Genomic DNA, 576,716 nt, shown 5'->3' with positions numbered 1-576,716 from the left:
GATAGAATAATAAATTAATTAATTCATGTGCAGATGGATGAGTGAAGGAAAGGAAGGGAGAAAAAAGAGAAATGGAAAGAGGGAATGGGGAGAGAAAGTAGACAAGAAAAATGGAAAAGGTAAATACCTTGGTGGGAAGACTTTGGATGAAGTGCTCAGGAAAAAATAGAAATAATTCAAGAGCATAAATGAAGGACATAGTCTTAACTACTGCAGATGTCATTGCCATTCTAATGTGCCATGAAACTTGAATCAAGAAAACTGTCTTTTTACAACCAGGGCTGTCAGTTCTAGCTTCCATTTTATACATATTCAGCAACAGAAAAGACAGAAGAGATGACAGTAGATATCATTTAGGAGATTGAATCTTGCTTCCTGACATGTTCCTTTCTCTCTCACTTGTTTTGTGAAAGTATTACAGGGAGATAAATAAAGAACACTGACTGTGTGAATATTTCTATGATTTGTCTGTTTCTAATTAGATTTCTTGACTTTGGGTCATCTTGACAGTTATATATTTTCAAAAGTAGGTTCAGCAAATCCTAATGTGCTCATAGAAGGCAGAGCCCCTGAATATTCTCTAAGAATTGGCCACTTACTGATGATTATCTTGTTAAACATACAAGGCTATGAAGTAAATGACTTGAAGAAAATGTGTTTAATGACACATTGATTTGAACCCAACATCAAGTTTGGATAAAAAAGAGAACTGCATGTTTATCAGAAGTATTCTCCATTTTTTCTTTTAAATGAAGATATCCTGAGCAGAATCTAAATAGGCAGATGACACTAAGCTGTATGAAACCTGAAAGAAGTCATTAGATTAGCATCTTTGCAAAACAAATCAACCTGGCTATTGAAAAGAAAAAGTTAAGGAAAAAAATGTGTATTATTCAGACTACAATATACAAATGATAATAGTTAACATTTATATAATAAGTAAGTTATGTGCCAGGTACTTTGCTAAGTGCTTTACAATTATGATTATCACATTTGATCCTCATCAAAACCCTGGGAGGTAAGCTCTATCATTATCCCCATTTCACAGATGAGAAATTGAGGCAAATGGAGTTTAAATGATTTGTCTAGGGTCACATAGTTAGAAAGTATTTGAGTCTAGATTTGAACTCAGGTCTTCCAAGCCCAGCACTCTATCCACTCCATGCCCTAACTGCTCAATAAGTCAGATTCATCTTCTCGACTTCAAATCTGGCTCAGACATAAAATAGTTGTGTGAACCTACATAAACCACAGTCCTGTTTGTCTCAGTTGCTCATCTGTAAAATGAGCCAGAGAAAGAAATAGAAAATTACTCCAGTATTTTTGCCAAGAAAACCTCATAGGGTCATATAGACTTGTACACAAATGAAAAATGACTAAATGACTGCCTTGGTGAGCAGGTGCTTCAGATGAATAGTATTTAGGATCTATTCAAAGTTAAAATGGAAGAAATCTGGGTGAAGTAAATTTGAAAAAAAATTTAATGTAGATATCATTGGATTCTTTATACTTGTATCACCAGCTTCTAGTACAATTCTTGATATATGATACATGCTTAATAAATATTTTCTCCTTGACTGATTTCCAGAGAAAAACTACTGACTACTACCATAGAAGTTTTTCTTTTTTAAGAACCAATATTTTCTGGATGATACTACTTGATAATGGCTCAAATGTGCCCTAATCACAGAAGAATCAAAATTGAAAGTGATTTAAACGAATAAAGAGAAAAACAATTAATGAGGATAATTAAGGCCAATGATAACTTGTCTGGAAGAAGTCCCAGTAATGACATTATCAGTTATGTATTATTTTGAAATGAAGTTTATCAGCTTAATATGAAAGAGGAATTGATAGTTCAAGTTATGTTTCAATATTGTATAAAGATTTCTAATTTTGAAGCAAGCCAATATGGTTTGAATGTCATCTCTGCTGAGAACTTGGCAATTATTTTCTTTTTCTGGATCCCAAATTCCTCATTTGTAAAATTAAGGAGCTGATAAAAATCATTAGCTTTTCTCTAAATAACCAACAATATTGAGTAGGAAGAGGCTAAAAGAATAATTCCAATGAAAATTCCTATAGGGTCTATAAAATATGAAGATGAATAAGAACTATATAAATGCAATCATAAACTCCTCTTTATAGAACTAAAGAGTTCTATAAATTAAATGATTGAAATTAAATAATTTAAGAACAATCACTTGATCATGATTCGGACTTTGCTGCCTGAATTGATTTGCTTACTGAATGCCATACTAATAAAACTACCATTGTTTTTATACAGAATGGGTGAAATAACTAAATTTATCTGGAAGAAAAAGGTCAAGAATTTCAAAGACAAAATAAAAATAAGTGCAAAAAAGAGAGCTTAGTAGTGCCAGATCTCAAACTATCATACAAAAATGTGTCCTTTATAATTATATGGTCCATTTCTTTAAAATAAAAAAGGTGTATGTTCACAATTTATAAAAATATTTGCACACACACACACACACACACACACACACATATATATATATATACATTATAATTAAAGCAAAATAGCAAAATTTGGGGGGGGGAATCTTTGCTTCAAGTTTCTATAATGAACATCCAATTTATAAAGTACATAAGGAAATGATTAAGATTTTTTAAAAGATAAAAAGTATTTCAAATAGATAAATGATCAAAGAATATAAATTAAAAGTTTCCCAGAAAAGAAATTCAAACTATTAATCACATGAAAAAATGAACCAAATCACAAATTTTTAAGAGAGATAAAAATTAAAACGGCTCTGAAATTCTACCTCATACACATCAAGCTGGCATATATAATGAAAAATGAAAATGACACTGAAGGGAATGTGGAAAGACAGATACTCTATTGAACTATAGGTCAATCTATCATTCAGTATAACATTCCAGAAAGCAGATTGAGGGAAAAGATCCCATATGTTTCAAAAATGTTTGTAGCAGCCCTTTTTTGTAGTGACAAGGAAATGGAAATTGAACGAATGCCCATCAGTTGGGAAATGGCTGAATAAGTTATAGTATATGAAGGTAATAGAATATTATTGTTCCATAAGATATAATAAGCAAAGTGATTTCAGAAAAGCCTGAAATCAGTTCATGCTTATATGAACTGATACCTAGTGAAGTGAGCAAAACAAAGAGAATACAATAACAATAAGATTATGTGTCTATCAACTGTAATAGATTTGGCTCTTCTCTAATACAAGGCAATTCCAATAGACTTAGGATGGAAACAGCCATTACATCCAAAGAGAGAACTATGGAGACTGAATGTAGATTAAAGCACAATATTTTCACCTTTTTGTTTGTTTTCATTCACATGTTTTTTCCCCTTTTTCATCTGATTTTTCTTGTACAGCATGACAAATAAGAAAATATGTTTAAAAGTATTGCACGTATTTAACCTATATCAGAATGCTTGCTGTCTTGGGGAAGGGGAAGAAGATAAGGGAGGGAAGGAGAAAAACTTAGAACATAAAATCTTACAAAAACTTTATAACATAAAAAACTTAGAACACAAAGTCTTACAAAATGAATGTTGAAAGGAAGGAAGAAATGTGCATTAATTAAGTACTTATCATATAAAAGTCACTGTGCTTAACATGGAAGATATAAGCCCAAATGAAAAAGAGAGGTTATTCCTATCTTTAAGGAGCTTATATTTTAATGAGTAAGATGAAAGATAGTGGATGGAATAGGGAAGAAAATAAAGATACCTGGCATGGAAACATGTTTTGAAGTCCAGAAAGTCAAGAACAAGGCCAGGAGGGGAATGAAGTCAGGATGTCCTCCCACAGTTGACAAAATATAAGCTCTAGGAAGAACTCATCAAAGCAAGAAATGAAGCCAAACTTTCACAGGGATATTCCAGGGTGAACAGACCATTCCAGAGTAAGGAAGCTTTAAATACTGCAGTAGTAAGAAGATATTTTGATATGTAGAAACAGAACCAGGATGGAGGTCAAAGAGATTAAAGAAAGAAACTATATGTACAAAAATATTAATAATAACACTTTTTGATATACCAAAGAATTGGAAACTAAATAGATGCCATCTATTATTGGCATAGACCAGCATTTCATATTGTATACCAAGATAACATCAAAATGAGCATGTGGCATAAAGGGCAATGCTATAAACTTATGAAGATAGCATGAAATAGGGACAGCTAGGTAACATAGTGGATAGAGCACCAGTCCAGAAGTCAGAAGGATCTGAGTTCAAATCTGGCCTCAGACATTTAACACTTCCTACCTGTGTGGTAAAATTACTAAACCCCAATTGCCCCAGCAAAAAAAAAAAAAATGTATATATAATATATACATATATATATAATGAAATGGTTTATCTGTCAAATATATGGATAACAGAAGAATTTAAGATCAATGAAGATATAGTCATTAAAAAGTATCCTAGATCAGTATTAAACAGAAAAATGCACATTAAAACATCTTTGAGGAATCATTTCACAATTATCAGAGTAACTAATATGGCAAAAAATGAAAAGGTTGGATAGTGAGAACATGTGGTAAAACTGGAATACTGATCCAACCATTCTGGAGAGCAATTTGAAAGTATATTTAAATTGTGAATCCCCTTTGATCCAGCAAGAACATTGCTAAGTCAATATCCCAAAGACATCCAAAAAAAGGGAAAGGACCTATTTCTATCAAAAATATTTACAGCAGTTCTTTTTGTGGAGGCTCAACTGACAAATCAAAGGGACGCCCATCAATTAGGAAATGTCAGAACAAGCTATGGTATATGATCTTAATGGAATATTATTCTGCTATAAAAAATGACAAGCAGAATGATATCAGAAAAACCTGGAAAAACTTACATGAACTGATGCATAGTAAAGTTAATGGAATCAACAGAATGTAGTACATACTAACAGCAATATTGTTTGATGGCAAATTGTGAATGATTCAACTATGCTCAGCAATATAATGATCCAAGGGGCAGCTAGATAATGTAGGGGATAGAGCACTGGCCCTGACCTCAGAAGAACCTGAGTTCAAATCTAGTCTTAGACATTTAAGCTAGCTGTCTGACCCTGGACAAGTCACATAATCCCAATTGTCTCACAAAAGCAAAAACAAACAAAATATAATGATACAAGACAATCCCAAAGAACTGATAATATGTATACAATTTATCACAAGAGAAAGAACTAATATTGATTGACAACAAACTGAAGCATGTTATTTTTAACTTTTGCCTTCTGTCATTCAAGGTTTCTTTTTACAAAATAACTAATTTTAAAATCTTCTGCATAAACATTTTTTATTTTAAAAGTATATTATTTGTTGTATTATAATTATGTCAATATTACATTAATTAACAAATATGTAATTATTTAACATAATATGTTATTTTAATATAAAGGAATATTATTGTTTTATGAGAGATAACAACAAGGAATGAATTCAGGGAAAAATGAAAAGAAATACATAAGTTGGTGAAAAGTAAAGATATCATAACCATGAGAATAATTTATGCAAGAACAAAAACATTTTAAAGAAAAATAACTTTGAAAAACTTTAGAACTCTATTCAATGTATAATGACAAACCATGACTCCAGAATACACATACTTGTTACTTCTTGACAGAGAGGAAATGTACTAAAAGAAGAGAATGAGATGGTACTTTCAGAGACAGCCAACAGCTGGATTGAGATGGTACTTTCAAAGACAGCCAACAGCTGGATTTATTTGTTTATTTGTTACCACGATGGTATCATTTTCTATTTAGGAGAAAGAAACAGAGACAAAATAGGGAAAGGTGGCTTAAAGATAGGGGCCAAAAAAAAAAAAACCTTAATGGGCAAAATTAAAATAGATTCTATCAAAAGAGAGAAATAGGTAAACTATACTATATGCCAGCCCTATTAAAACTACTAGCAAAAGGTTGGAATATTATTGTAGTCTAGGAAATGATGAGTTGGTAAGATATATTTAAGTTTCAAAAGAAAAAAGAAAAGACCTCAATGAAGCATTTTTTTTAATGTACAGAAGAGAACAGAAGAATGTTCAAAGAGAAACAGATATGTGTGACAGTTTGAGGAACTAAAACACTGACTTTATCATATTTTTAAGACTTATGTAATGGAGATTCATAAATTAATTTTCAATCCTTTTTTCCCCTTTTTTTCTATATAAGTCCCAAAAATCTTAGTGATGTTTTAAGCTTTAATAGCTAAAACCACTATTAATAGTTTAAAATTGCATTAAGATGTTTAGAGTACTCTGTTGTAAAATGGAAATGTTTGTTGGTATTTATCAAGTTCAAAATAACAAAAAAAAATTAAAGTTAAAATAAAATTTTAAATGCATTGAAGGAGATTGAGCTGGATGAGCTCCAAGGTCCCTTTTGAACTGCTAATCCTGTGATATCAACACTGATTCCTTAACAGTTCATTAATTCCTTCCAAGGAAACAGTATTAAATTCCCTTATTTCCATTCTAGCTAAGAAATTTTTTTAGTTCATTCTCCCCATTTCTGTCAAAAAAAGTGATAAATGATCTAAGATACTGAAGAAAAATAACATGACTGGTAGGAAATAGAAAAGTTTATTGATTAACCACTTTTGTTATGACTAAACATTGATTTGTGTTGAAATTGAATTCAAGGGTTAAAAATGTTTAAGGAGAACTAAATGATCATTAACAAACAAACTCAATTAAGAATAGTGAAAAGGACTTTATAAAAAACAATAAAATTCTGTTTTGGGTGATGTTTTTTCAAAAGATATATATGTATATATGTATGTTTATGCATTATGCACATAAATGTATTTGTGTGTATACCTGCTGTTATATAAATCTATATGTATAACATATTTATATGCACATATGGGTTTACCTCAATGTATTTGTGTAAATACATTCATGTATATGTATATGTATTTTGCATTTGTATTCATAAGTATAACAGCACTGATAACTTTGACTGCGTATATGTATGTGTATAAGACTTTAAAAGCAAACTTATTCTATTGCATCTTTTTTTGCTCCCTTTTTCTTTCTATGAAATTAATATTGATATACATTTTTTCTTTTGTCTATTACTAGTCACTAATCCATCTTTCCCTCTAATCCTAGAACACAGACCCTCCTTTCTAACAAATATGTATAATCAAGCAAAATAAAATGTTCTGTATACAAAAAACCTGAAGCTTTACTAAATTCTAGGTTTCTTGAGTGATACACATTCTTTCCTAGTATCTGGTATATAGTATGTGCTTAATAAAAAAATTGAAAGTAACTAAATTTTCTCTACTGATACAGAACTTTTCTGACTAAACTGTCTCTTTGGTCATAATTTTATGTGAGTTATGCCCTAATGTTTAAAGTAAACACTTCTCAAAAAAAAGTTTAGTTATTTATTTCCTCAAGGTATTTTTTTTAATACTTTGAGGTATTAATACTTACTATGCAGTTGGAGGATAAGTATAGATGACCTAATTAACTGTAATAGGCATAATATTGATTATTTTCTTTAAAAAAATAAGATCAAAAATTTAGAGCAAAAAGGCCCTTGGAGATCATCTAGTCCAATAACTCCCATACTTCAAATAAAGATACAGGGCCTGGTAAGGTAAAAGGATAGACCCATAGTCATGAACATAACAGATAGCAATGCTTCAGGCTTATAAAAAAGGGGAAGGAAAAGATCAGAACTTCTGTCTGTGTATGGACTAATACTAACTAGTCCTAGTGATGAACTATTAAGGATGAACTAAGAAGGAAATAGAAGTTGTCACACAGAGAAGATTCATTTTTATGTACACAAACATAGACACAAAACATCACACTTTTTCTAGCTAAGGTTATTTTTAAGTATTTTTTTTAATTTTTAGTACTTTTATTTAAAGCTTTGAGTTCCAAATTCTTACTCTCTTTTCCTTCTCCCTTTCCTTAAATAGTAAACAATACAATATAGGTTATACATGTGCAATTATGTAAAACAATTCCAAAGTAGCCATTTTGTACAAGAAAACTTGAATAAAAGAAAAAAAAGTAAGTAAAAAAATAGCATGCTTTAGTTTATATTCACTCAATATCAGTTTTTTCTCTGGACATAAATTGTATGCATCATCATTAATTCTTTGGGATTGTTTTGGATCTTTATATTGCCGAGAATAACTAAATCATTCACAATTTGTAATCAAACAATATCAATGTTATTATATGCAGCATTTTCTTGTTTTCATTCACTTTACTATGCATCAGTTCATGTAGGTCTTTTCAGGTTTTTTCTGACATCTTTCCATTTATCATTAAGAATGTATACCATATATTCTTGTTTTGTCTTCCCCCAATTGATGGGCATTCTTTGATTTCTCATTTTGAGCCACCACAAGAAAAACTGCCCTAAATATTTTTGTACAAATAGATCCCTTTCCCTTATTTGGATGTATTTAAAATATAGACCTAGAATGTTATTGCTAGATAAAAGGGTATTCACCATTCTGTAGTCCTTTGGGTATAGTTCCAAATTAGTGGCCAGAATGGTTGGATCAGTTCACAAGTTCACCAAAAATACATTAGTGTACCAGTTTGCCCATATCTCCTCTATACCCAAAATATTTATTTTTTAATCATATTAACTACTCTGATATGTGTGAAGTGATAGCTCAGACCAATGCCATATAGAAATTGCTTTGAGATTGAGTCCAGACTCTCTAAAGACTGAAGTTATAAAGAGGACAGAGAACATGTCCCTAGGTATGAGGCAGTGCAATGGGAGATAATCTGACTTCTTGTCTAGCCACATCTTCACGGTAAACATACCTTGTAAAAGCTAATTAGTTAAATGGAACTGGAGCTTTAAACATTGGAACTTAACAATATAGATAACACAGCTTGTATTTGATCTGACAGCATTAAAAAAATCTTTCCAAACACACATAATTTCAAGAAGGAGATATAGACAGCCTTGCTGTAGAAGAATAAAAGAGGCAATTTTCTGCCTTATTTCTTACCTAGCCTTAATCACTGAATGGGTATTTCCTCAGACAAATTGAGACCTGGGAAAGACTGTAGCTTAAAAAGGTCCAGGCCTCCCACCATATCCAGAGCCATCTCTACTCATCTTAATCTGTGTCTTGCCACTGGACCTAGATGTCTCTAGAGAAGAGAAGAGGCAGGTGACTTTGCACAGTCCCACCTCACTGAAATCCAACTCACTTGCAAGTCACAACACTTTCATGATGTCATTGGTCTTCTTTAAGAATGAAGTACGACAAACAGAACGAATGCAAACAAGATTAGTAGGGAAGCAACAAACTGGGAAAACATCTTTACAGTTAAAGGTTCTGATAAAGGCCTCATTTCCAAAATATATAGAGAACTGATCCTAATTTATAAGAAACCAAGCCATTCTCCAATTGATAAATGGTCAAAGGATATGAACAGACAATTCTCAGACGAAGAAATTGAAACTATTTATAGACATAGGAAAATATGCTCCAAATCATTATTAATCAGAGAAATGCAAATTAAGACAACTCTGAGATACCACTACACACCTGTCAGATTGGCTAGAATGACAGGGAAAGATAATGGGGAATGTTGGAGGGGATGTGGGTAAACAGGGACACTGATACGTTGTTGGTGGAATTGTGAACACATCCAGCCATTCTGGAGAGCAATTTGGAACTATGCTCAAAAAGTTATCAAACTGTGCATACCCTTTGATCCAGCAGTGTTTCTACTGGGCTTATACCCCAAAGAGATACTAAAGAAAGGAAAGGGACCTGTATGTGCCAAAATGTTTGTGGCAGCCCTGTTTGTAGTGGCTAGAAGCTGGAAAATGAAAGGATGCCCATCAATGGGAGAATGGTTGAGTAAATTGTGGTATATGAATGTTATGGAATATTATTGTTCTGTAAGGAATGACCAGCAGGATGAATACAGAGAGGACTGGTGAGACTTACATGAACTGATGCTGAGTGAAATGAGCAGAACCAGGAGATCATTATATACCTCAACAACGATACTGTTTGAGGATGTATTCTGATGGAAGTGGATCTCTTCGATAAAGAGAGCCTTAATTGATCAAAGATGGACAGAAGCAGCTACACCCAGAGAAAGAACACTGGGAAATGAATATAAACTGCTTGCATTTTTGTTTTTCTTCCCGGGTCATTTGTACCTTATGAATTCAATTCTCCCTGTGCAACAAGAAAACTGTCCGGTTCTGCACAAATATATTGTATCCAGGATATACTGTAACCTATTCAACATGTAAAGGACTGCTTGCCATCTGGGGGAAGGGGTGGAGGGAGGGAAGGGAAAAATCGGAACAGAAATGAATGCAAGGGATAATGCTGTAAAAAATTACCCTGGCATGTGTTCTATCAATAAAAAGATATCAAAATTAAAAATAAATAAATAAATCAATGAAATTTAAATTTAAAAAAAAAAAAAAGAATGAAGTAGGAACATATACAAGAGTGGGGGGGGAAGCTTTGCCATTTCTTTTAGCTTGAAGCCCAAAGGGTTGGTTCCAGGTCATTAAAGAGATCCTCACAGATTTAATCATCAGACTAAAGGAAAGTCCTCAAAAGTTTTTCTTCCCCATAGAAATAGTCTTTTGATTTTCAGAATTTCAACTGAAAAAGACATTTCCTTTCCAAAAGTTATGCAAGTAAACATTGGGAAAGTACTATCTTATACATAAAATTGTGTCCTAATACTGCTCTCTTGAATTGAAGTGGTAATTGGGATAGCAATTTGCTGCCAATTACAACAAAATTCATATTAGTATTAGTAGAACACCATACCCCATCTTTGCTCCTTGGTGTGACAAGTATGACCATTTCTTAAAAGTTTTAACTTCCTTGTATACTTTAGAAAATGGAAGATTTTTAGAAATCTAAAGTTTCTATCGGTTACTACGAGTTGTTCCAGCTATTAAAAAGTTTGGTAGACCCTTCTCCCTTTCTCTAGTGCTTAACAGAGAAATTAAAATAATTTCTCATTGAATTCTAATAGAATAATTAGTTTTTATAGGAAGGATGTTCTGAGTTTAAATAAAGCAAAATAGATTTTGAAAAAAGAAATAAAGAAAAAAGTTCAACAGGTGTTAGAAAGTTCACTGGATTACTATTTGAGAGGCTTCCAAATAGACTTTTCTTATAAATTTCTGAATGAACACTAAAAAACATTTTGTTTGAATTTCCATGCTAAGAAAACTCTTGCTAAAGTAAGCTGATTCCTTGATAAGTAACTGGATAAGTATTCCATTGATAAAAGTTGCCTAACACATTTCCTGATGTATTTTGGTACCTTCTTATTAAAAAGAAAAAAAAAATTCTCATCTAAGAAAACTAAATCTTAATCAATCCTTTTTCTACCTGCCTATACAATAAGTGCCATCATTTTCAAACTCACTTTGCACTACTTACAATTTATGTAATTTAAGTTACTTAATATCATTAAGACTCAGTTTCCTCAACTGTAAAATAAGGGAGTTGGAATTACTTTAAAAGGCTCTTCAATCTCTAAATCTATTTTAAAGTTATTTTGTCCATTCAAAATATTCTGTTATAATGGAAAATATTGTAGAGAAGCACATTGCCTCTTAATTCTCATCTTTACTAAATGGACTTTTGACTAACCCATAGCTAATATATCATCTTCTGATCATGGATAACAACAGAAACTCACATAAATTCTCCCTAACAACACTTCCTTCCATATCACATGTGGGTGTTTCATTTCACTATGAGTAGATAGTAGAATAGCCAGCTCCCCACCTCTGTCAAAGCATATTTGCCTGTTAATTTGGCAACTATGCTAGAGCAGATTTTATACTAATGGGCAACCCAGGAAGTATTAAGAAATGTTCATTTAAACTCATTAATTTAGGAATGAAGACAATATCCTTGACTTATTATTAACAGGTTTGTAAGAAGTAATGTTCTAATAATTTGACAATAATTACAGGATAATATCCTTCTTAAGAAAACATTATTTTTCTTGCTCTCTCAATATCAATTGACTTTCTTGAACAAATAATTGAAGATATTAGCAGAGAAATACATTCCTAGCTAAATTAGGCTAAAGTCTAGAAAGTAAAGAAATATAGGAATAATAAAGTGCTTTGGATAAAATCTCAATTTCGCAAAGGATGGAGATTCAAGAATTCATTTATAATTTAAGCTTTTTGAATCACTTGCTTTGCCATTATGGAAAAGTCACTTGACTTCTCTGAGCTTCAGTTCCATCACCTACAAAATTAGAGTGTTGGAATTGATTATTTCAAAGATCCTTCCCAACTTAAACATTTTATGTATCACTCAATGACTCCTTTCATTCACTTACTAAGTATATAACAATTTGACAGCAAAAATTTAAAGGAAAGATATTTTAACTGAAAATTGTGTCAAATTTCTTAATACCAGCAAACAACAAGCATTTTTCAGTAAGCAACTGGTAGAGCTCAGGCATTGAGCTGGGTTGGATGTCAGGAAAATCTGAATTAGAATATTCATTTAAACTCATAGGCTTCAACTTTTTCAATGAAGTATGATCATCTACAGAAGAGAGTGGCAGGGGTCTTATAGGAGGCTTATCTAAGGAAGAAAAGATTCAGAACAATTTCTGTAAAGAATATAATAGAGAACTGATTAGTAAAAGATTAATGAATAGAGTGCTGGTCCTGAGTCAGAACAACCTGAATTAAAATCTAGTCTCAGAATACTTAATAGCTATGTTACCCTGGGGAAGTTTGCCTCAATTCCTCATTTGTAAAATAGCTGGAGGGGAAAATGGAAAGCAGAAGGAATGGAGTGATAGAGTGAAAACAGGTTTAGAAAAGGTGAGACAAAAAAAGATCTAAAAGGACAAAATTTTATAAACAGAAGACTTTCAGAATAGTAAATTATATAAGTGGAAAATATGAATGATGATGATATCAAAAGCATGACTATCCCACTGTGTCGCTGAAACAGAATGAAGGTATAGATCATAAGAGTTAAGAAAGACAACAAATTAAGAAATCAGAGTATTTGAGGGAGGAGAAACATATAAATTGAAGTCTCCAAGTAGAAGGCTAGGATAAAGTTTGAGATTGAGAGATAGGTACTGAATTCCTTGTCAAATGAGAAATAATTATTTGGCCACAAGGATATGGACAGAGTGATATAGCTGACTGGAAATAAGGTTGCTAATTAATATAGTAAGGGAAAGGTCTGAAAGTGAAAATGAGGAGAAAGAAGTCTACCTATTCCTCCTAGCCCAGTATTTTGGGGGGAGAAAGAAACATAATAAAAATATATTCAAGACTCTAGAAGATATCCAGTGGTTCAGTATCTTCAGGGTAGAGCTAGAATTTTGTGATTGCAATTTGTCAGGAAAAATGGTCCAGTGTGAAAGACATATTAATAATAGACCTGGATCCCAGAAATCATAACACAAGGGGGAAGGTAGAATAGAATAGGGTTTTAGGACACATGAGGCTAATATGGATGGCACGAAATAGCAGGTAGTATGTCATTGAACAGAAATTTCACATAGATATACTACAACTCTGATTAATAGTGATTCTCAGCAGAATTATAGGTAGTATACATTGTCATGCCCATACTAATAGGAACGGGAACGGTCCTTTGATTACTATTACTGGAACAAGAGATAAAAAGAAATGAGGGTTTATAAACTAGAGCAGAGAAGATATCAAGGTGCTCAACTGACATAATATAACACGAGAATTCAAGAAATTCCTCATAGGAAGCCTACTGAATTTAAAAGACTCCTAATTTTATAAACAATATGCAATATCCAATCTAGCTTGACTTGGAATGACCTGTTAAAAGACTTCCAAGATTTTAATGTCAGATCATACATGAAACAGAAGGATTCAAATCAGTGCAATGACCAATCCCAAATCCAAAAGATTAATGATCAAATAAAATTACCTCCTTTTAGTAGAGGTGGTTTATTACAAGTTCTAAGAGAGAAATGGTCAGTTTCTCAGAATGTTTTGCTTAACTGTACCCCTATGTTGCAAGAGAATTATCTACTAGTGGTAGAAATATTATTGGGGAATTAGCACAATATAAAAAGCATTAATAAAACTTAACAAAGACAAGGATGTAGAAAGTAAAAGAGAGGAAAGAAGAAGAAAAAAGAGAAAGACTACTTCTTTGCAAAAGATCTATAGTCCAAGAGACTGAAATTGAGGGTAGGAGGAATTGAGTTTCTAAAACTACTTTCAGAAATCTCCTCTTTATCAGTATTATTAATTAGACATATTCACACATTTTTTCAGCAGAACTGTTCTAAACTCAGAGATCATTTGACAATTGACAATAGCTTATTTTGATTGATGGCACCTCAATTAATCAAACATGCAAATATTATTGATGGATCACAGATTATCCCAATCAGATGTCCTTAACTCAGAGTCCCTTTGTGAGCTAAATATGGATCTTGTGACACACTCTTGCAGCATCCTGGGATGCAAGGAAATACCCCTATTCACAGACCATTTTCATGCACCCTGGCCTCACATCCAATGGCGTTACCTTTGATCTTATTATATACCTCACTTTTGAAAGCAAACATAGACCCACATCCTCATTCCCTATCCAGATTATCTGTCAATCAGCTTGGCTGCCTTCCAAAAATCCTCCTTAAAAGCTCCTCATTGCTCAGCTATTTTGGTACACCTCAGTTGGACTTTCTCCTCTGAGTCTAATCTGCTTCTCTTTTGTGTTAATAAAGCTTTGTAACCATAAGAGAATTTCCATGAATTCTTTCAAATCCTCTCCAAACCATTTGGAAGGCACATCAGTTGCCTTGAAGAGAGAGGGTAAATATTTATGAATACACAGAACATGTTAGATTTCTAAAAATTTACTTCAAAAATTCTGACAAAATGATACCATTATTATAGATCCGTGATCTTGTTGATGTGAATTTTTCCCACCCAAAAGGTATATAATAGTCATAATCCATATTCTCATCTCAGGCAGCTCTTGGCCATGCTTTCCTACAAATTACCCATTAAGTATTCCAAATATGTCCTTTGGCAACTCTCTTTGGATACTATAATGTAAAAATCCTAACTGCATATTTGTACATCATACCAAATAGAAAGAAGTGGATTATCCATCCCTATGATTCCAAATGATGATTTGGAGCAAAGCTCCATCTACATGATCACAATAGCCAAAAAAGAGCTCTCCAGAAATTCTTAGGAGTACCAGAACAGCCAGCCAGTCACAAACAATAGTTTCTGGATGAGAATAATGCCCCATCTAGGTTCTATGGGTTTATTACTTACATCATTCCTTCCCTTTCAAAATGGAAAAAAAAAGCTGGGAAAAGGAATTCTGCACACCTTTGCTCATTAAAAAAAAAGACACTTTCTTAACAGTTTCAAGCTATACTTGCAATTCATGAAATGTCATAATTCTCTAATTCAAAATTGTAAATCCTACTACCTTTTGATCATTCCAAAGGTTAAGAGGTAAAAAAGGCAATGCATGCAAAATGTTCCCATCTCTTTTACTATTATTAAACTTTGTCTTTTATACCCTGCTACTGCTCTCTCAATCTCTTAGAACACATTCTCCAAACTATATCATGTTTATTTCAGCAGTATCCCTAGAAGCACAGTGTTTGATTCATAGTGCTTAATAAATGTTCATTGACTAACTTCATGACATCTCTTGGCTAGATGTCTTATCTCCTAATAGTCACTTCTCACCAGTGATAAACGTCATTGTGAAAGGTGAGGAAGGAATTGGAGTTTAACACTTTCTGTGGGCTCATTTCCTCTACTATTTCTACCCTTGACTATGATTTCTTAAGGTGCTTTGGAGTCCATAGATGTCTCTTCACTGGCCTGCTGCTGCTGCTGCTGCTGACAGCCTTGTTTGATTAACCAATAAACTTTTAATCAATAAAATGGGAATTTGCAACTAATAAATTTATCAGTGTCCAAATAATCTTGTTTAGACATACATAAAAGATGATCAGGGACAGAACTAAGATGGTGGAGAGAGAAAGAAAAGCAACATAGATATAATTCAAAGAGATAAGAATGTAACTTGCACCTTGCTTAAAGGTACTATAGATAATAATGTAATATCAGTACTAAACATATATGCACCAAGTGGTATACCATCCAAATTCTGAGAGAAATTAAGAGTTGCAAAGAAGAAACAGACATCAAAACTATACTTGTTAGAATCTCAACCTCTCTCTATCAGAAATGGATAAATCGAATCACACACACACACAAAAAAAATAAAATAAAATAACAAGAAAGAAATTAAGGAACTAATTTTTTTTTAATTATATGTAATAGATCTTTGGAGAAAGTTGAATGGGAACAGAAAGGAATATACTTTTTTTCTTATTGGTATATGGAACATACACAAAAGCTGACTATGTATTAGGGCATTAAAACCTCAAAATCAAATGCAAACGCGATGGAAATAATAAATGCATCCTTTTCAGATCATATAATAAAAATTACATGTAATAAAGAGTCAGGGGAAAATAGAACAAAAAATTAATTGAAAACTAAATGATCCAATGCTTGGCAATGAACTGAAAAGTGAATGCATGCCCATCAGTTGAGGAATGACTGAAGAAGCTATGGTATATGAAAATGATGAAATATTGCTTTTCTATAAGAAATAATCAGCAGGATAATTTCAGAAAAGCCTGGAGAAACTTACATGAAGTCATGGAAAGTGAAATAAATAGAACCAAAAGAACAATGTACACAGCAACAATAAGATTATATTATGATCAACTCCGACAGATGTGGCTTTTTTCAACAATGAAGTGCTTCAGTCCAATTCCAATAGACTTGTAATGGAGAGAGCCATCTGTATCCAGAAAGAGGACTATGGGGACTGAATGTGGATCACAGCATAGTATTTTCACCTTTTATATTATTGTTTGCTTGCTTTTTTCTCATTTTCCCCCTTTTGATCTAATTTTTCTTGTGCAGCATGATAAATGTGGAAATATGTTTAGAAGAATTGCTCATATTTAACCTATATTGAATTACTCCTTCTCTAGGAAAGGAGGGTGGAGGAAAGGAGGGAGAAAAATTTAAAACACAAGGTTTTGCAATGGTGAATATTGAAAACTATCTTCATATTTGTACTTCTAAAATAAAAAGCTATTATATTTTTAAATATGATTTTTAATTTTTTTTACTTTTAATTATTTTTTAAAGGTGATCATGTCTATTGATTCATTGATTAAGGTTCGAGTATCCAATTCACTTCATTACATTTATATATGCACTGTGAAGTGTAGGGTCAGGGAAGATTAGCACCTCTGGTCTGAGGGCTACTGACCTCTTTCCAGAACTGATTTCCACCTTTGGTGTCCTCCTGGTTCATTAAAGTCTTCACTGTGGCTGCAAGAAGTTGTAGCATTAGTGGCCACACTCTGGTAAACCATTTTGGTAGATGAGCTAAACCAGGGTAAGGGCAACTGAGGAATCTCAACTCCTATGAGTTAGGGGGTTTCTACTCTAAGTAAATGAAGATTTCTCCCAGTGGAATGGATGGATGAAAACAATTTGTTCCAAAAGCCATGAAGACAGCTGAAGATGTCATATACCAAGCTATCCCCAATCCTTTTGATTTTTGTCTTGTCACTGGACTCTGATGACTTTGGAAGAAAGGAAGGTCAACAACTTTGCATAATTCTGTCTCACTTTAATTCATATTATTTGCAAGTCAAAAACATCATCCATAATATTTTTACCTACCTCAAAGTCCTGTGTGACAGACAAGTGATAAAGTACAGATACACTGGAAGCTGTAATCACAACCATGTGCAGAGGTGGCCAAGGGCATAAGGTTTTCTTCTCACTTGATTGAAGCAATAGCAAGATTCAACAAGCTCTTGGAATGTAAGTAACCTTTTTGAAGGCTATACTGATCACTTTCTGGCATAAAAGGGCTAGAAAAGATTCCTTAAAAATTGTCTGCTTCAAGAACAGTGGATAGAGCATCAGCCCTGAAGTCAAGAAAACCTGAGTTGAAAGCCATCTTCATACACTTAAACTTACTAGCTATATGACTTTGGACAAGTCATTTAACCCCAATTGCCTCATCAATAAATAAATAATACCCCAATAAATAATCATTGCCTATTTCACCTATTCCTAGCCTGCTTTCTACAGTAGGTACATCCATCCTGTAATTGAAACACAAAAATAAGTACAAAAACTTTTGTGAAAATTATTCTACTAATCATCAGTACATGGTGTGAATAACAAGCTCGTGACAATGTAATTGCCATTTACAGGAAAGTGCCACATCACTATCATCAATGTATATGCTATGATAAATGCTGATGAAGTCAAATAAAAATTTTATGAACACATAGTGATACTTATCACCAACATGTTGAAAGAGTATGAACTTATAATTTTGATGCCAGAGTAGACACAAACGATCAAACATGATAGAAAGTTCATAGTAGCAATGGAGTCAGAAACAGCAATAGCAGGAGTCACTGACTATTGAAGACAATTTTGTGTTTCATGATCTTGTCATCACCTACACTGCCTTCCACTTAACAAAAAAAATTTGTGGATGCACCTTGGCTGCAAAGTGGTATTTAACACACTATTCCATTTTATAATGAAGAGACTGGCAGGATGGGAAAGTGAGGAAGATGCTATGTGTTTCAGAGTGCTGGACCCAATCATAGATTTACCCTATACAAATTACACATTCTTATTCAACAAAAGCAATGACCCCAAGGTAAGATGACTACCAAAAGTCATGATTTCAACAGATTAAAGAGAATTTCACTCAGAGTGAATAGTTTGTAGCAAACTTGGAGATAATACTGTGGCTACATATGCATCTACATAGTGGAGCAGAAAAGGAATGGGCAGTTTTCAGAGATTAGCAGAATTACATTTATTCATATGGGTCAGAATACTCACAAATATCAAGAGTTTAACAAAAATGATAGGAGAATTCAGAAGCTGCTAAATAGAAATAAGAACTCTACAAGGCTTCCCAGCAAAAAGTTCATCCATCTCTAAGAAGGCAGTTTTTAACTCCTTCAAAAGTAAAGTGCAGGCAAAGCTTAGAGAGCTGCAGGATGCTTGGATCAGTAGGAAGATAGATGAAATTCAGTTTTACACTAACAATAACAATCCAAAGAGCTTTTTTGATGCCCTGAAGGCTATTTATGGGCCAAAGACTTATCATGTATCTCAACTAGTCAGCAATGAAAGAGCCACATTGATTAATAATAAGGATGATCCTGAATAATGGGCTGAACACTTCCATAGAATTCTCAACAAACCATCATCAACCAATGCAGAAGCCACTGATTATATACCTCAAGTTGAAGTCATTTCCTCTCTAGCCAAACTTCCAGTAAAGAGGTTTTGAATGCCATTAGGTTCCCCTCATGTGGCAAAGTACCCAATGCTGATTCTATTTCAGCTGGGATTTACAAGGTAGGGGGCCCACTATTCATACAAAAACTAATGTGAATTTTCTAGGTTATGTAGCAAGAGGAGATTATCCCACAGGAGTTTAAAGATATCTCCAGTGACCATTTTAATCAAGGAAAAAGGAAATAGATTGTTTTGTGACAATCATAGGGAAGGAGATCTCTCTCTTAGTCATTGCAAGAAAGATTCTTGCCTGAGTCCTCCTTAATAATGTGATTTTTCACCTGAAAGATGGTCAGCTACCTGAGAGTCAGTGTGACTTCGCAAAAAACAAGGAATGGTTAATTTGGTGTTTGCTACCCAACAACACCAGGAGAAATTCCAGGAGCAGAACAGAGATCTGTACACAGTGTTTGTCAGTTTGACCAAAACTTTTGATACTGTGAGTAGTTAGGGGTTGAGAAAAACTATAGCAATGCTTGTTTGTTCAGAAAACTTCATTAGCATTGCACTTTCGTGATAGCATACTTACACACATTCTAGATAATGCACAATGCTCTCAAATTTCCCCAGTCATCAATGGAGTGAAGTAAGACTGTGTGCGTCCAGACACTGCTGTTGCCACCTACAATTTATTCATCTTCCCTTTTCAGTCCAGACCTCACTAGGTAGGGCCAGCTATATGCCCTTTGTCAGCTGGAAGGAGCTCTAGAAGATGAGACCTTCATCTCTTTGTCCCAAATGAGTCTGGGTCTGGACTGCTTGAGGTGGGATGCATATATTGGGGTCAGAAATCTTGAAACTGATGAAAAAGAGAAGGAACTGAATGGGAATGATTGGATGAAGTATTTCTCAGTATTGAGTCACATGATCCCTGTTCCCAGAACTGGGACCATGGAGAAGTCATTTGATCTCTGGAGGGATGCTCTTTGAACCCTGAGATACAGGAAATTCCAGGAAGTGACATGACCTGTGGGAGGCAGCCAACACTGGTGACCATTGGTCAGGGATGGTTATGTCCTTCTATCCAATGAGAAGTCTCGAGTCTTTTGCTTTTAAACCTTGGAGAAGCCAGAAGCTGGCCAGGTTCCAGGAGCATAGATAGCTCCCAAGTGTGTTTGGGCCTCTCCCTGCAGGGATTAAATAAATGCTTTCTCTTTGTACCTGGAAAAAAAAAAAAAAAAAAAGACTGTTTGCTTGCTCCCGTACTTTTTAGCATGAAGTTTTCAGCAATGTTGTCAAATAGCTTCAATGAAGACAAAAACAGCAGCAAGGTTCCTTTTACACTGATGGTAATTTTTTTTTAACTTGAAAAGAATATAATCCATGACTAAAGTGAAGGAATAATTGGTGAGTGAGATTTATTCACAAATGACATTCAATGCAGCCTCTGAGGCTAAAATGCCACAAGGTATGGAATGCATCCATACCTTGGATGCATTCTCTGCTGATTGTGGTCATTTCATCTGACAATTAACTGACAGGTTCTCCACCAACCAACACCACGCCATTCATATGTGGAAATACTGGAGAAATAATGGAGAAATGTTGAATGCTGTGGATAAGCTCTCTAACATTTCAGAGACCTACACATAGATGATGAGGTTGAAACATTAATTGCTAGAACTAGTTTAGATTTTGGGAAGTTTCTAAGGAAAGTGTGGAGAAGAGAAATTAAACTGCCTACCAAACTGTAGGTTAACAGAGTCATGTGCTAACTTCATTGTTGTATATGTCTGATACCTGGATATTCTACCAGCGCTATGCCAAAAAACTAAATTGCTTCCATTTCAATTGTTGGAGCAGCTAGGTGGTGCAGTGGATAGAGCATCAGCCCTGAAATCAGGAGGACCTGAGTTCAAATCTGACCTCAGACATTAACATTTCCTAGCTGTATGACCCTGGGCAAGTCACTTAACTCCAATTGCCTCAGCAAAAACAAACAAACAAAAAAAAAAAATGTCTCAGAAAGATTCTGAAGATAATGTGGCAAGATAAGATACTAGACACTGAGATTCTTTCTCCAGCTGAACTGCCAAGCATTCAAACTTTACCGCAGAGAGTGCAGCCCAATGGGATTGAACATCTTGTTCAAATGCCAAATGTATATTTGCCTAGGAGACTATCTTACAGAGAACTCACAGAAGGCAAGCCCTCAGGTGGAGAGCAGAAGCAATACAAGGACAATTTCAAGATCTCTCAATGAAGAACTCTGGAATCAGTTGTGAGACACAGAAGACATTGGCACAGAACTGCCCAGAATGGTGTACCTATATCAAAAAAAGTACTGTGTTCTAAGAGCAAAGCAAAATTGCAGTAGCTCAAAAGAAATGTGAGAATCACATATTTAGAGACATCTCCATCCCAAATATTCAAATGGACTATTTGTGCCTGATCTGTGATAGAGCCTTCTGTGCTCATATTGGTCTGATCAGTCACAATCAAATACACGATACCTTGACTCCAACAGAATGATAGCATTTTGGTCCTCTTCAAGAATGAAATACACTACTATTATATATACACATTTCCTTTCCTATTAAAATGTAAGCCCCTTGAAGTCTATTTAACTTTTTTCTTTGTATTCCTTGTGGTTTGAACACTATCTGCTACCTGGTAAACAGTTAATAAATGCTTATTGATTGATTTAATAAGGAAAAGTTGCACTTTTGCCTATATTCTATGTGTAGTCCAACAACATTTTATGATATATTGCAGCATATCATTGAAACTCCATCCACTGATAAAACTCATCAATTTATCTGGTGGCACAATCTGAACCCTGAGGGTAAATGATTTGGTGACATAGCTAGCATTTGTCAGAGGCGGGAATGAAGCACACCTTTCCCTAACACTAAGATTAGCCAGCTGTCTGCTAAGCTATGCTGCCTCCCTTTACCTTCTTTTATAACTCTTGAAAACTGAGTGAAAGAAGAGACAAAAGGCCATTTGGGAAATATAATTTCACTCTGGCAACTTTCAGCAAAAATCAGTTATACAGTTCTCATTCACAGCCTAGTACCAAGATACAATGGAGAATATATCACCTTTGACTTTGTATATGAAATACAAACAAGTTAATTAGAAGGTTTAAAAAATAGATTTTAAAAGCTATCTAATATGTAACTTTGCAAGACAAGAAAATTCCAGTTGGCACATTCTGATCATTAACTCTAACAGCTCAAAAGATTTATATCCAAAGCAACAAAAATGTATTCCATAAAATAAATCTTCCCTTATTTTTCTATATTTTTCATATCTAAGCTTTCATTTAAAAACAACAAACTCTTAGTAGAGTTGCCTATCATTTCCTGCATTTTTGTGTTCAGTCTCTTTACAGTCTCTTTGTGACTCTTTGTGACACCATTTAGGGCTTTCTTGGCAAAGATTCTCAAGTAGTTTTCTATTTCCTTCTCCAGCTCAATTTACAGATGAGGAAACTGAAGCATACAGAATTGGATAACTTGCCCAGGATCAAATAGTTAGGAAGTGTCTGAGGCTAGATTTGAACTTCTGACTCCAAAAGTTTTCCTGACTCCAAGCCTAGTGCTCTATCCAATGCTCACCTAGTTGCCAACAACCACCATAAATAATAATAATAATTGATTTCAAATAGCACTATCAAGTGGAAGGTTTAACCATATTCTGCTTGATACCAGAGGGCAGCACCAGGAAGGCTGAGTAAAAGTTGAAAAAATTAAATATAATCTGGATATAAATAAGAAAAAAAATAAATCTTTCTAACAAGAATTCAGCTAAATATTAAAATATTGGCTCTAAGGAAGGCATATATTTTCTTCCCTATAAATCTTAAAATTAATCCAGGATGACTTGTGGGGTATATTGTAGAGAAGATGCTATTTTTTAGGTTTGAATTATAAGTTTGTACTATATGATATGAGATTTCTTCCAAACAGACATTCTATGATTCCATAAAATCAAATCTAATCATACTGAGGATGAAATTTCCCATTCATCTATATAGAACATTAACTTTAGAATCCAGGTTTATCTATTTAAACAGTATGACTTTCAGACTATTTATGCAAGAGGGAAATAATTAGCATAAAAGGGAGATTTTGCAACATTAAGATGATACTCATGATTTGGGGTGAGTAGAACATCTTCTTTAAGGTGTTTTCTCAATAGTAGTGATGGATTTGCTTTTAGTTATAACCATCTTTTTCCCATTCTCACTTTTGATTGATCAAAAATAGTTACTGAAGTATAATACATGATCATCCCCTATATGTAAGGAGTTCACAGATTAGTTGTACATAGAAAACAGGCTCATATTAAAAGAAAAATGAGCAATATAAGATAACAGATGCAAATGTCAAATTTTGAAACATAACAATTGTAATATAGAAATCCAGAAGAAAACACCAGGGACCAACAGTTTTGTGGAAGAGGCAAAATTGAAAAGCTAAGAAAGACTTTGGATAGGTAGAGAATAATTGCTCAAGTAGGGAGAGAAATCCAGGCAGAAGATATTATAAGTGGGATATCTGGACTTAAGACCATATTTCAGACTCTTATAACTTCTGGATATTGGTGCATCTATATATTTAATAGTTACTAAATACTCAGTTTTCTTGTTTTTACCATATTGAACTACCTATTGCCTGTAATTACATGTATGTAGAAAGATATTCAATGTAATTTAAAGAATATAAATTTTAATATTCTTTGCTTATTTTTTCATTTGGACACAGTCCTTTTATCAGTCATATAACCTAATTACAGCTTGCCCATTCACCCCCTTATATATTCCTAAACTGGTAATAGCAAATTCTATCTCTCTTTTGAGTTGAAGCTTTCTTTTTGATAAATTATTTACCAGTTATCCCAGCATCAGAAATTTTACTAAATTAAACTATTTATTGACAAAAGAACACAAAATTACTTTTATGCTGTAGTCAAATAATAAAAGAGAGGGGAAAGGAAAATCCACTGATTTGTATGTATGTTGCTATATACCTGAAATTTACATGTTATATTAAGTAGAACTGTCTTCCTGTTCACATTTTGTAATTTTTTTAATTACAATATCTTAGAGTCATAATTAAGAATTTTTATCGAGGGGGAAAAATAAAATAAATTGAGGAAAGCACAGAAATACAGTCATGCCAAAAGAGAGGGTAGTGAATGTTCTAGCTTTTTCCCAAATGAGAGTTTAAGAGGAAAGGCCCTTCCAGGAAAGGTGTGTCACAGCAAAGAATGACTAACTACAGAGGGAGAGTACTACAGAAAAATAACAACATGAAAAAATCGATTTCCAGAAATTATGCCCAAAAAGTTATCAAACTGTGCATACCCTTTGATCCAGCAGTGCTACTACTGGGCTTATACCCCAAAGAGATCATAAAGAAGGGAAAGGGATCTGTATGTGCCAAAATGTTTGTGGCAGCCCTGTTTGTAGTGGCTAGAAACTGGAAATTGAATGGATGACCATCAATTGGAGAATGGCTGGGTAAATTGTGGCATATGAATGTTATGGAATATTATTGTTCTGTAAGAAATGACCAGCAGGATGAATAAAGAGAGGCTTGGAGAGACATACATGAACTGATGCTAAGTGAAATGAGCAGAACCAGATCATGATATACCTCAACAATGATACTATATGAAGATGTATTCCGATGGAAGTGGATTTCTTTGACAAAGAGACCTAACTCAGTTTCAATTGATCAATGATGGACAGAAGCAGCTACACCCAAAGAAAGAACACTGGGAGTTTCTATTGGGCTTATACCCCAAAGAGATACTAAAAAAGGGAAGGGGACCTGTATGTGCCAAAATGTTTGTAGCAGCCCTGTTTGTAGTGGCTAGAAACTGGAAAATGAATGGATGCCCATCAATTGGAGAATGGCTGGGTAAATTGTGGTATATGAATGTTATGGAATATTATTGCTCTGTAAGGAATGACCAGCAGGATGAATACAGAGAGGCTTGGAGAGACCTACATGGACTGATGCTAAGTGAGATGAGCAGAACCAGGAGATCATTATACACTTCGACAACGATATTGTATGAGGATGTATTCTGATGGAAGTGGATTTCTCTGACAAAGAGACTTAACTGAGTTTCATTGGAGAAATGATGGACAGAAACAGCTACACCCAAAGAAGGAATAATGGGAAATGAATGTGAACTATTTGCATTTTTGATTTTCTTCCCGAGTTATTTTTACCTTCTGAATCCAATTCTCCCTGTGCAACAAGAGAACTGTTTGGTTCTGCAAATATGTATTGTATCTAGGATATACTGCAACATGTTTAGCATATACAGGACTGCTTGCCATCCTGGGGGGGGGGGAGGAGGGAGGGAGGGGAAAAAACGAAACATAAGTGATTGCAAGGGATAATGTCGTGTAGAAATTATCCTGGCATGGATTCTGTCAATGCGAAGTTATTATTAAATAAAATAAAATTTATTATTAAAAAAAAAAAAAAAAAAAAAAAAAAAAAAAAAAAAGAAAGAACACTGGGAAACGAATGGAAACTATTTGCATTTTTGTTTTTCTTCCCGGGTTATTTTTACCTTCTGAATCCAATTCTCCCTGTGCAACAAGAGAACTGTTCGGCTCTAGATACATATATTGTATCTAGGATATACTGCAACATATTTAACATATATAGGACTGCTTGCCATCTGGGGGAGGGGGTGGAGGGAGGGAGGGGAAAAATCGGAACAGAAGTGAGTGCAAGGGATAATGTTGTAAAAAATTTACCCTGGCATGGGTTCTGTCAATAAAAAGTTATTATAAAAAAAAATCAAGTTCCAGATTTGGAACTAGGAAAACATAGGTTCAAATCCTGTCTCCAATACTACTAATGTCATCCTGGGCTAGCTAACATCTCTGGGTCTCAGTTTTCTAGCATATATAAAAAGATTTTGAACACTTGAATCTATGTTCCCTAACATATTTAAAAGAAAGATTTTGAACACTGGAATATATTTATGTGTCTTCTTAAGAAAACATTTATAAATTATAATCATTTGTGTATAATGGAATATTAGTGAGCTATTAGAAAATGATGAAATGGACAGTTTCAAAGGAAACTGGGAAGACCTTTATTAACTAAAGCAAAATGAATTGAACAGAACTTCAGGAATGATTTATAAAATTATATCAACCTTACAGAAAAAAAATTTTGAAAGATTTTAGGATATAGAGCAATAAAATAATAAATAATGAGTTCAAAAGACAACATTAAACATCCTATTTATCTGCCAGAAACATGATAAATTAAAAATACAGAAAGAGATACACTGTCATATATGGTCCACGTAGGAATTTGAATTTCTTGACTATGCATGCTTATTTAAAAAAAGGTTCTTTTTTCTTTCTTTCTCCCCCAACCCCTGCCGATTTACTTAATAGTGGAGAAGCCATCAATGGGAGGCACAGATTACAAATGCTTTTTTTTAAAAAGGGTTTTTTTTTTAATTAAAGGAAGTAGATGAAATAGAATTCTCTGATGCCCCATCTAGTTCTAATATTGTAATCTTATGACAAGGATGGGAACAGTTTTGCTATGGGGAAGAACACTTTCCCCCAGATGCCAGAATTCTAGGCCGAGATCCCATCTGCTCTGTATCAATTATAACTGTGCCAAATTCTATTTCTATGCCATGAATTTCTTTCAGTATTTGGCAGTAGTTGGAAGATATCCAAGTTAGACTGCACAATGAAATTGCCTCTAGAGTAAACCACATTACGGTGAGAATCTAGTTTTCTGGGCATCTATCCCAGCACTGTCATGGAGGATCAATGGGAATGGTGTATACACATAAAAATAGCTTAGAGACCATGGAATGAAACACTTGCTTATTCCTTTTATGAATATTCTGTCTTGATTTCTTAACTCCTGTTCCTGTTGATCCTTAGGTCCCTCTTAATGGTCATTTTGACTCAATTTCCTATTCCCCCACTAGACAGTTCTTTAGGTATAACCTCTCCAGAAAGATAGCATACTTGTTTGACTAATATTTTCCAGACTACTCCGTGGCCTTAGTGCCATGACTTCAGTATTTTGATTCATAACATCAATAATTTCTTTATAAGAAATACATTTGTAATAAACTCATCCCTTGAGTTCCTTCATGACAAATGAATTACTTGTCCTAAAGTTATGACATAAAGATTTAAAAGCAGAGACACTAGAAAAATATCAGACTGCTTACTTTTCCTTATATACTGATGAAAAGCAGATATAATTTTATACCTTCTATTATCACTAAACTTGATTTTACTAAAGAGAGAGAAGACAAAAATAAAGTTTCTTGAGTGAAGTCAAATGTTTTAAATGGTGTTTCATGAAAGGCTAACCCTTCAAAGATGAATGTCAGAAATATATATATATATTTTTTTTAAATTACAGGGAGCCATCCTGTGAGAATCTTTTCTAATGTATTTTTTTAAGTATTATAGCACCAATCATTATGTGCCAAATAGTCTACTTTCAGCATTTTACAGAATAAAAAATGGAAGGAGCAAGAGGTGGAATAAGACCATAAAGTTAAACAAGAGAGGAAGAATTACATTTGAGAATTTCTGCCTTCTGTTTCCTGTTAAAGCTAACTACCTTATAGATTACTAAGACTTCTTGGTTCTGAATCTCAGATGTTCATATTTGGCAGGACTTGCAGGAAAAGAGATGCTTTAAAAAAAAGTCCTCTAACCTAAAAACTCACAGTTTGTTCAATAGAAATATTGCCTTTCTTATAAAGACAAATGATAGCTGCAACAATACCTTGTGATGGAAAATCAACCCCTCTGCAATAAGAATTATCCACTTAATCATGAATTAAATGATTTTCCTGAAAAATGCTTTTAATATACTGCCAGGATGTATAATAGTATAAAAGGAGTTGCAGTTGGATTTGGAGTTAGAAGACTTGGGTTCAACTATGGGTTATAGCATTTACTATCTCTGTGATTTGGGGCAAATCACACTAGATTTCTCCCACCAAAAAAAAATTGAGTCAGGAAGAATCTAGTTCCTAATCCAGTCTCAGGTACTTCCTAAATTCTTTGACCCAGAGCAAACTACAATCTCTCTGTCTCATCTTCCTCCAACTGAGCCTCCAGTTGAAATTCAAAAAGAACACAAGTCGTTTTTAAGCCTTAATGCCTTGTGTAAATAATAGTTGTTATTGTCATTATTATTAATATTATTATGTGATGATGGTCAGTAAGATCCATTCTAACTTTAAATTGAAGAACCAATAATTTTAATGCTCAAACCATACAGGAACATTGGAAAGCTTTCTTCTTTATTTTAACAAGTTCTTCAGAACTTCAGAAACATAAAGGAAGTTTTATAAAGGATGTGTGCTTCTATTAGTGTATTTTTCCAGTGTCTCTGCTTTTAAATCTTTATATCATAACTTTAGAACAAGAAATCCCAGAATAAACATTCATTCCCCTATAGATCACATTCTAGCTTTGATTCAATTTGTTATTGTCTAGTCATTTCATTCAAGTCTGATCCTTTATGACCCCATTTGGTCTTTTCTTGGTAGAGATAACTTCTTTCCTTTTACAATTCATTTTTATACACGAGGAACTGAGGCAAACAGGATTAAGTGACTTTCCCAGAGTTATATATCCAGTATCTTAAACTCAGATCATCCTGACTCTAAATCTGCTAACCACTGTTAGCTGCCCCTATTGAAATCATTGATTTAATAGATATTAGAAATGAAGTGACTTGCTAAGGGTGACATGCCCTAATGTCAGAGATGGGATGTTAAGCCATATCTTCCTAATTCCATGCCCATCACTCTGTTCACTATGACATACTATATCTACATTAATGAAATTACTTATAGCAGCTAGAGTACTGAACCTGGAATCAAGCAGACTTGTTTTTAAATCTAGCCTTGGACACTTATTAATTGTGTGACCCTGGGCAACTCACTTCAACTTTGTATGTGTCACTTTACCAGCCTTAAAGTGGGGTTAATAATAGTACCTAGTTCATAAGATTTTTGTGAGCATTAAATGTAATAATCTGTAAAGTATTTTAAGATTAATACTTATTCCCTATTCCCTTCATTATTAAAAAATCATTTACAGATCAATACTTAATTTCAATAGATTATTTCATCTAGAAAAAAAATTCCTTTAACATTAATTAGAAATAATTGAATGATCATTGCTGTCATTAGTTTAAGAATCTCAAAAGAGTTCATTCTTTTGATACTCATCTTGAAGTTGAAATAAACATTAGAAATAATAAAATTCAATATCCTAATTTAGAAATGAGCAAAATGAAACAAGAGATAAAATGACTTATGCAAGATAAGAGCAAAAAATTTCCTGGCTTCCTGTTCAATACTCTTTGAATGCTACCTTCCATATTTGAAGATCAAGATATCAACAGCAAAAAGTTTTCCAGAGCCATAGAGTAAACACTTAATGCACTCTGAATTAGAACTTAGAGTTCATTCCCCTGGGCATAGATTCAGTTAGTTCCAAGCTTAAAATGTTTATATATATATGTGTGTGTGTGTGTGTGTGTGTGTGTGTGTGTGTACACATACATACATATATACATATATATATATGTATATGTGTATACATACACACATATGAAGAGAGAGAGAGAGAGAGAGAGAGAGACCCCATAAGAAATTCAGTACAGGATTAGGAGAATTTAAATTAACAAGCACTTGTGAATATCTGTTACTTTCAAGGCACTATGCTGGCCACCACTGCCTTCTTGAAACTTCTTACCTATTTAGATAGACTTGTGGTTCTAGATTCTGATTCTAGAGGTCCAAGACCATTATCATTGAAGTAGATTAGGTCATATTTTTCATGTACACATAATAGCTCAGATCAGCACCAGCAGTTCCACATGAGAGAAATGATTATTACTAATCAATGATTTGGGGAGATTAAGAATTTTCCCCTTTTCTGAAAGTCTTCATCTTTAAGTTCATTCCCTGAAGGTTGAACTAACTTTCTTTTCAATCAGGGTCAGACCTAATCCAACTTGAAAAGGAATTCTATCTAGGTGAATTGCTACCTTTGGTTTTCTACTTGGATTTGGGTATTATTTGATTTATTTGATTGGGTTGCCCAAAACTAGAGGTACTTTAGAAGTAAATGACATAATCAAAGCTCATTAGAATACACTTATTCTCTCTCATTAGTTCTTAACCAATTAAGTTGATGCCTGCCATCCTCAAGAATACCCATTCTTCCAAGGGCATATAAACTGTGAGTCTATCGCCTTGGGGATTTGGGGCATTTGAAATTGCTGACCTTTTTTATTAATAGAGTGATGGTATTATTAATAAAATGATTACACAGAAAGTATGTCTCCAATTTTTTTAAACATTGCACACAAATATTGCACAAAAAGTACTTTTTCCAGAAAGATCTGGAACAGAAGACATTATATTTTAATAAAATTGTAATAAATTCTATCCTAAAGAAATAATGCCCTTAAAAGTACTTTAAAGGTGCAATTTGACCAAGAACCATGCTTTGCAAGTGAAATCAATATAAGTGGGGGAAGGTTGTGCACTACCTTCACTTCCTCCTCCAAAGTCAACTGGGTCCAGTGTTAAGATATAAATAAGAATAAGTGGAGTTTACCCTAAGTAAGGTAGGAGATCTTGGCCTTTATAATCTAAGGTTTTTAAAAGATCTCAATTTGACTGAGGCAATGTCCGTTCAGTGATTAAGACTAGGTGAGACTTGAAGCAAAAAAAAAAAAAAAAAAAAAAGTCTCTTTTATCTGGTCAAAAAAAATCAATCTGGGAAGGGAAAACCTTCAGGCTTTTTGGCCTAATCAAAAACATTTGCTATTTTATTCACTCTGAGTCAATCAGGGCACCAACAATGACCAACTAGGACTTGGCCTGGAACCTATTGTTGGCCAGTCAGGAGAATTAGAGTGATTTGGATTTAAGGCATGATCTTTAGAAAGGAATCTAGTGTAAATCTCAAGATATCTTGAGAGATTTCAGTGATAAAAAAATCATTTTTACATTCCTATAGGCAGAGCTAAGCCCCCAATACAGAGTTGTATGAGTACTTAAAAACAGAGACATCATTATTTGAACTAAATTGATAAACTGTCCCCTAAATCATTTGAAGAAAAGACTACATGGAGATGAATACTGGTGATGAATTTCTGAAATGATGAACTAGTGTTCCAAACAAAATAGCACTATACTTTTTAGGTCCAATTTTAAATTTGTTAAGTGCTTTATCAAAGCTTTGATCCCATCTGGATCATCAATGCCATATGTCTCATACTATCAGGATTCACCAAGTTCTTAATGTAAGTGCACTTTGAAACTGGTTCTTCTATTATAACCTCAGCTTCTCTTTCCCATTACACTAATTTTTTAAAGCTGAATCTCTCATTGCTTTTCTGCCCCAGGATAATCAATGGGTTCACCAAACTCTCTACTAAGTTATCCTTTCATTAGAATGAGAAACAGCAGAGGATTTCAGCTACACCTTGGGGCCAAAAAGGTCTGGAATATATGACACTGTATTTTAATAAAGTTGTAATAAATTTTACCCTAAAGAAATATTGCCCTTGAAAGTATTTTAAAGGCACAACTTGACCAAGAACTAAGACGCTCAGGCTGTTGCCCTGGGCTCTGGCTTGACATTAATACTCACTTTTCTGCTGTTTCTATAGTTAAGTTTTACTCAAAATTTAGAGAATTATCTTGGTAAGCTGAAATGAAACTTGTGACCAGAATTAAGCCCTAAGGGTCTACCCAGGCAAACATTCAAAATGGTTGATGAAAACCAGAAAATCAGAAATAAAGATTTAGAAATGCCAAACGAATTTATATTAGACTCACAATTATTTATTACAAATTCTCTTTCAAATTTTCTCTTCTCAATATTATTTATTTTCCTAAAAACAAATCCTTGTTTCCAGTTACCATGCTAAACTAGAAATGACTATCAGTACCTACAACAGTGCCTCTCATAAAACAGGAACTTAATAAATGATTAATGATTGAACCATAGGTAATGATGATGATCAAGCCTGATGCCAAAAAAGACAAGAAAAATATATCCTTATTTGGAGAAGTACAGAATGATGGTCTTAAAATAGTTTATATAACAATGACAACAATAATAATAATAGATAACATTTATATAAGTTTATGAAATGCTTTACATCTATTATATATATTTGCTCTTCATAACAGCATAGTGACGGAGGCGGGGGAAGCGGGGGGACTCTGAGACTGTCCTCCCAGACTTTGGGGGCAGGGGGAAGCCATGGAGGTGAGTTTCTCAGAGTTTCACCTCCATGGCTTCCCCCCCAAAGCCCAAGACCACTCTCTACTTAGCTTGAACTTAAATGATCTCATTCAGCTGGAGATCTAGACCTGATATAACTTAAATGGTCTCATTCATCTGGAAATCTAGGCCTGGGGGCAGTGACAACATTGAAGGAATCTCATTCAATTGAAATCCCAGTCTCAGATTTCATATAATAAGACAATTTTAAACTCATATTTTTGCAGAAGTCTGAAGTTGGGTTATGCTTTGCCAAGGGACCTCTCCTCTTGGCATAGCTACCTAAGAGTACTCCTGCCTATTGTGAAGAGACCTTCCTCTCAGTGATAACTTCTTGTTATTTCTCTGCCAGGACCTTGTAACTAAGAAATCACTCTTCTTAGAAAAGCTGGCTTCTCAATGCCAACACAATAAACTTCCCTTTTGTTAGTCAAACTTTTCGGATTCATGAATTCTTTTCACGTTGGACCTGCATCGACCAGAGAGGATTCCCACAACTCTGCACTGCCACTAACCACATCACTATTATTATTATTCCCATTTTACAAATGACAACATTGAGACAATTGATATATTGGCTAAAATTTTCTTTTTTTCACTTTCAATTTTTTCTTATAAAGGGTGATTTAATAGGGCAGGACTATATTTGAAAAATCTAGGCAATGTAAAAAGAAGAGATATCAATATTTTTTTCAAAACTTGTTGGATTTAATTGTCATTTTCCATTTCCTTTCCCCAACTGCCAAATCCCCTATGCTGTTACTTCATTAAAAATTCTTTCTCATACTTATGGATAGAGTTAAATGCTGGAAAATTCTATTCATAGAGGATTTTGCTTGCATGAATAAAGGACTTTGCTTTCCTTGAGAAAGGAAAGGAAATAAACAGGAAATACTTAGCATTATACCTGCATCTAATATTAGAAAATTGGTGATCAGCAATGAAGATGAATAAAATTGATAATAATATAAAAAGATTAAATAGGCCATTCCGCTAGGAAGCATAGTCTTTTCTGACTTTAGTGTTGCAGAGCCTAGGTTTAAATATCAAATCGGCTATTTTACTACCTGAATGACTTCTGGAAAGTCACTTAGCCTTTGTTTTCTCATCTATAAAATGAAGCAATTGGACTAGATGAACTCTAAGACCCTTTCCAGTTCAAAATCTGTGTTAGTGTGTTTTGACATGATAGTTTTTGACAGAACAATGGTGAATAGAAGGAAGGCATTTATTGTACAAAAGAACTTTAAAAAAATATTAACTTTGGCATTTAAGGTAGCCAAGGAGTATGGTCAACATGGAAAATTCAAAGCCATAGAAAATATAGGACATTCTTTAAGAGAAAGCTAGATGGTAGTGATATAGAATTCAAAATAAGGAAGATTTTAGTTCAATCTGACTTTAGACATTCATTAGCTATTTGACTTTGGGCATGGCACAATCTCTCTTTCCCTCACTTTACCCCATAAGTAAAATGAAATGAATAATAACTTGTTTGAATAAAATAAGATATTTGTCAGCTTTTGCATATCTTAAAACATAGTACAAATCCTTGTTATTATTATTAATAGTAGAAATGCTAATAGTATTATTGTCTGACCACTGCTCAGGAAACCAAACCACTGGCTCCCAAAGTGGCCCATTCCACTTTTTTGGATTGCTCTAATTATTAGAAGATAGATTGATTAAGTGATTGATTGATTTTTACATCATGTCTCAATCTTGTTCTTTGCAAGTTTCACCTTTTGCGCCTACTTACAATACAGAAAGCTATGGATTTAACTAATCTTTGAATCAGAAATTTATTATTTACTACTATGTGTTTCTTCTCTCCCAACATATCTGACCACTTCTGAGCTGCCTTTACTGATTCATGGTATATATCATGTCCCAGAGATCTTTTCTGGAAATTTTTCCTTTTCCTCCTCCTTCTCCTTCTCCTCTGTCTTTCTTCTTTCTTTTTCTACTTCTAATTCTTTATTCTTTTAATTTTAATTCTTATTCTTTCTTCTAATTCTAATTCATTTTTTTCTTTTTCTAATTCTAATTCTTCTTCTTTCTTTCTCTCTTTCTCCCCTATCCCCATGGATTTAATTATTATCTTTATGCAGATGAATCACATATCCAATCTGAGTCTTTCACTTTAAATTTAATACCACAAGAGCAGATGTTCTAGATGTTTTAGAAATATCTCATATTCTATATATCCAAAACAAATTGTGACTACTGGCTAGCCTAGAGAGGTAAAGTAGTAACACATACACACACACACACACACACACACACACACACACACACACACACACACCCTTCCATAATGACTTAAAAGAAGGGAATTCATATAAAGAAAATCTGTGTAAAATTTTGAATGAGTGAATTGAAATTCCTTTTTATCACACACACACACACACACACACACACACACACACTGCACTGCCTAAAAAGAGAAGATTTAATAAACAGAAGATCTGTATTATATTTTGGATCATAGAAAAACACATAATGCCTCCTTTTGACATTAGTGAATAAGAAACTAATCTTTTCCTTAGCCTGTTGTATACACTGCCACCTCCCCCATCCCTCAAGCCCATACATCCTCCTATCCCACTGATTAGTTGCCTTAAATGCATGAACAAAACATTCTTTAACATCTTATTATGTGTTGTTTAACCTATATCATATTGCCTACTTTCTTAGGGAAGGAGGGAGTGGAGAGAGAGGGAGAAAAATTGGGAACACACGGGTTTACAAAGGTGAATGTTGAAAACTCTCTTTGTATGTATTTGGAAAAATAAAATTTAGAAAAAAATTCCAAAATAAAACATAAGGCTTTCAAAAAAAGGAAAGTTATTACATGCAAAGGACTTAAGACAGACAAAAATGAGACAGTTGCTGCTCTCAAATTGTGCTCTCAATTCACTTTACAGATGAAAAAACTGAGGCAAAAATAGTTAAGTTGAAGAAGGCCAAAAGTACTTGAAACAAGTAATCTTACAACAAGGTATTAACTCAGTGGAATTAAGATAATAGTTCTCCAGTTTACATGTACTTAGTATTTAGTATAATTCCACAACTTGACACCTATTCTACAAGATTGACACCTATGATGATGATGTACTTATTATAGAGCATATAAGAGATCACCTGGGCCCTGGTTAGCTTTCTGGAGGTCCTCTGGAAGGGTCTTGGTTTTAGTGGAGGAATCCAGGAAGCAGGAGAACCACCAGGATGGTAGGAGATGGAATACCTCTCTTCCAGTCCTTGTTGGTCTTTATATACTCTATTACAATTATATCATTACAGTACACTATGCATGTGTGAACTTAGAGAATCATTACATCACCATGCTTTCATTTTGCCTTTCTTGGTATCCCCAGTGATTAATATAGTGTCCAGCACATAGTAAATACTTGATGAATAATTAGCAACTAGGTAAGAAGTGGATAGAACACCAGACCTGAAGCTAGTAAGATTCATCTTTGTGAGTTCAAACCTAGCCTTATACATTTACTAACTGTGTGATCTTAAGTCACTTAATATACAGAGCCAGAACTCTGGAGAAGTATACTTAAAAGAAATATACTTGAAATAAGATGTTAACTCAGAGGAATTGGTGAGACAATGGTTATTTAGTTAACATATATACTTAGTACTTAGCATGGTGATTTTGTTATCTAATGGAAAAAAATAAGTAAATACCATGTGCATAGATGATATAAATAAAAGAGATAGAAAATCATCTCAAAGTACAAGGGAATAATATCTGGCAGGAACATGAAACTGCTCAGTGAAATCTCCTAGACCTTTCCTTACATCTTCCTCACAAGGATCAGCTTCTGGTCTGTGGCTTCTATTATCATTTACAATCTGATCTCCTTAGGGACTAAACCTCTTCAGGTTATGGTCTGTCAGCTCAGAAGAGAACATGCAAAGGCACATCAGATAGCCCCATGATGAGCTGGTCTGTCTGAGGATGTCATTTTCCCACCAATCACAACAGCATTACCCTGGTATTCTTCACCCAAGCTTGTGCTCTCCCAGATTGCACCTTCCCTTACTTGAGCTCACCATGCAGCAGCTTAGAGATCCTTTCATCATTTATTCTTTGCCACAATTTACCTGGTATGAAAGAAAAGAAAAGAAAAAAAAAAATATATATATATATATATATATATATATATATATATATATAATATATATATATATATATATATATATATATATATATATAAATCATTCAAAACAGAAAAAAGAAAAACTGGAAGTTATGTCATTCTACTCCAAAAGTCATTCCAGGACAAAGTAATTTAATGGGGAGATCAATGTAAGAAAAGGAGATTTTCATGATGAATATCAAAAACTAGATCATTAACCATCCAAAGAAGGGTTAATTGAGTGTTGCAATGTAAAATCTCCATGTGCAATGGATTTACCTAAATACCACATTTATGCTAATGATATACATTATGCTTTATTTCTGCTTAGAGGTGAATTTGTAGTTTGGGTAGTTGCCAACACATTCTTAGGTTTGAGGGCAACATTGTAAAATTCCAAGGACACACTTGCTTATCACATTGATGCACTTGAGTACTCAATATATATTCAAGCTCAAAATAAGGACAAAATCTGGCAGTTTTCATAGGGCCAAGTTTCAAGTTTGTTTTGGTCTAATTTGCATTGAAATAGCATTTGATCATAAGAAAAGGGGATGGAGCTTGTTGTCCAGAAACCTTGGGGTTCTAGTCCCAGATCTGCTACTCACCAACTGAATGGCCTTTGGAAAGAAATAGCCCTTCTAGACCTCAGTTTATTGACCTAATAAAGAAGCTGTGTTCTTATTTTTAAAGTCTGATCTATATGATTCTAATGTTACTTATCTACATGAAGCTAGAGAATATATTAAAGGGAAGAAAAATATAGCCAGTCCATCAGTCAACAGTCATGAGGGCCTTGGGGTTGTTGCTTTGGAAATGGCAATTCAGAAAAGAACTCTGCTTCGAAACATGTGCTGTTTTGAAAAAGTAAAGTTCAAAAAATTGTTTTTTCTCCTTGGAAACCCCAAACCATATCAATATGCAAAGAATCAGTCTTTCACAAAGTGGTTTTCTATAGATGTGATCTAGGTACCTTTGATGATGGACTTTCTAAAACTGAGGAAAACAGTCATATAGAATGAAAATGTGGTTATAGTGAGTGGTTGGTTTTTATGATTTGAAAAAGAAAAAAAAAAGATGTGGCTATATAATTTTACATGATAAATGACTGTTTTGCTTTTCATGTGTGATAGACACAGTATGAAACAACTTTTCTAGTCATTAGATGAATCCAAGAGTTTTCTCTTATTTAAAAAAAAATTGTTGTCCTCAAAATATATGAAAACCTACACAAAATATCATGAATTTTCATCATTGCAAAAACACAGTTAATGACAAGAAAAAAGCTTGCCACCACAGCTTTCCTGAGGGCTTGAAAAGCACAGTAGGAGTCAAAATTTCTGGGTTCTGACTATATCATACACAGCCATGTAATCCATCTGAATGAAGATGTTGTTTTCAGCTGCTCTAGGCAAGGTTATGCTTCAAGTGAAAATATTGTTAATAGAGAATGTCAGGCTCCTAAAAACACTATGTAAAACACAAGAAGAAAGAAATAGCCAGATCTTAAAAAAAAACCAAAATTACAGGCTCTAATAAAGTCTGATTTTTTCCTTTTCTTTCTTTTCTTATCTCTTCTTTTTTTGTTTTTTTCCCCATTTTCCTATTCTTTTTCTTTCTTTCTTTCTTTCTTCCTGCCTTCCCTTTTTTGGATTAGATTTGTAATTTCCTTAATTTAGGGAATTCCCTCTATCAGGGTAGAACAGCAGTTGCTTGGAAACTTATAGACTTAAACTTATAGCTTCAAGAGGTTGTGACTTACAAAGTATGAAGATAACTGTTCATAATTATGTCATAAAAAGATAGTAATAATGATGGTTGAAATCTATATTACTAATTAACTTACATGTATGTAATGTTTTAAAAAGCAGTGTAGAATAAAAAACAGAATAGAGGCCCAGCCTTAGAGTTAGCCAAATCTAAATTCAAGTCTTAACTCTGAAGCATACAACCTATGTGATCCCAGGCAACCTTTCAGTATCCCTATACAATAAATCAATAAACATTTAGCAGTTATTACATGTTAGGCATCATTCTAGGTACTGGGAATAAAATTACAAAGAATGAAATTATTTTCAAGACTATAGGTTAGAGATGTTTCTAATATGCCTTAATGAAGGAAGCCCTCCAGACAGGGAGTTCCCTATGTTAATTAAATCATACCCATTATCTAAATATAGATAGAAAGATATATGTGTGTATGTATATGCATGCATACAAGTATATATTTTATGATTACAAAAATTTTTATATAGATCACATGATATGTGTTCTATATATACATTTGTTTATATATAATGCATAGGAGTGTGTGTGTGTGTGTGTGTGTGTGTGTGTATAATCTCAGTCATTCCTCACAACATCTAGTTCATGTATTTTAAGATATTGCCATTTATTCCCATTTTATAGATAAACTAACATATTGAAAAGTAATGTAACTTGCCCAGAGTCAATAGTAAGTCACAGAAACAAGATTCCAATACAGATCTTCAAATTGTGAATATGATATTCCTTCCACTACATCATAAAGTCTCAAATAAGTCATTGAAGTACATTGGATAATAACATATACTGTTTATATATGCTTTCATACAATGTGAATTATTATTAATAAATATATTAAATGTACATCTATAAACAAATGCATGCTACAGAATGAATTCCAGAGAATTTAAATCTTTTATATACGTGAGAGGAGTATAAAAACAATAAGTAAGTGTATAAATTACTTAGAACACAGGAAAATAATTACATTCATGAATTTATTCAATAAATAACATGTATATGATAACTTAAGGTTTGCAAATCACTATACATATTATTTCATTTGATAAACCTTATAACATTTTATCTTTAAAAATATTTTTTTAATTATACACTGTCCTCTGCAGCAATCACTTGCTTTACACCATTTGGCAATGAGTTCAAAAGATTTTAACATTTCATTCTTCACCATTAAATCATATTTTGATCACATTGACTATAATGTATACCTACAACAAACAGATTATTCTGAATCTAGCCTTGATTATAGCCCATAGATTTTCAGTGAGTTTTAAATCAGTCAAGTTCCTAAGCCATTGAAGAATGTTTATCTCTATTTCCTGCATAAATTTATAAATTTCTCATGATGTATGGCATGATTACCAATATTCCATCTCCATTTGGGAAACTATAATTTTTTTTAAATTTACCTTCTTATTATATCAATATATTATCAGAGTTCTACATTTCCTCAATGGGGACAAGATTTCCAAGCCCATTGGAACTAAAACAACAACCAACAACAAGCAATTACATTTATGTTGATGTTTTAGTCTGGCAAAGATACACAAATTGAAGTTATTTTGTCTCTCGATGATACTTTTGATATGGTGTTGAGTGAAAAATTATTATTATATGTAATTATATATGTAAAATACAAATTATATTTTTCCAACTTTTAGTACTTTAATTTTTCTGTTGTCTTGTCTGTTAAAACTAATTTCTTCACAATACTTATTTGTTACTTTGTTTCAAATAATTAAGAATCAAAGACAACCCCAGGCTAACATATAATGTATCAGGACTCACATGATGACAAACTGTTGTAATGAAGTTGCCAAACATTTAATCAGACCCTCTCATTTTTTTTTATTTTAAATTTTTATTGATGCCTTTTATTTCTCTAGCACAGTCATTTCGAGATATAATGAAATATCAAGGTGTGAAGTGGTAGCTCAGAGTTTGCTCATATCACCCTTCATATCTAAACCATATGCCTAGTTTGATCTTATCTTGTTATATAATATAAGATGTTGGCCTACATCTAATTTCCATCTGCTTTCCAGTTCTCCCAGAAGTTTTTGTCAAATATTGACTTCTTGTCCCAAAAATCTTGGATATTTGGGTTTGTCAAACCATAGATTACTGGGATCATTTGCTAGTATAATCATAATCCATTGCACTGATCCACCAATCTATTTCTTAGACAGTAGCATATTGTTTTGAAAATGACCATTTTGTAATGTATTTTAAGATCTGATACTGATAAGCCACCTTCTTTCACATTTTTCCCTTGGAATCCTTTTGATGTTCTTGACCATTTTTTTCTTCCAGACGAATTTTGTTATTCTTTTTTCTATCTCTATAAATTAAATTTTTGGTCATTTGACTTGTATGGTACTGAATAAGTAAATTGATTTAAGTAGAATTGTTGTTTTTATTATTGTCTCAGTTTCTCCATGAGCAATTAATATTTGCCCAAAATATTTATATTTAACTTTTTTGTGTGAAAAGTGTTTTGTGATTGTATTCACCTCACTTTTGAGCATGCATTCTTCATAATGCCAGTAAAACATACAATCAAGTTCTGAATATTAGTTTCAAGTAAATATTCTTCATTATTGCCAATAATTACCATATTTTTATCAACAAATATCTTAATATTCTACATTTACCAATGCAATTATGTGCCTAATTCTGAGGTCAACTTCTACTCTTCTCATAATTCGTAAAAAATTCAATCTGGAGAAAACATTAAAATGAGGCAAAAAAAAAACTTTTAGAAATTTCTTTTAGAAATTTTAACAACTCATAAGTGTAAAAATGAATTACGCTGAGGAGATATTTAGCAAGATTGTTCATCCAACTAGCCAAACTCTCTCAACATTCCCCTACCAAGAACTTTAAAATAATATTTCAAATTGAATTTTGGAGTGGCAGAAGAAATAAAAAAGGGAGAATAAGAAATTTTTCAAGCCTAAAACAACTAGAAAAATCTATGACTCCAAATTAGACACCAGTCCAGAGCACATGCACTAAGGTGCATGAGACCCTGGAGGCAGAAGTCATAAGAAACAACAGAAGCAGTAGTTTCAGGAACACTCAGCCCAGAGACTATAAAGCAATCTCATAAGTAGTCAGAAAGAGATTATAGAGAAACTATTACAGGCACTGAGTAAAGCTGGCATTGATTGGCACTTATATTATTCACACTCAGTTCTGGGTCACAATTCCAAGATAGAGAGGGGCACTTATGATCAGTCAAAAGGGATCAGGGACTCTGGTCACAGTTCTAAGGCAGAGAGAAGCCCTAGCACTTGTAGCTTTAGGGGACTAAAGGTCTTTTTCTTTTTGTAAAGACCAGAATACAGTTCAAGAGAGCAGTAACCACAACTTTTGCAAGATCACACTACCTTAGAACTTGCACAGTAAAAACATGCTCTGAAGAGAACTGAAAAAAAAAAAATTAGACCAAGCTGAAATTCTGGACAATGAAATCCCACCCCTAAGTGAATAGAGAAAAACATTAAAATAAACCTCAAAGTCAAGATACAGGCTGGAAAGAGAAGTAAACCAATAACAACAACAAAAAGAGCTTAAAGTTCAGTAGCAAAGAAGACTAAGACAAACTTAGAAGAGGACAGTATGAAAATTGTTACCAAAAACAACCTCAAAGAAAAGTGCAAAATGGATTTATGACCAAGAAAAAGTCCTAGAAGAGGAAAAGAAAGAGATAAAGAATAATGGAGGAAAAAAATCATAAAAGAAATTAGAGCTATGCAAGAAAATTATGAAAAGAAATACAAAGGGGACTTCCAGCCAAATGGCAGAGAGGACACACACATCTATTTAAGCTCTGCATTTTCTCTCAGAATTTATTTCATGACAAGCTTCAGAATCAGTGCTTGACTGAAAAAAAAAAAAATCCACAAATAATTATCAAGAGATTCACCTTGAGATTCACCAGGAAAGGTCTGTTTTTGCTTGAGGGTGGGGAAGGGTTTAGATCAGGCAAAGACTGAGGGCAGGCAGCGGGCAGTGAGAGCTCGGCAGGCAGCTCACAGCCTTGCACACCAGAGGGAGGTGGGGTGTGATCTCAGCCGTCTCTGTCGGGAGAGCTTTACCACAGTATTGGCTACTTTGGCCTGGCAGCAAGCCAGTAGACAAGCAGAGAAGTTAAAAACACAGGGTGTGAAGAATACAACCCCGAACAGTCTCCCAGGACCTGGCCACCCCTCCCCCACCGTGTCTCAGCATGTTCTTAGAGTCTCAGAGCGCAGGTGCAACAGACATTGCTGTCCCGCTAGTGCCTCTCTGCTGCTCCCTGCAGTCTGTAGGTGAAGCTCGGTAATACCATCCAGCCCCGCACCCCTTCCAAAAAAAAAAAAAAAAAAGCAGACCATTTGTTTTTCTTGTTAGTTTGTTTTCTTTAACTCTTCAACAAAATAAGCAAAAAATTTTAACAGACCCTAACCATTGATAGCTTCTATATGGATAGAGAGCAGACTTTAAACCCTGAGGAGACTAAAAACAGACTGTCTCCAGATGAATCCCCAAAAGGGGATATAATCTGTTCCTCAACACAGATGACTCTCATAAAAAAATAAAATAAAATAAAATAAAAAGGCTCTCAAAAGAGAGCTAGAAGAAAAGTGGGAAAAGGAAAGGAAAGCTTCACAAGAGAATCTGGATAAGTCATCCCACTCATTTAAAGACAGAGTGGATAAAGAAATCAAATCCTTGAAAAACAGAATTAGTGAACTAGAAAAAGAAAATTGCTCTCTAAAAAATAAAATTCCTGAAATGGAAAAAAATCCATAGAACAAAATAAATCACTTAAAAACTCAATTGGACAATTAGAAAAAAAATATTTTAAAAATGAGTGAAGAAAATATTTCATTGAAAATCAGAATTGAACAAATGGAATTGAATGACTTGAGGAGACACCAAGAATCAGTCAAGCAAAACCAAAAAAAAAAAAAAAAAAATGAAACTGGAAAAAATGTCAAATACATTTATTCTTGGGAATATTCTTGAAAAAACAACAGACCTGGAAAATAGATCTAAGAGAGACAATCTGAGAATTATTGGACTCCCTGAAAAATATGATGAAAAAAGAGCCTGTCCACTATTTTCCAGGAAATTATCAAAGAGAACTGCCCAGAAGTCATAGAAACAGAGGGTTAAATAGAAACTGAAAGAATTCATAAATCACCTACTGAAAGAGACTCTGAAATCAAAACACCAATATAGTGGTCAAAGTCCAGAACTATCAGAAGAAGGGGAAAAAAAATACTGTAAGCTGCTAGAAAAAAAAATCAATTCAAATATAGAGGAGCCACAATAAGGATTACTCAAGACCTAGCAGTGTCCACATTAAAGGATTGAAGGGCCTGGAATATGATATTCCGAAAGGCTAAGGAACTTAGTATACAACCAAAAATAACTTACCCAACCAGAATGAGCATCTTTTTCCAGGGAAGAAGATGGTCATTCAACAAAATAAGCAAATTTCACCTATCTTTGATGAAAAAAACAGAACTAAACAAAAAGTTTGATCTACAAATATAGAACTCAAGAGAAACCTAAAAAGGTAAAAAGAAATCTTGGGAACTGTATTTCTACTATAAAGATATATAAAGAACTCATGTATACTTTGTTCTAGAATCTAGAGGTGGAAAGGAAATTGTACCTGGAAAAGGGTAAAGTGGGGGTACTACATCTCATGAAGAGGCAAAGGAAACCTATTATATCTGAGAGAAAGAATGGAAGGGGATGAACATAGTGTGTATCTTATTGCCATCAGAACTGGTTTAAAGAGAAAAAAAAATGGACATATTCAATTTATGGTGAAACTTCTCCCACCTCATTGAAAAATGGGAGGGGAAAAGTGAAAAGGGAAGGAATAAGCTAATCAGAAGGGAATACAGAAATTGTGAGGAAAATGAGTAAGATAGGGGGAGGAATTCTAAGATGGGGGGAAGGATACTTTTAAAAAGGGAGAGCTGTGAGAAGCAAGTGGTACTCACAAGTTTAATACTGGGGAGGGCAGTAAGGGGGAAGGAAGGGAGAAAAGTATAAACATTGGTTAACAATATGGCAATAAATACAGAATTGGTAATTTTAACCATAAATGTGAATGGGATAAACTCCCCCATAAAGGGGAAGCGGTTAGCACAATGGATTAAAAGCCAGAATCCTACAATATGTTGTTTACAGGAAACACACCTAAAACAGGGAGATACATACAGAGTAAAGGTAAAAGGTAGGAGCAGAATCTACTATTTGACTTCAGGTGAAGTAAAAATAAGCAGGGGTAGCCATCCTGATCTCAGATCAAGCAAAAGCAAAAATTGATCTAATTAAAAGAGATAAGGAAAGGCACTATATCTTGCTAAAGGGTAGCATACATAATGAAGCAATATCAATATTAAACATATATACACCAAGTGGTGCAGCATTTAAATTCTTAAAAGAGAAATTAAGAGAGCTGCAAGAAGAAATAGCAAAACTATAATAGTGGGAGATCTAAACCTTGCACTCTCAGAATTAGATAAATCAAAGTCAAAGAGGTAAATAGAATACTGGAAAAGTTAGATATGCTAGATCTTTGGAGAAAACTAAATGGAGACAGAAAGGAGTACACTTTCTTCTCAGCAGTTCATGGAACCTATACAAAAATTGACCATATATTAGGACATAAAAACCTCAAACTCAAATGCAGTAAGGCAGAAATAATAAATGCATCCTTTTCAGACCACAATGCAATGAAAATTATATTCAATAAAAAGCCAGGGGAAAATAGGCCAAAAAATAATTGGAAACTAAATAATCTCATACTAAAGAATGATTGGGTGAAGCAGCAAATCATAGACATAATTAATAACTTCACCCAAGAAAATGACAATAATGAGACGTCATACCAAAATGTGTGGGATGCAGCCAAAGCGGTAATTAGGGGAAATTTCATATCTCTAGAGGCCTACTTGCATAAAATAGAGAAAGAGAAGATCAATGAGTTAGGCTTACAACTAAAATGTTAGAAAAGGAACAAATTAAAAACCCCCAGTCAAACACTAAACTTGAAATTCTAAAAATAAAAGGAGCGATCAATAAAATTGAAAGTAAAAAAAAAAAAACTATTGAATTAATTAATAAATAAAACTAAAAGTTGATTCTATGAAAAAACCAACAAAATAGACAAACCTTTAATAAATCTGATTAAAAAAGGAAATAGGAAAATCAAATTGTTAGTCTTAAAAATGAAAAGGCTGAACTCGCCACTATTGAAGAGGAAATTAGAGCAATAATTAAGCGTTACTTTGCCCAATTTTATGCCAATAAATTCAATAACTTAAATGAAATGGAAGAATACCTTCAAAAATATAGCTTGCCTAGATTAACAAAGGAAGAAGTAAATAGACTAAACAATCCCATTTTAGAAAAAGAAATAGAACAAGCTATTAACCATATCCCTAAGAAAAAATCCCCAGGACCAGATGGATTTACATGTGAATTCTACCAAACATTTAAAGAACAATTAACTCCAATGCTATATAAACTACTTGAAAAAATAAGGATTGAAGGAATACTACCAAATTCCTTTTATGACATAGACATTGTACTGATACCTAAACCAGGTACGTTGAAAACAGAAAAAGAAAAATTATAGACCAATCTCCCTAATGAATATTGAAGCTAAAATCTTAAATAAGATATTAGCAAAAAGATTACAGAAAATCATCCCCAGGATAATACAATATGACCAAGTAGGTTTTATACCAGGAATGCAGGGCTGGTTCAATATTAGGAAAACTATTAGCATAATTGATCATATTAATAACCAAATTAACAAAAACCATATGATCATCTCAATAGAAGCAGAAACAGAATTTGATAAAATCCAACATCCATTCCTAATAAAAACACTTGAGAGGATAAGAATAAATGGACTTTTCCTTAAAATAGTCAGGAGCTTATATTTAAAACTGTCAGTAGGCATCATATGCAATGGGGAAAAACTGAAAACTTTCCCAGTAAGATCAGGAGTGAAACAAGGTTGCCTACTATCACCATTATTATTCAATATTGTATTGGAAATGCTAGCCTCAGCAATAAGAGTCGAGAAAGAGATTAAAGGAATTAGAGTAGGCAATGAGGAAACCAAACTATCACTCTTTGCAGATGATATGATGGTATACCTAGAAAACCCCAGAGATTCTACTAAAAAGCTATTAGAAATAATTCATAATTTTAGCAAAGTAGCAGGATACAAAATAAATCCCCATAAATCCTCAGCATTCTTATACACCACCAACAAAATCCAAGAGCAAGAGATACAAAGAGAAATTCCATTCAAAATAACTGTTGATAGCATAAAATATTTGGGAATCTACCTACCAAAGGAAAGTCAGGAATTATATGAGCAAAATTACAAAAAAGTTTTTCACACAAATAAAGTCAGACTTAAATAATTGGAAAAATATTAAGTGCTCTTGGATAGGCCGAGCAAATATAATAAAGATGACAATACTCCCTAAACTAATCTATTTATTTAGTGCTATACCAATCAGACTTCCAAGAAAATATTTTAATGATTTAGAAAAAATAACAACAAAATTCATATGGAACAATAAAAAGTCGAGAATCTCAAGGGAATTAATGAAAAAAAAATCAAATGAAGGTGGTCTAGCTGTACCTGATCTAAAATTATATTATAAAGCAGCAGTCACCAAAACCATCTGGTATTGGCTTAGAAATAGATTAGTTGATCAGTGGAAAAGGTTAGGTTCACAAGACAGAATAGTCAACTATAGCAATCTAGTGTTTGACAAACCCAAAGATTCTAAATTTTGGGATAAGATTTCATTATTTGATAAAAACTGCTGGATAACTGGAAATTAGTATGGCAGAAATTAGGCAAGGACCCACACTTAACACCACATACCAAGATAAGATCAAAATGGGTCCATGACCTAGGCATAAAGAACGAGATTATAAATAAATTAGAAGAACATAGGATAGTTTATCTCTCAGACTTGTGGAGGAGAAAGAAATTTGTGACCAAAGATGAACTAGAGACCATTACCAATCACAAAATAGAAAATTTTGATTATATCAAATTAAAAAGCCTTTGTACAAACAGAACGAATGCAAACAAGATTAGTAGGGAAGTAACTAACTGGGAAAACATCTTTACAATTAAAGGTTCTGATAAAGGCCTCATTTCCAAAATATATAGAGAACTGACTCAAATTTATAAAAAATCAAGCCATTCTCCAATTGATAAATGGTCAAAGGATATGAACAGACAATTTTCAGATGAAGAAATTGAAACTATTACCACTCACATGAAAGAGTGTTCCAAATCACTATTGATCAGAGAAATGCAAATTAAGACAACTCTGAGATATCACTACACTCCTGTCAGATTGGCTAAGATGACAGGAAAAAACAATGATGAATGTTGGAGGGGATGCGGGAAAACGGGGACATTGATGCATTGTTGGTGGAGTTGTGAACGAATCCAGCCATTCTGGAGAGCGATCTGGAATTATGCCCAAAAAGTTATCAAACTGTGCATACCCTTTGATCCAACAGTGTTTCTATTGGGCTTATACCCCAAAGAGATACTAAAAAAGGGAAGGGGACCTATATGTGCCAAAATGTTTGTAGCAGCCCTGTTTGTAGTGGCTAGAAACTGGAAAATGAATGGATGCCCATCAATTGGAGAATGGCTGGGTAAATTGTGGTATATGAACGTTATGGAATATTATTGCTCTGTAAGGAATGACCAGCAGGATGAATACAGAGAGGCTTGGAGAGACCTGCATGGACTGATGCTAAGTGAGATGAGCAGAACCAGGAGATCATTATACACTTCGACAACGATATTGTATGAGGATGTATTCTGATGGAAGTGGATTTCTCTGACAAAGAGACTTAACTGAGTTTCATTGGAGAAATGATGGACAGAAACAGCTACACCCAAAGAAGGAATACTGGGAAATGAATGTGAACTATTTGCAATTTTGATTTTCTTCCCAAGTTATTTTTACCTTCTGAATCCAATTCTCCCTGTGCAACAAGAGAACTGTTTGGTTCTGCAAATATGTATTGTATCTAGGATATACTGCAACATGTTTAGCATATATAGGACTGCTTGCCATCCTGGGGGGGGGGAGGAGGGAGGGAGGGGAAAAAACGAAACATAAGTGATTGCAAGAGATAATGTCGTGTAGAAATTATCCTGGCATGGATTCTGTCAATGCGAAGTTATTATTAAATAAAATAAAATTTATTATAAAAAAAAAAAAAAAAAAAAAAAAAAAAAAAAAAAAAGAGAATAAATTGTGAGTCCTGGAGTCAGGGAGACTCCTCCAGCCTCAGACACTAATTAGCTGTGGGATTCTGGCCAATTCGCTTAATCCCATTTGCCTCAGTTTCTTCATCTGGAAAATGAGCTGGAGAAGGAAATGGCAAAGCAGTTCAATCTCTCTGCCAGGAAAAACCTCAGTAGGGTCACAAAGAGTTGGGCTCTTTGACTGAAATAAATGAACGCTTGACCATCAAAAAAAAAAAAAAAAAAAAAAAAATAACTCTTCAACAAAATAAGCAAAAAATTTTAACAGACTCTAACCATTGATAGCTTCTATATGGATAGAGAGCAGACTTTAAACCCTGAGGAGACTAAAAACAGACTGTCTCCAGATGAATCCCCAAAAGGGGATATAATCTGTTCCTCAACACAGATGACTCTCATAAAAAAAAATAAAATAAAATAAAAAGGCTCTCAAAAGAGAGCTAGAAGAAAAGTGGGAAAAGGAAAGGAAAGCTTCACAAGAGAATCTGGATAAGTCATCCCACTCATTTAAAGACAGAGTGGATAAAGAAATCAAATCCTTGAAAAACAGAATTAGTGAACTAGAAAAAGAAAATCGCTCTCTAAAAAATAAAATTCCTGAAATGGAAAAAAATCCATAGAACAAAATAAATCACTTAAAAACTCAATTGGACAATTAGAAAAAAAATATTTTAAAAATGAGTGAAGAAAATATTTCATTGAAAATCAGAATTGAACAAATGGAATTGAATGACTTGAGGAGACACCAAGAATCAGTCAAGCAAAACCAAAAAAAAAAAAAATGAAACTGGAAAAAATGTCAAATACATTTATTCTTGGGAATATTCTTGAAAAAAAACAGACCTGGAAAATAGATCTAAGAGAGACAATCTGAGAATTATTGGACTCCCTGAAAAATATGATGAAAAAAGAGCCTGTCCACTATTTTCCAGGAAATTATCAAAGAGAACTGCCCAGAAGTCATAGAAACAGAGGGTTAAATAGAAACTGAAAGAATTCATAAATCACCTACTGAAAGAGACTCTGAAATCAAAACACCAATATAGTGGTCAAAGTCCAGAACTATCAGAAGAAGGGGAAAAAAAATACTGTAAGCTGCTAGAAAAAAAAATCAATTCAAATATAGAGGAGCCACAATAAGGATTACTCAAGACCTAGCAGTGTCCACATTAAAGGATTGAAGGGCCTGGAATATGATATTCCAAAAGGCTAAGGAACTTAGTATACAACCAAAAATAACTTACCCAACCAGAATGAGCATCTTTTTCCAGGGAAGAAGATGGTCATTCAACAAAATAAGCAAATTTCACCTATCTTTGATGAAAAAAAAACAGAACTAAACAAAAAGTTTGATCTACAAATATAGAACTCAAGAGAAACCTAAAAAGGTAAAAAGAAATCTTGGGAACTGTATTTCTACTATAAAGATATATAAAGAACTCATGTATACTTTGTTCTAGAATCTAGAGGTGGAAAGGAAATTGTACCTGGAAAAGGGTAAAGTGGGGGTACTACATCTCATGAAGAGGCAAAGGAAACCTATTATATCTGAGAGAAAGAATGGAAGGGGATGAACATAGTGTGTATCTTATTGCCATCAGAACTGGTTTAAAGAGAAAAAAAAATGGACATATTCAATTTATGGTGAAACTTCTCCCACCTCATTGAAAAATGGGAGGGGAAAAGTGAAAAGGGAAGGAATAAGCTAATCAGAAGGGAATACAGAAATGGTGAGGAAAATGAGTAAGATAGGGGGAGGAATTCTAAGATGGGGGGAAGGATACTTTTAAAAAGGGAGAGCTGTGAGAAGCAAGTGGTAATCACAAGTTTAATACTGGGGAGGGCAGTAAGGGGGAAGGAAGGGAGAAAAGTATAAACATTGGTTAACAATATGGCAATAAATACAGAATTGGTAATTTTAACCATAAATGTGAATGGGATAAACTCCCCCATAAAGGGGAAGCGGTTAGCACAATGGATTAAAAGCCAGAATCCTACAATATGTTGTTTACAGGAAACACACCTAAAACAGGGAGATACATACAGAGTAAAGGTAAAAGGTAGGAGCAGAATCTACTATTTGACTTCAGGTGAAGTAAAAATAAGCAGGGGTAGCCATCCTGATCTCAGATCAAGCAAAAGCAAAAATTGATCTAATTAAAAGAGATAAGGAAAGGCACTATATCTTGCTAAAGGGTAGCATATATAATGAAGCAATATCAATATTAAACATATATATACCAAGTGGTGCAGCATTTAAATTCTTAAAAGAGAAATTAAGAGAGCTGCAAGAAGAAATAGCAAAACTATAATAGTGGGAGATCTAAACCTTGCACTCTCAGAATTAGATAAATCAAAGTCAAAGAGGTAAATAGAATACTGGAAAAGTTAGATATGCTAGATCTTTGGAGAAAACTAAATGGAGACAGAAAGGAGTACACTTTCTTCTCAGCAGTTCATGGAACCTATACAAAAATTGACCATATATTAGGACATAAAAACCTCAAACTCAAATGCAGTAAGGCAGAAATAATAAATGCATCCTTTTCAGACCACAATGCAATGAAAATTATATTCAATAAAAAGCCAGGGGAAAATAGGCCAAAAAATAATTGGAAACTAAATAATCTCATACTAAAGAATGATTGGGTGAAGCAGCAAATCATAGACATAATTAATAACTTCACCCAAGAAAATGACAATAATGAGACGTCATACCAAAATGTGTGGGATGCAGCCAAAGCGGTAATTAGGGGAAATTTCATATCTCTAGAGGCCTACTTGCAAAAATAGAGAAAGAGAAGATCAATGAGTTAGGCTTACAACTAAAATGTTAGAAAAGGAACAAATTAAAAACCCCCAGTCAAACACTAAACTTGAAATTCTAAAAATAAAAGGAGCGATCAATAAAATTGAAAGTAAAAAAAAAAAAAACTATTGAATTAATTAATAAATAAAACTAAAAGTTGATTCTATGAAAAAACCAACAAAATAGACAAACCTTTAATAAATCTGATTAAAAAAGGAAATAGGAAAATCAAATTGTTAGTCTTAAAAATGAAAAGGCAGAACTCGCCACTAATGAAGAGGAAATTAGAGCAATAATTAAGAGTTACTTTGCCCAATTTTATGCCAATAAATTCAATAACTTAAATGAAATGGAAGAATACCTTCAAAAATATAGCTTGCCTAGATTAACAAAGGAAGAAGTAAATAGACTAAACAATCCCATTTTAGAAAAAGAAATAGAACAAGCTATTAACCATATCCCTAAGAAAAAATCCCCAGGACCAGATGGATTTACATGTGAATTCTACCAAACATTTAAAGAACAATTAACTCCAATGCTATATAAACTACTTGAAAAAATAAGGATTGAAGGAATCCTACCAAATTCCTTTTATGACATAGACATTGTACTGATACCTAAAACAGGTACGTTGAAAACAGAAAAAGAAAAATTATAGACCAATCTCCCTAATGAATATTGAAGCTAAAATCTTAAATAAGATATTAGCAAAAAGATTACAGAAAATCATCCCCAGGATAATACAATATGACCAAGTAGGTTTTATACCAGGAATGCAGGGCTGGTTCAATATTAGGAAAACTATTAGCATAATTGATCATATTAATAACCAAATTAACAAAAACCATATGATCATCTCAATAGAAGCAGAAACAGAATTTGATAAAATCCAACATCCATTCCTAATAAAAACACTTGAGAGGATAAGAATAAATGGACTTTTCCTTAAAATAGTCAGGAGCTTATATTTAAAACTGTCAGTAGGCATCATATGCAATGGGGAAAAACTGAAAACTTTCCCAGTAAGATCAGGAGTGAAACAAGGTTGCCTACTATCACATTATTATTCAATATTGTATTGGAAATGCTAGCCTCAGCAATAAGAGTCGAGAAAGAGATTAAAGGAATTAGAGTAGGTAATGAGGAAACCAAATTATCACTCTTTGCAGATGATATGATGGTATACCTAGAGAACCCCAGAGATTCTACTAAAAAACTATTAGAAATAATTCATAACTTTAGCAAAATTGCAGGATACAAAATAAACCCACATAAATCCTCAGCATTTTTATACATCACCCACAAAATCCAACAGCAAGAGATACAAAGAGAAATTCCATTCAGAATAACTGTCGATAGCATAAAATATTTGGGAATTAACCAAAGGAAAGTCAGAAATTATGTGAGCAAAATTACAAAACATTTTCCACACAAATAAAGTCAGATTTAAATAACTGGAAATATATTAAGTGCTCTTAGATAGGCTGAGCGAATATAATAAAAATGACAATATTCCCTAAACTAATCTATTTATTTAGTGCTATACCAATCAGACTCCCAAGAAACTATTTTAATGATCTAGAAAAAATAACAAAATTCATATGGAAGAACAAAAGGTCAAGAATCTCAAGGGAATTAATGAAAAAAAAATCAAATGAGGGTGGCCTACCTGTACCTGATCTAAAACTACATTATAAAACAGCAGTCACCAAAACCATTTGGTATTGGCTAAGAAATAGATTAGTTGATCAGTGGAATAGGTTTGGCTCACAAGACATAATAGATAATAATTATAGCAATCTAGTGTTTGACAAACCCAAAGATCCCAACTTTGGGGATAAGAATTCATTATTTGACAAAAACTGCTGGAAAAACTGGAAATTTGTATGGCAGAAATTAGGTATGGACCCACACTTAATACTGTACACCAAGATAAGATCAAAATGGGTCCATGATTTAGTCATAAAAAGCAAGATTATAAATAAATTAGAGGAACATAGGATAGTTTACCTCTCAGACATGTGGAAGAGAAAGGAATTTGTGACCAAAGATGAACTGGAGATTACTATTGATCATAAAATAGAAAATTTTGATTATATCAAATTAAAAATCCTTTATACAAACAAAATTAATGCAAACAAGATTAGAAGGGAAGCAACAAACTGGGAAAACATTTTCACAATTAAAGGTTCTGATAAAAGCCTCATTTTCAAAATATATAGAGAGAATTGACTCTAATTTATCAAGAAATCAACCCATTCTCCAATTAATAAATGGACAAAGGATATGAACAGACAAATTTCAGATGATGAAATTGAAACTATTTCCACTCATATGAAAGAGTGTTCCAAATCACTATTGATCAGAGAAATGCAAATTAAGACAACTCTGAGATACCACTATACCCCTGTAAGATTGGCTAAGATGACAGAAAAAAAATAACGATGAATGTTGGAGGGGATGCAGGAAAACTGGGACACTGATGCATTGTTGGTGGTGCTGTGAATGAATCCAACCATTCTGGAGAGCAATCTGGAATTATGGGCAAAAAGTTATCAAACTGTGCCTACCCTTTGATCCAATAGTGCTGCTACTGGACTTATATCCCAAAGAGATACTAAACAAGGGAAAGGGACCTGTATATGCCAAAATGTTTGCAGTAGACCTCTTTGTAGTGGCTAGAAACTGGAAATTGATTGGATGCCCATCAATTGGAGAATGGTTGGGCAATTTGTGGTATATGAATGTTATGGAATGTTTTGTAAGAAATGACCAGCAGGATGAATACAGAGAGGCTTGGAGAGACTTACATGAACTGATGCTAAGTGAAATGAGCATAACCAGGAGATCATTATATACCTCAACAATGATGCTGTATGAGGATGTATTCTAAAGGAAGTGGATTTCTTCAACAAAGAAAAGATCTTACTCAGTTTCACTTGATCAATGATGGACAGAAGCAGCTACACCCAGATAAGGAACATAGGGAAATAAATGTGAACTGTTTGCATTATTGTTTTTCTTCCCGGGTTATTTTTATCTTCTGAATCCAACTCTTCCTGTACAACAAGAGAACTGTTGGGTTCTGCACACATATATTGGATCTAGGAAATGCTGTGACATATTTAACATGTATAGGACTGCTTGCCATCTGAGGGAGGGGGTGGAGGGAGCAAGGGGAAAAGTCGGAACAGAAGTGAGTGCAAGGGATAATGTTGTAAAAAATTACCCAGGCATGGGTTCTTTCAATAAAAAGTTATAATTATTAAAAAATAAAAAGAACATTTTAAAAAAAGAAAATGAATTTGGGAATTCACACACACACACACACACACACACACATACACACACTACAAAAATATTAAAGAAAATAACACCTTAAAAATAAAATTGGCTAATGGTAAAAGGCATAAAAATTGAATGAAGACAGCAATGCCTTAAAAATTAGAACTGTGAAAGTAGAATCTAATGATTCCACAAGACCTCAAGAAACAATAAAAATCAAAACAATGAAAAACAGAAGGAAAATGTGAAATATCTCATTGGAAAAACAACTGACCTAGAATAGATTCAAGAGATGATTTAAGAATTGTTGTACTACCTCATAGCAATTATCAGAGAAATTGTCTAGATATTTTATTCCAAGACATTATCAAAGATAACTGTTGATACCTTAGCATTCAAGGACAAAATGGAAATTGAAAGATCACTGATCACCTTCTAAAAGAGATTCTAAATGAAAATTCCCAAGAATAGAATAGCCAAATTCTAAAGCTCCCAGATCAAGGAGAACATGCCTCAAGCAGCCAGAAAGAAATAATTCAAATACTGTGGATCCATAGTCAGGATCATACAAGATTTAGCAAGTTCCACATTAAAGTATCTACATTTTGGAATATGATATTCTGGAAAGCAAAGGAGCTAGAATTAAAACCAACAATATTACTTATCCCAAAACTATACTCTTTCAGGCAAAAAATAGATAGATACTTAAAGAAAGAGAACTTTTCCCCCTGAGGCAATTGGAGTTAAGTGCCTTGTCCAGGGTCATACAGCTAGGAAGTGTGTCTAAGACCAGATTTGAACTCAGTTCCTCCTGATTTCAGGACTGGTGCTTTATCCACTGTGCCACCTACCTGCCCCAAAGTAGAGAATTTTTAAGTATTTAAGCTAAACAGAAAATTTACTATTTAAACATAGAACACAAGAGAAACATAAAAAGAAAAAACATGGAAGAGAAATCATGAGACTCAATAAAGTTAAACTGTTTAAATTCCTATTTGGGAAGATAATGCATTTAATTCCTAAGAACTTTGTCATCATTAGGGCAGTTAGAAGCAGTTTACATAGACAGTAGACAGGTATGAGTTGATTATGTTGGCATGATCTTGTGAAAAAAATGAAGAATTGAGAAGAAAGAAATAGAAAGTTAGATTATAGATAGATTTAGATCAAACAATCATTTTAATTGATAATTGTTATAGAGAAATGAATAGTCAATTTTTAGAAGACATTAAAACTATTTATAGTCTTATAAAAGATAATAAATGTGAGTAAAATAAAAGATAAATTATTATTAATAGGAGAAATGCAAATTAAAACAACTCTGAGACACTACTTCACATCTATCAAAAATGACAAATGGGAAGAAATGTGGAACAATGAATACACTAATAAGCTTTTGGTGGAGTTGTAAATTGGTCCATTGATTCTAGACAATTAAGAATTTTTAATAATACCTAAACAATTATAAAAATTTGACCCTTTGACCCAGCAATGCCACTATTAGGTTTGTACCAATAATAGATCAAAGAAAAGCAAAAAGACCTATATGCAAAATATTTGTGGTAGCGCTTTTCTATAAAATTGATGAGATGCCCGTCAACTGGGAAATGGCTGACTGAGCAAGTTATGGTGTATTATTTTGATGAAGTATTAAAAAATTCAAGAGAGGTATAGTTTCTGAAAAAGTTGCGAAGACACATGTGAACTAAGGTGAAGTGAGATCCTTGTGCACAGTAACTGTAACTGTGATAGATTTAGCTACTCTGATAAATACAATAATTCATGAAAATTCCAAAGAATTCATGAGGAAAAAACCTCCAGATAAAAAACTGATGAATTTTGATTGTAAATTGAAGTAGCGTTTTCAAACTTTCTTATTTTTCTTACTGTTTTGTGCAATGTAGCTAATATGGAAATATGTTTTTCATGATGATGTATATAATTGATATGTTGCTCATCTTCTCAGTGAGTAAAGGAAGGACTTAAGGGAGGAAGAGAATTTGGAATTCATTTTTTTTAAAAAGCATTAAAAATAAGTTGTTTTAAAAAGACAATTGTAACTAATTTGAGATAGTACTATTTAAACCAGCCACTAATTGATGTATCTATTCACTGTCATATATACCAAAAATTCATAAACCAAAGACCAAACAACATTTTATTTGGATAAGAAAACAACATAACTAACCAAGATATGAACCAAATAATAAAAAATGCTCAGCACCTATTCACAACAGGATTATTTCAAATCACTCCAGGGTTGTTATAATTGAATTCTTCTTCAATCTCTCTAACTCTCAGCATAAAAAACATACAATGTTATTTGTACATTTATGCTCTGAGGGATGGACTCAAATGTAAAATAGAGTTGGTTTTCTAAAAAATTGCTTTGGAGTCCCTTAGTCAAACTGAAACACACTGAAGCTTTCTCCTGCACTGCTCTAGAATCATTACTATGGTCCAGACAGGGTGGTCAGTTTCAGGATATTTTGAGGGATGCTTCCATATGAAGGCTTTTGCTATCACAAGTATATAGCTGCAGGTCTGCATCACCTGCTCCTCCTTGCTGCCCAGTATCTCCTCCATATATTCATACTGTTCCTCTCTTTAAGTCTTTCCTTCAGAGGGCTCTTGGCTTTCCATGATATGAATGCATGGTACATAGTGGGAAATGTCATTGAAATAACTCCATACAGTGAGCAATGATCTTAACTTTCAAATATTATGAGGGAAATTGTCCCTTACATTTGTGTATATTTTCTCCTAAAATTTCAACTTTCTCTTTTATTAAACTCATGTTTGTTAAGGCAAGATATGACAGAAACTCTTTATGCGCTGATAAAATGACAACAATACTATTTTACTTCCCAAGAAATTTAGTACATATAAGCTTTGGGGAAAAGCCAGATGGATAGACAGCACATGTACAGAAGGACTAAAGTGAAAGGAAAATTACCACATTCTTGAAGGAAAAGACAAGCATGGAAGAATGCCAGTTATAGGGCTCAGAAAGGGAACAATTTCACAAACAGTCCAAATTAGCACTTATATTCATTGTAGGCATTACTGGGCTAGAAGGAGAAAGATAAAAGAATGAAAGAGAACCTAATTCAAAGAATTTGTTTAAATAAAAGCTTTTGATATGACAAATCCTAGGAATAAGATGTGGTTTTTTTTCCACTAAAATAGAGAAGAAAAGTAGAAATGTAGTAAAAAAAATAGAGGGAAATAGGTAAAGCTTACAAATAAGAATAAAAAATGCACTTAAGTGATACAATCAGTTTAAGTGTTTATTTGAACAGTTCCTGAGGTGAGACTTGAACTTAAGACTTAAATGGGTCTTTATTAAACAATTATACGATCTAGTAATTCAAAGAAATAGACCCTTTATGTTGCATATTTTCACGCATAAGGGAAAGCTTATAAAGACTTAACTGAGAACACTCCTGAGACATCAGGATGGTGGAACAAAATTAGTATTCAGAAGGGGTGGGATAAATAAGGTCCAAATTACAATCATCACAATCACTGGCAAAACAAAGATGCAGTCAGAATTCCTCTTGAAAGTGATGGAGAAGAGGGTGGACTATGGAGGGACAGAAACTCAGTCAAGGGTTTATACTCCTAGCTTCAACTTTCTATTCATTCATCCTCCTTGATATAGAAAATATCTGGAATTTCTTCTCCTCTACCTGAAAAACATTCCAACTTGACCCCTTTCACCCATGCTAGAATTGACAGGCAATTCCTGAGAGTCTCTATGTCTATAGTTTAAATCAGCTCACCTCCTGGGTTCTCCTAGAAGGAGGGATCTTACTCAGGCACATCTAATTGGTTTATCGTCTCTGCTGTTACAAAAAGGGGAAATGCTGCCAATAGATGTCATATAAGAGGTAAAATTTGGGGAGTTTGTTTGTTTGATTTTCTTTGGCATGGGAAATTTCTTTCAGATTCCAGAAAAGGAGAGATGCTAGAAAGAAGGGTGTTTATCCAGAGAAGATGTAGCTTGTTTTAAGAAATATTGGATATTCAAGACCAGAAGATTTCTCCTACCCCAGACTACCACAGTTTTTGTTGGGACAAACTTTCCCAGTAAATGAAAGAAGAGCTTTGTCTAAGAAACATATAATTTCTTCTCATATCTTTATAATCAACCAACATATCAAGTTTTGAATTTTAACAAGCTCTATCAACTATGACCACTACTAAATACTTAACTGAATCAGTTACTAACTTATGCTCAAATATCTGTATGAAACAGGTACTCAGCTACTTAACAGCTTATACAATTTTCATCTGTAATGGGGAATTTTTCTCTATTCCTTTTTATACCTACATGAAATCTTTTTAACTTACTCTTCTATAATGGTCATTTTAAAAAGTATTAGTATGAGGATTGCTGCGTTTACTTTGTTAATTAATATTTATATTATTGGAAGTAACAGAGCATGTCATTTACACATTATATAGAAATATGAGAATATTTAAATATTCTTTCATGTAAAATAATATAGCCATCACTCCACTTAAGTCCATAAGCTGAAGGAAAATGCCCTCTCTTCAGCATAAATTATGATCTTTCAAGTTTTTTTGGTTTTTGTGTCCTCAGAGCCTTGCCCAGGACTTGCTTCTCACATATTGTAGATTAGATTGTAGATTATTGGATGAGATTGGATTAAAATCACCAACCACTACTATTTATCTCTACTTTTCCTGACCCTTCTTGGGTGATCATTTAGCAAATGGTACACATAAATTTATATTATCATTCTTTGGAGGACATGTTACTACTTCCTCTTTTAAGGCAAACTTTCATAGCTATCCAGTCTTTATAATGATGTCCTTGTTTATTTTATTTTATAATTCAGTTGTAATTTTTTGTATCATGCTGTGAGATGTGGATTTGTTGCTTCTTGAACTTGTTTTCCCAATTATATTTATTACATAAAGAATCTTTTCATTCTTCTTTGCATTTATCAATCATTGTTCTTTAATCTTCTGTACATTTTTGGTTCAACATCTGAGAATTTCTATTCTATTCTAGTGGTCAACTTTTGGAGGGAGGGACTCAATACATAATTTTAATGTTAGCTGTTTTGTAATATATTTCACAGCCCCAACAATACATGTTCATTTCCAATAACTTTTCTTTTTTACAGTGCTTTCCTTGATATGATCAACTGTTTCCTTTTTCTATATGTAGCAACACAGAGAACAGCTTCTAAGCCCAAGGAAACTGAGACTGCTCATTCCCTACCTTTTTTATTAAGTTATCCTTAACTCTGCTCTGAACCTACACATGCAGACTGAGTTCAGCCCTGTGACAGCCTAGTCCCTAAAGAGAAAATTTTGATTTTATTTTTTCTCACATTCTTTATGTCCCAACTGTGAAGCCCTAGAGGAAAATCATTTGAAGTTTTGGTCTGGCTCAAATCTATGGTTTCCCAAAAAAGGACAGCAAAAAATATTCTATGTACAGTATAGATCAGGTATAAAAATAATTATCTATTTCCGAGAGACAGACAGACAGACAGATAGACAAGGGAGAGAGGGAAAGTGAGGGAGAGGAAGAAGAAAGGAGAGAGAGGGTGGGAAGGAGGGAGAGAGAAAGAAGGGAGGGAGGGAGAGAGAAAGGAGGAAGGAAGAGAAAGAAAGGAGAGAAGGAGAGGGAGAGGAAGGAGGGGGAGAAGGGGTTGGAGGGAGATAGAGGGAGAAGGAGAGAGAAACTACAAAAACCAACAGAACATGCAGATAAATTCAATGGCAAAAACTTTAAATATGAATCAGTAACATATAACCACCATTAAAGTCATGCAGAAAGCTACTACTTAAAACATCAAAACTTGAGACATTTTGTGAGACAGCTAAATCAGTATTTTGCCTCAGTTGTTCTCTGTACTCTCTCTTAAGATCTGATGTCTTTTTTCAAGCCATACTAGTAGTGCTTCTCTTCCTTTCATTGGCACAGGATCACTCAGCATGCAGTGTCTTCATCAGAGAATATGCTGTGTTCTATAAACAAAGCAGGGATTGAAGTAGTCCAAGAGAAATGCAAAGTGTACAAAATAAGAGAATTTTCTCCCACCCCTATTATACATGCATATCTCCATTATGATTGCATCCAGTTCTATGCGGAAAATATCTTTTTAGTTTGAATCTTTTGACATATATCTTTTGAATTTAATTTTGAAAATATTTGCATTTTTTACTAGTCCATGAAAATGGACTATACTTTGTTCATGTTCTTCTTTATTTCTGTCATTTGTAGTTTATTTTTAAAATATATATGCACACACATACATGTATATGTATATATATGTTATAATGTTTGATTTTTACATAGCTTATATTTTCCCTGTATCCATCTACCTTTTTCCTACCAAAGAGCCTATCTTATATCAAGTATTTGTAAAGAGAAAGAATAAACAATTTAGAAGAAAAAAAAAAAACAATCATTACATCAAAAAAATCTGATGCATTGTTCTATACTCATGGACTTCCTCATCTCTGCAAAGAAGGGGGAAGAGAACCTGTTGTTTAGTGCTAAGACTAGTCATTATAATTTTGCAAGGTTCAGTTTTGATTCTTTTTTGGGTGATTTTCTTCCCATTTACATTTTTCTAGTTGTATCTTTTCTTTTCCTGGTTCTTTTAATTTTTCATCATATAAGTTTTTCCATGCTTGTCATATGTATTATACATTCTTTATTCCATTACATCATTTTTCTATAATACTAATGTATGTGTAATCCACAATTTGTTTACCCATTCCCCAACTGAACACATTTACTGGATTTCTAATCTTTGCTACCACAGTATCTGCTTTCAAAAATATTTTGATCTGAATGAAGGCTTTCTTTTTCTCAGTGACTTCCTTGATGTATGTGCTTAGCCATTGAATCTCTGGTTCAAAGAGCATGGCTTAACAGATAAATTCTATTTCTTTTTCTGAGACTGGATTAAGATCCCTATTTGGTTTTTATTAGCTTGGATATCATATATTTTAAGATATCCCTTTATTATTTTAGTGTTTTCAGTTTTGTTAGCATAAAATTATGCAGGTTCTAATCATTCTTTTTTTGCTCATGCATTGTGGTGATTTCAATTTGTTAATTTGCTATTTTGTGCATTCGATTTTCTGCCCTTATCTTTTTAATCAATTTGGCTAAAACATTATCAACTTTATTAGCCTTTTCAAAAAATCAATGTTGGTTTTTAATATAATTTGTATAGTTATTTTTATTTCCAATTGAATTCTTCTCTAGTTTTAAAATTTCCTATTTGTCCTTATTTGGGGTTTGTTTATTTGTTCGCTTTCTAGATTTTTAAATACTTGTTTACTTTTTTTAAATTCTTTTTCTAGAATTACACATTTAGCATATATTGGGTTGTATGTCATATAGGGAAGCAGGTGGGGGAGATTGGAGAGAAAAATTTAGAAAACAATATTTTGCAAGAATATATGTTGAAATTTTTTAAATGAATAAATAATGCAAGTAAAAATAAAAATTCTTTTTCTAGCTTATTTATGTGTATTTTAGGGTTATAATTTTTTCAGTTAACTATATTAACTGGATCTCAGAAATTCTGGTATATTGTCTCATAATTATCATTGTATTTTGTAATGTTCTCATGTTTCAGCTTCCTTGGGGTCTCTGGGAGCAGCCTTCCTTTCAGTAAGGAATCAACATAAGTGCAGCCAAATGTTAAAGTCCAAATCCTTTATTATCTCTTTCGAACTCTTGTCTCCTTTCCTGGGTCCCAGTTAGCTTTCTTTTATTTTGACAGCTTCTTGAGGTCCTCCTGAATGTGTCTTGGTTTCTATAGGGGAGGCAGGAGGAACACCACCATGGTCTCTGTCTTCCAGTTCTGATTCTGGATGAATTTGTCCAAGCTTATATATTCTCTTATCATAAGTGTGAATCTTACAGAACTATAGTAAGTACTAAGTACATGTACTGAACTAGAGAACTGTTATGCATCATGCTAAACAACCATTGTCTCTATCAATACCACTGACTTAGCACCTTGTTTCAAGTTTTGGCCCATAACATCTCCCGCTTTCTTTTATTTTTAGAACATAGGAGGTTATGACCTCCCTGACTTCTCAAGGAAGTGAGAACCCCAAAAATGGAGATGATTATGCCTTTCTTGACTGCTCAAAAAAGGGGTGAAAACACCAAAAAAGGAGGTGATCACACTCTCCCTGACATCTCAGGAAGGGAAATGAAAACACCAAAGGAAATGGGAAATTAAATCAGATTAGTGGGTTTCTGAAGTTCTCACTCTTAAAACAGGTATACATAAATCCATCAGTATGGAGGTATTATACATAATTATATAAATTACATAAGCACATAATAATATAAGCTGGTAGTGATGTGACAAATAACATGAATCAACATGAGGAATTATACATGTCTATAAGTCCTAGAAATAGTCCAAAAGGAATCTATTATCCATTACTACATGTGTGTAGGGAATCCAATGATTCCTGCAAGTATTGAAGTTCTATAACAGTCTTATCAACAAGTTTTCATCTTAGGAAATCCAATGATTCCTCCCAGTTCTGAAGTTCTGTAACACTCTCATTATCAGCCATGTTCTTTCAGTGTTTGATTTTTCCTAGCTCTCCTTTATTTTGAGATTTTTCTCCTTTTCTGTCCCTCTCCAGGTGCTCTTTGGCACCCATCTGATTCCTTCTCCATCTGTAGAGATACAAGCAAACCCTTTCTCCCAATCAGTTAACCTTCTATTTACCACTTTCTAGATTTCTCCTCATCACCTAACAATTACATTGGAGCTGTTCACACTGGACACTACCCTTCTGTTGGGTTAAAAAAAGTCTTTATTCTTTCCTATTGTAATCCCTTTCTGCCATCTGATTGCTTTTTGGCTGATTGATCATATCAGAGTACTGAAGTTCTAAAGACTCTCTAGGTGTAAACTCAGCTACCATCATGCCCCACGTAGGGCCATGAAGCTGGGCCCTGCCTCTCATTTCCCAGGATCAATCTACATTCTGAGGCCCAGTGGAAGCCTCGGTTGCATTTTGGACATAGAGTTTTGGCATTTATTCTCTCACCCTGTCCTCCCACTCTATATCTTTGACTATATTGGGCTTTCAGATGTGCAAATTTCCACACTGAAAGCATCAACAAGTCTCTCTAGAAGTCCCTTGCCAAGAGGGACTCTGTCTTCCCATGTTCATCATAGTACATTATAAGTACTTGTGCCCACTGTGGCAGAGTGTCTTATGATCTCTTCTAAAGGAGCATCTTCGTGTAGCCCCATATAATTCTTCTGCAAACTTTATTAGCATTTTCCTTAGGCAGTTGTCTGATGATTATTCTTGTAGCTGCATTTTCTCCAATGGTTCTTGTGACAACTGTCTGTAAACGTCCCACAAAATCCGCAAAGGATTCATTGGGACTTTGCTCAATTTTTGTGAAGGCTTCCCCTCAGTCTTTCCCTGAGAGGGTACCCCAAGATTTTGTAGCAGCTGCAGCAATTTGCTCATATGCTGCTATGGGGTAATTAATCTGTGCTGAACTCTGCATACTGACCTTCGCCTGCTAGCTGGTCAATGGTGATTTGTATGTTAACTCTGGTTTGCTTGGTTGTGTTGGGCTTGTATCCTGCATAATTAACTATACTCCAAAAACCACAACAAGTTTTGTCCTGGTTCTAAATATGTCCTTGCTATAGATTTCCAATCACCAGGGGTTAAGATTTCATAAGTCAAATTCTCTAATAACATCTTAACATAAGACGATGTAGCCCCATAAAGAGTGCAATCCTTTTTTCAAATCCTTAATTTTTTTTCCAGATCAAAAGATGTATCTTCTCTTTTGTTGACCCAAAGAGTCAAACTCTTCAATCACAAGGGTATGCCTTTATTAAATCAGATATGCCCTGTCCTTCTTTTTTAGCCTTAATCAGTGACTTTTGTAATCTTGGCTGCTTCGTAGGTGGTGCTGATTATATTACTGCCTCTCTCCCTCCTCCTTCTCCTTCCACCCATGAAGGGTTAATTGAGAGAGGGAGGTCAGGGAATGGGGAATGCCCTGATTTCTCCTGCTGTGAAGCACCACACTCAAAATTGTACTTAACTCCATTCTTATCTGATTCTTCATCCTTTTCACCTAGTTTATCTGGACCCTCCTCCTCCTGCTCTTTCTTCTTTTTTCTTATTCTAATATTTATATAATTTCTTAAAGCTAATTGTATTAAATTCTATGTATAAAGTGTTTCTTTGGAAATTGAGTCAGGTTTATTATCATTGTAGTATTCACATAGTTGCTCTCCTACTAATTTCCACTTGTCTGGACCTAATTCTTTTTGCTTAGAGAACCAAGGAGATGTGTAATGTATAGTTTTTAAAAGTTCAATGATCTACTCCAAAGTTACAATTAAACCTTGATTTTTTTATCAGTCTGCCAAAGCTTTCAACACATTTTCCTTTCAGTCGAGAAATCTCCTTTCTAAACATTTGCTTCATTTTAGCTGGTATGCTACTTTAGCCCTTAACAAAGTTTCCTTATCTATTTTTGTACTCACCCTAATTTCTGGGTCACAGATGAAGGTTCTTGGTCCCACATTCAGGCACCAAAATGTAATGTTCTCTTGTTTTGATTTTCTTGGGGTCTTTGGGAGCAGCCTTCCTTTCAGTCAGTAATCACCACAAGTGCAGCCAGGTGTGTTAAAGTCCAAATCTGTTATTATCTCTTTCAAAGTTTTGTCTCCTTTCCTGGGTCGGGTTAGCTTTCTTTGTTTTTGCCAGCTTCTTGAGGTCCTCCTCAATGTGTCTTGGTTTCTATAGGGGAGGCAGGAGGAACACCACCATGGTCTCTGTCTTCCAGTTCTGATTCTGGATGAGTTTGTCCAAGCTTATATATTCTCTTATCATAGGTGTGAATCTTATGGAACTATAGTAAGTACTAAGTACATGTCCTGAACTAAAGAACTGCTATGCACCATGCTAAACAATGATGGTCTCTATCAATTCCACTGACTTAGCACCTTATTTCAAGTTCTGGCCCATAACAATATTTAATGTGCTTTTTAATTATATCTTTGTTTTTTTTCTTTGATCCACTTATTATTTGGAATCTTATTATTAAGACTTCATTTTGGCCTCTCTTAGTTGCAATTTTTATTGTTTTTATTGTTATAGTTTATAAAAATAGGTTTATCATTTCTACATTTGATGTTTACTTACAATTTTTCCTTACTCTAATATGTGGCCTTTTGTAAAGATGTTATACAGCACTAATATATATATATATATTCTTTGTAGTGTCATTCAAAAGACCCAAAAGATATTTTAGTTCTAAATTCTTTAACAATTTGTTGGATTCTACATTTCCCTTTACCTGTTTTTCTTTTAAATTTGTTCAACTCTGAGCAATGAATATAAGGATTTCTACAATGATTGTGTTTCTATCTATGCTTCTCATAATGCAACAGATTTTTCCTTTATGAATGCAGATTCTATACAAGGTATAACATAATTTTAATATTGAATTTTGTTTATAGTCCTTTAAGTACAATTTCTTTACTTATCTCTATTTATATTGTGTTTAATGTTTACTTTGCCTTATTGTATGGTCATAATTTAACTTTTTATAATTCACATGATATACAGCAAATTTTCTTCTAGCTTCATATCAGTTCTACACATTCTATAGAATTCTACAATTCTTTTTAGATTTTTTTAAAATAAGCATGTGTGGGATTTTATTTCCTGATAGAATTTTTCATCTCTTGTTTTATTTTCAAAACCCTTCACATTTATTTTTTAATTTTTATTTCTTTTTATTATTTTATAGCTTTTTATTTACAAGATATATGCATGGGTAATTTTTTCAGCATTGACAATTGCAAAACCTTTTGTTCCAATTTTTCTCCTCCTTTCCCCCATGCCTTTCCCCAGATGGCAGGTAGACAAATACATGTTAACTGTGTTAAAATATATGTCAAATACGATATATGTATACATATCCATACAGTTATTTTGCTGCACAAGAAGGAACAGACTTTGAAATAATGTACAATTAACCTGTGAAGGAAATCAAAAATGCAGACAGACAAAAATAGAGGGATTGGGAATGCTATGTAGTGGTTCACATTCATTTCCCAGAGTTCTTTCACTGGATGAAGCTGGTTCGATTCATTATTGAACAAATAGAACTGATTTGGTTCATCTCATTGTTGAAGAGAGCCACATCCATCAGAATTGATCATCATATAGTATTGTTGCTGAAGTATATAATGATCTCCTGGTCCTGCTCATTTCACTCAGCATCAGTTCATGTAAGTCTCTCTGGGCCTTTCTGAAATCATCCTGCTGGTCATTTCTTACAGAACAATAATATTCCATAACATTCAGATACCACAAATTATTCAGCCATTCTCCAATTAATGGACATCCATTCAATTTCCAATTTCTAGCCACTCCAAAAAAGCAGTTACAAACATTTTGGCACATACAGGTCCCTTTCCCTCCTTTAAGATCTCTTTGGGATATAAGCCCAGTAGCAGCACTGCTAGATCAAAGGGTATGTACAGTTTTATAACTTTTTCAGCATAGTTCAAAACTGCTCTCCAGAATGGTTGGGTTTGTTCACAATTCCACCAACAATATACCAATGTCCCAGTTTTCCCACACCCCCTCCAACATTCACCATTATCTTTTTCTGTCATCCTAGCCAATCTGAGAGGTGTGTAGTTATATCTTAGAGTTGTCTTAATTTGCATTTCTCTGATTAATAATGATTTGGAGCATCTTTTCATATGGCTAGAAAGCGTTTATTTCTTTATCCAAAAATTGTCTTTTTTATCCAAAAATTGACCATTTATCAATTGGAGATTGAATTATATAAGATTGACTCATAAATGAGACAATTCTCTATATATTTTGGAAATTTTTTTTTCCTTTATCAGAACCTTTGACTGTAAAAACGTTTCCCCAGTTTATTGCTTCCCTTCTAATCTTGTCTGCATTTGTTTTGTTTGTACAAAAGCTAAAAATAATCAAATAATCAATAAGCCAAATAATCAAAATTTTCTATTTTGTGATCAATGATGATCTCTAGTGCTTCTTTGGTCACAAATTTCTTCTTCCTTCACAGGTCTGAGAGATAAACTATCCTATATTCTTCTAATTTATATATAATCTCATTCTTTATGCCTAGATCATGAAGCATTTTGAAACCTTCTCTGGGTGTATGGTGTTAAGTATGGGTCAATGCCTAGTTTCTGCCATACTAATTTCCAATTTTTCCAGTGATTTTTGTCAAACAGTGAATACTTATCCCAAAAGCTGAGGTCTTTGGGTTTCTCAAACACTAAATTATTAAAGTTTTTTATTATTTTGTCCTGTGAACCTATCCTATTCTACTGATCATCTAGTCTATTTCTTAGCCAATTACAAATGGTTTGGTGACCACTGCTTTATAATATTATTTTTAGATCTGGTACAGCTAAGCCACTCTCATTTGATTTTTTTTTCATTAGTTCCCTTGAAAGTCTTGACCTTTTCTTCTTCCAGATGAATTTTGTTGTTATTTTTTTCTAAGTCAGTAAAATAGTTCCTTTGGAGTCTGATTGGTATAGCACTAAATAAAAATATTAGTTTAGGTACTATTGTCATCTTTATTACATTCGTTCGACCTATCCAAGAGCTTTTAATATTTTCCCAATTGGTTAGATCTGATTTTATTTGTGTGGAAAGTGTTTTGTAGTTTTGCTCATATAGTTCCTGACTTTCCCTTGGCAGATAGATTCCCAAATATTTTATACTATAGGTAGATACTTTAAATGGAATTTCTCTTTGTATCTCTAACTGCTGGATTTTGTTAGTGATATATAGAATCCTGATGATCTGTGTGGGATTATTGTGTATCCTGCAACTTTGCTAAAAGTGTGGATTATTTCTAATAGCTTTTTAGTAGAATCTCTGAGGTTCTCTAAGTATACTATCATATTATTGGCGAACAGTGATAATTTGGTTTCTTCATTACCTACTCTCATTCTCTTAATATCTTTCTCAACTCTTACTGCCAAAACTAGCATTTCTAATACAATATTTAATAGTAATGGTGATAGTGGGCAACCTTGTTTCACTCCTGATCTTATTGGGAATGGTTCCAGTTTATTCCCATTACATATGATGCTTACTGATGGTTTTAAATAGATGCTACTGATTATTTTAAGGAAAAGACCATTCATTCCTATACTCTCAAGTGTTTATAGTAGGAACGATGTTGGATTTTATCAAATGCTTTTTCTGCATCTATTGAGATGATCATATGGTTTTTGCTAATTTGGTTATTAATATGGTCAATTATATTAATAGTTTTCCTAATATTGAACCAGTCCTGCATTCCTGGTATAAATCCTACTTGGGCATGGTGTAATCATGGGGATGATATTCTGTAATCTTTTTGGTAATATTTCATTAAAGATTTTTCCATCAATATTCATTAGGGTGATTGGTCTATAATTTTTTTTTCTCTGTTTTCAACCTACCTGGTTTAGATAATAGTACCATGTCTGTGTCATAAAAGGAATTTGGTAGGAATCCTTCATTCCCTATTTTTTTCAAATAGTTTATATAACATTAGAGTTGATTGTTCTTTAAATGTTTGGTAGAATTCATATGTAAATCTATCTGGTCCTGGGGATTTCTTCTCAGGGAGTTGATTAATAGTTTGTTCTATTTCTTTTTTTTCTGAAATGGTACCGTTTAAGCAATTTACTTCCTCCTCTGTTAATCTGGGAAGCCTATATTTTTGAAGGTAGTCATCCATTTCACTTAGGTTATCAAATTTATTGGCACAAAGTTGGGCAAAGTAACTCCTAATTATTGCTCTAATTTCCTCTTCATTGGTGGAAAGTTCTCCCTTTTTATTTTTAAGCCTAATAGTTTGATTTTCCTCTTTCCTTTTCCTAATCAAATTTACCAAAGGTTTATCTATATTGTTGTTTTTTTCATAAAATCAACTCTTAGTTTTATTTATTAATTCAATCATTTTTAAATTTTATTTTATTAATTCCTTTTCCTTTTAATTTTAGAATTTCAACTTTAGTATTTGGGGGTTTTCTTTGCTCTTTTTCTAACTTTTTAAGTTGCAAGCCCAATTCATTGGTCTTCTCTTTCTCTATTTTATTCAAGTAAGCCTCTAGAGATATAAAATTTCCCCTTATTATTGCCTTGGCTGTATCCCACAAATTTTGGTATGTTGTTTCATTGTTTTCATTCTCTTGGGTGAAAGTATTAATTGTGTCTATGATTTGCTGTTTCACCCATTCTTTCTTTAGGATAAGATTATTTAGTTTCCAATTACTTTTTGGTCTATTTACCCGTAGCTCCTTATTGAATGTAATTTTTATTGCATCATGATCTGAAAAAAATACATTTACTATTTCTGCCTTTCTGCATTTAATTTTGAGAACTTTATGTCCTAATTTATGGTCAGTTTTTGTATAGGTTCCATGAACTGCTGAGAAGGAAGTATACTCCTTTCTGTTTCCGTTCAGTTTTCTTTAAAGATCTATCATACCTAATTTTTCTAATATTCTATTTACCTCTTTAATTTCTTTCTTTTTTTGTGGTTTGATTTATCTAATTCTGAGAGTGCAATGTTGAGATCTCCCACTATTATAGTTTTGCTGTCTATTTCTTCTTGCAACTCTTAACTTCTCCTGTAGGAAGTTAGATGCTGTACCACTTGGTGCATATATGCTTGGTATTGATATTGCTTCGTTGTCTATGCTACCCTTTAGCAAAATATAGTTTCCTTCTTTATCTCTTTTAATCAGATCAGCTTTTGGTTTTGCTTGATCTGAGATAAGAATGGCTAGCTCTGCTTTTTTTGTTTCACCTGAAGCATAGTAGATTCTGCTCCAGCCTTTTATTTTTACTCTGTATGCATCACCCTGCTTTAAATGTGTTTCCTGCAAATAACTTATTGTAGGATTCTGGCTTTTGATCCAGTCTGCTATCTGCCTCCACTTTATGGGAGCATTCACATTTACAGTTAAAACTACCAATTCCGTATTTTCTGTCATCTTATTATCCCTAGATTATACTTTTCTTTTCCTTTTCCCCCTTATCTCCCTCCCCAGTATCAAATTTATGGGCACAACTTGCCTCACGAAGCTCTCCCTTTTCAGAATCTCTCCAACCCCCTTTGAGTTCCTCCTCCTTCCTTATATCTTCCCCTTATTTTCTGTATTCCCTTCTATTTAGCCTACTCTTTTTTCCCTTTCCCCTTTCCTCTCAATTTAGCCTACTCTTTTCCCTTTCCCTTTTCCTCTCATAATTAAAATAATAAAATACACATAATTAAATATGGCAATAGTAAAAGATATTTGAATGCACAACCAAAATTTAATGCAAAATCATGTGTGTAATGAACATGAGATGTTTCTGGAAGCACTTGCCCTTGTTGCATTGCACAACTTCACCACAGCCTTGGTTCTGAACATAAAATATGCACAACTGTGCATTGCACATGCCATCACACCATGCAACACCAATGAACACTGTCAGAAATACCTCATATTCAAAACCATTGTATGTTTTGAATTTCAGTGTTTTCATTGTACATACAAAGTTTTCTGCTTTCACAGAAGCATAATAGTTTAATTATGGAAAATAAAGACTTTTATTTTTTTTTCTAGCATCATTCATTAGCATATATCAAATTAGTATATCCTTGGATTGAATTGTGTTAAAATGTTTGATTTATAAAATTGATATTATTTCTTTCTTTTACAGAAACATAGGTGTTTAATTGCAACAATTAAAACCAAAAGCCTTTAATAATGTTTTGCCACCATTATTGCTATATGTGCATGGAATTATGAACATCAATTTAAAAAAAATTAACCACAATAAACTAAAACTCATATTTAAGACATTATTCACAATATTCATTTATATTTTAGAAAAAAACTTTTCAGTTGTAGATAAGTGCCTAAATTTAAACAAAAGAGGTAAAAATGCTGATGAAGATGTTGCAGAGTCTTCTAGTACACCTGAATAAGTAAGAAAAAGAAAATATGTCAAATCATTTTTGGAATATGTATTTACTTTTAATAATGATTATGATGTGGAAAAATCTATTTGTTTAATTTGTATTGAAGTTTTTGGCTGCAGAGAGCATGAAAACAGCCAGACTAAAACCTGCATATAGTGTAAATCAAAGAATATTTTGAATGACTTTTAAATATCCAAATTAAAAAAACAATATTTTAAGAAATTTGTTACTGTCAAAGAAAATTATTTACTTACATCTTACAAAACTTCTTATTTAATTGCAAAAACTAAAAAATCTTACATGATAGGAAAAGATTTCATCTTTTCTGCTGCTATTAAAATATCAGAAATAGTTCATGGAAAAAAAGTATATGAAAAGAAATTCACAAATTTTTTTTTTTTTTTATCAAATGATAGTTTCCAAAAGAATTTCTAAATTTAGTAATGATCAATTCCCATAGTTTAATACCTGGCTTAAGAGCAGCTCAAAATTTGCAATTCATTTGGATGAAACAACTGATATTTTCAACATGACCCAGTTATTACTATATGCAAGTTATGTTTATGAAGGAAGTATACACGTATAAAAGAAGCATACATTATTGCTTTGTTGCTCTTTGTAAGGGCACACAAGAGAGGAAGATATACATTTTTTTTTTTTTTTTTGCTAAGGCAATTGGGGTTAAATGATTTGCCCAGGATCACATAGCTAGGAAGTATTAAGTGTCTGAGCCAGATTTGAACTCAGGTCCTCTTGACTTCAAGGCTGGTGCTCTATCCACTGCACCACCTAGCTGCCCCTGGAAGATATAGATCTTAAAGGTGATGAATTTTTTCACAAATGAAGGTTTACAATGGAAAAACTGCATTATGATCTGTACAAATGGTGTTAGAGCAATGATGGGCAAGAATGTCAAATTTGTAACAATAATTAAATAAAAAATTAATCACTTTTACTAACTGCATGACCAGTCAGGAGATATTCATAGCCAAAATTAAATAAAAAAACAAAAACAACTATTAAATGTCATGCCTCTTGATCCTATCAAAATCATTAACTTCATTAAAAACCATTCCCTTAACGATCATTTGTTTTTAAACTTTTGCAAAGGTAAGGTGGTTCTTAAGAGGTCAAAGTTTAAATAGCTAATTGTAATTGAAAGACAGTGATTATATTTTTTGACTAAGAAGAAATGATAGTAATTTTTTTTCATCATGACTTAAGACTTTCAAAAGTGTTATTTGTTGGATGTTTTGAAAAGCTTTGTGATTTAAATATGTCACTTTAAAGAAAAAAATATATGTTAAAAGATAAAATTGAAAATTTTACTTAAAAAAGCTAATGTGGAAGAATAGGTTGGAGAATGGTTCTTTAGAAATGTTTTCACCTATACATTATTTTATAATTGAAAATAACTTTCCTAAAGATTTAATTTTGGACTTCCGGTTAAGATGGCGGAGAGGAGGCACACAGCTGGGTAAGCTCCACGCTTTCTCTCACTATCCATTTCATTACAAGCCTCTGAATTAATGCTTGACTGAAAAAAACCCACAAATAGTTACCAAGAGAAGCCATCCTTGAGATTCGCCAAGAAAGGTCTGTTTTCACTGGAGGGCTGGGACGGTTTTAGATCGGGCGCAGGCGGCGGGCAGCGGCAGTGAGAGCACGGGAGCAGACTGGAGAGGGGGTGGGGAGTGATCGCAGCCGTCTCTGCGGGAAGAGCTTCGCTACAGGATTAGATACTTTGCTCCGGCAGCAAGTCAGCAGCCCAGAAGAGAAGCTAAAAACACCGGGGGTGAAGAATACAACCCCAAACAGCTGGAGTCTCTCGGGACCTGGCCGCCCCCCCCTTCCCCCCCTCAGTGACTCAGCACGCTCTGGGATCTCAGAGCGCAGGCGCAGCACAGTCCTGCTAGTGCCTCACTGCTGCCCCCCCGCAGTCTATAGAGGAAGCCCGGTAACACACCCAGCCCCTCCCCCAAAGAAAGACTCCAGTTTTTTCTGTTTTTCTTTGCTAGTTTGTCTTTGATTATTAGATAGAATGAGCAAGAAACTGAAGAGGACTTTAACCCTTGACAGCTTCTATATAGATAGAGAGCAGACTCTAAATCCTGAGGAGACTAAAAACAGACAGTCCCCAGGTGAATCCCCAAAGGAGGAGATCATCTGTTCCTCAGCACAGATGAACCTCATAGAAGTAATTAAAAAGGCTCTCACAGGGGAGCTAGAAGAAAAATGGGAAAAGGAGAGGGAGGCTTGGCAAAAGAGCCTGGAAAAGTCAGTTAAAGAGAGAGTAGATAAAGAAGTAAAATCCTTGAAAAATAGGATTGGTGAACTGGAAAACAAAATTGGCGAAATGGAAAAAAATTCCACAGAACAAAAGAACTCAATGGGACAATTAGAAAAAGATTTTTAAAAAGTGAGTGAAGAAAATACTTCACTGAAAATCAGAATCGAACAACTGGAATTGAATGACTCGAGGAGACAAGAAGAATCAGTCAAGCAAATCCAAAAAAATCAAACAATGGAAAAGAATGTGAAATACCTTCTGGGGAAGACAACAGACCTGGAAAACAGATCCAGGAGAGACAATCTGAGAATCATTAGACTTCCAGAAAAACATGATGAAAAAAAGAGCCTGGACACTATTTTCCAGGAAATTATCAAAGAGAACTGCCCAGAAGTCATAGGAACAGAGGAAAAAATAAACATTGAAAGGATTCATCGATCACCCACTGAAAGGGATCCTAAAATCAAAACACCAAGGAATATAGTGGCCAAATGCCAGAACCCTCAGACGAAGGAAAAAATATTGCAAGCGGCTAGAAAAACCCAATTCAAGTATCAAGGAGCCACAATAAGGATCACCTAGGATCTGGCAGCATCCACATTAAAAGATCGAAGGGCCTGGAATATGATATTCCGAAAGGCTAAGGAACTTGGTATGCAACCAAAAATAACCTACCCAGCGAGAATGAGCATCTTTTTCCAGGGAAGAAGATGGACATTCAACGAAGTAAGCGAATTTCATCTATTTCTGATGAAAAAGCCAGAACTTAACAAAAAGTTTGATCTACAAATATAGAACTCAAGAGAAATCTAAAAAGGTAAAGATTAATCTTGGGAACTATATTTCAACTATTTGGATGTATAAAGAATACATGTATACCTTGCTCTAGAAATTGATGTGGAAAGGACATTGTACCAGAAAAAGGGTAAAGTGGGGGTAGTACATCTCATGAAGAGGCATAGGAAACCTATTATATCTGAGAGAAAAAAATGGAGGGGATGAATATAGTGGGTATCTTACTGCCTTCAGAATTGGCTTTAAGTGAAAAATCTTAAGACATATTCAATCTATGGTGAAACTTTTCCCACCTCATTGAAAAGTGAGAAGGAAAAAGTGAAAAGGGAAGGGATTCCCCATAAAGAGGAAGCGGTTAGCACAATGGATTAAAAGCCAGAATCCTACAATATGTTGTTTACAGGAAACACACCTGAAGTGGGGAGATACATGCAGGTTAAAGGTAAAAGGTTGGAGCAAAATCTACTATGCTTCAGGTGAAGTCAAAAAAGCAGGGGTAGCCATCCTGATCTCAGATCAAGCTAAAGCAAAAATCGATCTAATTAAAAGAGATAAGGAAGGGCACTATATCTTGCTAAAGGATAGCATGGATAATGAAGCACTATCTATATTAAACATATATGCACCAAGTGGTGTAGCATCTAAATTCTTAAAAGAGAAATTAAGAGAGCTGCAAGAAGAAATAGATAGTAAAACTATAATAGTGGGAGATCTTAACCTTGCACTCTCAGAATTAGATAAATCAAACCACAAAATAAATAAGAAAGAAGTCAAAGAGGTAAATAGAATACTAGAAAAGTTAGATATGATGGATCCCTGGAGAAAATGTAATGGAGACAGAAAGGAATACACTTTCTTTTCAGCAGTTCATGGAACCTATACAAAAATTGACCATATATTAGGACATAAAAACCTCAAAGATTTAATTCTAAAACTTATAATTAATCATCTGACGTGCCTGGAGACACAGTTTCAGAGACATAGTTACTTCCCTTCAAATTCAGATTCTAAAAATCTAAATTGGGTTCATAAACAATACTCAATTGAAATTTGTCAAAAAAAAAAAAAAAAAGCATCAGCTATGTGCTATCAAAAGTTCAAGAAGAATTTGCCAAGTTATCAAGCAACACTATTAAAAGTTGAGTTTCCTTAAAAAAAAAATCAATGAATTTTGTCTTAGGATTAAGACAGAATTTCCAACATATTATGACATGGTCCTAAACATATTTTTACTATTTTGCACTACATGTTGACATGAAACAACATTCTCAAAGCAGCATTCTCAGCATTGAAGATTATAAAATTAACACATGGATCAACTCTGAAAAAGTTGAAGAAATTCTATGAACTGCAGTATCAAATATTCCAAGATATGTAAAAATAAACAAGCATATCCATTTCATTAGTAAGCAAATTTGTTTTATGTATAATAAACAGTGAAATTATATGTTAGAATCCAGTGTTAACTCAATGGAATTGATAAAATGTTTGTTGGTTCACACTAACAGGTTTGTTAGAGCAAATGCTTACAAGGTATTCAGTCACTAATATTGATAGAAACAATGCTTAAGTTAACACCTTTGAGAGTTCACACATTAGCTCACACATTAGTTCACACATTTGGGAGATTTCAGGGTTCAGTATGAGATATCCAAATTCATACCTCCCATAATCCCATTCTCAGAGGAGGAGTCAACCTTTGAGTTTACACCTCTAAAAGAGCATAAAAAGGAGCTGAGTTAGTGAAGTCAGTCAGTTCAGAAGATTGACTAGCTAGAGATTGCAGTCAGGCAGAAGAAAGGATTCAGAGGAGCAGAACCAAGATGGAGATTGAGAACTGGAGATTCAGAGAGAGCTGCAAAAGCTCTTTGAACCAAGGAGGGAGAGAGGCCTCTAAGAAAGCCAACCGGGCCCAAGGAAAGAGATAAGACTTGGAAGGAGAAAATAAACATTTGGATTTTATCAGCTGGATGCATTTGAAATGATTACTACTCTGAACTGAAACTAAGGCTACCTCCAGAGAAACTCCCCTGAGAAACCTGCTCCAAGAGAGAACAATCATATATTATAAAAAAGAAGAGAACACCACAATTATGTATACCAAAGATAGTTTTAAAATAAATTCCTTAATGAATTATTAGTAAATGTTTGAATTGTATGCCTATTTCATAAACCTTTTCATCCAGGATGGAATAAAAATTTCTCAGGCAAAAAAAGTCCCAAGTAGGAAAAGTTTAAGAAGTTATTTAATCATCTAGTGAATAGTCAGAATTAATTTCTTTTTTTGTTTGTTTGTTTTTTTTCTGAATTAATTTATTTAATTGTTGATTGATTTGATATCTTTACTATCCATGGGATTATTACAGGTCTTTTCCAACAATGTAATTTGAAAGTGTTAATTCTGCAGTGTTCAGCTTTCCTTATGGTCCAAACCACACAGCCAGACATTGCTGCTGGAAAAACAGTAACTTTGACTACGTAGGCTTTTGTCACCAAATTGATGTCTCTGCTTTTTAATATGCTGTCGAAATTTGCCATAGCTTTCTTTCTAAGGAACGAATATCTTTTAATTTCATGGCATCTTTGAGCCCAAGAATAAAAAAATCTAACACTGCTTCTAGTTTCTCTCCTTCCATTTGCCAGGAAATAATGGGAATATTTGTGAAGATCTTAGCATTTTTGAAGTTTTACTTCAATTCAGTTTTTACATGCTTTTCTTTGACCCTCAACAAAGAGGCTTTTTAGTTCCTCTTCACTTTCTACCAGCAGAATGGTATCACCTCTATATTTGAGATTGTTTATATTTCTTCTGGTAACCTTAATTTTGGCTTTTGATTCATCCATCCTGGCATCTAGTAAGGGATACACAGCATATAAGTTAAATAAATAAGATGACAATATACAGCCTCGTTATGCTCCTTTTCTAATCTGAAATCAATCAATTATTTCATTTTTGGTTCTAACTGTTGATTTTTCTCCGCATACAGGTTTTTCAGGAGAAAAATAAAATGATCCATCACTTTGAGGACTTGCAAAATTTTCTTCTGATCCATACTTTCAATGACTTGAGTGTAGTCAATGAAACACAAGTTGATGTTTTTCTGGAACTCCTTTACTTTCTCTATAAATCAATGAATGGTGGTAATTTGATCTCTAGTTCCTATGCCTCTTTAAAGTGCTCTTTGATAATTCTTGGTTCACATACAGCTAGTTCACATATAGTGAGAAATTTGATAATTTGAACATTCTTTGATATTACTCTTTTCTAGAATTGAGATATAAAATCTTTTCTAAATCAGTGGCCACTATTGTGCTTTCAAATTTGCTGATATGTTGAATGTAGCACTTTAACATAATCATCTATTAGGGTTTTAAATAACTTAGCTGGAATTCATCACCTCCAATAGCTTTGTTGTTAGCAATGTTTCCAAATGCCCACTTGACTTCATTCTCCAGCATGTCTGACTCCAGATCATATACTCATTTAACCTTTTAAAATATGTTTTTGAAGTTGAAGTATCACGTTTGATTTCCCTCTTCTAATCAATTTACGCTATTACTTTTTTTATTTCCTCCACTTTTTAAAAATATATATTGCTTACCTGTTTCAATCCTTTTCTATTGTTACATCTCCTATTCTCTAGTAATACCTCTTCTTGCTAAGACTATTGGAGTTTTCTTCCTTTTGTTATTAATCCATGGATTGTTTTAGGAAACACAACATCATCCACTCTGTCCACTTCTCACTTGACAAATTATTTCTTTTTCTTCTTGTGCCTTACTCTCAGAATGTTCAAGTCACCATTGAAGTGATAGAATAGATACATTACCCAAAAATGTGTCCCCAGTTATGTGGTACATTTTAAGCACCTGCCTTTTCCATGATCTTCCTTTCCATTTGCCATATAACCTATTCTTTTACCCTTCTAGATATCAATTGGTCCCAGATTGTCTAATGTCCCTATTTCTGCGGCAAGATGTTATACATGGAATCAAAATAACTTCAGAGGAGGTGAACTCTCAATGCATAACCTGCTACAAAACTGGACCAGTTGTAAGTCCTCCAAAGCATATACTTCTACTTCCCTGGATATTCTCTCCAATGAGATTACCTGCTACTGCTAGTCCCAGTCCTTTCAATTTCATTACTCTGTTTTAATCCCTTCCTACGCTCACCTCTCTCAATTCTTTGGTAAAAACCACTTCTTGATAACATTATCCAAGTCATCTTTCTTTTGTTATTCACTATGGACTTGATTCGGGCAAATCACACATTATATTCTTCACCTCTCCTTCCCTATTTATGTATTCTCCCATTTTATAACTTTGTTAAACAAATGGCATTGATTTACCTCACTGGAGGCTGCGGGCACTGTGTTTCAAGACTGGTCTTTCATCATTTCTCCTTTTTCTTTAAATTGTATTCTCATGTTTAGACCCTGGTGTATTTAAATTCCTGGGGTTTCATATGTGCAAAAATGTTTGTGGCAGCCCTTTTTGTAGTGGCTAGAAACTGAAAATTGAATGGATGCCCATCAATTGGAGAATGGATGAATAAATTATGGCATATGAATGTAATGGAATATTATTGTTCTGTAAGAAATGACCAGCAGGATGATTTCAGAAAGGTTTGGAAAGACATGAACTGATGCTGAGGGAAATGAGAAGAACCAGGAGATCATTATATACTTCAACAAAATATTATATGATGACCAATTCTGATGGACATGGCTCTCTTCAACAATGAAATGAACCAAATCAGTTTGAATTGTTCAATAATGAAAAGAACCAGCTACACTCACCAAAAGAACTATGGGAAATGAGTGTGCACCACAACAGAGCATTTCCACTCCTTTTGTTTTAGTCTGCTTGCATTTTTGTTTTCCTTCTCAGGTTATTATTATTTTATTTCTAAATCTGATTTTTCTTGTGCAACAAGATAACTGTACAAATATGTATACATATATTGCATTTAACATATACTTTAACATATTTAACATGTATTGGTCTACCTGCCATCTAGGGGAGAGAGTGGAGGGAAGGTGGGAAAAAGTTAGAACAGAACATTTTGCAAGGGTCAGTGCTGAAAAATTACCCATACATACCTCTTGTAAATAAAAAGCTATAATAAAAAAAAGAAAATTTTTAAAAATAAAGAAATGAGTACTTTGGAAAAAAATAAAATAAATGCCTGGGTTCTTTTGTTGTTGCTGTTCTAGTCTGGTTTTGCTAAGGCAAAATGGGCTTAAGTGACTTGCCCAGGGTCACACACTAGGCAGTATTAAGTGTCTGACATCAGATTTGAACTGAGGTTCTCTTGACTTCAGGGCTACCTACCATGTTTCCCCGATAATAAGACCTATACCAAAAATAAGTCCTCCCTTTACTGTGTAAGATTCCTCTAAAATAAGCCCTCCCCAAAAAATAAGCCCTATTGAGATTGCAACTGTACTGAAGGTGATCCCCTGCGCTACAACCGTTCCCCCCCCCCCCCCGCCACTGCCCCCGGGTGAAATGCACACCTTGCTCCAAGCTGCATCCAATCAGAGCTGCAGCAGTGAGCACGTCATCCTGTTCTTCCCCAGTGATTTGCTTGCTGGCGCCATTGAGAGCAGTGCCGTGGAGGAGAGCTGAGGCAGGACAACATAAAAACCCGGTATGTAAGTGGGAGTGAGGGGATATGATGGAGGATAAAAGGGGCATGATGGAGGATAAAAGAAGAACTCAGGGGGCATCATGGAGGATAAAAGAAGAACTCAGGGGGCATGATGGGGTTAAAACATTATTGAGGGGCATGATGGAGTGAAAAGAAGGACTGATGGTCATAATTTTATTATTCTGTCTGCACGGGTCACCTGTGTTTTGGCAATTCATTTGGATGGAAAGAAAGCCACACCTCTAATCATCAGTAAGGGCAAGAAAGATAAGATTGAACGTGTATCAGACATTTTCGTTCTTGAAACCGAAAAAGCCTGGTGTACACAAGCCGTTATAAGAAAGTGGGTTGATTTAATGCTGCCACTTGTTATGCAAGGTAACCAGAAAGGTCTGATAATCTGGGATTCAGCCAGCACTCACCGCACTAAAGAAATGAAGAACTTCCTTGCAGAGAGAAGAATAGATCAAGTAATGATTCCTGCAGGAATCACTGCCTATCTCCAGACCCTTGATATTGCAATAAACAAGCCATTCAAGGACTATTTGCGCATGGAAGTCAATGAATACATTGAAAATAGAATGGAAAGAAATCAGCGTGGAAACTTTGTGAAGCCCTGTCTGCAAGAAGTCATGACTTGGGTGAAGAAGTCATGGGATAAAATTACTGACAGCTGTGTCGCCAAGACACTACAAGCAGGTTACCTGGACAAAACATGATCATTTAAAGAGATCTATATTGCTGGACACAGCAGATTGGGTCCACTTCTTCTGAAGGAAATAGAGGCGCAAGACATCCAGGACGGAATTCAGGGTATGGACACTTATGACGATGTTGTTGAAGAAGATGACATGATCATTATTGAATAAAGGTACTTTTTTTTGTTCACATTTACCTGTTTATTAAAATTACTGTCAATGTTCATTAAAATAAGCCCTCCCCTGAAAATAAGCCCTCTGGTGTTTTTCTGTCCAAAAAAATAATAAGACAGTGTCTTATTATAGGGGAAACATGGTAGCTGTCCGAAAATTCCTAGTTTTTCTTAAGCCCATAATCACTGTTTCTTACACACCACACACACACACACACACACACACACACCCCTCTATTTATAGAGAAATCTCACTTATTGTTTTTTATACTTGTATCTGTTTATCTTGGAGTGTATTCAAATAAAGTATTCTGTTCACATAGTTGTTATTTCTTTTTGCAGTTCTCCTCAAATACTATCTTTTATCAGATTTCCATCATTTTTTATTGAGTTTTATAAGGTATGTTGTTTTGGGTTGCTTCTTGAATACCTTTGCTTTACTGAATAGATTATTCTGTTCTCTTCTGTGCTTTGCTGATACAGAATGTTACTGTATTTTTAAATTTCCTTTCCTTTTTATTTGTGCTGCATTATCATTGCAATAGTTAAATTTAGCCACTATTTGTCTTGAAGTTTGAAGCATGTTTTCTTTGTTAGTTTCTGGAGGAAAACTTAATTTTTTTCAATTGGTAGGGTTTTTTGTTAATTTATTCCAATGTTCTAGGCAGTTTTCTTCTACTGTTTCCAACAATTATCATATTCAGAATTTTTTTGAAAATCTATCTGGAGAAGCCCTTATCTCTTGTCTTTTGTGTTTCATTTTTCAAATTGTTCTTTATTTCAACATATTTGTATTCAAAATCTGTTATTCTCTGTTTTGCTTTTAAATAGACAACAGGGTTTGATATTTGTTTTTTCCTAACTAGTTGTTTTATGATTTGTGTTTTTACCTTGAATTATTTTATTTTTTTATTTACATTTTTTATTATAGCTTTTTATATACAAAACATATGCACAGGTAATTTTTCAACACTGACTCTTGCAAAAACATCTGTTTCAACTTTTCCCCTCATTCCCTCCACCCTCTCCCCTAGATGGCAGATAGTCCCATACATATGAAATATGTTAAAGTATATGTTAAATGTAATATATGTACATATAGTTATACAGTTATCTTGTTGCACAAGAAAGTTCAGATTTAGAAAAAAGGTAAAAATAACCTGAGAAGAAAAAACAAAAATACAAGCAAACAGTAACAGAAAGAGTGGAAATGTTATATTGTGGTCCATATTTATTTCCCAGTATAATTTCTCTGGGTGTAGCTGGTTCTATTCATTACAAATCAATTGGAACTGATTTGGATCCTTTCATTGTTGAAGAGAGCCACATCCATCAAAACTGATCATCATATAGTATTGTTGTTGAAGTGCATAATGATATCTTAGTTCTACTCATTTCATTTAATATCAGTTGATGTATGTATCTCCAAGACTTTCTGTATTCATCCTGCTGGTCATTTCTTATAGAATAATAATATTCAATAACATTCATACAGCACTATTTATTCAGCCATTGTCTCATTGATGGGCATCCATTCAATTTTCCAGTTTCTAGCCAATACAAAAAGGACTGCCACAAACATTTTTGCACATATGGGTCCCTTTCCCTTCTTTAATATCTCTTTGGGATATAAGCCCAGTAATACCACTGCTGGATCAAAAGGTATGCACAGTTTGATAACTTTTTGAGTATAGTTCCAAATTGCTCTCCAGAATGGTTGTATCCATTCACAACTCCATTAACAATGCATCAGTGTCCCAGTTTTCCCACATCCCCTCCAATATTCATCATTACCTTTTCCTATCATCTTAGCCAATCTGATAGATGTGTAGTGATATCTCAGAGTTGTCTTAATTTACATTTATCTGATCAATAATGATTTGGAACACTTTTTCATATGACTAGAAATAGTTTCAATTTCTTCATCTGAAAATTATCTGTTCATACCCTTTGACCATTTATCAATTGGAGAATGGCTTGATTTCTTATAAATTATAAACAATTCTCTATATATTTTGGAGATGAGGCCTTTATCAGAATCTTTAGCTATAAAAATGTTTTCCCAGTTTATTGCTTTCCTTCCAATCCTGTCCACATTAGTTTTATTTGTACAAAAGCTTTTTAATTTAATATAATCAAAATGTTCTATTTTGTGATCAATAATGACCTCTTGTTCTTCTTTAATCACACATTCCTTCCTCCTCCACAGGCCTGAGAGGAAAACTATCCTATGTTCTTCTAATTTATTTATAATCCCATTCTTTATGCCTAGATCATGGACTCACTTTGATTTTATCTTGGTGTATGGCATTAAGTGTGGGTCAATGCCTACTTTTTGCCATACTAATTTCCAATTTTCCCAGCAATTTTTGTCAAATAATGAATTCTTATCCCAAAAGCTGGGGTCTTTTGAGCCCAAAAGTTGGGCTCAAACATTAGAATGCTATAGTTATTGACTATTTTGTCCTGTAAACTTAACCTATTCCACTGATCAACTCCTCTATTTCTTAGCCAAAACAAAAGGGTTTTGATGATCGCTGCTTTATAATATAATTTTACATCAGGTACAGCCAGGCTGCCTTCATTTGACTTTTTTCCTATAAGTTCCCTTGAAATCCTTGCCATTTTGTTCTTCCAGATGAATTTTATTGTTATTTTTTCTAGGTCAGTAAAATAGTTTCTTGAGAGTCTGATTGGTATAGCACTAAATAAATAGGTTAGTTTAGATAGTATTGGCATCTTTATTATATTCGCTCAACCTATCCAACAGCACATAACATTTTTCCAATTGTTTAGAACTGACTTTATTTCTGTGGAAAGTTCTGTAGTTTTGCACATATAATTCCTGACTTTCCTTTGGCAGATAGATTCCCAAATATTTTATGCTATTGACAGTTATTTTAAATGGAATTTCTCTTTGTGTCTCTTGCTGTTGGATTTTGTTGGTAATGTATAAAAATACTGAGGATTTATGTGGTTTTATTTTGTATCCTGCAACTTTGCTAAAGGTGTGGATTATTTCTAATAGTTTTTTAGTAGACTCTCTGTGGTTCTCTAAATATACTATCATATAATCTGCAGAGAGTGATAATTTGGTTTCATTACCTACTTGAATTTCTTTAATCTCTTTGTCAACTCTTGTTGCCAAAGCTAGCATTTTAATACAATATTGAATATTAATGGTAATAGTGGGCAACCTTGTTTCACTGCTGATCTTATTGGGAATGGTATCAGTTTATCCCCATTACATATGATGCTTACTGATAGTTTTAAAATAGATGCTCCTGACCATTTTGAGGAAAAGTCTATTTATTCCTATACTCTTCAAGTGTTTTTAATAGGAATGAATGTTGGATTTTATCAAATGCTTTTTCTCCATTTATTGAGATGGTCATATGTTTTTGTTAATTTGGTTATTAATATAGTCAATTGTGCTAATAATTTTCCTAATATTGAACCAGCCCTACATTCCTGGTATAAATCCTATTTACTCGTGGTGCATTATCCTGGAGATGATTTTCTGTAATCTTTTTGCCAATATTTTGTTTAAGATTGTTGCATCGATGTTCATTAGGGAGATTGGTCTATAATTTTCTTTCTCTGTTTTCAACCTATCTGGTTTATGTATCAGTACCATGTCTGTGCCATGAAAGGAATTTGGTAGGAGTCCTTCATTCCCTATTTTTTCAAATAGTTTATACAGCATTGGTGTTTATTGTTCTTTAAATATTTGATAAAATTCGCATGCAAATCCATCTGGTCCTGGGGATTTTTTCTTAGGAAGCTGATTAATAGCTTGTTCTATTTCTTTTTCTAAAATGGGACTATTTAACCAGTTTACTTCTTCTGTTAATCTGGGCAAGCTATATTTTTGAAGGTTTTCATCCATTTCATTTAAGCTATCAAATTTATTGGCATAAAGTTGGTCAAAGTAACTTCTAATTATTGCTTTAATTTCTTCTTCGTTGGTGGAGAGTTCTCCTTTTTCATTTTTAAGACTAATAATTTGATTTTCCTCTTTCCTTTTTCTAATCAAATTTTCCAAGCGTTTATCTATTTTGTTGCTTTTTTTTCATAAAACCAACTCTTAGTTTTATTTATTAATTCAATAGATTTTTTTTTACTTTCAATTTTATTGATTTCTCATTTTATTTTTAGAATTTCAAGTTTAGTGTTTGATTGGGGGGTTTTAATTTGGTCTTTTTTTTTAGCTTTTTTTAGTTGCAAGCCTAATTCATTGATTTTATCTTTCTCTATTTTATGCAAGAAAGCCTCTAGGGATATAAAATTTCCCCTTATTATCACTTCAGCTGTATCCCACACATTTTGGTATGTTATTTCATTGTTCTCATTCTCTTGGGTAAAAGTATTCATTTTATCTATGATTTGCTGTTTCACCCAATCATTTTTTAGAATGAGATTATTTAGTTTCCAATTACTTTTTGTTCTATTTTCCTCTGGCCTTTTTATTGAATGTAATTTTTATTGCATCATGATCTGAAAAGGATACATTTACTATTTCTGCCTTCCTGCATTTACTTTTGAGGTCTTTATGTCCTAAGATATGGTCAATTTTTGTATAGGTTCCAGGAACTGCTGAGAAGAAAATGTACTCCTTTCTGTCTCTTCAGTTTTCTCCAAAGATCTATCATACCTAATTTTTCTAGTGTTCTATTTACCTCTTTAACTTCTTTCTTATTTATTTTGTGGTTTGATTTATCTAGTTCTGAGAGTGCAAGGTTGAAATCTCCCACTATTATAGTTTTGCTGTCTATTTCTCCTTGCAGCTCTCTTAACTTCTCCTTTAGAAATTTCTATGCTATACCACTTTGTGCAACTATGTTTAGTATTGATATTGCTTCACTATCTTTGTTACCCTTTAGCAAGATATTGTGCCCCCTTTTTTTTTAATTAGATCGATTTTTGCTTTTGCTTGATCTGAGATAAGAATGGCTACCCCTGCTTTTTTTTTTTTTTTTTACTTCACCTGAAGCATAGTAGATTCTGCTCAAGCCTTTTACCTTTACTCTGTATGTATTGCCTTGTTTCAATTGTGTTTCCTTTAAACAACATATTGTAGGATTCTGGCTTTTAATCCAGTTTGTTATCTGCCTCCACTTTATGGGGAAGTTTATCCCATTCACATTTATGGTTAAAACTACTAATTATGTATTTCCTGCCATCTTATTATCCCCAAACTATGCTTTTCTCTTTCCTTTCCCCCTTACCCCACCTCCCCAGTATTAGACTTATGAGCACCACTTGCCTCATGGAGCCCTCCCTCTTTAGGAGCCTCCCTTAGGGTTCCTCCCCTTTTCTTAAACCTTTACCTTATAATTTCTGTTTTCCCTTCTATTTATCCTACTCCTTCTGTTTTTGCTTTTCCCCTCCCACTTTTCAATGAGTTGGGAGAAGTTTCTCTGTAAATAGAATATGTCTAATATTTTCTCTTTGTGCCAATTCTAATGAGATTAAAATTCACACTTTGTTCATCCCTCTCCCTTCTTTCCCTCAGATATAATAGGTGTCCTTTGGCTCTTCATGAGATGTAATACCTCAAGTTTTCCCTTTCTCTTGTACAATTTCCTTTACACCTCTAGATCCTTTTTTAAAATATTATAACAGTAAAACCAAATTAAACATGTGCTCTTTATGTATACTGGTAACAGAAATATAGATCCCAAAATTTGTTTTTAACCTTTTTATGTTTCTATTCTGTCCTATATTTGGGGGTCAAACTTTTTGTTTAGTTTCATTTTTTTCATTAGAAATAGATGGAATTCACCTATTTCATTGAATGTCCATCTTCTTGAATGTCCATCTTCTTTCCTGGAAAAAAAGAGGCTCATTTTGGCTGGGTAAGTTATTCTTCCCAGCATACCAAGTTCCTTAGCCTTTTGGAATATCAGATTTCAGGCTCTTTGATCCTTTAATGTGGATGCTGCTAGCTCCTGAATATCCTTATTGTGGCTCCTCAGTATTTTAATTGTTTTGTTTTGTTTTGTTTTGTTTTTTTCTGGCTGCTTGTAGTATTTTTTCCTTGGTGTGATAGTTCTGGAATTTAGCCACAATATTTCTTATAGTTTTGATTTTGGGATCTCTTTCAGTAGGTGATCGATGAATTCTTTCAATGTCTATTTTACCTTCTATTTCTATAATATCTGGGCAGTTGTCTTTGATTTCCTGAAAAATTGTGTCTAGGCTCTTTTTTCATCATGATTTTCAGGGTGTCCAATAATCCTTAGATTATCTCTCTTAGATCTGTTTTCCAGGTCTGTCGTTTTCCCAAGTTTCCCAAGTACTTAACTTTTTTTTTGTAATTTTTCATTTTTTTGGTTTTGTTTGAGTGATTATTGGTGTCTCCTTGAGTCATTTATTTGTAGAGGGCTAAAACTATCGAGTCAATGCACGGAGGTCAGGACTGCCGAGCACTTGAGGCTAACTACCGATTGGACAATACTCTATGGGTATATGCTTGGAAAATGGTCCTTTCCCCTATCTGTGCTGGCTCAATGATTGGTGTATACAGAGGATTGTAGGAGGGACTAGGGGGTGGAGTAAGACTAGCCAGAGTCACTCTTTGGTGGTAGACAAGGGAGAAGGAGGTCATGGAGATTCTGCTTCTATTCTGTTCAATCCTGCATCTAAGACCAAGAATAAAGACTAAGGACTTTTGCTTATCCTGACTCTGGCTAATTCTGAGGTATCCAGGGTGCAAGTGTGGTCATCACATTCATTTCCAGTTGTTCAAGTCTGAATTTTTAATGAATGATTTTCTTCATTTATTTATTTTTATTTCTTTTTGTATTTGCCCAATTGAATTTTTAAATGAGTTGTATTGTTCTATGGAATTTTTTTCCATTTCTCCAATTTTTTAAAAAAATAATAATTTTCTTTTTCCAATTCACAAATTCTATTTTCCTTGGAATTGTTTATCTTTTCCAATTCACTAATTTTGTTTTTCAGGGAGTTAATTTCTTTTCGCATTTTTTCTTTTAATGATTTTCTTGTCTTATCCTGACTCTCTTTCAAAGCTTTCCTTTCCTTTCCCCATTTTTCTTCTAGCTCTCTTTTAAGATCTTTTTTTTTTTTTAATTTCTTCTATGAGAGCCTTATGTTGTGGAGACCAGATCATATCCACCTTTGGATGTAGACACAAACTGTTTTTAGTCTCCTCAGGTTTTGAAGTATGCTCTCTTTCCACATAGAAGCTATCTATAATTAGAGCTCCGTTTACTTTTTTGCTCATTTTAAGAAAAAGGAAAAAAAGTGGTGGTCTGCTTATGGGGGGCAGTAAGATATTTCCAAGCTGCCTCTACAGACTGCAGGAAGTGGCAGTGAAGCTGCATTGGGACAGCACCCAACAGTGCTGTGTTGGGATTAGCAGTTGTGCTGAAGTCAGCCACAGGGGGAAGGCAGTATCTGCAGTGGCAACAGTGACTGCAGCTGTGCTGGGACCAATGGCTGTGGCTGTGTTTGGATCATGTTGAGTCACTCTGGGTATTGAGTGGGTGTGGCCAGGTCCTGATAAACTCTAGCATTTTGGGGTTATAGTCTTTACCCCCTGTGTTTATAGCTACTCTGCTGATCTACTAGCTTGCTGCCAGGGTGGAGTAGCTGACACTACATAAAGTTCTCCCTACAGATTTTCCATCAGCAGAGATCACACCCAACCCCCTTCCAGTCTGCTTAGCATGAGCTATTTCCTGTGCTCTCACTGCCTACCTGAGTCTGCCCCTGGCCTAACCCTGTTTCATCCTTGAGCATGAGCAAAACAGACCTTTTCTGGAGAATTTCGAGATTATCTTCAGTTGATAATGTGTTGTACTCCTAATATTTGTGGATTCTAACAGTCAAACACTAATTCTGAGACTGAAATTCATTAAAATTAATTGAGGGTAAAGAAGAGCTTAGGAACATGAATGTGTCCTCTCTGCCATCTTGGCTCTGCCCTCCTCCCACCTTCAATTATTTTAAAACATATTTTTGTCTTGGGCTTTTGTATGAATCCAAAAAGTTCTGTGTTTCAGGTATAGACTCATAACTTTTCTTATGACATTTATTTAAATAATTGTGTAATGTTGTAATGTTGGGGTTTTATACATACCCTTTCTTCAAATTTTAATATAATTTTTTGAATATATGGTTTCTTGATGTGAATAGGGATAAGGGAGAGAACCTAGAACTCAAAAATCTTAAAAAATAAATGTAAAAGAATTGTTCTGGAGAAAATATTAAATAAATAAACAAATAAATTTAATATGCTATTTGTGATTTATCTTTCTGTATAGTAGATTTTAATTGACTTTTCTTTCTGATGAAATCATTCTTGCCTAAATTTCCACACAATTAATTTTTTTTCCTTTTTTTTTTTTTTGAGGATATAATCTCAATACTAAACTACAAAGTTGTCTCTGGCTCCTCCTATGTAGTGATATTTACATTTCAGCAGCTTGGATCCTTATCTTTTCTTACATAGCTTTAGTGGGTTTATGGTGGCCAATTTCACAAGGTTTATAACTGTTTACTTGAGGTGGTATGAGCATTCTATTATAAGGTTTGTACAAAGAATTTCATTTTCCAAACCCATTAGATCTTCCTAAACTAAATTCAGGCTATAGGCTCAATCTTCCTTAGTTAATAATTTTATAAGAAACCATATAATCCCCCACAATAAGGAGATTTGTTTAGAGGTAGATAATTCATTAAACCAGAATACCTAAGGAGACTTAGTTTATCTCAGGCTTCCTCAATCAACAAATAGAGATTAGCCAATTTATAGAACTCTCAGAATATCTCTAGGCCATTAAATAGTTAGATTTTTCTCTAAGCATTAAAGTAAAGGTACAGGAGATTACCTCAGATATTTCTGCTAGAAATGCAAGTCTTTTGTTCTCCTTCCCAGAGCATTAATGTTTAACAGATCTTTGAAATTGAGTCTGGAATTATCAAGTGATTATTCTGAGAAGTCCTCAGTTTCCTGTTACACTAATAGGTATACACAGATCTACCCCCCTACATTTTATCTCCCAGGTGCTATCATCTAAAGGTATGTGTTTCAGTGCCTTTGCCTATGTCCCCATCTTCTGGCCAGTTTCTCCTTTCTTTTATGGCTGTCAATCAATGATAAATATGTAGACATTATTATCTCACTTTGCAGTTTAATTAGATAAAATGAGAAGTTACAAAATGGAAGGAGTAGTGAGAATAAAATTATCTCTCATTTATCCATTCACCCAACCACAAACTTTAATCTTATAATCCAAGTCACTTCATTCTACTGAAGCTCCAAACTCATATAGAAAAGTAAATATATTAGGAACATGAACTTCATTTGTCCCATCACTCCAGGAAAGATTTTTTCATAATGTAGGAGTCACTTTACATATTACAGCAATTACAGTGGCTATATGCCTCCAGAATCAGAGGAAATGCTGCTATGGTTTCTACTCCTATTGAATTTACTCTTTCCCATTCACAGCCCATGTCCAGATCTTGTTCATGCCCAAAAGAACATGGCATGTTGATTGAAATTCCAGCACAGGTAAGTCTCCTCTTGTATATCTTCAATAATCCACAAATTCTTTCCTTTTTTTACATTGCTACCTTTTGTCCACTGATAATCTCTATACACAAATAAGACAAATGAAATTTAATTAGCATGCCATAACTGCTTCTAGAGCTGCTCCAGGAGCATTTTCATATTAGCTGTCTGTTAGGTTGACTTAGCACATAGATTCTTAGTTCTTACACATCACTCAACAATTTTCCTAACCTTGATAAAGAATGTGTGTGTGTTTATGTATGATCAAACACATACATACACATAAAGATGTATTGTGTATTATGTTATAAACATACACACACACACACACACACACACACACACACACACACACACATATATATGAATAAATGATAAATGCCTGGAATTTGAATAAAACTGCGTAATGTCCTGGCTGTTAAAATCATTTATCTTTCCACTCATCAACCTGGTGTAGTTGCCATTATGAGGTCAACTCTCTTATCATAGACATTGCCACCTGGTCTGACAACTCACCTGAATAGGCATGACTACTTGAAGAAAATGAATGGTAATTCACATTAAGTACTTTTTCATTGTTTCCCAAACAGGAAAACATTTGTATATAGCAATAAGTGAAAAACATCTTCCTGCTATCTAAATTTGCAATTAATTTCATGGACTGACTTTGGGATTAGTCATTTAACTTTTGTCCTATGAAATGAAAAGATTATCAGGCTGACCTATGTGCAAGAACTGTTGTGTGGAATGCCTTGATTAATTTAGGATTATTGAATGTTTCAAAACCCCAATTAACCAAGCCACATGCTAATAGTTATGTCAGGACTTTGCTATTAAAGTGAAGATAAAAATTACACTTAATTTTAAAGTAACAAATTAAGATAAAAATTACAAGACAGTAGAAAATTTATCATTAACCATTTAATAATACAGTGTTAAAGGGGGGAAATGACTGATTTTTATTTAGAGTTGTGTTTTGCTCATTTGTTTGTTTATCTTAGAACTTGTGAGTAATGCAACTTACACATGCTACTTATAGCCTTTGGTGCAGGACTCAGCATAAAAGACCCAAGCAGAGCCTTGACAGTTGCCATGGCCTCCCACTGACTAGCAAAAATGTGGGCACAACTTCAATTCAATTAAAAAATAGCAAAGATTCTGGTGCATGCTATAAAATAGGCCTGGAGATTACATCAAAGATATCCTACAAAATCTCATAAGAATAGGTTTCATTGGTCAGTAACTTGTAACATAAACATTTACCAACCAAGTCTCTTATTAGCAACTGTAGCAAGTTCTGGGATATCAGGTTGAAAAATCATATATTACTTCTCAAAGAGCATAAAATCTGGTAAATGGAAAGAGATTTATATATAAGTAGCTAGAATACAAGTTAAAATGTGATTAAGTACATGAGGTTAAAGAAATCTATATAAGATATTTGAAGGAAAAGGAATCCCTTCTATTTGCAAAATATCATTGAAAGTATCACCAGGAAGGTGATAATAAGATGATGGAGTAGAGAAGCACTCTTTTCCAAGACAATCTCTTTCAAACTCCCCTTCAAACAAGTTTGAAATAATGCCTCAAAATGAATTCTGGGGTGGCAGAACCAACACAAGCTCATGCAAACCAATTTTCTAGTCCAAGACAATTTAGGAGATTAGGTAGCTGTATTAGCAACAGCAGCAGCTCCAGGAACCCTCAGCTCATATTCAGTGGGAGGGTCAGACAACTGGTCAGAAGGAGATATCAGGAGTCTTTTTGCTGATTCTGAGCTCAAGACCAGAATGTTGCATTGTTGCATTATCATGTTTGTTGAACTGTTCCTCCTTCCTCACCCTAAACCTAGCCAAGCAAAATATTATGCCATCACTTCCAAGTGTGCTTTGCTTCAAGGTCCAGTTTTGGTGCTTCCTTTTAAAAAGTCAGTTTCTATTCAGTTTTTGGTGAATTTGCATCTATTTCCTAAATAGAGTCAAAATTCCAGACCTAAAGGATCAATATTTGCAGCCTCAGGGGATCAAATCTCCTAATCATAGTTGTAGGGCAGGAAATAGTGCTTATGGTCACAAGCAGGGAAATTGGGTCTCTGGCCTTATTTTCAAGAAAGAGAAGAATACTAGTGACTGTGGGTATGACAGTGGTTATAATCCAACAGCCAAGAAGAGTCGTAGTGCTGGTGGCTACAAAGGAACAAGATCCCTGCCTGGATAATGACCAGAACATAGACCAGGAGAACAGCAAACATACTTCTTAGATCATACCACCTTGAAAGCAATGAAAACCTACAAATTCCCAGAGCTAGCTCTGAAAACAACAACAATAAAGGTGGAAAGTTTAGGACAGTGCTCCTTCCACCCCAGGAGCTAAGTCCAATTTAAGACAAAATTAAAAGTCAAGAAAAATGCAGCAAACAACAACAACAAAAAGAAACAGACAATAACAAGTTACATGATGACAGAGAAGATCAAGACAAAACCAGAAGATAACTATATCAAAATAACTACAAGTGTAATGCTGGAGAAACTGAGGCAAGATAGAGATTAGAGAGTTTTTAATATTTTATTTATTTAATTGATTGACTAGACAGGACTCTTGTCTCAAAGTATCCAGTAGTGAATGTGAGAATCCCAGGCATTTTTATAGGACTCTAATAAGAAGAGAAACAAAGGCAGGAAGAAAAGAGTGGGAAGGTTTAGGACCATAAATTTGGTTCTAGCAAGATGGGGGGGAAACTATAAATTCTTACTAGGAAGCCAGAGTCAGGATGTCTGAATAAACAGAAATAAAGATGTCAATTAGGTATCCAAGATAGTCTTATCTTTTGGAATGTTTAAAGGGGGTAGTACAGCCCTAATGGACAGGAAAAAAGGCAGGGGGTTGCATGCTGACTCAGGACAATGGAGATATAATTCAGGGAAACTAATGCAGGGAAACTGAGGTAGAATAGTTCAAAGAGACTGTGGCATAACACAAGCAAAACCTCAAATTAAAACATAAATGTGATACATGCCCAACAAGACTTCCTGGAAGAGGTGACAAAAGGAATTTTAAACCAAATAAGAGAGGTACAGAAAAAAAAATGGGAAGATAAATGAGCATGATGCAAAAAAAAAAAAAAAATTTATGAAAGATGAATCAGTGACTTGGTAAAAAAAAAAAGGCACAAAAATAGTGGAAAATATTTGAAAAATAGAACTGGTCATATAGTAAAAAGACACAAAAATCTACTGAAGAAAAGAAGGCCTCAAAAATCAGAATTGATCAAATGGTAAATAAAGGTATAAAAGCTTACTGGAGAAAATAATTCCTTAAAAATTAAAATTGCACACCTGGGAACTAATGATTACATCAGAGACCAAGTAGCAGTAAAACAAAGTCCAAAAAATGAAGAAAAGTAAAAGAAAATGTGAAATATCTTGTTGGAAAAAAAATTGAACTGAAAAATAGAACTAGGAGACATAATTTTAAAATTATTGGATTCCCAGAAATGTAATAATCAAAAAAGTCTAGATATCATCTTTCAAAAAATTATCAAGGAAAATGACTCCAATATCATTGAACCAGAGGGTAAAATAGAAATTTAAAGTATCCACTATCATCTCCTGAAAGAGATCACAAAATGAAAACTCTCAGTAAAATTATAACCAAATTTCAGAGATCCCAGATGAAGAATAAAATATTGCAAACATCCAGAAAGAAACAATTCAAATATCATGAAGCCACAGTCAGAATCACACAAGATTTAGCAGCTTTCAAATTAAAGGGTTGGGGGATTTAGAATATAATATTATTACAAAAGAAAAAGGAGCTAGGATTATAACTTAACCTATCCAACAAACCTAAATATCTTTTCAGGGTCAGGGTATAATGGAAGAAATGACATTTAATGAAATAGAGGGTTTTCAATCATTCCTGATGCAAAGACAAAGCCGAATAGGACTTTTGAGAAGGTGGCACCAAAACTTGACCTTGAAGCAAAGCATACCTGGAATTGATGGCATGATATTTTGCTAGGTTAGATTTAGGTGAAGAGAGGAGTTATTCTCTTTCAACTTTCCCCTTCAATGACTGGGTCAAATAATTTCATAAAAACTACTCCTAGGAAACCATTTGAAAACAGTCAGCAGGTCATATTTGGCTTTCTGGACATAGTTTGCTCTACATTCTAATCTAAGCATTTCTCCTTAGAGAAGAAAGGGACCAAAGACGGATGGAGTTGCTCCACAGATCTAAAGTCTCTATTGATATTCCATTCTTACATAATAATTTATAATATTCTCAAAGAAATGACAAAATTCAACAATGATATAGCACATATTTACAGAGTATAGGATGAAATTCTCCCTTCTTCATTCATTTCTTTTTCATTCATATTTTCTTTCATCATCAAACAAAACAATGCTCACTTGATTTTTGGCACAAATGAGTCCATTTTCCTTTGAATACTCCCTTTAAGTATTCTCCTTTCTACCTATCCAGAGGTGAATTCAAAGGATACTTCCATTATTTAATCAGATTTCTTCCTTTTCCTGTTCGGTTCTGCAAACATATATTGTATCTAGGATATACTGCAACATATCTAACATATATAGGACTGCTTGCCATCTAGGGGAAGGGGTGGAGGGAGGGAGGGGAAAAATCAGAACAGAAACGAGTGCAAGGGATAATGTTGTAAAAAAAAATTACCCTGGCATGGATTCTGTCAATATAAAGTTATTATAAAATAAAATTAAATTAAAAAAAAAAGATTTCTTCCTTCTCTTTGTTTTAAAATTAATGCAGCCAAGGCACTAGGAAATGGGATGCTTTCCAGTAGATTCATCAAGGTTTCATTTTCTTTGCTTATTTCTGTAACTACTTCAGGGAGGAGAAAGTAGCAAGACATTGTTTCAGAATTGATTGTTAAATGAGATAAAGTGTTTCTCTTTGAGATTAGTCTGAGATTGAGACTCAGATTAGGAATAATTTTAAATGCTTTCTTAATTCCCCCCCAAAAAAAATAAATGAACAGATTGTTTTTTCTTCTTCTAAATCTGTGAAAAAAAGATGAAGAAACAGGCTGAGAAAATTTGATGAGATTTGTCCATAGTCACACAGCTAGATAATTAGCAGTGCCTACAGGTTTGATCGTAACTCTTCCTAACTCAAAACCCACAGTTCAATGCACTGTTTTCCATACCTTTTTCAAAAACCAGAAAGAAAATATACTAGTATGTTATGGGCCAGAACTCTGAACTTGAAATAGGGATTCTTACAAAGTGCTAACTAGGTGGAATTGATGAGACAATGGCTATTTAGTTTAGCATGGTGCTTAATAGTTCTTTAAGTTCAATATGATTAATTTAATCTTACAACAAATAATGATTTCCTAGTTATATATTGATTGGTTTATACTCAGTGTAGAGCATATAAGCTCTCATAACCAAGGAAAGAGACTCATTGGATCTTCAGTCAGGCTCCTGGTGGCTCTCCTGAGGGACTGAGAAGCTCGGAGCGAAAACTAAGGAAGACAAACAGACTGGAGGCTGAAGCACAAGCCCTTGGACTCAGATTCATTCATCCCATCTCACATCACCCTAGTGGCAGGCTCTCCTCCTTCATTTTCTCCACTGAAACCAAGACTCCAGAAGGCCTTTCCTGGACCCCAGGAAAGGAGACAAGACTTTGAAAGAGATAATAAAGGATATGGACTGCAATGCCTGGCTATCCTTATGATGATTACTGTACTAAAACGAAGGCTGCTCAAAGACCTCAAGAAAACCAACAAGAACATTATACTAGTAACAAATGGAGACTGAGTATGACATACCCTTCTTGGGAGTATGGTTCAATGTGAGTTACTTCTTGTTCATCTGAACTATTTTTTTTTTAATGAGTGCAGTATTAGCAGGTCAATCTGCTTTGTTTGTCAGTCAAACTTCTATCTGCTGTGCTGGATTCTCACCTTACTCAATTGCTATTACTCCAGACTCCAATTGTCCATGATGATTTAATGGATCTCCCAATGTCACCAGTCTCCTGGGCTCTCTCATTTCAGGATTTTTGTTCACTCAGAAGCCACCAGAGAAAAGACTGAGAGATCATTTCATCATACCTTTTATTTGCACATTCAGTGATAACTTAGTTTATTTGAAATCATTAATCCTTAAAGGTTCTGAGAGAATCAGTAAGACTGTCATATGACAGTACCATGCCTTAGTTGCTCATTGCATCTCCAATAAGACCAGGCAGGAATTGTTGAGCATCTTCTGTATAACTCATCATGAAGACAAAATCTATGGACTTCAATCTCATTGTGAAAATGTAGATAGTGCCTAATGTATGCCAGGTATTATGTAAGATCTTTATAAATATTATCTTATTTGATCCTCACAACTCTGTGATATAGGAATGTTATTGTCTCCACTTTACAATTGAGAAAACTGAGGCTAGCAGAGTTAAATGAATTGTCTGCGTCAACTAACTAATAAGTCAGTTTTGAACTCAGCTCTTCCTTGACCCCATTCTAATCATTATAGATGGGCCCTTTATTAGAATTAAAAGCTATTACAACTGGCCTCCAGTTTTAATTGACAAAGGGGCCTAAGATTCAAGCTAGAGATGTGATTAGCTGATTTTCTGAATACAAAATAATACAAATAAATAAGAAAAAGTCAGAACAATAAGCAATTCAGAAACAGGGAAGCTGAACTCTACTGATTGAGTGAGATGTCCTAACTTCATATTCTTCCCTTTGTTATGGCTAAGCAAATAGCCTTTTGTTCTAGTCAGATTGTCTATAAATTTTACAATCCATTCTATTATGTGGATGTGGAATGAACAGATGGGCTTAATAATATAACAGCAGTGTTCCGTGTCTTCTGTTTACTCATGTCCCTTAGTTTAGTCCCTTTGTCCCAGAGCTAGACAGTCTCCCCCCACCCTACTCTTAGAAAGGGTGACTGGGCTGTATTTGGTCCTAATATCAATTTCCTAGGTTCTTGATGCTAACTGCTACTCCCCGGGTGTATCTGCATACAGACCTAGTAGTTTTTAGTCCCATTCTAATCTGAATTGTGTTAATTCAAAAATGCACTTTTCATTGTCCTCAGTAGTGTCTCAGGTCACAATGTCTTGGGTCACAGTGCCTCTGCCGCTTCTTCCAAAGTGTCTAAGGTCACAATGCCCTAGAAGTCTGCTCCCAGTTCTATCTCAGTGGTTAGAGTGCTTAGAGAACTGTGGATTTCATCTATCCTGAAGGTTCCTGCCTCTAGTCACACAGACATCAGATATCCCTGGAAGATCTCTGTTCCCCACTGATAGACTTGCATCAGGTTAACCTGTACTGTCATTGGCTTTAAGAAAGAGTTTATTTCCCAGTGACCTCTGGATTCTGGCTCTCTTTGTATGCACTCTTGGGTTGGATTTATTATATAGTTTGTCTTTAGAATCCTTAATCATTATTTGATCTGGTACCCCTCTTTAGACATTTGCATGAATATATGTGTGAAAACTGGATCTGTCTTCCATTGCTCACATAGCCCTCTCAATTTCTCCGCTGGTATACTAGTGTAGGAATCAGGAATGACAAAATATACCGTTGCAAGAGAAGACTGGATTAGATGGGGCAATATTGAGTAATTCAGCTTGACTAAACAATACAGTGCATGAAGAGGAATGGCATAAAAATGAGTCTGAAAAAGTAAACTGCAGGGGAACTTGAAAACCAAGCTAATGATTTAGAGAAAGATTTTGGAACAGAGACGTGGCATAGTTGGACTCATGCCTTAGAAACATTATCTTGGCAAGTAGTTTGAAGGATGGATTAAAGTAGAGATACTTAACCATTTTGTATCAGAGATACCTTTGGTGATTTGGTGAAGGCAGAATAGTGGTTTTAAATCTTCAAAATAGAATTCTTAAGATTACAATGTAAACCAGTATTGAAATAGTTATCAAAATAGTTTTTAAAAGTTTACTAACCATAAGTTAAGAACCCTGGGCTAGAGAAGAGAGACTGGAGACTGAAAAACCTCTTAGAGGCAATAATATAGATAAAAGCTAATGAAGACTTGAAATATGACAGAAAATGATTATGAAATATTAAAGAGGTTATCATACAGTGGAGAAAATAGCTGCGGAGGACTGCAAGGTTTCGAGTCTACATAAATGGGATACAGGTGATGGCATTAACAGAAATACAAGTTAAGAGGAACAATTAACCAAATTATCACTCTTTGCTGATGATATGATGGTATACTTAGAGAACCCCAGAGATTCTACTAAAAAGTTATTAGAAACAATTAGAAACCTTTGGCAAAGTTGCAGGATACAAAATAAACCCACATAAGTCATCAGCATTCTTATATATCACTAACAAAACCCAACAGTTAGTTACAAAGAGAAATTCCATTTAAAGTAACTACTAATTATGTAAAATATTTAGGAATCTATCTGCTAAGGGAAAATCAGAAACTTTATGAGCAAAACTACAAAAAACTTTCCACACAAATTAAGTCTGATCTAACCAACTGGAAAAATATTAAATGCTCTTGAATAGGTGAGCAAATATAATAAAGATGACACTACTACCTAAACTAATCTAATTGTTGAGTGCTATACCAATCAGACTCCCAAAAAACTATTTTAATGACCTAGAAAAAATAACAACAAAGTTCATATGGAAAAACAAAAGGTCAAGAATTTCAAGAGAATTAATGAAAAAAAAATTGAATGAAGATGGCCTAGCTATACCAGATCTAAAATTATATTATAAAACAGCAGTTACCAAAACCATCTGGTATTGACTAAGAAACAGACTAGTTGATAAATGGAATAGGTTAGGTTCAAAAGACAAAACAGCCAATAACTTTATTTTTTTTAATTTTATTTTATTTAATAATAACTTTGTATTGACAGAATCCATGCCAGGGTAATTTTTTACAACATTATCCCTTGCACTCACTTATGTTTCGTTTTTTCCCCTCCCTCCCTCCACCCCCCCCCCAAGATGGCAAGCAGTCCTATATATATTAAATATATTGCAGTATATTCTAGATATAATACATATTTGCAGAACCAAACAGTTCTCCTGTTGCACAGGGAGAATTGGATTCAGAAGGTAAAAATAACTCGGGAAGAAAATCAAAAATGCAAATAGTTCACATTCGTTTCCCAGTGTTCCTTCTTTGGGTGTAGCTGTTTCTGTCCATCATTTATCCATTGAAACTCAGTTAGGTCTCTTTGTCATAGAAATCCACTTCCATCAGAATACATCCTCATACAATATTGTTGTCGAAGTGTATAATGATCTCCTGGTTCTGTTCATCTCACTTAGCATCAGTCCATGTAGGTCTCTCCAAGCCTCTCTGTATTCATCCTGTTGGTCATTTCTTACAGAACAATAATATTCCATAACATTCATATACCACAATTTACCCAGCCATTCTCCAATTGATGGGCATCCATTCATTTTCCAGTTTCTAGCCACTACAAACAGGGCTGCTAAAAACATTTTGGCACATACAGGTCCTTTTCCTTTTTTTAGTATCTCTTTGGGGTATAAGCCCAATAGAAACACTGCTGGATCAAAGGGTATGCACAGTTTGATAACTTTTGGGGCATAATTCCAGATTGCTCTCCAGAATGACAGCCAATAACTTTAATAATCTAGTGTTTGACAAACCCAAAGACCCCAGTTTTTGGGATAAGAACTCATTATTTGCAAAAATTGCTGGGAAAATTGGAAATTAGTATGGCAGAAACTAGGCATTGACCCACACTTAACACTGTACACCAAGATAAGGTCAAAATGGGTTCATGACCTAGGCATAAAGAATGAGATTATAAATAAATTGGAAGAGCATGGGATAGTTTACCTCTCAGACCTGTGGAAGAGGAAGGAATTTATAATCAAAGAAGAACTAGAGATCATTATTGATCACAAAATAGAAAATTTTGATTATATCAAATTGAAAAGTTTTTGTAGAAACAAAACTAATGCAGACAAAACTAGAAGGGAAACAACAAACTGGGAAAACATTTTTATAGTCAAAGGTTCTGATAAAGGCCTCATTTCCAAACTACATAGAGAATTGACTCTAATTTATAAGAAATCAAGCAAAAAAAAAAAAAAAGAAATCAAGCCATTCTCCAAATGATAAATGGTCAAAGGATATGAACAGACAATTCTCAGACAAAGAAATTAAAACTATTTCTAGCCATATGAAAAGATGCTCCAAGTCATTATTAATCAGAAAAATGCAAATTAAGACAACTCTGAGATACCACTACACACTTGTCAGATTGGCTAGAATGACAGGAAAAGGTAATGCAGAATGTTGGAGGGGATGTGACAAAACAGGGACACTAATACATTGTTGGTGGAATTGTGAATACATCCAGCCATTCTGGAGAGCAATTTGGAACTATGCTCAAAAAGTTATCAAACTGTGCATACCCTTTGATCCAGCAGTGTTTCTACTGGGCTTATACCCCAAGAGATACTAAAGAAGGGAAAGGGACCTATATGTGCCAAAATGTTTGTGGCAGCCCTGTTTGTAGTGGCTAGAAAGTGGAAAATGAATGGATGCCCATCAATTGGAGAATGGTTGGGTAAATTGTGGCATATATATGAATGTTATGGAATATTATTGTTCTGTAAGAAATGACCAGCAGGATGAATACAGAGAGGCTTGGAGAGACTTACATGAACTGATGCTAAATGAAATGAGCAGGACCAGGAGATCATTATATACCTCAACAATGATACTGTATGAGGATGTATTCTGATGGAAGTGGATCTCTTCGATTAAGAGATCTAATTCAGTTTCAATTGATCAAGGATGGACAGAAGCAGCTACACCCAAAGAAAGAACACTGGGAAATGAATGTAAACTGCTTGCATTTTTGTTTTTCTTCCCAGGTTATTTTTACCTTCTGAATCCAATTCTTCCTATGCAACAAGAGAACTGTTCGGTTCTGCACACATATATTGTATCTAGGATATACAGTGACATATTCAACATGTATAGGACTGTTTGTCATCTGGGGGAGGGGGTGAAGGGAGGGAGGGGAAAAGTCAGAACAGAAGTGAGTGCAAGGGATAATGTTGTAAAAAAAAAAAATTACCCAGGCATGGGTTCTGTCAATAAAAAATTATAATAAGAAAAAAAAGAGGAACAATTTAATTTGGATGCAAGAAGGGGTAAAATAAAATCATGAATTCAGTTTGTGATGACAGTGAAATACATGACTGGAAATGAACAGCAGGGAATTAGAAATGTGGCTTCTAATACAGTACCTAGAGTATGGTAGGTGCTTACAAAATGCTTTTAGAATTATCAATTGACTAAGGTTTGTGTGAAATGTTTGGGGCTGGGGAAATAAATTTTGGAGTCACCTATATAAAGGTGATAATGAAAGCCATAAGAATTAATGAGTTTGCCAAGGTAGTATCTATATCAGAGGGCACTTCAATACAGAGATTCCTGGGACAGTAAGATGACATAGTGGATAGAGCACAGGCCCTGAAATCAGGAGGACCTGAGCTCAAATCTGGCCTCAGTCACTTAACACTTCTTAGCCATATGATCCTAAATAAATCATTTAACCCCAATTGCCTCTGCAAAAAAAAAAAAAAAAAAGAAAGAAAGAAAAAAAAGACAGACTTTCACTTTTAATTTTTTTTCTTATGGTTTTTCCTTTTTGTTTTGATTCTTCTTTCACAATATGACTAAAATGGAAATGTTTAACATGATTGTACACGTATAGATTATGTCAAATTGCTTACTGTCTTGAGTAAAAGGGAGGAAATGAAGAAGGGAGGAAATGAAGAAGGGAGAAAAGTTTGGAAATTTCCAGAAATTACAAAAATGAAGGTTGATAATATATTTACATGTAATTGAAAAAAATAAAATATTATTAATTGCAACAACTACTAAAAAAAAGAATTAGAAATTCCTTGGATTACCTGGATTGTTCATATGAATCCTCAATCAACAAGAACTCTCATCTATGTTTCAAAGTTATATTTCTCAGTCTTGACTTTTATTTGTGCCTTTAGGCACTCTTAGTCTCAAAATTTCAATCTGGAACCAGCTAGGTCTCTTAATTATTGATGGAAATTGAAAGCTGCTTAAACTAAAGAGTTTTTTAATTAAATGATATTTCTGCCAAATATTGAGCACTGAGATGATTTTGTAAATCATACCAGCATAGAAATTAAAGAAATAATAATGTTCTTCACCAAAAATGCAGAAGTTCTTGGTTTTCAAAGTTCTGTCCTAAAAAAAAAAAAACTAGAAAGTATAAAATATGCCTGGGAAAAATTATATTCAAAAATTGTTAGTCCAAGTAACTTTACACTGTCAGAAAACACAGAAAATAACATTTCAAAGAAAAAGTAAATAATTTTGAAATAATACAAGTAATTGGATTCCAGGAATAAAGCTGACAGTACAGCCAAATGCCAGGCAGATAAAGAAAATAGTCACTTTTCTATTTGTATCTCCAGTGTGTAGTGCCATGTAGTTGGCTATATCATACAATTGAGAAAATGCTATTTCCTTGCCCTCCATGAATTGCATAATATAAAAACAAAACAAGTGATACAGAACGACCTAGAGTACTCAACAAAATACTAGTTACATATACCCCATATTGCTGGCAAACTAGTGGCTTCCATATACCTCCAAATTCCAGCTTGCTCTTTGGGATCAAACAGAACATATTCCTTCAAATACTCAAAGATGACTGTCACACCTTTCATGAGTCTTATGTTGGGTTAAACATACTGAATTTTCATTCAATCCACATACACCATGAATTCATGGTTCCTTCACCATTCTGACTATTTTCCTTTAGATGTTCTCCAAAGTATAAATACTTGCTTCTTCTGAAATAAAAATCTTCTTCTCTTATTATCCCTTCTCTGCTTTCCAGATGTTTTTACCATTCCAACATTCATATTCTCTTCTATTATCCTATTATATTGGGTCCTCTTTATTTTTTTATGAATAAACTCCTCTCGGTCCTATATTTCTTTTTTTTTTAATTTTTATTTAATAATTACTTTATATTGACACTCGTTTCTGTTCCGATTTTTTTTCCCTCCCTGCCTCCACCCCCTCCCCTAGATGGCAAGTAGTCCTTTATATGTTGGATATGTTGCAGTATATCCTAGATACAATATATGTTTGCAGAACCGAACAGTTCTCTTGTTGCATAGGGAGAATTGGATTCAGAAGGTATAAATAACCCGGGAAGAAAAACAAAAATGCAGATAGTTCACATTCATTTCCCAGTGTTCTTTCTTTGGGTGTAGCTGCTTTTGTCCGTCATTTATCAATTGAAACTCAGGTCTCTTTGTCAAAGAAATCCACTTCCATCAAAATATGTCCTCATACAATATCGTTGTCGAAGTGTATAATGATCTCCTGGTTCTGCTCATTTCACTTAGCATCAGTTCATGTAAGTCTCGCCAGTCCTCTCTGTATTCATCCTGCTGGTCATTTCTTACAGAACAATAATATTCCATAACATTCATATACCACAATTTACCCAGCCATTCTCCAATTGATGGGCATCCATTCATTTTCCAGTTTCTAGCCACTACAAACAGGGCTGCTACAAACATTTTGGCACATACAGGTCCCTTTCCCTTCTTTAGTATTTCTTTGGGATATAAGCCCAATAGAAACACTGCTGGATCAAAGGGTATGCACAATTTGATAATTTTTTGGGCATAATTCCAGATTGCTCTCCAGAATGGTTGGATTCGTTCACAACTCCACCAACAATGCATTAGTGTCCCAGTTTTCCCGCATCCCCTCCAACATTCATCATTATTTTTTCCTGTCATCTTAGCCAATCTGACAGGTGTGTAGTGGTATCTCAGAGTTGTCTTAATTTGCATTTCTCTGATCAATAATGATTTGGAACACTCTTTCATATGAGTGGTAATAGTTTCAATTTCATCCTCTGAAAATTGTCTGTTCATATCCTTTGACCATTTATCAATTGGAGAATGGCTTGATTTCTTATAAATTTGAGTCAGTTCTCTATATATTTTTGAAATGAGGCCTTTATCAGAAGCTTTAACTGTGAAAATGTTTTCCCAGTTTGTTGCTTCCCTTCTAATCTTGTTTGCATTAGTTTTATTTGTACAAAGGCTTTTTAATTTGATGTAATCAAAATTTTCTATTTTGTGATCAGTAATGGTCTCTAGTTCATCTTTGGACACAAATTTCTTTCTCCTCCACAAGTCTGAGAGATAAACTACTCTATGTTCCTCTAATTTATTTATAATCTCGTTCTTTATGCCTAGGTCATAGACCCATTTTGATCTTATCTTGGTATATGGTGTTAAGTGTGGGTCCATGCCTAATTTCTGCCATACTAATTTCCAATTATCCCAGCAGTTTTTATCAAATAATGAATTCTTTTCCCAGAAGTTAGGGCCTTTGGGTTTGTCAAACACTAGATTGCTATAGTTGACTATTCTGTCTTGTGAACCTAGCCTTTTCCACTGATCCACTAATCTATTTCTTAGCCAATACCAAATGGTTTTGGTGACTGCTGCTTTATAATATAATTTTAGATCAGGTACAACTAGGCCACCTTCATTTGATTTTTTTTTCATTAATTCCCTTGAGATTCTCGACTTTTTATTGTTCCATATGAATTTTGTTGTTATTTTTTCTAGAGCAACAAAATATTTTCTTGGAAGTCTGATTGGTATAGCACTAAATAAATAGATTAGTTTAGGGAGTATTGTCATCTTTATTATGTTCGCTCGGCCGATCCAAGAGCACTTAATATTTTTCCAATTATTTAAGTCTGACTTTATTTGTGTGGAGACTTTTTTATAATTTTGCTCATATAATTCCTGACTTTCCTTTGGTAGATAGATTCCCAAATATTTTATGGTATCAACAGTTATTCTGAATGGAATTTCTCTTTGTATCTCTTGCTGTTGGGTTTTGTTGGTGATGTATAAAAATGCTGAGGATTTATGGGGATTTATTTTGTAGCCAGCTACTTTGCTAAAATTATGAATTATTTCCAATAGCTTTTTAGTAGAATCTCTGGGGTTCTCTAGGTATACCATCATATCATCTGCAAAGAGTGATAGTTTGGTTTCCTCATTGCCTACTCTAATTCCTTTAATATCTTTCTCGACTCTTATTGCCGAGGCTAGTGTTTCTAATACGATATTAAATAATAATGGTGATAGTGGGCAACCTTGCTTCACTCCAGATCTTACTGGGAAAGGTTCCAGTTTTTCGCCATTGCATATGATGCTTACTGATGGTTTTAAATATATGCTCCTGACTATTTTAAGGAAAAGTCCATTTATTCCTATGCTCTCAAGTGTTTTTATTAGGAATGGATGTTGGATTTTATCAAATGCTTTTTCTGCATCTATTGAGATGATCATATGGTTTTTGTTTGGTTGGTTATTGATATAGTCAATTATGTTAATAGTTTTCCTAATATTGAACCAGCCCTGCATTCCTGGTATAAATCCTACTTGGTCATAGTGTATTATCCTGGTGACGATTTTCTGTAATCTTTTTGCTAATATTTTATTTAAGATTTTAGCATCAATATTCATTAGGGAGATTGGTCTATAATTTTCTTTCTCTGTTTTCAGCCTACCTGGTTTAGGTATCAGTACCATGTCTGTGTCATAAAAGGAGTTTGGTAGGACTCCTTCCATCCCTATTTTTTCAAATAGTTTATATAACATTGGAGTTAATTGTTCTTTAAATGTTTGGTAGAATTCACATGTAAATCCATCTGGTCCTGGGGATTTTTTCTTAGGGAGTTGATTGATAGTTTGTTCTATTTCTTTTTCTGAGATGGGACTGTTTAGGATATTTACCTCTTCCTCTGTTAGTTTGGGCAAGCTATATTTTTGGAGGTATTTTTCTATTTCATTTAAGTTGTCGAATTTATTGGCATAAAGTTGGGCAAAGTAACTCCTAATTATTGCTCTAATTTCCTCTTCGTTAGTGGTGAGTTCTCCCTTTTCATTTTTAAGACTAACAATTTGATTTTCCTCTTTCCTTTTTTTAATCAAATTTACTAAGGGTTTGTCTATTTTGTTGGTTTTTTCATAGAACCAACTCTTAGTTTTATTAATCAATTCAATAGTTTTTTTACTTTCAATTTTATTGATCTCACCTTTTATTTTTAGAATTTCAAGTTTAGTGTTTGACTGGGGGCTTTTAATTTGTTCCTTTTCTAGCATTTTTAGTTGCAAACCCAATTCATTGACCTTCTCTTTCTCTATTTTATGCAAATAGGCCTCTAGAGATATGAAATTTCCCCTTATTACGGCTTTGGCTGCATCCCATACATTTTGGTATGATGTCTCATTATTATCGTTTTCTTGGGTGAAGTTATTAATTATGTCTATGATTTGCTGTTTCACCCAATCATTCTTTAGTATGAGATTATTTAGTTTCCAATTATTTTTTGGTCTACTTCCCCCTGCTTTTTTGTTGAATGTAATTTTTATTGCATCGTGGTCTGAAAAGGATGCATTTACAATTTCTGCCTTACTGCATTTGAGTTTGAGGTTTTTATGTCCTAATATATGGTCAATTTTTGTATAGGTTCCATGAACTGCTGAAAAGAAAGTGTATTCCTTTCTGTCTCCATTACATTTTCTCCAGAGATCTATCAATCTAACTTTTCTAGCATTCTATTTACCTCTTTGACTTCTTTCTTATTTATTTTGTGGTTTGATTTATCTAATTCTGAGAGTGCAAGGTTAAGATCTCCCACTATTATAGTTTTACTGTCTATTTCTTCTTGCAGCTCTCTTAGTTTCTCTTTTAAGAATTTAGATGCTACCCCATTGGTGCATATATGTTTAATATAGATAGTGCTTCATTATCCATGCTACCCTTTAGCAAGATATAGTGCCCTTCCTTATCTCTTTTAATTAGATCAATTTTTGCTTTAGCTTGATCTGAGATCAGGATGGCTACCCCTGCTTTTTTGACTTCACCTGAAGCATAGTAGATTTTGCTCCAACCTTTTACCTTTAACCTGCATGTATCTCCCCGCTTCAGGTGTGTTTCCTGTAAACAACATATTGTAGGATTCTGGCTTTTAATCCATTCTGCTAACTGCTTCCTCTTTATGGGGGAGTTTACCCCGTTCATGTTTATGGTTAGAATGACCAATTCTGTATTACTTGCCATCTTGTTAACCCCGGTTTATGCTTTTCTCCCTTCTTTCCCCTTTCCCCCCCTTTCCAGTATTAAGCTTGTGAGCACCACTTGCTTCTCACAGCCCTCCCTTTTTAGTATCCCTCCCCCCACCTTAGAGTTCCTCCCCCTATCTTACCCCTTTCCCTCCCAGTTTCCGTATTCCCTTCCGCTTAGCTTATTCCTTCCCTTTTCACTTTTCCCTTCTCACTTTTCAATGAGGTGGGAGAAGTTTCACCATAGATTGAATATGTCTTAAGATTTTTCACTTAAAGCCAATTCTGAAGGCAGTAAGATACCCACTATATTCATCCCCCTCCATTCTTTCTCTCAGATATAATAGGTTTCCTATGCCTCTTCATGGGATGTACTACCCCCACTTTACCCTTTTTCTGATACAATGTCCTTTCCACATCAATTTCTAGAACAAGATATACATGTATTCTTTATACATCTATATAGTCGAAATATAGTTCCCAAGATTAATCTTTACCTTTTTAGATTTCTCTTGAGTTCTATATTTGTAGATCAAACTTTTTGTTAAGTTCTGGTTTTTTCATCAGAAATAGATGAAATTCGCTTACTTCGTTGAATGTCCATCTTCTTCCCTGGAAAAAGATGCTCATTCTCGCTGGGTAAGTTATTTTTGGTTGCATACCAAGTTCCTTAGCCTTTCGGAATATCATATTCCAGGCCCTTCGATCTTTTAATGTGGATGCTGCCAGATCCTGGGTGATCCTTATTGTGGCTCCTTGAATTGGGTTTTTCTAGCTGCTTGCAGTATTTTTTCCTTCGTCTGAAGTTTCTGGCATTTGGCCACTATATTCCTTGGTGTTTTGATTTTAGGATCCCTTTCAGTGGGTGATCGATGAATCCTTTCAATGTTTATTTTTTCCTCTGTTCCTATGACTTCTGGGCAGTTCTCTTTGATAATTTCCTGGAAAATAGTGTCCAGGCTCTTTTTTTCATCATGTTTTTCTGGAAGTCCAATGATTCTCAGATTGTCTCTCCTGGATCTGTTTTCCAGGTCTGTTGTCTTCCCCAGAAGGTATTTCACATTTTTCTCCATTGTTTGATTTTTTTGGATTTGCTTGACTGATTCTTCTTGTCTCCTCGAGTCATTCAATTCCACTTGTTCAATTCTGATTTTCAGTGAAGTATTCTCTTCACTCACTTTTTAAAATCTTTTTCTAATTGTCCCATTGAGTTCTTTTGTTCTGTGGAATTTTTTTCCATTTCGCCAATTTTGTTTTCCAGTTCACCAATCCTATTTTTCAAGGATTTTACTTCTTTATCCACTCTCTCTTTAACTTTCTCCAGGCTCTTTTGCCAAGCCTCCCTCTCCTTTTCCCAAGCTTCCCTCTCCTTTTGCCAAGCCTCACTCTGCTTTCCCCATTTTTCTTCTAGCTCCCTTGTGAGAGCCTTTTTAATCACTTCTATGAGGTTCATCTGTGCTGAGGAACAGATGATCTCCTCCTTTGGGGATTCACCTGCGGACTGTCTGTTTTTAGTCTCCTCAGGATTTAGAGTCTGCTCTCTATCTGTGTAGAAGCTGTCAAGGGTTAAGGTCCTCTTCAGCTTCTTGCTCATTCTGTCTAATAATCAAAGAAAAACTACCAAAGAAAAACAGAAAAAACTGGAGTCTTTCTTTGGGGGAGGGGCTGGGTGTGTTACTGGGCTTCCTCTACAGACTGCAGGGGGCAGCAGTGAGGCACTAGCAGGACTGTGCTGCGCCTGCGCTCTGAGATCCCAGAGCGTGCTGAGTCACTGTGGGGGGGAAAGGGGGAGCGGCCAGGTCCCGAGAGACTCCAGCTGTTTGGGGTTGTATTCTTCAGCCCCGGTGTTTTTAGCTTCCCTGTTGGGCTGCTGACTTGCTGCCGGAGCAAAGTATCCAAACCTGTAGCGAAACTCTCCCCGCAGAGACGGCTGCGATCACTCCCCACCCCCTCTCCAGTCTGCTCCTGTGCTCTCACTGCCGCTGCCCGCTGCCTGTACCCAATCTAAAACCGTCCCAGCCCTCCAGTAAAGACAGACCTTTCTTGGCGAATCTCAAGGATGGCTTCTCTTGGTAACTATTTGTGGGTTTTTTTTTTTTCAGTCAAGCATTAATTCAGAGGCTTGTAATGAAATGGATAGTGAGAGAAAGCATGGAACTTATGCAGCTGTGTGCCTCCTCTCCGCCATCTTAACCCTGAAAGTCGGTCTTATATTTCTATTTTCGTCTTCTTGTGTTATCCAAAATCTGGCTCTCTTCAAAAGACATCAAATTCCTGAATTTTCTCTTTAGTACTGGGATCTCTATTTTTCATGTCTCTCTAAGTATTTGGGCCAATAAGCATAGGTATATTTCCTTTTCCTCACTTTCACCTCCAGATTGTTCTCTAAGTTCATTCATTTAATTTGTCTTTTTTATACTAACTAAAATTGCAAATCTAACTAACTCAAAATTGCAAATATCTACTCATCACTGTCAGCCAAACTTCAAGTTATTCTCCCTCTGTTCTAAGTAGTTAAAATCTGATTACCTGCCTTCTTCACTACCCTAACCTCTAAACTTATGCTTGATAATGTATATCTATATCTAAATCTAGATATAGATATAGATATTCATTTCCCTCTCTTTGACGTCCTGTCCTTCTAGTTAATCACCTTCTGTCTCAGGTCCAATTTAAGTCACACAAAGAGTAGTCATACATTTGATCTGGCCACCATTCATAAATCAAACCACAACTGTGAAATTCTTCTTCAGCCACAATCACCTATCCTTCATTCTCTCCTTGTATCTTTTCACTCTTTAATATTCTTCATCCTTACTTTGACTTACTGTCATACCCCTCCTCAAATCTCATTTCCCCCTTTCACTGTCTTGACTCTAGGATTGACTGACTGATCTGCACACTAACCTTGAAGCCTTTGCTCTCTTGTCTTAACACCAACTTTTCCAAATTACAATCTTGGGTTACTCCCATCATTTGTCTTCTTGTTTTCTACTCCCTTAATGATAACTACTTTCAATTGAAATGTTACATGCCAATTGAATTTGCAGAAAATTTAACTTATTAATTATTCAATTGGGCCTACACAGCAAATCTGTTGTTTTTTTTTTGTTTTGTTTTTTTTTCCCTAATTGATTATCATACTCCCTTTGGTGACTATTTCAATTCTCCTCCTTTCTTCTCCGACCTCATTAGTTTACTGAAAAAATAAAGCTCATTCATCACAACACTTATAAGCTTGTTCATTGTATCCCATTATTTCTTCTTTTTTGGAGGCAAGTCTCCTTTCAACACTAACTCCTCCATTTAATGCTTGATCTCAACTCTCTTCTGTTTCCTCAAAGATTTTTGCTCCCTCGATTATTCCCTCCCTCTACACAATAAGGGTAAGTGACACAATAAATTGACACAATAAACAATAAAGTGATGCAATAGAAGGAGCACTGAGACAAGAAGGCCTGAGTTTAAATTCAGTTTCAGTTTCGGTACAATATAAACTCAGGCAATTTAGTTAACTTTTATTTCCCTCTGTTTCCTCAACTATAAAATGGGTGTGACAATAGCTCTCACTTTCTAGGACTATTGTGAGGACCAAATGAGATATCTGTAAAACTCTTAGCACGTGCCTGGAACAAAATAGGAACTATGTATATATGAAATAATAATTCAATCTCTACTCTCAAGGAGTTTATATTTCATCCCCTTATCTCTCTTCATACTCACTAATTCAGTTCAAACCCTCATTTTAACTTGCCAGGATTATTAAAACTGCCTCTATTTGGTCTCTATACCTTGTCTCTTGCTCATCTCCAATAAATCTTGCACACAACTTTTAAATTGATATTCCTAAGACACAGATTCATATATGAATTAGAAGTAGCTTTCTGTCCAATAATTGTCAATGGCTCACTATGGCCTCTAAAACTATTCACAATCTGACTTGCACAAGCCTTTCCCGTTCTGTTTCATAATATTCTGTCTCATATACTCAAAGTATTCAACATCCCATTTCTTCTATTTCTCAACACAAGGGGTCTTTCAGACATGGAATAAATATCTCCTCCTTACCTCCATTTTTTTATAACAAAAGCTTCCTGTCTTTAAAAAAATTATTGATATTTTCTGTTTTTTACATCATAATAGTATGCTATGTGTTCCTTCCAATTTCCTTTCCATACAAGCATCTCATATAACAAAGAGTATTGGAGAGGAAAAATAAAATGAGGGAGAGAAAGCAACACAATTGATCAAAATATAGTAGTGTGTTATGCCTGTGGACCTCCCACCTTCAAGAAGAGTCAGATTTATATAATTTCTTTATATTTTACTTTTAATCATTTGATGTGTTGCTGATCTTTCCATTAACATTGTTATAGTATATATTTTATATGTATATATACAAAATATGTGTGTATGGTGTGTGTGTGTGTGTGTGTGTGTGTGTGTGTGTGTGTGTATAGAAAATTTTCCTGGCTTTGCTTACTTCACTCTTTATTAGTTCATATAGATCGTTCTTCCATGTTTCTATATATTCATCACATATATCATTTATTAAATAACAGTAAAATTCCATTATATTTGTGAATCACAATTTGTTTAGCCATTCCTTATATGATGGGCATCTACTTTGTTTCCTTTTTTCACTGTCAAAGAAAGTGCTTGAATATATTTTGGAATATATAGGCATATTTTTTTTATCCATGACTTTCTCATGAGTATGAGCTCAATAACTGAGTTTCTGTTTCAAAAGCTATAGATATTTCCATCATTTTATTTGCAATATTTAAAATTGTATGTCAAAATGATTATGCCATTCCACAGCTTCACCAACAATTTGTTAGTGTTTCTACATTTCTATAATACCTCCAACATTAACTGCTTCTAATTTTTTGTCGTTTTTGTCCCATTTTCAGAGTGTGAGATAAAACCTTGTTTTTTATTTATGTTTCTCTTATTATTAGCTATTTGGAGAATATTTCACATGACTTTGTAGTTTTTTTGTAAACTATTCCTTAATATTTTTGACCATGTATCTATTAGGGAATGGCTATTAGTCTTATTTGAATATCAAAAGCTTATTAAAGAAATCTAATATAAAGTTTTGGAGTGTGTTAAGGGGTGTTCTTTTTGTTTTTTGGTTTTGTTTTGTTTTTATCATTTGACCACTTCCCTTATCTTATAAGTATTAATGCTGTTTATATAGAAGCTTTTTAGTTTTAAGTACCCTCTTTTGTTGTGAACACAATATTATATTCCTTCAGTTATTTTAATTTTTTTAAGGTAGCATATTCCCATTGGCTTCTTTTCCTTCAGCCCAAATTCTTCTTATTATTTGATATTCCCCCATAGTCTCCTCTCCTTTAACTAGTATAGTTCTTTGGCTTTTAGATTTCATTTTTACACTCCTTTCCAAAAAATATTTCTCTCACTTTTTCCATTATCTACCTCTCTTTTTGTTTAGACCCTCATTCTCTGGTTCATTGCCCCTATAGCTATCTGGTTTCTCTCTCTTCCTTATGTATTTCATTCTATCAAAGTTTCAAAACTATCCATCCTAGGCTCTTGTCTGTAGACACTTTCTCCAGTACTTTACAGCATTCCCCCCACGGAGTCTCCTTTTCCATACTTTCTGATTTCTATTACAATGCCAATTATAACTGTGTCAACGAAAACACTGCCCAATAGTAGGGAACCTTTTCCTACCACATTCCTGATTAGGCAGCCTACTACTGCTCTAACTTCTTTCTTTGACTTCTGTGTTTACCTAAGCATCTCTTCATGCTCCAGCTCTTTCATTCCTTTAGGTGCCAATAGTCCCCAGGGTTTTCAAGTCCCTTCCATCTCAGGACAGGTATACTTTTTAAGCACCAAATCCCCCAGATCTTATGCAGTGCTCATTTCCTTTCTCCAATTATCTCTCTTCACATATAGGAGCATTCATTAATGGAACCCCCTCTTTTTCAATTTCCTTCCCTCCTCCTCATCCACTTGTCATAGGTTCTTCTCTTTCTGAGACCAGAAAGGTCACTTTCCTCTCATTGCTAGCCCTTGATAAGACACGGAGTCCTCAAACTTTTTAAATAGGGGGCCAGTTCAGTGTCCCTCAGACTGTTGGAGGGCCAAACTATAGTAAAAACAAAAACTTTGTTTTGTGGGCCTTTAAATAAAGAAACTTCATAGCCCTGGGTGAGGGGGATAATCGTCCTCAGCTGCCACATCTGGCCCATGGGCCATATTTTGAGGACCCCTGCCCCGGGAGTCATTCACTCCTCTCTATCCTTTTTTTCCCCTCATTCCCTCCCCTGTAAGAACCCTCTTATGTTGGCATGAAGAATAAATATAAAGAAACATCTACCTATAGAGAAGTGTTACTTAGTTCTGTTTATAATATCCTCTATCCCCCTCTTCATTGTTACCTCTACCAGATTTCCACTCTCACTTGCCCCTGTCTCCTTGTACATATTTGGAAAGAAGTCTTTTACTAGTTTCTCTGTTGTTAACAATCTTAATGTTGTTACTGTCCTTGTCTGCTTCTTTTATTCATTTTCCCTGCATTGCTGTTTTTTTGGCATATTTGAGAGACAAGTCATCTCTTCAGTTCTGGTTTTCTTTCTAAAAATGTTTCATGGAGCTAAAATAGATTAGAGGCAACTCAGATAAATTATATCAACATTATCCTCCAAACAATTTTAAAATAATTTTAGAGTGCTGGAGCCAACAAAAGGTCAGGATAAGACTTTTTTCTGACCTAAGAATATTTAAGAGGTTAGCAGATACCAAGGTAGGGGCCATCCAGAGCTCACCCATAAAATGGAAGCAGATAGAAGAATGGATTGAAATTATAATCCAATACTTGTTCATGTTTAATCTTCTTTCTTGAAGAGGACCAATAGCATCATGAGAATAATGTTTTGACTTGAGGGTGAATTGGAGTTAAGTGAAGCAGAGCTACAAAAAGTTATCAGCTTCATTCTCTCTTCTAGAGCATTGAAGTTGTTTATGAGGTATACTTGAAATAGTGTATTAGTATAAAAATGAATGGAGTTAAAATAAAGATTGGAGCAGAATTTAATATGCTTCAGCTAAACTTCAAAAAAGGTAGAAGTAGCCATCATGATCAATAAGTTTTTCTTGCATAGTGTATATATTTTGAACTCTTTCCACATCAATATAAATGTGATGGCAAGATTAATTACTATTCTTTAAAAAGTAAACTCTTCAAGAATAATCCAGTGGTCTCAATTTATTCACAGAAGACAAAGACTGTCTAAATAGTTTTTCATAAACACTGTACTGAAATATCTCTTAAATATTCAGAATCAGAATGATTGATAATAACACTACCAACACCAAGAATAATAACATAGTAACTGTTATGTTCCAGGCACTACATTTCACAAATATTATCTCATTTGACCCTCACAACTCTGGTAGATAAAATTTTATTGTTATTGTTAATAATAGCAATAATAATAACTAACATTTCATAGAGCTTATTATATAACAACCACTATGATAAGCATTTCATGATTATTATCTCATTTGATCCTCACAACAGCTCTGGGAATTAGGTTCTAGTATTATTTAGACAATAAAATGAAAGCAAAGAGAGTTAAGTAAATTGCGCAAGGTCACACATCTAGTAGGTGTCTGAGACCAGATTTGAGCCCAGAGCTCTATGCACTTCTCTAATTGCTTCATAAAGGAAATGTGACTCCTCCTACTAAGTGTGTTTTTTTACATTGTTAAGCTAGAGCTATACTTAATATTTATTCATGAAATAAACATCTTCACCCACCCATCTGAGTAGATGATTACAATATTCTATATGTAGATGACTCATCTGATTTTCTACCCAAATCTATCATTTTTTCTGTTTAGCTTCTTTTGAAATAACATCCTCAGTTAATGAAACCATAAGAATCAGTTGATTGTCTTTTTAAAAGATCTTCAAAATAGCTTTCTATTTCATGATGATAAATAGCTCTCAATTTCTATTTTTTTTTTTTTACTGTAAAAGAACACTAAATGGGAAGAGTGTATTGTGTGCTGATATTATTAATATTTTGGAGCAAATAATATTCAACTACTCTGTGAATTTTAAAAAAAACTGGTCAGTAAGAGCAGAGGCTTTCAGGCATAATATTCTTATACTTGTTTTCACACTAATAGTTGCAGTTATCACTCTTTTAGCAGAAATTTTTTATAAACCTGCAGATCATGGACTAACTTTGTTCATTCACATGTATGAGATGATTTTGTCAACTTTAACAAGTTTTCCTCTTTGCAAGAGAGGGTTCTATGATGATGGATATGCTGAGAAACTATTGTAGTATAAAACACCTGAGATAGAAAAAACAAATAGAGACAAGAGAAAGAAGAGGAAAAGGAGAAAAAGAAACAAAAAGGCAGAGAGGATAGAGAGGGAGATAGAGACAGACAGACAGAGATAGAGAGATAACACAGAAAGACAGAGAGACAGAGACAAAGAAACAGAGAGACAGAGACAGAGACAGGAAGAAAAATGGAGAAAGGAAAAGAAAGACAGAGAGAGTGAGAGATAAAACAAAGAAAAACCAACTAAAATTCAAAATCTACTGTATTTTTTTCCTATTTGTTTATAAAAAAAGGAATATACCCAATCTAAAAAACAGTATATTGGGTAAAAATGAGAGAGAAATCATGTAGATAGACAGAGTTTTTGCAAGACGAGGGACAGAAAGAGAGTATTATTATTATTATTATTTTTTTTTTTTACCAGTGCCTTATGGCCAAAGAGCTCTAGAGCAGCTATTGAGAGATTTGAGTCTATTCCTGACTCTGCCACTAATGCCTTGTGTGCCCCTCGGGCAAAACACTTAAAACCTTTTATCTTGGTTTCCTCTATGGGAAAATTGGGATAATACATATCCTTTAGCAATTTTGCGGTAACTTTGTGATACCAGCCATTATGTGATTACATGTGTGGGGTGAATGTTTTGAGCTTCTGGCAGTGAGGTGCTACATAAATATTATTTGAGCATTCCAAGATTTTTATCTTTTGAAACTGACAAGAATCCCTTCTCTGAAGTCCTTTCTATTTATTCCTTGGGCAAAATTTCATAATAGTTATCCCTGCCAAAGAAATGGAACTCAGTAAGTATAGCTATGGTTCCATTATTCGACTTTATCAACTTATTAGGGCAGCTAGATGGTGCAGTGGATAGAGTGCTGGGCCTCTTTTCTGTTTAAATATTATATCAATGATGATGATTCACTCTATATTCCCAGCCCCAACCTTTCTCCTGAATTTAATTTGTACATCACAAACTATCAATTAGACATTTCCAACTCCAAACTTATCTTTACCGCAAACTCACCTTCTCCTTAACTTTTTTATTTAAAATGTATTATTTATTTTTAACATTCTTTTCTTTTTAAATTTTGAGTTCTAAATCTCTCCCTATCTTCTACACTCTCCCACACTCACTAAGAAAGCAATATATATGATTTATATTATACATGTGAAATCATGTAACACATATTTTTATATTAGTCATATTGTGAAAGAAACAAGAAAACCATACTTCAATTTGCACTTAGAATTCACCAGTTTTTTTCCCCTGGAGATGGGTAGAATTTTTCAATAATGAATCCTTTGGAATTATCTTAGAACACTGAATTGATCAGAATAGCTATCTTTTACAGTTGATTATCATTACAACATTGCTCTTAGACTATACAATAATCTTGCAATTCTCACTTTGCACCAGTTCACAAAGGTTTGGACATGCTTTTTTTTGAAACCATCCCCATCATCATTTCCACAGTGCAATAGTACTCCATTACAATCATATGTGAGGAAAATTAATATTGGACTTTGTTGTATAATTACTTTGTTCATAACTAACTTATCATAATATCGTTTGGAGTTTTCCCAGTAGAGATAGTGGACTGATTTGCAATTTCCTTCTCCAGCTCATTTTACAGATGAAAACAAACAAACAAACAAACAAAAAAAAAAAACTGAGTCAACTAGAGTTAAGTGATTTGCCCAGAGTCGCCCAGCTAGTAAGTCTCTGAGATTGGATATAACCTCATCAAGATGAGTTTTTTTTTTATTCCAAGTCCAAAATTCTATTCATTGAATCTTGTACCTGCTCAGTATTGTACTGTTATCATTTGGTATTTAACATTAATATGTAATATATTATTTTCTGGCAAAAAAAACCCATGTTTTAGCCTAGCTGAAGAGATCTTTCAACAACTGACTCAAGGATGTAATCATTCACAGCCTGAGCATTAATCCTTGCTTTTGTTTACAGGAGCTAGCCTGAGTTAGATTCTCCCCAAGAGACATATCCCTTTGTCCTTACAATTTATTGCAATGTTATTGCTAGCCTAACTAATAAATAAATTATACCCAGAACTTAGTATATCAGAAATTTCAATTAGTATATGTGCCACAACTGGTTCAGCTAATTCCAATTGACTTCCATCTCTCAGAAATTTCAGTTTCTTGAAAGTTTCAGTTGAAGTATCACTTTCCACTCAAAACTTTTCTTGATGCTTCCCAACCTCCCAAATATTAATACCTTCTCCTCAAAAATCACCTTTTGTATGACCTTAGCAATATTCTGATCAATGCTTAACAACCATTGGGTGGAGGAAGAGGGAATACACAACAAGTTTAAACTTCATTATTATCATTTTCTTGAAACTTTTTAAAATTTAGGCAATCAACAAAATAATAAATCAAGCCTTGATTTTCAGTATTTACTGATTTCTGAGGTGTAAATCCTTATACTAAAAAATTAACACTTGGCTCTGGAGAGCTGTTACTCTAGCACATTCTAATGAATATAATATAAATTTATTTGTTACCTTACTGATGTAAATGGTAAGTTCTTGTAGGGAAGAGACTTCTTTTTATTTTTATTACTGCACCAACACCAACTAACATGATGCCTAGCACATAATTAGAAATAATAAATGTCTGTTTATTGTTACTTGATTTAGAAATCATTTAATTTGACCTCTCACATTTTGATGATAATGAACTTCAGATAAAAAGAAGTTATTAGTTTTCCCAACTTCACTCAAATATTTAATAACAGAGTAAAGACTCCAAGTCAGAGCGTCTGTCTCAAAATCTGGTTTGATTTCTATTGCACTGTGAATACCATGTCAACCTTGATAAATCCTCATCACTGCATGTTTAGACTTTTGAAATAGCCTGTTGATTTGTTTCACTGCCTTAAATAGCTCGCTACTTCAATCCATCCTCTACCCAATTTTCAAATTGATCTTCCTAAAGCTCAAGACTGGTCATCTTAATTCCCTATCAGTAAACTCCTGTGATTACTTATTGCCTTCAAGATCATATACAAAATCATCATAGACTTTGAAAGCCCTTCATAACCTTCCTGCTTTTCCAGTCTTTCTAGACCTTATTGCCATCCAAATAGTTTATGATCCAGTGTCACATTTTGGAAAGAACACTAACAATTTGGAGAATATACAAAGTAAGGCAAACCATATAGCAATTCTAAAATTCCTTAACTTTCTGAGAGATAACTTAAATATTAGGAAGGAAATCAAAAGCCTAGGGGATTGAGAAATAAGAACAAAAGATAAGAGGATAGAAAGGAATGGAAAAGAGTTGGTAGAGTGTAAGTAATTAGGAATATGCTTCAACTTTCTCAACTCACAGTGGATATTTCATTGCCCTTTGGGTCATTTACAATTTTTGTTGTTTTGGGATTTTGACTTTCATATATCATTACCAGAAAAAAAATCAGTGTTATAAAGCTTCATCATAATGGAATTAATATATAGCAGCAAAAGAGGCAGGAATCTCTTAGGAATAAGAGAAATTGGTGAAATTAGAAAGAAAGACAAAGATACTCAATTTATGCTTTTGCCATGTCCTGCTCTTCATTTGAACAATAAATTATGTATTTTGGTCACTGTTTTTTGAAATTCAGAATAAAGCCAGAAATTTAGGATAGTCCATTCTGCCCTGGGAAATAAAATCTGTCCTTATCAACCTCTTCAAAGATTTGCTTTTGAAAAAAAAAAATTATTTTACCATGGGGTCAGAAAAGAATTGGTAGAGTCATAGAATATTAAAACTAAAATATCCCTCAAATTTTTTCATGCCATACTCAGGATATAGAAATCTCTAGAGAGATCAAATGACTTATCTATGATTATAGAATGTAGCAGAACCAAAACTATCATCTAGATCTTCTGAGTTCTAATATATGCTATTTTACTGTTTGTAGATGTTATAAATAAGTATGTTTTCTTAAAATATTTATTTAATTTTACAAGTATTTTATTGATAAAAATATTTTAGTATATTGTATCTAAGCCTATTTTGTTCTGAGAAAGGGGTGATACAAATTCAATCCACTAAATATTTATTGGGCACCTACAATGTACAAAGCAATACTGTAGATTCTAGAAAGATACAAAATTTAGATAAAGAACCTGAAGCACAGCCTTCTTAAAGTGAAGTCACCAGAATAGCTAGCACATATTCAAAGTATTTGGTGGGTCTATATTTACTCAAAAAATAATTCAAAGTTAAGATATTTAATGAAAAAGATTAGCAAGAAAAGCTGCAAAAAAAAAAAAAATCCTCCCATAAACCTAGGACATATTTTCCTCCAAATATGCACATTATTAGTGGAGAGAATTACCATGGAGAGAGAGAGAGAGAGAGAGAGAGAGAAGGAAGGAAGGAAGGAAGGAAGGAAGGAAGGAAGGAAGGAAGGAAGGAAGGAAGAAGGAAGGAAGGAAGAAAGAGAGGGAAGAAAGGAGAGAGAAAAGAGGGAGGGAGGGAGGGAAGAAGGAAAGAAGGAACAAACAAACGAACGAACAAACAAACAAACAAGAAAAGAAAAATTGTCTCCCTACATTGAAAAAAAATATATAGCCCCTATTTTGGGGACTTTACATTTTAGTGTTGGAGTGTATCAAAGTATAAACAAGATATGTATGGAAAGGTGGTGTGACATAGGGGACACACTCTTTGGAATAAGAAAGACCAGTTTAAGTTCTGATTTTAATACATACTCATTATATAATTATGGGTAATCATTCAACCTCTCTGTCTCAGGGAACCATCTAAAGTTAAAACAAATAAAAAAAAATTTGTTTCTATTCAAGGAGCTCTCTGCTTCTTGATGAAATCATTCTTGGCTTAAATGTAGTTATCTAAAGATGAAAAAATAGCAATGTGCATACTATGAATACACTGCATACATATTAGATTGAATATGTTATGCTAATAATATTAAAGAAACATAAAAAAAAGTGAGACGAGATGGAGGAAAGATTTATTGGTTAGAATGCTAGATTTTCTTCTAGGAAACAAGGAACTTGTTTAATCTGGGAAACAGGAGTCTGAGGGCTGGGGCCATAGGATCATTGGTATGTCAAATAGAAAAGGTGTTACAAATCCTCTTGCCCAATTATTTTATTCCGAAGTAGAGGAAACTACAGGCCAGAGAGGAGGTCAATGCTATTCTTTTATTATACAGGTCAGTACTATTGAGTGGAAGAACCTCCATTCCAATTCAGGTCTTCTGCCTTCTAAATCCATAATTTGGATTAAAGATGTCAAATTTTATGTTTTTAGTATTTAAGGGAGAAGTAATTCTCATTTTATATATGAAAGATACTCAGTAAAGATTCTCTTTCTTTTTTTGTTTAGAATTTTATCGTTTTCTCCAGTTATTTGTGAAAATAATGTTAACATTTATTTTTAAAACTTTGAGTTCCAAATTCTGTCCTTTCCTCCCTCCCCACCCTACTCATTGAAAAGGCAAGCAGTTAGATATAGATTACTCATGTGTAGTCATGCAAAACATATTTGCATATTAGTCATTTTGTAAAAGAAAATATAGACAAAAAAGAAAAAGAAAATTTAAAATGTATGCTTCAAATTATATTCAGAGAATTATGCTTCAATCTGTATTCAGAGACATCAGTTCTTTCTATGGGGATGAATAACAATTTTTATCTTAAGTCCTGCAGAGTTGTCTTGGGTCATTGTATTGCTAAGAATAGCTAAAATCATCTAATAATATTGCTGTTACTTTGAATACAGTACATATCATTTTGTATCAACTTCTGTAAGTCTTCTCAGGTTTTTCTAAGAGCAGCCTGTTCATCATTTCTTATACCAAATTCACCCATTGATCCCCTTAATTTCTAATTCTTTGCCCACAGAAAAGAGCTGGTATGAAAATTTTTGTACATATAGATCCTTTTTTATTTGTTTTTTTTTTTTTTTAACTTTTGGGGGATATTATGCTAGTAGTAGTATTGCTAGGTCAAACCAAAAAAGGTTTTATAGTCCTTTGGGCATAGTTCCAAATTACTTTATAGAATGGTTGAATTGGGTCACAACTCTATGAAAAGTACATTGTGATATTAGTCTCATTTTTCCCACTTCCCCGCAACATTTTTCACTTTCCATTTCTGACCTATAAGGCAATCTCATAGTTATGAGGTAGTAGATTAGAATAGTTTTAATTGCATTCCTCCTATAAATAGTGATTTAAAGCAATTTTATATGGCTATAAATAACTTTGATTACTTCATCTGAAGCTGTTTATATCTTTTATCAATTTATCAATTGAACAATGGCTCTGATTTTTTTTTTTATAAATTTGACTCAATTCTCTATATGGATGAGAAATGAGGCCTTTATCAGAGAAACTTGCTTCAGTTTTTTTTTTTTTTTTTCACTATTGCTCTTGCTAATTGCATTTCCCTCCATCCTATTTCTGTCTTCCCCAATTATTCTATTCCTTCTGTACTTTCACTCTGTCCCTCCTCAAAAATCTGCTCTCCTTTCCACCACCACTACTTTCTCCCCCCACCACCTAGTCTTATTATCTTCCCTCCTACTTTCTCACAGAATACAATAGATTTTTATATTCAACCGAGTATGTACATTATTCCCTTTTTCAGCTAATTCCTATAAGGTTCACTTATTCTTCTTCTTACTTCTCTACCTTTTCCTCCATTTTAAAAGCTTTTTCTTGTCTCTCTTATGTGAGATAATTTGCTCCATCCCACATTTCCCTTTCCCTTTCTCCCAGTTCATTCCTCCCTCATCCCTTAATTTTATTTTTTTAGATATCATCTCTTCATATTCAACTCACATCTGTGCCCTCTGCCTATATATGCTCCTTCTAACTCTCCTAAAAATGAGAAAGTTCTTATGAGTTGCAGGCATCATCTCCCTATGTAGGAATATAAACAGTTGAACTTTATTAAATCCCTTATGATTTTTCTTTCTTGTTTACCTTTTAATGCTTCCCTTGACTCTTGAATTTGAAAGCCAAATTTTCTATTCAGTTCTGGTCTTTTCATCCTCAATTTCATTGAATATCCATTTTTCCTTGAAGAATTATGCTCAGTTTTTCTGGGTAGATGGTTCTTGATCATAATCCACATTGGGAATCACACCCTTATTAGTAGGTGTTATGCTCAAAGGAAAGTAAATTTCAATCACCAAAGTCTAACAAGAGATCTCAAGGTTTACAGGCTATTTTTTTTTTCATGGACCATGCCTTAAATGCAAATCTCTCTGGTTCTCATTGACTGATCAATGATGGGTCCCAGCCCAAGCCTCAGTTGGTTGTTATTTGAATTCTGATGGCTCAGAGTAAGTGTAATTGTTTCTGTTTTGGCCAGAAACCCTGAAGATCTTCACTTCCCAGATGGATTTTTGACTTTTGACTACGTAAAAGAAGTCAATTTATGCCTCATTTTAAATTTTTAATCACTGAATAGGCATTGCCTTAGACAAACTGAGACCTGGGAAATACCTTAGTTTAAAAAAACCAAATCCAGTTCATCTAAGAACATCTTCATTCATCCTGATCTATATCATGCCATTGGACGCAGATGGCTCTGGATAAGGAGGGAAGCTGGTGACTTTGCATAGCCTTGCCTCCTTTTAATCCAATTCACTTGTAAATCATGACATTTCCTTTCTGATGCCTTAATTTTCTTAAAAATCAAGGGATAAACAGCAACAACATAACTCCTTTTGCCCTCTAGAATATTATTTACTAAGCACTCTGATCCTTTAAACTGCTAAATTTTGTGTTATCCTGACTGAGGGTCACAATATTTGAATTGTTTCTTTCTGACTGCTTGCAATATTTTCTCCTTGAGCCAGGAACTCTGGAATTTTATAATATTCCTGGAAATTTATATTTTGGGATCTCTTTCAGGAGGTAATCAGTGGATTCTTTCAATTTCTATTTTACCTTCTGATTTTAGAATATCAGAACAATTTTCCCTGATATTTTCTTGAAAGGCAATGTCTAGCTGTTTTTTTGTTTATTTGTTTGTTTTTGTTTTTGTTTTTTTTTTGAGGGGGTTGATCATGGCATTCAGAAACTTTTCAATAACTTTTACATTATCTTTTCTGTATCTATTTTCCAGGTCAGTTATCTTTTTTCCACTGAAATATTTCACATTATGTTCTATTTTTTTTTTTTTTTTTTTTTTGTTTTGTTTGTTTGTTTCTCATAGAGTCATTAACTTCCATTTGCTCAATTCTAATTTCTAAGGAAGTTTGTTTTTGTTTTTTTATTCAGTGAGCTTTTGTACCCCCTTTTAAATTTGGCCAATTCTAATTTTCAAGGAGTTTTTCTTTTTCTTCAGCAAATTTTTGTGATGCCTCTTTTTCTATTTGGCCAATTATGGTTTTTAATTCATTCTTTTCCTCACTGATTTTTTGTACCACTTTTAGCATTTAGCCTATTCTGTTTTTTAAGGTGTTATTTTCTTCAATATTTTTTATCACCTTTACCAAGTTATTGACTCTTTTTCATGATTTTTTTTGGCATCTCTCTCATCTCTCTCCCCAATTTTTCCTCTATTTCTCTTGCTTGATTTTCAAAATCCTTTTTAAGCCCTTCTCTAACCTGAGACCAGCTATTTTCTTTGGAAGTTTGTACTAGCTTTGACCTTGATGTCTTCTGAGATTGTGTTTTGATTTTCCTTGTCACCATAGCATATACTGAAGCAAGCTTCAGATTTTCAGAGATATTCCCAGGATTCTATAAGTTTTCAGTTCTTCCAAGTGTTATGATCTAAAGAGTGTGTTTACTACTCTCCTGGCCTGTGCTCTGGTCTGTGAGTGACCACAAGCATTCTTTTCTGCTCCAGAATTGTGACAAGAATACCTGCTTCACTATGGCTACAAGCTTTGGGATGCTAGTGTCCTGGGACTGCTATTTAAATCTATGAATCAGCTCTGAGTATGGCAACAGAGTCCTGCTCTTAATGCCAGCAAAGAGACTCCTTTAATCAACTTCTGATCAATTGTTGTCTACCTTTTATCATCTATGGTCAAAGAACTCCAAGCAGCATCTGAAATGCAGATCCAGTGGCTGCATGGCTTGCTTCTGGTTTGCTGGTAGCCAGTCAATGCTGATGCAACCTGCACTGCACTATGTTCCACTCTCACCCCAGTGGGACAGAGCTTTCCTGCTAACCTTTTAAGTTGTCTTTGATTGGAAAATTATTTCACCCTGTCCTTTTGTGGGTTTTGCCCGCAAGAAATTGTTCAATAGCATTATTTAAAAGTGGTCAGAGACATTTGGGGGAGAGATGAAGCAAGTCACTGCCTTTTTCTTGAAAGTGCTTACTTTCTTAAGTACTTACTAACAAGCTGTCTTCCTTTTAATCAAGTTGGTATTTCTTGGTAGGGATGTTTTTCATTGTTTTATTCTGAAGAAAATTGCAAATCTCAGTCTATTGTCCTTCAGGTACTTTTATTTGCTACATATAAACCTTTGAATGTATTCATCATATCTACTTCGTATTCAAAAGAGATGATATTTAGGTCATACCTAACATACTCAGAGTATATCATGCAAAATGTCAATCTAGATGAATCAAAAATTGAAGTTAAGATTGCCAGGAAAATATCAACAATTTCAAATAAACACATGATGCCACTCTGATGGCAAAAAGTGAAGAATTGAAAGGCTTTTTTACAAGAATGAAAGAAAAGAATGTAAAAGTTGGCTTGATGTTGAATATTAAAAATAATAAGATCTTGGCAACTGATCCCCTCACTTCCTGGCAAATAGAGAGAAGAAATGAAAACAATGTCAAATTTTATATTCTTGGGCTAGAAGATCACCACAAATGGTGACTGCAGCTATGAAATTAAAAGATTCTTGCTCTTTGAGAGGAAATCTATGGCAAATATGGACCGCATACTAAAAAGAAGAGATATCATCCTGCTGACAAAGGTCCACATGATCAAAGCTATGTTTTTTTCCAGTAGTAATATATGACTGTGAGAATTAGACTATAAGGAGAGTTGAGCACCTTAAAATTGATGATTTCAAATTATGGGGCTGGAGAAGATTTTTGAGAATCCCTTGGACAGAAAAGAGATAAAATCAGTCAATACCTAGAGAAATTAATTCTTTGGAAGGATAAATACTAAAGCTGAAGCTTAAATACTTATACCTCATAATGAAAAGAGAGGACTCATTAGAAAACACATGCTATTAAGAAAGGGTGAAGGCAAAAGAAGTGCATGGAAGAGAAAACAACAAACAAAAACCTGGACAGACTTTAGGAGACAGTGGAGAATAGAAGGACTGGTGTACTATAGTCCATGGTGTCATGAGGAGTTGGACACAATAACTTAACAACTTTCTCTAGACTCACATTCAATAATGAAAGTTATCAAGTACATAAGAAAAAAAAAATTGTCATCAAGTTAAAAGAGTGTATTCTTATAGCATTTTCAACATTTACTGAATTTAGGCCATCATCATAAACATTCAGTCTCAATAAGAAGAAAAGTTCTTTTTGCCCTGGCTCTACTGTGGAATAAGACTTGCCTCCATGAAGCCTGAATATGATATTTTATTCATCCTCTCTGCAAAATGTGATCGAGATCCTACATTTCTCTATAACTAATCTTACAGTGTCTCAGGCAACCATATAAATTGCAAAGAAAAAAAAAAGTTCTTTTCCACTCAAGGAATTCTTTGTTCATATGAAATTAGTCTTGACTTAAATGTAGCTCTTTAAAGATAAAGATATATATTGTATAATTATGTATTAGAATATATTACGTCTAATATTTATATATATATATATATTAAGTGTATTAGGGAAGCAGAAAACAAAGTGATATGTGTATCATTTAAAAACCCTTTCTATATATAATCCTGTAAATAAATAAAAAATCTTCTCTACTGACAAAAGGAACCAATCAGTTTTTATCTTAACTGTTTAAGATAATGACTGAGCATCTAGGTTTGAAGTGAAGAAAAAAAGATTTCTTTAGTCACTAAAGTTGTTAACCTTTATAAAGGGTGACCCCATTTCTACTATTTGAATTCATGGTTACTAGATTCTCAGAGAAATTGACCACCAGCAATGGCAGTTTTTGTGACCAGACTCCTCCAGCATTCTTCCTCTGAAAAGAATAAAAGAAAATTTCCCTTTTATGTGTAGAGGCCTTCCAGAGAGAACTAAAGTAATAGGTATGACCCCTCTTTACTCTGACATTTTCTTTCTGCTCTCTTTTCATAAATTATTTCTTTTCTCCCAATGTCCTTTCCACAAGCTAAGATGGAATGTTTCTCCTTTTTCTAGCTGTTTGCCAAGAGGGCAAGTTTTGTACATATCTTTAATAAATTATGACTGCATACTGCTTTCTATAACCAAGCAAAGCACACTTCCATGTCTCCTACAGTTGATCAAGATGTAATTATTTGTTAAAAGACTTTTTTTTCCACCTCTTTTAGATTGAATCATTGATAAAACTAAATGGGTTAAAAAAGAGGTTTAAAATAAAGTGTAAATTCATATCTTCCAAGTCCAAATATATAGTTATTGTCTTGTCTGCCATTTTTCATCACCATATGCAAATATGGGACTCTCACTTGGGAGATTTTTAAATTGAAGTTTGGAACACTATAATTTACTTCCCATGTTCTATTGGGCAAATTACTTCTCTTCAAAATGCAGGGGTTACAAAAATTAAATCACCAGGGAAGGTTTCCCTTTTCCACAAGAACTTTTACAAAATCTGGAAAAAAGTTTGTCCAGAATTGGGTTTAAAGAAATGCATTACACTAAGTTTTATATAGTTTATAGCAACAAAATCAAAATGTATAAACAACCTCAATAATAAAATGTCATACCATTCAAAAAGAAACAGAATTGAAGGGATTCAGATAAAAGATATTTTTTACAACTATACCTAGGGGGGAATTCATAACTAAACAAGGAAAGAAGATCATAAAAGATAAAGTAAGTAATTTTGAAAATATTAAATTAAAATGAAAGACAGCACAATGGATAGAGAGATAACCTCAGAGTCAGGAATTTCCAAGTTCAAAACTTGGCTCATGTTCTATATGAATAATCACTTGACCTCTCAGTGTCCAAGGCAATGCTTTAGGATAACAAATTGCAGAGAAGGTACAAATCTATACTGTGAGAGTTTTCTTCATCTGATTGTTAATTTGTAGTAATAAACTTATAGGTCCTATTGTTTAACACAGACACAGACACAGACACATATCTTTACACAAATAAAATCAATTAATTATGAAGAAAAAAATAAAATCAAAGCAATAGTTTGCATGAAAATATCACCCATAAAAGTATGATATTCAAACTATATACTACATTGACCCAAAGATATATATAAGATCCAAAGTCATTCTCTAAAATATAAATGGCCAAAAGATCTAAAATTTCAAAGGAAACATTGCCAAATACAAATAACTTCAAGAAAATAAGCTCCAAATCACTAAAAGAAATGTAAATTTAAATAATTCTGAGGTTTTACCTCATACTATGCAAATTCACAAAAATGACAAAAGATGGTATCAGTCAATATTGAAATAGCTATAGGAAAATAAGCATGCTGATATAATGCTAGTCAAACTGTGAGATGGTTAAATCACTGTGGATTTCAAATTGTAATTATACAAGAAATTAATTAAAATATTTATATTCTTTGATCTAGTAATCCCACAATGGGGTACATATGCTGAGAAAGTCAAAGACAAAAAATAATTTGATATATATATCAAATATTAATAGCTACTCTGCTGTAGCAAAAAAAAAAAAATAGAGAAAATATCCTGCTCTGATTTAAAATTGCTAGAAAATGTCTTTATGTCACCCTATTAAGTGTAATTTTATAGTTAGAAATGATGAATATGAGAAATTTAGAGAAATATGGGAAGATTTTGAGCATCAATTAAGCAAAACTAAGAAAACAAGAAAGAGAATGTCTACAAAACATATACAAACAGGTCACTTACTTAAAGGAAGTTTAATTTGTAAAAGGCCAATAAAAGTGTTAGGGAAGAAATTATGGAACATGTCTCTTCTTTAATGGCAAAAAGGAAACTACTTGGATAAATTATTGTATACATTTTCAGATGTATTCATTATATTGGATATTTCTGCATTTTTATCACTATGATAATACAAAAAAACAACAATAAAATATTTTAATAAAATGAATGTGAGGATTGGATTAAATGATGTCTATTATATATCTACATATATTCCTGTGACTTATTCAGTTCCTAAATTTGAGAAGTTTATGACTAATTCACTTACCTTGTACAAACCATAATATTAATGGGGTTAATATAGTAAATTCAATCCCCCAAAGGCAAATCAACTTTACTTTACTCTATGGTCATGGTTATTATACATAACCCTTGCTGACTTTGTAATAAATGTCAATGGTCATGAGAGGGCCAAGTATGAAGGAGTATGAATGCAAATCAACTGGAAAAATAATTGCCATTTCCCTGCCCCCATAAAAAGGATGGAATTTTACTCTTTACAAATGAAAGACAATGCAAAAAAAAATTTTGATTATGACCAACAACCTACTATTTACCTCACTAAAGATATTGGTGGATACCAGATTAAGATCTTGACGGTTGTTCACTTTCTTATAATATCAAAAGGGATATAAACTATAAGTACCTACTTGGAATATTCAGTATCCTCTGATTTTTCTTATACTGTTTCAAAACCTCTTTCCCAAATCCATTGTGATTGGATTGTGGGAAAAAATACAACTGAGGAAAAAATGACAAGGTCCTAGTTTGGGGGAATGGTTGCAATATAATTTTAATTTTTCATTAAACATTATTTTATTTTTCCAATTATATGTAAAGATAATTTTCAACATTCATTTTTGTAAGGTTTTGCATTCCAAATTTTCTTCCTCCCTCCATCCCTTCCTCTCTCTTACATGTACAGTCATCTTAAACATACTTCCATGTTAATCATGTTGTGAAAGAAGAATCGGAACAAAAGGAAAAAACTGTGAAAAAGAAAAAACACTTTTTTAAAGTGAAAACAGTATGTTTCAATTTGCATTCAGACTCTATAGTTCATTTTCTAGATATGGATAATGTTTTCTATCTCAAGGAATTGTCTTGACAAGGTTTAGTTTCCCCTTGTTATGTTACAACCTGATTTTTAGATTTCCCATGTTAAAATAAGAACATATCAAGATTCAAAGAAGTGAGAATGGATTTCATTTTTACCTGCTGTGAAACGGCCACAAAAAATAGAAGTCTTCATTTCTTTCAGTAACTAAACTTTCTTAGAGCTCTTTCTAGTATAAGACTGAATATTAAGACTTATCTATCTGTCTGTCTATATTTCTTTCTATTATCTATCATCATCCTCTATCTATCTATCAATCTACCTGTCTCCTCATAACAGGAAACATGAAATAGTGGATATGAGCTAGCCTTAGAACTGAGAAAACCCGGATTTGAATCCTACTTCTTATTATTGCTAACAACATATCAGGCATGTTATGTAATCTCTCAGTGCTCTAAAAATCTCTAAAACCAGAAGATATAAAAAAGGACCAATCCATGGAAGGAGTTTTTTTATTCAGGGTGTTTTATGTGAATTATTCAGAGTGAATCATAGGTACCATTACTATACTTATACATTCATTGACCAAAAAAAAAAAAAAAAAAAAAATTTGTCTATCCTGATTTTGTCAATGTAAAGAATTCCAATCTGGAAACCCCTTTTACTGGTGGAAACCAGCAATTCAATTATAATTTAGCTTTAGAGAGCTCTCCAAACTGCTCAAACACAAGTTATATATTAGAGATAGAACTTAAACCCAGTTCTTAGGAAGTCCAAGAGTTTGACCTTTCTATACTCTTCAACTGAGTTTCATGTAAACACATGCATATACATGCTATTGCACATTTATGAAGGGACACATGTCTACTATATGTTCACACCACACATTGTCCATATACTTAGCTTAGCACTTGTTCAGTTGTTTCAGTTGTGTTTAACTCTTTATGACCCCACTTAGAGTTTTCTTGGAAAAGATCTGCAGTGTTTTGCCATTTCCTTCCCCAGCTCACTTTCCAGATGAGGAATAAGTGAATTGCACAAGATCAAACATCCATAGTAAATGTCCAAGGCCAGATTTCACCTCACATTTTCCTGATTCCAGACCCAACTATCTATCCACTGTACCACCTCGCTACTCTCATGTTTAGTATATATATACCCACAAATGTGTTGCTATTGAAAAGCATGTATTTTGTATATACATTATTACATATACACATACACACATATAATATATATAGCATATTGTATGTATGTGTGTGTGTGTGTGTGTGTATAATATACATATATATACACAATACATAGCTTTATGGACCATAGACCTTATTTGTACATGCTCAATCTAGTAGAACTGTTCTCTCTAGATTCTCTATAGATTCTGTGGTAAGGCATAGCATTGATCACTGGCCTTGGAGACAAGAAGACCTGAATTCAAATCTAGCCTCCAACATTTTCTAGTTGTGTGATCTGGGACAAATCATTTAAACTCTGTTTGTCTCAGTTTCTTCACCTGTAAAATGGTCTAATAATGGAATCTATTTCTCAAAGTCATTGTGAGGCTCAAATAAGACAATGTTTGTAAAAAGCACTTAATATAGTATCTGTTACATAACAGGCACCATATAATACTTATTCCTTTCCCTTCTTTTCCTTTCATTGTGGTATCATTTTGCTTCCTCATTGCTCATACCATCACATTATAGTCCAAATTTGGTAGATCCATTGTCATTAAGGGAAAAGTAAGTTTGTCATGGAAATGTGGGGCATGGTAGATAATAAATTAATTAAATTTAATGAAATAAAATTAATTAATATTAATTAAATTAAATAAATATTAGGAAATAAATAAATGAAAGGCACACATATGCACATGCATTGTGCATGTGCTTGTTTGCACATGCCCATTAATAGACATATAGTTATGACTATACATGTGTAATGCATATATGTAATATATATACTTATATACTATTCTATACCAACAAATTAAATATGTGGGCAATATACATTGCATGTAAACACAAGTGTAACTATGCTCATATATAATGTACATAAGTATCCATTATGTGAATTACATTGCATAAATGTATATATATGAATATATGTACCAAAATTGTTTTTTCAGAAACATTTTGCAAATTTAAATTGAATACTGCATATGCAGTTTCTATTACTGTATTGTTATTAGGTAGAAGAGAAGCATTATAAATTTATAGCAAGCCATTAATTGCTTTTATTAGCATTTCATTAAAATTGGTTATCAAGAGTTAAAACAAATGAAGCTATTTGGAGTTAGCTTTTTCTGTTTTGTTTTGGGGGTGGAGAGAAGGTGTCAAAATCTTATTGAGTTTTTCTTTCATATATTGGACTCCTAAGTCTTAATATGCACTCCCAATCATTTTGTCACTTACCCAAAAAGCATGTAAAATGAGTAAATTACCATTCTGTGAAAAATTAATATTGCTTTTGTTCACTCCATATAGAAGTACAAATGAGAAAAAAAATATGATACAGTTGCTTTCTTACTTAAATATGACATTTTTCTCGCTTAAAATACCATTATTTTTAAGCATGCTATAGGAAATATAATTTGGAAAAGTTAAAAGTACATTTCTTCATGTAATCTTTTGCTTTGTTGAGTCATTTTTCAGTCATATTTGACTCTTCATGACCCCATTTTTTAAGCACTATTCACTACATTATCTTAGACTAAAAGAAAAAAAAAACTATACTGTCACAGAATATTCAACTGAACTTAAAAAGACATATCTCATACAGAATATGTAGAAATGCTGGCAATTTCTATATTGTTGCTTTACTTATCATAGCATCTTATGATCATAGTTCTAGTGGTGGAAGGGATCTAAGAACCTATGTAATCCAATTCTTTCACTTTATACAAGAGGAAATTGAGTCTAATAGAGATTATTTAACTTGATGAAGGACATACAATTAAGAAATATCAGAGATGGAATCTGAACTCAAATGTTCTGACTCTATACCCTTTATTGCTGTTGCTGTTTTGTCTTACCATATACTACCTTCATTATCTGACTTCTTTGTCTTCCTCTCCCTTCCCAACAATGGAGAATTTTCTTAGTATTGTCTGAACTGTTTTGTCCATCATTATTTCCAAAATGTGAATTAAATCTTTGATTATTACTGTACCGTGAAATTATTGAAATTGAAATTGATTATTACTGTACCATGATTATGTGTTATATTATTTAACCATGAAAGCATATATATGTTCCTGATGCATTTCTTTCAAAAGATAAAATACTTCAATTTATGAGGCTATTTTTAGCCATATGAAAAGATGCTCCAAGTCATTATTAATCAGAAAAATGAAAATTAAGACAACTCTGAGATAACACTACACATCTATCAGATTGGCTAGAATGACAGGGGAAGATAATGTGGAATGTTGGAGGGGATGGAGGGAAACTGGGACACTGATACATTGTTGGTGGAATTGTGAATACATCCAGCCATTCTGGAGAGCAATTTGGAACTATGCTCAAAAAGAGCATATCCTTTGTGCATATCCTTTGATCCAGCAGTGTTATTACTGGGCTTATATCTCAAAGAGATTTTAAAGAAGGGAAAGGGGCCTATATGTGCAAAAATGTTTGTGGCAGCCTTCTTTGTAGTGGCCATTAACTGGAAACTGAGTGGATGCCCATCAATTGGAGAATGGCTGAATAAATTGTGATATATGAATATTATGGAATATTATTGCTTGGTAAGAAATGACCAACAGGATGATTTCAGAAAGACCTGGAGAGACTTACATGAACTGATGCTGAGTGAAATGAGTAGGACCAGGAGATCATTATATACTTCAGCAACAATACTATATGATGATCAATTCTGATCAATGTGGCCATCTTCAACAATGAGATGAACCAAATCAATTCCAATAGAGCAGTAATGAACTGAACCAGCTACACCCAGCAAAAGAACTCTGGGAGATGATTATGAACCACTACATAGAATTCCCAATCCCTCTATTTTTGTCCACCTGCATTTTTTATTTCCTTCACAAGCTAATTGTACACTATTTCAAAGTCTGATTCTTTTTTGTACAGCAAAATAACTGTTTGGGTATGTATACATATATTGCATTTAATTTATACTTTAACATATTTAACATGTATTGGTCAATCTGCCATCTGGGGAAGGGGTGGGGGGAAGGAGGGGAAAAGTCAGAACAAAACGTTTTGCAATTGTCAATGCTGAAAAATTACTCATGCATATATCTTATAAATAAAAAGCTATAATAATAATAAAAATACTTCAGTTTAGCCTATCCCTTATCTTTTGTAATCTCAGTGCTATGGGGATAGATGGGTGGCTCAGTTGATAGAAGACCACTGAATGAGAGAGATTAATTTTTCTAAAGTCAAATCTGGCTTCAGACACTTACTGATAAGTAGGCAAGTCATTTAACTATGTTTTCCTCCATTTCCTCAGTTGTAAAATGATATGGAGAAGGTAATGGCAAACCACTTTAGTATCTTTGCCAAAAAAATCCTAAATGGGATCACAAAGAATCTGATATGACTGAAAAACCACTCAACAACAAGCATAGTAGAGAAAGTCAAAAGGCCTGAGTTTGAGTCCTAAATCCATTCCTCACTGGACTTGTGAACATATTTCTTCTTATGTAAAGTGGGAAAAATAATATTCATACCATAATAGATATAAGCATTTTGTAAACTGAAGAGTGCTTGCTATATTTTCTAACTTTCAATGGCTCTGGTATTTTCATTAAGGTGGGCACCCCATTTAATAGTGGTACAGATTCTCACCCAATCCACCTTTCTTGTCCTGTTTAGTTTTTCTCTCTGTCATCCTATATATTTTCCACAAAGATTCTATTTAAGTCAGTCAACAAGCATTTATTAAATGATTACTATGGTCCAGGACCTAATCCTTACTAATCTCTTGGGATTCAAAGAAAATAAAAAAATAAGCAAATAGAAATAATAAATATGTCAGTGACTTTTTATCAAGAAGTTCACATTCTATTGGAGGAGAAAACATACAAATAGTTATGTCAGTATGCCACAGCCTATTCTTTCCTCTCATATGTCTTTCCATTGCCTTTTAAATAACCTGCAATTTAAACTCTTTGAAGACTATGGTATTTCATGTTTTGTAGTTGTAAGGTATAATGACTTGTTTAAGGCCTTTTTTTTCAATAATGAAAAGGGTAGGAAGGATTTTTCCTTCTAAGGGAAGAAATTATATATTTATTCTCAAGAAATATACAGCATTGCTGAAATTATAGATGAATGTCTTGATAGAAAAAAATGAACTTTGTTTTAACATAAGCTGATAAAATAGGTGTATGAAGAACAGCTTTTGAATAATGGGCAGTTGTTGGAAGAAAATATTCTATGGTATGGATCTGAAGACTTGGATTTCAGTGTAGAGTGGTTTCATTTCTGTGGGAACAGTTTAACATTATATAGAAGCAGAAAAAGACCTCTTATTATTCAAAATGAAAAAAAATGCAAGTGTGAGGGAATAGTTTCAAGAGCATCAAAGAAAAAGATTATCTTGTTGGAGATTTCAGAGGTCAGGAATGATGGACACTACCACAAATTTGTATCTGCTTGTTTTATGACTGATGAGGACAGTAAAAATCAAAAAATGAGAATTCACATTTGGAGAGTGAAATATAATTGGGAAAAGACTGTCAATCTTATAGGAAAAACAGGAGAATTTGTGATTTTTAGAGTAAAATGTGAGTCATTGAAATCAGCAAGCTTTCATTTAAGCTGTTGAACTATATCTAGTATAGGGAGAAAGTAGTGGGAAAAGGGCTAGAAAAGAGAGGAGCAGTAGAAGAGAGCCAAGAGGAAATAAAGGCACAGCAGGGAGGGTAAAAAACAGCTCAGTTGGAACTGTGACTCTTAGAGGGAGTCAGCTGGAGGAAGACTTCCATTGAATGATTCCTGATTGATTGAAAGGAACTTATGTCATTGGCAAAGAGTGCCAGTAGCATTACAACTGAGATCTGGAAAAGGGAAAAGGAGCATACAACATTGATCTCCATTCTGATTGAACAGACTAACATCCATATTGAGTGAATTTTATGTTCTTGTTCATATAACTAAGAGGTAGCCATTTTGATAAGCTTAGCAGCAACTTGGCTAAAAGATAACATTCACATTAAGAGGTAATACTTTCTAAATGTCCTTTTAAAAGGATGGTTAATTCAAAGAACTTCTAAAACTTATGTTCAAGTAAAGAAGAGGATTTCCTCAGCCAGAGAGTGGTAAGGATAAACAGTTAAGAAGTGAGCAGAGAAATAGTTTCCTGTGGTGCAGAGATGTTCCTGAATAGACCAATAACATTAAAGCTTGCAGTCTGGAGTTGTTAGTTCTTAAATTTATGAGTTTTCCTCTCTTGTGTGTTGTGTGTTTTGTTTTCCTTATGTACCCAGTTGAAGCATTGATGGAGGAGTGTGATCAAGGTTTATACAGTGAATTCAACTAACTTGGTTTAGATAAAGACTTTCATTCCCATTTTGAGATGCTTTATGCATTTGTTATTCATTCATATCCAATTCTTCTTAATCCCGTGGAGTATACTGTTTGTGGGGTTTTTCCTCGGCAAAGATAATGAAGTAGTCTGCCATTTCCTTCTCCCAGGGACACACAACTGGTATGTATTGAAGCCAGATTTGAACTGAAGTCTTCCTGATTCCAGCCCAATGATCTATCCATTAAGCAACCTATGCCCTTGTTTTGCACATGCTAAATACCTAATAAATGATTTTTCTTTCATTTATTCATTTTATGGAAGACAAAATAAAGTTCATAAAATTTAAACAAATTACCTCAGGTAAGTTGTATTTTTATATGGACAAGGACATTTAATCCTCAAGTTTCATCATTTAAAACTTTTCTTCCTACATTTTCATAAACCTATAAAGTCTTAGGGAAGAACTGTGGCGATGGACTGGATTTTTTTTTTTTTTAATTCAGGGATATAGATACACCTTATGTTATTATAGTGCCCTCCTTGTATAAACCATTCATTGATTTCAAATCCAGTAGTTTCATAATTATAATTATGCCTGGAATATCTAAATTGTTGCTACTTATGTTCAGTAATTGAAATAAGGTTCCTTTGAGTTGGAGTTTTAAAATGAGGCAGAGATAATCAATTTCTCCTACTCATTTCAATTCCTACATTTGCCAGCAAATGCATCTCCAAATGGGTGATTATGTGGTAACCTAGCAACACTGAGAGAGAGAGAGAGAGAGAGAGAGAGAGAGAGAGAGAGAGAGAGAGCGAGCGAGCTTGGAAATGCAAAAGGAATGGTCTGATAGAAATGGAGATGGTACAGGCCTCCAGATCTGTATCAAAATTTGTGGTGAGGGTATGGCAGTTCCTCAGATTGAGGTAGGATAATATATATCAAGATGGCTTCCTAGCTTTCCCTTTTTGTATAGGAAAAGTTCCATTTCTTACTGGTATTAGAGCGTTTTTTTCCTCTTTGGAGGAAATTCCAAAATGTTGAGTAATGGGAGGCAAGATGTTATATGCTATATGTGTGTGTGTGTGTGTGTGTGTGTGTGTGTGTGTGTGTGTGTGTGTTTTAATTCCTTGAGTACAATAACTGTTTAAAAGGAATTAGCATGGAATTGGAATATATCCTGGTTTATACAAATTTAACTAAAAAGGAAAGTCTGTCCTGTCATTTTTATTTTTAAGTCTTATCATTTTCATTTTTATAACATCTCTCATTTTATAACATCATCATTCTCTTTACTCATACTAAGCTGGTAGAGGCCTTCATCCACTCATACTTGCAATAGTGTTCCATTTATTCTTTTGTCTTGAATCTCACCCTGCTCCACCAAAATGCCAAAGCAAATGTCTTAAATTGCACAAGTCTGACCATATCACATCTCTATTCACTAACCTCCAATGGCTACCTACTACTTCCAGGATCAAAAATAAAATCATCTGCTTAACACAAAAAGTTCTTTAAACCTGATCCTTAACTACTTTTCCAGTCTTCTTGCTTTCTGCAACCTTTATGTTATTCTATAATAGAAGACACTAGCCTTCTGCACAAGATTCTCCATCTCCTGATTGTCCTTTTTCATAGGTTTTCCTCCATACCTGAATCATCTACCATCTAAACTGCACTAACTTCCCTGGCTTCCTTCAAGACTGTTCAAATCCAATCTTTTGTAGGAGGGTTTCATAATCTTCCAATCACCCTTAGTTCATTTTCTCTGAAATGACCTTCCATTAACACTATATGAATTTCAAATACACTCCCCGCCCATTTTATCTCTGACATTCAATTGTAAAATCTTTGAGGTCAAGTACTTTGTTTTGTGTCTTTCTTTGTATTAGCATTTGGTAGAGTGTCTGACACATAAGAAACACTTTAAAAATATTTGTTGATTGATCAGACTGACCAGACAGTCTTATCTATGAAGGTAGGTGCTGTGGGACTATGTGATCCCATATGGATGCATATTTCTGAAATAATTGTTAGGAAAAGAAAGGGAAACATTTCCAGCTAGTTTGCAGGTGAAACAAATGAAAGAAGAATTAAAACTTATAGGATAAGACGAACTGCTATAGGCATGAATCTTCCCAGATAGTTCTCTTTCTTAAATTCTCTGGCAAATGCCAGGAGAATAGCTTTAAGCTGTTCTCTCAAAATAAGAATCACAAGTTTTGGGATTGGTACTTTTGCCTTTTTCCCTCAGGAAGGAAATTAAATGTGAAATACTAATTCAGATTCCATAGGGGAGAAAGAATAAAATTACAAAGCAGAAAGAAGAAAAAGACCTAATTTGTGAACATAAATGTGAGTATACGTGCAATCATAGCTATAACATTTTATTAGTTGATTTTATTACATTCCAATAATAAGGAAGAATAATACCTTCAGATACAAAATCTAAAGAAGCAAACATATCCTTTTATTTATAATAACAAAAAAATAGAGATAATAAGAGACAAAATATTATGAAAAGTTTTGCAACAGTTTAAGTTTTATTGACCTGCAACAATCTCCCTGGTGCTAAAAAATAAAACATATTCAACATTCATACAGTTTTAGGTATATAGCAATTTATAAGAAAGAAAAAAAATAAAGATTTTTTTTTAAGTTCCTGATTTCATCTTTCAGAATAGTTAAGAAGAGTTCCTTTTAAATTCATATATTTCAGTTGATAATTATTTTATTTCTAAATTTAACAATAAAACAATAACATTTATATAGCACTTAATAATATGCCAGGTACTATGTTAAGTGTTTTTTTAATTATTATGATTTTTAATAATTATGATTTAATTATTTAATTATTATGGTATTTGAATGACACCAACCCTGGCAGGTAGGTACTTTATTATTCCCATTTTACATAAGAGGAAACTGAAATTAAGTGATTTGACCAGGATCATACAACTAGTAAGTATCTGAGAACTGATTTAATCTCAAGTATTCATGACTCCAATCGTAGCATTCGATCCACTGCACCACCAATGTGAAAGTATTTTTTTTTTTTAGCAAGCATCATATGTAATGGAGATAAATTGAAACTATTCCCATTAAGATCAGAAGTAAAACAAGGTTGCCCATTACTATTCAATATTGTATTAGAAATGCTAGCTTTGGCAATAAGAGAAGAAAAAGAGATTAAAGGAATTAGAGTAGGTAACGAGGATACCAAATTATCACTCTTTGCAGATGATATGATGGCATACTTAGAGAACCCTAGAGAATCAACTAAAAAACTATTAGAAACAATCCACAACTTTAGCAAAGTTGAAGGATACAAAAGAAATCCTCATAAATCATCAGCATTCTTATACTTCACTGACAAAATCCAACAGCAAGAAATACAAAGAGAAATTCCATTTAAAATAACTGTCAATAGTATAAAATATTTCTGAATCTATCTGCCAAAGGAAAATAAGGAACTATATAAGCAAAGCTACAAAACATTTTCCACACAAATAAAGTCAGATCTAAGCAACTGGAAAAATACCAAATGCTCATAGGTCTATTTATTTATTTATCTATTTATTTAGGGCTAAACCAATCAAACTCCCAAAAAACTATTTTACTGACCTAGAAAAAATAACAACAAATTCATCTGGAAGAATAAAAGGTCAAGAATTTCAAAGGAATTAATGAAGAGAAAAAGCAAATGAAGGTGACCTAGCTGTACAGATCTAAAACTATATTATAAAGCAGCAGTCATCAAAACCATTTGGTATTGGCTAAGAAATAGAGAAGTTGATCAATGGAATAGATTAGATTCACAGAACAAAATAGTCAATGACTATAACAATCTAGTTTTTAACAAACCCAAAGGCCCCAGATTTGGGATAAGAATTCGTTGCTTGACAAAAACTGCTGGGAAAATTGAAAACTAGTATGGCAGAAAGTAGGCATAGACCCACACCTAACACCATATACCAAGATAAGGTCGAAAGGGGTTCATGATCTAGACATAAAGATTTCTCCTATAAACAAATTAGAAGAACACAGGATACTTTACCTCTCTATATCTGTGGAGGAGGAAGGAATTTGTGACCAAAGAAGAAGTAGATATCATTATTAATCACAAAATAGATAATTTTGATTATATTAAGTTAAAAACTTTTTGTACAAACAAAACTAATGCAGACAAGATTATAAGGGAAGCAATAAACTGGGAAAATATTTTTTACATCCAAAGGATCTGATAAAGGCCTCATTTCTAAAATATATAGAAAATTGACTCTAATTTATAAGAAATCAAGCCATTCTCCAATTGATAAATGGTCAAAGGATATGAATAGACAATTTCCAAATGAAGAAATTGCAACTATTTGTAGCCACATGAAAAGTGCTCCAAATCACTATTAATGAGAGAAATGAAAATTAAGATAAATCTGAGATACCACTACATACATACCTGTTAGATTGGCTAAGATGACAGGGAAAGATAATTACAAATGTTGGAGGGGATATAGGAAAACTGGGACACTGATGCATTGTTGGTGGAATTGTGAATGGATCCAACCATTCTGGAGGATTGGAGAGACCTATATGAACTGAAGCTAAGTGAAATGAGCAGAACCATGAGATTGTTATACATGGCAACAAGATTATACAATGATCAATTCTGACGAATGTGGCTCTTTTCAACATTGAGATTGTTCATTGATTAAGACAGCCATCTACACCCAGAGAGAGAGCTGTGGGAATAGAGTGTGGAACACAACATAGCATTCTCACTCTTTCTATTGTTATTTGCTTGCATTTTGTTTTCTTTCTCAGTGTTATTTTTTCTTCCATCTTGATCTGATTTTTCTTGTACAAAAAGATAACTGTATTAATGTATATACATATATTGGATCTAACATGGATTTCAACATATTTATCATGTATTGGACTACCTGCCAGCTGGGGGGGAGGGGGAGGAGGGGAAAATTGGGAACAAAAGGTCATGCAAGGGTCAATATTGGGGGAAAAAGAGAATTTAAAAAGAAAAGAAAAGAAAAAAGAAACAATCAGCAGGGTAATTTCAGAGAGGCTTGGAGAGACTTACATGAACTGTTGCTAAGTGAAATGAACAGAACCAGGAGATTATTATACACAGCAACAACAAGACTATATGACAATCAATTCTGATGGATATGGCTCTCTTCAACATTGAGATGATTCAAATCAGTTCCACTTGTTCAGTGAAGAGAGCCATCTATACCCAGAGAGAGAACTATCGGTACAGAGTGTGGAACATAACATAGCATTCTCACTCTTTCTGTTTTTATTTGCTTGCATTTTGTTTTCTTTCTCAGTTTTTCTTTTTCTTTCTTCTTGATCTGACTTTTCTTGTGCAGCAAGATAACTGTATAAATATGTATACATATATTGAATTTAACATGTATTTCAACATATTTAACATGTATTGGACTATCTTCCAGCTAGGGGAGGGGATAGGGGGAAGAAGAAGAAAATTTGGAACAAAAGGTTTTGCATGAGTCAATGTTGGAAAAATTACCCATGCATATGCTTTGTAAATAAAAAAGCTTTAATAAGTTTTTAAAAATGAAGAAAATATTTTTTCTTCCTTGGAATCCACTGTCTTAGATGTCTTTTGTGTTCTATAGTATATTTATTTGTGTATGTCTCTTTTCTTCTACTAGATCATAAATGTTGAGGATAGGAGTCCAGTAGGCATATAATGAGCTTTGTATATATTGATGGAAGGATCCAGGTTCAATAGTATGGGATAAAATTGGTGATGTGGGATTAAATATGATGATGTAGGATCAAATTTCCAATATGAAACCAGTGATGTGGGTGTTTAACAGTGTCAAATGCAGCACATAAATCAAAAGGAATGAGGCATGACATTGGTTACCTTAGAGAAGTCAATCTCAGTAAAAAGATAAGGTCAGAAATTTGATTACAAAAGACTGTGAAGTGAGAGGAAGGAATTGGGAGCAGCAAGTGTAGACAGTTTTTTCTAGGAATTTGGTTGAGAGAGGGAAGAGGGATATACATTTATGGCTTGAGGAGAGGGTCTCATGGAAAATTTTAAAGAATAGATGAGATATGCTACACAGAGAAACTAGGAGCTTTAATTTTGAAAAATGTCCTATTACATATCAAAATTACTTTCAAAGAACATGGTTAGCCAATTAAATTAGTATATCAATCCATTTATCTGGGAAAGGTAGTGTAGACTGTATAAATAATGAACTGAGCTGAGAATTAATATTTGCACAAAAACAGCCTGATGAAGTGGCAAAGTTCACAGTGTTTCAGGCCTGGAGTCAGGAAGACTCATCTCAACTGAGATTGACTTCTCATTTCTCTTATTAGGTTTAAGGTAATTCCTTCTATTTTAAGATTATTTAGGTTTAAGGTTACAGAATTCACCTCTTGATCACTATATCACACTTTATTTTAAGCAGTGGGTCATAGATTATACTCCTAATTCTGTTCGGTTACCCTCCAAATGCTTGCTGTTAGTTAAGGACTAGGAAAGAGGGCAAAGTGGAGTATTGATTAATAGGAATCAATTCACTTTTGTTCTAATAATTCAAAAAGTGGGTCAGCACCTCAAATGAGGCCACCACAATAAACATCAAATTGAGAAAGAGTTAAAACTAGGAGAATATATAGTAGATTGTATTTATCTTTGAATCTGATACATGATATGCTGAGCACAAAGTGGTCAGAATTGATGAATGTCCAATTATTAGTGCAGATTTCAATCTAACAATAGATTTTTCAGTTAGAACTGCTGTAAAGGAAAATATCCCTCCAGACACAAGCACTTGAGGAATTATAGTGGCAATGGAAAAGTTCTTTATTTATTTGGTGCATTCAAGAGAGCTTTCTACTTTCTACCTTCTGAGGATAACCTATTTCACTACCATCAAGTAAATCAATAGCCTTCATTTAGATTCTTAATTGGCAATTTAATCTCATTGAATTTATGCAATACACACTGGCTAGAGGGATGATGTAGATTGGCACTGAGCTTTGAAAAAGGTTTTTGAAAATGTTATTTCAACAGAGATTAATTTGGTTAGGGGACTATAAAGTATGAGATAGTCTTCCATTTCTAAAGGCCTTCTAAACCAGTTTAAAATAAATGTTCAAAAAATACATTTAATACTGCATTCAGGCAAGAAAATAATGGAGACAACTGATTAGGAGGCATTTTTCGTATTGTGCCAGCTTTCCTTGTTGCCTTCACTAACCTATCTGTCATATTCACCTTCATCTTTCACTTTCTCATATGATTTGAATCCAAGTAAAACACTTAAATGTGGTTCAGAGACATGCTGAAAGGGGAGGGACACAAGTTGAACCTTTGCTCGTGGTACATTATAAATTTGTTGGTGAATTACTAACATTTTTGTATATCATTTCACCTATTAATGAAGAAAAGTAGTAATGCTTGTGCTATATTTTTCCTGCAAGTTCTAGTTACATCAAGCATGAGGCTCCTTGGCTTTTTGCCCAAGAATCTTGTCAGATCTAGATGGCAGTTTAAGTCCCCAATGCACCATGCAGTCATCTCATGGTACATTCAATATGCTCAGGAAACAGATGGAACATGTTATATGTTATCCAAAGTCAGGACCCTCTCTATTTAAAAAAAAATTGTCCTTGAATGTTATATTTGTAGAGCTCTATGGACATATGGTAAATATTTAATACATTCTGAGTAACTAAAAAGTATGAAGGAAAAATGTGAGAAGAGAATTTAAAGAAACTTGGTGAAGAGAATACAGTAGATGAAAGATTAGACTTGGAATCAAGAAGATCTGGCTTCAAACCCTGTTTCAATACTTTCTTTCAGTGTGATCATAGATAAATTACTTAATCCTTGTGCCTCATTTTCCTCCTCTATAAAAAGGCAAAGAATATGGTTAGATTCAGTGGCCTTCAAAATCATTTAAAGCTTTAAATCTATGACATATGGTATAGAAGTAAGTTCGCAATGGGATGTAGATAGAGAAAAGAAGTGCACTTTAGTATCTGAAGAAGTAGAGAATTTCCAAATGACTCCAAACCTACCTATAATTTTCTTACTTTCATAGTATAGCTGGTATGGTAGTCATTTGCAAATTTGTCCTCTCTCTTACTGGAATGAGTGTCAGTATCATGAGGGCAAGAACTATATCTTACTCATTGCTAAATATTCAAAAGAATTAAGTGGAATGCCTCCCATATGGTAGATGCTCAATTAAAATGTATGATACATAGTAATAGCCTGCACTTATATGGCACTTTGAGATTTGCAAAGTAAGCCACATATGTTATCTCATTTGATGCTCACAACAACGGGATGAAATAGTGATTGTTATTATCTTCATTTTGCATGAAGTCATTTCCACTTATACCTTAGCAAACTTTGGAAGAAGCACAGCTGCACATTTATCCATCCCAAAGGATGGCCCATTTTCTTTCCTCTAGTACCTAAGAAGATCATTGCTCAGGAATGCTAAAAAGACTGGAGTCATGTGGGTAGAGAAGACAGACAGAAGGCCCTGAGTAGTTTTTCAGAGAAACTATGAACCAGCTACTTAAATGTAGTAATACATTTTAAAAAATAAGAGAGAGAGAAAAAAAAAAAAAAAAAAAAAAACATGTTTTTGTCAAATTATGATAGCCATTGAGAAGGATCTTCCCCAAAGACTCCATTTAGATATAACAAGTACCTAGAAAACTTCTCACCTAGTGTGACCCCCACTTCCCAAGCTGTTTCATTTCTTCTAGCCAGGTGCAATTGTACATTGTACACACTGGAGACCTGTGAGTTAAGCAGAATGAGACAGACTATTTTAGTGTAAATTGACTAAATCTAATTAGCTAATTAACATGCATTGCTATTTCTTGTTGAAAGATGAGGGTGTAAAGGATATCAAAAGCTTATTTGCTTTACTTAAATGACCATTCCAGAGCTGCTTATATAAGCAATATTGCCCTCTTTTGAATGATTTACCATCTTTCTGATTGATGAGAAATCATACGTTCCTTCTAGTACATAAAATATGTGAATATGTTGCCCTCTCAATTGCATTCTGACCTTTATTCACAATTATATTAGATAAGGCCTCTTTAATATTCTTACTTCAAGCATCCTGAAGTTCCAGAAATAGTAAGGGATGGATTATTTGCTTCTGTCCAAATCTGGGTACTACACAAAAAAAGAACAATACAAAATTAACAATTAAATCATATCAATTTTCATTCAGTTGTGAGGAAACAGGAAAGAAAGAAAAGCAATGTGCTGTAATAGAGAATTCCGGGTAATCCAAATTTGAATCCTGATTCTGACAATGAAGAACATGGTAATCATGGATAAGTTATTTAATTAAATAGAAACTTTTATTCTCAACATTAAAATGAGTATAATAATATTTATAATGCCTTATAGAGAAAACTGACTGGAACAGTGATTAGAATGCTGGACTTGAAGTCTGAAGATCTAAATTCAAATTCTACCACAGGCACTGGCTATGTGATCCTGTACCCTAGCCTCAATTTTCTCCTTTGTTAATAGAGATGACAATAGCACCTCCTACTCAAGGTTGTTTGAAGATTAAATGGGATAACATATTTAAGTATGTAAAGTGTTTTGCGAGCCTTAACATGTTATAAAACATGGCTATTATCATTTTCATTATTATTAATTTTACAGGGTTGTTATAAGGAAGAGAAAATGAAATCATATATATATATATAAATTGTTTTGTAAATCTTCAGACACTATATAAATCTTATTTATTTTTAAAGAGAAAAATGGGTGAGAATCAAAGTAGTAATAGCCATGTCACTTCAAAATTTGCAAAACACAAATATATATATATATATATATGGATGTATCTTACTTTGGATTGGATTAAACTACCAAAACAACTAAACAATATTAGATAAAATTTGTAGGAAAATCAAAACTTTTCCAAATCCATGATATTTTTCTAATATTCAATATTGAAATAGTTCAATACAAATTGAACTTACATTACATCAACTATTCTTCTGTTCATAATTACTTCTCCTGCTCCTCCTCAATCTCATCCTCTTCTTCCTCTTCCTCTTCTTCTTTCTTTCTTTCTTTCTTTCTTCCTCTTTGTCTTCTCCTTCCTCCTCTTCTTTTTTTCTTTTCTTCTTCTTCCTTCTTTTTTCTTTTCTTCTTTCTTTTTTTTTTTTTTTGAAAGCTGGTTAATTCAGGCCAATTCCAATAGACTTATGATGGAGAGAACCATCTGTATCCAGAGAGAGGACTATAGGGACAGAACGTGGGACAAAAAAATACATAGTATTTTCACCTTTTTGTTGTGTTTGTTTGCTTGCTTGTTTTTTTCTTTCTCATTTTTTCCCTTTTTGATCTAATTTTGTGTGTGTGTGTGTGTGTGTGTGTATGTGTGTGTGTGTGTGTGCAGCATGATAAATGTGAAAGTATGTTTAGAAGCATTGCACATATTTAACCTATATTTTATTATTTGCTGTCTAGGAGAGGGGTAGATGGCTAAGGAGGGAAAAAAATTTGGAACACAAGGTTTTTCAAGGATGAATGCTGAAAACTATTTTGCATGTATTCTGAAAAATAAAATGCTATTATAAAATAAATAAAGAAAACAACAAAAAGAAAGCTAGCTGTTTAAATATTTAGCAACGTATCAATGGGTGTCAATCATACAAGACTGGTCCTGACTCATGCCATGGGAGATTTGATGACTAGTTGACATTCAAACTCTCTGCCTGTGGAAAAAGGAATTTTGAGACATTAGCATTAGTGATACTTTTGCCAGAATGACATTTTTTTTGGTAAGTTTCCTCAGACTTTCTTCATTTATCAGATCAGAGAGGGCATTATATTCCTTACACATTCCTAGGTTCATGGTAACCTATTGACTAGCTTATTTTTTAAGATAATATCTTCTGGAATTTTCATTTTTGTAGGCTTGCATGCCGAGACTGCCCTCTTACTGTTTCAACACAAGGCTATGGGAACTCCAAGAGCTTTAGAGTTAAATAGAAAGTGACCCAGGTTGAGAAGTGAATGACTATTTTAAGTTAAAGAAGAAAATATTGGGTATTACTGCATGATGCTTCCTAAATTTGATTCTTTATCTACCCATTAGCTGACCATTTTAAGGCATTTTTCCAATTCCCCCCATCATTCAATTTAAATCAACAAATATATTAACCACTTGGTATATACAAGGCAAAGATTGAGGTGCAGGGACTGGAGATACAAAGGAAACTTGTAACTCAAGTCCAAAACTCAAGGACCTTACAATATAATGTAAAAAGTAGTGAGATTACTGTGTTACCAAGGTAAGTAAAACACACGTGAAATGTCAGCTATAAGAAACCAGAGCTAGGAAAGTTGCTTTCACTTGTTTGAGAGGATGGGGAACAGGTATCAGGGAAGTTTCTTGGAATTGGCTTTTTATTTGATTTTGGAAAGAATAGTGATGGCATTTTATGGTATATGAATGTTATGGAATATGGAATATGAATTGTTCTATAAGAAATGATCAGGAAGATGATTTTAGAGAGACCTGAAGAGACTTCTATGAACTGATGCAAATTGAAATGAGCAGAACCAGGAGACCATTGTACACAGCAACATCAATATTATATGTCATTCACTTCAGATGAACATGACTCTTTCCAATAATGAGATAAGTGATGTCAATTTCAATGATCTTGTGATGAAAAGAGTCATCTACATCCAAAGAGAGGACTGTGAGAACTGAATGTGGATTACAACATAGCATTCTCACTCTTTTTGTTGTTATTCACTTGCTTTTTGTTTTCTTACTCATTTTCTTTCCTATTTGACCTGAGTTTTCTTGTGCAACAAGAGAATTGTATAAATATGTTTATACATGTTGGAATTCCAACATGTGGAATTAACATATATTTTAACAAATATAGCATATATTGGATTGCTTGCCATCTAGGGAAAGGGATAGGAGGAAGGAGGGCAAAATCTGAAACTCAAGGTTATACAAGGATCAATGTGGAAAAATTAACTCTGCATATGTTTTGAAAATAAAAAAGCTTTTAAAAAAAGAATATTCAAACTTTAAAAGACAAAAATAAATGGAGAAGGGAATATTTAGTTTTTCATATTCAAGTATTATGAAAGGTTAGGAGGGTTGTATTAAAATTCTTTAGGAGAAGAAAAATGTTCTTATTTTATTTTTGTTTTATTTTGTCTTTGTTCCAGACTTGCGATTTCATTCATTTAGATCACTAGGTTCTCAAAAGCTTTTTGATCTCAGGACCCCTTTACCCTAATAAAAATATTGACTCTGCTGTTAAAAGAAAATTCTGGTTCAGGCAAGACCTAGGTCAATTAAAGGCACATTGGGAAATAAGACAAATAGAGTTTATTAACACATCAAGGTACCAAGCAGATGAAGAGCTGCTCAAATTCCAACTGGGAGCTGCTTTTATAGACAAGAGTAAAAAAAATCTATGGTGCAACTAGGTGGCACAGTACATAGAAATCTGGGAAAGTTAAGAAGACTCATCTTCCTGAATTCAAATGTGTTCTCAGACCTTAGTAGCTGTGTTACCCTGAACAAGTCACTTAACCTTGCTTGTCTCAGTTTACTCATCTGTAAAATGAACTGGAGAAGGAAATGGCAAACCATTTCAGTATTTTTGCTGAGAAGACCTTAAATGGAATCACAGAGAGTCAACACAATTCAACAATAACAAAGCAATTAACATATAGTATCCTTATTGGTACACTTTTTAATGAGGAGGTAATATAAGTGTCACTCCAGTTCCTCCCCATTACTGCTTTGGGAGATAAGATTAGCCTAAATAGATGGCATTAGTAGACTGGAGATGAAAGGAGTCCTCAGTGATGGGATTAGTCCTCAAGTGACCATGCCTTTTAGATAGTCTGGTTAAACACTGTATTTAAAGGTTGGTCAGGGTTAAAATTTGGGAGTCATTAAAATGATTGGATAGGCTGATTCTGCACATAAATAAAAGACAGAAAGGAGAAGTGAGAAAAATCTATCAAGAAATCAATACAATACTTGGGGTAAGTGCTAATGGAACCTGTGTTATGGTGTTGAAAGTGGAAATTGAAAGGAATGTATTAATGGGAGATATTTTCCAGAGGTTGAATGTATAAGACTTGTAAAATTTTTGGAAATGAAAAGAAACAAAAGGAAAAGAAAAGAATAAACAAAAATAACAAATATTTTAACAAGAGAGATTGGACAAATGCTTTCCTGACAAAGTGTACACAGAAAGAAGAACAATTCTAGGAGTAAAGATAATAATATCAGTTTAGAACATGTTGAGTTTAAGTTTCCAGGGTAGTGTCTAGGGAGAAAAATAATACAGACTTTTGGAAAAGTGCCTGGATCTAAGAAATGGGCTAAAAATATAGATCTAAGAGTCATCTTTACTGAGATGACAGCTACACCTATAGGAGTAAATGTAAAGTGGGGAATAAAAAGCAACAATGGCAGAATCCACAATTTAAGGTATTGGGAAGAGAATAATAAACAATGATTGCCGCAAAGGAGTAATTAGAAACCTGAACAGTTTCTGAATCTATGTGAAAAGGGATAAGCTGAAACTAGAGATAGTAGTAAGTGTCAAATGCTACAAAAAAGGTTTAAGAAGATGAGAACTGAAAAGAATCACTGAGTTTGGAAATTAGGCCTCCTGATTTCCTGGGTGACTTCAGACCATTTTAAGTAGAGTGGTAAAGATAAGAGGCAGATTGCCAGCAGTTGAGAAAATGTATGGTGAGGAGGAAAAGAAAGAAAATATAGAATGCTTTTACAAGAAGAAAATACAGAATATAGATTCTCTATATAGAAAAAATATAGAACACTTTTAAAACAGTAATGTACTAGTATATGTTTATCAGTCTTAAAGGGAGAGGGGGAGAAAAAGCACACATTTAAAGTTTAATTTGCATTATTCACATTTTCTTATGTCTAAACAATCAACAAAATAATCAGGTACTGGTTAGTAGCCCTGATTTTCAAGGTATAGATGCCTATATACAGACTCTGGAGCCTGTTTTGAGTTCACTTCATCATACTCTAATTATTAGGGATGGTAAGAAGAAATATAGGACAGTAGGTGTATGGGAATGTGTGGTGTTTATCTTATTTAAAATAATAATGGTTCTTTCTGGGGGAGCAACTTGACTGGCTTCCTGACTATGCTCCTTCTTCGAGAGAGGGATTGTGGGATGCGAGAGAGTGGGATTATGGGTTTCCTCCCAGAGTGCTCTCTGGCCCTAAGAGCTTCAAGGGAGGTGTGAATTCACAGTTAACTTTGTGACTCTCCCATACTTGTGAACTCCAATGAGTACTTAAAGGTGTGAACACAAGCATTATTGTCTATCAGTTCTCAGTACCTTGTTTCTTCTGGCCCATAAATCTCCTTGTAGGATCAGATCAATCATACTAAATTAGATAATTATTGTCTCTATCAACTCTAATGACTTTACACTTTGTAAAGATTCCAACAGGGATGCAAAGTAATGCCCTCTCCCAACTTTTAGGATTGTACACTGGACTAGGCATGCAGCTGATGTGGTGACTAAACTATAGAATCTGCTCCTGAGGAAGACTAGGATGGTGGATCACTAAATTTCAGGAATTCTCAGCTGTATTTAGTCTAAATTTCATTGGTGTCCACACTAAATTGGGGGCAGAGGTTCACCAGGTTGCCTTATAATGAGGTTCAGCTCCCCTCGATTCCCAGTCAGGGAATCAAAAATATTGAGGTTCAGCTCAGGAACCCCCTTCTGGTCGGCTCAGGTCTTTTGTAAATGAATTTACAAACACAAAAAGTTAAACTGGCAAAAGAAGTTTATTATTAGTCAGTTTTTGTAGGCTGACTTCCTTAGTGGTGAGGTCCCGACAGAGAAGTAAAGACCTAGCAGAGATCCTCTAGCAGGGAAAGTTTCTAGCAGAGAAATCCTGACAGAGAGGTGAATAAGGTCCTGTTAGGGAAATAAGTGAGAGAGATAAAGAGGGAGTAACACTGAAAGAGAATGTCTTTTTCAGCAGGCAGAGGGTCACAGTTATGCCAAGGAGAGAGAGGTTCCTTGCAAATTACATGGCCCTCTGCAAGGAGTTGGGCTGAAAGAAGCTTGTTATATGGGCAGCTCTTGGTGGGGGTTGGGAGCAGTTTGAGTTGGAATCAGAATAGCGAATCTTGAAATTGAATGCGTGTCCCTGGACTAATCTCCAACTCAATAGAGGCTGATAGAAATCTAGATCTCTAGCTGGGGCTAAGTAGGAGTGGTCCTGGACTCAATTAGTCCCACCAAGATAACAGAATGAAACCACTTTATCTTGATTCCCTGGGGTGGATCCCTCAGGGGAGATCTTCTCTGAGGGAGTTTCCCAAGCTTTCCCCTGAAAATCCAAGAGAGAGAGTAAGAGAGAGTTTTAGGGATCCCCTCATCATTTTAAGGGACAAACAAGTCCAGGTCAGAAAAAAAGCAGATTAAAACTTCTCTATTGATCAGCATTAATTCTGTATTGATCAGTTAGGGACTGTTGTCTACTGCCAAGCAGAGTAGCTCAATCTCGAATGTGAATGAAGGAATAAAAATAAATTTCAAAATATCTTTACATGTATTGTGGAGACATGAAGATATTTGTAGACAAGTGGGAAGGAACCAATGGAAAGATAGATTGAAGAAGCATGAAAGGTTTTTTTTTTTTTTTTTTTTAAAGGTTCTAGGAGAGAGATCATATTTATTTTCTGCCATGGAAATGGAGCTTTGGATAGAGTAGTCATTATTTTCTAAAATTTTTATCTTTTTAAAAAAATTATAGCTTTTTATTTTCAAAATATATATATATAGATAATTTCCCACATTTACCCCTACAAAACCCTGTGTTCTAATTTGTCCATCCTTTCTCCCCACCCCCTCCCTTAGTTGTCAAGTAATCCAATGTATGTTAAATATCTGCAATTCCTCTATACATATTTCCACAAATATCATGCTGCACAAGAAAAATCAGATTAAAAGGGGGAAAAATGAGAAAGAAAATAAAACGCAAGCAAACAACAACAAAAAAGAGTGAAAATACTATGTTGTAGTCAATATTTAATTCCCACTGTTCTCTCTCTGGATGCAGATGGCTTTCTTCATTACAAGATCATTGGAACTGGTCTGAGTCACCTCATTGTTGATGAGAACTCTGTCCATCAGAACTGATCATCGAACAATCCTGCTGTTGATCTCCTGTTTCAGAGGAGTCATTCTTAAGGTAGAGTCCAAAGACCTCTTGGAAGTCCACAGATAAATTTCAGAACGTCCATGAATTTGGGTAGGAAAACTAATATATATATATATATTTATTTTAATATAATTCATTTCTTTTGAAATACTCTGTATTTTATTTCATGCATTTAAAAAACATTCTGAGAAGGAATCCTTACGTTTCATCACACTACCAGAAGGGTCTATGACTTAAAAAATAGTTAAGAATCCCTGAGGCAGAGTTATTAGCCTTACTCAGGATTAAAGTTAGCCATTTTTCCATGGGATTTAAGACAAGGAATGTTATGCCACAGTTGCCTGACTCAGTTTCTCCATGGTCCTATTTAGTTACTCTAACTCAGGTTATGATTTTTCCCTCTTAATGTTTGATGAGATAAAGATTTTATATTTTTAGGTTATAATCATTTCTTCTTAATGTTTGACAGGATAAAGGTCTATAAATTTTAGACATCATTAGAATATCAGTAACCTCTCCAGTACCTTCCTTCATTGTGTCATCCTAGGTGCCTCCCCCCCATTAGGTTATCTCCATCCAGATACCTTCCCCTTTATGTCATTGTCCTTGTTATCTTATAAAAAAACTTTCTGTCTAATACTCAGTGCTGGATTCTTTGAGATGATAGTCTCGTTCAGCCCTGGGACCACATGGATCCCACATATCTCTCCATTTAATAAACTATTAAATTGATTTCTAATGCCCAGTTTCTCTGGCATTACAGGAAGGAGATTCTGAATATCTTGATTTGAATGAAATAGGAAGAGCTTATATGTTTTCTCAGTGAAGTGAGAGACTATCATCTGATGCAAGGAAGTGACTCTGCAATATGATTGGGAGTTTAAAGGGAAGGTGGAAAAGATTTGGAACAGCTGATGTTAGGAGTGAGAGAGAATCAATAACATCACAGTAGGAAGAATGTTGATTACTTATGAGGGCCCAGGTGAGATAATATACCATAAATTTGAAGTAACTAAATTTGCAAAATGATACTTATGCCCATGTAGTACATTAATACAGATTCTTCTCTTTTTCTTTCTCTCTTTCATGCACCTTTTATCCTACTTTTCTTTAGAATGAAAATTTGCAGAGTTTATCCTCATTTTCTTCTTATTTCAGTCCTTCAAGTCAATATTAACTGGATATATGAGTAAAGATACAATTCACAGTCAATCTAGATCTAAAGTCTTTCCTAATTGTAGTAGCATTAAAAAAAAAAAAAAATTGAAACCTCTAATCACAAATAGACTCAAAAAAGGGCTTTAAAAATACACATAATTTGTTAGGCATGATTTAATGAATAGAGCACTGGTTGTAGAATCAGGAAGACCTAAATAGGTTTTATACACCTACAAACTAATGACTTGAGGCAAGTCACTTAAACCTCTGCTTTAACCCATTGTGGAGGAAATGGATAGGCAAAACCATCTGCAAAGTCAGGAAGAATCAGACATGACTAAACAACAGGTGAGATTTAAAGAATGACTACTGCCAGAAAATTTTGAAATTCCATTCATTAGCACTATATTCTATATCCCTCTCCCCTCTAAGGTCCCTCCCATTCATAGATTAGTCAGTTCCTCTTGGAGCCTTCATTTTAAGAAGGCATTCTCAGGACAGACATGCTCATTGTTTAAATATTCCCTGGCTCTAACGTCTGTCTTTCTTCCAGCTTTTCAGCTTCATTTTCTGTGTTGACTTTCTCAATTAGAATGTAAGCTAAACCAGGGCAGATAAAGTCTCTTTTTGCTTCTATTTGTATCCCCATGAATTATTTATCAGAGTACCCTAGTGAGTAGTAAGTGTTTAATAAATGTTTATTGATTTGATTTGATTGGTTTTAACTAACAAGTATGTTCTCATTTATGCCTCAGGCTAAAATTAATTTAATCAGATTCTTCTTAATATAACTTGAGATTGTAACCACTGAAAAAAATTCTGAAAAATTAGAATCTGAATTAATCAACTGAACAGCATTGTTGTTGTTGTTAAGTTGTTTCAGTCATTTCTGATTCTTTTTGAGCCCATTTGGGGTTTGTCATTTCCTTTTCCAGGTGAGGAAACTGAGACAAACAAAGTTAAGTGACTTGTCAATAGTCACATGGTTATTAAGTGGCTCTTTTCAACAATGAGAAGATCCAGGTCACTTCCAATGATCTTGTGATGATGAGAGCCATCTACATCCAAAGAGAGGACTGTGGAAACTAAATGTGGATCACAACATATGATTTTCCCTTTTTTTGTGATTGCTTGAGTTTTATTTTTTCTCTCTTTTTCCTTTTTGATCTGATTTTTCTTGTGCTGCAAGATAATTGTATAAATATGTATGCCAAAAAAAAAAAAAAAAAAGAATTGTGTTTTAATGAACACATTTCTAGAAACTATTGTTCTCAATCTTAGATTTCTTAGGGTTCTATCAAGATGATCTATCTAACCTCTCTAAGAAAGTAACAAGGAAAGTAATTGGAGGATGAGATGGATATTTTCAGAGCCATTAAGTATTTTGCCTGGGACAAATTCAATTGAGAGGGAAGGTGGAAATATTTTGGATTTCTGGTCCCCAGAAAGAACTCTGAGGTATGGCAGCCTATAAATGAGTGAAGAAATGAGGTGGAAGGGAGAGTGATTCTTTTAGTCATTGTGTAATGCTGCAGAAATGGAAGCAAGATTAGAGTTTTAATATTTATTCATTGGAGAGTTTAATTGATTGATTAAATATTTATTCATCGGAGAGTCATTGATTGACTAGACAGGACTCAAAGTCTCAAAGTATTCTGTGGTGAATATGAGAATACCAGGGTTTTTTTGGTTTGTTTGTTTGTTTGTTTGTTTGTTTGTTTTTTAATAGGACTCTAATAAGAAGAGAAACAGAGACAGAAAGAAAAGAGGGAGAAGTTTCAGGACCATGAATTTGGTTCTAGCAGAATCAGGATGTCTGAATAAAAAGAAGTAAAGATGTCAATTAGGTATCCAAGATAGTCTTATCTTTTGGTATATTTAGAAGGGGTAGTGTAGCCCTAATGGACAGTAAAAAAGGCAGGGGTTGCATGCTGACTCAAGACAATGGAGATATAATTCAGGGAAACTAATGCAGGAAAACTGAGGTAGAACAGTTCAAGAGACTGTGGCATAACAATTCCTCACAAAATTCTTACAGAGTCTTCTTAACAGACTGATCCTTCACCTGGAAGATGGTCATCTATCCAAGAATCAGTGTGGTTTCAGAAAGATTTGAAGAAAGATTGATATGGTATTTGCTGCCTAACAACTCAAGGAGAAATGTCAGGAGCACAACAGAGGTCTGTACACAATGTTTATCGATCTGTCCTAAACCTTTGATATTGTCAGCTGTGAAGGCTTGTAGAAGATCATAGCAAAATTTGGTTGCCCTGAGAAATTTATCAGTATTGTACACCAGGTTCCTGGCATGCTCACACAGTTCTAGATAATGGATGATGCTCCCTCACTTTCCCAGTGGAGTAAAATAATGCTGTGTTCTCATGCTTTTTAGCATGGAGTTTTCTGCATTGTTGTCTATATGGACTATTTGTGTCTGAACTTTGGTGAGCTCATATTGGTCTGATCAACCACAGTTGGACACATTATACCTTGACCCCAATATAGTGTTGTTATTTTAATCTTCTTCAAGAACTAAGGATAACAGTTAACCAACCAACCTTATCTTTGAAAATTAGAATCCTCTTTCTCTCCACACATTACAGAGCATTTTATTTTTATTCCAGTAAATACATATCTTGTATTAAAGTTTCCTGTGTTCGGCTACTTCCTACCCTACTAAATTGTAAATCTATGACGACAGGTTTTTGTTTTACACCTTTTATTGTAGTAATGTCTAACTAAAATTCAGTACTTCCTTCAATATTCCATTTTTAAAAACCTTAATCTGTGAAGGGATCTTTAGGCTTTACCAGTTTAACAAAGGATTTCACATTAGGAAAAAAAACAAAAAAAGAATTCTTGAGCTAGATACTGAAGTATAGAATTGTTTCCCAAGATATAGATATAAGATTTACATAAAAGTGTTATAAAATAGATTTGTCTCAGGTGAATAAGTTCATTGTCTTCATGAATTTATCTATCTTAGTATATCAATAGTGCACAGAATCACAAATCCAATTCAGACTAGATAAATGTTTACTCTTTGAAGATTTGAACTTCTTTGCTTTTCATTCACTTTAAGAAATACCATTAGTTCCTTGTTACCCCTATCTCTGACCCTCTGAATTTCTGCTTTCCACTGAAATGAGAAGAATAGCTCTTTGACCTTTTAACATTCCCCTCTGGACTGAAATCTTAGTAGATCTTCAACCCATCAGCTTTACATTATTGGCTGGTCATCATCAGAGTATTATTTTAAGCCATCTAGCTGTCTCATCCTTTAGGTCTTCAGACACAGTGGGTTGTTGTTCCTTTGTGCCTGACTGAAAGGTTCAAACATTCTGCCAATAATTAGGAGCCCTTCTATATGAGTACAGAGGCTTCTTCTTCCACATTTAATTTAAAAGTTTTTAATAGTAAGCAGTATTACATATTACATACTTTATCTCATTCATATTCCAAATTATGAACATTTGATTTTATTGCAACTTTAGTAACCTGTGCATCTTCAATGTTTACAAAGATGAATAATATAGAATCTTAAACCATATTGTTAACTAGGTAATATAAATTATATGAGTTATATCTCTCTTGTTACTCAATTCTTCAGCTTTTTTGCAAAGCATCTAACAAAAGTGTCATAATTGATATAGAAATATAATAATGCAAATATTTGGCTATGAGGAACTGGATTGAGTCCATCAATTTATGGGCATGCTGTAAGCCATCATCAATGTCTTTATCCCTCTTTCATCTATAAAACTTCCCCCAAATTCAGAGAAGTAATCTAGTGCAGGAGGAAGGTGAAAAAAAAAAAAAAACCTCAGAAGCAGAAGAGACAGAGATTCAAATCTCTCCTTTGTCACTTAATGTCTATGTAACAAGAGCCAAGTCACATGAGTTCTTCAAACCTCAATTTTCTCATAGGTAATATCGAATAATGATACACCTATCTGTAAGATTAATCTAGGTTTGGAATTTGCATTTCAACAGGTATAGTATTTGTTTTTTTTTTTTTTTTGGCTCAGACAGTTGGGATTAAGTGACTTGCCCAGGGTCACAAGCTAGGAAGTGTTAAGTGTCTGAGGCCGGATTTGAACTCAGGTGCTCCTGACTTCAGCGCCTTACTCTATCAGATATAATCCAGGTTTATTGTTGCTCAGAACCTTGATTTAAATAAGATATAAGGGAAGAGGAAACTCAAAGAGGATGTGTTTAAGTTTTTTGTTGCTCAGGATCTTGATTTAAGTAAGATATAAAGAAAGAGGAAACTCATAGCACAAAAGTAATACATAATTAATAAACACAATGGCTACTATAACAAATAAGCAACATATAACATGCATCATCACCACTCAGAGAAAATATCAATTTCTGAATTCCTTGGCTGGGAACTGTGGCTCATGAACACAGCTATTCAGAGTCTCGAGTGGGAAGCATTCCTAGGCAAGCTGTAAAAAACTTCCTAGCCTGAATCCTCAAAGTCCCTTGCCACTAAGGGTTTTTTATAGGCTGAGAACAAAGAAGGCACTACGCTAAGTATTCTCATTTGATATGTGACTCCTGAGCCGTAGTAGCCTTCCAGATACAAGATGCTTCATCACAAGAGGCCCACCAAGAAAAGTATTTGTTCATTCTTTTAGGGGGATTATGTTTATCAAAGAACCTGCAAAGTTTCTAGGGTAAACACAGGACTGCAATAAAAGATACTCATTGACTAATGCACAAGGAAGTATGGCTTTCCTTTTTTTATGCTTTCCTGGCATTCTATCAGATAACTACAAGCACATTCTCATGTTCTCAGCAAAAAGAAATTACCCAAAACACATGGCTAAGATTTACTTAAGATTCCTTAATCACTATGATTCCTTACACTACCTGAGCAGGGTTCTGAGAATCAAATTAAGAAACACTACAAAGCTTTCTAAATATTATTTATTATTACAGAAGAGGCCTCATTCATTTCCATTAAATGAGGAAAAGTGAAAAACAGAGAAGGAATCTTTGTTATTTGGTGAAATGTGCTAAGACCGGAAATATAATCTGCCCAATTCCAGTATCAATATGATTGTCCCTAAAACTTTCTGAAGTCATTGCCAGGATATACTCTCTGAGTGGTCAGGTCTACATTGCTTCAGACACTACTTTTCCCAGTTTGTTAATGTTCATCTTAAAATGTGGCACCCATGACTGAACATCATATTCTTCTCTATAGAAGCAACATAGTGCAGTTGGGTACTGAAGCCAGAAATATCTGGGTTCAAATCTTATCTTGGACAAGTTTGTATGATCCTGGACAAATTTATAATTTCTCAGAGTTTTAGGAAACTTAGACTCCAACAGGGATTCTTAACCTTTTTTGTGAGTGTCATGGATACCTCTGACCATCTTGTGAAGCCTATGGACTTCTCAGAATAATATCTTGAAACACATAAAATGAAATACATAGGATTATGAAGGAAACCAATTTTATTATGGAATATATATATTCCTTCATATCTATATCATTCACAAGTATCTATCTGCCTGCCTATTTATCTAACTAGCTCTCTGTCATCTTGTATGATGACAAACAAAACCTGGAAACGTGGCCTATGACTCTATAGAGAGTGTAAACTACCTTGAATAAATGTAAACTGAAAAAGAAATTATAACTATCCCATGGAAAAAAAACATCCTGGGCTACCCCTGACACTATGCTTTTTTCATTTTGTTTCTGTATAATAATATTTGATTTTTACCTTGGTGCACAGAATCGCGATGTTACTTTTTCCTGCTGCCCCCCAGGACAATAGTCTTTTCAGAGTAAACTATTCCAATTAATCTACTTAACCCTAATAAAACTTATTAATAACCAAGTTGACATAAGCCCCTTTTTTGATATCTTAGTATTCTCTTAGAGGGTATATCCACCCGACATTTAGCATAATAATGGCAGAACAAATGTGTTCCCTTAGAAATCTGTCTATCCATCTATCTCTAATCTTTTTTCTGAATACCTATCCTACATTATTTCTCTCTATTGAACATTTCCACCAGGATTTCACATTAATACTCTCCAAAATGGAATCCATTATATTTTTCCCAAAATCTATCCCTACTGCAATCAGATTTCACTCTGGGCCTGTGTACAGAAAGACAAACTAGTTCAGCAATAGAACAATTTAGCAGTGGATTGCTTCCAGTTCAGGATTCAAGAATAGAACCAGTTCCCCAACATGGAAATCACTTTTTGTAAAAGCAGAGAGTCCTACTGTCAATTAAATTTATTTTTATAGAGACTGAAAATTCTAGTCTAATTTTGAACCCACTCATCACCTATACCTTTATGTATTTGTGACAAAGGTGTCCAAAGTCTTAGGGAGATGTTTACTACCAACTATTCTTACAATATCTTCTTGGCAAAAACATTATCTAAAAACTAGTTAAACATGGATGTTCAGTTGTTAACAAGAAGTTTGTTGGGAGCTCAAGAATGAAAGTAATAAAAATATTTGTGATTTTTTTATTGATTTTGTTTTGTTTTGATTATGCATTGAAACGCCCACATGAAAGAAAATACAGGACAGCCAAAATAAGGAAAATTTAAGAGCGTTTATTGCTAGCTAGCGATTGAACCCTACCAGAACAATGGAGTCAGCAAATGAGTGGTCGCAGGATCACATATTTATAGAAAGAAGAGAGAGATATCAAAGTGTTTCTTGATACATTTGTCATAATAAAAGGAATTTCTATTCTAGACAGAAGGCAAAGATTATCACATTAAGGGTGCCATTGCCAGACAGCAATAAAACAGTATTGCTTTATGTTTATCAAGTTGTCAAGATCTTAGGTTTTACAGGGCAGCACATCTGGGGTGTAAAAATACCATCTACATTAGGGGATGAAGAGCTAGTAACAAACTTCTAACTACAGAGTTTCAAGATTGTGTTTCTCACAGTCCCATCTGGGGTGCTTTTCCACTTCAGCATATGGCCTATTATGTTAATAATTTTCCTAATAGTGAACCAACTTTGCACTCCTAGCATAAATCCAACTTGGTAATAATGTGTATTATTTTTATTATATTTTGCTAATATTTTATTCAATTTTCTTGCTTCCATATGCATTAAGCTTATTGATCTATAGTTTTCTTCCTTTGCTTTGTCTCTCTTCAATTAAGGTATTTAGACCAGTTTATTAGTAGAAGAATTATGGTAAGATTATTTCATTCTTCATTTTTGCCAATAATTAGAATTATTATTATTAGAAATATCATTAGAACAAATCATTTACTAAGTGTGTTTGATATAATTCACTAATAAATCCATCTTGTCTTGTTTTCTTCTTTGAGAGTTCATTTAAACTTGTTCAACTTCTTTTATCTAGAATTGGGTATAAATCGGGATAAATTGGTTGTGATAAATTTTTTATTTCTTGTTCTTTTGGTACGGGTATTTTATAGTTTTGTAAAAAAATAGCTATTTCAGCTATCAATTTAATTAGCATAATTAAGTGACGTAATTTCTAATCTATATTTCCTCTTCATTTGTTGAAATTTTTCATTAAATTTAATTAATTTGGGCCTTTTACCAATGGCTGTCCTTAATCATATCTCTGTTACAAAGTATGGGAAATAAAGTTTGTCTTTGCTGTGAAAGAGCACAAAGTCTAATTGGAAAGGTTAAACATATGTTCATATACATGAGATAATGCTGTGTCTGTGGCGCTCACACTTTGACAAATCATTGATTCATTATTAGGTGGACAGATCACACATTCCTATTACAATGCTACATAGTACCTACAATGTATTTAGTTGAAAGCTCCCTGATGACTAGGGCTTTGCTAATTGCTTTCACATCCCTTGAGTCCCTAACAGAGCACTGAGAAAATATTATATGCCTTATATTTAACAAATAAATAAATTACTAAACATCATTCAAAAATGTAATATTTTAAGTAAAAATTTCATACTATAAAAGTTCACAGAGGGAACAAATTATTAATATCTAGAACTAATATCATAGAGCAATGGGGTACAGGTGTGAGAGGAAATCTCCTAGAGGTTAATTTTTTTTTAATTTTTATTTAATAATTACTTTATATTGACAGAATCCATGCCAGGGTAATTTTTTTACAACATTATCCCTTGCACTCGTTTCTGTTCCGATTTTTCCCCTCCCTCCTTCCACCCCCTCCCCTAGATGGCAAGCAGTCCTATATATGTTAGATATGTTGCAGTATATCCTAGATACAATATATGTTTGCAGAACTGAACAGTTCTCTTGTTGCATGGGGTGAATTGGATTCAGAAGGTATAAATATCCCGGGAAGAAAAACAAAAATGCAGATAGCTCACATTCGTTTCCCAGTGTTCTTTCTTTGGGTGTAGCTGCTTCTGTCCGTCATTTATCAATTGAAATTCAGTTAGGTCTCTTTGTCAAAGAAATCCACTTCCATCAAAATATGTCCTCATACAATATCGTTGTCGAAGTGTATAATGATCTCCTGGTTCTGCTCATTTCACTTAGCGTCAGTTCATGTAAGTCTCGCCAGTCCTCTCTGTATTCATCCTGCTGGTCATTTCTTACAGAACAATAATATTCCATAACATTCATATACCACAATTTACCCAGCCATTCTCCAATTGATGGGCATTCATTCATTTTCCAGTTTCTAGCCACTACAAACAGGGCTGCTACAAACATTTTGGCACATACAGGTCCCTTTCCCTTCTTTAGTATTTCTTTGGGATATAAGCCCAATAGAAACACTGCTGTGTGGTGAGCTTTTTCTTCTCAAGACGCAGCCAGGTGATAAAAGTTCAGATCTTTTATTATCTCCAATATAGCCCGGTTAGCTTAGAGGCCTATCTCTCTGCTTGGTTCCAAGAGCTCTCTTCGAATGCCGCCAAATCCAAAGGTCTGGTCCTTCAGCCTCTGCCTCTGCCTCTGCTTTCTTCAGCCTCCAGCCAGCTCCACTCTTCATGTCATTCCGGTGAAATCTCAACTTGTAGCTTCTTTACTCTGAAGAACTTCCTTGACTGGCCCATTGAAGCTCTATTTATGCTCCTTCAAGAGAGGGATTGTGGGTTTTCTCCCATAGTGCTCTCTGGCCCAAAGAGCTTCAAGGGAGGTGTGAACTCATTGAACTCCAATGAGTAAAGGTGTGAACACAAGCCTTGTATTAATTAGTTCTACTTAGTACCTTGTTTCAGGTTCTGCCCAAAACATCTTCTTGTAAGATTAGATCAACTCTAATTAGTTAGCAGTTAGTAAGGATTCCAACACTGCTGGATCAAAGGGTATGCACAATTTGATAACTTTTTGGGCATAATTCCAGATTGCTCACCAGAATGGTTGGATTCGTTCACAACTCCACCAACAATGCATCAGTGTCCCAGTTTTCCCGCATCCCCTCCAACATTCATTATTTTTTCCTGTCATCTTAGCCAATCTGACAGGTGTGTAGTGGTATCTCAGAGTTGTCTTAATTTGCATTTCTCTGATCAATAATGATTTGGAACACTCTTTCATATGAGTGGTAATAGTTTCAATTTCATCCTCTGAAAATTGTCTGTTCATATCCTTTGACCTTTTATCAATTGGAGAATGGCTTGATTTCTTATAAATTTGAGTCAGTTCTCTATATATTTTGGAAATGAGGCCTTTATCAGAACCTTTAACTGTGAAGATGTTTTCTCAGTTTGTTGCTTCCCTTCTAATCTTGTTTGCATTAGTTTTATTTGTACAAAGGCTTTTTAATTTGATGTAATCAAAATTTTCTATTTTGTGATCAGTAATGGTCTCTAGTTCATCTTTGATCACAAATTTCTTTCTCTTCCACAAGTCTGAGAGATAAACTATCCTATGTTCCTCTAATTTATTTATATTCTCGTTCTTTATGCCTGGGTCATGTACCCATTTTGATCTTATCTTGGTATATGGTGTTAAGTGTGGGTCCATGCCTAGTTTCTGCCATACTAATTTCCAGTTATCCCAGCAGTTTTTTATCAAATAATGAATTCTTATCCCAGAAGTTAGGGTCTTTGGGTTTGTCAAACACTAGATTGCTATAGTTGACTATTCTGTCTTGTGAACCTAATCTTTTCCACTGATCCACTAATCTATTTCTTAGCCAATACCAAATGGTTTTGGTGACTGCTGCTTTATAATATAATTTTAGATCAGGTACAGCTAGGCCACCTTCATTTGATTTTTTTTTTCATTAATTCCCTTGAGATTCTCGACTTTTTATTGTTCCATATGAATTTTGTTGTTATTTTTTCTAGATCATTAAAATATTTTCTTGGAAGTCTGATTGGTATAGCACTAAATAAATAGATTAGTTTAGGGAGTATTGTCATCTTTATTATGTTTGCTCGGCCGATCCAAGAGCACTTCATATTTTTCCAATTATTTAGGTCTGACTTTATTTGTGTGGAGACTTTTTTATAATTTTGTTCATATAATTCCTGACTTTCCTTTGGTAGATAGATTCCCAAATATTTTATGGTATCAACAGTTATTCTGAATGGAATTTCTCTTTGTATCTCTTGCTGTTGGGTTTTGTTGGTGATGTATAAAAATGCTGAGGATTTATGGGGATTTATTTTGTAGCCAGCTACTTTGCTAAAATTATGAATTATTTCTAATAGCTTTTTAGTAGAATCTCTGGGGTTCTTTAGGTATACCATCATACTAGATGTTAATTTTGAGAAGGTCTCAAAGAAGAAGATGGAAATTATTGTAAACAGAGGAGAAAACATGAATAATGACATAAAATTAAAGCAAGACAAAACAACAAATCTCTGTTGTGTGTATGTGTGTCTTTGTGGCTATAAGATGATAGTTCAGAGAATACCTTTTCTATAGAAGAAGATGAGTTAGGGAATTATGAGATGAGGTTGGGAGGTCAGGGGGAGTAATGGAGTTGATGGTAAGCCTCAAATTTTAGCAGATTAAGCACTTAATGAATTCTATTTGTCAATGGTAAGAATGCTATTCTTTAGAGAGTAGGAACCTACAAATATTTTCTAAGTTCAAAATTGATTTTTTTTTGAATCCATAGAATAATGGTTATAAAATGTCTTCCCAGATTCCAGAGTTCCGTTGCTCATGTGATTCAGAAGCATGAGTATATGCATTAATTGATAAAACATCAGGGAATACATAGTTTTCATACATGCATAGCAATTATATGCAAAGAACTTTTTGGCAAATGTTCATATAGAGAAGAACCAAAGAACTATTTTGTAAACAAAATATTAATATTATTCAGTTAGCTAAGTCTCTAAGTAATATCAAAAATCTCAAATTTCAAGAAATGAACTTTTCTTAATATAGCTGAAATTAAATTGCCTAAAAAGGACAGAGGTAGGGGTGTGTGTGTGTTTGTGTGTTTGTGTGTGTGAGAGTGTGTATGTTAATGAAGACCAATTCCAGAAATGTAATTACATGCTAAAAGACCTAATTGGAAAAGAGTTGCCTTAGATTGGTGGCTATTTGGGGAAAGGTGGGGCTGTCTTTGTGTTTTTAGTGCTCAGCACATAATAGGTGCTTAATACATACTTGTTGATGACTTGACAACTGCCAAGTAAACTAGTAAAATAAATATAATTCATGGATGCTCTCTAAAATCAAACTTCTCTATTATTCCTCATAGGTAGAAATTGCCTTTCTTCACTTTCTTGAGGTAGAAAGGCATCATGGAGTTAACTGTCCTTGGAATCAGAAAACTTAGGTTCAGGTTTCATATCTAATACATAATGATTGTGTGACTCTGGATAAAACATTTACTCTCTGTGTTCTTTGGCAATTCTAGGATCATAAGTTGCACAGTAAGTGTCAATCTCCATTTAGAATTCCCTCACTAATGGAATCACAGATCTGGACCAGAAATATACATTACACATATATTTTTAAATTTGGGGGTATTGTGGAGAGGAGTGGGGGAGAGAGGAAATAGAATTTGCTTTTTTATTAAGATAGGCATGATGCTAGTTCTTTACAGTCAAAATGATATAATGATCAAATGAAGCATGGGTAGTAAAGTATAATGGAGAAAGCAGTAGATAGGGATTCAGGAGAGACAGATCTTTTATCTTCCTTGTCCATTCATGTAGAGGGCCACAGATAGCGGAGGAACTCTGGGTAAGGTATAAGAGCCCAGAAGAAACTGGTGACAATATCTGGTTTGGCTCCCCATTTCCCTTTGGTGCCCACCTCCCTTCCTGAGAAGTCAGGGAGGGCATGATCACCTCCCTTTGGTGTTCTCATCTTTTCCTGAGAAGTCAAAGAAGGTGTGACTACCTGTGTTCTACTTGAAGCAAGAAATATTTATAGTAAAGAGATATTTTACATAGCAGGGTGCCTATAGTTAGCAGATTTAGTGTGCTATAATGATGTAATCATACTGAGGTAATTAAGAGTTGAGAGGATTGGAAATGAGAAACACCATTTTTGATCATCCTGATAGCTCTCCTGCCTACTTCACTCCTCCACTAAGATCAAGGCTGGTTCTGAGGTCCTCCAAAGGGCTAGTCCAGACAGAACATATGGCTCCCAAATGTGGAACATAAGAAACACAAGAAACAAAGAAACAGCAGCACCTGAGAGCTCTTTGTCAATGGGATTCTCCCAGAGTTCCTTTGGTAACCTGCGGGGAAGGAAAGGGAGAAGAGACCTGGTAAGACTTTTTAGTCAGGGTAATTAAATGGACCAACACATCAAAGGGCTGAGTCAGGAGACTGATGAGAGACTTATGAAAAGTGCCTGTTTTGACTATAGTCCTCTTCTCCATTTGAAAGTTTGCCTCCATGACATCTCACAAGCTTCAACACCTACTATAGTGCTGTTTGCACTCCCTAGCATGCGCACTCAGATATCTTAGCATACAGACTTAGATAATAGCTAATGCATAAACTTACTGACCATGCTGGGGAAGGAAAATAATCGTGTTTGCATAAAACAAAAATCAGGGAATAGTTAAGAACAACGCCTAAGTAAAAGGGCAGGTCAATTGTCCAAGAGCCTCCACTGCTGTGAATCATAACACCTGAACAAGTTGCAAAGCATCCTTTACTAAGTCAGATGTTCCTTGCAGATTGGGAATGAAATAAATTGGAGCCAAAAGGAAAGAGGATAGAGGTCAGAGAACAGCAACTGCCTCTCAATCTCCTTATATCATCATCCTCTCCCAAGAAGAGATCCATTCTACAGGTCTGAATTTGACTTTCAGTGGCTACTGGCAGGTGGCTCCCTTTTCACAACAATTCCTTATTGTGCCTTTCTGGATCTCATCTGTCTACTTAGATTCTGAACTAAGCATTTTCTTCTTTTATATATTCTAATTCTAGGGACCTATCTGATTTTGATTTCTAATTCCAGTTTAGTAGCCTTTTCTCAATTTGCCGAACAGATCCTTCCCACCTAGGCACATAAATGATATAGTAGATAAGAGTACAAAAAATAAAATCAAGAAGCCCTGAGTTCAACCCCTATCTTATACCTTATTGGTTCTGTGACCCTGAGCAAGTTATTTAATCTATTTGTCTCAGTTTTCTGATCTAAAAAATAAGAATAATAATAGTACCCATCTCAATCCAGTCTGGATTAAAAGGCAGAATCTTACAATATGTTGTTTACAGGAAACACATTTGAAGCAGGATAATACATACAGAGTAAAGGTAAAAGGTTGGAGCAGAATCTATTCTGCTTCAGGAGAAGTCAAAAAAGCAGGGGTAGCCATCATTATCTCAGATTGAACAAAATCAAAAACTGATCTAATTAAAAGAGATAAGGAAGGAAACTATATCTTGCTAAAGGGCAGCAAGATAATGAAGTAATAGTAATACTAAACATATATATATATAATGATGCAATAAAAATTACATTCAATAAAAAGCCAGGGGAAAATAGACTAAAAAGTAATTGGAAACTAAATAATCTCATCCTAAAGAATGGATGAAACAACATATCATAGATACAATTAATAATTTCACCCAAGAGAATGACAATAATGAGATGACTTACCAAAATGTGTGGGATGCAGCCAAAGCAGTAATAAGGGGAAATTTTATATTTCTAGAGAAAATCAATGCATTAGGCTTGCATCTAAAAAAACTAGAAAAAGAGCAAATTAAAAAACTCCCAATCAAACACTAAACTGGAAATTCTAAAAATAAAAAGAGAGCTTAATAAAATTGAAAGTAAAAAAAAAAAAAACTATTGAATTAATAAATAAAACTAAGAATTGGTTCTGCGAAAAAATAACAAAATAGATAAACCGTTGGTAAATTTGATTAGAAAAAGGAAAGAGGAAAATCAAATGGTTAGTCTTAAAAATGAAAAGGGAGAACTTTTCCCTAGTGAAGAAGAAATTAGAGCAATAATTAGGAATGACTTTGCCCAACTTTATGTCAATAAATTTGATAACTTAAATGAAATGCATGAATACCTTCAAAAATATAGGCTGCCCAGATAAACAAAGGAAGAAGTAAATTGGCTAAATAGTCCCATTTTAGAAAAAGAAATAGAACAAGCTATTAATTAACTTCCTAAGAAAAAATCCCCAGGACCAGATGGATTTGCATGCAAATTTTATCAAATATTTAAAGAACAATGAATTCCAATGCTATATAAACCATTTGAAAAAAGAGGGAATGAAGGACTCCTACCAAATTCCTTTTATGACACAGACATAGTACTGATACATAAACCAGGTAGGGTGAAAATAGAGAAAGAAAATTATAGACCAATCTCTCTAATGTACATTGATGCAAAAATCTTAAATAAAATATTAGCAAAAAGATTACAGAAAATCATCTCCAGGAAAATACACTATGACCAAGTAGAATTTATACCAGGAATACAGGGATGGTTCAATATTAGGAAAAATATTAGCATAATGGACTATATCAATAACCAATTAACAAAAACCATATGATCATCTCAATAGATGCAGAAAAAGCTTTTTGATAAAATCCAAAACCCATTACTATTAAAAACACAAGAGAGTATAGGAATAAATGGATTTTTCCTTAAAATAGTCAGTAGCATCTATTTAAAACCATCAGTAAGCATCATATGTAATGGTGATAAACTGGAACAATTCCCAGTAAAATCAGGAGTGAAACAAGGTTGCCCACTATCTCCATTACTAGTCAAAATTGTGTTAGAAATGGTAGCTTTGGCAATAAGAGATGAAAAGGTGATTAAAGGGATTAGAATAGGTAATGAGGAAACCAAATTATTACTCTTTGCAGATGGTATGATGATATACTTAGAGAACCCCAGAGATTCTACTAAACAGTTATCAGAAATAATCCACAAGTTTAGTAAGGTTGTAAGATACAAAATAAATCCACATAAATCATAAGTATTTTTATACATCACTAACAAAATCTAACAGCAAGAGATACAAAGAGAAATTTCATTAAATATAACTGTTGTTAGTATAAAATATTTGGCAATTGATCTGCCAAGGGAAAGTCAGAAACTACAATGAGCAAAACTACAAAACACTTTTCACATAAATAAAGTCAGATCTAAACAATTGAAAAAATTGTTCTTGGATAGTTCGAGCAAATATAATAAAGATGACAATACTCCCTAAACTAATCTATTTATTTAGTGCCTTACAATCAAACTCCCAAGAACCTATTTTAATGACTTAGAAAAAAATAACAATAAAATTCAACTGGAAGAACACAAGGTCAATAATTTCAAGAGAACTAATTAAAAAAAAAAAAAAAAGCAAATGAAGGTGGCCTAGTTGTACCTGATCTAAAATTATATTATAAAGCAGTGGTCATCAAAAGCATTTGGTATTGACTAAGAAATGGACTAGTTGATCAGTGGAATAGGTTAGGTTTACAGGACAAAATTGTCAATAACTATAGAAATCTAGTGTTTGACAAACCCAAAGACTCCAACTTTTGGGATAAGAATTCACTGACAAAAACTGCTGGGAAAATTGGAAATTAATATGGTAGAAACAAGGTACTAACTCACACTTAACACAGTACACCAAGGTAAGGTCAAAATGGGTTCATGATCTAGTCATAAAGAATGAGATTATAAGTAAATTAGAAAAATATAGATAGTTTATCTCTCATATCTGTGGAAGAGGAAGGAATTTGTGACCAAAGAAGAACTAGAAATCCTTATTGATCACAAAATAGAAAATTTTGATTATATCAAATTAAAAAGCTTTTGTACAAACAAAACTAATGCAGAGAAGATTGGAAGGGAAGCAATAAACTGGGAAAACACTTTTATAGTCAAAGGTTTTGATAAAGGCCTCATTTCCAAAATACATAGATAATTGACTTTAATTTATAAGAAATCAAGTGATTCTACAATTGATGAATGGTCAAAGGATATAAATAGACAATTTTTGGATGAAGAAATAGAAATGATTTCTAGCCATATGAAAAGATGTTCCAAATCATTATTAATCAGAGAAATGCAAATTAAGACAACTCTGTGATACCACTACACACCTGTCAGATTGGCTAGAATGATAGGAAAAGATAATGCTGAATGTTGGAGGGTATGTGGGAAAACTGGGGCACTGATTCATTGTTGGTGGAATTGTGATGGAATTGTGAATGAATCCAACCTATTCTGGAGAGGAGTTTGGAACTATGCTCAAAAAGCTGTCAAACTGTGCATACCCTTTGATCCAGCAGTGTTACTATTGGATTTATATCCCAAAGAGATCTTAAAGAAGGGAAAGGGACCTGTATGTTCCAAAATGTTTGTGGCAGACCTCTTTGTAGTGGCCAGAAACTGGAAATTGATTAGATGCCCATCATTTGGAGAATGGCTGTATAAACTGTATTATATGAATATTATTGTTCTATAAGAAATGACCAGCAGGAATGTTTCAGAGAGGCTTGGAGAGACTTACATCAATTGATGCTAAGTGAAATGCATAGAACCAGGAGATCATTATAAACTTCAACAACAATATTACATGATGATCAATTCTGATGGATGTGGCTGTCTTTAACAATGAGATGATCCAAATAACTTCCAATTGATCAGTAATGAACAGTGTAAAGGGTTGAAAATCTGAGTTGATACACTGAGGTCGGACAACCAAGCACTTAAGGCTAATTACTGATTGAACAATACTCTATTAGTATATGCTTGGAAAATGGCCCTTCCCACTATTCTGTGCTATTTCAATCTTTTGGTGTATACAGAAAATTGTGGGAAGGATTAGGGAGTGGAGTAAGACAAGCCAGAGTCCCTTTGGTGGTTGATGAAGAGAAGGAAGGTCGTGGAGATCCTGCATCGATCCTGTTCACTTCTACCCCTAAAGACCAAGAATAAAGACCAAGGGCTTTTGTTTATCCTGACTCTGGCTGATTATCTAAGGCATCCAAGGTGCTATCTCGGTCTTCACAGAACACAACCAGCTACACCAATAAAAGAATACTGGGAAATGAGTGTGGAACACAACATAGCATTTATACTCTTTCTGTTATTGTTTGCTTGCATTTTTTTTTCTTCCCAGGTTATTTTTACCTTCTTTCTAAATCTGATTTTTCTTGTGCCGCAAGACAACTGCATAAATATGTATACATATATTGTATTTAACATATACTTTAACATATTTCACATATATGGGACTACCGGCCATCTAGGGGAGATGGTGGAGGGAAGAAAGGGAAAAGTTGGAACAGAAGTTTTTGCAAGGGTCAGTGTTGAAAAATTACCCATGCATATGTTTGTCAACAAAAAGGTATAATAAAAAATAGTACCCACCTCCCTGATTGTTGCAAAGATAAAATAATCTATGAATAAAGTGCTTTGACAATCTCAAAATGCTATCTAAATGTTATTATTGTTATAATATTTTTCTTTCTAATCCCTGCCAGGTTATATATTTATCTAGGACATTCAATCATTCCTTTAACAATTTTTTATAGAATAACTAATATGTATAAGGCATCGTGGCAGGCATAGTCTTTTCCCACATGTAGCTGTTAATTTAGCATGAATTAGAAATATACAAAAAAGTAAATGTAGACTGTAATAGAGCAAGAAGAGAGAAAACGAGTTCTGCTTCCTTTGGCTATATGGCATAATCCTGATAAGTTTATTGTGCGTCTTATTAAATGTTCACTTAATATCAGAGGTATAGTTAAATGAATTTTACTGAAGATGGAAGTAAAGAACTAATATTTCTTGAGCCCTATTGGAAGGATGACATCCCACTGGATTGTGGGATATTAGTATCCTACAATACATAGACAGAAAATAATATCAGTAATGTTAGAAAATGAAGGTCCCAAAACAACAATGAAATTTCCTCTTGATGTTAAAAAGTTATAGATCTAAAAGGAGAGAAATCTAAACTTATCTTTATTAATACATGGGAAAATATTCTTAATAGTGCTCTGTAATGAGTTATATAAAATACATTACATGCAAAATAGTGTGGCAGACTGATTAATGTCGTAGCTCACAAATAATTTGTTAAGTGGCTGAGGGTAATTATTTTGTCCTAAAAACTCTTTCTCATAATATTTAAATGTTAACATATTCATCCAATTAGTGAAAGATAATTTTGGAGATGTAGATTTTACAAACATGCAGCTGCTTTTGGTGAGCTCAGAAAGAATAGTAAACTACATGCAACATAGTACCAAATAATCTTCATAGAGATACAAATAATGCTTGTTTACTATAGGATTCCACTCATGCAGTTTCAAGAAAGTTTGAAAGTGTTATGGGGTAAGGATAAGAAAATTAAATACATAAAATCACTCATTTACTGACAAGAGCTTAATTCCCCTTACAGTGAATGTCAGCATTATTGTTTTTACAAAGTTGGGCCATTCACCACCAGGAACATAACTTGGACATTTTACTGCAAATTATTGGTACCATGTGATACAAAATAAATATAAAATTGCACTTCACACTTTTTTTTAAGGGACATCTACTATTTGTGAAGCCAACTCATTGCCTTCAAAACAAGATTTTAATTCATGGAAAAATTAAAATAATTTTGAGACAGACTTTTTTAGGTTTAAAACTGGCAAAAAGGTTAATTCTTTAGTCTTTAATAAAATAAAGACATAGATTATAAGGAGATGTTATGGGCCAGTACTTGAAACAAGGTACTAAGTGGAATTGAGGTTAAATCTAATTTAGCACTGATTTAATCCTACAACAAATAACGGTTTCCTAGTGATAGAATGATTGGTGTATACTCAGTGTGGGGCATATAAGCAAGAAGCTCTTGGGGCCAAAAAAGACAAGCACATTAGAAGCTCTCAGAGGCTGAGACAGATTCATTCCATCGTCCACTTTTGTGGTGGCTGGAGGCTGAAGCACAAACCTTTGGATTCAGAGGGCAGAGAAGGAGGCAGGAGCTCAAGCTATTGGAACCAAGGAGAAACATAGTCCTCTAAGAAAACTAGCCAAGCCCCAAGTGAAGGAGATAGGACTTTGGAGGAGACAATAAAGGATTTGTTCTTTAATTCCTGGCTGTACTTGTAGTGATTACTGAACTGAAAGGAAGGCTGCTTCCAGAGACCCCAAGAAAATCTCAACAGAGAACATTATATTTTAAAGAGAATATACACTCTAAATCTATGATCCTAAAACTAACTGCATTTACATTAATGTAAGCTGCTTATTAGCATTTGTGAAAAAACTTTTGTGTATAGGCCTAACCATTATAAATTGACCAGAATAATAAAATAGCACTACTTCATTGGCAGATTTTAATTTGGTGCTAGAGAATTAAAGTATTAAATGAAAATTTAAAAGTGCACCTACATCCTATAACAGCAGGGCTCCTCAAACTACAGCCTGCGGGCCAGATGCAGCCTGCTGAGGATGTTTATGCAGCCCACCGGATTATGGCAAAATCAAACCAGAAGTGATGTTCGACCTAAACTCGTGTTAGCAACGCATATTTCTGGGACTGGGCTGAGGCGGTGGAAACAGAGTGTGAGGCAATACTGAGGTGAGGTGAGTTCCCAGGCTGGGGTGTGTGGTGTGAGGAAGGGAGAGAGATGCAGAAGAAAGAGAACTGATGGCCCGTGGCTTTTTACAGTAACAGCAGCCACCACAACAGACAGGCGCGGGGGATGTACAGTGCATGCTGCGCATGTCACAGCTGCTGCAGGGGGAATTCACTGCAGCAGTGAAGGTTGGAAATGGGAGCGGGAGAGAGTGCAGGAAACGGAGGCATCACAGCGCAGAGGCAGCTTGGAGGAAGTTGGGCATTGCAGTCTGTATGTCTCTGTGTGGGCAAAGTTATTGCTGGTATATTGTTTTTGTAGCACTGTATATAGATATTGGTATTTTACTAATAGCAATTTGGAATCCCTAGGAAATAATGATGTGAAGAAAAAGAAAAATTGACTTGTAGTGTAGGATACTCAAAGAATAGTGGACTTATGATTATTTTTTCATGCAGTACAAGGAAAGAGCTGTATGTCTGATATGCCAGAATATAGTGTCTGTGTTCAAAGAATATAATTTGTGTCAACATTATGAAACTCAACATAAAGATAAATATGATTAATTGGTTGGAGAAGCGATAAAAGATAAAATATTAAAATTGAAAAATACATGGACAACTCAGCAAAATACTTTTGTGAAGCAGAAGCAGCTGAATATTTCATCATTGCGAGCAAGTTTTCAAGTTGCCAAGCTAATAGCACGCACTGGCAGACCATTTGTGGAGGGAGAATTTGTTAAAGAATGCCATCTTTCTGTTGCCAAAGAGATGTGTCCAGAGAAGGCTGATTTATTTAGTACAGTGAATCTTTTAGGATCTACAATTACACGGAGGATTGAAGAAACAGGAGACAATCTGCATCAGCATTTGCAAAACTCCATAAAAAAAATTTCATATTTTTCCTTGGCACTCGACGAAAGCAATGATGTTTTTGATTCTATACAACTTCTAATTTTTATTCATGGGACCAATGATTATTTTGAAGTCATAGAAGAGCTTGCTGCACTGCAAAGCATCAAAGGAACAACTACAGGAGAGGATATCTATGAAAAGGTTTGCCAAACTATGAATGGTTTGGAGCTGGACTGGGCTAAACTAGCCAGCATGACAACTGATGGTGCTCCTAGCATGGTGGGGTCTAAGAAAGGAGTAACTGCTTGCATTAACCAAGAGATGGACAAACATAATCATTCTCATCCAATAGCCATACACTGCCTCATCCACCAACAAGCACTGTGTAGTAAATCACTGAAGTGGGACTCTTGTTATAAAAATTGTGGTATCTTTTGTTAACTTCATTAGAGCTAATGCACTAAATCACAGACAATTTCAGGAATTTCTGTCTGAGCTAAATGTTGAGTATGAAGATACTCTATATCACACAGAAGTCCATTGGCTGAGTCAAGGGAAAGTTTTGAAACGTTTCTATGACTTACTTCCACAGATTACAACTTTTCTGCTTTCAAAAAATAAGAGGTACCAGAGCTCAATGATGCAGAATGGAAACGGCCTCCTCATCAAACAAGTGAAGGAAGAAATTTCTGCCATCTCCCCACAACTCAAAATCTCTTAGTGGAAAAACCACTGATTGCATTCTCAAACAAAACATGTGTGGATTCACTGGGAAAATTGCAAAAGGAGTTCCCATTTAGATTTAAAGAGCTTCATCTCCATGAACAGGACATAGAGCTTTTCTGTAACCATTTTCTATTGAGATTGAAAATGTGGATACAATTTACCAAATGGAACTGGCTGAACTGCAGAATTGTGACTCTCTGAAAGATGCATTCACGCCAAGCAGCCTTCATAATTTCTATGCATCTCAGGAACCTCATCTCAGGAACCATGCACTCAAAATGGCAATCATCTTTGGTAGCACTTATGTCTGTGAACAGACTTTTTCTAGAATGAAACATTTGAAATCTCCAACCAGATCAAGACTAACGGATGCACACTTGCATCACTTGTTACGACTAGCAGTGACAAATATGGAATCGGACATTGACCATCTCATTAGGCAAAGCAGGCCCATAGTTCCCATTGAAATTCTGGTAAGAATTTGTTGTTTTAACTTTACTTCATTTTAAATATTGTATTTGTTCCCATTTTGTTTCTTCACTTCAAAATAAGACATATGCAGCGTGCATAGGAATTTGTTCATAGTTTTTGTTTTTACTATAATCCGGCCCTTCAACAGTCTGAGGGACAGTGAACTGGCCCCCTCTTTAAAAAGTTTGAGGACCCCTGAATTAGCTGATTGGATTAAAAGCCAGAATCCTACAATATGTTGCTTACAAGAAACACATTTAAACTATAATGATACATATAGAGTGAAGGTAAAGAGTTCAGATGAAGTATATAAAAGCAGGGGTAGCAATCCTGATCTCAGATCACGTAAAAGCTAAGATAGATCTAATTAAAAGAGATAAAGAAGGAAACTATATTTTACTAAATGATACCATAGATAATGAAGCAATATCAATACTAAACATATATGTACCAAGTATAACATCCAGATTCCTAGAGGAGAAGTTAAGAGAGCTGCAAGAAGAAAGAGAGAACAAAATTATATTATTGGGGGAGCTCAAGCTTGCTTTCTTAAAACTAGATAAACTGAACCATAAAATAAATAAGAAAGAAGTTAAGGAGACAAACAAAATGTGCAAGTTATTTTGCCCAACTATATCCCAATAAATTTGATAATTTAAATGAAATGGAGGAATATGTACAAAAATATAGGAAATCAAATTGTTAGTTTCAAAAATGAAAAGGGAGAACTTTTCACCAATGAAAAGCAAATTAGAGCAATAATTAGGAGTTATTTTGCTCAACTTTATGCCAATGAATTTGATAACCTAAGTGAAATGGGGGAATATATAAAAATATAATGGGCCCAGATTAACAAAAGAGGAAATAAATTACTTAAATAGTACCATTTTTAAAAAAGAAATGGAACAAGCTATTAATCAAGTCCATAAGAAAAAATCTCTAGGTCCAAATGGATTTACATATGAATTCTACCAAACATTCAAAGAACAATTAATTCCAATTTTATATAAACTATTTGGAAAAATGGGGAAAGAAAGAGTGCTACCAAATTCTTTTTATGACACAGATATGGTGTCATAACTTACAGATAAACCAGATAGAGTGAAAACAGAGACAGAAAATTATAGACCCATTTCCCTAATGAATATTGATGCAGAAATCTTAAATAAAATATTAGCAATGAGATTACAGAAAGTCATCCCCAGGAAAATACACTATGACCAAGTAGAATTTATATCAGGAATACAAGGCTGGTTCAATATTAGGAAAAATATTAGCATAATTGACTATATCAATAACCAAATAAACAAAAATCATATGATTATCTCAATAGACACAGAAAAAACATTTGATAAAAACCCAACACCCCTTCCTATTAAAAACACTAGAGAGTACAGGAATGAATAGACATTTCCCTAAAACGATCAGTAGCTACAATAAGCTATTTGAAAAAATAGGGGTTAAAGGAGTTCTACCAAATTCCTTTTATGACACAGATATGGTACTGATACCTAAACCAGGTAGGATGAAAACAGAGAAAGAAAATTATAGACCGATCTCCCTAATGAATATTAAAGCAAAAATCTTAAATAAAATATTGGCAAAGAGATTACAGATAATCATCCCCAGGATAATACACCATGACCAAGTAGGTTTTATACCAGGAATGCAGGGCTGGTTAAATCATAATCGACTATATCAATAACCAAATTAACAAAAACCATATGATTATCTCAAAAGATGCAGAAAAAGAATTAAATTAAATGGGTGTTTCTCCAATTCAATGAGGTTAGAATCTCCAACTCTGGACTCAGTTAGTTCCACCTGGATAACAGAATGACGCTGTTTGTCCTCCGATGGGGTGTTTATAGAGGCAGGATTCAAGGAGAATCTGTCCTTCAAGGAGTTTTAGAGAGTTTTGGGATCCCTTCATCAAGACTATTCGATGATCAGTTCTGATGGACATGGCTCTCTTTAACAATGAGATGATTCAAACCGTTCCAATTGTTCAGTGATGAAGAGAGCCATCTACAACCGTGGGAGCTGAGTGTGGACCATAACACAGCATTCTCACTCTTTCTGCTGTTGTTTGCTTGCATTTTGTTTTATTTCCCAGTTTTTTTTTTCTTATTGATCCGATTTTTCTTGTGCAGCAAGATAACTGTATAAATATGTATACATAAATTGGATTTAACATATATTTTAACACATTTAACATGTATTGGACTACCTGTCATCTAGGGGAGGGAGTGGGAGGAAGGAGGGGATAATTTGAAACAGAAGGCTTTGCAAGGGTCAATGTTGAAAAATTACCCATGCATATATTTTGTTAAAAAAAAAAAAAGCTTTAATTAAAAAAAAATAAAAATACTTGCATTGCCCCAAATGTGCTAATTCTGATCCTAAATTGTTAGAGTGAAACAAAGGTATACTGTTTTTTCTGTCTTTTGACTGTTTCATAGCAGAAAGCACAATTCACTGTGCTTTCAAGTATAAAACAGGTACCTTTGGAGATGATTTTTCTTTCATAATTACTGAACTCCAACTGAGGACTTATTAGGTGGTACATACTAATAAGTTGTAATGAGTAACTTCTTCAAAGTGCTGTGTATATTTCATTTAGGTGGGATTAAGAAAAGACATACAAAACACATATCTCATTTATAATGCTGTTCCATGGGGACTGTCATCAATGGGGCAAATCCTTTTTAGGGCTGTGGAATGTCACATCAGCAGACACTAATTATAAGACACAAAGAATATAATTACTATTAAATACCTCACTTATCCTGAACAGAACATAGTGTAATAAATGGGATAAATAACTTCTCACAAAAATGTATAATAAACAACTTAGTTGTCTTCAGCTAAGCCTTACAAAAGGCTAATATTTCATCATGGAGCCTTTTACAAAACAAACATTAAGTTATTCATTATTAAGGATAAATAATAATAGGACAGGAATAGCATGGTATAGTGCAGTGGTGGTAGACAAGGAAATGCAAACCAGTATTTTTGCCTAAATAGAGTCACAAAGCATCATACACAACTGAAAAAAAGGGCAATAGTGTCAAACTCAAATAAAAATGGATCTCTGTGGCCACATATTGTCTTAGAAATCATAAACTAACAGTTTTATTCTATTTTTGATTTACTTAAATATTTTTCAATTACATTTTAATCTGGAGTTTTGCCCCAGTATGCCTCTAAGGCCTGTGAGTTTAACACTTCTACTACAGCAGAACCAATGAGCTGAACTTGGATTTTGAAGACCTGGTTCTGAATTCCACCTCTGTAAATTAGTAACTGTATGACCCTGGACAATTAACTTAACTTCTCTAAGCTTCAATTTTCTTCACCCTGAAAGTAGGGCTATTTATAGCACCAAACTTTTCAGGTCCTTTAGATGTGACATATGTCTAAGTTCTTTGCCAAACTTAAACTGCTATGTAAAATATGAGTTATTACATGACTCACTAAAATCTTGTTCAGTCTAATTGTTCAGTAATTTGGACTAAGGGGTTCTCTAAAAAAAGTTGAAATGAATTTATTAAATGTAAACAGTATATAGCAAGTTTTATAGGTTCTTACTGACATGTAATAAATTTACAAAAGTAATTTTAAAGAATATTTAGTCATTATTAAACATTAAAATTTTAAAATAGTATACCTATTTTTCTACACTCCCTCTAATATTTTTTTGTCACGTTAGCCAATAAAGCAAAGGGTTATTAAACTGAGGTCTGTGAACTTGATTAATAAGAAAACATAACTATTTTTGTTAATCTAGTGTATTTTAATTTGTGCGTTTAAATACATTATTTGAGAAGGAACTATAAACTACACTAGATCGCCAAAAGGGCTTCTAGATGACAGGAATAGAGGGTGCTTCACTTGGTTGCATTTGGTGCTTGTAAGAATTTTATGTCTTAAGTAGATAACACCTGGGCACCTAGGTGGCATAATAGATAGAGTGCTGGACCTGGAGTCAGGAAATTATTTATTGGTAGTTTTTCAGTTGTAAAACTGACCCTTTGTGATCCCATTTGGGATTTTCTTGACAAAGTTTGCTATTTCATTTTGATTAAAAAAAAAAAAAAAAACTGAGGCAAACAGGATTAAGTGATTTATGCAAAGATACATAGCCAGTAAACAAGTCCACACTTGAACTCAGGTCTTCCTGACTCCAGATGTGGCATTCTTTCTAATGGTTCACAAGTTTAAATGTGACCTCTGACACATTTTTTAGCTGTGTAATTCTTAGCAGGTCACTTCAGTCGATTTGTCTCCATTTCCTCATCTGAAAAATGATTAAAATAACCGAACAACATAAAAATAGAGCATCTAGAATTTAGGTGCAACTTTTGCTAAAAAACTAAACAAAACAAAAAAACCAAGAGACTCCATCTAAGGTAGAGAAACAGTTGATCTGCTATAAATTATTTAGAAGTGAATTCATCATTTTATGCAGAACAATTTAATTTATTTTGGCAGGATTTACATGCACAACTCATTGTTTGGATTTGTCTCAATTTGCTTTTAAATCAAATAGTGGGCAAATTCAAATGTGAGATTGGTCATTGTATAACATCTCTACTTATTTCCCATATGAAATAGGGTTGAATGTGTGTATATATATCCTTGGGAAATATTGATGGAAATGAGTTTATTGATGGTAGATCAGGGTATTTCCCTGAGAACTTCTGGGGACTACAGAGACATGGGTGACTTATATGAATATGAAGGACATGTTCTTTGAGACAAAGAAGATATTCTCTTTTTAATCAGCAAGAGTTGATAACTCAATTTTTCTTTATTTTTTATTTTAAAAAATTTTTTAATAGGCTTTTATTTACAAGTTATATGTATGGGTAATTTTACAGCATTGACAATTGCCAAACCTTTTGTTCCAATTTTTCCCCTCATTCCCCCCACCCCCTCCCCTAGATGGCAGGATGACCAGTAGATGTTAAATATATTAAAGTATAAATTAGATACACAATAAATATACATGATCAAACCATTATTTTGCTGTACAAAAAGAATCAGACTCTGAAATATTGTACAATTAGCCTGTGAAGAAAATCCAAAATGATGGCAGGCAAAAATATAGGGAATGGGAATTCAATGTAATAGTTCTTAGTCATCTCCCAGAGTTCTTTCTCTGGGTGTAGCTAGTTCAGTTCATTACTGTTCCATTGGAACTGATTTGGTTCATGTCATTGCTGAGGATGGCCAGGTCCATCAGAATTGGTCATCATATAGTACTGTTGTTGAAGTATATAATGATCTCCTGGCCCTGCTCGTTTCACTCAGCATCAGTTCATGTAAGTCTCTCCAGGCCTTTCTGAAATCATCCTGTTGGTCATTTCTTATCGAACAATAATATTCCATAAAATACATATACCACAATTTATTCAGCCATTCTCCATCAATTTTTCTTTAAAAGTGAGTCATCTACTAGATGACCCAGTGGATAGAATGCTGGCGCTGAAGTCAAGAGAATCTGAGTTCCAATCTGGCTTCAGACACTTAATATATCCTAGCTGTGTGACCCTGGGCAAGTTACTTAACCCCAATTGCCTCAGGGAGAAAAAAAAAAAAAAAGTGAGTTACTCTCTTCCTGTAGGTAAAGCATATAAGGAAAGGAAGTCTCATCTTCAGGAATCTGGAGCTCTGAAAGCAATGAGCTAAAGAATGAAGGAACAAAAAAAGATTTCAACTGACTCTTTTTTTTAGATGATTAGGATGGAACCCTGTCTGAACTATATGGCAGCATCCAGAAATAATAGGATCCTTAGAAGAGAAAAGGACAGACAACAGTGCCGTACTCCCTTGCATCCCTATGTTCCTAGACATAGCACTGTTATTTTCCAGTTACTAATGGAAGTCCTGTCCTTTTGAAATCTTGACTATATTTTATTAATTTCTTAGCAAAGATGATATCTATTTTAAAAGGTGACATCTTATCTGTCCATGTGAATGGTATCCTTGTCAAAATACTTAACTCAAGAAGATACACATTTATCTTAATGAGTCTTCCATCTCTTAAAATTTTTTAAAAGGGAACATTACTTATTGAGAGGCAAAGCTTCTCTTGTAAAATCTGTGAAATTATAATCAATGTTACATCATGAGATCTATGTCAATGTGTCCTGTGAAAAAAATTCTGTAAAAATAAAGCACATTAAGAATATTAAGTTGGCCTGAAAGATGACCATGCTTTTATATGGGAAATATGGGAAGGATGATTCAGGGATATGCTGGAGCCAGCTCCAACAATGTGAGGGCCAATTATTAAGTTTTTAATAAGAGCATTTATCTTTGAAATTGGCAAATGCTAAAAATGAATGCTCTTGTTTTGTTAATTATTAGATTCAAGAAAGTAATGGATAAAATGTTAATAATGTAGATTAAATTTTAACTTTGTTATGTAGTTTCAGAGAGCTAGTATCCTTGGCAATGAACTATAATAGTAAGAGCATGGAGAAAACCCTCCCATTAAGTTTCTGATTTAGAAAAAGTCTTAATGAGATGTCTAACACTTAACTTAAATGACTTGCCCTGGGTTACACAACTATTAAGGGCCTGGGGTGGGAAGTCAGGTTTTCTTGACTCTAAATCCAAGACAAGAAATTAAACATTTTTCACTCTGCCAAGGTGGGAAATATTGAGGTAGGAAATATTCAGTAAAGTGGGCAAGAATAAAACTTCAGGTCGAGGATTATTAAGGCATATTATGAGTTTTATTGATAATAAAACTATCAAGATACACATAGCATTTTTTAAAGTTTATTTTTAATAACAATTTGGCATTTACTAAAATAAATCATCTTCATCAATTTTATTGAATATTTTCTGAGTGAAAACATGATCTTTCTTTGGTAGAGAAACATAAATCACAGATAACTGGTATTTTTCATTTTAGTATAATCAACTACTTATTATTTAGATGTTAGTTATGATTTGCTCTTGGATTCATCTTGGCCACTGACATTGTTTATTCCTTCTCAACCTAAAAGTCAGAACAAGATAAATTCAATGAATTACTTGGAGATTACAATCCATGACAAGGTGGAAAGAATATCTAAATTTTGGATGAACAAATTTTTTTTTTTGATTATATGTTGATTTTCTTTACAATTCATCATTAAAATGGAAAAAAAAAAATCCAAGATAAAAATAGAAGAATAATGCCACAAAACAGACTATCATTAGAATATCTGTCAATCATATGGTGGCAAACCAAACAATTCTGGCTTAAAGTCCTCCAGTGATTTCAGCACCAAGGTTGCCTTTCTCGTAAGTTCTGGGTTTAATTGTTCATCTGGAACCATAACTACTTGCATACCAGCGGCAAGTGCTGCTTCAACTCCATTTGGAGCATCTTCAAATACAAGGCACTGTAGTGAAAAGAATCAAAACAGAAAGATAAGTTATTAAGTCTTTTTATGTAATGGGACATTTAAACTCAGTTTTTATTATCATCATTAACATCAACACCACTATCATCTTTATAATCATCACCAACATCATCATAATTACTAGCATCATCATTATAATCATTATTGTACAAAAATAGACAGTTAAAACAACTGGCAATGGTCTTAAGAATTAATAAATACTGTTGTCTGGCCAGTCTGAAATTCTGTTTAGCTGGTTTTAGATCATGTCAGTAATTCTCAGTCAAAAATCTATTATATTAAAAAAACAAAAATCTGTTCATCAATAATTGAACATTACAGGCATGGGAGAAAATGATGAAAATTTCATGTGTCAAAAATACAGAATATTTTCAAAGTTGTTAATGTTTTATGCACTATAGTATGAAAATTAAATGGTTAGGGTGTTTTTTGTTTAAAAATGGAGTTGCTTGTCCTGCCAGTGTTATGCAACAAAAATCTCATTAGCACAAAAATTCAGTGCCCATGTGCAGCATTTGTTTTGGTTTATCACGTAAATCCATTTTATTATTGGGATTACTGACACAAAGGAATTTAAAAGCTTCTGTGCTCTCTTCATTTAGAAATTCACATTTAAAACGATACTATTTTCGTCATCAAGCTAGTAAATGTTCTGCTGTAAATGTTTCTGTGAATTTCTGATTAAGACATACTTAAAATAGGAAACTGTCTACTGTCTATTACTTTATAGGCAACACAAATGGTTTACAATGAAATCTATTTTTCTTATTTTAAATATTATTTTATTTTTCCAATACATGCAAAGATAATTTTCAACATTCACCTTTGCAAAGACTTGTATTCCAATTTGTTCTCCCTCTCTACCCACCTCTTAAAACACCAAGCAATGCAATATAGGTTACACGTGTGCAATTCTCCTAATTATATTTCTATTTTTCTGTTCTATAAATCTATTTTTTAATATTTCCAGCAAAGGTTGTGAAAACTTATAGCTAGAAAGTAAATGTCATGATCTAGTGTACCTTATCAATAAAATAGACATCATATTTAGCTGTCTCAAAAGGATATGGTAAAGGAAATTTTTTTCCTAAATCTAAAAGCACTATATAAATATGAGCTAGGATTAACTTTTGTTGTTGTTCATTCATTTAGTCTATGTTTTTTGTTTTTTTTTAAGTAAAGACAAGTTTTGTCATTTCCCTCTCTAGTAGATTAAGGCAAATAGAGGTTAAGTGACATGCCAAAGATCACACAGCTACTAAGTATTTGAGGTTAGATTTGAACTCAGAATTTCTAGACTCTAGGCCCAATGCTCTACTGACTGAGTCACCTGGATGTCTCCTAATTTGACCAAATCCTTTTAAATAAAAGAGAATTCTTGATTGATGTTAATGGTAAGATTTTTTCCATCTTTATCTCTTCTTGTCTCTCCATTTCTACCCACATATTTAGTGACTGAAAATTTGTAAAAATCATACTTTTCACTACTCCTTCCTATTAGCTACCATTTACCCAAATGTCATTTAATAAGCATCTCAAGAAATATATGAATAAACTAACTGTGAAGTCTAGGTATCATCTTGAATGCCCGGATGGTTGCCAAATCTTATTTATCTTCCTAATATCTCTGGTGTGTGTGTGTGTGTGTGTGTGTGTGTGTGTGTGTGTGTGTGTAGCCTTTTATTCCTCAACACTGCTACCACTCTAGTATGATGGTCTCATCATCATCTTATATCTGGACTATGACATTAGCCTGCTGGTCTTCTTGCTTCAAGTTTTTCCCCATTTCAGTCCATCTTTCATTCAGACATCAAACTGAAGCACAGGTCTAACCATGTTACACTGGTCTTCCCTTTCCCCCCTTTATAAACTCCAAGGGTTCCTTTATGATCTTTAATATCAAATATATAAAATCCTCTTTGTTGGAGTTCATTGCTTTTCATTACTCAGCTTCCTCCTATCCTTTTGATTCTTTATAACTTATCCTTTTCCCTGCCCTTCTCAAGATCCTACTCACCAAATCCTTAGTGTAACTCTGCATTCTCTCTCTCCTTATCTGTTTCCTGACCTCCTTGTCTTTTTTCATCCTTGATTCCCCTTAATGCCCATGTTTTCCTTCTACTGATTATATCCAATTTATCCGAATTTGCCAATGTATTGTCTCCCCTATAAGATTGTGATCTCCTTAGAAGAAACTATTGTCTTCCTCTGTAACCCTATCACTTAACAGAGGATCTGTATAGTCCTGTAAGTATATTGGCTGACTGGGAATTAATTGTGAGGGGGTGAAAGGAGCACCAGAATTGAATTAAAAGAATGAAATTCTAATCCCAACACTGTCAATAAGCTGTATGACCGTTGGACATGCTATTTAATACTCTCTGAGTTTTGGCTTCTATATACAATGAAACCAAATTATCCTGAGACCAGAATAGTTAAAAACAAAAGGAATAGGGGAATCTAGGCAGGGCAGTGAATAGAGCACCAGCCCTGAAATCAGGAGGAACTGAGTTCAAATTTGATCTCAGATACTTCCTGTGTGATCATCTGCAACCCCAAATGCCTCAGGAAAAAAAAAAAAAAGATTTAAAAGTGAAATATATATGTCATACCTGCAAGGGTAGTGAAAAGGCATGTGAGTATGACCTAATTCTAGGTAGGGGCTTATGGAATACTTAACTACCAGTGTTTCAGTTTTTTATTTTGTAAAATGAGGACACTATATTAGATGGATCTAAAATCCTTCCTGTCAAAATCTATGATCCTAAGTAGGCTATATAATATTACTGTTAAAAAAAAAACCCTGTAAATATAAATAGAATAAAGTGTCATTTATCAAGGACTGATATAATTAGATTACAGGCTGAATAGTACGTTAGTGTCACTAGATGCTAAAGGAAGTAAAATTCACTAGCTTTTATGAAATGCCTAATATGATCTAGGCACTGTGTTAAACTTTAGAGATTCAAAGAAAAGCAAAAGTCAGTCCATGTTCTTAAGGAGCTCATAATCTAATATGGGAGATGGCACCTTAGAAACAAGATACATATATACAGATGAATTAGAGATAATCTTAGAAGGAAAGCACCAGTATTTATTAGGAGATCAGAAAAATATTTTTTCAGAAGGAAATAATTTAACTGGAGTCTGAAGGTAGTCAGGTAACCAACAGGAAGAAATGAAAAAGAAAATGCATGGGTGACAGTAAAAATTCATGGAGCTTGGATATGGAGCATTGTGCTTGTTACTGGATAATGAACAAGGAAAGAAACAAGGTGTAAAAAGACTGGAAAAGTTGGAAGGGATAAGATTATAAAGAGCTTTCAAAGTTAAACAGAGTTAAGTCTTCTGGCACATTTGACTAGACTCTATGAGAGATTTATAGGAAAACAAAATCACACTGGAATGAAATTAATGGAGAGGATGAGATGTACATTCAAGGATAGAATGTAAATCTGAAAAAAATTAGGGATATCAGTCCTTTGAAATCATGATGTCCTTAAAGCAGACTGGTTTTAATAAGCTTTTCCTAATTATTTCCAGTGATTGTCAAAGGTGTCTCTTGGTTCTTACATTTTATCAAACTTTATTTTTGAAAAACCAGCCATTTCTCATAGCCTATTGAAGTATTCTGATTTTTACCTGTGACAGTTTTTGAAAAAATTTAATTTTTCTCCTACATGTTTATTCTGGTTTGCTAAGTCATCAGAGACAAGTTTAATTAAAAAAAAAAACCTAAAAATTAGTTACCTAAATTAACTAAAAAAAAAAAAAATTAATCCTCTTTCAATCTTTTGAAGATTTGTAGTTTCTAGGCAGTTAGTTTTTTAAAACTAAAACCAAAAAATCAGCTATACAATTATATCTCTAGAAATGATGCTTATATGTTATACAACACATCCACAAATGGGTCAAATTAGTTAAGTGGATAATGTAATTAATAATAATAATAGCTAACAATTTATATAGCACTTAAAGTTGCAGAGTTATATTATCTCATTTTTCACAACAAAAGTGCTATTACCTCTATTTTATAGATGAGCAAATTGAGATAGTGAAAAGTTACTTGATTTGCCCAGAATCACATTGCTAAAATGTCTGAAGCAGGATTCAAACTCAGGTTTTCCTGATTCCAAGCCCAGAGTTATAAATATACTGTGTTACCTAGATTTCTAATTAGAAAACAGTCATTTCTCAATCATAATTATTACATGGGGGAATTTTCCTTACTACTAATTAATTCTGTTAAAAGGTCATAAGTAGAAAGTATCAACAATTTAAAATACTCAAAAAAAGTATCAAACATATACAAAAGACACAATCGAAACATTTTTCATTGGTTGTTATTCTTTGAGAATTTCCACTTTTTTTCTCATGCCATATATGTATATCATATACATAAGTTTATAGTTACATTATTTTTTACAATCTCTGGGTCTGTTTTAAATGTTTAAGACTTCAAAGTCAAGGAGTATGAAACAGATAATGCATATGCAAGTTCAAAAGAAGGCAATATCAAAGTGCTTTTAAAAACATAAAACTAAATCAATTCAACATAGTTTGAATTGCAGTTTAAATTTGTTTGGAATTCCAAATTTCAGTGTAAGGAATCATAAAAGACAATAGGATATAGTCAGAAGAGATATAAATGAAATAAATTAGATTTATTGAGGAAAAAAGCTTACAAAAAGAAGCAGTCAAGGTGCTTGGAAACTGATCAAGTATGCTCTGGTCCTGTGAAAAGGGTACCAAAACTAGTAAGCCTGATAGGATTATTGTTTGTATCAAACAGGGCCAGGTATTGGGAAAAGGGAGAAACTTTTGAAGATTACTCTGAGAACTGGTGCAGATTCATACTGGGGAGAATTGATGACTAATTGATATTCAAACTCTGAACCTGCAGTAGAGGTGAGAGGGAAGAGGGACAAGGAAGAATGGGCAGAAGAGGTTTTAGACTATTACTATAGACCTTACTTTGAAAGGGTATCATAATTTCATTATTTGTTCTCCTCTTTTGAACTTACCAATAAAACTGCCAAAGGCATCACTATCTCCTCAATTATTCATACCTACAATTTTGTATCATCCTCCATGCCTTACTCTTACTTATCCCATATATCCAATTAGTTGCTTGTCATTTCTATCAGCTAGCATCTCTTTTCTACAACAAATCTAGAATGTAAGCTCTCTAAGAACAAGGATAGCCTCTCTGTATTTGTAATCCTAGTCTTTAGTACCATAATTGGCACAAAGTAAAAACTTTATCTTTTATTTGCTCAAAGCTCTTTATAACATGATCCCTTTCTATCTTCCTGATCCTCTTATACATTACTTCTTTCCATGCATTCTATATTATAGTATACTTGTAGTTCCTCATACAGGAGGCTCTACCCTCCATCTCAGTGTCTCTGTACTGGTTGGCTATTTCCCTAGACTTGGAATGTGTTTCACACTCACTTCCAACTTTTAAAGAATCTCTTTCTTCCTTCAATAGCCAGGGAAAATGTCATCTTCTACAGCAGGTCTTCCCAAGTATCCCCAGATGCTAGCACCTTCTCTCTGACATAACATTTCATCTACTCTACAAATTTCTTGTATGTATTTATCAATCTATCTAGTTCTCCTCAGTAGATTAAGCTCTTTAAGGCAAGATTTGATGTTGCATTTTTTTTGGTACCTTTTACTTGGCCAATGCATGGAACACTATAGACAAAATAAATGCTTACTGCTTTGTGTGTCCACTGCTTAGCACAGTGCATTACACATAAAATAAATTTGATGTTTTTTTTTTTCAAATTATTGAACTTCCAAATATTGTTTATTTTTCCTTATTATTAGCATTGACTATTTTGGAGCCTTAACATACTTACATGCAAAAATATAATTTGTTTTAATATATTTCCCTACTTTAAATTTTCTTAAGTAATTCAGAAACCTGCTTGGGGCAAGTAGGAGGCAACATGGGCATTTACTGAATTGCTGAGTGAAATTTTCTGGCTTTAAACAGTCACTCTATATAATTTTCAGAATAGACAATTCTTATGTATAGTACTAAGTATACTATATGTTAAAATACAGTTATTGTAATTTACTTCCAAATACTACTGGATGTTTCTTATTGCAGTTTTCTAATCTTAGTAGCTAACACAATAAAAGCTAATTTAATTTAACTAACATTGATCAGGAACCTAATGGGTAAAAAAAGGACTTTGCTACCAAGACAAAAATCAAATAGTCCCTGCTTTCAAAGTGCTTATAAAGTCTATGGGAGAAGATAGACTGTACAAAGATCAGTGAATACAAAGTAATTTATCGAGGGAAGTGAAGAAATGAGGAAGTACCACTGAGAACGTGACTCATGAGTTGGACCATGATGGAATAATAGGAGTAACAATAACAATAATAAACACAGCTAACATTTTTATAGCGCCTATGTGATGCTTGTTACCTTTAAGGAAATTATTAATGGCACAACAGTTAATGAAACTGGGTTGCCTATGATTGATATATACATATATATATATATATGGAAATTATTAATGGCACAACAGTTAATGAAACTGGGTTGCCTATGATTTATATATATGTATATATATATATATATATATGTAAAGACTGCCATTGGGGTAGCTAGGTGGATAGAGCATCAGCCCTGAAGTCAGGAGGACCTAAGTTCAAATCTGGCCTCAGACATTTAACACTTCCTTGCTGTGTGACCAGCTGCAAGTCACTTTAACCCCAATTGCCTCAGCTAAAAAATAAAGTACAATAATAAATGTACAATAATAAATTAGAGGTATTGGAGATTAGGAAAGAGATTAGGATGAACATCCTAACAATCAACAAAGAAAAGATAATTGAGTCCATGAGAGTTAGTTATTATTAGGAAAATGTTTCTTTTATTATTTGTATTTATCTTAACATTAAATTCTGTCATTAAAAGAATCTGCAAAAGTCACTTTTGATTGCTTAATTTTAGAAATAATCATCAAAACAGATATAGTGAGATGGTATATTAGCTATAGGGACAGACGTTGGAGTCAGAAAACCTGAGTTTAAATCTAGCCTTAGATAACTGAATGAAAAAGCATTTATACAGTATTTGTTATGAGTTAAGCACAGTGCTAACAGTGGGGATAAAGACATAAAGAAAGCACAATACCTGTCCTTAAAGAGCTTGCATTCTAATGATGAGAACAACACAATAAGAGAGTTAGAGATCCAGCAGGACACTCTGGTCCTGCAAGTTAAGGAAGAGATATAATGATACACACCATCCAGGAACAATGGCAGAATTGATCTGATTTTTTTTTTTTTTAACTAAGGTAGAAGGTTGGGGAGGAAAAGGTACCCACACTTAGATAAAACACCTGGCAAGACTATGGAGGAAATGACTGGAGAGTAAGAAGTGAAATAAAATATGCTTAAGCCTTTTCTGAAATAGTACTTCTTGAGAAGCAGTCACCAGTAGAGTCCCTGAATGAAAATCATTCCAGAGCCAAAAACTAGATGGCAAGGCTATAAACACTCTCTTCTTTCGACCCTGACAAATCACTTAACCCTTTGCAATTTCTATTTTTTCAACCCTAAAATTTTGATACTTTTATTTTATTAAAGCTTTTAATTTTCAAAACATATGCATGGATAATTTTTCAATACTGAGCCTAAAATATGAATACTAATGGCACTATTGTTATGATGATGAAATAAGATAATATCTATATACTCTAAGTAAAACATTATGAAAACAAGACAATATTATTCTAATCATTTTGTCAGGAGCAGTTTTAATGTAGATCATCAAGGTCACAGAAATGTTACAATATTTTGTCCAAAGTAGGCCCTCAGTGATTATCTGGTGATTTGATTTTGATTTACTAAATAGTAAAAATCAACATTGACACAAATAGACTTAAAATTACATTCACTGGGGTTGAAAGCCAAATGAATGAGTCAACTGTACCAGAGTGCATTGCTTCCTTTTTCTTTGGGAAATATCCAGTGTTTGAAATTCCACAATTTAGCAACCCTGAAAGGGACATTAAGAGCCTCAAAGAGTCTCCTCTTTCTTTCGAGAAAATTTTATTGTGAGATAGCATTTTCATATTATAATGTATGTTTTATTTATATGCAGCAAAGAACTTCAATACAGGACAAAAAGCTTTTTTTTCTTTATCTTTTAAAAATCCTGATTCTATGTTCATCATTCTGTCAGCAGCCATTTAAAACCAATCAAGTAAAATGACAAAAAGATCTTCTGTGTTTGGTGGTCTATCTAATAAGGCAAATCTTAATAATTTGCTACTAGTGGGCCAACATAATCCTATTTTCACGTTTCTTTTGACTATTAGCAAAAATGTCATTTTACATCTGTTATCACTTTAAATTAGCTGCATTACATATGTATAACCTTGTTTATAGATTGGATTCCTTCATAACACTGCTGTTGGAGTGAGGGTTGGAGATGGGAAGAATTATACTTCCCAAAAGGCTAACATTTAATGACTGATTTTAATACATAAAATTATATTCTCTGCATCATCTGATCTTTTCTATATATCACTGCGTATAAATATAAGTTGCATTTTAATTCTCAAAAAATTTTACACCAGAATAATAATCTTGAAATCTAAAGTCAAAGTGGTTTATACATTGTGTGGCAAAATCCTACACTTTCCGTGGGGCAGCAAGAATATCTTTGTAATATATGCTACTTTTTAAAGGAATCTAATTTAAAAAATTGACAGGACAGTATTATCATGGCATCTTGAACTGGCCTTCAGTGATTTATGCAGAGATCCTAAGTGACTTCCATATTGACTCAAAATTTATTGTATAAGGGAAGCTGATAATTATTGTAGAAGAAAATACCTCTTAATGAAAAACTTAAACCAATTCACTGGAACTAGAGGCAATTAAAACTGTTAATTACCAAAGAAGCCAGGCAAATGACCCATAATTATGTTAGATTTAATGTGACAGCAAGATGCATGAAGACTTCTTTCAGTCTTTCTTGCTATTGAAACCTACTGAATATGGTACACAGCAATATGTTTAACAGATGATGACTTAAAGGGTCACAAACAAAATGAGTTTATTTCCTTATTCACACAAGGATATTATAACTATTCCTTCAAGTTTGATACATAAAAATAAAGCACAATACTTCCTATGTTATTTTAAGTCAATGTTCCTGCAATGAAATATTTAAAGCATTAAGTTGAATGTTTCTTACTTTAAGGATGCTATTATTTTCAGGGTTATTCTAACATATACACATGTATGTATATATACATGTATGTATATATATATGTATATGTATCTATATCTATATATTTGAGACAAGCAATAAATCAGAAAAATCTTAACAAAATGAATTTTACATTTCAAAAAGCAATATGAATCTTAAATGTAAATGTTAATTTTAATTAAAAATAATTAAAACAAACAAATGGGGATTCTCATTTACAATATAAAAATGGCTATCTTCATTTTCTAATACAAATAACTATCTAATTTCAGTAAGCTGCTAATTATATGTTGTCTACATAACTTTTAGATTTAATTCTAAAAGTACAAACAAAATTTCACACGATGTATTAAACAATGTGACAAAACAGGACTTTAAAATTGTTTAGATAGTCTAGCATTTCTGGAAAACAGATGTAAGCAGCCAATGAAATCAAGGATTGACCTTATATTTAATTAAACTAAGCCACATGAAAATCTACATTTTATTTACAGTTATATACACACATACCTAGTGCTGTATAGTTAGGTATTCCATCATAAAAATTATATTAAGATGTGAAAACTGAAAGGGATCTTACAAGTTCATCTTAGTTAATAACTCATTTTATGTAAGAGAAAACTGAATGCAACAAAGTTGAAGTTACTTGCCTAGGATTAGATAGATAAATGGCAGAAGTACAATTTCAAATTCAAGTGTTCTGATTTTTAATCAAGTACTCTTTCTAACGTACCATGTATCTTGAACCACAAAACTTCTTATCGCGTGGATGTAAATATTCTAAGTATTATTATCCGCATTTCTCCTTTGGCCCATCTCTAATTTCACTTTTCCATTCATGTAAATAATACCTTTTCTACTACTTCGAACTCTATGTGCTTCATTATATTTTATCATATATGTTCCACAGAGGATCTTCTTAACAAGCTAGAAGTCTTTCAGTAGTTCAGGTATCCAAATGTACCACACCCAGGTTATTCATATGTTGTCTTTCATTCAGGTTACATAATTTGTGGCTTACTTTTGCAATCATTCATATCTTTTATAATATATTTCTCACTGATAACATGTGATAGTTTACTTATACATTACACATATCACTGTCTTCCCACTGGCCCATTGGGCTATTTCTAATCTTAATTCTTTTGAATTCATAGTATTACATGACATTAAGTCTTAAAGCTCTATGAGAAAACACCTTGAGCCTGCTATGGTGGAAAAAGTGACTAACATCTATTCACTGTAAATATTAGGCAATTTTCCAAATGTGATCAATAAAACCCAATCTCCTCTGACTTAAAAGTGAACCAAAGCAACTCTTTATTGGTTAACCTGAGAAATTCAGAGTGATGGACTTCCTATCCAATTTAATTCAACAAACATTAAACCATGTACAAGGCACCGAGCTAGGTGGTAGGAATACAAATATTAAAAAAAAAAAAAAACAAAAACACTGCATAATACTTCCTGGGCTGGAAACAATTCCTTCCATGTTATACCAATCTCATTGGAAGATACACTTATAGATGTGTGTGTGTGTGTGTGTATATATATATATATTGTCCAAGCTACCATTTTCAGATCATACTTCCGGCATTATGAACAACCTTTTTGTCCCCAAACCATGAGATCTGGGATTCTTTTCTCAAAACTGCCCTTGGCTCTGATAGATGAGTTTTGTTCAGAATCAGACCTTTTATATAATTTCTCAATAAACCCTTTCTCTAGATCCTTTTTATATGTTGCCTTCCGTATTAGAATTTAAGCTCCATGAGGGTAGGAAATATGTTGATTGCTTGTATTTATATCCCCAAGTCTTAGTACAGTTTTTGGTCTTATCATTTCATCATAATTCCCATATCCCAAAATTTAGAAGTACTTTTTTCTGAGCTTCAGAACATAACAATGTAAATGAATATTTTAAACTGGGTATTTCAGAGACATTTCAAATTCAACATTTTCAAAAAGCACTTTTCCCAGGGCAGTTAGTTAGTTAATTTTATCTATATCTATGTCTATGTCTATGTCTATGTCTATGTCTATGTCTATGTCTATGTCTATGTCTATGTCTATGTCTATGTCTATGTCTATGTCTATATAGAAAATCAGTTCCTTAATGGTAAGGACTATTTTTCTTTCTGCTTCTACTCAGGACTTAGTACAATGCCTCATACTTATTAAATAATTAGTAAATATTTCTTGTCATGCCTAAAAGGTAAAAGGTAGGTATATAATGATTATCTTTAAAATGAGGGATTTTAATTAGGTAATATCTGACAATCCCTTCTAGATAAAGAAATTTAGGGGGAAAATGTAAATTAGCATTACTTTGAAATTTAGAAAGGAGACAGATAAACTTAGGCAAATAGTGAGGCAGATAACTTAAGTGGATAATACTGCTGAATACAGTGACTATAGCTTGCAAAGAATGATGGGGAAAACTTTTAAAAAGAGCAAAAGAAATAAATTTAAGGTCATTGTTTTAAAATGTTAAAAAATCTGAGGAAGAAGAAAATTCCTAGCCAACAGAGTGGAATTGTGATTACAGTTATAAATAAGTAAAAGATAGATTGAGGACTACAAAACAAAAGGATAAGGGGAAACTGAACAAGGTTTTACAAGTTTTTCAGTTAAAAAGCAAACAAGCAAAACTACTGTAAAGATTTTCCTATTGATCTAAGCTCCTCGACACTTTGTGTTTATTGGTATTTTATAAAAACGGCAACAAAACTTTTCTGCTGATTCTTCTCATGTATGCTGGACATTTCAGTGCAAGGGGCATAATATATGAAAAAGCTTTGAATGAATTATCCTACATGACTCTAAATTCTTATGCCTAAGAAGTTGACATTTTCCCTCTCAGGGCAACAATGATATATTTAAGCTATCAGATTTGTTCTCAAAATAATGCTCTCTCTTCACTTCCATCTGGTCTTTCTTAAAAACAGCAGTAAATAGCTTGTATCATGGCTTTTTCTTTCTTTCTTTTTAACATTACCTTTTCAAATGTTTAACCTAATCATCCTAAAAGAGTGGCTGACATAAGCTTTTTGTTCTCAAAGACAATTAGTTAAGGAAGTAGTTATCAATGGTCCATTCCATGGTTCAGCAAAGTCATTAAGAGGGACTATTTCCTTTCATTTTATAAAAAGGAGTTCATTTTCCTTAGAAAATAAAAGGATATTTATTGAAAAGAATACATGTACACATACATACATTATTCTAACTTTTATAATTCAATAATGCTGCTTTCTGCTCTGTACAGAGACAGAGAACTGGAAATTCACAGAAGAAAAGAGCGATAGAGAGAATATGTATTTTATGATAAAGGTTTTTGTTAAAAAAAGAAAAAAATACCTTAGTGGTTTCTTGTTCATCTCAGACCTCTTAATCTTGAATTGCTCAAACTGATCCTGTCTTTGCTCACACTGTTTTGACAAAAACTATAGACATATTTACTCAAATTTATGAAAGTTCAGACCTTGACCATAAGACATATTTTAAACATATATTAAGTTAGATCATCACATTAGTCCCTCCTGAACCAAGGCAGTTAAGAATATCCTTCCATAAATCAATTTCAAATGAGAGAGATGGAGAAAAAATTGGGAAAAGAAATAAGGATGATGCAAGAGAATCAAGAAAAAAGTCAACAGCTTGCTAAAAAAAAGGTATACAAAAATTCACTGAAGAAATAAAAAACTTAAGAATTAGAATAGTTCAAATGGAAAAGAAGAAAATAGTTCCCTAAAAATCAGAATTGGCAAGTAGAAGCTAAATAACTATGAGACATCAAAAAACAATAAAACCAAAAGAATGAAAAAAAATAGAAGAAAATGTGAAATGCCTCATTGGAAAAAGAATTAACCTGGAAAACAAAAGGAACAATAATTTAAAAATTATTGGACTACCTGAATGACATGATAAAAAAAAATCCTGGCATGATAGTCCAAGAAATTATTAAGGAAAACTGCCCTGATAGAATGAGAGATAAAAAGAAAAGAAAAGAAGAAAAATTTAAAGATTTCATGGCTCGCCTCCTGAAAGAGATCCCAAAATGAAAACACCCAGGAATAGTAAAGCCAAATTTCAGAGTTTCTGGGTCAAGGAGAAAATACTACAAGCATCCAGAAAGAAATAATCCAAATTATTGTGGAGTCACCAGGTAAGAAAGGATTTAATAGCTTCTACATTAAAGGATGAAAGGGACTGGAATGATATTCCAGAAGACAATGTAATTACCAAGTAAAATTGAGTATAACCTTTTGGGGGGGGGGGTAAGTATAAAATAAAAGACTTTTAAACACTCCTGAGAAAAAGATAAGATTTCAACAAAAAAATCTGATTTTCAAGAACAAGATTCAAGAGAAGCATAAAAAGATAAAAGAGAAATCACAAGGAATTCAACCATTATAAACAGTTTAACAATCCTACTTGGGAAGATGATACTTGTAACTTCTAAGAACTTTATCTTTGTTAGGATACTTAGAAAAACTGTACCTAGATAGAAGGCAATGATGCAAGTTGTCTATCATGAGATGATATGGAAAAATGTTTTACATGATTGTACATGTATAAACCATATCAAAATGTTTGCCTTCTTAGTGAGGGAGAGGACTGTTAGAGAAGGAAATAATATGGAACTTTAAAAGAAAATTAAAATTGTTTTTACATATACTTAATTTAAATTTACAAGTACTTAATTTTAAAAAATTAAAGAGAGGGAACCTACAATGTCCCAGAGATCCTATTCTACTTTACAATAGCTCTACTTATTAGTAAACTTTTCTTATTATCACATCTAAATTTACCTATTGATAACTTCTAGCCACTGTTATATAATTCTGTCTTCTGGGCAAAAAGAATACTTCCCCTTTTCCGTCTCTCTTCCACCCCCATTTTCTACATGACTATCATTCAAGAACATTTTTCCCTGAGTATTCTCCAGGCTATATATCTCCATTTTCTTTAACTGATCCACAGATGACATGGATTCATTAAATTTTTTCATTCTTGTTTTCTTCCTCTGGAAGCTTTCTTTTCCAAAAATCTGATTCCAGAATCAGTGATCTCACGAGGACAAAGTATATTTTCCTATTTCTGGAAACCATGCCTTTAATATAGCCTGATATATAATTTGATTTTTTTGGCAGAAGTAGCATCTTATTAGTTCATGTTGAGCTGTGCCAAAGAAATCAATAGAAGCATGTCCAGAGGAAGGAAATAAAGATGGTGAGGGAACTGGGAAAAACAACTACCACTATCACTACTTTATATTTAATAAGGACATGAAAGACAATAAACTTTCAGAAAAATTCTATGGTGGACATAAATTTTGTATAAATAGCTAGTGCAGGATGATAAAGAGGAAAAGCAATTTGACTTGTTTAGTTTGGTGCCATGGCAGAATTAGTACCTCACTGTATCATATACAGAGAGGTAAATTTTGGCTAAACATAAGTAAACACTAATAATATGACCTGTCCAAAAGTGGAATGTGCTGTCTTGGGAGACAGTAGATTCACCATCACTTCATATAGGCAAGGATAACCTTTTGTCAAGAAGAATGCAAATAAGTTTCTTATTCATGTAGGAAATCCAGTTAGACTTCTGATTTATAGTCCAATTTTGATACTATCTAATCCTGTGAAAGCATATTTGGATTTCAGAAAATAATCTGGACAATATAAAGGAATGTGGACTAGATGACAGAGGGATTTATTGTAAGTAAATGGACAAGAAAAAAAGTTGATAATATATTTACTCAACTTTGAGGCAATCAAATGTCTTAGAGAATCTATCGCTATTCTTATGAATGTTTTAAACAATGGCAAAAATTTGTCTAATACCTAAATTTTTTTTAAGGTCTCATACTTAAAAACAAATAACTGCTGAAATAAAAAACGACTGATATGTGGCTAGCAACAGTCTATATGAAAAAAATCTGGGGGTTTTAGTGGGCAGCAAGTTCAGTATGACAGGCAAAAAAATTTATGGACTTGGGTTGCATTAAGAGAAGAGAGGCTATAAAATGAAAGAATTGAAAATTTCATTGCATTCTTCTCTGCTTGGATCATGGCTTGAATATTGTGTTCACTTCTGAACACTACCATCTAGGAATATTGAAAAATTCTGTTGCATTTATATATCAGGGGACTGGAAACCTTGTTTGTAGCCTATTTGAAGAAAATGGGGATATTTGGTTTGAGAAGAGATGTTATTTTATGTCTATTATATACTTAAGACTTGTTTGCTTAAGTTTTCGCCTTAAAAGGTATCATAATAATAGCTAACATTAATTAATTGTGCCAGGCAGGTTACTAAGTGCTTTTTATAATGACAACATTTATTTTTCACAACAACCCCAGGAGTTAGATGCTATTACTAACCTTATTTTACAAATGAGGAAACTGTGGCAAATAGAGTTTAAGTGATTTATCCACAGGGCAAGTGAAATCTAAGTGTCTGAGGTTAAATTAAAACTCAGATCTTCCTGTCTTCCTGACCTAGGCTTATTCACTTTATTCACTGCATCACCTATCATGCCATCTGTTTATATTTTTTGGCTTCACACACACACACACACACACACACACACACTTTGTTTCTTCAATCTTAAGTAATGAATTAAGGGGAAAGGAAAACTTAAAAAAAAAATCTGTCAGGTTTTTTCCTACTTAAATATACTTCCCATAAAATTCAGATCTAAAATAATACGAATTATTCCCAAACTGTTATTAAAAAAATCACCTCGCAAAATTTTTTAAAACAAGATACAAAACTTGAAGTTTTTTATCCAGTACAAAAGGGGAAATCAAAGTAGTCTAATAATTTCCTTCAATATCCTTATTTATTCTGAATTCTGGTTTCCTCACTGCCTACTCTAATTCCTTTAGTAATTAAATGTTTTAAAAAATATTTCAGGGAGCAACTAGGTGGTGTAGTGGATAAAGCATTATCCCTGAAGTCAGGAGGACCTGAGTGCAAAATATGATCTCAGATACTTAACACTTCCTAGCTGTGTGATCCTGGGCAAGTCACTTAACCCCAATTGCTTCTGGGGAAAAAAAAGAATATATACATGTGTGTATACACACACACACACACATAATGAGCAATTCTGATAACATAAATCACTATCTCATTGGCTTATTTCTGTTACATGGGAAATATCAGACACACACACATGTACGACATAAATAATAGAGAACTAAAAAAGCTATTTACCATTTATGTTCATAGAACCAAATTATATAAATAAATTTTAAAGCAACCCCATTGCAGCTTTACTAACATATCACTATAAAATAGCTTCTGGGTTATTGCTTAGGCAATTTGCATTTTTCTTTTTGATATTAGATACAAAAAATTTTTTAAAATGATGGAAAATGAGTTGCAGAGTGACCCATTTACCAGCAGTCTTATCAAAATAGAATTGAATAAATGCATCTTAAACAGCTACAGTATTTGCAGTTTTGAATTCCTGCTGTGTTAAATATCTTTGCAAATTTAAAGAAAAATGCTAGGGTTTTACTTGGGGGGAGGGGAGAGATTATATCCAATTAAATTTGTCTTAAGTATCTAGAAAAGTATCAATAGCAATCATTAACCATACTTAATTTTTAAAATTAGGGTATACATCCATTTAGCTGAACTAGAAGGACAGCTATGTAGGAAGTATTAAATTTGCTTTCTGGGGAGATCAAATCTTCCCCCTTCATTCTATTAGCTATACAGAATACTCATGTTTTGTTCTGTTTTGTTACAGTAGGGTGAATAGTACCACTAAAAATGTATTCATAAATCCTTGAATGGATCATTCTATGATGATGAGTGCAAAAATCTATGAATGAGTACACAGCTCATTCCATAACTATGAATATCATGCCTTGGATAATTAATTTCAAGTATCTGCATAATATAAACTTCAGCCAACTATATATAAACAAGAAATTCCTTCCTTCACTCTTCCATAAACTAGTACCCATTTGTTACTTTTTATATACAAAATGGAGTGATGACTAGGACAGATGGAAGAGTGTAGTGTGATTTCCTCTGGAACAGGTGCAACGTTAAAGTAAAAATAATTTGCCAGATTATTTTAGACAGTAACTAGAAGGGCAATGAGCCCATTTGCAAATCTCAAATGCCCTTCAATGCATTAGTTAGAATATTCAGAATTCTCTGCAGTTATATAAACAATGTTTTAATTTAAGATGAGACCCAGTAGTGATTTTTTAAAAGTAGATTACACTTGAGACAAGGTTACTTCAAAGTGAAAAGGAGAAGTAGGGGGCCTGAAGAGGAGGAGACAGGAAGGACAAGAAGAAGGGAGAAAATGAATTTTAAATTCTTTGCTCCTATTCAAGATTCAATCAAGTGAAAGAATATGCTTCTGTAACTGACAGATGGACATAGACACTGTGACTCTGTGAAGTAATGAGGAGGTCACATTTACATGCAAGGTTACTCTGATCATTTCTTTTTATATAGTTGTGTAAATCTGGAGGACAACACACTAAGAACTTCTGAGGAATCTTGAGTCATAAGTCTCAAGAAATTTCCAGGCATTCCTGAGACAGCATTTGATTATATGAATAACAAAAAATTAATTCAATCAATAGTTCTGTGGAATATAAATAGAAAAGGATTACTCTTTCATGCCGCATATGTTTTTGGAATCACTGAGTAAGATAACCTGGAATGGATATAGGCTTCAGAGATAATTTTATTTGACTTATAAAATACGTATATAACACTAATATATTTTCACATAGAACCTACACATTTGGATTTTTCTTGGAAATTAATCCTTTTTCTATTTCAAAAAATAATTTGGGGTCCCTTCAGCTGTCTTATTTTATCAGAGAAATCCAATATTGATGACCAATTATTTACCCATCAATATTATTATTGATGACCAATTATTATTTATAAAATATATAACTTATTCTTTAAAATCTGATATCCAAAAGAAAAATGTTAATGTTAATAATATGTTAACGTTAATAATAAGAATGTTATGAACACAAAAGTTTTCTTTGCATCAGTGGTAATCAATTACTGAAAATAAATAATTTTAGATAAATTGTTTTCTCACTGATATTAGAATTTATCATGAGAAGGATAATACCTATTATTTTTTTGTTTGCTTCTTTGTTTTTGTTTTGTTCTGTTTGTTTGGAGAATATTTATGGAAACAGCAAACAGCAAATTACTGTCTCTCACCTGCACATGGTACCTTTACAAAAAGCTGACTATCTTAGGGCATTAAAAGCTTCATAAATAAATGCAGAAAAAAAGAAATAGCAAGTGTATACCTTCTTGTGCCATTTTACAATAAAAACTACATTCTATCAAGGGCTTTTGAAACACAGTTCAAAAATGAAATGGCAATTTAAATAATTCAATCCTTTTTAATCCTACTTAATAGCACTTTATATTTTCCAATTACATGGAAAGACAATTTTAACATTCATTTTTGTAAGATTTTGAGTTCTAAATTTTTCTCCCTTGCTTCTTCTTCCCTAAGACAGCAATCTGATATAGGTTATACATGTACAATCATGTAAAACATATTTCCATATCAGTCATGTTGTGAAAGAAAACCAGAACAAAAAGGAAAAACCATGAGAAAGAAAAATAGAACAGAGCGAAAATAGTATGCTTAAATCTCCATTCAGTCTCCATATTTCTTTTCTGGATGTGGATGCCATTTTTCATCATAAGTCTATTGGAACTAGGATTGGATCTATTGTTATAGGAAACTTCTAGATGAGGAAAGCTCTCCCAATGAAGGACGTCATCTTTTCAACTTGTTCTTGGACTGTTACCTCAAGCACTGAGATCTTAACTAATTGATAACTAGCCCCAAGGTTATAACATATACACATCTTCAGTAAAATAATAAAGTAAACCATTAATTTGTAAACAGATCATCAACATATTCTCAATACCTATTTATTGATCTGTATTTCAGAAAGTAGCAAGGTACTACCATGTACAAACCAAAAGATGATGGCCAAAACCAATAATGAAATCAAAGTTTGAAGATTTTGATTATTAAATCCCCATTCAATTGCATTTCACACTTTTCAAACTGATCATCTTCACTCAAATCCTGTTTTCTAAGTTTAACAGGTTCATTTTTATCTTTGTATTTTTAACTCATATTTCTCCTTTTCCTTGGAATCCTCTCCTTGGGTAAGAGTTTTCATTTCTTGCTCAAGAATCACCTCAACTCCTTCCTGCCCCAAAAAATTTCCTCCAAGGATTTTCACTCTATCAATCAGCAGATATTTATTAAGGAAGCTTTTTACTACATGCTAGTAAAGGTGCTAGGTTCTATGCATACAAGTACAGAGTTAAATATCTGCTAATAATAAACTTATCTTACCATTTTAATGGTGAAATACACATAAAATATATATGCATCCATACATATGTAAATCAATGTACATATAGTAGTTAAATGGGAGGAAGGGAGCTAGGAATTGGTGTGATCAGGGCAAGGCTTCCTGTAGAAGATATTGCCAAAGATGCATCTTGAAAACTCTATAAGATGGAGGTAAGGAGAAAGTGCATTTCTGGCGAAGGCTAAAAAGATTTGAAGAAAAAAATGATTTAAAAGAAGTGGGGCCATACTGTTTAGGGCTTTAAAAACTAAATAGAGGAGCTTATATTTTATCCTAGGGACAAGAGAAAGGCACTAGAATTGATAGAATAGAAAAGTGGTCAGATCTGTGCTTAAAGGAAAGTAATCTGGCAGCAGTATATAGGATGGACTACAGTGGTGAGAAACTCAAGGCTGGGATAATATATGTTGTAAAGGTGTGTGAGTTTAGAGAAAGGACTGGGTGTGAGAGATGTTACAATCTCTTTCATATGAATCCTATAATATTTACTAAGTATAATACTTGTTTATTGCTTTTAATCACTGTTTTAGTCAGAGCTTCTAGGTTTAAGTCTCAGTTTTGCCACTAACTATCTATATGTCTTCGGCAAAGTTACTTAGCCTCTCTAGGAGAACTTTCTTGGAGTGGTGAAAGAGGAATGAGTTGGGGTTGAACTATTTTCAAGTGGTCCCTTTTAGTATTATTTCTGAATCAAAATGATTATTTTTTCTTTCCTATCAATGAAACAGGCAGATTTTAAAAGGGGACATATAATTTTATAACTCTAGAAATGCAAAGTGAATGGGTCACTACTAGATGGAAGTTATTTCTACAGCTTTCACAGACCAATCTGGATTACCTACTGTATGTGGGACACAGAATTATTCAAAGTTATAATTTACTTACTGTAAATTGTAGAACATTTATTGGGATGCATTGGTGGAGAGGGTAGGAGAGTTTCTTCATTTGAAGTTTCCTAAATCAATGAAACCAAAAGTCTAGCCAGAAACAACAAAAAAAGGTACTAAACGTGTTACAATAACTACCATATAGATATAAATGAATAATATATTATGAAGCAAGGTTTTTAACAACTATCTTTGTACCTTATGATACTTTGATTTTCTAAACATACTACCAATCAAGTGGTATACTATTTGTTTAGATCTGGGTTGGCTAGCCTTTATTTATCAGTCCCCTTTAATATGGAAAATCAGGAAATACTCACATCTGGATATGCTAACACCTGGGTGCTTGAGAAACAGAGAACTTTTCACTTTAGGTTCTACTGCTCTTGTTAGTTAGAGATTTGGAATAGCTTCAGTTTGGGGTATCAGAGGTTTCAGGAAAGCTATTTAAATGTCAACAATTCACTTTATTAATTACTCTCTGACCTTAAAGTAATATCCTTCTGGAATTAAGGGCTATTCATGTCATTAGTGTTAATAAAGCTAAATTGTTCTTAGATAGCTCTGCACAGAATACAACTATAAACTGAACTGAAAGGTGAGAAAACAGTTGAGTATTCAACCAGTTCTAGATCTAGTGATTTGTTCTTTTCCCCTGTCAGGTTTGCCAACTTCCTTGTTTCTTTTAATCCTGTACAGGATAAAGTGTATAAAATTTTCTACTCCCTCTTTTCATTCTTCTTCTCCTTTCTTCCCATCTCTCCAGTTCAGAAATTATAAAGGTCATTTAACTAAGAATACAAGAGTCCAAATGACCTTGTAGTCTTAGCAGCCTACCTGAAAGAGGAAACTTGTTTGCTGAATTTGCCTTGTATGGATGACAAACTTTTATTTTTTTTTGAATAATTTTCCATAATCTGAGTAAAATTTTAAAGCCAGATTATAGTATAGTTATCTCCACATTTATCTGTTACAGATGCATATTTCTTGTCTGTCCACCACGAAATTTTAAGTTCTTTGAGGTGACTTTTGATTTCAGAGTTTAAAGAAAGGATAGCTAGAATTCCAAGTTCTATAGTCTCTAGTGAAAGTTTACACAAAAAGGATTAGAAACTCTTAAAAATGAAATAAATTAATTATTTTGAGAGGAAGAAGAAAGAAACTCAAGCACAAGTCATTTGAAGGAAAAGTAAATAGTTCTTTTTAGGTGGAACACAACATATGGAAAAGACAGTAAAGGAAGACAAAGCTGGAACGATAAATTATGGGCAAAGAATGAAGGAAATTAAAGGCCAGGGGAAAATATTTGTATTATATTTGGGGAGCAGCTTGGTGAGAGTAACAGGAAGGTAATCCCAGTGATTCTTTAGAAAACAAAAATAAAAGGATGTAATGAACTAAACAAGTCAATAAAGTTACTTGAAAGCCAAACAAACAACAACAACAACAATAACAACCCTTAACAAATTAATTAGTTGTAATGTCCTGGTTAGCTTTCTGGAGGTCTTGGGACCAATTTTGGTCTCAGCAGAATAATCACCAAAGAATAGTCAGGGATAAAGTCCAAAGTCTTTATTGTCTCCTTCACAGTGTGTCTCCTTCACCTGGGGCCCAGCAAGTTTTCTGGAGGCTCTCAGGAATGGGTCTTGGTTTCAGTGCAGGAGGCAGGAGAACCACCAGGAAGATCTCTTATCTTGAAGCCTGTCCTTGGCTAAGTTTGTCCCAGTTTATACACTCTATTACAATTACATCATTATAGTATACTGAGTATAAACCAATCATTATATCACTAGGAAACCATTATTTGTTGTAAGATTAAATCAATCATACTGAACTAGAGAAAATTAGATCACCATTGTCTTATCAATTCCATTAAGTTAACACCTTGTTGAAGGATTAAATCAATCATACTGAGCCTTAAGTATATTTCTCCAAAGTTCCTGTCCTTTACAATTAGTCATCATTTAAAAAAAAAAATGTGGAGACAGCATTTTTTAGTATACTCTGATCAGAATGCATTTATGATATTATATTCAGTTTTAGATTTAAGTATTTAAATTTTAAGATTAAGTATTTAAAAGGTCGTCATATAAAATAGAACTTAATGTACCTCAGAGGGCAGAATTAGGACTTATTGGTAGAAACTACAGAGAAAGTTGACATAAGAGGAAAAATAAATAATTGGAGCTATCCTAAAATATAGCAGGGACTTTTCCCTAAAAATGTTTGTTCAGGGACGGTTATATAAGATCATCTGTGGTCACTTCAGTCAGGACTAACTTGTTCTCAAATCTAATCTCAGACACTTAGCTCTCTGACCTGGATAAGTCACTCGGCCTTAGTTTCTTCATATGTGAAAAATGAAAATAATAATACATATTTTCTAGGGCACCATATTTAGAGTAATTATAAGACAAAGTGAGATCTTTATAAAGTACTTTGTAGACTTCCGGTTAAGATGGCGGAGAGGAGGCACACAGTTGTGTAGCTCCATGCTTTCTCTCACTATCCATTTCATTAAAAGCCTCTGAATTAATGCTTGACTAAAAAAAACCCACAAATAGTTAACAAGAGAAGCCATCCTTGAGATTCTCCAAGAAAGGTCTGTCTTTACTGGAGGGCTGGGACGGTTTTAGATCGGGCGCAGGCGGCGGGCAGTGACAGCACGGGAGCAGACTGGAGAGGCGGTGGGGAGTGATCGCAGCCGTCTCTGCGGGGAGAGCTTCGCTACAGGACTGGATACTTTGCTCCTGCAGCAAGTCAGCAGCCCAGCAGAGAAGCTAAAAACACCGGGGCCGAAGAATAGAACCCCAAACAGCTGGAGTCTCTCAGGACCTGGCCACCCCCCTTCCTCCCCCCCCCCCCCCCCCACAGTGACTCAGCACGCTCTGGGATCTCAGAGCGCAGGCGCAACACAGTCCTTCTAGTGCCTCACTGCTGCCCCCTGCAGTCTGGAGAGGAAGCTCGATAACACACCAAGCCCCTCCCCCAAAGAAAGACTCCAGTTTTTTCTGTTTTTCTTTGCTAGTTTGTCTTTGATTATTAGACAGAATGAGCAAGAAACTGAAGAGGACTTTAACCCTTGACAGCTTCTATACAGATAAAGAGCAGACTCTAAATCCTGAGGAGACTAAAAACAGACAGTCCCCAGGTGAATCCCCAAAGGAGGAGATCATCTGTTCCTCAGCACAGATGAACCTCATAGAAGTAATTAAAAAGGCTCTCACAAGGGAGCTAGAAGAAAAATGGGAAAAGGAGAGGGAGGCTTGGCAAAAGAGCCTGAAGAAGTCAGTTAAAGAGAGAGTGGATAAAGAAGTAAAATCCCTGAAAAATAGGATTGGTGAACTGGAAAACAAAATTGGCGAAATGGAAAAAAAAATCCACAGAACAAAAGAACTCAATGGGACAATTAGAAAAAGATTTTAAAAAAGTGAGTGAAGAAAATACTTCACTGAAAATCAGAATTGAACAAGTGGAATTGAATGACTCGAGGAGACAAGAAGAATCAGTCAAGCAAATCCAAAAAAATCAAACAATGGAAAAGAATGTGAAATACCTTCTGGGGAAGACAACAGACCTGGAAAACAGATCCAGGAGAGACAATCTGAGAATCATTGGACTTCCAGAAAAACATGATGAAAAAAAGAGCCTGGACACTATTTTCCAGGAAATTATCAAAGAGAACTGCCCAGAAGTCATAGGAACAGAGGAAAAAATAAACATTGAAAGGATTCATCGATCACCCACTGAAAGGGATCCTAAAATCAAAACACCAAGGAATATAGTGGCCAAATGCCAGAACCCTCAGATGAAGGAAAAAATATTGCAAGCGGCTAGAAAAACCCAATTCAAGTATCAAGGAGCCACAATAAGGATCACCCAGGATCTGGCAGCATCCACATTAAAAGATCGAAGGGCCTGGAATATGATATTCTGAAAGGCTAAGGAACTTGATATGCAACCAAAAATAACTTACCCAGCGAGAATGAGCATCTTTTTCCAGGGAAGAAAAGATGGACATTCAACGAAGTAAGCGAATTTCATCTATTTCTGATGAAAAAGCCAGAACTTAACAAAAAGTTTGATCTACAAATATAGAACTCAAGAGAAATCTAAAAAGGTAAAGATTAATCTTGGGAACTATATTTCGACTATATAGATGTATAAAGAATACATGTATACCTTGTTCTAGAAATTGATGTGGAAAGGACATTGTACCAGAAAAAGGGTAAAGTGGGGGTAGTACATCCCATGAAGAGGCATAGGAAACCTATTATATCTGAGAGAAAGAATGGAAGGGGATGAATATAGTGGGTATCTTACTGCCTTCAGAATTGGCTTTAAGTGAAAAATCTTAAGACATATTCAATCTATGGTGAAACTTCTCCCACCTCATTGAAAAGAGAGAAGGGAAAAGTGAAAAGGGAAGGAATAAGCTAAGCGGAAGGGAATACGGGAACTGGGAGGGAAAGGGGTAAGATAGGAGGAGGAACTCTAAGGCGGGGGGAGGGATACTAAAAAGGGAGAGCTGTGAGAAGCAAGTGATACTCACAAGCTTAATACTGGGAAGGGGGGAAAGGGGAAAGAAGGTAGAAAAGCATAAACCGGGGTTAACAAGATGGCAAGTAATACAGAATTGGTCATTCTAACCATAAATGTGAACGGGGTAAACTCCCCCATAAAGAGGAAGCGGTTAGCAGAATGGATTAAAAGCCAGAATCCTACAATATGTTGTTTACAGGAAACACACCTGAAGCGGGGAGATACATGCAGGTTAAAGGTAAAAGGTTGGAGCAAAATCTACTATGCTTCAGGTGAAGTCAAAAAAGCAGGGGTAGTCATCCTGATCTCAGATCAAGCTAAGGCAAAAATTGATCTAATTAAAAGAGATAAGGAAGGGTACTATATCTTGCTAAAGGGTAGCATGGATAATGAAGCACTATCTATATTAAACATATATGCACCAAGTGGTGTAGCATCTAAATTCTTAAAAGAGAAACTAAGAGAGCTGCAAGAAGAAATAGACAGTAAAAGTATAATAGTGGGAGATCTTAACCTTGCACTCTCAGAATTAGATAAATCAAACCACAAAATAAATAAGAAAGAAGTCAAAGAGGTAAATAGAATACTAGAAAAGTTAGATATGATAGATCTCTGGAGAAAATGTAATGGAGACAGAAAAGAATACACTTTCTTTTCAGTAGTTCATGGAACCTATACAAAAACTGACCATGTATTAGGACATAAAAACCTCAAACTCAAATGCAGTAAGGCAGAAATTGTAAATGCATCCTTTTCAGACCACGATGCAATGAAAATTACATTCAACAAAAAACCAGGGGGAAGTAGACCAAAAAATAATTGGAAACTAAATAATCTCATACTAAAGAATGATTGGGTGAAACAGCAAATCATAGACATAATTAATAACTTCACCCAAGAAAACGATAATAATGAGACATCATACCAAAATGTATGGGATGCAGCCAAAGCGGTAATAAGGGGAAATTTCATATCTCTAGAGGCCTATTTGTATAAAATAGAGAAAGAGAAGGTCAATGAATTGGGTTTGCAACTAAAAATGCTAGAAAAGGAACAAATTAAAACCCCCAGTCAAACACTAAACTTGAAATTCTAAAAATAAAAGGAGAGATCAATAAAATTGAAAGTAAAAAAACTACTGAATTAATTAATAAAACTAAGAGTTGGTTCTAGGAAAAAACCAACAAAATAGACAAACCCTTAGTAAATCTGATTAAAAAAAGGAAAGAGGAAAATCAAATTGTTAGTCATAAAAATGAAAAGGGAGAACTCGCCACTAACGAAGAGGAAATTAGAGCAATAATTAGGAGTTACTTTGCCCAACTTTATGCCAATAAATTCGACAACTTAAATGAAATAGAAAAATACCTCCAAAAATATAGCTTGCCCAAACTAACAGAGGAAGAAGTAAATATCCTAAACAGTCCCATCTCAGAAAAAGAAATAGAACAAACTATCAATCAACTCCCTAAGAAAAAATCCCCAGGACCAGATGGATTTACATGTGAATTCTACCAAACATTTAAAGAACAATTAACTCCAATGTTATATAAACTATTTGAAAAAATAGGGATTGAAGGAGTCCTACCAAACTCCTTTTATGACACAGACATGGTACTGATACCTAAACCAGGTAGGCTGAAAACAGAGAAAGAAAATTATAGACCAATCTCCCTAATGAATATTGATGCTAAAATCTTAAATAAAATATTAGCAAAAAGATTACAGAAAATCGTCACCAGGATAATACACTATGACCAAGTAGGATTTATACCAGGAATGCAGGGCTGGTTCAATATTAGGAAAACTATTAGCATAATTGACCATATCAATAACCAACCAAACAAAAAGCATATGATCATCTCAATAGATGCAGAAAAAGCATTTGATAAAATCCAACATCCATTCCTAATAAAAACACTTGAGAGCATAGGAATAAATGGACTTTTCCTTAAAATAGTCAGGAGCATATATTTAAAACCATCAGTAAGCATCATATGCAATGGCGAAAAACTGGAACCTTTCCCAGTAAGATCTGGAGTGAAGCAAGGTTGCCCACTCTCACCATTATTATTTAATATCGTATTAGAAACACTAGCCTCGGCAATAAGAGTCGAGAAAGATATTAAAGGAATTAGAGTAGGCAATGAGGAAACCAAACTATCACTCTTTGCAGATGATATGATGGTATACCTAGAGAACCCCAGAGATTCTACTAAAAAGCTATTAGAAAAAATTCATAATTTTAGCAAAGTAGCTGGCTACAAAATAAATCCCCATAAATCCTCAGCATTTTTATACATCACCAACAAAACCCAACAGCAAGAGATACAAAGAGAAATTCCATTCAGAATAACTGTTGATACCATAAAATATTTGGGAATCTATCTACCAAAGGAAAGTCAGGAATTATTATGAGCAAAATTATAAAAAAGTCTCCACACAAATAAAGTTAGACTTAAATAATTGGAAAAATATTAAGTTCTCTTGGATCGGCGGCCGAGCGAACATAATAAAGATGACAATACTCCCTAAACTAATCTATTTATTTAGTGCTATACCAATCAGACTTCCAAGAAAATATTTTAATGATCTAGAAAAAATAACAACAAAATTCATATGGAACAATAAAAAGTCGAGAATCTCAAGGGAATTAATGAAAAAAAAATCAAATGAAGGTGGCCTAGCTGTACCTGATCTAAAATTATATTATAAAGCAGCAGTCACCAAAACCATTTGGTATTGGCTAAGAAATAGATTAGTGGATCAGTGGAAAAGGTTAGGTTCACAAGACAGAATAGTCAACTATAGCAATCTAGTGTTTGACAAACCCAAAGCCCCTAACTTCTGGGAAAAGAATTCATTATTTGATAAAAACTGCTGGGGTAATTGGAAATTAGTATGGCAGAAATTAGGCATGGACCCACACTTAACACTATATACCAAGATAAGATCAAAATGGGTCCATGACCTAGGCATAAAGAACGAGATTATAAATAAATTAGAGGAACATAGAATATTTTATCTCTCAGACTTGTGGAGGAGAAAGAAATTTGTGACCAAAGATGAACTAGAGACCATTACTGATCACAAAATAGAAAATTTTGATTACATCAAATTAAAAAGCTTTTGTACAAACAAAACTAATGCAAACAAGATTAGAAGGGAAGCAACAAACTGGGAAAACATCTTCACAGTTAAAGGTTCTGATAAAGGCCTCATTTCCAAAATATATAGAGAACTGACTCAAATTTATAAGAAATCAAGCCATTCTCCAATTGATAAATGGTCAAAGGATATGAACAGACAATTTTCAGAGGATGAAATTGAAACTATTACCACTCATATGAAAGAGTGTTCCAAATCATTATTGATCAGAGAAATGCAAATTAAGACAACTCTGGGATACCACTACACACCTGTCAGATTGGCTAAGATGACAGGAAAAAATAATGATGAATGTTGGAGGGGATGCGGGAAAACTGGGACACTAATGCATTGTTGGTGGAGTTGTGAACGAATCCAACCATTCTGGAGAGCAATCTGGAATTATGCCCAAAAAATTATCAAATTGTGCATACCCTTTGATCCAGCAGTGTTTCTATTGGGCTTATATCCCAAAGAAATACTAAAGAAGGGAAAGGGACCTGTATGTGCCAAAATGTTTGTAGCAGCCCTATTTGTAGTGGCTAGAAACTGGAAAATGAATGGATGCCCATCAATTGGAGAATGGCTGGGTAAATTGTGGTATATGAATGTTATGGAATATTATTGTTCTGTAAGAAATGACCAGCAGGATGAATACAGAGAGGATTGGCAAGACTTACATGAACTGATGCTAAGTGAAATGAGCAGAACCAGGAGATCATTATACACTTCGACAACGATATTGTATGAGGACATATTTTGATGGAAGTGGATTTCTTTGACAAAGAGACCTAACTGAGTTTCAATTGATAAATGACGGACAAAAGCAGCTACACCCAAAGAAAGAACACTGGGAAATGAATGTGAACTATCTGCATTTTTGTTTTTCTTCCCGGGTTATTTATACCTTCTGAATCCAATTCTCTCTATGCAACAAGAGAACTGTTCGGTTCTGCAAACATATATTGTATCTAGGATATACTGCAACATATCCAACATATAAAGGACTGCTTGCCATCTAGGGGAGGGAGTGGAGGGAGGGAGGGGGAAAAAATTGGAACAGAAACGAGTGCAAAGGATAATGTTGTAAAAAAAAAAAATTACCCTGGCATGGATTCTGTCAATATAAAGTAATTATTAAATAAAAATTTAAAAAATAATAATAATAAAATAAAATGAATTACCCTGAAAAAAAAGTAAAGTACTTTGTAAATTTTAAAGCAAAATATAAATACCAGCTGTTCTAATGAATATGAAGCCAACATTTCAGCATTAATTTTCACACATTAAGGAAGCTACTAGCTTCTATGAATATATAACTACATCTATATTTATCTGTAATATATATGTAACATGTATCATATGTGCATATAACATACACATGCATGCATTTTTTCTATTTTCAATGAACTTACAACATAAAAGGAAAAATAAGCAATGTACTTACATAGTATTTCAATTTAATGGCACTAATATTAGAGGTCACAACAACAGAAATGACAGGAAATAAATACATAGGCTATAATCTCTGTGGTGCATCCCTCATTAACAGTGTTTTCAAAGAGCCCTTAAAAGAAAGTCATAGTCTTCACTGTTTAAGATCATTTTGATCAGAACCTTGGTAAAATGATGATGAATTTAAAATTGTAATTAGCCTAGGTTTAAAGAGAAGAGCTAAGTATATAGTAACTATCTTGGAATAGTAAAATAATTATTATGTGGAAGAGAGAGATAACTTGTTCTGCCATGTTTCAGAATAGATTACTAAATTATAGGGTAGCATGTACCCATTATATACAAGAATATGTTCTAACAAGTAAAACAATGATAAACAAAATGGACTGACTGGTACTTCTCTCCAAAAAGAGACTAGGTAACATGTTACACGTGTGGATTTTGCATTGTAGCAAAATATTTTATGTAAATTATCTCCTTTGATCCTCAAAACTCTGAGATAAAGAGGAACACTACTGTCCCCACTTTAGAGATGAGGAAATGAGGATTAAATAGTTTGCCCAAAGTCTCACTGTTATAAAATTTAAATATTCATCACATGAAAACTTTTCAAATACTATTAGTAAAGAAAATAATTTCCTGGCCACTACAAAACATGTTTATATATCCTTTTCCAAAATGAAGGATGCTTTGGGAATTCAGTGGGGGGGGGGGAAAGGGGAGAAGGGGGAAAGGGGAGAAAGGAGAAAGGGGAGAATTGAACATAACAAAAACAAAAACAAAGCCTTATGTAAGAATCAGTGAGTATAAACAAATTATACAGTGAATATAAATTATTTGATCAACATGATAAAGAAGTATTTAAAATCTACCATGAAATTATTGGATTCAAAATATTTCTTCATCTGCTTGTGACCATAATTTAAAAAATTTAACATGATTATTATCAAAGTTGTGTGTGTGTGTGTGTGTGTGTGTGTGTGTGTATGCGTGCGCATATGCTTGCGCGCGTGCTAGGACCATAGTTGAAACCCTCTCTACCAAATGCATTATATGCATTTATCTACCTCCATAACTGCATCTGCTGCCATCACCGCCATCACCATTATAGCGATTTCTGTCCCCAAAGTTTCCATCACAGCCAGTTTCCTCATTGACACATAAAATTGCCAGGGTACCTCTATTAACTGTGAAGCAGCAGACTGAATCTCTTGCTTTTAAAGGCCTTTTTCACTTTAGTTATGCCCATTAATATTTCTGAATGACAACTATGTCAATTATATCATGGATCATCAAAAGTTACAAAAAGTAAATCTCTTCTTTTCATTATTTTTCATAACTTCTCTTGTTTTGATCTTGCTATACTTTTCAAAGTAAGTAGTCCCTTAAATCAAATTCATCTGTAATTTCTTTAATATAACCAATAAAAATTTTCTTCATGGTTAGATATGCACTAGGTTTTACAGAATGCTCTCTAGAAACATTTCTCTTGGTTCCACTACATACCCATCAAAACTATTTAGGCCAAGCATGCATTGCCGCATTTACTTCTATTATACAAGAATTAGTCATGAAGCCAAAACTTCTGGAATGTTTTATTCAGGGATCTTTCATCACCACACAATCTGTAACAGTGCTCCATTGTTCAAAGTATTCTCTTATGCTATCATTCATAGTTTCAAAGCACAAACCATCAATAAACTTTTTTGAACTGTTCTGGTTCCTTTGGATCAGGATCACCCTGCATTTTAAGACTGAATTTACTATCTCTAAATTAGGTTTATAATATGGAACCAAGAGACAAAAACATATTAAAATTTTTTCCCAAAAATTCATTCATTAGACATATATTTATAATTTTTCATAATACTAGTAGCTCACACTTTCATTATATGAAGATGTTCTAAAATGCCTTTCGCACCATAACTTTGTCAAATTGGGAGCATTTTATTCGTTCCCTCTTTTTGTTTTACACATGAGGAAACTGGGGCTCATTGAGAAAAAGTATCTTACCCCAAACTAGGAGTTAGTAAATACCAGTCAGTTCTTTACAGTATGACATACCAATATTTACTATGCAATAAGGAAACAGGAGATGCCAGTGAAGCTTACCAACTGAGTGAGATGTAAAATACAGCCTATATCCAAAATAACTTTAATACAAAGTACTATCTTATGAATATCATAAGTGAATATAAATGAAACTATTTTAGGTACTGGAACTCTTCCTTGTAGAAGAGACCCTTGGCTTCTTTACAGAAATTAGCCCATCTTAATGGAGATTTTACCTCATACATCAAACAAATTGAGTACTATAAAATATATGTCCCCCAAAGAATATTTTAAAAGAGGTAAGATTTCCTTTCTCCTTAATTTTATAAAGAATGATATGAAATTCCAAATTTCTAAGGTAGCATTTATTTTTCAAAATCTTTTAAGTCCTTAAGGCAGGCACTTTTAAATTGGTAATCATAATACTTGGCATCTTGCCTGGTATACAAATGGTATTTAACAAATGCTTGTTGATTAAGTGACTTGCTAGAGGTCTTGATTTCAAGAACCTAGGATCACCTCCATGAATGAGTGCAGAACTATAGTAGGAGATCAGGTATTAAATATATGAAAACAAGATTTAGTAATAGATCATTTTTTAAAAATATGTATTTTTGTTCAGTTTCTAGATTGACTATTCACTGCCCTACAAAAATATCACTGCCTTTAAACTGAAAACTGCATCTTTTAAAATTTTTGTTAAATTTGTAATAAAACTTAAGAAGAGGAATTGGAATTATAATTTCCTGGTTTATAAAACTCTTAGCTGAAGAAACTCCCTCTAACAATGTAAGTTTCTACTTTCCCTTGCAACTTTAAGTCATATTTTTAAAATTCAATTTTATTTTATTTTCTCAATTTCAGATTCTCTCCCTCTCCAACTGTATTTCCCATGCATTGAGTAGACAAGAAACATAAAAATCATTATAAATATTAAGTCATACAAGTTAAATTTCTGCATGAGTCATATTCTAAAAATAAAAAAAAAAAGAAGAAAAAGATTCTTCCATTTATATACTGAGTCCATCAGATCTCCATCTAAAGTGAGACAGAATTTTTCATCTTGTGTTCTTTTGAATTGTGCTGTCACTGAGTTGAGCAATTAAAAAGTCCTTCACAGCTCATTTATCTTTATAATGATACTGTGCACTGTTTACACTGTTCTTGTGGTTCTGCTTACTTTATTTGGCATCAGTTCAGGTAAGTCATCCCAGATTTTTCTAAAATCATTTCCTTCATTTCTTACAATATATAGTTTACATCCCATTCATAAACAATAACTTATTCCAATTGGATGAGTATGCTCTCAGCTTCTTTGTCACCACAAAAGGAGTTGCTATACTATATTTGTGTGAAGAATGTTTTTAATTGCTATGCATAGTTACTATGCATCTCTTGAAAGTTAGACTGTCAAATATTTTATACTACCTGTATTTATTTTAAATGAATTTCTATCTCTATCTTACTAAATTATATTGGCAATATATAGAAATGCTCAAGATTGTGTGGTTTTATATTATATTCTTCAACATTGCTGAAGTTCTTAATTGTTTCTATTGGTTTTTTAGTTGACTCTTTAGAATCACTAGGTAAAGCATCCTTATTGTCTACCAAAAAATAATAGCTTTATTTCTTCACTGCTCATGCTAATTCTTTTAATTTCTTTTTCTTGTCTTATTTCTCTGCCTACCATATTTGTAATATACTGAATAATAGTGGTGATAATCTACATCTCTGCTTTGCCCCTGATTTTATCAGGAAGGCTTCTAGTTTAATCTCATTACAGATAATATATGTTTTTTGTTTTATATACATACTACTTCTATTTTAAGAACAGCTCCATTTTTCCTAAGCTTTCTAGTGTTTTTAAAAGGAGTAAGTTTTGTATCTTATTAAAAGCTTTTTTTCTACAACTATCAAAATAATCATGTGGTTGTTTTTGTTACTGATATAGCCAACTGTGATGACAGTTTTCCTAATACTGAAACAGTCCTGCATTCCTGATATAAATCCAATCTGGTCATAGTGTGCAATCTTCATGATACATTGCTATAAATTGCTTGCTAGCAAGTTAATTATAATTTTTGCATCAATATTCATTAGAGAAATTAATGTATAGTTTTCTTTCTCTTTTGGCTCTTCCTGATTTAGGTATCAAGACTGAATTTGTGTCACAGAAAAAATGTGACTCCTATTTTTCAAATAGTTCTTTGACTATTAGAATATTCATATTCATATTGATCCTAAAATAATTAAATGAATTATCTTGTAAATCCATTTAGTCCTAGAGATGTTGTTGTTGTTGTTGTTTTCCTTCTGGCATTTGTTTAGGGCTTAATAAATTTCTTTTTTTTTTAAAGGGTTATATAATATTAATTTTTTTTGTTCTGTTAATATGGATAACTCATATTTATGTAGATTTTTTATCTATTTAATTTAGATCATCAATAGAGAAGAAAAAACTGAGACAAGGAGGGTGAAATGGTTTGCTTAGTAAATGTCTGGGGCCAGATTTAAATTCAAGAAATGAGTTTTTCTGATTCTGGTCCTGGAACTCTTATCCACCTGGTCACCTTGTTGCAAGAATGAGTCCTACCCACATTCCAGAACAGACGATATTTATACTAGGAATACAGGGCTTATTGAATAATAGGAAAACTATAAGCATAATTGACCATAGCAATGAAAAAAACCAATAAAAAATCATATGATTAAATAATCTCAAAAAAGACAGAAAAAACTTTGGACAAAATGCAACGGCCATTCCTATCAAAAACATTAGAAAATATAGGAATCAATGGAGTTTTTCTAACTAAAGTTTAACTAAGCTTTTTGGCATTATCTATAATATGGATAAACTAGAATTCTTCTTAATAATATTGGTGGAAAACAAGGATGACCATTTGTAGAGGGCTGAAACTCCAAAAAGGTATGCTTGAATCAGACAACTGAGCATTCAAGGCTAATTATCTGTTTGATATGAGATAATGACTCTATTAGCATATATTTGGATAAATGGCTCTTCTCACCATTGGTCCTTGCTGAATGTTTGGTATTAAGATAATGATAGTCAAGGAGTGCAGGGTGGAGGGAGAGAGGCCAGAGTCACTTGGAGGCAGGACAAGGAGGAGAGAGGCTGGTGATTCTGGTTTCTAGGCTTCAGGATACATCTTTGGCAAGCCTCATGGGCAGTTTGCCTGCCTCCTTCACTTCTCCCCCTAAAGACCAAGGACTTTAATTCATCCTGACTCTGGCTGACCCTGAGGCCTTTAGGGAGCAAGCCCATACTCTACAACCATTATTATTTTTATCCAATCTTTTTTCAGAAGTGTAAGTTATAAGCAAGAAAAAAATTAATAAAATTCATCTAGAATAACAAATGATCAAGAATATTAAAGGAAATAATAGAAAAAATGCAAACAAAAGGGATCTAGCAATACTAGATTTAAAACTCTGTTATAAAGAAGCAATCATCAAAACTAACTGGTATTGGCCAAGAAATAGAATGGTGGATCACTGGAATAGATTAGGTACAAAAGATACAATAGTCAATGATTATAGTAATCTACAGTAATCTATTGTTTGATAAACTCAAAGACTCCATCTTCTGGGATAAGAACTCATATCTGACAAAAAACTGCTAGGACAACTGGAAAACAGTATGATAGAAATTAGGCATTGATCAAATCTCACACTGTATACCAAGATAAGGTCAAAATGGGTACAAGATATAAATATAAAGCAATTTAGAAAAGCAAGGAATAGTTTATATATTAGATCTAGAGGAAGGGAGAGAGAACTTATAATCAAATAAAATAATTATAAAGAACATTATAAAGTACAAAATGAGTAATTTTTATTACATTAAATTAAAAAATTTTTGCATAAAGTCAATAAAATCAAGAAAAGGGAAGCAGAAAGGTGGGGAATTACTTTTATAGCCAGTGTTTCTGATAAAGACCTCAATTTTAAATATAGAGAGAAATGACTCAAATTTATAAAAATACAAATCATTAGCCCAATTGAAAAATGGTCAAAGGCAATTTTCAGATGAAGAAATTAAACCTAACTATAATATGAAAAAAAATGTTATAAATCACTATCAATTAGAAAAATGAAAATTAAAATAATTCTCTGATACCACCTCATACTCATCATATTGGTTAATATGACAGAAAAGTAAAATGATAATGTTGGAGAGGATATGGGAAAATTGGAACATTAATGAACTGTTGGTAGATTTTTGAACGGCTCCAACCATTCTGGAGAGTAACTTGGAACTATGCCCAATGTGTACATACACTTTGATCAAGCAATAACATTACTATGTATCCTAAAGAGATCGTAAAAAAGGGAAAATGATCCATATGTTCAAAAATGTTTACAGGAACTCTCTTTGTGATAACAAAGAATTGAAAATTGAGGGATGCCCATCAATGGGAAAATGACTGAACAAACTGTGGTATGTTAATGCAATGGAATACTATTGTTTCATTAAAAAAAAAAAAAAAAAGAAAATGACTAGGTAGATTTAAGGTAAACCTAGAAAGACTTACATGAACTGATAATGAGTGTTGTAAGCAGAACCAGCAAAAATATGTACACAGTAACAGCAATATTGTGTGATGATCAACTTTGATAGAGTTAGCTCTTGACAACAATACAATCATCTAAGACAATTCTAAGAAATTCATGATATAAAATACAATCTATATGAAAAGAAAGAATTATGATGTCTAAATGTAGACCAAAGCATACTATTTTCACCTTTATTCCTTTTGCCTGATTCTTTTTTCACAACATGAGTAATGTGAAAATATTTTTTATATGATTGAACACATAACATTTTAGATTTCTTACTGTATTGGGATGAAGAGGCAAAGAAGAGGGGAGAAGAGGGAGGCAGAAAACAAAGGGAAATTAAAATCTTTAAACGTGTTGAAAACTAAAAAAAAAAAAAAGAAATGCTAAAGCAACAGGAAAAAAATGAGAAATTGAAGAAATAAAAAAGGCAATAAGGAAACAAAAATACCACTTTAAAACCAGGTGAAATAATAAACAATTTTAGCAAAATTGTAGAATATAAAATAAACTCATACAAATCATTACCATTTCTATATATTACCAATAAAATCCAATAGGAAAGAGACAGAAAGAAAATTCCTTTTAAAATAAGAAATGTTATGGGAATCTAGCAGACAGGACAAACCTAGGAATTACATAAACATAATTAAAAAATGCTTTTCAAAGAAATATAGATCTAAACAATTGGAGAAACATTCCTTGCTTATGGGAGGTAATATAACAAAAAAGGCAGGTCTAACAAAATTTCCTCTTTCAGTGCCAAGTCAATCAAATGACCAAAGAATTATCTGATAAACTAGAAAAAAAAATTCATCTGAAGAAAAAGAAAGTCAAGAATATCAAGTGCTTCCAAAACAAACAACCAGAAAAAAAAAAATTCGATAAATTTATTTATTTGCTAACAGCACAAAAAGGTCCCCACCTTATATTAGCTTATAATCAAAGATGATGACAATAATAAAATTAAGCATATATAAAATACTGAAAATATTCTAGGTAATTGTCAACTGTCTAGTGTAAAGGAAAAGATATTGCCATTTGATTGTGGTTACTGGCTTTGGCAGTGACTGAATAGGAAACTTGCTACTAAAAGAAGAAAAAAGTTTAAAAATTTAAAATGATGCAATGAAACATTTATATAGACTGTACTTTTCTCCACAGAGATAGCTGTTAAGCATTTACCAATCCATCTTGCCTAAAAATCAGAGGGAACTGGAAACTGAGTAGATGCCCATCAATGGAGAATGGCTGAATAAATTATGGTATATGAATGTTATGGAATACTATTATTCTGTAAGAAATGACCAGCAGGATGATTTCAGAGAGGCTTGGAGAGACCTATATAAACTGATGTAAAGTGAAATGAGCAGAACCAGTAGCAGAACAGCAACAACAAGACTATGTGATAATCAATTCTGATGGACATGGCTCTCTTCAACACTGAGGTGATTTGGACCAGTTCCAGTTGTACTGTGATGAAGTGAACCAGCTACACCCAGAGAGAGAACCATGGGAACAGAGGGTGGAACACAGATTGGCATTTTCACTCTCTCTGTTATTATTTGCTTGCATTTTGTTTCTTTTTTCTCCGTTTTTCTTTTTCTTTCTTCTTGATCTGATTTTTCTTACATAACTGGATGGCTGTGTGAATATGTATATACATATTGGATCTGACATGTATTTCAGCATATTTAGCATATACTGGATTGACTGCTATGTGAGGGAGGGGATGGAGGGAAGAAGGGGAAAATTTGCAGCAGAGAGTTATATAGGGGTCAATGTTGGAAAAATTACCTATGCACATGCTTTGTGAATAAAAAGTTTTAATTAAAAAAAAACAGAGGGAAAAAATCTAGGAGGGATTAAAATATTTGGAGAACACTGCTATTTAAACATTTTTAAACAATATCTTTTTTTGGTCTGAAAAATGATTCAACAAACATGTCTTAATCATGTCAGGTTGCTGCCTGTAAACTGTAATGCATGGACCAAAGAAAATAAGAACGGCTTTGAAGCTGTTCCAGAATTCAGCTGTTGCTAACCTTTTGACACAGGACTATCATGACCCTTAGGTATTTTCTGAGCCTTTGACATTTGGATGGCTTGTAGAGCATCCAATATACTTTTCCTAAGAATGGGGACTAATACACACACACACACACACACACACACACACACACAAACACACACACACACTCACACACACAAAGTAGGATATAGAAATAATGGTTCATAGGAAAAGTTACGTAGAAATAATAAGACCATGTAATTGTACTGTACTTTCACAGAGAAGTTTAACCTAGCTCCTTTGTTTCTGAAGGAAATAGTGAAATAAAAAAAAGAAAAGAAAAGAAAAAAACATAGCATTAAAAAAACAAAACAAATAAATAAATAAACAAAAACAACAACAACAACAACAACAAAACCTAGGTTTAAATCCTGACTTTGCTAGCTGTGGAACTTTGGTCAAGTCATTTACTTATCTATAAAATATGGGATTTGGCTTTTGGATTATTGGAATTGGATCCTTTTCAGTTCTTGAATATAAAATTCCAACATATACCACTCTTCAATTATAATATACTGAATCAAGCCTAAGGCTTTTTAAGTTACAGGATTAGAAAATACAGCTGAAGAGATGTCAAAAGCTATTTAGTTCTACTCCTTTATTTTGCAAACAAGGAAGCAAAAATTCTGTGACTTGTTCAAAAGCACACAAGTACTTAAGCATCTGAAGTAGGAATTAAATCCAATTCCATTTATGCCTAAACCAGTGTGCTCTTCATTTTACCACCTTATGTACATTTTCCTGATTTTTACATGCTGCCTAAAAGCTGGCAACTTCAGAATGGGAAAGAGGCTGGACCTTTCTGTCATAGTTTTCTTATTGTGGTACAGGTATAACAGCAAAATTACCTTTTTACAAGACTGAGGTACTTCAGAATATATAATGCTGTTGCACAAGCAAATGATGTCATAATGGATTTTTCTAGATTTGAAAATTAAAATGACATTTGAAATAACATAAAATGAACTGAGTGGTAATTATAACAGGATCTAATCCCTTTTGTTATAAGATATACCCAATTCCTTTCTTTAAAATTTAGGTGTTTTATTTCTCATGTAATGATGGCTATGTAGCTATTTTTATAGGGGAAGCATATTTCTAGATTTAGAATAAGTGATTTTCCTTTCCTTTTTCCTTCATCCATTGGTGACACAAGTACATTTAACACCCAAGAGAGCACTTGCATAATTCTACGTGGTAGTATACATCACTTTATAAGAAATATAAGCCCTTTTTGTCATTATCTCATGGAAAACCTGAAACAGGTTTTCCTGAACAGATAATGTAGAAGCCTAGATGTTGATAAATAGAAAAGCTATTATCTGGTATGGAGGCAGTTTTTTACTTCCAACTTAGAAGCTTAAAAATCAGAATTCCAGAGATAGCCTAGACTGCTGCAGGTATGTCATGATGACAGAGTATACGTGGAAATATGACCCAGTTAAAGAGCCTTTCTGGCTGTAACAAAGATAATTTAACAACTGACCCAAAATAAGAAACATTATCAGAGGGTAAGCTAAAGATAAAAATAGACAGATACTATATAAAAAGCAATAAGAATGTGTTTCCATCCTTATGATCATGAAAAAAATCCTAAAAACATTTACAATCCTAAATTGTATTAAATAAAAAAAGGATAATGGCATCATGCTTTCAAAAAAGTATCATTTTAAGTTGAAAGGCAGTAATAACAGACCAAGTGAAAGTTAGTATCCTTCTCTGGCTTTTTACCACAATGACTGTTAGGATACCTTCCCCCCCAAAAATCTAATAATAGTGGGCAATTTCTATGTATAATAAGGCTTGCAAATAATTTTACACATATTATTTCATTCACGTCTCATAACACTGTCATTTAGGATCTAAACATATTTACTTATATTTTACAGATGAGGAAACTGAGGCTTTGAGAACTGAGTGACTTACTAAGAGTCCACAGCTTTTAAAGATCTGAGGTAGGATTGAAAACCTACTATCCTAGGTCCAGTACTTAGCCCAAATACATTATTTTCTCTTCTAGTTATTATGAAGGTACAGATGAATTTATGGGTCAATAATCTAAGAATTGAGGTATATCCTCTAAGCCTTGTGGATAACAATAAAGAAAACAAATATTGTTTCCCTCAAATCATGCTGGCTATGGTTCCTCTATTAGGGAAAGAGATTGCCAGATGAATTATGTGGAGAGGAGGTAAAGTGGGTCTTTGCTTGGGATAGCCCTTGCCAATTTATTTTTCATTCTTCATACTGTAGTTAAAATCAGAAAGGGGTAATTAATGACATGTTAATGTGTCAAATGCAATGCAATGACCGTTCTATCTTCTTTTATCAAAGTATCCCCATGCGAAATGAATGGCAGATTGACATTGTTGTTCCAAGCCTAGGCATTCTCCAACTAGATTGGCAATAGAAAAATAGGAGGAAGAAAAAGAGATACATAAAGAGACAGAGAGAGAGAAAAAAGGTCAGAAAAGACAACTTCAAAGAATGGAACTACAGATTAAAAAGAAAGACAAATGTGGATTCAAAAGAAAACTAATATGGGCAATCTTAAGTTTAGCTGCAGGCCCAGATGGCTCATCCGAGCAAACAGCCTAAGAGAAATTCCCCAAACAGAAATAATATCAGGGCTCTGTAGTTCTAGAAAAGAGTTGCCTTGGACACAAGTGTACTTTTAAGTTTGTATCTACTCTTGTCATGGATACTATATGTATTTATGGGATCTCAAATTTGTAGGGAAAATTTTTTAGAAGTTTTGAGGTTACTGTTATTATTATGTCATATGAGTAAATATTTTTTGTTTTGAACTACTGGGAGCAACAAGATGGCACAGTGAACAAAAGGCTGGGCTTGGTGTTAGGAAGAACTGATCACACCTATTTCATAGGATAACTCTGAGGATCAGATGAGAAAATAATTTTCAAGCTCTTATCACAATGCTGGCACAAAATAGGTAATATATAAATGTTTATTTCTTTCTTTGTTCCCAATACCTATTAAGAGTCAGTGCATAAGTGGGGGTCTGTGAGAAAAAATTTTAGTAACAAATCCACAAAGTACAATTGAATCTAAGATAGCATTTATCTCTACCAAGGACCTAATTTTTCATGAAGAGTGAGTTACAGGAGTAAGATCCTAGAGGGGGGCACTACATACACAATTAATTTGGTTTGGCATGAAAGGTCTTAGGTCAACAACTGCTCTAATATTATTTCATTATTCAGAAATAACATTCCTCCCAGATTAAATTTGTTGTAGATAGGCCAAAACTGTAATTTATGGTCATAAATTTGAAAATTATTCTATGCTACAAATAGTCCCACTATATGTTGAATATTTTATATTCATTAAATGAAAAAAAAGTAGCTTAAATAATATTTAAAGTTCCTTTAGATAGGTATCTTTTCACTACTCCATGTAGACATGAAGAAAAAAAAAAGTGCAAACTTTTAGGCCAGAGATCCAGCAAATAATGATTTACTTTTTGAGTCACTCATTAACGTATATTTTCTAAAAACTGCATCTTCAGAATCACCCTTGATTTATCTAGGAATATGACTTCCTACTGGGAAATACTGGAAGCTTGATTAGAGCACTAACAGTTATTAACATCTCCCTAAATATAACTCAATTTACTTTCTGAGGAAAAGAAAGTTTGTAAATTTTGAAGATCTCTAACTAATTATGGCTTCTGTTTTAAAAATCATAGCTAGATGGGAAAATAATATACAGAATATGTCACATATATGTCCCTCAAAATTAGAAGAGAAAACGGGAGGGAGGGGAAGAAAAACAAATGATAGGAAGGGGGAAAAAAGATAAAAGTAAGCTTGTCTCTTCAGGTAATGTTGGACTGATAAAATAATCAAAAGACTTTATTCTATACTTGAATTTCTTGATATCAATTTATGCCTCCATTTTAGAAAATGGGTATAAACAATGCTCTTATTCTCAGATAAGCCTATGAAAGCCTATTCTGCTTATAATGAATCTGAAAATGGAACTAGAATTAATAAGTATTAGTTTTAAATAAGCAGATTTAGGCTGGATATAGGGGAAAACTTCTGAACACTGTAAGCTATTCAAAAGCAGGAATAGGTTGCCTTAATGTAGTAAGTTATTCTTGTTAAAGGATTTCCGAAATTTTGGATAAGCACTCATGATGAATATTATAAAAAGGATGGCTGAACAAGGTGAATTAGATGGCTTTTGAAGTGACTTCCACATCTGGCATTACTAAGGCTTATAAAAACCACAGAGATTTTTAGTTCAGCTCTGTTTTACAAATGAAGAAACTGAGGCCCCGAGCAACAGAATGATGCGCACAATGTCATAAAGATAATAAACAGCAGAACTGGGATTCAAAGCCTAATTAAAGAGCTTCCCACTACATTATACTTATTTCAGGAAAAGAAAGTGTTCTTTGAACAAAACTCCTCCCACCACCATTTGAATTGGGTAAGTGGAATCCAATGACTTCTAAAACATTAAGAACAATAAAACAAAATCAAAAGAATGAAAAACTTAGAAGAAAATGTGAAATATCACGAATATGTGAAAAACAAATGACCTAGAATAACCTCGAATGCCAAAATAAAAAAAAAAAAAGCCTAGACATCATATTTCAAGAAATTGTCAATATTCTAATATCTAATCCTAATTCTAAAAGGTCAAATAGAAAGGAAAAAGCAATCACCATCAAAATGAAAACTCTCAGGAATATTGTATCTAAATTCCAAAGCTCCTAGGTCACAGAAAATACTGCAAGCAGCCAGAAATAAACCATTCAAATGTCATGAAGCCAAAGTCAGGATTACACAGACTTAAAACAGTTACCATGTTAAAGGAGCAGAGGGACTCAGAATATTATACTCAACCAGGCTAAAGAGCTAGAATTGGGGGGGAGGGAGAGAATATTTAATGGCATGGATGTCTTTCAAGGATTCCTAATGAAGATAGCAGAGCTAAATAGAAATTTTTATATTAAAACACAAGATTCAAAAAACATAAAAAGGTAAACATGAAAGAATAATTATAAAACTCAATAAAATTGAAATATTGACATTCCTGAATATGAATTTCCATATAAGAATTTTAGCATTACTGGGTTAGGTAGAAGGAGTCTACAGAGACAGAGGGTAAAGGTGTGAGTTGATTATGCTGGAATGCTCTTGTTCTCTCCTTCCCCCCAAAAAATGAAGGGTTGAGAAAGAGGATACACTGGGAGAAGGAAAAGGTAGAATGGGGAAAATTATTGCCTATGAAATAAGCATCCAACCTTCCCATCCCATCTTTTTTTCACTGTAAAAACTCATGCTTTTTTTACATAAAATAATTTATCCTACTCTACCTTCTACTTCTCCTTTCTTCTAATTTATCCCTCTTTCTCACTCCTTAATTTTATTTTTTTTGGATATTATCACATAACAATCAACTTGCATTTGTGCCTTCTGTTTATGTAGACTCCTTCTAACTACTCTAAAATAATGATGAAGTTCTTGGAAGTTGCATATATCAACTTTCCAAATAAAAATGTAAACTATTAACCTTACTGAGTCTCTTATGATTTCCTTTTGGATATTTACCTTTTTATCTTTCTCCAATGCCTCATATTTGAAAGTCATATTTTCTCTTTAGCTCTGGTCTTTTCTTCAGGAATGATTAAAAGTCTTCTGTTTTATTTTTTCCTTGAAAAATTATACTTGGTTTTGCTGAGGTGGTTATTTTTAGTTATAATCCACATAAATCATCAGCATTTCTATATACTACTAATAAAACCAGCAGCAAAAGAGAGAAATTCCAATTAAAAGAACTACAGACAATATAAAACATTTGGAATCTAAATTCAAAGACAAAACCAAAAATTGTTTTTGTTGCTTGTTTTTTAGTTATTTCTGACACTTTGTGACCCCACTGGGGTTTACTTGGAAAAGATACTAAAATTTCAGCATCATTTTCATTCACTATGTTTTACTTATGCATGTATCACTTTACATGGCTGAATTTGATCATGTATAGATCTTTGCAACCAACTGTTCATGGCATTATTACAATCATGATCTGTTGGAATCCTTACTAACTGCTAACTAATTAGAGTTGATCTAATCTTACAAGAAGATGTTTTGGGCAGAACCTGAAACGAGGTACTAAGTAGGACTAATTAATACAAGGCTTGTGTTTACACCTTTACTCATTGGAGTTCACAAGTATGCCAGCTTCACAAAGTAAACTTTGTATCTTTATGAGTTCACACCTCCCTTGAAGCTCTTTGGGCCAGAGAGCACTATGGGAGAAAACCCATAATCCCTCTCTCTCGTATCGCACAATTCCTCCCTCTTGGATAAAAGAAACAGACAGAGGTTCTCGGTCAGATTTCACTGGAATGACATGAAGAGTGGTGCTGGCTCTGGAGGCTGAAGAAAGCAGAGGCAGAAGTAAAGGACAAAGCGGCAAGAGCTCTTGGAACCAAGCAGAGAGATAGGCCTCTAAGCTAACCGGGCTATATTGGAGATAATAAAAGATCTGAGCTTTCATCACCTGGCTGAATTTGGGAAGAAGATCACCACATTTTGGCGCCCAAGAAGAAGAAGATCACCACAATGATCAGTCATCTTTACAAAAATGTAGTACAGTGGATAAGCAATGTTCCATATTCAAAAAGTCCTCACTTAAAATCTGGTCTAAAATACTAACTATATGACTATGGGCAAGTCACTTAGTTAGCTCTGTTAGATGGGTTGAAGAAAATGAAAAAAGGTATGCTAGCTCTTTGGGCATAGTTTCAAATTGTTCTCAATAAATGTTGGAAGGGAGGATTCTGGAAAGATGATAGACTAGATCAGAAAATTTCAAGTTTTCCAGATTTTCCTCACAAAAAGAAAAAATTTGTGCCTCAAGGTGAACTCAAGAGCAGTGAAAAACAGAAGACTTGGAGAAGAATAGGGGTCCTCCTGGAAAAAATCTGAAGAAAGATTACAGTACTGGGTTTAAGTAATGTGAAGTGCAAACACCTCTAAGCAACTCCACAGAAATAGCAAACGAGGTACCTTGGGGATAGCTGGGTTCAATTATAGCCTCACATAGAACCAGAAGAACTTTTACCTCTCAGACAGTATGAGAATGGAGGTAGGGGGAGAATCTGAGTTCAGGAAGTCTGAGGGAATCTCTACTGATTAGCAATGCCAGGCCCAGCTGTGCTACTGAGACATGGCCCTAGGCGAGAAGGAATCAGCACACCTAATGACTGCAGCAGCAGTAGAACAGCAATGCTACTAGCTGTGGTACCGGCAAGATGAGGAAGCTTTTGGATTGGAATTCTGAGTCTGAGAATGAGCTGAAATGAAGCTAGCAGCACCCCCCCCCCCAAACACAAGATTATAGATTATAGGTGATTACATTAATAGTTCTTATTTAAAAAAAAAATAAACAGAAAAAGAATCCAACCATAGAAACTTACTAAGGGACTAGGGAAAGCCAGTGTTCATCATCAAGAGCAGGACAGTGAAATTAAAAAAAAAAAAAAAAAAAAAGCCTCTTCTACCCCAAAGAATAATATTAAAAGACTATCTGCTCAGAAAGAATTCATAGAATTCAAAAGATCCAAAAATCAAATGAAATTTAAGAAAAAGTAAAGAAACAAGCAAACAAATGAATAAAGACCACCCAAGAAAATTGAGCTGGGGGGTAGAAAAGGGGAGGGGGAGAATTTAACCAACTAGAAAAGGAAATACAGAGACTTAAAGAAGAAAATAATTATTTGAAAATTAGAATTGGGAAGGGGAAGCTAATGAAACTGTAGGAGATGAAGAAATAATAAAACAAAATATATAAAAATGAAAAAATTGAAGAGAATATGAAACATAAGAAAAACAACAAATTTGGAAAATAGATCAGAAGAGAAAATACAAGAATAATTAGATTACCCCAAAGCTATAAGCAAAATAAGAACCGTGCCAGAATAAAGAAAAAAAAAAAATGTCCTGGAGTGAGAGAACATAAAGGGAAACTAGAAATAAAAAAAATCCACTGATCACCACCTCAAAGAGATCCTCTGTGGAAAACGCATTGAAATATTATTGCCAAATTTTGAAACTCCCAGATCAAAAAGGAAATTTTGCAAGAAACAACCAACAACAAATGTAGTGGAGTTACAATTGGAATTGTACAGGATTTATCATCAGCCACAATAAAAGACCACAAGTGCTGAAATTTTATATATATATATATATATATATATATATATACATATATATATATATATATATATATATATACAGTGCAAAAATATCATAACCAGAAAAATTATCTATAATAATGAATAAAAAAAAAAACAACAAATTTGCAGATTTTCAGGACTTTAAACCTGCATTTAATAGAAAATTTAACACATAAGAAGAGTCAGTATCAAAGATTAATTTCAGGGAACTCAATATGGACAAATTCTTTCTTTCTTTTTTTTATTTTAACATGGAAATGTATACTATATGTTTAAGACTGACATCAGTAATTGGATAGCTCAAAAGAAAAATTGGGGCAGATTTGAGTATGATTTGATTCTAAAAACAAAACTATCTAAAAAAGGGTAAAAATAATACTTATGCAAATGAGATATAGACAAGAACTGACACAGAGGTATTAGAAGGGGGAATAAGGTTCTTAGTTCTGAAAACCTATTCACATTGGGAATGGATTAAATAGGTAATACTGCACACACACACACACACACACACACACACACATACCATGAAGGATACAACATCCTTCAAAAGCTATAAAGAAATAAGGAAGAAGCAAATGGGATAAGGTGGGGTACAGAAAGATGTGTAGATTTATGGTAGTGGGACAAGATGTATAGATTAATGGGCAAGGGATAAAAAGGGAAGGAAAAGGTTGGGGGAAAAGATAAGGGAGAGATCCATAGGTAGGGGGAGGTTAAATAATAGCATGGCAAGATAAGAAACAGAATTAAAGTGGAAGAGTTAGGGACAGGAAGTAAGAGCTATACACATACGCTACAAGAAAGATCAGAAGTAGAATTTATTAGAAAAAACAGTAGGGTTAGTAATTATTGATCTTAGACAAAGTCAAAATTAAAGATTCAATCAAGAGAGAAATCTACATTATATGCCAGCATATTGATATTGTTTTAGATGTTTGTTTACATATGGTCAAATATGTACGTATAGATGTAGATATAGATATATACACACATACATACAAACATGCATGTACATTTCTGAATATATGTGGATATGTAGCTTATAAGTGTATGTATGTATATGGATACAGACATATATAAGGGTGGATGTGAATATATATAAATATATCTGCTTAACTGTAGCCTGCTTTGGAGAGACAGGGGGTATTGAAAGAGGAAAAAAAGAATATAGTAAAAAGTGCACAGTAAAGAACAAAAGAATGAACTACATGGAAGCAAAGAAAAGCTATATGCACATAAATATAATTTTCTCTCTTATTACATATGCTTTCTTGAAATTGAAACTTGTTATTTATTTTAAATCTTCCCTGATATTCTGTTGAGCATGACAATGCTTTCATTTTTTTTTAATTTTTAAAGTTTTTAATGTTTTAATTTTCTTTTTCTATTCTATTTTTTCTTATTTTGAATTTAGTTCAATTTTTAAAAAATGCTATTGATAGTGTTGGTTTTTTTTTTTTTTAATTGGACCAGTTCACAACTCCACTAATTTTATCATTATCCCCTACAGGATTTGTCATTTACTTTTCTGTCAAGTCAACCAATCTGATAAATGTGAAGTGGCATATCAAAGGTGTTTCAATTTACATTTCAATAGATTTACCTAGTTCTGTCCTTTGGAACCATAAGGAATATGTCTAATCCCTTTTCTATTGATTATGAGGTTCTCCATATAGTCTTATTCTCACCTGTAATGATATATGTAAAAATATCTTGTAATCTTAAAGCTTTCTACAATCTATGGTTTTAATATTATACATCATTGCCATTAAATAAACACATTATAACTATATTATTATAATGTATTCATCATCTAGTCAGTTACCATTTTTTGGCCAACTCTACCTCTGCATTCTCAATATTATGCTACAGTCTTAAATTATATAACAGTAAGGAAGATTATAAAGATATTAACAGTTCCTTTCAGGTATGAGTCACTCTAAGGTGATTACTGCCATTAAGGTAATTAAAACTCATCACACAAAGTGGTCACTTATCCTAATTCCCTCGGTTTCATAAACTCTGTGATTCTCTTTCCTGACCAACACCATTCATTATTCCTGATGAAGCATTATCAAGAGTATACAACTGTCCATGCGAGTAGAGGATATTTAAGAATAACTAGTACTGCTCATTCACCTTTGGTGTCTACCCTCACTTAATTATCACCTGTGGCTCTAAGAAGCTGTAACATAAGCAGCAAACATACAACAGTTAATCATCTTGGCAAATGGGCTAAACCATACTGAATGTAATTGACAGGATTCAAACCCATCAGTGAATTAGGAGGATGTCTATTCCAAGAATAGAAAGACTTCTTTTGGCAGAATGGGCAGATGAGAACAATTTGCTTCAATGGCCATAAAAGTAGCTGAGGTAAGGGGCAGTTAGATGGTGCAGTAGATAGAGTACTAACCCTAATGTCAGGAAGACTTAAGTTCAAATCTGACCTCAGACACTTCCTAGCTGTGTGGCCCTGAGCAAGTCACTGAACCCCAATTGAATCAGGGGGAAAAAAAGGCTGAAGTAGGTGCTGTAGAACACTTAGAGCTTAATAAGACATCAAAGATGCCAAATCATCTATGGCATCATGGACCATCAGTAGTCATTCTGATTTTTGTCTTTATATCACAGAGTTTCCAGTATATCAGAACAGAACAACCAAAGAAGGAAGAAATTAAAATGGTATCCACAATTAAAGGTTTCACATAGCTATGGAGGGCAGAATGGCTTTATGTAAAATTTTAAAATCATACTTGTTTTAAGTCCAGGCTAACTCCCTGGAGGCCTCAGGATCAGCCAGAGTCAGGATAAATTAAAGTCCTTGATCTTTAGGGGGAGAAGTGAAGGAGACAGACAAACTGCCACAAGGCTCCTGAATTCTCAAGTCCAAAGTCACCAACTTCTCTGCTGCTCATCCTGCCACAAAGTGACTCTGGCCTGTCTCACCCCACTCTCTTATCCTTGCCTACAATTATCTTAACATAAAACCTTGAGCCAGCATCAACATTGAGAAGAGCCATTTTTCCAAACATATGCTAAGAGAGTCATTGTCTCATATCAAATAGGTAATTATCCTTAAGTGCTCCGTTGTCTGATTCAAGCACACTTTTTTTCAGAGTTTCTGTGAATATCTGTGGTTGAAGGAAATTTTATAATGCTTTCTATAAAAGCTAAAATGAGTTTACAGTTGTATAATTCACAATGGTCAAAAACTACTTTGCACAAATTCTCAGTAGATCCTTATTATGACTGAGGGAAAATGATCAGTAATTTGTCTAAGGTCACAAAATTTTTAAGTGAGAAATCCAGGACCATGATGCAGATCTTAGAACATCAAATGTGATTCTTTTTTCACAATATCAAGCTGATTTCCCAAATGTGAACTTTAATGAAACTATAATATATATTCTTCACCATACTTTTTCAGATTAACTAATTAGTCATTATATCCATTATAATATTTCATGGCATTAAAGGAACATGACCTCCTGCAGGTAAGAATTTTATGTAGTACTTTTGCATAACTGAAAAGTGAAAACAAAATGGCATTGTATTAATATTGGCCAAGACAGAAAAAAATGGAGCAACCTTCATCAAAAGTGTTTAATGAGTATTTATAATTTAGAAATTCTGGTAATGAAACAATCTAACCTGTACTTAAAACTTTTATCTAAATATTTAATTTTCCATCTGTTTCTTTACTAGAATTAAAATATTAATTCCACCTCAATGCAACCTATATTTGTATAGAACAGTTAAGACAGGAATAGCTTAATTTTGTTTTTCTCCTTTTTCCAGTCTTAAATTTCTATTCAACCATTTTCCTCTTGTTATGTTGATCATGCCATTCCCCCTGAACAATTCTATAATTACTCCAAAGTATCTTTCTCAAAAAAATCAAAGCTTTTGATTATAGTTTTTAAATTTGATTTGTCATTTTACTGTTCTTCTGTTACCATACTTCCCTAATTCTTTCCTATACACTGATTTGTGTTGGGTTCCAATGATGTAAAAACTCTTAGCGAGTCATTATAACACATTTTTTATACACCCGAGCTTTGCAGAAAAAAATGGAAATATGCTAGGGTTGGTTAGACCTGCATGGATCTTAAAAGAGTTCAATGCGGTGATGACACTTGGGGAGTAACAAAATATGACAAAAGGAACACTAAATTTGAGTCCTATATCTGGCATCCTGATTTAGTCACCTACTACCTATATTATCTTAGTCAAATCCCTTACTTTTTTTTAGCCACTATTTTCTCACCTGCAAAATGGAGAATGAGAATATTTACATTAGCTGGCTCATATGGATGTTGAACACATAAACAAATATAAGACAAACTAATAGCATACTTATCATAGAACAATACAAGAACAATACAAAACACAGTGCTGTTTGAGATCCTGGGGAAAGAGATGATTACTGACTGACAGAGAGGAAGGATCTGAGAAGACTTCAGGGAAAAGGTGATAAAATTGGATTTTAAGAGAAAGAGTAATAGATAGAAGAGGGAAAGTTTTCCTTACTCCAAAGCCATTAAGAAGTATGGCAATGATGTAGGGGAAAATTTTAAGAAGAAAAAAGAGAAAATCCTCTGAGTAGGTTATTTCAATGCTTCATAGTAGCAGAAAAGCAAATGAACAGATGAGAAAGATACTACAGAGGGTGAAATTGAAGGGACTGGCAAAGAGCTAAGATATGAGAGGTAGTGCTAGAAAACAGATTTGGAAGTTAATTGTAGAATTACCTGAATTGCCTGAAGTAGGAGTAGAAGAATTTCCCAAAGGAGTGCATATAGAAAGATAAAAGAAAGTTAAAATCTGAGATATGCCCACGTTTATAATAAGTCAGAAAGAGTATAAGAAGCTAGGAAAGGAGGCAGAGAAAGGATTATATAGGTTAAGTAGAGATTCAGTAAAGTGGGATGTCTCTAAAGCTAGGAAGGGGAAATAAGAGGAAGAGAAAGCAGTATGATACAGTGGGAAAAGGAAGTGGGTTCATGTAATGGGCTGAAGCTTGAGTTCATGCACTGAGGTCCCAAGCATGTGAGGTTAAATAGTAATTGGACCATACTCTGTTAATATATATGCTTGGAGAAAGAATGGCCCCCGCCCATTCTTAGTGCAAGTCCTGATGTGTTATATAGGAAATGATGATTTTGGTGAGTGGAGGCAGGGGAGTAGAAAGGGAAGCGGAAAGAGACTGCCAGCTGGTTTCTTGACACAGCTGCTCACATTGCTATCGTGATCCCCCTTCACCTCTGATCCCCCTTTTACCTGCAATCCCCCTTCACCTCTGCTAGCTGGCTTCCTGTGGCAGCTGCCCATATTGGTATCGCAATCCTTCTTCACCTCTACTGAGAATAAAGATTGAAGATTTTCCCCTTAACCTGAATTCCTGATTCCAGCTGATTTTAAATATGTGATTATCACAGGTTCATATCTATCTGACAATTCCTTTTTAGTCTTCTTTGCAAGATCCTCGAGATCACATCCTCTAACAAACTCTATGTATTCTATCTCAACTCCTCTGCTGACCTTCAATCTCCTATCTTCATTTGCTTTTCAGAAATTTCTTCTTAAATAATGTGTCATACCATGTCACCCCCATCCTCCACTTAATAAACTACAATGGTTCTTCATCTCCTCCAAGATTAAATAGAAAAGACTGGCATTTAAAGTCCTTCATAATCTAGGGTTCTTCTACCTTTCTTTACTTAAATCCAGGCGTTTCCCTACCTTTTCAGTATTCTTATACCTTACTGCTTGTCACTGTACACTTGACCAGTCATACTGTTTACTTGGCTGTTCCATGAAAAAGACATTCCATCTTTTGCTTCTGGGTATTCTTTCTGTTTGTCTCCTATACATGGAATGCTTGGAATACCTATCCCTGTGTCTCTATTCCCACTACTGACTTCCTTGGTTTCCTTTAAGGCCCAACCAAAATCTCATTTCCTACAAGAATTCTTCTCCAAACTCTTTTCTCTGTTACTTACTTCCTATTTATTCTGTATATTGTTTGCTTTGTTTATATTTTTTGTATGTTGTCTCCCCAATTAGATCATAAGCAATTTGATAGAGGGACTTTGTTTTACCTCTTTCTGTATCTTCTGTACTTATAACAGTGTCTGGAACATGGTACAAGCCCCAATAAACATTTATTGATTGGTTCAAATTTTCCCACTAATACTTATCAGTGGGATCTTAGGAAAATCACATTCTTGAGCATCAGTTTTTACAACTGAAGGTAAAGCCTTGGATAGTCTTTGAGATCTCTTCTAACTCTAGACTGATGAAGCTATGAGCAATCATTTATTGAGCAGCTTATTATGTAACATATGTTATGCTAAGTTCTAGGGAGACAAAGAGAAAAACGAAATAGCATCTGCCACAAAAAGTCATCCATTCAACCTATGAGTACTGGAATGGGAAGTATAGAATTGTACCATATAACAAGCTTTATAGAGGCAAAGGATAATGAGAATTAAAAAAAAAAAAAAGCTAACACTGGAAACAGAAGACCTTTCTGACATTTAGAAGGCAATTTTAGTATAGTGTTAGAAATGTAAGTATTATAAATTTAGAGTAAATATTAGAAATATGGAAATAAAAGTATTAAGTATGGAATTTTCCTCATCTGCAACAAGGGAACTGAAATATGGACTTAAACATGTATCTTCTAGTTCTAAATCTATGACCTTACTACACTAAATATTTGAAGAATGTTATGCAGAAAAGTACACAGTTAACAACAACAAAAAGAAGTTGCAAAAAAAGGCAAATTTAGGCTAAGGACAATTTTCCTGATGATAAGAAACTGTTGAAAGACAGAAAGACAGCTCCCTTGAGAGCTAGTGAGGTAAATATCTCCAATCTTCTACAGCATTACAACTCAAGAGTGTTGATTCTGTGACACTCACTTTCCTTGTAGTCCAATTCTCACATTCATACACTGATACTAGAAGAATCAAAGCTTTGGCTATATGGACCTTTGTCAGTAAGGTGATATTTCTGGTTTTTTAACACCATGTTCAGATTTGTCCTACATTTCCTTCCAAGGATCTAGTGTCCTTTAAATTCATGACTGCAGTCACCATCCGCAAAGATATTTGAGCCCACAAATATTTAAATATGACAGTTTCCATTTCTTCTCCTGTACCAATTGCCAAGATCTTAGAACTTTAGAAGTTAAGCTTCAGATCAGATTTTTTCACTTTCAACTTTCACCCTCATCAAAAGGCTTCTTAATTTCTCTTCACTTTCTGCTATCAGAATGCTGTGATATGCATATCTGAGACTGTTTACATTTCTCTTGGCAACTTTAATTCCAGGTTTTGATTGATTCAGCCTGGTGTTTCACAAGTTGCACTTTGCATATAAGTTAGATAAATAAGGTGACAATATTCAGCCATATCATATTGCTTTTGCAATCTTAAATTAATCAGTTGTTCCAAGTCCCATTCTAACTGTTGTTTCTTGGCCTGCATACAGATTCCTCAGAAGAAAAGTAAGATGATCTGGTACTTCCATCTTTTTGAGGACTAGACACATTTTGCTGTGATCTACACAGTTAAAGGGTTTAATGTAGTCACTGAAGACAAAGATATATATATATATATATATATATATATATATATATATATATATATATATCTTTTTTTTTTCCCCTGGAACTCCTTTGCCTTCTTTATAATCCAGCAAATATTAGCAAATTGGTCTCTAGTTCTTCTGCCTCTTTGAAAATCAGCCTGCTTTTTTGGTAATTTTCAGTTTACATATTGCTAAAGCCTAATTTACAAAATCTTAAGTATAACACCTTGTTGGCACATGAAATTAGCACAACTGTTTGTTAAGTTGAACATTCCTTGACAATGTCCTTCTTTAAGACTGGAATGCAAAATGATCTATTCTAAATCAGTGATTGAGTATTCCCAATTCACTAGGACATTGAGTGTAGCACTTTAACAGCATCATCTTTTAGAATTTTGAATAGCTCATGTGGAATGCTATTATCTCTACTCACCTTATTGTCAGCAATGTCTACTAAGACGCACTTGACTTAATGAATTCAATTACAAAATATTTTTTCATATTAATAATCATTTCTGAACAACTAGAAAACTATTAATTTCTCATAGGAAAGCTGAGTCAATATAATAAAAAATGATAATTCTACTTAAATCAACTTATTTATTCAGTACCATACCAATCATACAACTAAAACATTATTTTATAGAGCTAGAAAAAAATAATAATAAAATTCATCTGGAAGAACAAAAAACAAAAGGCCAAGACTATCAGGGCAATTAATGGGAAAAAATGTAAAAGAAACTGGCCTACCACAACCAGATCTCAAACTATATTATAAAGTGATACTCATCAAAACTATCTGGTATTGGCTAACAAATAGAATCATGGATCAATGGAATAAATTAGATACAAAATACAGTGTAGTAAATGACCACAGTAATATAGTGTTTAATACAGAGATTCCAGCTTTAGAGAGAACTCATTATTTGATAAAACAGCTGGGAAAATCGGAAAGCAATTTGGTAGAAATTAGGCTTGGACACCACATGCCAAAAATGAATTGATGATGCAAATATAAAGTGTGATATCATAAGCAAATTTGGGGATAACTGAAAAATTTGTCAGATCTACGGATAAGGGAAGAGTTTATGACCAAACAAGAAATGAAAATAATTAGAGTAGGTTAAATACATAACTGGTTTGTATGAAATTAAAAGGCTTTTGCACAAATAAAAATAATGCAGCCAAAATTAGAATGAAAACAGGAACCTGGGGGAATTATTTTACAAATTTCTCTGATAATGGTTTTAGATTTCAAATATATACGAAACTGAACCAATTCATAAAAATATAAACTATTCCCCAGTTAGTAAATGGTCAAAGGATATAAAAAGACAGTTTTCAGAATTTGGAATCAAAGCTATCACTAATCATATAAAAAATGCTCTAAATCATTAATGATTAGAGAAATGCAAATTGAAACAATTCTGAGGTACCATCTCACATTTATTAGATTAACTAACATGACAGAAAAGGAAATTGAAAAAAAAATTGGGACATTATTTTCTGATGCAGTTGTGAACCCATCTAACCATTGTGGAGAATAATTTGGAACTGTACCCACAAAGCTATAAACTTGTGCACACCCTCTGATCCAGGACACTTACAAAGTCTGTTTCCCAAAGAGATTAAAGAAAAGGGGAAATGACCTATTTGTACAAAAGTACTGTACAATAGTTCTTTTTGGAACTTGGAAATTGGAATTGGAAATTGAGGGAATGTCCATATATTGGGGAATGGCTAAACATGTTATGGTTTATGACTGTGATGGGACAGTACTGTGCTATAATAAATGATGAGCATGATAAGTTCAGAAAAACCTATGGAAACTCATAAGAACTGATGCAAAGTCAAGTGAACAGAAACATAACACTGTTTATTATAACAGCAATATTGTAAGGATGATCAACTTTGAAAATTGATCTACTCTATCAATGCATTTCCAAAGGACTCACAAGGAAAAATGCTGTTCATCTCCAGAGAGAGAGCTAATGAATGCTGAATATAGAGTAAAGCACTATTTTTTCACTTTCTTTTCCTTTTTTTAAAAATTTAGTCTTTGTTTTCTTTTGCAACATAATAATTTGGAAATATGTTTTGCATGACTTCACATGTATAATCAAATTACTTGCCTTCTATGGGGAAAAGGGCTGGAAGGAAGGGAAAGGATTTGGAATTCAAAATTTATAAGAATTTCTAATTTTATATGTAACTGGAAAAATTTTAATGAAATAATTTAAAATGCATACATATAAAAAAAGAAAAGCAGGGAACACTAGCAGAAGCACAAGCAATCTGGAACACTGCCACCTAGTATTCATGGAAATGAGAAAGTTGACTAACTAGAGAAACACACACACACCACGTGATATTATTAAGAGCTATATTATATATACATATATATGTGTACATATATATGTATACATACACACACATACACATTTACAGGAAATTATGGTAAAAGAAAAGCTATGTGAAGCTCCTGGTGTCCCTCTGATTTTTGGCAGAGCAAGAAGGGTTCTTAGGTGGGAGAGTTTTTCTCAGTTGAATCAACTCAGGGGTCTTCAGTGATAGCTTTATTGTATATCCTTCTTCTATAATAACCTATAAGTTCCAATAGCAAATATAAACTACACAGACATTAAAATGAGTGAGTCAGGCAGAACCTAAAACATACAAGAAATCTCTATGTATCAAAGGTACTCTAGATAGGTGCAGCAAGAAGATTGTTAGTTGAAGGACTAGGTCCTGCCTGATAGACATAGTGATTTTGAGATTCCAAAAGTGTCCCACTTGCATCAGTGTGTCTATGACAGTGTGTCTTATGCAGTTCTGGACAACACATTGGGAGCAAAAGACAAAATATAAAAGTCAGCTTTAAGACAATAAGGAGCTATCAAAGGATATACCAGACTAATGGGAAAATCAAGAGTAGTTCATGAATTGGAGCTTTAAGTTAGCCCTAGAGACTATAGAGTCTCTCTAGTTTTGTGTTCCCTCTTCCCTGGACTCTCTTTGCACTTGTTGGAGGATGTGCTACACTGGCGGATGTGGTGTTCTTTTTCTTCTTTAAAATAATATAAAGGTTCTCTCTGGGAGAGAGAGCAGGTTTCTCGGGGAGATTTTCTGGAGGCAGCCTTACTATCAGTTCAGATCAATAATTACCCCAAATGCAGCCAGCTGGTAAAAATACAAATGTTTATTTCTCCTTCTAAGTCTTGTCTCTTTCCTTGGGCTTGGATAGCTAGATTCTTAGAGGCCTATCTCTCTGCTTGGTTCCAAGAGCTCACTCCGAATGTCTCCAAATCCAAAGGTTTGTCCTTCAGTCTTCCAGCCAGTGGAAAATGGAATGGATCTCTCTTGCCTTGGAGAGAGGGCTTCTGGCTCTCAATCTCTAATATAGCCCGGTTAGCTTTTCTTGAGGCCTCTCTCTCTCCTTGGTTCTAAGAGCTCTTGCAGTTTTGACCTTTGCTTCTGCCTCTGCTTTCTCCAGCCTTCAATCCAGCTCCACTCTTCATGTAATTCTGCTGAAATCAGACCGAGAGCCTCTGTCTGTCTCTTATATATGAGAGAGAGGAATTGTGGGATACAAGAGAGAGGGATTATGGGTTTTCTCCCATAGTGCTCTCTGGCCTTAAGAGCTTCAAGGGAGGTGTGAATTCACAAAGTTACAAAGTTTACTTTGTGAATCTCCCATACTTGTGAACTCTACAAGCATTGTATTAATTAGTTCTACTTAGTACCTTGTTTCAGGTTCTGGCCCAAAACATCTTCTTGTAAGATCAGATCAATAATCTATCAACTCTAATGAGTTAGCAGTTAGTAAAGATTCCAACAGGCGGGAGGGGGGACTGGGTGGTAAGATGGAGGAATGTTTTTTATACCAACTGTTCTTATACTAGCTTAGAAAATACTTCCTTTTTGCTAAGTGACATGAGCAGAACCAGGAGATCATTGTACACGACAACATCAATATTATATGAGATCAATTCTAATGAATGTGACTCTTTCCAAAAAAGAGATGACTGACGCTAGTTCCACTGATCTTGCGATGAAGAGAGCCACATACACCCAAAGAGAGGACTGTAGGAGCTGAATGTGGATCACAATGTAACATTCTCACTCTTTTTGTTGTTGTTTGTTTGCATTTTGTTTTCTGCATTTCATTTACTTTCTTTTTTTGATCTGATTTCTCTTGTGCAGCAAGAGAATTGTGTAAATATGTTTATGCATTTTGGATTTAACATGTTTAACACATATTGAATTGCTTGCCATCTAGGGGAAGGGAGGAGGGGAATGGAAGAGAAAATCTGAAACACAAGGCTATGTAAGAGTCAATGTTGTCAAATTATCCGTGATGTGTTTTGAAAATAAAAAGTTTTATTAAAAAAAAAAAGAAAAAGAAAATACCTCCTTTCGAAAAGTTAATAAAATTTAACTAAATGACATCAACAAATAATATCAGTGGAGTCTTTGGAGCTGAGGCAGAGCATTAGCATCCTTTTCCCCTTTCAAGTCCCTCAGTGGTTCCTAGGGAGATTAGTTCTGGGGAATTGACTTACTATATAAGGACATGGGTTAGAAGAGTAGTTCAATATTTATATTATCCATGCCACACAAAGAAAGGAGGCATTTCTGTATTACTTATACGCTTTCCAATAACTACTTTCTTTTATATTTGCAGATCATATTGTTCTAATTTTTATTTCAAATATTATATTCCCCATTAGGTCTTACTAAAAAGGAGCCTGTTTCCTGAAAATTAAAAAGACATATAAATAATGAAAATTAGTTTAATTATGAGTCTTGAGCAACCTGTCTTTTCACTTTCTTTCAACTATGGAAATTCCTTCTGTTCCCACAAATGGACTATCTATCTTTACCAATAAAATTTAATGTGTTTTACTCAGAACATTATCAAATCATTCCTTCTATTTATATTTAACTCTGAAAACATATTTTTGTTAGTTTGATTTACAAAGGTCAACAAATTTCTGATCAAGATTGAATATTTGATCCCTACTATTATACTTAATATAGACACTGGCCTCCCTCTTGTCTTTGGTATTCGTGTGTGTGTGTGTGTGTGTGTGTGTGTGTGTGTGTGTTTAGTTTTTGGTTTCTTTTTTGAGAGGAATATGAATATCCTGGTTCCTTAAATTATACCCTCTGTGGACAAACAGAACATGACTCCTTCAAGAAATTCTTATTTGACATGGACTCAAACTCTGACCAAAATGTTAATTATCTCTAACATTCTCTAACTTTTCAATATTTTTAAATTGTCCAGCCCAGAATTTAATGTAGTATTCTGGACAAATATGATTATTGCTATTCTTAAAAATTATGCCTCCTTTAATACAGCATAGGCTTCTGTTTTCTCTTTGATGGTTCTAATGGCCTTTTTGGAGTGCTATATGAATATCCTGAGTTCTTTAAATTATGCTGTTGTTTAAAGAATTACAGAATTTGAGAATTAAGAGGAATCTCAAAAAATATTAAAAATAACTCATCCACTATAGGGATCTTCCCATCTTCTGCCTTTTTTAAATTTAACACTGAATTTTTATCATTTCCTTTCCTTTAACTAATCTGATCCCTAGTTTGATCATATAGACTACTCTTGTTCCTACCAATTATCCTGTCTTTCTCAATTCTTGTAATTTGGCTAGGATTTCCACTTATCTTATTTGCCCTCAGTTTCATTATCTAGTCTTATTTTTCTATGTCCTTCATTAAGAGTAAGGCCTATTAAAAGCAAATATCTCTCTCCCTCCTTTGACCAGTCCAACTATTAGTAAATGCACTTGCAGATCTTATTAGCTCCTTTCTTTCATCCAGCATTTTGGAAGACTTATTTGTTTACTCTTAGAATGATAACAAATTGCAAATTTTGAATTTTATATGCATTTGCATTTGCAAATTATACATAAAACAGATTACCAAAATAGGGCAATAACTGCACTCTGTGAAGTCCTCTCCTCAGACTAAAAACTAACATTTAGAAATGAATAATGCAAACAAAGAAATGACTAACTGCATTATTTAAAAAACCCTCAACTTGAATAATAGCTTTAATGCAATACCAATCAATGAGTATAAATTTAAAATCTAATAAGCATATTATGTTGGAGTATGTCTCTTTTTTACCTCCTACCCTTTAAAGAAATAAAGAATAAAATAATTAACAACCAAAAAGAAACAAACAAAAACTGAAATGCTAGTAAGCATACTGACAATCATGCTCAACATCTAGGGGCCATATATGTTTTCACTAGAAGTTTAAGCAGTTGTCAAATACGTCTTTTCCACACAACATGGTTTTATAAAATAATTAACTTTAAATGATCACTGTATAAAAGTATAATTTCTCAAGCCAAGTCTCTCCCAAAACTCACACCGATACCCACATATATACACACAGAAAAATAAAGCTTTTTGCCTTGCAGCTAAACGAGATCTAATTTGTAGCCCTACTGGTAAAACAGATGCTATCAGAAATATTATGCCTTGGAAGCTAAGAAAAATACAAGTAAAAAGAGATTACAATATCATAATTTAAGAGAACACAAAGTTCCATTTAATCATTCAGGAACTGTGAAAAAAATGTGTTTAATACTCGTCTTTATGCATTTAAGAAATTTTAAACTTACACAACAGTTGAAAAGTTTATCATCATTCCAAGATAATCTTTTCAATTCAACATTAATAACTAATTAGTCATTGATCAATTAATTATTGAAGTTCATGATATATGCTAAATTTTGTTACTATATATAATTGTTCCCAATAAGTGAACTTTAAATAATTATGTAGATGAAAGTTTTCTCAAAATTTGTAGGGATTCTATCATTTAGCTTAATTTATTATTATTTTTTTAAGGATTGAAAATATACTTAATCATTTCTCATTTACGTTTCACTTAATGTGGGATTAACTTCTATCTTCTCAAAACCTAATCTTTTGAACTACTCAGAATCCATGTGGACTGCTTGAAACTCATGAGATCTGAATAATAAGATGGGACTAAACAACTCTATTCCTTCTCTGGGCATCTGCCCTACCTCTGTTTCCTAAGCTTTCCCTATTTTTCTTGCCACTAAATTCGCTAGAGTCTTGGCCCTGTAGTCTGATTTCTCCATGTAATCCAAAGATCTCTGCTTCATAGTTCCTTTTACTTCTTTTATGTGTATCTTTTCCAATTAAAGTTTAAATTCTTTGAGTACTGAATCTGTTTTCACATTTTCTATTTACATTCGAATGCTTACCGCAATATTTGGTATATAGAAAGCATCTGATTATTTTTTTATTCATTCACCTAATTTAAATAATAATGGATTTTGAACATGACTGTGGTAAGATAAAAATTTCTTAGCAGATGGTTTTCTTTAAATAATACAACTTTCAGAAATGTGTGAATTATGCTAAAAAGTCTTTACTTCATATTCTGCATACCCATTTCCTCTGTAACCTCCATTTCAAAAAAGATTTGACATGTTTTGTTTCTACATCACAAATATTTCTAGATTATCCCTTCCTACTTCCCCCAAAGTTCTTTTGTAACAAAGTAAAACAAAAAAAATTAACAATTCAATGAGACTTTTGTAGCATCACAATATCTAAAAGGTATCTGTTTTCTCTCCTAATCTCCCAGCTCCCTAGGAAAACAGGAAGAAAAACATTTTTTTTGTTAAAAAATATGGATAGATAAGCAAAATAAATTCCATCATTGCCTGTGTATCTATCTATATATCACACTCTACACCTTAAATCCATAATCTCTTGGTCAGATAGTAGATAATAGGTTTTGATGTTATTTCCCAGGAATCAGAGATGGTCTTTGTACTGAATACAGTCCTCATAGTTTTCAAAATTATTTGTCTTTACAATGCAGTTGTCATTGTATTAATCGTTCTCCTGATTCTATTAGTTCCATTTCTCATCTGTTAAAGAAAGTTTTCAGTTATTCATCAATTAATTGACAAGCCTCTAGTTTCCAAGGTTTTTGTCAGTCCAAAATGAGTTACTATAATAAATTGGGAAAACATTTTTACAGTTAAGGGTTCTGATAAAGGTCTCATTTCTAAAATATATAATTGACTCAAATTAATAAAAAAAAATCAAGCTATTCTCCAATTGATAAATGGTCAAAGGATAAGAACAGACAATTTTCAAATATAGAAATTAAAACCATTTCTAATCACATGAAAAGGTGCTTTCAGTCTCTAGTGAAATGTGAATTGAGACAACTCTGAGACACCACTACACACCTCTCAGATTGGCTAAGATGGCAGGAAAAGAAAATGATGAATGTTGGAGGGGATGTGGGAAAACTGGGACACTAATACATTATTGATGGAACTGTGAATAGATTAGTCATTCTGGAGAGCAATTTGGAACTATATTCAAAAAGTTATCAAACTGCATACCCTTTCATCCAGCAGTGTTTCTATTGGGCCTATATCCCACAGAGATCTTAAGAGATGGAAAGGGATTTACGTGTGCAAAAAGGTTTGTGGCAGTTCCTTTCATAGTGTCAAGAAACTGGAAACTGAGTGGATGCCCATCAGATGGAGAATGGCTGAATAAGTTATGGTATATGAATGTTATAGAATATTACTGTTCTGTAAGAAATGATCAGGAGGATGATTTTAGAAGAGGCCTGGAGAGACTTACACAACCTTATGTTAAGTGAAATGAGCAGAACCAGGAGATCATTGTACATAGCAATATCAATATTATACAATGATCAATTCTGATGAATGTGACTCTTTCCAAGAATAAAATGACTGATGCCAGTGATGATTTTGTGATGAAGAGCTCCATCTACATCTAAACAAAGAACTGTGGGAACCAAGTGTGGATGACAACATAACATTCTCAATCTTGTTGTGGTTTGCTTGCATTTTGTTTTCTTACTCATTTACTTTTCTACTAGGGTATGGGACCCTGCCAAAAGGGAGTACAGAGGCCACCTCAACTTTTGGTGCACAATAATTTTTTTGCCACATTGAGCAAAGAGCAGTGATGTGTGTCATGGAAAGGATTCAGTCTGAGGATTACAGCACAGTTGCTCATAAGCAAGGATGCCTTGACAGGGATGCTTGTCAAGGCCTATAAATGGGTTGCTGACATGGCTAGACTGGATCTCCTCCCACTGGCAGATACCATGTATATGCAAAGCTCGTGAGCTGCTTCTCTGAATGGTGATTGGGGGATTGCCAACTGTTTAAGCACTTATTACGCTTGCAAAAATGTATATCAATAAGGTTGTACAGCATAATAAATTGGAGCACTTTTCATACTTTATGAGTCTCCTGCCTCATTCATCTCGCCTCTGAGATCAAAGGGCTCATATACTTTGAGCTCTCAATCAAGAGAGCCTCAACATTTTCCTTTTTGATCTATTTTTCTTGTGTAGCAAGAGAATCACATAAATATGTTTACACATATTGGACTTAATGTATATTTTACAGTGGTTCTCAAACTTTTGTTTTCAGTATCTTTATCCTATTAAAAATTATTGAGGATCTCTCCAAAGCGTTTTTGTTTATCTGGGTTATATTTATAGACATTTACCATATTGGAAATAAAAATTATTTTTGAATTTGTAGACCCTCTAAAAGGGTTTCAGAGATCCCCAGGATCAAAGTATGCATACTTTGAGAACCACTGTTTTAACATGTATAACATATATTGGATTGCTTGCCATCTAGGGAAGGAGGTAGGAGAAAGAAGGGGAAAATCTGAATCACAAGCCTATACAAGGGTCAATACTGAAAAATCATTTGTGCATATGTTTTGAAAATAAAAAGCTTTAAAAAGAAAAAAAAATAATTTCTTCCTTCCTTCCTTTCTCTTTCTTTCCTTCAGAAGGGCCATTTTTGTCAATCTCTTAGGTATGAAGGAGAATCTTGGAATTTTGCCTTGTTTTTCATTACTCAAGTTTTACAAGCATTTTTTTTTAATGGATATATGTTGGATTTCTTTTCTTGAGAACTGTCTCTTTATATTCTTAATCATTTATTTATCAATTAGAGAATAGCTTTTATTTTTGTAAATTAGGATCAGTTTCTTTTATAAACTCCCTTTTATCATAGCCAGTATATTAGAAGTAATAATGACTATAAATGCAGATACTACCACTATTCCTTCACTTTAAAAAATGTTATCTCTAATACAAACTGCATTTTTGTAAAAATAACACACAAATTTTATTTTTGTGTCCCCCTTTTGCTAATGCTCATTCTTTGCTCAATTTCATCCTTTTCTCAGTACTTAAGTCTTTCTTTTCTTTCAACACTAAATCTAACCAGTCAACAAACAATTATTAATTATCTATTATGTGCTGGACACTATTAAATGCTGATGATACAAAGATGATACATAAAAAAAACAAAAACAAAATAAACAAAGTGGTCTCTGCTCTCAAGGAACTCAGATTTATTATTTTTGGGGGAGGGTTTTATCTCATTTTTAAAATTAAAAAAAATTATAGCTTTTTATTTACAAGATATATGCATAGGTAATTTTTCAGCATTGACAGTTGCAAATCCTTTTGTTCTAACTTTTTTTCTCCTTCCCCCCACCCAGATGGCACATATCCAAACAGTTAATTTGCTGTATAAAAAGAGTTGGACTTTGAAATAGTATACAGTTAGCCTGTGAAGGAAATCAAAGATGCAGGCAGACAAAAATAGAGGAATTGGGAATTCTATGTAATGGTTCATAGTCATCTCCAAGAGTTCTTTCGCTGGGTGTAGCTGGTTCAGTTCATTACTGCTCTATTGGAACTGATTTGGTTCATCTTCATTGTTGAGGAGGGCCACGCCCATCAGAATTGATCATCATATAGTATTGTTGTTGAAATATATAATGATCTCCTGGTCCTGCTCATTTCACTCAGCATCAGTTCATGTAAGTCTCTCCAGGCCTTTCTGAAATCATCCTGCTGGTCATTTCTTACAGAACAATAACATTTCATAACATTCATATACCACAATTTATTCAGCCATTCTTCAATTGATGGGCATCCACTCAGTTTCCAGTTTCTGGACACTACAAAGAGGGCTGCCACAAACATTCTTGCACATATAGGCCCCTTTTCCCTTCTTTAAAATCTCTTTGGGATATAAGCCCGTAGTAACATTGCTGGGTCAAAAGATATGCAGCTTGATAGCTTTTTGAGCATAGTTTCAAATTGCTCTCCAGAATGGCTGGATGTATTCACAATTCCACCAACAATGTATCAGGGACCCAGTTTTCCCACATTCCCTCCAGCATTCTGCATTATCTTTCCCTGTCATTTTAGCCTATCTGACAGGTGTGTAGTGGTATCTCAAAGTTGTCTTAATTTGCATTTCTCTGATTAATAATGACTTGGAGCATCTTTTCATATGGCTAGAAATACTTTCAATTTCTTCGTCTGAGAATTGTCTGTTCATATCCTTTGATCATTTATCAATTGGAGAATGGCTTCATTTCTTACAAATTAGAGTCAATTCTCTATATATTTTGAAGATGAGGCCTTTATCAGAACCTCTGACTGTAAAAATGTTTTCCCAGTTTATTGCTTCCCTTCTAATCTTGTCTCCATTAGTTTTGTTTGTACAAAAACTTTTCAATTTGATATAATCAAATTTTCCTATTTTGTGATCAATAATGATCTCTAGTTCTTCTTTGGTCATAAATTCTTTCCTCTTCCATAACTCTTCCATAGGTTCCATACCTCTTCCAGCAGTAAACTATCCTATGCTCTTCCAATTTATTTATAATCTCATTCTTTATGTCTAGATCATGAACCCATTTTGACCTTATCTTGGTGTACGGTGTTAAGTGTGGGTCAATGCTTAGTTTCTGCCACACTAATTTCCAATTTTCCCAGCAATTTTTGTCAAATAGTGAGGAACTCAGATTCTTAAGGAGGGACATTGTAAATAACTATTTGCAAACAAAATATAAATAAAACAAACTGAAGTTAATCTGAGAAGTCAAAAGTATTAGCTTTAGAGGAAGACAGGGAAAGGCTTCTTGCAGAAAGTGGGATTTTAGGTGCAACTTGGAGGAAGTCGACTCAAGGAAGCCAGGAAGTGAAGATGACAATGGAAAGAACTCCAGGTTCTAAGTTGAAAACTTAAAAATTTTCCATTAAATCCGTGACATCCTTCCTACTTATACTAATTAGAAATGATATATTGAATACTTCATGAAATCTTTTCTGTTTACTCTAATTAAAAATGATATATTCCTCCCTCTTGACTATGTTGGTATAAATTATTTTGTTATTATACAGCACATGCTAACAGTTTGCATTTTTTAAAAAAGAGGAATGCCTCATCAACCCCAATTATATGGCATAGTCCTTGGGAGTTGGGACCTTCACACTTCTTCATCATTTCATTTAGTTTAGTATGAAACCTAGCATGAAGTAGGTGCTGAAAAATTATTCTAGAAAGAAAAATCAAATAAATTCTTCTAAGTATTTGTCTAGTGGACTAAACTAAGAGAAATTTTTGCTACATCTTCTTCCTGATGACATGCTCTAACCACAGGGATCTGTCCTGAATCCTCTTCTCTTCTCCCTCTGTACTACTTCAATTAATGATCTCTTTACGTGCTATGGATTTAATTAATGTCTATGATGATGATGATTCTCAAATCTAACTATCCTGCTCTAAATGCTCTGATCATTTCACATAACCATCTTTCATTATCATTCCCCCAAAACCCTCTCTTTTTTCCTACCTTTCCTATTATTGTAGAGGGCAACACCATCCTAGTTTATTAGGCTTACAACCAAAGAAATGCTATTTGCTCTCTCTTGTTCCCCGTAACTAAGTGGTTGTCGTTGACTGTTGATCTCACCTTTGCAATCTCTCTCAATTATGATGCCATTCTCTCCTCTGACACTACCAAATCCATACTTACGGCCTATTACTGAAGAGCTTATTGCTGGGTCTGCCCCATTCAAGTCTCTCCTCACTTCAATCTATCCTGCATTCAGAAACTGATGATTTTCCTTAAGTGAAGATACTAACATGTCACTCTCCTATAGTCAATAAACTCCAGGAGCTGCCTAGTGCCTCCAAAATCAAATACATTTTAAAATGTTCTCTTTTAGCATTAAAATCCTTTTATAACTTAGGGTTCTCCCACCATTCCTGTGTTCCATATTGTTCAATCCAATGACACTGGCCTCCTAGTTGTGCCATGAACAAAACATCTCTGGACTCCAAGTATTTTCTCTATCTGTCCCCAAAGCCTGGAATACTAACCTCCTGGCTTTGCTAAAGTTCAAAAACAAAACAAAACAAAACCAAAAAACCCTGATCTTCTACCAGAAAATTCCCTCTACTAGTAGTTCCTACATATCTAATATATAGGTTACTTTCAATATATGTCTGCATATAGTCTCTTACATTAGCTTCTTGAAAGCAAACTATGATTCTTTTGGAATTCTCAGTGCTTAGCATAGTGCCTGACACCTGGTAAGCACTTAAATGTTTCCTGATTTGACTGACAGATACATGCTTGAGTGATATTGCTGAGAAGCATACGAACTAATAGCAAAGCCTGCTATTATGTTTATAAATCTAATCTATACGCCTTTGATTATTTACACTCAAATACTGTCAATGGATATTTCAATTATTCTCCAAGTGAATTTGATATACATCAGTTTCACTGTCAAATTCCTCAAATGCATAGTCTATGCTCATTCCTTGAATGTCTTATCTACCCATTTTTTTCCATTATTTGCTCTTTTATGTACTCCTAAATATATGAACATAAATTCCTACTCTTAAAATCCTTCAAAATATATTTTATTATTTTTGTCTATCCCCAATTATATCACTTTGTTTCAAGGTCAGCAGTTATCTGGAACAATGAATAGTGTACTGGGCTTTGAATAAGGAAGACTCATCTCCCTGAGTTAAAATCTGGCCTCAAATACTTACTAGCTGTGTGACCCCAGTAAGTCACTTATCCTGTTTGCCTCAGTTCCTCATTTGTAAAATGAATTGTAAAAGGAAAGAGTAAACCACTACAGTATCTTTGTCAAGAAAACTATAAATAAGATCTTGAACAGTCGCCCACAACTGAAAACCTTAACAACAAAGATTCAAGGTCTCATTACTTTAAATTTTATCATCTACAACATTCCATTTTATTTGAATTTAAAATTTAAAAACATTCTAACCCTTTAACTATCTGTGTCTTTTAAAACATGGCATAATGGAGATGGAACAATTTTTGAATTCCAATTTTGAATCCCAGATCTGTCACTAGTACTTGTGATCATCTTCCTGGGCCCTAGGTTTCCTCATATAAGGAAAATTTAACTATCCATACTCGTGAGATGCCAATGAATCCCAGTCCTCTAATGATTTCCTTCTATTTTTTTTTCTGAGAAGGAATAAATGATACTGCCACAAGAAGAAAAATGCCAACTTCCGCTTTAAGCCCTAATTCTTTTTATTAATTTTTAATATATATTACTTTATGAAATTATGTTGAGAGATTAAAAGCAGAACAAAAGGGAAAAAACCATGGGAAAGGAAAAAACAAACACAAAAAAAGGAGTGAACATGGCATGTGTTTTTTTTTTTTTACATTTAATCTCCATAGTTCTTTTTTTAAGAGGCAGATGGCACTTTCTATCCTGTCCAAAGTCTATTAGAATAGCCTTGGATTGCTGAACCACGGAGAAGAACCAAGTCTTTCATACTTGCTGACTGCACTTTCTTGTTGTTACTGTGTGCAATATATTCCTGGTTCTGCTTGTTTAATTCAGTTTTAATTCATGTAAATCATTCCAAGCCTTTCTAAATTCAGCTTATCATTTTTTATAGGACAAAAATATTCCACTATCTCCATATAACATAACTTACTCAGCCATCTCCTAATTGATGGATATATCCTCATTTTCTAATCCCTTGATAACAAAAAAAGGGTTCTCTTCCCTCTTTTGTGATTTCCTAGGAAAAAAGACCCAGTAGTGGGACTGCTGGGTCAAAGATATTCACAGTTTAATAACCCTTTAGGCACAGTTCCAAATTTCTGTTATCAGAATAGCTGGATGATTTCACAACTCCACCAACAATGCACTAATAGCCTACTTTTCCCACATTCTTTCTAACATGTATCATTTCCTTTTCCTATCATCTTAGCCAGTCTGAGAGGTGTGAGGTGGTACCTCAGAGTTGTTTTAACTTGCAGTTTTCTAAACAAAAATGATTTAGAGCATTTCTTCATGTGAATATTGATGGCATTAATTACTTCATCTGAAAATTATTCATTTCCTTTGACCATTTATCAATTGGGGAATGACTGTATTCTTATAAACTTGACAGAGTTATTTATATAATATAGAAATAAGACTTTTATCAAAAACACTGGCTGTAAATTTTTTTTTCCAGCTTTGTACTTCCCTTTTAATTTTGTTTCTGATGATTTTGTTTGTACAAAACAAATTTTGATTACATTAAAGACATCTAAATATTTTAATTGGTCTGCAGTTATTTTAAATGGAATTTCTATTTCCATCTCTTGCTGATGGACTTCGTCAGTAATAGATAAACATGCTAATGATTTGGGTTAGGTAGATTTTATATATTGCAACTTTGCTTAAGCAATGAATTGTTTCGAGTAGTTTTTTGGATGATGTTCTAGGATTCTCTAAGTATATCTTCATGCCACCTACAAATTTCTTCACTGCCTATACTAATTCCTTTAATTTTTCTTTTTTTATTGCTAAAGCCAAAATTTCTAGTAGTGTTGAATAATAGTGAGGATATTGGGCATCCTTGTTTTGCCACTGGTCTTAGTGGGAATGCATCCAGCTTTTCTACATCACAAATAATGCTTGCTGTTAGTTTTAGATAGATACTACTTATTATGTTATGGAAAGTTCCCTTTATCCTTCTGCTCTCTAGTATTTTTAAAAGGAATGTGCTATATTTTGTCAAGAAGTTTTTCTTCATCTATTGAGATTATCAAATTATTTCTATTCATTTTGTTATTGACATGATCACTGATATGGTACTCATAAGGTAAGAGTTTTCCGCCCTGCAGTCCTGATATAAATCACACTTGGTCATAGTATATGATCCTGCTGATAAGTTGCTGTATTTTCTTTGCTAATTCATTAGGGAAATTGGTCTGTAATTTTCTGTCTCTGTTTTGGATCTTCCTGGTTTAGATATCAGTATCATATTTGTGTTATGGAAGGAATTTGGCAGGACTCCTTCTTTACCTATTTTTCCAAAGAGTTTACATACTTTTGGAATTAATTATTCTTTAAATGTTTGGTAGAATTCACTTGTAAATCCACCTGGCCTTGGAGACTATTACTTGGGGAGTTCATTAATGGCTAGTTCAATTTCCTTTTCTAAAATGGCATTATTTAAGTAATTTATTTCCTCTTCTGTTAATCTAGGCAATTTATAGTTTTGCAAAGAGTCATCCTTTTTTGGTTAGAATGTCGGATTTGCTGCCAAACATTTGGGCAAAATAACTCCTAATTATTGATTTTATTTCTTTTTCTTTGGTGGTAAGTGTACATTTTTCATTTTTGATGCTGGTAATTTTTTTCTTTTCTTTTTCTAATCAAATTAACCAAATGTTTATCTATTTTGTTGTTGGGATTTTTTTTTCTTAAAACCAGCTCTTAGTTTCAATTTTATTAATCTCTCCTTTGAGTTTCATAATTTCTAATTTGGTACTTAATTGGTTTTGTTTTTTAGTTGCCTACTCAATTCACTGACCTCCTCTTTCTCTACTTTATTCATATAGTTATTCAGAGATATGAAATTTCCCCAAAGAACTGTGCTGGCTGAAATTTCATAGGTTTTGGTATGTTGTCTCATTTTTGTCATTCTCTTGGATGAAATTATGGATTGTTTCTGGGAATTATTGTTTGATTCACTCATTCTTTAGAATTAGATTATTTTATTTCCAATTAATTTTAGTCTATCTTTCCCTGGCCCATTATTAAATATAAGTTTTATTCCATTGTGATCTAAAAAGAAAGCATCTATTTTTGCCTTTCTGATTGTGAGGTTTTTATGCCCTAATACATGGTTAGTTTTTTGTGCAGGTACCAATTATTGCTTAAAAAAAAAAAAAAAAGGTGTATTCCTTTCTGTCTCTATTCAATTTTCTCCAGAGGTCTAACATATCTATACTTTCTAGAATCCAATTAATCTCCCTAGTTTCTTTCTTATTTATTTCGTAGTTAGAGTTGCCTGATTCTGAGAGGGAAAGGTTGAGGTCCCCCACTAATATAGTTCTAGTATCTCTTTCTGTTAACTAGCTGAGTATCTTCTCCAAAAATTTGTATGCTCTATCTCTTGGTACATATACTTTAATATCATTACTACTTCATTGTTTATGGTGCCCTTTATCAAGATGTATTTTCATTCCTTATCATTTATAATTAGATTTAAGTTTACTTGTACTTTATCTGAAATCAGAACGGCTAATCCTACTTTTTTTTTTTACTTCAGCTGAAGCATAATAAATTCGGTTCCAGCATTATACCTTCACTCTATATGTGTCTTTCTGTGTCAAATGTGTTTCTTGTAAACAACACATTGAAGGATTCTGTTTTTCAGTGCACTCTGCTATTCACTTCTGTTTTATGGGGAAGTTCATTCCATTTACAATCACAGTAATGATTACCAGCTATGTATTTCCCTCCATCCTATTTTCTCTCCTGTATATACTTTGTTCTCTTTTTGTATCCTGTCTCTTCTTAGTAATGTTTTGTTTTTAACTCATCTTCCCTACTACCTTATATTCTAACACCCTCCCCACTTCTCTTAGTTTTGTTTTCCTAGTGTTTCGGCCCTCCTTTCTATCCAGTCCTTCCCTTTTCTTTCCTCTTTCTAGTCCTAATTCTTTATAGGGTTAGACAAATATTTTCATCCAACTGAATGATTAAGTTATTCCCTCTTTGAGCCAAACTGATGAGATCAAGCTTCAGACAATGCTCATTCCCTTTCCTTCTTTCCCTCAATTACAATAGGTCTTTTTTGTCTCTTCATGTGATCTAATTTGTCCCATTATATTTTCTCTTTCTCTAGGACAGACCTTTTCCATCCCTTAATTCCTTTTTCTTTTATGTCATCATTTCAGAGTCCATTCACAACCACACCCTTAATCCATGTGATGCCCCACTCTGTCTGCCCCAATAACAAGTTCTTGAGAGTTACAGATATCATTTTCCCATTTAGGGATGTAAACAGTTTAAGCTTTTTAAATAATATATATTTTTCCTTATTTACCCTTCTGTGCTTCTCTTGAGTCTTTTGTTAGTAGGTTAAATTTTCTGTTTAGTTCTTTTTTTTTTTTTTTTTTAATCTTTTTCTGAAGGTAATCAGTGGAGTCTTTCAATGAATTTCCTCTATTTCTAGAATATCAGGGCAGTTTTTCTTGATGATCTCATGAAGAATGCTTTCCAGGCTCTTCTTCTTCTTCTTTTTTTTTTTTTTTTGGATCATGGCTTTCAGATAGATCAATCATTTTAAAATTGTCTCTTCTGGATCTATTTTTTGGGTCAGCTATTTTTCCAATGAACAATTTTACATTTTCTTCTATTTTTTTTGTTCTTTTTAGTTTGTGTCACTGATGTTTACTTTCTCATGGAGTCATTAGCTTCCATTTGTCCCATTCTAATTATTAATGTGTGGTTTTCTTCAGTTGGCTTTTGTGTCTCTTTTTGCATTTGGTTAATTCTACTTTTGAAGGTGTTGTTTTCATCAGTGGATTTTTTTTCGCATTTGACCAATTGTATTTTTTAAGGAATTGCCTTCCTTTTCCAAGTTGTTGACTCTCTTTTGCATATCTCTCATTTCCTTTCTCATTTTTTTCTTCTACTTCTCTTATTTGTCTTTTAAAGTCTTTTATGAATACTTCTAAAAAGCCTCTTTGGGCTTAAAACCAATTCATATTACTCTGAGATTTCCTCTGTGAATATTTTAACCTTGTCTAAGTTGGTGTTCTGGTCCTTTCCTGTCACCAGAGTAGCTTTCCAAGGTCAAGATTCTTTTCTGTTTCTTGCTCATATTTTTTTTTCTTTTTCTTTTGGTATTTTTTTTCTTTTTTGGTCAAACTCTGTGTGGTAAAGGGAATGCCTTCCCAACTTCCTGTGCAGCTCTGAGCCTTGGCTTTGAGCAAAAGAGTCCCTTATGTATGCAAGGGGTAGCTTTATCTGTTCTTTAGGAAACAGGTTTCCCAGAATTAGACTGGAGGCTACTCCACTGGTCTGCTCCTCTACTGATCCAGGACTGTTTCAATTGCCGATTTGCTGTGATTAAGACCCTCTCAGTAGCTTTTCCAGACTCCATCTGAATTGAACCTAACACCTTTTCACCCCAATGAGATTGACTTTTCTTGAAGTTTTTCCAATCTATTTTGAACTGGAGAGTGTTTGTTCATAGGATAAGTTTCATGTGGTTTCTGGGGTAAACAGGGAGAGTTCAAGCAGCTTCCTGCTTTCATTCCATCATCTTGTAGGTCCTAATTCCTTATGTCAAAAATAGGGAGGAACATTTTAACTTGTAAGAATCAATTGATCAGAATCTTTAAAAGATTTATTCTGTTTACTTTATTTCAATAAAAATATACTTAAGAAAAAAAGGTGTTAATTAAAATCTAATTATTCACTGATCACACTTGTAGACATTACCTTATAATGTTCACAGTTTGGATATAGTAGCATTGTAACAGTATTCTTTTTTTCCTGCTACATATAATGTATAAAATATGTTAACATCTAAGAGTCCCCCATAACAGATAAAGGCATTTCTTATGAACTGATAATCTACATTAGAAAACTTTGTAGGTATGCAATCTCTGTATCTCTATTACATAAAACAGAAAGCTATTGAACACAATGTATTATTCTGCATCAGATTTCAACAGACATCCCAGTAATGATTTCCTACACTACCCAGAAACGTGCTAAATTTAAAAAACCATGAGTACCCTAAAAATATCAGGATTTAAGCTTTTATTTTTTTTTTTACTATTCAATTTATAGCTATTAAGGTAGAGGAGGAAGAACACAAGTCTCTTGGTCAAATTATTTGAGTGAGAAATGAAACAAAAAATATTCTCATTTTACTATTATAAAATATCCACAAATAAACATGTAATATATTTAAAGAGGCAAATTTTTTTTAATCCATAAAATACCTCATTTTCTTTTTTGGCATAGATAAGCAGAAAGAAGACTAAAATTTTAAAAGTATTAAGAAACTATGTTTTCTTTCCTTAAGCTTCTTATTAATCAGAAGGTCCCCCCTTTTAAGGGAAACTCTTCACCTTCATAAGGCTGTGAGTACTGTAGCTAAATCTCTAAATCTCTCTATCTCTTACACATAGAACATTTTATTTGGCTGTAATATATAAATTTTATTTAATTTTTGCTACCTTTTTATTTAATGTGGATGACCTCCACTTGAAAAAACAACCAACATTTCTGATGCCTGCCATCCTCTTGACTACTATTTATCAGATTCTAGAATGAGCTATCTATCTCCCTATTTTCTTACTATTACAAATCAATTTTGTCAAAATCAGTTATGAGACTTTAAAAAAAAATTCCCTCCAATAACAACTAGTTTTTTCCGGATTCCTTTTCATAAATTGCAAAGTAATGTTTTTATACTTCAAATTTTACTGGTAAGAAAAAAAATCTCACTGTTAACGAACATAATATAAAATTTGTGTGCCTTGGCAAAGATTTTGGATAGGATTCCATATTATCTAGATAGTTTACCATAGATAATATTTATTCATTAAGTTAACAAGGATTTTGTCAAGCATTTTTATCACAGTATATTAAAAGCTTAGCATAGCAATATGCCATTTCCAAAATAATATTTTAACTAGCATTCTATTCATTCTCTTCCCAGAATACACTATCAAATGTATAAGTAAATTCATGCTTTTGGATAAAATCAAGTAGGATATACTAATTGCAAGAGTAATAACAATTGGGAGTGAATCTTTTTTCTCTGATTCCATTGATTTCCCATGTCCCCCTGAATCCATATTAATTCACATTTTGATGACATATAATGGAAATAATAAAACTAGCAACTTTTAGAATGCATCAGCAACTTTTTAAAAAATAAATGTTGCATTTCCAAAATATCAAAAGGGAACATACTTTATAAAATTTCCAGGAGAAAAAATTGATGAAAATAACTATAATCTTTTGTTTATAGCTTTCAATTGCCTGTGTTATCTGCTGTTCTGCCATTTAAAGCTCACAGGTTTTTAGTTGTGACTCAGGCATTGCCTTAAATTTGCTTCTCTTTTAGAACTGTATAACTCTCAAATAGTTTTAACTCAGGAGGTACCATACACATAGTACCCTGTTGACCACAATACATTTGGTTGTTCAGCTTTCAACAATTTACCTTTTCTTCCTTTTTCCTTTTTATTTAATTATAAATGACTATAAATCACAAGACCAGTATCTGAATATTGATAAATCAATAACCAGATTCTACTAAAGGAGTGAAATTCAGTTATCCTGGCTCTCAGGAGACCAGAAGACAGATCAGGACAGGATGAATGAGAAATCTTCATGAAATGCTTTTAAAATGACATCTGTTTGTTGATCAACACTTTTAGGTCACTTTTCAACAAGTTACAGATTTACTTATTATATATGTCCAACATATACTTCTTTATCATGTCCACAAGGCCATTATGATGTACTGGGTCAAAAGCCTTGATAAAATCCAGATTGTATGCCTATGTAATTCAATAAACACACACACACACACACACACACACACACACACACACACACACACACGAGACAAATTGGAGATAATCTTAGAGGGCAGGTCCTAGCATTAAGTAGGATAAGGAAAGATTTCTTTGCAGAAGATGATATTTTAGCTAGGACTTGAAGAAAACCATAGAAGGCAGGAAGCAGAGATTAAAAAGAAGAGAATTTCAGAAAGGAGATTAGTCAGTGAAAATTTACAAAGTCTGGAGAAAGATATCTAGATCATATTGCTGTAAGGAATCCTAGTGAGTCTTGACCATATTCCATGTATAACTTTTTGCTGAGAACATAAGAACATGCTTGCAGCATCTAATAGAATGCCAAGAAGCACAGGGAGGGAAGGTCACTCTCCCTGTGCATTGATTAATAAGTTTTCCACATTGCTGACCTGTATTTGGCTTGAAAATCTGGCCAGTTCCCAGTCTTCCAAAAGAAATGAACAAATATTCTCCTTGGTGGGTCCACTGAGATGATGTATTCTGCATCTGGAAGGCTTATATCATGTATCAAATGAGAATACTTAACTAAATGCCTTCTTTGTTCTCAGCTTATAAAAATCCCTTAGTGGGAAAGGGACTTTGAGAATCTCACCCTGTGCAAGAAAGAGGAAGGGATTCAAAGGGAGGAGGGAAGGATACTAAAGAGAGAGAACTGCGTGGCGCAAGCGGGACCAATAAGTTTGATACTAGGAAAGAAGGGAAGGAGGGCAAGAAAAAGAAAAGTATAATTTGGGGATATTAGGATGGCAGGAAATATAGAATTAGTAACTTTAACCGTAAATGTGAATGGGATGAACTCTCCCATAAAGAGGAGGTGGATAGCAGACTGGATCAAAAGTCAGAACCCTACAATATGTTGTTTACAGGAAACACATTTAAAACAGAGAGATACATACAGAGTAAAGGTAAAAAGATGGAGCAGAATCTATTATACTTCAGGTGAAGTCAAAAAAGCAGGGGTAGCCATCCTTATCTCAGATCAAGCAAAAGCAAAAATCGATCTAATTAAAAGAGATAAGGAAGGAAACTATATCTTGCTAAAGGGACTATAGACAATGAAGCAATATCAGTATTAAACATATATGCACCAAGTGGTATAGCATCTAACTTCCTAAAGGAGAAGTTAAGAGAGTTGAGAGAAGAAATAGACAGAAAACTATAATAGTGGGAGATCTCAATCTTGCACTCTCAGATTAGAATAATCAAATCACAAAACAAATACGAAAGAAATTAAAGAGGTAAATAGAATATTAGAAAAATTAAGTATGATAGATCTCTAGAGAACACTGAATGGTGACCGAAAGGTGTATATTTTCTTCTCAGCAGTTCATGGAACCTACACAAAAACAAAAACTGACCATATATTAGAACACAAAGACCTCAAAATTAAATGCAGGAAGACAGAAATAGTAAATGCTTTCTTTTCAGATCACAATGCAATAAAAACTACATTCAACAAAAAGTTAGGTGTAAATAGACCAAAAAGTAATTGGAAACTAAATAATCTCATCTTAAAGAATGATTGGGTGAAACAGCAAATTATAGATACAATTAATAATTTCACTCAAGATAATGACAACAGTGAGACATCATACCAAAATTTATGGGATACAGCCAAAGTGGTAATAAGGGGAAATTTTATATCCTTAGAGGCTTACTTGAATAAAATAGAGAAAGAGAAGATCAATGAATTGGGTCTGCAACTTAAAAAGCTAGAAAAAGACCAAATTAAAACCCCCAAATCAATGACTAAACTTGAAATTCTAAAATTAAAAGGAGAAATTAATAATATAGAAAGTAAAAAAAAAAAAAACTATTGAACTAATAAATAAAAGTAAGAGTTGGTTTTATGAAAAAAACAATAAAATTGATAAACCTTTGGTAAATCTGATTAGAAAAAGGAGAGAGGAAAATCAAATTAGTAGTCTTAAAAATGAAAAGGGAGAACTTTCCATTGATGAAGAGGAAATTAAAGAAATAATAAGGGGTTACTTTGCCCAACTTTATGCCAATAAATTTGATAACCTAAGTGAAATGGATGATTACCACCAAAAATATAGGCTTCCCAGATTATCAAAGAAGGAAGCAAATTGCTTAAACAGTCCCATTTCAGAAAAAGAAATAGAACAAGATATTAATCAACTCCCTAAAAAAAAAATCCCCGGGACCAGATAGATTTAAATGTGAATTCTACCAAATATTCTAAGAACAATTAGCCCCAATGCTTTACAAACTATTTGAAAAAATAGGGAATGAAGGAGTCCTACCAAATTCCTTTTATGACACAGACATGGTACTGATACCTAAACCAGGTAGGTTGAAAACAGAGAAAGAAAATTATAGATCAATCTCCCTAATGAATATTGATGCTAAAATCTTAAATAAGATATTAGCAAAAAGACTAAAGAAAATCATCCCCAGGATAATACACCATGATCAAGTAGGATTTATACCAGGAATGCAGGGCTGGTTCAATATTAGGAAAACTGTCAGTATAATTGGCCATATTAATAATCAAATTAAGAAAAACCATATGATCATCTCAATAGATGCAGAAAAAGCATTTGGTAAAATCCAACATCCATTCCTATTAAAAACTCTTGAGAGTATAGGAATAAATGGACTTTTCCTTAAAATAATCAGTAGCATCTATTTAAAACCAGCAGTATGCATAATATGTAATGGGGACAAATTGCAACCATTCCCAATAACACCAGGAGTGAAACAAGGTTGCCCACTATCATCGTTACTATTTAATATTGTATTAGAAATGCAAGTTTTGGCAATAAGAGTTGAGAAAGAGATTAAAGGAATAAGAATAGGCAATGAGGAAACCAAATTATCACTCTTTGCTGATGATATGATGGTATACTTAGAGAACCCCAGAGATTCTACTAAAAAGTTATTAGAAACAATCCACCCTTTAGCAAAGTTGCAGGATACAAAATAAACTCACATAAGTCATACAGCCTAGCTGTACCAGATCTAAAACCCAACAGTTAGAGTTACAAAGAATAATTCCATTTAAAGTAACTACTGATTGTATAAAATATTTAGGAATCTATCTGCCAAGGGAAAATCAGAAACTTTATGAGCAAAACTACAAAACATTTTCCACACAAATTAAGTCTGATCTAACCAAATGGAAAAATATTAAATGCTCTTGGATTGGATGAGCAAATATAATAAAGATGACAATACTACCTAAACTAATCTATTTATTTAGCGCTATACCAATCAGACTCCCAAAAAACTATTTTGATGACCTAGAAAAAATAACAACAAAGTTCATATGGAAAAACAAAAGGTCAAGAATTTCAAGGGAATTAATGAAAAAAAAAAATCAAATGAAGGTGGCCTAGCTGTACCAGATCTAAAATTATATTATAAAGCAGCAGTTACTAAAACCATCTGGTATTGGGTAAGAAATAGACTAGTTGATCAATGGAATAGGTTAGGTTCAAAGGACAAAACAGCCAATAACTTTAATAATCTAGTGTTTGACAAACCCAAAGACCCCAGTTTTGGGGATAAGAATGCATTATTTGACAAAAATTGCTGGGAAAAATGGAAATCAGTATGGCAGAAACTAGGCATTGACCCACACTTAACATCATACACCAAGATAAGATCAAAATGGGTTCATAACCTTGGCATAAAGAATGAGATTATAAATAATTTGGAAGAGCATAGGATAGTTTACCTCTCAGACCTGTGGAAGAGGAAGGAATTTATGACCAAATTAGAACTAGAGATCACTATCAATCACAAAATAGAAAATTTTGATTATATCAAATTGAAAAGTTTTTGTAACAAAACTAATGCAGACAAGATTAGAAAGCTGGAAAATGAATGGATGTCCATCAATTGGAGAATGGTTGAGTAAATTGTGGTATATATGAACGTTATGGAATATTATTGTTCTGTAAGAAATGACCAGCAGGATGAATACAGAGAGGATTGGCGAGACTTACATGAACTGATGCTAAGTGAAATGAGCAGAACCAGGAGATCAGTATATAGCTCAACAATGATACTGTATGAGGATGTATTCTGATGGAAGTGGATCTCTTCAATAAAGAGATCTAATTCAGTTTCAATTGATCAAGGATGGACAGAAGCAGCTACACCCAAAAAAAGAACACTGAGAAATGAATGTAAACTGTTTGCATGTTTGTTTTTCTTCCCAGGTTATTTATACCTTCTGAATCCAATTCTCCCTGTGCAACAAGGGAACTGTTCGGTTCTGCACACATCTAATGTATCTAGGATATACTGTAACCTATTTAACATGTAAAGGACTGCTTGCCATCTGGGGGAGGAGGTAGAGGGAGAGAGGGGAAAAATCGGAACAGAAGTGAGTGCAAAGGATAATGTTGTAAAAAATTACCTTGGCATGGGTTCTGTCAATAAAAATTTATTTTAAAAAAGAGAGAGAGAGAGAGAAAGAGAGAGAGAGAGAGAGAGAGAGAGAGGGAGAGAGAGAGAGAGAATCTCACCTTGGAAGGGATGTCTTGACTAAGATCTTTTCCCATTCCAATGGGAATGGCTGTGACTAGGGATTCTCTCAGCCAACAAATTCAGGTGTTGGTGCTTCCTTGTAGTAGTGATGATGTATGTTTAAAAAAAAATTTTTTTTGATGATGTTTGTTGTCTTTATTGTTATGGTGATTGATCACTGTTTGTTAATTGTATATTATTTTTATGATACAAGTTTCCTCTTCCCTTATATCTTGTTTGAATCAAGGTTCTAAATGGTATTACATTTGTACTTACCTTCTTTAAGTACCTGTTGAATGCAAATTCCAAATCTAAATAAACCTTATACTTTGATAATGAGGAAACTCACTGAAGATTAATGAACATGCGATGAGGTAATACAGTCAGACTTCAGCTTTAGGATCAATTTGACAAATGAGTGAAGGGTGGATAAGGGTGAAGAAAGACTTGAAACAGGGAGACCAACCAGTAGGTAATGAAATAATCCAGGTATGAGATGGTGAGGATTTATATCAGTGCAACAGCATGCCAAGTACAGAGAGGAGAACTTATATTAGAGATGTTAAGAAGATAAAACTGAGAGAACTTGATAACTAATAAGTTAAGAAGGGTAAGAGAGTAAGGAATTGAAGATAATATCTAAGTTATTAGCCCAGATAACTAGGAATATTCTTGATAATATTGATAATAAGAAGTAAAATTAGAAGAGATGAGAGTTTGGGGGTAAAAGCAAATTTATTCAGTTTTGGAAGTGCTAAATTTAAAATGTTTAAATGATTATACAGTTTGAGATTCCCAATATACAACTGGAGATAGCATACTCAAAAATAGAGACACAGATTCAGGTTGGATAAAAAGATCTAAGAGTCATCTTCATTCATAGAATTGATAATTTAATCCATGGGAATGGAGAAAATTCATCAATCGACATTTTTAACTATGTGACAGGCACTCTGCTAAGCACTGAGAATATAAAAAAGACAAAAGACAGTCACTGTCCTCAAGAAGCTCAATCTAATAAGGAAAACAACAAAAAAGAAAATATATGCAAATAAGGTATACAGTATATAAATAGGAAAAATAAGGAACAGTTAACAGAGGGAGGGCACTGGAATTACTAGGAGTTGGAAAAGTGTTCCTTTAGAAAATGAGATTTCAGTTGGGACTTAAAGAAAGTAATGCAACAAATAGAGAGAGAAGAGTATTCCAGTCATGTGTGACAGCCTGGAGAAAATGTGCTGAGCTGAGAGATGATCTGTGGAATAACAAGGAGGCCAATGTCATCAGATCAAAGAGTATATGGCAGGGAGTAAGTTATAAGAATACTAGAAAGATAATAGGGAGTAGCAGAGGATTCTGTATTTGATCTTGGAGGTGATAGGGAATCACCAGAAATTACTTAGAAGAGAAGTGACATGGTAGGAAAAATCACTTTAGAGGGTAAATGGAGGATGGATTGAAATAGGGAGAGATTTGAGGAAGACAGACCCACCAGGCAAGTTTTCACCATGAAAAGAAGGAACAAAATAGGATCTTGGAGGACTGTTTATGTTTATGGATAAACATTCAGCAGATTATTAAGAAAGTAAATGGCAATGTCAATCCATGGAAAGGTCAAGAAAGATGAGAACTAAGAAAAGACAGATAGATCTGGTAATTTAAAAGATCAAAAACCACTTTGGAGAGAACTGTTTCACCTGAAAGATGAGGTTAAATGTTAGTTCTAAGGGATAGTAGATCTAGAAGTCATGATGAGGACAAAGAGTATGTTCAGGAGAGATGATATATAGGGAAAGATAGAAAAACACAGGATTATGATCACATAAAATAAACCAGACCTCTTTTACAAAAAAAAAAAAAAGAATACTTATGGGTGATGATATGACTCTCCTTATGTGGAACTTATCCACATAAGAGGGCAAGTATGAAAGTAGCAATAAGAGAATAAGGAACATTCCCACTCTACTATCTCAAGCAATGTATTATAAGAGACTTGCCTGAGTGAAAAATACCAATAGTACCCAAAAAGGTATTGAGGGAAATAACATCACCAGGAGAGAGCCATATCTCAAGTAAGTACCAAAGATGAAGGAATAAAAAAGGTAGTTATTTAAGATGAAAGCTAATTTGTTGATTATGGAACACATATTCTGGAGGGCAAAATGAAAGGAATAAGCAGATCTGGAGTGAGGCAATAAGACTGAGAACAATGGCAATGATGGATTGCCCAGTTCTTCTACAGTCAGAAATTTAGTACCATATGGTTGTTGGGACGAATAACAAGAGGCTGGAATATGCTAACTATTGGGAAATGAGCCCAGTAAGAGTAACAGTAACATAGTCTGGCAAGTGATCAAAAAGTTCAGAGTCAATTATTTGTGTAAACATAGCCTTTAAATAGCTGACATAACATGTAGTAGTGACTTGGAATAATCCTGGCAGTGTTACAGCTCTCACTTGACCATCCAGTTCGAAAGCTCTTGAGGAAACTGGAAGCCCTGAAGGCCTGATTACATAGTGCTGAGGAGGAAGGAAATGATTTTTCCTGGTTCAGTTTGTTGTAGATCTAATGTTGTAGATCCAGAAAAAAATTTGGACCTTAAAGTGAGACACAAAAGTAGTGTGTAGGCACAACAAAGCAGAAGGCTTTTCTTGTATTTGTATTGTTCTTAATTTCACTATGTATATGCTGAACATTTTTTCTCCTACTAATTTGCTATTTATAAGTAAAAACGTTTGTATATTACTGGTCATTTTACATATGTAATTTGAGTTTCAAAACAACAATGTAAAGTACTACAGGTATTATTATATACATTTTACATGTAAGAAACTAAGGCTAGAACATGAAGTGACTCAACTGGGGTCACAGAATTAGTAAATTTATGATGTAATATTGAAAAATCAGGCTTTCCTGACTGATAATTAATTACTTTAATAATGACACTGTGTACATAGAATTTACACCTTTCTATTACTATTCACTTGCCTTTTTTTTTTCTTTTCAGGCTATTTTTTACCTTCTTTCTAAATCTGATCTTCCTTGTGCAGCAAGATAACTGTATAAATATGTATACATATATCATATTTAACATATGCTTTAACATATTTAATATGCATGGGACTGCTTGCCATCTAGGAGAGGGGGTGAAGGGAAAGAGGGGAAAGGTTGAAACAGAAGTTTTTACAAGGGTCAATGTTGAAAAATAATACATGCATATGTTTTGTATATAAAAAGCTATAATAAAAAATGTAAAAAAAATGACACTATGTGCATGTGTATGTGTGTGTATAAAGGTGTAGAGTTGGTTGAGAGAGAATAGAACTTATATATCAATGCTAATAGATGGCACTGGTCCCAGCAGATCATGCAGCTTATATAGTAATGTGCATAATTCTAAAATAACTGGCTAAAAGGATCAAGTTTATTTATGTCCTCTACTTACATAGTATGCTCTCCAAAGAATATGGTAGATAGCTCAATGGCTATGAAGACAAGGAAAATCTTAAGCTTCTTAAATATGAAAAACTAGTTGTGAAAGGTAGACAAGGAAAAAATGTAAAGAAAACATATGAGGCTAAGGAATCAAGGGAAGGAAGCTAAACACCCAAAGTAGAATGTCACTCGAGTCCTTCACAGTTGATTTACTTGACGAGAATGGGGACTAAGCAGGGAGTTCTTTCATTTTCTCTCTCCCCACCCCTTTAAGTATATACTTTCTAAGAGTACTAATTTGTTCTTCATTTTTACTCTCTAGTCTTTTATCAAATCTGTCACTTAGAATGTAAGAACACTTTTGATAGCTACCTTTTTCCAATAAGCCTAATTGACAGTGTCTTTAAAGCCTTTTTCCTTCTGTTTCAAAAATAATGCGCTTAATTATAAAGAGGTTTTCTTATTGTTATTTTCTTTTTAAAATTTTTTGTTATTCGAAACTTGAAAGACATCAACAAACTCATCTCTGTAAATAAGAACAGAAAATGTGTTATATTTAAAATAGCAAATTTTATTAAATAAGCTTGTTTTAAAAAATACATATACTAAATTCAGAATGTTAAGTGTCCTAAAATTGTCTCCCTGCTTGTCTATGTTTTTCTTTGAAGCTCCTTGGATGCTTTTTTTTTTTTTTCTCATGTGTATTTTTTTAAGCTTCATTGACATTTTTTTCTGCTCTCATTTTTTTAAAATCACCAGCACTAATCTGTGATCACCTCTAATTTATTCTCCTCAAAAACTTTTCTTAAAATCCATTGTTATATATTTTAAAATATTTAACATGTATTGAACTACCTGCCATTGAGGGGAGGGGGCAGGGGGAAGGAGGGGAAATTTTGGAACAGAAGGTTTTTCAAAGGTCAATGTTGAAAAATATTACCCATGCATATGTTTTGTAAATGAAAAGATATAATGATAAAAGAATATTTAAAAAATTAAAATACATTGTTAATCAGTTAGTAAATGGCAAAATGTGTTTGCTAACAAGATCGCATACTCATGTAAAACAGATCCATATTCAAAAATTGTTTCATTCTGAATATGTGGTCCAGTTCATCATCTCTCTTCTAAAAGGCAGAAAAGAGGTTTCATAATTAATCCTCAGTCGTAGTAACTACTGCCTGTTGTTCATATCTTTCATCTACCTATGAAATGGAAATGATTCATTTTCATACATCTGAATCAATTGCTTACATCTTAGATATGATATATTTTTCAGGGGAAAAAAAAAAGCACCATGCTAAAAAAGATTTTTTTCCAGATAACCAATTCTCTTCTGGTTTTTAACTGGATTGCATAAAAGTGTTTCAATTTTATCTAGTCAAAATTGTCCATTTTATTTTCTTTGATCCTTTCTAACTACAGTATGGTGTAGTTTCCTTTTCAATAATTCATTCTCTACTTTGTTTATTATATGACCTTTTATATCTTGTTCATGAATTCATTTGGAGACTTTAGTGATATATGGCATAGGATATAGGTAATAATTCACCTTCTACAAAAATGTTTCCCAGTTTTCCTAGGTTTTTGTTGAGTAGTGAATAAACACACCAATATTTTCTGGGTTTATCAAACACTCTATCATAATATATTTGTTTGCTTTTGGATCTTGTGTGTCTAAATTATCCCACTAATCAATTTCTTTATTTTTAATCAGTACTTTTAATACTAACTATACTTTGCAGTAAAGTTTGAGATCTGGTGATTTTTGCCCCATTTCTTTTCCAATTTTCTTCATGTCACTTTATATTCTATTTTCTCTAGAGGGATTTTGTAATTTTACTTAATACAAAGTAAATCCTTTGACAATTTAAATTGAATATGTAAATTATAGTAGTACTGTCATTTTAACCACAACCAACCACAAATAATATCTCCCCAATTATTCTGCTCTATATTTATGTTTTTATTGTATCTGTAATGGTACTAATATAATTCCTGTGGGTATCACTTTAGGTTGACTACCATATATTTTACCCATTCCTTAATTATTCTGAACAAAACATCACTTTCTATCTGTTGCTGCTGAGTTTTGTTGGTAATACACAGGACAAATAATACTAGGTGTGTATTTTATATTGTGATATTTTGTTGAAATTATTAATGACTTTAATTAATTTTAGTAGAATCTCTAGGATTTATTTTATCATATCATCTATAAAATGTGATCATTCTTTTCCCCTTTTGCCTATAATTATTTTGCCTTATTGCTATAGATAGCATTTAAGAGGTAAATGAAATAATTACTTAGTCAATAAACATCTATTAACAATTTGTTAATTGCTAGGTACTATGCTTAGTAGAGGGGATAAAAAAAAAAGGCAAAAAAAAAAAAAAGTCCTCAAGGAGCTTACAATCTTATGAGAGGAGGGGAGAGATGAATAAACAAATATGTACAAATGTACAAATAAATTGAACACACACATGCGCACATGCACACGCACACACACACCCCACAATTAATGAGATTCACTATAATTAAAAGGGTTTGGAAAAGGCTTCCTGTAAAAGATGGGGGCTTTTAATTGTGAATTCAGTAAGTGAGGAGGAAGAGATGAAGAGGGAGTACATTACATAGGGAACAGCCAAAGAAAAAGCCTGCAATGGAGAGATGAATGAAGTGGAGAATAGTCAACAAGGAGGCAAGTGTCAGAGATAACTAATACTGATTTAATAGATATCCTTGCTTTTTATTCTTATGCTGAGTCTTGGCTTTAGCAACTATTTATAATATAAGTTCATTTACTGACATCTTTTTAATATTTAGTAGAAACAGTTTTGTTAAAAGTTTTTTGGCATTGAGCCATCATCAAAAGATTTACATTGTTTTTGTCATTAATATGGTCAATTATGTTTATAGTTTCTTAAAAGTGACTCAATACAGCAATCCTACTATATATCTAGCCTGGCTGTGTAGCTTTTGAAGGGTATTGTTATAGCATCTTGATGAATAATTAGTCAACATTTATATTAATAGTCCTCAAACATATGGGTATATGGTTTTCTTTCTCAGTCTTGTTTCTCCCTATTTAAGAAATTAAGACTAACGCTGAAAAGTTTAGCGTGATATGTTTTTTTCCTATTTATTTGTAAATACAAAATATTGAAATTAATTGGGAATTTTGTGGACATTTGGTAGAATTTCTTTGAATTCATGTGGTCCTGTTTTTTTTTCCTGCTTTCCCCTACCTCTGAATTAATTTCCCTAAGATTTACTTATTTAAATTTCTTACTTTTGTTCTGTTAATATGGGCAAATCTTTAACTGTCTATAACTGTATATGTCCATGTATTTATATCTATATATTTAGATATATTTTTAAACCTTAATTAATTTCATTTGTATTCATTTTTGTAGACACATTATTAGGTAAATTAGATTCTAATAATTTCCTGTGTTTCCTCTAACTTTGCTGTGAATTATTCTTTTTCATTTTTGATAATACTAATTTAGTTTTTCCTCTAAAATAAATTAGATTATATCTATTTCATTAGTTGTTTGTTTAATTGGTTCCTAATTTTATCATTTTTTTAAGTTTTGTTTTGAATTTTGTTAAAATTTTGAGTTTTTAAAATTTTACTTCTCTATTTAGTTGAGGTTTTTTTCATTTGTTGCTTTTTTAATACTGATTTTCTAGTTGTGTGCCCAAATTACTTGTTCCTTCTCCTGTTTGCAAGTATTTGCTACATTTAAAAAAATTTGGTATGTCATCTCATTTTTCAAGAAATAATCTTTCATTTCTATGATTTGTTCTTTAATCCTCTGATTCTTTCAGATTAAATTATTTAAGTCTGACTTTTATATTTAAAGGTCTTTTAATGATCATATTTTTATTCTTTTGTCAATAACAATGTTTTGTATTTTGTTTTTCTGCACCTAAGGTTATGATTCTATCACATAGACAATTTTTGTGGAGAAAATGTACAAAAAATATGGATATAGTATCTATTTTTTCCTAAAGTTCTAGCCCGATATTTAACTTCTTTATTGTTTAAGGAGTTGTCTAATGCTGAAAGGTGATATTTATTAAAATTCCCAATTTATTAAAATCTTGCTGTTTTTCCACTTTAAATGTCTTTAATCTGCTAGTATCAGCTGCTGTATGTATTTGAAATATTGAAATTAATTTATCTTTGAATCCTTTTAGTGTAACAGCATTTTCTCTATTTACACATTTTTTATTGTAGCTTTTTATTGACAAAACATACGCATAGGTAATTTTTCAATATTGACCCTTGCAAAAACTTCTGTTCCAACTTTTCCCCTCCTTCCTTCCACCTCCTCCCCTAGATGGCAGGTAGTCCCATACATGTTAAATATGTTAAAGTATATGTTAAATACAATGTGTAAACATATTTATACAGTTGTCTTGCTACACAAGAAAAAATGGATTTAGAAAGAAGGTAAAAATAACCTGGGAAGAAAAACAAAAATGAAAACAAATAATAACAGAAAGAGTGGTATTTATACATTTTTAACCATGTCTATTTTTGCTTCTTATTTGAGATCATATGGTCTATCTTTGTTTTTCAAAATTTGCTTGATATATGCCATTTTAACATGCTTCATGATGTTTTTTATAAACAATATTATTTCCAGTTCTGTTTTCTATTTCATTCAGCCATCCTATTTTTTTTTTTTTTGATGAGTTCTAATCTTTTCATTAGGAAGGTTTCAAAGTATTCTATAACCTTAAAGATTCACTTTTCCCCCCATAGGAATATTCTCAGTCTTTCAAAATAAATTATTCTTTGTTGTTAACCTTTCCTTTCTGGAATATTATTTACCAAGATCTTCTTTGGTTGAGAACTCTAGGATGATAACTTGAGAGGTCATAATGGCCACAGGGAAAGAGCAGTTAGATGGCAAAATGAATAGAGTACTTGCCCTGTAGTCAGGAGGACCTGAGATCAAACCTACTCTCAGACATTTGACATTTTTAGCTGTGATCCCAGGCAAGACATTTAACCCCAATTTGGAAGGAAATTGGGAAGGAACCACTAATGAAGAAGTAAAAGATTTGAGAAAGGAGAAGAGTCATTTCTTTAACAGAAACTTGTATAAAAAAGAGATGAGTAGAAGATGAAGAGAATAGGGAACTAGAGGGAGTGTATACGAAAAAACCTCAATTTTTATAAATAAAAGAGAAGGCAAAGTCCACAGCTAAAAGAGAAATGGATTAGAGAAATATGTGAGTCTTGGAAAAGAATTTGAAATAACTCCTATGGGAAGTGACAAGCAGTTTAAAAAAAAAAAAAAAAGAATAAAAGGACTTCCCTACTATACTGAAAGTTAACTGATTATGGATAATATGGATTATAATGAACTTGCTAAGATTGTGAGATTTTCTCCAACTGTATTCAGGGGCTCGTGAACTGAAGGCAACTGGTGAGTAATCCAGGGCTGAAAGTTGTCAAGAGAAGAATGGTTAGAGGATTAGGAGGAAAGAGATTTGAGATCAGAGTTAAAATAATTAACTAATGAATTAACATTGGGAAGTATTCATTATTCCAATATTATTCTAATATTGCAGTATTCCAATTTATTCCTTCTTCAAGGAATCCTTCACATAGCTGTCTGAATGAGCTATGACCTCTGCTTATGATTCCTTTAATGAAAAATCAAACTTTTCATCCACAATCCAAGCAAATTATCATGTTCTTTCCTTTTGTATTCAACTTTCTTCTGCATTCTTCTGGTCTTATCATATCATTTAAAGCAATAAGAAGTTTCAGACACTACCTAGTTTACGGTTTTCAGAGTCAAAAGCTTTCTTGGCCTCAGTTTCCCAATTTGTAAAATAAAGGGTTTTGGAGCAGATGACTTCTAATGCTTCTCTAAATCTATGATCCTATTATTAAAATAAGGGGCAAAGAATAGTCTAGTTTGACTGAAATATGAAAGAAAGCAGCATAAAAGGCTGGAAAAGTAAAATCATGGAAGGCTTTGAATGTTTGGATCATGAGTTTATATTTGAGATTTGGAATAGGGATGCATTAATGTTCATGTAATTAATTAGCCTACTATCTCAAACATACGAAATACTTAATGAATGCATTTAAATTCATTAACAAAAGTATATTTTCTTTTAAATATAAATTAGGATAACATTAACAACAACAACAAAAAAAGGACTAATCCCTCTTGGTTTCACATGGGGACACATGTTATGGAATAAATGTTGACTCTGGCATCAGAGGACCAGAGCTCAATACTTATCTTTGACATATTTATTATCTGCATGATCTTAAGTATGTAATTCTACCTCCTTTTAGTTTCCTTATCTATGAGAGGTTAAATTAGATAGTCCATGAGATCACTTTCAATTTTACATTTATTCCATTCTATTAAGATCTTGCTCCATTATATTCCCCAAATTTAGTTTATCCTTAACCCTACCCATCTATCTTACAAAATATGTGACATAATTTAGATGAGAAGACAGGCAAACAGAACCTTAGAAAAGTATGATTCAACATTATTATTATAATTGTTTAATAAACAAATGGCACATCCTACTGATGGTGGGTCAGTAAAGATATCATCTTAGAATACAAATGACAGCACATTATTATTGGCAAGAGTATCATTACTAATATCAATCATTTCAAATTGTCAACATTTTATCATATAGATCAGAAAGAGTGCATATCTGATTTCAAAGTTAAACAGTTCTAAACTAAAAAGGAAATTTTAAAAACTTTTAATAGTAAGTCCTTTATCTTTTATATATTTTATATGCAACAAACCTAAGAGCTATTTTCTAATTTCAAACATTCTTTTTTTTGACAGAAGGAAGGAAACAAGAATTTACTAAGTGTCTACTATGTGTCAGGTACCCTACAAAACAAATAAATCAAAATTCTTTTGATCCTCACAACTCTAAAAGGTAGATGCTATTATCTCCATTTTACAACTAAGCAAACTGAGGCATAAGGAAGTTAAATGATTTGCCTTGCATCAGACATTTAGTAAACATCCCAGAATGTAGCTGAACTCAGGACCCCCAGATTCTAGGTATAACATTCTAGCCACTGTGCCCATTTAGCTGTCTCTAGAAACAATAAACTTTAACAAAGAGTAGAGAATTAAAATTAGAAAATTAAAATTTGTAAACAATTAAATAACGTTTAAATAAGCACTTGATAGTAAGCTAAACTCTAAAAAGGAAAAGACTGAAAGGTTTTAATTTGCATTTCCCAAGACAATAGAGATAACAAAAGCCCAGGAGATAATAAAACAAAACAAAACAAACCAAAACAAAACAAAAAACTCAAAACTTTTAAAGCAATCATTTAGGTTAAGTAGTTCTAAAGATTACTTGAATTAATTTTTTTCCCCCAAACTCTGCTCTGAAATGTTACTATCAATGGGCAAAACAAACCATCTGCTTAATCCACATATCCAGATTACCTTTTCCACAGGAGGAGAAGGGGAAAATCTCTTTGCACAAGTTAGAAACAAATCAGGCTCCGGTTTGCCATTCTTCACCTCAGGGTCATCACCCATAACTAGATGATTAAACAAACTAAAAAATTCTTTGTGTCGTTTTGTTTTCAATTCAAAAGACAATCCAGCTGAACTAGTAGCAACAGCAATAGGAATGTTGTGTCTGTGTAAGTGATTGATCAGCTTCTCAACACCTAAAAAGAGAAAAGTTCTTAAGTGGGGTGGACAAGAAATAAAGCAGCTTATTAACATTTTTTAAGAGATAATATTTCAAGCACAATAGCAATAGTGTTTTGCTGATCTTCTAAGGAATTATCTGATCTGAGATAGATGTCTTACTAAGAGTTATCAACTTTGAAATATCCATTCTCAAAACAAAACTTGAAAAACCACTATGCAGTATTTATCCACACAATTTCCCAAGGTAACAATAGATGATTTAATTTGAATGAAATGTTGCTTTCTTTACTATTATGTGAAAATGTAACCAAAATAATGAAAACTGGGAAGTATAGTCTAAATATGTGGGCCCATTATTGATACCAGGGAAAGAAAATAGGATACCAGTATTCAGAAGACCTGGGCAGTCCTGATAATCTCTGCTTTTTTTAAATAAAAATCAACAGGTAAGGGTTAGTTTATCATTTTTATAATAATAAGATGTGGTCTACTGAAAATGATTCCATAATTCATTAGATCAGTAAAAGGGAGCAAAAGAAAAAATAAATCCCTATTACCCCCAAGATCAAATACCTAAACTAGAGAAAAAAGCTGTGAATCCATGTATTAAGTTATCATAAGTAAAATAAACACAGCTTATGTGTACTGAACTATGAAAAATAGGGAATAGCTGGGCAGTTAGGTGGTGCAATAATTAGAGTATCAGCTCTGAAATCAGGAGGGCCTGAGTTCAAATCTGGCCTCAAGACACTTAACACTTCCTAGTGTGTGGCCCTGGACAAGTCACTTAATCCCAACTGCCTCAAGAAAAAAAAAAGGGGGGGGGGGAAGAAGGGGAGGAAATAGCAATCAATTTTAGAAAAGGCACATTTTTCATGTATTCTAAACTTTATATCTATTAACTATAAGGAATAAAGATTAAATATGGCCATTTGTCTACCTAATTAAAATACTGCTAGTTATTTACTATTCAAATGATTTACTACTTAGTTGAGATAATATCTATAAAGTACTTTGCAAACCCTAGATGTGATAAATGTGAGCTATTATACCATTACTAAAAAAACAAACAAACTGGTCAAAAGCATCTGTAGTATTTTAAACTTTAAAACCTATAATGATTAGCACGACTACAGCATCTAACATATACCATATCATGTTATACTTACATCAATCTCAAAACGAAGATATTCTTCAAAATGGCTATATAAAATCATGTGTAGTGATTATAATGTAAACTGAGATTTTTTGGGGAAAAATAATGTAACCTTTGGGGAGGGCCCAGATATATGTGTTCCCTTTGGGGAGACTCTCAGACCCTGGGAAAAGCATACCTTTGTTGTGCCATACTTTATTTTTATTGTCCTGCCTCAGTTTCCCTAAATTGTTCTGCCTGAGTTCTTTGAATTGTTATGCCTCAATCCCCCTACTTGCAACCCCCCTTCCTAACCATTAGAACTGAAATAATTAGGGCTGGGTGCGCTGACCATTAGCATTCCATAGACAGATAAGTTACTAAGAAATATGCTTACATATCTCTTAAGTTTCAGACTTTCTGTCTCTAGTGACTACCCCTTTCACTCCCAGTTTCACTCCCAGTTTATCAGAATTTATGGTTCTACCCCCAACCTGTCAGAGCCGAATTGATAGTCCATTCATGGAAATTCCCACACTCAGCAATGTTCAGACTCCACCCCTTTCCTTTGTCTCCCCTGATCACTTGGAGCCATATATAACTCATTGGACTCTCACATTTAATGGTGGCTTCTTTGAGATGAAAGTCCAATTCAACCCTGGAGACTGAATAGATTCTGCTCTGCCTCCAGGCTATCTCTCCCTGTCAGAAACCCAAATCAAATATTAAAAACTCTCTGATCTCTATCTTGCCTCAGTTTCTCTGGCATTACATTTTGGAGGTCCCACTGAGATGTGAGACTGGCATTACACCTTTCCCAGACAAGCCCTTTCCAAGTTAAATGATTTCATTCAATTGGAGATCTTGGTCAAATCACCCTCCTTTGAAACTGAGATCTTTTGGGGGTAGCCTGGATCCCCATCAAGAAGTTCCCAGACTCTGGGAAAAGTCTTCAAACAACCAGTTAAGTGATTTTATCAATTGGAGAACACTGTCTGATGGTCTTCTAATGATTAACCCAGATAGCTTCCAACCTCAGTGTAATGTCCTGGTTAGCTTTCTGGAGGGCCTTCAGCGCAACCTTGGTCTCAGAAGAATAATCACCAGAGAATAGTTAGGGATAAAGTTCAAAGTCTTTATTATCTCCTTCACAGTCTGTCTCCTTCATATGGGGTCCTGCTAGTTTTCTGGAGGCTCTTCAGAATGGGTCTTGGTTTCAGTGGAGGAAATGCAGGCAAGAGAGCCAGCAGAAGCTGGTCTAAGATGCGATGTTCTTCTCTCTCAAAGTGCAGGAGACAGGAGAGCCACCAGGAGGCTGGTCAAATCTTCTGTCTCTGGCTGAATTTGTCCCTAATTTATATACTCTATTATAATTACATCATTACAGTATACTGAGTATAAACCAATTACTGTATCACTAGGGAACCATTATTTGTTGTAAGATTAAATCAATCATACTGAACTAGAGAACTCATTTGCTAAACTAGATAACCATTGTCTTATCAATTCCACTGAGTTAACACCTTGTTGTAAGAATCCTTATTTCAAGAACATTTCTCCAGAATTCTAGCCCATTACAATCCAGGACAACATTTACCCATATGATCAGGGGTCTGTTAATGCACCTTTGCCACATTCCTAATGAGGAGTTTTGCCCACTAAGAAAGCTTCCTTCTTAGTGAACTATAAAATTCCCTTTTCTGCCATTCAGATTTACCTAAAATGATCACATCTCAAAAATCTATTTAAATAATACAGAATAACAACTGCTACTTACATTTCTATAGTGCTTTAAAGTTTGCAAAGCATTTTTCTTACAATAACTCAAATATTATCACTCCCTTTTTATAATTCAGATTTCATAACTCCAAGTCTAGGGCCATTATAAAATAAAAAGAAAATAGAATGACCTTATTACCTAACAGTGTTAGTTGATGGATCCTATGGAGTATTGGTTTATGCTATTTTTCAGTGTTCAGTATAGATTACCCTGTCATGGGTAATAGCAGAACAAAAATAAGCAGGCACAGCTTAATTTTTTGAAGCCTTGCATTTATGAATTATTTACAGTTTTTAAAATATTTTCAAATTATATTTAATTCATAGGATTATGGCTCTTGAAATGGAAGACACCAGAAAAGTCACCAATCTCAATTCCTTAATTTTAAAGTAAAGAAATTCACTTTAAAGTACTAGCCCAACAGCCCTCTTTATAGTGGCCAGAAACTGGAAACTGAGTAGATGCCCATCAATTGGCGAATGGCTGAATAAATTGTGGTATACGAATAATATGGAATATTATTGTTTGGTAAGAAACGACCACCAGGATGATTTCAGAAAGGCCTGGAGAGACTTATACAAAATGATGCTGAGTGAAATGAACAGGACCAGAAGATCATTATATACTTCAACAACAATACTATATGATGATCAATTCTGATGGACCTGGCCATCTTCAGCAATAAGACAAACCAAATCAGTTCTAATGGAGCAGTAATGAACTGAACCAGCTACACCCAGCAAGAGAACTCTGGGAGATGACTAAGAACCATTACATCAAATTCCCAATCCCTATATTTTTGCCCACCTGCATTTCTGATTTCCTTCACAGGCTAATTGTACAATATATCAGAGTCCGATTTTTTTTGTACAGCAAAATAACAGTTTGGTCATATATACTTATTTTGTATTTAATTTATACTTTAATATATTTAACATCTACTGGTCATCCTGCCATCTAGTGGAGGGGAAAAATTGGAACAAAAGGTTTGGCAATTGTCAAAATTACCCATGCATATAACTTGTAAATAAAAAGCTATTAAAAAAATAAAGTACTAGCCCAAGTTTATCTAGACAGTAAGTAGCATAATCAGTGTTTGAATAAATCCTTTTTACTTCAAGTTAAATCAATATTAAGTTGAACACATTTATCACTATCCCATACCATCTCCAGTTTCATTTTATTCTTATATCAGTCAGTGAGGTAGGCTAGCTATTTTCTAATTCCTTTTTTTCCAAACTATATTTGTAAATTAGGGTTTTAGAATTCAAGTGAAGAGCTTTATATCTTATCAGACTTGGCTTTTTGGGACTTGTATCAATTCTGATTCTGTCATCTGATGTGTTATCTCTTGTTGCTTTAGGTTTTGTAACAATAACTTTTTCAGAGTTTAGTCTAAGAAAGACAAAGAGAATTATATCGGATCCATGAATCTATTCCTCCCAAGAAGGCAGATATGTATACATGTACACATGGGAGCACAGTTAGAACTGAGCTCAGGATGGGCATAGGCAGTAGGGATTACATAGACAAAAATCAAAAGAGTGGAGGGATATAATATAGTTAATCAAGACAAAAAATCACAGGTCACAGAGTGGGGGTAATAGCATAGTGGTCTTATCAATTTATCCCTCGGCTGGGTCAAATTTTAGAAGGAAAATGGTGGTCTTATCAGTTTTGGTCACTGGGCTGGAGATAGAAATGAGCTAGTCTGAATTGGTTCTATAGCACAGAAGGAGAAATTCCAGGTTAAGTATGATACTGTAAGGAATTCCTAATGTGCCCAGTAGGGAATGCTCATTTTGTCTCCTGCTTTTGATTCCCAGGTCATTCTGGTCTCCTTGTAATAATATAGGCACTTAAGCAAATCAAAGTAACTAGTAAAAATCAGTAACAGCCACAGTTTCACACAATATTTAATGCCTATTATGTTCTAAGTCTATGACACATAGCTAAAGATAAATCATGGTGCTGTCCATGATCTTAAGGAATTCTTAGTGGAGAGGGCAACAGTGATTCAAAGAAATAATAAGAACATATAAGCAAGATGGGAGAAATGGGAGACACCAATATACACTAGACTGATATGGGTGCAGCTCTTGAGAATTATGTGAACTTTAACAAAGCCCACTCTATTACCATTGTGAACCTTATCTTACATAAACCCAGGATGTATGGTTACATCTTGCCAGCATGAACAAGGCTTGCCCAACCCACCAAATCCGTAAAGACTCAGCAAATAAGGGAACTTTCCTTCACTAGAGCATGTGCATTATAGTATACTCTTGACCATGATGTATTTCCATCATGCAGTTGCTGAGGTAGACATATATCATTTGTAAGTTTCTTTTCAACAAGGACCTTCCCTAATTCCTACAACTCTCTATATCCTGCCCTCACTTCCCCTTTCCCTCCAGGCTTCCAACCTTTAAATTGTGTTCCCTTCAAGAACAATTCCGTGCTAAATCACCTTGATCAGCCCCAAGTTTCCTTTGAAAGCTTTTGTGAGTTTTTCACATTGCAAACCACTCTCAGAACCTTGTGTTTCCAATAAGACTAGATCTCTGAGTTCCATGCAGTTCTAAGATCCTGTGATTCTTTGATTAAATATGAGAGATTTAGAAAGACTTGAAATTCTATGTCCCCAAAAATAAAAAATAAAAAAAGTTCCTACTGTTATATTGGAAGTTGCAATATGTACAGTGGCCAAACAACCAATTTTCTCCTGACTACAGAGATACGCTAGATACCATTATGAAGGAACGGCCATTAAGTGACAACGATTTCTTTTGGATATATTCAGGGTAATTTTTATACAAAACCAAAATAATTAAAGGTCACAAAATACAAAAATGGAGAGAGAAAACTAAAGTCAGAAATTTAAAACAGTACAGAATTTTTAAAAAGATGCCATAGGGTTTATACATAATTAATTCACCATGTTCAGTTGTGTTTCCCTATTTTTTTGTTTTTACTTAATTCTATTATACATATTTGTTAGTTTACAAAGCACTGAATTCATATACTTATATAAACCTATAAAAAAGTATACAAGTTGTAATTTTTAAAATATTTAATGGTATTGAGAATTGTAGTCCACAGAAATGAATTCATAATGGGCAAGAGTAGATTTTAAAAAAAAGAATTTCACAAATATTCATATTTATATAAAATATACATAACAAAAGACATATATATATATATAAACTAATTAGCTTTGATCCACCAACAATTTTAACATAATTACATTTACTTTCTATTATGCTATAAAAATCAGCATATATTAAAGAGAAAAAAGCTAATAATTGAGGTTTCTATAAACCAGATGGTTCATGAATTTCACTATTCTATAATCAAATACAAAAGTGTAGCTAACTAGAAAATGTCAGTCCCTAGGATAATAGTAATAATACCACCACCCATAGTCCCTCTCATTCTAGTTTCTTAAATATTTACAGGCAAATTAAACCTCATGATATAAGAGTTCTATTATTCCCATAATACAGATGACAGAAACTTGTCAGAAAAGTTATTCTTTAAGTGTCCTAGTAAATGAGTGCTAAATGAAAACAAAACATTCCTTCTTAGTCTCAGTTGTATCCTCTAACCACTTAACAATTCCAATTTGTAAATTCAGCTGAAAATTTGATAAGTTCAGGACCTCATATATTCAGTACAGTCATTTCTCTATTCTTTTATATTATGTTCAAAGGAATCTATCAGAACAATTCTGCTAGGCAATGTTGTCACTTCAAAATGAAGAGAAAGCATGGGACATCTCTGAAGTGCGGGTACTCAATTAAAAGACTTCTCAGAAAATACTTCCATGACTCCATTTATAATAATCAAGGAATTCCTGTCCTCATTGAAACATTTATCACTAAATGTTTGATTTGTACACTTGTTTTATATTCCTATGTACCTAGAATTGTATAAAAATTTCTCAGGTGAAAAAGGGGTCATGAGTGGGAAAAGCTTAAGAAGCTCTGAGTAAGATGATGTGATTCAAGTGATATTGAGGATGAATTAATCAAAATAGTAAATAAAAGCTTAGTTTTGCTAGGTATTTCTATATTTCCTGTGTGATTGTATTTATTTTCTTCATTCATAACTATCCATATATGTACATTTCTTCCTAGTAGAAGGAAAGGTGCCCAAGAATAGGGGTAATTATTTTTCTTTGTATTCCCAGCACATAACACAGTACTTGGCATATACTAGGTGCTTAATTAACAATGCTTAGCGTTGACAGTTACATGCCTCCAATCATTTGTTCATATGGTTACAAACCTCTAAAAAGCTCTTTATCTAAATCCTACCTACTCTGAAGTCTAACTCAACTCCTACTCCCTTCATGAATCCTTCCCCAATTATGTTAGCCCACATTCATTTCCTGTATTTCCAAATGCCTATAAAATATGTGTACATAGATGATTTTGAAATTTACTCTTGGGGGGGGAGGGGAGACAGAGCCAAGATGGCAGAGAAGACACACGTGATATTCTAAGCTACTCTCATACCCTCACTACTAATTACCAAATTCAGCCTCTAAAGTAGTGCTTGACTGGTAAAATCCATGAATATCCGAAGTACAACAACTTACCAGCAGAAGATAATCTGGAAGATCACCAGAAAGGCTTTGTGCTGATTGGTAGGAGAAGGCCAGCACATGCAGGAAGATAGAACAGAGGCTAGCATACTGAGCGGATGGGGCAGGGGCAGTCTCCGTGGCTGGAAAATTTACAAGGAGGACTCTACTACAGATTGGCTGCTCTGCTTTGGTTGCAAAACAGTTGATCAGCAGAGAAGGGAAAGCCAAAGCTAGAGAATACTCCAAAAAATGCCAGAATCTAACAGGATCTGGTTACACCCACCCAAAACCAGAAGTGACTTAGCACAGACCCAGCACAGCTGTACAGCTGCATTCTGCAGCATGGGACTTTTGCCTGGGGCAGTCATACTTCTGCAAGGCAGGGGGGCTAAGCCTGAAGCAGCCTCTAATTTGCACAGTGGGGAAGGGGGGCTCTACCTAGGGCAACTACAAATCTGCACAGCAAGAGGGCTCTGCCAAGGCAATAGAACTTCCGTGCGACTGCACTCCCCAGGGCAGAGAGCAGAGACACTTCCAGTTCGGGGATCTTCCCTGGGGAACTGCTAATCCCCACAGTGGCACAGTGGGGCTCTTCACAGGCCACTTTGGCAGGTCGGCCCGTGCTACCCAGGGCAGAGACACTTCCGGTGCGGAGATCTTTCCAGAACACTTCCGCAGCTTGGCCACTCTTAGCAGCCCATTTACAATATAGCTACTGTCCATCAATCTATCCCTGCTCTGCAGAGGAAGCTGGTAACCCCCTTTCCCTGAAGGCTTTAAAAAGGCTTTTTAAAAAATGAGTAAGAAGGCGAAGTGCAGGCTAACCCTCGACAGTTTCTATACAGAAAGAAAGCAGGAGGATCCCCCAAAGGGGGATGTAACTCTTTCACATCCCCATCACACAAGGCTCTCCTAGAAGAAATTATAAAAGATCTTAAAGGAGAGCTAGAAGAAAAATGGGGAAAGGAAGAAGGTCTGTAAAGAGTACAGAAAAGGTATATAACTCACTTAAAGAAAAATTTGATAAAAGTGGAAAAAGAAAAAAACTTCCTGAAATGTGAACTGGAAAAGGTAAAGAACTCCCAGGGAGTTCAGGGAAACAGAATTTGTGAATTGGAAAAGATAAAGAACTCCCAAGAAAGTAGATTTGTGAATTGGAAAAAGAAAATAACAGTTAAAAAAAAAAAATTAGTAATGTAAAAAAATTCCAAAGAGCAAAACAACTCATTTAAAAACTCAATTGGACATATACAAAAAGAAGTAAAAAAAGCTAATGAAGAAAATAACTCATTAAAAATCAGAACTTAACAAACAGAAACAAATGATTTATTGACACACTAAGAATCAGTCAAGCAGAACCAAAAAAAAAAAAAAAAAGAAAAAAAGAAAAATTAGAAAAAAATGTTAAATATCTACTTGGAAAAACAACATACCTGGAAAATAGATCTAGGAGAGACAATCTGAGGATTATTAGACTTCCTGAAAATTATGATTAAAAAAAAAAAAAAGCCTAGACACTATTTTACAGGAAATCATCAAAGAGAACTGCCCAGAGGTAATAGAATCAGAAGGTAAAATAGGCATTGAAAGAATTCATCAAACACCTTCTGAAAAAGATCCTAAAATAAAAACTCCAAGGAATATTGTGGCCAAATTTCAGAACTATCAGATTAAGGAAAAATATTACAAGCAGCCAGAAAAAATTCAAATACTGAAGAGCCACAATAAGAATCATTCAAGATCTAATTGCTTCCACATTAAAAGATTCGAGGGCCTGGAATTTGATATTCCAAAAGGCAAAAGAACCTGGAATGCAGCCAAAAATAAACTACCCAGTTAAGCTGAACATTTTCTTCCAGGGAAGAAGATGGACATTTAATGAAACAGGCAAATTCCATTTGTTTCTAATGAAAAAAACAGAACTAAACAAAAAAAAAAAAAATTGATCTCCAACTATAGAGCTCAAGAGAAGCAGAAAAAGGTAAAAAGAACTGTTGAGAACTGTATTGTTATGGATGTACATAAAGTGCATGTATAATTTGATTTTACTGATATAAAAAAAGGGAAGTAGAAATGGAAAGGGGATATTATCAGAAAAAGGGAAAAGGGGAGATAAAAAGAGGGAAACTACTTCCCACAAAGAGGTAAAGGAAATTTATCATATCTGAGGGAATTTAGAGAGAGGGAAAAAACATTATATGAATCTTACGCTCATCAGATTTGGCTTAAAGATAAAATAATTGTCATATTTGGTTTACAGAGAAACTTCTCTCACCTCATTAAAAAGTGGGAGAGAAAAAGGGAAAAGAGTAATAAGGGAAGGGTACAAGAAAAGGGAAAGGATACAAAGGGGGTGGGAAGGATTCGAAAGAGGGAGAGCTGTATGAGGCAAGTGGTGCCCATAAGTTTAATACTGGGGGAGAGGGTTAAGGGGGTAAGAAAAAGAAAAGCATAATCTGGGGATAATAAAATGGCAGGAAATACAGAATTAGTCATTTTAACTATAAATGTGAATGGGATGAACTCTCCCATAAAACAAAGATGGATAGCAGACTGGATCAAAAGTCAGAACTCTACAATATGTTGTTTACAGGAAACACATTTAAAGCAGGGAGATACATACAGAGTAAAGGTAAAAGGCTAGAGCAGAATCTATTATGCTTCAGATGAAGTCAAAAAAGCAGGGGTAGCCATCCTGATCTCAGATCAAGCAAAAGCAAAAATTGATCTAATTAAAAGAGATAAGGAAGGAAACTATATCTTGCTAAAGGGTAGAAGACAATGAAGCAATATCAATACTAAACATATAGGCACCAAGTGGTATAGCATCTAAATTCCTAAAGGTGAAGTTAAGAGAGCTTCAAGAAGAAATAGACAGCAAAACTAATAATAGTGGGAGATCTCAAGCTTTTACTCTCAGAATTAGATAAATCAAACCACCAAAAAAAAAAGAAAAAGAAAGAAAGAAAGAAAGAAATTAAAGAGGTAAACAGAATATTAGAAAAATTAAGTATGATAGATCTTTGGAGAAAACTGAATGGTGACAGAAAGAAGTATACTTTCTTCTCAGCAGTTCATGGAACCTCTACAAAAATTGACCATATATTAGGACATAAAGACTTCAAAATTAAATGCAGAAAGGCAGAAATAGTAAATGCATTCTGTTCAGATCACAATGCAATAAAAAATACATTCAACAAAAAGCTAGGGATAAATAGACCAAAAATAACAGACAATTTTCAGATGAAGAGATTGAAACTATTTCTAGCCATATGAAAAGATGCTCCAAGTCATTATTAATCAGAGAAATGCAAATTAAGACAACTCCGCAATACCTCTGGGAAATGAGTGTAAACCACTACACAGAATTCCCAATCCCTCTATTTTTGTCTACCTGCATTTTTTATTTCCTTCACAAGCTAATTGTACATTATTTCAAAGTCCAATTCTTCTTGTGCAACAAAATAACTGTATGGACATGTATATACATATATTTTTTTTATTTTATTTAATAATTTTATATTGATAGAATCCATGGTAGGGTAATTTTTTACAACATTATCCCTTGCACTCGCTTCTGTTTCGATTTTTCCCCTCCCTCCCACCACCCCCTCCCCTAGATGGCAAGCAGTCCTATATATGTTAGATATGTTGTATCCTAGATACAATATATGTTTGCAGAACCGAACAGTTCTCTTGTTGCACAGGGAGAATTGGATTCAGAAGGTAAAAATAACTCGGGAAGAAAATCAAAAATGCAAATAGTTCATATTCGTTTCCCAATGTTCTTTCTTTGGGTGTAGCTGCTTCTGTCCTTCATTTATCCATTGAAACTCAGTTAGGTCTCTTTGTCAAAGAAATCCACTTCCATCAGAATACATCCTCATACAATATCGTTGTCGAAGTGTATAATGATCTCCTGGTTCTGCTCATTTCACTTAGCATCAGTTCATGTAGGTCTCTCCAAGCCTCTCTGTATTCATCCTGCTGGTCATTCCTTACAGAACAATAATATTCCATAACATTCATATACCACAATTTACCCAGTCATTCTCCAATTGATGGGCATCCATTCATTTTCCAGTTTCTAGCCACTACAAACAGGGCTGCCACAAACATTTTGGCACATACAGGTTCCTTTCCCTTCTTCAGTATCTCTTTGGGGTATAAGCCCAGTAGTAGCACTGCTGGATCAAAGGGTATGCACATTTTGATAACTTTTTGGGCATAATTCCAGATTGCTCTCCAGAATGGTTGGATTCGTTCACAATTCCACCAACAATGCATCAATGTCCCAGTTTTCCCGCATCCCTTCCAACATTCATCATTACTTTTTCCTGTCATCTTAGCCAATCTGACAGGTATGTAGTGGTATCTCAGAGTTGTTTTAATTTGCATTTCTCTGAGTGGTAATAGTTTCAATTTCATCATCTGAAAATTGTCTGTTCATATCCTTTGACCATTTATCAATTGGAGAATGGCTTGATTTCTTATAAATTGGAGTCAGTTCTCTATATATTTTGGAAATGAGGCCTTTATCAGAACCTTTAACTGTAAAGATGTTTTCCCAGTTTGTTGCTTCCCTTCTAATCTTGTTTGCATTAGTTCTGTTTGTCATGTATATACATATTGTATTTAACATATACTTTAACATATTTAACATGTATTGGTCTACCTGCCATCTTGGGGAGGGAGTGGGGGGAAGGAGGGGAAAAAGTGGAACAAAAGGTTTTACAATTGTCAATGCTGAAAAATTACCCATGCATATATCTTGTAAATAAAAAGCTATAATAAAAAAGAAATGTAAAAAAAAATTACTCTTGTACTATGAAGCACTTAATAAAAATATCTTAAGTAATAGACCTTGGAACACAGCTGACTTCTGGATCAAGTTCTTAGGTTTATATCTTCTTCCAGTATGTGAAGGAGACTGAGACTCTCTCCTTCCTTGTGGGTAGATGAAATTAGAAAATAACACCTATATACTTGTTACTTAATTATGTTAACTATGTTACTTAACATAGTTACTTAACTATGTAGAAAAGAAAGTACCTAGGATAAAAGGAGAAGACTAAAGCAAGAATGTGAACAACAGATTTAATGAAGAACTTAATTTAATAAGGGGAAAATTACATGAGGAAATAGGATCTGGCAACTAAGAAAAATATAGGCTTCAAAAATGTCCCTGGAGTTTTTCCAGTCCTATATAACTTAGCAAACTCAACTATATACCAGCTGCCCTATTAGAGAAATGAAATTTGAGATATGAAGAGTTACCAGAGACTAAATCAAATTGGCTAGAACAACTTTCTTTGTATTTAAAAAAAAAAAAATTACAGACCAGATTTGAACTCAGGTCCTACTGATTTCAGGGCTGGTGCTCTATCCACTGCACCACCTAGCTGCTTTAATTTTTGCTAAGTTTTCCATTATATTAAACTAGAGTTTGCCTCTTTTTAACTTTTATCCACTGTTTTAAGATTTGCCTCTTAGAGACAATAGAAGCAAATTGAAACTTTTACCCATAACAGCCCTTGAAATTGTTTAACAGCTATCATGTTTTTAAATAAAATTTTATTTCTACTCTTTTTTCCTTTCATACTCTTTCCTTCCAAATGAGAATGAAAGAAATAGCAAAATTTCTGTTACAAGTATGTATAGTCAGGTAAAACAATTTTTCATAGTGTCCATGTTTAATTCTGACTCATGATGATACTTTCTCCAGCAAAGCAAACCTGGTTTCAAAATTTTGTATCTTTCACTAATTATGCATGATTATGGATGAATCAATTAATCTTTTTGAAACGCATTTTTCTCAATGGTAAAATAGGTATAACAGCATCTACCTCACAGGTTTATTGTACAGTTCAAGTGAGATTATATTTTGGGGAAAAGATATTGAGTTAAGCTTTGAAAGATAAGTTGATATTGAGATTCCTAATAACATATGGATTCACTAATAAATTTGGGTAGCATGAATCTCAATGAGAAAAGGTTACTTAGTGATGGTAAAGGAGGGAGTGTGGATATTTTAATGGTAAAAAGGAGTATTCAGACTTTCATACCATGATGAGTTGGGTTAGGAAAAAAAGTATATGTTAAGTCTGGTTTAAGAGAGGATGATCAGGGAAGTAATGTTTTAAGGAAGGAACCAAAATTTTAGTAAATCTCAGATCTAAGAAATGAGAGATAACAGTATTACAATTTTTTAAAAAGTTATTACATACCAGAAATTATAGCAAGTTAGCCAATATGAGTCCTCTAAGCCTTTTCTTCTCCAAATTAAACAATAGCAATTCCTACAACTTCTTCTTACAGATAAAGCACTCAAGGCTTTTCACTATCCCAGTACCCTATTTTGGCCACTTTCCAGCTTATCAATGTCTATTTTTAACCACAGTGCTCAGAAATGAACACAAAACTTCAGATGAGTTCTGATGAGTGCAGGAAAAAAACTATCACTCACTGACTTCTAGAAGCTATGACTCTCAATATAATACAAGATTAAATCAGCTTTTCTGGCTGTCACATCCTAATACTGAGTCAATAGTGGACTTCCGAATCTACTACAATCTCTAGATTTTTTTTTTTCAGAGAAGTTGATATCTATTCATGCCTCCTCTATTCTACACTTGTAAAATCTATATTCTACTGCTATACTATTTAATTTCATCTTAGAATATTTGACAAAATACTCTAGCTTTTTCAAATCCTTTGGGATGCTGCCACCAACTCAGTTAACTATGGCTCGCAGCTTTATATCACTTGTAAATGAAATTAACATGCCATCTACACTTGTACACAAATCAATGTTAAAAATATATATATATATATATATATATATATATATATAAAAATAAAAGACTGCAAGGCTAAGGCTAAATCACTTAGTGCTACTCTCCTGGAGACTTCCTGCAATGAATGATTACTCTGAATCATTACCAACTAATTTTTGAAGCCAAACAATCTATCTGGTCACCAAATCCATTTTTCCATCTTCTATGTGAAATGGTAAAAATCAAAAGATCTGTTAAAGTTTAGGTAAATTACATCTATAATATTTCCTAAATCTATTAGTTTAATAATCCTGTCAAAAAAGGAAATGAGACTCATTGTAATTTTTGTAAATTGTAAATTTTTGTCTACATATTCCTCAGCCATCTCTTTAATGACTTTTTTAGACGTTTCTTAGAAATTGAAATCACATTAATTGAATAATAACTTTAAGATACTGTTCTCTTCCCTCTTTTGAAAAATATGAAACATACAATCTATTACAGAAAAGTGAAGGATTTAGGGTACAAAATGAGACATACATAATTTTGTATATCATTGAGTATAATTTTGTATGTCATTTGTAAGTCATTGAGGAAATTTGTTTTGTTTGACAATGCATATTGTTACAAGAACTTTATTGTTTTTCCTTTCTTGATTTCTGAGAGGTAGGAAAGAAAGAAAAAAATATTTCAGAAAACTAAACAACACGAGAGAACGGGGAAGTGTTACAGATGTGAAATGTTGCATGAGGTCACTGTATTAGTTTTAGTTTTAATTTATTGCAAGGATCTCAGAATATGAGGAATAAAAATATTGCATATCCTATCAGATGAGGTCTCTATATTAGTTTTACTTAGTTTTATTTTATCTTATTTGTAATAAGAATATGAGGGATAATCTTTAAGTATTTGTAATTTTAAAAATACATTAATAAAATTTTTTAAGAGATATTGTGAACAAAACTATACAACAATCAATTCTGATAGATGTGGCCCTCTTCAACAATGAGATGATTCAAACTAATTCTACTTGTTCAGTGATGAAGAGAGCCATCTACACCCAAAGCAAAAACAGTGGGAACTGAGTCTAGACCACAACATAGCATTCTCATTCTCTCTGTTGTTGTTTGCTTGCATTTTGTTTTCTTTTTCCTTCCTTCTTGATCTGATTTTTCTTGTGCAGCAAGATAACTTTATAAATATGTATACATATCCTGGATTTAACATATAGTTTAACATATTTAACATGTATTGCACTATCTGCAATGTAGGGGAGAAGGGGTGGGAGAAAGGAGGGGAAAATTTGAAACAAAAAGTTTTGCAAGGGTCAATGTTGAAAAATTACTAATGCATATATTTTGTAAATAAAAAGCTTTAATAAAAAAATTATAATAAAAAAAAACTTTTTAAAAAGACAGATTGCTTGCTAGCACAGAGAAGAAGGAGAGGAAAGAAAGGGAAGAAAAAAAATGGAATTCAAAATCTTACCCAAAAAATGAATGTTGAGAATCATCTTTATATGTAATTGGAAAAATAATGTATTATTAAAATAAAATTTTAAAAAATTTAAAAAAGGGATTCTGTGAGTTAAATAAAATAGTCTATCAAAGTTAAAAAAAAAAAAGGCTGTGTGTCTATGTATGTGTGTGTGCAGAGGGAGGATTTATCATTTTCTAATCTTAATCTTATAAAAGCTCTTCTATTATTGTTCTGTTTTCTATTATTTTGCAAAGACCACTGAATTTGGCTATGACCCATGGATGTAATTTAACGGGGCCAGATGTAATAGGGAAGAGTTTTGAAATTTAAAAAAATCATAATATTCAAAGTAGACTTTTCACCTCTTACACTTAGTGGCTGTGTGACCCTAACTAGAAAAGGCACCTAACCTTTGAAAGTCCCAAACAACTCTTAAAATAATGAACTACAGAGCAGTTGTTCATCTGTACCAGTAGAATTTTCTTACCAGAAAAAGTTTTTTTTAATCAACAAAATATACCAATAAAAAAGTCACATGTATTGGGAGTTACTAAGAATATTCCCAAAACTAAGGAGTCTTTTCCACTTTGTTCCTTATTGTATTTTTTTAGTCTTTTAAACTATAATTACACTTACTTTTTTATCTGACCTCAGAATCACTTTTTACTTCAAATCATAAATCACTGATGGCAAATACATAATGCAGACCACAAAGATATTAAGGATATTAAGCTATTCAGAATCTTTTTGCTGAAGGTATTTATTTCCTATTTTTCTGTGTACCAGATCATCAAGGTTACATTTTGCAGCTCAGAATGTGAATATAGGTTTAATTTTATATTTTGTCAATTCTTTCATCATGACATACCTGCTAATTGTTTGACACATAACCAAAGAAACTCCAACATCCCAAGATCATTCTGACTTTACTTAGTAATTCTCATATTACTCAGTTACATATTATTCAGTATCTTTTAACATGATTCCACAAATGAAGAGTCCACAATTGAATGGATTATTGAAAATTATCTTATTGACAAGGTCATTTATAAAGATACATATCATTATTCCCATAATGATGCTAATGGACACACAGACAATGATTTATAGGAGTGAATATTATCAGTTGCAACTTAAGTATAAGTAACTGGACAGTGAAGTTAATTTGGACCATTGGTATAATTCAGAACACTTAAGAAAGAAAAATTTCCAATTTCCTTTTAATTTACATCCTTAACCAGTTTTTTTTTTTTTTTTCCCCCCTTACAGGAGGTAATGTCTTTCTCATTTACTTTAATTATTATTTACTCAGATCAAAAAGATAAAAAAGTTTAGGGACTGAGCAGAAATAATAAACACACTGAATTTCTTTTTTAGGACTGGAAAACAATTTAATGTGTATTACTTTTATCTTTTATGATTCATGTACTATTAATGAATAGGAACCCTGAGGATAAACATATCATTTTTATGAACAGATTACCTCCTGGCTTCCAGATGGCTTCCATCTGCTACATTGACTCTAATATAAGGCCATATTAAGGCTCTTCAAGGCTTCACTGCCCTTTTTTAATCAAAGAAAAGCTAACATTATTAATCAACATACTTATAAAATAGCTGCATTTTTAGAAGATAACTATACTTTACAAATATAAATTGATTTGCCCTATTAACCTTTTTTAAAAAATAAAAGAAAACATTTATAAAAAACAAATTTGGATGAGAAAACTTTCAAATTCAGTGTTTCATTAATGTTAGCAGTAGCACAATGGTCTACAGTGTCAAGACATACCACATCTTTGATGTTTAACAGCTGAATCACCCTAAACAAATCACTTTACTTCTGTGAGTTACAATTTATTCATATGTGAAATAGGAATTCATGTGGTTATAATAATGTATGGTATATAGAATATAGTAATGTATATAAAGTACTATTTTACAGGGTTGTTGTGAGAATATCATTTGGTAAATCCTAAAGTGATATTGAAATGTAAAGTATAGTTAGAAGGAAGATAAAAACAAATAGTTTCTCTATTCTTACCTATTTACCCTATCCCTCCTGATTCGTCTGCTTTACTTCTACCCACTACCTAGTTCTCCTAATCCTACCCATCCCTCTAAGAGTTTCTCCCTTATTCTCTCCACCTACTCCTATTCCCATTGGCCTCTTCTTTCTTTCAGACTGAAAAGTCTGAAGACTTTTTTATGCCTTTCTAGATATATACTGTTCCCTCTTTAATACATTCTCAATGAATAAAATTCTATAACTATTCCCCCCTCTATAGTACTAGTTTCTTCTGTATCAATTTTTCCTTTTATGTCTCATTTGCATGAGATAATTATTCCTTTTTTACCTCTTTATAAAGTTTTTTTTTTTTTTTTTTTTTTTTAAGGATCACACTATCATACCGGTTCAGCCAACACTGTTCTTTCAAACTATCCAAATAAAATTGCTAAAAATTTTCACATTTAAAAAGTAAACAATTTGACCTTATTGAGTCTCTTATTTTTTGTTTTTAAGGTTTACTTTATATTCTCTTGGATGTCATGTTGAATTTTCCTTTAGGTTTTGGGTTTTTCTCACAAAAATATTAAGTCTTTGAATTTAAGTGTCCTTATTTTTTTTATTTTTAAATTTCAGGATTATACTTAACTTTGCTAGGTATGTTACCCTTGGTTGTAACTCCAGCTCTTTTCCTCTTTAAAATATAGTATTCTTAAGACCAAGAGTACTTCAACATAATTGTTGAAAGATTTTATGTAGTCCTTTTTGTTGCTTCCAATATTTTAACCTTAACATGGGAGCTCGGAAACTTGGCTATAACATTCCTTATTAAGACTTTCTCTTGGGATCTCTTTTAGGTAGTGATCTGTGGGATCATGATGTGTGCTTTCTTGTTCTAGAACTTTGAGGAAATTTTCCTTGATACTTTCTTGTAATATTGTATCAAGATTGTTTTTTACTTATAACTTTTAGTCCAAATATTTTTGTATTATTTCTCCTCCTGTTCTTCTGATCAGTTGTTTTTCTGATAAAATGTTTCACTTTCTCTTCCATTTTTTAATTCTTTTGATTTTGGTTTATGATTTGATTATCAAAATTTCTGCATACCAAAAATAGCATTATTAGATTTAAAATGTCAACTCTTAGGATTCATACCTATTTTTTGCATTTATCTTTTTTATTATTAAATAGAACTTTCATGATCATTTCATGAAATTTCTTAATTTCTTCTTAATGCTTTAAGCCTCTTCAATGAGGAATTATTTCCCTTCTCTGAGTTCATTTTCTTTTTCTTCCATTCATACTGTAGCTTAACTACTCTAGCTATAGAATTTCATAGTTTCTGTATTACTAACTTACAATTTCCTTATAGATTCAATGCTTCTGAGTACCCTACCAGTCTCCTGATCATGACAGGAATAGATAACTAAGATTTTGGTTTTTGAAATTAATTCCATGGCTTTAGAAATATTTCATAAAGAAAAATATATAAACTAATGTTATTTAATTCAGAAAAAAGTCAGATGTTTAGTTTACTGTTATCAATGAGTACTACTTCAAGCTCTTAAGTTAGTAGTTACATTAAGTAATGCCTAACCTCAGCTAGTTATTAAATTTTTTCAATACTAATTTCCCAAATACATGAAAAAGTACTTTTCAACATTCATCTTTGAAAAACTTTGTGTCAAGTCTATCACAGTTGACCTAATCACATAATCTTGTTTTTTACTATGTATACTATTATCTTAGCTCTGCTCACTTCACCCAGCATCAGTTCATGTAAGTATTTCCAAGCTTTTTTGAAATCAGCCTGCTTATCATTTCTTACAGAACAATAATATTCCATCACATTTAAACAGCATAACTATTCAGCCATTCCCTAACAGATAGGCATCCATTCAATTTCTGGGTCCTTGCTACTACAAAAAAGATTTCCTGCAAACATTTTTGCACATGTGGGTTATATTTTCTACAGTTATTTTAAATGGAATTTCTCTATTTCTTGCTGTTGAGTTTGTTGGTTACAGATATAAATGCCAATGATTTGTATGGATTTATTTTATATCCTGCAACTCTGCTAAACTTGCTTATTGTTTCTAGTAGTTTTTTAGTTGATTCTCTAGGATTCTCTAAATATACAATCATACGATCTGTAGAGATATAGTTTTGTTTTCTTGTTACCTACTCTAATTCTTTCAATTTCTTTTTCTTCTCTTTTTGCTAAAGCTAATATTTCTAGTATGAAATTTAATAATAGTGGTGATAACAGGCAACCTTGTTTCAACCCTGATCTTACTAAAATGTTTCTAGCTTATTCCCATTACATATAATGCTTGCTGGTGGTTTTAGAAAATCTCATTTATTACTATGCTCTCTAGTCTTTTTATTAGAAAGGGGTGCCATATTTTGTCAAATGCTTTTGCTATATCTACTGAGATAATCATATAATTTTTGTTGGTTTTATTACTGATATGGTCAGTTACACTGATAGTTCTTGTAATATTGAACAAGCCCTGCATTCTTGGTATAAATCCCATTTGCTCACAGTGCTACTGACAAATTGTTATAATATTTTATTTAAATATTCATACTAATATTTTATTTAAAAATTTGCACCAATATTCATTAGGGAGATTGGTCTGTAATTTTTCTTTCTCGGTTTTGGCTCTTCTTGGTTTAGGGATCAGCTCCCTATCTGTGTCATAAAAAGAATCTGGTTAAGATTACTTCTCCCTCTATTTTTCCAAATAGTTTATATAGTACTGAAATTAATTGTTCTTTAAATGTTTGGTAGAATTCATGTGTAAATCCATCTGGCCCTAGAGATTTTCTGACCTGTTATGCTAGAGTCTGAAGGCTCCCAATTTGACTTCTATGGTTGTGTTGGAGGTCTGATAGCTGGCCTATTATTCCACTGTCCTTCTGAACCAGGACAGAGTAGCCAGTGTTCCTCTACTTCGACTAAGATCCTCCTACATTCCCTGTGCCTCCCTGTGCTGGGTTTCATTACCCCCTGCCCAAATGAGAGAACTCTTCTTAAGTCTGGAACTTAAGAGAGAACTCTTCTTAAGGCAGAAAATTGTTACACTCAAAATGTCTGTAGATCCTGTCATTCCAAAATCCATTCAGAGGCTTGATCTAGCATTGATTCTGAGGGAAGGTGGGGAGAGCTCAAGCTCAAGCAATGTCCTTTCTACTTTCTATCATCTTGATTCTGCCTCCTCTTCAACTGGTTATTGTGAGTAAATGATTTTGTAAATCTTAAAACTGTATAAAAATGAGTTATTATTACAATTAATAAGTAATAAAAATCATTTTTAGAATGACATAATATGCATAACTTTGTGTTTGTGTGTGTATGTATACGCGCATGCACGCACACGTGTGTGTCTGTTGAGGCAATTGGAGGTAAGTGACTTGCTAAAGATTGCACAGCTAGGAAGTGTTAAGTGTCTGAGGCCAGATGTGAACTCCTGACTTCAGGGCTGGTGCTCTATCCACTACACCAACTAGCTGCCCCATGTATGTATGTGTTTTAAAGAAAAATAAATAGGTTACTCACTTCTCTTAACTTGCTATTTTTGCTTCGCTACACTTATTACTTTGTCATCTGGGAAAGCCAAAAAACAATGGAGGGCAAAAAAATTCACAAAATGAACCCTTCGGAGCAGCTAGATGGCACACCAGCTAGACAGAGTACCAGCCATGGAATCAGGAGAACCTGAGTTCCAAGATGACCCTAGATACTTAATACTTACAAGCTGAGTGACTCTGGGCTAGTCACTTAAGCCCAATTGTTTAAACAAAACAAACAAACAAGCCAAAAAAACCCACAAAACAAATACAAAATGGACCATTCCTGGCATTTGGATTTATGGAGTCTACTATTTTCAGGACTATGTCTATTACATACATAAAATATTTAATGGAATTTAATGGAATGTATTACATACATAAAATTTTTAAAGCAATTAAAAGACATCTCTATAGCATGAATCTCAGAAAAGCATTATTCAAGTAATAGAGGTCCAACTTACTTTCACTGATGTTATGAAAATGCTAGATTAGAATAACTACAAAACTACAATATTTTCTTAGAAATAGTCAAAAAAAAATCTCATACTAAAACTACAGAATAGGAAATGTACATTTTTATATTTAAAAAAATGATCATCAAAATAACAAACTGTGTTGCTTAATTGTTAAATAAAAAATTAAAACGTGCAAGTTGCTTTTTACACATTATCTCAGTGTATACAAATGTAACTAAAAGCAGATCTTATTCTTGTTTGTTTTAATGTCCTAAGAAATTAAAGAGACTCTATAGATTTCTAGCTTCTTTTTAACAGTACTTTCATTTCCTTTTCTAGCTTCAGAAATTTTCTCCAGTCTGGTCTCAAATAAAATGAAATACTTCTTACCAAAGACCACCTTTCTATAAGAACCCTTGATGTTATACATTCCTGACTCTTCCATTTCACATTCTTTCTTATTTTCAATCTTTTCCTATTAACTAGCCTTTTCTCTACAAACATTCCATGTTACCCCACATCCTTAAAAAAAAAATCTTCATTTTGAGATCAGAAGTAAAGCAGAAAACAGGGGAAAAAATTTTACATCCAAGGATTCTGATAAAGGCCTCAATTCTAAAGTAGGTAGAGAATTGACTCAAATTGATAAAAATACAAGCTACTCTCCAATAGATAAATGGTCAAAGGATACAATTTCCAGACTAAGAAATTAGTCATTTTTAGTCATGTGAAAAAAATGTTCTAAATCACTATTGATTAGAGAAATGCAAATTAAGAGAACTCTGAGGTATCACTATATACCTCTCAGATTGTCTAAGATGACAGGAAAAGATATTGACAAATGTTATAGGGGATGTGGGGAAACTGGGAAATTAATACATTGTTGGTAGAATTATGAAATGATCCAACCATTCTGGAAAGCAATTTAGAACTAGGACCAAAGGACTATCGAACTACATATTCTTTGATCCAGCAGTGTCTCCACTAAGTCTATATCCCAAAGAAACCATAAAAAAAGGGAAAAGAATCACATGTGCAAAAATATTTGTAGAAACCTTTTTTGTAGTGGCAGGGAACGGAAATTGGGTGGATACCCAACAGCTGGGAAATGGCTAAATAAGTTATGGGGTGTGTGTGTGTGTGTGTGTGTGTGTGTGTGTATTATGGAATATTATTGTTCTATACAAAAAAGATCAGCAGGCTGATTTCAGAAAAGCCTAGAGAGTCTTGCATGAACTGAAGCTAAATGAAGTGAGTAGAACTAAGAGAACACTGTACACAGCAGGAACATGTGATAATCAATTGTGCGGTACATAGCTCTTTTCAACAATGATGTGATTCAGGACAATTCCAACAGACTTGTGATGGAGAGAGGCATCTGCATTCAGAAAGAAGACGATGGAGACTGAAAGTGGACCACAACATAGTATTTTCATCTTTATCGTTATTGTTTCCTTCCTTCCTTCCTTCCCATCTGATTTTTCTTGTGCAGCATGATAAATGTGGAAATATAGAGATAGGAATTGCACATGATTAACATATATTGGATTGCTTGTTGTCTGGGGAAGGAGTGAGGGGGAGGGAGGGAGAAAAATTTGGAATATAAGGTTTTGCAAAAGTGAATAGTTGGAATCTATTTTGAAAATGCATTTTCAAAATAAAAAGCTATTATTAAAAAAATTTTCACTTAACTCAAATCATACATGCTAAATAAATATCATTGTATCTCTCTTCTTCCAAGTGAAACTTGAGAAAATAATTTACATCTGCAACCTCCAATTCCTCTTCTTTCTCTCTTCGAAACTTTTTGCAATATGACTTCTGACCTCAGCATTCAAATTATACACTTACCTGCTAAAGCTATGGACCATTCTTCAATCCATCTCTTTCTTGTCTTTTCTGCAGTAGGTTGTCCTTAATGTTTGCAATGTTCACTTTATTTTCCTGGTTTCCTGAACTGCCTAAAAGACTCAAGATATCTATATCTATATATCTTATATATACCAAAGTATTTATTTACATTGTCTTCACTATTAGAAAGTAAGCTTCTTGAGGACAGAGACCATTTTTGTCTTTCCAAGCTTGGCAAATAGATATAGACCAAATGTAAAATGCCAGAGACAAACAAAAAAAAAAGGTAAAAATTTTCTTTAAAAACCATGCCTCCCCTAATCTCTAATAATAGATAAAAATCTTTTCATTCTTCATTAATCTTTAAAACCAAGATAAATAAATATGTCATTAAATTAACTACTTATATTTTTATCCTGTCCTGATATTATCTATAAGGGACAAGTACATTTTTTTTAACCCAATTATGTCCTATAAAATAACTTCCCTATGTTATGATATTATAAAATTTAGAAATGGAATGAACTTTAAGAGTTTTTTTTCTATGAATTCTCAAGATGTAGGATGTTGACACTAAACATCAAGTTAATTTCTCACAAGATAATACAAGCATTGTTATCAATTGTACTGTGTACATAACCAATTTCTGATTCATGGAAATATTTGGTTTGGTGGCAGATATACAATATTTAAATATCTCACAAATATTTGATTAATATTAATGTGGTTTTAAATCTAAATTGCCCATAAGGATTTTTTTTCCTTAAATCAATAACTTTAAAGATTGAATTTTGTCCTATTATCTTGGAAGAATATGAAAATAGTTCTCAGTTTTAAAGCACTTATAGTCCCATATAATAGAGAACACTTCTGACCTCCTTTCTAGCAACAAAGACTAGCAATCTCGTTTCATCTATCTTTAGTTAGAAAGTCCCATGGAAACTAAGTAATCTTTCCTTTTCAATAGAAAACTAAATTCTAGTAAGAAAAAGCAAAGATGCATACAAACAAGAAAATAAATAGCTGTCTCATATGAAAGATTTTCCATTATTTATTCAAATAGGAAACTTCTTCAGCAACTCTGAAATATACTCTAACAAAAAAATTATTTACTGTATTTTTTATGTACATGTATGTATGCATATATGTATTGGGTGAAGAGGAATATGGGGAGCCTTCAGGCAAGGGAAAATAATTATCAAGTGATAGTATATAAAAGGACATTTTTCTAGATCAAAGCAACCATTAACATTTTTACATGAATTTATTTATATGAGAAAATACCTGGCATAAATGTAGCAGTTGGAAATATTTGTTCTTGCTTCTTTTTGCTTTCAGTCAACAGCTCCTCCTTGGTTAATGGAAGATCCAAGACTTCGACAATAACCTGTGCTGCATCCAATGCCTTTTTACCCATAACCATGGCTTTCACATCCCAAGTATATTTCTTTCCAAAGCAGTCACAAATTTCCTGGAATATCACTGAATAGAGTCGCTCAGTATCTGAGGGGGAAAAATACGTTATATTCAGTAAGAACATTTTATTTAAGTTTCTGGGAAGAAAAAATGGGCAGTAAAATGATTACTGAACTAGAAATCTGGTGACCTGGGTTTTTTCTATTCCTTTTTATGATACTGTTTTAGTTGTATGATATTGGACAAATTTTCAATGGCAGTGATATTATGTATAAAATGAGAATAGACAGTTTCTAAAGATTCTTCCAATTCTAACATTCTATAATTCTACAATTCTAAGAAACCAACATAAAGTAAGGTCCACAAGTCAGGATCAAATGATTTTTCATTTAAGTATAGTCCAATGGTCAGAGAATTCATTCTTTCCAAACTTATTTTGTTTCTTCTTAGTTTTCAAGGAATACAATATAAATGTGATAGTTACATCATTTCTGAACCTGCCAATAGCTTCACTCATTTAAGAATCTCACTATAGTTCCTATAAAATGTTTACTTTTAAAAACTGCTTCCTATCAAACTGTGTATACCCTTTGGATCTAGCAGTGTTTCTACTGGGTTTATATCCAAAAGAAATCATAAAGGAGGGAAAGAACCCACAAGTACAAAATGTTTGTGGCAGCCCTTTTTCTAGAAGCAAGAAACTAGAAACTGAGTGGATGCCCACCAGTTAGAGAATGGCTGAATAAGTTGTGGTATATGAATGTAATGAAATACTGCTTATTTCAAAATTACTTATCACATAAGAAATGATGAACAGGACAATTTCAGAGAGACCTGGAGGGATTTATATTGTAGTGATAGGGCTAGCTTTCTGGAAGTCTCCGGGATCAGTCTGAGCCTTTGGTCTTAGTGGAGAAGTGATGAAGGCAGGACAGCCACCACGAAGCTGCCCAAAGTTGGAATGTCTCATTTCCAGTCCTTCTCAGCCCTTATATATATCTTAGTACAGTTACATCATTACAGCATACTGAAGTTATGGATGTAGATCACAACACAGCATTTTTACTCTTTTTGTTATTGTTTGCTAGCATTTTGTTTTTTCTCATTTTTTCCTTTTTGATCTAATTTTTCTTATGCAACATTTGATAACTGTATAAAAATTAATAAATTATTAAATTAAAATATATATATATTATTAAAGCTTTTTGTTTACAAAACATAAGACATGGGTAATTTTTCAACATTGACTCTTGCAAAACCTTCTTCCTCCCACCCCATTCCTTGGATGGCAGGTAGTCCAATACATGTTAAATATGTTAAAATATAGATTTAACATATATTTTTAACATGTTTAACATATATTGGATTACTTGCCATGTAGGGGAAAGGATGAGAAAAGGGGGATAAATTTGGAATACAAGGTTTTGCAAGGATCTTGTTAAAAAATTATCCATGTATATGTTTTGAAAATAAAAAGCTTTAATTAAAAAAAACAAAACAAAACAAACTCCTGCTTCCTTACAGGGTTGGTTGAGTTAGTTTCAAAATGAACTCTCAAAGAGCCAAATACACTGACTAATAAGTTATTTAAACTTGATTATTTAAATGTTGTTGCCTCCCATCCAATTATAAGCACTTTGAAACTAATTTCATTGATGTTGAGTTATTTCTTCAGGTGGTAACAGGACCAGAGCCCACAATGCCAGTCACCTCAAATGTTATTTGAAGGGGTTGGCTTAGATCTGGGATCCATAGTTCCCTGAATCATAGTCATTTTTAATCCTTATTTAGCAAATGGACTTTCCATAGTCTAAATGTCTTATACCTAACTTTTTCAAGTGTTTAAAAAGCACAGAAATTACTAAAAAGCATATACTAAAAAAAAAAAAAAATATTGATGAATTCTTTACTTTTCTGTTATTATTACCTGAAAGCTGTGACCAAAAGAAAAAAAAAAACCTTGAAACAATAATGCAAGAAATAATCTAAGAAAACTGTCCTGGAATGATAGAATATGAGGGACAAGTAGAAATAGAAAAAATCTACAGATCACCACCTCAAAGAGTTCAAAACACAAAAGAAGATTATTGCCAAATTCTGAAACCCCTAAATCAAAGACAAAATTTTATAAGAAATAAGAAAAAAAATCAAATGCAATGGAGATATAATTAGAATTGCACAAGGTTTATCAGCAGCCACAATAAAAGATTATAAATCCTGAAATCATATATACCAGCAATCAAAGAACTAGGCCTCTAACCAAAAATACCTCATCCAGTAAAATTATTCATAATAATGAATGGAAAAAATGGACATTTGATGAACTTGCAGATTTTCAGGACGTAGTTTAAATCAAATATAACTCAATAAAAAATCTAACATATAAGAGCCAATATCAAAGATCAATTTTGAGGAACTTAATGGCCAAATTGTATGTATTTTTTACATGGAAATGTAAAACATATGTCTAACAGTGACATCAGTAATTAGATAGCTCAAAAAAAAAAAAAAACTGAGAGGGAATGGAATATGATCTGATTCTAAAAAAACAAAGCTCTCTAGGAAAAGGTAAAAATAACAATGACATTATGCAAATGAGGTGCAGAAGAAGAAAAGACAGAGATATTAGAGGGGAGAGAAGGGTTCATACTTCTGAAAATCTACTCACTTTGGGAATGCATTAAATAGTCAACATATATACCATAAAGGATGCCGTACCTTCCAAAATCTATAAAGAATTAAGGAGAAAGGGATAAATGAAAGAAGCAAAGGGAGGAAGAAGAAAAGGGAGGGATTTTTGGGTGAGAGGAGGTAATAGAAAAGCAAACTGAAAATCAACATTAAAATAGAAGAGTTAGCTGGGATATAAAAGCAAACAAAAGTGAAAATATAATGTTGTGATCTACCCTCAGGTCCCACAGTGTTCTCTCTGGATGCAGATGTCTCTCTCTATTACAAGTCTATTGGAATTGGCCTGAATCACCTCATTGTTGAAAAGAGTCACATCCATCCAAGTTTATAATCACATAATCTTGTTGTTGCTGTATACAATTTCTCTTGGTTCTACTCACTTCACTTAGCATTAATTTATGCAAGTCTCTCCAGGCTTTTTTGAAATCAACCTACTAATTATTTCTTATCAGAGCAATAATATTTCTTAACATTCATATACCATTATTTTTCAGCCATTCTCCAACTGATGGACATCTACTCAATTTCCAGTTTTTTCCCACTACAAAAAGGGATTGCTACAACCATTTTGCTCCTGTGAGTCCTTTTCCCTTTTTATGATCTCTTTGGGATACAGGCCCAGTAGAGACATTGCTAGGTCAAAGGGTATGCAGAGTTTGATAGCCTTTTGGAAACCCTGAAGTTTTACCTTATACCCCACAAATTGGGGGGGGGAGAGAAAAAAATGCAATAGTCAATTGTAATGAACTATTACTGTGCTATAAGAAATGAGTGTAACTAAATACTTAGTGGCACAGAAAGATTTATATGAAATGATGCAGAGTGACATGAGCAGAGCCAAGAAAACAAATGCACATAGTAACTACAACAATGTAAATGGAAAGAATGAAACACTAAAAAGCAAAAATACAAGTAGGATTTGAAGAGAAGGGAGAAAACATCCCCAATTTGCCCTTTACATTACCCATGTTGCACATGCCCTTGGACATTTTCAATATATTGATCAGTAGTGCTGGGTTTTGTTGTGTGTTTTTTCCTCTCCCAAAAAATACTATTTGTTACATGGCTTTCTGGTGGCAAGTAATAGGAAGAAAAACCGGGATAGCATAGTGATATAAGAACAGGAAATATTTATTAAAATGTAATAAAATGAAAAATGAAAATAACTTACCATTAACTATAACCACTTTATAGTTATATCAAAAGAACTGGGACCTGTATTTATTATACTTTGGTTAAGTTTTTTAACTTCTGTAAATCTCATTTTTCTCATTTGTAAAATAGCAGGATTAGACCAAATGTTCTCTAAGCAACATTCAATCCTTACATTTTATGAACAAATTCCATGAATAAGCTTCAGCTTATATATATTCTATGAATGCTTACTCCAAAACCAATCTTTAAAAGTCTAGACCATTTTTGTATTCTTATTCATTTATTATTTTAAATAACACAAAATCAATGCTCTAAAGACACAGTATTTTGTGTTGCAGTTTTGACAATTCAATGCAAAGTAAAATACTTTCCAGATAAAATCAGGACACTTGACAAGTGATAAAAGAAAGCATACTTTTTGTACTCTGCAAATGAAGCAATGTTTTCATGGAGTGCCAAGCACTAAATTTCAAACTGCATTAAAAATAAATAACTATCCATCAAGCCTAACTCCTTCATAAAAACTTTCTAACCCCACATTTAAGAGCAAATAAGCACAAACCAATCATTAATTTTTTTTTTTTCCTTTGAGGTGTCATATATCCTCAGGACACAAATCAAGAAATTTCTATAAAATAAAAAAGTTAATATAGTGAAAAGAGAACTGGGTGTAGAGTCCCAGGACTGGCTTTGGATTTCAGCTCTAGATACTTGGGTGATCTTAGGACAATATTTAAACAAGCAAGCAAGCATCTATCAAGCACCTCCTTTATTTCAAGTACTAAAAGCTAGGGTCTAGGGATATAAAGACAAGTGAAAAAGCACTTACTCTCAAAGGACATACATAAGGAGAGCACTTACAAATATAGACATCTAGAAAATGAATATAAGGTAAATTGGCAGAGAAAAGCCATTTGGGAGAAAAAGCAGATTGGGATTCAGGAAAGATTTCATAAAGAAAATGGCCCTTAAATTTAAGTCTTAAAGAATACTAGGGATTTCAAGGGGTGGAACTTCCTTGGACTTAGTTTTTTCATCTATATAATGAATGGACTAGATTAAATGATATGGGGAAGTCCTTTTACTAACTAATCCTGTGATCCCAAGACATAAAGCAAATGTAAGAACTTTAAAATTTAAACTAGGTTTCTAAAGCATGTTTATGTTCATTAAACATTATCAAAAAAAAAAAAATCAGATATAGCTCCTGGAGAGTTGCTTTAACACAAAAATTTTATAGTAGCTCTTTTTTTATGTTATATAGCCTTAGAGAAATAAAATTATGTTTTGCATTTCTCATTATTATTGGTAGGGCCTGGTGTTCTAGCTTTGTTCTCACTGTCTTAGCTGGGTGAAACTTATTCTACTCAAACCTTTACTCATTCCATTTCTAATTGCTGCCCAAAACATTTTTGTTTTGCTGTTACACCATAGCCAGCATGCTTCATTTGAAATCCAATCCAAGAATTACTTAAACAGGGCCTGTCATGTCCAAGACATACATGCTGAGTGTATCAGGGACAAAACAAAACGAGTCAAACAAAAACCCAAACATTAACAAGGGAACATGTACATATAAATATATACAGAAATACAGACTATGTATTAGACCTGTGATTTGGTATTGGAAAAACATCAGAAGAGAACACTAAGAGGTTAAGTGATTTGCCACACATCTTGCATGTGTAAATGGGACTTAAACCCAGATTTCTTGGTGTCAGGTTTCTTGGCTATCCAGTAAAGTTTACCATGTTATCTCTCTGAATAAATATATTTGGAATAAATACCATTCTTAAAACAGACTTGTCTGCTTTTAATCCCAGACTACCATGTAATGATTTATGATTCTGTGTTTATTACCATGATTTCAAGAATGCTTAATAATTAATGTTTATGTCTTGCCTTTTGAATTAGGTTATAAAGTCAATGAAGCTCTAGGAGGGAATATCATTATGGTTCCTTATATCTCACTCAGCATCTAACAAGACAATCATATATATATATATTCTCATACCACTGTAGAAGTAGGGACAGGGTGTGTTAGAATCAGCTCAGACCAGTTGGTTAGCTGATGGCTGAATTTTCAATATGAGCATTTATACTCTGAAAATTATTTAATGTTACAAATCAGAAATTGACAATTATTTTGTTGATTGTCTAGTGACTTAAGAACATAACAGAGAAAATATTAATAATGGGTATGGAAACTTTTAAGCTCTCAGTATATTTTGTTTATTTTAGAGAGTCAGGTAAACATTTATTAAAGCACTTCTAGATGGAAAGACCTGAGAAGTCATCTATTTCAAGCTCCTTGTCTGACTAATGGAACTTGCTTTGGGCCAGAACTCTGAACTTGAAACAAAGGATTCTTACAAGGTGCTAAGTCAGTGCAACTGATAGAGACAATGGTTATTTAGCATAGTGCTTAACAGTTCTCTAGTTCAGTACGTGTACTTAGTACTTACACAAAAGTCACACCTATGATAAGAGAGTATATAAGCTCAGACAAACTCAGCCAGAATCAGAACTAGAAGACAGAGACCATGGTGGTGGTCTTCCTGCCTCCCCCACAGAAACCAAGACACATTGAGGAGGACCTCAACAAGCTGGCAGAGGCAGAGAATACAAAGTGCTGGCAGTAGGAACTCAAGCTCTCAGAACCAAGGAGAAAGATAGGCCTCTAAGAAAGCTAACCTGGCCCTAGGAAAGGAGACAAGACTTTGAAAGAGACAATAAAGGATTTGGACTTCAACACTTGGCTGTACTTGGGATTACTGAACTGAAACGAAGGCTGCTGCCAGAGACCCCAAGAAAACTGAAACAGAGAACATTATATTTTAGAGAGAACATTACAGGAATTGAAGCCCTTAAAGGTAAAGCGTCTTGCCCAAGGTTACAAAACAGCTGACAAAACCAAGACTGGAACACAGGTCTTTTAATTCCCAGTCCATGCTGATAGGATCTATATAGCAAGTATAAAATGAAGAGATATTAGTTCATTTCATTTTTAAAAGGTTTCTTTGGTTGAGAAGAGATGCCACACATGAATAAGCTCTCTTTAATTCAATTTTCTACTTATCAATCCATTGCATCATATAACAAAAGACTGTTTTAGATAAGCAGGAAAATGCAGAGAAAGTATCGCCCCCTCTGTGAAATGCTAATGTTCTATTGATGGTATATGTGAAAGATTTTCAGTAACCATAAAGTGTTATTCAAATGTAAAGTATGATGATGATGAATATTTTTCATTGCTTATTGTTGTCTTGGTACAAACTAAAAGGCAAGTACTATTATAAAGGATTCCTAAGCATTCATTCAAAGCACAGTATACTTTTCTTCAAAATAGTCAAAAATCTTTTGCACCTATTCATGTCTGAACACTTCAGAAGTACATAAACATATTGAAATTGCTTTTTATTATGTTAATAGCATATGAAGTTGGATGTTTTAAAAAAATTCCCTTAAGCTTAGAAGCAAAGGATTTTAGTTGGGTCTTTTTTAAAATTCTACTTAAAGTAAATAAAACCTTAAATCATCTTAATCGTGGCAGTTTTTAAATAAGTGATTTTTTTAAATAAACATTTGTAATAAAAATTTGATTAATAAGAATTGACAAGGAGTGAGGTGTTCTGGCTAAATGAATTTTTTGCATTATCACCCATTAACCAGCAAAATACTTTATATAGTTAAAAATGCTTCTTAAACTTATTATTTATCCTTTTCTGACTTGGCAATAGAATAGTATAAAATGAACATAATTAGAATTTCTTTCCAAGGAGACATATAATTTCCAAATCACCAAATCCAAAGACTTTTTCTAAGTCATCCTATTTCAATGAAATTTCAATTTACCCAATAAACTTTCAAACACCTATTGTGCATAATATACTATGCTTGACAATTCTTCAGTATCTATTAGCCACTGTCACACAGATACTAAGAGGCAGACTAAGTATTCTATTTTAGATCTATTTAAACTTCTACCATGCCACAAAAGCTACTTTATAATTCCAATATACAACCACTGACAATATTAGAGCCAATGTAATTTCTATCCAGTATCATGACCTACAAAGTGACCTACAAAGACTAAGTAAAGTAATGCTTCTTTTACTGATAAAAATCAAATCCAAAAATTGTGATCTTGTAGGGAAGCTCCATAGCAAAACCTTACTCTTATCGAAAGAAATTACTGCTACCAAAAAGTACATCTAATTTCCTTTAAACAATCTGCAATGTACACACATAACCTCAATTTCAAAGAAGTATCTCTAATAAAAATCATTTAATATATTGTTTCCTAAAAAAGTTGGCTAAGGATCTTTGATGCAATTCTTGACAGAACAAAAGTTATTTGAATGCTAACAATATTTTCCCTAAAAATATTAAATTATGTAGGCAACAAAATATTCACTGTACAACTTTTCATATAAAAATGAATTTCACTTTATTCAAAGTTTACTTAACCTATTTCCATCCTGGAATATTTGATACATGTTGTATTTGTTTTTTGTTAATATATTTCAAAGTAGTCTGTGGTCAAAATGATTTAGAAAAGCCTATAACCTAATAGGTTATGTCTTACATAAGATACTTTTTAATAGCAAATTAAATATAAAATTAAAGTCAGTTTCATTAGGAATGGCACATACTGGCTATGTAATCTTGGGCAAGTCACTTAAACTCCTGGTGGTTCAGATAACTAAAAGACTAAGTTGATGAGAAAGTCCTTGCTGATTTGCACTGGTAGAATGTCTCTTTACCTAGGAGTATCCTACACCACTTAAATCATAGAAGAGAGATACCTATTCCCTTCATTAGAAATACAGGAGGCGGAATTGTATTATGAGATAGATATACCAAAAAAAAAAAAAAAAGGGTAAAAACATATTTAAAATATAATTAATCTTCAATTTTTCCAGGAGTAATGTTCCTAGAAAACAATATGAAAACAAAAAACAAGACTGTTTATACATTAAACCTATGGGAAATAGAGGGTTAGGTTCCTGCGACTAGCAAAAACTGTACTCTTTCACTAAAGATTGTTGAAAATAAAATCTTATGCATACAATTCTTTATTTAAAAAGCATTAAATCTAATAACATGCCCTTGGATTAGAAGGAGTAAGGGCTGGGCCAATAGCAGTAGCTGTGATATCAGAATATTCAGGTTAAAAAAAGGGGGTGGAAGAGGCAACATCTGTCAACTAAAATTTCTTTTTTGACACTGTAGTTGAACTTTTTTCCTGCAGCAGCAAAGGAAAACAGGGGAGGCAGGACATGGAAGGCAGAGAACTCACTGAGAACATGCCTAGTTACCAAGATGAAAGTGAAAATGAAGTTACTAGTAAAATCATAGGAATGAATATTGAGGACTGATTGTACTTTATTTATTATCACACAATATGAAATAGGAGAAATAGACACATATATACATACATACCACAATGCTGCACTTAGTTTCTTAAATCTTGTTTTCTCTTTCTAATATATGTTTTATGGATATCACACCATGTTGATACATTTCAACAGAGCTCATTGGTTTCAATCTCCAGTTCAAATTCATCCCATGGTTATATTATAGTGATGCTTCTTGTATATAAAAAGCCAAATTTGGTTTGGTGTTAGAGAATAAGACATGACTTAGGTTTAAAAATAGAGACTAAGTGACATGAGAAATATACATATCTCATTGCTTGGTTTACTTTCAAGAATAAAAATGAGTTCAAGTAGACCTAAAGAGTTAAGGTTCTCTGACCCAAAAACTTGTAACAAAATAAGCTTTGCTGTGTTCAAGAAACCACCAAGAATATACATTAAAGAATATCAAATTTAGAGAGGAAAAACAAACAAAAAACCAATGGTGCCAAACATCAAATACATCAATGAAGAAATAAATCAGTTTGGATTGACTGTATTATCATAACCTTTCATAGTCAAAAGTTGCCAGATATGTTTGTGTGCCTGGTATATAAATGAAAAGAAAAATAAACAAAATAAAGCCTTATATATTGTAAATATGTGGCATCTTTTTCTTAATATGGAAGTTTTATAAAATGTTTTTAATTGAGACCTTGCCTCTTTGGCCAAATTATTTTAATAATTCTTTTTAAAAGTTTATTTATTTTGAACATAGACACAAAAGTCCCATACCCCCCCCCAAATAGAGCATTTCCAAGCAGACAGTGTAAAATAAGGACAAGATTTATTATACAATAATTAATTTCCATTTCAGACTATTCACTTTTTGTTGAAAAACTATCTGCTAAAAAATTTGTGTAACAACTTTTTGTGGTGGAAAAAATTAGAAAATAATGAGTAGATGCCCATCATTGGGGGAATGGCTTAACAAGTTGTGGTATATGAAGGTAATGGAATATTATTGTTCTACAAAAAATAATGAATAAGCTGATTTTAGAAAGCATACAAACTTGAGCAAAACAAGAACTAAGAATACATTCTACACAATAACAGCAAGAATGTGAAATGATCAACTACGAAAGATTTGGTTCTTCTTAGTGGTTCAGTGATCCAAAGAAATATCAATAGATTTTGAATAAAAAATACCATAAGCATCCAGAAAAAGAACTAAGAAGACTGAATGTAAATCATCACATGCTATGTGATGCTAGGTATGTTTTACTTCTTGTTTTCTGTTTTATCTCTCCTATGTTTTTTCCCTTTTGTTCTGACTTTTCTCTCCCAACATGATTCATAAAGCAAGGTGTATTAAAAATAAAAAGATTTACTAGGAAAAAAAAGAAAAAGAAAAACTATGTGCTAAAATGGTTGTAGCAGCAAAGAAGTAGAAACTAAGTAGATGCCCATCAATTGGAGAATGGATGAATAAGTTATGGTATATGAATATAATGGAATATTGTTGTTCTATAAGAAATGATGAGTAGGCATCAGAAAAGCCTGGAAAGATTAACATGAAATGAGGCTGAAATGAAGTGAGTTTCTGCTCAGGAGAACATTGTACCCAGTAAGAGCAAGATTATGTGATGATCAACTATGACAGACTTAATTTTTCTTAGCAATGCAGTGATCCAAGACAACTTCAATAGACTTGAGATGGAAAATGCCCCCTACACTCAGAAAAAGAACTATGGAAACTGAAAGTGGATAAAGGTGTTCTTGTTCTATTTTCACTTTTTTTTTTCTTTGCTAAGGCATTTGGGGTTAAATGAATTGCCCAGGGTCACACAGCCAGGAAATGTTAAGTATCTGAGGCCAAATTTGAACTCAGGTCCTCCTGATTTAAGGGCTGGTGCTTTATCGACTGAGCCACCTAGCAGCCCCTTTGAGGGGTTGTTTTTTTCTTTCTCTTGCTTTTTTTTCCCTTTTTTGTTCTGATTTTTTTCTCATAACATAGCAAACATGGAAATATATTTAAAATAATTATATGTTTAACCTATATCAAACTGCTTATTATCTTGAGGGAGGTAAAGGAGAGAGGAAAAAAAAAAACTTTTGGAACTCATAAATATTACAAAATGTTGAAAATTATATATATATATGTATATATATACATATACATATGTACGTATGTATATACACACACACACACACACACACACACACACACACACATTGTGTGTGTGTGTGTGTATAAATGGAAAAAATACTATTGAGGGGAAAAAAAGGCATGCTAAATACTACACATTGTTTTCTTTTTCTTTTTTTTAAAATAACTTTTTATTGACAGAACCCATGCCAGGGTAATTTTTTTACAGCATTATCCCTTGTACTCACTTCTGTTCCGATTTTTCCCCTCCCTCCCTCCACCCCCTCCCCCAGATGGCAAGCAGTCCTTTACATGTTGAATAGGTTACAATATACCTTAGATACAATATATGTGTGCAGAACCGAACAGTTTTCTTGTTGCACAGGGAGAATTAAATTCAGAAGGTATAAATAACCCGGGAAGAAAAACAAAAATGCAAGCAGTTTATGTTCATTTCCCAGTGTTCTTTCTTTGGGTGTAGTTGCTTCTGTCCATCCTTGATCAATTGAAACTGAATTAGCTCTCGTTATCGAAGAGATCCACTTCCATCAGAATACATCCTCATACAGTATCATTGTTGAGGTATATAATGATCTCCTGGTTCTGCTCATTTCACTTAGCATCAGTTCATGTAAGTCTCTCCAAGCCTCTCTGTATTCATCCTGCTGGTCATTCCTTACAGAACAATACTATTCCATAATGTTCATATACCACAATTTACTCAACCATTCTCCAAATGATGGGCATCCATTCATTTTCCAGCTTCTAGCCACTACAAAGAGGGCTGCCACAAACATTTTGGCACATACAGGTCCCTTTCCCTTCTTTAGTATCTCTTTGGGGTATAAGCCCAGTAGAAACAATGCTGGATCAAAGGGTATGCACATGAGCATAGTTCCAAATTGCTCTCCAGAATGGCTGGATGTGTTCACAATTCCACCAACAATGTATCAGTGTCCCTGTTTTCCCACATCCCCTCCAACATTCCGCATTATCTTTCCCTGTCACTCTAGCCAATCTGACAGGTGTGTAGTGGTATCTCAGAGTTGCCTTAATTTGCATTTCTCTGATTAATAATGATTTGGAGCATGGTTTCATATGTCTATAAATAGTTTCAATTTCTTCATCTGAAAATTGTCTGTTCATATCCTTTGACCATTTATCAATTGGAGAATAGTTTGATTTCTTATAAATTAGAGTCAATTCTCTATTTATTTTGGAAATGAGGCCTTTATCAGAACCTTTGATTGTAAAAATGTTTTCCCAGTTTATTGTTTCCCTTCTAATCTTGTCTGCATTTGTTTTGTTTGTACAAAAAATTTTCAATTTGATATAATCAAAATTTTCTATTTTGTGGTCAATAGTGATCTCTAGTTCTTCTTTGGTCATAAATTCCTCCCTCTTCCACAGATCTGAGAGGTAAACTATCCTATGCTCTTCCAATTTATTTATAATCTCATTCTTTATGCCTAGGTCATGAACCCATTTTGACCTTATCTTGGTGTACGGTGTTAAGTGTGGTACACATTGTTTTCAAAGCTACCTGTTTTTCTGTGTTTCCTTCTAAGTTTTCTTTTATTCTCTGCTATGTATTTTTAATCTTTTTCTCCCTCTTTTCTTTTTTCTTTCCTTCTTTCCCTCCTTTGTTCCCTCTGTCCATATAGGATATTATACTATTACCTACAGATGTTCTTAAAAACATCTTTTTTTCTCTTTTGAAACTCTGAACACTTCCAGATATATGGGGACTTACTGGCTAGATTTCTTTCCTAAGGACCAATGCGTTAAACCAAAATCAATCTGATTCTCATTAGCCACCAAGAACAGATCCTAGGCCAAGCCCCATTTGGTCATAGTTTGGATCTAGATGGACTCAGATTAAATGTAAATAGTAGTCATTTTTGCTTTGACCAAAAATCCTGAAGGTCTTCCCCTCTTCTCTGAATGAGTGTAGCCTCAGGCAAACTGAAGCCTGTTGAAGATCTTAGCTTAAAAAGGCCAACGTCTCCCATTGGATCCAGGGCCATTTCCAGTCATTCTGATTTCTATCTTGCCATTGGACCCAAGTGGCTCTGGAAGGGAAAATGAGGCAGGTAATGTTGCACAGCCCTCCCTCACATAAATCCAGCTCACTTGCATGCCATGGCTTCATCTCCCTGATGTCTTGATCCTCTTCTAGAACAAAGGACAAACAACAACCTGTGATTTTGTTACAACAGAATACTAAAAGGTGAGGAAATTCTCTTTATGGCTACACATTGGCAACTTTTCTGAAATTATAGTCATAAAATAAAATCAACTAAAATAATTAAAGTTTAAGCAATTTGAACAGAGTCATAGAGATAGTATGTAGTAAACATAAGACTTGAACCTAAGTATATCCTGGTTTCAAGGCTACTCCATCAACTACATGGTTGACCTTCAATAATAGAAGAAAAAACAATGACAACACCCCAAACAAACAAATAAAAATTGTACTTCTTTCCTTTGAAAAGCGGGAAATTCTAGGTATGAAATGTTGCATAAGTGAGCAGCTATAGTAAAAATTTCTATTTGCGACCCAGGAACTATTTTAACACAATTACAAAACACTTCTCACATAAAGTAAGATCTAAACAACTGGAAAAATATCTATTGCTTATGGGTAGGCCAAGCTAATATAATAAAAATGACAATTCTGCCTAAATTGGTCTTATTTAGTGACATACCAATCAAACTGCCAAAACATTATTTTATAGAACTAGAAAAAATAATAACAAAATTCATCTGAAAGAGCAAAAGATCAAGAATATTTTAAAAATTAATAAAAAAAATACAAAAGATGGTGGCTTAGCAATACTAAAACTCTAACCATTGCAGGGGTCCTCAAACTTTTTAAATAGGGGGCCGTTCACTGTCCCTCAGACTGTTGGAGGGCAGGACTATGGTAAAAACAAAAACTTTGTTTTGTGGGCCTTTAAATAAAGAAACTTCATAGCCCTGGATGAGGGGCATAAACGTCCTCAGCTGCTGCATCTAGCCCACGGCTGTAGTTTGAGAGACCCCTGCAACGATATTATAAAGCAGCAGCCATCAAAACCATTTGGTACTGCTTAAGAAACATAGTGCTGGATCAGTAGAATAATCAAGGACTATAGTAATCTAATATTTGATAAACTCCAAAACTCCAGTTTCTGGAATAAAAACTCACTATTTGACAAATTTGCTGGAAAAACTGGAGAAAAAAAAACTCAGAAACTCGGCATAAACCTACATCTCTTACTCCATACCAAATTAAAGACAAAATGGGTAAATGATATGAATACAAGGAGTAAATCTACAGGCAAATTAGGGGATCAAAGAATAATTTACATATTAGATCTGTAGAGAAGGGAGGAATTTAGGACCAAAGAACAAGAAAACATTTTGAAAGGCAAAATGGACAACTTTGATTACATTAAATTTAAAAGTTTTCGTACAAACAAAACCAACAGAAATAAGATTTAAAGGGAAGTATAAAGCTGGGGAAAAAAAAAAAAAAACTTTACAGTCATTATCTCTAATAAAAGTCTCATTTCTAAACTATATAAAAGAACTGTGTCAAATTTATAAGAATACAAGTCATTCCCCAATTGATAAATGGATATGAGGATATGAACAAACAATTTTCAAATGAAGAAATCAAAAGCATCTATAAAGTTACATGAAACAATGCTTTAAATCACTATTGATTAGAAATATACAAATTAAAACAACTCAGATACCTCTCAGGTACCTTAGCCTCATGCCTCCCTGATTGGCTAAGATGATAGGAAAAGAGAATGATAAATATTGGAAGGGATATGGGAAAAGGGGACACTAATGCATTATTCGTGGAGTTGTAACACACTGTTTCTGGAGGTCTACAGCTATGAAGAGCAATTTGGAACTATGCCCAAAGGACTATCAAACTGTGCATACTCTTTGGCCCAGCAGTAACACTGCTGGGTCTGTATCCTAAGAAAATAATACAGGAGAGAAAAGGATCTACACGTGCAAAAATGTAGCAGCTAATTTTTATGGTAGCAAAGAATTGGAAAAGAGATGTCCATCAATTGGGGAATGGCTGGACAAGTTGTGGCATATGAAGATAATAGAATACTATTGTTCTGTAAAAAATAATAAATAAGCTGATTTTAGAAAGACCTGGAAAGATTTGCACCAATGTAATGGGGCAGAACTCTGGAGAAATATTCTTGAGGCAAGGATTCTTACAACAAGGTGTTAACTCAGTGGAACTGATAAGACAATGGTTATCTAATTTAGCATGGTGATTAATAGTTCTCTAGTTCGGTATGATTGGTTTAATCTTACAACAAATAATGGTTCCCTAGTAATATGATTGGCTTATACTCAGTATAATGAGTTGATCTAATTGTAATAGAGTATATAAACTGTGCACAAATTCAGCCACAGTAGAGAAGACCTGATCAGCCTCATGGTGGCTCTCCTGCCTTCATCACTTCTCCATTAAGACCAAGGACTTGGACTGGTCCCAAGATCCTCCAGAGAGCTAGTCTGAGCACTATATTTTAATCCACCCTGGTGTGGGGGCTCTAGAAAGCAACTGTAGGTATTGTCACCCCAACCTGGGGGCTCTAGAAAGCAGGATATTACATTGAGATGTGCAGACTGCTGACTGGTTGATTGGCTGAGACTGCTGATGCAGACTAGGAGATTAAAGGAGACAATAAAGACTTTGGACTTTATCCCTGACTATTCTTGTGGTGATTATTCTGCTGAAACCATGGCTGGTCCGTAGATCTCCAGAAAGCTAGTCAGAACATTACACATCAACTAATGCGGAGCAAAACAAGCAGAACCTGGAACATATTGTACACAATAACAGCAAGAATGTGTGATGACCAACCTTGAAAGACTTGGTTCTTCTCTACAGTTCAGTGATCCAAAGCAAGCCCAATAGACTTTGGATAGAAAATGCCATATGCATTCAGAAAAAGAATTAGAGAGATTGAATGTAAATCAACAGATACTATGTTCCTTTCTTTTTCCTGTTTTGTTTTTTTCTCCCAAGGTATTTTCTCTTCTGTTCTAAATTTTCTCTCCCAATATGATTCATAATGCAATGTATATTAAAAATTAAATTTTTTTACAATTTTTAAATAGGAAAAAGCCAAAACAAAACCAAAAAAAATGTCTCTTTTGTTCAACTTAGAAAAATCTTTGTAACCAAGGAATCTCATTTTTCAGGTTTGTGGGGGAATGGTATATTCAGAAATTAATGTTATGTAAAAATAAAAGATAGTTATAAAACTTAATGAAAATTATAATAAAACTTCAAGAAATTTTATATTTTACTGAGGAAATACATGTCCTAAAAGAAATCAAATAACAAATTAAGGAAGGAAAGGACATAACAATTGGATGGACCAGAAAGTCTTAACTCAGGAAGTAACACTTGGGCTGAATGATCTGTAATTAAGGCATAGAGGAGAGCTTATATAAAAAACACTGAAGTGAAAAATGGAGTGAATTTAGTAAATAGCCCTTAGTCCAATTTGGCTGAAATAGAAACTTTGTGAAGTATAGTAATACAAAATTAAAAAGCTGGAAAGGATGATGGGAACATAGAATGGGCATTTAATGCTTATTAATCATAGCCAATCACAACATAGCATTGGTGTAAAAGCCAATAAATACAGTAGCCTAAGTCAGAAGTAATCAGAAAGATGACCCTATAAGCACACAGACTGAGGTTGGCTAGAAAATTAGGAATGTCATAAAGGAAAAATCACAAAACTTGGAAACTAAATATTAAAAGTATATGAGGAAAAAACATCAAAGATGATACTGAAATTATAAATCTGGATGATTTGATGGTTTTCAACTCAAATAGGGAAGTCTGTAGAAGGACAGATGTAGTGGGGAAAAGAAACTCCATTTCAGACATGTTGAATTTGAGATGCTTCTGGCTCCCCAGGAGGAGAGGACTGAAGGAAAGTTGACTTTGTAGAAATGAAATTCTGAGAGATTACATATAGACATGTAATATAATACATAATATATAAACTTTTGGAGTCATTGGTGTATGAATAAATCAGCAAAAGAGACTAAAAAAAAATTAGTCCAGAGATGTATAAAAAGAAATGTAGGAGAGCACAATTTCAAAAAAGTCAAGAGAAATAAGAACATCCAGGGCAAGGGGTACTCGATAGTTTAAAAAATTGCAGAGAAGAAAGAAGATTGAGAAAAAGTCTTTGGGCTTAGTAGTTAAGAGATGATTGGTGATCTAACACAAGAGTTGTTCTCAAGAAGACAGATTAGAAATCAAATTACAAGAGGTTGAGAATGATGTGGTAAGGAAATGGAGGTAGCAAGTGAGGTGATTTTCTCTATGAATTTGACCAAAAAGAGGAGATGAAACAGGTGATGACAGTTTGAATGGACAGCAAGATCAATTGGCCTTTTTGTTTGTTTAGGGAAACGCTGGGACACACATTTGCACATGCATACACAGATATATATGCATGCAAACACACACCTGGCCATGTCTGTAGGTAGAATGATTAATGGAACACATTTGTAATGAGGCTAACAATAATGAAGAAACTGTCTTATGACTGTGGGGGAGGAAGAAAAAAGAGCAAAACTGACCCTTCAAAGGATAAAACCTTGACTACATTAGTACTGAATGAGGTCTTAGGTTACTACATGAGGTTGGCAGAGACAGCCTGAAGAACTGATAGGTTTACTTCCTGAGGCAAATAGGGAAGGGCAATTATGGGAATCAGTTTAATCTTATAGGAATTCTTTAGGACCTCTCTAGACGTCCTCGATTAGCATCATCTTACTGTGTCCAGCCAGAAATCCAAATTTTGTCAAACCTCTGAAGTTACGTTTTCCCTATAAATCTGTCCATGACTCATGTCATCTTGGATCCCTTTTGGGTCAGTCTACCACTATGTTTTCTCTCTTAGTGTCTTTTCCCTCACCTTTCCTCCATGCCTTATGGTTTCTTTCTTCTCAATTGTCCATTATGTCTCATAATATTTTTATCCTTCTTATAGCTAACTCTTTTAAGGTGATAAATCCCTCTATGGACTTAGCCTGACAGTGAAGGGCACGCTCCCACCTCAGGGAGTATTCCCTTTCTCTGCTTAACTGTGAATTCCACTAGGGAACTTGTCCTTTCCACTGTCAATTGGTAAAACCCCTTTCCTTGTTAACTATATGCTCTCCCAAATTTATTTCATATTTACCATTCCTAGTGTCTATATTATCTGTTCATTATGTCTGTAATCTCTTCTAAATAAACCTACCTTTTGACAAAGAGAATGTCCATTGTGAATTCTTCACATGACTGAACCCAATTTTTTTTTAATAGCTTTTTATTTGCAAGTTATATGCATGGGTATTTTTACAGCATTGACAATTGCCAAACCTTTTGTACCAATTTTTCCCTCCTTCCCCTCCCCCGCCCCAGATGGCAGGATGACCAGTATATGTTAAATATATTAAGTATAAATTATATACAAAATAAGTATATATGACCAAACCGTTATTTTGCTGTACAAAAAAAAATTGGACTCTGAAATATTGTACAATTAGCCTGTGGAGGAAATCCAAAATGCAGGCAGGCAAAAATATAGAGATTGGGAATTCAATGTAATGTTTCTTAGTCATCTCCCAGAGTTCTTTCGCTGGGTGTAGCTGGTTCAATTCATTACTGCTCCATTGGAACTGATTTGGTTCATCTTATTGCTGAAGATAGCCAGGTTGTTGAAGTATATAATGATCTGCTGGCCCTGCTCGTTTCACTCAGCATCAGTTGGTGTAAGTCTCTCCAGGTCTTTCTGAAATCATCCTGTTGGTCATTTCTTACTGAACAATAATATTCCATAATATTCATATACCGCAATTAATTCAGCCATTCTCCAATTGATAGGCATCTACTCAGTTTCCAATTTCTGGTCACTACAAACAGGGCTGCCAGAAACATTCGTGCACATACAGGTCCCTTTCCCTTCTTTAAACTCTCTTTGGGATATAAGCCCCATAATAACATTGCTGGATCAAAAGGTATGCACAGTTTGATAACTTTTTGAGCATAGTTCAATTGCTCTCCAGAATGGTTGGATGTATTCATAATTCTACCAACAATGTATTAGTGTCCCTGTTTCCCCCTCCAATTTTCTACATTATCTTTCCCTGTCATTCTAGCCAGTTCTGACAGGTATGTACTGTGAACCCAATATTCAATGCCAAACCCAAACATTTGGCCCCTACCTCAATCTCATCATCTAGTAGTAAATCTCAAACACATCATTTGCTGCTGAAATTGCTCTCATAAAACACATTATTTTTAATGTGTTTTATTAGCACCATGCTCCAACCAAAGAGGGAACATCAGACGCTGGAAAAAAATGAAAGACTTATGGAAATAATAATTAGGTCAATAATAAAAACACAAATGTCAACTTTACTAAATCATGACATCTGTTTCAAAAATAGAAACATATAGAAGAAAATTGTATTTATGTAGAAATTATGTATGTATATGTATGTATATGGCACAAGCAACTTTGTCTCTACACTGCATTAGGTAGGTACTAGAGAATGAGAATAAGGCTGGTTGGAAGAAGGGCAGATGACAGTGAAAGGTCTATTTGGGAAAAAAGAGGATGTGAGGCATAAAAAAAGGAAAAGATGGAATAGTCATGCTGAGGGTATGTTTTTGGAAGGCATTTCTAGCAAAAAAGAGTTAGTGTGAAAGGCAGATTGAGGTAAAAGAGACATTGAATTTATATACAGCTTATTTGTTAAACAAAGAGACATACAAACACGTATGCTAAAAACATATTTGAACATATTTATTTCTCCAGGTTTTAAAAGATCACCACTACTCACAGGTGCTTCTACAAATGAACTCAAGTCTGCCAAATAAGTTTTTCAGTTGCCAGGAATGATGTTTTTAAAAAGTACTTCTCTGGCATTGTATATCTTCTAATAGTGAGCTCACTTGTAAAATCTATTTCTTTGTACTGAAAGACTTAAATAATAAGCAAATATAGTCAGGACCAAATTATAATTAGTCATACTTCAGTAATATTTGCTTCAAATTTAGAAGCTGGTTATATAGGGGTTAGAGCAAATCATTTAAGAATTTGGTAAATCACTTCATAGGCTGATAAGCTATAATTTCTGAACTGTAAAGAAAAATAACAAATATGATTTCTTAAAATTGAGATTACTACTAATAATTTAATTGAATGATCATTTGCAAATTAAAAATTTTGTTAGCATTTAACATAACTCATCAAAATGATCAGTTATTCAGATTAATAGGTAGAGATATTGAGTCTAGGATTTATTTTCATTTTCTTTTAGAAAAAATCATATTTAAGTCAAGGTTCCTTTGTAAAATATTTTAAAAATCCTATATTACTATACTGTTGACATATTCAGTCTGTTCAAATGAATAGAATGTATTCAATATAAGGTATGAGCCCACTAAACTAGTTTATAAATAAATAAAGCAGACTGAGACTTTTTATTCCTTCTCAATTATTTCTATCTTGTTTGTACATACACAGTAACTATGAAAAACTATGTTTGTGCTCTAAACAGCTGAAGCCAAATCAAATAAGACTAAGTTAAAAAGAGATATCCAATCTTTTTTTTTTTAACCTTCACTCTTTTTTTTTAATTATTATTTAATAATTACTTTATATTGACACTCGTTTCTGTTCCAATTTTTTTTCCCTTCCTCCCTCCACCCCCTCCCCTAGATGGCAAGCAGTCCTTTATATGTTGGATATGTTGCAGTATGAGATATCCAATCTTAAACATGAATTGAAAAATTAATTTCACAGAAACAGGATGGAAATGGTGTAGTTAGACAGAAGTTAAATATCAGAAAAACAAAAATATAGACCAGGGCATCTTAGTGACCAACAACTTCAGTAAGTCAACAATGTGATTTACAAACCAAGAAATCCAATGTAATCTTAAACTTATATTAAGAAGGCATTTTTCATACAGCAAAAATAAATAAATTAGAAAATATTCTGGTAGTCTGCCTTGGTCACATATCACATCTACATTAGTATCAAATCAGTAAGCAATTATTGAGTTTTACTGTGCTTATTGACTTATGCTTCTAAAAACTACAGATTCCAAAATAGGCAGAACAATGCATGCCCTCAAGAAGCTAAGATCACAATAAATAAGAGACAATATATACACAATTATATACAAACAAGATATAGATAGGATAAGTGGTAAGGCACCAGCATTAAGGATTATTAGTAAAGATTTGGGTAAAGAGAAGAAGCTCAGTGAAAGTTCTTAATTTTCTTCAGCAAATTCTAAGGCAAAGTTCCAATGATCTTGTGAGGAAGAGAGTGACCTACACCCAGAGAGAGCACTGTGAGAACAGAATATAGATCACAACATAATATTCTCACTTTTTGTTGCTATTCACTCACATTCTGTTTTCTTACTTGTTTACTTTCTTTTTTTATCTAATTTTTCTTGTGCAGCAAGAGTATTGTATAAATATATTTATATATATTGGACTTAATATATATTTTAACATATTTAACATATATTGGTTTACTTGCCATCTAGGGGAGAGGGTGTGGGGAAGGAGGAGAAAATCTGAAATACAAGGCTATGTAAGGGTCAATGCTGTCTAATTATCCAAGCATATGTTTTGATTTTAACTTTTTTTTTTCTTTTCTTTTAAATTTTTTTATTATAGCTTTTTATTTACAAGTTATATGCATAGGTAATTTCATAGCATTGATAATTGCCAAATCTTTTGTTCCAATTTTTCCCCTCCTTCCCTCCATCCCCTCCCCCCGATGGCAGATTATCGACCAATACATGTTAAGTATGTTAAAGCATATATATCCTAACAGTTATTTTGCTGTACAAAAAGAATTGGAGTTTGAAATAGTGTACTATTAGCCTGTGAAGGAAATCAAAAATGCAAGTGGACTTTTGTCCATAGGATTCCCATAGGATTGGGAATTCTATGTAATGTCTCTCAGAGTTCTTTCGCTGGTTGTAGCTGGTTCAGTTCATTACTGCTCTATCGGAACTGACTTGGTTAATCTCATTATTGAAGATGGCCATGTCCATCAGAATTGATCATCATATAGTATTGTTGTTGAAGTATATGATGATCTTCTGGTCCTGCTCATTTCACTCAGCATCAGTTCATGTAAGTCTCTCCAGGCCTTTCTGAAATCCTCCTGCTGGTACCGAACAATAATATTCCATAATATTCATATACCACAATTTATTCAGGCATTCTCCAATTGATGGGCATCCACTCAGTTTCCAGTTTCTGGACACTACAAAGAGGGCTGCCACAAACATTTGCAAGCATATGTTTTGAAAATAAAAAGCTTTAAAAATTAAAGAATCATAAGGCAAAACTTTCAGCTGAAGTGTATGGGCTTATTTGAGGGGAGGTGAAAAGATATGGAAAAGATGAGTGGAATAGTGAATTGATTTTAGGGAGGTGTAAAAGGATGGCCTTGTGCAGTAAGGGTCTAGCTGCAATCATATACCACAAATTTGTGGTGGGTGCCATCAGTTTTATGGTTTGGAAGTTTTTTCCTATCTATGTTAAAAAAAAACATGAGTAGGAGCTTAAGAAGTGAATAATGAGAATAATCCAAGTTTGAGGGCCAGGTAACAAGGATAATGTGGAGTTGAAATGATTGACCAAAGGATCAAATCTAGGAAGCAAAAAGAGGTTAGTCAGTGTAGGGGTGATGCAGGGATAGAATATTCTGACCATCCAATCACATTCAGTGAGTCAAGAGACATGAGTAAAACAGTTCAGTGTTAGAAAAGCGTAGACAAGGATGCCTGTGATTTCAACTCAGAAGACTTGACTTTTAAAACAAATTATTCTACTTAATACCTCTGCAATATTGGGCAATATTCTTAACTTCTTTGGGGCTCAGTTTATTTATTGGTAAAATAAAAAACTTAGACTTGGTAGTGGCTAAAATTCTTCTTGCTCTAAATCCTATAATCTAGAGAGGTTGAGAGAGAGATTGATTAGTACTCTATAAGTGGAGGCTTCAAAATTAATGTAAAAGTTCTATGTCTTTCAAAAAACAAAGTAAGTCTTCATATGACATATGGCTATCCAAACTCTTGAATAAATGGGACCTAAATATTTCTGATACTGGTCCAGAATCTTGGAGCCAGTGCCAACATAACTCCACTTTGAATTTGGGCAAAAGAAATGAATAATAAAATTAAATGGCCACCCCACTTTGTACTTACAGGTATGTGGAGCTTATTTAGATTTTATTATCCTTTTAAGATTTGAAATAGTATTTTCAAACTGAAGCACTTAAAAGATAATAGGGAAGTTGCACACTCACTCAATACAGCTAGTTTGTGGTTGACTAGCACTATCTTCTTTCTTCTTTATCAGAATATGATCTCTAAAATAATTTTATCTTTTATTCTTGCTTTTCCCCGATATTAGCTCTTATTATTAGCATCTTGTTCACTGACTAACCTTGCCTATCATCACTAACTCTCTTCTAAACCTTGTTGGATGGATAATATATAACCGAATCTAATCATTTTTATAATAGGAAAAGCCAAAGAAAGATATTACCTTCACACTTTTTAAATAAGGGACACACTTTTTTAATAAGGGAGGAGGAAGGTTAGAGGGAAGAAGAAATAAATAGAAGATAGAAGAAAGTTTGAAAATCATATAAAATGCAATTGACAAAAAAAAAAAATCAGTGAGAATTAAAGTCTGAATTTCCTTTGACCATCACCCATTAGTTTAAAATGAATTGCCTAGTACAAAACTGCCAACATTAGTGATAGCTGCTATATAAAGGTTCATGTCAAGACTTGAAACTACAACTTGGCTCAATTACAGTAACACATTCTGTCTTGTAAACAAATGGTGGTGTAATAGTCTGATGAAAGAGAAACTATTCAATCTATCATATTAACTTCTAAAGCAGAGCATTATTTAATTAAAGCTGCAAAATTGTCACATTATGAACCTCCACTAGATTTATGGAGCTCCAATGAATGACAAAGGCTCTCTTTCCAAGTTAATTCACTAAAATTTGGAGTTCTACCTTGAAGTTGAGCTGTCTTGAATGGTGAATAAATAGCAATTCATCTAAACCACAATATTTAGTTTGCCCTACACCATGCTTCATGTTCTCTTACCCCATATAACTTGCTATTATCTCTGTTGCCATGTATGTATTCCCCACTTCTACCTTCTATATCTTCCTCTAAGAGTTATGATCAAATCAATACTACTTTAATAATCAACTGACCTATGGCCTCTCTCTATTCTGGATACTTCCTAAACTAAAATTCCTTTCCTCCTGGTCACAAAGGATGTTGTCTCTTCCACATAAATCTAAGTTTTTTGAGGTTATACTCCGCCTTCTTTTTATCTTTGAATCCCCAGTATATAACAGAGTACCTGATACATTCACTATAAGAATTTAGCAACTTTTTCATTCAAACATGCAATCTAACCAAAGTACAACAAATTTGATATATGATAAGAAAATAGGTTTTTTGTTTTTTTGTTTTTTTGGTAAGCTTAATCATGCTATATACAAGACAGCTATTCAATATTAATTAAAAGAATAAATAAAATTAGAAATGCTTCACTATGCTATGCTTCATATTGAATTTTCACATAGATACTCTGAAGAGTTCTGGCTATCTTTTCAAGAGACAACATAACTAAATCTTATCTACTTAGCCCCACCCTTCCTTAACAACCAAAGGGACAGCTGTCCCATTACTGCAGCATTTAAGGGAGCCTTCATCCTACACCCACCCACATATTCCCAGTTAAAAGGTTTTACTCTTCTCATGCTTCTAATTATGAAGGATATGAGATTTAAGGCATACTTTATAGAAGAGAAATAGTGTATGTGGGGTAGAATATGGCCCCATAGAGAGAAAGAGGAGTGTGAAATAAGGCTCTTATCTGAACGTGGAAGACAAGAAGTTCCAAAAGTTCTAACAATGACAAAGAGGTATGTGGCTGTGTGGAAGAAAGACTTAATGTAAGTTTTAAAGGATAAATGAGGCTAATCTTGACTGTGAAGTATTTTTAAACGGGCAACTGTTATTAACAGTGATACCTTTTAGAAGTAAGGAAGTATAAAGAAAGGAAGGAAAAGATGTCTATTTTTCTAAATTTAAGGTAGGTGTAAGATACACAATTTCTTACATAATAGAAACTGTAATACATTATTGCATCTAGGAAATATGGAAAGACTAAAAATTTGTGTGCCGATGAATTTACCCAAAAGATAAAGAATAAAAAGCAGATGACCCAGGATGGATGATGATTCCTATTTATTGCATTATTTAGTCTTTAAAATCATTTTTTAACCAATAGAAATAACAGAAATTTAGTCTCTCATGTATTTCTTCTTCTCCTACCTATTAATTTCATATTTCCCTTTTTCAGCTCTCTTGTGTCACAGTAATTTTTTAAAGTGAAAAGGTTCTCTGGGGGATCATTAATAGATGATTCTTTTTTAAAAAAAGAGAATATGGTTGTATTGATATAAAATGTATGAATGTATGTATATGTGTGTATATATATACATATATATACGAGTATATAATTGTGCATGTATGTGTATACATATACATTATTTATAATTTACACACATACATATATATCTCCTTTCTATGTATGTCACCTATTCTAGCAATGGGTATCAATGGGCTTAGAAGAACTGATGATTGAACCCTGCAATAATCTAGTGATTTTACAGATAGAAGATGGGAAGGTCATTCTTTCAATAGCATTAATTCCTATGTTAATAAAGGTATCAATAACTTGTACTTACATACTGATTTTAAAAACATATACATAAACTAAGAAGTTTGTAAAATGTGTGTAGTATTTTAAAACCTATTTGTAATAGATAGGTAATTCTAACTTGAAATTTCATACATAGAAAATAGATTTTAAAAAATCAAATTTAATTTTTGTTTTTATAATTATTCCTTGAATTCCATCTTGAATAAATATACATTATAATAAAGATAACCATAGTGTCTATACATAAAAACTGCAGCTATAAATATTCCCAAAGTTTTACAATATAGTCATAACAAACCTAACTGCATTATTTTAAGTTAGATCATGAAAATAATTAAGAGTATTTGCTAACATGTTTTGTATAAATTTTTAAAAATAAAAATGTCTTTGAGAATATGGTATGGTAAAAAGCAAAAAGTTTATTAAAGTCTGTATGAACTCCAACAACATATAAGTGGAATACATTTTATAAATAGGTGTTTTCAGGCTGTTAGGCCTGACTGAGGTACAAAAAGCAAAGCATTTACATAAATCTTTGTATAATTATAACCAAATTATCATAACCAAATCAGAACCAAACATAAATCTTTGCAAAATCTTAACCAAATTCCTAACAAATGAAAGTAAGGAGTAATAATTTCTTAAAAAGTTATCTCTAATTATATTAAGTAACATGATGATCTTAAAAAAAACCACAAAAATAAATTTGAACTTATTATAATTTTTAAAATGTGCCATAATAACACATTAAAGAAGACAGGTAGGACTATGGAGGAAAACATTTGATGAAATCAAACAACAACATTCCATTAAACCACTCTATAAATAATTGATTACATTAAATGATGATGATTATGTAAGACTACATTAAATAAACAAAAAAATGACCATAGTAGCTTAGATACTTTTTTTCTTTATTACAAAAGAAAAAGAACTTGTTCCTCATTAGCATCACAAAGTGTGACTAATGTAAACCATCATTTTGTCCAAATTAGGCATTACCATTTGTATGTAACAAATATTAAACAAAATCCAAAACAGGAAGCCACAGAAGTTTACTGAGTAGGGAGGTGAGGCTGACTAGAAAATTGAATGGGAAGAGACTTGAAGGAGCCAAATATACCAGACGACTATAGTTATAATAAAAGCATGAGGTGATATAATAAAGGCACCAGAGTGGTGGTAGCATCAGTGCAAGACAGCTATAGTTATAACAAAAGCATGAGGTGATATAATAAAGGCACCAGAGTGGTGGCAGCATCAGTGCAAGTATGAGCCATATAATCTTTCTGCCACAGAATAACTGAATTATAGAAATGCTGAAATAGGAAGGAAACTAGGAGGTTATTTTGTCTGAAGGAATTGGGAAGCATTTAGCCTAAAGAAAACTTAGGGTATCAGATTTTGAAGAATTGTAATATAGAAAGGGAATTAGGCTTATTCTGTGTAGATCAAGAAAAGGAATTAGGATTAATGGATAAAAGTAGACAGCTTTGTGAAATAATGCACTCTTTGATAATGTGGGCTTTATGATCACTTGTCAGAAAAGTTGGGGAGATTACTTAAATGAGACAGATTAAATAATCCACAAAATCTCTTTTACAAGGATGGAATTTTCTGGAATTTATGTGATTTAGCAATCTATTTAGTCCTACCAAAAAGCAAATATAGTTAGTCTGGCATGACAAGTTCAGAGGCAATTCATTTTCACTCATCAACAAATATTTATTGAGTGCCTACTATGTGCTAAATACTGTGTAAAGTGCTAGGAATTCAAAGAGAAAAACAAAACAGTTTCTGCCTTCATGGTACTTGAGGGTACAGTGTGGGAGAAAAGGTGTGTGACAATATGTACACAGAAAGAAGAAATAAAAAATAGAGGTAATGTAAGAGCACTACAATTTGAGGACTTGAGCTGAGTTTTGAAGGAAGCTAGGAATTCTACTAAACAGAGTTGAAGAAGTACACAATTCCCATCTTGGGAGATAGTTTAGGTAAAGGCAGGAAGAGTGTAAAAGTAATGTCATATACAGGGAAGAGTAACTGGTTCTGAAATACAACACATTAAGAAGTGTAAAATAAACTTGAAAATATAAAATGAAGCTAGATGATGAAGGGCTTTAAAAAGTCAAATAGAGGAGTCTATTTTATTCAAGAGAGGAATTCACAGAGTTTGCTAAACATGGGAATTATATGATTGATTTAGGAATGTCAATCTAGCTACTGCACTGAAGATAAGTGGAAAGAAGGAGGCCAAAGAGCCATTTAGAAGGCAATAATCCTAGAAAGAAGTGATGAGGGCATAAATGGTAGTGGAGAAGTAAGGGAGGGTAATGTGAGTGAAAACAAAGAGCCAAATGGCAAAACATAATTTTGGATGAGAGGGGTAAAAAATGAACCAAGAGAAGAGTTAGTCAAGAATGACTCTTGAGGGTGGGAATCTGAGTAACTGAAAAGATGGATTACACCTTTAACCAAAATAGGGAAGTTAACAAAAAGTAGAGAATTTGGGAAGAAAGAAAACAAATTCTGTGAACTTTAAGGTGTCCATGGGTCTATCATGAAAATATCTAAAAGTCAGTTATTGAATAGGACTTAGTATTTAAGAAACTGAAGCTAGATACATATAACTGGGAATTACCTGCATGTAATTGACAACTGGATTCACAGAATATGATGAAATCCTCAAGAGAAAGAAGAAGGTCTTGAAGAGAGCTCTAGTATATACCTACACAAAGGAGGGCAGGAAAAGGATCATGATCTGACAAAAAAAACAGCCACACAGATAAGAAAAGAATCAAGATAGAATACTGTCACCACAAACAAACAAACCAACAACACCTAAAACAAAACAAACAAAAACAACCCATGGAGAATTTCTAGGAAGAGAGGTGAAGTGATGAAAAAATGCCAAGAAGCATAAGGCCTGAGAAAATGCGTTGAATTTGGCTATGTATAAATCACTGCTATTCAAAGCATATAATTACAACACTGAAATCAAGCAACCAACAGGCTTTGATTATCAATTATTATATACTAGACACTTAAATTACTGTCTAAAGGGAAGTTGGTAGATAATAAAAATCTGCATAGAATATTTTGCTGGATTTACCTTGGAATCAGAAGATGTGTTCCCCACCAATTGTGTGACACTAAGAAAATAATAATCTTTTAACCACATAGTGAAAAGGTGCTCTGGATTGATGGAGGAAGGTTAGTTAAATAATGAAGTCAGATGCCAGAGTTTGAAAAAATAAAAGAACATGATTTTAAAATGAGACTGAGGCTAAAAGGATTTTAGATTCGGATGGATTTAAAGTTTGGAGAGAGGAGAAATATAGTATGATGATTGTTAAGATTAAATCTATCTCTGATAATACATAAAAATAGGCAAGATTTAGATATGTTTGGAAGGAGTAGAGAAGCTATCATTGGATAAGGATAGAATGAAGAATAAGGAGAAGTTAGTTCAATTAGCAAATTATGGGAGAAAACAATAAAGATGGAATCATGTACAAAGGCTGAGAGGTCCAAGGAAAAGGGTCTCTTCTTCATCCTTCTTTTCTTTTTAAAAATTGCCATTTATTTTTAAACTTTTCTTTCTTTTAGACAAATTTATGTCCAGAGTGGAAATTCCTTTGACTGTTTCCTCTTTCTTGCTTTTGTGGTGGTGGTGGTTGTTTTTGTTTTGTTAGATCTGATCTAATTTGATTAGGTCTGAAAGAAAACCACAGAAATCTTAAGAATTACAGTTTTGCTATCTATTTCTCTTCATGATTTGATTAACATTCCCTTTAAGTATTTAAGTTCTATGCTATTCAATGAATATAATTACAACAGTGAAATCAATCAGTCAAAAGGCTTTGATTATCAACTATTATACAGCAGACACTTAAATCACTATCTAAAGGGAATTTGGTAGATAATAAAAATCTACATAGAATATTTTACTGCCTTTCATCTTTTTTTTTTAATTATAATCTTGGGTGGTGAAAATGATGGTAAAATATATAACAGGTGTAGGGAAGGAGCAGTTGACTAAAGTAGAACACTGGTGTATAAGCATTGATACAATGGATACGCAATGGTTAAGATTATACAAATAGATGGTGGATTTTGGAACACAGGCACTTCTACATGCCTGGATCATTTTAACAATTATGTCATGGGCTCAAAAATTTAAAAAAAAAAAAAAGTAGAAGAGGAAAAAGGGAGGAATAATCAGTTTGGCCAGGGTGTCAAACTCTGACTCACAGGTTCAAGTAATTCACAAAGTGTCATAATCAGATTAAAATGTAACAGGGAAATATTTAATAAAACAGATGAAAATATAGCAATGTTAATTCATGGTTTTATAAGTCAATATACATCAGCTGAGATCTGTTTCTTATTAGAGAATAGTATAACTTGCAAAAACTAACAACAAAGGAGGATGGAGGACTCAGTGGATTGATATTAATCTCAAGGCAATACCCATGTATTGTACCAATATTGTTTGTATTATAGATTTTATTTCCTTAAATTAGCTAAATTCTTGATTATTAAACTTGGCTAAGTTGAATAATAAAAACTCTGAGAGGATGGATCTCCATTAGCAATTTACTTTATAATTGTTTTTACAAAATATTATATATCTCTCAAAGTAGAATAAACATATTAGGTTGATGTGAAGATATACTTAAGATGTATTATACATACTTCCAGATTATCCCCTATTCTCCACAAACAACTGTTTAAATCACATAAATGGGATAATTATAAAGATATAATTTTCATGAACTTAACCTGGTTACTTTAAATACCTTCGTAATTTGTAAAACATTCTCTGCAAGTATATAAATGGCAGTTTGATAAATTCTTTCAGGTTACTTAGTAACCATTAAAGGCACTAAAGTAGTAATTTTATAAATGGTATTCTTTTATGTTAAAAAGTGTCTATAGTTTCCAAAGTCTTTAATTATTCTCTAGGTTAAGTTTTCTGTACACTGGCAAGTCTCATTAAATAAGTTTAACTCAACACATTAAATACCTACTGTATATTTAAAAAAAAACCAAAACTTTATAAATAATGTATCCTAAAAAGTGATAATTCAATTTTTCAAAATCATCTCTTTATTAAAATTCATAATTGTTATCATTATCATTTTGGATAGTTCAATTTATTAAAATTACTAGGATAACAGAAATAAATTCAAAAGTCATGTTCTTCAATAAAAAACAAATTCTGACATTCAAATTTAGAAAAACTATTAGTAAAAATGATTTCTTATTTTAAAAAAGAATATTTAATTTGTATAGACTTTAACTATCTGTATTGATTTTTACAAGTCATTTCAGTTAACTTGAATCTTATTTTCCTCATCTGTAAAATGAGGAGGCTGGACAAGCATCAAAGACTTAGAACTAAGAGGTCATAGACATCACCTAATCTACCACCAAGATTTTTATAGATGTAGAAATTGAAGGCCTCCAAAGAAGAAAACAGATATATGACATACACATCAAGAAATAATCAATGGTGTGTCTATATCACAGGATCATAGATTTTGAACTGGAAGAAACTGTAGAGATCATTAAGTTCAACACTTATTTAACAGATGTGGAAATGAGGCAAGGGGAGAAAAAAGTAGAAGGCAATAGGCATTTATATAGCATATACTATGTGCCAGATACTGGCTAAATGCTTCATAAATATCTCAACAGATCATTATAACTTATGATCTGTGAAGCCTAGAGAAGTTACTAACTTGCCCACAGTTACAAAGCTAGCAAGTTTGAGACAGGATTTGAATCTGGGTCTTCTTGATTCAAGTCCACCATTTTACACACTATGTTATCTAGCTGCCTAAAAGGATGGCTGCCCAGAAAGATTAAGTGACTTGTTTAGAATCACACAGCTTTTAAGTATCTAAGTTCTAAGAATGGGTTCTCTAATATAAATAAGGTATCCCATCCATTATATTATGCTATCCCTTATATTTATTATATTCTAATCTAACCTTAAAGAGATCTCTCATTTTAAACTTAAACCTACCTTGATGATGGTTACCTAGCTGTACAGTCTTCCAAGACATTAAACACTATTTGCCTTCTCTTCAAACAGCATTTTCTTAACAAGAAGATAATCAGAGTTCCATTGCTTAGTAAACCTCAGTTAACAACTTGAATATGCTCCTACATCTTCCTTTTGACTAAATGAGAAAGGCAATGGAGTCTGATTAATGAGTTACAATGCTCTCCAAAAGAGAGATAAATCCTATCCCACCCTCTTCATGCTAGCCACTCATAATAGTTTTCCCCAGTAGAACTATATTACCTTTCACTTATTTAGGTCTAACACTTTTTTCACTCAACTGCCTTCCCTCTCAAGTTGAAGCTCTCTCAATTCCAAAGGGTAGTAGCTACATAGGAGACAATAAGCAAAGACATCTACTTCTCCTTTCCCCCATATTTTCCAGGAAAAAAAAAATTACTGATACGGGTAATTAATCAAAAAATCTTTGAGACTATTGTCCTAGACCAGTAATCTAGTTTTAACAGTGACACATTTTATAAAAAAACATGGTAGTTCTCCATAATATCAACTTCAAAAGGTTATCCTGAATATTCCTCATTTTCTCCTTAACCCATTATAAGTATGTGACTTATGAATTTACCTAACCAAGCTTGATTTAGCCATATGGCTACAGAAAGTTCAGTTGAAACATCTTGAAAGTTTCTAAAAGATGGATACCTGCATTGCTAAAATAATGAGTGGGTGACTTTTAAAGATAGAATATAATAAAGATGCTCTTACTGTGAAGGCAGCATGACTGGTTTAACAAGAAAGGTGCTGAACTCTAGATGCTGCTTTTAAAAAAGGAAAAAAATAAAGAACAAGTCTATCCAGTAATTCTTTAACTCAAAGAGATAACTTTTTTTTCAAGATACCTCTTTAAGACACCAAAACTCATAAACTGCATGGAAAGTCCAAACTTAAATGCCCACTGTTTTTGAATCACACAATTCTAAAAGATGCTGATCAAGAACATTGTTGGGTCATCAATACAAAGTTCCTTTAGGGCAGCATTACAAATAGAGGAAATACAAGAACCTGTACCCTAAGGAAATATTCTTTTAAAATACCACTTCTCCACAAAAACACACATAAATCTCATGTTACATCTAGATCCATCAGTGACCTCAAATACTGCAACCTAGGACGGATGATACGTGTTTTGTGAACTGCTGCACTTTTCATTTTGAAGTTCTTATTTTTATAATGAAACCTATGATAAAAAATTACGAATATGACATTTGTCATTCTGTGAGCTCTTTAAGAAAATTTAAGATAACTTTCTATAAGCATGAAACCCTATATAAATCCAGGCACATCTCTCAAAGTTTTAGAGTTATAAAGAAAATAAAAGGAGATACTATTTCATATAGCTTACAATAAACATATATAAACTGATAATCCCACAATGGCACTGGCATCAGATATAATTTGATTTTTAGAGGGTTTAGGTAAATGTTTCATGAAAACCTATTGTATTTTCATATGCAAGAATCATAGAATCTCAACATGTGAACGGGTCATGAAAGTTATTTAGTCAACCCAATAAAATTGATCAGAAATACATTACCAAATGGTTATCTAATCTTTACTTGAAGAGCCCCATCATTAGACCATTTCCGAAGTCAATTTCATACAGCTTTGATAAAGTTGTTCTTTCTTTAAATTAAATGTGCCTCACTTCAACTTCTACCCGTTGTACTTAATTTTGCCTTCTTAAGCTATGCAGAACTCTAATTTCTATTCTACATGACAGACCTTCAAGTATTTATAGATAGCTATTATCTATAATAGATATAGATAGCTATAGCTATAGATCCCCAATAAATTTTCTCTTATATTTTTAGTCCCATCAAGCAATCTCCATATATGGCCTCAATTCCCTTGTTACTCTTCTCTAGTCATGCTCTAGCTTTACAATGTCCTATGTAAAATGTAGCAACCAGAATGGAATAATCCAGTCATAGGCTGACTAAGACAGAGTACAGGAGGCCTACCATTGCCCTCCTTTTAGATACTATACCCCTCTCCTAATAGATTCTGAAATCATAGTAGCTTTTTGGGGTGCCATGATAAAGTATATTTATACTGAGCATCTGTTCACTACAAATCCTAGATTTTTTTTATCCTCAAGATTTTATATCCTCTCCAGACATTATTTCATCTCTCCCTTCCTTTTCCCATACATACTCTTAGAAAAAGCTATCTATACTCATTACCTCCATTTCCTCAACTCTCACTCAATTTGCAATTCCTTCAGAATCTAGCTTCTGCCCCAATCACTGGAGTAAAACTACTCTCTCCAAGGTTCTTAAAGGATCTCTTAATTGCCTAATTGGTGAGCATTTCCTCAGTTCTCCTCATTCTTTGAATGAAGCTTTTAACAGTTTAGCACCCCACTCCTGTATAGTTTCTTCATCCTAACCAGTGGTTCTCAAAGTATGGTCTAGAGAATCCTGGAGACTTCTGAAACCCTTTTAGAGGGTTTACAAATTCAAAAATAGTTTTTATTTCCAATATAGTGAATGTCTATAAATATAATCCAGATAAACAAAAACGCTTTGGCGAGATCCTCAATAATTTTTAATAGGATAAAGATACTGAAAACAAAAGTTTGAGAACCACTGCGGCTAAGCTCTTCAAGAGTGCTTTATATCCTAGATCTCTAGTCTCCCCACTCCTTTTATATCTTTTCCTAATCATCATTCCTTTCATGTTCCTAACCAAACCCTTTCAAGGTTCTGTGTTGGATTCTCTTCTCTATTTTTGCCCTCTCTCTAGAGGGTCATTAGCTCTCATAAGTTCAATTAACCTCTCTAATTAGAATGACTTCTAAATATATAGAGAAATCTTCATCTTCTCTTGTACAAAAGTCACACATCACCAACTCTGCTGGTTCCTCCAGCTAGAAGTCTCATGGGCATTTCTAATCTATATGTCCAAAACAGAATTATCTTTTTCTATAAACCACTTGATAAAAAAAAAAAAGTTCCCTATTTTTGTTGAAAAATCATCTTCAGTCATATTTAGTATCTAATCAGTTTACAAGTTTTGTTAATTCCGGCTCAGTATCTGTTCAATCTACCCCCCCTTTCCTCAATTTACAAGGTCATTGACCTTCTTGTCCACCACCTCATTAATATCTATTTAGACCCCAACCTCCTAAACTGTATTTTGCATACCTATATGGAATTTTATAACTGAATGTGGGCATTGAAAAATTATGATTTATTATCAGTAAATGTTTGATTTGTGTGTCTCTTTTATATACCTATATACTTGGTGTTACATAAAAATATTTTGACAGAAAAAGGGTTGCAAGTGGAAAAAGTTCAAGAAACCCTGGTGATATTTTACCTCTGCATTCATTTTCCACACAACTGCCAATATAATCTTCCTAAATCATAGAGCTGATCAAGTTACTTCTTACACTAGAATTTTCAGTGGCCTCCAGTTACTCTTTGGATAGAATGCAATTTCTTGACTTTGAAATTTAAAGACCCTCACAATCAAACGCTGAGGCTTCTTCCCTCTGTGTGCTCTATATTCCAGTCAAAGAAAGCTATTTGCTGTTTCCCCAAATTCAGAATTCCATTTCCTGTCACTCTACCTTTGAAAAGGCTATTCCTTCCATAAGCCTGGAATATGTGTTCCTTTTGGGGATTCATTATGATTTTGTGAATCCTTAACTTCAAGAGAATTGAAACACTACCTATTTGGGGAAGGTCTTTTGTATCCTTCTAAATATTAGTGCTTTCTTCCTCTTCAAATTATATTGTACTTATTCATCGAGACAAATATTTATCCTGTAGGTAAAACAAACTCCTTGAGATTGTTTTTTTTTATTTTATCTTTCCATACCTAGCACAATGCCATGTATAATAGATATTTCAAATCATGGATTTAGAGGGGAAGGAAGTCTAAAAGTCCTCTTGAAGGGGATTGTGGTCCCTTTAAGAAACTGTATTTCCTAATGATTTGTGATTCCTTTCTGATTCCCAGCCCCTCCTGGCTACTGCAATTATCAGTTCAGGAAGCCAGGGCCTTTGATCACAAATCCTGGTAAAAAGCATCCCTTTGAATGCCAATAGGAGATCTGTACTTGTCCCAGCCCCCAGCAGATCTGAGCCAACTTGGGCTCTCCCAAACCCCATTCTGATGAACTGCTCAGGTTTCCCAACTCCCACTAAGACAAGTAATATAATGAGCTTCCATCAACTAAGGTCTTTGCAGATGGACCTTGGCAGTTCCCTTTACTACCAGGTCTTTTTGCTCACTGAGAACTGCATTCTCAGTGCAAAACTCCATTTTCCATAGATCTGCCCACTTTCCAGTGCCATCCTTTCTTTATCACCTATTTCCCTAAGCAGACTTTAACCTTACTTCCAATCCCCATAATAAATCTCTTTTATCAATTAAGATTTTTGGGTCTGTAAATTCCTTTTACGGAGAACCTCTGTGCCACCAGAAGGGAATCCCCAAAACTCCCTACCCTTGCACCAAATCCTAAGAGGTTACAGGGGAGACAAACCCCTCCATTTGGTTCCCTGAAGCTCGAACCTGCCACTACACCTCATTTAAACTCCCTGACCACCAGAAACCCTAATTTCATTGTGGTCCCCCAAATCCAAACTTCATCACTCTCATCTTGTTCCCTTATGCCATAAAAACGATAAAAGCAAAAGGAAGGTCAGAAGAATACATGTAGTGGATTTCAACTATCATCCTCATCACTATAAATGCAGGCCATATTCCACCATTTATTATATGTTAAATAAATGAACCTAAATAAAAGATTTTATATTTCATAGAAATGATCAATCAACAAGCATTTAATAAATATATACTAAGATTATAAGATTTTGAATTTGCCATAACCTAAAAAATTTCAACCATTTGATCTTACAGATGAATAAAATGATATCTTCATACAGAGGAGTGATAAAAAAGAGCTATATATGAGTCCAAAGACTTAGGTATGACTTTTTGTTGTGCTACTTGATAACCCTATGAAGCTGGACAAATTATTTTATCTATTTCCTCAGTTGCTTGATTTATAAAATAAGAGGGCTGTTCTAGATGACTTCTAAGTTCTTCTTTAGCTCTAAATTTAAGTGATTTGCTGAAGGTCAAAAACCTAGTACACAGAGCTGGAATTCAAAATTGGATTATCTATATCTTCACATCCCACTTTTCCCTCACTATTATGCTGCTTTTGACTCTTAACAAAAATATTTTTTTCTTTCTGTAGACTTACTGCTTAAGCCTATTAAGATAACTTTGAATCTTGATTCTAGCATCATGCCAGAAATCCCTACCAATTAAATTCAATACACATGGATTCAGTGCCATTTTTATGCAAGGAAACCATACTAAATAATGAGGGAGATACAAAATGTAATACTACAGGATTTCAAGTTCAAAATAGAGAAATTTATGAACTGGATATGTTATCAAATTATAAGTTCCATAAGCATGACCTCCTTAAAAAAAGAAAAAAGAAAAAACTGATAAAAATATTGAAGACAGATAGAGGAACTATTTTACTTTATCAACCGTACTTCCAATATTATCATCACTGAGGATATCCATATAACCTATAAATTGATCTGAAAAACTGTGACTTGCAAATACCAATTTATGGAAACTTCACACAATGGATCATTTAAGCCTACTTCCTAATCTAGAGACCCTGCTTCTACTGTCAGAGAAATCGACTTAGGGAAGAAGAAAGAAGAAGACAAAGTAAACAGAGCTTTCAAAGAATATTGTAGATTCAGAAATGGAAGGGAAAAAAGTATCAAGAAAAGAAATTGCACCAATCTTCACCATTAGAATGGGAGTTTTTTGATAATAGTTTGACATGTTTGCATTTTTTCTGAATAGTACATAACAAAAAGTTGTTAACTGACTTACCAAAATGTTTAAAATTGCTAACCCTATCAACAGAATACCAGGCATCAATAATCTTCTTGTATGCCTTATGTCTAGAAATAATTTCCTTAACATTGCTTGTGCTTTCTCAATGCAAATTATTTACCCTGCTTGAAATTCCAAGAATAAGAAACCAGTTTGGGTTAACAAACAGTTTGGGTTTGCTTCAAAAAACACAAATGCATCTAGTAGGTTCAATGAAACAGATTATGACTCACATACATATTAAAATGACTTCAATCAGATTCTATCTTTCTCAGTACATGAGATCAATTACCATAACCTTCCATTTGGACTAAAGGCATGACTGGTAATTTTGAAACGTTTTCATGTTGGCAATGTGCAACATCGGGGATTTAGGGGCACTAGGAAGAAGGAAGTGGTTGCTGAAAAGAGGAAAGGTTGAAAAAAAATCCACCCATTTAAAAATTTTACTAAATCCCATGCCTTATGAGAGAGAAATATAAATTGCTCTTCCTAATCTCTTCTGTTGCATGTGGTTCCTGATCCCAAAACTAAGAAGGCAAGTGAGTTATATATTAGAGTCACAGTTAAATAAGCTTTTGTGTAAAAAACAAAAACAAAAAACAGAGAAAACTTTTCCAGGTCATCTTTAACACTTAAGTAACATTTATAGTACTAATTATATTGACAAACATGTTCCTACTTCATAGAATCAAAGGATTATACAGACTGAGGATTGAAAAAGGTTCCTGAAGTTCTTTAATCATAATTCTTTGCTTTCCAACAAGATTATAAGATTACCAATTCTGATGGATGTAGTTCTTTTCAACAACGGGATTATTCAGACCAATTCTAATAGACTTGTGATGGAGAGAGCCATCTGCATTCAGAAAAAGGATTGTGGAGATTGAATATGGATCACAACATAGTATTTCACTTTTTTATTGTTATTTGCTTGCTTTTTATTTTCTTTCTCATTTTTTTTTCCTTTTTGATCTGATTTTCTTGTGCAGCATAAATGTGGAAATATGTATAGAAGAATTGCAAATGTTAAATATATATTGGATTACTTGCTATATAGAGGAGGGAGAGAGGGAAAGGGGAGAGAAAAATTTTGAACACAGGGTTTTGGAAGAATGAATGTTGAAATCTATCTTATATTTTGAAAATAAAAAGCTATTATTTTAAAAAAGCAAATAAATAAAAAGAAAAGAAAATTCTTTGCTTTAAAGATGAGGAAAATAGGTCCAGGAAGATTAAGTGATTTACTCCCAGGTCGCACAAGTAGTAAGGGGTAGTCAAGATTCTTTGACTGCAAATCCAAAACTATTTAAAGTGTTAATAAGCAGTAAGATAGTTATAATTAACCATTCAATTCAATTCAATGATAAATTGGTGGTTACCTGTATTCAGCCCACATTTTGCCATCTTATCCAGAAAAATGTCATATTCCTTGCTAAAAATGGAGAAACACTGCTTACAGTATTTCTCTGGCCTATCAATCCAACTAAATTAACCAAAACAAGAAATTTGGCAAAAGTCTGCATGACACACAGCCCAGACATTATGTTTTTTAATTAACTGTATTAATATTTCTTAATACATGTAAATAGCCTAAATTCTCCCTGCATTCATCCCTCTCCCAAATCTCCTAGAGAGCTATCTCTCGATACTGACATTCTTATCCACAAGAACAAAACCCATTACTTAATGATGTTTTAAAGATTATCTCTACGAATTAACATCAAGTTTACTCTTCTATAGGTTTGGAGGTTGTTGTTTTTTTTTTTTTTTTTTTTTTTTACAACTGTGGAAACTTAAAATATTTTCCCCCTCCCCAACTCTTCTCCTTTTAAGATTTCTCAAATATTAAATATAGCAGCATCACATTTCCACTTCTTTTGGTATCTTTCCATAATCTTTCATTATTTAGGTAATAAAAGATAAATTTAGAGCTAGAAAGGATTTGAGAGGGCATCTAATCCATTCATCTCAGGTGTAAACCAAAGGGTTTTGTCTGATGTATACAATTCATCAGTAATGGAGGGAGGATTTTAACTGAAGCTCTCTGACCTCAAATACAGTGCTCTTTTGATAGCCCTTCTTTGCAATCATGGGAATCATTGTTAAGTAGTATCCACATTAATTATTAAGAAAAATTTATTTCATATTATATATATTTTACCAAGCTCTAATAACACCAACATATTTAGAAAAACCAAAACTACATGTGGAATTTTTCCCCCAGTGGTAGTGGGGATGTTGCTCAGCAATAGTCTGAAGGTGCAAATGGTTCTTGTACTAAATTAGAAAGCATTCTTACATTTTGTCTCTGGTTAGCTGTCAATCAACAGGTGAATTAATATAGAAGTTATGATGACAATGCTAGCTAGCACTCAAAGTGCTTTAAGATTTACAAAGTATTTTATTATTTAATTATAAATCACAACTCTGTGATTTGGGCACTATTATTTCCAATTTTTTTGTTGTTGCATTGTTTTTCAGTCATGTTTGACTCTTTATGATTCCTTTTGGGTATTTCTTGGCAAAGATTATTGGTTTGACATTTCCTTCTCCAGCTCACTTTTAGAGATGAGAAAATTGAGACAAACAGGGTCTTGGCCAGGGTCACATAGCTCGTAAATGTCTGAGGCTATATTTGAAGTCAGGGCTTTCTCTGAGTGCCAGGCCTAGCATTCTACTGAGCCATCAAGTTGCTCCCAATCCCCCCCGCCTTTTTTTTGTTTTATTTTTTTAAATTGCTTTTTATTGACAAAACATATGCATACGTAATTTTTCAACATTGAACCTTGCAAAAACTTCTGTTCTAACTTTTTCCCCTTCTTCCCTGCAACCCCTCCCATGGCAGGCAGTCCCATACATATTAAGCATGTTAAAGTATATGTTAAATACAATATATGTATACATATTTATACAATTATCTTATTGCACAAGAAAAATAGGATTTAGAAAGAAGGTTAAAAAAAAAACCTGAGAAGAAAAACAAAAATGCAAGCAAACAACAACAGAAAGAGTGTAAATGCTATGTTGTGGTCCACATTCATTTCCCAGTGTTCTTTTGCTGGGTGGTTCTGTTCATCACTGATCAACTGAAACTGATTTGGATCCTCTCATTGACGAAGATAGCCACTTCTATCAGAATTGATCCTCATATAGTATTGTTGCTGAAGTATATAATGATTTCCTAGTTCTGCTCATTTCACTTAGCATCAGTTCATGTTAAGTCTCCAATCCTCTCTGTATTCATCCTACTAGTCATTTCTTACAGAATAATAAAATTCCAAAACATTCATATACCACAATTTACTCAGCCATTCTCCAATTTGTGGGCATGCACTCAATTTCCAGTTTCTAGCCACTGCAAAGAGGGCTGCCACAAAAATTCTTGCACATACAGGTCCCTTTCCCTTCTTTAAGATCTCTTTGGGATATAAGCCCAGTAGTAACATTTCTAGATCAAAGGGTATGCATAATTTAATAACTTTTTGAGTATAGTTCCAAATTGCTCTCCAGCCCCAATTCCCCTTTTACAAATGATGAATCTGAGGCTGAGAAAGGTTAATAGAGTTGTCCAAGGTCCCATAACTACTAAATATTTGAAAGAGGATTTGAACTCAAATCTTCCAGACTATAACCAAACAAGCACAGTGGACTGACAACTCAGCAATGATACAAAGGCAGAAAGGAAAAGCAATGAAATGGTCTCTTTTGACTTTTTAAAAATGTTTCCTACAATTAATTCCAAGGCCTACTAGTTTAAAAGTTCTGTATAAAGTTCTGTCCTATGTATAGTATAAGGAGTTTTTTTTATTATACTCCTAGGTAATCTATTAAAACACCTGACCAAAACGTCTAAAAATTAAAGCTGAAAAACAGCCTGGATATTGCATATAACTAATAATACTATTGATGGGGGTGAACCTTGAAACTATATCCCCTTTAATCTGTTAAAATAAGGGAGATTCAGGGTCTCAGACTCTCCCCTGGGAAAAGCCTTCAAACTCCCAAATTAAGTGGCTTCATTCAATCAGAGATCTTTGTCAAATTACCCTCCATTGAAGATGTTTTAGGGGTGGCCAAATCCCCTTCAGGGAATTCCCAGACTCAAGGGAAAAGCCTTCAAACTCCCAGTTAAATAATTTTATTCAATTGGAGATCTAAGCCTTGGGCAGTGACAACATTGAAGGAATCTCATTCAATTTTGAATGAAAGCCCACCTCAGACTGCTAATAAAAGACAATTCTGAACCCCAAATCTTTGCAGAAGTCTGAAACAGGATTATGCTTTGTCAAGGAAGCTCTTTTCTTGGCAAAGTTGCTTGCTAGCACTTTTGCCCACTGTGAAGATACTCTTCTCAGTGTTAACCTTTGTCATTTCCCTGACAAGAACTTGCCACTAAGAAGTCTGTATTCCTATCAAAGCTGGCTTCTCAGTGTCAATAAAAATCCCTTTTACCATACAGACTTTTTGGATTTACAAATTCTTTTGCATTGGACCTGTGTGACCAGAGGGTCACCCCACCCCAATTCTGGACCACTAGTGTCATCATTTACACCTCATCACTATGAATAGTATATTTCATAAAGTTACTTTCTTCTTTTTTTGTAACAGTATTGCTATGAAAAATGTAATACTAAAATAGAAAAATTAATATTAATAAATATTATGATTTGCTTCAATCAATTAAAGAAAAACATCAAAGATTCCAAAATAAAAATACTTAGAAAAATAATGGGCATCAGTTAAACAAAGGACGAGGTGCCCATGATGGGATTCTGATTGTAGCCCTCAGCCCAAATTTGCCCCCAGCCTAAGTCCCACAGAAATCATTATTCATGGGTCTCATTAGAACAATGAGCAGACCAGCATATTCAGTAATCACCAAGTCATTTACCTGGTAGCTACCACAAAACATACCACAGAAATGAAACAATAAGAAAGTAGCACCAACAAGATGTAGACCACAAACTTTAATCTTTTCCCTACATGGTATCTACTTACTTTGCTTCTTTGTTTTCCTTTGGGTGAACTTATAATGAAGTCAGGCTAATTATAATATAACTACCACATACTAATACTCCCTTACATGGGTTTTTCTATATACATTCTGAGTAATTGCAGACACAGTTCCATTAAAGCTTTAGGACTTTCCCATGTTAGCAAACTCTTCCTTTACCCTCAAAATTTATACATCTTGTGATGTAATCAGCAACATTTATTCTATGAAAATCCTTGTTTTGCTTTGCTGGGTAGCTGACTCCTACTGGGAGGTTGGCCCATTGAGTGTATAAATTTCATTAAAATAACTTTACTTGGTTGGAGACTGTTTGAGCCTGAATTCTTTCAGAGGCAACACCAAAACCCAAACTGGATATCTCAATACCCAGGAAGGAAGAAAGGATGATCAGCGCTTAGTTCCCTCAGGATAATACCAGGTTTACTTAGTAAAAATTCCTAATAATAAAATTACAATATGCAGAAGAAAAAAGAGAAATCTGGAAAGAAAATCAATAGCAACATGGAGGTCTACTGAATAGCAATTTAAGTTTAATTAGTTTGACAAAATTTAAGTTTATTTATATATGTATATATATATATGTAATGTATATATATATATATTTAAAAATTCTAAGCCTTAGTAATTATTTGTAATTATTACATTACATACATTAAGCAACTTTAGTCAAGAAAGGACTATAGGACACTTGAAAACAATCTCCAAAAGAGTAAAGTTTATCAAATTTACAAAGTTTTTTTGTCACTGATGCTCAATTTTAAGATTATTTTTGTCCAGATCACTTTTTCCCTCACTTTCCATGTCACTCAGCTTTCTAATTTTATTCATTTAATACTTTGAATTGAACAAATTTTTGACAGACCACAAAATTTCAAGAATATAGGGGAACTTAGAAGTTCTACAATTCAAACACCATCATCAAAACAGCTAAATGAATTGCTTAAGGTCATAGAGCTAATGAGCAGCAGAAGAAGAATTTAAAACTTAATCTCCTGGCTCCTAGTTTAGAGATCTTTTCACTGTCTCATTAGGGCTTCAACAAACATTTATCAAACACTTATTCTGTTAAAGACTTAGTTCAAGGCTTTAGGGTATAATAAACTAGGTGGAAGTGAGAAAGTATTGATTCCCAAGGAGATAAAATAATAATAATAATCTATTATGGTAAGACAATACAAATAACTGAATTTTAAAGAAAACTGGAAAAACCTGTATGAACTGATGCAGAATGAAGTGAACCTGAAGAATATAAATGCAATATAATAAAAAAAAAATTAAAAGACATTGGAAGTCTGAAAATGCAATGACATGCCATCAGCCTCAAAGATAACTCCTAACTGAGAGGTAATGGATTCAATATGCTTTCTTAAGAATCTGTTTTCACTTCAGCCAAGGGGGTGTTTGGACTGCTAAAATTTTTTATAATTATTCTTCCATTTTGGGTTATAAGTATATATCAGACAGTCAAATACTGAAGCTGAAGTTTACTTTGGCCAAATAATGAGAAGACAAGACTAATTGGACAAGACTACCATTGGGAAAGATTGAAAGCAAAAGGAAGAGGATGTTCCAGATGGCAGAAACATTAGACAGACTTGGAAAAATAGAGGTGTTTTGGGTCACAAAGACTAAAGCAGGACTGAATAACTAAAAACTGACAAATTTTGGTCATAGCCAATGAGAGAACTGGCTTTACTTGAGTATGAATATTTGTCACAAGGATTTAATTTTTCTTTTCTTTGGGGTTGGAAAAATTAGAAGAGAGAGAAAATGAAATGCTTAAAGATAAATACCCCAGACCTTTTATCTCCAGATCTATCTGGAGAATAGAAAACTGTTTGTTGGAGAATCAGGAAAGGCCTTATCAAGGCCTGTTTTTAACCTGTTTAGAGATGGGGGGACTCTTCCCAATAAAGCATAATACCAGAGAGACTGAAGCAGAGATTGGTTTTTAAACTTTAATGTGGAGAGTTTAGGTTAGCTGACCAAATGGGATTCTTGTCGAAAGCATTCAGCACAGATAAACTAAGCCAGAGAATTTATATAGGGTTTTAGCTAACGAGGGTTTGCAAGCAGAATACATAAGCTGAATATACAATCTTATAGGAGAAATAAAGGCAGATAAGGGGGGTAATGACACTAGGAGAATTGACAAGCCAAAATTCCAGGAAAGGATCATAACTTAATACTGACAGGATAGAGATCAGATAAGAAAGTTGAGGGCAGGAGACCACAAGGCCAGGGGCAATACTCAAACAGAAGGGGAATTATCCCAGTAAGGATTGAGATAATATACCTGGAGTTTATGACACAATGGTATGTAAAGGTGATCAGAGTTCCAAAGTTTCCAGTCCAAATGGCAAGGAAAAGGGGGGTGGGGATGGGGGACGGATATGATTTTTTTTTTTTTTAAATTCAGGGCTTAACAAGAGGATTACTATGGACAAAATTTAAAAATATAGGAATACCAGAGATGGTTATGTAATGATCTCTCTATACATACACATATGGCAATATGGCATTTTTCTTATATTATTAACATTATCTTAATAGATTTTATCTTGTTCTCCTCATTGCATCAGAACTTATTTTTAAAAAGAATGAGAACTCAAGTTGAATTCAGACTTCATAATATCTTAGCTTTTACTATTTGAACATAAATTTAAGTCAAAAAAGGTGAATACCAAAAGCTCAATAAATGCTCTGAGAATCACGTATATTCTCAGCAAACAGGTAGAAGACCTTAAGTAGGAAAGAGGTATACATTTCCATAAATGTTATTGATCTTTTCTTTAATTGTGCTCATTTTTTACAAGGGAGGTTTTTAGTGTGGGAAGGAAAGAGGATAGTCATTTGAAAGGAACAGAGATCTTAAAATGAACACAAAAAAAATTTCTTTAAAAATCAGAGTCACTTCGAGGTACAAACTGCTTGAGAGGGTATGATGTAATATGATTTTTTTTTGGGGGGGGCCTCCAATTTGGCAATAAGTCAATGATTCTAGATCTTCTGGCTTTGGAGTCTGCCTCACTAAAGTCCCAATCTGTCAGATTCTGACAGATAGTTTCTGGCCTCAAGATAGTCCCACAGATCAAACTTCAAAGACAATAGTAAATAGATCACTCCTAAATTCATTGCTAATTGATAATCTGGTTAGTACTTATCTGGTCAATTCTAGAGAAAATCCGGGGACCCACACTCTCCTATCTATGAGCCTTAGAATTAGCACATCTGTGGTCAAAAGCTGGATAAACGATTCTCCTTTCTACTGTTTCTCTGCTAATTTATTTTATAAATTCAGTCGCCTTTGTAAAGGTGTTAATTACAATAAACTTTGCCCCTTGACTAGGGAAAAAAAATCAAATTCATTAGAATTATACCTGAAAATACTATATAAGCAGCTTTTTTGTGGACTAAACAAACACACACACACAAAATAGAAAAAAAAAATCATCAAAATTTAAGTGTACAAGAAGTTATAATCTAGGTTTTCTCTTTTGTTTGTAAAAAATAAAATTTCAAGCAAAAATTGGTAACCTTTGACAAATATGCCAGAAACGAGCAGGGAAAAATGGGCTTTGCCAGTAGCATAAGCTGGGTGGTAAAATTAAGAGGAACATGTTGTATTAAAAATCTGAAGGGCATATAAGCAATAGCTTATTTATTTTGGTGGCTCATCTGATGTTTAGATGTAGGACACACATATGTTGAGACTGGAAAGACTGTACTATTGCTGTTCCTCTCTTCCAAGGATGTGCTTTCACGTCAGAGTGCTGAGAGTGTGTCTGGACTACTAGAAAATTAAAGAATCATTCTCCAGGTCTTTCCCAGGCTCTGCCCTCTTCATCAAGGATCAGACGGGCAAATCACACTGGGTCTAATCATTTAAAGTAGCAACCAAAAGTCCCCTTACTCTAAGCAGTGAATGGAGAGGCATCTGGGGAAAAAAGTTCTTTAAGTGTGATTAAAAGCAGCACAAGGCAAAAATGCCTCTCTGAAAGGCTACTAGGTAGCACAATGGATAGAATGCCAGACATGAAGTCAAAAAGACTTATTTTCCTGAGTTAAAATATGGTTTCAGATACTTACTACTTGTGTGATCTTAGGCAAGTTACTTAATCCTGTTGCTTCAGTTTACTCTTTTGTAGAAGGAAATGGCAAATCAGAGCAATATCTTTGCCAAGATCCAAATGGTGTCACAAAGAACTGTAAGGTTTACTGTTGACAAAAATGAAACAAATACAGATATGCCAGAGGTCACATAATGAAGTATGTCTGTCTGTCTCTCTCTGTCTATATAGATCTATATCTGTATATAGATCTATATGTATAGATCTCTCTCTATATATATGTGTTAATATGGCCTCTTTCTTATATTATTAACATTATCTTAATAGATTTCACCTTGTTCTCCTCCTTATAAGATCAGAACTAATTTTTAAACTGGCACACCAGGATGAAGTGGGTTTCCCTTTTTATAAGTCTTTAAGAAAAGGCCACTTTTGTAATAGAGGGGTATGTGGTTCAGATACTGGTTGGGCTTCTGTGATTCTAAGACCCAAAATGTTCCTTCTGTCTCTTAATATTTTTATGGCTTAATGCTTTTTACAAATCTACAAAGTGTCCTTTCTGGATACAAGAAAAGAAAATAGGATAGCCAGCTTCTACCTTTTACAGGTCCCCTTTGGTCTTTAGCTTTTTTTTTTTTTTTTTTTAATATGGTTTAGGTAGGAATCATTTTTCTAGTCTAGCAAGAGAAAACATAATGCTGAATATGTATAATTAATAGTCCAATTGTTTATCTAAGTTCTAAAGATTTCCTATGAAAAATGATTTTCTAATTTATCAGAGTATGTCCATAAAATATCAGAAAGAATATTGAATTCAAGAGATCTGAGTTTTAATGCAAACACTGACACTTATTAGTTGATTAGCTATATGAACCTAGCAGATACATCTGAACAAGAGATTTGGGCTGAATCACACTCTGGCAGTCCTCCTCAAACTATGGCCCGGCGGCCAGATTCGGCAGCTGAGGATGTTTATCCCCCTCACCCAGGGCTATGAAGTTTCTTTATTTAAAGGCCCACAAAACAAAGTTTTTGTTTTTACTATAGTCTGGCCCTTCAACAGTCTGAGGGACAGTGAACTGGCCCCCTATTTAAAAAGTTTGATGACCCCTGATAGAGGCTGCTAAACCTAAAGTAGCAAGAACTATGGAGCTAGAATCGGGAAGACCTGAAATCAAATCTAACCTCAGAGACTTATTAGCTATGAGAATTTGGGCAAGTGACAAACTCTGTTTGCCTCTATTTTCTGATTTGTAAAATGGAGATAATAATGGCACCTAACTCTCAGAATTTTTGTAAGGATAAAATGATATATTTGTAAAAAAAAAAAAAAAAAACCATACATCTGGACCATATTAGGTAATATATAAATGCTTATCTCTAAGGGGTAGAGAACATGGGATCCAACTACCTCATTTCCCAATTCAAATGAATTCAATAGATGTTTACTAAATATCTACAATGAGGACAGTAGAAAAATATTGTGGCACAGTGCATAAAGAGCCCAGACTTGAAACCAGGAATACTGGTTCAAGTCTTGCCTGGCTGTATGACCTGTGTAAAATTCCAAGATTCAGTTACTAAGAAAATGCTGATCAGTACTGATAGAGTGGCTCCTTACTGGTAGCTCCCAATAACAGTGAAAACATAAGTTCAGTCCCTATCCCTTTGGGCAGAATACTCAGGTCAAAGACAGTCCCTGTCCTCAAGAAACTTAAATTTTATTGAGTTATTCTAGAGAAAACAAGATCTAAAAGTTAAATGATATGTTTAGCAGAATAAAGTAAGCAGGCTGCAGGATATGAATCCTCCTCTAAAACAGAGAGCTAGTTCAACATTTACCAGTATAATCTTGGGCACAAACTAAAGTGCATTGTAGCAGAACTGGAAATAGGTCTATTTGACTTCGGGAGAGTCACTAGCAGCATGGAATAACTATGATCAATAGTTAATAAGTCTCCACCTTATGCCACCTTATGATCTCCGATGGCCCATAGTAAGCAAAGCTTAATTTAAGAAAATGAGCCATCTTTATTCCTGCAAAAATCTACTGCTTAGCCTTCAGTTCAGCACATGTGGTCACTACCTTTAAAAAGACAATGGAGACTCTTTTCGAATATGTGGGAACTATATAAAAGTTGTTGTAGTTTTAAGAGCTGAAAAGAACTAAGATTTTTAGGAAAACTTTTGGCTTACAACTCTGTTAAGACTACTAAGATGGCCTTGTATAATTTTACCACATTAAAAGTCACTTTGTAGATAGAATATCAGGCTTAAAATCAGGAAGACCAGAGTTCAAATCTAGCCTCAGACACTTCTAGCTGTGGAATCTGAGCAAGTCATTTAATTTCTTTTCCTGATCTGTATGATGGGGGTTAACAATAGCACCTCCTTCCTTGGATTATTGTGAGGTTCAAAACAGATAATTGTACAGTAGTTAGGTATATAGCAAGCACTATATATTAGCTATTATTATCATTACATAAATGTTAGCTATGATGATGAATGTATAAATATGGGCTATTCAGTCTCAGTTATTTTCTAGCTATGTGACTCTGTATTAGTCATTTAACCTATTTACCTTAGTTTACTCATCTGTAAAATGGGGATACTAGTATCTACTTTCCCAGTGTGGCTATATGAAACAACTGGTGATCGATAAGCAAAGTGCCAGGGTATGTGATATGTGCTATACAAATGCTATGGATTGTTATCATTATTAAATATCCCTCGTATCTGACTGAGTTGACACATAGTAGCCTTAGACAGGGCAGTTCCGGTGTCTGTTAACAAGGTGTACTTTGGGCTTGGGAAGAGAGGGCTAAAAATGTCACCTCAGTCAGGACCTACTCCTGTATGCCCTTGATGTAATCGAGGAGGGAAGGGGAGTTTGCTTGCTAGACGTTAGGGTTTCCACTTGGTAACGAACCCGGGGGAACAGCAGGCTAGCCCGGCCACCGAAGGGGTGGAAACATAGAGGGTCTCCTCCTCCCTAGCCCGTGACAAGTTGCAGTGAGTCCACCCCACCGACAGCTGGATGGGCGCGGAGGAAGGCGGCTGCGCGGGCAGCCCGCGGCTGGGTCCGGGTGGCGGAATTCCCTGACCTGCCTCTACGCGGCCCTTCCCCCCTCTTGTCTCGGTACCCTTCCCCCTCCAAGGCTGCCAGAGAGGGAAAGAGAAAGAGAGAGAAAGCCCATTGCGCCGCAGCCTTAGCGGGAGACGGCCCGCAGTTACACACCCAGAAGGAGGCCGTCCATGTCAAAGAGCAGGTGGGTGACCGGCTGCAGCAGAGGCGCAGGAGCCAGGCCGGGAGCCTGCGAAGCCATGGTGCCCGGGGCGTCGGTCGGTAGCGAGGCACAGAGAGGCTAGAAGCTTCAGTTCGTTGCTGAAGGTTGGGGGGAGGGGGAGGAGAAAGTAGAAGGGGGGGTAGCGAGTGGGGGTTGGGCCCGAGAAATTGTAGGTGGCTCCAGAGGTTCCCGACACGCGCATGCGCCCTAGGAAGCCCTTGCCGCCTCCCCGCCCCCCACCTCCTCCTTCTTTTGCATCTTGGGGTGGAGGGGAAAGAGAGGGGTTGACTGGATGGGGGAGGGGCTCGGGCGAGAGAGCTAGAAGACCGGCGCGCGTTAACGTGGGTGTGTGCGGTGCCTGTGTTTCCTGCCTAGATCCCGGAGCTACGGAGCATGCTCAGATCGAGCCCCCTCGGAGACGTTTTCGCAGCGCTCCATTCATTGCCTCGGCTGGAGCTGCAGGGAGGGGGGGAAGGGCAGAAGAAGAAGATGCTAGGGGTCCTGATGGGAGGCTGAGGAAAGCTACCCGAGGGAAGGTGGGAGGTCACTCAATGTCAGAACTAGCTCTTGGTTGATGTTACTTGCCATCTTGGTCGTGTAGTCCTGGGAACGAGCTGGTCTTCGTAAGCGAAAGATCAGATCGCCTAGGGCTACATTCAGGTGCCACTTGCTTCTTTTTTTTTTTTTTTTTTCTTTCTTTCTTTCCTTTTTTTTTTTTTTTTTTTTTTTTTTTTTTTGGCACCCCGCCTGGCTCCCGGCTGTTACTAAAACCAGAAGTGGAGCCTAAAGCTGGAATCATGGTGTGCTCTGCGGCCAACCAGTGGGGCATGGGCATAATCCAGGCTGGTTTGGGTGGCAAGAAGGAAACGTCTGGGTTATTTTAGGTATGATTTATTGAAGACAGATCTGAAGTCTCCCGCACTCTTGTCTTCTGTACCAGGCTTCATCATGAGTGTCAAGTAAGGCTGACATTTTTTTTTTTCCATAGTGCATTTTTTAAATAAATGGAATCAAATAAAATCAGAACAGATGATAAAGGGAAGAAAATACACTAATGAAGTGTTTAATGTTAGAGAACTGCAAAATTTCTGTGTTCAGGGGAGATATTTTGTATGTGGTGCCATCTTTTGCTGCAATTAAAAAAAGCCTATTACAACCGCATTACCTTTTAAAACCCTAATCACATTTCTTCCTCTTCACCTTTTTTTAATGTATCATGAAAAGCACAGTGTTGGCCTAGCCATAAAATACAGTAATATGCTTGCAGTGTGTTTTTGTGTTTTGTGTGTGTTATTTTTTTAAAGTGGGGTTTTACATACATACATGGGTAGTTAATACCAGGGCAGTTTTATCATGATTGGATTTTTGTGACATCATTTTTTCAGAGGAGAGCATGCATAAGTGAGAAGAATTTAAATTAAAAACTCAAAACAATAGTTTGCATGGATAATTCCTTGAAGGAAAGCTTTTTAACAACAAAGAAAAATGACTCTAAAAGCAATAAACATTTAAAAAGCAGTAAATAAAAAAAAAAGGTGTTGAAATTTATGATGCATGCCATCTAACTGTTCCAGGTTGTCAGTAGTGTATTATAAATGACATGGTTGAAAAATATTGTATTATTAAATTATTAAAATGCACATTTTAGGTTTAAGCATACTCAAATTCATAGTGATTTAATCGATGTGGGCCTTCCTTCTAGTGATACAGCTCCCATGTTTACCCATCTTGTTTCACTCCTGTCCATGTCCACCATGTCAACATGCTAAGTACCTTCCTCACTTTCTCTTGAATGCTCAAGCATATCATTGGAACACACAACCTGTTTGTCAGTCATTCCTCAATACATAACAAGACCATCTTTTTCTAGTCGTGTATTTATTTGATGACATTTTCTACTTTAGTTTACCTTTGTAATTTTAAAATAATTCTTTTTATCCTTTTCACACCCAATCAAATGTCTTCACTGATGATTTTTATTTTTCAGTTCTCTGGAGATCATGATATTCCATGCCTATAACATCCTAAAAGATTCTGAATTAAAATTCTTCCTGAAACCATAAAACATTCCTATAGAGGTCAGGTAATGTTTTCCATGGCAACAGTATTACATCTGTGTTGCTTATTTGACAGGTAAAAGCCATTTCCTTCTAAAGAACAGAGAATAACCAGGACTAAAATTTTAAACCAGTTATAGCTTGAGTGCTATTGTTTCCTCAGATTGTGATTACATGTGTGGAAAGGAAAACAAATTGTTCTACTGTAGCTTTTTTCTACCAGATCCTTAATATCATTTCAAGGACCACTAAGAACGGCATAGATGTGTATTGCAGTAAAGTGGCATTCTTGATAGTGCCAGAAGACACGAGGATTATCCCTTGCCTCTGTATTATATCTTCATTTTGATGAGTAGCACTTGGGGAAGGAGCAAAAAGTTCATAGTATTTTAAGAATATAATGGGGGTCAAGAATGATAACTTGAAATGATAAAGCCTCCATGCCAATTGCATTTGAGATGAATGAGAATCATAGAATCAGAAGGAATTTTAGAAATATTCCTCAAATCCTGTGACCTTCAACCTTACTCTATTACTATCCCACTTCATTAGTGTGATTGTATCTAATTTTTAACAGCCAAAACTGTTGGAACATCCAAGATCCCAAACCCTGAATTTCCTGACTAAGATACAGTCAAATAACCTTCTGGCTTTTAAATTCCTTTACTCATTCCTAATGGTCAGATTCTTTGTCCTTAGTGGGGTCTTTACCTTCTCTGTCCAGTCCCATTTTCTTCATGTATTATCTTTGTTCTGAATTCATTCTTCCCTTTGCAATCTTGATCATAGTAAACCATATCAACTATACTTTCTCTATCCCTGAATCCTTTCCCCCACAGAATTACAGAACTAAAGATTGTTAAAACAGAAATTGAGGGAAATGAAGTGGCTTGCTGAAAGCTATTTAATGTAGAGCCAGAGCCAGAGTAAGAAACCCAAACTGCTAGAAGATAAATATTAGAGAGATGAGATACTTTGTTTGTCGTCCTACTATTACAGAATCAGTAATCCTTGATGACTGTTTTTATTCATTCTTCTTTAGTTACTCAAACATCCACCTTTTCTATTCTTCTTCCCAAGATACAGAATGCTTCCAGAGGAAGTTCTAAAATATTTGGATAGGTCCACTACTAGTTCATGTTTTCTAATAGCTACTAGACACAATGAAAATTGATTCCCTATCTTTTTACTTCAGGTGTCCCTCAAAACTCTCCATTCTCAGAACCCCTAACTGCATCTCTTAACACATTTTCTTTCATTGAATTACCAAGCTTTCTAGTTTATTGGGGGGAGAGGGAAATTAAAATTATATATCATGACATCCCTAAAAACTCCTCTTGTACACTTCAAAACTTCTTGATGTTCTCCCTCATCATTTCCTTTGCCCCAACCTTAGAGCATGAGATGACTTTCCTACTCACCAAGATGAAAGCCTGCAATTGTCTTTCTAAATCGGTTTCCTTCAGGTTCCATATGGCATTTCACAAATGGTCCATACCTACTTCCCTCCAAAAAAATATCTTCAATCTTTCCCTCTCTGCTAGTCCTTTTTCTGCCAACAGTTCAGGTTCAGGTCTCTAGTCTCAAAACAAAAATAAACAATGGATAATAAAAAACAAACGAACAGAAACAGAGAAAAAAACTTCTTTTGTCCTCATGTCCTTTTAAGCTAGTTTCTTATTAGAATGGAAATTCTTTATAAACAGATATTATGACATTCTTGGTATTTATATCTTCAATGTCTGATATATAGGAATTGCCTAATGTTTATTGTTTTACAAGATTGTGGAAGATCCTGTAAAATGATATAAATAACATCTATAATTATTCACTTCATTGCTAAACTTTTAGAAAAAGCAGGTTACACTAATGTTTTCCACTTATTGTTAAACTCGGTAATTTGACTTCATACTCTTCTAGTTTATTTTGGGGGACAAGAGGGTGAGGATGAACCTGGGAAGGCGTTATAAGGGTTTTTAGAGAGAAGCAGGAAAAATCAGTGACCCTAATTTAAGGGGAGAAGAGCAAATACAGAAGAAAAGAGGTGGTAAGTAGTGTCACAGACTGCAGAGAGACAGCAGGGTCATAGATGTTGAGTTAGAAGAGTCCTTAGAGGACATTTAGTCGAATGCTCTCATTTTACACATGAAGAAAATAAAAGTTCAGATAAATTCAATATTCTTTTTTCCCTCTTTAAAATAACCAATGATGCTTTAATTGTCAATTCAAAGATATTTTTGTGTCTTGGAGCATTTGATTTAATCTGTTAAAAATACAGCATTGGACTAAATGTCTTCTAAGGACTCTTCCATCTCAAAATCTGTGATCTTGTGGTTTCTCTGATGTCTATTCCACTCTTTCTTACCTCTTCTTTTTTGCTTGTATAGTATATAAAGAGTATTCTCTATACTGTTTTTCCTTGGATACTGAACTTTTCTATATCACAGGATTATGAAGATAAATTAAGAAAATGTTGCATAATCAAGGATTATGAAGATAAATTAAGAAAATGTTGCATAAATGCGAATCTTTATGTCCTATAAATGCATCTTGCTATTCTTATACTTGTGTTATTGTCCTATCTCATAGACTCTACACCGACTTTACATATCCATCTTTTAAAACCCAGCTCAAAGCCTGTTTTCTTTGTGAAGACCTCCTGACACAGATTTCTCTTCCTCTGAAATTCTATGGCTTATAGCTTTATTACTCACGTGGAACTTATCATACACAACTATATAGTCTTTGTATATAGTCTTTGTATAGATCTGTTGTATTTAGATAATTGACTCATCAATTATTTTAGATACATCATCACTGGTTCAGACTGGCATCCTCACATCAAAGTAATTGGCACATCTAATACACCTCAGAAATATTCAACCCTTTACTTCCCTCAGGCATTTCCCCTTAATCCAGAGGTTGTATGATGTAGTGGGAAAAATCTGGAATCAAAAATTTGTGTTCAAATCCTGCTAGTGACACTCAGCTAGTGACAGGATCAGTCCTGTGTGACTATGATCCTTTATCTTTCTTATGCATGAGTTTCCTCATCTATAAAGAAAGAAGGTTGGGTAGATGGGCGCTGAGGTCCATTCTAATTCTGTACTATGGCCTTACAGACTTCACAATGTCAGAAGTTTACAGTGAGTCCTCTTATAAGTCTATAAACATTAACAACTCAGAACTTTTCAGACCGAGGACACCACAAGATGACATGAATTCTTTGACCATTAAGTACCTGAACTACTCAATGAATGTGGGTCTATGTAAAGCAGCTCATTTGGTGAAGAAGCATTTCAGTTCCCAATTGATAACCTTCTTCCTTGCTGGATAAAAATTCTTAGAGGCAGATTCAGTGAGGAGAGCTCACTAAATGAACACTGGGTCTTTTTTTTTTTGTTTGTTTGTTTCTAAATTTCTGCAGCTGAGAGTTTGTGATAGAAGTTAAGTAGTTGTACCATCTAGTGTCTGATTCCTGATCCTGTTAGTAAGAAAGCTTTCTTTTCCTTCTTCCTTCTTATTCACCCACCCTTCCCTTTCCTTTTTTTCCCCTTTCTTTTCTCATTCTTTGTCTCTGTTTTCTCTCTTTCTGTTCTTTTTTTCTCTCTTCATCTGTTTTTTCATCTCTTTCTATTCCCTCTACCTTCCTCTTGCCTCTCTCCTTAGCACTCTCTGAAACAAAAACCCCCTTTAAAATAGATCCCACAGAAATTCATCAGGCATGAAGTGTTTTCAGTATCAGCTTGATACAAATGTTCATCTACCTACCATATTCACTATTTCTGCTGTCCATCTATCCTCCAGTACACATGGTATCCTTGGTGGGTTGTTCATAAATCTTACAATACACACAGTGTTCTTTTTAATTGATTGCCTTTTCATCAGAAAGACCTTGGAACTATGTGCAATCCATTACTGGAGCTTTATGGTATTCTGGTAAGTATTCAAATAGTTACTGGTCTAAGGTCTAAAAGTTATTAATAGTTGATTGGCTTAATTTGATTCTGTGTTTCATTATAATAATCATATGTAATGCCATTTAATCATTGCTCTGTGTTCTTTAGGATTTTTCACAGTTTGAACAGGATAAAAATAAATATGACAGTGATTTTAAAAAAATTTATAATTCAAATTTAATTTTTAAAACATCTAAACAAAACAAATAAAGACACCATGTCATTTGCTGATATATTTTGCTATTATCTAAATTTTGACTTTATAATGGCACCATAGTAGACATGCTGATTTGGAAACTTAGATTCAAATGAATCCTATTACTCCTGAGACATATCTTGAGTATTATTTAAGTTCTTTGGATACTGCTAATCAGTAAAACAATGGATTAAATTCTATAGGGTCTAAATGACTTAAATGACTTGCAAGCCATTTTTATAGCTCTGAATCTATAATATTATGATTTATTCTAGGCCACAGAATAAATTTCTCTAAAACATTAACTTTACTCCCTGGGAGAGTCTGATTATATCTTTTATATGAGTAGATTTGTGATTTATCAACCTTGTATCTTATGAGGAAAAAAAGTCAAGAGTAATGATAATAGATAAAAGATCAAGATATATCATTTTTTCAAATTATTTAATTTCAACACTTTTAAGATTCCACATAATATGCTGGAAAAATCATGGGAGCAGCAGTCAAAAGATCTGAGGTTTTCATTCCAACTTACTTTGGGCAACTACTGACTTTGGGCAATCACTTAACTCCTGTAGGCATCAGTTTCCTCATCTATGAAATGAAGGATATGATTTGAATAGTCTCTAATATTCTCTTTAATTTTGAAATCTCAGGGAGGTAAATAGAGTATTAAAGCACTGGTTCAGAAAACTATAATCTTGTGACCTCAAAATTACTTCAGCCCTGAGAAAGTGCTTAAAACTCCCACAACTGAAAATGTAAAAACTATGAGTTTATTATTAATATTCACTTATATCTAGACACTTTTAACATTTGCTGAAAAAAAAGTTTGCATCAAGCATTCATTAAGCATTATTTGCCTATTGTGTGCCAGACAGGCATTGTGATAAATGTAGACATTCAAGAAAAAAAAAAAGTCTGCCCTCTGGGAACTTGTTTTTCCTTATATATTACATTTTTACATTAAATTTACAATGCAGTATTTCATTTAATCTTAATGTTTTTTGTGGGCCCCATTATATTTATTCCCTGTGAAAATATAGATGTCAATGCATCCTGTATAGTTTCTGTCCATGGTTTCACTTGAATACTTCATAGAGGAACTTGACCACCAGGGTAAAAGGTTTTGTTTCCTTTAGGTTTTTTTTTTTTTTTTTTTTCCCCATTTCCCCTTGTATAGCACCATCTCTTTTCCCTTCCTTATATTACTTACTTGAAGGCCCCATTTCTTTCTTTTATTTTCAATTGCACATATCCTAAATAATACATTTTATAAATTGATTACGCCAAAGTAATTATAACATATAATAGTTTGTGCCTCCTGTGTTTCTCTCTCTCTTTTTTTTTTTTTTAACCCTTTGGATCACCCTCAGCTAGGATTCTTCAAGGTGGTGAGTTTAGTGAACCATACTCATATAATATCCCCAGATAAATTTTTTTATTTAAAACATGCTATGGTTGTATTGCATGGGTGAGGGTGCATATGTTGTATGTAATAAAGCAATTTGGGATTATTGAAAGTTCTGCAGTTTCTTTTCTGAGATGCTTTTAATAGGCAAATAAGCTGACTTGAGAATGTTATAATAAATATAATCAGTAATCTAAAAAAATACACAAAATCTCTTTTCTTTATCTTTGAAAAGTATATTGATATTGAAAATATACTTTTTTCATTATAATTATTTATAATGACTTACAATTATAAAACATATATCATACCTCACATGCGTAAGTCTACTTAAAAACTGACTTGTAGTCAAAGGTATTAATCAACATCTAAGGTCAATTCCTTGTTATAGTATATAATAGCATGTTTTTTTTCAAAATCAGTTTAATGATTTTAAAAATTTTTTTAATGTTAAAGGTATCAAACTATTTATTAATTAATTTATTTTTCATACTTCAAGGCAAGGTAAATAGAAAGTGGTAGATTTGAGCTCTGTACCCGAGCTCTTAGACTCCAAATTGAGTGGTCTTTCTACTTCACTATGCTACCTTCCAATGAGATGTGAGTTAGTGGGAGGAGAGAAAGAGACAGAGGGATAGCGCAAGTCTCAGAACCATAAATACATAGGATTGTGATGTTAGAGATGGAAGAGAATTTATATAAAGCTAACAAAGATTAGGAAACATACATAGAGGGATTAAGTAACTTGCTCAGGGTTCCGTGGGCAGTAACTATCTATGGCAGATTTTAAAGCCAATTCTTTTTTATTCTTACCCACTATCTAATGCAACCTCTCATTGAAGTTCTACCTCCAATGTTTGCTGGCTTTGTGCTCCCGTTCATTGCTTCTCTTGGTGTTCTATGCAATTCTCTTAAGTTTTTAAATTGTAGAAAAGGTGCCTACTTGCATTGGTAGAAAGCTACCATTGGTAGCTTTGTGAATCATAAATTGGGAGAGGAAGGAGTTGGGGTAGGAAGACCAATTAAAAGGCTGCAGTAGAATAGGAAAGAGAGATCATGAACTGAACTAGAATGCTAGCCCTGTGAAGATAAAAGAAGACAAATTGTAAAGATGTTAAGAAACTGCAAGATTTAGCAAGGAGAAAAGATTAACTTCAGAGGCAGTAAATCTGGGTGACTAGAAATAAGTTGCAAAGGAAAAAGTAAGGACATGAGTGCTGTTTTTGATATGTTGAGTAAAAAGACAGTAAATTTTGCTGCTGATAATGTCAGAAAAGCATAACAATTGAAGATGACAAATTAAAATATCTATACCTTATTTCAACCAATAACTTTTAAATTTTCTCCTACATTTCACCTTTTTATCTTTAAAACAGCAATAGTATTTTTATTTATTTATTTATTTTTGCCTATTCTTCATTTGAATGCATTCGCTTCAGTATGTTTACAGTTATATAAACTGCCATATAAAATAATGGGTTTTTGGATAATTTTTTAAATATCTTGATTTAAACAGTGTTCAGTGCTGAAGGATTCCAGGTAGTTGGGTTAGCAACTCAAATTCAATATTAAGTTGAAATAAATGAAGATTCTGTATTTGGTCAAAGATCCCAATTTAAAATTCTTTTATACTTGTTTTAGGACTCTCTGAATGGATTATGATTTACTGCATGCCTAATGCTAAATTTACATTTTTAAAAAGCTAAGCAATGTTATGTTTTAGCTTCCTTCAAAGCTTAGTTGAAATAATCACCCTCCTATAGAAAGCCAGGCTCAATTATTCAGTGCTTCCTCTCAAAATTACTATAGAGTTTGTATTTAATTTAATTTATATATACTATGCTTTCTTTCCTCTTCATTCCTCCCCCCCCCCAAAAAAAAAAAAAGTTATCAATTCCTTCAGGGCAAACAAACATTCTCTGGTTTTTGTCTTTTTATCTCTAATGCCTGAAACATATAAGATGCCTAATAAATACTTGTTGAATAAATTAATGCTAAAGGAATCCTGAAAATTATCATTGAGAATCAGATCTTATGATTTATCTCTTCCAACAGTATAAGGATCTGATATTTATTCTGATGTTCTGAGTACTCCCTTCATCCAGACCTCTCTCTAAAACTTAATTTGGTTGATGTAATGGTGGCACTGGTAAAATATGACTGTGTAGTCAACTAAGTAATGATTTTATTTATCTGTCTATCCATCCATCCATTCATTTATTTATTTAGTATACACATGGGTAATTTTCCCAACATTTATAAGTAATGATTCTTACCGTACATGATCCTTAGACAACAGATAAAAAAGATAGGCACTCAATTACTGGATCTTTTATCATTTATCTATACAAATAAAAATCTGGAAAATCTTTCCAATTTCATTCTATTTTTTTTAAACCACTGTATTTCTTAGATATAGACTTATATATTATGTCACTCATAATAAACCACCTTTCACACTTAATGGTCCCCTTGAAGGAGGTGTATCTTAAGTATGTTAATCATTCTAAACACTTGGTGTTGACAAACAGAATGAATTTCTTCAGGCCTTTTGTGGGTGGCTATTACACATAGGTAATCAACAGGCACAGAAGACCTATTGGTACAACTCTAAAAAAAGGTAACAAGAACATGAACCTTCACAGTTGATTTTTAGATTTCTACTCTCTCCTTTATCCACTAATATGTAATCATATTTATTTTAGTTGAAAGTTAAATGAAAATGTAAATATGCCAGTGAGCTGATTAGCTTTATTTCTTATAGTATTCATGTTCTTCATAAACACTATAGATACTAGTTTGTCATATAGAATAAATGCTAAATAAATTGAATTCATATAGAATAAATGCTAAATAAATTGAATTCATATAGAATAAATGCTAAATAAACAAATTGAATGCTTTAAGAAGGAAAACCTGTTTTGTATGATTTTAGTTCTCCACAATGTAATACAGTTTGAAGTTACATATTCAGATATGCAATCCCAGCTATGTATGCTATTACTCTTTTAGGCAATACAGATTCCCTCTGATTTATATTTGAAACATGTGGAGAATAGGGGAAGACCAAATGGAAAAATATATTCAGTTAAATAACTTTTTTATGATAGATTCTCCAATTATAAGGTAATTACTTTATTGCTAATGATGACTCCATTATAGCTTCCTAGGCTACCAAATGATCATTCATAACAAGGTAAGATTTTGGCTAGGGTGTTGTCAGGTATAATTATGTTTGTAAAGCTCCTCAAGATCCTTAGACAAAGGTACATAGGTGTCTGTGGATCTTAGGGAGACACATTGCCTGAAAGCCTCCTTAGAAGTGGTGAGTTTGATATGTTTCTGTATTGCTATATTATATGGAGATGAACTGTCACATAGAAATGCCTTTTAGAAATATTTATTTACTTACTAAATTCTATTAAAGTGGAAGTTTTCTACTTTTTTTAAATTTAAATGTTCTTTATTGTTATTGTTATGAACTTACCAATCAAAAAATCTAAATATTTCAGGATACAAAAAACAAAAAAAATTGCAATTGAAAACATGAACTACTGTTACCTAGTTTGGATTTTTTTTTAATGTATATTTTACTCTTTAGAAGCAATTTACTTACAAGCAGATTTATAATATTTGTGTTGGTCTTGGTTTCTTATTTTCTGTCTTATTTATGCTTTTCTCTTTTTAGTCTTTATCACTATTTAGTCCTTAGTTTCCCCTTTTGGGAGGGTTAATTCTAATTAACTGCTTAGTTATTAATCATTACCTACTAATAATGCTGCTAATCATCATACCACCAAATTTCTCATACTATAAATTGGATTCCAAATTTACTACATGCTTTCCTTAAAGGAGTTTTTTGGGAGGTAGAACAACTAAGGGCTTAGGTATTTTAATTCTAGTATTTTACTCAAACTATCAATGAAAAGAGCTATATGCAATAGTGATAGATTCATTTTTATTTGCAATTAAAAAGTAATAATTGGACTTTGTGGTGAGGTGGGAATCGGGACTTGGAAAAAAAGGGAGAACGAATGAATTAGAAGGAAAGGAGAAAAGAAGAACATGCCTTACTGTATTTAAACTGAAAATAAAATACACTCAATTTAAACTACTAAAATTGATTGTATGGGAATATGGTACAATCCAACCAAATAGTATGCTTCCTTTTAGTTTGATGAGGTGACATATCAATAATATGTTCTCCCCATTTTGCAATTATTTATAACAATACCAAACATTCAACAAAGAAAAAATTTCCACTACAACTGTCATTACAAATTCTATTTTTTGTTAGAATGTGTTATAGTCCTTTAATTTCAAATTTCCTGTTCCTTAAATTAAAAATACTATAGAGTTTAGATCCAAGAATATGAAAACAAAACAATAGCAACGACAAAAATCAGCTAATTGAGGAATATAGAAACCTGCTTTTTAGGGGGTGCCAGTTGCTTATTTAAACCTGCATTTAGCATAATTTCTTACCAAAGGACTTTAATGAATGTTTATTGATTGCTTGTCTTCTTGAGAAGGGCATTTTATTTGTTATATTGTTTATTTGTTTGATTTGTAAGTATGTTTAAAAATAAGGATTTTTATATGTGTTTACACTATAAATATTTATATAGATATACTATATTGCATATAGTATAAGTAGGACATCCTTTATATATCTGTCTTCAGTTTCTTTTGAGAACCTGATAGTTTATTACTCTGTTATTTAAGATTCTTTGTGTTTTCTATAGTTTAAACTATAATTTACAAAAATGCTAAAAGCTGGGAGGGTCTATCTTTTTGGTGTGGAAAATGTTTCTGCTGTCAGGAGAGATGTTTTTATTCATGATTAAACATAAATTATACACACACTCACACATATTTGACATAACCCTCACCCCCTAACATTTTCTAGAATTTATTTTACCCATCATTTCAGGAAATAATAGAATCTCTCTGCTTTTTTCAGCGACATAATAGTTGCCCTTTACCTTTTAGGTAATTCCACTGAATTGTAACTATGTCTTTTGAGTTCTTGTGATCTACAGTCATGAACTAAGATAGTCCCTTTTTCCTGCTTCCTGTGCTGTTTGCAGTGCTATCTACATATAGGAACGGATCATCTCTGATATGGCTATCACTTTGAACTTCTGAAATTTTTAAGATTCCCATTAAGTTGAAAGAAATATATTCATTCCCTAGTACAGTATTTTACCAAAAGCTTTTCTTATCCCATCAAATACTAAATAATGCTTATTAAAATATGCCTAAATTCAGTATTTAACACTAATGGTCTACACTAAGAAACTGCAGCACTTGAATAAGCTTTCTAAAGCTATAGTATAACAAATGAAGCTATCCGGGCAGAAAGAGCTACAAGAAAACAAGTAAAAACTGGTTATATTTACATTACAAGATAAAAAGCCCTAAATAATTTGAATGAAGGTATTTTGGAAGGGTGGGGGTTGGGGAAATTGAAGAAGGTAATGTGATGAAATCTATTCTGGTCCTTTTGTTTCTTTCATGTAACTAACAGTAAAAAAAAAAAAAAAAAAAAAAAGAGCATACTTTAATAAATTGTGGATGTTTGGGGAAAACTTCTTAGACAATCTGCTTAATTTGAAAGATGGAAACTTAACCAAACCAGTTCAAATTAGTAATCAAGCAGAAGGCTACTCCATGAGCTTATTGTTATTTTTTGAGCTTTGTCAGGGATCCAACCTCAGCATTCCTTTCCCCTCTCAGTGAGAGCTAGGACACCCAATCATGCTATGCTGCAAATATTCCAGCTACTGTAATCTTCAATTCTCTCCTCGGGTCTGGAACTGAAAGTGATGTGGTTCAAAGACCAAAATGATGTAGACACCAGATGGTGGCAGGCACCAAAAGTTGGGGTTCAATCATGTGAAGAATTCACAATGGCCATTCTTTGACAAAAGAGAGATTTATTTAGGGAATAGGTTACAAACAAAATAAAGGGATACAATCAACACCAAGAATGGTAAAAATGAAATAGAATGTGGGAGAGACAAGTTCCTCAGTAGAACTCAAAATTACCCAGTAGAAAGGGAGCACTTAATGAGGTTGGGACATGTCCTTAGCTGGCAGGCTAAATCCTGAAAAAGACTTAGCATCCTAAAAGAGTTAAGTTAGCTGTAGGCAGAAGTGGGGTTGGGAAACATAGTGGAGTTAAGAGAAATACCACGTGGTGTGGGGGAGGGATAAGGAGAAAGACACCACAAGGCACAGTGCCCTGGTGGACTGACCCAAAGAAGGGCAGCAGTCATAGGATGGCCCATAAGTAGATTTTATAGGGAAAATTTAACCTCAGGGATTTCTGATAGGGCATGGCAAGGTAAGACTGCTCAAACTCTACAGAAGGTAGGTCTCAAGGATTTGACATAACTGGGATTTCAGATTGGAGGACCTCCCCAGAGGGTGGGACCATGGAATTAAACTGATCTCTATCAGTGCCGCCTTCTGCCTGCTTGCTTCAGGGATCAATTTTTTAGTTTCTCCTTGTCCAACACACTATTCAGTACCTCTTCAAAACCAGGAACTTAGCTCTCCTGTAAATTCCCTCAGCCAGCAACATCTCTACTATATTCACTGGGTATGTGCTAGTTCCTTCTCACCAATAGGCACAGTTTAGGCCTGTGGTCAAACTGCTGTACCTGGAGTTCCAACAAGCAGAGAGTCCTTCAATCTTTCCTCCTCTGATGTCTGACCTCCCACACTGTAGGTAAGACGAGAATTCCTGAGGCTGAGGCTGCCTCCCAACCCTGCTGTTTGTTGTTTCTCTGGAGATGTTTGCAATTCATTGATTCTCTGTTCCTGTGTCTTTCCTCTGGCCTCTTCCATTGCTCCAGGACCACTATTCTCCAAACTCTTTTTTATTTTTGCCACTGTATCTTTCAAGTGCTGTTCTGGCTTGTTTGGGGAGGAAATCTGAAGAATGGAATGTCCCACCATATCTCTCTCTCTCTCTCTCTCTCTCTCTCTCTCTCTCTCTCTCTCTCTCTCTCTCTCTCTCACACACACACACACACACACACACACACACTTTTAATGCTGATATTTCCACAGCCACTTCCTCCCAAATCAAAATGTTTAAAATATTCAGTTCTTACCAGCATTTTAAAAAACTCTTTTGCTTGACTCTTTCAATGTGCTTCTTTAGATTCTAAAAAAAGCTGTAACTTCCTTCTGTGTCAGAATTTGCAATTGAGTTTCCTCTGATAGGTTAATGTGTTTCTTTCTGGCTACCTCTGTATCTCCTATCTGCATTAAATCAAATAGTTGATAATCTTCTCCAGTTTCTCTCTTCCTTATCTGAGAAACTCTAAAATGCCTTTGTCTACATTTTTACCTGCCATCTAGGTTCTACTGTTGAGGTCCAGAAGGCACCCCAAAAGGTTGGGGTTGCAGACCAGAGTTGCAGGTTGTCTAAAAAGAATTTGAAGGTTTGAACCCATCTCCAAGTGAAGGAGCAAAGTTTATTATAATTGTAACGCCAGTTGAAGCTGGCTAAGTTCCAAAAGAGAACCAAGAGAAAGGAGATAGATTTATAGGACAGATTTAAATCAGAGTTTCATGTTACTTATTTGCTAATTTTGTGGCTTTCAGGTAGGTTTGAGGGGTGGTCTATTTACTATTGTCTCAGGAACTTGGTTTTCATTGACCAACAGATTATCTGTCAGTAATTTTTGTAGGACTATTCTAAGGTCAGAAGACTTTAGAATCATTGACATTGTCAGAATGATAGCACTCTAAGGTCAAAGAGTCACTAATATATCTTTCCCAAAGTCTAAGGAAAGAACTATTATTATACTCCAAAGCCAGAAGACTTTAGAACCATAGACAGATTGTTAGAAGAAAACCATCCTAAGACGGGGAGGGGAAGGAGAAGGAGGAAGTGGAGGAGCACCTTACTGCAGTTTCCCCTAAAAGCTATACTCCACTATTCTACATAATACCTCTTTTGTTTTCCATTGAATCCCATAGATGTGTGTTTCAGTATCATGTCCTTTATAACATTAGTTAACTTAAAACTTTTATTTTAACTTGTCCCATTTACTAGGGTAGTCAAATTTCCACAGAATTTGGTGAGGATGATTTTTCTCCACTATTTTTTTTTTTTAACTTTCCTTGATTCCCTCAGTTTTGCTGTTTCCTTCACTTCCATACTAAACTTTGGAATTGTTGCATTGAAGGGGATCTCATCCACTCTAATCTGTTCCTAACCAAAAGTCTCCTTTACATCATACCCAACAAGAGTCAACCAGTTTTTCTTTGAAGATCTCAGTGAAAGAAGAATTTACTGTCCTTGTTAGCAAAATTTCCCCTAGATCATGTTTAAATTTGCATCTTTGACTCTCTTAATTCTGACTTCTAAAGGACTAAGGAAAAGAAATGTATCTTTCACTTGACAGTCTTTAGAATATTTAAAGAAAATCTCCCACCTAAGTCTTCTCTAATTCAAGCTAAACATCTGTTCTTTTAATTAACCATAATTTGGCATCATATTCAGGTCCATCACCTTCGTGGCTTCCTTCTTTTGGATCCTCACAATTTATCAATAAATATTTTGCCTAAAATGTGGCAACAAGAACCAAACACATTATGTAGGCTTAGAACACAATTAAAAGACTAAACCTAGATGTCATGTGATGAGGACATAATTTAACAAAGCCATCACTCCCCCAAATTCTGGACACTGTTCCACTCTATGCTTTCATAAAGATAAATACTCCTTCTAAAACTATAAATTACAAACTATTCACACATTCCCATACTGTGGATCTTATGTCTATTTCCTCTCATCAGTGTACTTATTAGGAGAGAAATAGAATAATGATTTTTCAGAGAGAAATGAGGTTCAGATTCAGGAATGGGTGGGATTGGTAGATAAGCCAATTTGGCTAAAGACACTTTTGAAAAATTGAATAGTCAGATTCTAAGGAGAGCAGGATAGCATCAATGCAATGTCACTTTGTCTTTATATTACATATGTGCTTCTGTTACATCAGTGTCAAAGCTACAATTTACATTAAGTTCATAAATTTAAAATTCCAGCTTTTCTTCACTTTTGATTTTTAACACTAAAAGTTATTATTTAGCAACAGTAAAACAATTATAGGATAGTTGTCATATTCAAAGGCTATGTAAATATGTATTTCCTTTTTTTTAAATTGGAGAATGTTGAATATGCATTTAATTTATCAGTAAAATAGAATGTTATTGCATTGTAAAAATTGACAAATATGAAGAATTCAGAGAAATATAGATAGAATTCTAAGAACTTCCAAAATAAGTAGAAACAGAAAGGTAGTTTATATCACTATAATTATATAAATAAATGGTCACTAAAGTAAAGCCGGATGCTAATGTCAAGCTAAAGCAACAATAACTTTTTAAGCATTGACTGTGTGCCAGACACCATGCTAACTTCTGAGAATGCCAAGAAAGACACTCAAAGGACTAGATTATTTCTTTCCTTTTTTAATTTTTTTGTTTTTTTCTCAATATTATTTTATTTTTCCAAATACATATAAAGATAGTTTTGAACATTCATTTTGGTAAGATTTTTGAATTCCAAATTTTTCTTCCTCATCTCCCTCCCCAACAGCAAACAATCTAATATAGGTTACACATGTGCAATCATTTTAAACATATTGCCATATTAAATTATCTCCTTGTGAGAAAAATAGGAGGTAGTTGCAAATACAGTACATATACTTAAAATTTTTTTGTAAGTAAAATTGAGCAAAGAACATGAAGACTAACGAAATCCTTCACCTGGGTTCTCATAAAGAATTCTTAGATTGATTGAAAAAGCAAGATTTGCCTTGACATATGGAGAGGTAGGGAAGTTAAAAAACTACACTTTAAATTTCCCTCATCCTCCTTCTACCCAGCCAATGTAATGCAATTTTGATCTTTTATAGGTATTCCTAATCATTTGGAGAATTCCTTCACACTGATGGCCTAAAAGACTTTATTTTTCTGATTCTTTTGTATATAAGACAAAGCCAGTATCCTACTAAGATTAAGTGAATTGCCCTAGATAGTTGGCTGCAAAACAAAGATTAAAATCAAATTTCTTTAATTCTTGACTCTGTGTCCTCCATGTTTCCAGTACTGCCCTTGCTTGTAACTGCAATAAGAAATTTTGTTTTGTTTTAACTCGTTGAGTCAAACAGTAAATGAAGATTATAACATTCACTTTCCCACTCTGCAATTGTGAACATATATTCTTGTACTTCCTCATAGTCACAGATTTTTATACTACTGACAACTTAAACATTTCTCTTTACTGCTATTAATATGGTAGAAGGTATGATGAGATCACCAGTATACAATGTAAGAATGCCTTTGGACTCCACTTGGGTGCTACTGGAAATGAAGCAGAGCCACCCATATGTAATGCACTCATTTTCTCTGTTCCTGTGCATTGAGGCTTTCATTTTCTTTCAATATTACACATACCTGATATCTGACCAATAACTCAGAGAATTGGATTGGCATTTGATAGTCCAATCAATCAAAAGGAATGCTGTTATTTGGGCAGTTAAAAAGTCATAGCATATTAAATACAATTTATTAGAAAAAATAATTTTTTCTTGTATTACTTTTGTTAGCCTTGTGTAAATCCTAGAGTAAATCATAGAGTTGATTCCACTAGTTGCTAAATCCAAATAGCTCATTTGGTTCAATTCAAATTGACCTAGAAATTATGTATGCTGATTCGGGGTTGGTGATCTGTTTCTCCCATTAACAAATATAGGTGATGGTTCTTACATATTCCTTATTTTCCTAGCAAAGATGTATTCAACACCCTTGGGTCTCAGCATTTCTCAAGAATGTTCAGTTTTATAAGATAGCACATGACTTTGGAGTTTTTGAGTCACATTGTACTTTTATGGTCAAGGCATTCTCACTAATTGAGGTGTCTCACCCATTCAAATTAATTACTAGTGTAAAATCAGCCCCTGCCTGCCTTCTTGTTCTACTTTTTTTCCCAAAAAGCTTAGATTAATTATATCTGTGCTAGAGTTCTGGTGTTCAAGTCCACTAGCACCTCTGGTATGAGGGCTTGCTGAACATTTTATAAGGCTCTTCATCCTCCTTTAGTGTCAACCAATTTCACCTAAGTCTCACCAGTGCCTCCAAGAAATTGTAGCATGTTTAGCACCACATTTTGTAGACCATAAATAGGCTAAACAAGATTCAGGGTAATCAACAGACCTCAAACCTGTCACTGAGATAGAGGGATGTCCGCCCCAAGCAATTGAAGACAAACTTTCTTCCACAGCAGATTGGTCAGATGAGAACAGTTTAGTCCAACAAAGGTGGAATTGTAAAGCATTGGTCAGACAATGAAAACAACAAGGTCCTCCATTGCATCCTGCATCATTATTAGTCTTCTTGACTTCAATGATTCAAGAAAAGACTCAATCTTAGGGCTTTGTGTGTTTCTGCTTTATTTAAATCCAATTCACATGCAAATCAAGACTTCATCCCTTGATATGAATCATAAGTCCTCTTCCAAAATAAAGGACAAGCAACATTGAAGGACAAATAACAGTGTAATCATCCTGTTTAGTTATAATAATTAATCACACTGTGAATTCACTAGTGTAAAGAACTACAAAGTGAGGAACTGCTGTTTGTTTTTGTTGGACAGCTGAGTGAATCAGTGGATAGAGGGCAGTTCCTGGGATCAGGCTGACTTGTCTTCCTGAGTTCAAATGCATTCTCAGATGCTTACTAATTTTATCACCCTGGACAAATCACTTAACCCTGTTTGTCTTAATTTCTTTATATATAAAATAAGATGGAAAGAAAGTGCCATGCCACTTCAATATCTTCACCAAGAACTTGAAAATGAGGAAACTACATAGACCAATACTGTTCTTCAATATTTAACCTTAGAGAGTTACCCAAAACACTGGAGGTTAAGTTAAACTTGCCTAAGGTAATATAGTCAATATATGTCATATCTTTTTGACTCCAAGACTAATACTCTGTCAACCATACATGCTGTCTTAGTTAGGCAGACTATTATTTTTCTCCTTGCCTCTGTATTTTATCAAAAAGCTTTAACAGAGAAAGGGGCATTTTAAAGAATATTATCAACAGTGAATATAGTTTTAGTTATTCAGATGGTACAAATTTATCATCATCCTTCTTTGTCTGGCTGAACCTGTGATTTCATTAGTAAAAAGAATTATTAGTTCAGATAATAATTGTAGAACAATTTTGAGAGTTATCTGGATTAGGTGATCTACTTAACTTTAGTTAGAAAGCCAGTATGAATTAGATTTGAAATGTTAAACTCAAGTCCTCATTCTTAAAATTCTTTTATCTGCTAATCAATGCTGTCAGTTTCTTCTAATATTCATTAAATTTCAGTGCTATCTTCACTTTTCTTCCCATGTGTACAGGAAGGAAATGCGTACTAAAAAACAAAATTACAAAAGCCCATAGATATTTATTATGTCACCAGTGGTTATAGAAATACTTGGTACATAGAAGATACTTTATACATTGCTAATTGACTTTAATTCAATGACGAGTACTATTGTATACTATGGGGGAAAAAACCAGGATAAAACAACTAAGTTGTAATATACTAACTTAATCAACTGACAATTGTTTCTACTATTTGCAATGCGCTTACTGGCTTACTGGATGGAATTCTTTTGAGCTATAAAGATAAATATGAAATGTTTTTTACTCTCTTGAAACCTTTAAGTTTCTTTCTTTCAACTTCATTATCTTCTGTGCTCTCTTAAGAGTTCAATCCAGTGGTTGTTTTATTAGTTTTTATCCTTTGACCTCTTTGAGGCTTTTGATATCGATTACCATACTTTTCTAAATTCTTTCAGAACATTGTTCTTAACAGGTTCTTCTGTCTGACTTCTTATTTTCAGCCTCTTGCTGATTCATTTTCCATCTCCTGACCTCCCCCACTGGAAATGTCCCCAGTATTCTTTCATACACTTTTCTCTGTTTAGTTTATTCTTTGATGATTTCCTATGCTCCCATGTGTTCAGTTATCATCTCACTACATTGGACTTTCATCTAGTTATGTTTAGACATCCCTTCATACACTCCAAATCAGGTTTCCTCACAGCTGCCAAAATAATCTCCCTAATACGTGTGTCTGATCATGTGTCATCTTATCCCAGAAAAAAATTAAACCATTGTTTCTAGGATAAAATACAAGATCTTAACATTTGGATCCCTCTCCATAATTTTGCATCAGCCTGCCTTGTCATCCCTATTTCACATAATTTCCTATCACATACATAAATCATGTTCTAGCCAAACAGGACTAACAACCATTCCTCAAACTCATCATTCTATTACACCTTCATGTTATTGCACAAAATATCCCTTGTATCTGGAATGCATTTCTTCCTCAATTCTTTCTCTCAAAATATTTTTATAGTTTCATCTCAGGACTTCTCCCTCTATCAAGCTTCGTCTGATTTCTCCTTATCCTTAGTTGTAAGTTTTGTCTCTGTTCTATTTACCTTATATTTACTTCTTTGAATATATTTTCATCCAGTAGAATATACTTTTTTTAAAGATGGAAACTTTTGGGTGGAAGGGTCTTTTTACTGTCCACAGAGCTAAGTATTGTTTTGTACAGAAATTACTAAACTAAAATGCATAAAAAGAATTACTAACATTTCTGTGTTACTTTAATGTTTACAAAATGATTTCCTCACCAAATGTCGTGTAAAGCTGACATTATCATCCCCATTTTACACATTAGAAAACCACAGCCTACTTGTATGGTCAAAAGAATTCTACATTTTAAGTCTGAAGACTTGATTTGTAGTCCCAACTTTGCCACTTATTAATTAAACAACTCTAGGCAAATCACTTATCTGACCTTAGTCCATTATTATTAAATGAGGTCATTGCACTCAAAGATCTTTTTAAACATCCTATCCAGCTCTTTCTACTTAGCTAATAAGTGTCACATCCAGGATTGGAACTTAGGAGTTTCTGAACTTGAAAACCACTGTTATTTCTAATACATTGGACTATTTTTACATTAATATAAAGTTCAAAAGAGAAATATGAACTGCAGCAAATTCTATTGAAGGAGCTATCATTACTGGATGTGGGATCAATCATGAAAGTGTAATGAAATAGGTACTTTGGAGGCTATATAGAACTTTATATAAAGAGGTAGGATAGGGTTGGTTAGAACAATATTTTAGTCATAAGGAAAATTATTAACAAAGGTGCCAAAACAGTAAAATATAATATGTGCTCCATTACAGCAAGTCATCTAATTTTGCTAGAGCAAAGAGTACACAAAGATTAATGATGTAGGATAAAACTGGTTAAAATCAGATAAATTATAAAAAAAGCCTTAATTAACTGTCTAAGACATTCAGAATTTACTTGGAAAGAATTTAATGAAATTATCAAAAAAGTAAAATAAAAGAAGCTATCAAATCAATATTTAAACTACTTGAGACCAAGGCTTTGTCATATGTTTTGCATCTCTTATGGTATCTAATGCAGTACTGAAACATAGATGACAATAATTACTTGTTTGTTGGCTGGCTAAATGAATTAATGGATGGGTAAAGGCTGAGTCATATGTTTTTGTAAATAGTTTTCCCCCTTTATTTCCTCATAAATGCATAACAACATATTTAGCAGTAAGTTAGATAATCAGGAATAGAAAAGAGTTTTACACGCAATTATCTTAGAAAAATCTCCTTTTAAAGAATGTACAAGAGCAATTTTGTTGCCTTGATATTAAGTTTCATGAGTAATTTAGGAAATGAATGAACTCTATTTTAAAAAATTCTTTTTTAAAAGTCTACTATCCCTTGTCAATCAGACAGCTTGAATATACCATGATATCTGTAGAATTAATTGAAGAGAAGAAACTAACTTCACTTTAAAAAGTAATAATAGTGTTGGAGGGTATTTGTTTTTATTTTAGTGGTGGAGTTTTGCTCCTTCTCCCCCAAAATTTCATTTTCCAAAGGACATTGGCTTTCATTCTATTTATTGGTTTCCTGAAATGTTTACCCAGTATTCAGTTGTTGTTGTTTTTAATGTGCAAAATGTTACTCTACTCTAGGAGACTATTCAGAATAACCCACCTCAGTTTTTGTGGTTGACATTTCTTTTTAAAATTGAAGTTTTAAAATCATTTTCTAAGAGTCTCTACTTTTTCTCTCTAACTTTGTTAAATGAATCAGAAAAGTTCAATTTCAGATTTACACAGCCATTGCTTATTTTCAAAAATAAATTGTTTACTGGGAAAGCCTTATTCAACTTATTAAGATCAATACAAACTCTTGTTTCTGTGTCCTTGGAACTTATGTGGAAAGACAGTTAAAAAAAGTACTTTTAGAAACAGCTTATCCCATCATGCCCAGGACTCCCTCTAGGAGACAAGTTTGTTTCTCAGAGACTATTTTAGGATTAGCATCAATAGAAAAATAAAATGTAATTCCCCCCTTTTATGTCTCCCCTGACACAATTTTTATTTTCAACTGAAACTCTGATTAAATATTTTTATAATATTGACATCCCCTCAGTTTCATATTTATCTTATAATCCTTGTCATAATTCTTAAGCTTTTTATATACTTATTTTTCACTTTTGAAACATAACTTCATGAGGAATTTTACTTATTTTTAGTGGGTTCTTTTCTCTTTTTCTTCTATGTACTCATTCTCAGGTCTCATTAGTTTCCATGAATTCAATTATCATATTAATGCATATGACTTTCAGATCTGTTTTCAGTTTATTCTCACTGCTGATTTCTAATTCCACATCACTATATGTCTATTGGATATTTTCAACTGCCTGTTCCACAGGAATCTCAGCATGTCTGAAACAACTAATCTTTTCTTAAAACCAACCCTAATGTTGACAGTTATGAGCACATAGGTCACATAGGTTTGCAACCTTGAAGTTATCTTCAACTCATTACTCACTTCCTCACCTACATCCAAAGTCTCTAACTCTTATGGATTCTATCTCCACAGCACCTTTTGCATCTCTTCACTCACATGATGACTATTCTGGTTTACACCATCATCACCTCTTACCTAGAATACTGCAAGTATTCTAGAAGTACCTCCCCATGTAGATTCTCCTTTACACAGATGCCAATGGTATTTTCCCCTACAATTTTTAATTCACTTTTAAACTTTTATTTTTAAAATTCATTTTTAAAAATTTTGAGTTGCCAATGCTATCCCTCCTTCCTACCCTTCTTTTATCCATTGAGAAGGCAAAGAATATTAATTCAATTGTATATATAAAATCATACAAAACATTTCTATATTAGGTGTGTTGCCAAAAAAAGGCAAGAAAAATCAAGAAAGTAAAAAAAATATGCTTCAATTTACATATCAGATCTCCCTCTGGCGGTGGATAACATTTTTCATCATGGGTACTTTGGGAATTGCCTTGGATTATTGCCTTGATCAGAGTAGCCTAAGTCTTTCACAGTTGATCATCCTTACAATATTGTAAAATGTTCTCTTGGTTATGCTCACTTCACTTTTGTATCAGTTCATGTAAGTCTCTCCAGGTATTTCTGTTCGTCCTACTTATTTTTTAAAGCACAATAGTATTCCATCACAATCATACATCACAACTTGTTCAATCAATTCCTAATTGGTAGGCATTTCCTCAATTTCCAATTCTTGTCAGTCACAAAGATTTTGTACATGACTAATCTTTTCAAGTATTTCAATTTATACATATGTGATTCTTCTCTATTTATAATCAAAATGATGGAATTGAAGGTGAACATATGAAACATCTTGTTCAGACTTTATGAATCCCTTCTATAGCATTTCTAACCATTGCAGTTATAAAATCTCTCAAGTTTAAGTCCCTAAAATAAAACATTCATAACCTGAAGATTTCTTTAATACTTTGGTACCCTAGAGTATAATTCAGAATGTATATGACATTTAAAAATAAGGCAAACATTATTTTCATGGACTGTATTCATGGATTTTTAATGGAATCAAGACTAATACTAACTCAACTTTCTGTGTGTAATAACTCTTAATCAGACATGCTATGACCTACAACACAATCAAACAACAATAGTCTTTCTATTACTTATAGTATTATATTCCTTGAGTTTCACTTTTTAATTTATGTATTTTGGATAATTAGGTTCTCTAATATATATGATGCAGATGTTGTTCTCTTTCCTTTCCTCAATCTATTATCCTTCCTGAATAATTTGGGTGGCTTTTCTGGTCTCCTCTCTACTGTCTAGAAATTCCTATTTAGGAGAGACATATCTTTCTTCAATTTTATCTTCTCTCTTTTCACTTGTGAGGCTCAGTTTCTCTCTATCACATGTCTTCTAACTATTCCTATGCAACCAGCAGGCCTAGTCCAAAAACCGAAATCAACCCCAAACATAGGCACTTCCTAATCTTTCAAAATTAGTTCTGTAAATACATTTTATTTTTCTTTAGGTTCTGCATCCTACTTTTAAAATTTTACATTTATAGACAGTTAAGGGCTTTCTCTTTGAGGCAGTACAAGTGGTATATTTATTGCAGCTTAATCCTATCATAGATTCCCCCCCCCCCCAACAAAACAAAACAAAACATAACTGTATTCATTCATCATTAATGACAGAAAAGAGGAGGGAAAAGAGGTGTCCGGTTTTTTTTTTTCCCCTCCCCAGGAGAGGTTTTTTTTTTTTTTTTTTTTTTTTTAATTACTACTCTTAAAATGTATGCGAGAGAAAAGGCGAAAATGTTAGTTTAGATTGTTTCCATTTATATGAATTGTAGTCTACTTTTCAAGCATTTCCCTATTGCTCAAATCCAAGTTTAATACAATTGCTCATTTATTGAGAATTATGTTTTAGAAAATGGGCAAAAAAGATAGCCTGCCACTTAGTTCTATCTTTTGTGCTTTCATTTGAAGTTTGTAAATCACTGTAAAAAGTATATCACTCTATTTCAACAAGAAACTAACATAAAATATCATGTTTGAAGATTGATTATTGTTTTGAATGTCATAAGGAGCAATAAAGAAAGTTTGGGAAGAAAGAAAATTTCTGGTACAATAAATTCACCTTGAAAATTGTTGCTTGCAGTTTTAACTTTAACAAAACCAGTTACATTATTGAAAAAATCTAGAGGATTATATTATTTTCTTTCACTTTTTGGTCTCCCCAAAATAACTTATATTACTGAATTCTATTTCATATTAAACATGACATAAATATAAGTACATGTTTAATATATTGCCTTCCAGATACATACTACTTTTATTCAGGGTTATGAGATATCTTAGCTAAAAAAGTGACCTATGACAGAGACCTTCAACTTTGAACTAGTATGGAAGGAAGCAAGGCTTGGTCACTATAGACAGGCTGAAAGTCCACTTACCTCAATCCAAGTAACATGTCAGAGGAAAATTTTTTAAATAGATGACAGAGTGCTAAACTTTTTGACTTAGTGGATAAAATATGCTCCTGTTTAGGTTATGGATTGGTTTTATGGCCTTAAAAAGACTTAGACATTTATACTTTTGTAGAATTTTTGCATGAAAATTCTAAGAAAGACTTCATTGTAGAGTTAAATCACAAAGATGTTTCTAATTCTAGTAATAAAGCCACAAATCATTAGTTAGATTTTTCAAAGTATAAGGTATGCCCTTCCCTAAAGTAGGTTTTATTTCTGTGTCAGACTGTAGTCAACCTTTGTCATCTTCCTGGAAGCTTCTGCCAAGTTGGGTGTGGTCAAGCAATATAAGGAAGATTATATAGAGAAGGTGTTTAAGGCAAAATATTAAAGTAAATTGATTGGGAAAAGATTGCAATATTGTAAGTTAAAGGTGGCTAGGAGTAGATAAGGTTTTTGATGATAGAAATGAAGATGATGTAAAAAGTTCAAGGCTTGTGAAGAAACTAGATACATGATTTAACCAGTGACAAAATAAAAATTTTTATGTGACATTATGGCTATGAAGACCAGGATTCATGTTCTGCCTCTTGACACATGGCTGTGTGACTAGAGAAGCCATTTAACTTCTCAATACTCGATCTAGGTCAGAGCTTCTTAAATTTTTCCCACTCACAATCCTTTTTTGCCCAAGAAATTTTTTCATGACCTGGAGGAATATAGGTGTATAAAATAGGTGTATAAATCATAATTTCATAACTCTTCACATTCAGTTATATGACCCCCCAGATGAGGTCACAACCCACAGTTTAACAAACTTTGCTCTAGGTAACCCTCTAAAAAGTATGGGGAAGGTGCTGAACTATATCTGTAGGCAAAGCTTTGTCCTCTGTGAATTCCCTAAATCAATAAAATTGCAGGTCCAATTCTTATTCCTATTTTAGTAAAGTATTGTGGCACAGTGGGAAAACAACTGGTTCTGGAGTCAAAAAATTCTGTCAATATTACTTAATTTTATGTGTGACTTTGGGCAAGTTATGTAAATTCTTTGAGCCTATGTCTCCTCATCTGTAAAATGAAATAATTGGATCAGATAGTTTCTGTAGTCACTTCTGGCTTTAGATTTATATAATTTATGTCCACTATTTTTAAAAAAGATTTTTTTTTTTTTTTTACTTAATCCCTTCTTCTCAACATCAATAAACAACCTTCTACTTTGAGGCAATTAAGTCAAAGTAAAAATGAATACAAAATGAAGATAAGGCTCTTAGAATTAAAAAAAAATTAATTTCAAGCATAGAGATTTGAATGGAGATTTTTCAGTAAAGATACATGAGACATTTGAAGGATGAACCTGTATTCTTGTCAATGTCAATGTCTAGTTCTGTGGGACTTCTCTATTGTGTGTTACATATAGTACATGCTTGTCAACATTTGTTGTTTTGAATTGTTATTTCTGTATTTTTTAAAATTTACATCATTATTTTGATTTTTTGTTGAAGTTTTGTCAAATAATTTATTTCCTAAATTCATTGATAAAGGAAAAAATATCTTATGTCTGACTTGGTTTCCAAGATTTTTAAGTATAGTTTTACTTTTATTTAATCTGCATCAGACTTTTAATTTTGATGGAAAATAATTTGACCATATTTGTATTCACTTTGACATATAGTAGACTGACATTCTTTAGGCCCAGTTAGATGATCCCTGATAAAACTGACAGAATCTGTAGTTGAACTGAAAAGCCTTGAGATTTATTCATGGTAAACATTCATCATCTTTTCTTAAGGTACTAAGGTATGAAATAAAGTTTTCTGTGGGTTCAAAAAAGTATCTTTCTAAATGTCTGATATTAACATATATAATGTTTTCCTAACATGACATCATTATGTTTAAATATCTTAATATCTCATTTTAGTTTCTGGATTTATAATAGTTAATTGAAGGTGGTCAAAGGAAGGGATAGGAGTTTGCCTAATTTTTGACTTCACTATATTTTTTCTTTTAATTTAAATAAAATTATAGTTAAAATGGATCTTTTGGGGAGTGGGGTAGAAATCAGACTTTTTTGTTTCTCTGGAATGGTTTTTGAAATTGAAGGATTATTGAATTTGAAAGAGTCTTTTTAATTAACTGGTATTTTTTCACCACCAAATATAGTTTGAGAGGGGTAGAAAGTCTTAGATGTTTTAGGGGAGTTGTTTTATTTGGGTTTTTTGTTGCTTTTTCTTTATTTATTTATCTTACTTTTTTGAGGCCAAAAAATTCATTCTTATGGATTATGGGACTACTGAAAGATGGAAAATAAAGTAAAGAAGAGAAGGGCTAATTAGAATTATCCATGAGGTTTTGCTCTTCTTTTCCGTTGTATGCTATATAATTTGTTCAGCTAATTTCATTTTTGTTTTGAAGTTTATGGCAAGATAAATTATTATTTGGCAAAAAACAAAACTCAATTTATCTAAATTTTTATCTATTGGCTTCTGCATGATACCTACCACATTCTACCTCCATTATAATTTGTTGCTATGATGAGATTGCAGCATCTGATTATATCTCATTACCTGACTCAGAGTACCTATAAACACATGACAGTGTTTCATCATCAAGTACATTTATGTAATATTTATTTGTCTACTACTTTAGCCTATTAAAATCTTCAACATCGCTTCTTTACACGATGCCCAGGAGGATAGTAGGTGTTTGACAAGCTTACAGTTTCTCTATCCTTTTTAGACATGTCCATGTCTCTACTCCAAATCTTCACAAAGTTATCTTTATGTTATATGTTATCTTATTTGGAATCCTACTTCGTGTATAAAGGCTTAATTAGTGCTGAATTTATTAGGATGTTTATTGGATGTTTCCCTGGTCTTATTCATATTTATTTTTAAAGAATTGAAGACACAAAATTAAATTATAACTTGTTCCTATCTAAAGACATTCATCAAAAGGCTAATTTGTTCCCATTTTGTAGAAATAATTCGAAAGTATGAATATTGTCCAACATGTTTAAGAAGCCACATGTGAAAATCCTTATAAAAACAAGAAATATTTAATTTATAATAAGGTATTTAGAGGAATACTGATCTAGCTAGATTGCTTGCCTCACTTGCTGATCTTTTAAAAAGGAATAAACAAAAAATTATGTCATCTACTGGATGGATCAGGAGTTCTTAACTTTTTTGTATATTTACATGATAAGCTTTTTTGTTGTCAGGAAAAGTATATGGATCCCTGTGACAATAATGTTTTGAAAAGCATAAAATAAAATACATGATGTTATAAATGAAACCAATTATACTGACATATAATTTTCACTAGATGAAAAACAGCAACAAAAGTTCACAGGTTCCTGCTTAACCTGATCTAGATGAATACATTCCTCACAGACTAAGAAGTTATCAAGGAAAATGTAAGGTATTGATTTGAGATTTGAATAAAAAAATATATATATTATACATTGTTGGTGGAGTTGTGAACTGATCCAACCTCTGGAGAGCAATATGGAAGTATGCTCAGAGGGCTAGTTTGTACTCACCTTTTGATCTAGCAGTGTCTACTGAGCTTATATCCCAAAGGAGGGAAAGGGACCCACGTATGCAAAAATGTTTGTGGCAGCCCTGTTTTATAGTGGCAAGGCCCTGGAAACTGAGTGGATACCCATCAGTTGGAGAATGGCTGAATAAGTTATGGTATATGAATGTTATGAAATATTGTTCTATAACAAACTGATGAGATTTGTATCCCCTTGATTCCCAGTGGTGATGAGGTTAGTGGCAATAAAAGAGTTGTTAAAAATCCCCTTTTAGTTGGCCACAGGTTTAAAGTGAAATAATTAACTTACCCCGAATTATTAATTGCAAAATGAAAGTTTATTGTTGGACAGAAACCAGTTTGCTAAGAGGCTGACTTCTATAGTGGCCAAGTCCTATTAGGGGAATGGAGTCTTGTGCTGAGAAGATAATACCTTCCCAGTGGGCAGGGTCCTAGCTAATTGCTTGGACCTCTGCAAGGAATGGGTCCAGAAATTGCCCTTTAAAAGGAGTCTAGAGGCTTCAAGACTCAGGTTCCCAGGCTTAGATGCTTATCAGTATCCAGCCCAGATTTCCTATTGGAATTAACAACACTTCAAAGGGGTATTTTTTGACCAGGATTTCTAATTGAATCAAAGGCTCTGGCCAATCCAATGATTCCTGCAGATTTGAAATCCTGTAACAGTCTAATCATGTCTCAGAGAATTCAATGATTTCTGTTGGTTTTAAAGTCCTGCAACAGTCTCATTATATGTCATGCTCTTTCAGTGTCAGATGTTTCTTAGGTCTTCTCCAAGGGCTGCCACAAATATTTTTGCACATACAGGTCCCTTTCACTTTAATATCTCTTGGGGATATAAGCCCAGTAGAAACGCTGTTAGATCAAAGAGTATGCATAGTTTGATAACTTTTTGAATATAGTTCCAGATTGCTTTCCAGAATGGTTGAATCTGTTTATAACACCACCAACAATGCATCAGTGTCCCAGTTTTCCCACATCCCCTCCAACATTTGTCATTATCTTTTCCTGTCATCTTAGCCAATCTGAGGAATAGTCAGGGATAAAGTGCATAGTCTTTATTATCTCCTTCATAGTCTGTCTCCTTCGCCTAGGACTGGGCTAGTTTTTTGGAAGCCCTCCAAAATGGGTCTTGGTTTCAGAGTCTTCTCTTTCAAAATGCAGGAGGCAGAAGAGCCACCAGGATGGTCTCTATCTTGAAATTTGTCTCCTCTCCCAGTTCTCTTAGCTCTTATACATTCTATTATAAGTGCATCATCATAGGTGCCAATCTTGTTAGAGTTCCTGCCCTTTACACAATGCTATCAAAGGAATTTTCCTTATGATCCCTATACAGTCTATTCCAGTGGCTTCCTTGTGTCTCAAAGATAAAATATAAACTACTTTGTTTAGCTTTTAAAGCTTTATACATCCTAGTCCCAACCTCTCTTTTTTTTTACTCAGTGAACATTACAACCCTTTTTTAATATAGTCTATTCAGACTGTCCTTTTGTCTTGTCCTTTCATATCACATTTCACCTCTTGACTTTGTACCTATTGATTCCCATGCCTGTAGTGCAGTCTCTTTTAACATCTCTCTTCCTTTAAGCAGCTAGCATCTTCCTTCCGAAAATACTTTGCATTAAACTACTTTGCCTGTAGTTATGTTTATCAGTTTTTTATTGTATATATTTACATATGTATTTGTTATTTTCCCTATTAGAATAGAAACTTCTTGTGAGTATGGATTGTTTCTTTTTTTGTACTTGTATCCTCAAAGCCTCACATAGTATCTGGAATATAGTAAATGTTTAATAAAAACTTGTTGAATCAGTGATTACAAAATTATATGTATCAAGGAATTACTTTAGATTTACTTTAAAGACAACCAGACTAAATATGGTATTTTTTTTTATTTTTAAAATCTATTTAATTTATTTAATCTATTTTGATCTATTTTTAAAAAACTATTTATTTTATTCTGAACTTAAGCAATAAAACAAGCATTTCCATAAAATAGTAGAATAGGGAAAAGAAAAGAAGATTGTACAAATCTATCATGGTACAACTTACTATTCATTTTAAATATATAATAAAATTATCATGTAAAATTTCCCCCTTTTTAAAAATTCCCTTTCTCTCCACCCTAGAGATGGCCACCATTAGACACAAATATATGTGTGTGTCTATGTAAGATTATTTTATACATACTTCTATTTTCTGGATGGAAGGAAGATAATGTCTCCCTTCCTTCCCTACTCCCTGGAGGGTAGTTATAATAGTTAAAATGCTTAGTCAAAGTTGTTTTTAAAAAGTATTGCTATTCTGCTCATTTTACCCTTTATTATTTCATGAAAGTCTATTCATGTTTTTCTGAAATCAATGACGTCATCATTTCTTAAGCATAGTAATGTTCATCACAATCATGTACAACAACTTGTTCAGCTGTTCCCCAATTGATATATATACCTTGCCATTTTCAATTCTTTGTCAACAAAAAGAGAACTGCTATAAATATTTTAGAATACAGAGGTTCTTTTACTTTTGTCCCTAATGATCTACTAGTAGTATTTCTGAGTCAAAGGGTATCTGCAGTTAATAGCTCTTTGGGCATAATTCCAAATGGTTGGGTTAGTTTACAGTTCCACTCACAGTGACTTAGGATTCCGATTTTTCCACATTTCCTCCATCTATTGTCACTTTCCCTTCAATCATTTTAGCCAATCTGATAAGTACAAAATGATATGTCAAAGTTGTTTTAATTTTCATTCCTCTAATCAAAAATGATTTAGAGCATTTTTTCATATTTCATTTTTCAATTATAAAATTGCTTTAATTTCTTCATCAGAAAACTTCCATTCGTATCCTTTTGACATTTATCAATTGGATAAGTTTTATCGATTTGACAAAGGTTTGAGATATGAGACCTTTATTTGAGAAACTACAATTTCCCTCCATTTTCATCTTTGCTTAAAATTTTGCCTGTTTTATTAATATAAATTATTTTTTAATTTACTGTGATTAAAATTATCCATTTTGCATCTCATACTGCTTTCCATCTCTTGTGTAGACATAAATTGTTTGCCTATGCATAAGTCTGATATTTTATAATGTTCCACGGTCTTCAAATTTTCATGTAATATTTCTCTTTCTATGTAGATTATATATCCATTTTATTTTTTTATTTTTTGGTAAACACTGTAAGATAGTGATCTAAATTCAATTTCTGCTAGATTGCTTTCCACCTTTTCCAATAATTTTTACTAAATAATGAATTCTTATTCCTAAAACTTAAGACATACTTATATATACTTATGTTATAATATATATGTATTATATATAACACACACACATATATATGTGTATATATATATGTACATATATATATATATATATACTTGTTACTACAAACATTTGCTGCTGCAAATTTGTTCCATTGATTTATCTTTCTATTTCTTAGCCAATATCATATAGTATTTTAGTTTTCCAAATACATGCAAAGATAGCTCTCAACATTCACCTTTACAAAATCCTGTGTTCCAAATTTTTCTCTCTTCCTCCCCTTCTGTAAGACATTAAGCAATGTGATATAGGTTAAATGTGCAATTCTTCTAAATGTATTTCCATATTCTTTATGTTGCACACACACACACACACACACACACACACACACACACACACAAAACTGAATAAAAGGGGAAAAAATACAAGAAAGGAGAGAGAAAACAACATACAAATAAACAGCAACAACAAAAGGTGAAAATGCTTTGATCCACATTCAGTTTCCCTATCCTATTTCTGGATTGTGCACCTTGAATCATCTCCTTGTTGAAAGAGCCAAATCTACCACAGTTGATCATCACATAATCTTTTTGTTATTGTATATAGTGTTGTCTTGGTCCTACTCACTTCATTCAGCCTCAGTTCATGTAAGTCTTTCCAGGCTTTCTGAAATCAGCCTGCTCATCATTTTTTATAGAAAAATAATATTCCATTACTTATATACCATAACTTATTCAGCCATTCATCATCTTAAGGTCATCCACCCACTTCCTAGTTCCTTTCCACTATAAAAAGGACTGTTACAAACATTTTTTGCACATGTAGGTGTCTTTCCCTTTTTTTATGATTTGGGATTCAGACTCAGGAGAAACATTGCTGGAGGGAAGGATTCTGGGAAGCTGGCAGAGTAGGTTGGTACTTTTCAAACTCAACCAATTTCCCCCACAAATTGAACAAATTTGTTTCACAGGGAAAAACATGACTGGAATTTGGGCAGAATAGTGGTCTTCCTGATACAACCTGAAAATATCTGAAGAAAGATTCTGGACTGGGGATTGACCTGTCTGAAGTATTAAAAAAAAAAAAAAAAAAAAAAAAAAAACCACTAACTCTGCAGAAACAAGTGGAGAGCTCTGGGGTGAGCTGGGTGTGTCTGAGCTTCAGCAGGAACTGTAGAAACTTTCACTTCTCAGGTTGTTTGTGGAGTTGGGGTCTGGGAGGACAAAATGAATCTCCACTAATTGGGAATGCCAGGGCCAGCTGTGCTGCTGAGACAGAACCCTGGTAGAGAAGAAACCAGCATCCTATGAGTTCAAAAGCAACAGGGATGCTGCTGGCTGTGGGCACTTGCTGAAGGGATGTTTGAACTACCATTCCTCCCACTCCCCAATTATAGGTATTTACACTAATACCTTTTATTTTAAAAAAATGACCCAGCAAAGGGACCAGTATGTGCTAAAATGTTTGTGGCAGCCCTGTTTGTAGTGGCTAGAAATTGGAAATTGAATGAATGCCCATCAATTGGAGAATGGCTGGGTAAATTGTGGTATATGAATGTTATGGAATATTATTGTTCTGTAAGAAATGACCAACAGGATGAATACAGAGAGGCTTGGAGAGACTTACATGAACTGATGCTAAGTGAAATGAGCAGAACCAGGAGATCACTTTACACTTCGACAACGATATTATATGAGGATGTATTCTGATGGAAGTGGATTTCTTTGACAAAGACTCAATTTCAATTGATAAATGATGGACAGAAGCAGCTACACCCAAAGAAAGAACACTGGGAAACAAATGTGAACTATTTGCATTTTTGTTTTTCTTTCCAAGTTGTTTTTTACCTTCTGAATCCAATTCTCCCTGTGCAACAAGAAAACTGCTCAGTTCTGCACACATATATTGTATCTAGGATTTACTGCAACATATTTAACATATATAGGACTGCTTGCCATCTAGGGGAGGGGGTAGAGGGAGGGAGGGGAAAAATCGGAACAGAAGCGAGTGCAAGGGATAATGTTGTAAAAAAAAAAAATTACCCTGACATGGATTCTATCAATATAAAGTTATTATAAAATAAAATAAAATATTAAAAAAATGACCCAGCAAAGAAAAAAGAACCCCACCATTGAAACATGGGAAGGGAAGACTAGGGTTCATCTTCAGAGGAGGACACTTTAGTAAACAAAGCTACACCAAAGAGTAACCTGAAATGACTCTCCACCCAAAGAGAATTCATAAAATTCAAAAAAAAATTGAAAATAAAATGAGACATTGAGAAATAACTAAAAAAAAAATTCAAGAAAAAGGAGGTACAGAGTGTTAAAGATGAAAATAATTCTTTGAAAATTAGAATTGGGCAAGGGGAAGCCAGCAAAGCTATGAAAGACCAAGAAATAACAAAACATATTATAATGAATGAGAAAATAGAACAGAATGTGAAACATAAGAAAAATGACAGATCTGGAGAACAGATCAAGAAGAGAATATATAAAAATAATTGGACTGTCAGAAAGGTGTGACGAAAAAAGAGAATAGGAATACAGGAAATAATTCAAGAAAATTGACCTGGAATAATAGAATATGAGGTGAACATAGAAATAGAAAAAAATCTACTGATCACCACCTCAAAGAGATCCTTTGTGGAAATCACACAGGAATTTATTGCCAAATTTTGAAACCCCCTGATCAAAGAGAAAATTTTGCAAGAAACAAGAAAAAAACAATTCAAATATACTGGAGCTATAATTAGAATTATACATGACCTATCAGCAGCTACAGTAGAAGACTGCATCTTTAGAATCATATCTACTGACAATCTAAAGAATTTTTGACCTGTGGTCAAAAATATCATATGTAGCAAAATTATTTATAATTTTGAATGAGAAAAAAAATGGATCTTCAGCAAACTTTCAGATTTTCAGGATTTTCTGTCAACCAAAACCAAACTTAACAGAAAATGTAACGTCTAAGAACCAATATCAAAGATCAATTTTAAGGAACTCAACATGGGCAATCTCCTTAAACATGGACAAATTGTTTATATTACTTTTACATAGGAAATGTTTGCTATGTGTTTAAGATTCACATCAACAATAGTATAGCTCAAAAGATTGACAGAGTTAAGGTAAAAATATTAATCATGTTATAAATGAGGCACAGAGGAAAAATAAATACAGATGTATAAGAGGGAAGAGGAGGACTCCTAGTTCTGAAAACTTATTCACATTGGGAATGGGTTCAGTAGATAATACTACATATATATTATGAAGGATATAGGTCTCTACAAAATCTATAAAGAAAAAAAGAGGGGAAGAATTAGAGAGATGGGGAAGCAAAGGGTGAGAGAAGACAAGGGAGGGATCCTTGGATGGGGCGAGGTTAACTAATAGTTATAGATAAAAATTTAATTAAAGAGGCAGCAGAAATATGAAAGACATGTGTATATAGGATGTGTGTGGATATGAGTGTGTGTATGTATGTATATATTTACATATGTGTACATAACTATATCTTTGATTAACTGTAGCTTGCTTGGGAGTGATTGGGGGGAGGAGTGAAAGGGGAAAAAAAATTAAATAAGGTGCACAGCAAAGAACCAGAGAACAATTTACAAGGAAATAAAAATGTTCATTCATGATTATAATTTCTTCTATTAATGTATATACTTTTTTGATCTGGTAATTTGTTGTTATATATTTCGAAAATATTCTGATCCTCTGCTTTTGTTTTACTTTATTTTGTTTTGTATTTCTTTTCTGTTTTTCTTTTTTTTCTTATTTTGTTTTTTCAAATGAAAAAAATGAGAAAATAAATAAAGTAACATTTTTTTCAAATTATATATATATATATATATATATATATATATATATATATATATATATATATATATATAATATATTGCTGAGGCAATTGGGATTAAGTGACTTACTCAGGGTCACACAGCTGGGAAGTGTTAAGTGTTGGAGAGCAGATTTGAACTCAGGTCTTCCTGAATTCAGGACTGGTGCTCTATCCACTGCATTACCTAGCTGCCCCGAAAATAAAATTTTTAAAAGAGAAATAAAGAAGAAGTAAGACTTAAAAAAAAGAAAATTAGCTGTATTACTTTCAAGGCCATTTCTTTATTATATAATGATACTATTTAGTGTGTATATTCACATATTTTGTATGTATAATTATAAGAGCATATTTAGGTTTATATTTAGAGCCAGATATTTGAACTCTATATTGTCTGTGTAGTATTTAATGAATGAGATAATCTAAAAGAATACCATAAATATTTTAAATGTTCTTCAAAAGATTTTTTGAATTTAGTCAATAATTTTAGAAATCACCTAATCTAACCTTTTTTTTTATTATTATTAGAGATGAGGAAATGCACACAGAAAATTTAATTGATGTGTCCTGTATTACATAGCTAGTAAAAACCCCTACAGATTAATAAGGTCTTCTTATTTTCAATGCAATATTGTTGCTGTTGTGGTGATAATTGCTACTGCTCATTTTTGTTGTTGTTGTTTTTGTTTTTGTTTTTGTGCTTCCCCCGCCCCCCATAAGACTGTTAAATCAATTTATTTCAACAACAATAAAAGAACAGTTTAAATTTTCAAGAAAGAAAGAAAGAAACATTACTGAATCAAAGGGTATTCCATAGTTTGATAGCCCTTTAGGCATAGTTCCAAACTGCTTTCCAGAATGGTTGAATCATACAACTTTATTAATAATGCATTGGTTTTCCAGTTTTCCCACATTCCCTCCAAGATTCATCATTATCTTTTCCTCTCCTCTTAACCAATCTGAGAGGTATGAAGTACAGTAACATGTAATTTTAATAATTACTGTTTTACAGTATAATTTAAGATCTGGTGATACTAAACCTTCTTTCTTTACATTTTTTCTCATTAGTTCCTTTGATGTATTTGATTTTTTGTTCCTCTAAATGAATTTTATTAATGTAATTCAGTTGAAATGAGATTGTATATATAAATTATTTTAAGTGAGATTTTCATTTTTGTTATTGGCCCTGCCTGCCCATGAACAATTAATTGCTCTAATTTTTAAATCTAATTTTATTTGTGTAAAAATTCTTTTTTATAATTTTGTTCATATAGTTCCTAGGTGTGTTTTGACAGACATACTCTCACATGTTTTATACTGTCTAGCATTATCTTAAATGGAATATCTCTTACTATCTCTTTTTTCAGGGTTTTGCTTGTGACATGTACATATATAAATGTTGATAATTTATGGAGATTTATTTTTTATCCTGCTATTTTGCTAAAAGTATTAATTGTTTCAATTAACTTTTTAGTTGAGTTTTTGAGATTTTTCAAATATGTCATTATATCATCTGTAAAAAGGGATAGTTTCATATATAGTTTTTTAATGTAGTATGGTTTTAAGAAGGGTACAGAGAAAAGTTTATATAAGCAGAACATGTATTTTAACAGTTATTAAACAGCCTGCTTTTCTCTTCAATTTGCAATCTTATAGTCCTCTATTTGCGTGATCCACACTCTAAAGTCATTACTGTATGTTATAAATATATTTGTATCTTTTGACTTTGTTCCCTTAAAACTAACCATAGAGTTTATGACAGTGAGACATATAGATTATATTTCACTTTTTCTCACCTTTCATTATTCCTCCCATGACCAAACAAGTAAATAAGCTTATGTTTCTTTGGGTAGGAAGTTTTTGTGCTGTCTAGTTTGTTCAACTCAGACACTATAGGCAATTCATCTCCATAGTTAGCATCATATTGGAGTTTTTAATCATTTAACATAATATCATAAGATCATTATAAAATGCTTTATTTCAAAATCTGTTTTTTAAAAATCTGATTTAGGCTCGGAGAGTTTGTAAATTTCTTTAAAATGTATTTTATTACATTATTACATCTATATGTAAAAAAATCATCTTTAAGCATATACTCATACAGTATTTATATTTAATTGCATGCAGGGATTATAGAGTTAAGCAACTTTTTCTTCAGAATTTCGAAGAATTTTTGAGTTCATCAGTAAAAGAGTCCCTTCCAACAAGTGCATATCACAATCTCTTCATGCCTTACTTTTTTTTTCCTGTCTTCCCATCACTGGTCAATAGAGGTCCTCCAAGCATGGTGTATAATTTCCTCAGAATCTTCTCCCAATTTAAGTATTAGTAAAATATCTTTTCATCTATTTTCTTTAGTTCATGAAAAAAAAAAAAAGTCTTGTATTTCTGGGTGTGACATTTCTCTTGCCACTTCAGGCATGCAAATTCTGATAATTGATTGATAATAATATAGTAGCATACTTATACCTACCAAATACCTCTCCATTGTCCTAGAGTGTCCAAGGAACATGGGGCTTAAGAAGTGTGTTTTTGTTTCAGGGAGCACCAAGGGATTGTTGAACATAGTGTGCAATTTTAATTTTCCTTATTTTTGTTTATGTCTTTTGTTTCTATACTATAATGACATCCTGTTAATACTCTGTCATTGAATCCTTCCTTATAAAAAAAGAAAATAGTTAAGTAAAATTGGTAGACACAGTAAATTCTCTGATAGCTTAGTGAGCCGCACCTTTCTACTGAGTTTTGTCAGGTTTCTGAGACTACTATTTGTTCATTACAATCAATCAGAACGTGACTGACTTTTAATGTTTTAAAAAATATATTATTACCAACATTGTATATATTGTTTCATGTATTTTGATATTTAAAGTACATCCAAATTATTCCAATTTATCATTAATCTAGCATTTCCAAAGAAATCCAGGAATATAAAATCCAAGGACAGAAAGCAGTTAACATTAATGAAAAAAATAACAGACTCCATAAATTGAAAATATTGCCTAATAAATTAAAAAAATCATAGAATGAGGTTATTGAAAAATCAAGTTGACATAATTTGTGAGAGGCACATAATTGTGTTGACCCATTTGTAATCAGAGATTAAAATCTAGGCTAAAGTTTTCACAATGTTTTGTGATAGTAAGACAAAGGTTTGAGTTGAAAAAATAACATCTGTCTTCTCATACTATTTTAAAAGTTAGTAATTGATTTTCAAAATTATTTTTAAAGTTTATCCTAGTTTGGCAGAATTTAGCAATAAGACAGTATAATGAGTATCTGAGATATTCCTTTTAAGGGAGCAGAGAAAGATTCCTTCCAAAAGGAATTTTAAGTATAAAGAAAATTGCAAGTTGACAAAAACAGATGATTTTAGGAATTCAATTTGATTTGTGCTCGATAATTGTAAAAGACATTCTGAATAAGGATGTTAATTTAAATGCCTTCTAAAATCATTGATAGTAAAAGTCATGTTTATTGCCTTTTTTATATTTATAAATGGTGAACCTTGTCAGAGATATTGCTATAGGTGGGATATGATACCAATCATTTATGAACATGCCACTACATCTGTTTAAAGCCTTTTTATACTTACCAATTTTTCATTTATTTAGTTTTTTTTTTTTAGCAAATAATGCAGTATTCCCCCCCCCCCCGTGATAAAACACTTTGCAAACCTTAAATCACCATAAAATGCTTATTGCTATACTGCAGAATAAAGTTAGAAAGTTATATTAGATATAGATTATGCAGGACCATATATTCCAAAAGGCACAAAGTGAACTTTAATTTTATCAAGTATATGCTATTTTTATGTCCAAGATATTTATTTCAATTCAAGTATTTATTAAGCATCCACTATGTTTTTTTGGAGAAAACATACATAAATACTTTTTTTATTGTTCGGAGGTTGCTGGGGTAGGACTAACAACCTGGGAATTTGGAAAGCCTCTTTTGAAAGGTATAGTTAAGCTGAGACCCTCTGAAGAATCCTTTTAAAAAGCCAAATCCATCTCTGCTTTTTTTTTTCTAAAGTGGAGCTATATTCAACTTCATATTTACCTGATATCCTCCTTATACTCCCATGTCTTATACTCTACAGTTTTTTTTTTTTTAGGCAGAATTGTCATTTTTATTATATTAGCTCAGCCTATCCATGAGTAATTGGTAGTTTTCCAATTGTTTAGATCTGGTTTTATTTGTGTGAGAAGTTTTCATATAGTTCCTGGGTTTGTTGATTAGTAGATTTTTCTATTTCTACTTTTCCCTGATGTTCTATCATTCTAGGACAAATTTTCTTGCATTATTTCTTGAAATATGTTGGGAGAGAAATATCAAAGCAAAAAAAAAAATCATGGGAGAAATTAAAAAAAAAACAGAAAAGAAGAAGTGAATATAGCATGTGTTGATTTAAATTAAGTTTTCTTCATTCTTTTTCTGGATGCAGATGGCATTTTCTGTTCAGTCTATTGAGATTGCTTTCGATTGTTGAACCACTGAGAAGAACCAAGTCTTTCATAGTTAATCATTGCACATTCTTGCTGTTATTGTGTACAATGTATACCTGGTCCTGGTTGTTTTGCTCAGTATCAGTTCATGTAAATCTTTCCAAGGCTTTCTAAAATTAGCCTGTTTATCATTTATATAGAATAATAATATTCCATTACCTTCATATGCCACAATTTCTTCAGCCTTTTCCCAATTGATGGGCATCTACTCATTTTCCATTTCTTTGCTACCACAAAAAGAGCTGCTAAAAACATATTTGTACATGTGGGTCCTTTTCCCTCTTTTACGATTTCCTTAGTATACAGACCCAGTAATGGCACTGCTGGGTCAAAGGACATGCACAATTTGATAGTCCTTTGAGCATAGTTCCAGATTGTTCTCCAGAATAGTCGGGTCATTATTTTTTCATATAACCATATAGATGGCTTTGATTTCTTCATTTGAAAATTGTTTATTGGTCAAAGGACATGAACAGACAATTTTCAGATGAAGAAATTGAAACTATTTCTTGTCATATGAAAAGGTGTTCCAAATCACTATTGATCAGAGAAATGCAAATTAAAACAACTCTGAGATACCACTATAAATCTGTCATATTGGTTACGATAACAGAAAAAGATAATGACGAATGTTGGAGAGGATGTAGGAAAACTGGGACACTGATACATTATTGGTGGAACTGTGAATTATCTGTTTTAACTATTCTGGAGAGCAATTTGGAATTATGCTCAAAAAGTTATCAAATTGTGCATACCCTTTGACCTAGCAGTGTTTCTTTGGGGCCTATATCCCAAAGAGATCTTAAAGGAGGGAAAAGGACCCACATGTGCAAAAATGTTTGTGGCAGCCCTTTTTGTAGTGGCTGGAAAACTGAAAAAAAAAAAAACAAAAAACAAAAAACTGGAAACTGAATGGATGCCCATCAATTGGATAAATTATAGTGTATAAATGTTATGGAATATTATTGTTCTGTAAGAAATGACCAACAGGATGATTTCATAGAGGCCTGAAGATACTTACATGAACTGACACTAAGTGAAATGAGCAGAATTAACTACAATAAGACTATACAATGATCAATTCTGATGGATATGTCTCTCTTCAACAATGATATAATTTAAACCAGTTCCAATTGTTCAGTTATGAAGAAAGTCATATACACGCAGAGGTAGGCCTGTGGAAACTGAGTGTGGACCACAACATAGCATTTTCATGCTTTCTGTTGATGTTTTCTTGCATTTTGTTTTCCTTCTCAGGTTTTGTTTTTCCCTCTAGATCTGATTTTTCTTGTGCAGCAAGATAACTGTATAAATATGTATACATATTTTGGATTTAATATATATTTTAATATATTTAACATATATTGGATTACCTGCCTTCTAGAGGAGGGGGGAAGGGAAAGAGATAAAAATTTGGAACAGAAAGTTTTGCAAGGGTCAGTGTTGAAAAATTACCCATGCATATGTTTTGTAAATAAAAAGCTTTTATTAAAAAAAAAGTTTTAAAAAAAGAACCATTTATCAATTGGGAAATGACTTGTATTCTTATAAATTTGACACCGTTCTTTATATAGTTTAGAAATGAGACTTTTATTAGAGACACTGTCTGTAAACATTTTTTCCCAGCTTTGTACTTCCCTTTTAATCTTGTTTCTGTTGGTTTTGTTTGTGCAAAATTTTTTTAATTTATTGTAATCAAAGTTGTCTATTTTGCCTTTTATAATGTTCCCTAGTTCTTCTTTGGTCCTAAATTCCTTCCTTCTCCAGAGATCTGATAAGTAAATTATTCCTTGATCCTCCAATTTGCTTGTAGATTTACCCTTTATGGAAATCATGTACTCATTTAGGTATGGGGTGAGAGATGTAGAATTATGCTGAATTTCTGACATATTTTTTTCCAATTTTCCCCACAATTGTCAAATAGTGAATTCCAGAAGCTGGAGCTTGGGGTTTATCAAGTACTAGATTACTATAGGCCTTGATTATTGTGTTGTGTATATCTAATCTATTCCACTGATCCAGTGCTTTATTTCTTAGGCAGTTCCAAATGGTTTTGATGACTGCTACTTTATAATATAGTTTGGGGTTTGGTAATTCTAAGCCACTATTCTTTGTATTTTTTTTTTTTATCAATTCCTTTGATATTCTTAACCTTTTGTTCTTCCAGATGAATTTTGTTATTATTTTTTCTAGTTACATAAAATATTTTTGACAGTTTGATTAGTATGATATTGAATTAATAGACCAATTTAGTGAGAATTGTTATTTTTATTATATTAGCTCATCCTATCTGTGAATAATTAATTTTTTTCCAATTATTTACATCTGACTTTATTGTGTGAGAAGTGTTTTGTAATTATGTTCATATAGTTCTTGGGTTTATAAATTTGTTACTTAGTGTCTCTGCTTAAAAATCACTAGTATCTAATAAAATATCTTTCACTTTCTCAGTAAATATTGTTTGGAAAAAGATTAATCACACTAAATCTGAATTGGAAAAGACCTTAGTGATTATTTAATCTAATCTGTATATGAAGAAAATCCCAGAATATAACAGAGAGCAATAGAGTTTTCCACTTAAAGATCTCTATTTAGGAGGAATCAATCCTCTATCCTCTTAAGAAAACTTAAAATTTTAATAAGTTTTACTTCACATGGAACTTTGATAGAATGTAAGTTTCTTGAGGTCAGGGATGGTTTCATTTTTGTCTTTAAAATCCCAAGTGTATAGCACAATACTTGACATATAGTAAATGCTTAATAGAGGTTGTTTAACTGATAAGGCTAAAAAAAAAATTTCCATCCATCTCTCTTAGTAGTAAAAAAAATAGATAATGTGGTTTTGACTCTCATCCATTCTAATGCTCTGAAAAAACTATCCAGTAATGAATTATATTGAGAGAAATAATTTACTATTATTTCAATAATATTTTCTGAGACAGTATTAGCTGAATTAGTACATGAGTACTTAGTTCAATTAGACAAAAAGACTTGTTAGAAATAGAACATTTTCTCAACACTTCCTGTGATCTCATAGTTTCATAATATCCTTGATAAGTTAGCACTTATACTGAAATATGAATTTATAAATATACATGCAATGAAAAATCTTATTTAATTTCTTATAGTATTTTGTTGTTTTTTATTCATTCTCAGCCATCAGTGTTGTAAAATTGGAGTAATAGTTCTACTCCAGATAATATAAGTATGGCATGTAACTAAGCTACTTAAAAAGAATTGTATATTTTTCCTATTGATACATTCTTTAAGGTCATTCTAATGATTTCATAACCTACATCTCAGTATCTGTCTCTTGTCCTAAAAGTTGAGAAAACTGTAATCATTAACTTTTTTTCCTCCAAAACAATTTGTTTCCACTTAAGTTGTTAGCTATTTTTGTTGAACTGTAAGCATAGTTTCTATGTTACAGGGTCATATGGATAATCAGGGACAGTAATGTCAAACTCAAGTAGAAACAGGAGCTAGTAAATCATACGTAAATATGACTTAGTTTTAAATTTTAATATTTTCTGTTTTATTTAATATTTCTATTATATTTAAAATTTTCTAAATTACATTTTAATCAGGTTTAGGGGTACATTTGGGAAATGTGCATGACTCATGGGCCTTCTGTTTGACACCTATGTCCTTATGGAACAATCATAAGTAGTTTCCAGATGGCATTGGAAAACTTTCGTGTGTGTGTGTGCATCCGTGTATGTGTATGTGTGTGGGGGAAAGGTGGGGATGGTGGGTGGATGTAAATCACTACCCTGGTCTAGCCTTGACAGTAACTCACCTCTGTGAGTTATAGTCCCTCTGTGAATTCTGGCTCACATAATTATGAGTTTTTTACTATCATATTGTACAACAGACCCCTATCTAATAATCTTGTTGGACTATATTAAATCTTATGTACTTGCTGCATGGGGCAGTCAGGCCTGAAGTCAGAAAGGCTCATTTTCATGAATTCAAATCTGTTTTCATCACTCACTAGTTATGGAATCCACCAGAAGTCATTTAACCCTTTTGTTTGCTTCAATCTCTTGTGTGTAAATGAGCAGAAGAAGGAAATGGCAAACCCCTCCAGTATTTTTTTCAAGAAAATCCCAGGTCATGAAAAGTCAGGCATGATTGAAACAACTGAAGAACAATTTATTGTATGACAAACTTCTCCATAATCCTATGTGATCATTGAAATGTTTCCTGCTACCTCTTAGTGCTTTATCTTGTATGTATTGATATTCAACTTAGTTATTATTATTTTTTTTTTACAACACAGCTTATGGTGTTAGGAATTTATGTCATTTCATTATCAGTATGAAAAGTTATATTTCACTACTATAATGCCTTCATATAATTTTTTTTTCAAATTATGTTTTCTTTTAATGAACAATAGTATGGCTTCTCAGCTTCCTGTTCCAGTCCCTCACCCTGCTTGTGAAATTAAAAAAAAAAATTAAAAACCTCATTATAAACATGCAGAGTTAACCAAAAGAAATATCCACATTGCCCATATACTTCCCACTCCCACCCCCAAAATTGTAATTATTCTGTACTCTGAATTCTTCAGTGCTCTCTCAGGATGTTTCATCAGTGGATCTCTGGAAATGTGGTTGGTTATTATGCTGACCACAGTTCCTCATTCTTTCAAAGTTGTTTGTCATTGCTGTATTACTGTCATTGTAAATTGTTCTCCTTGTTCTCTTCACTCCACTCAGCATCAGATTATAGAAATTCCCAGATTTTTCTGAAACCGGTCCCTTCATAATTTTTTCTAACACAATAGTATTCCATCACATTTATAACATTTTCTTTCATTCACCAATTTATGATGATTCTCTCACATTTCTATTTCTTGCCACCTAAAAAGAGCTATACATATTTTTGCACATTGCTTAGGATTGATTCCTCCCTCAATCTACCCTCACTATAATTCTGCTCCCCCCCATTCTCCCTTTTGTTCCTATTTCTCTGTTAAACAAAATATATTTTTATACCTAGTTTTATGTTTTTCTTTCCTTTTACCGGTTTAGGATGAAAGTGATGTTCAAATGTCAGCTACACCACAACCCCCACCTCCAAACTCTCTGTTAACATTGGCCAACTGAAAGACTCACTGTGACTTTTTCTGGATTTTCTCATCAGGTCTGGTGTATTTTCTAGGTTTCTTTAGAGAAATTTTGAGGCTACATTGCTTCCTGCTACTCTTCCATTTAGGCCCTGCCCTCTTACTCCCCCCACACCATAACTTTGGAGAGGTCAGTAATAGCCCCTGAGAAGTAGAGGAGGGGTTGGATTTAGGTATGTTAACAATGAAATAGTTTAATAAAGAAAATTAATAAAGTTAAGAAAAATAATTCTTTATCCAGATATTTTGGGGAATTTCTTAATTAATGGACTATCAATTTTCAAAGATTTAGAATGCACTAAGGACACTAAAACTGGGCTGAATGTACTGTAGATGTTTTTTAGTGATTCAGATTCAAGATATTTCAGAGCCTCAAATTTATCATTATAAATATCAGCAATTATATTATAATTTTAAAAGTTGATATAGTTATTTGGACTCTATATAGTTATTTGGACTCTAGATGAGAATAGGGTCTAAAAATCAAACACAGGGAGGGACATTAAAATTGTAAATATAAGGAATCATTTGGAGGTTAATGTCATGTATAGCAGAACATAGTGGATTGTGTCAGATTCAGATGCAGGAAGATTTGAATTCAAATACTGTCTCTAGCACTTATTTCCTATGTGACCGTGGACAAATCACTATACTCCTTTCTGAGACTCATATCTCATCTCTGTAAGACTACAAGTTATAGACAAGTTGATACCCACTCTACTAGAAGGTGTCCTCATGCCAACAAAATCACAATTCATTTATGTATCATCTCCATATCATAATATATGTTTTCTTATTTCTATAAGAATTAATATTGTGATATTGTGATATTATTGTGAATGTTTAGTTTTTATTTCCCATTCTAATTCTCAGCATCATTTTCAACATTTTTTTCAGTTTTTCCTGATTTGCTGTCACCAGTGTAGCCTAAAACTACCTAATGACTGTTTTATTCACTTCTTTAAAGATGATATAAAATAAAACTAGGTGGACTTTTATAATTATCCTTTATTCTTATCCCTTATATCTAAAGTGTCTTAATGTTGTACTAGAAATTAGTAATTGTAGCAGAATGTTGAAACTTGGCTGTTTCCTGCAATCTGCAAGTATCATTTATTTTATAATCTAATGCTAGTTTTCCTTTGGCTGTTATACGACATTGATTCTCATTTATATAGAACTTCATAGTTTACAAAGCTCTTTTCTCATAACAACCCAGTGAAGTGTAGTTTGATTATTATTGTATATAATAATAATTATTATTGTTTACTTCATTTTACAAATGAAGAAATTGAGACCATGAGAAGTTAGTATCTTGCCCAAAGTCACACAGCCAATGTTAGAGCTGAAATTCATACCTAGATCTCCAGAGTTCTCTTAATTAAATGTTGTATCTTACACATAATTATATTGCAATATTATTAATACTTTAGGCAGACCTGTAAAAATAAAATTTCATATTGAATTACTCACAATATTAGTTGTCGAAAATGTTAACATTTTCATAATGGTAGCTAATAACTAGCATTTTTATATAGTACCTTAAGCCCTGCAAAGTTCTTTACATATATCATCTCATCTGATCATTACAACAATCCCATGAGATATATACCATGATTATCCACACTTTACAAATGAGTAAATTGAGGCAGAGAGATTAAATGACTTGTCCAAGGTCACAGAGTAAGGTTCTGAGGTAGGATTTGTAACTCAGAGTTTTTTGAGTCCCAGATCCAACACTGCATCCACTGAGCTATCCAGCTGCCCCTTAATATATATTTAATTATTAATATCTCATTTTTCAAATGATCATTTCCTTTCTGCCACATAAAATATAGAAAACAATAAGGAAGGTCGTATTGTTTGTGTCTTTTTATACAGGAGACCCAGAAGCCTTTTTTTTTTTTTTTTAATGCTCACTTGTAGGCACATTACTAAGATGCTCTGCAATAAACTCTTAACTATTCCTGTTGCTAATTTTTTCTAAAAACTGACAGTCTCACAACTTTAGTCCTGAAGCTTTCCTGGTAAACTGGATAGTCAAGCCAGCAGCTCTTTTCACTTCATTTCCCTCATCGTTTTTCTGTATTGCTTTGCTTTTTTATTAATACATATATAGTATAGTCAATGATATCCACTGTTTCCCACCTTAAAGTCTCCCCCAAACACATCAAACCTCCTTCCTATTCATGTCCAGGTAACTTAATATTTGAATTTTCTGAAGTTGTAATGCAGTGCCAAAAAGGTTCTAGGTTTTTTTTTTTTAATTTTAGGAAAAAAAATTTTTTTAATACCAAAATTTCTTTCTCAGATCCAATAATGCAAGAAAAACAATAAAGTATAGTAACATGTACTAAGCAATACTAACATATCTTAAGGTATTAATTTAATGGTATTATAAATATACATATATGTATACATATATGTTATCCTCCATAAAGAAATCACTGCAAAGTTTAAATATTAATGAAAAAGCAACCTGTGTGACCCCAAAACTTTAACTAATAAGATTATTAACATTCAAAGAACTATAAAATTTGGAACTGGAAAGAGTATTAGAGATCATATAAGCCAGCAGTTATCAGGATCCTTTATATTTAAAAAAAATTCTAAAATGTTAGTAATTATTACTGTTATCCCTTTTACATTGTGTCTTTCTCCATCACAGTTTTGATATATTGTGAGTCAATATAAGAAATTTAATGGGAATTTGGGGGGAGCTTTACAGAAGCAAATGATATGTAATGCCAGCAGTCAACATAGTGTAGTAGAAATTCAGAAATGCTAAGATGCTAGGTTAAGGGAGGTTGGGAAAGACTGCTTATATAAGATAAGATTTCAGCTGAAACTTAAAGGAAACTAATAAAGCCAGCAGGTGGAAATGAAGGAGAACATCCCAGGTATTGAGGATAGCCAATGAAAAAGCCCAGTGTTAGGAAATGGAGTGTTTTATTTGAGGAATAAAAAGGAAGCCAATGACATTAGAGAAGACCTGAAGTTAGTAAATAACTAAAAACTTTTAAACTCTTTAAATAATCTAGGGATTATTCCTGTGATCTCAAATAAGGATAAACAACAACTTAACCCTAAGATGTGCTCTCCTGAATAGTAAAAAAAAGTTAATTGTTCATTCTAAATTTTGAAGTAGGAGAGTTGCTGATATTTTAGCTCAGCATGTTCTTTCGCCACAGAAGTTTCTGTATTAAGCTCTGCTATTTAACTCCTGCTGCTGCTCACACTGAGGGTGATTACATTAAGATAATATTCACGTTATCAAGTCACACATTCAATCATAAGGAAGAAAGGTATAAAATAAAGACATTATTCTTGTTAAGGTCTCTGCTACTTTCAATAGGCCTAATTGAGACTGTTCTCCGAGTTGAGCATTTCTCCAGCACATATTTTAATGTGTCAATTGGTGAACAAACATTTATTAAGTGCTAATCATAACCCTCTCAAAAATTTGATAGATAGACAGACAGATAGGTAGATAAATAGTCCTAATCCATAAGGACTTTATATTATATTGGAGAAAGAAAACACATAACTCTGAAGTTGAGAAGTGAGGGAGTCATTCTATAAAATAGAGGATCTGAGAAGAAACTCACTGTTACAAGAAGAGGCACAGAAGTTGAAGGAGAAAGCAGTCAAGTCAAAGTGGTAAAGTTCAGAAAATGAGGGATGGCTAGTCTGGGCTCTTCCCCAAAATGGAGGTTTTTGAGAAGAAACTCACCAATGGGAGAAGGGATCTGAAGAGGCAGAAGGAAAATGAAGCTAAATTATGATGGTCAAATGAAAAGAATAAGGAAGGAACCTTAAGCTTAACTAGTTCACAGAATAAGAACAACAAACCTGGCAAATGGTCACCCTACCTATGCAAGACCTAAAGTGAGGGCACTACCTTACTGACATTATCCTTGATTAATTTATTTCGAAAGTAGTGATTTTAAATAATCACAAAGATTTCTAGTGACATAGAAAAAATAGATATTTTTGAAGACATGGTAGATAAAGCTAATTAACAAATTCATTTTGTGGTTGTTAAAAAAAACATTTAAATGACCTAACGTATTATTTGTGTTACCAAATTATATTTTATTTTTTATTGTTTCCGTTTGTACACTGAAATTGAGAGTCTTTAGACCTGGCTTAAGCAATGACAATTGTTAGTACCTTTCCTTTGTTGATTATCTTCAATTTATCCTGTATATATATATATACAGGATAAATTGGAGATAATATATATATATAATATAATATAATATATATATATATATATATATATATATATATATATATATATAGTTGTACATAGTTGTTTCTGTTATTTTCGCCTGTAAGATTGTGACCTTTTTCCCTTTCAAGGACTGTCTTTTGCCTTTCTTTGTGTCCCCAATGCTATATATAGTATTTAACATATAATAGCCACTTAAAAAATGCTTATTGACTAACTGAAATTCAGGCAGTGAGAAGAAAGAGATGACAGAAATCATCAGTATTGCCTGCTCCCAGAATATTTTTCATTTTGTGGGGATCAAGATGCAGAGCTCTGAGCCAATAGCACTTTGTTAAAAGATCCATGATTCCCTTTAATGAAGTGGACAGATCCTCCTTATAATCTGAGGTCCCTCCTCCTTCTATTTTTATAGGTCTATATGTCCAGTCATTTAAGAACAGCTATACCAAATACAGAACAAATCCATTGATTGACTTGTGACAGCATAAGCTAAAATAAGCAAAATAATATGTAAATAGGTTTACAAGTTGTATGAAGTATGGAATAACACAAGATGGACAGGCTTCTTTTTAAATTAGGTACGAGGAAATGGTACAGATTATCACAGTTAGTGTCCTAAGTGGGTAGTGACATAAAATAGTCAATTGCTCCTATTGGAAAAGAAATTGGTCCAGAGATACAAAAATATTTTGGGAGATTTTCCATGTAGTTGTCATCTCTGCCATGCTGGCTTGCAAGGAAAAACAAGGGTAGAGGATCTTTAGTTAACTTCCTATGATTAAGCAAATAAACTGAGAATCTGCAGTTTACAGTTCTAGGGTCTTATATATAAAACTTTGAATATATCAAAGTTGTATAGAATATAGGAATATTTAGAATAGAAATAGAATATAGAAATTTGATTCTATCAAACTGATTAGTTGGAATTAATTGGAATAGAGTAGAGGTCCGAATAAATAATCTCCAATATTAAATGTATATTTAGGTAAGTAAAGTATTTATGTTAAATAACTGTTTTCTTTGGTTGGTACTCTTAATTATGAAGAGAGGAAAGGCTTAAATATGTCTAGTTAATAGAGCTCTAGGTTGATATTGATAAGGACCTTGTGCCTAGTAGGTCCTTAATAAATGTTTGAATTGAATGATAAATTATTATTTATGATCTGGTCATCTGAAGTTATATCCCCATATGACTTTTCTATATCTTCCAAGACCAATGAGCTCTCTCACCATAATTCTTTCTTCTCCCTAAAACATAAAGACTATTTCCCTGGAATCTTATGGTAGGCTTTAGAAGCCCTAGGCAGACACAAAAATCCACATAAGGAAAACTCCAAATCATTGTAATTACAGGAAATCCGTGAGTCTTTTTTAATTGCACCTAAACAATTCTATAAACCCATTTTGACACTCCCAGAACAAATTGGCCAGCAAGGGTTGATTCATATTGATCATCAGATTGTAATCTTATATGACTTTTGACCCTGTCCTTTATGCAATGCTTCTAAAAACTCTCTCACAGTGGTACTGATTGGACCAGGTGACTCTAAGCTGCACAGAATATTTTTTCTGTATTGACAACTCCTTGGGATGTTAAATTAAAGTGAGGAATGTGGTTGTACTTTATCCTTATACTTGTTTATGAGAGCTATTGACTATAAAATCTTTCCCTGATAGCATGTTACTTTTTATTTATTTTGTAAACACTTCTAACCAGCCTTGACTACAATCCCTTGCAAATAGTAGATGTTAAATAAATAGTTGTTTTGTTTTCATGATGTTAATGATTATGATTATAATACCTTGGAGGCAGATCTGTACTCTGTCAGAATCTTCATGCAAGATGTTCATAAAGTGTATCATACCTGTTTCAGAGATGCCTTTGTAAAAGTAAATCTCATTTATATTTAGTCATCCTTGGGCTTGCCTGTGTAATAGCTCCAGTGACAATCACCTTCATTTCAATTCACTTGCCAGTGTTGAGTGATTCCCACCTGACCATGGAGATAATCTTTTGTACTATATTTCACTGTATTATAGTTCTAAGGGCCTTCTGTTGTTTCTGGCACTCTGGATAAAAATACAATGTAAATTTATTGCATCTAGGGACTTAAAATATTTTATTTTTCTCTCTTCTTTTCTCCTTTTTTTTTCTTCTAAATTTTTTGTACTTAAAGGTTCATGAACCCTGCTTTGATGTCTATGAGATCATAACTACATTGTACTCTCTATTTTATAGTATTATAAGTTTAGGACAAGAAAGATCTTAAAAATAATCTAGTACTACTCCCTGATTTTACAGAAGAAAATGAAGACCAGAAAATTTGAGTGACTTATCCAAAGTAAGTAGGAAAGCTGATATTGAATGCAGATCCTTTGCCTTCAAATCTAGTAGTGTTTTTATTGCACTTTTCCTTTTTTTTCGTTTTCTACCTGAAGTTACTTTAAAAGCTTTCTTTAATTACTTTTTGGAATAATTATTTAGTTCTGCATGATCACTGAGTCCCACTTTTATCCATAATATATGTCAGTACTTTCAAGCATTTTTTAATATCAAATTTTGCAGACTCTCACATGGTAATAGTATATGTTTATTAAGAATATGTATAATAATAATGTTGCCATGAATTTGTATTTTATTTATCACAATAGAATCTACATGTTTTTGAAAAATATACTACAAAATGTCAGTAATGTGATTTATTTTGTCTATGGAAAATTCAGTTCTTCAGTTGTTTTTCAGTCATATTTGACTCTTCCTGACCCTATTTAGGGTTTTCTTGACAAAGATATTGGAGTGGTTTGCCATTTTATTCTCCCTAAGGCAAAGAGGGTTAAACCCAGCAACACACAACTACTAGATTATCTGAGGTCAAATTTGAACTTAGGTCTTCTTTATCCGCTGTGTCACCGAACTGCCCCTCATAGAAAGTACATTAACATATTTATTACTTTGATTCACTTAACTAGAAAGGCATCTTGTAATAACTTCATCTTAATCTCAGCCTCCCTCCATAAGGTCTGTGGCCCATATATTAGGAACCAGTACTCTCATGGCTCTTTTATTTCATAATTGTGAGTATTTTTTTTTTCCTATCCTGTTCTGTCAGCCTATCCTATATGACATACCTTCGTGACTTTTGTACATAAATTGGCTAAGAGACCTTTTATCCAAAGTGCTGAGGACTTTCTTCTGCTTATTTTGACATTATATAGAAACCATTGAAATGTAAACTGTACATTGATTACCCCTTGCCAACTATATCGATAAGGATTCAGTGGATTTCTATTGTTTTTCTCTTAGAAATTTCATAATTTAATGAAAACTTATCAGCTATACTGAATTTAAATGTTTAGAGGTAAAATTTCAAAATTCATCAACATCAAAATCTTCACACAACATATAAAAGGTTTGGAATAAATAATTCTTGTGCAAAATATAGTGTAACACTATATGTAACATATGATTAAAGTTTAAGTTCAGTTTTCTGCCTCCCCTCTAATCTTGGTAGCATTGGGGGATTTTTGCACGAAAATTTTAAATTTAATGTAATCAAAATTAATCCATTTTGCATTTCACAATGTTTTCCATTTCTTGTTTGGTCATAAATTATTCCCTTCTCCAAAACCTGACAGATAAGCTATCCCTTGCTGTCCTAATTTGCTTATGATATCACTTTTTATGTCTAAATCATAAATCCATTTTGACCTTATCTTGGTATAGGGTGAGAGATGTTTGTCTATGCCTAGTTTATGCTATACTATTTTTTAGTTTTCCCAGCAGTTTTTGTCAAATAGTGAGTTCTTATCCCAGAAGCTGAGTCTATGTGTTTATCAAAATACTATAGTCATTGACTATTGTGTCCTGTGTATCTATAATCTGTTCCACTGATCTATGACTCTATTTCTTACATAATACTAAATTATGACTGTGGTTTTATTACATAGTTTTAGGTCTGACACTACCAGGCCACTTTTTTTTTTGTTGTTGTTGTTGTTTTTCATTAATTCCTATGGTACTTTTGGGGGTTGGATCCCAAATGGTAGAGAGTAGACAGGACTTTCCCTGAGGTTTTCCTGGCTTCCCTCAGAATCAATATTAGGTCAAGTCTCTGAACAGATTTTGGAATGACAGAACCTACACATATTCGTAGTGTAATAATTTCCCAGCATAAGATATCTTGAAAAGATTTCAGGAAAGATCTGTCTCAATTGGGCAAGGTGAATGTGGCCCAGTGCTAGCACAGCACAGGAAGGTCTGTGGCAGGAACGCCCAGCATGAGAAATCTAGTGGGTGTCTCTTAGTCAAAATATAGCAGCCTTGGCTACTCTGTCCTGATTAATGGATAAGCAGACTAGCTGTGAGATTTCCAGTGCAACTACAGAAGGCAAATAGTGAATCTGTGAGCTCCAGCATAATAGACAGGATTTGGCCAGACCCACCCAGCACAGTGGGAAAGCCTGCAGCACCACCAGTTCTAGTATAGTCAGGGAGAAGCCCTTGTTGCCCTGTAGAGGAAATCTGGTACAAACTCCCTGTGTCCAAGGAGCAGACCCTAACCTTTAAAAATGAGCTAAAAGGCAAAAAGAACTCTGACCATAGAGAGCTACTATGGAGAGAGGGAAGAACAGGATATAAATCAAAAAAAAGACACCAAAGACAAAACACCTCCAAATGAAGTCTCAAAGAGAGTTATGAACTGGTCTTAAGCTCAAATGGCTCACTTGGAAGAATTCAAAAAGGATTTAAAAGAAAGACAAAAAAAATGGGGAAAAATGAGAACTTTGTAGGAGAGTTTGGAAAGGGAAAAACAAAAATTGATTGAAGGAAACACTTTCTTAAAAAATAGATTTGGTGAAATGAAAATAGAATAACTCCTTAAAAATAAATTTAGTGAAATAAAAAAAATCCAATGAACAAAATAGCACATTTAAAAGTATAATTTGCCTAATGCAAAAGGAGGTAAAAAAGCTAAAGGAAGAAAATAATTCACTAAAACTTAGAATTGGATAAATGGAACTGAATGACTCAATGAGACATCAAGAATTAGTTGAAAAACAAAAACAAAAAAAAATAGAAGAAAATGTAAAATACCTCATTAGAAATACAATTGATCTGGAAAATAGATCCAGTAGAGATGATCTAAATTATTGGACTAATGAAAGCCATGATGAAGAAAAAAACCTGAATAAGACCTTTAAAGAAATTTTCAAGGAAAACTGCCCTGATATCCTAGAATCAGAAGGTAAAGTAGTCATTGAAAGAAGCCACTGATCACCTCCTTAAAGAGACACCAAAATTAAGACTCCAAAGAATATGTAGCTAAATGCCAGAATTATCAAATCAAGGAGAAAATACTGCAAGTAGCCAGAAAAAGCAATTCAAATTTCAAGGAGTCACAATCAGGATTACTCAGGACCTAGCAGCTTCCTCTTTATAGGATCAAAGCACCTGGAATAGGATATTCTGGGAGGCAAAGGGGCTTGGATTGTAACTAAAAATCAACTATCTATCAAAATTAAGTATTATCTTTCAGGGGAAAAGAGGGGCATTTAGTGAATAGGGGACTTTCCAGCCATTTTTTGTTGTTGTTGTTTTTTGGGGTTTTTTGTATTTTTTTTTTTATTATAGCTTTTTATTTACAAGATATATGCATGGATAATTTTTCAGCATTGACAGGTACAAAACCTTTTGTTCCAATTTTTCCCTTCCTTCCCCTCATCTCCTCCCCCAGATGTCAGGTAGACCAACATATGTTAAATATGTTAAAGTATATGTTAAATACAATATATGTATACATGTCCATACAGTTATTTTGCTATGCAAGAAGAATTGGACTTTGAAATAGTATACCAATACTGATGCTAAGTGAGATGAGCAGAACCAGGAGATCATTATACACTTCGACAATGATATTGTATGAGGATGTATTCTGATGGAAGTGGATTTCTCTGACAAAGAGACCTAACTGAGTTTCAATGGATAAATGATGGACAGAAACAGCTACACCCAAAGAAGGAACACTGAGAAAGGAATGTGAACTATTTGCATTTCTGATTTTCTTCCCGAGTTATTTTTACCTTCTGAATCCAATTCTCCCTGTGCAGCGGGAGAACTGTTCGGTTCTGCAAATATGTATTGTATCTAGGATATACTGCAACATATTTAACATATATAGGACTGCTTGCCATCTTGGGGCGGGGTGGAGGGAGGGAGGGGAAAAAAATGAAACATAAGCGAGTGCAAGGAATAATGTTGTAAAAAATTACCCTGGCATGGATTCTGTCAATACAAAGTTATTATTAAATAAAATAAAATTTAAATTAAAAAAAAAAAAAAAGAAATAGTATACCATTAACCTGTGAAGGAAATCAAAGATGCAGGTGGACAAAAAGAGAGGGATTGGGAATTCTATGTAGTGGTTCACACTCATTTCCCTGAGTTCTTTTGCTGAGTGTAGCTGGGTCAAATTATTACTGTTCAATTGGAACTGATTTGTTTCATATCATTGTTGAAGAGGGCCACGTCCATCATTTTCATTAGTTTTGATGAAAAGATCAGAACTGAGCAGAAAACTTGATCTTCAAATGCAAGACTTGAAAGAAGCATAAAAAGATAAAAAAGGGAAGAAAAAAAATTGGTTTTTAAAGGTGAAAATATTTATATCCCTACATAGGAAGATGATATATGTAACTCTTGAGAACTATATCTTTGTCAAAGCAGTTAGAAAGGGTATACCTAAAATGTGTAGGTATAAATTGACTTTAATGAGATGATACACTAAAAGAAATTAGGGGTAGAAAAGGGATTATGCTGGGAGAAGAGGAAAGGGGAATTAAAATGGAGTAAATTGAATTATATGAAGAAGCACAAAAGAACTATTTCAGTTGAGGGGAAAAAAGAAGAGAATGATCATTGTTTGAACTTTAAACTCATCTGATTTGACTCAAAGAGAGAATATCATACATACTTAGTTTGGTATAAAAATTTGTCTCACCTTCTAGGGAAGTAGCAGGGGAAAGTGGAAAGGAAAAGGATTGAAGGGAGGACAGATGTAGAAGAGAAAAGGAATAAAAAAGAGATGGTTGCTGGTGAGGAGGGAAAGGGTGAAAAGAGAGAAAAGTGTAATTTTGGAGAAATAGAATAGCCAGAAATACAGAATTAATAATTTTAACTATGATTGTGAATGGAATGAACTTTTTCATAAAAGGGAAGCTGATAGCAGAATGTATTAAAAACCAGAATTCTACAATATGTTGTTTATAAGAAACACATTTGAAGCAGAGCTACATACAGAGTAAAAGTAAAAGGCTAAAACAGAATCTATTATGCCTTAGCTGAAGTGAAAAAAAAAAAAGGCAAGGTAGTGATCCTGATTTCAGATCAAGCAAAAACAAAAATAGATCTAATTAAAAGTGATAAAGAAGGAAACTAAAGGGTACCATAGATAATGAAGTAATGTCAATACTAAACATATATGCACCAAGTAGTATAGCATCCAAATTCTTAGAGAAGAAATTAGGTGAGTCATAAGAAGAAATAGACAGCAAAACTATACTAGTGTAGGATCTCAACCTTTTATCAGAACTAGATATATCTAACCACAAAATAAGCAAGAATGAAGTTGAGGTAGATAGGATTTTAGAAAAGTTAGATATAATAGACCTTTAGAGAATATAAAGAAATATCCTTTTTTTCTGAGTGTTACATGGCACCTCCACAAAAATTGACCATGTATTAGGACATTAAAAACTCACAATAAAATGTAGAAAAGCAGAAATAGTAAATGCATCTTTTTCAGATCATAATACAATATGAATTATTTCTAATAAAAAGCCAGGGAAAAATAGAACAAAAATTAGTTGGAAATTAAATTATCTAATCCTAAAGAATGAGTGTGTAAAATAACAAACCATGGGAACAATAATTTTATCCAAGAGAATGACAATAATGAAACAAATTACCAAAATTTATGGGATTGAGCTAAAGTAATTCATAGGGAAATTTTTAAATCTCTAGAAGCTTACATGAATAAAATAGTGAAAAAGAAGACCAATGAATTGGGTATGTAACTAAAAAAAAACTAGAAAAAGAACAAATTAAAAATCCCTAATTAAATACCAAATTTTAAATTCTGAAAATAAAAAGAGAGATTAGTAAAACTGGAAGTAAGAAAACTATTGAACTAATAAACAAAACTAAGAATTGATTTTATGAAAAAAATAAAATAGACAAATTTTTGATTAATCTGTTAGTAAAAAAATACCAGTCTCTCTCTCTCTCTCTCTCTCTCTCTCTCTCTCTCTCTCTCTCTCTCTCTCTCTCTCTCTCTCTCTCTCTTTCTCTCTCTCTCTCTCTCTCTCTCTCTCTCTCTCTCCTCTCTTTCTCTCTCCCCCACTCCCTGCCCCCTTTTGCCGAGTCAATGGGGTTATGTGACTTGTCTAGGATCACTGAGGTTGGAATTAAATTTAGTTATTCCTGACTTCAGGTCTGGTGGTCTATCTGTTGCACCATTTAGCTGCCCCCCTTTTATCTCTTTTAATTAGATCTGTTTTTGTTGTGAAATCATGATTTTTATCACCGCTTTCTTGTCTTCAGCTGAAAGATAATTGATTCTCCTCCAGCCCCCTGCCTTTACCCTTTGTGTATTTTTCTTTCAAATGTGTTTCTTTTTTTTTTTTTTTTAATTTATTTATTTATTTTAATTTTTATTTAATAATTACTTTATATTGACAGAATCCATGCCAGGGTGATTTTTTTTACAACATTATCCCTTGCACTCGTTTCTTTCCCCTCCCTCCCTCCACCCCCTCCCCTAGATGGCAAGCAGTCCTATATATGTTGGATATGTTGCAGTATATCCTAGATACAATATATGTTTGCAGAACCGAACAGTTCTCTTGTTGCACAGGGAGAATTGGATTCAGAAGGTATAAATAACCTGGGAAGAAAAACAAAAATGCAGATAGTTCACATTCGTTTCCCAGTGTTCTTTCTTTGGGTGTAGCTGCTTCTGTCCTTCATTTATCAATTGAAACTCAGTTAGGTCTCTTTGTCAAAGAAATCCACTTCCATCAAAATATGTCCTCATACAATATCGTTGTCGAAGTGTATAATGATCTCCTGGTTCTGCTCATTTCACTTAGCATCAGTTCATGTAGGTCTCTCCAAGCCTCTCTGTATTCATCCTGCTGGTCATTCCTTACAGAACAATAATATTCCATAACATTCATATACCACAATTTACCCAGTCATTCTCCAATTGATAGGCATCCATTCATTTTCCAGTTTCTAGCCACTACAAATAGGGCTGCTACAAACATTTTGGCACATACAGGTCCCTTTCCCTTCTTTAGTATTTCTTTGTGATATAAGCCCAATAGAAACACTGCTGGATCAAAGGGTATGCATGATTTGATAACTTTTTGGGCATAATTCCATATTGCTCTCCAGAATGATTGGATTCGTTCACAACTCCACTAACAATGCATCAGTGTCCCAGTTTTCCCGCATCCCCTCCAACATTCATCATTATTTTTTCCTGTCATCTCAGCCAATCTGACAGGTGTGTAGTGGAATCTCAGAGTTGTCTTAATTTGCATTTCTCTAATCAATAATGATTTGGAACACTTTCATATGAGTGGTAATAGTTTCAATTTCATCCTTTGAAAATTGTCTGTTCATATTCTTTGACCATTTATCAATTGGAGAATGGCTTGATTTCTTATAAATTAGAGTCAGTTCTCTATATATTTTGGAAATGAGGCCTTTATCAGAACCTTTAACTGTGAAGATGTTTTCCCAGTTTGTTGCTTCCCTTCTAATCTTGTTTGCATTAGTTTTATTTGTACAAAGGCTTTTTAATTTGATGTAATCAAAATTTTCTATTTTGTGATCAGTAATGGTCTCTAGTTCATCTTTGGTCACAAATTTCTTTCTCCTCCACAAGTCTGAGAGATAAACTATCCTATGTTCCTCTAATTTATTTATAATCTCGTTCTTTATGTCTAGGTCATGGACCCATTTTGATCTTATCTTGGTATATGGTATTAAGTGTGGGTCCATGCCTAATCAAATGTGTTTCTTTAAACAACATATTGTACGATTTTGGTTTTTAACACATTTGGCTATCCATTCCCATTTTATGAATGATTTTATTTCATTTACATTTGTAGTTATGATAACTATATATTTCCTTCCATGTTGTTTTTCTCTTGTTTATCTTCCCCACCCCATCCCCAATCCTTTCTCTCCCTGCAAGTGTTTTACTTTTGATTATTATCTTCCCCAATAAATGCTACCTTTTATCAGTCTTCCTCCCCCTCCTATTTTATTCCTATTCCTTTTTACTTCTATATAGAGTAAGATAGGTTTCTGCATCCAACTGAGTGACTGTGTTATTAAACTCTTTGAGTCAATTTTGATGACAGTAAAGTTTAAGCTTTGTATGTCATCCCCACCAACCGTCTTCCCCTCCTTTATAATAGTTCTTTCATGCCTTTTTTATGTGGGGTAATTTACCCTAATAACCCTATTCACTTTCCCATCTCCTTCCAGTGCAATTCTCTTTCTCATTGCTTTATTTATTTATGTTTTGTGGGGATATCATACCAACCATCAAAATAAATTTGTATCCATATCCTTTGTCTATATATACTCCTTCTAATTGCTCTTACAGTAATTAATTTACACATATTATCTTGCCATTTAGAAATATGAATAGCTTAACCTTGTTGAATTTGTTGTTTTCTCAGTTCATTTTTACCTGTTTATGTTTTCCTTGAGTCTTTTATTTGGAGGTACTATAATATCTGAAAGTCCTCTATAGTATTGTCTAAGTCTTTAGTATTGCATCATTTTCCAAGTTCTCCATTCCTTTAATGTGGAAGCTATCAAATCCTGTGTAATCCAGACTGCAGAGATATGATATTTGAATTGTTTCTTTGTGGTTGCTTGCAATATTTTCTACTTGCTGCTTCATTTCTATGGAAACAATATAGCTTTGGAGCTTCACTACTAATCAGCAATGGGGTCAAGGCCTTCCTGGTGGCTTCTGCCGGGCCCTTGCTATGCTGTAGAGTTCTCATTGGTCTAGGAGTTTGGCAGGACTTTCTAGCTCATTGCGCAAATTAGAAGCCCTACTCTAGGTTTCCCGCTATGACTCTAGCTGTTATTGCTGTTCCTATTCTTGCACCTGGACCTTGCTCCCCTCCTATCTGTTTCATGTTGAACTATTAAGCTGCTTCTTTGCTTTTGGACCAATTCTTTGGAAGGGAATTTGGGAGTTCTTCAGAGAGTTCCTTCATCACTACCATTTTAGCACTGTAAATCTGAAGTGATGAAAGCAAAGAAATGATAAATTTTCAAGTTTTGCCTATATTTTAAAGGAAGTTTTACCTAAAATTGCTTAGCTATTGCTTATAAAAACTATGCAATTGTTAACTAAGTTATTTGGGTTATTGTTTTAATCAAGTATTTACGTACGTATTTTTAAAAGGGAAATTGGTTAATTATGGTTTGTTATCTGTGAAAATCCTGCTGAGTAAATGCAGTACAAAATGTGAATCCTTGAACAAAATGGGAGTAAAATTTTCAAGTTTACTTATAATATATGGTGAATTTCATCTAAGGTTATTTGTCTTTCACTTGTGGAGATTGAATACATCTTAAAACAACTTAGTGTTAAGAAAAATCAACTCTTTAAAGACTAATTTTGCTATAAGGAATGAATATAAAATACCTTTAGAGAGATATACATGTTTATATGAAGGTTTATTTTTTCTAGGCGTTTAAGTGACACATATTATCTAAGGGGCATCACATTATCTTTTTTTTTATTTTTCTTGATTTCTAGTGATATTTAAAGAAAAAGGGAAGAAAAAGATAATGACTAAATTTTTGAAGACTTGGTAAACTTAAAAAAACTGAATCTCCCATTATCCTTAGGAATTTATGATGATTAGAAATTTATTTTGGTTTTATGGTACTTTTGGAATTTGTTCATGTTACTTAAAGTCACATAGCAAAGACGTATATAGTAGGGATTTGATTATATGCCTGGCACTTGTAGAGCCTGGGCACAATTTACTGACATTTCACAGTACTATGCAGAAGCCAAGATTCCCCTTTCTCTTCTCCTGCACTAAGTCACAATCCAAGATATCACTCTTCATCAAAAATAACTAGAATTATAGGACCTCATGATTAGAAGGGATTTGAGAAGTCATTTTATGCAACCCGCTTCCAACACATTTGTAAGTTTAGCATTTAGAAGGAGAAAAAAAAAAACAAGCAAATCTCTATTGAGTTATTTTAGCAAATTCATATCTCTAAAGTGACAATAAGAAAGAATTTTGAAGAAAAATTTGTTTTCTCTGTTGAAAACTCAGATGTAAACTTGTACACTAAGCACATGAATTTGTAATTACTTTCTGGAAATAATTTATCTTTTGAAATGTCTCCAAGTTGTGAGTTTGTTACAGAAAGAATTAATTGGAGAAAATCCAATGATTGAGAAAATTGGCAAACATATTGATAGAATAAGGTGAGCAGTAGAAAAGTACAACTAGAAAATATGTGTTGTATACCTTTGTTAGATTTTAAAATATGAAAATTAGAAAAGCACCAGCATTTAGTAATAATTGATTGTGATGACCATGTTAGCACCCTGGATACCTTAGAATCAGCCGGAGTCAGGATAAGCAAAAGTCCTCAGTCTTTATTCTTGGTCTTTAGAGGTAAGATTGAATTGGATGGACACAGAATCTCCACGATCTCCTTCTTCCCCGTCTACCGCCAAAGTGACCCTGGCTAGTCTTATTCCTCCCCTCCCCCCGCTCGGTCCCTTCTACAATTCTCTATATACAACAATTATCAAGCCAATACAGGATAGTGGGAAGGGCCATTTTCCAAGTATATGCTTATAGAGTATTGTCCAATCGGTAATTAGCCTTAAGTGCTCAGTTGTCTGGCCTCAGTGCATAAACTCAAGAGTTTCATCCCTCTACAACTGATATTTGATGATTATGAAAAAGCTAATTTAGCAATCTGGTTCTCTTCTAAAGATGCCACAGAACATCTCTGTATGCAGGATTAAATTTATCTCCTATTTAAATCTGCATGTTGTGTCATATGGAATTTTTACACCTTGGCATGGTTATAAAAGTATGGATTTTATTCCTTGATTGCCCCCAGCATCCTAGGAACTTTTAAGGAAAAAAAAGATACAAACCTCAGAGACTAACAGTATCCTAATTTGAACACTTGGTTATATTCAGAGGTACAGGAATTCAAAGAAGCTTTATTGTTGTTGATTGTCATGGTGGTGACAGTGATGATCCTTTTTACTGCAGGCTTATGCTATCTAAGAGGGCATAGGTTATCCATATTATTAGCAACTTGGTTATATAAGTGTTACCTGACTTTCAATGGAGAGACACCTGTATTTCAAATATTTGTCATATTTTAATAGATATGTACTGAGTACCTAAAATACTATGGGCAACCAAAACAAATTCTATGTTATGGTCCCTCCTTTTAGAAATTTTGCAGGGAAACATTATAGACAAATGAAAAACTAGAGAACAATACAAATTGAGGTAGAGCTATTTACTGAGGCAGAGGTCTGCTCTAGCCAATTTGGTATAAGAGAGCTTATTGTCAAATCTTTAATATGAATATTTATACTTCAGAAATTAGCAAATGCCAGAGATTGGGGCTTGACTAAATTGTGATGTTGTTTGCATATAAGAAGTGAAGAAAATGCTAATAATGCAGATTAAAATTAAAAGTGTCATTTGTACATCTTCTCCTTCGGCCCCCCTTCCCAAGTTTATTGTCAGATATTTACCCATTCATAACTACTCAGGTACCTCCTAACTTTCTCTGTACCTCTATATATACACACGTAGATATACATTTGCATATGCAAATATACATAGAAGTCTGTAATATAATTTTTTTAAATGCTGGATAGGGTGAGGGAGAGCAAAATCCTTTTTGCTTCTCTATATTTTAGTAAGGCTACAGTTTATATTTGAAGGATTCTAGGAACAAAAAGTTATAATATTGTGTACCATTGTGATCAATAAATCTTTGAACATTTATTTATTCATTGCCTACTAAGTGTCAGATGGCATGATAAATTCTGTACATACAAACAATCAGCAAGCATTACTTAAGCTTTTACAATATAATGGGCATTAGAGATACAAAAACAAAAATGTGATATTTTCTGTCCTAAAGAAGAGGACAACATGCAGTACTATGCATATATTTAAAAGTACATTTTACATATGTGTGTGTGTGTGTGTGTGTGTGTGTGTGTGTGTGTGTAAAATGAATACAACTTTATTTTTAGGTGGAAAACACTAGCAACTGGAGTTACCTGGCAAAATCTCATGTAGTAGACAGCATTTCAGCTGAGCTTTGAAAACAAATAAAGGATTCTAAGAGGTAGAGAATAGGAGTGAACACATTCTAAGAATGAAGGACAGTCCATATCTTTGTATGGAATCAGATGATACAGTGTCATGTATGAAGAAAAGCAAAAAAATAATTTTGAGTAAACCATAGAGTATGGAAAAGGAAAATATTGCATAGTAAGGCTAGGGAGATAGATTGGAGCCAAGATGTGAATAGCTAAGTGTCAAAGAGAAGAGGTTTTTTTTAGAATCAGCATTCTAGAAATGAGTCACAGGAATTTGGTAGGGGAGTGACATGAACAGATTTGTGCTTTAGGAATAGCGCTTTTGTACTAGATGACTGGGTATAGTAGGACAGATTAGAGAAGGAGAGACAAAAATCAAAGAAAACACTTTGAACTGAAAATTTGGATTTTTTTCCATAGCCCAGATGAGAAGTAATAAGGGCCGGAATCAAAGTAGCCATATGAGTGTAGAAAATAGTACAGGTGTGAGAAAAAGTCAGGGAGATAAAACATTTTTTGCAGCTGATTTTGCAGCTTATTAGAGATCTAGCATGAAGAAGAATGAGGATTAATGAATGACTGATAGGTTGGGAACTTAGATCACTGGAAATATGGTGGTACTCTTGACAGAGATAGGGAAATCGAGAAGAAGAATGCATTTTAGAAGAAGATAATGAGTTCTATATTGAATACATTGAGTTTGAGAGGCCTGTGGGATGTCCAAGAGGCATCTGGTGATCGACTGAACTTTATGTTCTATTGCTTGGAACTAATTTATCCTATTGAACAGAAGGGTTTTTTGTTTTGTTTTGTTTTGTTTTGTTTTGTTTTGTTTTGTTTTGTTTTGTTTTGTTTTGTTTTGTTTTTGGTTCATTGACTTTGGTATGTCATTATCAAACTGAATTCTTCATCATATGTTTGAAATTAGTTTACTCAGAATATCGAAAGATTTTTATAATTGATGTATTTATGTTTATCTACTTGGGGAGAGAGGAAGTTAATGGGTGCTATGTTAAGAACATGGATAAAAATATTTTCTTTCAATAAAATATTTGCTTTTTCCATCAATCAAGAACATTTTTATATCATCAAAATGACTGATTTTCAATATCAAAAAATAGGTGAGCTTATACCTTTTTCCTCCTAAAAAACAATGTCTCTTTCATTTTTCAAAAATAAAAATTGGAGATGAATGGTTTTCACCAAAAGCAAAATATTTATTCAGAAGACAAATACCCAGAGGAGAAGCCAATATCTTTATACATCACCTTTGACAAGTCTTCTTGCAGCAGATATGATCATCAGTTGATAAGCTGGGAATTTTTTTTTAATTTTTGTTTCAATGATTTGCTTCCATAGCCAAAAAGAATTCGAGTTAATCAGGAAAAAATAAAACAAAACTATTCTCTCATTCTTTATTCTTCTTTTGTTTATTGACTCTTCACAGAAACATGAAGATGCTTTTACTTCTGATGTTATTCTATGGCAGCGTCAACAGTGATGAAGTTTCAAAACCCAACATTATTATAGCAATGGCAGATGACCTTGGCATTGGAGATCCTGGATGCTATGGAAACACAACTCTAAGGTTCAATAATAGAAGTTCTGTATAAGTTATTGTGTGTGTATATATACATATCCATATGTATATATACATGTACATACATACACATGTATATGTATGTGTGTGTGTATTCAATGAATTTCTTCCTTGATAGTTTTAAAATATTCTTAGAACCATGGAATATAAGCTACATCTATTATATTTAAGTAACCATAGTAATAATGCTCTTCCATTTGTTACTATGTATGTAGATTTATATTTGGATATATATTTAAGTGTGTATATGGGAGTTAGAATGTGATTAGCAAGAATTATGAATGCATATACATACATATATACATATCTGTAATTTACATCTGTAGGAAGAATCCTAGAAAGGAAGCATTTCTATTTTCCATTATTCATTCTACCATTTCTGTGTTGTACATTCTGTTGTGTAATATATGAAAGGGAAAAATCTAAAAATTCTCCTTTGCCTTTTTTTCCCCTTTCCTTTTATCTTCCTTGTTTCCCTATTTTTTCCATGTCTTCCTCCCCACATACCTCCAGTCATTTTTTAAAAAAATCTGGGATATCTAGCAGTACCACATTGCTGGATAGTCCCACTCAATTCTTACCTTAAACATCTGCTCCTTTTTTCCCTTCCCACAATCCCTACTATTTTTCACTGACCAACAGTGAGGTTGTTATACTACCATCTTTTCAAAGGGCCTGCAAGCCATAGAATCAGAGATGAGAAAGGGATGTGGTAGAGGTAAGTGTTTAGTATCATGTATTTTATATTATTACCTTAGAAATATAGCATAGCTATCCTGCTTCCAGTGTGTGAGCCACAAACTAGACTTAAGTTTCCACAGAATGGTTAAAATTACTTTCATCAGAAACCTTGAGCAGACAAGCTAATATTCCACAGAATGTTGCAAGATTTCCACAAGAATGTTGCAATATTACAATGTTGTAAGATAAGATAATAAGTATCACTGACCAATGAGTTTTCAGAAGGAGAAAATAACTTGGCTTTTTGGTAAATATGTCCAGGGTAGAAATTAGAATAAACTGACCAGGGTCAATGACTGGGGAAAAGCTTTTCTTTATGGCACTTGCTGAACTAGACTCGTGCGTAGTATTTTCTCTGCCCAAGGAAAAACATAAGCCAAATGTAGACCCAGTGGGGTGAGGAAGAGGGCATTCATGGTGGGAGGGTACCAAGAACTATTACTCTACCCAATTTAAGGTTAGTGGGAGGAGATAGGGAGGAGACAAACCTAAAAAAGTTTTTTCTTGTGCATGTGTACATACACAAACACACTCTCTCAGGGATATGTGCCCACTTCTCATGAAAATGGAAGACTACATCCTTCTCTCTCTTTCAATAAAACATTACAGACTTTGAAGTTGAATCTGGTGTCTTGTTTCTAATAAGTGTTTCAATAGAAGTCTTGTTCTTTAAGCAAAAAAAAAGAAGAAGGAAAAAAGGGAGGAAAGAAGGAAGGAAGGAAGAAAGGAAGGAAACAAAGAAGGAAAGAGAGAATGAGAGAACAAAGGAGGGAGGGAGAGAGGGAAGGAGGAAAGATGAAAGAATGAAAAGGAGAAAAATCTAAAAAAAAAAAAAAAAAACACCTGATGCATAGAGAAGAAAGTATTTCTACAAGAGAACATTGTACACATATAAATTTTGTTTTTCTTGAATAACTTGCCTTTTTTTCCCCCTGAGGCAAGTGGGGTTAAGTGTCTTGCCCAGAGCCACACACCTAGGAAGTGTTAAGTGTGTGAGATCAGATTTGAACTCAGGTCCTCCTGACTTCAGGCTTAGTGCTCTATTTAATGCACCACCTAGCTGCCGGGAGTAACTTGCTTTTTTTTAAAAAAGTAATACTGCCTTTTGTTTCAATTTGAGCTACATGATTACAAACACTTTTCACATTTAAAACATATATTCTAAAGAAAACTTAAATGTTGGAAATTTTCTTCATAAATATATTTGGATTTGCCACTCTTCTTTCTCACAATTTTAATTCAATTGCATATCAATGTTTTATACTTTTGTCATTTACTCATCTTTGATTTGGTGTCCGTCTGGGGTATTTTTAAAATTTATAAGATGTTTCTTTCTTTATATTAGAAATGTTATTTATCTGGGTCATCTATATTAGTTTTTTTCCTTGAAATTTCATTCCCTCACATTTTCTTCATATTTATTTAGTCCAAAACCAAAAATAATGTGATGTGCCTGCTCTCTGCCTTTGCAAGAAAATCAAAGTAGTATCATTAACTATAATCAGTTCCCTAATAAGGAAAGAAAAGACTGGCAGTCCTTAACCTCACTTCCTATCATTCCCTTAGTTGTTTGAAAAGATAAGGTACAGATGTTCCTAGAAAAGAAACTTTGCAATGAGAAAAATACACTTCAGGATTAATCTAATTCTCTGCTTTTCCTTACTTTCAAATTCACCATTTCTTCTTTAAAATATTAGTTCATTGCCCATTTTCCCCCTTTTCATTGGCTATGGCAAATACTATGCTTCAAAATTAGCAAATACAGGTTCTGCCCTCTTAGACTTTGCATTCTAAGCTGGACAAACATTGGCAAGAAACAAAAATAATTTAAGCAAGGAATTAATTAAATGTCTACAATTTTCTTCTGTAAGGATATTATGTAAAATCAAAGTGATAGGAAGCAAAATTATGAGTGAAGAGGAGTAAAGGAGGTATAATTTTTAGGTAGTTTTGACTCTCCAGTTCATTCAGAAGGAAGCTGTTAGAATGGTAATCGACAGAGAAATGATACCATGAACACTTAGATTTCATTTATGGCATCTTGAAAGTGTATTTACAAGTATAAACAGTTAAAACAAAGACTTATGTGATTCTTGTATAAAGATAAACAAATAATAACACATCACTTATTAGAGTCTCTATTTTATGTAGCAGAAGGTAAATATTCATTTAAAAATCAGCATTAATTATAAAACATATAATAGGGCAGCTGTGTGGCACAGTGGACATAGTGTTAGTAAAACTTCTAAATTCAAATCCTGTCTTAGATATACTGGTAAAATAGCACTTGACTCAGATTTGTGAAGATCAATTGAAATAACATATATGCAATACTTTGCAAATTTTAAGTGCTATATAAATGTTAGGTGTAATTATAATTAAAAGCTTCAATTTTAGGGCAATTAAAATAATATTATTCTTTTCCTTCCCCTAGAACTCCTAATATTGATAGAATAGCCAAAGGGGGAGTGAAATTCACTCAGCATTTAGCTGCATCTCCACTTTGTACACCAAGTAGAGCGGCTTTCTTGACAGGCCGTTATCCTGTCCGGTCAGGTAAGAATCCATTTAAAAAGTATTATTGTTCATTTTCTTTTGATTATGTAAAGACAGTATTTCTCACTAATCTCCTTCTCCTTCTTTTTCTCCTCCTCCTTTTTCTCCTTTTCCCTCCTTCTCCTCCCTCTCCTTCTCTTCTACTCTTTCTCCTTCTCCTTCTTTCTCCTCTTTTTCTTTCCTCCTCCTCCTCCTCCTCCTCCTCCTCCTTCTTCTTCTTCTTCTTCGTCTTTTTCCAGGGATGGCTTCACGCTCTAAGGTTGGAGTGTTCCTATTTTCAGCTTCTTCAGGTGGACTGCCTACTAATGAAATCACTTTTGCCAAGCTTTTGAAGAACCAAGGCTATTCTACAGCCCTGATAGGTAGAGACAATTGGGAAAAATGTGGGGGAGGAAAGGAATTTAAGATTATAGAAAGAGGGAAGAAGTTAATAGAAGAAAAAGTCAATTAACAAAAAAAAATGTTCTAGTTATACACTAGACTCGATTTAGGTGTGGTATCAAGGAAGGGATGAGAGTGTTACAAGGACAAGTGAGAGTTAGAGACAGTTGCAGATAAATTCTGACAACAGTATTCATTACTTTTATTGAAAGGATGGTAGCCTGGGGTTTTGGTTTTAGAAGATCTGTGTTTAACTTTCGACTTTGAAACTTAACTGTGTGGTTTTGAATAAGTTCCTTAAATTCCCTGAATCCTAGTTTCTGAATCTGAAAATGAAAGTTTTAGATTAGATGAGCATTTAGGTCCCTTTTAATTCTAAATAATCTATTAAATCTTAAATTTTAAGATTTAAATTCCTCTACAGACATATTGAATATATTTGTGCATTTAAATATATATATATATACATACATAAATACATATATATTTATATATACACACATAACATTTTTTTCAAACCTATATATATAAAATAATGAAGAAGTTCTACTTCAGGTAGGATTTGGGTTCTTGAAGATTAAGATCTAGGAAGTCCTACCAAGTTGGAAAAGTTTCAGGTAAGGACCAAGCAACAGACTATACACCTCTCTTCTGTGCATAAACTTAGCAAAATTGACAGTCTTATCCTTTGAAGTTTGACAATCAGGTAAGAAATTATTTTGACCACAATGACTCATGAGACTCTCCCTAACCAAGAGGTTGTTGAAATTTGCATTTCTGAAGCATTATTTACAACAATGAATTTGTTTTGTTTTTGTTGTTGTTGTTGTTGTTATTTAGTTTGTGAATTGTTGAAGTAAACATTTCTAAAAATTAGTGATAATTTATTTTTAGGGAGAATATATTTTGCATGTCAGATTTGCCTCATATCTTACACTCTTCTTTTGAAAAGACCCCTGTGTACTGTTGTTTAGTTTGTATTGTCCTAGCCTAAATGAAATGAAATGTTGTCCACTACTCACAGGCATTGTCAGAATAATTTTCCCCACAATGTGGCATATAACTATGAATGTATAGACTTAGCACTGGATGAGATCTTAGAAGTCATCTAGTTCAAACCTTTCATTTTGCAGTTGAAAAAATTGAGGGCCAGAGGAAGTTGTACAAGGTCACACAGTTAATATGTGGCAAAAGCTAGAGAACTCAATTTCTCTATTCAGTTTCCTTTTTTATGATAGGTAAGTTTTTTCCTTTGCTATTTTTGGTTAGCAACATTAACATAAAACTTGAAAATATTTTAAAAAGGCAAAGCTTCTCATTTGTCTTTCATATATCTTTCAAAAAATTTATATCATTCAAAAATATTATTTGTCAAGTCTTTTTTTAAATTTTTTTTTTTGCATCCTCATTTTAAAGTTAGAATTGGGTAATAAGAATGAATATAAAGATTCTGATTTAAAGAAAATTCTTCAAGAAACTTTCTGTGCCACATATTAAGATATGCCTATATTGCAAACAGTGTGGTTGCTGACTTAATAAAGGTGATTAATGAGCTAGGAAGACCAAATCAAGTCTCTTTACCTATAGAAATAAGTTTTTTAAATCCTAGACTATGTGGAACATAAAGATTTAATTTTGGACTGGAGCTCCAGGGGGTGTGGATAGTTAACAATAGTGATACAAAGGAAAGAGCTATTGTAATATCTTTTAAATGCATAGAAGAGAAAAAAAGGAAGTTTGAAAGGAGCACTGTACAGTTTTGAAAGTAATATGTAGAATGTCTTGTATACTTAAAAAAAAAAAAAAAACAAGCACTAAAAGCAAAAGAATTTTTAAGGCATTACATAGAATTAGCTTTTTGTGTTTTTCTATGTGAGTCAAATTGCTATTTTTTTCTTTTAGTATTTATGTTCAAAATAAAAAAAAAAAACCTCAGTCAGGAGATAGAAATTTTCTAAATTTATATAGATAGGATTTAGTATTCAAAATCAAGAAATTGGTTTACCTGAAAATATATGTCTCCTATATTTCTTTTTTCATAGGAAAGTGGCACCTTGGGATAAATTGTAACAGCAGAGATGACTTCTGTCACCATCCTTTAAATCATGGTTTTGACCACTTCTATGGACTGCCAGTGACCAATTTGAGAGATTGCAAGCCAGGATCAGGCACTGTGTTTACCACAGCCATTCATATGTTTGTTTTCATTCCCCTGCAAATTGTTGGCATTGCTCTTGTCACTTTGGAGGCACTCAATTGCCTTGGCCTGTTTCGGCTTCCTCACTGGGTATTCTTTTCCTGTCTTTTATTAGCAGCTACTATAATTGGACTCTTAGCCTGCTTCCTTCATTTTTTCCGACCTTTAAACTGCATTTTGATGAGGAACCATGAAGTTGTCCAGCAGCCAATGTCTTACGAAAATCTCACTCAGAGGTTGACTAGGGAAGCTCTCAAGTTCATAAACAGGTTGGTATTGCTTTTATACTGGGATTTTGTTCATGAAAACTGGCTAATCTCCATTGTGACAGTCAAACACTATCCTTATTTTAGCATTCTTTTCTCTTCCATATTTTATAGGTATTCAGAGAGGTAGCAAAAGAGGGCAGTTGGCTTGAGTAAAGTAATAGTATGAAAAGTTAAATTGTGTATACTTGGTAACTTGAGAAATTACTCTCCAGCTACATTAGTCTCTTATATTAAACACACTGGAGTGATGACATATTTTTTTTTTCTGTCAACTTTTTCCCTCTTGCAACTTAAAAAAGTAAAAGATAGTTGATCACCTTAAGTGAAAAGCTATAGGCTAAAGTGGGTCCTGGCTGGAACTGTGTTTTGTTTACATCACCAGGAATTGTTATAGAAAAGAAAAAAAAAAAAAGAATAATAATATTGTTCTCTCTAGTTTACATTTTATACCTTTTTTTCCTGAGGCAATTGGGATTAAATGACTTGCCCAGGGTCACTCAGATAGGAAGTGTTAAATGTCTAAGGCCAAATTTGAACTCAGGTCCTTTTGACTTCAGGGTCGGTTCCATATCCACTATGTTATTTGGCTGCCCCTACATTTTACACTTCTAAATGAAAAATGAGCTTAGACTTGGGGGAAATGTGGAGGAAAACCAATAATGGCTTTTAAAACTATGTTTGGGTCAAGAATAACAAAGAAAGGGTGGATCTTAGGGTCAATTGCGAGTATAATGCTAACAGATAGCAAAAGTAAAATTAAAGAAGTAAAACAGAACTACTTAACTTCGACTCAAATTCTCAGGGAGAATGTTTTTCAAATTCAAGACAGTAAAACAAAAATAGTGAGAAAAATAAAAGCTTAAAATGAAAGAGGAGATAGTAAGAGAGAACCAGGTGCTCTAAAACTGAGTTTTAAGTCTCTTGGCCAAAATCGCACCCTGGGATTCCAAAAGAGATTGCAGATTTGATTGCTCTAGTGCTCTAGATTATTTTTCAGGAATCAAGAGGAAAAAGAGATATTCTAAAGACAGGAAATGAACAAATGTCCTAAAATTTAAAAGACTAGAAAAATAAGATTCTGGAAACAATAGATTTGTCAGCTTGATGTGAGTTCCTGGCAAAACTTTAGAGCGGATTGTTCATTAGCACTTAGCATGGGAAACAGTGATCACTAGTAGCCAGAATAAACCAAGAGATTATCCCAGAATTATCTCATTTATTCAGTTGATGATTTGACTAGGCTGTTGCACCTAAAATGTATTCAATATAACATCTGATTTCAACAAGGTATTTTTTTTTTCCAACATTTTCCCTCACAATATTTTTGTATGCAAGAAATAGAAATGTGGCCTACAACATATAGTATAGTTGTTGAGTTATTTTAGTCTTGACTAACTCCCTGTGACCTCATTTATATTTTCTTTGCAAAGACACTGGAGTAGCTTATTGTTTCCTTATCTAGCTCATTTTACATTTGAGGAAACTGAAGCAAACATGGTTAAATGATTAGCCCAGGGTCATACAGTTGGTGTCTGAGGTCAGATTTGAACTCAGGAAGATGAATCTGTTTGACTCCAGGCTCAGTACTATCCCCTGCACCACCTAGCTGCCCATAATACAGCCTAGTTGGATTTATAATTGATTCTGAGGAACACAAAATCTTAAAATTCCAAAGGACTTCAGTGGCTAATCTGGTCTAATATTGAAAAAGAAATTTCAACATCACCATTGAGAATACTTGAAGACTCTAATTAGGAGAAACCATTATTTCTCTTACTAATGATTTCTTGCACCTATTTATAGTTTTGTTTTTTTTAACATTGGGTTTTAAACAGTCAGTGTTTTTTCTTCAGATAAACTTTCCTTTGGCAAACAGTTATTCAAAGAATCATAGAATGCAAGCAGAGTTATTCAAAGAATCACAGACTAATGAGGAATCTCAGAGACTGTCTAGTCAAATTTTACATTTAAATCTTTTCAATTTTCATCCACAAATCCCCATTCCCAATTCTAGTCAGATCTGGTTAAAAATTAGGTTCAAAAGTATTTAATAATGATTAAATGGGATTAAATATTTTAGCCATGTTCTTATTTTGTTCAACATTTTTATAAGTGATTTAGATGAAAATGTAAATGTCATTCTCATCAAACTTAAAAGATACAAAACTTGAATGCATAGCTTATATGCTATATGATAGAAATAGAATTTTAAAAGACCTTGATCTGTCAAGGATTGATTACCAAATATAATGATGAAATTTAATGGAAATACAGTTAAACTTCCAAGATTCAACTGAAGAAGTACACTGTGATGGAAAGATGATAATGATTGTCCAAAAAAAAATGAGGTTTATTTTATTGCAAGATTAACACAAGTTAGCGTTCAATTGTGGCTGTGGAAAAAATTGTTGTCTTGTAACATTAATTAAATTTTAGTATTTAGATCAAGGGAAATATGAGAACTACTGTATGCTGTGCTCTCATGAGACCATTTTGGAATATCTTTCAGTTGTTAAGTTTTGCAAAATATGAGTAAACTTAACAACTAGTGACATAATTGAGCTAAGGAATAGATTGTCAAGTCAAGAGTTATGTCTATAAAATGGAGATAATAGGAAATATGCTTAGTCTATTACAACCAAGGATAAGAAAACTAAATAGAACCCATCATCACTTTAAAATAAAACATACTTTTCAACTCCAAATCAATCAAGTACCTTACATAAATAATTGGAAATATTCTTCTAACTCTGCGACATAGCATTTTGAGAGACTATGGAGTCCCCACTTAGTAGGTAGGGATTCTTGGCTAGTCGTTAAAGCCTTTAGAAATTTCTGTTTCCTTTTCTACAAGATGGGGAGTAAAACAAATTAATGTCACCAATTTATGTAGTTCTCAGATTGAAAGTAGAAAAATTAGTTTTATAGTAAGTCAGATTATTAACAATATTAGTTAAACATTAAAAACTAATTCAGTTTTTTTTCCTCTAAAGCATAGTAGTGGTATAGGGTTGATTTGGAAACAAAAATCAGTTTTGCATAACTATACACATCAGCTTTGCCAAACCTGCATGCATCATGTGAGAGCTAATATTAGGTTAGACAGTGAGTTAACAATGATGCCTTTGTGAAAAAAACCAAGAGAACATTGAGATGTTTTCGATCGATCCATAGGTCAGAATTTATTAAATATTTACATGTGCTAGGCACTGTACTAAGTGCTGAGGCTTTTTAAAAAAAGAAGTAAAAGATAGTTCTTGTCCTCAAGGGGAGACAAAAGTACAATACACACATGCAAGCATACATACATATACACACATATATCTTCACACATATAAACATATATGTTCACATACAAAGTAAGCTATACACTAAGATAAATAGAAAATAATTAACACAGGAAGGTTCTTGAATTAAAGGGAGTTGAAAAAAACTTTCAATAAAAGATGGAATTTAAGTTGGGATTTAAAAAAATCAGAAAGATTAGTAATCAGAGTGGAGGAGATAGACCATTCTAAGAATGAGAGACAACTAGAAAAAAATACATAAAGCTGAGACTGGTATCACTGTATTGAAGAGTATGTTTTAGAGAAAATAAGGCACAAGAAGACTGGAAAGGTAGAGTGGAGCTGAATTATAAAGCACTTTAAATGACAACCAGAGCACTTTGGTTCTGATTCGGGATGCTATTGAGAGCCACTGGAGTTTGAGTAGAAAAATCACTTGAATGGTTGTATGGTGAGTTAAGAATGAGGAAAAGACTTGAGGCAGACAAGACCCATCATCAGACTATTAGAATTATCCAGACATGAGGTTCTTAACTACATGGCAGTGTCTGAGAAAAGAATGGGGGCATATACAAGATATTGCAAAAGTTACCTGAAAAGGCCTTGACAACAGTTTGGATGTGGATGGGAGTGGGTGAGAGATAGTGAGGAATTCAGGATGACTTTTAGGTTGTGAGCCTGAAGGACTGGGAGGCTAGAATTGGTCTCTGAAGATATGTAGGAAAACTTTTCTTTAAAGTCTATTTCCATATTTTATCATGTATCTAGTACTTAGTGAAACATTTTGCACATGATAAACACATAATAAATTTCTGTTGAATTAAGTTTAGCATCCAAGAAATGCTCTCATGTCCAATCAAAAATAATTCCTATTTTTATTTATACTCAGACTTTTTTAAATAGCAGAAGGAACTAGTCTTGCCTGAAAACTAGAAGAAACATTAGAAAGTTAGCAATATCCATTCTTTAAGCAATTCAAATAACGAATATTTGCATTACCAAAGAGAATGCACTAGGCCTTGGCATCATGATACAACGATAAAAAACTTAATAGTTCCTGCTTTTAAGGAGTTCACCATCCATTTCACACTCTTGATCTTCCTTATTGCTTTCTCTCTGAGGCCCTTTTACCTTTGCCACAAACTTGTCAGAGATTCTCAAGTATGTCACAAAAGCAGGTTATATGGCTGAATCATTCCCTTGTTTTTTCAAGTCACTTTGTAGAATCAGAAAAATCAAAAATTTATGTTAAGCTGGAAAGGCTCTTGGAGATTGTAAAATTATAGACATAGATCTTAGAGGTCAATCCAGACCAAACTCATTTATTAAGCATCTTCTATGTGTTTGCCATAAATATTCTGCTTCTCTGTGATTTCTATTCAAGAGGAATAATAAAATAATAAAAATAACAGCTTTGTATAGCACTTAAAGATTTGCAAAATGTTTTAAATATGTTAACTGATTTGATACAGTAACCCTGTCAGATAAGTATAATTATTATCACCATTTTATACATGATTTAGCTGAAGTCAGGTAAGATTAAGTGACTTGTTCAGGGTCACACAGCTAGTAAGTTTCTGAGGCTAAATTTGAACTCATGTCTTCCTGACTTCCAAATTTCACATTCCATCAGATGTGACACTTAGTTGCCTAATTCTAACTCATTGGTCTTCATTCTGTTTCTTTGGACCAAACAAAAAATAATCAAATGTCTAATCTCTAGACATGACACTTCTTCATATTCTTAAAAGAAAGCTATATCTTCTTTTCTTCCAACTAAACATTCCCATTCCCTTAAACTATATTTATAGGACATTATTTTCAGTCCAGTAATCATAGCTTGGTATAGTGGATAATGTTAAACTTTGCATCAGAAAATTAGGGAATAAATTTAGTTTATGTAATCTTGGGAAAGTAATTTAACTTCTCAGAACCTCTATTTTCTCCTTAATAAAACAGAGAAAATAACAGTATATATGTCAGTATTGGTTGATAGTCAAATAATGTATAGAAAAATATTTTATATACTTTAAACAGTCATATTGTTTGCCCTGTTCTGGAAGCAACATAATTTGCCAGCACCTTTTCTTAAATGTGATATCCAGAAATTAATTCAAGATGTGATGGCAAAGACAATACTATTAATTCTTGGTGGGTCCTTAGACCTTGGTCATCTCATCTATCACTTTTATTTCAATTATTATCTTATTTTGAAAAACACTCATTTCTATCCTCATTCCTCTAAGATCTGGACTTGCGCTTATTTGCTAAAAATAAGGTGGCTGTTATGCTAGCATTTTAAATTCAACATGCTTAAAACTGGGTATCTTTTCTCCAAAATCATCTTTTTTTTTTTCTGTCAACTGTACTACCATTCTATCATTCTTAAAACCTAAATGATAAGAAGTTATCTTTTAATTCTCTTTTCTCGTCTCCCTTATCTACACAGCAGCTAATTCTCAACAGTTAAGAAGTATTAATATATTTTGCTTTTCATATCATCATGATTTAACCCAGTAATCTTACTATTCTCTCTCCCAAAGAGCCACCCTATATAACAAATTCTTTAAAAAAAAAAAAAAAAAGGAAAAAGAGGAAGAGAAAGATATATCATCAAACCAAACAAAAAAGTCTCAAAATATATTCAATCTTCTAAAGCCATAGACCCCTACCTTTTCAAAGAAGTGGCACAGGTAAACTAGAACCCACTCATACCAGCCAAGAGAGCCAATTGTTAAAATTTCAGTGTGAAATCATTTATACCTCTGAAATTGGCAAATGCTACATACTAGAACTAGGTTTGTTATTTTATTGATTATGTAGACTGAAGAAGATGATGGAAAAATGTTATTGCAAATTAAACTTAAAAATGTAGAGATGTTTTCTAATATCCCTTATTTGGGGTTTTGTTTGTTCTTTATAGTTTTGTAACATTTCACTTAAAAAAAATTGTAGTTGTTGTTCTTTAAGTTGCACTGTCCCTTTAAGTTCTTAAGTCCACAAGGGCACATCTGTTCTCTCTTTTCCATTGCCAAATCTATCATCCTAGTTTAGACCCTCATTGACTCTAAATGGATATTTTGTCTAATAGCAGTCTTTTCACTTCCATTCTATCCTTCAGTAAACCTCAACAACTTCCAATTTTTCTAATGCCCCAACACTCTTTAGTTCCATTCTTTTGCTCATCCTGTGTCCTATGTCTGGTATGGTCTTTTCTACCTTACCATATGCTTTTTTTTCCTAAATTGGAATTTTTCATATTCTTCACAACCACCTCATATCACCCTTTTCACAAGATTTTTCCTGATCAACACAGATGGAAACTCAGTTCTCAATTCTTTCATAAGTCTTTGTACTTCTCAAATATATATTACAATTTTCATTTTTATTTCTGTACCTATCATATTGCCCCTAATATTTGAAAGTGGAGACCAAGATACATTCTAACATTAATTAATATGTTACAGTCCATTAATCATCAGTCCATCAGTCTATTTGAAAGACAAATGACTATTCATACTGATCAGTTCCATCCCCACTGAGCCTAAACCAAATTACAACTTAATTTCTTTTCTTTAAAAAATTTTTTTTAATAATAGCTCCCCCACCCCGAATACATGCAAAGGTACTTTTTTTTTTTTTTTTTTTAACATTCACCCTTACAAAACCTTGTGTTTCAATTTTTTCTCTCTCCTTTCCTCCCACTCTCCTCCCCTAGTCAACAAACATTATAAATTAAATATAGGCAATTCTTCTAAACATTCCCATATTTATTGTGCAGCACAAGAGAGATCAGGTCAAAAAGGGGAAAAAAAAGAAATAAAAAAAGCAAGCAAACAACAACCAAAAAAGTAAAAATATTATTTTGTGATCCATATTCAGAGTCCATAATCCTCTTTCTGGATGCAGCTGGTTCTGTCCAACACAAGTCTATTATAATTGACCTGAGTTATCTCACTGAACAACTTAATTTCTCTCAGTCAGTATGTACTAAGCACTTGGCTCTGTGGCAGGTATTATGCTAAACAGTGAAAATAAAGGAAAGTTAACTGGAGCAGCTACGTGTCAACCTTATTCAGAGTGAATAGAGCATCAGCCCTGAATTCAGGAGGATCTAAGTTCAAATCTGATCTCAGTAATCCCAATTTCCTCAGGGGGGAAAAAAAGATTTCCTAACTTTAAGGCGCTTACAATCTAATGAGGAAGACAACATAAGAAAAACCTGTACAAGCAAGATATATGCAGATAAATTAAAAATAAATGAAAGAAGAGAAGGTATTAGACTTAAGAGGATTTGTGAGAGTTTTTTGTTTTTTTTGTTTTGTTTTGTTTTTTTCCTGCAGGAGGTAAAGTTTTATCTTGAAGTAAATCAAGTGAAGCCAGAAGGCATAATTAAAGAACAGAAGCATTCCAGAAATGAGAGATAGTCAGAGAAAATGCTTGAGTTAATAAATGGAGTTTATTTGTGGAAGCAAGAATGCTTAAACTGGATGAAAAAATAGTTGGAGGTGGAACTTGATGTAAAGTATAAGAAAAATGGAAAGGTGGATGGAAGCAGAGGTTACAAAATCATTTGAACTCCAAGCGGAGGATTCTTGTACTTGATCCTAGAAGTCATAGGGAGCCACTGGAGTTTATTGAGTAATGGTAGGAGATGGGACCAGCCAGTAAACTATTGCATTATCCAGGCATGAGGAGATTAAAAACCTGTCCCAGAGTGGTAGTAGACGTTTATAACCCAGCCTACTCCTACTTTTCCAGTCTTCTTATACCTTACTTACTGCCATATCCTCTTTGATCCAGGGAAATTGGCCTCCCTCCCAATTGTTTCACAAACAAGGCATTCCAGCCCTTGATTTTGAACATTTTCTCTCACTGTCCTCTATGCCTAAAAAGTTCCTTCCTCAGCTTCACATACTGGCTTTAATTTCCAACTAAAATCTGATTTCTATAGGAAACCTTATCTAGATCTTCTTAATTTTAGTGGTTTTCCTCTGTTAATTATTTCCTATTTATCCTGTATATAGTTTGATTTGTATATATTAGTTTTTATACTCTCTCCCTAATTAGAGCTTCTGTAGGTCAGGGCCTGTCTTTTGCTTTATTCTGTAACTACACTACTTAGCATGGTGCCTGACATATAGTAGACCTTTAATAAATCTTTATTGAGTAATCAGAGGACAGAAGGGGGCATATTCAATCGGTGTTGCAAAGGTGCAACCACTAGACCTTGGCAAGAAATTGGATATGGGTCTTTGCAGGGTTTCAAGAAACTTTGAAGAATGAAGGACAACACCTGTATTTCAATCTTTGGGAACTGGGAGGATGGAAGTGCCCTCAAAAGTAGCAGAGAAGTTTGGAAGAAAGAGAGTTTGGGGAAAAGTTAATAAATTAAATTTTGGAAATGTTGAATTTAAGATATTAATAGTAAATGCAGTTCAAAATTCTAATAAGCAATTGAAAATGTAAGGCTGGAGGTCAGGATAGAGGTTGGACTGGAGAAGTAGATTTGAGAATCAGCAAGATAAAGATGATAAGTAAATCCATGAGAGCTTATGAGATCACCAAAGGAAGTAGTATATTAGAAAAGAAAATAGCCAGCAACAAGAGCAGGTATAATTTGGGTGAATATTCAGCAAAGGAGACAAATAAGAGTCAGATAGGTAGAGCATGTTCACGTCTCCTGAATAAATGAATGAAGAATGAATGAATAGATTTTTCTATGCTATAGCTTCTAGCACAATGATTCTGAAATTTGAATTCGTAATTCCTTGAATTGTTCATTGTTGTACAAATGGGAATATCAAGATTGTTCTGTTGAAATCTCTAGATAGCCCAAGTTGTGGTCAGGGTTTTCATCATACTGAGTTAATATAATTCTAGAGGAGATATGATTTACTGGATGAGGCTTCAAGTTGTTAAAAGGAAACTTAATCATATATTAACAAAAATAATCAGTAGAAGTAGTGAGTCCATATGAAAATAATGCATCTTTCTTTCTAAGAATCTTATGTGCATTTTTTCAATAATGAGAATTCCTATTTTATATGGGTAGGAGCTGTTTTTTGCAATCTATTTGGGACAAATGGAGGCTAAATAACTTCTTGAAGTAATCTATTAATTAGTCGATCCCTTTAGTTAACATGGATAACATATTAGTGGAATGTATTTAACAAGTTGCTGATTTAACTTCCCTTCTCTTTGAGATGATGTTTCATTTTGATGTACAAAAATGATAAAAAGTTCTAGTGGGCACCTTCTCTATAGTTTATTTGTCAAAGGATGCTAGTAAAGTGATTTAAATTCTGCTTCTGAAATTTATACTCTTTCTGTATACCCTGCTCCTGAAATGATTTATGTTCAAGGAATGTATGTCTGAGATGCCAGTTGGAAATGCTAAGATATGAATAACAAGAATACTTTTGCAGTTTAATATTTTCCTAAATGAAGTATAGTTAGACAGATATGAAAGACAAAGAGAAAAATACCATTTTATATCTTAAAAGTTAGAAAGAACACTTAACACTTGATATTATATACTTATTTTGTCTTCTGTTCATTATATTCCCTTATTAAGATATTTATAGAGTGCTAGCATTCAGTGACAATTTTATAGTGAGGACATAGATGTCTTATCAGTTAATGTTGATCAACTAAGCTATACATTTTGATTAATGAGGATCACTAACCTTCCTATCCAAGGGATGTCATTTTGATAAAATTAAATGTTTTGAAGCTATCCTTATAAAAGTAACAGTTCTCTCATTTATACTTTTCTGTATTGCAATTATTCTCCTCATGTAACTTGTTTGCCCAGTCTTGACTGAAGACATTAGCTAAAGTTAGAAAAGAAGAACATCCTGGTGCAACAATTCCTTTGTTCTTGGTCTGTTGAACTTTGACTAGCTACTGTTTAGGGAAATGCTTAGGATAACCAAGATAAATAGTGGGGCTTGCAGTAAGACTATTAATCTTCTTTCCATATTGGAGAACACATAAGCTGAAAGGGCTCAAAAACATCACCTAATAAACTCATCATTTTTCATATGTTGGGTAGTACTTCTGATGGGAATTTATGGGAAAAAAACATGTAGAAGAATTGCAAAGGATGAACCTTTAATTAGTCATGATGGATCTTGGTGGAAGTTTCTACATCAATGAGACTAAAGATCTGGCTTAGTGTTAACATTATCATTGTTTCTTAAAATACTTAGAAATCCAGTTAAAATCAAGATCATGCACCAATTTTTGAATTTAATAAATTCTGTTCATAATTTTTTCTTTGCCACCTGAGACTGAAGAAAAAAGAAATCTCTGCTAGCATATAGAGATCAATGAGTAGTTTATGCTATTTCAGATAAATAATACTCAAAGTTAGTTTTTGCTTTATGTAAAAGACACGTGGTATTCTGTATAAACTTATTTTTAATTTAATAATAATGATGATGATAAAGTTAACATACACATGATACTTAAAAGTTTGCAAAACATTTGCATATATCATCTTATTTGATAACTCACAGCAATGCTATAAGGTAGTTGCCATTATAGTAATTTTATTGATAAGGAAACTGAGGCTCAGAAAGTTTGCCTAACACAACTAGAAAATCTCTGAGGTGAGATTGGAATCCAGGTCTTCCCAACACTAAATTCAGCATTGTACTATATCACATATTCTCTCAACCATGTTTTATCATTTAAGCAAAAGTCACCTATAGATTTTGTTTTTCTTGGGAAAATGATAAATTTAAATCTGAAAGAAGATAAAATAACAGAATGAAAGAAATATCAGTAGAAGCTTATGCGTTCTATAACTAATAGTAACTGACAAGTCAATTCATAGAATAATACCTGTAAATAAGCAATTCCTTAAGAACTAATATATATGTATTAATTTATATGTTAATTAATATATTATATATATATAATATATATATATATATTAATTTGAGAAATGTATTAGAGAGCAAAAGGTCATACACCATAGTAGAGAGACTGTTGGATTTAAAGTCAGGAAGACTTAGATTCAATTCATTCCTCTGACCTATTGGTACATCATTTAATTTCTCTGAGGCTACAGTAACCCTTTAAAAGTATGAAAAGATTGTGATCTGTATCACTGAAAAGAGATCTCACCCCAGTGAAATCACACATAATAGGATACATATTAGATAGTATACTAAATGTGTGCTAGATAGATGGCAGTAACATCATGCTGAATTTAATATCAATGTCACTTATTGTCCATTTATATGCCCTTTACTATAGGCATTGGGACTAGCCAATCAAGATTCTAAAAGTGTCATGAAGTCCTGTTGTTATTTACTCTGATTTGCTAGCATAGCATCATCTTCTTGTTTAGCCCTGAGGAAGCTCAAACACTTTTTACAGGGGAAACATTATGAAATTGTAATTATGGAAAGTGTCAGTGAAGAAGAGAAAATAAAATAACATTTGCAAGGAGGGAATAAGTCCTTAATTGAGAGTCATGGTGATAACTTTACACTTTAATGTTTTATGTCTACAAATTTTATAACAAGTAAATATTCCTTTCTGTAGTGATGGTTTACATAATCATAACTCTCCCAAATCTGTGACAGTTGATAAATGTATCCTTAAAAGATGTGTCCTTTTATCCTGTTCTAATACCATTACAATTTAGCACAGTCAAAATGCAATAACACTCATACAAGACTTGTTTTTTAACTTTTACAGCAATACTGTACTTCAAATCCTTATGAAGATTGTCTGAGATTTGATACACCTATTGTTGAATGAGTTATTATTTTGATTGATGTGATTCTGAGATAAATTAATTTGTTCTATAGGACTTGTATTTGTTGAGAAACAAGTGAATTTTATAAAGTTTAATACTATTTTAAAATTATTTTTTAGATTTTTAAAAATATCAGAAATCAATAAAACAAGTAGATTTCTTATTTATTTATTCATTCATTTATTTGCTGAGGCAATTGGGATTAGATGACTTGCCCAGTTGTCACACAGCTAGGAAGTGTTAAGTGTCTGAGATCAGATTTGAACTGACTTCAGGGGTGGTGCTCTATCCACTGTGCCCCCTAACTGTCCCAATTCCTTCTTATTTTAAACAAATCTAAATAGATTTTGTTTTATGTCTACAAATTTTACAACAGGTAACTATTCCTTTCAATAGTGATGGTTTACATAATCATAACTCGCCCAAATCTATGACAGTTGATAAATGTATCCTTAAAAGATGTGTTAAAAGTACTAAATAGTACATTTCTGGCCATTTGCAACCCAACTATCAGTCATTCTAACAATACTCAGGCTTTAATACTCCACTGGATCTGTAATCTCAGTCTCAATAGGAATTTGAACATTCCTATCATTGATAATAATACTAATACTAATACTTAAGATTTCTCTACCTGATTAAGCATTGAAAAGTTCATTACATATGTCATCTCATTTGATGCAGATCACAATCTATTTGTGTCCATTTGTCATGTTATTGGTGAATATCCTACAAATTCTTAATAGGAGACCGATCTAAAGTTCTGGAGATATTCCTTATTTCCTTTTGACATTATGTAGGTACCAGTACTTTTTTCTCATGATATGATTAGCCCATCTTTTGTTTTTCTGTTAATATGTTTCTTTTGTGGTATGCTTTACATAGCATAATCAATTAATATTCTCATTATAAAGGAAACTAGAAGTTAAAGGAAGTTATAGCTAAATGGAGATTCATAGATTATCCTTGGGGAGACAAAGAGTTCACTAAATTGATTTTATCATGTGTCCAAAGGCAACAACAAATATTTTTGTGATATTTTAATTGGAAGAAACAACACATTAAAGAAATACCATCTTTGGAATAGTTAGAAAGGCCCAGATGTTCTAAGGGTAGATGGGGTAGATGGCAAGACTCAGGGTTCCTTATGTTGTATCAATAGTTCAGATAACAGTGCAAGGGTCTAGAGATTATAAAAGAGGTCATAAGGTCTGGAGAACCTCAGTACACAGTTGCATGACAGATGGTAAAGCCTGATGGTTTCCTATCTCATTAAAGTTGGTGGCTTCTCATCCAAATTGTGTGACTAATGAAAAAAGTCTGTATGGGTTCTGGACTATTCACTGTTGGAGGAAGAATCAAATGGAAGGTGAGAGAAGGAGGGAATCACTGGAATTGGCAAATCTTTCTGATGCTCAATTGCCTTAGATGGATTTCTTGGAGGTATGGGAAGAGAGCCAGAATATCAGTGATGGTAGTGATACTTGAAAAGATCATTTGCTATTGGCTGATTATGGTTTCTATGCCAACTTCTATTACAGAAAAGAAAGTTTAAAAGTTATAAAGAATTTGACCAGATCTTTGAAATCAAATCAATACGTATTTAGATATATATTGATTTCAATGTGAAATTGGTTACAAGGGAGAATACTGAAATGTCTGCTAGATTAATGAATAAAACCCAAAGAAACCAAGCACTTGTAGACTACATAGAAACAGTATTAATGCTTAAACAATGGAAAATTAATAATACGATAAAGAGATGTATGCTTACCTAAGTTGATTTACCATTTTTGAAAGAGGATGATCATTGGAAAGTTTAAACAGAAGAGGAGTTATATAGGAAGGCAAAAGGCAACAATTAATATTGTGAAATTGTGATGAAATTATGACAACTGATAATTGTGAAAATAAATAAACAAATATTTTAAAGGAAATTGGACTTAAACTATAACTTCTACCATATATACATGCATATGTGTATATGTATACAGACATGTACATATTTACATGGATATTACATATGTGTATATTCATTGAGAAAGAGAGAGAGCAGAGAACTCTATTTTCTTCTCCTCTTAACTTTTGAATTCATAATTTCTTCAATATAGGGGATTCCTATCTAGAAATAGCTTCCACTATGAGTGTTGTAGATCAGATTATCTCTAAATTGTAGTCTTCGAGACTTGTCTGGGGGATTGAGAGATTAAGTATTCTGCCATGATCACAGAACTAATATGTCAGAAGTAGGACTTGAACCCACATCTTTTTTACTCCAAGATTGACCATCTATTCACTACAACTTGCTACTTTTCTTTAGCCCATAAAATACATTTTCAACAATGTGTGGATATACTATATCTTTCAGAAGAAAAAATATTCAAAATGAATAACCTAAAAGCTTTTCTTTTTATAGGAAGTCTTTGAATATCAACAAACATAGACAAATATTATCTGCCTACACATAGCATGCAGCAAATGTGTCACATATTGGTAATAATTACCAAATGACTCCAGAACTGAAACTATGTTATAATATAATTAGTACTAGTTCACCAAGTAATGATAGGATTTGATGATTTGAAACATTTTGTTTACTGAATCAAATTGTTGAATGGGAAGGGTCATTAGGATGTAGAAGATTATTTTCAAGCCTTAAAAAAGGTAACACTTAAGATAAAAATGCATACATACATTCCAATAATGAACTTTTTTGATCTGTATAGGTTCATATTTATCTTTACATGATGCAAATCTTTCTATACTCTGAATTGGAAGAATTGTTTGATATTGGCAAAGTATACACACACACACACACAAACACAAACATACAACCAGAATAGAGGCTTGAATGTAATATCCAAATTGTCTTCTTTTCAATTGTGTGTAAGATACTGGCAATAAGTTTTCAAAAGAGTTGTTTACTGAAGAGCTCTAGTTCGTAAAAAGAGAGTTTAACTATTATTGTGACGTTTACCTCCCACCACCTAGCTAATATCTTATTCCATTTTTAAGGATAGAAGTAGTGAGAACTGAGTCTCCTAAATGAGGCTATGCATGAAATAAATAGTTATCCTGATCTTTCAGAGAATATTAATAAATGAGTATTGTCTTTCCCTGAGAATAAGCTGTCAGTCATACAGCCATATGATTTGTAAAGTAGCAAATTATTTATCTCCATCTAATTCACATCTTTATGGACAATTGATTACATATCTGTTCCTGAACAGATGGATTTTTTCTCCCAGGATTTATTTTTCTAAATTCACTGTTTCTGTTCCTTATGTATATAAATGACTGCTCTTCTTTGAGGATCGGTTTAGGTTCAAATGTGTGATAAGTGTAGTCTTTTGAGTGAGAAACTCAATTTTACCACAAAGATTGCAGAATATCATTTGACAAGTATGTACAGTAAGCAGTTCCCTGCCCTTAATTTTTGCTTGTAATTTTTTTATAAAATGCTTGTAATGTGTTTATAATCCCAACTGACAACTCAAAGCAAAATTAACATATTCTGGCCATGACATTGATGATGTGGTAGCCCTTAAGATTCATATTCCTAGTGCAATTCTTCTTAATTGATTTTAGTGATGATGGCTTTTTTCTACTTTCTTTGCCATCTTTACTTGCCTTGGATTTTTGTTGTTTTCTTACTATTAGCTTCCATTTTTTTAAAAACTAGAAATCAAAAAACTGTTCTTTTGTTATCATTGCCTGTGTCATTATCTTCTTCCTCATTTTTATGTCAAAACTGTTATATAAAATATTCCAGGTAAAAACAGTTACAGAACAATGTGTTATATGACGTTTTTAAAGATAACATGGAGAGAATATAGAGTTAGAGAAAGATTTGATTTTGAATTTCCCTTTGATGGCAGCTGTGTGACAATAGAAAAATTATATAACTTCTTAAGTCTCAGTTTCTGCAATGAGAAGATAAGAATAATAGCATTCACCTGTTTTTAATTTTTTTTAACATTTTATTTTTTTCAGATTACAATCTAATGATTGTAAAAAGGTTTTGACCTTTGTTTGTTTTACAGTTTTGTCTTCCAGATCCCCGTTTTCCCTCACCAAGCAAACAATTTGATAAAATTTACACATGAGTAGAGATGCAAAACATATTTCCATATTAGTCATATTGTCAGAAAAAGAAAACAAAACAACATAGACCAAACCCTCAAGAAAAATAAAATAAAAAATGTATCCTTCAATCTGCTTTCAGATTCTATCAGTTCTTTCTCTGGAGGGGGACAGTGTTTTTCATGATGAATCCTTCAGAATTGTGTTGGATCTTTGTATTTACCAAGAAGAACTAATTCATTCACAGGTGATTGTTGTACAGTATAGCTATTACTGTGTACAATGTTCTTCTGGTTCTCCTCACTTCACTTTGGATCAGTTTATGAAAGTTTTTCCAGCTTTTTCTGAAAATATACTGCTCATCATTCCTTATAACACATTGATTTCATCCCAGTTACATGCCACAAATTATTCAGTCATTCTATCAGAACTGTTATTCTAAAAATCATATTGTATTCAATATGCAGATGTTACACAAATGTATCTTTAGATGTGACAGCATATTGAGTCCATAAGGTTCAATGTTTGAGATCATTTACCTAATTTGTTAAAATTTAATGCCTATTGTTTGCAAACAAAGGCAGAGAAGATAATATGATTACATTTGAAATGACAACAATTTGAGGAGTGTGTAAGTATATGTGTGTATGTGTGTATTTGTGTGTTAGGGAGAGAGAGCTTTAGATCATAAAGAAATGAGTTTGAGTCTTGTCTTTGATGTCAGTGTATATGATCATAAGGTAATCACTTTAGCCATTGCTTGAAATATAGATAATGATATTTATTTTGCCCATCTCACAGGATTGTTATAAGGGGGTAATACAAGAACAATGCTTTTCAAAGTTTAAAGATCTGTTTTAAATGTTAGTTCTTTTTATCAACGTAAGCTTCTATGTGTCTCTGAAATATTGAAGTTGAGGACCATCCAGTATGCAATGGAAGGGCACCTGGAGAGTTTAAGCAGGTTTCACTACATTTCAAGCAGAGTATTACATAAGAGAAATCATGTAATAGATAAAATGTATGACAGAACATGAGCCAGTGATATAGCAAGAGCGTGTATGTTCTTTTGTTTCTTTGCAATGTCAAGAGAACTTGTAAAAGGTTTCCAGGATATTAGGTGGAATTAGAGGAGGTCATAAATGAAAGTCATGTACATCTACTGAGAGATCATGATATGTATCAGTGAAGAGACTACTCCTATTGATGAGATCATGTTCTGTTGGGATAATGAAATTTATGTGGCTCTTTTTCCACTGATGCAGATTTTAAATTCTCTGCTCTTCAAGCTCTTCATTACAGATTTGTATAAGTTCTTCAAACCTTAGACAGCAAGTAATCCAATGTCTGTTAAACATGTGCAATTCTTCTATACATATTTCCACAGTTATCATACTACACAAGAAAAATCAGATTAAAAAGGAAAGAAATAAGAAAGAAAACAAAAAGCAAACAACAACAAAAACATGAAAATAATATGTTGTGATTCACATCACATGGCTATCAGAATCACATTATCTATCAGAATCACCATATTTTTGAAAAGCGCCATGTCCATCAGAATTGATCATTGGATAATCTTGTTATTGCTATGTCACATGTTTTCTTGGTTCTAGTCACTTCACTTAGCATCAGTTAATGTAAGTCTTTCCAGGCCTTTCTGAAATCATCCTGCTGATTGTTTCTTATAGAACAATATTTCTTAACATTCATATACCATAATTTATTCAACCATTCTTCAACTGATGGCCATCCATTCAAGTTTCCAGTTCCTTGCCAATACAAAAAGGACAGCTATAAACACTTTTGCACACATGCATTACATTTCTATACCTTTCTTGTGACATTTATTGTACTTTATCTTTTATGACTTTTATTTACCTCTTTTATCCCTAGCACAGTACAATGCAGGTGGAGAATGCTTACTAGGTGTTTGTTGAATTATTCTCTTCTACATTGTAAACTTTTTGAATTTTAGAGTAAGACTAGGACTTTTAGTAAGACTCTACCATACTTAGCACTAACATAACAATGCTCCAAAAATATAATTTTTAAGTAAATAAGCTGTTCTTCCTTCAAAATATCTGGAAGTCCATGACTTGGTGCCTAATCAGAAAAAGGTATATATCAAATTTGGGAATAAATGATGATAATAATAGTTGAAACACCAGTGCTGAAGCAATTTTTAATTTTTAAAAAAGCTTTACACAGTTAATTCTATAACCTTAAATTAGAGACCAAAAAAACCTCCTGCTATTGTACCTCCTTTGAAAAATAACCATTTCCTCACATCAGAAAAAAATAACTGCGTAAATAGAGGATGGCATAGTTGTAATTCAAAAGTAATCTGTAAAAAAAAATAAACATACATATTGGATGTAAATATTATATATTTGTATGTATATACAGTTATAATCATAGCTATATGTATATATTTGTTGTTATTTAGTCATTCAGTTGTGTCTGACTCTTCATGATCTTCTGGAGCATAGCAAGCTAATATTGTCCATAGGGCTTTCTTGGAAAAGATAAAATAATGACTAAAGAAAGGAAAAAAGAGAAAGAAAGAATGAATGAATTATTTAATGAGACCAGAAGTTGATTTAATAGAAGATTATTATACTGTATTTTGCTTTATTTAGATCAAACATAATTATTGTGCTTACTCCTGGGAAACACATTTTGGAAGGGACATTGATATAATATGTACATCAAACAAAGTAGTAAAGAGATTAGAAATCTTACCATATGCAGATAAATTTAAAGAAGGGAATGTAGAGTAGAAAAGAGATAACTTGACAGGATAATAGTTTTTAGATGTTTAGAAGATCTGTCATATGAAAGAAAGTTTAGTTTGTTCTTCCTGGCTGTAGAAGACAGAACATATAGGTGGCTGCTGTTCAGTCATTCAATGGTATTTTGACTGTTCATGAACTGGTGGGCCATAACATACCAGGTCCTTCTGTCCTCCACTATCTTTTGAAATCTGTCCAAGGTGGGCGTTATAGAGAATTAAATTGTGATTCAATACAAGGAAAAAAACTTTGTAAGAGAACTATCAAAAATGGACTGATTTGAATAAGAAGTAATGAGTTAGTTATCATTGGTGGTCTTCAGGAAGAGACTAGATGTTCATTTGTCAGTGCATTATTGAAGAGAGTGTCTGGCATGACATTTAATAAACATTTATCAGTTGGTGGAATTTTGGATTAGGTAAGTCATTACTTCCCTTTTAATTCTCATATTCAATGATTCTAGTTGTATGAATTATCTCAATAATAACAATAATAGAAAAAAATCCTCACCATGCATATATAATAGTAAGAAAAAAAAAACCTCACATGCATACAGGACTTTATAGTTTATAAAGCATGTTCTTCAAATAACCTTGTGAGATAGATAATGTATCGCTACCACTTCCCATTTGATAATGGAAAAGTAAGACACAAATAGTTAAGGGATTTGTTTGTGCCTATGCAACTATTAAGTGTTAGACCCAGTCTTTGAATCAACTATAAATTACTTATGGACAGGAATTTTAACTTTTAACCTATCTTTATGTTAAAGGATATAAGCAATGTCCTTCATGATGTAGGTTTTTGATAAATGTTTGTTTAATGGAGCTGAATTGAATTTTGAATATCTGAAAAAGTTCAAACTTTGGCAATTAATACATTTTCAGAAATTTTGAATATTTTGATAATATAAAAGTAGGCATGAGTTGACATCATGGAGGGGGAGGGGAACCTCCAATTTTAAAAATCCAACACTTCTTTATGCTGTATTTCATTCAATATTATATTCAACAAAATTCAGGAAAGGAAAGATTTGGGAGTTTTTTCTAGTGAAAATTGAAGGAAAATGGACAGAAAGTGTAGTTTAAGTATTTTCAAGAAGGTAAAGGAAAGTGTAGTAATATCAAGTTACTAGCTTGAAAAAGTGATATCCCTTCATTACTCACCTCCATTTCCAAGTTTCCAACACCAAGGAATTGCTAATTTTAGGATGTTTCATTGTATGGTTAGACACTGTGCAGTGGGAAGAATAGAATACTGTAAACCAAGAAATTTTTACTATATTTCTATTTGGCCTGTGTAAATTTGGGATACTCACACATATTTGATAATTTTCTTGTTCTTAAGAAATAAATCAAAGTTACATTTTAGATGCCTTTAATGGCGTCCTTCTTTAAAGGTGGTTTTTTTTTTTTTTTTTTTTTTTTTTTTGCAATATCATCATATACTTCTTTGTAAATTTTTCCTTAACCAGATCTGTAACAAATGTAATTCTACCTTTTGTATTTGTCTTTTTTAGGAACACAGGAACACCTTTCCTTCTTTTCTTATCCTACATTCATGTCCACACTGCACTTTTTTCTGCCAAAGAGTTTGTGGGGAAGAGCAAACATGGCATGTATGGGGATGCTGTGGAAGAAATGGATTGGAGTATAGGTATGTAACTTGATAAAAAGTTTTTCAGTGTGTATTTTTGAAGTAGTTCATACAATTTTGTTGTCCTTTATCCAAAATTTCTAACAATGTCCAAAATACTACCTCCAAATCTATGTGAGAATCAGAGATTTAGAGGGAAAAGAGACATTAAATACCATCAAATTCAATCCCCTCACTTTACAGATGATGAAACCAATGCTGACAGTGCTTAAATGAGTTACTATACAGCTAGTAAGTGTTTCAGGCAGGTGTTGAGCTTAGGCTTTTTTGAACTCCAAGTCCAGAATTCTATCTACTGTGACTCCCAGAAAAGTAGTTGATTAAACTGAATGACATATTATTTGATAAGAATATGAACTTTTTACATTCCTTCTCTGACACAAATTATCCAAGTGATCTTGGACAAGTCATTGTCTTCCTTGGTACCCAAACCAATTAGCTATTTACAGCTACAAGTTTCAAAGCCAGTGCTGATCTGCATTGTTTAAGGAAATTTCCTCACCAGAATTCTCTATGCCATTAAATTAACAAGTCCAAAACAACAACAACAAAATGCCAAAATCACATAAATAATTCAAATATGCATGTGAATAGTAAGTAAAGGCTAATTGATACACAACTAGAGACAAATCTTTATCTGTGCAATCTGTATCCTATTTTATATAATATTTATAGGGGTTATAGTCAAAGATTAATGGAGGAATGGAGCCACTTACTATTATCACTTACTATTAGATATTCTTAATAATTAAATGGGAACAAAACCTCATTATTAGCAAAATGAGATAATTGGAGTTCAAATGTTTGGAAACAATGCATTCTTTGACCTGTAAAGCTGACTCTTGACTTGGCAAGACTGTCAAAGTAATTGTTCCTTAACTCTACCTTATTTCTGTGCCAACTGGAATACATTTACTATTTATAGCTATAATTCATTGTTTTTGTCTGAAGCCAATAATTCTCTGCTTTTCACTATCCCTTCTGTTCCTCACTAAGCAAATGTAAGATGACAAAAAGCAGTTTTGGTCAAAGTCCTTCCTTTGAAAAAAATTCCAATTTTGAATTGGGAGGGAAAAGCTTTTTGTGTTTTTGGTTCAATGAAGATGAACATGGCCTTGCTTAACAGAAAATTCATGTTTGAGTTTTGTTTTTTGGTTTCTCTAAATGATTGTTAAATTAGGTATAGTTCAATGGATTGTAATGAAGTAGAAAATTGAAGGACTCTGCATTTCTAGTTTTACTTGGGATATTCACTTGCTATCTAGTTAAAGTTAAAGTTAGTCTATCTGTCTAATACAGTAGAATTTAAGATCTTTGAGTAGGGATTATTTCATTTTTATATTGTTATCATTATCATCTAGCACAATTTATCCTACAAAATAGGCACTTAATAAATGCTTATTGGTTGATTGCATGTAAATCAGAAACTACATGACTGATCTTATGCTTACAAGTTGACTAATATATGTTTTAATTTGGGGATGGAGAAGATAGGAGTCCAAACAAAGAACTTAATCACTTAGACATCTGTAACTTTCTCTCCTCTCTCTCTCTCTCTCTCTCTCTCTCTCTCTCTCTCTCTTCTCTCTCTCTCTCTCTCTCTCTTTGTTTCTCTCTTTCTGTCTTTCTCAAACAAACATGGTTAGATGACTTGCCTAAAGTCATACAGCTAATAAGGGTCAAGTATCTGAAGTCAAATTTGAACTCAGGTTCTCCTGACTCTAGGACTGGTGCTCTATCCAATGCATCATCTAACTATCCCTTAGAATTTATAGCATTAAGAATTGCTTAGAAGCATGGTGAGGTTAAATGATTTGCCTAGTTAAATGACTTGCTCAGAGTAATTTATTTTCTATCAGAGGTTGTACTAGAGCTCACTTTTCAAACTAAGTCATCATTCTATCCAATCTGCCATATTAATTATACTTGTTTTGATTTGTTTGTTTTTAGCATATTGACAGAAAAGATTAAATAATTTGGCTTCATGAAAATCATGTTATGATTTCTTTAGTAGTAGAATCAGGATCTATCTTTTGTTCTTATAATAGCAGTAAGTAATAGAGCTAATTCTAAATGATGAATAGCAGTAAATGTAGCAATATGATATTCCCTAAAATTCGTAAGAAATTATTGCACTTCCAACCTTTACACAAACTAAAATGGTACTTTTTTTGTATATTAGACATTTCCTTAAGAAATGTAAATCCCAATTGCCTCAGCAGTATATATATATATGCAAATCGAATTTTATTGTCAATACATCAGTGATCTTGCCTTTTAAAGGAACCCTCAGATAATTCTTCTCTGGGTGTAAACAATACTTTTATAATATTATTAAGGACTTCTCTGGTAAGTTTTTATAGAGAGAGACAAAGATGCAACTTTTTTGAATTTGAATATGGGGGCCAAACTGATACTATTAGGCTGCTAATAACATTTCATGTTATAGAATATCTTAATCTTTGGCTTTAATTTATAATTTGCCTAAAATGACATATATTATTGACATAATGTTGATCTATGTCACATATTAATAATATATCTTACTAATTGTTATGTCCAGAATAGAACAATTACCACTTTTAAGTTTTAAAACTCAATATTAGATATTTATGTATAAATTGTTATAACATATTCATGTAGTCTTTCCTTAATAAATCATTACCTCCATTTTCCTCAATATTTTTCTTGCTTTCTGAACTAATCAGTTTCTAATGCAGTATGGAAAATATGATCCTTCTAAGATGATCTTTCCAGAGTAAATGAGAAAAGAGCCATGATTATTTTAAGCTGCTTATTATCCAGTGTAATATGCTCAAATAGATGTATCATCTCATCCATTTGGAACTTCCCTTCAGTTGTAAAAATTCGAGCCCATGTAACCTTGACCAACCTTGTAGGGACTTGTGTTTATATTCTTCCACAAGTGTATTCCATAATATGTATGTACCAACACGCTAGAGTTGATTTTTTTTCTTTGATTTTTTTTTTCTCCTGATTTCTCCTGATGTCACAAGAATGCCAGGAGAATAGTCAAGATATCCATTTGTCTGTCATCTCTTACCCTCACCACATGACCATTTCATCTCTTCTATCAGAAGAAGCATAAGAAAGCCTGTTTTGAAAATAGTATCTACAGATGTCCTATTAAGTATAGGTTGAGCAATTATCTAAATAACTTGATGAATATAAAGTCATAATCTATGCCATTCTGGGTATTTCCCCCTTCAATAATGATGGTAGTACAACAACAACAATAGAAAAATTAAAGTTTATATGACAATAAAAACACTGGCAGGTTATTATTTATCAACTTAATTGCTTTGACATTGCCTTTGTACGGATGTAGGTTAAAAGTTATCTCTACAAGTTACTGGGCCTTTGGGAATAGGTTAACTTTAGCATTGTTTAATAGCTTGTAGCTATTGTACTTTTTTAATCATTAAATTAGTTGACTATTTACTACATGGCCCTAACTTGTATCTTAAGAGTAAACAAATGATCTCACAATTTATTTATATCTATATATCACTAGGAATAAAGGCAGACTTGAGAAAGGCTTTAATGAAAAAAATAGCACCAAAGGGCTTAAACTGTTTTGGAAAAGAATCAGGTTGTGAAAAACAATTAAGAGAAAAAGAATACAGGTGTATGCCTAGTATGCTGTATCTTTTCATCATAATATATTCCCACATTAATTCTACCACAATGGCATGAAAATTAATAATTTGGATTTCTGAATCAGATTAAATGTATCTTAACCATATCTAATTATAAGTTAGTTGATGGTTTGGGAGGGGAAAGCATAAATATCCTACTTTAGAATGGAATATATAATTTCTTTCTTTTTAATGTGCTCTCCTCACTATTTCTTTTTCTGTAGAAATAGAATGACATTTACCAAACACCTTTTAAGGAGAGAGGTGGGTGTAAGGAAGAAGCAGTGGTAGCCTTTTATTTATCAGCAGTATGTGCTGTTAGAGCCATCACAGTCTATTATGTGAAATTTGCATGCAATCAGCTTTTATTTAAAGCCCCATTCTATTATTAGAAATAGTTGAAGGAATCATAAATCAGTCCTTGTGCAAGATTAGAAGAGCAGGTTCTGGATTTTAAAAAGAAAAAAATCTAAGAGAACTGTAAAGTAAAAAAAAAAAAAAAAAGGAAGGAGCTTTCTATCTTCAATAATCTTGTATGTAGCATAATTTTAAAATGTAACATATATACACGTATTTGTATTGCATATAAACATGTCTGATATACAGCAGTAGAGTGTGAATCAGTATCATTTGGTTGATATGGGATTCTTCTAACAAAAATCTGTATCTATTCCCAGAAATATAAGGATCATCAGACATGGCCTGAATCTCTACTGTTTCTTCATTTCTGGACTCCTCCTAAAAGTTAAATTGTATTCTCACACAAAATCTGCTATTTAATATTCTCTAATAGTCTACACTGGTGAAATTGTCCTAACTGTGACATTTTTAAAATAACTATTTTTAAACATGTTGGATAGCATATATGATATTTTATCATCGTTCCCCACCATGTTATCAAGAAGGAGGATATGTTATTATTATTATTATTATCTAATTTTCAGGACTAAGGTTGATCATTAGAAGTGAAATTAGGGAGTCAAGGGGACTATCAAACCACAAGTTTATTAAATGACAAATCTCTTTTAAATATTGACTTAGATCTCAGGGTTTTTGTGACTAGATCTTGAAAAATTAGCTTTTCATTTGGTCACCAGCCAAACTTCCAGGTGGTTGGGAAGTTGTTGCAGGTAAGGGAGATGTTGCCTGTACATTATTGAGTGCTGGCCTCTAGCTCAGGCAGCATAGTACCATCGATCATCTGACAGGTTAGGCCACACTATTAAGAACTCAATCTCAATATCCTTTAGCATAACCTATGGACTTCTCTCACTGGCACATGACAGTCATGGTAATTATCACCATGGCATTTGCTGATCTATAGTCTGAGGCCATAGCTCCAATTTATTTAGTATTTTTTGTTTATAAGCTACCTAGCTAATGAGATTTTAATCACATTAATCTTAGTCTTAGTGACTTAATCTTGTGGTGATGTAAACTTATGATGTCACCTTTAAGGAATAGTGGTTCATGATTCTTATTTATTCCCATTGGAGCTAGTAGGTGTCAGTGGAATAATGTGATTGCCTTTTCACAACCACAACACTCACTTAAATTTTTCTATTTTTCCACTTTTTATTATTGGGCCAGTTTCTTTTCATCATTGCTTATGGTGCAAAATAATATACTAAGTTTGTCATCATGATAACAATAAGCTGTTTTGTTATCCTGATTAAAGTTTGGAAGCATTTTTTTTTTCAAATTATAGCCTCTTTTGAAATTGCCTCCTTCCTCTCCGATGAAACCCCTATTCTTGACTGTTTTTACCCTCTCCCTTCAGGGAAAAGTCCCTGAATGGACTTTTAGAATAATGGAGGTAAGCCTTCAGCTTTTCTAAAAATAAAAACTGGCATGAGACTCCCTTGCTTCACACAGCTCACATAATTTGCTCCTTAATTTTCTGTTCTTCTCCAATGAGTGTGGGAGCTCTTTTTGACCTATTGTCTTCTCTCTGTTTCCTGTCAGTGCTCTTTCTCTTCCAATCCTTTTGTCTTTCCTTGAAAGTGAAGGTTATATGCAAGGGGCATAGCTTAGGTGAAGGGGAGTGATGTTTTTTTAAAAACTAATTTCCTGAGTAGGTATCTCAGTGAAGACACACTCTACAGACTAATAGGACTGAAAGCAAACTGGAAAGGTCATTCAATCTATCCATGAGGGAATATGATCAGAGGAAAATTACAGCTAAACAGAAGATTCATTTTACAAGTCCTTACCCACATAGCATTTATTTTGATCTGTAAATGTACTTTAAATATTTAGACAGGATTTGTCATTACTGAATCTCCAGCATATTAAAATAATTAAAAAGTCAAGCAACATATTAGATTTTATTTTCATTGAAGTTCCTGACTTATTTCAAGTATCTTTTTAAACATTTCAAATTGTATATTGACTGTTCGTTTTGTTTGATTTTACATGAAACTCTTAAAAGCCCCTATTGAGCTATTTATTAGGCACCATATTTCAAAACGTTTGGCTCTATAAAAAAAAAAAAGTGTGCTTAATTCACTAGCCTGCTATAATGATAAGAACACTGCATATAGAAACAGATAACTGCTCCTTAACCAAACGTGTGATGCTAAATCTTGTAAAATTCTTTGCGATTAAGTTTTTTCATCTGTAAAATTACTATAATATTGGAACTACCTAGCACATATGAGTATTGTGAGAAAAGTGCTTGAAATAAAATCTTGAAGTGCTACAAAATATTATTATTGTTAAATGTTATTATAGAAATATCAGCTATTATATTTTGAAAACAAGATGCCATTGAGTTTTTAACAGAAAAGCATCAGAATTTAAGTATTGATTTAGAATAAGAAAATCGATTATATTTTAAGTCATGACCAGATAATTTTTTTTCCTCTTAAAATTTTGCTGCTTATCTGTTTATATAAAAGTGCATCCTGACAGTATTTCCCAGGGACTAACACTCAAGTCACCCTAGCTTAATGAACCATTTTGTTATTCAAATAGATCCAGACAATGAAAGAATGAAATAGTTTCCATTACAAACCACTGTTTATTTGAGAGCAAGATATATAAAGAGGTTTTGAATCTTCAAGAAAATATCAAGTAGGTGATGAAAACCCACAAATTGCAAGCGATTGACTAATAAAGACCAAATCAAAACTGATCTTTTTTCCAAAATTGTTAAATTAAAGGACTGTCTAAAAAAATCACTAGGAGGGCCAGGAGATCATTATATACTTCAACAACAATACTATATGATGACCAATTCTGATGGACCTGGCCATCCTCAGCAATGAGATGAACCAAATCAGTTCCAATGGAGCAGTAATGAACTGAACCAGCTACCCCCAGCGAAAGAACTCTGGGAGATGACTAAGAACCATTACATTGAATTCCCAATCCCTATATTTTTGCCTGCCTGAATTTTTTGATTTCCTTCACAGGCTAATTGTACAGTATTTCAGAGTCCGATTCTTTTTGTACAACAAAATAATGGTTTTGTCATGTATACTTATTGTGTATCTAATTTATATTTTAATATATTTAACATCTACTGATCATCCTGCCATCTGGGGGAGAGGGTGGGGAGGAGGAGAAAAATTGGAGCAAGAGGTTTGGCAATTGTCAATGCTGTAACATTACCCATACATATAACCTGTAAATAAAAGGCTATTAACATAAAAATAATAATAATAAAGAAAAAAGAAACATCACTAGGTACATATTCCATTACTTGGGAAATAATTGGTTATAGAATTTACTTCAGGAGGTACAGAAATGATTTAGAAAACAAATCTTTTTGGACACTTTGATTTTAACTATTTTGTGTCAGAGCTCTCTTTGACAAATTTGTGAAATCTATGAATCTCTTCTCATAGTAATGTTTTTAAATGCATAAACTAGAATATATAGAGAACTATAAAGAAAACAGATTATATTATAGTTATTTTTTAAACAAAGTTCATGGTTAAGAACTCTTGCCTTAAAAGTATATTGGCAAAATATAGTTCATTGAAATTAGTATACAACAAACACATTCTTAATTGTATTTTTAATAGAATGCTTTTACTTTGTTAAATCTAAAATTTAAGATTTTAAATCATCTGATTTAAATGTGCTAATGTATTCCATGTCATAAACAACAAGATATTTATTTGTTCATTTGGTAGTTAAACAAGAGAAGTTGGGTTGAAGATTCTCTGAATACTGACTTTTCATTTCTATTAAGGCAGGAATCCTTTGAGAAGATGAATGGTCCTGATATCATGAGTTTATTGACAAATAGCTTTAGGAGGCATTTTGGGGGTTACTTCTGAATGAAGATCCTCCAGTTTCCTTAGTAATGGATAAACAATAGTAGCCATTAGCTCTCCTGTTGGGGTTTTTATTTGGATTATAGATTTTAAAGCTGAAAGGAGCCATAGAAGAAACAATTTGTTTCGTGGTCATGCTACATAGGAGAAAGCTGAAGCACACAGAGGTTAAGAGACTTCTCAGGTTCATAGAGGCAGGAAGTGATAAAGCTGTATTTTGAACCGAAGCCTTCTCACTCCAGAAGTTTTTGTAGTGAATCACCATATTCACTTGATGCTTGGTATTAAAATTGACATTGTTGTAGGGATGGTTTTTTTTCCCATATTAAAAATATAATCACCATAAAAAATACCTATCATCAATAACTTTTGGGGACATTTGTAAAATGCTGTTATAACATTTTAATGAAGGAAATGGTTGACCCTAAAGCACTTTTATTTATGACTTTCATCTTTTTGTATGATATAACATTCTTCATAAGGCTTCTTCCCCCATCCCAGAAACCTAGAGAGGTTTTGAATCTTCAAAAGGCAAGAACTCAGATGACCACTGTTCATTTAACCTTAAACTGAGGGTAAATAGTGAGTTCCTCTAAGGGTAGATCTGATAATGACTCACATTCTTATATTTTCTTAATTTTATCAAAGTCCTTTTCTCTCAACAACTCTATGAGGTCAGTGATATAGGTAATAACATCTCCATTTTTTTTAAAATAACTTTTTTATTGACAGAACCCATGCCAGGGTAATTTTTTACAACATTATCCCTTGCACTCACTTCTGTTCCGATTTTTCCCCTCCCTCCCTCCACCCCCTCTCCCAGATGGCAAGCAGTCCTTTACATGTTAAATAGTAATTTTTACAGTATAATAAATAGTATAATTTACAGTATATCCTAGATACAATATATGTGTGCAGAACCGAACGGTTCTCTTGTTGCACAGGGAGAATTGAATTCAGAAGGTGTAAATAACCCGGGAAGAAAAACAAAAATGCAAACAGTTTATATTCATTTCCCAGTGTTCTTTCTTTGGGTGTAACTGCTTCTGTCCATCCTTGATCAATTGAAACTGAATTAGCTCTCTTTATCAAAGAGATCCACTTCCATCAGAATACATCTTCAAACAGTATCGTTGTTGAGGTATATCATGATCTCCTGGTTCTGCTCATTTCACTTAGCATCAGTTCAATAACATCTCCATTTTAAAGATGAAGCAACTTAAAGGATTTTAGATGACTTATTCAAAGTAATTCAGCTAGAAAGCATTTGAAGTACAGTATTCTATCCACTACACAAGGGTGTTTCCAAACAAAATAGATTTAATTGTGTATTCCCATTTAATTATCCTTTCTGAAATGCCACTATTTACTGAATTGCCATCTCCAGTGCTAAAGCCTAGCCCTTATTGCCTCAATCATTCAAAAATGAAAATGTAGAATTATTTTTCATTGTTGTACATTGAAAAAACTATGAATTTAGGCTTAGAGGACCCGAGTTTGAGTCCTAGATATGCTACTTACTATTTGACCCTGGGCAAATCTCCTGTTTGTTATCTTTGGGCCTCACTTTGCTTAACTATAAAAAGAGGAGATTGGAATAGACAACCTCTAAGACTACCAACTTTAAAACTATGATGCTATCAGTTTCATGTAATTCTATGATCCCAACCCTAAACCTAATCACCCCCAGATCAACGAAATTGAGGGGTAATCCAGAAAATTAAGGAATATAAGCAATCCTCTTCTTTTTAGAAATAGGGGAGTTTGGCTTTTGGATTCATGAATGAGAGACAAGTCACAAATAAAATCCCTACAATAAGAAGTCTGTTGCAGGTTCATGTAGGACTGAAAGAAGGCAGAGATATCCCTACTACCTGTTATTCCACACTTGCTCATAGAAAACTGCCTTCCCAGGCATTTTCTGAGATTTAAAAGTGATGGCACTCAAGACCTTCTTATGTGATCTTGATTTTCTTCTTGGAGTTTGTGTGTTGAAGTATAGGAATGAACAACAGAGACTGGGAACAAGGGTTCACTGATTTTCTATTCTAACCAGGCACTTAAGTCGCAGTTCAAAAAAGAATATTTGGGAGAAAAACAATTTCTTCTTTCCAGGAATTTTCAGGAAATTCTCTCATCCTCCTATGCCACTGCCTTAGCCCTGCAGTAGTAAAGGGATAAGTTACATGCTAAATCTAGTATATTTGCATAAATTAAGGGTATTATCCTGTAGAACAAGAATGGGTCTCTATTTGTTATTCTTTGTCTACATTTCAATTGCTGCTCACAAAGCTTAAATTCTGTGGTCCCTGGAAATAGATGCTTATTGCATAAAGCAGGATTTTAATTTATTCAGAAGTGTTAGCTTGGCAGACACAACACTGATTATAATTTAGAGCAATAGGAGTGTTGACATTTCTCAACTGTCTGTATTTAAAAAATTAAACAGGTTATCAGTAACATTCACACATATTATCTTTCTTCAAATAAATCAAGCAAAAAATGTGACTTCTCCACAAATTCACATTTTCAGTTTACAGAGAAATTTGAGGAAAAGAGCACTGTTGTCATAATATTTTTTTTAAAGTTGAGGGAAGACAGTAGCTAGAAGAGAAAAAAAATCCTTTAAAATCATAGCATTTTGAATCTTAACTTTAATAATTTGAAACTAAGAATTGTCCTGTCAGATACCTATGTCTGCATTCCTATTTCATGCCTGTTAAGTTTCATCAGTAGCAACTATTTGCTACTGCATCTTATTTTCAGAGAGTAAATATTCCTTGTTCTGACATATTCTCTGAAGCTTTGAAAACTACCTTTTGACCAGCCATAGTGTTTTGTTTGCAGAATTTGACATTGACATCATTTTGGCTTTTATTTTGAGTTGCTTTCCAATTAAACAAAGAGGAAAAGTGAAAATTTAATCAACATTACAATTTATATTGAAGGGATTGTTATAGCTAGAGAGGGAGAAACAGTGAGGAAAAGAGATTAGCTAATTACTGATAATATTATCCTCAGCCACTTGGATTTGAAAGCACAACAAAAGTTAAAGAAATATATGGGCAGAGAATTCTGTTCCTGATATCAGAAGACTGTTTCATGGGTAGTCAGAATAGTAGTAACTCATATTTGTATAGCACTTTCTTCTGCCCTACTTTTTTTTCCTTTTTTTTTTAGTCAATACTGAATGTAGCCACTGTATTACATTCTCTGATGTTTATTTATTATAGAAAAAAAACTTTTTTTTTGCATTTGCTACTTTTGCATAAGGCATATTCCAATGCTTCCTCATAGCATAAATATAACATAAAAATTTTAGAAGGTAATTCCAATATAAATAGGTCCTTTCTAGCTGGAAAGCCTACAAGTATAAACTCTATGTTTGTCATCTTAGATCCTTCATTGCAAAATGTGGAAGAGTCAAAAGTGATCAATTTTTCAATCACATAAATGCTTAAAGGCAATAGAATCCCACAATTAGAGTGAGAAAGCTCTAGTCCAGATATTCTTAAACTTTTTCTACTCAGTCTTTTCACCTGAGAAATTTTTATGTGACCCTTTGTATACACTTTATAAAATTGGTATATAAATAAAACATTTATTGATAATAAATCATAATTTGTGACTTCCACATTGAGTTATGAGACCCCATATGGGATCATAAACCACCATTTAAGAAGTGAGGATTCTAGTTAATCCCCACTTTAAGAGGAATCCATTCTATAATAGCCCAGCCTTTGGAGGAAGAACTTTATGAGGGACAATTCATTATTTTCTGAGGCTAGCAATTCTACTTTTTTTTTCTACTTATGGCTAAGCTTTTTTTTTTTTTTTAATACGAATCCAAAATTTGCCTCTCTCTAAATTCTATGTATTACTTCTAATTTTTTACTCTGTGATCACAAACCTAATTTGCCTTCTACCTGACAACCTTTCAAATAATATCATGCTATTATATCCTCTAAATCTTCCTTATCTTCTTCTGCTCTCTATATAACAAACAGTTTTTTTCCAGTTTTGCTACCATTCCACTTAGCCTACCATGAATACATTCCAGCTTCTTATAGGACCATAGGTTTATAGCAGAAAGGTGTGCTCAAACCATCCAAGATATTGGTGCAATGGATAAAGCAACTGGCATAAAATCAAGGATATATCTCTTCTCAGGTACTACCCAAGTAGTCTTTGGCAAGTCCACTTAACCTCTCTTTGTTATGGTTACTTCAACTGTAAAATGGAGATAATAACAGCACCCACTTCCCATAGTTGTTGTAAGGATCAAATATATTTGTAGAATGTTTAGCACAGTGCTTGACATGTAGTCGATGCACATTTTATAGATGAAGAAATCAAGGCTCAACAAAATTAAATGACTTTTTCAAGGTGACATAAGATATAAGTGACAGAGCTAGAATTTGAACATGGTTCTAGTGACACCAGATCCAGCATGATAGGTTATATGATCTTTCCAGCTCAGCCTCTTAAGAAAAAGAAACCGGTAAATTACTATTAGTAAAGGGAAAGGAATAAAAACAAAAACAAAAACAAAAAAAACTTCTTTTTCAATTAGAGCTATTAAAAGGGAAATATTTTGCCTCAATGGTAGTGGGTGCTCCACAATTAGAGGTCAGCAGAGGCTGCCACTCTAACTTACACAGAGGCTGTGAGAAAAGAATCCTTGTTAAGTTCTGAAATAGACTCACCTAGGCGATTCCTGCCACCTCTGAGATTCTGTAATTCTGTGATTGGAGATGATTTGAATCAGCTTGTGTTGAAATGTGCAGTAGATATTACTTAAAAGGTGATTAAGATAATTTTCAACCATCATTCAATGGGCCCAACCAGGGTTACATAGCAGGAATGGGATTAACATTATAATGGATTTGTGGAAAACAAAAGAAAGTTCTGTGGGGTGAATGCCTTTGGACCATAAAATATTTCTAATGTTGTTAAATGAAGAGATAGGAACTGGACTTATGGCTTTTTTGGATGAGGAAATTCTTTCCACCAACATTGACCAAAAGCAAGGGGAATAGAAAATATGACCCACAGTCAGGAATACTTGAATTCTAATCTTGCTTCTGACACTTGTTAGCCACACAATTTTTGACAATCACTTAAATCTCTCTCAGCCTTAGTTTCTTTATGTGCAAGGATTTTTTTGATGAATAAATGAGAATATATTGCTTTAAAAACTTAATAGCATTATGTAAATATAAGCTATTATTATTATTTTATCTAACCATATATTCTTAGAGATTCATAGGATGCTCAAAGACTTGCCCAGGTTATACAAGATTATACAACAAAAAAGCAGCTGTTTTTGAAATGGCAGTAGCATACTGCTAAACAGCAGTGGGGACCTATTAAAGGTTGAATATTAGGCATAGTAAGCATGACAATACAGGTTTTTTTTTTTTTTTTTTTGCATTTGGTAAGCACAAGAAGATATATCCAATAGTGGTATCTGACACATAGTTGTTGTTCAATTATTTTTTTTCAGTTGTGTTTGATTCGTTGTAACACCATTTGGGATTTTCTTGATAAAGATACTGGAATGATTCTTCATTCCTTTCCCCAGCTCATTTTACAGATGAGAAAACTGAGGCAAATAGAGTTAAGTGTCTTGCCCAAGGTCATACAGCTGGTGAAGCCAGATAACAAAGCAATTATAATAATGATAATAATTATTATAGATTGTCCTGTAAATGATCACATCTGAACTCATTGTTATAGTTAGGAGAAACAATTAAAACTGGTACTCTAGAGCTTATTTATAATATACCTTCCCCTAGTATGAAACCACTACATTCTATGTAAAATACTCTAGTAGATGAGTAAATAGTCTGGAGAGAAATGTTAGGATAAGGGGTTTTTGATAACCTTATATTTTCAGTAATATCACCACTTAGTACTAATAGTGTATTTAAGTAGAATTTTAGAAAGTGAGAGTATAGATTTGCCTTTCAAGTGACAACCTGGTTATATTCCACTGTGAGACTCACGCATGACAGTTTTATTTTTCCAAAAACTTCTTTTTAGTTTTTTGCCATTTATAATTTAGCTAGACAGTCTAATAAATACATTGGTTTCTTTTCAACTCCCCCAACATATTTAGGGTTTCTGTTTAAGACACATAAAAGTCTCTTTTGTCAATTGAATAGGTAAACTTGGGAAGGAAAAACATATTTATGATGGTGGAATAAACAGAAATGTTTACTGTCTTATATTTCTCTTGCTACTCTGCTTAAATTCAAGATGTCACCTTTGGAGACAGTACAGAGCTTACCTTCATCATTCCAGTACTCCCCAGAGGGGATAGCACAGTCAGATTCCATTCCTTCTAGGTATTCACAGTGTGGAGAAAAAGCTTCATTCGCAGCTTGTCTTCTGTGCTACTGACAAGTGCTCCATTGTTTTGAGTGTCTAGCAACCTTAACCTGCAGTGAGGTAAACACATTACCTCAAAGTTATTCAGGTATGTTAGAGAAGCTGCAGACAGGAAAGCTGAAGGTCTAGGTAAGAAAGGAAAAAAAAAAAAAAAACAAAAAACAAATTGCTATACATATTCTTAGAAGTTAAGTAAATGTTTGTGTGTGTTCAGGTTTTAATCTATCTGTATTAGGAATGTTTAAGACTGTGATTAATACACAAAGGGAAATAAAAATTTTCATTTATGTAGTCTTCAATTCTTCAAACTGTGAAAAAACATGAAATCTTGGCCATAATCATGTTATGTGGAAGGAAAACTTTTTTTTTTAAATAAAATATAAAAGAACTTGCTGAAAGTGAGTGAGGTCAAGTCAATAAGCATTTATTAAGCATTTCCTATGTATCAAGCATTGTGTTAAATGATGGGTATACAAGAAAGGTAGAAAAACTGACCCTGCTCTCAAGGAGCTCACATTCTAATTGGGGAAATAATATGCAAATAACTAGATATATATAAGATATATAGAAATAAAATTAGAGATAATTTCAGAAGGAAGGCATTAGCTTTGAAGGAAAGAGCTCTCTTATAGAAGGTCGAGTTTAAGCTGAGACTTGAAGGTTAAGTCAGGAAGTTGAGACTAGGAGGGAGAGCCTTCCAGGCATGGTGCATATCCAGGGAAAATACTCAAAATAGGGAACTGGAGTATTATGTATGAGGCCTATCAAGAAGGCAGTATCCCTAGGTTATATGACATGCAGACCTAGAAAGGTAGAAAAAGGCAAGATTGTGAAGGGTTTTTAAAATGAAAATAGAAGATTTTATGTTTAATTCTCAAGGTCATAGGGAACAATTAAAGTTAATTGAAGGGAAAGGAGGTATGTGATGGAAAAATCTGTACTTCAGAAAGATCTTTTTATTAGCTAAGTAATAAATGATATAACATAAACTGCCAAAAAACCCAAAAACAAACAAACAAAAACAATGGCTTGATTGTTTTTCTCTTAGTAGCTGATTATTGGCCTACAGTTTTCTATATACATAATCTTTGGCTTTTCATAAATGTCCATTTCAGTGGAGAAGAGAAGGCATTGTTTCCAGTTACTATTGCTAGATAAGCCAGTTTTCTTGCTGCTCATGTTATAGCTATTACTTGAGATTTTTTTAAAGTCTATTATATTGATGAATTTTGTTTTTACATAAAAGTTATTTCTATAAATACTTCTACCTTCCCTGCTCTCTCCAAATTTAGCTTTCACTGTAACAAAGAAAAACATTAAAACCCAACAGCTATGTCTGAAAATGTGTACAGTATTCTAATTTAGTAGTGCCCTAATTGTCTGCCAAAAGGAGAGAAATATCTTTCATTATCTGTCTCCAGGACTAATGATAGTGAGAATTTACATAGCTCTTTACATATATTATTTAATATTATTTTCACAGCAACCCTGGAAGATAGATGCAATTATCTCCATTTCATAGATGAGAAAATTGAGCCAGACAGGTCAAATGATGTGCTCAAACTCACACTACCAGTAAATATCTGAAGCTGAATTTGAACTTAGATCTTCCTGCCTCCACTTCTACTACTTCATTCCATGTTCTACCTAGTAGCTGCCTATTGGCTTTTCAATTGTTCAGTTTGATTTTCACTTAGTGGGCTTTTCATATTCATGATTTTAGTCTTCATGGTCATCTTTTGCTTGTGTTTATTTTACTCTGAATCAGTTCATAAAATCTTACCATATTACTCTGAATTTTTCATAGGTGTCATTTTTAACTGTATACTTTGGTGCTCTCTAGGAGCTGAATTCAGTTGATGATGATATTAAATATCAGAGAATTACATTTAATATTTCAAACCATTATTTATAGCAAGACTGAAAAATTCAGCTCCACAAAATATGATAGTTTAGTAGAAATTAGATTAGACTCAGAATTAGATTGGCATCATTAAGGAAAGCCAAACAGGATATAATTTATTCTAAGTCACATCCTTTAGGAAATTTCTATGTTCCCTGCTTGAGAGGGGGGAGGGAGAAAAGAGGGAAAGAATGTCCCACCTCAGGTGAATCATGAGGACTTTATATTATCCCAGGGAGCACACATTCAACATATGCCCAGAGTAACTCTGGGGACAGACATTAGGGGATTTCTTTATAGGAATCAAAGATTTTGTTTTAAATACAAGCACTACTCAAATCTCTTTTCTAAAGAGAACACAGTTCTGTGAACACAGTTTATTGAAATCCTCAGAATTTTGACAGAAAAGCATCAGTATTTCCCATGGAGATGAAAACTAGTCAAGTTATTTGACTAGAATATCCAAAAAATGCAAGTGGCTGAGTTAAATTCAGATATTGTTAACCTGAAAAGTCACCTAGGTATAGCAGTGAAACCATCACAGATGGTATCTGCAGATGTAGGAACATAGTCATAAAACATATATAAACACTGTGACTAGGACAAAAATGACTTAATTGGAAGAAGCACTTGACACAAAAACATTGGAACAGACTTTTGAGGCATGTTTGTAAATGTCTTATTACCTGTGTGATCTTCAAAAAAGTCACTTAACTTCTCTCACCCTCAGTTTCTTCATCTGTAGAATGAAGGTAGTTAGATTAAATGATGTCTGATTTTGAAACTCAAAATCTATGGTCATGTGAACATACACATATAAATAAAGAAAAATCAATGATAAAGCTTTCCTCTCTTGCTTCTCTCATCACAACGCTTTGGTGATCCCCTACTGTGGGTATTTTTCCCGACTTTCTGCTATGCTTGGAAATATCTCCCTAGTAGTTTCCACTTTGATTTCCCTGATATCCTTCAAGTCCTAGTAAAAATTCCTTGTGCTAAAGTTTCTGTTTGATGATCAACCTGTATTCTACTGCCTTCCATCTGCTGATTGATTATTTCCAATTTGCAATACATATAGATTTTTTTTTCTTTTATATTTGCTTATTGTTTTAGATTGTGAACTCTTTGAGAGCAGAGATGTATGAAAGTGTGTATGTGTCCTTTCTTTGTATCTTTAACACTTAGCACAGTGCTTGACACATATTAAGAAATTAACAAATATTGATTGGTTGGCTGATTTATGATACAATGCATAGCATCTCATTCTTAAGATTTTCCATAGTTATATTGTTAACCTCTGTCATGTATTATAATATGTAATTAACCATATAAGAATGATTTCATGTTAAGGTTTTTAAAGACTTTATCCTAATCAGACAAGTCTAGTTCTTGTTTATATTTACAAACTACCACTGATGATCTGTGCCAATTGTCACTTCTTTGTATGTTTGTATGTATTCAACAGCCTCTAAGAAGTTCTGCATATTTTATTGATTACCTCAAATCATGATCCCCTAATAGAACTATGGTCATATAACAAGAACTAAGAAAAACTGAGAACATAGGGGATAACAAAATGTGTTTTCTTATAGAGAAATAATTGGATTTGTTTTAAATGGCCTTTTTAGTCTGGTTTATGGGCATCTAGGTGGCATGGTGAATAGAGTGCCAGGCTTGGAGTCCAGAGAACTGATCCTAAGTATAAATCTAACCTCAGACATTTCCTAGCTGTGTGACCCTGGGCAAGTCACTTAACCTTTTGCCTCAGTTTTCTCATCTGTAAAATGAGCTAGAGGAGGAAATGGTAAACCAGTCCAGTGTCTTTGCCAAGAAAACCACAAATGGATTCAAATAGAGTCAGACACTATTGAAAATGACAGAACTAAATAATCTGATTTCTGGTAAAGTATCTGCTCATTAGCTCAGGCTTCTAAGAAGATATTTACTTTTGTAGTTGAACTTCATGAAGAATAGTGCTAACAAATCTGGTATTGATTTAGTTTATAGATGGAAAGTAGAAAATATAAAATCTAGTGGTCTGCATATGTGGTGATTTGGTATTATATTACTTCAAACTGATTCCCACTAATTGTCCACCAGTTTTTCTACCCCTCAAGGAGTATAGTTGCACTCTGCCACCATTTTGGGGAGGATATAATGACATAAATCATAGCTATAATAATTATAATATTAATAACTAGCATTTAAATAGAGCTTTAAGGCTTGCAAAGTACTTTACAAATATTATCTCACTTTATCTTCACAACAAATCCTGGACAGTAAGTGCCCCCATTTTACAATGATGAAACTGAGGGAAACAGAAGTTAAGTGATTTTCCCAAGATCACTAAGATACTCAGTAAACCATCTAGCTGTCTCATTAGATAAAAGTCTAAAGTTACCTTGGAAACATATTTCTATCCTGACTGGGATTGTTCCTGGAATAGGGTGGTAGTCAAATCCTTTTTTAGTTCTTTTAATATCTACTTAGAATATCTGTCCACAAATATGCCCTAGGATGACCTGTTGTGTCTTTGTGAAGTGCTGACAAGACAACCACCTAATAATAGAGTTATTTAAAAATTCAACAAAACTCTTAGTCCTCCTTTGACTTACATATTTTTGGAAACCATCAATGATAACTTGCTTTCATTCTCTGCAGATCCATTCTTATTCTCTGATGGCCCACACAGAGGTAAAGTGTTGGTGAAAACAGAACAGGACTTTATGGATTTAAGGGCTTTTATAAGTAGAGTGATATCATCCAAGTAAAATATTATAGCATGAGACAGAAGGTCCTGGAAGGACAAAGTGAAAAGAGTGTTGTGTGTTGAAAAAAGGCAGGGGTTCAAAGCTTAGCTTTGTTTCTTCCAATTTATGACCTTAAAATCTCTAGGGCTCATCGATAAAATGAGGGAATTGGACCAAATGAGCTCTAAGGACATTTCCAACTTTACATATCTGAGCCTCATAAATGCTAGAAAAAAAACATTACAAAGTTTAAAGAACATGGATATCAAAGAGGGACTGAAATGCATAATCTATTCTTCTCCCTGACATATGTGGAATGCAGATGTGGAGATTCTGTTTGGTAAAAATGATGACCTGTCTTAAATTGTTCAGGATAGTAAGGAGGGAAATATGGATATTAGTTATTGACTGCAGTGTTGGTAAAAGTACAGCAATCATGGCATACCTTCAAATTGTTTTTCTTTTTAAAAAGCAATATTAGTGATCCAGCAGAAAAGGCAGATTACAAGTTTTAATCCCTGGGAGGTATAGCTGTGCATTTAGGAGCTTCTGACTTGAGATTAATAATGTACTTATAGATGTGATTAATTATATATTTATGAAAGCTATAGAGACAAAAAATAAGCTTCAATTGGGAAGAAGAAAAGAAATATTTCCCTCATTCTCTCATTTGATCTCATTTTATCCTTGCAGCAAGTATGGGAGATGGGTGTAATTATTCCTATTTTGCAATTAAGAAACCTGAAGCAAACAGAAGCTTAAGTGCCTTTCCTGGGATCATATAGCTAGGAAATTTTTGAGACCAGATCTAAATTCAAGTCTTCCTGACTCTGGGCTTAGGGCTTTATATGACCTTCATAATGCCAAAGCAAAATGGTTTCAGCAGCAGCTTCTGGAATGATGCGTTTGGCAATGTCATGGAGTGTGTAGAGACACTCTTAAAGGCCATGAAGGCTCTATTATACCCAGAGGCACAATACTCAAGTAAGTCGGTTACATATGAAGCTATATATCCTGTACCTTTCCAAGTCCCAATGAATAGATCTAGCTGAAAACATTGGTCAGGTCTGAGGAACTTCTAAGTGGCAAGTGGGTGCCTCCATTACCTTCTAAAAAGCCTGTTCCTCCTAGATATATTCTAATGCTCCTAAACTCTATTATATGCTACTAGCTTATGAATGTATTTCAGTTAAGGTCTATTGTATCATGGTAGTACAGGGGTTTTGTCCTCCAGGACCTGCTATCCTGTGCTGTAATATTTTACTTGGATGACATCACCTTTATTTCTAAAAGCACTCAAATCCATAAAACCCTGTTATGTCTTCACCTGTGCCACACCTCTGTGTGGGCCATCAAGGAATGAGTAGATTTTTAGAGAATGAATGATTTGAGCTGTTATCTAAAAATGCCAAAATTCTTTATGGCTAGAGACAGAACTAAACCAATAAAGAATCTCATAGCTTTGATTTTTTTTTTTGATTTTGCATAAGTTTATTATTTCCTTTTCCTTGTCAGACTAAAAGCAATCAGAAAACTAGCTTCCCTACCTCGAACAGGTGAGGCTGCTGGGTCACTTGGACTCCATCATTATTCCTCCTTTCTCTCCATCCCGAATGTGAGAAGAAAGCTCTTTGCAGAGATGGAGCTAAAGATATTGATTTGAAAGTCGGGAATGTGCAATGAGATGAGAGAAAGTATGGCTTGTACTGGCCCATGATGCCCACATTTTAAAGATAGAGGCTAGAGGAGAAATTGTGCTTTCCCTCTTTGCTGTCCCCTTATTCATCTAGTCAGGTACAAGTATGACATGAATATAATGAGAAAATTACCTTATGGATCTAATTCATAATATCAAAGCCTAGTGTTTGCTTTTCTAAAAGAACAAAAAGAGCACTACCTTGCTAACTTATATTCAGCATATGAGTCACTAATGGAAGACATAATCTCTGGATTTTGTGTTAAAATTTTTTTTCTCTCTCTTTGCAAGTATCTTTACTTCATATCAGCTATCACATTTCTATCACATGATCCAAATATCAGACTCATAAATATTTTCTATCATCACATTAATGAAGAAAACTAAGATCAATATATTGAAATTTGTTTCTGATAGAAGTGAATAAAGCCAGACTGTGTCTCTGTTTATGTATCTTCTATGTAGCAAATATCATTCATGTTTTTTGTATGGTGTTTAAATGTATACTGAATTGGAAATGAAAATTATATATCTAACTCTGGGAAAGCACCAAAGTGTTAACCTAGACCCAAGGCATCCTTGACTCTATGAAATTGCTTTGTACTACTTAGGAATCATTAACATGAGCTCAGTTATTATTCCTACTATGTAATTCTCAGAGCATTTCTCTCTAGATTATTTAAGCCCCAATACCTACTTTTAGGTTGTAAATGAGTTAATTTTCTCTTTAAAACAGCTTTAAGAGCACTCCATGTGGCCCTCATTATACATCTAGCGCTAGAAGTAGTCCTAGGTGAAACAATAAATGTAGAAAGTAAGTTGTTTATAGTTTTGCACAGTTAATGACATCTAGAAAATTGTGGTTTTCTTTCTGTATTAGCCTGATCATTGCAGCATTGTAAATAGGAACTTCAGCATAAATTCTACTACCATGTTTTGGCTCTCATAGTCACAGTGTTGTTGATAGTTAAGAAAATATTTAATTCCTCTAAGTGGCATTTCAAGGAGCAGCATGGCATTGTAGATAAAGAGCTGGCCTTTGAACTAAGAGGACTTTGGTTCATGTCTATTGCATACATTAGTTGAATGATCCTAACAAGGACACTATTATTCCTGGAAAATCTTTGATGTTCTAAGCCAGAAAACACTGGTCAGAATGTATTGGGAAAAGGAATATCTTTAAAAGAAGCTCCCTATATTTGTGAAGTCACAGACATTGGCCAAAAACAAATACCTCCTCTCCTCTTCCCCCCAAAAAAATTCACCATTTTTTCAGTTGTTTCTGGTACTTTGTGACTTTATTTGGGAAAAGATAATTGGGAAAATTTCGTTTGCCATTTCCTTCTCCAGCTCATTTTATAAATAAGGAAAATGAGACAAACAAGATTACATGAATTGCCCAGGGTAACACAGTCACTTGTCTGAAGCCAGATTTGAACTTATAAAGATGAGTCTTTTTGACGCTAGGTTGGGCACTTTATGGATCCCCTAGCTGCCTGTCCACAATCTGGGTAACACAAATGCATTATTTATAATCCTATGATTCCTATACTTTTTTCTTGAGTATTTGGAAAACATTATTTTCCATTCCGTGCATACAAAATTAATATAAACCAACAAAATAAAATCATGAAAGGTAAAGAAATGTTTAAAGAGAAAAAAGAAAAAATCCAAGAGTTTCAAATTTCTAGTATTCCCATTAAAGACTTTTAAAGTTTGTTTAGGAAACCTTAACAAACTGGCAAAAGTCATCTGTGAGTGTTAAAGTTGTTTTTTTTTTTTTTTTTTTTTTTTTTTTTTTTTTTTTTTGAAATAGTCTTACTTGATTTTGCCACTTAAATAAGTAAGTACTCTCAAAGGGCATTGTTTTCTCTTTTTGTTGTATTGCAGTTAACAACTTGAGAAAGCTATGGAAAAAACAGTTCATTTTAAGCAATACCATAGTTCTCAATCAATAGCACAAAGACTATCATCCTGTATAAATTGGCATCATTGTACTTTGAGAACCTTTCTGGAAAATAGTATTTGTAGAGCTCTCATACTTTAAATTGATTGCTTTAAGACCAAGAATGCAGTAGCAGATAAAAATTATTCCCAATGGAGATTTCTTCCAGAAGCTTGAAAAGTGATGTTTAGTGAGAATTTATGGAGTCTATTATATAAAAAATTAAATAGTTAAAATTCCCAATTTAAATTATGAAAGCAGTTCAAGCATAGGAAACATGATGAACAGCAAGGGGATCCTATCACATAAGAAGCCCAGATTTTATCTTTCATATTAAAGCATGCTAAAAGGACTTTAGGATTTAGGGTTATCGATTCTACACAAACATATTCTTGTTTGTAGAATGTCAGCTAATTTCTTTAAACATTATAGACAGCATGACACAGTGAACAGAATTCTGGGCTAAGAATTCAGGAAGACTAGAAAAGAAGATAAAAAGGAAGGAAGGAAGAAAAGAAGGGGAAAAGGAAATAAAGTAGGAAGAAAAGGAGAGAAAATAAGAATTTCTATATGTCAGACACTGTGCTAAGTACTTTACTAATGTTATTTAATTTGATCTTCATGACAACATAGGGAGGTATATATGATTATCTACATTTTACAGTTGAAGAAATTTAACAGAGGTTAAATTACTTGCCTAGAGTCATAGAGCTTGTAAATATCTAACACTGGATCTGAACTTGAGTGTTCCTGACTCTAGGCCCAGCACAATATCTTCTCAGTCACAACCAGTGTAATTTGGGGCAAAACACTTTCACATCTTTGACCCCAGTCAAATGGGAATAATAATAGCACACATCTCACAGGGTTATTATGAGGATCAAATGAGAAGTGTATAAAGTACTTTACAAAACTTTAAGTGTTATAAAAATGTGAGTAATTCAAATGAGCTTTTATTTTTTTTATTTGAAACCAAGTCCTATAAGGATTCTTGGTGATGATCACGTTTCTATCTAGCCTTTCCTACACCATAGCTTTCTATAGTCAGAGGGAAACAATTTTATTATGATTTTGTTTATTTTGTTAAATATTATTGTTTAAATGCTTAATGTTAAATGTTTCACTATTAAACATTTCCCAGTTACATTTTAAACTGCTTCAGGAAACACTGGTCTTTTGTGGATGTTTGCCTACCCACAGTCCCTGATTTTTGGCATTTCTGCTCTGGGGTATCCCAATTCTATAATTGTTTACTTTTATTGGCATACCTTGACATACTCTATAAATGTACAGTACAAGCATATACAAGCTCCTTATAATAGTCTTTACTTCACATTTGTATTGAGTGACTTAATTCACCCTACTGTTATTCCAGAACCATGGGGGCAGGAGACTATGATGTTGCTGGGAACTTCTGTGACTTTTCATTGATGTCTAATTCTTCTTGTGTCAATGCCATTTATCTTTACACCACCTTGTATTTCCAGAAACAAAAGACTTAGGAAAAATAATTAAATCATGCTTTTCTACATGAGAATACTGAAAATAGTCAGGATATTTCTAAATATGTAGATATCAATCTGCTTTCAATCATCTTTACCCCTATTCTGCTTTCTCTGTTCTTAAACTGTGGTATTAAAAGAAAAATGGATTTTTTTCATTTTAAATTTTTTATTAAAGCTTTTTGTTTTCAAAACATATGCATGGATAATTTTCAGCATTCACCCTTTTCAAAACCTTGTGTTCCAAAATTTTTCCTTCTCTTTCTCTGATCTACTCCCCTAGATGGCAACTAATTCAATATATGTTAAACATGTATAGTTCTTCCATGCATTTTTCCACAATTATCGTGCTGCACAAGAAATATCAGATCAAAAAAGAAAAAAATGAGAAAACAAAATGCAAGAAAACAACAACAAAAAAAACCTGAAAATACTGTTTTGGTCCACACAGTTCCCACAGTTTTCTCTCTGAGTGCAAAAGGCTCTCTTTATCATAAGGTCCTTGGAACTAGCCTGAATCATTTTGTTGTTGAGACAAGCTATGCCCATCAGAATTGATCATTGTATAATCTCCTGTTTCTGTTCACTTCACATAGCATCAATTCATGAAAGTTTCTTCAGGCCTCTCTGAAGTCATCCTGCTGATTGTTTCTTATAGAACAATAATATTCCATAACATTCATATACCATAACTTATTCAGCCATCCTCCAACTGATGGGCATCCACTGTTTCCCGTTTCTTGCCACTGCAAAAAAGTTTGCCACAAACATTTTTCCCACATGTGGGTCCCTTTCCCTCCTTGATGATCTCTTAGGATACAAGCTCAGTAGAAACTCTGCTGCACATTTTGATAGCCCTTTGGACATAGTTGTAAATTGCTCTCCAAAATGGTTGGATCAGGAAATAGTTTCACCAATAATGTATTAGTGTCCCAGTTTTCCCACATCGTCTCCAACATTCGTCTTATCTTTTCCTGTCAAATTAGCCAATCTGAGAGGTATGTAGTGGTACCAAAGAGTTGTCTTAATTTGCATTTCTTGGATCAATAGTGATTTAGAGCATTTTTTCATATGACTAGAAATAATTTCAATTTCTTTATCTGAAATTTGCCTATACACATCCTTTGACCATTTATCAGTTGGAGAATGGCTTGAATTCTTACAAATTTGAGTTAATTCTCTATATATTTTAGAAAGGAGGCCTTAATCAGAACTTTTAAATATAAAAATGTTTTCCCAATTTATTGCTTCCCTTCTAATCTTGTCTGCATTGGGTTTGTTTATGCAAAACCTTTTTAACTTAACATAATTAAAATTATCTATTTTGTATTCAATATTGTACTTCAGTTCTTCTTTGGCTACAAATTCCTTCCTTCTCCATAGACCTTAGAGGTAAACTATTCTTTATTCTTATAATTTGCTTATGATATCCCTCTTTATGTCCAAAACATGAACCCATTTTCACCTTATCTTAGTATAAGATATTAGGTGTAGGTCACTAAATTGGAAATACTAATTTCCAATTTTCCCAGCAGCTTTTGTCAAATAGTGAGTTCTTATCCCAAAAGTTGTGGTCTTTGGATTTGTCAAACACTAGGTTACTATAATCATTAACTATTTTGTCCTGTGAACCTAACCTATTCTATTGATCGACTACAGCTAGACCACCTTCATTTGCATTTTTTTATTAATTCCCTTGAAATTCTTGACCTTTTGTTCTTCCAGATGAATTTTGTTATTATTTCTTCTAGCTCTGTAAAATAATTTATTGGGAGTTTGATTGGTATGACACTAAATTAGTAGATTAATTTAGATAGTATTGTAATTTGTATTATATTTGCTCAGCCTACTCATGAGTACTTGATATTTTTCCAAGAGATTAGATCTGACTTTATTTGTGTGGAAAGTGTTTTGTAGTTGTGTTCATATAGTTCCTGACTTTGCCTTGGCAGGTAGATTCCCAGATATTTAATAGTATCATCAGTTATTTTAAATGGAATTTCTCTTTGTATCTCTTGCTGCTAGTCTTAATTGGTAATATATAAAAATGCTGTTGATGTTTGTGGCTTTATTTTGTATCCTGCAACATTGCTAAGGTTGTTAATTGGGGGCAGCTAGGTGGTACAGTAGATAGAGCACCAGCCCTGAAGTCAGGAGGACCTGAGTTCAAATCTGGTCTCAGACATTTAACACTTCTTAGTTGTGTGATCCTGGGGAAGTCACAACCCCACTTGCCTCAGGGGGAAAAAAAAAATTAAAGTTGTGAATTGTTTCTAGTAGTTGTCTAGTTGATTTTCTAGGATTCTCTAAGTAAACCATCATATCTGCAAAGAGTGATCATTTAGTTTCCTGATTACCTACTCTAATTCCTTTAATCTCTTTCCCTTTTCTTATTGCCAAAGCTAACATTTCTAATACAATATTGAATAGTAAGGTGACAGTGGGCAACTTTGTTTCAACCCTGGTCTTATTGGGAATTGTTCTAGTTTGTCCACATTTTATATAATGTTTGCTGATGGCTTTAAATGGAGGCTATTGATCATTTTAAGGAAAACTCCATTTATTACTATAGTCTCTATTGTTTTTAACAGGAATGGATGTTGGATTTTGTCAGATGCTTTTACTGCAATCATTATTGAAATAATCATATGATTTTTGTTAATTTGGTTATTGATATAGTCAATAATGCTAATATTTTTCCTAATATTGAACCAGCCCCGCATTCTGAGTATAAATCCTGGGTCATGGTGTATTATCCTGAGGATAACTTGCCGTAATCTGTTTGCTAATATTTTATTTATGATTTTTGCCTTAATATTCATTAGGGAAATTGGTCTAAAATTTTCTTTTTCTGTTTTGACCCTACCAGGTTTAGGTATCAACACCATGTTTGTGTCATAAAAAGAATTTGGTAGGATTCCTTCTTTCCCTATTTTCCCAAATAGTTTGCATAAAATTGGAATTAATTGTTCTTTAAATGTTTTGTAGAATTCACACGTAAATCCATTTAGCCCTAGGGATTTTTTCTTAAGGAGTTGATTAATAATTTGTTCAACTTCTTTTTCTAAAATGGGACTATTTAAGTAATTTATTTCCTTCTCTGTTATTCTGGGAAATCTATATTTTTTGTAATTATTCATCCATTTCACTTAGATTATCAGATTTACTGGCATACAATTGGGCAGAATAACTCTTAATTATTGCTCTAATTTCCTCTTCATTGGTGGAAAATTCTCCCTTTTCATTTTTGAGACTAACAATTTGATTTTATTCTTTGCTTTTTCTGATCAAATTAATTAAAGATTTATCTATTTTGTTGTTGTTTTTTCCCCATAAAACCAGCTCTTAGTTTTATTTATTACTTCAATTGTTTTCTTACTTTCAGTTTTATTAATCTCCTCTTTATTTTCAGAATTTCAAATTTGGAATTTACTTGGGTTTTTAAAAATTTATTCCTTTTCTAGCTTTTTTTATTGCATGCCCAATTCATTGTTCTTCTCTTTCTCTATTTTATGCAAGTAAGCATCTAGAGATATAAAACATCCCCTAAGAACTTCTTTGACTGCATCCCATAAATTTTAATATGTTGTCTCATTATTGGCATTCTCTTGGATGAATTTTTTTTAATAGTGTCTATGATTTGTTGTTTAACCCACCCACTCTTTAGAATCAGATTATTTAGTTTCCAATTAATTTTTGGTCTATGTGGCCTTTAATTACATTTAATTTTTATTGCATCATGATCTGAAAAAGATGCATTTACTATTTCTGCCTTTCTGCATTTGATTTTGAAGCTTTTTTTGCCCTTATACATGGTCAATTTTTGTGTAGGTTCCATGAACCACTGAGAAAAAAGTATACTCCTTTCTGTCTCCATTCAATTTTTTCCAAAGGTCTATCCTACCTAACTTTTCTAGAATTTTATTTTCCTCCTTAATTTCTTTTTTATGTATTGTATGGTTCAATTTATTTAGTTCTGAAAGAGTAAAGTTGAGATCCCCCACTACTATAGTTTTGTTGTCTATTTCTTCTTACAGTTCTCTTAACTTCTCCTCTAGGAATTTGGATGATATATCACTTGATGCATATATGTTTAGTATTGATATTGCTTCATTATCTATGGTACCCTTTAGCAAAATATAATTTCCTTCCTTTTCTCTTTTAGTTAGATGTTTGCTTTTGCTTGATCTGAGATCAGGATTACTACCCCTGCTTTTTTTTTTTTTTTTTACTTCCACCAAAGCCATCTTATTTACCCCAAGTTATGCTTTCCTTTTTTCCTTTCCCTTTTCTCTCCTCCCCAATAATTTGCTTCTCATCATCACCTCCCTCAAACAGCCCTCCCCTTTTAGAGTCCCTCATGGTTTCTTACACCTTTTCTCTACTACTCCTGTGTTCTCTTCTATTAGCCTCCTCTTTTCCTTTCCCTTTTCCCTTCCTACTTCCTTATATGCTGAGACATGTTTCTCTCCAAAGGTAAATGTGACTGATAATCTCTCTTTGAGCCAAATCTGATAAAAATAAGTTTCACACATCCTCCTTCCTTCTTTCCCTCAATTTTAATAGTCTTTTTTCCACTTCATGAGATGTAATTTACCTCCTTTTGCTTCCATTTTCCTTTTCCACAATCCCCTTTCTACCTCTGGTTTCTTCTTTATATTATTTCAATAAAACCAAATTATACCTGCAGTCTCTAAGTATATCCATAATAGAGATACAGTTCTCAAAAGTTCTTTTCTTTTTACCTTTTTAAATAATAAATAAATAAATAATAGATTTGACAAAATGGAAAAAAAGAAACACAACTCCTTGAAAAACAGAATTTGAGAAATGTAAAAAAAAAAAAAAAAATCCATTGAATAAAACAACTCATTTAAGTTCTTCTCTTGAGTCTTTTATTTGGAGATCAATTAATAGTCTTTTTTCCACTTCATGAGATGTAATTTACCTCCTTTTGCTTCCATTTTCCTTTTCCACAATCCCCTTTCTACCTCTGGTTTCTTCTTTATATTATTTCAATAAAACCAAATTATACCTGCAGTCTCTAAGTATATCCATAATAGAGATACAGTTCTCAAAAGTTCTTTTCTTTTTACCTTTTTAAATAATAAATAAATAAATAATAGATTTGACAAGATGGAAAAAAAAAACAACTCCTTGAAAAACAGAATTTGTGAAATGTAAAAAAAAAAAATCCATTGAATAAAACAACTCATTTAAGTTCTTCTCTTGAGTCTTGTATTTGGAGATCAACTTTTCTGTTCAGTTCTTTTCTTTTCATCAGAAATAAATGAAATTCACCTGTATCATTGAATGTCTATCTTCTTTCCTGAAAGATATGGTCAGTTTTGCTGAATAGTTGATTCTTGGTTGCAATCCAAGTTCCTTTGCCTTTTAGAATATCAAATTCCAGGCACTTAGATCCTTTAAAGTAGAAGCTGCTGGATTCTGAATAATCCTGATTGTGGCTTCTCAATATTTGAATTGTTTCTTTCTGGCTGCTTGCAATATTTTCTCCTTGATCTGAAAATTCTGAAATTTAGTTATGATATTCCTTGGAGTTTTCATTTTGTGTTCTCTTTCAGGAGGTGATCAGTAAATTTTTTCAATGGCTATTTTACCTTCTGCTTGTAGGACATCAGGGCAATTTTCCTTGATGATTTCCTGAAACATGATGTCTAGGCTCTTTTTTCATCATGGTTTTCAGGAAGTCCAATAATTCTTAGAATTTTTCTCCTAGATCTATTTTCCAGATCAGTTGTTTTTCCAATGAGGTATTTTACATTTTCTTCTTCTTTTTTTTTTTTTTTTCATTTTTTTGGTTTTGTTTGATTGATTCTTGATGTCTCATTGAGTCATTCATTTCCACTTGTTCAATTCTAATTTTTAGTGAATTATTTTCTTTAGTTACCTTCTTTAGCTCCTTTTTGTATTTGGATAATTGAACTTTTAAATGAGTTGTTTTATTCAATGGATTTTTTTTTTTTTTTACATTTCACAAATTCTGTTTTTCAAGGAGTTGTGTTTTTTTCCATTTTGTCAAATCTATTTTTTTAAGGAGTTGTATGCTTTTTCCATTTCACCAAATCTATTTTGTAAGGAGTTTTCATTATATAATTTCTGTGTTCCTTTTCCAAATTATCCTGAAATGTTCTCATTGCCTTTCCCCATTTTTCTTCTAATTCTCTTTTAAGATCCTTTTTGAATTCTTCCAAGAGAACCTTGTGAGATGGGAACCAACTTATATCACTCTTTAGGGCTTCATCTGGAGATGACTTACTTTTAGTGTCCTTAGGTATTGAGAACACTTCTCTTTCTCCATAAAAACTGTCTATAGTCAGAGTTCTTTTTGCTTTTTTGTTCATTTTTTAAAAGGTTGAGGTCTGCTCTTAGGGCAAAGGGGAGATTGTCCCAAGCTTCCTCTATAAGTGACAATGGTTCTGCTTGGTTGGTGCTGCTGACTCTCAGTACCAGGTGGGTGTGGCCAGATCCCACGTTATTCCAGGATTCAGAGGCTCACTATTTGCCTTTTGTATTTGTGTTGGCAAAATTACAGCTAGTCTGCTGATCCACTGACTGTAACTAAGACAGAGTAGCCAATGCTGCTGTATTTTGACTAAGAGCCTCCTAGTAGATTCCCCAGTGCATGGATGCTACATCTCCCTGCCTGATTGAAACAGGCATTTTCTAAAGTTCTTAAAAAGTATCTTCGATTGGAAATTTGTTACCCTCCAAATATTTGTGGGTTTCTATTACTCCAAAACCAGTTCAGAAGCATGATTTGGTATTGATCTGAGGGACATCAGGAAGAACTCAGTTAAAGACTTATTTCCTTTGAGCCATCTTTGTTCCATCCTATTTGAAAAATAGATTTTAAATGCATTTTATTAACTTTATAGCTTCCATGGTATTGATCATTTGACATAAGCAGTTACTAATGAAATTGGATAAAAGCAAAAAAATATATATCCTATATTAAATATACTGTAGAATCCATGAGAAAGATGCAGAACAGAAGGAGTAGAGAGGATAGCAGTAACTTTTAGTAGGCTAAATGGGCATAGTAAATACTGAATAAAAGAGTTTCAGGATTAAAAAATGGCCTAAAGACATTTTGGGGAGTATAGAAGAAAGGAATACTTAACTGGGCTAAAGGGAAGAAATAGAGTAGTAAAATGGGACAAGCTGATTAGGTGGGATGAACATCTAAATTGTATTTGAAAGGCAAACTTTTTTCTTTCTTCTTCTTTTAGTTTGTGTGTAGATTGTACTTTGAGCCATGGTACTTCTGAAAATACAAAAGGTGATTTGTTCTCTGAATTGGAATTGCATGGTTGTATGCCCTTGGAAAATACTAATGAAAATAAAATCATAATAAAAAGATCTTCCTGAATTACCCACCTTATCCTGCATGCTTTTAACTAAGAAATTGGCATTAGAAAAAAGAAAAAAAAAAGGACATTTTGTTTTGGAATAGAAATATTGGGATTGTGGAAATTTACTGCAGTTTCTTGCTATTGCAACTAATTGCCTTTTTTAAAGGAATACAGCTTTAATTGGTGATAAAATCAGATAACTCTTTGCATATAATCTGCATATGTGTTTTTTCTAACAGTAAAGCATGACGTCATTTAATGTCATTTACCTCAGCAACCAAACTATTTTAATAGTGCCTATAACTTATTGTGCATTTCAGTTCTGTATATACTTACTGATGCCTGTTTTTGTGGTGAGCATTTTATTAAATGTCAGCATCTGCATCAATAAGCAAAAGTTTCATCATCTTAGCGTTTCCAGTACACTTAAATTATAGGTCCAGTCCTCGTCTCTGTCTCTACATTTTATAAATTTTGACAACTTTGTTAACAAATTGAAATATTTGTTGTATTTTTTTGTGGTGAGACCTGCTTCATCACAGGAGGAAAACGATGTTCTCTGTCAGATGATTTTAGATATTTTTCTAAACTGAAGACACCAATTATATTATTGGTGTTCTTGCTTTAATCGTTTTGGAAAAAATCATATCCCATTTGTCCTTCCTCATTTTATCCTCATAGTATTAGGTAAGACTTCAAAGCAAAACAATTTGGTTACCCTATGGCCCTTAAGAACAAACCTGCCTTTGACCCACACTTAACACCGTACACCAAGATAAGGTCAAAATGGGTTCATGATGTAGGCATAAAGAATGAGATTATAAATAAATTGGAAAAGCATAGGATAGTTTACCTCTCAGACCTGTGGAAGAGGGAGGAATTTATGACCAAAGAAGAACTAGAGATCACTATTGACCACGAAATAGAAAATTTTGATTATATCAAATTGAAAAGTTTTTGTACAAACAAAACAAATGCAGACAAGATTAAAAGGGAAACAATAAACTGGGAAAACATTTTTACAATCAAAGGTTCTGATAAAGGCCTCATTTCCAAAATATATAGAGAACTTAATTTATAAGAAATCAATACATTTTCCAATTGATAGATGGTCAAAGGATATGAACAGACAATTCTCAGACGAAGAAATTGAAACTATTTATAGACATATGAAAATATGCTCCAAATCATTATTAATCAGAGAAATGCAAATTAAGACAATTCTGAGATACCGCTACACACCTGTCAGATTGGCTAGAATGACAGGGAAAGACAATGCGGAATGTTGGAGGGGATGTGGAAAAACAGGGACACTGATACATTGTTGGTGGAATTGTGAACACATCCAGCCATTGCAAACTTTCATTTATTTATTTATTTATTTGCCTTTTTTTTTTTTTTTTTTTTTTTTTTTTTTTTTTTTTTTTGTTACAAACTTTTAGAAGTAGGCTCACCAAACACCCACAAATTGGAATTGTACCAGATAGGTTATGCTCCGCATGACTTAGCTATTATAGAAAATTATTGCAGATATAAAGGAAGAGTAACAGCTTATCCCCAAATCAACTACATTCTATCCTTTCCAAATTATTATATGTTGCACCCTATCTACATTGCCTAATTTTACTTTGCAAAGATGTATGCAATTGTGTGGAAGTGTTAGTATTAAAAGAAAAATGGATTTTAAAAGCACTTATTAGGCACTTCCCTACAAGCAAAATGCTATGTTAAGTTCTGGTGATACAAATTGAAATATAAGACTACTCCTGCTCTCAAGAAGTTTCCATTCTAATGGGTGAGGCAATGCAGAGGAAAGGTTTCATTTACAAATCAAGTAGAAAGATTTGTAAGGTAAAACAGCAGAGAAAACTGTAATGCTTCTTTAGTGTTATTTCCACTAATAAAATCCTATCAGTTTCTGATGACTACTTATTAACAATGCCAGGGATTTTGGTGGCCAGAATTGCACTTTTCTGGGTTATTGATAGCTGTGACCACAACACTTTCAGGAGCAGTGGCCAGGACAGTACTTTGCTTTTCTCACCTTCTACATCAAGGGTCTTATGTTTGGTGTCTAGTGAGCAAGAGAAGAAGGAAAGGGGAAAGAGAATTATCAATGTTTTTTTTTTTAATTTTTTATTTAATAATTACTTTATATTGACACTCGTTTCTGTTCCGATTTTTTTTTTCCCCTCCCTCCCTCCACCCCCTCCCCTAGATGGCAAGCAGTCCTTTATATGTTGGATATGTTGCAGTATATCCTAGATACAATATATGTTTGCAGAACCGAACAGTTCTCTTGTTGCTTAGGGAGAATTGGATTCAGAAGGTATAAATAACCCGGAAGAAAAACAAAAATGCAGATAGTTCACATTCGTTTCCCAGTGTTCTTTCTTTGGGTGTAGCTGCTTTTGTCCGTCATTTATCAATTGAAACTCAGGTCTCTTTGTCAAAGAAATCCACTTCCATCAAAATATGTCCTCATACAATATCGTTGTCGAAGTGTATAATGATCTCCTGGTTCTGCTCATTTCACTTAGCATCAGTTCATGTAAGTCTCGCCAGTCCTCTCTGTATTCATCCTGTTGGTCATTTCTTACAGAACAATAATATTCCATAACATTCATATACCACAATTTACCCAGCCATTCTCCAATTGATGGGCATCCATTCATTTTCCAGTTTCTAGCCACTATAAACAGGGCTGCTACAAACATTTTGGCACATACAGGTCCCTTTCCCTTCTTTAGTATTTCTTTGGGATATAAGCCCAATAGAAACACTGCTGGATCAAAGGGTATGCACAATTTGATAATTTTTTGGGCATAATTCCAGATTGCTCTCCAGAATGGTTGGATTCGTTCACAACTCCACCAACAATGCATTAGTGTCCCAGTTTTCCCGCATCCCCTCCAACATTCATCATTATTTTTTCCTGTCATCTTAGCCAATCTGACAGGTGTGTAGTGGTATCTCAGAGTTGTCTTAATTTGCATTTCTCTGATCAATAATGATTTGGAACACTCTTTCATATGAGTGGTAATAGTTTCAATCTCATTCTCTGAAAATTGTCTGTTCATATCCTTTGACCATTTATCAATTGGAGATATCAATGTTTTTTTAAAAGTTTTCAAAATGAGGGAAGTTTACATGACAAACGCTCCAATGAAAAGTGAGGGACTAGATGATCCCCTATAGTATTTCTGGAGAAGGGAATCCACATTTAATGAATGATTCAAGATAAAATGAAAGACATTTTTTTTTAATTTAATTATTTAATGGGAAATGGGAGGATTTATTTTTCATGCTTTCTCCATTGTTGATTTAAGCCTGGGGATAACCCTAGCTTAGCTATCCATAGCAGTAATTCTGTATCAGTGATATAGCATATATCTTAGAAATATTATGAAGCTAGGAGACCAATTCTTCGAGCAAATTTTTGGGGAATATCCTACAGAACCATTCTGTGGTTCTTGTCAGTGAAGATCAACCACTGCCTTAAAGAGACTTTTAAAATCGTAGGTCTGATGACTGCAAATCTTGTTCAATACTCTAGGAAACCCTAGAGCAATCAAACAACTCTCTTGATTGCCTCTAGTTCCACATGTTAGTCTCCTAATGTGATCAGCATGGTGCCAGTTGCTCTACATAAAAATGCATTTTCTTTTTTCCAGGGAAATTAGCTGACAAATTAATAAGCATGCCTGTTTCTTTTGTGTGAAATGAACTGTTTAAACCTGAGGGTATTTTCTTTCTTTAGGGCAGATCTTAAAAGCTCTAGATAAGAAGAAATTGACAAATAAGACACTTGTGTACTTTACCTCTGACCAAGGAGCTCACATTGAGGAAGTGACTGACAAGGGAGACATCCATGGAGGAAGTAATGGAATTTATAAAGGTGAGAACTCTGTTTTTTAATGATCCTTCAAAATATGCACTTCCACTTAATATATTTGTATATTTCCCTTGTAGTAAACTTTAAGGTGACTTGGTTCCTCTTGGCTATAATTCTCTGCTCATTCCAAATGCATTTCTTTCCATCAAAAGTATCAAGCAAATCACATTGTTATAATGACAGTTTTAGGGACTAACAGTGGCAAAGAGTATAAAGAATCCTGCCCTAAGGAGTCAGGAGGCCAGAATTCTAGCTCTAATCCTCTAAAATACTACTTGATTACTACTCCCAGATTAATTTCCTTATATATAAAAAGAGAGCTACCCAGATGAAATAAACTGTATTAATCACAAGCAATAAAACACCTAATTGTAGACATGAACTAGAATACAATATAATTGGAAAATGTTTAACAAAAATTAAAATTTAATACAACATATATGATGTTAAATTTAGTTTTCTAAGTCACTATATGACCTTCATTTCTATTGTAGTTTGATGATCTGAGTGAAATGACTTCTAAGACCTCTCCTTTCTAGTATAGTCCATGATTATACTGGAAGTTTTTTTTTTTTTTTTTTTGAGCACTTAATAGTAGCATTAATCATATTACAAAATTACTCTGAAGATACCAATTTTCTTCCATAATATAGGGAATAGAGGCTTTTTTTTCACATATTTTGATTAAAAAAAAAACAAAAAGCCTCAAACAACCCTGGTACAGAATTTTAACTTTAAGACAACATTTTTGTCAAATAATTTCTACAAAATTTAATATCCTCTTCCATATTCATGTGTTTCCAGAGACCTATAGTCCATGAAACCTCTAAATACAGAAGCAGATCATATTATTTATAAAATTATCAATTTTTTTTTAAATCTCTTTCTCAAGACAACTCTAGGGGACAGTTAGACATTTGCCAGGTGATTTTTGGAGTTTTGTTTTGTTTTACAAAGAAGGTACAGGAGTTCAAAGTAATGATATTCTCCTATATCTGATAGATATGGAAAGCTCATTTCTAGTCTATATTATGTAATATAGCTAATATTGAACACATTATTATTATTATTATTTTGTTGAGGATTTTTACTTTTTTCATCATAGCTGTTCTTGAACGTAATGAGGCAGGGCAGGGTGATAAACCCCCTCCATTAAAAGAGGCAAATAATTATGTAAAGTAAGCTATATGGTGAATTCATTAGATCATGTAGACAATATTTTATCTTGTAATTCTCTACTTTTTCAGACATATATTTCATCAACTGTTCTATAGGATTAAGATTGGTTATTATTATCAATCTGAATTCAGGTGACTCGTCACAGTTACATTTGCATACATTGTGTTCACTGTGGTTGTTATTTTTTTCCACTGATCTCTGCAAAGACTCAAACCTGGATGTAGAGGGCCACAGATAGTGGGGAACTCAGGGTAAGGTATAAGACCTTTTAGCCCAGAGGAAAACTGCTGACACTATTTGGTTTGGCTCCCCATTTCCCTTGGGGTTCACCTTGTCCTGAGAAGTCCGGGAGAGTGTGATCACCTCCTTTTTGGTGTTTTCACCTCTCTTCCTGAGAAGTTAGGGAGGGCGTGATTACCTCCTCTCCAGTCCTCCCAGCCCTTAAATACCTTAATACAATTACATCACTACAGCACACTGAGCATGTGCCAACTGTAGAACCATTACATGACCATATCACATTAAGTTTATGGGAACTAGAGAACCATTATCTCATCAATCACACTGAGTAAACATTCTGCTGTAAGTATCCTTGTTTCAAGTAGAACACAGGTGGTCATACCCTCCTTGACTTCTCAGGAAAAGGTGTGAACACAAAGGGAAATGGGGAGCTAAACCAGATATTGTCAGTGGGTTTCCTTTGGGCTAAAGGGTCTTATATTTTACCCAGAGATCCCCCACTATCTGTGGTCCTCCACACCTGGATAACTTGTTTTTCCTATGAGGACTTGTAAATAACCATTATATTGTTTGAATGTATAGGTGGAACATTGCATGAATACTCTTCATTTTGGGGACCAAATAATTCATTTAAAATAAAAAAAAAAGACATTTAGTAAATACTTGGTATGTGTAGTCAATGTCTGTATATTTTTAGATTAGTGGTGTTAAAGACTAATGGAAATGGAGCCACTAATTTATACATCCTTGTGGCCACATATTTACTTACCTTTAAAATGTAATTTTTTATGTTATGCAAAATGTTTTGTTGCATTTAAAAATCATTAATTATTTCCCAATTATGTGAGGCATCTAAGTGGTGCTAGGTAGAGTTCTGGGCTTGGAATAAGGAAAACCCAAGTTCAAATCCAGTCTTAGATACTTACTAGATAGGTGACCCCCAGGCAAGTCATTTAACTTCTATTTGCCTTAGTTTCCTCATCTGTAAGATGGTGGAAATAATAATACATACTTTCCAGGATTGTTGTGAGAATTGAATGAAATAATAATTTAAAGTGCTTGACATAGTACCTGGCATATGAAATACTATAGAAATAGTAAATATTATTATGGTTTGGAATTCATTAAGGATGTTCCAGGAATATAGGGTGTTTAACATCTCTACTTAAGAGTATGGCTGAAAATAATAAATATTTCAGATCTAGTTTTATAAAGTTCTTTTTTCCCCATGCTTCTTGTGAATATAACTTTGATGCTCTAAATTATATCTTACAAAGAATCTCAGGGTACTTTTTGTACTTTATAAAACATACCAATGGGTACTATAATCATATTTAGTTAGATATATTTTAAATGTCTTTGGATATTCATATTCCAGTACTCTGTGTATTATTAATAAGAGGTACTATATTAATGCCATCAGCAATACTTTATAACATCAAAATTGTCTTTTTGGCAGGTTTTGTTGAAATCAACATGGCCATCAAAAAAAAATGAGAAAAATTCTCACAATTCTGTTCTGGCCATGAGAAATGACTAAGAGTACCTAAGTATTGATGCTTTTAAATTTCCATGCTCTGGATTTTATTTTTCCAAAGCCATTGTTTATGAAAATTCAGAGAGAAATCAGGCCACTTTACCCCCTCATTAGAAAACAACAATAATTTCTTCTGTTTTAAATCAAAAGCCCTTAAAAGATCCTCATAAATTGAACTCACTCTTTCATCTTATTCCACAGCCAAATGAGTTTTATTAATTCAGTCCAAGAGCCATTTTGATAGAGTGGTGGGGTTTAAAATCCTCAACTACAAGGGAAAAAACACATAATTTTCATTCATATTGTAGAAGTCTCATGTTCCAGTGCTGACTTTCACTTTTTAGATTAGGCTATGAAGGGAAAAATTTGGTGGAAGACAGAGGAGAAATAGAGAGGGCAGATAAGTTAAGTCATTAACTTGGTAAACTGATCTAGGAATGATGCTAGAATTAAGGCCTTGCCTTTATTTTATAAACATCCTGTCCTTGTAGCACCATTATCTTGTTTTAATATAGGAAGGTGGAACTTTATTCTTTTTTTCCAAGCCTTTTATCCAGAACAAGATTTCAGAATGAAAATAGATGCTATCTGGACAGTGATAATTGCATAATAATCAGTGTGACATTGTAGATAGAATTCTAGACTTTGAATCTGGAAGACCTTGATTCATATTACCCTTCTGATACTTATTAATTGAATGTCTTTAAAACTCAGGCAAACTTTGAAGATATATTTACCAAATTACAGACTGATATCAACCAGATCTTTTAATATTAGGCAGAAAACTGAATTTATTTAAATGTTCTATGCCAAGGAGGATGTCAATAGTACATTTAAATTCCCTTTACAATCCTGAAGAATGAAAAGAAATGAAAATGAATGAATGAATATGAAAATACATACACAAAATGAATGAAAAATAAAATTCATCTTTATTTGTATTCTTTGCCCTAAAATAGCATCAGGACTGGGAATAGGTATATAGCAGGGTCTCATAAAGCATCTTGTTCATTTGTCATTTTGGGTCTCACACTGCCACAAATGCCAAGGCAGGTATATCTTCCAGATGTCATCTTCAATTCAGTTCAGCAAACATTTATAAAACACCAACTATCTGCCATGACCTATGCTAAGTGTTGTAAAATGGAGGTGGAGTAAAATTCTTCCCCTCAGTGAGCTTATATTCTGGTTGAGGCATATAACATGTGTACAGCAAAGTAAATATAAAGCATTTGCAAATTAATATTAAGTAACTTTAATAGGAAGAAATAAAAATACAACTCCAATAACAATGGATTATATAAATAACCATAGTATAAAAAGTGCCTTTTAAGCTGTTTCTTGAAAGAAATTAAAAACGAAAATTGAAAGATTTGAGCTTAGGGGGCATATATTTGCAAGAGCACAAAGGCTGGAGAGAAAACTGTGTATAGGAAACAATTAACAGGCTTATTTGACTGGAATAGCAAATGTTCAAAAGGTAATAATATGATACCTAGGGAAGAAATTTGGAAAAGGGGGGTAGATATTACTTCTCTTAAGTGAGAAAGAAGTTCTAGAAGAATACATAAATGTGGAGAAGCAAAAACACACAATTCACACACACACACACAGAAACACAGACATACACATATACACACACCCCTACACTCTCCCTTCCCATGTTTTTTGGTGTAGAAATACCTTAAATTCTTTTTTTTTTAATAATAGCTTTTTGTTTTCAAAATATATGTAAAGATAGTTTTCAACATTCACCCTTACAAAACCTTGTGTTTCAAATTTTTTCCCTCCCTTCCCTTTTCCCCCTTCCTTAGATAGGAAGTAATCTAATATGTGTTAAACATGTGCAATTCTCTATACATGTTTCCACAATAATCATACCACACAAGAAAAATCAGATCAAAAAGGAAAAAAAATGAGAATGAAAATAAAAAGCAAGCAAATAACAACAAAAAAGGTGAAAATACTATGTTATGATATACACTCCATCCCCACAGTCCTCTCCTTGAGTACACATAGCTCTCTTTATCTCAAGTCTAGTGGAATTATGGACAGAATCACCTCATTATTGAAAAGAGCTACATCTATCAGAATTGATCATCTCACAATCTTGTTACTGTGTACAATGTCCTCCTGGTTCTATTCACTTCACTTAGCATCACATGTAAGTCTCTCCAGGGCTCTCTGAAATCATCCTGCTCATCATTTTTTTTTAATTATAGCTTTTTATTGACAGAACATATGCATGGGTAATTTTCAACATTGACCCTTGCAAACACTTCTGTTCCAACTTTTCCCTTCCTTCCCTCCACCCTCTCCCCTATATGGTAGGCAGTCTCATACATGTTAAATATGTTAAAGTATATCTTAAATTCAATATATTGTACATATTTATACAGTTCTCTTGTTGCACAAGAAAAATCGGATTTAGAAAGGTAAAAATAATCTGGAAAGAAAAACAAAAATGCAAGCAGTCCACACTTGTTTCCCAGTGTTTTTTCACTGGGTGTGGCTTGTTCTATTTATCATTGATCAATTGGAACTAAATTGGTTCCTCTCATTGCCAAAGAGAGCCACTTCCATCAGAATTGATCCTCATAGTATTGTTGTGCTGCCAAAAAACAAGAAAGGAGCACCAATAAAGCATATATATATATATATATATATATATATATATAATATATAATTATGTGTGTGTGTAAACACATAAAATAATAGAAGATAGTACAGAGGGAAGCAAAAGCAAGGATAGTTTTTAAAAATTAAATTTTTGATTAAAAAAATAGGTTGAATGTGCCATTTCCTTTAAAACAGGATGCAGTAGAAATTTGTTTTTATTTATAATCTTCTTTTTCTGCTCTTTTCATATATGGAATTGTTTGGGTTTTTTGGTGTGTGTGAAGATAAGACTAGAAAAAAATAGAAATTAAAAAATTTTAATCAAGGGCCCACAGAATCCTGCCCTTCATTCCAATCCTCCCAGGGAACTTACAACTAAGTAGGCAGAGATTGAATATGCCAAATAACTATAAGGAAAATACTAATGTGTAATCAGTTCATGAAAGAATTTTTGCGTATTCTAGGACATTTAAGGGAAGAAGCATCATTACTAGCATGTGGCAATCAGGAAAAATTTCATTCACTAAGGAAATATACAGTTTTGTTGGAATTTAAAGAGCATGGGGTGATGAGGACCTTCCAGGAAGTATGGAATATTTTCAATGTTACGGATAGGTACAGGAGTAGAAAAATTCACTTTCATACAGAGCAAATGTATTATATAGTTTGATTAGGGCATATTTAACATGTGCCTTAGGGAATGTTTAATTGGTACCATATTATTGAGGTTCCTGAGTAGCTAATAACTGAATTTGACTTCATTAAGTAGGCAATAAGGAGCCATTGAAGGACTTTGAGCAGAAGAGTGAGAGACAGAATCTTTGCAAAAAGATGATTAATTTTGTGCCAGTTGTAAAAGCTGATTTAGGGAAGAGATAGAGACAGCAAGATTGGATTAATAATTGTCTAGGTAAATGATAATGAGAGTGTATACCACAGTGATGACTATGAAAATGGAGAGTTGGAGAGATGTCTTTTTCAAGGCATGGAATAAATGGGAATAGTTAACTGGAGAACTTCTACAATAGCTGAAAATAATATCTTTAATTATAAATAAAAAGTACTATACATTTGTAGGGAAGTCTTCGTAATACTTGCTTTGCCCCCAAGTAAAGGATACTTCTTTTTTTCTGTCTTGAAAACAAAACAAAACAAAAATTGGGCACAATCACAGATAACAAGAGAAACAAGTTGACTATGAATGATCCAGATCTCTTATGAGCCTCTCCTTGTGGTCATTAACCTGGCAAGTATTTCCCCATTGCAGTAATATTGTTCTCAAAAGGATAGGTATTTTTATTGGGAAAAAAAAAAAAAAGCAGTAAAGCTTTCTGGTAGTTTACTGGAAGGTAGCTAGATTTAAGGCTATCATCAGACATTGGCAGGTTTCTTACTCTATTTTATAGGAGGTTGTAGAAGCTGCCAACTCCTTGGACATTTCTCTTACATTACTATCAGGCATTCTGTGGCCTTTTTTTTTTTTTTCTTTTTTTTTCTTGCAAAGGATCTCTTTTAGTTACAGAGGGAAGAGATAATCCCTACATTCTCTTCTCATGTTTAGACCTAAACTAATATGATCAAAAGTATGGCTTGTCAGTTAAAACGTTTTCCTCCCAATCTTCTTGAAAGCATTAAGAAGGATTTTTACTTAAGAAAGAGCTTATTAGCAAAGAACTAAGAAGCATTTATCCAAACTCTAAATTATTTAATGTAATAGCCAAAATAGCCAATAAATATTCAATGAATAAACAAATTAATGAATATTCACCTTTAAGCCTGCTCAATTTTGTATTCACTGCTTCCATTGCCCAGATACAGATACTTAAAAAAAAAAAAATAACTTTTATAGGTATATTTAATTCCAAGGAAAACTATGAGGCTAATTTGGAACAACAAAAAAAAAAGACTACAAGTTATATCATTTAACAAATACGTGCATAAGCACACTCTTGAATGTGTGATTGTACAGCTTTTCTAATAATGTGGGTATTAATGTGCAAATCTGCTACAATTTAGGAAAAAACACTGATGTATTTAGTAAGAAATCCTTCTTATAGCTTTACGTAAAAAGAATGCCATTATTTTTATCAATCCTTTTTTCTTCTGAATACAAACTGTGAACTATGAAAAAGATTTACACAGCTAAAATTTCCCATATGTTGAAGACTGAATATGTTCAGCTGTATTGGATAGTGAAATAGCAAGTTCCAAGATAATTATCACCAGTTTTTTCAGACTGTTCTCATAATGACAAAGCTTTCAGTCCCTGCATCATCCTAATAACTTTCCTTGGAAAGTGAGTTATACCTAATCAATGTTCTTCTTAAAATGTGGTGCCCAGAACTGGACTGACTTTAGAAATGGAAAAGATTATCCAGAAACCAAGGTCTAATGAGATGAAATAGTTTACTTAATTTCACACAGATGGTACTGGAATTGTGTTTTGAACATAGATTCTCTGACTCAAATTAATGCAAATTTTTCCTATAATTTGAAAAGCACATACTCAAACCTGGAATCAGAAAGACTCATTTTCATGAGTTCAAATCTGGTTTTAAACACTTCTTTGCTGTGTGAACTTGAGCAAGTCAGTTTCCTCATCTGTAAAATAAGTGGGGAAAGGAAGTGGCAAACCACTGCAATATCAATGCCAATAAAACCCCAAATGGAGTCACAAAGAATCAGACACTAATGAAGTGATTCAACAGCAACAGAAATGTTTAAACCCAAATCTTATAATTATATCCATGCCTTTTAATTCCATCACATTGTTCTTTGTGTTCTAGTTGACAATTTTTTTTATAGCTAAGTAGCTGACCTTTAATATATTCAGAATAACGTGTAAATTAAATGCAGTATTTTAATCAAATGCATATTTTAATCAATATGTGGAAGTTCCATTAAAGTCCTGCCCTTCTGTAGTACTAGAGCATAGCTCTCCAAATCTTACTTAAGATAGGAATTCAATAGTGGACTCTGTCTATCATCTGAACACCAGACTATTGTTCAGTTGTTTTTCAGTAGTGACTGACTCTTCATTACTCCATTTGGGATTTTCTTGGTCAAAGACAATATAAGTGATTTGCCATTTTCTTCTCCAGCTCATTTTACAGATGAGGAAAGTGAGGCAAACAGGATTAAGTGACTTGCCTAGGATTACACAGCTAGTAGATGTGTGAGACCAGATTTGAATTCAGGAAGACAGTCTTCCTGATTCCAGACTTGGCACTCTATCTACTGCATTATCTAGTTTCCCTGGAACACCAGAGTAGTTAAATTTTTTTTAAAAAGTTTCATCACTGTAGACAGTAAATCACTAGAAGAGTAATCTTTTTTGTCTCAGTAATTCATGAAAACACTAACTGAAATGAAAAAGAATTATAATCTCTTTCAGAAGAGAATATTCAGACTGGTAAAATGAAATATCTTTTGAAATACTGAAATAAATAAGAAAAGGGAATTGTAGAGGTGAGAGAGGTACACATTTTCAATGTAACATTGTTCTGGACTATCTTCAAATTTTATATGGTTAATCTTTCCTTAAACATATGGGACCAATAAAATGTGTCAAACATACTGATGATAATATTTCTTACATCACTGAGAGATCACTCTATAAATGTAACAGCTTTGATTTGAAATTGCTAAGGCAAAAATTTTAAAAAGTCAGTCTAGTAAAAAGCTAACCAAATTGGAACTCATGTACTAAAAATCCTCCCAGGGCTCTGCTTCCGACAACCTGTGTGAAGCTTGGCAAGAGATCTAAATTTTCCATTTCTCAGATTTTACATCTGTGAAACAGGAGGAATACACTTGTCACCTAATTACCTAAAGGTGCTATTGAGAATATTGTGATCAAGGAAGAACATTCTTAGCTTCTCAAAGAAGTCTGTATAAATACAATGTACTATAAACTTTTGAAGTTTTTTTTTCCTTTTCTTCTTCACTTTTTGGCCTGGAAACTTATAAATCAGTGCATATATTTTTATGATCTTATGAATGAAAGTAATCTAATACAAAACTAAAGGTTTTATCAAACCAATCAAGAAATTTAAGAAATCTTTCAAACTATCTTCAAATTTTGTCTTCAGAAATTAATTTTCATATATTAAAGAAATTTAATGTTAACAACTTCCCTACCACAAACTATTGAATATTTTTCTTAGTAGCAATTTATTTATGTTATGATATATACTTTAAAGCAACAAAACTTTATTTTATACAATATTATAATCTCTATTTTCATATTATACTTTCTCTTTTTCTAACTACACTTGCTTTTCCTGCCCCATTATTTTAATAGTTGTTGTTGTTCGATTATTCAGCTATGTTCAACTCTTCATGATCCCATAGAAAATGCTGTCCACGTGTTTTTCTTGGCAAAGATGCTGAAGTAGTTTGCCATTTCCTTCTCTAGTAGATTAAGGCAGAAGTGAATTGACTTAATTGATCTACCCATGTTCACATAGCTAGTATGTTTCTTAGGCCATATTTGAATCCACTTCTCACTGATGGTCAGCCAGCTCTCTATGCACTGTGCTACCTAGCTGCGTCCTTTATTTTAACATATGGATATTCTATTTCTGGTTGTCCAGATAATTTAAAAGATTGCCAGAATTGTATTCTATGCTATCCTTTGGGGACATATTAAAGCACATTGAATGGAAGAGATTTGTTGTTTTTATTAGTGAATATTATTATTATTTTTTTAATTCTTCTCCTTCATCTAGGAGATGCTTTACGTTACTCTGGGAGAGCTTTCCTTATTCTTCTCATCTAGCATCCAATTTGTGTGTTTCTACCTCTGTGTAGAGTCTTCCCTATTAATTTGGTCTACATCAATTGCTCTGACTCCTGAGTTTTTTTCTGTATCACAAATACATGCACATAATTATATAGATTCTCAAATTGTACTCTAATATTTTCTGAATTTGTTTTAAATTTCAAAAGTAAGAAAAGATTGTAGAAGAATAGAAAGCTCATGCTGAAGTCATGAAATACAGATTCATCTGCTTCACACACACATGAATACATGAATCCATCCATAAATTAACTAATTTCATAGTGTCTCTGGATAGTGATCTCCATTGATTGAGGGAGTTTCAGTACCTGAAGTTTCTTATACTCAACTTATCACATGATATCACAGAAGCAGAAAAACAAAAATTACCCAAATAGCCTTTTGTAGTAAATCATAATAACAAACAAAAAACAACTTAAGGCAAAAATATTATCCTTAAATGCTTTGTGTGCAAAGAACATGCTTTTTATTTTCCTTCATGTGTGTCACCCACATAGCACTCATTATATTCTTATGAATCTGTTTGATATCACAAGAACATTTTTGGTAATTTTTTTCAACCATTAAACATTCTTCTTTTATTCCTACTCTTACACAAAATATGCTATGAACTTGGTCAGGATGTTTTGCAAGAATGTTTGACATAAGTCTCTCCTACTCTCTAACTGTCACTTATTTAGGTGGAAAGGCTAATAACTGGGAAGGAGGTATCCGGATTCCAGGACTTCTTCGCTGGCCAGGAGTGCTACAGCCTGGAACAGTAATTGACGAGCCCACTAGTAATATGGATTTCTTTCCAACCATTGTCAAACTTGCAGGAGCAAAATTGCCTGATGACAGGTACTGTTATTTGTATTATATTCAATTAGACTCTAACTGAGATTTTACAGTCTTGATTGTTCAAGTTCTACAGTGACTTAGGCAAGATTTATCATTTGTGGCTGTTTAAATATTGAGTAGACAACTCAGTAATATATCTTAAAGACCCTCCCTTTATCATCATATCCTAGTAGCTTCTAAGTACAACAGGGCTTTAAAGGTATTCTAATTTGCTTTACTTGCTTGACTGTGTATGTGTGTGTGTGTTTTTATGAGGAGGGGTAAACAAAAGCTTCTAAATGGAAAAATAAAATAAAATAAAAATTGGGAAGAAAACTTAACATCACTTAGAAATTATTCTTATTGTTAGCATAGTGTAATTAAATAGTAGTCTAGTTTTACAGTGGACAAAAAAATTCACTTTAACCATGAATTTTTTGCATAAAATCTATTCCTTCAACTTGGACAAATATAACATTTTTTGTGATTCTATTCTAGGAAATATATAACATTTAAAGCAAAAATAAAAATTAAAGGGGAGAGGGAGAGAGAAAGGAAAGAGAAACAGATAGACAGAGACAGAGAATAATAGCAATTAGTAATCCCTAACATGACTCTCTGACTTCAGTACTTAGATCCTTCCACTCTGTCTCCTTCAGTGATCCACTGAAGCTGCTTATTTTTAGACCTCTTTTACCCCTCCAAAATTATTTTTTGTTCCATTCTCTAAGAACTCCCAGCAGTAGCAACAAGGGAGGCATCTGGCACAACAGTTAAAACCCCTATTTACCAGCATGTCTTTATTTAGCAAATCCTAAACTAAATGTCTGTCTCTTAAATTTAAACACGATTTTATATGATACTGTCAACAGTTTCTTCTTAAGTGTTATTACTATTCTGGGGAGTTTTATTTGAAGTACACTGATTAATTGTTTTCATTAGTTTGGTTGCAGGCCAGGCTAATGTCATGTAGGCTACTACAAATCTTGTTTAAATTCATCCTCTAGCCTTGAAAAGAGAAAAGGGGGGAAAGGCCATTAAAACAGCAACTGGACAGGTGATGAATTCAAAGATATGCTTTCTCACCTCTCAAAATTGATCTTTTTCATGCTCTGATTCTCAATTCTTTTTTTTTCTCTAAAATAGAAAATGCTTCCATAACAGTTATTTGCTCTGTCAGTTACTTATTTTCACCTCCCATGTAATCACACTAGGAAGAAAAAACAAAGTCTTTTAAGTACCTGTCTCTTTCTTGACAATCTATTATTTAATACCTGCTTCAAAGAGGAATTGAACTGGAATCCTCTCAATCCTCTCATATTTCACTAATTACACTTTCTCTTTATATGACATAGGAATGTAATTATCTTTACTATTCTTGATCTTAATTTCTGGAAATATCCTTTACAATTAGATTCTTATCTACATTTAAAACAAAACAAACAACAACAACAACAACAAAAAAAAAAATCAGTCCATTCCAGTAATGTCAGACCTCCAAAGTATTATATGTCAATTAATGGATTGGTTTTAGGGGAGACATTTATGGAAAGCCATATCTAGGTCTACTTCTGAGTTCTAGACCCATTCTTCACTTCCTGAAAAGACTGTTTCACCCAGATATCCCATGAATACTTCAAATGTAACATGTCAAAAATATTTTATCATCTGACTCCCCCACCTCACCCTAAACCTGTCCTTCATTCTGGCATGTGTTTTTGGCAAAACCATCCATCTGCAGTGCTTGAAACCTTTAACTTTTTTCCTCTCATGTCTGATATCTAAGCAGTTACAAAACCAATTCTTTCTCTACAATATTCTTTGGTTCTAGCCTCTTTTTTCTATTTTTATTGCTACTAGTCCAGTGGAGAGCCTTGTTACTGCTTACCTGGATTATTACAGTAGTCCCCTATCATTTTCTTATTTCCACTTTTAACTCCTCATCTATTATTCATGTCACTAGCAGGTTAATAATAAAAATAATATGAATTCCTTGAGGACAGGGGTTGCATTTGCCATTCTTTGTATTCCCAGTACTTAGCATATAGTAAGCACTTAATAAAGCTTGTTTACTTAACTAATAGTTAAGCTAACATTTATTTAATAGCTAACATTTATTTAATGCTTTAAGTTTATAAAGTGATTTATAGCTATTGCCTCATTCAACTTTCACAAAATTCCTTTGAGGTAAGAACTGATTTTTCCCCATCTTTAATAGATGAGGAAACTGAGACTCAAGAGTTATTATATGAACTCATAAGAATCACATAGCTATTAATGTCTGAGTGAATATTCAAACCTAAGCCCAGCATCATTATCTACGATGAAATCTACTATATTAATCTTAATCATCATTCCTAAAAGGCTCAAACATCTTCAGTGGCTTTCTATCACTACCAAGTAGCATTTATTTCTTTCACTCAGAATTCAAGATCCTTTATAATTTGGCACCACCCGACCTTATTTTATATTATAAATAATATAATGATAATTGAATAGGAAACTATTCAATTCTACTTCTTCCTTTTGTCTCTGTATACACGATTGAATTTTGCACTTTTGTGTCTTTATTCACATCATTTCCTATACTTGGAATATGTTTTCTTATTTTTTTCTTCAGCTGATGAATTATTACCAGCTAACCCAAGTAATATATCTTCTTGCATGAAGCCTTCTCTGATCTCTCAACTGGGCACTATTTCAAGTAGATGCCATTACTATTTCATTCACCATTGTAACTGTGACACATTTATTGCATAACATTGTGTATCAGTAGTTGTCTATGCTTCTGTCATCTCTCTGTTAGGTTAAGGTAAAGATTTTCTTAACTAAACTAAGATTTTCTGTGGAAACAGCACAGTATTTTGCAAGAATAGACAATAAATGTTTCTTGAATTTAATTAAAACAATACTATAAATAATAGCCTTAAAAAAAAAAGCAGCACTGGAGTATTCTATTCCTAATTATGTTTTCTTTACAGACTTCTTCCTAAGCTTGTTATTATTATTGTGAATTGCTTTTGATCAGACCCCCTTTTTACAGAAAAAAAAAAAAACAACCTTTTTTTTTTTTCATTTCAAAGTAAAGAAACTTTTTTTTTTTTCCTGTAAAGAGTATTTTCTTACCCAGTTCAAGGTTTGCTGAACAGGAGAACAGTCCATATAGTCATAAGTTTCTCTTAGGTATAAAAGGTTGCTTGTATATAGTTAGAGTACCATTGATACATCCTGCTATGGGAGGTTTTGCTTTGCAAATTTTTAACTTATGAAAGAAGCTCCTTACTTGAACCTGTAGTATGCCTTCATCAAAATTCTCTTTGTGAATAGCAATTTCAACTGTATATTTCAGTGGTTCAGTTTCATTTAATTACATGTGTTTTATCAAAAGAATTTTGACTACCAATCATTTCAGGCAAAGGTTCAAAAATTATTCTTCTTATGCTTGGAAACAAATGGATTCTGGATACAAATTAAGGGCAACCTTCAGTGATATGAGACATTTTTGAGTAAAAGAAAGTTATTAAAAAGAATAGTTATTTTGGAAATCTTTTGGCAGAGAGCTGGGGGATGGGAAATCACCTAGACATCCTGAAATATTATTACTCCTCTAAAATTTTTATATTAGCTATTTCAAAATTGGTGAAAAAGCAATCTTTAGAGGTATTCCTTCTCTTACATGACAAAATAATAGATTTTGTTCTGCTGTTTCTCTTATTGAAATCTGACAACAATAGCCCATCATTCACATAGCTATAGAGATTGCAATGTAGATGCACAGTATATAGATGTCTCTTGGAGCTTTAATGAAATTTATAAATCTTGACCTTATTATAAGGGAATTGCGAAGTATACATAATTTAAGATATTTTCAGTTGCCAAGTTTTAAGTTCCTGATACTGTGAATTTTCCTTATATAGTTTATAAAAATAAGATGTCATTCCATTTTCCTTCCAATTTTCTCTTATTAAGTTAGGGTGAAGTTTATTTATTTGTGTTCATGATACATATAGGTATGTGAACTAGAAGTTCGGCTCTAAAGGCTATTTTCTAAAACTATTAGAAGATGTTGAATCTCCAAATTCTATGACTTTATGAAGAGGGAGAAAAGTAGTTAGAATCTTGGATCTATAGAGTTATTAAGACTCTTCTTCCTGAGTTCAGATCTGTTCTGATACTTACTAGCTATGTGACTCTGGGTGAGTCACTTAACCCTGTTTCTTTTAGTTTTCTTATCTGTAAAATGAGCTGAAAAAGTAAATGGGAAACTACTAAAGTATTTTTGCCAATAAAATCTCAAATGAAGTCACAAAGAGTTGGACCTAACTGAAATGATTGAACAACAATAGGACTCTATGACTATTATTTCCATGAAATAGCTATTACTTATTTTTTGTTAAACATATGTTATATAAAAAGACAACTGGAAAGACCTTTTGGAGAAGCTTTCTAAAGCCATCTCTAACTAAATGTTAAGGACAGCTCTATGGCATATAGCTTGACCTTTAATTATATAACTATAGAGCCATGTAAATTAATTATGAATACTAAGGGCAAGCTACCAAGGCGGGGGGGGGGGGGGGGGGGACAGGACTGATTTTCAGATAATTTCATTTTTCCAATAAAAAACAAAAAGTTGTTCATTTTCTGAAAACAAATTGTAGAAACTAGAGTAGTCTTTAAATCAGTTATATTGTGGCTATAACATAAAACACTTAGTTGAAATGAGCTGTGTGGCAGATAATATAAGTTGTATCATTTCATTAGAACAGAGACTTCACTAATGGAGGTTTTAGAAGATTGAAGATTTGAGCCAATCAATTGATGGTCATTTATCAGTATGTTCTTACTGTGTTCCAAACATTGTGCTGTGTACTTACTGACTTTAGTCATATATAGAATATTCATATATAGAATAACAGTTTTAATGAAATTATGCTTCCCATTTTGTGAAAATTCATACTTCCCTTCTTCATGGTAAATGATGTTTTGGATACAAATTTGTTTGAGAAGCTAACTGTTGTGTGAGTGTAGGCATTATTAAAAAGTTCAGCCAAATCAGGTTTTTCCATTTTTCTTGAGCTCTACTTTGAAAGACCAATATTTCTGCAGGATTGTTATGAAGTGGCTCTAAATGGCAGTTGATCTATTGAATGCTTTTAGGAAAGGACATGTTAGGTACAGGATATAAAAAAATAAGATCCATCTCGTCATTTGAAGCTAAAAATGATTGCAAACTAGGATTTCCTGTTCTAAAGGATGATTTTTTATTTTTATTTTTACTAATCAAAAAGCCTTTAAACATTAAAGTATAGGATTTTTTGTTTGTTTGTTTTGCCTGGGGCAGGGGTAGGAGGGCATATGAGGCAGGAAAAAAAAAAAAAAAACTTAGATAAGATTAGTTTCATGTTCTCATCATCACTTGAGTATATATACATCCAAATTCTAGTGTTAACTTGTAATGGACACATGACAAAGAGTAATTTCTTTAAGGTAAAGTTAGTCATTGTCAGCTAGCACAACAGGTACCATCTCACCATCTGGATCCCTTGACATATTCCCTCTCTCCTGGGAGATAACAATATGATCTTCCTATCCCTCCTCCCCTGCCAGCTTTGTTAACAGTTCTGCACACCCTATATATCCTGCTAGGATGTATTCCCCACTTACCTCTTGTTCCTTCCTTCTCTTTTTTTTTTCTGCTCAATTCAAAATCCTATACTATTATATCCCTAATCCTTCATGGGAAGGACATGAAAAGAACTAAAGACAGTAACTATTTTAGAATAGAAATTGTATTTCAGAATAGATGCTGTTTTTGAATAGAACTGTCTCCACCATGTTTCTTATTCTAACTGTTATAGTTAACAAGAAAATGGGATTGGGAATTGGTCCAAGTTTATCTTTTGTTCTTATTTTTAACTTATGATAATAGAAAATTTTCAGTCTGTAGGCTTTTCGAAAGCTCATGATTAATAATAAGGGCCAAGACCAAAGAAGAGCTCAGTAACAAGACTATAATTACATTTAGGCATATTAATGACACTGAATAAACCAGAAGCAGTTCAGAAGATGCAACACTACTCAAACATTCATATGTAATATATAATGTTGTATGTATATGTATTATAGCTTTGTTATGTTTTTCAAAATTTTTCATGCTTTGTGATAGAAGATGATAGAGCAAGTTTGGTGTCTTTATTTAGAATAAGATATGGAAGTTAAACCTTTTAACTTATTTGTCCCTGATTTCAACTGCATGTTCTGATTGTCAATATTTTCATTTTTGCTTTGTTAGCAACTTAGCACAGTGCCCTAAATATAATGAGTACTTAATAATTGCTTAATGAATTTTAATACAACTTCTTTTTAAATGTGAATTTGTAATTAGTTTTTTCTTTAATTCTTTATTTGTTGGACTAATTTTCCCAATTACTTTACTTCAAGATACATTTTTTCCCTCCATTTGAAGAAATTCCTTCCATGGCCCATTAGAATGTTCAGTAGATTGAAAAATTATAATCTGGGAAAATATAAACATAGGATAAATAATTCTCATCAGAGCCTTTTATTCTATTTGCATTTCATTCTGACTAGGAAGATTTCTTTAATATAAGCCTACTTACTGAGTTTTAGCTTTATTTATCTTCCTTTGCCGAATTATCCATGAATTTGATATGATTGTCTTCTTTAGTCATAATACCATTTCTATGGAAACCAAAATTGATAAATAATAATAGTTTTTTCTTTAAAAAAAACCCAAACTTTTTAAGGAAAAAAAGTAAAAATACAGTTTTCTTGTGTTATACAAAAAAATCAAGAGAAGCAAGACATGAAGAATTTGATAGAATTTTTCCAGTTTTCATAATTCTGCTGATTAACAAATTAAATTAAATTCAACAGATAATTATTATGTGTGTATTTTTGGAAAGTGTTAAAATAACAATCCCTCTTCTTCAACAAATTCTAGAATCCCTAATAAAACTATTTCTCAATTTTTCCCCTAGCAGAACTAATATTGTAACCTTGCATAAATGAACATGTATTAAATACAGAGAACTAATATACACATTGATTGCTTTTGAAACACTTTAGCTGAAAATTACCTATCTATAAATATAATTTCTTTTCATTGGGACTGTTAGTTTAATGCAGGATTTCTGACTATCCCAATCACATGCCAAGCATACAAAAGAAATATAAGAAGCTTACTTAAATAATCTTTCTACCTACAAATGCCTCAAGAAACATATGGAGATACATCACTTGGGCTTAGAACCCCTACTCTTTTCTGCAATTTTATTTCTCCATTCTTCTTCCCTTCTTCCCTGTCTGGAAAAAGTCACACTAATTTTTTTTTTACGTCATCCAATCATTACCACCTCTCTTTTCCTCCTATCCCTGCCAATTTCTGGCTCAATATTTCCAGATTATCAGAATCCCCACACCAACTTTGCTACTGAGGTTAAGTCCTTCTACCATTTTATTAACTACAAGCATGGTTTTCCCATTTTGTCTCTTAATTCAATTAGCTCCCTTCTCTGAAACCTCTTGTTGCTCTCTTCAACCTACACATCTGTGTAGGTTGTGAGCCTTTTGGAGCTTTCTTTATAATAGGAAGCTTCTTTTCTAATTTAGAAAGATTGACACTATGCAACACGAGTACTGATAATGCAAAGATTAAAAATGAAAACTTTTTGCTCATAAAGTTTCTGATTTTCCCTTGGCAGATAGATTCCTAAATATTTTATACAATCAGTAGTTACTTTAAATGGAATTTCTTTTTGTAACTCTAACTGTTGGGTTTTGTTAGTGATATATAAGAATGCTGATGACTTATGTGGGTTTATTTTATATCCTGCAACTTTGCTGAAGGTGTAGATTGTTTCTAATAACTTTTTGGTAGATTCTTTGGGGTTCTCTAAGTATACCATCATATCATCAGCAAAGAGTGATAATTTGGTTTCCTCATTGCCTATTCTTATTCCTTTAATCTCTTTCTCAATTTTTTTTGCCAAAGCTAGCATTTCTAATACAATATTAAATAGTAACGGTGATAGTGGGCAACCTTGTTTTACTCCTGATCTTATTGGGAATGGTTGCAGTTTGTCCCCGTTACATATGATGCTTACTGCTGGTTTTAAATAGATGCTACTGATTATTTTAAGGAAAAGTCCATTTATTCCTATACTCTCAAGAGTTTTTAATAGGAATGGATGTTGGATTTTATCAAATGCTTTTTCTGCATCTATTGAGATGATCATATGGTTTTTGTTAATTTGATTATTAATATGGCCAATTATATTGATAGTTTTCCTAATATTGAACCAGCCCTGCATTCCTGGTATAAATCCTACTTGATCATGATGTATTATCCTGGGGATGATTTTCTGTAGTCTTTTTGCTAATATCTTATTTAAGATTTTAGCATCAATATTCATTAGGGAGATTGGTCTATAATTTTCTTTCTCTGTTTTCAACCTACCTGGTTTAGGTATCAGTACCATGTCTGTGTCATAAAAGGAGTTTGGTAGGACAAACGAAAACTTTTTAGTGAGAAAATATAGTCATGTGAAAGATTTAAAATTTTAGCTACCATATGTTTTGGTTCTGAATAAAGAACGCTATTGCCTCCCTCATCTCCTATTATAAGCTAAATAATACCAATGGAATTTAATAGAAAGAAATACAATAAAACTATATTGAGGATCTGGGGAGCAGATCATAGGAAAGACAAGTGATTGAACTGAGGACGACGTGATATTGACTACTTCTTTCATGTAGGGACAATCTAAGATGAAAAAGGACTTGTGGAAGCCTCCAATGGCTTAAAGAGATTGAGAATTGGAAGGCACTTTGTGGATCTTCTAGTCTAACTCCTTTATTAATGACAAAAGTGAAACAAATGTAGGTTAATAGACTTACCCAAATTCACTTATTTACTGGTATTTAGCCCAGGTTCACTAATTAAATGATCTTTTCACCATACTATCCACCAGCTTGCTATCATCTTGACTATAAGTTAATCTTTTCCTTTGATTTCTTCACAAAGTAATTGTAATTTCATTGTTTCCTTTTGACTTGTTCATAGAGTGATTTGAGTTGTAACAATTTATTAGCTAATTCACCCATTGTGCTACAAGACTGATTATACAAAAGCACTATATACCATAAGAGCTTCAATATTTCAAGGAGTTTGGAATCTAGTACAAAAATTCTTTTTTAAAAATTAATACTTGATTTAAATTCAATTTTTTCAATTACATGTAAATGAAACTTTTTAACATCTGTTTTTTTTTTAAACTTTGAGTTCCAAATTCCCTTCCTTCCTCCTTAAAAAGGTAATCAATTTGATAAATGTTTCCATATTAGCCGTGCTGCGAAAGAAAATACAAACCTAAAAAGTAGGAATAATAAAGTAAGAAAAAAGTATGCTCCAATCTTCATTCAGACTCTATCAGTCCTTTCTCTGGATATGGATAACATTTTTCATAATTAGTCCTTCAGAATTATTTCCTATCATTGTACTGCTAAGAATAACTAAGTCATTAACAGGTGATTATGGTACCATTGCTGTTTTTATGTACAGTGTTTTCTAAGTTCTACTCATTTCACTTTGCATCAGTTCTTGTAAGTCTTCTCCATTTTGTCTGAAAGTATCTTGCTCATCATTTATTATAACGCAATAGTATTTCATCACAATCACATATGACAATTTGATCAGCTATCCTCCAGTTCATGGTTATTTCCTTTATTCTCAATTCTTTCCCACTACAAAAAGAGATGCTAGAATTATTTTTGTACAATGGGTCCTTTTCTTTTTCTTTGATTTCCTTGGGATACAAATCTAGTAGTGATTTTTTTTTGGCCAAAGTGTATGAACAGTTTTATAGCCTTTTGGGCACAGTACCAAATTACTTTCTATAATGATTAGATCAATTCATCACTGTACCAACAGTGCATTAGTGTCCCTGTTTTTCTACATCCCCTACAAAATTTGTCTTTTTTCCTTTCTTTTACATTAACCGATCTTATAGCTATGAGGAGGTACCCCATAGTTGTTTTAGTTGTCATTCTTTAAAAAGTAGTGATTTAGAGCATTTTTTTTCATATGACTACAGATGGCTTTTATTTCTTTTTCTGAATTCTGCCTGTTCATATTCTTTAACCATGTATTGACCCGAGTAATACAAGGATTCTTAATTTGGGATCCATATATCTCCCATTTCTATTTTTAAGGGACTCATAGACTTCAGGACATCTGTGAATTTGAATGCAAAAAATTACATCATTATTTCAATGCAATTGGTCTCCATTGCAAACCTATGAAGCTTATTTTATGCTTTTAAAGATATTCTAAGAAGAGATTCATAGAAAGGGGTCCATGTTACACAAAGAGATAAAAAAAAAATCCTAATCTAGTTGGAACAATAATGCAAATGTCCAAAATCAACTATATTGTAAAGCAGAATATAAAGTTTAACACGGTAATTTGTGGAGAGAAGCTTTCATCATTCACTATGTATGCCCATCCAGTTGCATAGGTCTTTTTTCCACTAATTAAAGGTAAATTTTTAGTTAGGAGTTTTTTCAACTCCTCTCCCTCCCATCCTGAAACATGTGGCTTTTCTCTCACAACTTTCTATTGCTTTATTATTTAGAGTTATTGATGGACGTGATCTGATGCCTTTGCTTCAAGGAAAAATCCTTCAATCTGAGCATGAGTTTCTCTTCCATTACTGTAATGCATATTTAAATGCAGTGCGCTGGCATCCAAGAAACAGTAAGTAAACTGATCTTTTAATACTTTCAATAGTTCACATAATTTATAGCACTGTGAAATGATTTTTTAAAAGAAAAGTACAGAAAAGGTCTATAATATGCCAAGTAGAAGACTAAAATTGTGAATATCTGCAGCATTTTCTCCCTTCTTTTTCCTCTTAATTGCACCCATATCCAAAAAGTCGATTTACTGAATGCCATTAGTCTAATGCTGTGCAATAACAATATGCATCAAAAAAGCATTAGTGTCCAAATAAATTTGCCAAGTTTATTTGTTTGGAACAAAGTTCAAATGGCATAATGTTCTCATAAAGTTCAAATTAGGTGCTACCTGATTTGTGAGCTTTCTAGATAATGGGATCTTCATGGAAAATCTAATTTGGTTTTATTCTACCAGTTTTATAATTCCCCACTGAAAATAACTCCTTATAAAGGAACAAATGGACCTATGTCAACAACCCTAATTGAATTATCAAAACTATATAGATATTGCCATACATTTAGACATATTTTTATTATAATCTTTAAACTGAGAAATAGAAGAGAATGTTGATGTTGAAAACTACTAAGAAAATTCTAGGGAATTATTTACTCTCTAATAATGAAAGATTTTCCCCCTAGTTTTTGATCAAATTTAACTAAAAAATTCAATTTTATGTTTAGATATTATTTAGAGAGATTGTTCATAGGTTTAAATCTGGAAGAATCCTCAGAAATCATCTAGTTCAATACTCTCCTTTTGCAAATGAGTAATCAGAGGCCTAATGAACTTGGATGACTTGCCTAAATTCATACTGGTTATAACAGTCAGTTTGGAATTTGAACTCAGAACCTTTGAATCTGGAGACAATGTTCTTTCCATAATACCACATTACCTCAAAAGAAATGGCAACAAAGATTTGTTATGTTATTTCTAAAGTATTATAGTGTTTATATGAGACAACTGAAAGTACAACTTTCAGTTTCCCAAGGAAATGTGATTCATGTTCATGGTAATTTTCAAATTCGTTTTTATAGAACATTGTCACATAATTAATTTAGCTCTTCTAACATGAAGAATTTTTCTTTGCTAAATTCTTTTTGTGTATGTAGGCAGGAAGGTTATAACAACCTTTATCCCGGCCATAATAATTAGACCAGGTTTGTACACTAACATTTTCTATTTAAATCTGTGCATTTTACTTACAATTAGCTCTTTAAAAAACTTCAATAATTTCACTAAGTACATGTGTGGATGTAGAATTCAGAATGTAAACTGGTTAAGATCAGGGATTATTTTATCTTTTTTCCCCCCTTTTGTAGCTCTAATGACTAAGTATAGGGAATTAATAAATGCTATTTTAGTTGACTGTTTGAATATACATAAGCTGCCCATATATCTTTTATGTCCCTAGAATTCCTGTTTCTAACTTTCTCTTTTAAATCTTTATTTACTATAATAAATGGCAATTCTACTTTTTTCAAGTGTAACCACATTCTTTGTGTGACTATATAGCAGTTATGCTCCTCCATGTATAAAAAAAGTTCCTTATTATGCATTTAGCTTTGCAACAATTGTGTTTAAATAATGTGGCTATGTAGAACAGTGGATAATGTTAGACTTGAAGTCAAGAAAACTGGACAAGTCATTTAATCTCTCTTATCTTTGCTTTCTTCATCTGTAAAATAGGGTTATGAGGATTAAATGAGATAGAAAATATAAAGCACTTTGCAAATCTTAAAGTACTATATAAATGCTAGCTATTCCAGCACTAAAATTCCTCTTAGAAAACAAAGTTGAAATACTGAATTGAGAGTGTAAGAGGAACACATTATATGAAGAAGAGTAAAACAAAAAAGGTAGGAAGAGATAGGCAGTAAATTGAGAATTGAGAAAAAAAAGAGAGAATTACTGGATATGATGTTGGCCCTAGGAAGCCATACTGCTGTACAAAGATCTTTGAAGGATGTGAGTAACATTCTATCAAAACTCATTCCTTATTGTATTCTATTTTTAGCCAGCAATCAGAAAATATTAAGAATGGACATCAAATGTTTTGCCTTTCTTATCTTAGTCATGAATTGAAGAAACTACTGGCTTTCCTGTGTATCCAAAAACTAAGCTCTTACATTTCCAAATTAAAAATGAAAATCAGTTAATGATATACAGGTTTAGTAAAAAGTTTTAGAAAAAAAAAGTTGGGTTGTTTGTTTTGTTTTGTTTTGTGCTGCTAGAGGATTTCATGATTGTTGAAAGAAAATGTGTTCTTTAACCCAGTAGAGTCATTACATAGACTATAGCAGAAAAAAAAATCTAGATTATTAAACTCATTTCCAAATTCTTAGGGACACTGAAGGTGGCCAAAGTATATATCATATCTTTAAAAGAAAATATCATTTTTGCCTGAGAATATTGAAAAATGGGGAAAAAAAGATTAACTGGTTTCTTTCTTTAGAATAAGTTCTTATAAAAAGCTGAAGCTGGAGGTATTTCTAAGACTCAAGCATTTATCCTCATTAGTTCATAGCTTCTGTGTTCAAATATTGCCTCCTCTAAACATTTCTCTTTTAAAAGCAAACAATGTAAAGTTTACTGTGTCATCATGGGCTTTGAGTAAAGGGCCTATCCATTACTTGTATGATGCTCTATGTGTCTCAGAAAGTGGAATAGCTTTAATATAACTGTGAGCTGATGTCATTCACCCTCTTCCCCAAGTTAAATATGAAAAGGCTTTAGAAAGTTTGACATAGTTTCTGGCATAAGAACTCTTCTTTTGTGAATGTGGAAAATATGAATTCAATAATATAAATATTGTGGATTTTAAATTTTATTGTCTTCCAAATATATATTAGTAAAAACACATGTCATTGATGGCATTTATAGAGAAGGTGTACTTGATTTTTTGACTTTGTTGTAGAATATTCATTAGTGGAAGATAGATACTACAACCATGCATGCATGGTATTGATTTTCAGTAGACTCCACTGTGTTCTTAAATTTGATTCAATTTGTCATGAACAAGACAATGTACTACATTCTAGGGTTAAATAGACAAAAGTGGAAAGGTCTTCAAGAATCTTGCATTCTATGGGTGAGACAACATGAAAATAAATATAAGTAAATACAAGACAATTGAGAGAAAACTAACTACTAAGAGAATCAATAAAGGCCTTCTGGAATAGGTGGTCCCTTGAACTGAAGCTTTGAAGGAAACAAAAAGTTTCTAAAAGGTTAAAGCAAGGAGAGAGAGTGGATTTCAGGTTTAGGGAATACCTTCATAGAAACACAGATATAGAGAATAGAAAAGTATCTTCAGAGAACATCAAGTAGATCATATCAGCTAGAATATCAAGTAAATTTAAAGGGAGTAACATTTTTTAAAATTTGAAATGGCAGGTTAAAAACAAAATAGGAAAAAAAAATTAATGCCACATTAAAGAGTTTATATTTTATCCTATATGCAGTAGGCAACCACTGAAGATTCTTAAATAATATAGTAACATGATTTTGAGCTGAAAGGAATCTCAGAAAGAGGTGTATCTTGTCCAATTTCCTTTGCTTTAGGATCATTATTGTCAAATTGTGCAAGATTGATTTGAAATGAGAGATGCTGGAAGTAAGAAGACCAATTAAAAGATTTATAATAATTCAGATGAGAGGTGGTGAGGGCTTGAACCAAGACTGTGTCCACATAAGTAGAGAGAAAAAAAAAACATACAGAAAAGATGTTTTTGAGGCAAGATTTGCCAATTTGGTGAAGTAAGGGAATAGGAAGAATCTAGAAATATACAGAGTTGCATATATTTTAGTATTTTAGCACCATAAGTAATAATACTGCTATTGTGTTAATAATATATTATTATCCTTAGCTACGGAAAAATGTTTTACTCAGATCTGTATGAAGTAATTTTTAAAAAATAAATAGTCCCATTCATCTAGTTCAAGATCAGACACAACAATATATCCAAAGAGGGGGAGGGGAAATCTTTCTCCCTAATATTTTTCATATTCTATGCTTAATCAAGACTGCAAAAATTACTGAAATGGAATCAATAGCCTTATCCTAAAAGATTAGCCCTTGTTCCTTGTGTCTTTTGGGGAAACTATCTAGACAAAGAAACCAAGGCCATGTCTAGAAATTCTGATCTATGTCTGGCTGCTGGATCCAGATGGGGAAAGTGATGTAACTACCCTTGCACAGCTCTTCTTAACTTAAATCCAATTCACTTGCTTATCATGGCATTGGCTCCCTGATCTCATGGTATTCTTTGAGAATGAAGGATAAACAATAACCTCTGTGAGTAAAGCTGCCCCACTGGAGACTCAGTGGAACTGATCAGCTAGGAAACTACTTCCTTTTTTCCTCATTCCCTCCCTCCCTTCCTCCTTCCTTTTCTCTCTCTTTCTCTTCCTTTCTTCCTTCCTTCCTTTTCCTTCCTTCCTTCTTTCTTCCTACCTTTGGAGAAGTACTAATAGGGCCTGATCTCTGATACAACCTCTCATTTTGTGTCAAAAAGAGGGAGAATCTACACTATTTATTTTAGCATGTAGAACTCTTACTCTAAAAAGTTCTTTTTTTTTTTTTTTCCTCTGAGGCAATTTTGATTAAAGTGACTTCCCCAGGGTCATACATCTAGGAAGTGTTAAGTGCCTGAGGTCAAATTTGAACTCAGGTCCTCCGGATGCTCTATCCACCTCCGGGAAAGTTCTATCAGCGGTGGAGATCATTAACTCCTCAATCACAGAGACTCTGGAATTTGACAGTGAAACTGAGAAGTTAAGTGACTTGACAATAGCAGACCACAGATAGTTTGTATCCTAAATAAGACTTGAGCCCTGTTTTCTCTGGTTCCAAGGCCAGCCTTCTTTCCTCTATGCCATTCTACCATCTATTTGTTGTTGTTCAAAATGTTTTAAGTGAGTCATCAAGGGAAAAACACGTGAGCTTCTATTTTCATGCATGATAAATTAAAATCTCACTCTACTACCACATCCAGACGTGTAAGTAAGGAATTTTTAGAGGTTGAAACAAAGACATTTTAAGCTTAAAGTAGTGTGTTAGATGATCACACTCACTGATGAAGTGTGATATCACAATCTAGCTTTATTAGTCATCGTAAACACTAAAAGAAAAAAAAAAGTTTTAGAATATACTTAAGTAAAGGGAAGGAATTTCTCTGGGATGGGAGAAATCCTTGAGAATTAGGAACAATGGTAAAGAAGAGACTGTAGAATTATAAAGCTGTCCTACAGCAAAGAAAGAATCTAATATAGTGCTATACATTGTATAGTTCTATTAGTCATCATCAGTAGGTAATTGTTCATGTTGTGGAAGATATTAAATCCCAAGCTATTTCAGAGACCAACTTTTTAGCGGCCTCTAACTTGTACAGTACATATATATATATATATATATATATATATATATATATATATATATATATATTTATATCTATATTCAAAAGTAACAAAGAGGGAATAAACAGGTACTAAAATATCCTCATAAATAACACACTTCTTTGATAGTAAGGAAGCATCTGAGTGCCCAAAGAAAAGCGTGCACATTTGAGAAATTCTCTGTGCAGAAGAAAATAATTTCTTTGATTGACTGTGATGTAGTTAAAAGGCTACCATTTTAGAATGAAAATAGAAGAGCATGGAAATATAAAAATAATGCAAATGGTAAGAAAGCAAAGGTAAGAGAATAAGAAAAAAGATAGTGAGATTAACAGCAGTACCAGCAAGAAGGGAATATGAGCAGCAGGTAGAGAAGCTCCAGTGATGGTAAAAGAGAAGCTAGATTATCTTTGTAGAGAGAAGGAAACAACTCCTTGCACTCACTGCAATTCTTCTGAAAACACACTACAGTGGCAAACTAAGAGCACAAGAGATTAATTGTACTAGGACAGTATTATTATAAAAGAAAGCACTACAGTGCATGCAGAGAACAGAACAATACCAAGGTTATGCTTAATTAAAAAAAAAAAAAAAACCTAGAATCCAAAACAGAAAAAAACAATAACAACAACAACAAAAAGTGCCAAGAGATTTGACTTGAAAAGGACAAGCATGAAAAGTGCTGATAGATCAGTATAAGATTTAGAAAGGGGTGCTATCAAATCCTTTATGAGTTGTATGTCATCCAAAGGCAAAAAGCAGTAGCATACTTTCTCCCCTCACCAATCAGCACATGCTTTCTAAAAGAGGGCCAATTAATGCATAAGTAGGTAAAGACTACTTTTCTTTAATATTCCTTTTGCTTTTTTTAACCACTTGGAACAATAGTCATACCTGAGGATAGCAAGATTATTTTGTTGCTAAACATCTGTGGAACTCACCCTGAAGAAAGAGTCTGAAAATATTATATAAAGAGGTCAAAAAGAATGACCAAGATGTAATGGGCTACTGAGAGGAGTGAGAGCTTAAATCACAATGTCTTTCAGAGTATTATAGTCAAAGGTGCAGTGGAAATAGCACTGGCTCTTAATGAGATCTGAGTTCAAATCTGACCTCAGACACTTAACACTTACTAGTTGTGTGACCTTGGGTAAGTCACTTAACCCCAATTGCCTAAAAAAAGATCAACACCTAAACCAAACTGAATTCTATAGCTGTTATGAAGCCACTATTTTTATAGAAAATAGAATTTTATATTTCTTTAATCAGCATGGGAGATGTTATTCTGCATAGATCAGAGAGATTGTTGGTATATGGTTCCATTTTCCTACCACTATGTTTCTCATTCATTTTGCTGTTTAAGAAAATAGATTCCCAGGGGATATTACCTCAGCCAGAGGGCTGTGATATACATTTTTATTGGATTTCTGACCACAAATCATGTTATAGTTGAAATGAGAAGTCAGGAAGAATCAAGCAGAGCTATAGAATTTAGAAGAAAAGCAGTTAACAGAAGAATTTGAAAAAAGTACAGACTTGATTTCAGCATAAGTTTTTGTACTTCTGGTACAACTTGACTGAAGAGAATAAACTTTCATAGCATTTATCTGAAATAAGCATGACTAAGAATGCTACAAAAAGCTTCACAGTCCCTGAGTCTAACTAAGAAAACTACTTTGCTATTTCCCAGCTATAATTATTTATAAAAATAATAGCCAATATAGTGCTTTGAAGCACTTTGATTAATCTTCAACCCATGAGCATTTATTAAAATGTCTACCATGTGCTAGGCATTGTACTAAGCACTCAGGATCCAAAGAAAGGTACAAGACAGTGCCTGCTGTCAAGGAGATCATAACATAATAGGGGAAGACAAAATGCAAACATCTATGGACAAGTAAGATGTAGGTAAGATGTGTTGGAAAGAATTGAAAGCAGAAATACACTAGCATTGAGGGGGATCAAGAAAGGCTTCTTGCAAAAATTTTAGCTGGTTCTTAAAAGAAGCAAGGAAAGCTAGAAGGCAGAATAAGAAGGGAGAGAATTTCAAGCATTAGAAACAGTGAAAATTTGTTTAAGTATAGATGTACCATACATAATTTCTTTGAAGATATGCTCTTCTTATTGAGAATATTCCTATTCATGTGAGATGTGTTTTAAAAGACTGGTGACGGGAAAATATTTAGATTACCCAAAAGGAGGGAAAGTAGATTTTTAAAGCTTTAGAACAATGAATTTTGATATCATTCACTGAAAAAAAATTTTAAGACCATTATTAAACTGATAGTATTTGGAATGCAAATCCATGATTACAGAACGGCAGCATTAGATCAGTAAAAACAAATCATGCCACATTAATTTCATTTTCTTTTTTGATATATTTTTCAATAAATAGAGAAATTTTTATCTGGAACACAAGATTTTGCAGGGGTGAATGTTCAAATCTATCTTTGCAAGTATTTTGAAAAAAAAAACTATTATAAAAAAAGAAGTTTTTAAATTGATAGCACCAGAGAAAGCTGGAGACAGTTTTTTAAGTAAGTCTAGACATAGCATTTCATGATAGCATGAGAAAATAACTAAATAAATAAAGTAATAACTATATAGATAATATAATTATCCAAATTTGCACTTCTTTGAATAACAGTGTTACCAAAAAAAAAAAAAAAAAGAATATTGACTAATGGAGTGATCTAGAAGGAAGTATCTAATTTCTCAGGGTTCTGTCCTGGGCTCTAAATTAAAAATTAATAATCTGGATGAAGACATAAGAAGCATATATAATATAACAAAAATGTATACTTCATAGATAGGAGAAATAGCTAATGTACTGGATGACAGAAACAGGATATTAAAATATTTTGATAGGATTAACAAAATGAAATTTAATAGGGGTACAGAGAGAATATTCCTTTTTCATATCCCATAAACAAATAATATAAATGAGATACAAGATCAGATCCAAATTAGTTAGTAATGTAGATGAAATTTTAAATGGAACAAACACTATTAACAACAGTGAAGGAAATGATTTTCTGGTGGGTGAGAAAACCCTTTGGGAGAAGGCTCTATTTTACTCTCTTATTTATTAATTCATTTTCTAAAAAAGTAGTCATGTTTACACTACCTAGAGAGCAATTCAGCTTTGTATACTTTTCATCTTTTTACAAAGGAGGCATATGATCAGAAAACAAATTAACAACAGTTTTCTTTCCTTACTCATATAAGTTAATGGGTAATTAAAAAGGAAAGAAGGAAGGAAGGAAAGAAGGAAGGAAGGAAGGAAGGAAGGAAGGAAGGAAGGAAGGAAGGAAGGAAGGAAGGAAGGAAGGAAGGAAGGAAGGAAGGAAAGAAGGAAAGAAGGAAGGAAAGAAGGTGAAATTGATTACCTGTTTCCTTCCAATTCTAACACGTGAAATTTGAACTTCAAAAAGCTTTTATCAGGGGCAGTTAGGTGGTGCAGTGGATAGAACACCAGCCTCGAAGTCAGGAGGACCTGAGTTGAAATCTGGTCTCAGACACTTAACACGTCCTAGCTGTGTTATCCTGGGCAAGTCACTTAACCCCAATTGCCTCAGCCAAAAAAAAAAAAAAAAAAAAAAAGCTTTTTATTTTCTTTGAAAGTCTGTTCTCACTTACATCTGCTTCTATTTCTAGTTTTCCTGAATTTGTTTCACCAATTAAGTTGATCTTTTTGTATTTTAGTTTCAGCTAAAGCACTTTTTACTGGGAAGAAGCAAATATGATGATCTTACATTGTTTGTATTTATGTTTCTTTATCAGTCCTAACATTTCCCATTGTTCTCTTTTAATATTTTTATTAATCCTTAATTTTAAGAAAACCAAATGTTGATTTAAATTTTCCCTCCTACAGATTGTGCTTTCCAATCTTAGTCACACTTTTCTACTTCCCTGATTCTCTGAATTCCCAATATCTGCTGCTTCAAAAACGCAGACAGATATGATGTTGCAAAGAACTTTCTGTAGAGAAGACATTTAATAAATGTTTAATTGAATTGTTAAATCATTTTAGTGGGTTTAGGTTCCAGCTCTGCTATTTATTATTTTTATGAATGCAGATGTATTGCTTCCAGTTTCTGAGCCTCAGCTTCTATATCTGTAAATTAAAGGAGCTGGACTACATGACTTCTCATTTCTTTTCTCTATCCATCATTCTATAGTTTCCTCCTTTCTTTGTACTTATAGTCCAATGTCTATGAGATATTTTTGTGTAATGAGAAATGATTCTACTGGGACTACTGAATGAGAGGAAGAATTAGGATTCTTACCCTTCCTCTGGCCTTTTGAATACAAAAATCACTAGTTACTCTCCTACAATCAGGTTTAACTTTCTCTCTGCACTATATCCTTAGCTTTATCTGGAGAAATCTCCTTGGGAAGGACAAATGGCCCAGTCTAACAGCTCACTCAGCCAAGCCTTCCACCAGACAGAAACTACTTCTAAGCTCATCATTTTTCAATGAAAAAAAAAAAAAAAACAAATTCACCCTTTTAATCTGTTTTGGAAAGTTATAAAATATAAATCATTATGATTCTTTTTCATTTATCTCCTGAGCCTCTATCAAGATCAATCCCAGTAACTTTTGATAGTCTATTTTCTCTATCTCATTCTATCCTTTTGTAAAGCACTCCAGTTACCCTCTCTGTCTCTGTCCCTCTGATTCTTTGTCTCTGTCTGTCTCTGTCATTCTTTAGTATCCCTTTCCCCACTAATGAAACACAAATCAGAAATTGCTTTAAATATTATTTCATTTTATTTTAGCCTTTGATTTTAAATAAACTAAAAATAAATAAATTTTAGAGGAAGGAGGATTGAGGGAAAAAACTCATTATCTGATATCAGTTTTCTTAAATGGAAAATTCAGTAGTGGCTGAACTCTCACCCTATTTTCATTTTGGTCTCATGCTGTTCTCCTAGAAGCTTTGGGCAGGAACAATCCTGTTACTGATTATCCAAATCCCAGTTATACAAGTTCTAAAAACCCCACAGCTTTTCCCACCTCCAACATCCTCTCCATCCACTCTTAAAAACTCAAGTACAATGCATCAGAACTCATGCTCACATTTACTCACATTTCACCTCTCCCAAGACTTTTCCATGGCAAGGGGAATGTAAAACAATCTCTTTAATGTAGTGGATTGTCTCCCCCACAACAACAACAAATAAAACAAAACACTAGTAATTTCTGTCCTATCCAACAAGCTTCAATTCTGTTGTTATAATCATTTCATATCCTGAAAGTTATGGCACAATTATATTCTTCTACAAATGATGTGCTATTTCATATTCTGACCCTTCATATCATCCTTTATTACAAATTTCAAAATGATTGCAATAATGGTGATTCTACCATTAGGCCATGCTTTCTTGCTCTTATTTGTGTTTATGTAGTAACATTAATATACTTGGTACAATATTTAATTTTAAATGATACTATAAAAACACTACACTTTTTCACCAGTGAAATTTCTTTTTGGAATACAAAAAAATTTTGAACAGTAAGCTATGCTCTTTCCAATATCTAACTTTTCTTTGTTATACCTATAAAAATCCATTTTAACAAGTTCTATGTATAATTCTATTTGAAATTTTTTTCACTGAAAGATTATTGTACGTTTTTTGCAAATGAACATTTTTATCAGGACTTCCCAACCATCTTGACAGAAGGACATTTGCTGAGACATATAAATGAGATTTCTTGCTTCAAATGGGTCATCCATTTCACCTGCTTTCCTGAACAGAGTCTAAATTACTTTTATTTTTTCTCTGTTTTCTGATATATCGTTCAAGTTGCAATTTAATATTGGACATAAAAGAAATCAACTCTGACCACTGCACTGTTAAATCTCTTGTCCCTTCTATCTTCTTTCAAATTTTGTTATTTTCTCTTTAGTGAAGGCTCTTCTCAGATGACTCAAATGAAAACTTCTTCCTTTTACTGGTTCTTTATTGATTCTACTATCTGAAGTCAAAAGTGCCTTACAAAAACTTATTTTTAAGTTCTGTTGATTTTCTAAATCACTTCCCAATCTTTAACTCCTGTCACCCTTTTCAAATTAGTCTACAGAAAAGATACTAGATCAGGACTCAGGAAAATTGAGTTTTAACGTTCACTTTTCAAATAATCAGTTGTAACTTTAGGAAGATCACTTAGTAACCCTTGACCTCAATTTCCTAATTTGTAAAATGTGGAGGTGAAGAATATTATCTAAATTATAAGATACTGTGAAAATCTAAAATATTATTAAATATTTATCTTTTTTTATAATGTTTTATATCACTGAAATTTATCTTAATTATAGAGCATATTATAGTGTAATAGTATTAGAAGCAGCTAGATTGTACAATGTTTAAAGTGGTGGCCTTAGAGTCAGGAAGAACTAAATTCAAATCCAGCCTTGGATGGTTACTAGTTATATGTTTCGAGGCAAATTCCTTACCTTCTTTCTTCCTCAATTTTCTTATCTAAAAAATGTGTATTATAATAATAGTACCTATCTCCCAGGATTGTTGTGAGGATCAAGGGTTGATTTCTTTTGTTTCTAATAGTAAATATGCAAAGATATATGTGTATGATTAACCAAAATAAAATCACAAATCCATGAGACATGCCTTGCAACTGGATTTATTACAAGAGAAATTAATATGCATGTAGAACGTCAAAACAGATATAAGGGATATAGTGATACAGTGATACAGGAAAAGCCTTAATTATTTAAGTTATGGGAGAAGTATAAGGAGAAGTCATGGGGGAAAAGAAAAGGTCTAATTCCCTTCCCAAATGAGAGGAGAAAGGTGCTGGGAAAAACAATGTTCTTTTCCCTTGTGAAGTGTTAGACCAAAGAAATAGGATCGTCTGCTTATTTACAAGGGTTCCAGCTGCACAAGCAGCTTCTCAGTTTGCTGAAAATTGACTGGCACCTGTCTTGACTTCCAAGGACACGCAGAGAGTCCAGCTTGGAGGTGCAAATAACATGTCCAAAACCTCTTGAATACTCTAACTTCAATATGTCTAGAAAATACAGCAACTCAGCAAGATAAATTCAGGGTTCCCTTGACAGTAAACATGTGTACATGTGCGTGCGCACACACACACACACACACACACACACACACCAACTAGAGTAAAGCCATAACTAGCTATTTCTGCACCTGGGCCATTGGCAGCACTGTGAGTTGGAATGAAAAACTTCTTTTGAGATTGTTAAGTGAGGAAAAAACAATACCAAGATAAAAACACTCTACTCACAAAAAGTCAGAGCTGGTAAGTGAGGAAACACTTTATTTTGGTTTTATTTTTGCTCTCTAAATTTTCCAGTCATGGAAACCATAACCTCTATTATCCTATTCTAATAATGATATCACACTAACCTATGTATCTACTCATCCAAATTTTATTAATTTTGTTTTTTGAAATTTATTTATTATCTTTCCTTTCTTCTCTCCTTCCTTCCCTACTTCCTTCCTTCCTTCCTTCCTTCCTTCCATCCATCCTTCTTTTCTTCCTTCCTTCCTTTCTTCTTACCTATTGTGCTCACAAGTAATCTAAATCAATTGATATGCACATACTCAAAAAAGCTACAAATTATTTAAAATATATTTATAACAAATCCAGTTTCTATACCACATAAGATATTAAGCTTACATTAACACTTTAAAGCCTGACATTTTGATCAGAAAATCCTTACTTAAGGGGCTAGTTGGTATAGTGGATAGAGTATCAGCCCTGAAGTCAGGAAGACCTGAATTCAAATCTGACCTCAGATACTTCATACTTCCTGGTTGTGTGACCCTAGACAAGTTACATAACCCCACTTGCCTCAACAATAACAACAACAAACAATCCTTACTTAAAAAGAAATTCACCATAAAATACATGTTAGGTTTCTTTCAGTAGGGGATACTTCTATAGACCTAGAGTTTACTGTCTAGAAAAGTTTTCTCACCTCTGCCTTTCATCTTTGCTTCTAGTTCAGCTCCCTGACTAAATAAATAAAAGGTGATAGGATATAATAATAGGGCAACCTATGAACAAAGCTGCCAATGATATACAACTATGGCTTGGCTCCAGTAAGCATCATAATGTGGTAGAATAATTTTAAATGAAGAACAGTAACAAAGGGACTGATTGACATATCTGTGTTCTTTCTAGAGTGAACTGGAATCATGTTTATTCTGATTCTTAATGCAGGAACTTTTATAAATTATCTTAGTATGAAGGCATAATAAACATTTTTCTTTGGCATTTCATTAGTTCAAGAATTTCAAAATTATATTTGGAAAGTAATTTGTCTGTGCCCCATAATTTTAATGCCACTGTCATCTTGTTTAATTTTAGCTTAACAATGGAAAAATATGACAAAACTCTGAGAACTACCTAAATAGTTAGATATTGGAAATGTGACTGTAAATGCTGCTGAGTGAATTATAAAATTTGCTTGATGCCCAGATATTTATTGAGCCCTTCCCACATGCAAAGCCTTTTTATGTTTCCCCACACCAAAGCATATCCTCCAAAGTCCATAAAAATATCTTGGAATGACTGCCAATCTAATATTTATCGAGAAAATTCAAAATCTGAGAATTAAAATAAAGGCTAAAATTTTGAAATGATTTCAATTTGTATTAAGTGCCTGAGACCAAATTTGAATCCAGGAAGAAGAAACTTCTTGATTTCAAGCCTAGTGTTCTATCTACTGTGTCAACAGCCCTAGTTAACATAGCTAATAAATAGCAAAACTGGGACCTTATCCAGACATTCTTTGTCTATGTTCTATTTTCTTCTATACACTACACCACAATATAAGTGTTTATAGCTTGTATTGATCAAAGTTAATAATTTCCGAAGCAAATATGAGTGAGGAGGAAAAAAAATCAAGTCTGAAGAACTTAGAAAAGGGGATTCTATAAATGGTCAAAGGATATGAACAGACAATTTTCAGATGATGAAATCAAAGTCATTATATGAAAAAATTGCTCTAAAGCACTACTCATTAGAGAAATACAAATTAAAACAACTCTGTGATGCTATCTTACACTTCTCAGATTGGCTAAGATAGGAAAAAAAGAATGATAAATATTGGAAGGGATATGGGTAAACTGGTATTGTTGGTGGAGTTATGAAATAAATGATCCAACCATTCTGGGGAGTAATCTAAAATTATGCCCAAAAGGCTATAAAACTGTGAATACCCTTTGACCCAATAATGCCATTACTGGGTCTGTATCCCAAGGAAATCATAAAGGAGAGAAAAGGACCCACATGTGCAAAAATGTTTGTAGCAATTCTTTTTGTGGTAACAAAGAATTGGAAAAGGAATGGATGCCCATCAATTGGGTAATGGCTGAACAAGTTGTGGTACATGAAGGAAATGGAATATTATTGTTCTATAAAAAATGATGAACAAGCTGATTATAGAAAGGCTTAGAAAGATTTACATGAACTGATGCTGAGTGAAACAAGCAGAACCAGGAATACATTGTATATAATGTGTATACACGAAATGTGTAATGATCAACTATGAAAGGATTGGTTCTTCTCAATGTTTCAGTGATCCAAAGCAATCCCCAAAGACTTTGGACAGAAAATGCCATTTGCCTTCAGAAAAAGATCTAAGAAGACTGAATCTAAATCAACACATGCTATATTCACTTATTTTTTTTTTTTATCTCTCCCATGGTTTTTCTTTTTTGTTCTGATTTTTCTCTTCAAATATGACTCATAAAGCAATGTGTATTTAAAAAGGGATCCTAGATATTTACAGTCCCCATCATAAACCAAAATGAGTATTAAAATGATTTCTACTTCATTGCATGACCATAGGAAAGTCACTTAACCACTTTAGGCTTCAGATACCTAGTCTACAAAATTTTGAGGCTGAATATCTTAAGTTAATCTCTTAAGTAATATATAGGCGCTAAAGCTATGAATCTATGATGCAACATATTTTTGTAATGTGGATTTGTAACTCCATTATAAAACCAGAAATGAAGCAAACTAAATTGAAACTGTAATAAACATGGACAAAAAGTGCTCCAGTATTCCTCTCTTATTAGATTATCTGTGAACACTTATCTCTATATTTATGATACTGCTATATATACATACATACATATATGTGTATATGTTACTATCAGTATCTCAAAACATTTTTGGCAAAGGTTACTTCTTAGAATTTACTATAATTTTTGATGCTATAGTTGGAAAATGAAGAGGTCTAGACAAGAATAACACCTTCTGGTTTATTATTTGCAGGCTTCTTTGAGTTTTATCATTGTTGATAACTATACTAGCAAGATTGAATGTAAAATTCAGGACTCACTATCCTATCTTATAGAGTGGATGGAAGGAGGGAAAAATAAAACTGTGACTGACCTTACTCTGCAAAAAAATATTGTATTTATAAGGAGTTGAGAGTATGTTGACTCCTACAAAGGGTAAGAGGAAGTTTCTCCTAAGTAGAAAAATGGATTTTTTAAAATTAGAAATTAAATATGGTAAAGAACAAAGACCCTACCTCTCCTTTCAAGGAAACAAACTAATCTCACAGTATTTTCTGTTTAAAAATATGTTTGAAAAATAATTATTTTAAACATTTTTTCTTTGTAAATTTTGTGTTCTAAATTCTTTTTCCTCTAACTCACATCCATACCAACTGAGAAGGCAAGCAATGATATCAATTAAGCATGTGAAAATATTTTTAAAAAAATTATATTTTATCCATGTTTTTAAAAACAAAACAAAATTTAAAAGTGAGAAAATTATACTTCAGTTTGCATTTGGAATTTATCCATTCTTCCTCTGGAGATAGAAAGTATTTTTTATCATTAGCCCTTTGGAATTATTATTGATCATTGTATTGATCAGAGTAGGCAAGTCTTTCATAATTGATCATCATTGCAGCATGATGGTTACTGTGTATGATGATCTCCCATTTCTTTTCCCTTTACTTTGCATGAGTTCATACAGGTCTTGCAAGTTTTTCTGAAACCACCCCCCTTGTCATTTCTCACAACAGTTCAGTATTCTATCACAGCTAAATAAATATTTACAATATTACAATATTTACATATATTTACAATATAAAATAAATATTTAAAATATTACAACTTATTCAGGCATTCCCAAATTGATGAGTATACCCTTGATTTCCAATTATTTCTCACTACAAAAGAGTTGTTATAAACATTTTTGTACATATAGGTACTTTTCTTTTTCCTTTGATTTTTATGGGACACAGACTAGCAATAGTATCGCTTAGTCAAATGGGTATCCACATTTTTATAGCTCTTTGGACCTAGTTCCAAATTGTTCTGCAATGTTTGGACCAGCACGTTATACCAGTAGTTCAGTAATGTGCCTATTTTTCCCTCATTTTGGCCAATATTTATCAAAAAGATGCTGTATCTCTATGAACAAAGCAGAATTTTAGCATACTTCAAAAGAAATGTGCACATATATAAAGAATTCACCCCAAATGTTGATATGGATTATTTATGCTTATGGTAAAAAAATATTTTGAACTCATATTGATCTGATCAGCTCCAGTCAGACACACTGAAACTTGATTTCAGGTTAGTGATGTGATTTTGGTCTTCTTCAAGAATGAAGGAAAAGGGAAGAGCTAGGTAGCATAGTGGATAGCCCTGAAGTCAGGAGGACCTGAGTTCAAATCTGATCTCAGACACTTTATGCTTTCTAGCTTTGTGATCCTGGGCAAGTCACCACTTAACCTTAATTGCCTCAGGGAAAAAAAAAAAAAACGAATGAAGGGCAACAACCTCATATGAGGCAGGACCTAAGAGTTGCTTTAATTTGCCTTTCTCCAATCAATAGTGATAGAGAGAATTTTTTCATATTGTAGCTATTATTTCTTCTCCTGAAAATTGCTAGGCATATCTTTTGACCATTTGACCAGTTGAGTAATGGCTCTTATTTTTATAAATTTGACTCAGTGATATACTAAATTTATTTGAGAAAGAGATCTTTATCAGAGAAATTTAGCTATTACTTCATTGTCTGTGGTAACTTTTAACAATGTTGTTTTTCTGATTATCCCTTTTAATTATTTCTATTTTTCTTTTGCTTTCTCTGAGATCATGATTGCTTCCCCCCACTGTTTTTTAGTTCATCTAAAGCATATTAGATACTGCTCTAGCCCTTTATTTTAATTTTGTGTCTTTCTGTTTCAAGCAAACTTCTTGTAAACAACATAAAGTTAAAATTTGATTTCTAATTCTCCTATCTGCTTTTGTTTTATAGGTGAACTTATTCCAGTTATAATTATCTATTGTATTTTCTTGCATCTCATTTCCTTCTCTCTCTTTTTATCCTGTCCCTCTTCAAAATTTCTGTTTTCCTTTTTACCACTAAATATAATCTTTCTTTTACCATGAATCATCTTCTCTTATCTCTTTCCCTTTTATTTCCCTATTAAATAAGTTATGTTCCTATATCCTCTGAGTGTGTACATATACATTTGTCCATCTTTGAACCAATTCCAATGAAAGTGAGGTTCAAGCTTTTACTGCTATCCCCCTCATTTCCCTTTACATTGTAAAAGTTCTTTCTTGCATACCTCTTTTGTGTGAGAAATTTTTCCCATTCTATCTCTTCCTTCCCTCTTCTCTCAATACATGCTACTTACTTATCTCTAGTTCTTGTTCTTGTTCTTCTTGTTGTTCTTGTTTTTCTTGTTCTTGTTCTTCTTGTTGTTCTTGTTCTTCTAGTTCTTCTCTCCTCTTCTTCTTTTTCCTCCTCCTCTTCCTTTTCCTACTTCTCCTATCTTTCTCCTCCATCTTCTCTTCCTCTTCTTTCTCCATTTCCTTGACCTCCTTTCCTTTTTGGAGATCATTTCAACATAATCAACTCACCTCCATGCCCTCTTTATGTTAATTCATTTTAGATATCTTAATAATGATAAAGTTCTTAGGAGATGCTTATATCATCTTCCTATACAGGAATGTAAACAATTGAACTTTATTGAAATCTTTGATTACTCATTCATATTTATCTTTTTATGCTTCTCTTGAATCTTATGTTTGAATTTCAGTTACAGGAATGCTTGAAAGCATTGCTCTATTTCATTAAATATCCATCCCCCCTCAATAATTATGCTTAGCTTTGCTGAGTCTATTATTCTTGATTGTAATCCTGGATCTTTTGTATTCCAGAATATTATATTACAAGTTTGGTTTTTATCCAGGAAAGGCCCTTCTTCCCCTGCAGCCATAAGTGCTACCATTCTCTTTGCCTTGGAAATGTGACAAGGCACTTTGAGTGTGTGTGTGTGTGTGTGTGTGTGTGTGTGTGTGTGTGTGTGTGACCAACTTCTCAGTGCTTCTCTTTGCCCTGGAACTGAGACCCAGAATTGTGTATGGGCAAAAGAGACGTGAATCAATGTCAACCATACCCAATGCCAACAAAGGGTCTTCTGTAATATCTGTCTCATCAGTTGTCTGACTTCCTTATCATGTCTTGGCAAAGGACTGAATTGCTGCTACTGCTGCTTTTGTGAGTTCCAGAAAGGTTTATGCCCCAGTGTCAAAACCCCTCATGTCAATCTTCTAAATTTTCTTAAGCTGGAAAAATGTCTTATTCTCAGTTTTTGTTGATTTAGTCATTCCAAAATATGAGTTGAGACGTTATTTTAGAGGTATTTAGAGGGAAATGTTGAGAGGATTCATTTAGGTTATTTCTAATCTGCAATCTCAGATTTCTGTTTAAATAAAACCTTTTTGTTTATTGTTGAGGACTGGATGTATAGTCTTTCCTTAGCCATCTCTCCAAGTTATTTTTAAAAGATTTTTCCTTCAATTTACCTGATATCTATAAAACATTTTAAAAATCACAACTGAATCATCCCAGATATGGAGTACAGAAGTCCATCAAATTAGACACTGAAAAGAAACTAAAGACCAATGAACTTTACTTAAATTATCTCACTCTACATTTGTCTTTGCTATTTTTGATGGCCCTACAGAAATGTGTGAGACATTTTGGCATTTATTTTAATGAGTGTGAAGTCATAAATATACTAAGGAAGTAATTAGCATTTTAACTTAGACAAAAATCATTCACCATATTTATATGATGTCCTATGACTTCTGACTGCCAGAATTCTGTAGTCTTTGACCCTAACAGATTTTTTAAAAATGGAAAAGGGCCCAGTGGCATCAGGAAACATAGTTGTTGCTACCAACAACCAAAATTGTCCATCCTCTTTTCATTATTCTGTGACTAAACTCTCATACAACTTATGGCACACCATAATATTTAAAATTTTCCTAGGAACCATAGTATTCAGAGCTAGAAGAAAAGGCATGCACATACATGCAGCAAAACACAGATGTATATGAAGTCACCTAAGTAACAAGACTCATAAGGGTTATTTCACATGGCTTCAAAGAGATCTCATCTGGTTCTTTTTACTTTCAAAAGATAAAACTTATTTGATAATACAGTTGACCAGATTAAAAACCAGGTTAGAGTCCTAGGCGCACCTTCCTTTTATTTACTTTTTTTGTATAACTAACAGATATTTCAGTGAATGGCGCAGTTTGGATGGAGACAGCTTTTCTTTCTTATTTCAAAATAGGAGGGGATGATTCTTCCCAGATTATCTCTTCTTTGAAACCAAAGTGAAAGAATCAGTTTGAACCATTTACATAAACTGTTATACCAGTTAGCAGTTTTGGCAGAACAGAGGATAATGTAGTCCTTAGAACTATTGGCTACAAATAGTATCTTACTGTCCTATTTATTATATCTATCTTCCTTCTTTCCTTCCTTCTTTCCTTTCTTCCTTCCTTCCTTTTTGACTACAACACTTGCCTTAGCTGCTGGAGTTGTCAATATGGCATGATCCCTGGATTAGGAGGCATAAGTTCAAATCTCTATTATTGGATACTTTTGGCAAGTCATAGAATTATAACCCAATTGTAAAACAGTTTCTTCATTTGTAAAATGAAGGGTTTGATAATTTCAAAGTTCCCTTCTAGTCCTCAGACTATTTATCTTAAGGTGACTTCAGTAAAGCACTGTGGTATTGTCAATAGAGCCAGCCTCACATCCATAAAGACTCAATTTTTATCTCTGTCACATGATGTTATCTGAAACTGGGCAAGTAATTTAATCCCTCACTAAAGTAGGCAACTATTAAAAGCTATAAGTTTCAGAGAAAGTGCTGACTAGTATTTTTTTTGGGGGGGTCAAAGGCAATTGGGGTGACTTGCCCAGTATCACATAGCTAGGAAATATTAAGGCCAGATTTGAACTGAGGGCCTTCTGACTTCAGGGCCAGTATCTCCTATACCATATAGCTGCTCCCTGATTGGAATTATTAAAAGGCATTTTCTTATCCGGGACTTCCTCATGCTACTGAAAACACAATTCAGTCCTTATTTCTTTCCAATGGATATCATACAGAAATCTTTATAATGTGCTGGTGCCTGATATAGTTAACATTATGCCACATACATATGAGAACATCTAGAAGACCTCATTATCAATCAAATTCTCTTTCATCTGTTCTAAACATCTCCCATGATGGTAGAAGACACAAACACAAACCTTCCAATTTTGTACCTGGTTTGATATTAAGCTTTAGAGGGTCAATATATAAACTTAACTCTGTTACATCTTTCAAAGAACATTGTGCAATTTAGATGTATCCATGGAAATACTTTATTAGACAAAAATCTTAATAATAGTAGTTTATTTTTAAAAAATTAGGTTGCTTTTTTATAGTTAACAAACAACAGGCACAATGAGATCTTGAACTCTTGTCTCCTTTCAGTCATTTGTTGGCCTGTGAAGATTTATTTGATATACAATAATGTTTGCAAAAGCTTTCTTGTTTTCATTTTCAAGGATGCATAACAGACATGTGTAGAATATGCTTATGGATGAAATTATGAATTTAACTTCAACACTTTAATTCAATATTTCCAAAGGCAACATAGTTTAGTAGATAGAGTGCTACATTCAGAATCAGAAAATCAAATCTTGACTGTGATATACAGTAGTTGTGTGATACTAGACAAAACCCTTATCCCTACTTATCCGGACAATTCCCTACTGAATTTACTGAATAATAGATTATATTTTTATTAATATTGTTAGAGAGTTTCCATAGTAATGGTTCCATAAGCTAAATTTATTATAAGTCCTCATAAGTCAACACCTGTTAAATACTTAAAATAGAGTCAGTGAACTTGGAATTGTTTAATTTGTTATCGTCCCACCTGTGTCATTAATTGTATGACTGAGCAAATCACTTAAACTCCCCAATTTCTGTATTGTTAAAATGGAAGTACTACTCTCACTACTTACTTCATAGGATTATGTTAACTCTATAAAAAATTTATGGAAATGTGACCTACTACAATGACAGAACCAAAGGAATTATGCTAGTTCATATGAGAAGATACAAAGACTCAGCTGTTGTCTGCTCTCAGGTGCTAATGAAGAGGCACATGTAGATATACCTCAATGGAAAAAGAAATTTCTGTCTTTCACAACATGCTCACCATCCTTAAAAAATCATACTAAGAGTACGATTCATTTATCAAGAGATGATAAATATGTATTATGAATTGGCTGACACAGTTTGAGCTTCAGTTGTTGCTTTTATTCTCACTGCCTCCTCCTCCCTTAGTCACTGCTGGAAATAATGGTTTCATTCATCATGGCCCACTAATAATTATAAAATATCCATACACACAACTGTTTATTTTTTAATTTTAGAATAATATGATCGATCTCTATTTTAAATTATTTCAGTAATCAAAAGAATATAAATTAATTTCTGGGTTTTCCATAAATATTTCTTTGGTAAACAGAAAAAAACTAAATTTATTTCCCAAATATAAACAAAATTAAATACTTATGACAAACAATAAATGTGTTAAAAAAAAAAAAAAAACTCCAGTAAAAGTACATTAAATGACTGGATGTTTATTTCCTTTCTGTCAAATAATATCCATGGTTGACATTGATTTTCCATTTAAAATTTATGATTGCTAAAGAAAAAAGAATGTAGTTAAATAAAGGAAGTTGAGCACATGTATGACCATGTCCGTGATTAAATGTTGCTACTTCATTTTTAATGTTTAATTAAGCCTATATTCCTTAAATAAGTACTATAAAATATAGTCAGACTTTCCACCTTTACATTTTTTAATAGTTCTTAATTCTTAGGAGAAAATAAAAATCTTTAATGTTGCTAAATAATTCTCAGTGAATATTTTTCTATTGTACAATAAAAAGCTGCATATAAATCTACATACATAAAACTAAACATAATCACTGACATTGAAATTCTCCAGAAAGATAATTAAGTATTTTGATAGACCCTTAAATTGATGTTCCAACTGACATAAAAATGGAAAAATTGAATCCTATATTCGATAAATGAGTGAGAATTTTAAAAGAAAATGAAAGACATAGGCCTTTAATAATGGCACTTTATTCTGGGAGCCAGCACTCCCTCAGAATTTTGCACACACTGTAACTTGAAGAAGTGTCAAGTTTAAAACATCCTCCCGTTTTGTAATGTCTAAGGAACTATTAGAGGCTATTTTCCCCTTTCTCATTCTGTAACAACCTTCACCCAGCTGTCCATGATTATTGTAAGAACAGTATAAGTTAACTAGAAAAATCTCCTGACTGTCAGCTTGTCACTGAATAAGCTCCTGAAGCTAATATGTCATCTGTAGTGAAGAATGAAGGAGGAGGATATAAAGAATCTTAAGGTTACTGACTTACTTTTAAGACTGTGTTATGGATTCTTAGTTTCTGTGTCCCCAAATTCTGTTTGTAGTCTAAAGCATTTGTGTTCCAGCCTGACCTAATCTTTAGAAGTTGAATGTGCTCAGTATGGATAAAGTGATGGAGCACTCACTTCCTGTTCACTAGGGTCCACTGGCTCTGAAGGAAGAGAAGCTTGGTTCATATTCTGTACCTGATACTTTTATTCCCTATGTGACTTTGAACAAGTCATGTATCTTCTTGGGATAATTAGAGAGTTCGACTAAATTGGTTCATTTCAGTTTTAGATCTAGGCTTCTATTTATTCATGTTTGCTAAACTTGTACTGAGGGTTACAATAAACTGTCAAAAGAAATTTTATATACACATGTGCACTTGTACAGAAACACACATATATACCTACCTGTGCATTCATTTTCCAAACAACCTGCAAATGAAATAAAGTCCAAACTCAAGCTGGGATTTAAAATTGTCAGAGATCAAGCTCAGTCTACCTCATTAGCCATTCATCTAGAAATCCCTTTCTGTGCTTCAGCCAAACAGGCCTACTTATTATTTTTGAAACATGTCTTGTCTTTTCCAATACCTTTGCCTTTTCTCACACTAAATATGCTACCAATAATTCCTTCTCTATCCCACATCCCTGTTTGTGCCACATCTTTTCCTAGCCAGTAGCTAGTTCAAGTGATATAGTTCAATAAGCATTTCCCAGAGCCAGCCACCATACTAGGTGTTAAGGAAGTAAAGACAAAGAAAAAATCATCTTTCAAGGAGTTTACATTCTGTGGAAAGAGAAAGATCAGGGTAGAGAAGATAGTGAAACAACATACACACAAATAAATAAATATAATTGTGTGTGGGGATATCAGACCTATGACCTTCATTGATGTAAGAAATTCCCAAGGAGAAATTTTCTCTATTTCTCTGCAATTTATTTTTAGAGAATTGCTTGAGCTAATGAGACTTGCTCAGGGTCATACAGCTGGGATGTATCAGTATAACAAATCCAGATTTTCCTTTCTGATCCTCAAACACAAAATGTATGCAAAGTAAGCTAGTTGGGGGTAGTGGTGGCAAGAAGGCATTGACTTGAGCTGTGGAGAAGATGAGAAACATTTTGTGGGAGCCAGTCCTTGAGATTTACTTTGAAAAAAAGCTGGGAATTCCAAAATTGAAGCTAAAGAGGAAGATTGTTTCAGGAATAAGGAACAGTCTTTGCATAAAATGTCATGAATAGTAAACAGCTGAAAGTCCAATTGGAATGGAACATTGGTTTATTGGTGACTGGCAGGGAAAGGCAGGATGATGTGAACTCAGTTTAAAAAGTTAATTTAGAGCTATATAAGTATTTAAAATTATGCACAAAGGAGTTTTTATTTTATTATAGAACAAAAGGGAGCTTGCCCTGAAGTTGTTTGAGCTGGGAGTGATGTGGTCATATCCATTTCACAGCTATGTGGAAGATAGATTAAAGCAGTGGTTCTCAAACTATGGTCTGGAGCAGTGGTTCTCAAACTCTTTTTCTCAGTATTTTACAGTATTAACAACTATTGAGAATATGTCCAAAGAGTTTTTGTTTATATGGGTTACATAATAGATATTTATCATAAATAGAAAAAAAATTAATTTTGAATTTGTAGACCCTCTGAAAGGATTTCAGAGACTCTCCAGGATTCACTGCAACACACTTTGAGAACCACTGGTCTAGAGAATCCTGGGGATCTCTGAAACCCTTTTAGAGGGTCTACAAATTCAAAAATAGTTTTTATTTCCAGTGTGGCAAATATCTATAAATATAATCCAGATAAACAAAAACACTTTGGAGAGATCCTCAATAATTTTTAATGAGATAAAGATACTGAAAACAAAAGTTTGAGAACCATGGATTAAAGAGTGGAGGCACCATTATTACAGAGACATTTAGAAGTCTGTTACTTTTGTAGTTCATGGAAGAAGTGAGAGACTGTGGTAGAGTGATGATCATGTAAATGGACAGGAGCAATATGAGAGATGTTGTGGGATAAAATTTATATAATCTGGCAACTGGTTAGATATAAAGGAGGTAAGGGGAGTGAAGGATTTGGAATGACTCCTAAGTTATATAGGGTAACTGGATTTTCATGTCTTTCTAACACTCAATGAAACATTTCCTTTGATAACATTCAGTTCCTCAAAGAATGCCAGTCCATAGATATATAAAGATGAAACTGGAAAAAAATGATGTCCCATAATCTGTTATGATATTGACAAATCTCTTTTCTGTGAACATTAAGAATGTCAGTGTTCAAGAGCAGCTAGATGGCACAGTAGATAAAGCTCTAGCCCTGAAGTCAGGAGGACTTGATTTCAAATGTGGCCTCATATACTTAATACTTACTAGCTGTGTGACTCTAGGCAAGTCACTTAACCTTAATTGCCTCACAAAAAAGAAGAAGAAGAAATTTCAGGGCTCCTAGAAATAGTTCTATTAGATGCCATTTTGCCTCAGTTAAAAAAAAAAAAAAAAAAAAAAAAAACAGTTCTTTTCCTTACTGAACATTTAATTTGTTCAAAGTTGTGCTTGTTAAATGCTTCTTGCTACAACTCAGAAAAATAATAGTTTTGAAATGACACCAGAAATAGAAGCTTTTTTTTTTGTGTGTTACACAATTGTATGCAATTTTATATAAGCTTTTCCAATAAAGTTGATTGCAGATCTACACTCAGTTCTTAAAAGCTATCTCAGTAGAAAGCAAGCCCTGGCAAGTTTTATTACATTGAAAAAATAAAAAAAATTAGGTTGGTCATATATATCATTTCTGTTATCTGAAAACCAATCTAGCTAAATGCAGAAATACTTGTCACTCAGTTGTCTATTCATTGTTGAATTGTTTAACTCCAGAAACTTTTCAAGATCATTTTCTTGGTTGGAGAGACATGATGAATTCTCTAAATCAATGAAAGGAGTGTTCATGCCAACAAATTCACAGATCTTTACCTTGGTGGCTATGTGAAAATATGAGATTATAGTAATTTCATGGCCAAATATTTTTTGTCTTATTTATTGGGAGTCCATAAGAAATATATGGCATATGGTAGCAATGATAATTACTCACTGTAATTTGATTATGTCTACTTTTCATTTTTTAAAGATTATACCATCTGTTTTTATCTTTTTTTTTTTTTTTTTTTTTTGCAGGCACATCTATTTGGAAAGCTTTTTTCTTTACACCAAAGTTCAAACCAGATGATTCTAATGGCTGTTTTCCAACCCATGTATGCTTTTGCAATGGGCATTATGTCACTCGTCATAATCCACCCCTACTCTTTGATATCTCCAAAGACCCAAAGGAGAGACATCCATTAACTTCAAAAACCGAAAATCATTTTCATGAAATTCTAAGAGTCATGCAAGAAGCAGCAGACAACCATACGAAGACACTCAGTGTGGTTCCCAATCAGTTATCCTGGGGGAACCTTCTTTGGAAACCCTGGCTTCAGTTGTGTTGTTCCTCTTCTTATCTTTCCTGTCATTGTGATCGGGAAACAAAAGGTAGGGGTAAAGGTGTCAGACTGTAATAAGACAAATAAAAACTCTTTCCTGGATGAATAATCTTTATTTGAAAATTCAAAACTTGGAATTCTGTTAATTATCCCAATTGTAGTTAACAAGGCGTGGCCAACACAATCATTGTACTCCCCTGGATACACTTGGCATGGTGTACTTTCTGTGACCTGAAGGACTAATTATAGGATGCATACTAATACAAAGAAAACTTTAGGGTTTGCTCTGTTGAGAAGGATGAACAATGGACTTAACTTGTAGGACCAAGATGGCTGAGTTGGTTGGTAGACTGGATTGAGAAATGTGGGGATAAAGAAGGAATCTGAATAAATCTATGTATGATTTGTGCAGATAATTGGGCTCTACAAAAGCTCCAAAGAGAATCTTCTTTTGTTTTTGAACTTTTTAAGTCATCTATCTATTCCTTGACTTGGAGTTGGACAGAAGACCTCGCAGTGACACCCATGACTGACAGATTTTTGCATTAAGGAAGAAAATGTGAATCAAGAAAGAAATTGCTCATAAAACATTTTTTTTTTTTAAATAACACTTACAACTTGTATAAAGAATACCACTTGTACCAATGGTAAATAATGTAACTTTTCACATCATGAATGAAAATTGTTATTCATAAGTGTTTATTGAACATGCTAAGTGTAAGGTACAAGTGATTTTAAAGCCAACTTCAGTACTCCAGAAAGTTAACAGATGCAAATGTGTACAGTAGAAAGTTGCTAGGAAGTACAAATTCATTAGTTTGCTCTATGTTTCACAGGAGAGCCATGCCATAGAACTGACTTATAGATAAGGCCACCTTTAATAAGATTTATTTGGTACTTCATTAGCTTATTCCCCCGACTAACCCACCTTATACAGAATTCTACTCTGAGGTTCATAGTGATATTCTAATATAATTCCTATTGCAATGAAAAATTGAAAGGTTAAAAAAAAGAAGGGAGTGTTGGGGGAAGGTACTCACTCAATATACAGACTTCCAATATGATTCAGTATTTTACTTTATGGAAGCTTGTTGAATTATTTTGTAATCTTGCAGTGAGATAGTTAAATTTGTACCACTATTAAACTTTCTGTTTGTCTTCTATTAATGTGTTAGTGATGGAAGCAATTACTTTGGTCCCCAGTGACCAGAATGGCCCTGGGCAAGGCCTTTTGCTTCTAATCTCTTTTGAGAGCCAGGACTAAGAGAACATCTTGGCCTTGCTTTCCTATCCCCCAAGTCATAGTCACACAAAATAGATCCTCAATCTTGACTAATTCATCTTGATCTGGGAAAGATTGTACTTCTTATTTCCACTCTGATAGTAAGTGAAATATTCGGTGGAATTTGAAAGACATTTTCCACTTCTCTTATTCTGCTACCCTTTAGGGAAAACAATTTTTTCCATAGAAAGAAAGAATTAAACATTCCTTTGGGGGACAAGGGGAATCTTTGAAACAAGGCCAAAGGAAGTGACTTTTGTATATTGGCTTATTTAACTGTCAATTCCCTATATAGTCTTTCTAAGAAATTTCTGTAACCCATTAGAGCAAGTTTTTTTTTTTTAATTCTGTATCTTTCTAATTCAATTTTACTGTCCAGTCCTGCAATAATAATTGATATTTTCTCTTTCAAGATTTTTTAAATGTGTAATTTGTGCCCTTTGTTTAAATACTTGTTCCAGTCCCCTCATCTACCATTCCAACTGAAGACTCCCTTGTAACATAGAAAAATGGTTAAGCAAAAAATGATAACATCTGGGAGTGGATGCAATGAAATCCTGTCCTCATAGTTCTCTGCCTCTCTGCCATGAGCAGGGAAATAGGTTTCATTATCTCTTCTGGACCATTATTATTTTTTAAGTTACTCAGCTTTCAGTTTCCTTTTAGTGATTTTTTTTTTCACTTACATTATTGTATCATTCTGTATAAAGTCCTTTTAGTTCTGCTTACTTTACTCTGAATCAGTTCATATAAACCTTCCCATGTTTCTCAAGAGTTTTTCATATTCATCTTGGTACAATAATATTTTGTTGTACCCATATCACACAATTTGTTTAGCCATTTTCCTTGGAAACCACTTTCAGTTTTGTACCACCACAAAATGTACTACTATGAATATTTTTGTATATACTGGGCCTTTATTTCTGTCTTTGATCTTCTTGGGGTATATCCCCAGGATTAGCATCACTGAGTCAAAAGGTATGAACAGATTGATTACTTTTCTTGAATAATTCTAATTTACAGTCCTGGACAATTCAATCAATTCATGGCTCCATCAACAGAGTATCAAGATGACTGTTTTGCCATAGGCATTAATTATTTTCAGTTTTTTTTTTTTTGCCACTTTTGCAAATTAAAATAAAGCTGTTTTAATTCTCATTTCTCTTATTAATGATTTGGAACTTGCCTTTATATGGCCATTAACAATTTATAATTGTTTATTTAAAAACTGTTCATATCCTTTGACTACTTATTTATTGGGGAATGATTCATGGTGTTATATATCTATGTTGAATCCCTATATGTTTGGACTATCAGACTATTTCTTAGTGATACTTGATGCAAAATTCTTCCCCCCTACTTGACAGTTTCTCTTATTCTGGCTGCATTGATTTGTTTGTGGAAAATCTTTTTAGTTCTAGGTATTTAAAATTGTCCATTTTGTCTTTTATGATTACCTCTAGCCTGTGTTTGTTATTCTTCTTGTATTTATAATTGTGAAAGTTATCTCCTTCCATTTTTCTCTAATTTTTTTTTTAATGCTGTGATGTTTTATATTTAGTCTTGTATCCATTTGGAATTTATTGAGCTGTATGGTATAAGATTCTGGTGTATACCTAAGTTCTGCCAAACTGCTTTCCAATTTTCTCTCTGAGAGATTTTGGAAGTTTTAAATTAACCACTATTTTAAAAAACCATCGCTTTCTTATTATTACAGAAACTAGTTAAAACTCTGCTTATTGTATTAGAGAATGTGCTTATTGTATTAGAGAATGTATTAGCATGTTATTTATGTATCAGATTGGCAACTGATACAAGTATTCAAAAGCTTACTTAAATAGTGGAAAGAATATTGGACTTGGAGTCAGGGACCTGGAGGCAGCTAGGATTAATATTGGAGTTAGAGTAAGGAAGACTTGAGTTCAAATCCTGTCTTGGACACATACTGGCTGTGTGACTATGGACAAGTAAACTTCTCTCAGCCTCAGTTTCCTCATCTGTAAAATGGGGTTAGACTCTGTGGCTCTCTTCCAGCTCTAAGTTTATGATCCTATAACCTGAGTATAAATCATGACTCTTACAAATTGCTTGTATGTCCTTGGACAAGTCAATTAACTTCAAATTTTCCTCCTCCTTAAAATGAGTATATTGTACTAGGTTATCTCTAAGGTCCCTTCCAGTTTTAAATTCCTTGATACTAACAACAAAAATTCCTTGCTATAACTTTGATCCTAATATAATTCAAATTTTTAGAAAATATTATATGACATGGGAACATATGTTATAGAACTAAACCTAAGAAAGCTATTGTTGCTGATTTTATATATAAAAATTTGCTTATATTATACATTATTGTTTAACCTATAAAATGTCATCAGCTCTAAAAATCTTAGGTAAAAGAATTTGAAAGTGTTTGCTTTGAAATAATTAACAATTACTATTAATTACATTTTAGGTTATTTAAAAGTCAAGTTTGTGAATAATAACCATAATTGTGATAATTTTGAAACTATGTGCCAACATTCTGTTTGCATGATGAGACAGAAAAAAAAAATGTGGATGTTTATTATGTCAAAGCAAGATCAAGAAAAATTCCTTAGAGAAATAGTTAACTTTTGCAGTGCTGTGTAGCATGATTATTTGGTTACAAAGTAAGCCCTCTGTATCTTCTTTATATTAATGTAGCTTCTTGTTGAATGAATTTGGAGATTTAAAACAAAATTGACTAAGCTTTCTAAAAACTTATACTTGTCAAGATGTTAAAACCTAAACTACATTCATTCACATTTAGATAGCTCTCATTTTTACCAGATCAGTAAGGTTTTAGGGAAAGGAAGATTGATGATTTCATGTGCCCATGAGGATAATAAGAGTTAAATTAAGGAAACACAGCTTTCCAAATTTCCCTAAAGGTCATATACACAGAAAGTGTCCAGGGAAGGTATATGATATATGATCCATATCTGAATAATATTTTCTTCAAAAGCAACTATCAAATTAAAATTTTTCTACTTGGATTATATTATTTAATGCAGATAGAGATGTAAATGATATATTTCCTTTACCTTTGAAAATAATACAACTTGATAGAGTTATTTCAGACTGTCATAGTTCAGAGCAGAAAAGTTTTCAGAGTTTGAGAAGCAGGACAAAAAAAACACATTACTTCCCTCCCCTCCCCCATCCCCACCACCATATTGGCTTCAAACTGAGACCCAGAATCCACCTGCAAGTTTATAAATAAAATTCCAAATTAGAGAGAGGCCAGATCATCTTCTTTATACAAGAGAACACCATTAGGACCAGGAAAAACAATAATTCAACCTTAGAATACGGTCTAAAAAGATGAAGAGTGACAGATAGTGGTGAGAACAGGTTAATTAATAGCCACTATAATGTAAGTTACAGAATATATATGATGAGAAACAGATTTAGGATCATAGGATAACAGCTCTGGGAGAGATCTTAGATGGTCTCCTCTCTCATTTTACAGATGAAAAAAACAGACTTGAGAGATAAAATGGCTTGCCTTTATTTTGGACAGCCTAATTTCTAGGATAGATTTTAAAAGAGAAGGATTTTAGCTAGAGAAGACCAAAAGAAGAAAGGTTCCCAGACCATCTAGAATGAAAATATAGGACTTGGAATCTAAAGAATGTTATTACAGTCCTTGTTCTTCCACTTACTACCTATGTGACCTTGTGCCCTTAGGCCTCAGTTTTCTCATCTGTAAAATTAGTGGGTTTGACTAGATGGTCTCTAAGGTTCCTTCTGGCTCTTATAAGTATTATCTCATGACCCTATCTAACTCAAAGGAGGATGAATTTCAAGAAAAGAGCCCAGGAGTCAGGAAGTGAGTAATGGGATTGTGTGTTGGTTATACACCAAGGTGACTGCACACCCTAACCTATCATCATATTTGCCTTCTTCCAACTGACCACTTTTGTGTTGATAGAGCTACCTCTAGTGATCATTATTTAGTAACATGTCTTTGTTTAATGGATTTTGAATAAAGTGATTTTAATTTATCAGTATTGAACTGTGTCGAATATTTTCTTGGGTAAAGATTTCAACAAAGTAGCAACTTTCCTAATTATGATGCTGGCTGGCTGGAAGCCCCAATGTATTCCTGTAAAAACAAACAAACAACAACAAAACTGTCATGTGGCTATTTATCAGCTTTTAAATATGAACATAATGGGACACTCACATAACATTCCCTCAAACCGGTTGTAAAACTAATTAGATCCCAAAGATCCTAAACTATTTCATTTCCCTTGCCATTTTTCAATCTCACAGTGATGTCTATGACAGTAAGAACTAGTTTCATATAAATCTTTTTTGTGTTTGTTTCATGGTATTCTTAAGATCAAAGATGTTGATCTAGAAGGGAAATTGAAAGTTATTTACCCCAAGCGCCTCATTTTACAGCCCAGAGAGAATAAATGTCTTAACCAAGGTGGGATTTGAACCCAGCACCTCTGAATCTAGTCATTCCATTATAAAATAATATATAATATATAATCCTAGTTTTGTTGCCCAGAAAGCAATGTAACAAAAACTAAGAGGAAAATATTCAGGCTTGTCAAATAGCCTGATTTGACAATTGGATCTGACAATTCAGGATTCTCCTATAATACTGAAGAGAGCAGTTTCTGTCCGATGGTGAAATAGAGAGTCAAATTTCAAGGAACTGAGACATGCGTGGAAGGAGGAGATAGGAAAGTACCTGGTATAAATTGTTTGGCTTGGTATTCTTATTGGCAGAACTAGAATTTAAACCCTAAAAATAAATACAGCCTTCATCCTTTTTTTTGGCAGGAAGCAAATTTTATTATCCTGATGAATATAAATTTTTGTTTCCAGGATTTGTGATTTCATTGGTATCTTCTGTCAAGTAAATTCTCCCTACCAATGCTTGTTCCACACCTTCTAGTCTCAGTTATTGATTATCTCAGGTAATAAGAGGTTAGGTGATTTGACTGAGGTCACATAGCTATTATGTGTGGGTGATCTTCTTGATTCTGAGTCTGGTCTCTGCTTTTCTAGACTTCTAAGTTACTCAACAAAATAAATGATGTTGGGAAGAAAATTTTTGGTGGAATTAGCAGGGGAAAGTAGACACACCTTTCTCATTTAAATCCTTTTGCCTCAGATAATTTCTTCCACATTTCTCTCTCTTGCTACTACCTATGCCCTAAGAAGAGTGCTCCTAGATGTCACAGTTTGCTGGAGCTGGAGTCAGAAAGATCCATTGTCTTGCATTCGAATCTAATGCCAGACATCTGCTAGCTATGTGATCCTGGACAAATTACTAAAACCTTGTTTACCTCGGCTTTCTCATTTGTAAAATGAGCTGGTGAGGGAAATGTCAAACCACTCCAGTATTTTGCCAAGAAAACCCCAAACGGAGTCACAAAGACTTTTGGACATGACTGAAAATGACTGAACAACAACAACAAATCATAAGAAAACTGTTGTTTTCAATTTTTGGATAGAGTGTGGACAAAAAGATATAATGTTTTGTTTCTTTTTAAAATTTTAATATTTTATTTTTTTCAAATTACATGCAAAACAATATTTAAACTCCATTTAATTTACATTTTTGAGTTCCAAATTGCTAGAAACCGGGTATAAAAGACTCTCCTATACCTTGGTGCCTACGGGCACCCCAGGAAACAAAGAAGCCAAGAAGAACATGACTACCTGTGCATAGACTCTGATACGGTTAGCTAACAAACAACACATCCTAATTCCTGAGATAAGATAATGTGTGTCCCAGGAAATTGGCCTTATCAGCCCAGGAACTAGATAACAATTATGCCCCAGGATGTCAGCCACACATGTGGTGTGACATTCTTCTCTTTACATTGCAACCCCCACCCAGAAATCATATATAACTAAGACCCTCTTCATTCAATAAACTGAGACCTTGCTCCACCTCAACTCGTCTCCCTCCTCATTTCTAACCCCATTCCTTTACAGGCATTAGCCTTACAGGCAATGTCCACCTCGAGACCCACACTTTGATGACCTGCTGGATGGGTCATTTGGTGCCCAAATGTGGGGCCCCGAGGCTGGACATCTGCTGGACATCAGATTAGGAAGAAGCCCATTCGTCCGGACCCGCTACGAGACCACTCCACGGAGAGCCCGCTCCACGGAGAGCCTGCAGCTGAAAAGTGAGTAATCATCTGCCGCATTCATGGGGACTAACTTACTTAAAGAACAGGCCTTTATTAAGGACCTTAAGAGTAGCCTTAGAGAAAGAGGAGTAAAAATTAAGAAAAAGGATCTTGTTCGGTTTTTCCTTTTCATTGATGATGTCTGTCCCTGGTTTATTGTCAACGGCCCTGAAATCCACCCTGCTAAGTGGCAAAAGGTGGGACGGGATCTTAATAACAAGTTGAAAACTGAAGGGCCTGAATCCGTACCCATTCATGTTCTTTCCTATTGGAATCTGATCAATGACATTGTAGAATGTGCCTCCCTTGATGGGGGTACACGACAGTTACTCATTTCTGCAGAGTCCTGTCTCCGCCCTTTGTCCCGTGCGGCATCCATCCAGTCTCTCCAAAAAACAGGGAAGCCGTCTTCACGACCTCCGTCAGGGATCATTGAGATCCCTCCCGACAAGTCTATCTACCCCCCACTTCCCAAAGAATGGACTCCCCCCGTAGAAAGCAATCTCACATACCCCGTCTTCCCCGCCGCCGAACCTAAACTCCCTGTGAAAAATGAAAGTGAAACTCAGGATGCCCTTAGCGCCTCAGACGTTGCTGAATTAGAAAGCGAGGCCGCAGGGTATATTCCATCTCCTCACAGCTTGCCCTTTCTTACCGCCCCGATACTTAACCCCCCTGTCGCCCCGGTCATTGACCTCACCACAGCTAAGCAAGACTTAACTGAAAAAGTAAAAAACCTTCGAGAAGTTCTAGACTTACAAACTCAATATCTACAAATAACGAACGAACTCTCGGCATTACAACAATTTTTACAAAGAACTCTCTCCCTCCCTGTGTCAGGGTATCAGGAACAATTACCCAAAGCGGTGAGACCCTTGAAAAATAAGAGAACCCCTCCCCCCCACTCACAAAAATTAAAAACCCCGCCCCTGCACAGCTTGCTTTCCCTGTGTTAAGAAGCCAGAAAACTTTAGTGGCACCAAAAGAGACAGAGGAGGAAGGTGGGGATGAAGGGAAGGTGGAAACCTCAGGGGGAGAAGAAGGAGTAATAGAAGGTAGCATCAGGATAGTGAAGCAGAAATTGACGTAGGGGAAGGTGGTAAATTTAAAAGCACAAAGTTCAAAAGCATAAAAGATTTACATTCAGCAGTGAAAGCTTATGGCCCTAATGCCCCTTTTACCTTGTCTGCTCTTGAAGCAATCAGACAAGGAGGGTATTTATTACCCGGGGAGTGGACAAGAGTGGTTCAGGCAGCCCTATCTAGAGGACAGTTTCTCTCCTGAAAGCCGACTTTTTTGATAGATGCGAAGCGGCTCAAAAAAATAACCTCAGGACCACTTCCACAAAGTCGTGGACATTTGATAAGATAGCGGGCCAAGGCAAATATGCTGCTGAATCTAAAAAACGGCACCTGCCCTTAGGACTTTTAGCACAAACGGCCGCCGCCGCTACCAGTGCTTGGAGGGCCCTCCCTACAACAGGGTCACCCTTTGCGCCCCTAAATAAAGTCTTGCAAGGAAACCAAGAAGACTTTTCTGAATTTGTTAGTAGATTGCTTGAAACTGCTGAACGGACATTGGGAGCGAAAGCAGCCAATGATCAAATTGTTAAGAGATTGGCCTATGAGAATGCTAATGCACCCTGCCAAGCCGCGCTTCCCGGTCAGTGGAGGGAAAAAACCTTAAATGATATGATTAAGCTCTGTAGAGATATTGACCCTGCCTCTACAAAAATGTCTCAGGCAGTTCACTTAGCTATCGGCGCCGCGCTTCAAAATCCCGGGGCTGCTAGAACATGCTTCAAATGTGGCATGGAAGGACACTTTGCTAAACAATGTCCAACAAGCCTCGCCGCTAATCCTGCCCATCGCGCGGCCCCTACTACCCCTTGCCCCAAGTGCAAAAAAGGCTTTCACTGGGGCAATACTTGCCGATCCACACATGACGTGGCCGGGAATCCTATTCCCCCTCCTTCGGGAAACGGCAAGCGGGGTCAACCCCGGACCCCTCAAGGATCTGCACAGCCAGCCACGGCTATACCGGGCAACTGCAGGGAGCGCAGGGGTGGACCTGTGTGCCACCGCCCACACAATATTAAAACCTGAGGAGGGTCCTCAGCCCATCCCCATGGGCATCTATGGCCCCCCACCCCCTAACTCCTTTTTTCTTATCATTGGCCGCGCCTCCTCCACCCTTCAGGGGGTAATCATACACCCCACACTGGTCGACAATGATTATGAAGGAGAAATTAAGATCATTGCTTCAGCTGCCAATAGCACCATTGATATTCAACCCAATCAGCGCTTAGCCCAAGCCTTGCCCCTCCCTCTTGACACCACTTTTCCCGCACTATCTGACCAAAGAGGAAGGTCTACCCCTGGATCCTCAGATATTTACTGGGCTCAAGCCCTATCTCAAGAGCGCCCCACACTGACGCTTAAGATTCAGGGACGTTCTTTTTCAGGACTTTTAGATTCAGGGGCCGACTCAACCGTTATATCCACCACCCACTGGCCCTCAGCCTGGCCTCTGCAGCCATCGCTTACTCATCTGCAAGGCATAGGCCAAACCTCCAATGTTATTCAGTGTTCCCAGCTACTGCACTGGGAAGATATTGAGGGCAATAAAGGAACGGTCCGTCCCTTTGTAGTCCCCAACCTCCCAATTAATCTCTGGGGGAGAGATATACTCTCACAAATGGGGGTTATCATGTGCAGCCCTAACTCTGTCGTCACTAAGCAAATACTTGCCCAAGGCTTTCTCCCTCAACAAGGGTTGGGTAAATATAATCAAGGCAACACCCAGCCATTACATTTACAACCCAAATTTGGGCGTGCTGGCCTCGGCTTCCCGCACCATTTTTCATAAGGGCCACTGGTCCCCCTGCCCTCCAGGCAGACAAAATCTCGTGGAAATCTGACAGCCCCGTCTGGGTTGACCAGTGGCCCCTTTCTAAGGAAAAACTTGAGGCTGCTTTAAAACTAGTTCAAGAACAACTTACTGCGGGACACATTGTACCCTCCACCTCCCCATGGAATACACCCATTTTTGTTATTAAAAAGAGGTCAGGTATCTGGAGGCTTCTCCACGACTTAAGGGCTGTCAATAAAACCATGATCCCTATGGGCGCCCTGCAACCAGGGCTACCCGCCCCCATAGCTATTCCTGCCGGTTTCCATAAAATTGTTATTGACCTCAAAGATTGTTTCTTTTCCATACCTTTGCACCCTGAGGATTCTAAACGCTTTGCCTTCACTATCCCTATCACCAATTGCATAGGACCTTCCCAGCGGTTCCAGTGGAAAGTCCTCCCCAGGGCATGACCAACAGCCCCACCCTTTGTCAAAAGTATGTGGCTCAAACCATTGACGCTTTCCGGCTTCGATACCCTCACTTGTATATAATCCATTACATGGATGACATTCTCCTTGCTGGCCCCTCGGAGCAGGAGTTGTCCATTATTTCTCAGAACTTAATTTCAGCCCTAGGAGCCAGGGGCCTCCATATTTCTCCTGAAAAAGTTCAATTTCCCTCCCCTCATTTTTTTCTTGGTTTTGAACTACAGTCTAACGGAGTCACCACCCAAAAAGCTCAGATTCGTACTGACAATCTTTGCACACTCCATGATTTCCAAAAATTATTGGGGGATATAAACTGGTTACGACCCTACCTGAAACTCACCACAGGAGACCTAAAACCCCTATTTGACATTTTAAAGGGCAATTCTGACCCTACATCATTCAGACATCTGACACAAGAAGGGAAAATCGCGCTAAAAAAGGTAGAAAAGGCTATTGACAATCAGAAAATTGGCTATTTCAACCCACAAGACCCACTCTGGCTCCTTTTATTTCCCACCACTCTTTCCCCCACGGGCTTGTTATGGAAAAAATGTCCTCTATACTGGGTCCATGGCCCTGCTACACCCAACAAAATTCTCCCCACCTATCCCCAATTAACTGCAGACCTCATGAAAGAAGGACGAATCCTCTCCATAAAGATCTTCGGGAAAGAGCCCGATCATATCGCCTGCCCATATACAACAACACAGATACAATGGCTTCAACAAAAGAGTGATGACTGGGCGACGGCTTCCATTTCCTTCATGGGAACTATCTCCAATCACTTCCCTTCAGACAAGCTTATTCAATTTCTCAAACACACTCCCATGGTTTTCCCCCACATTACTAGGACTTCTCCACTCAAGAATGCTCACCTTATATTCACTGATGGGTCCTCCACAGGTAAAGCAGCGGTTAAAGCAGATGGAAAACTTACGTCTTTTCAAACCCCTTATGCCTCAGCCCAATTGGTAAAGCTCTCTGCGGTCATTTGGGCTTTTGAAAGATTTACGGGTCCCCTGAATATTTACACTGATAGTGCCTATATTGCCAACTCTATCCCTTTACTTGAAACTGTCCCTTACATCAAGCCCTCCACCAACGCCTCTCCTTTATTTTCACAAATCCAAATGCTCATCCTTGATCGAACAGAACCCTTTTTTTCGGTCATATCAGGGCTCATTCTGACCTTCCAGGCCCTCTCGCTGAAGGTAATAATGCTGTTGATCAAGCGACCAGGGATGCCACTATCGCAGCAGCTATGACCCCTGTGCCTCCTGTGGCTGCGGCCATTAAGGCCCATGAGTTACACCATCTCAATGCACAGACTCTCCGCCTACAATATGGCATAACTAGAGAACAAGCGAGACAGATTGTTAAGCAATGCCCTGGCTGCTTGGTGCACCTACCAGAACCCCATCTGGGAGTCAACCCCCGTGGTCTCATCCCCGGAGAATTGTGGCAAATGGATGTGACTCATTTTTCCCCCTTTGGTAATCTCAAGTACATCCATGTCTCTATCGACACATTTAGCGGGTTCATCTTCGCCTCCCTACAGACGGGAGAATCCTCTAAAAATGTCATCTGCCACCTCATATCGGCTTTCGCTGTCATCCCAAGGCCCAAAGTTATTAAAACTGATAATGGCCCCGGATATATCAGCACTTCCTTTAAACAATTCTGTGCCCACCTAGGCATCAAACACGTTACAGGTATCCCCTACAATCCTCAGGGGCAGGGAATTGTCAAAAGGGCCCACCAAACTCTAAAAAGAACGATTTCTAAATTACAATCTGGTACACAGATGCTTTATACCCGCTCTGGCATTCCAAGACATTGTTGAACCATGCCCTTTTCGTCCTGAATTTCCTCACCCTTGACTCGGAGGGGAAGTCTGCGGCAGATCGCCTTTGGCATCCCTCCACCGCTGACACATATGCACAGGCAAAATGGTCCTGACCCTGTCCTCATTTGGGGTAAAGGACATGCTTGTGTGTATGACTCCCAAGTTCAAAATGCTAGATGGCTCCCAGAACGCCTAATAAAACCCTTTAATTCACCCAGGGACCCCTCCTGAGGTTATGTTTCTCCTCTGCTCTTTTTCAGATGACTCCGGTTTGCGCCCTGCTGATCCCCCTCCTGGCCTGGGACATAGTTCGAATTGCCACAGCACAATATACCATCATGAACTATACTTGGACAGTCAGTAATGGCACAGGTGATGTTATTTGGAGTACGTCTAAACTCACACACGAGGTCTGGTGGCCCATATTATATCCAGACCTTTGTAAACTAGCCCTGGGGGCTCCAGCCAATTGGGACTTAGAAAGTTATTATGACCAACATAAGGCCCCCTCCTCTCCCTCCTCTCCGGGGAGACTTGGTCTTGACCCATGGGGAGGCTGTGGTGCGCATAGCAGGAGAAGCATGTTGAGAATGATCACCTTCTATGTCTGCCCCGGTTTTCACAGAGACCGTTCTTGGAATTCAAAATGCGGTGGCTTATCTGATTATTACTGCCGTAGTTGGGGGTGTGAAACAACAGGAGATACTCATTGGAGTCCCTCTTCCTCGTGGGATTTTATTACTGTAAATGCTAACTATACGCACCACAAACCGTGAAGTGCAGGATGGACAAACTTGCCAGAGTGTGCAGGATGGTGTCACCCCCTGCGTATCCAATTCACTGACTCAGGCAAAAAACATAGAGAATGGACTCGGGGTGTCTCATGGGGCCTAAGACTGTACAAAGAACGGTATGATGATGGCCTAACCTTCACTATAAAACTTAGGAAGGAAGCTCCCAGCCAATACCCAATAGCAACCATAGACCCCAACCCCGTGCTCAAAAAAGAAATCTACCCCCCCCCAGAACTCCCCGTTCTATGGTCCCTGTATCCTCTAAATTACCTCCTGCCTCTACTATTCCCAGACCTACCTTACCTGCTAGTCCCTTGTCCTCATCTCAGTTATTACTTTCTCTTGTGTACGCCTCAGCACATGCTCTCCACAATCTTAATTACACCCGAGATAAGGAATGCTGGATCTGTTACTCAGCCACGCCACCCTTCTACGAGGGCATAGCCCGCCGAGGAGACCTGACATTTACCAACAGCTCCTCTAGTCTCCGATGGAACACAGGCTCAACAAAAGGACTTACCCTGAGTAAAATTACTGGCCTCGGGCTTTGTATAACAACTCCGCGACAACCCCTCCCTCTCGCCCTTGAGCCTATTTGTAATACAACAATAGAAATCAACTCCTCCCACACATATGCGGCTGCCCCAAATGGGTCTTACTTCGCCTGTTCCTCTGGGCTCACCACCTTTGTCCCTTCTCAAACATTCATCTCCTCCCATGACTTTTGTGTTCTCGTCACGCTCCTCCCTCACATTACCATTTGCCCGCCTGAGGACCTTTTGTCTTTTTGGAACACGGGCACCTCCCCCCATGCCAGGTCCAAAAGGGAACCCCTGACCGCCATTTCACTCGCTGTTATAGTTGGGTTGGCGGGGGCCGGTACCGGGATAGCCTCCCTAGTCACCTCTAATCAGCAATATTCTCAACTTAGTGCTGCTATAGATAGAGATCTCCGAGAGCTTCAGACAGGTCTAGAACATCTCAAAGACTCGGTCGCCTCCTTAGCAGAAGTAGTTCTACAAAACAGAAGGGGATTAGACCTGTTGTTCTTACAACAAGGAGGCCTTTGTGCTGCATTAAAAGAGGAATGTTGTTTTTTTGTAAACAAACTTGGCCTAGTGGAAAATAGCATTCGGAAAGTAAAGGACAGTCTAGAAAAACGTAAGAAAGAGCGAGAACAACAGGAGTCTTGGTATGAAAATTGGTTCTCCTCTTCCTCCTTGCTCACTACCTTACTCCCAAGCCTCTTGGGACCCCTCGTTAGTATCCTTCTTTTAATATCTTTCGGCCCTTGGGCCTTTTCCCGACTAACCACCTTTGTTAAGTCTCAGGTTGATGCAGCTGTTCAGAAGAAAATTCAAATCTACTATCAACACCTTCCTAAGGCAGATTCTTATGAAAACCTCAACATCAACGAGCCTGGTGCAGCTTTACAATTTTCTACCATGGTTATGAATGACCCCTGGTATCCCAGATGGTGGACTCGGTTGAAGTCCCCCTGTGCCGGTTGTGGGTGAGCCAATGACGGGATTATTGTGGCCCCATATTTCAGGAACATCATACCCTCTGGCTGCAGGAACACCCAATGACGGGATTATTGTGGGCCCGTTCTCCAGAAGCACACCCCGGAAGTTTGATGCTGGGGTGCTGGGACGGATGCCGCCCACATAGCCTAAGACAGAGGTCCTGCCTTTTTCCTGGCCTTTAAGGTCAGATTATTTGGTTACTGAATATGGACACTGGCCACATAGCCTAAGACAGGCCTCCCACCCATATATAAATAAAAAGGGGGACATGCTAGAAACCAGGTATAAAAGACTCTCCTATACCTTAGTGCCTACGGGCACCCCAGGAAACAAAGAAGCCAAGAAGAACGTGACTACCTGTGCGTAGACTCTGATATGTTAGCTAACAAACAACACATCCTAAATTCCTGAGATAAGATAATGTGTGTCCCAGGAAATTGGCCTTATCAGCCCAGGAACTAGATAACGATTATGCCCCAGGATGTCAGCCACACATGTGGTGTGACATTCTTCTCTTTATATTGCAACCCCCACCTAGAAATCATATATAACTAAGACCCTCTTCATTCAATAAACTGAGACCTTGCTCCACCTCAACTCGTCTCCCTCCTCATTTCTAACCCCATTCCTTTACAGGTATTAGCCTTACAGGCAATGTCCACCTCAAGACCCACATGTAGGTGACCTGCTGGACGGGTCACCAAATTCTCTCCCACCCTTTCCCCCTCCCTCCTCATTCATAAGGACAAACAATTTAATAAAATTTGACATATATACTCATGCAAAATATATTTCTATATAGTCATATTGTGAAAGAAAACATTGGCAAAAAAAATACACAAAAAACTAAAGAAAAATAAAACAAAAACAAACCAACATATTCTGTCTGCATTCAGATTCAAACAATTCTTTCCCTGCAATAGCATTTTTCATCATAGATCTTTCAAAATTGTCTTGGATCTTTGTATTGCTGAGCATAATCTAAGTTGTTCACAGTTGATCATTGTACAATATTGCTGTTTCTGTGTACAGTGTCCTGGTTCTACTTGCTTCACTTTGTATCAGTTCATATAAGAAAATTTTTTTCTATAAGAAACAAAAAGGATAAAATAAAACAAAAAGTACCGTATAAAGTAGAAGATTATAAAATTTATAGGGACAATGTTTTGTTCTTCCATTTAAGTGCTTCTGATACTTTCTCTAAAGCCCTTTTCCTTCTTCCTTATATCCATTTCTAAAATTCATATCCAGCAGCCTCTCTTGAACCCAAAGCTGGTACTTTTTTGCAGTGCTGGCATAAGAAATTTATTTCTAGTATCTCAAACTAATTATTGATATAATGTATATTTATTATACTATTATTTTCACTAATATTAGTAATATAATTAATAACATTTAACTAATATTTACATTGTGTTTTCAAGTTTTTAAAATACTTGACATGTACAAAGGGAAACTGGTTACTGAGCTTGTCTGCAAACCTTAGTATGGCTCTAACTCTTGGACACTCAGATCTTTCATGGCCTATTCTCTTGAGAGAGTTCTTGAGAGAATTTGAGTTTCTCCCTTTGCAGCATTATCTCTCACCAATGAGCCAAGATGATGTCACAGGAAGAGAAGCCTGAGACTCTAGTTCATTACTCTTTTGAATGTATCTCAGGCCATTTTCAGACTAAGACCAGTTGCAGAATGTCTCCATGCTCCAGATTTCAAGGCACTTCTAATTATGACTCTCCAAAGCCTTTTCCATATGGACAAGCTTATCATTACCATTGTATTGATAATTATAAGAATGGGTTCAGTGGCCAATTTACCAATCCCATGAGGTAAGAACTAGAAGTAGGCTAACCTCATTTTCCAAATGGAAAGAACACAGATTAAATGCTTCCCCCATGGCAACACAATTAGATATGTAAAGAAAGAAAAAGGCAATGTGCAATCATAGATTTAAAAATTTGCTTACAACCAAGGAAGGCTTGAATCTAAGTACTGACATTGACATACACTTATTCTATGTCCTAGGAAAGTCATTTAAACTGTCCATGCTCAAGTCAACACTCATAAGACTAATCTATGGCAGTGAAACCCTATAGTAGTAGAGGAAATTTCTTCATCTTGGAATTCCCATACCAATAAAATCACAGGTCTAGTTGTTATGGCCAACCACATCGTATCTGCCCAACCTAACCCATATTTAAAACCCTGAGGTCATCCTTTGGCACAGCTCAATCTCAAATAGTCAAAATAATTTGACTATCTTTTTCTATAACAGATTTAGCAATCCTTTACCCCATTCAGTTCTAGTTTTCTGAAAGCTCTACCTTTGGGCTTTTCAAATACAGATAAGACCCGGCTGGGTCTAAATAGCACATCATACTTATCTTGACCCAGCTGTCAATTCTATTCCCTTTTTAAAAATACATATATATTTCAAAATAAAATTTATTTCCAGATTGACTTCCAAACTTTTCTATATGGAGTAGCTTTTTTTAGCTACATTTTATGTAATGGCCTAGGTAATCTCCTCTCCTTGTTCTATTTTTACTCATGTAATAAGAGAAAGGTGTACCTTTTTACAAATATCTATTTAAAGTTTTGGTGGGGTTTTAAGGAGGGGGGTCAAAACTAGAGAATAATATTTAATTTCATTTACTACATGAGGTTAAATTAGTCCAAACCCATCTGGAAACATCTATTTCATTATTTTTAATATATCCAGAAAATTGTCAGTCCCTTCTATTTTAAGGCAATTCTAAAGATTAGGAAATGTTTTACTTATGTTGAAAGAAATATGTTTCCCTATAATTTCCACTTTGGGGCCCTACTTCTTCCTTCTAGGGCTGAGATTTGAGAATTATAAATATGTCCCCTCCTAAATTTTGCCTTCTGAAAAATTCTAGTTCCTTTAATTTTTTTTTTTTTAATTTCAGCACCATTTCTAGTTCCTTCCATTGATCTCCTTCTTTTGAATGAAATTTTGCCCTAGTCCCTACCAAAATATGTAGTTTAGATCTATATACAATACTCTCAGCATGGTCTTAGCTAGCACAAATATTCAGGCTTATCATCTCCTTCATTCTAGACATTACATTTCTAAAAATGTGGTCTATGTTTGGTTTGGTTTCTTTGCCAGGCAACATTATACTTATAATTTATATTGGACTTGCACACTCCTACAATAAACCCTTTTTAATGATCAGTTTTCTAGCCATATCTCTTCTGTCCTATACAATGTGTATCATTGACTACTTAAAGAGGGAAAGGAAAAAGAAGGGAAAAATACTTAAAAAAAAAAAAAAGACAATGCTTTTGTCCATTAAAAGTATATCTATGTATTCAAAACATTCTAGTGCAGGAGTTCTCAAAGTATTATACCTTAAATCCTTTCAGGGTGCCCTTAAAATCAAATCTATTTTCATAATAGTATTGACATTGACAATTTAATTGCCAATTAATCTATAATAACAGATATTAGCCATATAAACAAAAGATCTTTGAAATCCTTAATGATATTTAAGAATAAAAAATCATTCCTGATACCAAATTGTTTAAAAACTGCTGCCCCAGTGGTTGAACTATTTTTATCAGCTTTTTTGTAATGATAATAAAAAGCAATATAATATATATTCAGTCACCTTATTCATTAGTTTGGGGAAAAAAAAGATTAGCAATGACCAATATCTTTAATTTACTCATTGGTGCTTATTGAATTGTATTTTTCCCTCTTTTGAAGACTATTATCTACTGATATTTGAAAGTTTCTCTGTTCCCTTTCACATTGATGTGAATAGAGGTGACAAATGATATATGAAAAAGTTGGGAAAAGTCAGGATTTCAGATACATCAGAAAAGGGCATTCATGGCATTTTATTAGATAAGAGAAAGAGCATCAAGTTGGTGGCTGATATGAAAAAAGGAGTTAGAACAGACTATCCATTCAAACCTTATATCAAGGACAGATGTTTGCTGATATTACCATCAGAAAACTGAGAAACAAAAGAGGCATAAGCAATATACTTTATCTCTATTGAATAGAGGTTGAAAGAATATGAGATTGTACAGTGGTATTGCAAATATCCTCTGGCAGGTGAAAAATGCTCACAAAATGTGAATATTCAAGGACATTGTTTTTCTACTTAGATTTATGTGACAATACCTTAAGCAATATATATCCAAATGATATTTAGTACTAATTTAGATTAAGTCAAATAGATGCAATATTAATATCTCCCTAGATCCATAAAGCAGTTATAAGTATGTAGGCAAGGAACAATAATTTATTAAGCACTTATGTACCAGCAACTTTGCTAAGTCAAGGGATGGAAATACAAGTGAAATGAGGCAGTCCAAATCCTCAAAGAACTCATGTTTTATTGGAGAAAGATAACATACTAATGGGAGCTGAAACTGTTGGGAGGGTGAAGAGATCCCTGCCTAAGTGCATGATAAATAGATTCATAACTAACTATCTAATTGTGTGTTTGTATGTGTGTCTGTGTGTAATATATATATGCACACATATATTATGGATTCTGAAACCTGGAGATAAAATGAATATATGATATATATAAGTTGGATATAAATGCTATGGCAAATTTTTATTGGTAGTTCTCTCTAACTTATCTTGGATGATATCATATATATGTATATGTGTGTGTGTGTGTGTGTGTGTGTGTGTGTGTGTGTGTATACATAGTTGTTTGGATGTTGTCTTCTTTATTAGTCTATAACTTCCTTGAGATACAGAACTCTCTTTTGAATTTCTTTGTATATTCAGCATTTAGCATACTGGCACGTAGTAGGGGCTTATAAATATTTGTTGACTATGGAAGGAGTAAAATGAATTTCAGTGATAATTAAAACTAGACCCAAGTCCATAGGCAGAATATTAATTTTCTTTGTAGGTATTTATTTTGATCATTTAGAAGCAATGGATTTTTTAATGATTACAAAGGTTTCATGATCAGTACTTTTGTTCCTCTCAGAATGCATAGATAAGAAAAACATTTCTCTTGAGAACTGATCAAAATTGGGAGAAATTGTTGGTGTTGGGGCAGGGATATATTGGCAAATCTTAACAACCAGATCTGCCCCCACACCCCAAGGAACATACATACATTATAATTTTAAGTTTAATCTATTATTTTCATTTTTCCATATTTTTTTAAGTCTAGACAATAACTAAAACAACAAATCAAGCCGTTCTTTGTAGTGTTTGCCTATTTCCAAAATCTAAATACTCACAATAAGAATTTAACTATTGCTTTTCCATTCAATTCAAACTAGTTCCGGCATACTTCTGAAAGGGTTGATGCAAAGTGCCAGGGAGAACAAGAGATATCAGAAGAGCAAGAACTAGGTCTGCAGGGGGAAAAAATATGCATTTCCTAACATATTATAGTGGGTATTAATGAAACAACCAAGAGTATAACCATCAATGTTTTCTATGTCATACAGAAAGCTAGTGGGGATATTAGTACTCAGTATTCATGGCAAAGGCTACTGAGTCATTGTGTCTTAGAAAAATCCAATTAACCTTTAAAATGTTTTTAGCTTTTGTTTTAAATATTTTTGCTAATTTAATTATCCACTGAAGACATTTCTGGAAGCACTTTTGAAGTGACAAAATGATAATACAAGCACAATGCTGGATATTTATACTCTATATTTTGACTGTGTGGAACAGTGGAAAATAGATGGCCTTTTACTATTTCAAATAAACATAACATTCTAGTACTCCCTCCTCCTTCATCAAGCTTTTTGAACTCTGGCATTTATGAGAGTATTATAAAATGGGAAAAATTATATAATGTGATTCTTTTTTGTGACATTGTTTTAAGGAAAAAAATGGTCATATATGATACAATATTTTGCAGTTTAAATGGAGAGTTCAAGGATTAACCAGGCCTGAAAATGGCTACTTAAGGATCGAACTTTTAATTTAACACTGGAGAAAGTCATAAATAAAAGCTAACAGCAGGTAAAACATTACAATGAACCAGCCACTCGTGTTTTATGATTGAAAACTGGAGTGGGAAAGCCACAAGAAGACTTGTAAAATAATGCTAGGGCTATTATATAATTCTCATTTTCATTTAAAGGAAATTTCTCCTTTTAATCGATGATAAAATAGAGGTTAAGGAAACCAACTTGCCATCAATTGCAATGTGGCGTTTGCCCTGTAATAATCTATCTTATACTATCTTAGATAATGCACCAAAATGTTTTTGATTAATACTTCTGTCCAAAGAGCTGTTTAAGCTCCAGGGAGATTTTAAGAGCTGAAATTTCAGACCCTCACACCTCATTGTCTGGTCCCTGTAAAAAGTGCCACAATCTTCTGTCCTCTCATCACTCACTATGCTTTAAAAATATTACTTTGCAAAAAAAGCATTTGGGCACCAACCCAAGCCCATGGATATTTTCTGAAAATAAAAGGAGATCCTTTCTTCGATGAGAAGATTTATGCTATGATATGTCAACTTGCTTTGATTATTTTTCAGTGAGATGCAGCCGCGAGAGGCAGTCCCTAACAGCTAGATGGCATTCTGCCCTTCCAAGAATTAATATCAATGACAAGGGATTTTGCTAAAGCCGAAGCAGCTGCATGAAGGTGCATGGTGTTTGCTCTGCCTGCTGCAGACATGCTCACAGCTTTGACCATCCTTTTTCTAAACACTCAATAGCAGAACAGAGTTAGCCTTGGCCTTTTTACCCCTGCAAATCTAAACTAACCTCCAAACACTGTCTTCCATTAATCTTTTTTGCAATCTCACTGCATAATTTTGCAATCTTGTCTGATTACAAAGATATTAAGATAAATATATATTATGAGCAGACTTATGCTGGGTTAAGTATGTTAAAACCACAGGGAAGCTAATATGTGATTTCTGAACCAATGGGCTCACTAAGGGGAAAGGACTTTAGACTCTCGTAAACAAAGACAACCCTACATTGGGGGTATGTGCGTATAAAGTTTCTCTCTCTCTCTCTCTCTCTCTCTCTGTCTCTGTCTTTTTGGCTCAATGCTGCCACCCTGGGATAAAAAAATGTGGATATATTGCTAAACAACACTTATGTGATATTCATATCTAATATCTCTCTCAACTGTAGTAACAGGGTTGCTTCTAGAATAGTTAATATAAGTATCAAGCATACATAAACAATCTGTTTCCCTTACCATGAAAATACATAAAAATGCTTAAAATACCAAATTAGTCCATCAATAATAATTTTTAAGAAGAGAGAGGATTCTGGGAAGATGGCAGAATAAGTCAGAAAATTTCAAGCTCTCCAAATTTCCCCCCAAACAGAACAAATTTGCTCCTCATAGTATATATAGACAAATGAAAAATAAAGACAACTTAAGATAGAACAGGCATCCTCCTGGGATAACCCAAAAAGACTTGAAGGAAAGCCCCAGAATGGAATTTAACTGTTGCAAATTATAGAAACCTCCAGACTAGCTCCACTGTAAACAGAGAACCCTGAGGCTATCTGTGTTCAGCAAGAACCTCAGCCTGAACCACAGGAACTTTTACTTCCTGGATCTAAGATTACTGAGGGAACCTCAGCTGATCAGGAACACCAGGCCCAGTTGAGCTACAGAGATGCTACCTTGGGTGAGAAGAAACCAGCACACTCAATAAGTGCAGATCCAGGGGTCAGGGCCGCTACTGGCTGCAGGCACTTGTAGGAGGTTAGAGTTTTTGGTTTGGGAATTCCAGGTCAGAGAAGAGAGCTAAGGTGAAGCCAGAGGCACCATTCCCCTCCTCCCAGGATTAAGTGTTTACATTAAGAGTTCTCATTAAAAACAAACAAACAAACAAAGCCCAAATGAACAGAAAAAGAAGAAAGATTAGAAACATAGAAACTTATTATGGGAATAAGGAATACTGGAGTTTATCTTCAGAGGAAGACAATCTAATTTTTTTAAAAAAAAGTCTTTTCTACCTCAGAGTAAAGTTAAATATCTATCTTTTCAGAAAGAATTTATAGAACTCAAAAAAGACTTCAAAAACCAAATAAGAGAGTTTGAAAACAAAATTAAAAAAAAAATTTAAGAAAAAAAAAGATTATGGGGGGAAAAACAACTAACTAGAAAGGAGATATAATCTTAAAGAAGAAACCGTGTCTTTGAAAATTAGAATTGGGCAAGTGAAGCTATAAGAGATGAAGAAATAGACTTCCGGTTAAGATGGCGGAGAGGAGGCTCACAGTTGCATAAGCTCCGCGCTTTCTCTCACTATCCACTTCATTACAAGCCTCTGAATCAATGCTTGACTGAAAAAAACCCACAAATAGTTACCAAGAGAAGCCATCCTTGAGATCCGCCAAGAAAGGTCTGTCTTTACTGGAGGGCTGGGGTGGTTTTAGATCGGGCGCAGGCTGAGGGCAGCGGCAGTGAGAGCACGGGAGCAGAGCTGAGAGGGGGTGGGGAGTGATCGTAGCCGTCTCTGCGGGAGAGCTTCGCTACAGGTTTGGAACCTGCAGCAAGTCAACAGCCCAGCAGAGAAGCTAAAAACACCGGGGCTGAAGAATACAACTGCAAACAGCTGGAGTCTCTCAGGACCTGGCCGCCCCCCCCCTTCCCCCCCCCTCAGTGACTCAGCACGCTTTGGGATCTCAGAGCGCAGGCGCAGCACAGTCCTGCTAGTGCCTCACTGCTGCCCCCTGCAGTCTGTAGAGGAAGCTCGATAACACACCCAGCCCCCCCCCCCCCAAAGAAAGACTCCAGTTTTTTCTGTTTTTCTTTGGTAGTTTGTCTCTGATTAATAGACAGAATGAGCAAGAAGCTGAAGAGGACTTTAACCCTTGACAGCTTCTATACAGATAGAGAGCAGACTCTAAATCCTGAGGAGACTAAAAACAGGCAGTCCCCAGGTGATTCCCCAAAGGAGGAGATCGTCTGTTCCTCAGCACAGATGAACCTCATAGAAGTGATTAAAAAGGCTCTCACAAGGGAGCTAGAAGAAAAATGGGGAAAGCAGAGTGAGGCTTGGCAAAAGGAGAGGGAGGCTTGGGAAAAGGAGAGGGAGGCTTGGCAAAAGAGCCTGGAGAAAGTTAAAGAGAGAGTGGATAAAGAAGTAAAATCCTTGAAAAATAGGATTAGTGAACTGGAAACAGAAAACAGCTCTCTAAAAAACAAAATTGGCGAAATGGAAAAAAATTCCACAGAACAAAAGAACTCAATTGGACAATTAGAAAAAGATTTTAAAAAAGTGAGTGAAGAGAATACTTCACTGAAAATCAGAATTGAACAAGTGGAATTGAATGACTCGAGGAGACAAGAAGAATCAGTCAAGCAAATCCAAAAAAATCAAACAATGGAGAAAAATGTGAAATACCTTCTGGGGAAGACAACAGACCTGGAAAACAGATCCAGGAGAGACAATCTGAGAATCATTGGACTCCCAGAAAAACATGATGAAAAAAAGAGCCTGGACACTGTCTTCCAGGAAATTATCAAAGAGAACTGCCCAGAAGTCATAGGAACAGAGGAAAAAATAAACATTGAAAGGATTCATCGATCACCCACTGAAAGGGATCCTAAAATCAAAACACCAAGGAATATAGTGGCCAAATGCCAGAACCCTCAGGTGAAAGAAAAAATATTGCAAGCGGCTAGAAAAACCCAATTCAAGTATCAAGGAGCCACAATAAGGATCACCCAGGATCTGGCAGCATCCACATTAAAAGATCGAAGGACCTGGAATATGATATTCCGAAAGGCTAAGGAACTTGGTATGCAACCAAAAATAACTTACCCAGCGAGAATGAGCATCTTTTTCCAGGGAAGAAGATGGACATTCAACGAAGTAAGCGAATTTCATCTATTTCTGATGAAAAAACCAGAACTTAACAAAAAGTTTGATCTACAAATATAGAACTCAAGAGAAATCTAAAAAGGTAAAGATTAATCTTGGGAACTATATTTTCACTATATAGATGTATAAAGAATACATGTATACCTTGTTCTAGAAATTGATGTGGAAAGGACATTGTACCAGAAAAAGGGTAAAGTGGGGGTAGTACATCTCATGAAGAGGCATAGGAAACCTATTATATCTGAGAGAAAGAATGGAGGGGGATGAATATAGTGGGCATCTTACTGCCTTCAGAATTGGCTTTAAGTGAAAAATCTTAAGACATATTCAATCTATGGTGAAACTTCTCCCATCTCATTGAAAAGTGAGAAGGGAAAAGTGGAAAGGGAAGGAATAAGCTAAGCGGAAGGAATACGGGAACTGGGAGGGAAAGGGGTAAGATAGGGGGAGGAACTCTAAGGCGGGGGAGGGACACTAAAAAGGGAGGGCTGTGAGAAGCAAGGGGTGCTCACAAGCTTAATACTGGGAAGGGGGGAAAGGGGAAAGAAGGGAGGAAAGCATAAACCGGGGTTAACAAGATGGCAAGTAATACAGAATTGGTCATTCTAACCATAAACGTGAACGGGGTAAACTCCCCCATAAAGAGGAAGCGGTTAGCAGAATGGATTAAAAGCCAGAATCCTACAATATGTTGTTTACAGGAAACACACCTGAAGCGGGGAGATACATGCAGGTTAAAGGTAAAAGGTTGGAGCAAAATCTACTATGCTTCAGGTGAAGTCAAAAAAGCAGGGGTAGCCATCCTGATCTCAGATCAAGCTAAAGCAAAAATTGACCTAATTAAAAGAGATAAGGAAGGACACTATATCTTGCTAAAGGGTAGCATGGATAATGAAGCACTATCTATATTAAACATATATGCACCAAATGGGATAGCATCTAAATTCTTAAAAGAGAAACTAAGAGAGCTGCAAGAAGAAATAGACAGTAAAACTATAATAGTGGGAGATCTTAACCTTGCACTCTCAGAATTAGATAAATCAAACCAGAAAATAAATAAGAAAGAAGTCAAAGAGGTAAACAGAATACTAGAAAAGCTAGATATGATAGATCTCTGGAGAAAATGTAATGGAGACAGAAAGGAATACACTTTCTTTTCAGCAGTTCATGGAACCTATACAAAAATTGACCATATATTAGGACATAAAAACCTCAAACTCAAATGTAGTAAGGCAGAAATAGTAAATGCATCCTTTTCAGACCACGATGCAATGAAAATTACATTCAACAAAAAAGCAGGGGGAAGTAGACCAAAAAATAATTGGAAACTAAATAATCTCATACTAAAGAATGATTGGGTAAAACAGCAAATCATAGACATAATTATTAACTTCACCCAAGAAAACGATAATAATGAGACATCATACCAAAATGTATGGGATGCAGCCAAAGCGGTAATAAGGGGAAATTTCATATCTCTAGAGGCCTATTTGTATAAAATAGAGAAAGAGAAGGTCAATGAATTGGGTTTGCAATTAAAAATGCTAGAAAAGGAACAAATTAAAAACCCCCAGTCAAACACTAAACTTGAAATTCTAAAAGTAAAAGGTGAGATCAATAAAATTGAAAGTAAAAAAACTATTGAATTGATTAATAAAACTAAGAGTTGGTTCTATGAAAAAACCAACAAAATAGACAAACCCTTAGTAAATCTGATTAAAAAAAGGAAAGAGGAAAATCAAATTGTTAGTCTTAAAAATGAAAAGGGAGAACTCACCACTAACGAAGAGGAAATTAGAGCAATAATTAGGAGTTACTTTGCCCAACTTTATGCCAATAAATTCGACAACTTAAATGAAATAGAAAAATACCTCCAAAAATACAGCTTGCCCAAACTAACAGAGGAAGAAGTAAATATCTTAAACAGTCCCATCTCAGAAAAAGAAATAGAACAAACTATCAATCAACTCCCTAAGAAAAAATCCCCAGGACCAGATGGATTTACATGTGAATTCTACCAAACATTTAAAGAACAATTAACTCCAATGTTATATAAACTATTTGAAAAAATAGGGATTGAAGGAGTCCTACCAAACTCCTTTTATGACACAGATATGGTACTGATACCTAAACCAGGTAGGCTGAAAACAGAGAAAGAAAATTATAGACCAATCTCCCTAATGAATATTGATGCTAAAATCTTAAATAAAATATTAGCAAAAAGATTACAGAAAATTGTCACCAGGATAATACACTATGACCAAGTAGGATTTATACCAGGAATGCAGGGCTGGTTCAATATTAGGAAAACTATTAGCATAATTGACTATATCAATAACCAAACAAACAAAAACCACATGATCATCTCAATAGATGCAGAAAAAGCATTTGATAAAATCCAACATCCATTCCTAATAAAAACACTTGAGAGCATAGGAATAAATGGACTTTTCCTTAAAATAGTCAGGAGCATATATTTAAAACCATCAGTAAGCATCATATGCAATGGGGAAAAACTGGAACCTTTCCTAGTAAGATCTGCAGTGAAGCAAGGTTGCCCACTATCACCATTATTATTTAATATCGTATTAGAAACACTAGCCTCGGCAATAAGAGTCGAGAAAGATATAAAAGGAATTAGAGTAGGCAATGAGGAAACCAAACTATCACTCTTTGCAGATGATATGATGGTATACCTAGAGAACCCCAGAGATTCTACCAAAAAGCTATTGGAAATAATTCATAATTTTAGCAAAGTAGCTGGCTACAAAATAAATCCCCATAAATCCTCAGCATTTTTATACATCACCAACAAAACCCAACAGCAAGAGATACAAAGAGAAATTCCATTCAGAATAACTGTTGATACCATAAAATATTTGGGAATCTATCTACCAAAGGAAAGTCAGGAATTATATGAGCAAAATTATAAAAAAGTCTCCACACAAATAAAGTCAGACTTAAATAATTGGAAAAATATTAAGTGCTCTTGGATCGGCCGAGCGAACATAATAAAGATGACAATACTCCCTAAACTAATCTATTTATTTAGTGCTATACCAATCAGACTTCCAAGAAAATATTTTATTGATCTAGAAAAAATAACAACAAAATTCATATGGAACAACAAAAAGTCGAGAATCTCAAGGGAATTAATGAAAAAAAAAATCAAATGAAGGTGGCCTAGCTGTACCTGATCTAAAATTATATTATAAAGCAGCAGTCACCAAAACCATTTGGTATTGGCTAAGAAATAGATTAGTGGATCAGTGGAAAAGGCTAGGCTCACAAGACAGAATAGTCAACTATAGCAATCTAGTGTTTGACAAACCCAAAGCCCCTAACTTCTGGGAAAAGAATTCATTATTTTAATAAAAACTGCTGGGATAATTGGAAATTAGTATGGCAGAAATTAGGCATGGACCCACACTTAACACCATATACCAAGATAAGATCAAAATGGCATAAAGAACGAGATTATAAATAAATTAGAGGAACATAGAATAGTTTATCTCTCAGACTTGTGGAGGAGAAAGAAATTTGTGACCAAAGATGAACTAGAGACCATTACTCATCACAGAATAGAAAATTTCGATTACATCAAATTAAAAAGCCTTTGTACAAATAAAACTAATGCAAACAAGATTAGAAGGGAAGCAACAAACTGGGAAAACATTTTCACAGTTAAAGGTTCTGATAAAGGCCTCATTTCCAAAATATATAGAGAACTGACTCAAATTTATAAGAAATCAAGCCATTCTCCAATTGATAAATGGTCAAAGGATATGAACAGACAATTTTCAGAGGATGAGATTGAAACTATTACCACTCATATGAAAGAGTGTTCCAAATCATTATTGATCAGAGAAATGCAAATTAAGACAACTCTGAGATACCACTACACACCTGTCAGATTGGCTAAGATGACAGGAAAAAATAATGATGAATGTTGGAGGGGATGCGGGAAAACTGGGACACTAATGCATTGTTGGTGGAGTTGTGAACGAATCCAACCATTCTGGAGAGCAATCTGGAATTATGCCCAAAAATTATCAAAATGTGCATATCCTTTGATCCAGCAGTGTTTCTATTGGGCTTATATCCCAAAGAAATACTAAAGAAGGGAAAGGGACCTGTATGTGCCAAAATGTTTGTAGCAGCCCTGTTTGTAGTGGCTAGAAACTGGAAAATGAATGGATGCCCATCAATTGGAGAATGGCTGGGTAAATTGTGGTATATGAATGTTATGGAATATTATTGTTCTGTAAGAAATGACCAGCAGGATGAATACAGAGAGGCTTGGAGAGACCTACATGAACTGATGCTAAGTGAAATGAGCAGAACCAGGAGATCATTATACACTTCGACAACGATATTGTATGAGGACATATTTTGATGGAAGTGGATTTCTTTGACAAAGAGACCTGAGTTTCAATTGATAAATGACGGACAAAAGCAGCTACACCCAAAGAAAGAACACTGGGAAACGAATGTGAACTATCTGCATTTTTGTTTTTCTTCCCGGATTATTTATACCTTCTGAATCCAATTCTCCCTACGCAACAAGAGAACTGTTCGGTTCTGCAAACATATATTGTATCTAGGATATACTGCAACATATCCAACATATAAAGGACTGCTTGCCATCTACGGGAGGGGGTGGAGGGAGGGAGGGGAAAAAAAAAATCGGAACAGAAATGAGTGTAAATATAATGTAATTATTAAATAAAAAAATTTATTAAAAAAAAAGAGATGAAGAAATAACAAAACAAAATACAAAGAATGAAAAGATAAAAGAAAATGTGAAACATAAGAAAAATAGGAAATCTGGAGAACAGATAAAGAGAAAACATAAGAATAATTGAACTACTTGGAAGCTGTGACCAAAAAGGAACCTTGACACAATAATGCAAGAAATAATCAAAGAAAATTGTCCTGAAGTGATACAACAAAAATTAAAAACATCACCTATTCTTTCCATTTATACTTACATATAAAGATAAAGGCTCTTTGGAAGACCACTGAATAGATATTTTACTTTTACCTTCAACACACACCTTTCCTTTCATTTAAAAAGTCCAAATCTCTTGATGATCCAGAGCATGTTTTTGTTTTTTTTTTCCCCCTTCCTTCTTCCTTCTCTTCCTCCCTCCCTCCCTCCTCCCTCTCTGTTTCTGTCTCTCCCTTTTTCTTTCCCTCTCCTACTTCCCATTCTCTCTGTCTTTCTTTCCCTCCCCCCTTCACTCCCTATGTCCCTTCCCTCTTCTTTTTTTCTTTTTTCTTCCTTCCTTCCTTCTGTCCCTCCCTCATTTCCTCCTTCCCTCCTTCCTTCCTTCCTTCCTTCCTTCTTTCCTCCTTCCCTCCTTCCTTCCTTCCCTCCTTCCTTCCTTCCTTCTTCCTTCCTTCCTTCCTTCCTTCCTTCCTTCCTTCTTTCTTTCTTTCTTTCTTCCTTCCTTCCTTCCTTCCTCCCTCCCTCCCTCCCTCTCTCTCTCCCTTTCTTTCTTTCTTTCTTTCTTTCTTTCTTTCTTTCTTTCTTTCTTTCTTTCTTTCTTTTTTCTTTTTTCTTTCTTTCTTTCTTTCTCTTTTGTCTTTTTTCTGTCTCTTTCTTTTCCTCCTTCTCCTCCTTTTCTTTCATTTTCTCCTCTTTTTCTTTCATTTTCTCCTCTTTTCTCTTCTTTCCCTCCCCCTCCTCTCCCTCCTCTTCCTCCTTCTTTTTTCTCATACATTAACTGTGCAATGAAACAAATCACTTAGCTTCTCTCAGTCTCTTCTCACTTCAGTTTCTCAATTTCTTTATCTGTAAAATGGGATCAATAGTAGCACTGATCTCATAGAGTTATTATGAGGATCAAATCAAATGAATTAATAAATTGAGGTATTTGTAAAATACTTAGCCCAGTACCTGGTACATAATAAGTGCCATACAAATATTGCTGCTGCTGCTGCTGCTACTACTACTACTACTACTACTACTACTACTACAACTACTATCATTATTTAGATAATAAGCTCACTAGAAATCTTAAAGCATTATTGAAGTTATTACTGTTTTCATTATTTTTTTTCATTTTTATGATGCAAATAAAAGGTATGAATATTTATACTATCATAATCAAGGAAATTTCCTTAAAGCAATAAAGTTGAATATAACATTGGACCTTGATTATGAACCAGACCAAATGAATCTTCTTCTGTATTACTTATGTACCTTTCAGTAAGGACTCACAGTACATTTTTAGCTCCATGAGAGGTACCCTTTCTGACAAGGGTCCTACTATAATCTCATTAAATGAATGGGGTAAAAGTGGAAACTAAATTGAGCAATAGTCACAAAATCAATCCTATGCTACATCATGTTAAGAACTAACCAAGTTAGGGAAAATAGGCAAATCATATACATGAAATGCATGTGTATATACATGTGTATATTTGACTCACATAATACTTTATGTACACACACACACACACACACACATATACATATATATATACAATATACCAAAAATCTATATATGCATCATATGCCCACATGTTATATATGTATGTATATATTTAAAATATGTACACACACATATAGAAATGTTCATATTACACACATAAATGTTACACACACACATACACACATACATATATAAATATATATGTACTTTTGCAATTATAAAGGATTCCAGTGATATCACATTGAAATCTTTTCCCATTTTTCTTTCCCACTGTTATAACGGCAGTTTGCACGGGTAAATGCAATTCAAAAATACGTCATAAAACATTTACTATTTAACATATAAACATTCTCCAAATCACAAAATATGGGATGGAAACAAATGAAGTTAAACTTGCTCTACATTTTATCTTATTTATGCGCAGAAGTTGAAAATTGTTTCTAATATGAAAGATTTCAAATCTCTTCCTTGTTTAAGTTGCCATTGCAAATAGTCTGATAATAAAGTTCATTTTCTAAGCAAAGTCTGTTCACCAGGTATTAAAAATTATGGCCTAAGATAGACCTCTGTATCAAATTCCTACAGGTGATGTCAAAGTTTGATTTGCATTTTTATCTTCAGTCTCATGATTTTTTATAGAAACGTTTTGGGGACTGCATCAAAGACCAGATTGTTCTAACATTTGAAAAGACAGTCACAGGATCTGCCATTAAATCTTAGTGTCTAGTAGTAAGTGTAAGGTTTCCCTCATGTTTTGTGACATAAATGTTTACATTTTAAAATCCAATCATACTATGTAATTCTAAATAGGAACACAAGGCAAAAACAGCAGGATGTGTTTGTCAAATTCATTTTTGATGAAAATATTTTAACTAATTGTATAAATATACTTGAATAAGAGAAAAGACATTTTAATGTTTCAAAATAGATTGTGTAAATCAGTGTGACAACTCCTTTTCTCCCCTTTAGATATTTATTTGCCCAGAGGATAATGCTGAATAAGTATATCTAATAAAGGGATGAAATTAATGCATAGTGCTTTGTCTGCTTAGACAAAGGAATGCTGAGATTCAAAAATGATCAGAAAGAGAAAAAAATCTTTTTTAGTGAGGTTATTCAAAATTGATTCTCTTCATGGATTAAATTCATCAGAGACTTGTTCCTTTATTTCCCTTTGCTTTATAGCCAGAGGCAATTAGCAATGCTTGGTTAAAATTTCAAGGGCTCCCCAGAGAAACTACTTCTCTACTACAATCACCACTATGTGTAGAATCCCTCCTAAATTTAGAGAGCAGCTCATTTCTGAAAGCCAGTGTATACATGCTTAAAATCCAGACAAAGGAAAGGAAGCCTAGACACTAAAATTAGTAGACACAACTTGATTAAATTATTCATGAACCCACCTAATAGTTCTGGATCTCAAAATACTGTTTTCAAGTCTCTTAGTTTGAACTGAAGTTCCATAGTCCTATTTTAATCCTGAATCCTTGTTGGTACATTTGGACAATGTTTATGTCTATACCTTAAACTGTGGAATAATCTAATTTGGCATATATCTCTATAAACATATACATACATACACACATATGTATATTATATGTAAATATTATATATATATATGTGTGTGTGTGTGTATATGTATGTATGTGTATATATATATATTCCATGATTCATACAACAGTGAACAGCTATTAATTTCTAATGTCATATATTAAATGGCGCAAAATACTTTCCTCACAGTATCTCTTAAGGTAAATAGTACAATGACTCATCCTCATTTTTCAGGAAAGAAAAACTGTCTTGGACATTTGCTCAGGGCCACAGCTATAGGTATTAAAGATTCCAACCTAAGGCTCTCCTGGTTCTAATTCCAATGTTTTTTCCATTCAGACATTTTGCCTTTTACTCTTTCTACCTATATTTTGTATAGTTTACCACTGGGAGCCATACCAGATTGTGCATCTCTAATTGTATTTTTTCCTCTATTTTATTGATATATATATATATATATATATATATATATATATATGCTACATATGTGTGTGTGTGCGTGTATATAATTATTCCATTTATTTATATGATAAAATCTATAGCACTGCTTATAGTAAAGCCAAGTTTATGTATTTGACTTCATTACACTATGGTCATAAATTTAGGGGTCTTCTGAAAGACACCACAAAGAGAAGAGGACACAGTTTTAGCTATTGGAAGTATTGAGCTGAGATAGTATTTGGGCATCAGTAACCACTACCTAACCTAAGGAGATGAATACTTCCACCAAAAAAGAAAGGAACTAGGATATAGTATTTGCTATGTCTTTTGAAAACTTAATGAATTGTCTTTTCTATCAAGTGTTCTCTGTTGTTGGCTGAAGTACATTATCAATAGAGTATAATATACTGATTCCCTTTATATTATAATTACATAACATGTAATCTTATATGTAATATATGCATATATAATTCTTTATATATAATTAATAATTAAACAAGATTAAGTAACTATCAGGACTTAATCCTGGTGGATTATATAAAAGAGAAGTTAACTCTATTGGCTCTTCAAATTTTTAAAAGGATAAAATTAGCATTATGCAATTTTAACTTCTATAATTCTTCTATAATGTTATTCAATGAATATGTTGTTTCTATTTCCTCTTCATTCCATCTTCAATTAAATATTCTTTATCTGAGATTACTCACTGGACTGTAACTACAATATATGTATGGAGTTCTACTCTATACTATCCACTGTATTCCCTTACCTAAACTGTTCCTTTTAAAATAGGCATATTTTTTTTTCTGAGAAACATTGTTCTTATATGTATTAATACAGCAGGTCTCAATAATGCCTGGGAGATCAAAGTTGTAACCTTGTTTATTGTAAAAACAAGAAGGAACATGTATTAAGCATCTACTATGTGAAAGACTCTGGGATAAGTACTTGAGAATCATATGTATTTATAAACATCTCAAATAATGGGTTTCATTGCTAATTTCTTTCATGAATTTTGTCTTCTGTGAATTTATTTCAGACATGATCAAAACAAACTTGATGTGCTTGTCTATGCTTATTTCAGGTTTTATTTTTTTTCTTTTTTCAATGGGGGTTTATGAGTAGGAAAAATTGTTAACTGAAAAGATAATTTTTTTAAAAAGTGATGGTTTGGTTAAACATTGTAAGGAGGGTTTCAAGGTAAAAACAAAGCAAACAAAAAACCATTTTCCCCTCTGAGGAGGAACTGGTGAATCCTGATCTGCATCTAGAAGATGGAAGATTGAAAAATGTGAGGGGCCAAAAAACCCTTGAAGCTAAAAAACAAAACAAAACAAAACAAAACATGAGCCTCTTCCTCAGGAAAATGCAACTGGATGTCTTGATGTTCAATGAGCTTCTTGTTTTCCCAAAAAATGATGATAAATCATCAGGTGAGATATGGCTGTGTGGGACAGGTCAGGTGCATGACCTCCTTCCCAAAGAACTAATCAGAGACAATCATCAGATACAAAGAGAAAGCGTTTATTTAATCCCTGCACGGAGAGGCCCAGACACACCTGGAAGTCATCCCAACTCCCACCATGTGCTCCTGGAACCTGACCTGCTTCTGGCTTGTCCAGGGTTTAAAAGTAAAAGACTCCAGCTTTCTCATTGGATAGACTAAAATGATGTAACCATCATGTGACTCAATACTGAGAAATATTTCATCCAATCAGTCCCATTCATGACTAAATAAGTGAAAGAATAGACAAATGAAGAAATAGTTATAAATACATGCATTTTTGTCACTATTATTCTTCCTGAATTATAGCAACACCCTATGTTATATAGGTTGATGAATATATAGAGAAACTTAAGTGCCCTTTTGATTAGATTTGTAAGACTTCACAAAAATAAATTCTTACCCATGTCTTAAGTGCACAATATATCATGCTATTTCTATATTCAATACTCATCTTCAACAATCCACATCCATCTCAAATTCCATCTCTCTCTCTCTCTCTCTCTCTCTGAAAGCAATGTAAAATAGATTTCCACAGTATCCATGTTGCTAAAAAAAAATTTGAATTGGAAAAGGGAAACAAATTAGAAAATTGAAACCTAAGAAATGAGAGGCTAGAACCCATCAGGACATCAAGGAATGTAATCAGGGGTAGAGATTTTAGATTCGAAAAGGAACCCTCTGAACTTTTCATCTTCCTCTACCTGAAATGCCAGTCTCCTTGAATTGCCCTACCTCAGTTTTTCTACCCCAAACCTCAGCTTAGCACACCACCTTTTCCTCTTGATCATCAGAATATTTGATAAGGATAAAAGATCTTATATTTTAGAATATCAGATACTTTATCCCATTGATGAGGTTTAGATTTGGGGAACCTAAATGAAATTAGGGTTTCTGGTCAGGGAGTTAAATAAGGTCTAGTGGCAGGTTCAGGGTTCAGGGAATCAAATGGAGGGGTTTTTCTCCCCTGCAACCCCTTGGGATTCAGTGCAAACATAGGTTCTCTGAAAAGGTTTTCATACACAAAGAAAAAAAATGAAATAGCCTCTGTCCTCAATAAACTTACATTCTATTGAAAGATGAAGTGAAGGAAAATAAACATTTATATAGCAGTTACTATATACTACAGACCCAAAAACCTAGATTGATAAAAAAGGTTTATTATGGGGATTGGAAGCATAAAGTCTGGTTGGGAAGTAGGTGAGGATAAAGAAAGGATGGCACTGGACAAGCATATTATTACAGTGGGCAGATCTATGGAAAATGGAGTTTTGCACTGAGAATGCAGTTCTCAGTGGGCAGAAAGACCTGGTAATAAAGGGCACTGCCAAGGTCCATCTGCAAAGACCTTAGTTGATAGAAGCTCATTATATTGCTTGTCTTGGTGGGGGTTGGGAAACCCGAGCAGATCATCAGCATGAGTTGCTGAGACAGCTGGATCAGATTAGAACCAGTGGGGACTGGGAGAGCCCAAGTTGGCTCAGATCTGAAGGGGACTGGGACAAACTCAGATCTCCTATTGGAATTCAAAGGGGTGCTTTTGACCAGGATTTGTGAATCAAAGGTCCTGACTTCCTGAACTGAAATGCCTCAGCCAGGAAGGGAATAATCTGAAAGGAATCACAAATCAATAGGAAATACAGTTTTTTAAAGGGACCACAACCTGCTTCACAATTAGAATATCAGATGACATTCCAATTTTTGGTGCTTCCCCATTATGTCATCCCCATCTGTTCCCCATTATGTCATTGCTTCTTTCACCCTATAAAGTATCTCTATAGCCCACATTTGATACTGGATACTTGGAGATGAGAGTCCGATCCAGTCAATTGATTAACTCTCCAATGAATTAAATTATTATAACTCTCTAACCTCTATCTTGCCACAGTTTCTCCAGCATTACATACTCAGAATATCTTCCCCGATAAGAATGTAAACTTCTTGAGGTCAGGGATTGGCTATGTCATGAAGGATGGAGATTCACATTTTGTAACTTTTATGAAATTCAATTAATGGTAAATCAGGGGAGGGGCTTGTGCTTTAGAATAGGAAATAAAACACTCCCTTTGCAATTTCAAAATGTGACTACTAACTTACTCATCTATGCAAAAATGTAAAATAAAATCTTTCCTGCATTCATCAGTTAATGAAATTCTTGGTAAGATATTTTGTTTCTTACACAAAGGGAAAAAATGAAATAGCCTCTTTCAACATTCTATTGAAAGGTGAAGCGAAGGAAAATAAAGATTTATATAGCAATTACTATATACTAGTACTGTTTATTCTCACAATAACCCTTTCAGATAAGTGTTGTTATTAACCACATTTTATAATTGAGAATACGGTAAAAAACAAAACAAAACAAAACCAGAGATTAAATGACTTGCTAAGGGTCAATCAACGAACAAATTTTTGTTAGGTTCCAGGTACTGTGTTAAAAAATGCAAAAAAAAAAAAAAAAAAAAAAGAGAGAGAGGCAAAGACAGTTCCTGCTCTCAAGGGAAACAATGTGCAAACAAATATATACAAAGCAAGCTATAGACAGGAGCAATATGAAATAACACAGGGAAAAGGCACTAGAATTAAGAGAGATGGAGAAAGGGTACTTGATTTTAGTTAGAATTTAAAGAAGTAGGCAAAGTTGAAGAGGGATGATATTGCAGGATTGGGGGATAGCCAGAGAAAATGCCTGAAGTGGCCAGGAGGTCGGTGTCACTTGAAGCAGAGTGTGCCTTTACTGTAATTATGTATGGCTCATTATTTAGTTTTTGAGGGCTTAGAATGAGTGTAAATAGCAATTGTTTTTTGTTCTAGCCAGAAACTCTAAAGGGCTTCCCCTTCCAGATTGATATCTTTGTGATGGTAAATTGTCTCATCTTTCACCCAGCCCTTAGTCATTGAATGGCAGTGGCTTAAGACTAAATGAGACTTGGGAAAGACATAATTTAGAAAGGCCAATGTCACCCACTGTATCCTGAGCCTTTGCCAGTCATTGTGATGAGGATGCAGTTTCTAGGAGAAATACAGCAGTAATCCTGGGGCCCCCAGACCGTAGGAGTGCTATTGTTCTATCTCTTTGTCAATAATGCTAAAGTCTCCTAGCTTTGGGAATACTATAGTATAGTCCTAGAAATTTTGCTGATCAATTTGTTGGTCAGTAATAAGAACGTTTCTGAGACAAATGGTGAGGTGCATACCTACTCTCAGTTCTACTTGGGAACCATAAAATAAACATATCAGTAACATGAAGAATCAGATCTGTCTTTTCCAATTTGTCTTCTTGCTTCTGGTTCTTTGCTAAATCTTTTTGGAACTTAGCCTGCTTCAATTGCTGTTACAAGTACAATAAACTTTGTCCCTTGATTTGGAAATGGGTTCAAACCTAAAAATTCTTTTGAGATACCTCACAACACCAGTCTGCAACCCCAACTTTTTGAAGTCTCCTTTTGAGCCTCAACAATCTTGACTTTTTTCTTGTTACTAGACTTCAGTGATTCTGGAAGAGAGAGTGAGGTTGATAATATTGCCCCACTAAATGCTCTGCCTCATTCATATCCACTTCACAAATCAAGACATTATCCTCATGATATCATTGGTCCTCTTTTAGAAAGAAGGATGAACAGCAAATTATCTTTTTAGCATTTGTTCATTACCTCATAATGCTGTTTTATTATAATTTTCCATTTTTTCTTATATACTATGAATTAGCATTATGCCCATATTGTAGCTATATTTGCTTATATAATTTGCTTATTATAATTTGCTGTTAGCTATCTACTCATAGTTTTGCCATTTTGCTTAGTTTGTTAATTAGTAGATCTTCCGACATTAGTATTAAGCTTGTAGTCACTGAAGCAGTCTGTTAAGTGATACTTTGCATTCTTTTTTGTCTGTTGCTTGTATAATTGTTCAAGTCACTACTCATTTACTATTTACTGAATGTCTGGTACTGTGTTAAATACTTGTGTTGAGGTTGTGGAATAGTACTCCAAAAGTATATTTGGCTTACAGGCCAGTGTTGCAAGATGCTTCAAAAGAATTTGTAGGCATATACTTCCAAATAAAGGGGTAAAGATTTTATTACATTGTTAAGAGTAGGCTAAATTAATAGAGAAGTTAGCTATTATGACATTTAACAAGTGAACTAATCCCCAAAAGGAATTAGCTATAACAAGGAGAATGATATCCTGAGATTCGAATATACCATGATGGGCCAACCATAAAAAAGAGTTGGAGAGAATCTATAATATAAGCAGATCTTTTATGGGTTTGACATAAGAAGGTTTGACAGCAGAATTTGGCTTTTTGACTGGATACTTTTTTGTGGGATTACCAGAGATCTCTATCTGAAGTGAGGTTATAATCAAAAGTCCACTTGAACAAAAGACTTACTTAAAAACAAAAGGCCCATTTAAAGCTGAAATGAGCCTATCAATGCTCCTTTTTACTTGCCTTAGGGATTAGCTAGGCTTCTAGATTGTTTACTGTGATTCAGGTCTTCTCTATCAATTACCCACCTAGATACCCAGAATGTCATTATTTGGAATACAAATAGAAGTGGAAAATATAAAACTTCTACCTTTAAGAAGATTACATTCTGTTTACAAAATAGATTTTTACTTATTTTGTTAAATATTTCCCAATTGCATATACATTTTTAGTATTTGTTTTTAATATTGAATTCTAAATTCTTTTCTTTCCTCTTATCCCTCCCTCACTTCTTGAGAAGGCAAGTAGTATGATATTGATTGCATATGTGAAGTCATGCAAAACATATTTCTATTAGCCTTATTGCAAAAGAAAACACACACACATGCATACACATAAATAAGAAAAATTAAGTTAAAAATATATATATACTTCAATCTGCATTCATTACTTTCCTCTCTGAGGGTGTATAACATTTTCCCTCACAAGTCAATTTGCAATTTTCTTAATCAGGGTAACAAAGTCTTTCACATTTGATTATTATTAAAATATTACTGTGATTGTATATAATACTCTTCTGACTTTGCCTTATCACAACTATATATCACAAATTGTTTAGCCATTTCCCAACTGATGGGCATTCCATCAATTCCCAGTTCTTTGCCACCACAAAGAAAGAGCTGCTATAAATATTTTTTTGGACAAGTAGGTCTTTTACCTTTTACTTTGTTCTCTTTGGGATACTACTGGTAACATTACTGAGTCAAAGGATATACACAGTTTTATAGTCCCTTGGGCACAGTTCTTAATAGTAAGGAAATTATATTCTAATGGTCCAAAACAACATCTAAAAGGAAGCTAGAAAGAGATGGGGAAGAGACTTTGTGTGGTGCTCTAAAGAAATTATTTACTTGGGATAGTGGGCTAATCATTTTTTAACTTACTCATGCTAATGAATTGAACATTCAGATTAGCCCAGGGTCACATAGCTAATAAGTATCAAGTGTCTGAGGCTGGATTTGAACTGTAATGCCAGAGAAACTGAGGCAAGATAGAGACTAGAGAGTTTTTAATATTTTATTTGAAAGGGAGAGATTTACTGGGACCAAATGTATCCATGGTTTGGTCCCAGGGCTGAATGAGACTATTGTCTCCAAGAATCCAGCATCCAGCAGCCAATATGAGTTCTCAATAATATACTTATGCCTATATATATATATGTATATTATATATATACATATATATATATAGGCATACATTTATGCCTAAACAAAGGCAGAAGGGTGGAGTACAAACTCTGGTGAGTATGAATTTCCAGGCAGGAACCATTAATCTGGTTCTGACAAGTTGGGGAATAGCACCATAAATCTTACTAACAGGGAGGTAAGAAAATGCCTAGCTAGATAAAGAAAGTCTAGACTCCCCCTTTTTGAGTTTACACATTGACAATTTATAATCTCTGAATTATACCAGTCTTAATGAACCAGAGTGGGGGTGGGGTTGCAATTAAGGGGATTGAGGCAGAACAATTAAGGAAACTGAGGCAAGACCAATTAGGGAAACTGAGTCAGAACAATTAGGGAAATTGAGTCAGAACCATTAGGGAAATTGAGTCAGGACAATAAAAGAGAACTGTGACACAACAGAATTCAGGTTTTCCTGAGTCCAGGGCCAGTGTTCTATCCGTTGTGCCACCTACCTTAATCACTGAATGGACATCACCTCAATTAAACTGAAACCTGGGAAAGACCTTAGCTTAAAAAAGCCAAAGACCTCACTGTCATCTCTAATCTTCTGAATCTCTATCTTGCCATTGGCCCCATATGGCTCTGAGGAATTGAGGTTGGTAACTTTATACAACCCTTCTTCACTTATAAATCCAATTCCCTTGAAATTCCTGATCTCATGGTCCTCTTCAAGAATGAAAGACAAACAAAAACAGATAGCCAGATGCCATATTCATCACAGCTGATTTTGTGGGATTGCAAAAGTCAAAATGCAAGGAAGCATCTAACAGGAATTGAGTGAGGATGGGAACAATAGATGTGTATGTATGTGTGGGGGGATGGAGTGAGGGGGAAAAGAAGTGTTAAGGACTTTATTGAAGCAAATATGTGCAATGATAGTTATAATCATGGGGAATTTCATTTCCCGCATACCCTGCCCCTTTACCCAGAGTGAAAATGGAAAAATTATCTCATAATGTAAACAGATGGAAAAATTATCTCATAATGTTAACAGCAAGACAGAACTTGAATAGAACATATGAAAAGATTGGAAAAGAAAGAGGGAGAAGAGAAGCAATGCTCCAAAGGGACATCAGGGGCAAAAATCAAAAGTATCTGGGTCCTGCAGATAGTTTTTACAGCAGCAACATTGGAGGGTAGTGATTTCAGTGTGATTTCATTTCCCAGGTTCTTGAGGTAGAGAAATGAAAAACAATGTAACTGATTAGAGTCCTATAAAGACTGCAGCTTATCACTGCAACTCATCTAGTTCATTGGAGATGTGGTAAAAAGTGCTAAATTTTAAGGAACAGAGAGGATGCAATTTGTCCTTATCCTCCATCATTTTCTCCCCTTTAGGTAATTGCCATTAATGCCTATTTCTCAAGTTCCCTTATTCTACTATAAGCTGTTTTTAACTTTTGGTATAATGTGTACAATAATAACTATAACGATAACTATTAATAACAAAAAGAAGGTATTAACATTTGTGAAGCACATATACATTATCTCAGCTGATCCTCAAGTAAATCTATCATACAGATACTTTTGTTTCATTCAGGCCTTGAAAATCACTACAGTAGTGAACTCCTGCTGAGAAATTTTCTTCTAATGCAGATCAGCAAGTGTTCTTCAAGTTACAGTTCTACAGCGTCCCTCAGGGACACAGAGAGGGTATACGACTTGTCCAGGATCTCCTAGACAGTGTATATCAAAGGTGATTTTCCTCATCTAGGAGCCATTCCTCTATCCATTTCAATGTTCCATCTCTCAATCCAGAGATTATCATTATTTGTATTTTATGGAAGAGGAAAAAGGCAACTTGCCCATGGCCATTTGATTCAGAAAGTGAATCTACATCTCTTGACTCTTTAGTATTATATCTAGTCTACCACATTACATATGGTGATGATCATTGTTTTGACTATTTTCTGCATTAAATTGTATATAGTATATTTTCTTTTTTAGAAAATAACTTTTTGAATTTTGGGGGTGGAATATGTAAAAAAAAAGTACATAGATAACACCCCCCCCAAGAAGTCATTTTAATGTGCAACTGAGAAAAGTAAAAATAAATTTAAAAAAAAAGATAACTTTTGCTATTTATCAGCTTCCTTTGTAACTTGGGGGTGCATACTATAATCTTATTGAATCTCTGGATTTTTCAAATTCCAAATTTGATCTAGGCTCCAAAATTCAACTATTGTAACTATACATTTTGGAAATAAAGCTTTTCATCAAAAAAATTCTTAAGGCAAGGATATTTAATTATGTGTGTGTGTGTGTGTGTACAGGCACATATGTGTGTTTATATGTAGGTTTGTACATATATACATTTACACCTAAACAAAACCATATGTATGCATGTATACATACATGGATGTGTATATTAGATATATTAATCCTGGGTCATATAGAAAATATGAATCTGCAGATTACTCAGACAGATAATGGCAAAAATCCAAATTCCAAAGCACTAACAGAAATCAGGTTATGGCTCAATTAAATTAAGTAAGTACAGCCAAAAGAAATTTAATATGTACTCAGTTTTCAATTATCCATAAGGAGATTATCTATGGTTATGTCTCATCCACAACAAATCGTTAAATTTTTGTCAAGAGATATTAAAGATTTTAAAGCTGCTAAAATAAGAATAAGTTTTGCTTGTATCAATCCATCTTCTCTAACTAACCCTCAAATAGTTGGTTAGTTGATTCCTTACATGTATCTCAATTGATTTTTCCTTCCTGTAATCAAATTTAAACAGTCTTCCTGGATCATGGTCTTTTGAAGGTGAAGATCCATGTAGTATGGTATGGAGTAAGCTTGAGATCACATCTTGTAGGCATCTAACACCTGGAAATGAAAACTCTTTTATTTTAGAGTTTCTGGATGAAAGAATAAGCTGTGGGATATCATAAAAAACTTTATCTTACTAAGAATAATTGATGATTTTGTTGAGTATTTAAAATATTTATTATTTGTCACATAAATATAGATATATAATGAATATTTTTCTGTTGATAGAGCATTATTTAGAAATTTCCTCAGTATGTAATTTAATTTGTATAAACTTGAATTTGTATGTTTTATCCATATAAACAAATTGTCACATGTTTGTTCTGGGAGTGTGTGAATAAATTTTCTCTCTGGGAACTCTGACAAACAAACCTTCACTTAGACAAGTATATATGTTTTACTTTCTTATTCTGGGCGGCAGGGGGGCTTCTTCTTACCATATTTAGTCAATGAAAATCAAGACATGTCGTTAAGCAATTCTTGGTTCCTATGAACCATTATGCTAAACACTGGGAACAGAAACAAAGGTAAAAATTAACCCTCCTCTCAAGGGACTCATGTGGGAGACTACAACATGCATGCTTATAACATGCAAACAATCATTACAGACAAGATATAATTAGGATAAATTAAAGATAATCTCAGAGAGCCGGTACTAGAATTTAGGGGGACTGGGAAAAGATTTTCATAGAAATTGATGTTTTAACTGAGACTTGAATGAAACTAGGAGGTAGAGATGATGAGAGAGAAAATTCTAGTCAGAGAAAATGCACAGTGAAGAGGTAGAGGACCTTGTGTCAAAGAAGTCAGTGTCATTAGATCAAAGAGTATATGAAGGGAAATAAGAAATAATGAAATTAGAAAGTCAGGAAAGAACCAGGTTATAAAGAGTTTTAAAAGACAGAGTATTTTATATTTGATCCTTGATATAATAGAGAACCACTGGAATTTATTTATGTAGTAGGATGACATGGTCAGATCTATTCTTTAGGAAGATCAATTTGTTGATTTATATTGACTTAACTAAGGACCAAGGTATCCCCAAGAATTTGATGAAATAAAGTTATGGAGACTCAGACTGAAAATGACTAAACAGTGGCAATACAAATTATATAATAATTACAAAAATGTAGACGAGAAAAAAGAAATTCTGAAAGATTTAAGAATTCTGGTCAGTACTACTCTAGACAGCCTTGAGGTTCTGTCTCAGTCTCAAATTCTGTGATTCTCTGAGTACACCTTTAGCACTTACTTAATTCGTGACTCTTCAAACCTTCCAGAGGCACAGGGCAATAGCTCCAGTTATCTTTTATATTGTTGAGTTGACTCTGTCAAAGGTAAGTCTTGGGATTTCTATTTATTACTGTAAAAGGGCACATAAGTTAGGGAAGACACGAACAGAATGATGTACTGTATACATAAATGTAATTTATTAAGAATTGATTATATTAATTGAAGTCAACAAGTATTCATTAAGCTTGTATTGTTTGGTAAGCACTGTGCCAAGTATTGGAAATGCAAAAAGAAAAACAAAAAGAAACCAAAAAAACTTCAAATAATCCCTGTCAATCCCAGAAAATTATGATGTGATCCTGGAACCATAGTAGACCTTGGTGATATGAAAACAAAGTAAAAGGAATCTTTTCTGTCATGGAGTTTATCTTTTATTGGTTATGCAGAAAATCAATAGCTAGACAGCTAAATAAGTGAAAAATACATGCAAATTAAATAGCAAAGTTATAATGGTATAAATGAAGCCAATCATACTTTTATACATAAGTAATTGGTATATCAATTATATTAAAACATTTAAAATCATATACAGTTTTAAAATTAAGTGTGGATAAGAAAATACTGATTAAATTTCTCCTTGTACCATAAATAGGAATTTTTATCTGATATACTCTTATTTTATATATTTTATAACTTTTGGAGAACCATAGAGTTTATTTTTGTGTATGTTCTCCATTATTATATTGTTCACATTTATCTTGCCATTGTACTGGAAAACTGAATGATTTGATTATTTTACATTTGAAAGCCAAATGAAGCAGATAATTGAAAAATTATTGGGAGTTTAACTTTCTTCAATTCAACAGGTTATTCATGAACTTTAAGGGATATTTCTGCTACCCTGTATTAGGAGAGTAACAATTACAGTAAAGCAAGATGGATGTTTAAATTTTTTTCTTTTATAACTACTTATGAATTATATTCAAACATTACATTCATAAAATGTCTTTAAAAACCCAAACTGGGAAAATGGTATCATGGAAAACATAATGAATATAATAAAAAACTTGGGTTTATATCTGAGCTTTGGCACTTATTGTTGTGTATAACTTTGGACAAATTACTTGATCCCTTTGGACCTCAGTTTTCTTCTCTACAGAATGGACATAATATATAACCTCTCTTCATCATCAGTGTGACATATAAAAAATCTGAAAGACATAATTTCTGGGTAATTAATGATCATTTTGTTAATTATGGCTAGAGAAGAAGTAAATAAAATGTAATCAGTGGCATTCTCTAGGACCAAAGATAAGTCATGGAGCCTGCTCAACATTTAAATTCTCTTGAAGTAGGGTGTTCTTGCCAAGTGAAAATCAACTCTGATTGATTAACAATGAGAGAATGAATATTATAATGAGAGGTGGGCTTATTCCACTCCTTTTTAGGCAACCTATACAAAAGGATCTATCCTTTACCCAGTCAATGAAGAATGAACAATGGTGAGGTAACAATTCCATCCAGATAAAATGGTCTGGGTGGGTTAAATTTTGGGACAAGGTCAGAAATGTCCTTGAGAGAGTGGACTTTTAATAAGGAAACAGAAAGGGGAAAAACTGTGGATTTTCTCATTATTAATTTCTTCTTAATAATCATTTCTGTCACAAGATTGTGGTGAGAAAAACACTTTATAAATCCAAATGCATTATAGAAATAGAAGTTTCTTGTTGTTTCACCCAGGACATAAAACATGAAATGGGGAATTTGATCCTCATAGTCCTCTCCTCCCCTATCCTCTCTTGCCTATCTTCTGTTTATTTACCATAGAACATTGCATTTTTATGGTGATATGTATTCAGTTCTTTGTGTACTAACCTGCAGAGACAAAGAGTAGGTCAGATCTGTAATCTTTCATCTCTTCAGACTTCTGTTACAGAAGTTGGGTTATCTATGGAGATATAAATCCATACTTTAAGAACTGAAACTGTTATATGTTTAATGTGCCATATGATATAGCCTATGATACATTTAGCCTAAGATTTTGTCTCATAGTAGCATTGAAGCACATGTTGTAGGAATGTACACCTATTTTAAAGATTAAGATTAGCACAAAAGAGTAAATTCTTAGCTTCCCAAGCATTGTAATGTTGCTGTCTAGTTACAAGTTATGAATTTTATTTCCTGATTCATTTTGGAGATATTAGGACACTTAAAATTTTAAATCTTTTATGTGGCCTTTCTTTTACAAAATAATCAATGGAGTCAAAATAGGATTTCAAAAATTGGTTTTTAAAACTCATAAATAAACACTCATCTTACTGTTCTCTTACTTCAAGTGCTTATATATCATTTATGTCTTATTATGCCTGTCATAATAATTATGTTTATTCCTGATTATAAATGCCAAAAGGTAACTTTTAACTTGAACCCAATGCTATGATATATATATATATATAGACAATAAGTGAATTCAGTGAAGATGCTGAGTCTGATGATAGAGAAAAGAAAAAGCAAATATGGAGGCAATATATTCACGCATGGCAAGACATGGAAAGTCACCTTCCTCTAATGGAAAAGTCTTCCTAGAGAAAGCTGGGAAGTAGTAGAAAGGAAACGCAATCAACTGAAACAAGTTGTTTGCTTTTTACTAGCCACAGTAAATAAATGACTGCATATTATGTAATATATGGGTTCTTGAAAAGCCTTCCTCCCCCCAAACAGCTGCTCTAACACTTTTTCATAAGGCCTAGAATTCTTAAACATTTATCATTTTTTAAGACCTCATGTTTAAAAAACATTTATATTTTAGCTGATGTTTTCCACACATGAAGCCTTAATAGATCATAGAAAGTAAAATGGAAAATTTCAGTTACATTAAATTTTAAAAAATTTTGCACAAGGTCAGCCAAAATTTGAAGGAAAGGAGGAAAACTGGAGGAAAAAATATTGCAAATGTCTCTGATAAAAATCTTGTTTATCAAATATATAGCGACAGAGTCAAATTCACAAAAATAAGTGCCATTCCATAATTGACAAATGGTCAAAGGATATAAAGATGCAATTTTCAGGAGAAGAAATGAAAGCTATCTATTAATTACTGAAACAATGTTCTAAATAATTATTGATTAGAGATATGTGAATTAAAATAATTGATATAACACCTCATACTTATCAGGTTGGCTAACATGACCAAAGAAAAATGATAAATGCTGGAGATGTGAAAAAAAAATTAGGCATACCAATGTTCTGTGTGAAGTTGTGAAGTGGTCTAACCATTCTAGAGAACAATTTGGTACTGTACTCAAAGGCTTATCAAACCATTCATACTCTTTAATTCAACA

The 576,716-nt window shown here is 33.6% G+C and overlaps 2 protein-coding genes, 2 long non-coding RNA genes and 1 pseudogene across 6 annotated transcripts; 1 reads left to right on the top strand and 4 right to left on the bottom strand.

Moving 5' to 3' along the window:
* Positions 1-145,913: 145,913 nt before the first annotated feature.
* Positions 145,914-147,607, bottom strand: LOC127557845 (uncharacterized). The gene is made up of 3 exons (XR_007952644.1): positions 147,452-147,607; positions 146,559-146,624; positions 145,914-146,237 (listed from the first exon to the last, which is right to left on the bottom strand). It is a non-coding gene; the product is annotated as an uncharacterized LOC127557845 (long non-coding RNA).
* A 35,985-nt stretch (positions 147,608-183,592) lies between these two features.
* Positions 183,593-351,915, bottom strand: PUDP (pseudouridine 5'-phosphatase). 2 transcript variants are annotated; one of them, XM_051984567.1, is made up of 4 exons: positions 351,511-351,904; positions 300,880-301,098; positions 275,729-275,958; positions 183,593-184,271 (listed from the first exon to the last, which is right to left on the bottom strand). In XM_051984567.1, exons 1-4 carry the CDS (start codon positions 351,596-351,598, stop codon positions 184,095-184,097), a joined length of 714 nt encoding a protein of 237 aa, XP_051840527.1. In that variant the 5' UTR covers positions 351,599-351,904; the 3' UTR covers positions 183,593-184,094. The 2 variants fall into 2 exon arrangements, with proteins under 2 accessions (XP_051840527.1, XP_051840528.1); XM_051984568.1 differs by lacking the exon at positions 183,593-184,271 and adding an exon at positions 204,820-204,912 and having other exon boundaries at positions 351,511-351,915.
* On the bottom strand, positions 215,038-215,735 carry LOC127553366 (heterogeneous nuclear ribonucleoprotein A3-like; annotated as a pseudogene).
* Positions 327,611-333,396, bottom strand: LOC127553664 (uncharacterized). The gene is made up of 2 exons (XR_007951797.1): positions 333,246-333,396; positions 327,611-330,928 (listed from the first exon to the last, which is right to left on the bottom strand). It is a non-coding gene; the product is annotated as an uncharacterized LOC127553664 (long non-coding RNA).
* On the top strand, positions 350,647-534,268 carry STS (steroid sulfatase). Of its 2 annotated transcripts, XM_051984566.1 has the most exons (11): positions 350,647-351,541; positions 351,935-352,518; positions 418,028-418,168; positions 421,356-421,477; positions 421,717-421,839; positions 423,901-424,324; positions 444,785-444,921; positions 480,192-480,329; positions 491,383-491,542; positions 502,180-502,301; positions 528,648-534,268. In XM_051984566.1, exons 2-11 carry the CDS (start codon positions 352,508-352,510, stop codon positions 529,025-529,027), a joined length of 1,758 nt encoding a protein of 585 aa, XP_051840526.1. In that variant the 5' UTR covers positions 350,647-351,541; positions 351,935-352,507; the 3' UTR covers positions 529,028-534,268. The 2 variants fall into 2 exon arrangements, with proteins under 2 accessions (XP_051840526.1, XP_051840525.1); XM_051984565.1 differs by lacking the exon at positions 351,935-352,518.
* Positions 534,269-576,716: the final 42,448 nt, after the last annotated feature.

This window comes from Antechinus flavipes, chromosome 3 (assembly GCF_016432865.1).
Source record: "Antechinus flavipes isolate AdamAnt ecotype Samford, QLD, Australia chromosome 3, AdamAnt_v2, whole genome shotgun sequence".
In the NCBI taxonomy this organism is placed as follows: domain Eukaryota; kingdom Metazoa; phylum Chordata; class Mammalia; order Dasyuromorphia; family Dasyuridae; genus Antechinus; species Antechinus flavipes.
This window is presented reverse-complemented; position numbering and strand designations above follow the sequence as displayed.

Bases quoted from the DNA above. Each gene is read 5' to 3' on its own strand.
- STS (XM_051984565.1), top strand. The intron at 418,169-421,355 runs GTTCAATAATAG...TCCTTCCCCTAG, and splicing joins TATGGAAACACAACTCTAAG to AACTCCTAATATTGATAGAA. The intron at 491,543-502,179 runs GTACTGTTATTT...TTTATTATTTAG, and splicing joins GCAAAATTGCCTGATGACAG to AGTTATTGATGGACGTGATC.
- PUDP (XM_051984567.1), bottom strand. From the start codon at position 351,598: ATGGCTTCGCAGGCTCCCGGCCTGGCTCCTGCGCCTCTGCTGCAGCCG. The intron at 275,959-300,879 runs GTATTTTCTCAT...TTCTCTTTTTAG, and splicing joins AACTGCTACATTTATGCCAG to GTGTTGAGAAGCTGATCAAT. The intron at 184,272-275,728 runs GTAATCTGGATA...TTTTCACTACAG, and splicing joins CTTCTCCTCCTGTGGAAAAG to TGCCTTGTATTTGAAGATGC.